Genomic DNA, 576,716 nt, shown 5'->3' on the forward strand with positions numbered 1-576,716 from the left:
TAAGGCCAGACACTACCAAACTCTTAGAGGAAAACATAGGCAGAACACTCTATGACATGAATCACAGCAAGATCCTTTTTGACCCACCTCCTAGAGAAATGGAAATAAAAGCAAAAATAACAAATGGGATCTAATGAAACTTAAAAGCTTTTGCGCAGCAAAGGAAACCATAAACAAGACCAAAAGACAACCCTCAGATTGGGAGAAAATAGTTGCAAATGAAGCAACTGACAAAGGATTAATCTCCAAAATTTATAAGCAGCTCATGCAGCTCAAAATCAAAAAAACAAACAACCCAATCCAAAAATGGGCAGAAGACCTAAATAGACATTTCTCCAAAGAAGATATACAGATTGCCAACAAACATGTGAAAGAATGCTCAACATTATTAATCATTAGAGAACTGCAAATCAAAACTACAATGAGATATCATCTCACACTGGTCATCAAAAAATCTACAAACAATAAATGCTGGAGAGGGTGTGGAGAAAAGGGAACCTTCTTGCACTGCTTGTGGGAATGTAAATTGATACAGTCACTATGGAGAACAGTATGGAGGTTCCTTAAAAAACTAAAAATAGAACTACCATATGTTCCAGCAATCCCACTACTGGGCATATACCCTGAGAAAACCATAATTCAAAAAGAGTCATGTACCAAAATGTTCATTGCAACTCTATTTACAATAGCCAGGAGATGGAAGCAACCTAAGTGTCCATCAACAGATTAATGGATAAAGAAGATGTGGCACATATATACAATGGAATATTACTCAGCCATAAAAAGAATCGAAATTGAGTTATTTGTAATGAGGTGGATGGACCTAGAGACTGTCATACAGAGTGAAGTTAAGTCAGAAAGAGTAAAACAAATACCGTATGCTAACCCATATATATGTAATCTAAAAAAAAAAAAAAGAAAGCAGTCATGAAGAACCTAGGGGTCAGATGGGAATAAGGACTCAGACCTACTAGAGAATAGACTTGAGGATATGGGGAGGGGGAAGGGTAAGGTGTGACAAAGCGAGAGAGAGACATGGACATATATCCACTACCAAACTTAAGGTAGATAGCTAGTGGGAAGCAGCTGCATAACACAGGGAGATCATCTTGGTGCTTTGTGACCACCTAGAGGGGTGGCATAGGGAGGGTGGGAGGGAGGGAGACACAAGAGGGAAGAGATATGGAGACATATGTATATGTATAACTGATTCATTTTGTTATAAAGCAGAAACTAATACACCACTGTAAAGCAATTATACTCCAATAAAATGTTTTTAAAAAAATGAATGAAAGAAGAAGTAACATCTCTGCTTTACTAGATAAGAAGCCTGCTGGGCTATTGCTGCTATTACGGATGTCAAACTTTAAATGCATATGGACAAAGACAAGTTATGTTGAGAACACAGGAACCAACGTGTTATCAAAGTTGATCCTAAGCTACAGAGGAGATTTGGTTCTAAGTTATATAAAAAAATGTTGTCACTTAGCCCATTGAGAAAAGTCTCAAGGTAAGGAGTGGGGACATGGACTATGACACTTGCCTATTGTCCAAAGATACTGCAAGGGTTGTCTCCAGAGCAGTGAGTGTTATCACACACACACGCACACACATGCACACACAAGACACACACACACACAAGACACACGCACACAGACACACACACACACGACACACGCATGCAGATACATGCACACACAGAGACACACGGATGCACACACATGCGCACACACACACACGACACACACGCACAGATACACATGCACACACACAAGACTCATGAACACACACACACACAGACACATGCACACAGACACAGGCACACGCACGCACACACACACAGACACACGCACACACAGGTGCACACACGCACACACACACACAGGCACACGCACGCACACACACACACACAGACACACGCACACACACACACATGCACACAATTTTTAAATTTGGCCTTGGGGTAGTCTAGGATCAATGTTGCCTATGAAAATTACTAGAATGTAAACATTTGAGATCAATGTAAAAAAAAACAGTGCTTTTAATAGTTCAATCTGTCCCCAAATAGAATGAACAACTTTAGGAAGTCTTCAAATCTTCAGTTAGACAGACTCTTGTTGGATACATTAGAGTTAACATAATTAAGACACAGCATGGAGTTTGGACCTGCAGAAAATGGTCAGCCCTGGAGACTCTGGCTCCTCATGACTGCCTTGACCTTGTGAGGGCGGTCAGATGATCCTTGCCTTCTTCTAACCTCAGAGGTCTGCAGAAATGATTGTAAAGCCCATAGTTTCTTAGAACCTTGATCCATCCATGCTGCTCTTGAAAGAGGCTGAGTAGAAAATCTGGTCTTCTGGGTTTGAAGTATGCAGGGTGTGTCACTGAAACTGTAGTGCTTTATAAATTTGTAACAAATGGGTGATGATTTAATAACCTCCCTTTTCAAATGGAACATGAGAAATCTAAGCAATTGCCCCAAACTGCCTAACTATTAACCTTGATTTATTGGTAACAAAAGCAATTACATACTCTTAGTAATATAAGCCCAATGTAGATATAATATTAATATTTTTTAAAACGCATTTTTTCTGTACCGCAAAAAGAAGTGAACTAGCAACCCAAAATTCAGCAGCATTTTGACTAGCAAATAATATCATTACACACAAATCTGAGTATATAACTCAGACTTTTCATCTTTTGCAAACCCTATAATCCTAGATTTTTGAACTGCTGTATACTGATCTGTTAGGAGTAGATGGAGTCCTGGCCAGCTGTTTTCTTCTTCTTTGTTCACTATATTTAGATCCTAGAATGAGTGTCCAATATTCTGGAAAGTTTTTGTTCTTGGAACTAAGAAGCTAAAATGTTGCAATATTTTACTTTATTTACATACCACTTATGTTCATTTCCCCCATCATCCCACACTCCTCCAACCATCTCACCAAGTCCTACTTGGGAAGAGAACAACCCAGCACCTTTCACAGTTGATGTTGGCTAGATGTAGCATTATTATTTTCTCTACCTTATATTCTTACAATTACTGAGAATATCATTTTAATATTCACTACTCATCAGATCCATTTGACTAAAAGCAATGATCAGACATCAGATAGTTTGGGGGACATTTGTTTTATAAGTGCACATAGTATTGATGTATAAAAATGCCCTAAATTCAGCAGGGATGCTCTTTTCTCAATTACAATTAATACTGCATGAGCCCTGTTGCCAATTTTTCTCAACTCATTTTTTCCCTTCAAATTTCTGTTTAATCTTGTTTCTTTCCCACAAATTATGAGGCAAACTGGCTGCACCGTGGCAATCTTCATTACCAATAAATCGCATCCCATAAAACTGTACAATTTCTTACTGATGGCACTTGAAGAAGAAAGTTATTAAATCATTACTCATTTAATATAAACTTTTAGGATGCGCTAATACTTCTCACTATATTCTTTGCTTAGTACAGTCACGGTGTAGAAATCTAGATATTGTGTAGAAAACCTGGGCAAGATCTTAGTGACTTCCAGGGTTTAATGCTTAGTCTGTTGTTGCTAATGACCAAATAGATGGACAGGTAACTTTCAAGGATGCCTGTTTTTCCTTGAACAGCAACATCCAGGGCCAGAGGCCAAAATGGAAAAGTGTTCTGGAGTCAGGGAATGCAGGAACAACACCCTTGCTTGGACATCTCATTGAATGGGACGCTCTCATTTATCTCTGCATTCCCATGCTGTCCACTGTAGGTGCTCATTGGTTGATGAGATGAATTTAATGCTGAGTCATTAGAAAGGGGAAGGAGAGAGACAAACCCATGTAGATGAAGAAAGATGACTCATGTTTTTAGGCTCATGGGCTTATCCTTGCTTTTCTTGCAGGTAACATGGCTAGATTAGGGTTCCCTGGAATAGGATAGGTAGGTTCTACAGGTGGTACAAAGATTCCTCTCTGTGGGGCAGGGGTTGGTCTCTCAAAGCACTTGAGGTTATGACAGTCCTGAAGCATGAGGCTTCAATGTTTTATTCATAGTCTGCAATGAGGAGTCCTCAGAGGACAGAAAAGTCTGGCCCAAGGCTATATTTTTATAAAAATCTGCTCTATCATAAACTCTAGGGGTACATGTGCTTCTCTGTGGACAAAAGGAAAATCTCTCAGAAGCTGACCTTTAGTATTTAGTTCTTCAAAACCCCACTTAGTAAACTGAACGGTGACCTGCTGAACAGCACGTGTTGAGTGGAGAATCCAAGAAAACTGAAATCTTCCTCAGCATTGTATTCATACCATGAGGACTTTTACAACTATAATGTCAACTACAGTGGTTTGAACACAAGGGGATAGAGTTTTATTTACTTAATCAGCCACAAGGATAGGTTGAACCCAAAGTATTGATCCCATTTAAGGAGCAGTCCCTGTAACTCTACTGTTACAGATTCATTTCTTTGCCTTGAGTATTGTCCTCTCCCTCTAGTTCCCTTTCTCAAATAGCCCAGATGCAGATTAATGAACCAAGCCATTAACACCTTAGGGTGAAAGAGTTTGACAAATCCATGGGCAATAACAGAAGATGGGGAAATGAGAAGCTTAAAGTAGTGGTAGGGAATATGAAAAGATTTCAATCAAAAATTAATATTTTGCCTGGGGAACCCATCTGTAAGCATAAATTTCACAAATTCTCTTGTTCTCAGGCAGAATTTCTCCACCTTGTTATTAGGGCGGGAAATGTTTTGTTATGGGGGGTGGGTATCCTGTGCATTGCAGAATGTTTAGCAGTATCCCTGCCCTCTAACCACTAGATGCCAGTTGCAACCCCAGTTATGACAACAAAAAATGTCTCCAGTCATTGCCAAAAAAGTCCCCTGGGGGGCAAAATCACCCCCACTTGAAAATCACTGGTCTAGTGTAAATAAATTATAATCTTGGTGATGTTAAGGGTACAATCAATACAACTGATTTCTCCCATAGATGGAGCTCTTGCTCAACAAAGTGTTTCATTAAAAGGGCAACAGGGAGGGAATCAAACCGGAAGGAAAAACACAGATCACAGGGTGCTTAATCAACTGCAGGCTGTCCTTGCTTTTGCCCCTCTTCTGAATCAGCAGGAAATGGACCGCGTTGGAAAGTTCCGGTTCCTAATGGCTGACTTGACCCTCTAGGGCTGGCCAGATAGGCTGATTTTTTTTTTAATGCAAAAATTCACGTTTTATTTTTATTCTTACATTGGTGGGAGCTGATGTCAGGAACTGAAAGGCAAGCAATAACTTTTGTTTCTACCTCTTAGCTGAACAATAATACACACAATGTGGCATTTTCATTAGGCTTCTTTACATTGCTTCTTCACATTTCACACTAGAATACAACATTACCCTTTTCTTGAATAAAATGACCCAGTTACTAAGGAAACCATCTTTGGAGGGAGTGTTTAATAAGCATATTTTATTTAAATGAATCGTCCAGTAGGAAATGGAGAATTCATTGCCTTTACTTAGACTGTGTAAGTAGTTAGTTATATGTCAAATTTATATGCGCAGCTCACCAACATTTCCTTATTGGAAATATCAATATATCCACATCACAGCTCCCAAAAAGACTTTAAAGTCTCAGAATTCTGTATCTCCTTTGGCTTGTTTCTCTCTTGATTCCACTCAGGGTTTATTAATGGTTCGCTTCATATCATCACCTCCATCTTCATAAATTTTCTTTAGAACATTCATTAATCCCTCACTAGGATCTGTTTCAGTGTCGTAGGAGGGCTTTTCTTTCTCTTTGCATTCTTTTTCAACCTGAGTCAGGTAGACCTACGGTGTGTTTTCCGCTTTCTTCCTGCATAAGATAAGAACTGTATCTGTCTTGATCTTTTTTTAACTGCCTTCCACAGAGATGGGTTACAAGAGATTGTTCGTAATCATGGAGTAACTCTTCCCATTTAGATTCTTTACCAAAAGATCAAATGATCTCTCTGTGAAATGCACCTGCACATTCTCAGCGGGGACTTGATGAACTCCAGTTAAGGTCATGTAGATTTTCACAAACTTATCTGACTGATCCCATCATAATTGCTGATTTTCACGGTCTATCTGTCGTAATAGAAGCTACCACAGCGGCAGGCTTTTCACTTTCCAGAAGCTCTGCTTTCCTCTGTGATTTCTGCTGCCTCTTGGTCTTTATTTCTGTCTCAATCTTGGATTTTTCAGCTGTCAGGGCATCACGTACTCTTTTTCTAGTGGCTTTTTCCAGCAGCAGCTTCACCTCTTCTAGATCTTTCTGTAGCTCCTCCACAGCTGAAGCCATGGTCGGGCTGCGTCAGGCAAGGCCCGAGCTGCAGCGGCACAGGGGTGAGAACAGGAAACGCCGCACGGACCACGCTCACCCCGAGCGCAGACCACACCGGCACCAGTCAGAGTGGCCACGGTCTTCGGGCACCAGAAAGGCTGATTTTGAAGATGGAAGTTGCTAGCTGTCCAGGTCTCATGCAGAGAGTCTCCTGGACCAGGCTGGGAGAACACCAAGGTCTGCAGAGCATCACCCAAAGCAGCAGGCCACTCATATGCTTTTGATATTGCAAAATTGTTCCTAGTTACTCTGTACATTTTGCCTTTAAATTGCTTTCATTGTTTTGTGTGGTCTGTGGTACACACCTCATTTCTTTCAGCTGCAGTCATCATATTTCCAGCAGTTAGCTCATTCAACAGAAGTTCCTTGCATTTTTATCCAAGGAGTCAACATTATGTTAGGGAGCGGAGGTGAAGGGTTGGAATACATTGCCCTGAGGCGAGAGGCAACTAACTCCATAAAATGTGTTGTTACCCAAAGAGAGAATATTCTTTAATCACCAAAGTGATGCTGAGAAAATCTCAAAACTCCCTTTGACATTTTGCCGAGATTACATGAGAACTGGTTATGCATTAGACAAATTGCAATTCTCATTTACCAGCTCAGGGCAAGGTCAGGCTACCAAAAAGCAACAGTGATGCTTCTTCCCAGGGGAGGTTATGTTGCAACCTTAATCCTTTTCTCTTCCACTTGTGAGGTGAGTGGGTTGACAGCTACAGGATAGAGTTGACACTCAGAGCTGACATTCTCTTACTTTGTCACTAGCAGCAGAGTGTCCAATGTCAGGACCAAGATTCATCATAGCCGGGAGCTGTTGACTGGACTTGTCTATTACTGGTAAACTCTTCGGAACAAATTCCATAAGGACTCCTGTTGCTAGATGAACACCCGAGAGGCAGAGATTCAGGCTCATAGGGAACTTTCTTTAGATTCATTAATTCAACAAGTACTTTTGGAGGATCGACTATGTGTAGATATAAACTTGGTTCCACTGAAGGCAATGACGTCACTCCCAGACACCAGCGCTAAGCGTAGACCCACCAGGAAGCACAGAAGCCCGTCTAGGACACTCTCTTTGCCAAGTCAGCTTGTCAGCACTCCACAGTCTCCTTTTCAGAGCCTCTCTAGGGAGCTTTTTCCTTTGTCTGCAATAGTAGCAACTCCGTGTGATGGGGTGCTCCACCTTTAATGGGGTGTGAGGAGTTCAAGCAAGCAAGTCACACACGGTCTGCTCCCATTCATTCTCTCCTCCGTCGCCAGCAGTGACAGAAGTGGAAGCTTTGCAAACCAAGGAACCTGATTTAGACTGAGTGTGCTACTTGGATTTGTAGTCTTACAAATCTCCTTGCATGTTTCTTCTCTGTGTACTAGCCTAGAACCACTGCTTTGATGCAGAGATTCTTAACCCTGGCTACACATTGTGATCACGGGGGAGAAACTTAAAAAAGACTGCTGCCTGGGCCCCTTCCCTTTGATTCTTTCATTAGTCGGGGGTGGGAGGCGGTGCATTTTCCCATGGAAAAGTAATAAAATTTACATCAGTGTTTCTCAGTTCTGGCTGTACATTAATATCAGCTGGAGGGGGAACTCTTCTAGTTTCTTGATATCTGAACCCCATCCCAGACCAATTAAAAATGATTCTCTAGGCTAGAGCCCCAGCATCTGTAGTTTTTAGTTCCCCAGTATATTTTAGTACATATGTCAATATGGGGCCACTGCTGCAAATTCTATTACTTTCATGCGGATTTAGTCTATACCAGCAATCCAAAAGGCAGAAAAGGTCACTAAAAGAAGGGTCAGATTGGGATGGTTCTCTGTGCATAAGGAATCAAAAGTCAAACATTTCTTCTGGAATCCATGAGACTCTGTGTGTGTGTGTGTGTGTGTGTGTGTGTGTTTGTGCATGTATGAACATAGTCAGGACAGGCTTGTAGAGCTGCATGAACAGGAGTAGAATGTTCAATTAATGTTAAAATAATGTATGTTGAAATATGTTAAAATAATGTAGAAAGTTAGAAATAAATCCCATCATGTATATAATGAAAGAAAATTCATACAAAAATTAGTTGAATTTGCTTCACTCAAATGTCATAAATTTTTTTAATTTAATTTAATTTTTTAAAATTGAAAGTATAGTTGATTTACAATGTTGTGTTAGTTTCAGGTATACAGCAAAGTGATTTAGTTTTGTGTGTATATATATTATATATGTTTATGTCTTTTTCAGATTCTTTTCCCTTAGAGGGTATTACAAAATACTGAGTACAGTTCCCTGTGCTATACAGTAGGTCCCTGTTGGTTATTTATTTTATATATATATATATATATATATATATATATATATATATAGTAGTGTGTATATGTTAATCCCAAAGTCCAAGTGTCATACAATTTTAAATGACTGGCTCTTTGGGCATCTATAGCAAGACCTTCTACAATATAAAGGAAGCTTCCATGTTCCTTGGGGCAACAAATCAAGGGTGGCCAGGATGAGTTCTTGTCTGAAGGCTCCAGTTCTTGTCTGGAGGTCACTTTCAGTCTTATTCCTATTGATGGCCAAATTCAGTACCTGTGGTTGCAGGATTGAGGTCCCTGTTTCCTTGATGGCTATTGGCTGGAGACCACTCTGAGCTCCTAGAGGCTGCCACATTCCTTGCCATGTGGTCCCTTCCATTCCCGAGCCAACAGTAGTATATCATATCCTTCTCATGCTTCAAATCACTGACTTCTTTGGCATCTAGACACAGATTTTAAGGACTCATGTGATTAGGTCGGGTGCACCTGGATAACTCCTATTCATAAATTCAATTGTGCCATGTAAGATGACCTAACCATGGGAAAGAGATCCATCACATTCTCAGATCCTCATGATTATACAGGGTGTGTATGCCAGGAGTTGGGCATCTTGGGAGCCACCTTAGATTTCTGCCTACCACAATACTCCTTCAAGAAGTTTGGCTAAGAACAGAAGAATCCTGAGAGGAAGTGGGATTAAATGATTCTTTTTAAAACCATGATCAAGAGCAAGCCTGGAACATATTTACATGCTGAGAAGAAAGGATACAAAAAAGGGATTAAAACTCCAAGAGGGTGAAAATAATCATAAAGGGAATTGAGGATATGGCTCCTGAATATAAGATTTAACTTAAAGGAAGAACAAGCTCTTCTTGGAAAAGAGACCATGAGGGTGGATGCAGATGTGGGACATTGCATCCACCCTCATGGTCTCTTGAGGATGGATGTGAGACAATGAGGGTAGATGCACATGTGGACATTGTATGTGCAGGGGCAGGAATTTCATGGAATATCTTCACATCACCTCAAGGCGTTCCCTAAGAAGTAGGAGGCCAAGGTAGGCAGAGCTAGGGACCGGGTAGATAGCACTGGAGGATGCTGAGAGAGTGAGTATTAGAAATGGAACTTGAGATGGCTCACTCAGGGCATCCACAAGTGCTTGAAGAATTAATAAATCCATCCAATAAGCACAGAGGATGCCTGAGCTGTGGTGCCCATGTGTGCACCATGGGCATCTCTCTCCAACTCTGAGTTCAGTGACATAATGTTAGTAGCTTGAAATTGGCCATAGTGGGGATATTTATACCTTGGAAATTTGCTAACACCGCAATTAGAGTTTTTAAACAGAGAGCTAGTTGTTAAATATTTACCAGCCCACAGTCCTGCAGGGATAGCCCTTTGGGTTCCAAAGGCATCAGCCTACATCAAATTGTTTCCGTTCATAAACTGCTAGTTCCACAAAGAGGTCATAGGAGCATCTGGATAAATGGCAAAGTGAGCATAGTTTACAAAAAGGTGCCTGAGGTTGCTAAAATATTTAGCTCTCGTACTAATTTTATGTACATCAATAATAAGGGGTAATACTGCTAAGGGAGGCTTAAGTAGCAGCTTATAAATCTCTTCTCTCCACAGAACAGTTTTTAGTCTCCAAATATGAGGATCAATTGGGATTCATGATACTAGGAGTGTTTTAGGCGTTGAAGTGAATATGGGTAGAAAATAGAAAAATTTCCTTACTTCCTTCTTTCTTTCTTCCCACCCTCCCTTTCTTCCTTATTTTCTTCCTTTTTTTAAAAACAATATTTGAGTTTTTAAGAGAAACATGTTATTGTAACTTGCCTAAGAAAATTGGGAAAAGGCAAAAGAAAACAATTGAACTGAAATGGAGACGGATGAACAGAAAAGAGAAAAAAAAGATAAGCAAAAAAGGTATAAAGGAACTATCAGAGATATTAATATAATATCCAAAGAAGAAACACTTCCAATGAGAAAGTTAATTAAACTCTATATTTCTTTTAATAATTTCTAAATTGTCAACAGTCTTACTAAAATCAATAAGGTGAATATACACTTTGCTTCTTTAGTTGAAAGTTATACTCTCAGTACCCCCAAATATTCACGAGGCAATCTGCAGTTTGAACTCTTTCTATTTCAGGAAAAGACATTGAAAAGATCTCTTGATGAGCAACAGGACACTCTTGCCATCCCACCATGTCTTCTGTAATTCATGTTATTATCTAGTTTAAACAGCCCTCAAAGGGGAGACTATTGAGTCCAGGGGAAGCCAAAGCAGGCAAAGCATTGCATAATTTTGACTTTTGTACATTACTTAAGCTCAATGTTATTTGTGATGAAAGAAGGCACTAGAAAGTAGATAATAAGAAAAATTTGGAATTATGATTAACACTTAAACTATTCAAAAGTTTCAGGCTCTTTATTGTCCTCTTACCTGAGATCATTTAGTGGTTCTTAAAGTCTTGTTGGAGAGGTCAATATGAGAAAAATTATTGTAACACTATAAGGATGGATTTTATGTTTTTATAAGTGTACTTCTTAGGACCAGTCCAAATGTCACTCTTAGTCCAAGCCACCGAGGAGAGTGAGAGGCTAAAGGAAAAGCCTAAATGGCAGCAGGGAAGCTAACTCTTGATTTTCCCCTGTGTCAAAGTAATTGACCTTGGCCTTTCTTGCTCAAGGGATTTTAGGACAGTAACTCAGAAGCAACATGAAGAATAAATTTGGATTCTGGACAGTTCCTTAACACTATCTTGTTGATGAACTATCTTCCTTTAGCTACTTCATCAAATGCTTCACCAGTGTTCTCAAAGGTCGCCATGATTTATCACAGCTCAACAAATGTATCCACATGGGATGTTCCAGTGGTTGTATAAATTACAGTTAATTCAGGATTCTAGATAAATTAAAATAGACTAAGACTGCCTTTTCTGTAAGGCTGTGGCTCTAACAATGAGCTCTCCATGAACAACTTATTATGCCAGCCTTATGACATTTTGAAGAAATTCATGTATCCCCAAGAAGGTATTCTACAATTCACTGATTCCTCAATTTGCTTTTCAAAAAAATTTAAGTGACTCTCTGAGCCAGAAGATTATTTAACTTTTGACATTTTAAGGTATGAAACAAGTGGAATTTTAAAATTAAGTTTGAATAAACATTGATTAATATATGATACCAAAAGTTCCAAATCAAAGCGATTTTAAGACAAGTGTGTGTATAAATACAAATATGTAACATAAATGTGAAAGCAATGTGCTTTACCTAAAGAAATGTTAAAAAACCAAAACAAAGTAAAACACAATAGTTTTAAATTCATTCAACAACTATAAAGAAGATAATAAAAATCATTCACAATTCTGCTACCCAGAGATTATTATCACTAAAGTCTTTCTTAAGGTATGTTGTATTAGTCAGTTGTTTCAGTAGTAATACTGTTTAACAAAGAACTACAAAATCTTAGGGGACTACAACAACATTTATTTTTTCTTCATCATGAATGTATACATTAATAATTTGGCTGGAATTTATCTTTCTGGGCTGAGTCAATTTCACTTGACCTGTCTCTAGACAAGTAGGTAAGTTCAGGTCTCGTTCTGGGCTCAATGAATACCCAATGCCTCTTCCTCTCTTGGTAATGGCAAAAGGAGAGAAGGTAAGCTAAACCATGCAAGCTTAGTTAAAACTGTCTGCTCGCATCACATCTGGTAGGAGTTCATTAAACTAAAGCTACTTACATGACCAATCAGAGTCAGTGGGGTCAAGGAACACACTCCCAAGAAGGGGGAACTAGAGCAAGGCAAGGGAGGAAGAAAAAACTGTAAGCAAATCATACACACACACACACACACACACACATACAGTTATATATGTACATGCACATATAATGTGTTTATATGTACAATATATATTTATGTATGTAAACATGTATATATATGTATATTTATGTGTGTATATAAGTATGTATGCACATTTTCAACACATGCTCACAAATACTATCTACTTCATAGGGTGGTTTGGAGATTTAAATAAATTAATACATGTAAAATTCCAAAAATTATCTCACACCCACTAAATATCCAATAAATGTTCAACATTGTTATGCAATGTTTATGTTCCTTCAAAATTTATATGTTGAAGCCCTAACCCCCAGTGTGATGATATTTGGATGTGGGATCTTGGGGGTTAGATAACTAGGTTTAGATGAGGTCATGAATGATGGGACTGGTGTCCTTATAAGAAGAGGAAGAGAGACCAGAGCTCTCTCTCTCTCTCACCTTTTCTCTCCATCATGTGAGGACATAGCAAGAAGGTGGCCAGTTGCAAGATTAGAAGAGGGGTCTCACCAGGAACCAAATCAGCCAGCACATTTATCTTGGAATTCTTATCTCCAGAACTGTGAGAAATAAATGTCTATTGTTTAAGCCACACGGTTTATTGTATTTTCTTATAGCAGCTTGAGCTGACTAAGACAAACATTATCATATGTTTAAGAAAAGAGAATCCTAATCAATACAGTTATTTGAATGATATTGTATTATGAGTATTTCCCAAATCATTAAAAAGTTACTATTTAATGTCATATATCAGTGTACAGATATGTCAACTTATTTAAGCATTTCCTGTGTTTGCACATTTACATTGTTACCTTTTTATTTTTACTAATATAAATAATGCTATGATGAACATCCTCATACTCTCCCACACAAGTCTTTTTTTGTTTGTTTGTTTGTTTGTTTGTTTTTGTGGTATGTGGGCCTCTCACTGTTGTGGCCTTTCCCATTGTGGAGCACAGGCTCCAGACGCTTAGGCTCAGCGGCCATGGCTCACGGGCCCAGCCGCTCCATGGCATGTGGGATCTTCCCAGACCGGGGCACGAACCCATGTTCCCTGCATTGGCAGGCGGACTCTCAACCACTGCGCCACCAGGGAAGCCCCCACACAAGTCTTTGAATATCAGATTATCCATTCCTAAAAGAAGTTCCTAATTCAAAGGTTTGAGCAAACTTACCTTGTATCCCAGCAACAATGTAAAATTTGTTTCTGAGATATTTCATTTTATTTTTTTCTGTACTATTCTAATTAATAATCTCTTCTTCTAGTTTCTTATTTTAAGAGTTACATGTGTCATTCTTAAGAAGGTCCCAGGCTGTGCAGGACATGAAGAACCAGGTGTCCTATTTACTGAGGATCTGCCACTGCTAGAGACTGTCCTCATTTGATTTTCAAACATCTGTGGACACCAAGGTTCAGACAGGTTGCAGAGATTGCCTGTATTCAGTAAAAGATGGAGCTGGACTGAGACTCTGGCAGTCTAGCTCCAGGTTCTATGCCTTTCCCACACCACGCAGCTTCCTCAGACATTATCTCTCAACCCTCCACCTTATAAAGTGAGGGTATCAGCAGAACTATTTATTTCTCATTCTCTCTTCCCTCTTCTACCTTCCCATTTCTCTCAGCTGTACTTTACCAAGGTCAAGATTGATAAGATTTACATTCTGTTTTGTAAACATTAGTAAGCATTTCATGATTAATTCACAGGTTGTGTCTAAAAACTGAAAATCAATACTTACATTATTTGATGACATTAATATTGCTCACAGTATCATCAAGTCATAGAATTAAAGTTGTAATAATGCAATCTTCAGGGCAATGAAAGAAGCATGTCAAAACAGATTCTGTTTCTTACTCTTTGGAATTGCTCAAAATCATGCAACGTCTTGGTCTACTTTATATATGGTTCATTTCTTTCTTGTACAAGGTATTTGGTTTTGTTTTTAAAATTTTCCCAGGGTACTTTCTTTCTCTGGGAAATGAAAAATATATTCCCTCTTTACCATAGCCCTAGTATGTCCTACCTTTCTACTAAGTACATAAAATCTGTCATATGGAATCCATTAATTTTTTTTGGAAAATTACTGACTTTCTATTCTAATCTGTATTTGTTCTACAACTATCTTCCTCCCTGGAGTTTCTCATTACCTTATGTGTTTTAATCTGAACTGATAGCTCTGCATCAGACTGAGACTAAGACTGTTATTCCCTGCTTTTCTGGGTTAGATGAATATTTTCATCCATGTTAACTTATTCCTTGGTTTATACTGTTCTGCTTGAGTACATTCTGACCCAACTGCTAAGAAAAGTTGTATGGGAGGGAAACTCTGAGCCCATGTATGTCTGAAAATGTTTTATTAGACAATCTGGCAAAGAATTCTAGCTTAAACTTTTTCTTCAATTTTATTTTTATATTATGTATATTCTTATTTCTCTCAGGAAACTTAAGATAATTGTTTTACCCTTGAGGTACAAAGTGGACATTTGTCATTAATTTTTCCAGCACTTGGGAGACCTTTCCAAATGTAAGACACTTGTATCCCTTCATCTTTTGGAATTTAAAACTTTTTCTTTAAAAATCTCTCACCTCTGTTTTCTCCTTCCTCCCCACCTCCCTCTCCTTCCCACTTTACTCATTTTTTTCTATTAGTTGAATGTTGTATCAGATGACATTACTTAGATATTATCTGAATGTTATAAATGAATAATGTTATGTTATTAATGAATAATGAACGATACTATCTTAATGCTTTCTAATTCTATCAGTTAACATTATTTCTGTTTCCAGGTAAACAGAAACCTGCCGAAATGTTTCATTCAATGCTATAAAGACCCAGCGTCATTCTTTTTATTCCTTTTTCCTGGGTCATCATTTTTAGCATGTTCCCTTCACCCTCAACATCCCAAGGTGGCCTCTCCCTCTCCAGGTATCCTTCCTGTGGTCCAGTTGGAAAGTGGAAGGAAGAGTGAAAGGAAAGGGAAAGGCCATCAAGGCCCCACTTTAGACTAGATATTAATAAGAAAGAAATGGAGAATGGATGTTGAGTAGGCAGCTATCATTGTTTGCTAGAGACTTCCTGATGTAGTCTCTATGTCCCTCATCATATCTCCCATAATTATGGTCTTTATATTTTTTGCTCTTGCAGTGAATAACAGAATCCTTTAAATGTATTTTCCAACCATCCTATTGAATTTTTAAAAATCTGAGCAATCATGATTTTAATTTGTTGAAACTTCCCTACTCTTGTTTATGGAGGCAAAAATATTTTTGTAGTTCTCTCAGGGACTAGTGGAAGGATTTTAAAATGTGTCCTTTAGTTACTCGAATCATCTATGGGTCAGAATTTTGTATCTTGATCCTTCTCTTTCATGTTCCAGGTTTCCCCAAATGTCTAGTTATTTTGGTTGTCTCGCAGTAAGAATAAGGTTGGGAGCTGTGCGTATAGCTGGGGAATTTCAATCAGCAGGCTACTGTAAATATAGAAAGATATCCTGGCAGTCCACTCCCTATTCCCCCAGCCCATGCGTCCAGCACACCCATTCTTATACACACACACCTGGAGTTCATTCTCTTTTCCTGTATTTGGCATTTACTTCAGTCCAGGGCCAGATGTAGGCAGGATTGGGGAGTGAAGAAAGAATAGATTTAGGAAACCTAATACTAATATATTTGAGATATACTATATTTGATTTCTCTTTCAGAACATAGATTCATATCCTCCTTGATTTTTGGGATCTCTCTTGATCAAACTCTTTCAGAACTAAATTAGAGGTAATTCAACTTAGGAAATCAGCAGCAAATTGAAAAAAAAGTAATAACATTTGCATCCTCCAGTGAAGGCATTTAGGATGACAGCCAAATTCTGAAAGTGCTTGAGCCCCACTTGAAGTTAATTTTGGTATAAATTATGGGGTAGCTAACTCAGAGCACCTCTCATCTTCCTAATTTGTACCGTATCAGCACTCAATAGAATTTGTTTTTCTAAAGAAGTAGTAGCGATGGAAAAGCAAACGTAGTAGAATTCAATTAACTCTTTTTCGCAAGTAATACATACCATGCGTAAAATAGATAGCTAGCGGGAACATGCTATAAAGCACAGGAAGCTCAGCTCGGTGCTCTGTGACGACCTACTTGGGTGGGATGGGGCAGGCAGGTGGGAGGGAGGTCCAAGAAGGGGGGGATATATGTATACACATATCTGATTCACTTCATTGTACAGCAGAAACTAACACAACATTGTAAAGCAATTATACACCAATAAAAAAATAAAAAATAAAAAATCTATTTGACATTCAAAATAAAATTAGGGCTTTTCTATAAAAAAGGAAACATCATATTTTACAATTACTTATGATATTTTATCTGGCCATTTATATACTGTGTTCAGTTGAAGCATGCTTATGAATAAGCAGGTGAAAACTGGGTTGATTTGTAGTAGTAAAGAATAAAATCTTTGTGTGCTTTTTTGGTCTACTTGAAGTATCTCATAAAAAGATATTCTGACAACATCATTCTGAATGGACTTCTAAGCTTTTTGCTGGAGACAGGAAAACATTTTCTATAAAGAGCCAATAACCTAGGGGCTTCCCTGGTGGCGCAGTTGTTGAGAGTCCGTCTGCCGATGTAGGGGACACGGTTTCGTGCCCCGGTCCGGGAAGATCCCACATGCTGTGGAGTGGCTGGGCCTGTGAGCCATGGCCACTGAGCCTGTGAGGAGCCTGTGCGTCCAGAGCCTGTGCTCCACGACGAGAGAGGCCACAACAGTGAGAAGCCCGCATACCACAAAAAAAAAAAAAAAGAAAAGAAATTTCATAGTTGACATAAAGTTAGAATTTAAAAAAAAGAGCCAATAACCTCACACATGCTATATCAATTTAAGGTTCACATGGAAGAACAATCACCTTAATACGGCTTTAGCTTTTTATTTTGAAAGAGAGAAACTTTTTAAAAGCTTAAGTAGGGAAGCTATAAAACTTGATAATATCAGTTACTTAAAAGTATACTTCACTTCTATACGATGTCTTAATGCAGAAGGCTGGGTGAAGGAAAGGGAAGAGGAAAAAAGCGAGACAGATGGGAAGAGGAGGGAGAGAACAACAGATTTAGAGACCAGTGAGAACAGAGAGGGAGGTCAATGGGTGATGAAATGTGGAAGTATTTTGGTTACATGATGCTGTCTCTTTGGGCTGAGTGTGTATTAGCAGCTCTTTCTGAAGCTTTCGTTTATTAGCATCTGTTCACACATCCTTATTTATTCTTTATTCCTAAATGCAGTGAATAGTCACTGTAGCCCACCATGGGGGCTATTTTTTAGGACTGCATTATGGTAAGTATGGGAATTTTATTAAACAGCCAGCACCTGGGCCCTTGTTTTTCTTTTCTTTTTTTTAAACTAAACTAGAGACTTAATTGGATTTCAACAATCTCCCTGTTCATGCTCTTTTCTGGCCCATAACTCAATCCAGGATTCCAGTCTGTGAGGGTTCCTCTCTCTCTGTCTGCCAGGACCTTGGCACTGGTGAAGGATAATAGAGAGATATTTTGTAGAATATCTCACAATTTGGATTAGTTTAATGTTTTTTCATAAATAGATTAAATTTGTGAATTTTTTGCAAGAGTAGGACAGAGAGGATGAGCCCTCCTTAATGTATTGTACCAGGGGGTACATGTTGTCAATATGTCTTCTTACTGGTGATGTTGACCTTGGTCACTAGCTAAGGTGTTATCTGCCAGGTTTTCCTGTTTTAAAATTACTATTTTTTCCTTCTGTAACTAATAAAGATTTTGGGGTAAATAATTTGAGACTAGGCAAATACTGTGTTTCTCCACAAAATTTTGCCCATTAATTTTAGCATTCATTGGTAGATCTTGCCTGCAACAGTTTTACTGTGATATATTTCTATTCTCACCATCTCTTCCATATTTCTTAATTGGAAGAGCTGTCCTCTCTCATTTATTTATTTATTCAATTATTGACTTAAGTTATTATGGACTTATGGATGCTTATTTTATTCTATTGGTTATAATTCAATCCATCATTATTTATTTTGTTACTTAATTTGTCCCAGCTTTAGCTATTGCGAGCTCTTCTCGGTTGGCTCTTATGACCTCTTGACACACTCCAGTCCTTTTTTGAGCCCTTCTTTACTTCTGGACCACAAGATGCTTCACGTTCATCTTATATTTTCCCTGCCCCATCCTTGAAATCAACTACTTCTACAAGAAGTTCTGGTTTTCATCATTAAAAAGTGGCGTTTAGGGCTTCCCTGGTGGCGCAGTGGTGGAGAGTCCGCCTGCCAATGCAGGGGACGCAGGTTCGTGCCCCGGTCCGGGAAGATCCCACATGCCGCGAAGCGGCTGGGCCCGTGAGCCATGGCCGCTGAGCCTGCGTGTCCGGAACCTGTGCTCCGCAACGTGAGAGGCCACAACAGTGGGAGGCCCACGTACCGCAAAAAAAAAAAAAAAAAAAAAAAAAAAAGGTGGCGTTTAGAAATAAAGATCTGGGATCTAGGAGATTTCATTATTACTGGGATGTCATTGATTCTAGACTCCATTAGTGGTCCATGCTTTTACCAATACCATGCTGTCTTGATTAATGTGGCTTAATATTAAGTCTTGAAATTGTATATTGTGTGGGTTCTAACTCTGATCATTTTCAAATTGACTTTGGCTATTCTAGTTCCTTTTTCTTTACATGTAAGTTTTATTTTATTTTTATTTATTTATTTATTTATTAACATCTTTATCGGAGTATAATTGCTTAACAATGGTTTGTTAGTTTCTGCTTTATAACAAAGTGAATCAGTTATACATATACATATGTTCCCATATCTCTTCCTTCTTGTGTCTCCCTCCCTCCCACCTACCCTATCTCACCTCTCGAGGTGGTCACAAAGCACCGAGCTGATCTCCCTGTGCCATGCGGCTGGTTCCCACTAGCTATCTATTTTATGTTTGGTAGTGTATATATGTCCATGCCACTCTCTCACTTTGTCACAGCTTACCCTTCCCTCTCCCCACATCCTCAAGTCCATTCTCTAGAAGGTCTGTGCCTTTATTCCTGTCTTACCCCTAGGTTCTTCATGACTTTTTTTTTTCCTTAGATACCATATATATGTGTTAGCATACAGTATTTGTTTTTCTCTTTCTGACTTACTTCACTCTGTAGGACAGGCTCTAAGTCCATCCACCTCACTACAAATAACTCAGTTTCGTTTCTTTTTATGGCTGAGTAATATTCCATTGTATATATGTGCCACATCCTCTTTATCCATTTATTCAATGATGAACACTTAGGTTTCTTCTATCTCCTGGCTATTGTAAATAGAGCTGTAATGAATATTTTGGTACATGACTCTTTTTGAATTATGGTTTTCTCAGGGTATATGCCCAGTAGTGGAATTGCTGGGTTGTATCGTAGTTTTATTTTTAGTTTTTTAAGGCACCTCCATACTTACTGTTTTAAATAGTAGCTGTATCAATTTACATTCCCACAAGCAGGGCAAGAATGTTCCCTTTTCTCCACACCCTCTTCAGCATTTATTGATTCTAGATTTTTTGATGATGGCCATTCTGAACGGTGTGAGATGATATCTATTGTAGTTTTTATTTGCAGTTCTCTAATGATTAATGATGTTGAGCAATCTTTCATGTGTTTGTTGGCAATCTGTATATCTTCTTTGGAGAAATGTCTATTTAGGTCTTCTGTCCATTTTTGGGTTGGGTTGTTTGTTTTTTTGTATTGAGCTGCATGAGCTGCTTGTAAATTTTGGAGATTAATCCTTTGTCAGTTGCTTCATTAGCAACTATTTTCTCCCATTCTGAGGGTTGTCTTTTGGTCTTGTTTATGGTTTCCTTTGCTGTGCAAAAGCTTTGAAGTTTCATTAGGTCCCATTTGTTTATTTTTGTTTTTATTTCCATTTCTCTAGGAGGTGGATCAAAAAGGATCTTGCTGTGATTTTTGTCATAGAGTGTTCTGCCTATGTTTTCCTCTAAGAGTTGGATAGTTTCTGGCCTTACATTTAGACCTTTTATCCATTTTGAGGTTATTTTTGTGTATGGTGTTAGGGAGTGTTCTAATTTCATACTTTTACATGTACCTGTCTAGTTTTCCCAGCACCACTTATTGAAGAGGCTGTATTTTCTCCACTGTATAGTCTTGCCTCCTTTATCAAAGATAAGGTGACCATATGTGTGTGGGTTTATCTCTGGGCTTTCTTTCCTGTTCCATTGATCTATATTTCTGTTTTTGTGCCACTACCATACTGTCTTGATTACTGTAACTTTGTAGTATAGTCTGAAGTCAGGGAGCCTGATTCCTCCAGCTCTGTTTTTCTTTCTCAAGATTGCTTTGACTCTTTGGGGTCTTTTGTGTTTCCATACAAATTGTGAAATTTTTTGTTCTAGTTCTGTGAAAAATGCCAGTGGTAGTTTGATAGGGATTACATTGAATCTGTAGATTGCTTTGGGTAGTAGAGTCATTTTCACAATGTTGATTCTTCCAATCCAAGAACATGGTATATCTCTCCATCTATTTGTATCATCTTTAATTTCTTTCATCAGTATCTTATAATTTTCTGCATACAGGTCTCTTGTCTCCTTAGGTAGGTTTATTCCTAGATATTTTATTCTTTTTGTTGCAGTGGTAAATGGGAGTGTTTTCTTGATTTCACTTTCAGATTTTTCATCATGAGTGTATAGGAATGCCAGAGATTTATGTGCATTAATTTTGTATCATGCAACTTTACCAAATTCATTGATCAGCTCTAGTAGTTTTCTGGTAGCATCTTTGGGATTCTCTATGTATAGTACCATGTCATCTGCAAACAGTGACAGCTTTACTTCTTCTTTTCTGAATTGGATTCCTTTTATTTCTTTTTCTTCTCTGATTGCTGTGGCTGAAACTTCCAAAACTATGTTGAATAAGAGTGGTGAGAGTGGGCAACTTTGTCTTGTTCCTGATCTTAGTTGAAATGGTTTCGGCTTTTCACCATTGAGGATGATGTTGGCTGTGGGTTTGTCATATATGACCTTAATTATGTTGAGGAAAGTTCCCTCTATGTCTTCTTTCTGCAGGGGTTTTATCATAAATGGGTGTTGAATTTTGTCAAAAGCTTTCTGTGAATGTATTGAGATGATCATATCGTTTTTTTCCTTCAATTTGTTAATATGGTGTATCACGTTGATTGATTTGCGTATATTGAAGAATCCTTGCATTCCTGGGATAAACCTCACTTGATCATGTTATATGATTAATTCTTTTAATGTGTTGTTTGATTCTGTTTGCTAGTATTTTGCTGAGGATTTTTGCATCTATGTTCATCAGTGATATTGGCCTGTAGTTTTCTTTCTTTGTGACATCTTTGTCTGGTTTTGTTATCATGGTGATGGTGGCCTCGTAGAGTGAGTTTGGGAGTGTTCCTCCTGCTGCTATATTTTAGAAGAGTTTGAGAAGGATAGGTGTTAACTCTTCTATAAATGTTTGATAGAATTCGCCTGTGAAGCCAGCTGGTCCTGGGTTTTTGTTTGTTGGAAGATTTTCAATCACAGTCTCAATTTCAGTGCTTGTGATTGGTCTGTTCGTATTTTCTATTTCTTCCTGGTTCAGTCTTGGCAGGTTGTGCATTTCTAAGAATTTGTCCATTTCTTCAAGGTTGTTCATTTTCTTGTCATAGAGTTGCTTGTAGTAATCTCTCATGATCTTTTGTATTTCTGCAGTGTCAGTTGTTACTTCTCCTTTTTCATTTATAATTCTATTGATTTGGGTCTTCTCCATTTTTTTCTTGATGAGTCTGGCTAATGGTTTATCAATTTTGTTTATCTTCTCAAAGAACCAGCTTTTAGTTTTATTGATCTTTGCTATCATTTCCTTCATTTCTTTTTCATTTATTTCTGATCCTATCTTTATGATTTCTTTCCTTCTGCTAAGTTTGGGATATTTTGCTCTTCTTTCTCTAATTGCTTTAGGTGCAAGGTTAGGTTGTTTATTTGAGATGTTTCCTGTTTCTTAAGGTAGGATTGTATTGCTGTAAACTTCCCTCTTATAACTGCTTTTCCTGCATCCCATAAGTTTTGGGTCGTCGTGTTTCCATTTTCATTTGTTTCTAGGTATTTTTTGATTTCCTCTTTGATTTCTTCAGTGATCACTTCGTTATTAAGTAGTGTATTGTTTACCCTCCATGTGTTTGTATTTTTTACAGATCTTTTCCTGTAATTGATATCTAGTCTTGTAGCATTGTGGTCGGAAAAGATACTTGATACGATATCAATTTTCTTAAATTTACCAAGGCTTGATTTGTGATGCAAGATATGATCTGTCCTGGAGAATGAGAAAAATGTGTATTCTGTTGCTTTTGGATAGTATGTCCTATAAATATTAAGTCCATCTTGTCTAATGTATCGTTTAAAGCTTGTGTTTCCTTATTTATTTTCATTTTGGATGATCTGTCCATTGGTGAAAGTGGGGTGTTAAAGTCCCCTACTATGAATGTGTTACTGTCGATTTCCCCTTTTATGGTTGTCAGTATTTGCCTTATGTATTGAGGTGCTCCTATGTTGGGTGCATAAATATTTACAATTGTTATATCTTCTTAGATCGATCCCTTGATCATTATGCAGTGTCCTTCTTTGTCTCTTGTAATAGTCTTTATTTTAAAGTCTATTGTGTCTGGTATGAGAATTGGTACTCCAGCTTTCTTTTGATTTCCATTCGCATGGAATATCTTTTTCCATCACCTCACTTTCAGTCTGTATGTGTCCCTAGTTCTGAAGTGGGTCTCTGGTAGACAGCATATATATGGGTTTTGTTTTTGTATCCATTCAGCCAGTCTGTGTCTTTTGGTGGGACCATTTAATCCATTTACATTTAAGGTAATTATCAATATGTATGTTCCTTTTACCATTTTCTTAATTGTTTTGTGTTTGTTATTGTAGGTCTTTTCCTCCTCTTGTGTTTCTTGCCTAGAGAAGTTCCTTTAGCATTTGTTGTAAAGCTGGTTTGGTGGTGCTGAACTCTCTCAGCTTTTCCTTGTGTGTAAAGGTTTTAATTTCTCCATCAAATCTGAATGAGATCCTTGTTGGGTAGAGTAATCTTGGTTGTAGGTTTTTCTCCTTCATCACTTTAAATATGTCCTGCCACTCCCTTCTGGCTTGCAGAGTTTCTGCTGAAAGATCAGCTGTTAACCTTATGGGGATTGCCTTGTGTGTTATTTGTTGTTTTTCCCTTGCTGCTTTTAATATGTTTTCTTTGTATTTAATTTTTGATAGTTTGATTAATATGTGTCTTGGTGTGTTTCACCTTGGATTTATCCTGTATGAGACTCTCTGTGCTTCCTGGGCTTGATTAACTATTTCCTTTCCCTTATTAGGGAAGTTTTCAACTATAATCTCTTCAAATATTTTCTCAGTCCCTTTCTTTTTCTCTTCTTCTGCAGAGACCCCGATAATTCGAATGTTGGTGCATTTAATGCTGTCCCAGAGGTCTCTGAGACTGTCCTCAGTTCTTTTCATTCTTTTTTCTTTATTCTGCTCTGCAGTAGTTATTTCCACTATTTTATCTTCCAGATCACTTATCCGTTCTTCTGCCTCAGTTATTCTGCTATTGATCCCTTCTAGAGTATTTTTAATTTCATTTATTGTGTTGTTCACCGTTGCTTGTTTCCTCTTTAGTTCTCCTAGGCCATTGTTAAATGTTTCTTGCATTTTCTCTATTCTATTTCCAAGATTTTGGATCATCTTTACTATCATTATTCTGAATTCTTCTTCAGGTAGACTGCCTATTTCCTCTTTATTTGTTAGGTCTGGTGGGTTTTTATCTTGCTCCTTCAACTGCTGTGTGTTTTTCTTTCTTCTATTTGCTTATCTTGCTGTGTTTGGGGTCTCCTTTTTGCAGGCTGCAGGTTCGTAGTTCCCATTGTTTTAGCTGTCTGTCCCCAGTGGCTAAAGTTGGTTCAGTGGGTTGTGTAACCTTCCTGGTGGAGGGGACTAGTGCCTGTGTTCTGGTGGATGAGGCTTGATCTTGTGTTTCTGGTGGGCTGGTTCATGTCTGGTGGTGTGTTTTGGGGTGTCTGTGGCCTTATTATGATTTTAGGCAGCGTCTCTGCTAATGGGTGGGGTTGTGTTTCTGTCTTGCTCGTTGTTTGGCATAGTGTGTCCAGCACTGTAGTTTGCTGGTCCTTGAGTGAAGCTGGGTGTTGGTGTTGAGATGGAGATCTCTGGGAGATTGTCACTGTTTGATATTATATGGAGCTGGGAGGTGTCTTGTGGACCAGTGTCCTGAAGTTGGCTCTCCCACCTCAGAGGCACAACACTGACTCCAGGCCGCAGCTTTCATCCACATGGCTGCTAGTGTTGGAGGGTCTCCTGAAGAGGTGGGGGTGGCTGTGGCTCACCATGAAGAGAAGGACTCTGGCAGCAGAAGTTCTGGGAAGTACTCCTTGGCATGAGCCCTCCCAGAGTCCGCCATTAGCTACATGTAAGTTTTGGAATCAGAATTGTCATTATCTGCAAAACAACTTGCTGAGATTTTTATTTGGTTTGCATGGATTAATTTGGAATGAACTGACATCTTAACAATATTGAGCTTTCCAGATCCTTACTTTTTTAAAAGTCTTATTTCTATATAAGGTTCAAGCCAATGCATGGAAACCTATTTAAGGAAGCTGAGGTTCAGAACTGAGTCTATGTACTAAAAACAGACCATAATGTTAGGCAATCCAAAAGTTGTGTAGGAAAGAGTTTACAAAGTAATTTTTAATTGATTTTGTCTCTCCCAAGTCAATAATGAATAGTATAAAGGAAAAAAGAAAAGATTTCCATATGGTAGCGGAGTAAGGGAACTGATAGCAGAATTTATCTGTTTGCTTCTAAAGCCCTTGATAACATCCACGCCAGATGTCCTGCCAAGCCTGAAACACTGTAAAAACATTCTTCATTTACAGAACCATAACATTTCTTTTTTGCTTTGTAAACATTGCAAGTATGCCTCCTGTTTCTTTTTTTTTATATACCCACCCCCATATATTTCGGGATGGAAAAAATCCTAGGCTAAGAAAACAAATGACTGAAATTATTTTTCCATCATAAATTCATCACTTGTGGAACCACCTTGGATTTCATTTATCACAAGGACTTTGGAGTAATCATTCCCAGTGCATATATTGTGGTTTAGAAACTAAGGAAGACTAGCATATGGTCTTTTAAAGCCTGTTTATGTGTTTGAGATTTTTAAAAATTAATATGTTCACTGACATCTTTTAAATTCATCTCATTATACACAGGTTGGAAGGATGCTTGGTGGGGAGAAAATAAGTAGGGTTCTGTGGTGGTTTAGAAATTAGTCATGTAAGGGCATAGATGAGTCAGAAAAGCTTTAACTATTAAACACTATTAAGGGATAAACTGATATATTCACTTCTAGAGGCCCATGTTTCCCATGATGGGTTTGTAGAAAAGTTTTTGATGAAGTAAATTATGTTGTTGTGTGGTAGATATGTCCTCATGATTTCAGCTGCTAGACACTTTGGTCTAGAAAATAAGAGATAGGAATATATATATATATATATATATATATATATATAAAATTAAAGTATACTTGATTTGCAATATTGTATTACTTTCTGGTATATAGCAAAGTTTTATATATATATATATATAATATGTGTGTATATAAATATATATGTGTATATATATATATTCTTTTTCAGATTCATATATCTTCTTTTCCAGATTCTTTCCCACTATAGTTTATTATAAGATATTGAATATAATTTCCTGTGCTTTACATACAGTAGGACCTTGTTATTAATGTATTTTATATATAGTAGTTTGTATCTGCTAATACTAAACTCTTTAATTTATCCCTCCCCCATCCCCTTTCCCCTTTGGTAACCATTAAGTTTGTTTTCTAGTCTGTGGGTCTATTTCTGTTTTGTAAATAAGTTCATTTGTATCATTTCTTTAGATTCCACATATAAGTGATATTATATGATATTTATCTTTCTCTGACTTACTTCATTTAGTATGACTGTCTCTAGGTCCACCCATATTGCTGTAAATGGCATTATTTCATTTTTTTTATGGCTGAGAAATATTCCATAGTATATATATACCACATCTTCTTTATCCATTTGTCTATCAATGGACATTTAGGTTGCTTCCATGTCTTAGCTATTGTAAAAAGTGCTGCTATGAATATTGAGGTGCATGTATCTTTTTGAAGTAGAGTTTTCTTTGGATATATGCCCAGGAGTGGGATTGCTGGATCATACGGTAACTCTATTTTTAGTCTTTTAAGGAACCTCCATACTGTTCTCCATAGTGGCTGCACAAATTTACATTCTCACCAACAATGTAGGAGATTTCCCTTTTCTCCACATCCTCTCCAGCATTTATTATTTGTAGACTTTTTGACGATGGCCATTCTGACTGGTGTGAGGTGATACCTCATTGTAGTTTTGATTTGCATTTCTCTAATAATTAGCAAAGTTGAGCATCTTTTCATGTGCCTGTTGCCCATCTAAATGTCTTCTTTGGAGAAATGTCTATTTAGGTCTTCTGCCCATTATTTGATTGGGTTGTTTGTTTTTGTTAATGAGTTGTATGAAATGTTTGTATACTTTGGAAATAAGCTATTGTTGGTCACATCATTTGTAAATATTTTTTCCCATTGCATAGGTTGTCTTTTCATTTTGGTTATGGTTTCCTTTGCTGTGCAAAAGCTTATAAATTTGATTAGGTGCCATTTATTTTTGCTTTTATTTCTATTGCCTTGGGAGACTTACCTAAGAAAACAGTGCTAAAATTTATGTCAGAGAATGTTTTGCCTATGTTCTTTTCTAAGAGTTTTATGGTATCATCTCTTATATTTAAGTCTTTAAGCCATTTTGTTTATCTTGTGTATGGTGGGAGGGTGTATTCTAACTTATTGATTTACATGTGCTGTCCAACTTTCCCAACACTACTTGCTGAAGAGACTGTATTTTCTCCATTGTGTATTTTTGCCTCCTTTGTCAAAGATTAATTGTCTGTAGGTGTGTGGGTTTATTTCTGGGCTCTCTATTCTCTTCCATTGATCCATATGTCTATTTTTGTGCCAATACCATGCTGTTTTGATTACTGTAGCTTTGTAGTATTGTCTGAAATATGGGAGGGTTAAGCCTCCAGCTTTGTTCTTTTTTCTGCTTTGGCAATTCTGGGTTTTTTGCAGTTCCATATAAATTTTAGCAGTATTTGTTCTAGTTCTGTGGAAAATGTCATGGGTAATTTGATAGGGATTCCATTAAATCTGTAGACTGCTTTGGGTAGTATGGCCATTTTAACAATATTAATTCTTCCAAACTAAATATAGGATTATATTTTGAAGGAAAGACACTTTTTGATAGTGAACTTTACTATTGGTTCATATTTTGATGGTCTGTTATTAGCTGTGTAAATGTTTATAATTGTTATATCTTCTTCCTGTATTGAAACTTTTATTAATATACAGTGTTTTCCTTTGTCTTTTATACATTTTTAAAATTAAAGTCTATTTTGTCTAATAGTATAATCATCTTTATTCTCTTTTGATTTACTAATTGTGTGGAATTTTTTCCCCATCCTTTCACTTTCAACTTATTTGTGTCTTTGAAACTAAAGTGAGTCTATTATAGACAATGTATAATTGGATCATTTTTTAATCCATTCTGCAAATCTCTGTTCTTAGATTGGAGAGTTTAATCCATTTACATTTAAAGTAATTAATGATAAAGTAGGACTTACTTCTGCTACTTTTCTATTTGTTTTCTATTTGTCTTACAGTTTTTTGTCCCTCATTTCCTATTTTACCATCTTCTTTTTTATTAGTTGATTTTTTGCAGTGAAATATTTAAATTCCTTACTCATTTTCTTTTTAATATATTGTGTATCTATTTTCTTTGTGGATATCACGTGGGTTATATTTAACATTCTAAAGTTATTATATTCTAATTTGAATTTATACTGTCTTAACTTCAATAACTTACAAAAATTCTGGTTCTTTACAGCTCCTTCCCCACTCCTTTAAGCTGTTGTCACAAAATTACATCTTTATAGATTATGTGTCCAAAACCATAAACTAGTAATTTTTAATGCATAACTATCTTCAGTTGTGCAGAAAACAAAATGTGGAGTTATAAACCATGGTTACAATAATAATAGTTTTATAGTTGCCCATGTATTTACCTTTACTGACATAATTATGTCTTCATATGCCTTCAAGTTATTGTCTAGTGTCCTTTCATTTCAACTTGCAGGACTACCTTTAGCATTTCTCAAAGAGGAGATCTAATGGTAACTAATTCCCTCAGCTTTTGTTTGTCTTAATTTCTGCCTCATTTTTGAAGGACAGTTTTGCCAGATATAGGACTCCTGGTTGACTGGCTTTTCTGTTTTAGAATTAAGAATATATCAGCCCACGATTTTCTGGCACCCAAAGTTTCTGGTAACAAATCTGCCGATAATCTTTGAGGACCCTTTTTATGTGATGAGTCACTTTTCTCTTGCTACTTTCAAGATTCTCTTTTTGTCTTTGTCTTTAGATGGTTCAATGGTAATGTCTGATGGTCTCTTTCAGTTCATCTTACACAGAGTACATTGAGCTTCTTGTATGTTTATATTCATGTCTTTATCAAATTTTGGAAGCTTTTAGACATTATTTCTTCAAATATTCTCTCTGCCCCTTTCTTTCTCTTCTTCTGGGGCTTCTACAATGTATGTTGGTCCACTTAACAGTGTCCCACAGGTCCCTTAGTCTCTGTTGACTTTTCTGCAATATTTTTTCTTTCTATACCTCAGACTCAATAATTTCCAAAAGTCTTTGTCTAGTAGATTCACCAACAGGTCTTTTTCATGCACAGTTTCTCTTGTTTTTTTTTTTTTTTTTCCTCCCTTTGGATAGCCTTAATTTCCTGTATCTTTGTATATATGGTGATATTTTAATTTAAAATTGGATATTTGGATCTAATAATGTGGTAACTCTGGAAATCAGGCAGTTCCCTTTCCCTAGAATTTGCTGGGTTTTGTTTGTCTTTTTTTTTTTTTAATTATTATAGACTGCCTGTGTCCTGAGGATCATCATGAGGTGTAAACTTAAAGTCATCTCAGGTGTTCTCAGGATCTGTGCCTTTCCCTGTGTATGCCCAGTGACCTTCTAATTTCTCCTATATATTGCTTTTGAATGTTCTTGTCTTTAATGTCTAGCTCCCAAAGGGGAAAAGAGAAATATGAAGGTTAGGGAGAAGATTCTGGTACTTTAACTCCCCTGGAAGTCATTTCAGTGTGAGGGGCTTCTTTCTCTGCACTTCTTTCTCTGCACCTGTGTGCACCTGTGTGATTAGAAACAGCAATCGGCACTCAGACACAGATCCCTGATATTTAGAGGACACAGTCTTCTTCGTCCACCCTGGCTCCTGCAAGATGTGTGCAAACTGTTTCAGGAACACATGGGAAGTGGGAGATGGGTGGCTGCTGTGAAGCTAAGAGCTGAGATTGACTGAAATTAACCACAATGTACCATTCAAAACTTTCCCTTGAAATTGCAAACCTTCAATAGACTCCAGAGTTGCAAACAGTTACATCAGGAGACTCTGCCAGGGCAATTGTTTTCTAGACAAGGAGACAGATTGCTGGTGTTTCCTACTCTGCCATCTTCCCAGAATCCTCTGGCTTATAGTTTTTGATGCAAAGATAGTATTTTTTAGGGGGATATACTTTATATACCATAAAAATCAGTCTGTAGGTGTACAGATCTACAGATTTTCCAAATGCATACAGTCACAAACCACCACCATTAGGATGTGACAGTTCTACCATTCTCAAAGGTTCATTTTGTAATCGACTCCTGCCCATAGAATGGTTGAAGATATTTACAAAGCATACATCTTATAAGGTCTTATGTCCAGAATATACAAACTCAAAATTCAAAAATAAGCTAAAAAATACAAATAAAAAATGGGCAAAAGAGTTTAACAAACATTTCACCGAAGAAGATATACGGAAGGCAAACAAACATGCTAAATGTCATTTGTCATTAGAGTAATGCAAATTAAAACTATAATGAGAAACCACTACACACACGTTAAAATGGCTAAAATTAAATAGACTGACCATGTTAAGTGTTTGCTAGAATGAGGAGGATCTGGAACCTCTATGTACTGTTGGTGGGAATTTAAAATGCTACAACCACTGTGAAAACATGCACCTACCTTATGTTGCAGTCATTCTATTCCCCTGCATTTACACAAGAGAAAAGAAACTATATGTGCATACAAAGACTTGTACGTAAATGTTCATAGCAGATTTATTTGTTGCCTTTTGAGTTTGACATCTGTTTTTTGGATTCATACAGTGACAGTTTTTTAAGGTACTTTATATTCTATATTTTAATCTGTTTTCTTGCCATTTCTTCTTTATTTTATTTTATTTTTTAATTTTTACTGAGGTATAGTTGACTTACAATGTTGTGTTAGTTTCAGGTGTACAACAAAGTGAATCAGTTATACATATACATATATCCACTCTTTCTTTTTTTTTCTTTTTAGATTCTTTTTCCATACAGGCCATCTTGTCATTTCTTTAACATGATCAATAAGTATTTTCGAAGAGTATGTCTTCTGTTCAGATTATGTCCTAAGCAGATGATATGATAGGTGAGCTGATGGTTCCTGTCCTCAAAAGAGCTTACAGTCTAGCAGGTATGGGGCCAGTATGCAAATGTTATGACAGACGCTAAGAAGTTCAGGTTTCAAGAGGGACCATAACTGGGAAATTAACTCTAATGCAGGATATAGTGCTTCCCTGAAAATGAAGCATTTAAAAGTAAGTGTATGACTTTACAATGGTTTTCATATGCTTGTCCATGAATCAGTACTGCTCCATAATAAAGTTTCCCAAGATAAAATGAGGAAAATGTAAGGATGATATTGTGAAGTTATTAGATATATGAGATTTTCCATTTTGCTGAGATTGCATCCCTCCTAATTATTTTGTGTTAAAAATTTCCCTTTGTAGTGATAACTGTTTGCATTTGTGTATGTGTATATATATATATATATATATATATAAATTATATATATAAATTATATATTGGTGAATATATATAAATTATATATATATAAATTATATATTGGTGAATATATATAAATTATATATATATAAATTATATATTGGTGAATATATATAAATTATATATACATATACATTATATATTGGTGAATATATATAAATTATATATACATATACATTATATATTGGTGAATATATATAAATTATATATATATATAAATTATATATTGGTGAATCTGGGTAAAGTATAAACGGGAGTTCCTTGACTTTCTTATAAGTCTTCTGTAAGTTTGATTTTTTCAAAACAAGAGGTTAAAAAGTCCTTTCATTAATGAAAATAAGGGTATAGTAGATGGTAATTATTTTTATTTAAAAAATTAGAAGTTAATAGCATTTTCCATCAATCTTAGAGTTTTGCAGCTGCACAAATTTCCAATGGTGGATATATTAGTTTCCTTCCTCTGCAGGAGGTTATATTAGTTTCCTTCCTCTGTAACTTAAGAAATTACTACAAACTTGATGACTTTAAACATACAGATTTATTAACCTACAATTTTGGAGGTTGGACCTCCAAAATAGGTCTTACCGGGCTTATTGGGAGAGAGTACCCTTGTTCCTTTGATCGTGGCCTCTTCCTCCATCTTCAAAGCCAGTCCTGCAGCATTTTCAAATCTCTCTTAAACTCTGACTCTGACTCTCATGCTTCCCCCATTCACTAATAAGAAAGCTTGTGATAGCACTGGACCCACCCAGATAATCCAGGATAATCACCTGCCTGCAGGTCAGCTGATTAGCAACCTTAATTCCATCAGCCACCTTAATTCCACCTTGCCATAGAACGTGACATACACTGAGGTCCTGGGGATTAGGATATGACATTTTTGGGAGATTATTATTTTGCCTACTAAGTAGGGAATATTGGCAGGACATTTCAGGCCACTGGGTAGCAATGAAAAGGTAGTGTGTCATGTAGGGAAAGTGGAGGGGTGGGAAGAAGCCAGGTAGTGCAGAAGCTTTACCGGCATGTCAGAGATCTTGGACTCGACCTACTGGGAAACCACAGAAGGGTTTTAAGTCAGGCTGATGCGTTCATATTGTTCATATTCTTATCCTTGGACGTTTACCCTGTCTTCAATGAAGAAAGTAGGTTGCATAAGAGTGGCTTGCTGAGTAGCAGATCATGAAGCTGTTCTAGTCATTCTGGTGAGAGCTGACAATATTCTGGACTTGGCTAGTGGCAGTGGAAAACACAGAAAAAAATTACCCTCCGTTAGAACTGGGAGAAGTGAGAAATTGGAACTGGCTTCCCCAGGTGGCAGTGTCACCTTCAGTGATATTAAGGTACCACTTAGAAGGAAGAATTGCATTGACAGGACTTGGTGAATGCCTGGATGATGAGGGTTAAGAGGGAGTATACCTGTCAGGGTTCAACCAGGGAAGCAGAACCAGTAGGATGTATGGTTTTTATATATGGATTGATTATTTGGAATTGCCTTCACAGTTGTGCAGCTGCATGAAGCGAGCCCAAGGACCACAGAAGAGGAAGTCAGGGAGAGAAGCTCACTAGCTGGAAGGAACCCCCTGAGCATGGGTTAAAGCTTATTGCTCACAGACAGGCAGTTAAGAGGGAAGATCCAGGGGCTTCCCTGGTGGCGCAGTGGTTGAGAGTCCACCTGCCGATGCAGGGGACACGGGTTCGTGCCCCGGTCCGGGAAGATCCCACATGCCGCGGAGCGGCTGGGCCCGTGAGCCATGGCTGCTGAGCCTGCGTGTCCGGAGCCTGTGCTCCGCAACGGGAGAGGCCACGGCAGTGAGAGGCCCGCATACCACAAAAAAAAAAAAAAAAAAAAAAGAGGGAAGATCCAGGAGGAAGGGGAATAATTAATTGCAAACTCTGCTGCTGTTTGGAGTCTCTGGGTTCAGAAAAGGCCTCCAACTGTTTCAGACCCACTCAAGATCATCTCCCTTTTGAGTAACATAAAATCAACCGATTAAGGATATAATTAACAGGTAAAAAATTCCTTCACAGCAGCACCCAGAACAGTGTTTGGTTGAACACCGCAGGGAACGGCTGCTGTCCTTCTTCCATCCTCCAACTCTTATGAGAGCTATCCCTTGAACTCATCCGAGCCACAAACATTCTAGAAAGGGAATCCCAGAGACTGCAGTTCAGCCTACCTAAGCTGATGCATCACAAAGTTATCACAGGAAGGAAGGGGTGAAGGATGATGTAAAGATTCCTCTACAAGCCAGTGGGAGGGGGCTTTGGGAAGACAGTCACACCTGTGAGGAACAGCATGTCATATAGTAGAGAGATCCTTTTCTATTTTATATCCTTATTTGCTATCATGAGACACACAGAAAAGGTGGGGGTAGGGGAGGGTAAGAGCATAAAAAGTACAGCACTTCAAGGTCAATAAGCCTCTTTCTAGACCTCTCCTGTTTTCCACACTCTGCTGTGACTCAGCCCTATATTTGCAGGAACCCCAGGGAGCTGACAGATGACATGTGACCAAGACTTTTAGCTTTCTTCTGGAATTTTACTACCTGGTAGCCGTATTCACATCCCTTGAATTCGTGGCCTCCTGGACACTATAAAAATGGCATCTACTCTACTCATCTCTCTGAGGTGTGTTCACAGGAAGCTGGAGCATGCAGTTGAAGAGGGTGTGGTGGGGGGTGGGTGTCAGGCTGCCATCTTGGCTCCCTGTTGCATTGGAGAAGTCAGGTGGCCACTCCAAGGTGGCCATTGCTCGCTCTTGGCCACAAACACCCCTTGCATTGTGTGAGAGGGCACGGTTGTGCTCTTTGATGTCATCGTTAGAAAGTTAGAAATATACCTATGACAGGCATCCCTTGTTTTCTGGAACACATCCAACTTAATATCTTAGATCTCAGAGTAAAAATTGCCCCATGATGCTTTTTAATGCACTTACTCCAAGTTATGGAGTTTTGTGATTTTAAAACTTACTTTATTGACTCTGAAATTTAGAAAAATTTCTAAAGCCACCATGCACTGAGCATGAACTGTGTGTGGTAAGGTTTTAACATGTATCTTATTTTTTCTCCACAGCCAGTCCAAAGGATGGGCATTATCATCCACACTTTGCAAATGAGGGTACAGTCCAGGGTCACACTATTAGCAAATGGCAGAGTGAAGTTTTGAAGCCATGTCTGTCTGACTCAGAGGCAATATTTTATCCTCCATGACAAATCCTGTGCATCTAAACCCTCCCTGGCAACTCAAAGACTTTACCCCATAAGCAGGTAATACATCTTGACATCAACAGTGTTCTCTCGCAAATGAATAGGAAAGACTATCATCCTCAAGTACTCCATTATTGAAAATGGGCATTAAATATAAGAAAACCATAAACTAATAGGGAAAACATAACATAAATGCTAGAACAGTAATTAAATTGAATTTTGTTAAGTAATGTCAAGGTCCTAAAACTTATTGTTTGATTACTTAGGCATACTTAACCAGACACCTATGATAAATAAAAAGACAATTCTGATACAAATTCTGAGCTAAAGGAGTTTTATGTCTGAGTAGAGAGAGAAGATTTGATATAGATTATTATAACATATGAAAGCAAAGACTGGATACTATAAGGGAAGGGCAGACAAGGTTTTTTGGTAAGACAGGGCAGAGATGTATAGCATATGAACAAAGAGTCATGTTCTTGACACTGTCTCAGTCTACCTCCTACCTTGAATCTCTACATTTGGAAATACAGTCACCCCAAATTGGGCTCACCAAGTATGAGTCTGTTAACACAGTCAAACTGGCTGGCATACAGTGGCACAAGCAGACACAATATAGTAAATCAAAGTGTCATCAGTGGCCTTATAAAGGTAGAGCACTCTCAAATGGCTTTTGTAGGTTGCCAGCACGCAGATTGGCTAATTCCTGGTATGGTCTGTGTTTGTTGAATATCTTATTCTATTCTCAGACTTCTCATGCAAATGATTGCATGTGTCTGGGAGAGACAGAGACCGAGACAGAGAGACAAAAAGCAGAGAGGCAGGGACAGACATAATAGTAGGTCCTAAGGGTGAAGGACAGTCAGAATCAACACAAAAGAAATCCAGACTGCTATGCCTCAACTGTAGCTCCTACACCTTATCTGAGTTCCAAATTATACCCATATTTTTAGCCTCTCCCTCTTTCTTTTTTTTTTTTTGCGGTACGCGGGCCTCTCACTGTTGTGGCCTCTCCCGTTGCGGAGCACAGGCTCCGGACGCGCAGGCTCAGCGGCCATGGCTCATGGGCCCAACCGCTCCGCGGCATGTGGGATCTTCCCGGACCGGGACACGAACCGGTTTCCCCTGCATCAGCAGGTGGACTCTCAACCGCTGTGCCACCAGGGAAGCCCCTCCCTCTTTCTTAATTGATCTTTGTAGTCTTCTTGCCTCTGTGATTCTGAGTATGAATTCATGGCCACACAGTGCTAATAATAAACTTGCCTATCAAATGGACATCAGTGCTGTGCTAGCTGGCTTTCACTCCCAAGCCTGCCTCCAGGTGTTACGTCTCTCCCACCAGTTCTAACTTGGTATCTGGCAGCTCAGCCAGGGAAGGATTGTGGACATTCTTCATGATCTGATACTCTGAAGCATGACATCTTCAACCAGACCTGGGATCTTCCCTAAAAAGAAAATAGTTAAGTGCCTTGAGTTCACTTAGAAGTTCATTTTAAGAGTCAGGAATTCTTCTTCCTTCCTGTTGATAAAGGGAACATTATACAAGTGATTACACTTCCCCGCCTCCCACCCCCAGTAGAGCACATAGGAACAAATAGAAACCACAGTATAAGCATAATACTGACCCCACCATCATAAGTGGAAGATTTTTTTTTTTCTTCCCCAGGAAAAATTTTGCTCTCCTAAGTTTCAGTCCTGTTCTCAATTAAGCCTTGTAAGGTAAAATAATAACAGTAATGAGCACACAGAGGACTCGAAGAAATATTCCTTCAATTCTTTTAGAGAAAAGCTCAGAATTGGGGCAAACCACCTTAGGCATTTCCTCCCAGGAACAAAATGCAGGATCATTTGAAAAGTCTGTAGGGTACTGACAAAGGCTGGGAACCCTGCAGGTAAAAAGAATAGCGTGTGTGCGTGGACAGAGGGGACAGAGGAAAAGCATGCTGGTTTGTGCGATGTCAACTTGGTTAGGCAAAAACCCATACTTTCCCAGATTTTCATCCCCTGCATGGTCTTGAGTTGCACTTGGCCAAAGATGAATTGATGCGAGCTCTGGAGGGCAGTGGTGAAAGCCAGCCATTATGCTCTGAATGTTGTTGTGTCTCCTAAAGTCTTGCCGTGAGCTTCCCCTTTGCAGACCCACACTGGTGGCTAAACACACTTGACCTCACACAGATTTACTGGTTGGTGACTTGACTCACCATGCATCTCCCCTCCTGGACTTTTACTTCCCTGCTTCTCCCATGATTGTATAAGATCAAATTCCTGTAGTTCTGTAACTTGAGTGTTTCTAGCTCCCTGGATGAGCCGTGACTGACACAAGTGACAAGGGGACTAGATGTGTCACTTCAACTCACCATCATGGGTACTCCCAAGGGAAAGGTCTTGCTTAGCACTTGGAAAAATGAGATATTGCAACTTGTGTTCCCAGGTGGTAGTGGTATTCATTCATTCATTTATTCATTCAACACATATATAGAAAATTCTCAAAATGTGCCAGCTATCCTTGGCAGTGAGGGTACAGTTAAACTAAAATAGGCTTATCACACAATTCATTGTCCAAATCAGATCCGTTTGAGAGTGAAAGGGGCACTGTTAATAAATATACCAGTAAAACAGGCTTAAATTGGTACTGTGCTAAACAAATCAGGATACAGATGAAATAGACTCTGGTTATCTTAGTTATCATGGTACCAACAGTCAAGTCAGAAAGACGTAACTTAAAAATAATCTCACAAATAAATGTAGGGGCTTCCCTGGTGGCGCAGTGGTTGAGAGTCCACCTGCCGATGCAGGGGACACGGGTTCGTGCCCTGGTCCGGGAAGATCCCACATGCCGTGGAGCGGCTGGGCCCGTGAGCCATGGCCGCTGAGCCTGCGTGTCCGGAGCCTGTGCTCCGCGACGGGAGAGGCCACAACAGTGAGAGGCCTGCGTACTGCCAAACAAACAAACAAACAAAACCAAATAAATGTAAACTTACAAAGATGAGAAGGGCTAAGAAGAAGGGGTCCACTGATGGGGTTACACAAACACAGAGAGAAAAGGGGTCAGCTAGGGTTGCCGAGGATTCAGGTCATTCACATGTCCCCATGTGCATGGGTCAGTGTGCAGGTAAAGCCCATATGAAAGTACAATAAGTTAGGTGTTCATGAGTTGGGTTTTGTCTAGGCTGGAAGAGGGCCCTTGGTCTAGAAGTTAATCTGTTATAGGTAAAGGATCCTGACCTGGGTAGGAGGGAACCTCTCCCATATATTCCATTTTCATCTTTATTCTTTTACTTTTAGGCCAGAGATTTTGGTCTAAGCGTAGACCTCACTCTTTGCTAGCTGTTGGACAAACTCCCTTTTCCTCCCCTTCAGCCTTAGTGTTCTCATCTGTAAAATGGTTATCATAGTAGCAATCCATCTCATAAGATTGTTTCAGAGATAAAATAAGACAAAAAATGTAAATGCTTAGATAGTGCTTGACAATAACATTCATATAAATATTACTTCTTTTTGTTATTATGAGTATGATTTCTATTATTACTGGGTTACAGAACTCTTCAGTGAAACTCTTTCATACAGTTATTCCCCAAAGAAAGATAAATCATTATTAAGTGCTTCTCTGTCTCTTTAAATTAATCCCTATGGATCTAAAACATGATTATTTTCAAAATGTCTGAAACATTACAAAAATGAAGAAAATAAATTTCCTTTATTTCTACATCTTAGAGATAAATATTGTTGACATTTTGATCTATTTCCTTTCTATCTTTTGCTGTGAATTTTTAGGTGATTGTGTTAAAGTATATAACATATTGTATATGCTGAATTTTTTGAGTTTATTTTTTCTGACTTAAAATTTATACATGTTTATGGTAGAAAACTTAGAAATGCTTACAGAATGCTGACTCGTAGCATTGAAAATATACAGCTGCTAGTTAATATTGTGGGTGTATTTTCTTATAGCCTTTTTCTATGTTTTTAAAGACACATAGTTGAAACCATACCGTGCACACTGATTTTAAGCACTAACAAAGGGACATTTATAGATCCTATAGGAGACATTCGTAAAGAATTATTCACCAGCAGCTAATATCAATCCCTGAGTGGATTTATTAGGTTTTCCTAATTAAAAATCGCCAATCACTGCTGTCTTCAACGTGAATTTTAAAGGGGCCAGAAATCATTACTCAAGTAACTTGCAATGCAATTGGGCATTATATTATCTACGCATTTTTAATTTTATGAATAAAGGAAACAAATAAAACTTTAATACTCCTTCTAATTCAGTGTCCCCGATACTTAAGAGTTTAGCCACAGCTGACAAGGGGAGGTACAAGTAAAAACAGTTTTGATCTCAGGTGTCATTAATCATGGCTGTTACCAAGTGAGTTAAACCAAGGGAAGAATTCCAGGGTCAAGTTTCACCCCTGAGGTCTGATAACGTGGGAAAATTCTCAATTCTAGGTCTGGGATGAATGCGAAGGAAGGGAAACCTTAACAGATCTTTTATGCCATTCTCAGTTGTGTAGAAAGGGTGAGGTAAAAAGATGAGTCAGACAGACGTGATCTGGGTGACTTTGTAGAAAGCAATATGGTTATGTTATGTTGTTAGTTATGTTAGCATAAGTTACGCTATGTAGACTATATATATACATATATATGTTAGAATTACATTCCGATTTATCTCTCGTCCAACTGAAACTGTTCAAAATCCCAGGGTCATTTTCTGAGTGACTAAATGTTTAAGTCTTTCTCTTGGGCATCTTGACAAGGTAAAATGCACCGACAACGTATTTTCCTCTGTGCACGTGACTCAGTTGTCTTCTTAGTGTGCAGACAGTCTTCTCAACTGTACTTAGAGGTGCTGGACAACTGCTCTTCAACCTATTCCAGTGGCTTATCAAATTTTTCTTTACTTTTGAAATTCAAAACTTCTGCCAGGATGTAGAGAATGATCTCATTCTCCAATGAATTTAAGCATAAAGGTACTATCACATTTTCAAAATCACATGTAGCGCCTCAGTTGGCATTTCCATGCAGATGAGACACCATGGTCCAATCCTCTGATTGGTACCATTCTTATCTTTCTGAGCCAGAAGCAGAAAGTATGCACATTTCCATCAATTTTATAGTCATTGGACATTCCCTCAAATTCTGGAAATAGTTGTCCATCCGTTCTTCTTTTCAGAGCTGTACGCATCATTATTAATTCATTGATTGATTGAAGATGCATGGATTTTTAGCCAGAAAAATCAGAAAGTGAAGCAAAATGTTAGAGGAAGCTGGGCGGGCTCTCTTCAAGGACTGTTAGCCAGATGTCTTTTTAAAATGTGAAGGCTGAACACATCCTGTGTGATAAGAGGATGAGATTCGATTCCATTTATATAAGTTACGTCTGCCTACTAAGTCAGGCCCTTGACTGCATCAAAGAGGGCTTTTGTTGGACGCGCTGGATAATTGCTTCAGTTCTCCAGTTAGAACATATATTTTGCCGAAATGGTGTTCAAGGGAGTGGGGGATGGTTGGCCTCGTTGGCGAGTCTGTTTTTATAAGCCGGCTGTTTTCATCTTGCTCTTCTTTGGACATAATGAGGTTTGTAAAGTGATTTTAACTATATGTCTGAACATGTAACCCTCTTCACCTCTCTCTCCTCGTGATTTCATAAGCAGCTGGTGTTGCTGTGGCAGTTTAACAGAATAAACTTGTTCTTTGGGAGACATCTGTATCCAATATAGACTATCTCTGGCATGTCTGTGTCCCTTCTCCGTGTGTAACATGATGGAAGGCAGGCTCAGAGTTTTGGGTCCTTGAGCTATGTATGTGCTTCTCCGTATCATGAAGTGAACAGCCACTTCCTCTCCAAGTCTCGTAGATGATACGGGGATTTTCATTTTCCATCAAGAGGATGAGATTTTCTTTCTTCCTGTGATCTCAGAAGACCTTGCAGCTTGCACTTTGCAAAAAGTGAAGAAAAGGTCTTTAGGCCCTTGATTGTACCATCTGATCCACAGCCTCATAAATTCCCAACATACAGTGAGACGCAGCTTTTCATTTTGGTTTTGTAAATAAAAACGGTAGACATAAAACAAGCCATAATTGATACTCAAAGTTGAACAAAGTTGTGTGATGCCTGTAAATATCAAATTCATATCTGTGTCTTCACTTTGTTTCCTGAATTTCCCATTCAAAGAAAATAACTTATAAAATAGTCTTAAAATATACTTTTGCTTATAAATTCTTATAAGTTATGTGAAAAGAATCATAAATAGACTAATGTGCTTTAATCTGATCTTGTCCTAATTAGAATAAAGGAGTTTGCTTAACATAGAGAATATCTAACAAAGTTAATGGTCTATAACAATGGTTCTCACTGTGTGGTCCCCAAATGTGGTCCCCAAATTTCCCTTGAAATTTGTTAGAAATGCAAATTCTCAGGCTCCATCAAAATCAGAAGATGCAGGGATGGGCCCCATCAATCTGTGTTCTAACAATCCCTCCAGGTGACTGTGATGCTTTCTAACGTCCTCAAACCACTGGTCCTTAAAGGGTGATTGGTGAAGTAGAGTTGCAAATAAAATTAATATCTCTACAGTGTGTTTATTTAGGTAGTCATAAAGTAACTTTGGGGCCGGGCTACTTTTTCTGTGAGGAATCACTTGAGTGATCTTCTGATTTACCCATATTAATTAATCCTCACAAGGATCCCATGTGGTAGATTCTTTTACTCTTACTTCAAGATGAGGAAACTAAGGTTAACTACTTTGCCCATGTCACCCAGCTTAATCACCAGTGGAGGCCCAGTCTTACTTAGGAAATCTGGAACTTAGAAATGGTCACCTCTCCCTGGGTTTGCAGGGATCTGAGGAAGGGGCTGGAGCCTTTACACAGGAAACCCAGGAACCCTCGAGCGGGAGGGTCTGAGGCTGGACCTGCTCCCAGAAGTCCAAAGTTAAGGAAGCTTCTCAGGAAAAGTAGGATACAACTTAATATGGCAAAGAGCTTGTGCTCGCTGATGTCTAAGCATCTTTGTCCCTAGCATCACACTCAGATATAGAATAGAATTGAGTAGGTAAGTCTGTTTCTCAATGTCACACCTCACCCTAATAGAATAACTTCTCATATTTTACTCCTAATGGATACTTTTCATAGATTTCAATGTTCAAGTCCAGTGTTACTGACTCTAGAAAAGTTTGCTTCCCTGTGGAATGAAAATAAAGGTCCTGGTTGATTGGCTCTCCTGGGGATTATTTGAAATGTGCAGGCTAAACCCACTTGTGAGTTTTCAGAGGTGTCTGATTACACTCTTCAGCGTTTACTTTCCTTCTGCTCTGACTGAAACTGGTGTAAGATAGTAAAGTTTCATTTAGCTAGAACGAAAGCAGATGGAATGTTCAAATCTTAAAATTTCTCCTGGATTGTCACCATGAGGCATTACATTGCAATATCATTGGTAAGAGCATTTTATGGTATTAGTTTGTGTACTAATGGTTTGAGAAAAAATTAATCAAGAAACGTTTAGTGTGGGAAAAGTGTGGAATTATGATATAACGAAGATTTACTCTTTGCTTCCTTCTATTGTTTTACATCAATTACTGGGACAGTTCCTTCTCGGTGCCTAACTCGGAGAGCCCGGGTCACGAATGTTCTTCTAGGCCTTTCAAGGATAGGTGAACAGAACCCATGAGCCCAGAGTCCCCTTTCTAACCGACATCCACGGAGAGAGTGAATGTTCCCCATCTCCCCCACAAGCCCTAGTCCGTTTTTGGTCACCTCTTCCACATCTGGCTGCGGTCTCCTGTGCTCACCTGCTCTCACAGCTGGGGCTGCTCAAGTGTCGGGTGCAGCCGGCTGAGCAGAGACCTTGGGTGTGCCTGGTGGGCCACCTCTCTCCTCGATGAACGTGGCCAGAGTCGTTGGCAGTGGTTAGAACCTCTGTCAGAGTTGCCTAGACCTCTCAGTCACTGCCACTTCGCTTTCTCCTGGGTTTCCCTGTCACCACCATGGGCTAAGAATGCCACCTGCTGTATCAATAAGCAAAGGATGTTGTGACCATCAAGCCACCAGCAGCCACCCCCAGCAGTGCACCCTGAGGACACTCATGATGAGAAAGCACAGGACACTGGCCCCAGAGAGCTGAGGTGCACATCAAAGGAATGATTTCAGTGAGCCCAGACTTGGCATCTTCCCATACACAGAAAAGCACTAAACTCATTAACTTGAGATGTCTGGTTTTCCTTAATTAACAGTTACCTTTTGATGTTCTGTCTACCTGGTCTTTGTTGCAAAACTCCTATATATCCTGGCTCTTCCCTGACCTCTTCAGAGTGGTTTCTCAGAGCTCTCAGAGGTGCTGTGAACCAGGCTTAAATCCTCAGTTTTGTCTGCTGAATAAAACATAACTCTCAACTTGTAGGCTGTGCATTTTCTTTTTTTTCAGATGACACCACTATGCCACTGCTGTCTTCCGTGATTTTATTTTGTTTTTGTCATAGGCCAAAACAGAACAGAATTGATGGAACAGAAAAAGACTTGAGGTACAGTCTTCCAGGGATGAAAACACCAAGGTGCTTGGTGATCAGTCTTTCCATTCTCCCAGTAACATTACTGTGCCTGTTTAAGAGCCAGCTTCTTTGCATAGGAAAGCAATATGTAACCAAATTCAAGACAATTTGGTAGTGTCATAAAATCAATCCCAAAAGGTTAAGTTAACTCTTAAGTTTTCACAACTGCACCAAACCTAGCTAATTGCTTACATAGTAGATGAAGAATTACCATTTACCAAACACACATTTAAGCGACAAAGCTCCTTCTTGAGCCATAAACATGTTAAAATTAAACTTAAGGATTTTTTAAAAGAGTACCATCTTGATATTAAGATACAGAACCTAGATTGCTTTAGAATGGGAAAGAAAATTGAAAAAATTCATATAAAATTTTCTAGTCTAATTCTTTTCCTTTGTAGAAGGCTCTCTTGAAAGCCAGAAGCATTATGCTTTTAGGATCTTTTCAGGGAATAGGCTACACTGAGGTTCAGTTTGGATCTTATAAATGAGTGTATTCATTAAGAACTTAATTGTGGTAAGAAAGTAAATAAGTCAATACTCGAATCAAACCTCACCGCTTTCGAATTATAATCAATGTTCTTGAGTTCAGGCATGGCATCTGAGGATAGCTTCAGCAATATTACATGATTAAGAAGCCAGAAATCTATGCAAATCAAAGAGACATGATCAGAGCCTTCCTGGAGATAACCATGAACAGCTTGGTGGAGCAAAGCATGAAAAGATGCAAGATTTTTTTTGCATTTGCACCCTGAAGATGTTGTTGGAAGTGCAAACAAGTTACTTATTACTTACCCTTTTATAGGGCTTCAAAGTTGACCAAGGACTTTCATCTATCATCTCTTACCCTATAACCTAGGGAAGAGGTCTGGGCCAGATTCCCAGATGTGAAAGATGAGGCCATTGGGGAAAGAAAGATTAAGCCACCTGCCAAGGGTCCTATAGCTGACATAGAACTGGTGCTTTTGATGCCAAGACTCTTGGTGTCTCCATGATTCAGGACATGGCAGTGAACCCCACACTGTGGCCATGGCTTCTTTGCTCTAATAAAATGATGAAGGATGCAGTTACAGAAAGCAGCAAGTCATGGTATAGGGGATGAGTGATGACGACAGTGATGGGATTCTCATAGCCACCATTCATACTACCTAGTCCCTCCAGCCAAGACATGGTAGCTGATGAACTACACTTATGAGTCCTGCTATCACCATAGCTGATACTGACAAAGGGACACACCATCCATCAATGCCTCAGATGTATATATGCCCGGCACCTATATACTTGAGTCAGCTGTTAAGCATTCTACTTTCTTCATTGAAAAGCATGCATCCTTCTTGGATAGGTTCAACTTATATCTCGAAGAAAAATATCATGACGTACATTTAGCAGAGATCAGTAGAAAATGGATATAGGCCCTCATTTATCAAGGTTGACCATTGGCAGAAGAGCATGAAAATATTTGGAATAGCTCTGTCTGCACCACATTCTGAAGGTGATAATAGAATGTCACCAGCAACACCATGCATAAATATTTCTATCTCCTTTCTGAAAAGGAAATACTATAGATTTTTTTATAGATACTATAGATTTTTTTTAAAGGAAGTGGGAAAGAAAAGGAAATATTTGTGTGTCTTTTAGTTTATCTGCAGGGGACAACTTTTCCTGGTTCTGAATTTCAACCCATTACCTCTCCTCAAACTCTCCCTGGCAGTCCTCCCTTTACTAGATCATAAGATCAAATTGGATATGGGAAATGTTATCCAGACATGATGTCAGCAGACATGTACTACTGCAAACATCCTTTGGGCCAAGAAGTGTTCCTCTGTCTCTCCTGGGGAAGGAAGAAAGATGTGTCAATGTGATCTTAACATGAATATTGACTTATCATGTCCACATTTCAAGGCCTCTCCCTCAGACCCCAGGAGAAGGTCACATACCCCTTACCATCTGTAGGTTTAAAAAAGCAATTTAACGCATGCAGTGATTTAAAGCAATTTCAAAAGATGAACAGAAGATGACAATTGGTGAGTTGGAGCCATAAAGGACATAGCCAACTAGGGTACTTCAGAGCTGATGGAGAAGTACAAGCTTTGGGTCTTACAGGAGACAATCTTCCCTTTGATACCCCTCCCCCATGGTTAGCATTACCTTACCCCAGCAGAGTTCAGATGATGCTTTAGATACTTCCAGAAGTTTACCAGGGATGTAGCTGATAACTGTAAGCAGGATTTCTGCCATTCTATTCCCTGTACTCAGTCTGTACATGATTTCACATCTTCAAACCAAATTGTGGCCAATTATGGTTTGACCCTGATTATGAAAATATTGAAGGCTTCAGTTTTTACTCCTTTGTGGGAGGATATGAGTGTATTTGTTTGTTCTGGCTGCCATAACAAAGTACTACAGACCAGCTGGCTTAAACAACAGAAATTTATTTTCTCACAGTTCTGGAGATTAGAAATTCAAGATCCAGGTGTCCACATCATTGTTTCTTCTGAGAAACAATTTAATAAACTTATTTTAACTTTATTACTCTGTAAAGACCCTATCACTGGGACTTCCCTAGTGGTCCAGTGGTTAAGAATCTGCCTTCCAATGCAGGGGTCGTGGGTTTGATCCCTGGTTGGGGAACTAAGATCCCACATGCCACAGGGCAACTGAGCCTCACACTCTAGAGCCTGTGAGCCACAACTAGAGAGAAGCCCACACACCGCAACAAAGAGCCTGCGCACTGCAATGAAAGATACCACATGTCACAGTGAAGACCCCACATGCTGCAACTAAGACCTGACGCAGCCAAAAAATAAATTAAAAATAAATAAATAAATAAATAATGCAATGGCTGAGAGAATACAGGAAAAAAAAAAGACCCTATTACTAAATACAGTCACATTCTGAGTTACTGGGGATTAAGACTTCAACATATGAATTTTGCAAAGGGGAGGGACACAATTCAGGACATAACAAATAGTATCCAAGTTGACTCAGAGGAGAGACAAATCTGAATCACCTCCTGTTGGCTCCATGATTTTCAGAAAAGTACACACATAAAAGACAGCTTCTTCCTCAAGATACTGGCGATATCAGCTAAGAGTCCTGCATTTTCAGTGTTGCCACTAGAACTGAGTGACAGTCTTTTGTATATAGACCTCAATTTTGGACCTTGAGTCAAAGATCATTTTCTCTTGGCTGAAGCTGTCATAATTTACTATTTATTTAGACTATAAATCCTGTCTACTGTGAAAGGATTGGAGGTAGTATATAACTTTAAACATAATGAAAACAAGAGAAAAAGAATAATCATATGAAATTTAGAAAAGGAATAGATGTTACTAATTGCCTAGAAAGAGCTATAGATTATAGTTTGGCCTTAATTATTTTCTAGATTTCCTGGAAATGAAGGAAGACAGAGAATTACACTGAGATATGTTATCTTCATGGACAGTTAAAGAAAGCAGGCAAGCTTGCCTGTAGAGTACACTTTTTTCCTGGAACTAAACCCAAGAAGAAATTTATTGCCTAAGACATTTTGCAGAAATTTGAGTGAATTAAGAGTGTCAGATGTTGAATAAGGGATAGTGGATTATAAAATAGTGTCTTCAAATAGGTTTAATGAAAGTAATTATTTATAATGAAATCTGTCTTATAGCTAACATTTGTGTTATAAGGGGAACATTTGGCATACTTCACATCTTTGGGGAAATAACATCCTTAGAAAACTCCTTTCTCCTTGGAGTGATTACTAGTGGGAGAAAGAAATCTTGAGACACTGAGTAAGCTACCGCATTATAGCACAACCCAACAATGAGTCTTTGGACATGAAATGGCATGTTAGAGACGATCTGGGCTTAGGAGCTGGCAAAACAAAGATTTTTCAAAAGAAAATACAGAACCATACCACCCAGCAATCCCATTACTGGGCACATATCCTGAGAAAACCATAATTCAAAAAGAGTCATGTACCACAATGTTCATTGCAGCTCTGTTTACAATAGCCAAGAGATGGAAACAACCTAAGTGTCCATCAACAGATGAATGGATAAAGAAGATGTGGCACATATATACAATGGAATATTACTCAGCCATAAAAAGAAACGAAATTGAGTTATTTGTAGTGAGGTGGATGGACTTAGAGTCTGTCATACAGAGTGAAGTAAGTCAGAAAGAGAAAAACAAATACTGTATGCTAACACATATATATGGAATTAAAAAAATGGTTATGAAGAGCTTAAAGGCAAGACAGGAATAAAGATGCAGAGATAGAGAATGGACCTGAGGACACGGGGAGGGGAAAGTGTAAGCTGGGACGAAACGAGAGAGTGGCATGGACATATATACACTACCAAATGTAAAACCGATAGCTAGTGGGAAGCAGCTGCATAGCACAGGGAGATCAGCTCAGTGCTTTGTGACCACCTAGAGGGGTGGGATAGGGAGGGTGGGAGGGAGACGCAAGAGGGAGGAGATATGAGGATTTATGTATATGTATAGCTGATTCACTTTGTTATAAAGCAGGAACTAACACACCATTGTAAACCAATTATACTCCAATAAAGATGTTAAAAAAAAAAAAAAGAAAAGAATGGGATGCTATGTATTTTATGTAGCCAGCTTCCAAGATAGTCCTCCAATGATCCCTGCCTCCTGGAATTCATGGCTTTTGTAGTTCTCTTCCACATTGTATCGGGGTCTATCTGTATGACCAATAGGATACAGCAGAAGTGATAGTATGTCATTCCAAGGCAAGGTCATTAAAGGCACGTGCCTTCCCGCTTGCTATCTCTCATCCTCATTCTTGGCTCACTCACTCTGGGGGAAACCAGCTGGCATGTCATGAGCAGCCCCATGGAGAGTCCTATACGGCAGGGCTTCCTGCCAGTAGCCATCAAGTGAGGTTGGAAGTGGATTCTTCAACCTGCCAAGGCTTCAGATGACTACAGCCAAGGATGATGTCGTAACTGAAAGGCCCTGAGGCAGAATCACCCAGTAAACTGCTCCCAAGTTCTGTGAGATACAGAACTTGTGATACAGTTGTAATACAGTTCTGTGACCCACAGAAACTGAGATAATAAATGTCTATTGCTTTAAATTGCCAAATTTGGGGGTATTTTGTAATCTATAATAGGAAACTAATAACAGCACTCAGTTGCAAAACGTTTGCATTGCTGCCATGCAAATGCATTTTTTCTCCTGCTGCAACATCATCTCCTCAGAGAAGCTTTCCCTAACTGAGTCAGCTGTGGATATCTGTCCTTCTGGTGTCACTGAGCTCATACAAACTCTGACCTGAGCAAATTATATATAACAGTCCTTTCCCTCTTCCTGTGCATTACTCCACATTCCCAGATATGTCACTTAAAAAATAAAGTAACAGTAGTGACATAAGACCTGCATAACCAAGTATTTCTTTGACATTTTTAGAATATTTCATGTCTTCAGCCTGACCTTCTATTATGTCTTTCCGTAGTCAGATCTAACTGCCCTGCCCCAAAGAAAACACTAAGAGGCAGCACATACAAAAATGTAGCTGTGTTCTTTGGAAATTGTTTCCCTAGAATGCTGGCTACTTCTGATTATCAATGGTATTCATTCTGCTATATTCTTCCAGAAAAAAATCTGGCTAGGGGATTTTAAAAGTCAGTACAAAAGACACATTTCACTACCACATTGGAAAAAATATTGTGTTTGGCAAAGGGGAGACTTCTGGATGCCATCAGCAAATACCCTCATCTTTAGTCCTAGTAACCAGAGCTGAGAGAAAAAAAATCTAAGCCATGAAGTCCTGTCTGCATCCTAATTCAGATGGATTATTTATCCCCTTGGCTTTCTCCTATAGGGTTTCAATTTTATTGGCTGAGTCAAACATCTTTCTTGTCCTTATTCCAGCATCAGTAGAATATCTCTATTCTTTTACTCTTCTTAGTTGGACAGATTGGCAAGATGTAGAGTGATTTTGATAAAAATTGAGGGCAGACACAACACTCAATATTTTTGATAGATGTGGCTCCATTGTTGTTTTGTTCTGAGTCTCAAAAACCTAAATAAAATACTGAGCAAGTGAGAATTTCACAAACACCAGAAACTTTTATGAGATGGCATCCGTGCTGGGTACTCCTCGACCAACTATATACATGTTTGTATATGTATACATTATCTATCTATCTAGCTATCATCTATCTATCTGTCACCTACCCAACCATCTTTTTATATGAAAACCAGTCTGTCATGTAAAATAGGAACAATGGTGATTCTTCCAAAAAATTTGACCCCTTAACTCTTGTTGTCATATCTTCTAATATAGAAATTAAATGATTCTTCCAAATATTAACAGAAAATCAGTGGTGGAACCAAGAAGCAAATTCTGGACTCTTAAATTCTAATCTGATAATTAATTAACTTGATCAGATCTGATCATGTTATAAAAAGTTAAAGGCAACTTTTTCTCTTTGTATTTGTAATATGTGCCAGGGGCAGAGTTGGTCAATTATCTCTGTGTTTGCTCTTTTGGAGTCTGTAGGAGGGACAGACTCTTGTCCTGTCAGGACAAGATCAGGACAGTCTCTTGTCCTGATCTTAGCACAAGAGCATATTGAAGTTTTGCTACCACGGACTTCTAATGTCAAGAGGAATGCTGGTGGAGACATTAAGAAATTACTGTAGGGCTTCCCTGGTGGTGCAGTGGTTGAGAGTCTGCCTGCTAATGCAGGGGTCACGGGTTCGAGCCCTGGTCTGGGAGGATCCCACATGCCGTGGAGCAACTAGGCCCGTGAGCCACAACTACTGAGCCTGCGCGTCTGGAGCCTGTGCTCCGCAACTAGAGGCCGCGATAGTGGCCCCCGCTTGCCGCAACTAGAGAAAGCCCTCGCACAGAAACGAAGACCCAAGACAGCAAAAATATATAAATTAATTAATAAACTCCTACCCCCAACATCTTCAAAAAAAAAAAAAAAGAAATTACTGTAGAAAGCTTAGAGGCATCCCAAACGCTAGACCAAGGTAAATTCAGGGACATTTGGAAATTGTTAATAAAGAAGTCGAGAATAAATGAGCTAAGTGCATTTGGTTTGAGCCCTTTGGCAAGACTCTCTGCTTTCAGATTAGTGGTGGGGAGAGGTTTTAGGAAGGTTGGAAAAAGGGCCTGTAAGAACTTCTACTCTTTGTTCGGATTCTGCTAAAGAAGGATGGTGGTTAAAAGTAGTTTTCTGAAGGATTAGGTGTTCAGATGTGCATAAATCCTACGGAGGCTAACTGCTTGATGCTAACTTGAAGCAGACTTAAATTTATCTCTATGCTAATGATAACTTGGAATATAATCAATGATACCTAGAGCTCATCTGCTACACAATCCATGTCTATTGCACCTATTACAACCCAAACAAAAAGCAAAGGGTTTTTTTTAGTTACATAAAGGTGTGGGACCAGCAGGTCTTCCTATGACAAAGGTGAAGTGAAATGAGAAATTTCTAGTTGTAATCCTTTCAACAGAAGTTGGAACACATCTAAAATGAAACTTAATCTTTAGAAAGTTCAGTTATTTGTATTTCTAGTCCATTCCTGGACATATAGAAAGGATATGTTTGGGCATTCATTAAAAGCAAGACAAGAGACCTACAAACCATTTGTTCCTGTGATGTTCTACCAGAAACAAAATGTCATAAAGAACCTTGACACTTTTCTCTCAGTGGCTTTTTGAAATTTTTTCAAATTTTTAAGCCCACATCTATTGAGGGCTTACCTGTAGTTTTGTAGCCATTTTCAAGAGACTTGCTGATTCTCACTAATCATTTACATGAGGGACCCTGGATTCTAATGGGAGCAAAATTTACCACTGTAAACACTGCACAAGCAGGACCATCCAGGGAAATGAATAGGAAATGATGAATGATGAGGGAACATCTACAAATAGATCATGAAGTTTTGAGTTTGGCAAAAAAAAAAAAAAACCCAAAACAAAAAACCTCCAAATTTGTTAAACTTATAGTTTATAGCTATGGGGTAATTAAGTCTCTGCATACTGTTTGGAATTCAACTTGGAGGAATGGAGTGGAATACCTCTGTGGTCTTCCAGATCAAGCCTCGTTATATTTCCAGGATCATCTCCAAAATGCTCTGTGGCCTTGACAAATTGCTCCAGTGTCTGACAGTGGTATTTTCTGCTGAACGTTGGGCTACCCATGCTTAGCAGTGTTGTCTGAGAAGGTCTTTGAAATCACCAGAGAATGCACCTCACCCCACCGTCCAACCCAGGGACACATCTTCTGAAAACAGTTTACAACACAAGAGTAGCCAAACCCACCTAGCACAACTAAAAAAAATACAGAAGAATACAAAACCAAAACAAAACAGGACTTAAACTTGAATTTGTATTTCATCAGTTGCCACAGAGAACTCTATGGGCAGTACTGTGAAAAAGGAGGTTAAGTACGTAAAATTTATCTCACTCAAATCGAGACATAGTAACCTTTAAAAAAGTTTAAAAAGTTGCATTAGCTCAGTGTTTCTTAGTTTCAGCCAAATTCTCCCAAGGCCTTTCCTGGATTCCAGCTACTCCCAAGGTTTAACATTGGGTTCCCAAGCCCTGGAGAGGGGCTTTGCTGTGGAGCTGCTGATATAATACTTTGCATTGAGTAGAAAATCAGATAAGAAAGGTCACTTTTCTCGTGACCAGAGCAAGCTATTGACTGTGAAGACCTAGGCATCGGAGCCCTGAAGCCACAAGGCAAACAAATTTCGGGTGAGGGAAGTTAAAGACAGAGACAGTACCTGAGAACGTGTGGCTGTTCTTCTTGAAAAGCAAAAGGACTCGTTACATAACATGATCAGCTTTGAGGTTATTCTGCCACGTGCATGTGGGATTAAGCACACGTTTTAAAAGGAAAGGAGACTAATGCCCTCCCGTGGCGGTGTTTGTATTTCCCATCGCTTTCCCGTGTGCACTATTTTTAAAAGAAACATTACACACAGGAGCCCCAAGGTGAGGGTACCAGTGAAACAATGCCAGCTTGCAAATCCGGAGGAGATTTCGGTTTTCATTATGTGAGTTAGAGGTCATTATTTGAAGGGTTTTTTTTGGTTGTTGTTGTTTTTCTCTCTCTTTTTTAAAAATCCATAGCCTCCTGGTCTCCAAACTTCCAGTGGTCATTATTCTTCGGGTGTTTAAAAATTATGAACATAAAAGAGAGCCAACTGGAGTCTCACAGTCCGAGTAGCTAATGGAAAGCTTGTGCTTCACGAACGTCATTCATACAGATCAACTATGTCATAAATCACATGCTGGCCTGCGTGGATGTAATGAGAACAAGAGATATGGTCTGAATTCTCCGTCTCTGGATCTTCTACTAAGACAAGGATCTGTTCAGCAAAATGATCTCTTCAGGGGATTTACTAAGTGGCAAGGGAGCATGAAAAAACAATATTTCTCACATTTCTCCATTATTAGGCAGCAGGACTGCAAAATGAGAGACTGCACAGTTTAAAATCTAACGCAATGCATTCCAGTTATACTGGATGTATAAAAATGTAAAATTATACAAAGGGAATCATGTCTATTTTGGTCTCCATCTCTAAAAGAAAGGCTTTGAGATAAAAATGAAGAAGGATATTTATCAGTTGTGACAGTTTTGTCCCTTTATCTACTTTCTCTTAAATGAAAAAGACCATGATAAGTTTGTTTAAATTCTTAATGTAAACACCCGTGAAGAATACATTCAGGATGTGAAACCCGGATTTTTTTTTTTTTTTTTATACAAGGTGGCTGTGTGTTCATTAGTGGTTGTTGGACGATTAGAGAAAGAGGAAGTACCAATTACTGGTTAATCTTTGTAATTAGAAATCGTCTCCCCTGTATCTTTGTGTGCTTATCTGGAAATGGGCTTAATAAGTCTACTACTCAGACTTTGGGAGACCTTTGGGGCTCTGAAAAACCAGGAGGATTATTGCCTGTGACTGCAGGGGAACAGGGATTAAAAGCTTTCCTATCACTCTTCCACTTTTTAATGGATTTCACTGTTTAGTTGATTATTACTGATAATTTCACATTTGCAACCCTGATAAAATTTGAGCTTTCAAAGAATCCAGCCTCAGTGAATTTACAAGTAAAATCCATTTCTTGGACATTTTAACAGCTACTTAATCAATCTTACTTGGGCCATCCAGTACTTTTCAGATTATTGACACAGACCAGTTTTTAATAGAGACATGGTACACTGAGAAGCATCACTTATTCTCTCTGACCATTCCCATCATAAGTGCATAATGCTTAGGGTAAAACCAAAGAGCACAATGTTGGCTGAAGAACCCAAGGGTTATTGAGGGGGGTACCTGCTATCTCCCTCTCCCCGAGCTAGATTCTGTGGAAATTATTATGGCAGTTTTGCTGGGCTATGGCTGTGTTTGGACTGTTTGTTGTTTCATATGCTGTTTGGAGGATAGTCAAGCTGCTTTGACGTTCTTAGAGTTTGTCCCAGAAATTATGTGTGAATGTTGTTTCTGCAAAATGTTCCCATCCTTTAAAAATTATATTATGTACGTATTGTGTATGTGTGAGAGAGAGCGTGTATGTGTATGTAGGAATTAATCTATGGGATGACCTTAGAATAAAAGAGAACTTTCTATTTCCATATGACTAACTCAAGGCGAAGGCAAGGTTAACCTAGAGTTAGAATAGCTAATATTATGATTATCTTAACCTACAGTAGAGAGAAATTGCTTCATCAACTTTATCAAATATTTTGTCCCTGAGTGAGCTCCATGTTTTGGATGTTCAAGTGCATCATGGCTGTGAAGCTCACCTTGTCTGAGTTATAAAATCCAGCTCAAGGATCTTCTCCCTGAGAGGAGTCCCTAAGCTTTACCCTTCTCTCCATATAATGATGAAAATGATTTCTTTGGTGAACACCGTCAGGGCAAGACTCTCAGAGCTAGCATGGTGCCTGACACATACTGGGTTCTTAAAAAATACTTATTTGATGAATGAATGAAAAAATGTTGCCACTCTCCTTTGTATATTCCCTTCTCCACCTTCCAGCTCCTTACATGATATTATTTGATCTGAGATCCTTTAGCGTAAGGATATTGTTTCTTATTCACCTGGAACCTATTACAGTACCTGGTCAATAAACTTCCGTTAAAGGAGTTAAGGGATGCTGAGTACCATCTACTCCTTCAGAAGAAAATGACTGGCACTCCCTGGGGATTCACTGTTCATGAAGAATGGATTGCATCATCCAGTTTCCATCATATGTTGATAATCACATGGGCCAGGACAGAATTCAGACATACTGATCTCATCAGTATAAAATTCAGTAGCTGAGTGACCAGAGGGAGGAACATTCTACGATATAGAAAAGACCAGATTTGGAAATATTTAGGTCAGGGTTTTCAACTTTATTTTTTAATGATCTTTTAAAGCCATCCTTTGATACCTGGATGATGTTGACTGTTACTTCCTGAGCAACAATTTAGAGCTTAAATGTAGCCTTCCTGGATGCTGCACGAGCTCAGCATTCTAGCTGTATGTATTTCCTAGGATAGTTCTGCCAAAGATGTCACAGCTGTGCTGTTGACAGGCAGGGACGGTACCATATCCGGCTCCCAAATGGCCATGTTCTTTCATCTCATGTGGTTTCAAACGCAAGTTGACCTGCTGACTTGAGAAGGAAAAAAAAAAAAAGACTCTACAAAATGGACCTGTGGCTTTAGGAGATAATGATGCACTCAAGGAAAGAAGGAGAAATAATCACTTCTTAAGTGCATTCTTGGTTGGTGTGTCCCCAGTCTGAGTGTCTATGAGGGTATTTCTTCCCTGGAGTGAACAACTTTGCCCACTTGATGGTCATCTTAATGAAACGTGCCTGAGTTGCTCTTTGGACAACTGGAGCTGTGTTTAGGCAAGTCTCAATGATGGCATGAGCATCCTCTGCAGACAGAGGGCGACAGGCACTCCCCTTGCCCCGCACCACTCCTTCCTGCAACATTAAGAGCCCCTGTTGGTGTATGGAGCAGAAAGAAGGAACCATCTGACCAAGAGTGTGCAAGATGAAAACTAATTTTGTTTCACAGACTGTCTGTGTGAACGTTTTCACGCAATATTTACCTAGTCCCTAAAGAGTCTCTCTCCCTCTTCTACCGTCTATTAACTTCTCCCTGAACTAATCATGATTGCCGGCTATTGAACAAATGCACTACTTTTGGTGACTTTTCTGTGGAAATTTAGACACAGTAGGCAATTTTACTGCATTATTTTTCCCTTAAAAATACTCGGTCTTTTTGGTTTCATGTTGCGTGCTCTTGGATGTCAAACTTCTTGAAGCCTTTTTTCTACTTCTCAACAAATGTCAATATAAGAAATCATGGACCACCAGGGCAAATGCATTTTATTGACTGCTAACCTTATTCTGAGATCTGGACAAGAATTGCATGGGTCTGTCTACCTTCGAGTTAAGGTTCCAAAGCAGTTAATAGTCCCATTGGTTTCCGTGAGAGTCATTAAGCAGCTCACATAGGGTGAGAAGAAGGTTGAAGACAACTACATTTAAAATCGATATCTCAAAACCTTTTTACTTGCTAAAGATGGAGTCTGTCATTCATCAATCAGTACTTATTTTCTGCCATGTTGATTTCTCAGATCTGAAGGTTTGGGTGAAGAGATATTTGGCATTTCTCTTTTTCCAACTGACTGATAATTTTTCCTTTTAGATCAAGTTGCCATATTCTTCTCCCAGGTCGTAACGCTCTAAGACTTTTTTAAAAATTTGTAACAACCAATGGTCAACGTAAGTTTGAAAATTTCTCCAGTGTTTGTAACCAGTGCCAGGGGAAGTATATTCAGGGCCACAGTTACTTATTTATAATTCTCAAATCTAGAAAGCTCTGCTAAAATAGCTTTCTTCATTATGCTTTTGCACAACTTAATTTGGTGACAAAACCTGACCTGAACGGATACAAGGCTATTTATAGCCTCTAATCATCTTATGTAGTTGACTATTTACATCCACTGCTGTAGAAACAGTAACACATTTATTAAGAGTGCTGGGCTTCCCTGGTGGCGCAGTGGTTGAGAGTCCGCCTGCCGATGCAGGTGAACGCGGGTTCGTGCCCCGGTCCGGGAAGATCCCACATGCCGCAGAGCGGCTGGGCCCGTGAGCCATGGCCGCTGAGCCTGCATGTCCGGAGCCTGTGCTCCGCAACGGGAGAGGCCACAACAGTGAGAGGCCCGCATACCACACACACACAAATAAAAGAGTGCTGTCCAAGATTCTACCAGGGTGTTACAATATACTCCATAGATAACTTCCTAAAATGTGAAAAATTATAAATTCCGAAACACACCTGACTCCAAAGGGTTGGTTAGGGAATTGAAGACCTAAATTAAACTGTGAAGGTAATGATTTTTCACTTACCTGCTAAGTTTCAGCGAAAGATAGTGAACTAAGGGGAATGACAAAACCATGGGTGCAACTTTAAAGGGACGACAAATTCAGTGACCCGACCTGCTCTCTACTTGGACATGAGGCAAGTCTCTCCCTCACTCTTGATTGTCACCATCTGAACACCAGGCTCCTTTGGCCAGGGTATTAAATGAGGCTTGACCCAATTATGAACATATTGCTTTATTTCTTGGTGGTAGTAAATTAAGGCTTTTTAGAGTCATACAGCACGCAGTGATTTGAACATTAGAATTAAAAAACAACAACAACAACAATGAGCATTCAATTTTGCAAAGGCAGGAAGGAAGCAATGTTTAAAAACAGATCAATTTCCTAGTGAGGCTTTTTGCTTGGTCTCTAAAAATCTGCTGAGCTGTTACCCCAGGAACCTGTGTCATAGGTACCTACAACAAGGGGAAGCAGAATGGGTGAAGAGAAGACTGGGGAAAAGGGAGAAACTGGGAAGGACAGTCCATGCTGGGCAATCGGTGTGAAAGTCGGCTTTGTCTCATGTTTGGAAGACGTTTAGGTGCTGTGGTCAGGTGGTGGTGATAAAGGTATTTGGAATGGGATGCCCCTTCTCTGGTTCTGGGAGCCATTTTGGACCTCTCCTCTCATTCCGGGAGAGTTAAAGCAGCTCACTTGGAAGATGCCAGTGCCAAGGGTTAGGCACAATCCTTTGTGACTCTCAAATTCTGAAGCTTTAGACAGGGTCACAAGTCATACAGCAGGGAATGCTACCTTCAACCCCTTTCACGGTTCTAAATCTTGTGACCATCACTAGATACTATCCCCGGCCAAACAACTCCTTTTCCCCCATGGCACACAGCCTTGAGCGCGCCTCTAAGCTGCTGGCGGTGTTGATTGGAGAGGAGGTCATATTTCATACCCTACCTCCTGCTTCTCAACGTAGGACAAAGCCACGCACGAGTGCAGCTGTCAAGTGGGGCGTAGGCTCGATCTGAAACCCATTCCACATGCTTGACTTGCAGACGCAGAGGTTCTGGGTTTGGGTGGTGGATCCTTTGAGAAAGAAATGGATGAACTGTTTGAACAGTGACGGAGGAGGGCTGTTGCCAAAGAATAATTTAAGAGAGGTCATGGGTTTATTAACAAAAAGCAATTAAATTTCATGAAAACAAGCAGTGGAATTTCTGGCATCCTGACTTCACATGAATGAGGATAGCAAATGGATTTCTATCCAAATAGGACCATTTAAAATGCATACTTGGCAATGACTTTAACGTTGTATTCCAAGGGTCTGGTTGGTGGACCAGCGCCTAAGTCTTACCATTCTGTTCCTTCTTCCGTTTATGTGGCACTTTTGAGTGGACAGGATTTAAACTACCTGGAAGTCTGCTCTGCATCTTTGACGGAGGACATGCAAACAGTCACAGGGGAAGGCACACAAGGTGGCAATCTGCAAGATTAAACACTTATGACTTAACCCCAACAGGCTTCATGCGATGAAGTCTGGATGCACAAGGAAACAAATAGATGAGAAAAGTAGAAATGTGATCTGAATGACAAAGAACCGAGGCGTCTGTTCCTCCCAGCTGCAGGGCAGATGTGTGCATGCATGCCACGTGTGCAGTGAGAGGGATTTGAAAAACCCTAGAGGACATGTGTTCTCTTGGGCCTCTCTTGTTAATTAAAAATTATGAGTGCCTTTCCTCCTACTTGAAACCACTCAGAAAGATCAACCTGACTGGGCGATGTGGGTTTTGCTGTGATTAGGAATCCCATGGCCTCCATACAATGGTGTGGAGTGGAGGGATGCCGAAAGCATCTGTGTACGGAAACCATCCATCTAGCTGGGCAGGAGAAGATGACCAAGAGACTCGCTCACCAAAACAAACAGGCTGTGAGTGATACTCAGATCGGAGTGAAGGACATACAGGACGCCGGTGGTGGCGTGCCTCCTGAAAGCATTCACAGAATCAACACCCTTGGAAGAGGTATGCTCTATGCCAAGGAGCCTGTGTTTACTGCCGTCTCTATTCCCTCAGCTCTAAAATGGGCATGAAGCTAATCCTCGATCAGATCAGAGAATGGCCTCTCATTCGGTGCTGAAAGCTGAAGCCCAGAGAGGTCAAGTGCCTTGCCCAAGGTCACACAGCTCGTAAGTGGCAGAGCTGGGAGGTGGGGGAACAACGCAGGTCTCTTCCTCTACCGTGCTGCCTGCCACCAATGATTCTTTAAAAAGGTTTAGAGGCGCTTCATATATACCAGGTGCTGTGATGTTTATCTAACAAGAATTTGCTTGGGTGTGGGGCTGAAAAATGTGCTTTAGGCCAATCAAGAAGTTGAAAGAGGAGGCGGTCTGGAGAGCATTATTATTCTGATAATTTGCTGTCAGTGTAGGAGAGGGAGCAGTGGGGTAGGAGGGACCAGGGTGTAGACCTCGGGGCTGTGGCCAGGAGGAAGGAGACAGAGAGAAAAAGGCGCGTTCCTAAACACACTGCAATCCGCTTTCTGAGGTACATCCTTCTGAGACAAGAAACTGCCTACAAATGACCTGACCCCCCAAGAAACCATTGGCTGCGATAGAAATGTGCCCCCCAGCCTCCTTTCCTGGACCTCTGTTGCCCATGAGAAATAAGGAAAAAGAAAAGCCAGATTCCTAAGAACCTTCCTGGAAGAAAGAGCTGTTACGAGTGGGTGTCGGCGCTTACATACGCTGCTTTGAAAAAACATTTTGTTTCGTTCATGTCTGTATGAAGACAGCGACGGCTGGAAGCTGTCCCTTCAGAAGAAGGCAGGGTTGGTGTGCTCAATGACGCAGCGCTTGCAGTGGCGTTTCACGAAGCGCAGGGCCTCCACGGACACCTCGCAATCCTGCACGTTCAGCATCTGCAGGTCGAAGCAGTTGGCCGCCACGATCTGCAAGCCCTGGCCCGTGATGCTCTCGCAGGACTTGAGGCTGAGCCGCTTGAGATTGAAGCAGTTCAGGGCCAGGCACTCCAGGCCCGTGTCGGAGACCAGAGGGCATTTGCCGATGTCCAGAGACTTGAGTTTCGCGCAGTTCTTGGCGAGGTACTCCACGCCGTGGTCCGTGATGCCCTCGCAGCCCCTCGCGTTGAGGTAGCGCAGCTTGCCGCAGTACTTGGCCACGTAGCGGATGCCCACGTCGGTGACGCGGCCGCAGTGGGCGATGCTGAGGTACCGCAGGCGGGACTCCAGCTTGGCGATCTCTCGTAGGCCGAAGTCGCTGACGAAGCGGCAGTCGCTCACGCTCAGCTCCTTGATGGAAGCGCAGTAGATCATCAGGTAGCGGAGGCCCTCGTCCGTGAGGCGGACGCAGCGGCGCAGGTACAGGTGGGTCAGCTGCGTGCAGTGCGCCGCGATGGTGTGCAGGCCTTCGTCCTCCAGCACGAAGCAGTCCGTCATGTCCAGGTAGCGGATGGAGATCTGTTTGCCATGCAAGGGGGACAGTTTAATGGAGGCCTCCCGGGTCAAGCTGATGCAGGTCACTTTGGAGCACCCTACACGAAGAGACAGAACACACGCTCAGAGCGACCTCCGAGAATTGGGGGGGGGGGGTGCGGGTGCAGTTGCGGGACTCCTTTACGGATTGCTAGCCCTCTCTGGATTCAGGTCCTGAGGTTACCCCTTCCCTTCCCAGCCCCTACGGAGGAGGAACGCCAAGAATGGGCTTTCCATGTTCATTTCATCCCTTAACCCTTTAAGGGTTCATTTCATCCCTTAACCTTTGGGTTTAAGAGGCTTTGGGGCTCTAGAATCAGAAAGATAATGGTTCCAATTCCAGATCCATCACTAGTTGCCTGACGTTGGGCAAATCAATCCTTCTCGGTACTTCCTTTGTCTTAAAATAAGGATGAGCACGTTCCCTGCAAGGTGGCTGTGAAGAGGCAATGAGACCATGTGTGTAAATATCCTGCCCTGGCCCTGGAAAGTTCGGGAAGCTCAGTAAAGGTTAGTTCTCACCCTACAATGGTCTGGTCCAAAGAAGTGAGATATGAGATAGAAGGGTTGGCCATGACCTGGGTGTGGCAGAAAGAGAGCATTGGCTTGGGAATCACAAACCAGTTCAGATCTACTTTTTATGGCCTGAGGCAGGAGGCTGAACTTTCCTGAGTCTCACGACTCTCCTCTGAAATGAGGATGAGTAGCTGGCATGCCTCCACGGGGTATAATGAGGATGCAACGAGAGATAATGGATACGGACATACTCTGAAAACTACGGCAAATGTATATACCAACAGTTATTAGTCTAACAAGGTGACCGTCTAGGGATTCAGTTCAACCCTCTTTGGTCAAGGAAGAACAATTGTGTCATCGGGATTATCCCTCTAGCCCCTCAACCAGTTTCCCTGCCCTGCCCTTACAATCTCTACGGTCTATTCTCCTCACAGCAGCCAGAGAGATTTCTGGAAAACAGAATTCCATCTATCATGCTCAAAGCCTTCAGATGGTACCATCTCACACCACGTGTAAAATCGAAAGGGGCCTCCAAGGACCTGCACCCCTGTGCCCTTATCTCTTACTCCCTCTTCCAACCCTACTGGCTTCCTTGCTGGTTCCCAGATGGCTCAGGTGCCCCCCTGCCTCAGCATGTGTGCACTGGACAGGGTTTCCCTGGATAGCGCCATGGGCCACCTCCACTTTCTTAGGTCTCTGAGCAAATGTTCCTTTACTGGACAATTCTTCCTTCTTCACCCTGTATGAAGTAGTATCCCCATTTATTTTCAGCACTTGTTATCACCTTGAGGCACTATATATTTATTTATTCACTTATGTATTTGCTGTCCTCACTCTGGAATGTGAGCTCCTAAGAAAAGGGACTCTGCACTGTTCACTGCTGTATCCCTCATACCTGGTTCACAGCTGGTGCTCACTAAGCATCTGTTGAATGAATGAATGATTTATAGAGTGCGTACAGTCTTTTCTAAGAAGACCTGATGGGATAATCCAACTTCCAACATTTAAATGTCCTTGGGACGTTGACCGTGGCTGATGTATATCTACATCGAAAAACTGATTATCTGTTCTATAGTTAATTATAATGCCTCTTATTTATGTTGAATTATGAAGTTTACAAAGTGCTTTTATAAACATTTTCTCACTTGATTCTTAAAAAAATCCATTTTACAGATAAGGAAATTAGTGCTGAGGAAGATATCCTTAGATGCCTCTCGAAACATTGTTTCCAACCTCCCTTCCCCTAAGAATGTCTGTTTGTATATGCATTTTATATGCATATATTTATACTATATATTATATAATTATATATTTTATATATAATGAATATTACATATATTATATATATATAATACATAATGAATATATAGTTACATATGAAGCCCTCATTTAATTGTGTATTTCAGTTCCCTGGTTATTACTCTTTAAAATATGCACAGTATATTTTTCGTATATGAATATAATTAATAGCCATAGCCGATACACATTATATACATAAATGTATATGTATACATATATTTCATTCTGCTACATAGACTGCATATATACTTTTCATTTTCTCTTTGCTTTCCCCAAATCCCTCTGGCAGCTCTAAAGACAGGTGCCTCAACCCTGGCAGCTCTGTGCCGTGGTTGATGACGCCATCTCCAAGGCTTCTAAACGACCACGTGACAGTGCTAACGGGGACTTTTCCTCCCACTCCTGGCAGGCTGCTCAGGAAACTCGTATAAAATTCAGGTCATGGGAATAAGGAGGTTCAGAAGCCATGTGCTACCAAGTCAAAGAATCTCAGGAAGGAGCAAAGCATATACTCCAACACTGGAGAACAAAGCTGCAGCTTGTCAAGGCTGCCCACACTACTCCAGTGGGCTCCGTGGTTTTGCAGAACGTGGTTGGTACCCTTCAACTGTAACTTGGAAATCTTCCTTTATTTTGAATTTCTTTTTCATACTGACTGTGATCCTGCTTATGCTGAATTTATATGTTCACAGTAGTGGTTGTCCATCTGTGATGTTTTTCAAGATGATATGACAACCTTTGTTCCTAAACTCTTAGTTCCAGTTTCCTATTAAAAAAAAAAACCTAGTAAAATCTGCTGCACTCCAGGGAGGATACTCTATTTGGTCCAGGGAAATACCAATATATGCTTGGTTTTTGAAACTAAGCCCCAAATTTCATGAAATACTAGCTGAGCTCAGTTTTGGTAAAGACACTATTTTGATATGCTTGTATCATTTTAGATCAATAATTTAAAATTTAAGCTTTAGCCTTAATTCTTACAGATTTGCTAAGTTTGGGTTGGAAAGAAAATAAACTGGTTCATGGCTCAGTAGGTAATATCTGTGGCTAGTGGATGCATTCATACATAAGAGACATGGAGAGAACCTGAGAAATCATTCAATTTAAACTTCAGTTTTTAAAGATGAGGCATCTCAGATTCAGTGAGATTATAGGACTTGTACAGTCAGACTAGGGAAAAGTTTCCTGATCCAAGGTTTCTAATATAGCAGGGATGGTATATACAGCATGCAACTGATGAATTGCATGAGGGATTTACAGTAGATGTGTCAGCATGAGGTGAATATTTAGACACTGGGGCATCAGAAGTCTTGGGAGTGGTGATACCTATATGGGGATTCTTGGAAGAGAGAAACAATTTTAATACACAGATATGGAGCCCAGGTAGTATAAGGTAATAGTATGAGCAAATTCGAGAGACAAGAAAGCATAGAGGCAGAGGGGGAGTGAGGAGTGTTGATAGGCTAGAACATAGGATTTAATGGCAACTAAGATGGGAATGGTCCATTGGGATCAGATCTTGGGGGCCTGCCTTAACATTCAGGGTAAGGAGTAGGGATATTACACAACAGAGAGTGAACAGTATGGGTTGAATAAATCTGGGGATATCTTCAATGAATTCCAGATTTGGTTTAGCTTTCACAAATATGCTCTTCATTACCACTTCCTCTCATTATTGGGGTAATAATATCTACTTCTCTGGGATATAAAAGGCCTGATGAAGACCAACTACTGTCATTGAAGACCAACCTCTGCCCTGCAAGCATCTTAATAACAATGACAATCCAAAAATGATGATAACAGTTATGATTTATTGAATGCTTACTACATAGTTTTCAGCAGAACACACATGTGAGGACTTATCATGAATTAACTCATTTAATCCTCCCAATGAGGAAGTTTTATTTACTGCACACAGCTTCCTAAATGCTTGTTCAGAGTGTTAACCAATGACAACTTTGTTTGAACGCTTCAGAGGTCAAGATGACTGTTTAGGGCTTTGACACCCCTCTGTTCACTTCATTACAATATCGTAAAGTGCAGAGATAAAATATGCCTCATTTTTGCCCATATAAAGCTTGTAATGAATTGAGAGAAAGGAATCTGGAAATATACAAGTATACAGTTGCAAAACCCAGTAACACTCTACCTGCTTATACTCAAAAGGTAGACACCTGGGAGGAAACCTTCAGCTTACCGGGCATCAGGCAGGGAAGGCTTTACTTAAGGAATGCTTGCGCTGGGGCTCCAGCAATGAGAAATCTGTTAAGAGGGCTGTTGGGGAGAGGCAGGGGGCAGAGGAGGGAATGGCACGCAGGTCAGAGAGTGCCCATACATCACAGTGTGCACAGGCATGATGTGTTTGGGAAATGCAACTGGTTCTATAGAAGGGAGCACTGAGGTTACATAGGAAAGGCGTGAGGTTTGAACTTGAAAAGGGCAGCTCACAAAGGGCCATATATATTCTGCTGAGGAACTTTTTCCTGTATGTCGTGAGGAGGAATTGGAGATTTTATGTAGGAAAATGAATGGTGAGACTTGCAGTCTGAAGACATCCCTTTGGAGGCTGGCTGTGTGGAGGGCGGGTTGATGAGGTTGAGATGGGTGTAGGGACAATGATGGGGGAAGCACGCATCCAGGCTGGCAGGCAGGGGAGAGGGGACGGACTCGAGATTCTGGGGAAGTAGAGTCACAGGGACAGGATTCAACTGGTCTGATATAAAAGATTAGGAAGAATAGTAAGGAGGACTCCCAGATCTCCAATTACAGGGGACCCTTTTGAAGCCATTTCACTTGTAATAATCACAAGATTTTATGCTTTAAAAATTGGTTAGAGGTTTCCCTGGTGGCGCAGTGGTTGGGAGTCCGCCTGCTGATGCAGGGGACACGGGTTCGTGCCCCGGTCCAGGAAGATCCCACATGCCGCAGAGTGGCTGGGCCCGTGAGCCATGGCCGCTGAGCCTGCGCGTCCGGAGCCTGTGCTCCGCAACGGGAGAGGCCGTGACAGTGGGAGGCCCGCGTACCGCAAAAAAAAAAAAAAAAAAAAAAAAAAATTGGTTAGTCTTAATATATTCCATTGATGTTTAAAGATGTTATTAATCGTGATATTTAATTTTATGTGTCAGCCTGACTAGGTGACGAAATGCCAAGATATTTGGCTAAACCTTATTTCTGGTGTGCCTGTGAGCGTGTTTCTGGTTAAGATTAACATTTGAACCAGGGAACTCAGTCAAGCAGTCTGCCCTTCTCAGTGCAGATGGACACCATCCAATCTGTTGAGGGTCCGAATAGAACAAAAGGTGGAGGATGGAGAACTCTCCCTCTGCCTAAATGTTTGAGCTAACACAGTGGTCTTTTCCTGCCTTCGGACCAAGACTTACACCATTAGCAACCCTGGTTCTCAGACTTTTAGACTCAGACTAACTGCATCACTGGTTTTCCTGGGTCTCCAGCTTGCAGATGGCAAACTGTAGGACTTCTCAGATGCCGTAATTGTGTAAGCCAATTCCTCTTCATAAATCTCTTTATATATATACTATTGGTTCTATTTCTCTGGAGAACCCTGACTAAACTTTAATAAAAGGTAATAAGTGATAATGAAAAAACACTAGAGCTAGTTATAGTAACTTTCAATGACTTGAAAAGATAACTCTCAAGGTGGGCATGCTAGGGATGGGAGGGGCAGTCTCACGTCCTCTGGGGGAATTAGGCTCTAGACCAGCGATGAGTCTTCCAAAGTCAAGCTTATTGCCATTGAGGAGGTGGTCACTGTCAGAGGCCAGCTGTAAGACCCAAAGGGAATGAGGCATAGGTGAAATCACAATTTCTAGATTCCCTCAGAACTGGAGGGCACTGTTCAGAGGTGGTGATACAAATCCATCCCTATGGCTTGTTGGGTCCTTCAAGTTCATCTACCTGAAAATACCCATCACCACTCCTGCCAATATCTACAATTATGTGCTCTCGGTGAGCCAGAGCTTCCCCTGTGTACACAGTCTTTATACACCCAGATCACAGCGTGTCATCGGAAGACATGTGAGGCAGATACATAAATATTTTAGGTTCTGCAACGGGGCAGGTTGATAAAGACGAAGGGCATCAAGGCTTTCATAATGGTTAGCAAAGGGACCAAGCAGGATCGAAGCCCAGAAATTTCCATTCTCAAATAGCCCAAGTAGTTTCTGCCTTTCTGAATTTCAAACGGACTCCAAGGACAGAACACAATTACTTGCAGCCTGTACTGAGGGTGCATGGGCTGCCCCTTTAACTAAGACGAGGATTCCAAAAATGAGTCATTTTCTAATCTGAGAAAATGAGGTGTTTATAAAAGAGGCCCACAAGCTTCAGAATCTTAGCCTGTTAAAGAATCCAATCCCTTAGCCCCCCGTCCCCCCCCTTTTTTTTTAAACGAAGAGGAAACACATCTAGAGAAAGCTGTGAATTGTCCCAAATCACAGAGTTCTGAAACTAGTTTCTACCACATCACAATGCTTTCTTTTTCCAGAAATCCTTGGGGGGAAAATGTAAGAAAACCTTTTAGTTTCCTGCTTCTTTATGCTAAAGCTGCTCATGACGAACTGAACATACAGTTTCTATGGCTTTGTCCTGGAGCCAGCTGAAGGAGGGGGGCAAAGAGCTGCTTTCCAGCAAGGGAAAGAATCTGCGAGAAATAATTGACTGTCATCTGAAATATTTTCAGATGTCGGTTTTCAAAAGAGAGAGCGAGCTCAGAGAGGCGACTTTTACCTCAGCTTTTGCCGGAGGGTATCATTTACCTCAGATGCTTGCAAATCCCCAATTCTGTTTATTCACCCGTCACAGTGGTTTTTACTTCTTGACCCTCTTCCCCAACAATCCCTGAGGTTGTAGCTCACGCTGTTCATTTCTTTAACTCCCTGATGCATCTTAACACATTTCAGCCTCTCGAATGTTCGTCTTCTGACTGAGCAGTGGATGAGATAAAGAAAGGCTGTTAGTCCGGCTGGATCCACGTCTGTCTGGCGCCTAAGTATGAGTCTGGGTTTTAATTCTTCCTGCCTGAGAGAGGGCTTCAAGCAAAGCAGCCATGCTGGGATTTCCTTCATTTTTAAAAGGAACTAAAAAGGCTCTCCCTGGTGGGCCCTAACCTTGCACTACTAATTGAGAACTGTGCTTGAGAAAAGGTGCAAAATCAACCCAAGGGTGAGGAGAGTAGGGGTGAAATATGAAGAGGCGCTTGGCCATGATGGATTTTCCCCAATGTCTGCAAAATGGTGAACAATCACAATCACAGGCCACAACACAGAATCAGCTTAGACACAGCACTCAGGCTCCATGAAACAGTAACCAGTGGATGTCAGGGCACTTTCTAAACTACCTCCGTTTGAGTTAGAGTTGGTTCCTATTTATCTGTGATTAGATGTTTAGTTCCCATTATCTACGGTTGCTCTGAAATTACTTTGAGAATGATGGGGAGGAAAGACATGCTTAAAAGTCACCCCAACTTGAACTGCCAGACAAAAGGTGCCTCTAGTTCCTCTAAGAAGTTGACATCATTTGATGAAAGGCATACCTCTGGCCCCCAGGGTCATGCTTCCGTAAAGACAGTCTTTCAGGAAGAAGAGTCAGCCTCCTGACCCCTGGCTATCACAAGGGGGACCCTTCCCAGGTGGCAGTGTCCTTTACGGGTTCGGGATGGTGCACTGGGAAGGGCCTGCCGATGGCAGGTCAGTGGCCACGTACCTGACACATCCAGATGCTCCAGATTGGGACAGAGGGACACCACATCGAAGACTGCCTCGTTGGAGATATTGTAGCAGCCCGAGACTTCCAGCCGCCGGAGCTCCGGGCAGCGCTGGGCAATGGTGTAAAGACCTCGGTCCGTGAGCCGCCTGCAGCCACTGACACTTACGGTTTCCAGCATGAGACAGACGTTGGGTGTGTCCTGACAGAGCCTGCGGGTCAGCACCTTGAGGGCGCGGTCCACGTTGACGGTCTCGCCCGTCAGGCGGATAGTCCTCCAGAGGCGCGGGTCCCAGGCCAGGTTGTACCAGCGGCGGCACACGCGGGCGCAGCGGCACAGCTGGTTGGTGGGCAGGAAGGAGAAGATCTGCACCATGGAGTGGTCCGGGAGCCGTTCGATGCTGGCCTGCTCCTTCGGGGGCCGGGAGGCGAGCCGGATGAGCGGGTGGGTGAGACGTGTCGGGGGCGGGGAGTGGACCATGGCCACCGTCTCCCCGGTGACGGAGGACGAGGAGGTGGACGAGCCCCTTCCATTCTGAAATCCCGGCAGGTTGGGTGGACATATCAGGGCTGGGCTGGGCGTGCTCAGTGTGCGCATGCTCAGGTCGGAGTCTGGCAAAGGACATAGATAGAGCAAAGGGTTAAGGATGGCCAGAGCGGAGCCCCGGGAAGGAGGCAAGGGAGGTGACACTCATGCCACCGACATCCTTCCTGGGCCGACCCCTGCTGAATCCGTCACCGGAAGTGGAAGCACACGCACGTTTCACCCATTCCAGAAAAGGGCTAATCCTCCAATATCTACATCAGGAGTGGGCACACTATCTGTGAAAGGCCAGATAAGAAATAGTTGAGGCACTGCAGGCCACATGGGTTCTGTCTCTGTTGCAATTATCCAGCCCTGCTGTTTTAGTGCAAAAGCTGCCATAAACAATTCGTAAACAAGCAGTCGCGGCTATTTTTCCATAAAATTTGTCCTGTAAAAACAGGTCAGCTGATTTGGTCCAAGGGCTAGAGTCTGCTGACCTTTGATCCATGTTAATGGTGATTATCGAAAGGGCACAAGGGCTGTAGTTTGCTGACCTTTGATCCATGTTAATGGTGATTATCTAAACGGCACAACTTCAAAGTTTCATTATTTCTATACTGGGAAGGAAGCTCATACGTTATGAACACAAACTGATTTACTTTTCTAATTATACTTTAGTTAGGCAGACGGTTATGTTTCATTTACGAATGAGGGGAATGTGTTTCCCAAGAGGGGAAGACTGGCCAGTGGGTATAGAGAACATTTGCTGTCTCTGCCCTCACCTGCCCCCTGGGGTTCAGTCCCCCATCTTTTGATAACCGTACCCCAAACTCTGCGGTCTGAGTTCTGGGGAGCCCCTGCTTCCTTCCTCCATTAGATCTAGCACTTCAGATGGTATTTCCAGGCCTTGAATATCTGTGGCAATACTTATTTTTCCTTCTTATTAATCATTCCTCCCTTTGCATTTGAATAATGTGACTCATATTCTGTTCCTCAGAACCAGAAAGATCACTTGATGAAGATGCAAGTGGTTTTTGTTTATGAGGGACTGAGAGTTCTTTAGAATACTGCTTTAAGAAGTCTGCTCATTTCATAGCTGCCCCTCTCCCAACCTTGAGAGACATATATACATATATATGGAAGAATTTATTCTCGTGCTATATAAATATATTTATATAATATATATTTTACATATTTAGATGGATAGATTTATTTAGGAAGACATTTATTCTCTTTGTAAATATGTTTATATATTTCATACAGATGTGTGAATATACATATATATGTATATATACATATATATATATATATAGAGAGAGAGAGAGAGAGAGAGAGAGAATGAATTTACCTCCAAAATACACATTTCTTTATCTGTGAAATAAGTGAGTTGATCTAGATAATTTCTAAGTCATTTCCAGCTCTAATTATAGCTCTAAAGACTTAAACAAAAATTCTATCCTTGTGTGCTTTTTCACATTTCGTACCTTCAGAATTTTCAAACACTTGTCTTTTCAAAGAACTTCCGGCAATAACATATAACACAAGAACTTCTGACACAGGACATCTCTGCTGTCTACTTGTAGTTTTCCTATTGATATACTTTTTCTATTTCTATGTTTTCTTTTGAATTTACTTCTCTGTAACCTAACACTGAGTTTGTCCTACACATGTCCACCATTATTGCTCCTGGAGCATCCTTAAATTATTATCTGTCCACCCCTCTCCCCCCGACACACCTATAACATACACCTTGTCTGCCTTTTGAAATGCAAACACCTTTTGTGACTGAGTGCAAATGTCACCTCCACTAAGAATACTTCCTTAGTGTCTTTGAGATATAATTAATCCCTTCCCTTTGGAAATTCCCACCCTTTGTTATACAGGCATGTGTGAATTTATCTTTCCCTAATGAGGCTCATTGTATTATTTTTCTCACTTTTGCATTTCTCCCTATATCTCCATATCCTTTGTCACGTATCTTTGCAGTCTTCCTAGGCAGAGTATATTTCTTTGGTCCAGTGATGTTGGCTTTGGCCATGTGACTTGCTTTGGCTAGTGAATATCAGGGGATGTGATTTGTCCAAAGCCGGTTGTGTGGTTGGGCTTGCCCACCTGCTTCTGTCATCACCATGGGAAGAACATGCTCGACTGGTCCACTGATCTTAGGATGACGAGAGGTCCATCATCTCATCAGATGAGCAGACAGAACTGGCCCCAACCTGCAGCTCAGGGCCAAGCTCAACCAAGCCTGGCTGGAGTCAATGGATGCCCAGATGAACCACAGACGTGGGAGCTAGAATACTGAGTTTTGGGATGATTTGTACCACAGTATTGCTGCGGCAACAGACGACAGATATGTCTTCTATTACACTAAAAACTCCTTTGAGACAGGATTAAATCCTTTTCTTATTGTGTCCTGGCAGCCCCTGACGTAGGTTTATGGTACATAGTAGGTGCACATAAATGTCTTTAATGGAAAGGAAATATTTATATGTTTAAAAAGGATTAATACCTAGCTTGGCATGTACTTTTCTATCCCAGGTGGTATACATACTGCATTTTAAGTCATTCATAAGAAAAGAAATATGTACTTCTCTCTTTTGTAATCAGCTACAATAAACAGTAAATCTTTAAGGAAAAGCTTAAGTGTAAACCAATTAGGGATTTCAGAACTGCCATGCAAGCTACCACGGTACTAACCATCATTACATGAACTCCAAGAATTGCCTCTGAAGTTACCATTTTTCTTAGGCAGTTGAACAACTTCTTTTGGACCAGGAAGGAGGGGCAATCTTAGGCTTTCAGCTCTGACATTTTAGCAGCTGTGAGGGCTCTGAAATCTCTCTCCTGCCTGCCTACATTCTGTTCATCTTGAAAGAGAAGACACTTAATTGTTCTGTGGAGACCTGCACGGCTTGATTTAGGCCCCCGAGGAATGAACTATACTTACGGTGGAGGTGGAGTGGATTCCTAAAACCTGCATCTATAACGGGTTCACTTTTCGTCTCTCTTTCATACTCCCAGCACTGGATTATAGGAATGCATCCAGATTGCCTAGCACTGCTGTGCATTTAGTAACGCTTTTAGTTTTTTCTTTCTTTTCTTTGCCAATAATCATGCCCTGGTATTAAGGGAATTCACACTCAGAAAAAGATGGCAGTCTGGTACCTCCGTCGGGAAACTTCTGCCCTGGGAGACTCAGGAGCACAGTAATGGCTCTCCTCTCTAGTGCTTGGCAACAGGATTCTCATCAGTAATTCATGACGGCTCTGCACTGCTCCCCAAGGTAGGAGCAGAGTAGGGGAGTCTGGGGGATTTCGGCCAGGACACCTGGATGTGTCTTTTTCCAGAGCATACACCAGGTTTCTCTGAGTTTTTCCTATTTATTCTACAGTAGGTCAAAAACCCTCTGAGAATTTTTGCAAGGATACAGTTTGTCATAATTGAATAAATAGCACCCGATAATTATAAAAATAATGAAGAATGATAAGTAATGCTATGGTCTGAACCTTTCTAGCCCTCTCAAAATCATGCTGAGTGAATCTTAACCCCCACGTTGATGGTCCTAGGGGTGGGGCCTTTGGGAGGTGATTAAGTCATGAGAGAAGAAACCCTCATGAATGGGATTAGTGCCTTTATAAAAGAGACCTCACAGAGCTAGCTCTTACTTCTGCCGTGTGAGGTGACAGTGAGAAGGCAGATATCTACGAGGAAGTGGGCCCTCACCAAACACCGCGTCTGCCAGCAGCCTCTTGGACTTGCAGCCTCCAGAACTGTGAGAAACACATTTTTGTTGTTTATAAGTCACCCAGTGCCTTTCTGCAATAGTAGCCTGAACAGACTAACACAAATAACACCTGGAGATATTTATATCTAGATGTTGTCACAAAGTATCTTTTCTTGATATTTTATATCCAGAAACATATATATTTGGGGAAATAGAAATACGTAAATATATTTTTTTCGCAGAATACATGCACACACATGCACGTAAGCACATATTTTTAATTTGGAAATAAGCGCTATTATGGAAAAAATATGCATAGCTTGCCACACAGTTTCTTTTACCCTTTGATACTTGGAGCCATTTATTACCACAAGCGATGACTTATATAAACAGGAAGTACTTTTTCCATATAGAACTATCAAGAGTCCTAGAGTATCAATGTCTATGTGCCAGGAAAAGGTAGTATGGCCTCAAATTCAAAACAAGGACCATTTCCGCTACCAAGTCATGTATTCCATGTGCCCATGGCACTGCAGAAGGACCTAGTGCTCTCTTTGTACATTGTTTTCTCTCCTATGTCCTTTTCAGAGGACTGGCAGCTGCTAATTTTTCTGATAGAGCTTAGAAACAAGGATGCTGATGCCCTGATACCTGGACACACACACAGAGAGGAAAGGATCAAAGACAAATATTAAGACGATAGAGTTAGAAGAAACCTGGAACCCTCCTCCTGGCCTTGTGACATTGCAAGACAAACAGAAGCAGAAAGAAAGTGACTTTATATGAACTTAGAATATGACTTTAGAATATTTTGTAGGAATGAACATATTTTCATATCTGAATACCTATTCCAAGTGAATTTCTACCTATCTGATGTCTTCAGGGCAAACTCAACCTGTTTATCTTAGCAGTAGGGTGATACCCATTGGGAGATAACACAATATAACAACAACTGAGAGGATATTATCACTACTTTTTTTTTTTTTGCGGTATGCGGGCCTCTCACTGCCGCGACCTCTCCCGCTGCGGAGCACAGGCTCCGGACGCGCAGGCTCAGCGGCCATGGCTCACGGGCCCAGCCGCTCCGCGGCATGTGGGATCCTCCCGGACCGGGGCACGAACCCGCGTCCCCTGCATCGGCAGGCGGACTCTCAACCACTGCGCCACCAGGGAAGCCCCCAGGCATTATTTTGAGCAGGAAAAATAGCACTGGCAGAAAGTACCAAGTGAAATATACATCTCCAAAAGCTTCTATCAAGAATCAAATCTACTGATGCTTGCATTAAGTGTCCTTAAATTCTGAGAAGTCCTTTTGATAACTGGAAATGGGGATCACGAAATGGCACAGAGTAGCTTGTTTAAAAGCCCTTCTTCCCTGCTGCTTCTATGGTATCCACATGGCCATGAGGCGCAGATACCACCCACAGCGTTCTTGGCAAGAATCATTGGAAGTGGGGTATGCAAAAGCCGCTTGGATCACTCCTTTGAAGATCAAATGTCCCCTGAAATATCAGGACAAGGAATGCCCAAACTCTTAGGAGACAAATACATCTTCATCACATATGAAAAATTTCCAGAATGTACAAGGTAGGTGGCTTTTGTAATTTACCAAGACTGCTGTCTACTCTGCAGACAATCTATGAGCAAACCTTTTTCAAAAATAAATACATGAATTGGTAATGGAATCAGTTAAAGTTACACTCAATGAATTACGTCATTGTAGGATGGATCAGTGAATGGACGGATGGACAAACAAAGCTATAAAAGGAAAAATGATAAAATCTGCAAAAAAGGACATGTTTGGTTAATTTCACATATAAGAATGGAATTGGAGGGCTTCCCTGGTGGCGCAGTGGTTGGGAGTCCGCCTGCCGATGCAGGGGACGTGGGTTCGTGCCCCGGTCTGGGAGGATCCCACATGCCGCGGAGCGGCTGGGCCCGTGAGCCATGGCCGCTGAGCCTGCGCGTCCGGAGCCTGTGCTCCGCAACGGGAGAGGCCACAACAGTGAGAGGCCTACGTACCGAAAAAAAAAAAAAAATGGAATTGGGAAAGAGGTTGTCAGTTATGAATGTATAAGACTCTAAGAAAGATAGAGATGAACACATGTGAATGTCATGAAAGCAGAATGGGAGAATTTAAGGAGAAGTGAACAAACCGTTTTTTGCAATAGTACATGTATTTTGTGGCCTGTGTCTCTTAATGATATCGGGAAGCTGGATATATCCCCCAAACCGAAAAAGAACATAAAAACACACAACACTGATGTCTGCAGGAAAATATACAGAATAAACTGCAAGGAATACATACACCGGGATAGACACTGGGTATGAAAATTCAGTAGGTTGCGCTGCTGCAGATTCTTGGACTACAGATTTATAGGCAGAAAAGAAAGTGACGATTCATTTATTCACTGGATCATTTAACACACATGCTTACTGTTGCCTGAGTGCCCAGTGTGGTCTGGAAAGGAGGAGTTTTTGCACTTGAGTAGATTATAAAGCAAATGTTCCCGACCCACCTCCTTTCTGCACTGCAGCCCCATTCAAGTACATCCACAGCAAAGACTCTGCCCTTTTCAATTGCTTGTAGCCTTTAGGGAGAGAGAAAAAAAGACTCTGTTGAGAATGTGCCTGAATCACACAAAATCCAGGATGGAAAAGGATAGAAAAGTACGTCTAAGTCTGAAAACATAGTCAGTTTTCAGGAGTCCAAGGTAAGGACAGTGAATATAAAATCTCCTAGTAGTGGAAAACATTTGAATTAAAGAATATTTTTGGTAAACTTTTGGATTTTCTCAACATGAGGCTAATTTTTATTTCATACAATGGAGATCGTAAATCAAATGAATAGAATTATACTTTTTTATACTGATATTTTCATCTGTTTTCTAAAATAAGAGACAGTGGATACTTTAAAGTTTAAGAACTCATGGCTCCATTAATAATTTCAAACATTTCCAAGTATGTGAATTATGTGCGAATGATGTGCTTTATGTTGTTAAATTAAATATGTAAAGAATACCAAAAAGTATAGCTGTCTTTTTCTGGAGGGAAAACCCTATGACCTTTTATTCTCATGGTTTCAAAAGTCCTGGAAATTTTACCTCTTCAGTAATTATAGTACAGTTTCAAAAATATTCAAGGCATCTCACGCATACATGCTTATTAGACACATTTTCTTCTAACTAGATAGCTGCCCGTTTTGTACAAGTTTTTATTTTCAAACCACTGCTGTTTACACTCTAGGAAGTCATATTTACATTGCATTGGCCTTTCAATGTCAAACTTTACAAAGCAACTCTGCATTTTCCCCCTCTGATTACCAAAACTTTTGTGCAAGATGCTTTCCATTGTAAGCTGCCTTTCTACTCAAGAACTCTTGCCATAAAAAGCAAAGTTTCTTTTCTTAGCTTAAACTCAAGCTTAAAAAAATAGATCCATAAAACCTAGCTAGTAAAAAAAAAAATACAATCTAAGAGATCTTTCTCTTCTTGTTTTATTTCAAAATATTTTCTTTTAATGTGGTTCACATCAAAGACACACCCTAGAACTTATTTGAGGTATTGGTTGCTATAAAGTGGAAATTTATACAGACAAGGTTAATCCTGCATTTTACCTGGGAGGGGTTACCTTTAGGACTCAAGGGTTCTTGTTGGGAATGTCCTTCAGAAGGTGGCACCCCCCAGGATCAGATTATGGCTAAGACTTCTGCCCAAGAATAAAAACCCTGCTTTGTCAGTCACCTGGATCAGTCCTATAAAGGTAGAGGTATGGTGATTGGTCCCTGAAATCTTGACGAGGGCGTGAGGGTGCTCTCATATCAGGGGATATAGTCTAGTCCAACGCCTGGCTCTATTTTTATGCTTAACACCAATTCCTCAATTTATCCAGTTTTTGACTCTAAACTGATTTGAGTGTGGAGTCTATTTTGTCCTTTAGTTCCTCTAAAAGAGAACAGTCACACTGCTAAGGAAGCTTTTAACCCACGTTGCCCTAAAAGCCATAATATTATATAATCAATGAAATGTACAGAATGGCACCTTGGGAATCTATAGTGCAGGATCATTTTGTCTGCAACGCAGAGTATCTAGAAAGGATCTTTTAGACAATTTATTCCCGAGGAAGTATCAAGTGGCCTCAGAAACTATGTAAGAGTCCTGGATTATAATTCACAGCCTCCTTATGGCTTTACTTTGTGTTGAAATGATAACTTCCTAGTACTTTTTTAAAAGTCTGTAAAATGGCAAAGGGAGATGACCTTACACTATTTATTCTTTAATGGAAAGCAGGATGTTTTATCCCTGAGTACCACTGCTATTAGACACAACCCTTTTCAAAAGGTGAGGAGATATTCTCCTTTGGGTAGAGCATGTTTTTAGAACCACTTTAACCATTTGTTCATCTTCCTTTGTAATAAAAAGAAAGGTTCAGATTCAAAGTCTTTGACAGGCAGCAGTTATTTAGCTAGCATTTAATAACATTTTAATGTTTTGTAAAAATGATTCTTTATAATTTACTCTTATTTAAAAATTTAATTATGACAAACGATACTGGTCTTTCAAGTAAGGTTATGAATATCTGGCTTTTAAATAACTTAAGTTTACTTTTAAAAATATTAAGTTATAGTATTTAATAGTACAGGTGTGAAGAGATATGGCAAAGATCATGACGGCATTTGTAAATGCCTCAAGTTTAGGAAACACTGTTAAGGTGAAAAGAACATTGAAGACGGATGAACTTGGATTCCTGCCTCTGCATTACTATGTGCAACTTGCATCATGTGAGACAAGATGCTGAAACTCCAGGGGCCACCAACCTCCTCTTTCGTAAACTGGAAATAATTCCACCCACTTTACAGAGTAGTTAGGTGGAGTCCATGAAAGGTTAAGATATTGCTATCTGTAGAAGTGTTTGACAAAAATTATAAATCTCTACTGAGGACCTCATGGGAAAGAATTTCTGGGCTCTCCTGCTATGGGGCTGAGTTTTTAGGGGCATACTCTTCTGGATTTCCAGTGAGCAGTCTCCTGGCCATCTTCTCCTGCCCCACTAGATTTCATGTATAGTCCCACCTTCATAAATTTCTTATTGTTGCTGCCACAAACCTTTGAAATGTCTTTCACGTCAATGGGGGGTGATAGGGGGAGAATAAAGATAAATAGAATATAGATAAAAATCCATGGTTAGAGCACAATATACTTTTGGTGAACAAAATATGACCACTGCATTTACTGGCAAAAGAATACTGTAATGGTGAAAGTCTTTTCTCATAGTTTATTATAATTTTTTTTTTTTATGTCACGGTGGACTGCTCTCTCCTTGAAATTTCTCTCCTGGTTTTGCAGCACCTTCCTCTCTTCTACTTTTCCTTTCTCCTTCTCAGGAGCTGTTTTCTCACCCTCTTCCGTGGTGCACCACTTATACACCAGTGTTTCCACAGAGTTTCATCGTTAATTCTTCTGTTAGCATCTGCCGCCCTCCTCACCGTGGGCTCATGCGCTCACAAGGCTTCAGCAAGTGCCTCTAAGCTAATGACTCCTGAAACTCAAGTTCCAGTCTAGACCATGCTCTTTCTGCATATCTCGCCCAAACATTAAATACATATAGCCAAATACCTGCTAGAACAGTGCTGCCTACTATGGTAGCCACTAGCCATCTAAGGCTACTAGAAATTCAATTTATTAAAATTAACCTAAAAATTCAGCTCCTTGTGTGCACATTTCAGGACTCACTAGCCACATGTAGCCAGCGGCTGTTGTACCAGACAGCACCGATACAGTACAATTCCATCACTGTAGAGAGTTCTACTGGACAATGCTATCTATACTAACTCTTTCCCACAAGTGTATCTCCAATACAATACGTACAAGACTGAATGCATCCATATCCTTTGGGAAACAACCTTTTCCTGTTACTTTCTGTATTGGTGTTAAGGTATTACTGCTGGTCAAGTCTGCCTCCTAAGCTGGAAATCTGGGAATCACCTTGAATCCTACCTATATCTAATAAGTTGTCAAGTCCCTCACTTTGATTAGTTTATGGAACTAGGATTCCCCTCCCTTTCTCTGTCTCCACTGCTATCTCCTCAGTTCAAGTTTTCATCATCTCTGTCTTCTCTCAACAACTCCTTGACTGATAGCCCTTACTCTGGCCTTCCTTCCAATTCTCCAGCACTCTAATATAGCCTTGGCACTGCATTTAGAGTCAATTTTCTAAAATATGGTCCAAGTCCCCTGCAACAAAACCTTGAATGGCTCATACCTTTCATTGGGGTTTGAACTGGGTCCCCTACAAAATTATGCTGAAGTCCTAACCCCTGGTACCTGTGAATGTGGCCTTACTTGGAAAAAGAGTCTTTGAAGATATAATCAAGTTAAGATGCAGTCATACTCAATTAAGGTGATTCCTAATCTGATATAATTGGTGTCCTTACAAGAAAAGAAAGCAGAGACACAGGGAGAGAAAACACAGAAACAGACACAGAGGTAAGATGGCAGTATAAAGATCGAGGCAGAAACTGGAGTTATGCTGCCATAAACCAAGGAACATCTGGGGCCACCAGGAGCTGAAAGAGGCAAGAAAGGATCCTTCTCCGTGACCCTGCCAGCACCTTGATTTTGGACTTCTAGCCTCCAGAACTGTGAAACAAGAAATTCTGTTAAGTTACCTGGTTCGTGTACTTTGTAACGGTAGCCCCGAAAACCAGTACACTTCTTCCCATACTTTTTAACTGAATGATTATTATGTGCCGGACATTGCATTAGGCACTACCTAGGTAACAAAGTCTAATCTTTTTTACAGTGTGTAGGAGATGCTTCCCCCAAGTTCACATCTCAGAGCACGTGCTCATGTTGCTCTCCTGGCCTAGAAGTTCTTTTCCCCCAGACTAACTGGTTGATTCCCAGTCATTGCTCCAGTTCCCAGTAGGATGTCAGCTTCTCTGTCAAGCCTTTCCAGATCCACCCAGGCTGAATTATTTAACTACTTTTACTGCTGCACAGAATTGTAGCTGTACCATGGCCCTTTTCACACAGTGTCTCTCCACCCACAGGACCGCAAGCACCTTGAGTCCAGGAGCTGCTCTCCTGCATCTCTAAGTCAATCAGGAGTCACAACTGGATTCGGCCACCAAGAAACTGTCTACCTAAAGAGCAAGAGGAAATGTTCTTTGCTTGGCCCTACAACAAACGCCTTTCAGTTTTCTTTTGTTTGGAGTTGGAAATATTTATAGGAAGTGCAGATCTTCTTCCCATTATGAAGGAATTACGTCTGCATAAACCCATCATAAGTTGAAAATATCTTAGGTTGAAAGTGCATTTAATACACCTACCCTACACACACATAACTAGCACATCATAACTAGCCAAGCCTACCTTAAACATGCTCAGAACACTTACATGAGAACACAGTTGGGCAACATCATCTAACACACAGCTTTTTTTTTTTTTTCTTTTCGGTACGCGGGCCTCTCACTGTTGTGGCCTCTCCCGTTGCGGAGCACAGGCTCCGGACGCGCAGGCTCAGCGGCCATGGCTCACGGGCCCAGTCGCTCTGTGGCATGTGGGATCTTCCCGGACCGGGGCACGAACCCGTGTCCCCTGCATCGGCAGGCGGACTCTCAACCACTGTGCCACCAGGGAAGCCCACACAAAGCCTATTTTATAATAAAGTGTTGAATATCTCATGTAATGTATTGAATATTGTACTGACAGTGAAAAAGAGAATAGTGGTCTGGGTAGTGTTTACCCTCGTGATCATGTGGTTGGCTGGCAGCTGGCTCATTGCCACGAGCAAGCATCATGAGAGAGCGTGGCACCACATCATGCCAGGCTGGGAAAAATCAAAGTTCAACATTTGCATATCACTTTTACACCATCATCACGCTGGAAAGTCATAAGTCGGGGACTGCCTGGTACTTGGAGCAACCAGATGGTTCAGACTGAACGAGCTGGAACATCTCTGTCCTTCATCAACATCTCATGTTTAGGTCTTTTTTCTTTGGCCCTCCACTTAATTTAGCCTGAGGTAGCATACACACTTAGTTTAAAAATATTCGTTGGACTTCCCTGGTGGCGCATTGGTTAAGAATCCATCTGGCAATGCAGGTGACATGGGTTTGAGCCCTGGTCTGGGAAGATCTCACATGCTGCAGAGCAACTAAGCCTGCAAGCCACAACTACTGAGCCTGTGCTCTAGAGCCCGCGAGCCACAACTACTGAAGCCTGCCTAGAGTCCGTGCTCTGCAACAAGAGAAGCCACCGCAATGAGAAGCCCGCGCACCGCAATGAAGAGTAGCCCCTGCTCGCCGCAACTAAAGAAAGCCTACACGCAGCAAGCCACAACTACTGAAGCCCGTGCGCCTAGAGCCCGTGCCAGCAATAAAGAGAAACCACCGCAATGAGAAGCCCGTGCACCATCACGAAGAGTAGCCCCCGCTCGCTGCAGCTAGAGAAAGCCTGTGCGCAGCAACAAAGACCCAATGCAGCCATAAATAAATAATAAATTAATTAATTTAAAAAAAAAGGGTGGAAGATCTAAATAGACATTTCTCCAAAGTAGACATCCAGATCGCCAACAAACACATGAAAGAATGCTCAACATCACTAATCATTAGAGAAATGCAAATCAAAACAACAGTGAGGTATCACCTCACACCAGTCAGAATGGCCATCATTAAAAAATCTACAAACAATAAATGTTGGAGAGGGTGTGGAGAAAAGGGAACCCTCCTGCACTGTTGGTGGGAATGTAAATTGATACAGCCACCATGGAGAACAGTATGGAGGTTCCTTAAAAAAACAAAAATAGAACTACCATATGACCCAGCAATCTCACTACTTGGCATATACCCTGAGAAAACCATAATTCAAAAAGACACATGCACCCCAATGTTCATTGCAGCACTACTTACAATAGTCAGGACTTATTTGGAAGCAACCTAAATGTCCATCGACAGATGAATGGATAAATAAGATGTGGCACATATATACAATGGAATATTACTCAGTCATAAAAGGAACGAAATTGAGTTATTTGTAATGAGGTGGATGGACCTACAGTCTGTCGTACAGACTGAAGTAAGTCAGAAAGAGAAAAACAAATACCGGATGCTTACGCACATATATGGAATCTAAAAAAACGGTATTGATGAACCTAGTGGCAGGGTAGGAATAAAGATGCAGACGTAGAGAACGGACTTGAGGACACAGTGGAGTAAGGCGAAGCTGGGACGAAGTGAGAGAGTAGCATTGACATATATACACTAGCAAATGTAAAATGGATGGCTAGTGGGAAGCAGCTGCATAGCACAGGGAGATCAGCTTGGTGCTTTGTGACCATCTAGAGGGGTGGGATAGGGAGGGTGGGAGGGGAAGCTCAAGAGGGAGGGGATATGGGGATATATGTATATATGTAGCTGATTCACTTTATTATGCAGCAGAAACTAACACAACATTGTAAAGCAATTATACTCCAATAAAGATATATATATATATATAAATCTCTGCTTGAGAGACTCCAGGGCCTCCCTACAGGGTAGGGCTATTTCAAGGAATAGACCCAATACTCAGTAGCACAAAGACTGGCTTTTCAATGGGCCCCTGGATTTGGGGGGCAGTACTTTACATGGCTGGCTCACATGGGTCCAATTCTGGACTACATTATTAATTCATGCTTGTTTTAGGAAGTCCTCATTTTAAAGGGAAATTAATAACAACCTTAAGGACATTCGGCTGCAGCATAGAATTCAAGCAAACTGAAATACTTCTGGGAAATCCTTCCACACCAACTGCGTATTTTTCTGTAGAATTAGGACCTTTTATCAACTTTCCAATTCACCCATATTCCAATCAGTCCATAATTTCTGGGTCATTTTTCTCTTTAGAAAGCTATCTAGAAGTGTATACTTATTGAGTATATCTCTTAGCAGCATTTGGGTGAAGATTGAAAAAATAAATCTAAACGTAAGTTCCTAATTATAACATGCGGTTCAGCATAATCAGCGCTGAAAGCTCCCGCTTAATCCTGAGATCATTAAAACAAAAATGCTTGGGGTCAGGGCTGGGAACCAGCAGGGGAGGATGTATACATTTGATACGTCGGAGATGATCTCTATTTAAAATAGCTTTTCTGGACAATGTGTTCCTTTATTTCTCTTTTAAGGAAAATTCAAGACTTAGTCATAGCAAACAAAATGGTAGATTCTGGTTCAACATGTATAATATATGGATATTTCGTATTCTAGGATGTTTCATATTTAGTAGGTTACACTTCTAGTTTCCCCAGGAGGCCATGGTTTGACCTTGGAACATGGGTCAGGGTGTAGGTGGTGGCCCAGGAGTAGACTGGGAGGTAACTCAGGATTTACCCCCTCTCTCCTGCCCCCTGCATTTTTCCCTTTGCCTCCCCTAACCCAAGATATCCAGATGGTTCTCGTGGCTGGACCACTCTGCTTACTTTCATTACTTTAGATCTGAACTTAAAACACTTTATTTTTTACCAGCAAATGGTAACACTTTGACATTGGCCAGGCTGGTGGCTTGGGTTTTCCTCAAGAATTGTTGTTGTTACACTTATTCACTTGGTTTTAAAATCTCTATTAAATTAATAGGAGCAAAGATTACTTCCAAAGATGATAAAAACATCTTCAGATTTATGCTTCAGAGGTTGAGCAGATAGAAGCCTTGAGGTAGGAATTGTTTCGGCTCATTCAAGGTGAACACCCTTAAAAAAATTCCTCATTCTGGGTCAGATGATGTGCAGGTTGGCCTCTAAGCATTAAGTTAGTACTTTTTGGTTAAGGAGAAGATCAAATCTCTTAAAACAGTTCAAAACCAGAAAATAAGTTGAAAATGGCAGCTTAATTTTAGATTTTAAGAAATTTCAATGTTTTATTGTTTAAGAATTAATTTCAGGTTATTCTGAATAACAAAAAGATTCACGGTTGAAAGCTAAAAGATTGGCTCCATGGATCAAGAAAATAAAAAGATGATTTTTGCATTTTGCAAAATGGTCCATTTGGTTCTTCTAGCCATGTCAAGAACCTTATGAAACAGTACAGTTAAATATTCAGTAACTGACTATTATGATACTTAATTACATCACAGAATAGCACAGGCCACAAAGAAATGGTCAGGTATTTGTACTTTTAATGATCATCTTTGGCCAGACATGTAATGTAAAGGACACACGTTTCTTCATTATAAAAAAAATAACCCACATAAATACAGTCAAACAGTTATGAAACAGAGATTTCATTTTCTTAGGGAAAAATCTAGGACCAAGATTAATGTGCAAGATATCAAATGTGTGGTTTGGTATTAACATAATTCTTTCTTTTTTTGTATCTTACAGACCTGGAACTCATTTTGAGCTTTGAACAGAGCTGTCCTTTATCCCTGGAAATAGTTTTTCTTCTTATGATTTGAATTCTGTAACGATCACAATAAAATTAGGAGTAACCCATCACAACCATAATTTATCTAATACTTAATCATTGCAAAGAACCTCTGTTTTTGCCACAAAAGCCACAAAGCGTTTATAATTTACCCCTCTTTAGAGTTTGGCATTGTTACCTACTCAAAATAGGGAACAAAGAGCATTGTGTACTCACATCAGGGTTATGAGTTTTGTATGTTTTCGTTGTCAATAAGTACACAAAATGTCAGAGAGGGTCTGTTGCAATTTACATTCGACTAAACAGATAACCTAGTATGAACAAATCTGGCTCAAAACTTAGAAGTCTATCAAAATACAAGAATACATCTTTAAATTAGAGTAGCCAAGAAAAATAATGCTTGAAGAAGTCCTATGACTTTAGTGATAAAAATTATAAACACAATAGAAAGCTGTACCTATGAAGATTCAGAGATAATAATATATTGTACCATGAAATGTAGCAACTACCATGGGATGTTCTAAGGGTGCTGTATTTCACAATGTCAACCTTAAGCTTAGGTCCCTAAAATAACCATTATTTCTCCAATTCTTCCCTTCTCTTTCCAGGGGCTATAAAAATGTAGTTTCCAAAAGTTACATAAAGAGAAAGTCAGTGTCCAAGGTTTCGATCCCTAGATTGTGAAAGCGTGGACGACAATACAAGTATTGATATATATTCTATTGCCCCATGCGCTGGACTTTTTTGAAATGAATTAGTGGCACTCTGACCTCTAATCTGTTTTGAAAATTTTGAGTTGCATGAGAAATAGAAAAAAACAAAACAAAACATTAAGGCAGTTGCTACGTTGCAAAGTTGTATAATCTCCTTTAAAGGAGATTCCACAAAAATATCTCTTCATGGTTCTGTCTTTCAAAATTGAGAACTAAAACCATGTTTAAAAAAAAAAGTCAAATGTCTGAATAAATTCTGGGTTTTCCTACTTCCTCCCTATTTTTGCACAAAGAAAGGAAAAATTGTTGCTGGTCAAAAAGAGTTTGTTTTCATGTGCATGCAGAGACCAGAGGCCATAAAAAGATAAAGCTATGGCAACTAAGAAGGTGTTGATCTTTCTGGAGAGAAGTGTGACAGAATACCAAAGGGTGAGGAGAGCCTTCATCAGATTTCGTGATGTTTACATCTAAACCCCCTCCTCCCAACTCCTGTATTTAATAGTCTGCACCCAGTGGGCACAATACTGGAAAGGGCATGGTAAGGGATGGGAATTGACCTCTAGATAGGCACCATTTGTCAGAATCCTTCAACCAAAGAACTGAGAGTCCGATCTTTTAAGAAACTTTTCCTTTCCTAGGTGGGTCCCATTTTCCACTCTTTTATTTCTGAAATGTTGCGCATGGAGTTTAATATATCCTTTTAAATGGACTTTTCTCCTCAGTGTACTCATTTAGCTTGCCTGGCCTTCAACCTGCTGAATTTTCTGCAAGTAGCACAGAGGTCATCAGCATGGTGACTGCTGTCTTCCTCTCCCAGCCCTTTTGTGGAAATGCCCTTGACCTAGACATTTGGCAGGCAAGTTACCAGCCAGTCCTTCAGGGCTTGCTCTGATCTGCTTGCCTAGACCTACCACTTGAAAATGTCACCATCAATATCGTCGCACTTCTGTTGAGAGCCTACACCATGCTCACCAGAGATCAGAGAGGCAAGAACTGAACTGGCCTGGAAGGACTGACAGTGACAACATGGTGTTGGATTTCTGAGGACAGCTCCGTGACTTCTCTCAGTCTAGGGGACTTGGTGAAAGAATTGTACTGAGCCGCTGACTCTTGAGCTGTACAAGCCAACTGGAGACCTATGTGGGACCCCACAAAGAAAGCTAGCAAGTTCTCTCCTAAAGAGTAAGCCCTCCACTCAATCATGGGCAAACTGTGAATACCAGCATTACTACTTAAGCCAAAGTACATCTCATACAGGGAACTGACCAGCTTCCTCAAGTCATCTGGACACTTTTTTCTTTTAATCAAAGCATTGAATTCTTCCTTGTATATTGTTCAGTTGTCTTCAATCAACATAATGGCTGCAAAGAGCGAAAATGTGCTGGCTCAAAACATTCGACCATTTAGATAATCATAATTGTGTAAACAGAGATGCAAAGTTGGGCACTTTGTGCTATGAGGATGTTAAGAGTTCCAGGACTTCGCATACTGGGGCATCTGTGCCTTCTAAGGAAAACAAACTGATAACGCCACAACTTTAAACATTCTGTCTCATCTTAAATATTAAACATATGCTGTAAGGGGAAAAAAAGCACAGCCATGTGAAAGCAAGACAACCAATATAAAACTGTCACTGCGTACTCTACGGTCACAAAGAGAAGGCCAGGAGCGACAAGATGAGAGGCAGCTGCATGGACGTTCCCCATTTGGAAGACTGGACAGGAAAAGAGAAGCAGGGTTACTGGGAGTAGAAGGCTTTTGGGTCCTAATGAAGTGCAGGTTTCTGGTCATCCTATAATCACATTCCCTTTGACAGTCTGCACAAAGCAAGTTAACTGTTGAAGAATGCAGTTAAATTCCCTTCACACATGCATTCTAAAATGAACGCTATTAACCTGAAAAAATAAACCTGTACAATATAGAGCGAGACATGGCCATCACACCTGCCTAAAAGTCATTAAGAATGCAAAGCCAGCCCATCATCAGATGAATGGATAAAGAAGATGTGGCACATATATACAATGGAATATTACTCAGCCATAAAAAGAAACGAAACTGAGTTATTTGTAGTGAGGTGGATGGACCTAGAGTCTGTCATACAGAGTGAAGTAAGTCAGAAAGAGAAAAATAAATACTGTATGCTAACACATATATATGGAATTTAAGAAGAAAAAAAAATGTCATGAAGAACCTAGGGGTAAGACAGGAATAAAGACACAGACCTACTGGAGAACGGACTTGAGGATATGGGGAGGGGGAAGGGTGAGCTGTGACAGGGCGAGAGAGAGTCATGGACATATACACACTAACAAACGTAAGGTAGATAGTGGGAAGCAGCCGCATGGCACAGGGATATCGGCTCGGTGCTTTGTGACCGCCTGGAGGGGTGGGATAGGGAGGGTGGGAGGGAGGGAGACGCAAGAGGGAAGACATATGGGAACATATGTTTATGTATGACTGATTCACTTTGTTATGGAGCAGAAACTAACACACCATTGTAAAGCAATTATACCCCAATAAAGATGTTAAAAAAAAAAAAAGAATGCAAAGCCAATCATTCACGTTCATGGCTGAGTATTTAGTACACTGTGCTGAGTATGATTAAAAAATCCTTCTAGGGCTTCCCTGGGGGCGCAGTGGTTGAGAGTCCGCCTGCCGATGCAGGGGACACGGGTTTGCGCCTCAGTCCAGGAGGATTCCACATGCCGCGGAGCGGCTGGGCCCATGAGCCATGGCCGCTGAGCCTGCGCGTCTGGAGCCTGTGCTCCGCAGCGGAAGAGGCCACAACAGTGAGAGGCCCGCGTACCGCAAAAAAAATAAACAAAAATAAAATAAGAGACAAAGTGCTTGTAGAGTCCACATGGTCCTACGTTTTCTGCCCCTACTCACCTCAGTGACCCAGTTTCCTACAATGTTTCCATTTGCTCATTGAGATCATGTCCTGGAGCCCCTTCCTGTTCCTAGGGTGTGTCAAGCACACCTCCCCCTCCTCAGGACCTTCCTGCTCACCGTGAGGCAGAAGATAGATGGGCCCCAGGCTAAACAGCTAGAGTCTGTCCGCTGTGGACAGATACTCCAAGCTGAAGAGAAGAGCTGAGCAACTGCCCAGATAAGAGACCACATATTTCTCATTCTCGAGGTCAAGGAGACCTTCCCGTCTATACATGCACAGAAAAGCTCCTTGGAGGTCAAAAGGGGAGTGATGTCAACCTACCCATAGGCCTCTTTGCTGGAATCCATCTTGGCTAAGAGATGTGCACGCACACATGGGAGGATCCTGAGATATACCAAACACAGACTCAGAACCAGGCAAAGCAAGATGAATGGTCACAGGAAACCCGGAAGAAATGCCCCATATAAGTGATTTAAACTACCACGAGGGTGCGACTCTCTCTCTGAGCCCGCCCGTGTGTCTGTGCACATGTGTGTCTATCCACGCATACTCTCTCTCGTCCTAATAAACAATATCCTTGTTTCACTGCTTTCCGTTTCTCTGTGGAAATGCTTTTTCTGCAAAGCTGTATGGGCCAGGGCCTTGTCACTGGCCACTGGTCTAGTGTCTAGGATTCAGCGCTCTCACTGATGCAGCCTGACTTCAATCTCTGGCCAGGGAACCAAAAGCCTGCTTCAAGCCGCTGCAGGCTGAGGCCACCCGGGATCCGTTGGAGTGCTGTCCCCAGAACGTGGGATGGCTCACACCATCTGCCCCCTTTCCTTGGTGCTTTCCCTGAGCTCTGCTCCTTGGGCTGCAGGGGCCTGGCCTCTATGCATCGCTTTACCAGGCTCCTTGTTCTGTGGGACGTAGGAAGGGGCGGGGAGAGTCAGTCTTCCACACCCCTCTGTCCCCTTCCTGCTGGGGGCTTGGGCAGTGGCTGCGTTCCTTCCCCTCCAGCCCCCTCTGCTGACAAGCAGCCCCTCTCCCTTGGCTACGGTTCTTGCCAAGTTCCAATATCACCACGCCTTTCCTCTGCCCCTTCAGGACTGTGCGTGGTAACGGCTTCCCTCTGTAGCTAGTCCCTGGGTACTCACCATCCCTTCCCCTTAATCCTACCTGTATCTGTGTAAATCGTATTTTTATTCAACTCCCTCAATTACTCCTTGTGCCATCTGTCGCTGCTCATAGCTTACCTCCTGGGTGAAGTCTTCCACAAGAAGCTCTTTAAAACATAAGTCAGGGGCTTCCCTGGTGGCACAGTGGTTAAGAATCTGCCTGCCAGGGCTTCCCTGGTGGCGCAGTGGTGGAGAGTCTGCCTGCCAATGCAGGGGACACGGGTTCGAGCCCGACCCAGGAAGATCCCACATGCCGCGGAGCAGCTGGACCCGTGCACCACAACTACTGAGCCCGTGTGCCACAGCTACTGAAGCCCGCACGCCTGGAGCCCGTGCTCTGCACCAAGAGAGGCCACCACAGTGAGAAGCCCGCACACTGCAACGAGGAGTGGCCTCCGCTCGCTGCAACTAGAGAAAGACCGCAGGCAGCAATGAAGACCCAACACAGCCAAAAATAAATAATAAATTAAAAAAAAAAAGAATCTGCCTGCCAATGCAGGGGACATGGGTTTGAGCCCTGGTCTGGGAAGATCCCACATGCCGTGGAGCAGCTAAGCCTGTACACCACAACTACTGAGCCTGCGTGCCACACTACTGAAGCCCGCGCGCCTAAAGCCTGTGCTCGGCAACAAGAGAAGCCACTGCAGTGAGAAGCCCATGCACCACAATGAAGAGTAGCCCCTGCTCGCTGCAACTAGAGAAAGCCCGCGCGCAGCAACAAAGACCCAATGCAGCCATAAATAAATAAATTAAAAAACCAAAAACCAAAAACATAAGTCACACTTTATCTCCATGGTACTTACTACCACCTCATATATAATACATTAATTTTTTAAAATTGTGTGCTCCCTTTATAGATTGTAAGCTCAAATGACTTTGTGTTTGGTTTCCTGATGTGTCTCCAGCTTGCACAAAATATGTGGTTAATAAATACTTGTTTCCCAATTCTAAAATATAGGAAATTATATTTGGGATTTCTTTTTCCTTCCAAGATTTTAAATGGTAAAGGCAGTGACTTAATGTCAACAGAAACCACTCTGCTCTGGAGAATAGAACTTAAGGAGAGGATGGAATATAAAAATCACAGGAAATCTACTGACCCTAGGTTAGGCTTATAGTAAAAGTAATTAGTATATCCCTGACCTGAGCAAGAACTTGAAGACCCTTAAGAGTCTACTTCCCTACCCTCCTGCACTGCTGGTGCGAATGTAAATTGATACAGCCACTATGGAGAACAGTATGGAGGTTCCTTCAAAAACTAAAAATAGAACTACCATATGACCCAGCAATCCCACTACTGGGCATATACCCTGAGAAAACCATAATTCAAAAAGACACATGCACCCCAATGTTCATTGCAGCTCTATTTACAATAGCCAGGTCATGGAAGCCACCTAAGTGTCCACTGACAGATGAATAGACAAAGAAGATGTGGCACATATATACAATGGAATATTACTCAGCCGTAAAAAAGAATGAAATTGAGCTATTTGTAATGAGGTGGATGGACCTAGAGTCTGTCATACAGAGTGAAGTAAGTCAGAAAGAGAAAATACCCTACGCTAATGCACATATGTGGAATCTAAAAAAATGGTACTCATGAGCCTAGTGGCAGGGCAGGAAAAAAGACTCAGACATAGAGAACAGACTTGACACGGAGGGACGGGGAAACTGGGATGAAGTGAGAGAGTGGCATGGACATATATACACTACCCAATGTAAAATAGATAGCTAGTGGGAAGCAGCCACATAGCACAGGGAGATCAACTCGGTGGTTTGTGACCACCTAGAGGGGTGGGATAGGGAGGGTGGGAGGGAGATGCAAGATGGAGGAGATATGGGGATATATGTATATGTATAGCTTATTCACTTTGCTATACAACAGAAACTAACACACCATTGTAAAGCAATTATACTCCAGTAAAGTTATATATATAAAAAAACGATTCTACTTCCCTGACATATGTGAGGGCATACGGTAGAATTAGGAAGTGATGAATTAGGCAGTGTTAATGTTACCTTTTTTTTTTTTTTTTTGCCGTACATGGGCCTCTCACTCCTGTGGCCTCTCCCGTTGCGGAGCACAGGCTCTGGACATGCAGGCTCAGCGGCCATGGCTCACGGCACGAACCTGTGCCCCCTGCCTCGGCAGGCAGACTCTCAACCACTGTGCCACCAGGGAAGCCGTAATGTTACCTTTTAAAACTACTTCAACTTAGGGGCTTCCCTGGTGGTGCAGTGGTGAGGAATCCGCCTGCCAATGCAGGGGACACAGGTTCAAGCCCTGGTCCGGGAAGATCCCACATGCCGTGGAGCAACTAAGCCCGTGAGCCACAACTACTGAGACTGCGCTCTAGAGCCCGTGAGCCACAACTACTGAAGCCCATGCGCCTAGAGCCCGTGCTCTGCAACAAGAGAAGCCACAGCAATGAGAAGCCCGCGCACCCCAATTAAGAGTAGCCCCCGCTTGCCACAACTAGAGAAAGCCGCGTGCAGCAACAAAGACCCAATGCAGCCAAAAAGAAATAATAAATAAATAAATAAATAAATAATAAATACTACTTCAACTTAGTTGAAGAATCCAAATGGTAATAAATTATAGCAACAACAGTACAACAATACCAGAAGAGAAGTGTAAATGATGTGGCGAAAATACTAAGAATAAGCTGGCTAAAATTAAGCTTGAATTCTCTCTGCACAGATGATAGATTTTAGCATTTTTTTTAGATTCTTCTAATTGTGTAGATTATTCTGCTTAGTATATCATTATTCAAGTAATTTTAATTCATCTAAAATATCACCAAATTGATCATCAGAAATTAGTTAATAAACTAATCTTGATCTCCTTCTGGATTTGTTTATAGTATATAGAGTTCACATATTGAAAAGTAAGGCTAGAAAATCAAACTTCTTGTTGGAGTCTACTATTGATTTCTATTTTCAGACCGTCTTTAGAGGATACCAAGGTTGAGTTCTGTCAGTGTTCTGCTCTTTACTTGAAAAGAGAGCATGAAGCTTGCTATTCCCAAGAATTTTTGTCCCTTATAAAGTCAGCACTACGAGAAACATATCTCAGGTTATGAACGGTCCACTGCTTCCCACCTTGCTTCTTAAATTGGCCTGGGTTATGGCACCTGGCTGATTTTTTTGTTTGTTGTTTGATTTCACAAGTCTTTGCCTTTTTTTTATTTGGGAGTGGCTGCTGAATAATCACATGTTTGTGGAAGGAAAGGATAAATGGACCCTAGAGATAGAAATGCTCCAAGCACAGAGCCCCATACTTGCAGACACTCGAAGTGTTCAGTTTAGTGTACTGATTCTCAGCCTTTGCTGAAATTACATGAGGATTTTTAAAGCAGCACTGATGCCTGGATCCAACCTCCTGAGATGATGATTTAATTAGTATGGGGTACATCATGGGCACTGGAGGTTTTCAGAGCTTCTGTGTGTGCTAATATGGGAGAGAGTTGGAGGACCACTGATTTAGGGAAAATGAATGCCACTGGCATATCTTTAATGCAAGTTTCACCTGATTCTAGTCACATATAGCTTCTGCTGCTTTAACTCTAAAAACACCATAGGTGCTCCTGCGTTCCCTCGCTTTGGTTCATTAGGAGAAATCTCTGTTGCTCACTGTTTTTCTAAGAAACATGAGCTTTTGCTTTTCGGTGAGGAAATTCATCAGAAGTCATGTGCAAGCTTCCTGATAAATCACACGAGGAGGGATCTTCTCTTCATCTTAGGTAGGGCTGTTTGGGGGAACATCAAGAAGGAAGGATGCTGCTCCTTGAAGAGAAGAAGAAACTCTCGGCTTGTTAATCTGCAACCACTGAACCCCAAAGTGGAGTGTTTTCATTGGCTTGTATCCGGCTGTCAGTAAATTTCACAGTGCTTAATACCATCCATTTTCTCTGGGAGGGCATTAATATCCTCTTTCCCCACTTTTCTTTTCTGCTTGTTTGTCCCACTGGCTTTGTCAAGGATATCCAAGATACAGAGGGACCAGGCATAAACAAAGAAGAAACTAAATGGGGAAAGGAGCTTTAGCATTGCCTGAACACTGCTATAGGCTTTAGGAAGGTAAAGACCAAATCTGCCATTTTTCATGATGGAAATGCGCACACAGGTGGCAGAATGGAGTCAGGTGCAGAAGGTTATTATTTGTCTTGGACTTCGTCTCCTTATAAGATTCTTTTCCAAACCTGACCAAGTGATTCTCTTAAGAACTTAATAGCTTTAACAGTCTAAATGTCCATCGACAGAGGAGTGGATAAAGAAGATGTGGTACATATGTATAATGGAATATTACTCAGCCATAAAAAATAACGAAATAATGCCACTTGCAGCAACATGGATGGACCTAGAGATAGTCATACTGAGTGAACTAAGTCAAACAGAGAAAGACAAGTATCATATGATATCACTTATATGTGAAATCCAGAAAAAAGCATACAAATGAACTTATTTACAAAACAGAAATAGAGTCACAGATGTAGAAAACAAACTTATGGTTACCAGGTGGGAAAGGGGGGAGGGATGAATTGGGAGATTGGGATTGACATATACACACTACTATATATAAAATAGAAAACTAATAAGGACCTACTGTATAGCACAGGGAACTCTACTCAATACTCTGTAATGACCTATATGGGAAAGAATCTAAGAAAGAGTGGATAGGACTTCCCGGGTGGCGCAGTGGTTAAAGAATCCGCCTGCCAATGCAGGTTTGAGCCCTGGTCCAGGAAGATCCCATATGCCACGGAGCAACTAAGCCCGTGTGCCACAACTACTGAGCCCACTCACCATAACTACTGAAGCCTGTGCGCATAGAGCCCATGCTCCGCAACAAGAGAAGCCATCGCAACGAGAAGCCCGCGCACCACAATGAAGAGTAGCCACCCCCCCCACCGCAACTAGAGAAAGCCCGGGCGCAGCAACAAAGACCCAACGCACCCCAAAATAAAATAAATAAATTTAAAAAAAAAGAGTCGATATATGTATATGTATAACTGATTCATTTTGCCATACACCTGAAACTAATACACTGTAAATCAACTATACTCCAATAAAAATTAAAAAAAAAGAACTTAATAGCTTTAAAATGTCACCACACAAAGATAAAAATCATGGGGGAAAAATTCAGTGGCTTCTGGAAGGCATTTGTATTAACACTTTATGTGGAATTTTCAGGGGGGTCACAAGAACCACTTCATCAAGTAAATTAAGAGCTCTTAAGCTCCTGGATGATCATGCAAGATAACTTAGTTTCAGTTGCTAGGGATGCACTTTACAAAATCTCCTTATATTGGCCTCTCAGGTTGTCCACCCATGGGATTTTCACTGAGGAAAAGAGATCAGGGACCTCTAGAGCCTTTGGCACTGTTATGATGTCAAACGTAAAAAGGCTCAACCCTAGAGCTGGTGTCCAAGGGCTTGGAAGGGCAGGTGGATGGTGAGTGGGAGAACATGGGGGCACTGGGAGACAAAGAATTCCGGAATGAGTTAACTCTGGCATTTTAACATTGGTATTTCCTCCTCTTTCCATTGAAGAAGCACCTATGTATTTAAAATAGTTTCACAGACACTAACACAGAGTTACTCCTCTTGAGTTTACCAAAATAACCACATGCGATACTTTCTAACTCCCACAAAAGAGCTATTTCATGCATGAAACCGTCATGGGTGGCAGTTAATACCATAATGTGTGTTTAGTAAGCTTATTAGCTCACTCTCTTCAGGGACAACCCTAAACAAAGCCTAGAAGTGCACATGGTCAATATTTATGTTCGCTAGACACATTGGGATGGTTTGGAGCCTTTTCCAACAACAGCTGTGCAAATGGTTGATGCTGGGGTCCTTTCTCAGACTTAAATCTCCATTTAGCAATTCCTGCATATGTCCAAACACTGAAAATATTTTCGCCTTTGATATGTAGGAGAATCCAATTTGGTATTTAAATGTCAAGCCAAGAGGGATCACCCATTCTCCTGCCTTCCCTCCCACATGTGGCTTTGTTTCCCTCCCTCGCTCTCTTTCTCCTGTGACAATGCACACTGCCCTGACTTCCCCTTGAGAAATTCCCAGAGCTTGCTCTTCTGTGCTGTCATAAACATAAAGGGTGAAACACTGGCTGGAAATGTAAACTTGGATCAAACTTCCAAAACACAACAGAACAATTGGTGGTCTTGTCAGGTCCAGTCCTTTCATTGGACAAAACCATAGCCTTGACTAGGTTGTACTGTTTATAAGGCCCATCCCCACATATAAACGATTTTTTTAAATTATGGGAGAGCCACGTTTATAAATGCCATGAGTCTGTTTAGAAAAAGCAATTTATCTGTCTCTTGAATGGTTAAGCTTTTTCTCTTTCCTCTTTCCAGCTCCAATGCAGAACAAAGCACAGTGTGGCCTTTTAATTGAACAATGAACTTGTTCCATGCAAGAAAATCTTCACGACACTTTAAATCATTGTGGGGAGAGTGTAACTGTTAGATCAGCCATGTTGCTTTATGAACCACGACTCTTGGAAAATATGTGCTTTTGAGACTTTGGGTCACACAGGCACGTGTACACGCACACACAAAGGCAGACCCACATGCAGCTTCCAAAGTTTTGTCAGATTTTATTAGAAAAGGACCTTCTCCTTGGCTCTGCGTACACTATTGTACCCTGCTAATTAATGAGGTGGAAGATCCTTGGTTTATGGGGTGAAAAGCCTTCCTGGCAGGATGGTCACCCACAAACCAGCATAATAAAGGGGAATGTGGGGATTACTGAAATTTGCCTCCATTTAAAGACAGAATATAACTCGGGAGATGTACTAAGTCATATCCACTGAGATTGCTGTTTGGAGAAAAAAGAAAATAGCATACATCAGAGAAGGCTTTTGGAGACAAGGCTAATTAAGGCAGTGGCTAATAACTTGAGAAGTCCCTCTGCCCAGTTTTACCGCCACAGTGAGAAAGGAGAAAGGGAAATATACAAGGCCACCCACTGGGACACGGATCCTTTCCCCTGTGCGTGTTCTCATTGTAAAAATATGTATGCCTACATGCATATGCACACATAGGAACTCACGCATAAGTGCACACACAATCACACAGAGCTCACGATCACTTCCTGACAGTTCTTTCAGCTGATTCGAAGAAACAGAAAGGGGGACACAACATCCAGTCTGCATCTAGTACGGACTGTTCCAGCCTCCCTTCTCCCTTCTTTTTTTTTTTTTTTTTGTGGTACGCGGGCCTCTCACTGCTGTGGCCTCTCCCGTTGAGGAGCACAGGCTCTGGGCGCGCAGGCTCAGCGGCCATGGCTCACGGGCCCAGCAGCTCCGCGACATGTGGGATCTTCCCGGACCGGGGGACGAATCCGTTTCCCCTGCATTGGCAGGCGGACTCTCAACCCCTGCGCCACCAGGGAAGCCCCTCCCTTCTTCTTGCTCTCTTTCTGTAATTTACTCACACACATTTTAAACAAGAAAATGTCATTTTAAAAATGAGACTAAATGATAATAGGGATTGCCAACTTGCCCGGTTCTGACTATACATACGGTCATAGAAACTGAATCAGGTCCTAGAAAGACAATGACTTAAAAATTTTTAATATTTTGGAGGGTAGTCATGGTGGGAACTTAGCCATTTCTTTGATCTTCCTCCTTTCATTTTGCAACCACTGAAGCGGAAATCAATCTTTGCTTGTGGTAGGTGCTCTCTGACATGGGTCTCAGTGATCTCCCTTGCTGGTATTTACTTCTGTGTGTCATCACCTCCCCTTGAGGGTGGACTGGACCTAGTTACACGCTTCTAAAAAATAAAATTTTTTAGATCAGGTTATAAAGGACTGTGACTTACCTGTCACTTGCCTTCTCTCTTTCTCTCTCTCTTACTTATTCTGATGAAGCCAGATGCCATGTGTGAGCTGCCCTAAGGAGAGGCCCAGGTGGCAAGAAAATAAGGGAGGTCTCTAGCTAACAGCTGGTGAGGAACTGTAGCCCTCAGTTCTGCCAACAACCTGTAAGGGAGCGTGGAGTGGGGTGCTTCCCCAGCAAGACTTGGGACGGCCACAGGTGATACCCGATTGCGATTTATCTGTCTCTACGAAGTGCCAGAGGGCACAGCTAAGCTGTGCCTGATTCCTAACCCACAGACTCTGTGTAATAATAAATGGTGCTGTTCTTAGCCACCAAATTTGGGGTAATTTGTTACCCAGCAATAGGTAGCCAATACACCATTCTAAAAACATTCTCCATCATTAGCTGGTAGACTCTGAATATTTTTCAAAATGGTAAACATCCACAATTTATTAAAAGTTCCCTTCTAGTTTTCTGGGGAGGGAGAATGTTTTATTTTGAATCTCACCACTCTTCCATTTCTAAAAGAATCTGTTAGGTTCACTGGAATTCAAACAGTAAAAAATGTTCCCAATAAAATAAGCCTGTTTTTACCTACTGAATTCCTTACTCAGAAAACTGTCTTTTCTCCACTAACATCTTGTATTTGATATTTTTAATTATCTACATTGAATTCATTTGTAAGTAAATTGTGTTTGTCCCTCTTAGCCCAGGTTTGTTTGTTCATTTCAGCATCAAAATAATAGATGATCAAGATAAATGCAGTTAGTTGGCTGCGTGATTACCATTATTATTATTATTTTTTTGGTAAAAAACTGATTCTATAAGCATTTATTAGGTAGTTAACTATGCTTGAACCTGTACTATACATTTGGGCAGATAGTTTGATATTTATAAACAAATTATCTTTACATGAAATAGTTTCTCAAAAAAAGGTGGATTTTAGGATTTAATTAGATTTAAGGTCCCAGCTACATATTCTTGTCCTCTGCTACCACTGAAATATCATCTCCAGATGTTCAAGGAAACTGAATGACCAACAGAAGTGGTAATTTGGTCAACACTGATCTAAGACTTAAGGGAATAGACCCAAGACCACATCTTGGACTTGCTGACAAAATCTTTCCAACAAAAAAGATGCTGGTCTCACCACCTGTAAAGTGGTAAGTGAGTTCACAATGCCCAATTGGGGGTTGTAAAACCCTTTTCTTTTAACACTTAAAGTTGTTATGCATACAACTTGTTGTGATGAGAAACCAATGTGTGGGAAACCTTGTTTGGTGAATAATAGCTTTTCTATACAGGGGTTTAGAAACCATTGAGTATCTCATGATGTATTTTCAATAAGAGTGGGGTAAATTGGTAGTACTTTCTCTTCTGGGAAAAACCAAAAAAACAAACAAACAAAACAAAACAAAAAAGGAAACAAATGAAACCTTAAAACTGCCCTGTCAGGGATAAAGTGCTTGGGAATGTCTATTCTTCTGAATTTCCTGCCCTGTCACAATGCTCTTAGTCAGCATCTATACCCAACACTAAAAATGTAGATAAAAATATCCTCATATTTCCTATCTTACGGCAAATGTTTGCGCTTTTACAGCCTAACATATGAATGATAAATATGGAAAGGGTAGTTTTAATTACATGGAAGAATTTTTCAACTGTTGTGAGTTGGCCGCCATCTTGAAGATGAGATAATTTATGGTAATGTGTCTGAGACTAAGAGAGAGAAAGCTAGGACTTAGCTTGATTTCTGAAAATGACTGGACTGACATGAGAAAATACACTTAGTTAATAATACATATTTTAATAAAATACGCTGTATCATTTTTTCTACATGAGTTTCAGAGATTGGAGCTCTATTTGGCTTCAGAAGAACTGCCTTGCCTGATGATTCCACACTTGAGTTATTTCTACTCTGCAAACTCAGGTGTTTCACCTCAGCTTAGCCTTAGGGTTTTGGCCAAGGAGAAGGAACCAGTTCTGTGCCCATACAGCAAGCTTTTCTTCTAAGGGGAATCGACTGAGAAGAGACTGTGCTTATGCGTTAGAGGTCATCTGACTTCATTGCTAATATCCCCTTCCTGGGAGCATTAATGTATTTCCAGTTCTGTCTAGTGACTTCTGCCACGTCTGAAATGTGGGTTTTATAGCAGTCTCGGCTGTTTATGAAGAATGGGGGTGCTGGTTTCATTCATGGTCCTGGAGAGCAGACATTTCCTAAGACCACACCTTAGACAAGTCAGATGCACATAGAAAGCTCTGCACTCTGACACCAGCCTAGATCAGGTCCTACAAGAGCTCCTTGTGTGTCTCCCGGCCCGGACCCTTCAGGTGCTGGGATCCTTGTCTCTGATACGTCATGACACCAGAAGCATTAGATGACCTGGAGTGAGTGCTTTCTGTCAGCCTCCTATGGGATCTTATGCTTAGTGGCTCCACTTTCTCTCTCTTTGACGCTGCAAAACACAGACTTCCCAGGGATTTGAGTTTCAGCAAAGAGTTACCTGTAATTTGGTAGAGAGTGATACATGGTCACTGTAGAAAAGTGAAAGGATTTTAAAAAATGAACTTGCTCAAATCTGGAAACAACAGCAACAAATCCAGCAAAACAGTGAAATCATCTATCTCGGGAGTCATTGTTTTTTAAAAATGGTTTTTAGCTTACTCAGAAGAATAGTGAATCTGACCAAAGAATCTGTGCTTTAAAGGCGACTTCTGACAGTAAAGAATACGATTAAGTTACCTCCGGGCTGCCATTATGTAGGGGCTTCCATGCAAGAAGGTAGTGTGGTTTGGTGGGTAAGAGGGAAATTTCTGGAAACAAAATGCTTGGGAAAGTTAATCTCTGTTGATTAGTTTTCTCCCCTGCAGAGTGGGAACAGAAATAGTACCAGCCTCACAGGGTGGTAAAGCTTAAATGGGCAGATAGTAGAGATAGGCAGAACGATATGGTAAGTATTCAATATATGATTTTTTATTATTAAATGAAAATATAAAACTTTCCCTGGCCTACGTGATTCAGAATTTATTTTACTAAGCATATATTACAAACCACATTATTTATATGGTAAGGCGTAGTGCTTCTCAAACTCCCTGTGTGAAGGGACCAGCTTTTTGTCTCCAATGTGTCCTTGACCAATACAAAATTAATAAAAATAAATTGCTAGAAAAATAAAATAAAAATGGAATAAAGATACACAAAACTTAAGCCTAAACTGCTGTATAAAATATTTCTGAAAGCTTCGTTTCATTCCTGTGTTTGTCTCCTTGCCATCTGGTCATGCAATTCACAGATGGGTACGTGTCTGTAGACCCCACCTGGAGCAACACAGCAGCAGAAGACAGTAGCTTTTAGTTAGGACTGTAGTGCACGGGCACATTTTCCTGTGTTGGGCAATTCCCCTTCCTCTGAGGTGGCATGCCCACCCCGCTAACCACAGGCACTGAAAAAAAAACTTAGGGCCAGCTAGCTCATGACCTTGGCTTGACCATCAGATACAGTGACGTGGAATGGAAGTCAGGTGTGAGAAGAAGCAGAGAGAACAGAGTCATTCCAGTAAACAGTGGAGAAAGCAACAGAGGCACACCCCACCTCCAATAATAACCAGGATTCTAGAAGCAGCCTGGGAGGGGTCTGTGCCCACATGGGCATGGTCCTTCACCAGGCCAGTATCCTGCCATGATTATGGCCCAACACCTTGGAGGGGAGCTCCTGGGCCTCAATTTCAGACTCTCTTGGAAAGTTAACCTACTTGACATTATTTTAATGAGTTCTGTCTTAGCTGGTAGATTTGTATTGCTTGAAATTAAGAATCATTAGTAATTGATATGAATTTAAAAGACAAAGATCAAGAAGATGGGCTGTCCTGGCATTTGGCATCTCATTGACTCTGGCCAACCTATGGCTGTCTACAAACACTCTGGTATTCCTATGTGTATTATTATCCCATTACTAACCCAGCTCTACTAACTTCTTTTTCGTCTTGCTCCCTACAGTACCATCATATGTGTAAAGACACTCCAGTTTAGTTCCAAAATCAAGCTGAAAATGGACGAACATTTTATACTACGTTCTGACAAGTTTAAGTGACATGGGCCAGTTGGCAGGCCGTATGTCACAGTTATGAAGGAAACTGATCTCCCACGTTGTGCTTTTTTACACTGAGGGGAATTTATCCTGGAATTTATTCACGCTTTTGTGATCTTCAGCAAGAATTTAGCCCCGCAAAGCTGATTTCCCATGTAGGAGGCTGCTCTAGTGAAAGCCTCCTGCCATGTAATGGGTGACAGAGGCAGTTTCCTTCTCAGCCGACGAAGAAAGGTGCACGGTGGTGTGAGCTCACCGCGGGATGTGTGCCCTCCCCCTCATGCTACAGTGTATGCAGGGGCTATCCAAGTGTCTTTTAGGAAAGTTTTAGATTTAGAAAATAAGGGAACTAGGCTTGAGGATTTCTTTCCCCTTCCAAACTCTGAGAACCTGGTTGCTGTCCTTCAAGTTTCTTCTGGCCATTATAATATAATCTGAACTTACTGTTTGATCAGCTGGCACATTTTGTGTCAAAAGGCAAATATCATATGATATCGTTTATATCTGATAAAAAAGACACAAATGAACTTCTTTACAAAACAGAAAATAAAAAGCATTTTGTTAAATTAGACCCTCGAATGTGGTGCATGTATACAACGGAATATTACTCAGCCATAAAAAGAATGAAATAATGCCATGTGCAGCAACATGGATGGACCTAGAGATGATCATACTAAGTGAAGTAAGTCAGACAGAGAAAGACAAATATCATATGGTATCGCTTACATGTGGAATCTAAAAAAAGAAAAGATACAAATGAACTTATATACAAAACAGAAATGGACAGGCAGGCATAGAAAACAAACTTATGGTTACCAAAGGGGAAAGGGAGGTGGGGAGGGATAAATTAGGAGTTTGGATTAACATATACATACTACTGTATATAAAATAGATAATCAACTAGGACCTACTGTATAGCACAGGGAACTCTACTCAATATTTTGTAATAACCTATTAGGGAAAAAATCTGAAAAAGTATATATATAAATATGTATGACTGAATCACTGTGCTCTACATCTGAAACTGACAAAACGTTGTAAATAAACTGCATTTCAATAAAAAAATTAAGTAATGGGGAAAATAAACAGAATAATACAAAGTCAAAAAAATTAAAAAAAAATTTCCTCATGTATGATCGCTGCAAGGAGGTAAAAGGATGAAAAAACCCAAACTACCTGAAATTACAAATCATGAAGATAGGGCTTTGCTGGTTGTATAGGTTCCCTATCATGGTGATAATAATTATTGAGAAAAGAAACAATGAAATCATCACCTATTACTGGTGAATTAGTAGGGATCCGTGTGCCTACTCACTTAGGTCTGAATAGCCAGATAGCTGACAGCAAGTTTGCTTGGGAATGAGAGAGTTCAGGGCAACAGTTTTTGACCTTGGCTACATATGAAAAGCACCCAAGGAGCTAGAAAAATGATCCATGTCTGGTCCTACTTCTAGAGAGTCTGATATTCCAGAGAGTCTCCAGCAGAAGATACCTGAAACGTAAAACTCCATCAATTTCTACACATGAACCTCAAGGTAGGAAACTTCCTTAACTTCTTAAAATAGTAAACTATTACCCTATGTCTGTTTTTGAAAACTTCTGCTTTATAGTCAAGCATATTTTTAGTCTAAATTCCACTTATTTCTGATAAATGGGAGCTTTTATTTCAGTTTCCTTAAAATAAATAATTACAAAATCAAACTCAGGTAACACTTCTTGGAAAACATTTTTCATGACGTGATGTGTCATGCTTTGCCAGAAGCAAACTCATTTATTAGTGTGGGACTCAGAACTCCATCCGTAGGAGAGCGTTAATAATTAGTTTGGGAATCGATAAAAGAAAGGTTGAGAGGACATTCGAAACCTAAGTTCATCTGTAAACTTTCATGTCAAAGAGCAGAGATTTTAAGTATTTAATATCTCTGTGCATTTGCTTCTCTAGAGATCAGTTCAACTTCTAAGTTAACTGCATATTTCAACTACCTTTTTTTTTACCAGTTCATAAAGGCCAATTGGTTTGTCTCTGATCACATAGTTAGTACCAAAGCCACGTCCAACCCCAGATTATAGCGTCTATTCCTACTGAAAAGCTGTCATTGGATTCACATGACACCTGCAACCGTTAACATTTGTAGCGGTTTCTCTTTAGTAACATGTAGACATTTTGCCAAGTAACCAAAAGGTCCCCCACTTACTCCATGATTATATTTTGGTTATGAAAAGAGAATGCAGCCCGTGTAAGGACTTGAATGGGAGACTTTAGCTCAGTCACTTTGCATAGTCTCTACTGACTTTATCATATGATATTCAAAGACAAGTTAGACTCATATGAATAGCAACAGAGAGATTAATTTCCTTTGTGTTGGTTGTTAATTTATGTGAAGGGTTCATTTAATCATATTTAAATTCCATAGAGATTAAAGAGATGCAATTAGCAAAATATGAACAATCTATCTTTGTCATTCCAATTCCTCACTGTTTAGGTCTGTGTACTTGGCAAGGTAAATAACAATGAATAATGAAGTAACTTCAAAATATTACTTGGAGCCATCTCTCAGTACGTAGGAACAGACAGATCCTATAATAGAGGAAATTAACAAGCCAAACAGAGAAAATTAGTAAAACATTAATTTCTAGACTACTATTATTTCTGCATTGCTGAGCCCATCTGCAGCACTGATTTTTCCCTTTAAAATAATTTGTAATTCTTTCTAAACTCCTGCTGGTTTAATCACATGGCTGCAAAAGAAATTGCTGGGGTTTTTTTGTTTTTTGTTTTTAACATCTCTGCAAAAGAGAAGCATTACCCTTATGATGAGTAAACTCTTGGAAGGAATACACTCTTCTACTGCTGTTGCAGTTCATCTTTAATGCTGAATCCTGCTTCATGTCTCTTCACATAGTTTCTTGCATGACCTTTTAGCCTTGCCAAACTTTCAGGTCTGTTCCTTAAAAGACACTGGGTTTCAGCCTTATGTGAGTGTAGCTTGATTCCACAGATGCAGACCAGATCACAGCCCATGGGCTCCCCAAAGTGCTTGATCATGAGGACGTGAGTGTGAAAGGACCACACAAATCCTTTAGCTGTCTTCACAGACAACTCATAGAATACCTCACCATCAATATCAGCCCCATCCTTTTGGATAAAATCTGCACAGAAGGTCCAAGGAGCTGGCTTTTTAACAAATGATGGGGGACTTAAGTCACCCACACAATAACCATAATGGAACCTGTTTATGTACATGCCATTACTTCTTAATAAAATCCCTATACATTTCTCTAATAATTAGCAATGTTGAGTGTCTTTTCATGTGCCTTTTGGCCATCTGTATGTCTTCATAATTCGAAGAGATACATGCACCGCAATATTCATTGCAGAATTATATACAATAGTCAAGACATGGAAGCAACCTAAATGTCCATCAACAGATGAATGGATAAAGAAGATGTGGTACATATATACAATGGAATATTACTCAGCCATATAAAAGAAGGAAATGATGCCATTTGCAGCAACATGGATGGACCCAGAGATTATTATACTAAGTGAAGTAAGCCAGACAAAGACAAATACCATACAATATCACTTATGAGTGGAATATAAAAAAAGGATGCAAATGAACTTATATACAAAACAGAAATAGACCCACAGACAGAGAAAACAAACTTATGGTTACCAAAGGGGAAAGGGAGGTGGGGAGGGATAAATTAGGAGTTTGGGATTAATATATAAACATGACTATATATAAAATAACCAACAAGGACCTACTGTAGGGCACAGGGAACTCTACTCAATATTTTGTAATAACCTATAGGTGAAAGGAGTCTGAAAATTAATGGAGTAAAATAGATAGCTAGTGGGAAGCAGCCACATAGCACAGGGAGATCAGCTCGGTGCTTTGTGACCACCTAGAGGGGTGGGATAGGGAGGGTGGGAGGGAGGGAGACGCAAGAGGGAGGGGATATGGGTATATATGTATATGTACAGCTGATTCACTTTGTTATAAAGCAGAAACTAACACACCATTGTAAAGCAATTATACTCCAATAAAGATGTTAAAAAAAAAGGAATGGATATACATATAGTGTGTGTGTGTGTGTGTGTATATATATATATGTATATAACTGAATCACTTTGCTGTACATCTGAAACTAACATTGTAAATCAACTATACTTCAATAAAAAGGTAGTTATGCTTAAAATTAAAAAAAATCCCTATACATATAAATACAGCCATATCATAAACTCAAAGTGACATCTTACCAAAAATGTCTATTTGAGTGCCTAACCTACTGCCCACAGATGGCTCCTTTCCTCCCAAATCACCCTCCATGCTCCCCAGCAACTCTGCCTGAAGATGGAAGATTCAACAACCCCATGGGACAGTTTTGGCTCAAAATTTAATCTCCAACCCTGACAACCTGGGAATAACCTTCAAATTATTTATAATTCACTCTCAGATCACGAGCTAGTTTCCACATCTCCAAGTCCTTGAGGAATTCCCTAGAGCTTAGACCACTCATTTCCTGCAGAAAACTCTCTTTCTTCTGGTTGTCTTTGTATCATACTACATGGCCTTCCAACCACCCAAAGTGCAACCCATGCAGCCAACTGAGAGTGTGAGGAAGGGAAGAGAAACTGGAGGGAAGCCAGGCTGAGATCTTCTGTCCCTCTGTTAAATTTTGGAGGAGGTGAAATGTGCCTCTCTTTTCATAGATTCCTTTAAGCCAGTGGTGCTCCTATCCATCTCCTCCCTTTGCAAAATGCCCTAGGTACCCTTGATGTCTCCTGGCTGACCAGACCTTGGGCTACACCAATCCCCCAAAGTGAAAGCAGAACCCAGGATCTCCACCAGAAACCAGAAAGCATCAATATTTATAAAAGCTCCCCAGGTGATTCTAATGGAGAGCCAAGACAGGGGTTCTGAGGACCCCTGCTTCCTGGTATTGACACCCTTGTGTAATCACCTCCTCTTAAGTATGGGAGATACTTAGTGACGGCCTTCTAGAAATAGAATATAGGGAAAGGGATGGGATCATGTCTAAGATTAGGTTATAAAAGGATGTAGCTTCTATCTTGTCAATCTCTCTTGCCTTCTAGGTTTGCTTGCTTTGATGAGAAGTCCATGTGGCATGCAGCTGAGGTCAGCCTCCAGCTGATAGCCAGTGAGGAATGGAGACCCTCAGTCCAACAACCCACAATGATCTGACTATGGACAACAATCACCTACTTCTTCAGCTGAGCCTTTAGATGACCCCAGCCCCAGCTGACACTCTGCAGCCTTGTGAGAGTCCCTGAAGCTTTGAGAACACAGCTAACCTGTACCCGCACCCCTCACCCAGAGACAGTGAAAAAATAAATGTGTATTGTTCGCTTTCTCCATTTTTATTGAGGTATATTTGATAAGTAAAAACCATATATGCATACTTAAGTGTATAAAATGGTGTTTTGATATATACCCACATTGTGATATATACCCACATTACCACAATCAAGTTAATTAACACATCCATCCCCATGTGTGTGGAAGGAACACTTAAGCTCAAATCAATATGGACTGCTTTAAGTCACTAAGTTTTCGGATCATTTGTCACATAGCAACAGATAACTGATACACATGGTTACTCTAGTGATAAACGTTATAGGAAAAATAAAGCATGAAATAGTACTAGAAAGTGATGGGACTAGGGGTGAAGGAAGAAGTTGAAATTTTGAATAGTGTCACAAAGGAAGGCCTCATTGAGAAGGTTCCACTGAACAGAAACTTGAGGGAGGTGAGGGAGGGAGTCATGCAGATGCCTGCAGGGAGATCCTTCTAGGCTGAGGGTTCACAGATATGCAACGGGGTAGAAGGAAAAATTCTCATGGGCCCACCATACGTTGAGTGCTTTATTTGTATTTTCTCAGGCTCTCCGCACAGAGGCCTAAGAGATGGGCTGAGATTTTATCCATTTACAGATGAGGATCCTCAGGCTCAGCACCCAAGATGACACTACCATAAGCACTGGGGCTGGGCACCAAACACAGGCCTTCTGAGTCCAAGTCCATGCCAGAGAGCATGCATTAGTTTTCCATTGCTGCTGTAACTAATTACCACAGACTTTGGGGCTTAAATAATGCAAATGTATTATCTTACAGCTTTGTAGGTCAGAAACCCAACATGCTTCCTACTGGGAGAAGATCAAGGTGTCAGTAGGTGTTCACTCCTTTTTGGAGGTTCTAGGGGAAATCCATTTCCTCGCTTATTCAGGTTGTTGGCAGAAATCAGTCCTTCAGGGTTGTAGGACTTTGTAGGTTGGAGGTCCTGGTTGCATTGCTGATTGTCAGCCAGGGCTGTTCCCAGATTCTAAAGGATCCCACATTCCTTGGCTCGTAGCCCCCTTCCTCCATTTTTAAAGCCAACAATAGCAGGTTTGAGTTCCTCTCAGGCTTCAAATCTCTGCTGCCTCTTCTTCTGTGGTTGCACCTCTTCTGTCTCGCTCTTCCACTTTTAAGGACCCATGTGACAAGAATGGTTCTAACTTGATTGTCTAGGTTAACCTCCATATATGAAGTTCCACAACCTTCATTCCATCTGCAAAGTCCCTTTTGCCATGTAATGTAACATATTCACACGTTCCAAGAATTGGCCTGTGCACATTTTGGGGGCAATTTTTCTGCCCATCGCAGAGGGACACTTTAGGGAAATTAACCTCAGAATTACTTAAGATACACAGATGCTCTACTGTAGTTGAACAGCAAGTAAACCAATCACTACTCTGATTGGTTTATGTGATCAGTCTATGTGATAAATGTTATCCATGGGACTAGCCACCATTTTCTTTAGACTGGGGAACTGTCAAGAAAGGCTTTCAGTAGGAAGTGTGCTTGAGTTAAGTCTTGCAGGATATTCAGGAGAAGGGCAGAGTTGATGGGCAGGGTCTTCCAGAAAGAGGCAGCCCTGAACAGTCACTGAGTTGATAAACAGCATGCTGAGTTCAAAGAGCTCCCTGCTAATAGCTCACACACATGCTTTTGGGGAAGGGGAGGGAGGGAGTGATTGCAGGGCTGAGAGAGGGAGCTTCAGTGCACAGTTAGTGCTGAACTTTATCCTGAAATGTATGGATTTGAATTTATGAGTTCTTCAAATTAAGAAAGATTTAAATATTGCAACTTAATGTAAATTGGAAAATTTACATTTTTTTATGTACAAAATTTACAATTTACATCTTTATGTCTTACCCACTCCAAATATATTTTCCTACCATTATGCATCTTTCTAATGTTTCTAACATTAGAAACATGTTTCTAAACTTTCAGGTTAGGTATGGGCAAAAATGGCTCATTCTACCTCATTTCATATAAGTGATGGGCACTAGTCACCAATCAAATTGAAGTTATAAATATAGGAACCGTTTCTCATTGAAATGGCGTCCAGAAATTCCTGATCCCATGCTGCTATGTGCATGGATATATGCACATATGTGTAGACCAGTGTATCAATAAATATGCATTTATAACCTGTAAATGTTTTGTTGAGTCTCATATATTGCACAATGAAATCAGCCCTTTAATTCTACCTGGGGTTGAGGGCGCATCTTGTCTCAGTAGCATTTATTAACTTCACTCACCTAATAATTACTGTTTGGTGGCTCATTGTTGTGACTGCAGAGAACAAATAGAGAATTGAAGCCATTCTCTGCATAATCGAAAGCAAAATCTACATCTGTCCCATTTGTGTGCCACTTCTGTGGAGAGATGACCTTTTCTTTGGTAATGAATTTGGTGTTGTAGATTTTGTCTTAGGAAAAAGAAATCGCACAATTGTTTGTGAGACTTGGCTGGCACTGTGAGCCTTCTGGGCTAAGGGGTCCCATTGTTGGTGTCTTTGCAGATAATGAGACGGGGTAGGAGATCTATTCTTCTGGGAAAACTAGAGAATTACATGTTGTGGTGTCAGGAAGGGAGCAGTCCCTTTATGTGGGCATTTTCCCTGCAGCTGGTATTTATGGGATTGTTTTCTCTGACCCCTGAGGCACTTTTAATTTTCTCAACATGGAAAGGTCAGTATTTCATCTGGGCAACAATTATGGTGAAAACAGCTCTAAGCAAAAGTGGATTGAAAGCAATTGTCCTCCCCAAATGGTACTATTGTATATTGTTTTCAAAGAGCTATTTTAAAGAGAAAGAAGAGGCGGAGGGAGGGAGGGATGGGAGGAGGAAGAGTGAGAGATCCAAAGACCGAGAACAGACAACAAAATGCTGAGTGAGGCTGTGAAGGGATTAGGGGAGAGGATGTTTGCAGAGTTAGAGACCTGTCATCAATTTTCAGCTCCCTCCATAGATGCGGGAAGTGCTGATGGAGAGGTCAGCTTTGTGCAGTGTAGGAGTGAAGTGGTAGAGTCATCTTTGCTTCTGGATCCTCCTGACAAGTCTAATCCCAATTCAAATATTTCTCCCTTTGGTTTTCTGAGAGCCTGCCCAGCAGTGAATGCCCTCTTCCTACGCTCAGGTAAGCTCCCATTTGCTTTCTAAGCCATTTCTCCCCCTGTGGCATCGGGATCTCCTGCAGGTCTGGAGTGGAGAGCTATGGTTCCTATTTGCCTTCCTTTGGGATCTGCCCCTCCTCAACCTCATGGGATTACGATGGAGCTGTCAGTCAAGGGGCTCCATCTCTCCCACAGAAGCTGGACAAATGACGCCTGCTCACCTATTAGGGACATTTGGGATACTGGAATGGATGCTTAGGGCCAAAAATTGCTTCTTTCCTTATGAGATTTTAAGTTTTTAGGACCATCTATGTTTAAAATAGTAATTCTTCCCATTTTGCAAAGAGAATCACTCACTGAATGAAAGCGATACCGCAGAAGTCAGAGCTAAGGCTTGGAAGAAGAGTCAGTTCTCTGAGACCATTCATGGAACACCTGAATTTAGCTAGCCAAAAGCAAGACAATACCAGAACTTTTCAGCTGCACCAGACGATAGGTTCTATTTTAGCTTAAGGTTAGATTAAAGTGGGCTCTATTTCTTGTAGTGGGAAAATATCTTAGACAATATAATATTTTCTTTAATATTTTTGAAGTCTGATTGTGATAGAAATCAAAATCTACTGATTCTGCTGAATCTACTGATTTGATTCTACTGAAACCTAAATCATGAGTCTTGGCTACCTTTCCACATGAACAGAAATCTGCACTGCTTTTTCGGCTTCTCTCATTAAGTTTCCCCACTTGCTCTGGGACGCTTGTGTTAAACGATTTCTGCCAAGATTTATTCCTTCCCTCTGGGAGACCTGAGAGCTAATCCTGTATTTTCATTCATTCTCAGCACTTCTTAGTCCTCATCACCCTCTCTCACTCTAGCCAGGAGAGCAGCAGTGATGCACCACCTACCCCAACTCTAGCCTCGGAAGATCAGTGATGGGGCTTCCAGAAATGCAGAAACAGTAAGTTGGACAGTAGAGAGACAATAAGGAAAATTTGTCATCAAAGTGAGGTCACATCCACCACTCTCTGAGGTTCCCATGTAGATATTTTAAAAACATAGTCCATGTGGATCAAACTCACCTGGTACCTGTCGAATTTCTGCCTTGAATTTTTCTATACTCTCTGGTACAAGAAAAGGCATCAACACTTCTTCTTCTTAAATAAAAATGGGCTCTTAAAAATCAAATGATGACGGCAAAGCACATGGGCCAAGTGGAAAAAATTAATACTGGAAATCCTTAATTATTAAGGATTTTCTCAGTCCTTTCACGGCTTCTCTTTCTGGCTTTCCACTCTTGGGTTTTTAACTACAGTACTTATTGGCACTGGTTCCAGAGAGCAGATAAAATAAGAGCTAATTTAGAGTGGATAATCTGTCACCTGGCAGTGCCTTTGAGAAATTTTAGTAGAAAAGGTCATTGTTTAAACTTTTTGCTGTATATAACACGTGGGGATTACCGTTAACCTAGATATCTATGTGCAGAGTGTACACATGCCCATACAGAAGAAAATGCTCCCAACAAACACTGACACGAACATACACGAAAATGCCTGAGTCCCCCAGGGACTTCCTTAGACGAAACGAGCAGCCAGCCTCACGTTTTGGATGTGGCAGAGGGTGGAGAGTAGCGGGGAAGATCCTCTTTCTCCCAGGTTAGTCCTTCCCACCATCTGGACTCTGAGGTTCCTTTCTGCTTCCTACCTTGTGTTCCAGCTCAGGGTTGCTCACCTTCTCCTTGCCCATTCCCATCCCATCCAGATGCTATAGAGACACATTCCTGTTCAGCGTGGCAGGTTTCTCCTCCATTGAAGTCACTTAAAGTACAGAAAAGAGTAACATCCAGCTCCCTTCCTGGCTCTCTACTCACTGGCTTTGAGACCTGGGCATGCTATAGAGCATATCTGAGCCTATTTCTTAATTCAGAAATTGGTAATAATAATGACTAATAACAGGAGTCTTGTGAGAACTCAGGGCAATAAGACACATAAAATGCCTGGGTTTTGTAGATGTTCTGTAAACATTATCTCTCCATTCTCGTCTTTCCACTCCCAAAGAGAGTCAGTGTTAACTCTATCCGTAAGTTTAGTTCGCCATGTTATCTCATGCCAGTTACTACACCTGGCCTGTAGCAGGTGCTCCATAAACATTGTTTAATTAATAAATGAAGTCTGGCAGATCACGTATTATCAATTTGTGTTTGTAGAAGGTGAGTGCAACCTGGCTTCTTATACAAAGGGCATTGGAACACAGCAGATAATGATAGGGTGGGCATGTGCTGCAGTCTCCAGAAGGGGACACCAAGAATGTGCCACACTGCAGAGGGCAACTCCTACAGAGGGCGGCTGATTTTCCGTGGTCAGCAATCCACCACTTGAGAACGCCAGCAGGGCGAGCAAGGTTAAAAGGACCACAGTACCAGCTCTTTCTCTTCTGTTGACAGCCTTGCCGCTGTGTTCTAGAAAAACATGTGCTTCCCCTTCTGCTTGGTCTTAAAGCAGAGGTTGGAAGGTGTGGGAAATGAGGTTTACTTCCACCCAATCCTCCATGCTCAAGGGCTCCGAGAATCACCAAGTGTTATGCATTTTCCCACTGAGTCAGGACAGATGAGCTTTGTCTGAGCATCCGTATGACTGTCACTAACATGTGGCCCAACACCCAGTACACAAAGACGTACCTTCAAATCTGCAGGTGGTTGAGCGAAAGGCTTTGGTTTGTCAGGAGAACACAGGATTTGCTTTCCTTCTTTAGTCTGAGGGATTGCTGTGGCTCTTTTAAAAGACAACAGAAGTATGGACAAAGCAAACATCTGTCATTCTGGTAAAATTCTTGCATATGTGGTCTGTGAGGCAGCCTACCTTGGGAGCCAGTGACTGTGCCTCATCTATAAGAAGTCTGTGACAGCCAAGGCACTCCCTGCTCAAGTGCTGGAGCAATGGCTGGGTCTCAGTATCACCATGTCACACCAGAACCTAAGAAATGGGGCGTTATCTTGGCAAGGCCAGTGAATAAGCCACAAAAATATGTTAAATATGTTAAAGAACACACAGTGAGCAGAAGTATGCCACTTTGGAATCTACAGTATATTCTGTGGAGTAGAATTCACTACCACCTAGCAAATATTATCTTGAAACACATTCCAGCGAACTCTGTTATTGGAAAGAATTCTGTCAAAAACTGTAGTGCAGAGAGCCTGGAAATGAGAATCAGCAGATAAAGACTGTGGTCTCACTGAGACTGCTAATGGGCTGTTCGACCTTGGCCAAGACACTCAACCTTGTTGGATCTTATCGTCTCTAACTATACAAAATAGGAATCTAGACTAGATGTCTAAGGCTTCTATCAGGGCTAACACCCTATGGGTCATTTGGGTCCAGAGTCTGGTCATTTTCCAAGAGGAGTCCAATGTCAAGAATTGACACTATCCCTAAGTATTTAACTAGTTAAGGAGGGCTTGGATTTGTTGATAGTGACTATGGAAATAAGAAACCAGGTTAAGGGAAATTAATATGCTGATGGACCAATATGAGAAGATGAGAGAGGATGGAATAAAATTTTCAAAGATAGGCTCCAAGGACCTACATTTGAATAAACTCATCAGAAAGCAAAATAAACCCAACTTCCCAAAGTGTGAAATGCTGTCACTAAAACTAGGCTCTATCGATATCATATGCAAGGCTCCATCAAGATCCCTCATTGGTACCCTGGCCACAGGGGACTTCTTTGATGAGAGATAACAAGAAGAAAATGAAGCAAGCCGGATGGCCAGAGATGATATCTCTTGATATTTGTCAAGTAAAAATGAAAATGTGTAAAATAAAATGTTTGATTTGATTTTGATCAAAGTTTGCTACTCTTAATAAATTTTGGCAACTCTAGGCTGTCAAGAAGGAGAATATGTGTCTATGTAAACAGGAGAGCATAAGGAGTGAAATTTCATGACTAATAAATTGGTTGAAAATAGGAATTTATGTGTTGTGGTGTTATTTCCCCAAGTCATTCTAATTGAGCTTTTTTTATTATTTCTGATTCCTCAAGAAGAAATGAATTCTAGTGATAAAGAACGTCAGGCCTGAGTTTATGGACCTTTTAGATACTCAGTTTCCTTATCTGTAAAAAATGGACAGCGTTTCTCAGCCTGATGCTATTGGCATTTTGGATATGATGATCAGGCAGCAACCCTGGACTCTACCCACCAGATACTGATAGCACCCTTGGAGTTGTGACAATCAGAAATATTTTCAGACACTCCCCAGTATCCCCCTTGGGCAACATCACTCTAGGCTAAGGATCTCTGAATTGGGTACTCATGGTTATCTCATGTGTTACTGGGAGAATGGAATGGAAGAAAGATAAGAAGCTCATGGTGCAGTCTGGGCCCAGCAGTTGTCTGGTGCCTTTTCTCTTGACTCCAGTCTTGGTGGAAATTCTGGGGACCTTCAAAGGCTCCATCTCTCAGCTCCTTGAGTCATGTGCCATCTACTCAATTGGTTTCTCTGATCTCTGTTCATCACCTGATCATGATGGCTGGCTTTGAAAACCTAATTGACATAGGTTTAATGTCATTTAAATGACATAGTGGAGGAAGAGGAGAGAGAAGATCCAGGTATGTTTTTTAAATCCCAGTATATTAAAAACATACATTATATATGCAATATTTATTGAGCATGGTAGTAGAAAATTTTCCAGACCGAATTGTCTATTAATCACATTCTAGTTCATAGCTATGAAACTATATTTTATTACATTAAATTTCTGGTGATCCACTGTGTCCCATAAGTACAGTAAAGATGGGTCTATAAAACAATCAACCAGAACTTCAAAAGCAAAAAAAATGGTAAAATCTGAAAAATGGTTCTATGTTGACTTTAACCAAAGAAGCAGAGGCAAACAACTTAAATCAGGTTATAGAATGAAAATAATTTGGCTCTTTTAAAAAGAAAGAGGGGCTTCCCTGGTGGCGCAGTGGTTGAGAATCCACCTGCCAATGCAGGGGACATGGATTCGATCTCTGGTCCAGGAAGATCCCACATGCCACGGAGCAATTAAGCCTGTGCGCCATAACTACTGAGCCTGCGCTCTAGAGACCGCAGGCCACAACTACTGAGCCTGAGTGCCGCAACTACTGAAGCCCACGTGCCTAGAGCCCATGCTCCGCACCAAGGGAAGCCACGGCAATGAGAAGCCCGCACACCGCAATGAAGAGTAGCCCCCTGCTCACAGCAACTATAGAAAGCCCACGTGCAGCAACGAAGATCCAATGCAGCCAAAACATAAATAAATAAATAAAATAAATATTAAAAAATATTAAAAAAATGAAAAGAAAAGCTAAAGCAAAAATGAACATCTGGTCAAGGCAGCTTGCTCCCTTATGAATTCACAGTTGGAAGTTGCTGAAAACAAAATCTTACAAATGTATACATTAGATAATTCCCACCAAAACACCTCTCTGCAAATGAAGTTACTGTTCATATAAGGGTATTGCCTGTCCTGTATAACCACAGTACTTAACAACAAATGCCATCAGAGAATTCTACAGTTCTTAGATCCCTTGGAGCTAACTGCCACGGGGCTTAAGCTGCAAAACCACTGCCTTCCTCCTAAAAACCCTACTTTCATCCAGTGAATACCAGAAAGAACACCTTTCCTGACTCAAATACTGGCTGAAGAGTTTAGTGTAGAACAATCCTTTATCTTTGCTATCAACGACAATGTGTTATTTATGGTAATTTCTCATAGGATGAATTGTTTGAGTGTTTGACACATCTTAAATAAGTTATATATATATATATATGTGTGTGTGTGTGTATGTATACATATATATATTTCCCTCCATTTTTCCATTCTCTAATAGCTGAGAGGTTGAAATTCGCTATGATTCTCTTGGAGTGTTGTAGAATTTTAATGTGAAAAAAGAAATGGAATAAGACTGGAATATGAAGCCATGAACTTGGAAAGAAATCCCAGTTGCCACATTGATGAACACTGCATTTTCTTGAGCCAGTGTGCCTGCTTGGAACAATTGTTTAACTTGTCTGTTTCCATTTCCTCAATTTATGGCTGTTAGGTCCTTGAAACAGAAACATTTCGAACACATGTATCAAATAATTATACACATATACACCCATGTATCAGAAACTGTACTTTATATATTGAAAATCACCCTTTGTAAGTCATCTTTGCACATATCTGTTAGTAGTTAAAAAGATTCAGGACTTTGTTGTGGGAGAAAGGAAATTGTCTATTTCTGCATAATAAATGTGTTTTCTGATCACAATCCAATCTTGTTGGTTTCTCACTTTGCCTAGAATCACAAGAAAACGTTCATTACCTTTACCAACTCACTCCCTTACTAATAAATTTGAATAGTTCCTCTTTCTAGAACAGTGGTTTTCAAACTGTGTTCCTGAGGGCTCCAGGGTTCCACGGATGTGTACCAGGTGTAACAAGGGAGAACAGAGCTGTTTACAGGACTCTTCTCTGCCCTCACGCTTGAGAGCACAGCTTCCATTCAATGTAAATAACATATGGAATATATCTATTCTTAGACTTTCATTTCATGGATGGACCTGCCACTGGAACCAGATGGTACCATAGCTTTCCAAAGATTTGTGGAATGGCAGCCTGGAGAAGAGACTCTGAATTCATTTCACTAAAATCTTCTTCTGCAACCTGGGCCCATATTAGGGCTGCTTTTAGGAAAGGAGGAGAGAAGAGGAAAGGGGGAGGAAGAAAAGAGAAGAGGGGGCAGTTTTAAAGAACAGAACTTGCAAAACGTGAGTAGGACGTAGACTTCCTGTGTCATCAGGTTCTGTGGCAAATGACAAGTGAAACCTGGTGGCCCTTTCCCTGGCTAAGGTTTGCAGAGCGTTGGGACTGACAGACACGCCAGGACGCCATGGAATGTTGGAGGAAAATGGTCCTCAGGTGGCAGAGCAGTGGAGATGCCCACTGTTGTTCAGGCAGAGGAAAGGATCCCTGAAGGACTGGGGGCCTGGCTATGGAGTTGAGGAGGGTAGATGGAAGTGAGTTCCGAAGGATGTGCATTTTGCTCAACATCTGGGGGCAGGTATGATGCCCCTTACAGAAGGCAGGCAGATAACGTCTATCCAAGCTCTCAGGCGCCCACTAACCCTAGGTGGGCTTCGAAGGAATGAGATCCCTGTGTGCCCATAAGAAACAAACACTGAGCTGTGTAACTATTTGAGTGGGAAGTTTCAACTCACTGAGGTATAAACTTGGAACAGATTTCCCTGGTAACTTACTAATTGTGTTCTCTTTACTGAATCATAGGAAACACCTTACTGGATGCCTCATTTTTCAGTCACTTTCAATTGTGAAGGTTTTTCTGGTCCAGGTTATACCCCACGCTCATATTCAATTCAAAGCCCTCCCTTACCTGCTAGATCTATGGCTCAAGTGGCGAGCAGACAGCGGGGGCTATGGAACTCCCAAGAAGTTCCAGCTACAGTTCTCTTCGGTCAGAACTGATGGCATGTGCTCCTTCACTTGCCCAGAGCTCCATGATCTCCTCTACACACACACACACACACACACACACACACACACACACACACACTCGTGCATGCTTGACTTGCGTTCTTTTTAACTCAAAATCCTTCATCCTGCACTTTCTCTGTATTTGACACTACATACGGATTTCTTATAACTTCTTAATGAACTTGCTGGGCAACTTGATTCCAGCAACTCTTGGGAACAACTTAATTAGTAGAAAATAAGTATAAAACAGATATACAGTATGCAGGTAAAGAACATGGACTTTTGGACCACATTGTTCAATTCTAACTATGTTGATCTGGGAAAATGTCACTTAGCCTCTCAGTGTTTCAGTCTCTATATCTGCAATCTCAGGAAAGTAATTGCTCCCAGCTGGTAGGGTTTTTGTGAGGATTAGAGGATTTTAAAAGTGTTTAGAACAGTGGTTGGCACTCTGAAGTGAAGCTATCATTATTATTCTATTTTATGTATTTGATGCTATAATCTTGGCTGGGTTTGAACCCACGTCTTACTGTACGTATGATGTAACAGGAAAACCATGAGCATCCCTCAGGCTCAGTGTTTGGTTAGTAAAATGAAAGGGATGAACCGTCTCCTGTACTCCCTTCCTTTGGTTAGGGTGTACAAAGGATGGCTGGGGCAGGAGGACAGGGACATACTTACATGATGCCACGGGACTAAAAACTGGTAAAATCTTTTTGGAAAGCAACATTGCAATATTGTTTATAATTTAATGTGTGCATACTTTTAATCTCAGCAATTTTTATTTTTTGTGGCTTATCTTACAAAAGTACTTGCATACATGCAAAAAGATAAATGTATAAGAACATGTATTGAAACATTGTTTATAATGACCCTAAATATGCATTTATTAGGAACTGATTACTTATCATAAATAATGCTACTTTAGTTTATAGCCATTAAAAAGGAGTTTGATAGTCATGGAAGTAAACGGCCAAGTGGAAAGAGCACAGGTTGTAAACAGTGTGTATAGCATAATCTCATCAAAAAAAGAAAGAAAAGAAAGAGGGAAAAGGAGAAAATGAATGAAAGCAATAACAAATACATGTGTATTTTAGCAGGTACATAAAACACAAATGCAGAAAATATATGCCCGACAATTATCAGTAGTTATTCTGGGGACGGAATTATGGATATTTTTATCTTTCTATGTTACATATTTCTTTATTCTCTAAGTATTTTAAAGTCTAAGTAAGCACTACTTTGGTAGCTAGGAAACAAAGCTATTCAATTTTTTTTTTAAAGAACAATCATAGACTTTGAATCAAACAAGCTTGAGTTCAAACTGTAACTTTATAACTTTTTAGCAGTGTGACCATGGGAAAACTATTGAAAGCCTCTAAATCTTAGTTCCCTTCGTTGTCAAATGGATAATACTGAATTCTCATTATTGCAAGGTGATTTAAATTCCCTAACACAAAGCCTGGCATCCGTAAATGTTTCATAAATGTTAGTTTTCTTCCCTCTACTTCATGCTAATTACAAAATATCTATATACTATGCTGTTTAACTTAAAAAATAGGAATAATATTTCTTGACAAAGATTTTAATTTAGCTCTAGGAGTGACACAAATTTAATAGACCAAATTTGTGATATCCTTATTTTAACTGTATCATGTTTCCTAAGATCGTTTTTATTTTAGAGGGACCAAGAAAATATGTAACTTAAGTGTGAAAGAAATGGTTAAACCCCTGCAATTTTACAGTAGGTCTGTCAGGACAAATATATATTTAATTTTCGTGTCCCAACCCATCTGTAATCCAGTAAATCACTGCAGAGTGAAGTAACAGTTATTTCACTATAAATGTTTATAAATATATGTATGTATGCACATTTATATAAATACATGCAAAAACATATGCAGAAAAAGCTCTTCCGCATGTTAACAGATCTTTAAAATTACAGAAAAATTTCTTTCTTATAACTCATTTTACACCTTTAAAAAGTTGTAAATGTATATTTCTTTTGAAATAAAAACTACACAGTAAATGTTGCAACATTTTATTTACTTACATCTAAAAATATATAGAAGGAAGCAACAGTGAAAAATAACCAAGGTCTTTGATAATTATTTTGTTTTTATTTTCTATCAAAATTACCAGGGCAAACCTTCAAGCTACGTGTTTTCCTAATTTGGATGAGGTCAACTAAACTCCGTGCAGGAAGTGAGAACAATGGATTTTGACTTGTTTCTGACGTTAAGAAATACACTGGTCTTATCATCACAACAGTGGACTGGTACCCTGGTTTCATTGTAAACAATTAAGCAAAACATTAGTCAAGAAGTTGATCAGTATTATTTAGGGAATAGTATCTGCTTTTTGAGGCTTGCCTGCAACTGTTATAATCAAGTAGTGTAACTTTTCTGTGTGAGTGTTTTTTAACAGAAAGGAGTCAACTGTCACACTGCCCACTCCAAATAGAACTTGACTGAAAAATTCAGGTAAGTTCATGCGGTAGGAAATTGTTGTTAAGTGGTGAGGGCTGTTTGTGGCCAGTTTCAGCCAGAATGACCTACTCCATGTTGAAAGCAAAATAGGAAGCATGCTGGGAGAGCATGTGACAAAAAAAAAGAAGTCTCACACTCTCGGCATGTTCATATTCAGAGAGGATGAAAAAGAGAGCACCTGATCTGAACCTGAACTTGAACCAGATATCTCACCACAAAGTCTTCCTTATTTCCTTTCCCCCAAGGTGTGCTAATGTAATTAACATTCAGGTAAGCTCACAGGGCAAACAGGCCTAAGATTACTTTGACGGATTCCAAACTCTACGGAAAAATAGGATAGTTCACATGATGGGTAACAGGATGTGTATAAAAAATGTGTGTGGAATTTGATTCTTTCACGTTTAGGCTGACCTATTAATTATAGTCAATTATTAAACGTACACACTTAGGAGGACAAACGTTTGTTAATGTGGCACGTCCAAATGAACCTAGCATGCTCGGGCCCTCTAGAAATATTTGTCAGATCAATTGTTAACAGATGCTTATTTACTACATGGATTCGTAACTGCTCTGCCTCTCTCTCTTATTTCTGCTTCATATTCTGGTGCCAGAACCATTTCTCTCTGAAGGCAGAAAGATGAAATCAGAGTAGGGAAACTCTCAAGTGGTCTACTTTATTCTATTGAATGTTTTGGTCCAATGGCTTGGCAGAGGGGAACTTTCTAAACGCTGATGAAAACAACCTGTTACATCTCGGTCACCGTTCCTTAAGGGAGTCGAAAGGATCAAATATCTGTATGTCATTCAAGAAGACAGCCAATGTCCTAGATGTGAAATTTTGAGTGGTATCCCTAACATATTCAAGATCCGTACAGTTGCCACATGTTTTCTAAAACTATCAGTGTAGGGGAAATTTCAAGTCCTGATCATAAATATCAATAGAAAATCCTTGCAATCGAGCCCCTCCCCATACCCTTAACTTCAAGCCCTGCTCCTTCCTGCCCTGTGCTTAATAATCCAGGGCCCTGAAAGGCTTTACTCTCAAGTCAAAGCATCAATGTACCTGAGCATCAGTACGCCTGAATGCGCAGGGCACGAACGGCTTAAACTTCAGAAAGGCAGTGATGTGTTCCTCCACAGTCTCCTCCCAGATCCTACTCCATGTGAAACGTCTGTATCACCATCCTGATGGGTCAGAATTGCGTTCAGGCACTCAGATCCCAGAAATAGACACACTTCTTCCACCTCTCACCACCCTTCCCATCCGGTGAAGTACCACTTCTCCATTCAGGGTCTTTGCTGAGCTAGGACCTCTCCTTGGAGGCTCCTCACGTCTCTTCCTTCAACTAGCAACCGCTTAATCATCCTTGAAATCTCTGTTCAAGACGGAGTCTCCTTGAAAAGACGAGACGCACAGCCGGAGATCCTACCTTGGGTTCGACCTCCCCAGCCCGCCATGTGCCAGGCCAGGTGGTCCTCCTCTGTGCTCCACGGTACACAGTGGTTCCATGTTTAACCACTGCATTTGTATCACAGCCTAGTGTTTCTGAACACAGACTTGGGAGCCAGTGCACCTGGGGTTCAAATCCGGGCTCCTTCGCTCGCCAGCAGGGTCAGCTTCCTCATTTGCAAAGTGGATATAATACTGAAATCTACCCTACAGAAAGGAGGGTTCAATAAACCAATATATCTAAAACTTAAAACAGTAATCCTCAACAAGTGTGAGCTACTGACAGCGATTATCGTGTTTGCTCTTCACCCTGGATATCTGGTTTATTTTTTTCAGGAAAAGATGTCTCAGTTATCTGTATATCTCTCACCCCTTACATAGTGCTTGACGACCAGTAAGCGCAATGCACAGACTGAACTTGTAAGAATAATCTCAGAGTCATAGAATCCTAGAACTGGAAGTGTCTAAAAATCAACATTTAGTTCCAAGTTCACAGAGCAAAGAAGCACTCTATGTAGGCACAGAGAGCCATTTTTTCCCAGGGAGGAAACAATTGAACATTTCAGATTTTACCCTTGACTGTAAACACGGCCTCCTTAAATGGCACAGTCCTCATACAGCTTCTGACAAATACCCAAAGGCTTCATGTCCATGCAGGGTATCCAATTATAGTTTTCAACAGAAAGTGTAAATTACAGGATGCCTGATAAATTCATCCAGAAATGCTAAGAAAAACAGATGGTATTTTCCAAATCTTATCAAATGATTCCCTTTCTCCTCACTCACCAGGGTAGTTCTGTGCCAAATATGATGGAAAAGTAATTTGCCTGTCCCTGATCATTTACACACTCCAGAGGGAGGGGTTGTCGGACTAAGTAAGATATATTGATTTCCCACACAGCATTCTCTTCCTTCTCTGGGTGGTTAAAACAAAACAAAGTATTTGATTTCCCCCATTTTTCTGCTGATGAAAGATGACAGATCCAATAGTTGAGCTCACAAATAGAAATCTTTATTTTGCATGATTAGAATCTTTCTGTTTCCACTGTAACCAATCCAATAGCAGAGAAAGATATTCCAAAGTCTGCAAGGCCAGTGCTAAGGGAACTACAATCTAGCATGGACTGACGGACTTTTTTCACCATGGTATCATCTCCCTACACACTCATAGACCTAGACAGCTTGGACCTTGATGAAACTGACAGGGCATGCAGAGGAGAGAGGATGGGTTGTTTGTGCTTTAGTGGTTTGTATTCTAGGTTTCTCTTTAGTACCCTTTAGACATACCCTTCACCAATAAAAAGTGAATTCGTTATGTCTTTTCATGAATCGAGAACCTGCCTTAGAAGGAGTCCACTGGAGAACTGCATGTAGGAAACATCTCTGGTTTCTAAGATTATTTATACATTTATTATAGTTTATAGACTCACTTTTTCCATTTTGCTATTTATGTCTATGAATATATCAGTGAACAAGCTCGCATTTACCCTTAGATGTGCTTAGCTCCCCCAAACTACATTAACTACCTTGACTATTAGAAAGAATTAGGAGAGAATTGAAACTATAAGTCAACAGACACAGCAGACAAGATTTATTCAATTCCTATGGACTTAGCCTTGAGAATTACTGTACACGAAGAGACTCATGGTGACTAAAACTCTCACTCTCAGGCATAACAAGAGGACAAAAGTGTCCTTATGCTACAGAGTACCTATGAAATGATCAGAACAATCCATTAGTTCATTAATTCAAAAGGGGTCTGTTGCTGAGAAAATGAGTTCTAGCCTCTTGGAGGACAGGGAAAGAAGGTCAAGCTCCCGATAGGCTGCTTTCCTAAGCTCAGGTGCTATAGTGACCTAAGCACGTGCTAGTGTGTGAGTGATTCTCAGAGAAAGTCTGCTTTCAACTTGGACTCCATTTTGCATACAGACTAAAACAGGAAAAGAGGTCATTTACGCATCATTTTCAAATGGAAAGTACTTGACAGATGAAAAATTCTTTGAACAGTGGTAAGACTCTGCAAACAGACAAGGGAATGCCAAAAAAAGGAGTGACTGTGAACTGGCCTGGCAACATGTGCTTCAGGAAGTGGCTGGGCGTGTGTGTCCTTGCTGATTACACACATAATAGCTCCAATGCCATGTTCTGTACCAAGAAGGGCTGCATTGCAGAGCTATGTTTCCAAAAGAAAAAAGAAACAGCACTCTAATCGAGCCCTGTTGGAAAGAGGCAGAGCAGCTACAGGAGCAGAGAGATTAGGAGGCCTGTATGCTGGGGACAGAGGCAAATCGCACAGGAGGAAAAGATGAGTGGGGCTCACAGCACAGTCAGAGGGAAGATCCAGCATTGACAATGCTCCAGGATTTTCTAGAGAAGGATTCAGGAAAACAAAAAATCAAAAGCATAGCTCATATCTCTTTTTTTCATTTTCTGGATGAGAGCCCTGGAGAGGAAATGGTGGGTACAGGTAAGAAGCAAATGGTATATTCAGATTTTAGGTTGTAACTAGAATTATCTGAACCCTGATGATAAAGCAAATTAGCTGGGTGTAACCCCCAGTTGACTGGGGAGGAAGGTGTGAGAATTAATGAGATAATGCTTGAAAGCACTTGCTACAATGCCTACCACATAAGTTCTATGAAAAAGTTATAATTCCAAATGATAATATCAATAATTATAACAAATGTCTGTATTTTAAGAGGCCCTTCTATCTCTGTCATCCTGGAGATGACGTGGAGGTGATCTCAGCTTATATGGCTGTGAAAGTGGTTTCCCTGTGAACCCTCCCACCTGAAAATCCAGGACTGATTTACCTGATCTGGGGTGCTTTCAAAGACATGTCCCTGTCTCTACAGAAGCTGTGGTCCAAAGACATCATCAGATAGAAGCTACACTGCAAGGAAGGATATAAGAGAAACTAGAACAAGGGGCTTCACACTTAGAGCCCAAATGAGGAAGAATATTGTACCATTTCTCTTCAAAATTATTGCTTTTCAACCTGGAATCACATGTGTGCATCTCTTGGAATTTATCAATTCAAAGGTTTCAAATACTTTCTTATCATTGCCCATGTTGCTTTAGCTTTTTTTCATACTTTCACTAACCCTCGACATTTATAAGTTTTCCCACATTAAAAAGTAATCATTACTAATTTAATTTAAAATTGTGTCACAGCTTTAATTGTGATTACACTTTTCCATGATGTTATGGTATGTGGATACCTAGGATATCTAAGCTCTGATGTCCACAGGCAGAATTGCTGATGCTTATGAAGGGAGGTCCTGGAACCAGACTGCTGGGATTCAAATCCTCAGCCCACCTCTACCTAACTAGTCAGGCAAGATGACTGACCACTCAATACCTCAGTTTTCTCATCTCTATAATGGAGACAATAACAGTACTTCACTCATGGGAGAACTGAATGAGTTAATACCTATTAAGTTCTGAGAACGGGTAAGGCAGAGCAGAAATATTTTAGTGGACTTCAAGTTTTTATAGGTAAATAGAATTCAGACAATCTGTCTTAATAGTATTAATAGTCTCATTTCAAGAGATTAAAAACAAAATTAACATGTAAAAAGTTTGCATTTTGAATTAGTAGTGATTCGTTTCTTTGAATTCATTCATTCATCTATTCATTTATTCACCAAATATTTACTAGACTTCTAGATGGTCTCTTTAAGATACAATGAAAAGAAGAAAAATTGACACTCAATTTTAATACGCAGGTCAAGAGAGGGATCACACACTGAATTCATTTTACATTTAGGTGGCTTTTTTCAAATACTTAAATCACAAACCAAAGGATAAAATTTAGGAGTTGGTCAAAGCTATAAAGGGTTTTTAATGCATGGAAGAATTGCCTGCATAAACCATATTTCAGTAGAGTTCATTAAACTGCACATAACTAGAGCAATAATTTATATATTCAGCTTTAAGAATACCCCCCAAAACATACTCAATCTTGGCAACTGCCATCTTGGATTTACTTTTCCAGAACAGAAAATAATTCCAGGCAATAGCATTTGAAAACATTAACCCCTGGTTTTATTTCCTTTTGAACAGCCAGGGAGTCAGTGCTCCCGAAAAATACTGTTTGAAATAACAATAAAACCCCTAGAGTTTCTGGAGAAGCAATAGGGACTCCTTTGTCACAAAACAAATTTTGGGCTCTCAGTCATTACAAAATCCTGCAGTTACTTTCATTGCCTTCGAAAGCTTTACTTTTGACTTAAAGTTCTTTCTCAGTTAAACAATTCCATTAAAACATACATCTGTGCACACACACAAAACCTTCTTGGTTTCAAAGAGTATTGTGCCTTTAAGAATGGAAAAAGGCATTAAGTTTCCTTTAAGAATGGAAAAATGAATTAACTGAGGTGGTCCTGATAACATAAAGAGCTGGATAAGACTTCTAAATTTTCAAGAAAGATTAGACTATTATAGATAATTCAAGGATAATTATAGATAATTGTACATACAACACCATAGACTCATCAGAGATTTGTGTCAGATATATCTCTAGAAGCACAATTGCTAGGTGTACTTGTCACCTATTGCTGTGTAACAAATAATCACAAACTTAGTGGCTTTAAACAACACCATTCATGATTTCACAGTTTTAGTGGATCAGGAGTCTGGGTTGGGTGTTTGGCTCAGAGTCTTCCAAGGCTGCAGTCAAGGTGTTGGCTAGGCTGTGGGCCTTTCTGGAGCTCAGGATTCTCTTCCAAACTGACGTGGTTGTTGGAAGAATTCAGTTCCTTGTGGTGGTAGAACCTGTTTTCTTGCTGGCTGCTCACTGGGGGCCACTCTCAGCTCCTACAGGTCACCTGCAGTTCCTTGCCATGTGGCCCCTTACAATATGACAGTTTACTTCTTCAAGGCCATCAAGAATCCCTCTCTTTAGGAAGGTGCCAGTCTCTCCTTTAAGGGCTTTCACCTAATTAGGTCAGGCCCACCTAGGATGAACATTTCAGATTCTACCCTTGACTGTAATTCCCTTTTGATTGAATTAAAAATAAATGATTTAGGGTCTTAATTACCTCTGCAAAATCTCTTCATCTTTACTATATGCTGCAACCTAATCAAGAGAGTGAAATCCCATCTTATACATGGGTCCTGCTCACAGTCAGGGAAGGGACATATGCAGAGCTTGTACACAGAGGGCAGGGATCTTGCAGATAGATGATCTTAGAATTCTGCCTAGTGCCCTGGGCTAGAGTATTTACTTTGCCAAGGTATGGAAGCAACCTAAGTGTCCATCAGCATACGAATGAATAAAGAAGATATGATATATAGATATAGATATATTATATATGTACAAAATGGAATCCTACTCAGCCATAAAAAAGAATGAAATAATGCCATTTGCAGCAACATGGATGGACTTGGAGGGCATTATGCTTAGTGAAATAAGTCAGACAGAGAAAGACAAATACTGTATGTTATCACTTAAACGTGGAATCTGGTAAACAAAACAAAACAAAACAAAACAAAGAAAACCCCGAAATGATAATCTAGTAAATAAAACAAACAAAAATCAAAAACAAAAAAGAAGCAGACTCATATATAAAAAAAAAACTAGTGGTTACCAGTGGGGAGAGGGAAATGGGGAGGGGCAATATAGGGGTAGAGGGAGAAAAGGGTTATTATGGGATTATATGAAATCATGTGTGTGAAACTTTTGAAAATTGTAATGCACTATAGAATTTAAAGAATCTTTCACTCAATAAAAAAATTAATAAAGTTCTAATTAACAAAACATAAAAATATAAATAAATAAATGAAAATAAATAAAAATTTTTAAAAATAAATGAAAAGAGTACATACTTTAAAATTTTGGATCCATACCGCCAGATTGTTCTGCAAAGAGGTCGGGACAATTACAAGTCCACCAGCAGTGTATCAAACTTGCTTGTTCACATTTTAATCAATATTCAAGATGATCAAATCCTTTAATTTTTTTCCAATCTGGCAGGAGAAAAATGTTTTATTGTAGTTTTTTTTTTTTTTTTTTTTTTTTTTTTTTGCGGTACGCGGGCCTCTCACCGCTGTGGCCTCTCCCGCTGCGGAGTACAGGCTCCGTGCGTGCAGGCCCAGCGGCCATGGCCCACGGGCCCAGCCGCTCCGCGGCATGCGGGACCCTCCCGGACCGGGGCACGAACCCGCTTCCCCTGCATCGGCAGGCGGACTCCCAACCACTGCGCCACCAGGGAAGCCCTATTGTAGTTTTAATTTCTATTTCTTTGAGAAAGAAACTGAGCATAATTTCATGTGCTCACACATCTTCTGTGAATTACCTTTTTCATATCCTTTGCTTTCTTTTTAAATTGGATTGTTTTTAATTTTTCATATTGATTTATAAGAGCTATTTTTGTTTTATGGAACAGAACTTTCTCTATTTTTATGCTTTGCAACTATTTTCTTTTTCTCTCTCTCTTTTAGCCTTTGAACTTTTTGTTTTTGTCCGGTTTTAGTCATCAAGAAGTTTTTAAAACAAATATATAATAGTGGAAAATCAAAATGAAAATCAAAAACTGTGTCCATCAACTTGTTGGATAAATTGAATAAATTGATGGAATATTCTTAAAACATTAAAAAATGAGTTTGATATTGATGGTTGATATTTATTGAGAGAATTTTTTTTTTTTTTTTTTTTTTTTTTGCGGTACGCGGGCCTCTCACTGTTGTGGCCTCTCCCGTTGCGGAGCACAGGCTCCGGACGCGCAGGCTCAGCAACCATGGCCCACGGGCCCAGCCGCTCCGCGGCATGTGGGATCTTCCCGGGCCGGGGCACGAACCCGTGTCCCCTGCATCGGCAGGCGTACTCTCAACCACTGCGCCACCAGGGAAGCCCAGTGGTTGATATTTATAAGATATGGACACAGAAAGGAGACTTCAATATTTCAATGAGTAGGAAAGCAGGTTAGAGAATATCTGTAATTGTGATCCCATGCTTGATAAAAAAAATTGTTATATGCCTATTTGAATAATTGTATATTCATAGAAAAATGTCTAGAATAGCACACATCAAGATAATAGCAACACGCCACAGTGGATGTATCTGGAGAACTGGGTGAGGCAGTTGCCTGTGGCTTTTTACTTCATTCACTTCTATTTATATACTTCCATTTAACATTACAATAAGCAATCTTTGATTTTATATTTGAAAAGAAGGTAAGTAATGAGGTAATAATATTTAATCCACTTTAAATATAAATGATGCATTTTACTGTGTTATTGGAATATTCTTAATCATATTTTCCATTTGAGGGATATTCATTTAGCAATATGAGTTTTTTCATTTCTTTACACCTGGTGGGTTAGTCCTAATTTTCCCAGTTGACAAGAGGAGCTAACTGGGTCTCAGTGAGTCTGTTACTTGACTGGTGATCAGAGGGCTGGTTGGTTAGTTGGAAAAGTGAAAACTGTAACCTAGATGCTCAAAATCCTACCAGAATATTGATTCTACACTATCACCCATAAAGTGGAGTTTATTGTGTGCACCTCACATTGGACTGGGCTGGTGTGTGCAGAAAAACCAACTAGAAACTGGATTAAGTTACCACATCAGGAGGGCACACAGAAACATCTGCTAAGAACAAAATCATCCACATATTTTCCGCTCTATTTGAAAGGACCCATTTCGCAGAAGGACTTATTTTCCCATAGTAGATAAGTCAGAGGAATCAGCACGATTAGCTACCAAGTTGCACAGAAGAGGACGTAGGAAGTGGTCCAGCCAGCCGGTCGGCTTGGTGTCTAGGGGCACAGCACGAAAGCTGGGGGGTAAGCTGGAGGTCTGTGTGTCAACCCGAGGGAAGGAGGGAACAAGTTGGATCCTGAGGCCAAGATGGCTTAAGAAAAAGGATCTTTTCCTACAGGGTCCCTAGCTATTTGGATTTTCTTGTATTTGTGACTCTTAGTTACTTCCAAAGTCTTTTTTTTTTTATTTTTTGAGTTAGGGTGGCTCTGTGAGTGACTACGGTTTATCCCTTGTGACAAAAATAATGCCTTTTAACTCTGACCAGTGCCAAGCACTGGTCCCCTCTGTGGCACACCCTCTTCTGCTCTCTCCATCTCTCCACATGCCCTGATGTAGGCATCCCTTCCTAGTGCTTGGTTTCTCTCATGCCCGCAGCATCCTGCCCTGGGGTCTGAGTGATGCTCTCTGGAAGGTGGGGACCCTGATGGAGATGGAGGAACCGTTCTTCTTCCCCAGCCCTGCCCATTCCTCCTCATTCAGCTCATTCCTCCTGTACCCTGTGCCCCCAGCTCTCCTCCAGCACGAAGATGGCCCGGACACCCCGCCTGGCTTTCTCTCACTGCTCAAGGGGATCGGTCCCTGGCAGTGCTGGAAGCCGGCCTGACTCCAGAAATGTCCCTGCCTTACTTGGAGTCACTTCAACTCCTCCCACAGTGAACTTTCAGGCCCTAGAAAGAAGGCAAGGCTTGCTTCGCAAGTGACAGCTGCTAAGTGAAAGCAGACCTCTGATGTAAATAGTGGAGGTAATACTTCCCATTCCCTGGCACTTGAACGGAAAGGACTGAAGCAAAATTAAAAGGCCAATCTGTACATAATTCAAAGCATCTACTGACAATCACCTTCCCCGCCCCCCCACCCCCCGGCGGTTAAAACAATAGAAATTCAAATTTTCCACCTTCTCAGGCTCTCCCCACTCCAATACTAAACTGTCATAGGTGGGAGTGGTGTCTTTAGCCTTGCTGGCAAGGTTATATCCATCAAAGGAAGGAAGGAGTTTTTAAATGAAAAAAAAATTCTAACGTATGGCATTTCTCCAGAGCAGTAGTTACTATAATTTTTAGCCTAATTTTTGGAAAGTATATATATTTTTACTGTCACTGTGCATTGATTCCTCTTTAAAGATTATTCATATGACACCTTTTTGAGATATTTGATTAACTTTAAGATTTTAAAACTCAGACAAAAGAAGACAATTATTCAGCAATTTGCAACCTTCTGGAATTCTTAGAAAATCTAGAGAGCTCTATAGTTCTCTTTTAAACTTTCATTCATTAGATACAGGAATTTGAGGAGAGCAACTTAAGGCTATTCACTTGTCTTCTGAAAACTGTTGTTCTTTGCATTCTTAGGCTACGGGACTTTCTCATATTTTTAACTCTATGACCAGTCAACCACATAAAAGGAAATATTCATATGCTTTTATTCATTTGTATATTTTCTGAATTCCTACTATGTGGGAAGGATACAGCAGAGGAAAAAAGAGGCAAACTCTCTGACTTTAGGGAAATTTCATTCCAATAGAGAGAGACAGACAAACAATAAGCCAATAAACACATAAACGTATGTGCATGAAATGTGTTATGAAGTAAAAAGGAGAGTAATAAGGGCAGATAAAAATGAGAACCTTTATTTTAAATCGTGTATCTTAGAAGAAGAGGGGAATATATATATATATATATATATATATATTTTTTTTAAATAAATTTATTTATTTATTTATTTTCGGCTGTGTTGGGTCTTCGTTTCTGTGCGAGGGCTTTCTCTAGTTGTGGCAAGCGGGGGCCACTCTTCATCGCGGTGTGCGGGCCTTTGACTATCGCGGCCTCTCTTGTTGAGGAGCACAGGCTCCAGACGCGCAGGCTCAGTAGTTGTGGCTCACGGGCCTAGTTGCTCCGTGGCACGTGGGATCTTCCCAGACCAGGGCTCGAACCCATGTCCCCAGCATTAGCAGGCAGACTCTCAACCACTGCGCCACCAGGGAAGCCCGGGAATATATTTTTTAACAGAAGCAAAGGCTTACATGAATCATCATTTTATATGAGAACACACAAATTTCTTAGCATTATACAGATGTAGAAAATTTGAGGAAAGTGGGCATAAAAGATGTTTCCTGAAAATTATAAAAAGAATCACCTATAAGAATGAGGTCAAAATAAGGATGTTTCAAAACATATCCTTTTATTCATAGAGGTACTTTCATAGTCTCTTTTCTCTTTTCAAATCATGGTTAGCAAAATATGGTCCAGCTTAAAGAAGCTGTAGTTGTCTTCTCACTTGTTTCAGTGAAAAGCAATTGTTCATAAAATGCATTTTTCTTCGTCATGATTAAATCATCAATATATGATATATTTTCCATAAAACATTTGAAAGAGTTACGGCAACAAAAGCTATTCTCACTGGCTTTCTGAAGCCACTAGTTAACCCGCACTGTCTGCTCCACTGTAGAAGCTTCCCCTTTCATTCAAACTCCATCTAAACCTCCGTTTGGCAAATTCTTATGATTTCAGCAGGACTGGGACTTCCAGAGAACACTAGCTCCCTGAGATGAAGATAACAACAGATATTTAAAAAAGGATCTGTAATGCATTAGGCTTGGAAATAGAACTTAAGGAACTCTGAGCCTTCGTGTATCAATGTATATCATACATACAGAATTGATGTATATCATATGATGTATATCATATCACGCATGCATACCATGCAGAATTAATATGCAGAGTTTTTCAAAATTGTTTAAAAACAATCATTTTTTGATAGCATAATTTAAGAGATGTATAGTCTAACCAATTGAGAAATCATGAATTAATATGAGCCCCACTGAAGATTTCTGACACTTGATTCTTTGGGGGTTTTGTATCCCCCAGAAAAGAGGGCTGGCTTCCTTAAGGAATGTCTGATTGGGAAAAATTTTTTAAATAATTCATTTTTAATCAGGAGGGTTTTCAAATACTTTGTACTTATTCTGAAGTACCTCCTCAAGTTTCAGTTCAGTAAACACTGGGAGACAATAAAAAAACCCCAGAAGCAGAGGACCTAATAGAAAACTGGGTAAAGTATAGGACTAGGCGATTCACAGCAGAGAAAACCTAAGCAGCACAGAAATGCATAAAAAGCTCTTGACCTGCAGAGTACTCAGGGAAAACAAGACTTTTTTTTAAAAATGAGAAAAATCACAGTGAAGGAAAAACAAAGCAAAAAGAATACATATTAGAAAGTTATGGGTAAAAGCAGTTCATAAAGGGCATGTTGGAAATACAATGATATGGTTCATAGGGTCTATTTAGCATTTCAAATGTGTAGTCAAGGGAGAAGAGACGCCAGTAAAAGAAGAGGGTTTTGGTTCTGGGAGGAGAGAAAGACCAGGAAACCAAGGGTGAAAAAAGCTTTTCTAGAAGGCGCTGGGGTTATCAGCCAAATGTCGCGGACAAATGTACTGAGATAAAGATACAAATATTTGTAGATTTAAAAAATTTTAGCACTGAAGATAGTCTCAGTGGATCCACCCATGGGGTGCTTGTCTAATTCCCTAAGGTGGGGACCGAGTGGCCTGGGTGAGTCTGGCGCCACAGCAGGTGAAGCCCACCATATGCCTTTCCCAAACTCCAACACACTGGACTAAACGGTTGTCTTTCTTCATGGCCTTAGACATGCCAAGAGGAATGAGTATATCTGTTTTGTTCCCAAACAAAACTTACTTATCCATTTATCCTCCTTTTACTTTGTGCCGAGTGATTAAGTTGCAAAACTTTCTCTTAAAAAAAAACTACTGCGGATCTGAGAGCAATGCAAATAACCACTGAGGACAGAGTCTGCGTCCAGGAATCCACAGCCCTGAGAACTGCAGCTGTCAGATGTTGACCTCCGATTCCTGACTCCCTACCAAGTTAGTTTCAAGGAAGACGCACTGTATTCTGGGTCTTTGACCAACCTGACTTCTAGCCATCCTTAGCTCTTGTAATATCATTTTTTGTTGTTGTTGCTCATAGTATCTTTATTCATTACAGGCAAAAACTGGAAACAACACAAATGTCCATCAACAAGTGAACGGATACATGAGTTGTGGTCTGTGTATACAGTGACATGACTCAGCAACAAAATGGTAAAAACTACTCATAGGTGCCCAGCATGAAGGAATCTCAAGAACATTATGCTGCAAAAGACTACGTATTGCGGGATCCCATTTATGCGTTCAAGATCAGGCAACACTAACCTATGGTGATAGGTTTCAGAGCAGTGGTTACCTGGGAGAGAGAAAAGGAGATGAGACTGGGCACTGTATTTGATACCGACCAGGGTTCCTGGCCTTCCCCAATCAATAGAAATTGACTAGATCTTAACGCTAATCGTTATCATAATAATAACCAAGAAAGGAAGTGATTAGGTAATAGATTATCTACAGAGGGTGGTCTGGCCCTATCTAGAATCTGGCTCACTTTTCCTTTGCTGGATTCAATCTAAGCATGCTTGTTTTAAATGTCCATTGTAACCAAACATAAATGTGTTGTTAAAACAAGTTTATCTTCACTAAACTTAACTGTAGTCTTTGATTAGCTGTTTCGAACTGAAAGGAAGCATATTTATGGTTGTTTTTCCTTTTGATGGTATGTCAGCTACATACAGGCAGAACTGTGTGTCTCAGATCCTTTAAAATGTCCTAGAATTTCTTCTGTGAAGTTTGAAAAGACCAGTATCACACTTAATTTTATCCAACATATGCAGTTAAAAATAAATTGAGGGTTTACTGCTTTATGAAAGGATTCCTTACTAAAGGATTAGCAATAAATTTTAATAAGAAGCAACTGCCTAATTTTATCAAATAATATTATTTGCAGTATTTCAATTCATGTTAAATTTTAAAATTTGAATGTTATGATGGCTTCAGTCCAAGTTGGGCAATAGACAGGATGTTTGTGTCCTCTCCAAATTCACGTACTGAAACCTATTCCCTAATGTGAGGATATTAGAAGGTGATTAGCTTTGGGGAGGTGATTAGGTCATGAAGGTGGAGCCCTCATGAATGGGATTAGTGCCCTTATGAAAGAGGTCCTAGAGAGCACCCCAACCCCTTCCTCCATGTGAGGTTACAGCAAGAAGACCACCATCTGGGAACCAGGAAGCAGGCTCTCACCAGCAGCTGAATTTGCCAGAGCCTTGATCTTGGAGTTCACAGCCTCCAGAACTGCGAGAAGTAAATTCCTCTTGTTAATAAGCCACCCAGTCTATGAATATTTGTTACAGCAGCCCAAACTGACAAAGACAACATGTCAGCAGAATATCAGGGATCTTAGTGTCATAGATTAATGAGTGACAGAATGTTTTGGCTCTAGGCTATCTAATTCTATGTAATTCTGGGTATTTGTCTGCCAGACGTAAGGGAGAGATCTAAAGCTGCAAAGTCTGGATGCCTCAGTGTTTTCTTATAAGTGAAGTAGCAAAAGAAGACAAAACCTCTCAAGATGTCTAAGAGAAGGTCCTGCCTGGACAAAGGGTGAAGATACAGTTGACAGCTGACTTACCCCAATTCTCCTGATAAGGTTCCTCTCAAAGTTTCCATCGTAGTGTACAATGAGGATGGTTATGGTGCTTGAATGACAGAAGGCTCAAAGCTGACAGAGGCTAGGTCACATTGTCCTCTGCTCCAAAACGTGCAGGGTGTCTTGGACTAACTGCTGTATGACATGTCACATGATCTGGCCTCTCATTCCTCTCAAACTCAGTTCTCACAATTCTTCCTCTTTTCCATTTAGCTCCAGCACACTGCTCCTCACTGTTCCTTGAACACACGAGGCTTCGTAAGAGGATTCCCACTTACAAGCTTGGCACTGCCTGTTGCCTTTGTTGGAATGCTCTCATCATAAATATCTACATAGCTCATTCCTTGTCTTAGTTCGTTTCGACCGCTGTAAGAAAATATCATAGATCGGCCGGCTCATAAAGAATAGAAATTTATTCCTCCCAGTTCTAGAAGTTGGAAGTCCAAGATCAAGGTGCCAGCAGATTCCATGTCTGGTGAGGACCCACTTCCTGTTTCATAGATGGCCATCATCTCACTGTAATTCATAGGGAGGAAGAAGCTAGGGAGCTCTCTGGAATCTGTTTTATAAGGGCACTAATCTTATTCATGAGGGCTCCACCTTCATGACTAATCACCTCCCAAAGGCTTCCTTCCTAATACCATAATATTGAGGGTGAGGATTTCAACATATGAATTTGGGGGGATATAAAGATTCAATCTACAGCACTCCCCACCTCATGCAGGTCTTTGCTCAAATGTCACCTTCTCGATGAGGCTGACCTAGAACATCTTATTTAAAATTGCAACCCACTTGCCTCCCACCTTGATCTTCGCAATCTCTTCATATGATGTGTTTTGTTTTTTGTTTTTTTTGTTTTTGGCGGTACATGGGCCTTCACTGTTGTGGCCTCTCCCACTGCGGAGCACAGGCTCCGGATGCACAGGCTCAGTGGCCATGGCTTATGGGCCCAGCCACTCCGTGGCATGTGGGATCTTCCCGGACCGGGGCACGAACCCATGTCCCCTGCATCGGCAGGCAGACTCTCAACCACTGCACCACCAGGGAAGCCCCATATGATCTGTTTTTTCATTTTTCTCCTTTTTCTCTATAGCACTTATCACCTTCCAAAGTACTATATAATATTTCTCATTTATCATGTCCATTGAGTACTGTCTGCCTTCCTTTATTTAAATGCATGTTCCAGAAGAACAGGGATCATTATTTTGTTCACTGGTGCATCTCAAAGCTCTGAAAACAGTTCCTGGCACATAGTAAGTGTGCAATAAATATTTGATGAATGAATAAATGAATGAATGAAGTTGGCAGAATATTGTGCAATGATAAGATATAAGGACCATGAGGGTCAAGATCATCTGGAGTTTTGTCACCATGATATCCTTAGTGCCTAGGACAGTCTCCAGCAGACAGTATTTATTAAATGAGTGAATGAATGTTATTGGGGTGGGGGGAAGAGTTCATAAAACCCAAATAAGCATAAGTGAAAATGAATACCTTTGGACCAGGACTGGGGTATTTTTGTGTACCAAATCCTGTCCAGAGTTCTTTAGCCACATGCAGTTCATAAAATTACCCAGAGTGTTGCAAAAAAAAGATTATTCTTTTCAGTTACCTGAGAATTCAAAAGGGCTACAACTACTTAAAAGAAAGTCTTGACAAAGATGACAGCATCTGATAGGCAAAGCATGAAGATGGTTTGTCCTGTGACATAATTCTACTGCAGTATGAAACTCTCTTTTCAGTGCTGTTTTCCTGTGCTGTAATCAGAGATCATGGGTTTTGGAGTCAGACCGACTTAACATCAAATGTCCTCCCCATCCTGTCCTAGACTGTGTGGCTCTCAAAAACTCATTCACTTTTTCTGGGCCTCCATTTCTTGTATTTTAAAGGGTTTTCTGGCAAAATTCTATGGTGATTACCTCTGGGCATCAGAATTATGGGTGGTTTTACTTTGGTCTTTGTACTTTTCTCACTTCCTCAATTTTCTCCAGTAAACATGCTTTTAATAAATGTTTTTATTTTAAAAGCCAATAAATAAAATAAAATAAAATAAAATATACCCACTCTTTAGGACTCTTGCAAAGCTAAAAAGAATGTGTCAAGTAAAATGCCTAGACGTTCCCCTCAAAATCATGGTGCCCTCTATGTCTTTTCTATGCATGATTCTAATATCTCTATTGCATAATTATGCATAATAATACATTATTACAGATTATAATTCTAAATAAGATTTTGTTTTCTCATCCAAGGTCTAGCCATTAGATCACTTTATTCCTTTATTTTCTTCTTGTATTTTATGCCATAACTGTACAGTAGGAAATGTCACAAGAAAATGGAATTAAAATACAGGCCATTTCATTTCTTTCCTCAGTGCAAATCTAGCCATGAGTGTTTATTGATGCTGGGTTCCTTAAAAATTATAGCATTACATCAGAATATTTACTAAAAGGGCAGAGCAATGATTCACATGTTACCCACTATTTACATTTGAAAGAAGCTAATGATGTATATCCCTGATAAGTCATGACTTGATTACCAAGCAAAAGTGACCATTAAAAGATGAAACTGTAGTTTACAATGACTAGCCCAGCTCCGTTACTTGGAAATATTTCTTTTTGAAGTATGATTAACATTTAGCTTCTGAAATTAAAGAATAAGCAAATCAGTAGCCAATGAATTTGCTGATTTTTCTATTGCCTACTTAAGTCTTCATAGATGCCACTTGCATAATGTAAATCTTATCGAGAAAGGAGCACTTCTGTAATCTGCATACTTCCAGAAGGCCAAGTTTTCAGCTCCAAGGTTATAAAACACACGCTGTAGAAGAAGAAATGGGAACCTTGAAGGATTAAGAACTTTGATAGGTTTGCACAGCTTCTAAGTGGCAGAGCTATGATTTGAACTTCTTGAAAGAGAAGCCAGTTAAAGCCATAGAATTTATAATCAGAGAGCCGTACATTTAAGGTTGTCTGGAGCGCTTTCAGCCATCAGATTCAGAGCAGCAATACTTTTATCAGTTTTATGTATGTGTCTTTTACAGAAGACAAAGATCCTATTAAAAAATCTATATACTACCTGTGTCAAAGTATAATTTTCAAAACCTTAAAAACATGACTTTCATATAAATGTAAAATGAGTAAATGTAAACTTTTTTTAAAAACTCTTTAATGAGGGAACCAGCAACAAGGATTCAAAAGAGAATAAGAATATATAGTCAGAGGAAAAATAAATTTTTAATAAGATTTCTGGATCTGATGCACAACTGATTCCCTACAGGGAAGATATCTTTTCTGCAGACAGAAATCATTTGAACGCTACTGGCTAAAAATCTACATGTTAACATATAACTTCATAGAATTTAGTCTTTAGTAAATAGTACTCAGCGAGTCAAACAAAATTACCTAAACTTGTTCCCTAAACAAGAATACGATCCTTGGGTGAACATGTTAAGCAATGTTTCTGTATGGCATCAAAATGACATGCTCCCCTAGCTTTGCCTTATTTCCAAGTTTTAGTTAACTTTTCTTAACTCCCAGTAAGTGTCTTCCTGGAAATTGAAAACAGATTAGTAAGTACAATGAAGACAATAATGCTTTATTTACAGGTAGCTCTAAATAGTTTACCCTTTGATAATTATAGAATTACCTAGAGAGTGAAGATGGTGTTTACCCTTTGATAATTATAGTTTACCTTTTGTTTACCCTTTGATAATTTACCCTTTGTTTACCCTTTGATAATTATAAAATTACCTAGAGAGTGAAGATGGCGTCAGGATAGTTCTGATGCAAGAGAGCATGGCTATTATTTTCTAAGAGTAGAAACCAGATCTTCCCTATAAATATATGTTACCAAAATATATATTTCGAATGAAAATGATTACTTGTGTCAAAGCAGTTAATAACATCATGAAACTCTTAGACTGTTCATGCACTTCCTCTCAGACAGCACTAAGAAGCAGATGCAAGGGGGGGAAAAGTGATGGATTGAAGGTGACATTCCTGACCTGGAATGGGAAGATAAACAAATCTCCTTTCAGTACAACCTCTTTTAGCTTGAGTATGGGTCTCTGTGCATCACAGGGACAGATGACAAAACCTGGCCCAACACAGCTGACAACAAAGCCAAGGGTGGGATTGGAAAGACTTGCCTTGTGTGGCTATTGCTTTGGACAGGGAGTCTGGCTCCATGTTTGCCCAAATTAAATTCAGAGGGGAGATGACAGAGCTGGTCGATTACAGCAAAGCAGACTGGCTAACCCGCACAGGGACCCTCTGAATTTTTGACTCGATCATCCCAATTTACCAGATACAGGCCTCTGAGGTTTTTTATTGCCTTGGTTCTTCTCTGCATTCGGACCAAGAGAATTCCTACTAACTCAGTGTTGTTATGTCTCGCAAGTGTCTGTATTCTCCTGCCTTGTTCTACTTGCAAAAACATCCTTAATTGAACTAGCGGTTCTGAAGATGGTTAATCTAAAGTGTCCTGTATGAAAAAGGATCATTTGACCCAACGTGGAATCAAATCATGATGTGTTTTCATCATATTTCTGAGAAGTATTCAAAATTCTGTCACTTTTGAGTATATAAATTCATATTGAGGAATAACACACTGATATTTATTAAGGAACAAATGATTTTTCTTGCTTGATTTATCCCCTAGGAAGTGCTACTTCTAGCATTTGTAAAAACAATCTTTAAACAGATGTAATGAAATCATATTTTATGATATTATAGGACTGCTGTTCTCCAAGGTTGCTAGCTCCCATGATCCTTTTCTCCACTATTGAGGCAGCAGAGATAACCTCCTCTAGGAACTGCCCTGAGGGAAAGAGGGAGAGCTCAAAACAGTCTTTTGAAATTCACAGCAGAGGCAACAGTATTCTTGAAAGTAAAAATAATTTAAAGTCACAAGAAAGGCCTGGGCCTTTCCAGTGAGAAAAAGATGTGTGGTTTCCATTAACCAAAGGCTGGAGTACTTAGAGCACAGAGTTCACACCATAAATCTTGAAGCAGGGAGGCCTGAGTTAAGACCGATAGCGGCTTACTTCTTCTGAAGGTCAGGGATTGGGGTGAAAAGAAGAGCAGAGGTCCTGCAGGGTGGGAGCTAGAAGAGCAAGGACCATGGGCCACCTCTTTATAGAGAGTGAGTCACAACTTGGGGTTTCCACGTGTACAGACAAATGTCCATTACCTTCTTTCCTAATGAAAGATGTTATGCAGGTCTCTGCATGCCCGCTCCCAGCCCCACATATCCTTCCACATCCCCCCTTTCCCCATCCTCAAACAGACCTCTAGACTCAGCCTGCAGATCAGCCTATTAGAGCTTTGATAAGAGTTCTGTGTGGGACAGGAGAACCTCTTGGTGTTTCCCTAGAGTGTCTGCCCATAAAAAATCCATTAAAACACAGATATCCCTTTCCCTGGAATGCTGACGCCCAGTGAGGCTGCTGTTCCTTGAATCACATTGTGGGGAACACTGGCTCAGCTCCCTGGTTGTAGGATCAGTGTGTCCTAGGGTTGTCTCCTGTTCTAGGTTTTCCCACAATAGGAATAATACCATTTAGTATCATTGACAGTATCAGATGAGTTTATGTCGTACAAAACCTGCAGAATCTGGACTATGGTAAGGTGCCCTGTGCCTTGTCTTTCCTCCTTTTCCTCATACCCCCCTCCTGAGAACGTTCTGGCTCACATCCCCCCCTCCCATCTACATCCTCCTCAGCATTCAGCTTGAAAAGCCACTATCGCCAGGAAGGGTTCAGATATGCCACTGGCACGCAATCTCCCTTGAGCTTCCAAAGCTTATTATTTCACTTGAAGTTAGACGAATCTTAAGGATCTTTAGCAAAACTAGCTACTCTTTTGATTGCATTCTGTCCTAAGTTATTATCTGAGTATTTCTCTCCTCCATAGACAGACATTTCCTTGAAGACTGAGACTTTAGATGCTTTTCTCTTTGAATTTTATGCTTCTAGAAAGAACCTTGACTAGAGTAGGCACCCATTTGATATCTGATGGATTCAGCAGGTTGCTGGGAGAGAGAAGTGGAGAGCAAAGGGGAACCTTAAACAGTTAAACAGTGTGTCAGTCAAGATGAGCTAGGCTGCACTGCAGTAACAAGTAGCCCCAGCAACTAAGTGGTTCATACAGTAAAGATGTATTCCTCATTCATCTACATGAGGGTGAACATCTACATGGGCATGGTTTTATGCCCATTATTCTCCCTCTGAGATTCAGGATGCTACTTGGAATACGGCTTGTTGATGTGGCAGAGAAAGAGAGAACTCTGGAGGGTATCTCCAACAAAACATCCCACAAATCTCATAGCACCCAGTTAGCCAGTCAGACCAGGGCTGGGCCTGAACCCAAGGCACCATGTCAGGGTCAGCAGTTCATGATGGATTCCGGTGATGACTGTGATCACAGTATTTTTATTAGTGGTTTGCAGGCTAAGGTTGTCATTGTGCTTCACCTTCTGTCCTCGGCTTCTGAGAAACAGCCAGAGGCCAAGATGGAGAACTTCCTGTCTGAGTCTCTCCAGTTACAAACGTTGCAGGAAAGTTGGCCCTAAAAGCACAAGGGAAGAGGGGAGAGGAGAGAGGAGACCCAGCCCCAGAAGGGGCCATGCTGGGCTCCAGGGGAGGCTTCTTCTCACCATCCTACTCTCCCTTGGGACAGAGTTGACAGCGACCAAAGCTGGCTCCAAGGCCAACATGTAACAAATAGGCATAACTTAAAAAAATGCTCAACCTCACTTATAATCCTGAATATGTAATTAAAACAATAAGCTCTATCTTGGGAACAGGGCTGGATCCCAGTTTCATGGGCCTGAGGTTTGTGCAATTTGGAGGGAGTCCTCTTTAAACTTGAAGAGGAAAGAGATTGGACTCCTGCCTGATTGCGGCGAAATATCTTCCTTCTGCACAATTTTCTGAAGTCTAAGTGAATCCATTTCTAGATCTTTCCCAGGACCTTGGAAAGACCCAGGCAAGTGTGGATGCTGAAGTGTAAGCCTCACTGGCTTCAGGATTAATCCAGCTTTGCAGGGGAGGGTTTTAAGCAGGGAGAGATGTGGCCAAGAGACAAGTGACATGAGTGTAGCTTTGTTCACTGTCAACCCCACATGTCATTCTCTGGGCACATTTCAAGATGCCAATGATTTGAATCTCAATTTTAATTTAAATTACTGAAATAATCACATTACTAGAAGATGGAAAACCTGCAGAGAACCCCTTTGCAGGATCCTCATACAGGAAATACCCAAGTGCCACATATTATTATTGTGCTAATAAAACAATATTTCAAAAGCAAATCTTGATGTTCAAGTTTTCAATGTTATGGTCCGACAGTAGAATAACATTTCACGTTCATACTTTCAAGAGCAATCCTAGGAAAATACAGATTGAGTGTGGACTGCAAACTTATATGCCGACTGGTGAATTTTAAAGCAAAGAGAGTCAATGTTATTAAGATGAAAATAATTGTATATGATTCAGAATCCTAAATCATTACCATATGTTACTTGGGTGACTCCGAACATTAGGAAAAAATATAAAAGTGAAAAGAACCCCATGTTTCATTTTAACCATTCATTTCTTGAGATGGTTTTGAAACATGGATTTTAGATATATTTGAATGGCAGCTGCTAGCTTTCCAAAAGTATAAGAAAACTTTTTTTAAAAAGTCTATAAATTTAGTATTTTTGTAGTTACAGCTTTCCAGAGATAAATGGCTTAGAAAACAGAAAAACAAAAAAATTGTAACCAATGAACTGCATTAAAAATCAAAGATGGGACTTCCCTGGTGGGCCAGTGGTTAAGACTTCGCCTTCCAATGCAGGGGGTGCGGGTTCTGTCCTTGGTCAGTGAGCTAAGATCCCACATGCCTCATGGCCAAAAAGCCAAAGCATTTAAAAAAAAAAAAGAAGCAATATTGTAACAAATTCAATAAAGACTTTAAAAATGGTCCACATTAAAAAAAAGTCAAAGATAATTACTATAGATAACAAGGGTAGAAAGAAAGGCTTAAGATGTCTCTGAAGTTTCAAGGGTTAATTTTGGGTCATTATTAAATAATGATATGAAAATTCACTGTTATTTAATTAGCTGTTTAACACAACTCTATAAAGAAAGCTATATTAAAAACCTAATAATCCAAGGCAGTGGTCCAGGCTTCTGAAGGTCATGAATCACCATTCAAATTAACAGTAAATTACTGGGCCTTCCCTGGTGGTGCAGTGGTTGAGAGTCTGCCTGCCAATGTAGGAGACACGGGTTCAAGCCCTGGTCCAGGAAGACCAAATGCCGCAGAGCACCTAAGCCCGCGAGCCACAACTACTGAGCCTGTGTGCCACAACTACTGAAGCCCACGTACCTAGAGCCCATGCTCCACAACAAAAGAGGCCACCACAATAAGAAGCCTGCACACTGCAGTGAAGAGCAGCCCCTGCTCACCGCAACCAGGAAAGCCCACATGCAGCAGCGAAGACCCAATGCAGCCAAAAATAAAAAAATAAAATAAATAAATTTCTAAAAAGGGTATATTACTACTATTGATTTTTTCTTACACTTCACTTTTGCTATTTCATTAAAAATTCTAGGAGGAGACCTTCAAGATGGCGGAGGAGTAAGACATGGAGATCACCTTCCTCCCCACAAATACATCAGAAATACATCTACACGTAGAACAACTCCTACAGAACACCTACTGAATGCTGGCAGAAGACGTCAGACTTCTCAAAAGGCAAGACACTCCCCACGTACCTGGGTAGGGCGAAAGGAATAAGGAAAAACAGAGACAAAATAATAGGGACGGGACCTGCACCTCTGGGAGGGAGCTGTGAAGGAGGAAAGGTTTCCACACACTAGAAGCCCCTTCGCGGGTGGGGACAGGGGGTGGGCGGTGGGGGGGAAGCTTCGGAGCCACGGAGGACAGCGCAGCCACAGGGGTGCAGAGGGCAAAGCGGAGAGATCCCTGCACAGAGGATCGGTGCCAACCAGCACTCACCGGCCTGAGAGGCCTGTCTGCTCACCTGCCCGGGCAGCTGGGGGCTGGGAGCTGAGGCTCGGGCTTCGGAGTTCAGACCCCAGGGAGAGGACTGGGGTTGGCGGTGTGAACACAACCTGCAGGGGGTTAGCGCACCACGGCTAGCCAGGAGGGAGTCCGGAAAAAGTCTGGACCTGCCTAAGAGGCAAGAGACCACTGTTTCGGATACGCGAGGAGAGGGGATTCAGAGCACTGCCTAAGCAAGCTCCAGAGACAGGCACGAGCCGCGGCTATCAGTGCGGACCCCAGAGACGGGCATGAGACGCTAAGGCTGCTGCTGCCGCCACCAAGAAGCCTGTGTGCGAGCACAGGTCACTCTCCACACCCCCCTTCCGGGGAGCCTGTGCAGCCCGCCACTGCCGGGTTCCCGGGATCCAGGGACAACTTCCCCGGGAGAACACATGGTGCACCTCAGGCTGTTGCAAAGTTATGCTGGCCTCTGCTGCCGCAGGCTTGCCCCACATTCCCTACCCCTCCCTCCTCCTGGCCTGAATGAGCCAGAGCCCCCGAATCAGCTGCTCCTTTAACCCTGTCCTCTCTGAGTGAAGAACAGAGGCCCTCAGGCGACCTACACGCAGAGACGAGGCCAAATCCAAAGCTGAACCCCAGGAGCTGTGTGAACAAAGAAGAGAAAGGGAAATCTCTCCTAGCAGTGTTAGGAGTAGCAGATTAAATCTCCACAATCAACTTGATGTACCCTGCGTCTCTGGAATACTTGAATAGACAACAAATCATCCCCAAATTGAGGTGGACTTTGGGAGCAACTGTAGACTCGGCTTTGCTTTCTGCATCTAATTTGTTTCTAGATTTATGTTTATCTTAGTTTAGTATTTAGAGTTTATTATCCTTAGAGATTGTTGATTTTGTTGCTCTCTTCCTCCTTCTTAAAAAAATATATATATATACTTTTTTCCTTTTTCTCTTTTTGTGAGTGTGTAGGTTTATGCTTCTTTGTGTAATTTGTCTGTATAGCTTTTCTTTTACCATTTGCCCTAGGGTTCTGTTGGTCTGTTTTTTCTTCTTTCTTTTTTCTTTTTTTTTTTAGCATAGTTTTTAGTGCTTCTTATCATTGGTGAATTTGTTTTTTTTTTTCTTTTTTGCGGTACGCGGGCCTCTCACTGCCGTTACCTCTCCTGCTGCGGAGCACAGGCTCCGGACGCGCAGGCTTAGTGGCCATGTCTCACGGGCCCAGCCGCTCCGTGGCATGTGGGATCTTCCCGGACCGGGGCATGAACCCGTGTCCCCTGCATGGTCAGGCGGACTCTCAACCCCTGCGCCACCAGGGAAGCCATGGATTTGTTTTTTAGTTTGGTTGCTCTCTTCCTTCCTTCTTTCTTTTCTTTTCTTTTTTTATTACTTTAAAATTTCCTTTTTAATAATTTTTTTTATTTTAATAATTTCATTTTATTTTATTTTTTTCTTTCTTTTTCTTCCTCCCTTTTCTTCTGAGCTGTGTGGCTGATAGGATCTTGGTGCTCTGGCTGGGTGTCAGGCCTGTGCCTCTGAGGTGGGAGAGCCAAGTTCAGGACATTGGTCCACTAGAGACCTCCTGGGTCCAGGTAATATCAAACAGCGAGAGCTCTCCCAGAGATCTCCATCTCAACGCTAAGATCCAGCTCCACTCAACGACCAGCAAGCTAAAATGCTGGACACCCTATGCCAAACAACTAGCAAGACAGGAACACAACCCCACCCATTAGCAGAGAGGCTGTCTAAAATCATAATAAGGTCACATTCACCCCAAAACACACCACTGGATGCGCTCCTGCCCACCAGAAAGACAAGATCCAGCCTCATCCACCAGAACACAGGCACTAGTCCCCTCCAAGAGGAAGCCTACACAATCCACTGAAGCAACCTTAGCCACTGGGGGTAGACACCAAAAACAACGGGAACTATGAACCTGCAGCCTGCAAAAAGGAGACCCTAAACTCAGTAAGTGAAGCAAAATGAGAAGAGAGAAACACACAGCAGATGAAGAAGCAAGGTAAAAACCCACCAGAACAAACAAATGAAGAGGAAATAGGTAGTCTACCTGAAAAAGAATTCAGAATAAGGATAGTAAAGATGATCCAAAATCTTGGAAATAGAAGGGAGAAAACACATGAAACTTTTAACAAGGACCTAGAGGAACTAAAGAGCAAACTAACAATGATGAATAACACAATAAATGAAATTAAAAATTCTCTAGAAGGAATCAATAGCAGAATAACTGAGGCAGAAAAATGGATAAGTGACTTGGAAGATAAAATAGCGGAAATAACGACTGCAGAGCAGAATAAAAAAAAAAGAATGAAAAGAATTGAGGACACTCTCAGAAACCTCTGGGACAACATTAAACGCACCAACATTCAAATTATAGGGGTCTCTGCAGAAGAAGAGAAAAAGAAAGGGACTGAGAAAATATTTGAAGAGATTATAGTTGAAAACTTCCCTAATATGGGAAAGGAAATAATCAAGTCCAGGAAGCGCAGAGAGTCCCATACAGGATAAATCCAAGGAGAAACACGCAAAGAAACATATTAATTAAACTATCAAAATTTAAATACAAAGAAAACATATTAAAAGCAGCAAGGGAAAAACAACAAATAACACACAAGGGAATCCTTATAAGGTTAACAGCTGATCTTTCAGCAGAAACTCTGCAAGCCAGAAGGGAGTGGCAGGACATATTTAAAGTGATGAAAGGGAAGAAGCTACAACGAAGATTACTCTACCCAGCAACGATCTCATTCAGATTCTATAGAGAAATCAAAACCTTTATAGACAAGCAAAATCAAGAAAAAAAGGGAGGAGACTCAAATCATAGAATTAAAAATGAAAAAGGAGAAGTAACAACTGACAATGCAGAAATACAAAGGATCATGAGAGATTACTACAAGCAACTATATGCCAATAAAATGGACAACCTGGAAGAAGTGGACAAATTCTTAGAAAAGCACAATGTATCGAGACTGAACCAGGAAGAAATAGAAAATATATACAGACCAATCAGAAGCACTGAAATTGAAAAACTGCAATTAAAAATTTTCCAACAAACAAAAGGCCAGGACCAAATGGCCTCACATGCAAATTCTATCAAACATATAGAGAAGAGCTAACACCTATCCTTCTCAAACTCTTCCAAAATATAGCAGAGGGAGGAACACTCCCAAACTCAGTCTATGAGGCCACCATCACCCTGATACCAAAACCAGACAAAGATGTCACAAAGAAAGAAGACTACAGGCCAATATCACTGATGAACATAGATGCAAAAATCCTCAACAAAATACTAGCAAACAGAATCCAACAGCACATTAAAAGGATCATACACCATGATCAAGTGGGGTTTATTCCAAGAATGCAAAGATTCTTCAATATACGCAAATCAATCAATATGATAAACCATATTAACAAACTAAATGAGAAAAACCATATGATCATCTCAATAGATGCAGAAAAAGCTTTTGACAAAATTCAACACCCATTTATGATAACAACCCTCTAGAAAGTAGGCATAGAGGGACTTACCTCAACATAATAAAGGCCATGTATAACAAACCCACAGTCAACATCGTTTGCCACGGTGAAAAGCTGCTACCATTTCCACTAAGATCAGGAACAAGACAAGGTTGTCCATTCTCAGTACTATTATTCAACATAGTTTGTCAGTTTTTGCCACAGCAAAGAGAAGAAAAATAAATAAAAGGAATCCAAATCGGAAAAGAAGAAGTAAAGCTGTCACTGTTTGCAGATTGACATACTATACACACAGAATCCTAAAGATGCTACCAGAAAACTACTAGAGCTAATCAATGAATCTGGTAAAGTAGCAGGATACAAAAGTAATGCACAGAAATCTCTTGCATTCTATACACCAATGATGAAAAATCTGAAAGAGAAATTAAGGAAACACTCCCATTTACCACTGCAACAAAAAGAATAAAATACCTAGGAATAAACCTCCCTAAGGAGAAAAAAGACCTTTATGTAGAAAACTATAAGACACTGATGAAAGAAATTAAAGATGATGCAAACAGGTGGAGAAATAAACCGTGTTCTTGGATTGGAAGAATCAACATTGTGAAAATGACTATACTCCCCAAAACAATCTACAGATCCAATGCAATCCCTATCAAACTACCAATGGCATTTTTCACAGAACTAGAATAAAACATTTCAGAATTTGTATGGAAACACAAAAGACCTCGAATAGCAAAAGCAATCTTAAGAAAGAAAAGCGGAGCTGGAGGAATCTGGCTCCCTGACTTCAGTCTATACTACAAAGCTACAGTAATCAAGACAGTATGGTACTGGCACAAGAACAGACATATAGATCAATGGAACAGGACAGAAAGCCCAGAGATAAACCCACACACATGAGTTCACCTTATTTTTGATAAAGGAGGCAAGAATATACAGTGGAGAAAAGACAGCCGCTTCAATATGTGGTGCTGGGAAAACTGGACAGCTCCATGTAGAAGAATGAAATTAGAACACTTCCTAATGCCATACACAGAAGTAAACTCAAAATGGATCAAAGACCTAAATGTAAGGCCAGACACTATCAAACTTTTAGAGGAAAACATAGCCAGAACACTCTATGATATAAATCACAGCAAGATCCTTTTTGACCCACCTCCTAGAGAAATAGAAATAAAAACAAAAGCAAACAAATGGAACCTTATGAAACTTAAAAGCTTTTGCACAGCAAAGGAAACCATAAACAAGACGAAAAGACAACCCTCAGAATGGGAGATAATATTTGCAAATGAAGCAACGGACAAAGGATTAATCTCCAAAATTTACAAGCTGTTCATGCAGCTCAATAACAAAAAGACAAACAACCCAATCCAAAAATGGGCAGAAGACCTAAACAGACATTTCTCCAAAGAAGATATAAAGATTGCCAGCAAACACATGAAAGAATGCTCACCATCACTAATCATTAGAGAAATGCAAATGAAAACTACAATGAGGTATCACCTCACACCAGTCAGAATGGCCATCATCAAAAAATGTGCAAACTATAAATGCTGGAAAGGGTGTGGAGAAAAGGGAATCCTCTTGCACTGTTGGTGGGAATGTAAATTGATACAGCCACTATGGAGAACAGTAAGAAGGTTCCTTAAAAAACTAAAAATAGAACTACCATACGATCCAGCAATCCCACTACTGGGCATATACCCTGAGAAAACCATAATTCAAAAAGAGTCATGTACTACAAGGTTCACTGCAGCTCTATTTACAATAGCCAGGACATGGAAGCAACCTAAGTGTCCATTGACAGACGAATGGATAAAGAAGATGTAGCACATATATACAATGGAATATTACTTAGCCATAGAAAGAGACGAAATTGAGTTATTTGTAGTGAGGTGGATGGACCTAGAGTCTGTTATAGAGTGAAGTAAGTCAGAAAGATAAAATCAAATACTGTATGGTAACACTTATATATGGACTCCAAAAAAAAAAAAAAACGTTCTGAAGAACATAGGGGCAGGACAGGAATAAAGATGCAGACGTAGAGAATGGACTTGAGGACATGGGGAGGGGGAAGGCTAAGCTGGGACAAAGTGAGGGAGTGGCATGGACATATATACACTACCAAATGTAAAATAGATAGCTAGTGGGAAACAGCTGCATAGCAGAGGGAGATCATCTCAGCTCGGTGCTTTGTGACCACCTAGAGGGGTGGGAAAGGGGGTTGGGAGGGAGACGCAAGAGGGAGGGGATATGGGGATATATGTATAGATTCACTTTATTATAAAGCAGAAACTAACACACCATTGTTAAGCAATTATACTCAAATAAAGCTGTTAAAAAATTCTAATAACTCAAAGGCCAGATAACTTCTAAGAAATTGAAAAGTACTCAGCAAGGTAGGAAACCTTACATGGACAGGCTCTGTACGGCATTGGGTGCATTGTCTCCAATCCTTTCTCAGATTCAGAGAAGTTTTTTCCTAGTCAATTGACAAATGATTGGCAACAAATGAATGGCAACATTCTGGATATCACTCTAAGATTTCTGCTACAAATTCTGTTTGGCCTTTCCAAACAGAAATACCACTGCAGGTCAGGGAGAGACTAAATCTAAACTTAAACTTTGGCACTGAAAACCCACAGGGTTCCCCAGAATTTTGAATCTTTGTTTCAACTCACTTTCAGGTGCTTCCTACCTCCTTACCTGAGCTTACAGTGTGACAGATCAAGAAACCATCTCAGAAGGTGTTCCATTATTTACTGAAGGTCCCTGCTGGAGTGGATTTGTACATACTATTCCGCTGATTAAAAACAACCCTTTAAAGCTACATTCCTAAACTCCAGCTAAGGTTTATTCATTCATTCAGCCTATGGTTGCCAGATTAAATACAGGACACCCAGTTTAGACTGAATTTCAGATAGCCAGTGATTTTTTAGTGTGGGTATATCCCAAGTATTGCATGGGACACACTTGTACTAAACAAATTATGTGTTGTTTTAACTGGGTATCCCATATTTTTATTTGGTAAATCTGGCAACCCTAATGCAATCTTACATTAATTACAACCAGCAACACCTACACAGCACTGACTATGCCAGTCACTTAACATGTTTTTATGTGTTTTTAATTCCAGCAATAACCTCATGAGGTAGTTATTATCCCCATTTTACAGGTGTGAAAATGGAAGCACAGAGAATTAAAGTAAACGTTCTCTTATGAAATCAAGTATTTTAAACCTGGACCCTCAAGCTTTAGATGGCTTTCCATCTTGTGGGGATGGAAAGCGCCAAGGTTTTCCAGAGAAAACATTTTCGAGCTGCTTGAGCACAAGGACAAGTGCTTGATCCAGGTCCCTAACACTCTTTGGCATGGAGTATGATATATACTTTTAGTTTGGAAAATATCCACAGCAGGTGTTACCAATTGCCCACTGAAGCCATTAAGACACTCACAGAGTATTGAATTTTAAGCAATGAAATTCTGGGTGAGCTTTCCAAGATAAACTGGCTACAATGCGTGCCCCTTAATCTCCAAACGATCTGACCTGCTATTTGTTTGATATAGCTATTTAAAGAGCCCCTACAACTGCCAAAATGAAGATTTCTGTTTTAACATAATTCCATTTATTATGTACCTCGTATGTGTCAGATCTAGGAGAAAGACACATACAAAATTTAAATGCAACATGCTGAATGTTAGGGTGGAGATATACACAGTAGCTCTATAAGTGCAGAGCAGAGAAGAGCTATCCAGCTCAAGATTAGGGACTACAAGAAGGTCTTCACGGAAGAGATGTGACTTGAACTAAATCTTAAGGACCAAGGAAGCGTTCATAGGGTAGGAAGTTGGGAAGGCTGTTGTAGGTGAAGCTGACGGTGAAATGGAGAGAACCTTGCTTCCCATCATCATCGGGGAGCCAGATCCATCACTGCTTGAGCACATTCTTAGTATGAAAAAATGAAGCAGCCCAGAGGAGAATGCCTGGTTCTCTACAATGTCAAGAGACGAGTATAAGGAACACAGTTACACTCTCTTATTTCAGGCCTCTCTGCTTTTTTTAAAAAAATTAATTAATTTATTTTTGGCTGTGTTGGGTCTTCGTTTCTGTGCGAGGGCTTTCTCTAGTTGCGGCAAGCGGGGGCCACTCTTCATCGCCATGCGCGGGGCTCTCACGATCACGGCCTCTCTTGTTGCGGAGCACAGGCTCTAGAGTGCAGGCTCAGTAGTTGTGGCTCACAGGCCTAGCTGCTCCACGGCATGTGGGATCTTCCCAGACCAGGGCTTGAACTCGTGTCTCCTGCACTGGCAGGCGGATTCTCAACCACTGCGCCACCAGGGAAGCCCCCTCTCTGCTTTTTAATATTATTTTTTGCTTTTGCTGAAACAGACTAGGCATGATATTAGATCTTAGTGTATGACGGACAGAACAAACAGATCCCAGAAAATGTTGGTGCTTTCCTTACTCTGTACTTAAAAGCCTGAATTTTATACCCTCTAATGACTATTTTCTCAAAGTACTAACGTCTTAAAAGCTCATCTACATTTTCTGAGAGTTTGTCAACATGAGACATTTAGTATTAAATGAAGAGTCTTTAAAATATTTTGAAATGTGATTTTTCTCTAATATTTTCAAGTATATTAGTTTATACCCAAGGAGTGGGAAATAGACTTTGCCAAAGAATGAACTGATGCGGATGTTGGTCAGTCATACCAAAAATATCACAAAGCATTGGCTTCAGTACATTTAATTTTGCTCTCGAGAGAAGTCTTACTTTCAACCTGGCCCGTTAACCAGGGAAGAAATGTCAACCGCGTCCTCAAGTTTCCATAATATGTTTCTTGTGATTTTCAGTTCACTAGAAGCTCCATAAGGAGGCTTAGATGATGTACTTTAGGCAGAGTGCAATGAGCATCAGCCTGGGAATCACTGGAACCTAAGTTTGCTCTTGGCTTTGGTTCTTACTTGGTCAAGTCATCCAACTGCTGAGTTTTTCCTTTTCTTCATCTCTCAAGGGATAACTGAGGTTGACAATGGCTCCAGTCCCCTCTGGCTCTAAAGAATTCTGCTTCTATAACTTAAGTTGTTTGATGGAATTACTTTTACCCATTTGCATTTCAAATTTTTTGAATAATAGATTTAGCAAAATTGCAAGAGACCTGGGATAGTATCCAGAAAAAAAAAAAAAAAAAAAAAGGTAATGTCTTCCACTGACCCGAATGCATACAAATTTGGAAATTAGGAAACATCTAAAATAAAATTCTCAGGGCTTTATTTTACAATAGGAATTGGAATAATTTCTACTTCTGATAGAAATATGACAGGTCTACTTCTTTCAAATGCATGTGTGATCTTTTCTTCTTTTGGCTCGAAGCCAGTGAAAACCTCAAACAATCCTAAATAAGTAAATTGCAAAGTTACTTTAGTTAGGAGTTGTAAGCTCTATTCAGTATTTTACAGCAACATATGTGGTGTTTTATTGGATTGAGAACTTATATTCCATATAAAGTCATTTTTTTTCCAAATAAAGATGATTTTACTGGATTCAATTCAGATAATATTAACATTTATGGACCAATTCCAAACTTTCTTTGGTTTCTAGTAATCATATACGAATGAGAATGGCTACAGCAATTCTATTAATATATTTACTTCTGTCAGAAGCTGCATTAGCAAGCATAACAAGAAAACATAAGAAAATAAATGTTGAAAATTGGACTTTTAAGGGACTCTTCATAGCTTATGGATTTTATTAAATAAATGCCAAAATAATTAAATTACTACAAAATTTTAACTAAATGTTTATTATTTATTTTGGCTTAAAATAAAAAACCCAGAAAGTTTATAGTATCTGATGTTCCAAAATTAATATATTTGATTTACTAAAATAAAAACATATCACAATGAATTAGGTTCACATCTGAAACGTGCAGAATGGCTTTGACATTGCTTATGCCTTTTGGAAACTCTTTTAACTCCTCAGAACCTCGGTTTTGCATATGTAAAAAGACTGGTTGGTAATTTTAAAAGTGCCTTTGAGCTCTGAGAATTTATGATTCCAGATAACAGCTTTCAAAAAGTACTTAGAAGCCCCTGAAACTGTTTCGTTAGATCAATTCCAAAGATCTAATATAAAAAATATATATATCCTGTGTTTCCAACATCAGCCAGTGGTGAAACTGGGTTATTTAGACCAAGCAACACTGGTAAAGGGGGCTTACAGTATTTGTCTACCATGAAGAAGAAAATTATCATTGTTTTAAATCAACAGATGTTATGTTCTCCTTTGAATCGCACTTAGCTTTTTCTTGGAAAATGCAAACATTAAGGACTATGAAGAACAGCAGAGGGCGCCACAATCACAACCAAAACAAACAAAAGAAAAACCTTGGCATCACATCCAGTGCCAGGAAGTCCCGAGCCTGGAATCAGAAAATGAGCCACAGCCAGGTGGGAACAAAGATTTTCAGAATGTATTTGGGAAACTGCCAGTGAAAATGGTTTACATTTAATCTCAGCATCCACTTCCAGATCAAGGGCTATGATTCTTTTCTTGGGTATCTTCTGGAATATTTCATTCTCTTTGGGACACCATATAGGAGAGAGAGGACAGTGCCAGGTTAGAGCACGCCCAGGGCAGGCAGGGCAGGAGACAGGAAGACAAGTTTGGTGTATGGGGAGTCATTGATGAGAGGGCAGGCATAGTCTGAAGACTAGAATCCTTGGGTAGAGTCTTTGCACACTTGAGATGGTCTCATGTGAAGCATAAAAAGGACTAGTGTATCGCCAGAGGTCTAGGACAGATGGAGCTCACAGGTGGTCAGGGTTGGGGTAACTGTGGGGAAGAGTTTCTAAACAAGTGGAGCTGCCCACAACTGAGTCAAACAGCTCGGGAAGTCTCCAAGCCACGGCTGCCCAGGCTTCATTCACAGACCTGAGAGATTTATGAATCTGGTGAGAGGCTCGAGTTGATGACTAAGAAACTAGAATTCGAATGCATTAATTACACTTGTCATTATGTCAAATTGTATAGAGTCTGATTTACTTCTAGGAAATAAGTATGAGATTACACATGCTTTTGAAACACAAGCTCATTATTTCCAAATAACAGGTCATAATGACTGTGATGAGCTCAGAGATCTGTTATTAAAACAAACTAATGATTATAATTATTAAAGTAAGTATAAGAATGATTAAAGAATTTGCTAATGGTTATTCTCTGTTAATACAGAATTGGACTCAGTAGAATGTCTGGTTATTACGTACACGCGTATATTCCTCCACACGTATGCAGACACCCATACAAACGTGCATATTTCTATGCAGAAAAGTGGAAAATGGTTATATGGAAGCAGGCATTCTTACAAAGGCATGAGAGTCCTGTCCGGTTATTACGCAAGGTAATGCAAAGGCTTCTGAGACCTGAGTGCCGGCGTTCGAATCCAGCCTCTAGTACTTACTGGCTGTGTGGTCCTGGGCAAGTTCCCGCATCTCACTGGCTCTCACGTGGTCCCCGGAATGGCAGCATCAGCATCAGTGTGCCCTGGGAACTTTCTAGAAATGCAAATTCTCAGACCACACCCCAGCCCTCCTGAATCAGAAACTCTGGGGGTAGGGTCCAGCAACTATTTTAACAAGCCCTCTAGGTGATTTCTGATGCACACTAACATCTGAAAACCCTTGGTCCATGTGCCTCAGTTTCCTAATCTATAAAATGGGGGCAAATAGGGTTATTATGAAAAATAAATGAGTTAATATACACTTATAGTGTTTAGAACAGTATGTGGTACGTGCAGTATGCAATATGTACGTATTTTTAATATTACTATACAAATCTTGATAGCCATTAGAAGAAAAAAATATCATCAACTGGAATGTTAACATTACGTGGAAGTAGAATCAATGGGAAAACGGTGATTTTGCTGAGTGCAATAATTTAAAAAATGAACCCCACTGAAATATGGGATGGAGAAATATCCAGGCTTCATAAACCAGGATTGACAGGAATTCCTCCAGAGGAAAGGACAGCCAACCTTGCTCATCGGAGAGCAGTCCCATCACCCTTGTTGCTGGGGTCTGCACACTCACCCCGGCGGGCTTTCAGAGGGACATCATTTGGGTTCAGGCTGGCCCACCTCAAACCCCACATAGGATGATTCTCACTGAGGCAGACATAGGAGCTCCATCTAAACTATTATGCCTTCACGTCCATCCCCAAGAGCGAGTTAATCGGGGTGCTGAGATTCTTCTTAACTGAGAAATTAGGGATGAGGTCACCCAGGTGCTATGAGGGCAACATGACGACTTTCTCAGGCACTTTCAGTTCACCCACCCCTGAAATCTCAGAAAAGCCACTCCTGACTTTTTGGTGGTTATTAAGTGAGGGCTCTGGAATTTCTCTAATCCTTTAAAGTGTGTAAAGTCTTTAATCTTCCATTTCCAAATATGTAAAACAGGGATGGTGGTGGTAATGATGATGTGATGATATTACTTTCCTCATAGGGCTCTGAGGGTCAGTTAAGAGAAAGGGTAAAATGGGACCCACCTAGCAAGTGTCCCATACACATTCGCCATTGTTGAGTTATTCATTTTCATGGCTAAGTAAAATGACGTTCCGAGATCTTAAGTAAATCGCTCACCATCCCACAGCCAGTAAGTGGCAGAGTTGGAATTCCAAGCCCGGTACATTGGACAGGAGGATGAATGGGCTCCTCCCTGTACAACACTTTCCTGAGAACTGTCATTTTACAGGAACTTTGAGATTGGTCTCCCTCAGGAATTATAGGAGATGTTGATTCCCACACAACTAAGACATTAGCAAAAAAAAATCTTCACAAGATGAAGACTGATGCTAATAATCTAAAAAACTTTTTTAGGTAAAGACATAGCTAGTTGATAATATAAGTAAAATTATGGTTCTAATTAATGAAATTGCCAACGATTTCTTTAGAAATTAATTCACAACAAAGCTATCCAATTTAGAAACGATTTACTGAGGACATACCATGGGTCATGTCCTATTCAGTGGATAGGACAGGAAAGTTGAATAGGAGGTACTCTTGCCATCAGGAAGAAGGCATCCAATAGGACAGTAGCTCACTTCTATTAGAGCACTTACTACTCCAGACAAATTACATGGGGATTTCAAGGCAGGAGGGTGGTGGTGGTGTAGGAATCTGTATTTTCTAAAGTCTCTTTAGATAAACATTGAGGTGCAGCCAGGTTTGAGACCATAGGGGAAGGGAGCTGATTTTTTTTGGACCATTGCAACTCCTGGGATTCATTCTTTCTTCACTGGACCGTGTGGGCTCAGGTGCCCCTTCCTAACCAATCATCATTTCTGATGGGGAAAAATCCATAACTACCACTAGATACTAGGGTGTGGTCAAGTCTTCAAAAAAAAAAAAAGGCCTAAGACTGAGAATAGAGAATTCAGTTGATAGGAAATGAAATGGGGGATTTCTCTAGTGGTCTAGAGGTTAAGACTCCATGCTTCTACTGCAAGGGGGCACGGGTTCGGTCCTTGGTCAGGGAACTAAGATCCCACATGCCATGCAGTGCGGCCAAAAAAAAAAAAAAAAAGAATGAACTGGGCAAATTGAAATTGGATGCTTATAGAGGAAACCCACAAATGTCCAGGAGACCAGGAGGTCTGAGATCTGGGAGAGGTTTCTCAGGTGGAACTTGGCTCTGAAGGCACAGAGGACAAAATATAGCACTTGAATTGCAGAAGGGAAAGTGGAGGAAGGAAGGGACGGGGATGAGAGAGAAAGAGGGAGGATATAAGATGAGAGACGTCTGGCTAACTTTTTGTGATGAAATAAAAAACAGGAAAATATAAGCTGAAGGGAAGATAAGGCAAGAGATAACCAATGGAGTCCTCTAAGAGCAGAGAGGAAGGGGTATGATCCAGAGTCAGATGCCAGGAGGAGCTTCCCTGGGTAGAAAGATGTCTCTCCTAATGAGGGTACCTGAGAGGAGGTGTGGATGGGTCCACACAAGGACAGGACCAGTGCCTGGGCAGCTCAGTGTGAGTGCAGCCATGTAAGGTACAGTGCTGGTACCAGCAAGAGACCTGTGCAGTCACTCATCTTTGCTATACTGTAAAATAATAATAAAGGCTCTTCTAACATGAAGTGTGAAGGGCCTCCCAGATGTAGGCTGGAGTTCATTCCACAAACACACCAACAATGACTTCGTGATCTAGCATTTGCAAGGAATACACAACAATCCCAATATTTATTTTTACTAGACTCTGAATAAACAGAGCTGGTCTATTTTCATTCTAGAATTCAATATGGGGCCCAGCTTTGCCTTCCAATAATATTTTGAAAAGGAGAAGCAATCACAAGACTTTTGCATAGGACATATTTCCTCATTCTATCATTTAAGATTACCAGCTCCAACAAAACCCAGGTGGGCATAACCCCGCATCATCCCTTTTCCTGAAGTAACGACCCTCTTGGAAGGCTCTCTTTCCAGCATTAGAACCCAGATAGGGATCAAGTTGGGAAGGATGTGGATGGTGGTTCCGTGTGTGTTATCCTGGGGTTGGTTATGTCTCCTAACAAAGAATCTTTAATTTGCAAACTGGTTGATATCAAACAAACTCAGTGCTATTGTGGCTTTAATTATGATGGTTTTAAGAGAGTATCTGATATTAAAAAATACACACTGTCTTTTACTGGAAACATTTTTTCCCCTTCATTGGTGTTTGTTTTAAAATATCAAAGTGAAAAGAAAAAAGGTACAATTTCACTCTGTTTCCAGCTCTTTAAATATGTTGAGATCACTCTTGGAATGAAGTACACAAAGCTTAGTAATAATCATAATGATAACATAATAGGTGTTTTTTAAACTTTGGATTTCCAAACATCCAGATGTTTGGACTTTGCTGAAGGTATCCAGATGACTGATTACATTTTTTCAGTTTTCATACGGCCCCAGGATTTCATGGAGCCACAAACCTTTTACTTGCAACAACGCAATTAGAAATTACAATTATTCTCCTATCATGTAGGACCCCTGTGAACAAACTAAGGTCTGCAGGCCAAACCCAGCCCCCGCCATTTCTTTACGTGTTGTCTCTTGGCGGCTCTCAAGCTACAAGGCAGAGTCTAGTAGTTAGGATGGCCGGCAATGCTGAAAATATTTACTCCTGGCCCTTTGCAGACAAAGTCTGCCAATTCTTTATGGAGATCATCATCTTCTTTCTGTAGCTAACTGGCTTTCTCTGATTGGCTTTAGGAAGTTATCTAAATCAGTAAACTTATTTGCACAGGAGTAATAAGCACTTTGAGAAGATTCACGAATGACTTTGGCCGTTGTTCAGTTGTTCAGAGGTGAACTTAATGGAATTGAATGTTTAAGAGGCCACTGGGTTAACTGCTCTTCACCTTGGAAATCATTATGCATTTGGTTAAGAAAAACGCTAACTTCAGATGCATGGGTAAATGAATACAGAGTATGTTCTCAGTTTCCATTTTTATAATTTATCCCACGGGGATTTTAAATGATATAAATTACAAGAAATGATGGAGCACTCAAATTCACCTCAATATAAAGATTTAAGTTTCACCAAATTTTATTATGTAATAATTTCTTCGAATATGCTTATTTAATGATCAGTATTAAATTGACATTTAGACATAGAAAGTTAAGGAATAATGAAAACATTAAAAAATGATAAATTAGGTCACTATTTTTTCTGTATCATTTAAAACTTAAAGTTTTGTAAAATTTACTTTTTAGCCTATTCCTTCATGATTTTCTAAAAGAAAGGGTTAATTTAGCCACCTTAGTACTCAAAAGTCTTAATAAATAAATTCGAATTAATAAATATTTACTGAATAGCTTAGAGATGAGCTTTTCCTGAAGATATATTGGATGAGAAGGAATAATACAATGTTTTCCTTTCTATATCAGTGTCTAGCTATGAAAAAATAAATTTAAAACGATCTTTTTCACTGGTTTGAAAAACTGGAAGAAAAGGCCACAGTATATCTACTGTCTACAGATATTTAGGCTCTCATTTGAACATGATCTGGGACTCTCTCCTAGTATAGCTAGTGCTTTGTCAGATTTTTATCTCTTCATAAATACTACACAAATGCTATTTACTATAATAATATACTACTAGCATTGTATTTATGTGTATATATGTATGCACTGTATTTATGTGTATATATGTATGCATGTGTATATATGTATGTGTATATGTGTATTATTATATATGTATATATAATAATGTATACTGCTAGCGTTGTATTTATGTGTATATATTGGCGATGAAGAATGACAGAACGCCTGCCATAGTACCAGCTACTGTCACACAGACCCTCTCTATGGTTCCTGGGTTCCAGTTGGTTTTACGTTGTACAGAATCTCTATAAAGGAAGCACAAACACTTGAAGCTGGATCACAGAGAAACATGCCTTCTTTTGCCATTATTTCCAAGTGGAATCTGCTGGTATCCAGTCTTGAAATGCCAGTCTCTAAATTTTCTCACCCATTTAATCCTCAGTCTTATATGCTAACCCTAAACTTGCCTTATCTATTACAACTTTACCAGCTGACCAGGGATTGCGATCCAGACAAAAATGAAAAAAAAAATTTTTTTAAGTTGGTAAACATCATGCACTTAGGAAAGGAAGTCTCTAATCGCCTCATTTATCATGAAAAAGCAAACCCGTCTGCTCCCTATGACTGATGTATTCGTCACTGGCAAAGCCTCAGGCACTTCCTCCCACCACCTTTTGACTTGTTATAAGGGATGTCATTCCCATTTTACAGGTGAGAAAACTGAGGTGCAGTCACAGTAAGTGACCTGCCCAATGCTTACAGCAGAATCTGGGACCTGATCCCAGGTCTTTGGACTCAAAGCCCAGCAAACTTACCATTACCTCACATTCAACCACAAGCCTCTCATGGACTTAAGGAACAAGAACAACCTACACAGAAATTAGGAGGAGTTTTGTCGTTTAAACTTTGGTTTTTGACAAAGGTTGATTTGTTAGGGAATTGCATTTTATTTTCAGACAAAACCGCCAATGCAATTATTTTGTATGAAAAAAACAAAATAAATAAATTTCATAACACCCGGTTTTGAATAGATGATCACCTTTGTGGCCTTCCAATAAAAAAAAATTAAGTAGCTACAGCGCAAGATCTTTAAATCAACTTTGAGTTTAAAGGTGGCATCTAAAATATATCAAACATCTGAGCCACGATAGTGTGAACAACTGAATGTTTGTTTTTTAAATTTGGGTGTGGATGTGCAAAACAGGGAAGAAAATGAGGGCAGCACTAAGGCAAGGTCTTGGATAATTCCTCATTTTGTAGATGAGGAAAATGTGGTCAGGAAGGGTTAGAACTTCACTCACGGCCCGTTAATATCACATTCAATAGTCTTACTAAATTATGATGCTTTATTGTCATGTTTACATCCAGGTTTGATCCAGGTTTGGGTATCAAATTAACTGTGTGTTCAGTGAATTTGAAAAGGCATGACCTTCACAGGTACATAAAACTGAAAAACACTGCCAACATGAGAAGGGCCATCCATCTCCAGAAAGAAAAGAAATCCTGATGGATTTTACCATACCCACCTACCAGCACGCACTCACGGCTTTCTTCAATTTATAGACAAAAAACTAAGAAATTAAACACCTTTTATTTGTATACCCAGGAACAGAACAGAGTAGTAGATGAGCTAAAAGGGAAGCAAGTTATTTCGGCAATATATTTCTACCAGTTAATTCCTGAATACTTTGTATCAGAGTGATAAGATCAAGTCTAAAGAAATAATACTAATAGTTTTCATTATGATAATTTCTTTTTGAATGTCCAAACATTTCCAAGTATCTAAAAACATTTTAATTATGTGTCTAAATCTTGAGGTAGATGTGGATAATTTGCATCACATTGGTGAGAATCCAACAGCACTTTTCACATACAAACGTCTTTTCACAGCTCTGTCCATACAGTTTGAAATGAAACATATTACAAATTAATCTAAAATAAATTACGTTTTCTCAATTGCAGCCATTGGCTGTCACCTTACTAAAAACACCCTTCAGCCAAAACTCAATATATAGCCATTTGATTTAGTGCAGGCTACTGAGGTCTGATGAAAGCAAGAAAGTGTGAAAATTTAAAACCCTTAAAGCAAACACAGCGCATTTTATAGGTGATGAAAATAATTGAGTATAAATTCTATATTTTATTTCAATCTCTCACAAAACTGTCCTGCCCTAAATAGTCAAGTGTCTTGACTGAGTAGACTTTAACGTTCCAAAAATAATCTATCAAGGCAGAGTTTTCCCATCCGCAGCATGTGACTCTCATCACCTTCAAATATTTCTCATTAAATAGGGATTAATTCACAAGGCCCCCTACTCCGCTAAGGACCCACTATAAATATGCAATAGTTCAGGGAAAGTTGCTAACATCCTTATCAAAGGCACTAATGTCCTAAAGAGCTTAGCAAGTTTGCTTGTATAATGAGTCCTTAAAGAATTCTGTCTCCATGGAAGCTGGACAGCTATTCTGCATTGAAACCCTATTCAAAGTTGTAAATTTATGTTTCTTTCTCTCCAAGAGGCATTTCACTGCATTTGTTCTTTTCTTCATTCCTTTCAAACAATGAGATAATTAGCCGCAAAAATGTTATCGAATGCCAATGCCTATAGAGAAAGATGTCAACAGTACCTTCACTTGGAGCGAGGAAGTATGTGGAAAAATTGGTACCAAAAACGCAAAGTCACAACTTAAGAAAGAATTATTAAATGTATAAAGAAAAGTCCCGTGTCAAATTCATAATCTGTTGTGGAGACGGTACAGAGTTGGAAACAATTGCTCATGCGACTGGACTCATCACGGGGTTGCTTGGGGTCAGACAGATCAGCAGCCCTCAGTAACAGCACCACTCAGAGGCAGGGCTGCCAACACAGCACCAGGCCACCACTGTGATTTGCCAAGCGGGTGTTCCAAGGGAAGATCTGGAGTGTTGACAGTGTATGTTATTGGAGTGAGGGAGGGCTTGTTTTTTCCCCTGGGCAAAACTAGCATCCTGTAGTTTTCTCTTGGAGGTTCCTAGAGCACGGCAGCATATTAAAAGGATCTGTTAAATCTGGTCTCACCAAAGCATTTCTCAAACCAATCTGATCATGGAAGATTTTCATGACCACATTGTTATGGTGTGAACTGCATTCCCCCCAAATCCATATGTTGAAGTCCTAAGCCTCAGTACAGTACAGTAACTCAGAATGTGACAGCGTTAGGAGATAAGGTCTTTAAAGAGGTGATTGAGTTAGAATGAATTCTTAGTGTGGCCTCTAATCCAATATGACTAGTGTCCTTATAAGAAGACGAGATTAGGACACAGACACACAAAGAGGCAAGACCATTGTGAAGATACAAGGAGAAGGAGGCATTTGCAAGCCAAGGTGGGATGCCTCAAACTAGCTTGATCTGGGTTAGAATGGAAACTAGCTCTGCTGACACCTTGATCTTAGACTTCCAGCCTCCAGAACTGTGAGAAAATACATGTCTGTTATTTAAGCTCCTGAGTTTATGGTACTTTTTATGGCAACCAGAGCAAATTAATACACACAACAGAAAGATTTATTGGAGCAGAACACTATCTCACAGCAAAAATATCTCTATAATTAGTGTACAGTGGAGAGCACAAAGCCCATGGCCTATCTGACCTCTGCATCCCACAATATGAGCAACTACTACTAATAGTGTGGTTAATAATTGTGAGAATCATAGTTACTTATTTGCCTGTGAGTTGTAAATTTAGAGGTACTTCTATAATTTCTTTTAATTTTGCCCAAGGATCAATTTTTGTGTTTTCTTTTGTTAGGAAAGATGGAAAGGGTAAAAATGCAAGTGTAGCATTTTCATATCTACATCTTGTTTGATCATTTACAATTAAGAGGTATCTGTTAAATGCCTACTACATACCAAGAACTGTGCTAAATAGTGGACACACACAAAAAGCAAGATAGATCTGCTTCTTGGATTTTAGAGTTGGGAGGAGAGAGAGAAGTATTAAATATCAATACCATTTATTATTTCATTTCAGTTTTAAGTGAAACAAAATTTCTTTTATGTAAGTGATATAAAAGAAAAATAGTGGCAACTGAACCATAACTAACAATATTACAGCTTTCACTGAACAAATCTAAGGCAGATAAAATAATGATGCAAATAAAATTTGCAGTCATGGTATTCATAGTAATATGGTCAAACTTGTGTCCCATGTTTTACTCTTTTCAATATTAAATAAGGTACATGATTATTCACCTTCTTAATATCACTTGTGGTGAGAGAAATCTAGAAAACATTAAGCAATAAGAAATACATTTCAATTTAAAGTATTTCCCCTATTACTTTTTGCATAAAATGAAAACTATGGATCATTATTGTCTGAGCTCTTTACTGATATGTATTTAAATTTTTAAAAATATATTACCCCCCAAAAGACTAGAGTGTTATTTGCTAAACAATCCAACAAAATATTTTGTGTTTCTAAAGAAATTCTGGGAATCCATATTCAATGCTATACATTCAAATGACGTGTGTCATGTATGACACTAGGGGAAAGTCGAGAATTGCAGCTTTGGCTGTTAAAAGACTGTAACGCTCAGATACTGTGTTTCAAATGGGCATGCCAACATGTCTTCATTTATGCAAAAGAAACGCCTTTCAAGTCATCTGTTTTCATGTTTTGCCCTTCCATTTCAGCTTCATGCCTCAGCTCTGTTCACTGATTAGTTGAAAAATCCTAGCGTCTCTCCTCTTTTGTTGTATTAGCTCTGTTCTTCTATCAAAAAGTTTAAAGCTATTTTTTCTTTAAAATCATTTGATCTTTCTAGGTGTATCAAGCATTTATAGGCATAAATGATTATTTTAATATAATTAGTTCTTTGAGATTCTAGAGATATTAATATACATGGCTAATAATTACTGAGTGTCCACTCTGTATTAGGCCCTGTGCTAAAATTATTACATACTCTATCAAATTGCATCCACCTAATAGCCCTACAAAGTCGATTCAATTAGTGGTCATCTTTTTTTTTTTTTCAGGAGGAAGTGAATTTTAAGGAGGGGTTAGCAATTAGGATTCTAACCCAGATCAAGCTCTTAGCCACCACAATGATTGCCTGATAAAGTGAGTCAAAAGGTACCCAATGGGCTCCCCTGCTGGCGCAGTGGTTGACAGTCTGCCTGCCGATGCAGGGGACACGGGTTCGTGCTCCGGTCCGGGAAGATCCCACATGCCGCGGAGCGGCTGGGTCCGTGAGCCATGGCCACTGAGCCTGCGCGTCCGGAGCCTGTGCTCCGCAGTGGGAGAGGCCACAACAGTGAGAGGCCCGCGTACCGCGGAAAAAAAAAAAAAAGGTACCCATTGTGGTAATCCAAGAGCACCGAAGGATGAGCAGTTCCCACAGGAAATTCTGAAGTTCAACATTCAAGTAACCATCTGCATAAACCATCTCCGAAATATGCATACACCATCTGCTTCAGAATATGCAATTATACAGATGTTTGTGATACGGACACACTGATACACATTATCGTTAAATATAGCAACTTCACATGGTGACGATCATGGGTTGCCCACTAGCAAGAAAATATTTCTGCAGTTACATCCACGATGGCTGTTTAATATTAAGGTAGAGCAATTCCTTCTGCGAGTTCCACTTAAAGAAAATGGCTGGGGTTTGGATGGTTTATTGGGTGAAAATGATAGCCAGCTGTCTTCAGAGATCGAGGATGGGCGAAATAATATAGTCAACGGAGGCAGACTCTGTAAGTTACCCACGTGAATTCTGAAAGGCAGTGGTTAGCAGAACAAAATATCCCTGCACAAACTCACAAATTGTGCTGTATATTAATTCCACACCTTGAGTCCCTACTGTGTGTCAGGAACTATGGAAGTGCTGGCAACAGCAGAGCATAAGAGCACCCAAGTCCTTGCTTGTGGCATCCAAACTTTCACTTGGGACAAGTGATCCAAACTTTGGGGCATCCAAACTTTCACTTACGAAGGAAACTCAGACAAAGGGGATCACCACTGGGTCACTTGGGACAAATCTCTCTTATATCATAATTTATCAAGCTGTTATTATTTCTTCATGTGTTGAGTCTGACTAGGGAAAGAGAAGGGCCCAAGGCTGTGTCATGTCCATCATTATTCTCAGGGCCCAACCTGCCATCTTTCACTCTAATAGTTACTGAAGGTCTGACTACCATATACCAGGGTTATCCTGTGCGAGATGTGCAGCCATGCCCAGAGCATCCATTGAAGATGGGGGAGGGGCAAGTCCAGGCTAAGCTTGAGGAAGGGGCTCTGGGGAAACTATCACTGACCATCAGAAGTACATGGCTGGATACAGAAGGATTTACAACTGGAAATACATTTTAAATAAATTCAGGAGTTCCCTTTATTCCCCTTACATATAAAGACTTGGTAAATGGAACACTTGACCTGGAGGGTATCTTCAGAATTTGATAGGACACTGAGAAAGACAACGAAGAAAATCTAAAGAAAAATGCCCACTGCGGACTCCACAGGAAGCAGGCGAGGGACTAGATCACTTCCACACACGTATTTCAGCTAATCTAGGGCAAAGGAAAATGATAAATTATCCGGTCCTCGGGACTGTGTGAGTAATTTCCAGCACAGATGTGCCCTCTGCTGCTGACAGACCTGGAACAGCTGTCTTTTCTCAACTGCCAAGTCCTGGGTTGTGGTCACAGGGAGACCTAGCAGATAGTCAGAGCTCCCACAGCAGATACCTCGTCTTCGCTTTCACCCAGCCGAGGAGCCCAGCTCTGGAGAGCTGTGAATTCAGAGTGGAGTGCGCTGTACCGTGGAGTGCGCTGTACCGTGGATTTGCCCAGTCAGGCTCAGGGGTTACTTCCGACCACTGGCAAAGATACCGCCCTGAAGTGCTTTTGGGGGGTGCCTCGCGGCTAGACATCTGTGTATACTGTGATTCAAAGACACAAGTGGGAGTTAGTTCTGGAAGGGATCTTGAGCATTTGGAAGCTCAATTTATGACACCTTCTTGAGAGATCTAAGAGGAAAGCAGGGGTTAGAGGCAAAAGTAAGTCCCTGTCGTGAGGGGAAATTTGATTAAAACCAGTTTGCAATTTAACTCTGTTCCTCAGGAATGGTGACTATTCCGGATTGTCAGAAAACTGCACTGAAATACTCTGACCTACGTTGCACCAGAATGTGCTGAATTGCGCCCACTGGTGACTGCAGCGCTTTTCTCCTCTCCAGACAGTGAGGCTACTTCCGTCCCCTAGCCAGCTCTCCGGGGTGTCTGGGGCACAGTTCTTCCCCCTCTACGGCCCTCTCCTTCCCAGCACACACAGGACTACGCATCTGCTGAAGTGTGTGTTTGGAGGACGTCTAAAGGCAGGGTGGCAGGGTGACCTAACTCCATGTGCCAGAATGTTCACTTTTGTTTCTCAGTATAATACATACATATATTATAATGAGAATATATATTTATTATATATTATATATTTATAAAAATATATATAACATATAATGAGAAAAAATATATATATATTTACTGTTTAGAAATGCAATCATGTCATAGCATAGACTTAGACATGGAAACAGCCTCACAGGACAGGACACATTGGACAACTGGGCAGCTTTGGTCCAGACAGCTGGACTGGGGAAGTCACATAGTAAATCTCTGTCCCCTTGCTTTAGGCTGCTTCTGTCACTTGTCCCAGGAGAGAGCTGTTTCTGGACACAGGTAAGCCTCCACTCTGTTTAGCTGGTGTATTTGTGAGACATACTTACCAATCCACAATTGATCCCGTCTGTCTCATAGATCTGGGCAGGGCTAATCTTCCTAAAGAATAGGGTGGCCATGTCTCCAGGGTGCTGGGCAAAGCCCTGTTTTATGCCTGATGTCTCAACCTGATAATTATCAAAACACCCGCCCTCTCAAATGAGCCCCAGTGTGGAAGAGATATCTGTGGTGTTGTCCTGATGTCACTTCTCCACTCAAAATCTTAAAACTCCTTCCCATCCGTTGCTAACTCCCTCATTTCCAAACTGTTTTTAAACAATAATTTATTTTTTAAGTTATTCACTCTAATTTTTTCAGGCTATGCCAGAGATTTTATTTTGGTTTTCGTATTTACATTTGTCAAAGCTAGTTGAAGCTGATACACGGGAAGGTACTTTTGAGATGAATCATCCACAAATCAACACGTGAAGTGTGAGCAGGAAGTGAATTTTTCCGCTTTGGCTGAGGAAACAACACCAAAAGCACCAAAGTGACAGACTTTATGTTATTTTAGAGAATAAAAGCAACTCACTTATGTAGCCTATAAACAAGCAAACTGGAGAATGATGGGGACAAATTAAACAAGTTTATTTTTAAGCTTTAAATGTTTCTGTTAAATTATTCAATCCGTAGTTAAGTCCTTTTGGCTTTCCTGGGTCTAGCTACTAAGCCTTTAGGTTATAGGATTAGATCAGATGATCTCGAAGAACTCCATCACTTGTAAAGTTTGATTCTGTGATTGAGATTTTTTTAAAGCAACTTGAGAAATGAACATAAAGGCTGTAGGATAAAAATCCATCTTCACTTTTCTCTTCCTATTTATTCACAGCCTGAAAAAGGAAGGTGAGTCATTCGTGTCCATATTTCAGACCCAAATAATTTTCCAATTTAAAATAAATTAATAAAAGCTAAGATATCTATTTTTAATCAATCTCAGAAGCTGAATGATTAAGTAAATCCCATCAAATATTTAAGTGATCATAAAGAACTTAGCTTTCTTTTTAAAATCCTGTGATTTAATAACCATTATTTTCCCCCAATGGATTCTTCTCTCCTGGAATTGATTATGGTTGATAGTCAGTAACCTTAAGGGTCAAATAGGGCCTTTGGGGCCCTGCATTGACTATTTAGAAAACTTCTCAATGGCTACGGTGATACAGTTTCACAAAGACCTTTGTAATTAGATGTGATTATATGAATCCCCAGTGAAGACCTGGCCTGTAGATAGATCTTAAGCTAAATCCATAAAAAAACTAAAATCCATAAAAATTAAAAAGTTGTATCTTAATATAATCTTCTACTATATTTAATATGATAGTTTACTATAAATTCAGTGTGTGGAGTATTTATAGTTATCAAATTCAGAGAGCTTTCTATTTGGGAAGAGTGAAATTTCAGGATCTAAAAGAGGTATCATCCCTCCTCACTCCTTATAGCTATTAAGTCATGCTAAGGAATTCAGAACAATATCCTTCTCTATTCTAGTGTCTCTATAGTTGTGACCCCACCCCCAGATTCATATACTGAAGTCCTAACCCCCAATACCTCAGAATGTGACTGTATTTGGAGATAGAGTCTTTAAAGAGAAAATTATGTAAAAATGAGGTCTTAGGGTGGGCCCTGTAATATGACTGGTGTCCATATGGGGAGAGGAGATTAGGACACAGACACACACACAGGAAAGGCTATGTGAAGGCACAGGAGAAGGTGGTCATCTTTAAGCCAAGGAGAGAGGCCTCAGAAGAAATCAACCCTGTTGTTATCTTGATCTTGGACTTCCAGCCTCCAGAATTGTGAGAAAGTATATTCTTGTTGGTTAAGTCACCCAGTCTGTGGTACTTTGTTATGGCAGCCTAACAAACTAATACAATAATCAACTTTTACAATTTTATTGTAAATATAGAAAAGTAGAATAAGAATGCTGTAGTACAAATAAGTTGCAAAAATATATTCTGGTGTTAAACAATATGGAAGTGTAAAATCAATTATTTTAATATTTGGGTTAGAAGAAACAGTCACAAATAACTACAAGTGATGGTAAGAATCTTGTGATACTTGTTTCAGAAAGAAGAGCTATCACCATTCCACTGAAGTGTCTGATAGTTTCTCTTTTGCGTGACACAAAGATGTGTATGGAATGTTCTGGTGGGCTGCTACGGAATGTCCAAGTCCTGTCTCTTAAACATGGGACTCCCATTTGTGTGATTCCCCCCTACTCAAAGGCTGGAGTGACTGACTTCCCCTTCACACAGGGTCTTTGCTCTGGTCGAGGGACGAGTCTGTGGATGCAGATAATAAGGTGAGATGCAGCAGCAGGTGAAAGAGATGCTATTAAAATTCATCCTCCTTATTTATTTCTAAAGAAAATAAGAAAGCTTTTGGAGAGAGGTAGAGATCATCTAATGAATTTTCCCATTTGGGGTTGCATGGAATGGGACAAATTCTGAAACACTGATGGAATTACAGAAAGAGAAAGAAGGCGAAAGAGGGGGAGGGAAAAGAGGGAGGGAGCAAGAGAGAGAGAAGTATGAGAAGCAAAGAATATTTAATTGAGCATAATATGCAATTTCAATTCCCAAATTCAGTATGAAATTTATGGCAAGATAATCTATGCTTGGATTCATGCAAATTGACTCATTTTCCTTCAACCATGCATTTGCTACAGTTTTTCTCTTTTCCTCCTTCTACTACTTCTCCTTCTCCTTCATCTCCTTCTTCTTTTTTTAATGCATGGTCAAGATAGTGTTGTATTCAAGAACAGGACAAAGTGATGATGGGAAATGCCAAAGTTGGTTTTATCTGACTCAAACCCATTGTTACACAGATAAGTATCTACGATATTAGGAGATCAAGGTTATATTTGTGGTATATTTCATGATAAAATGTTGATCAAATATTTTTAAGTGGTTAATTTCCTAAGTCTGAGTATAAAACTGCTAGAAGTCAGCCAGTGCACAGATATTCATCAAAGGTCTACTATGGCTATAATACAGGTCAAAGCTCTGAGGATACAGTAAGAACCAGATGATGTTTGCGTCTTCAAGGGTCTCACTTTCTCCCAAGGAGTGACAGACAGACATGAAATCCACCAACAGAATAACAATATGACTGCAGACATAGGTAATTGCTAATAAGAAAACATAAAGTAATTTGGTGAAGGATGACTTGGCAGTGCTGAGAGCAGTGCTGGTTTATCTAGGCGGGCTGAGGAAGCCACTTTGAGGGGCTATTTAAGCCACTTTGAGGGGCTGCTAAGCCAAAACTGCAAGGAGGGAGCCCAGTAAAACTCTGGAGTAAAAGCATTCAAGAAAAAGCAAGAACCAGTGCAAATGTCACGTGTGGGAGGCCAAGCTTAGCATGACCAAGGGAGAGAGAGATGAATGACTGGATGGCAGTGAATGAGGGTAACAGTCAGACCTAAGAGTATAGATCTGGACTTAGAAGTGGGTGAGATCGTACAGATCCCCCTGCCTTGTGGAGGAGCATGGATTTTACCTTAATTGCATTCAGTTTTAAGCAGAGACCGACGTGATCTTGCCATTAATGCTTCTAAAACATCACTATGGCTACTGGGTTGAAAGTGGACTGTTTGGGATCAGAATAAAGGAGGTGAGATCCAAAGAAGGGGTGAGATGAAGGCCTTTTGGAGTGGTTATCATAGAGGAGATGGTGAGAAGTACTCAGATTCAAGATAGATTCTGGAGGTACATCCAAGTGGACCTGTGGATGAGTACAATGGGAGGAGAAGGTGGGAATTGGGGGAACTTAATCACATGCGTGTGACCTTCAGTCATCTTTGCTCTCTTTTTTTCTGCTGAGGTGAAGAATACTCCATCAGACTAAGCCTTTTAACTTAAAGTCCCTAACATCTCTGAATTTCATGGATAGAATGAAGATAACTATACCTCTCTCAAAAAGTTCAACAAATGCTTCAAATGCATCAACTGTATTAGTAATCAGCTGGCAGACTAAATTCCTGCATAAGTATGGAATGAAGTTATTATGTTCATCATTTCGGCTTAGAATCTTCTGCACCCCCGTCTCTCAATGAATATTTCTTTTTTTTTTTTTTTTTTTTTTTTTGCTGTACGCGGGCCTCTCACTCTTGTGGCCTCTCCCGTTGCGGAGCACAGGCTCCAGACGCGCAGGCCCAGGGGCCATGGCTCCCGGGCCCAGCCGCTCCGCGGCACATGGGATCCTGCATCGGCAGGTGGACTCCCAACCACTGTGCCACCAGGGAAGCCCCTCAATGAATATTTCTAATGCCAGGAAAGAATATTTCAAAACCCTGGCTTGCTCTCTTCACTATATACCCCAGTGGGGGATCCTTTACCTGTTGATAAAAATCTACAGTGAAGAAAATTCTTTACACTGTTCTAGAAAGGACATGACTTATCTTTTCTTGTCAAAATGAAAGCAACATTTTTTTGACACTACTTGATTTCAAATGCTGGGAGTGATATTTGGAAAGAGACACTCTGCCCTGGTTAGAGTTGGTCAACTTCCTCACGACATACCAATGAAACTCCTAGACAGTGTGTTTTGCAGGGAGAATGGAATAGGCATTCTAAGGATATGATGTTAATCTGTGCATTGAACATTTTCCCTCAGCCTTTGAGACACAACACCGTGACCTATTTTTTTCCCCAAGAGGGTATGGGGAGGCGCCTAAAAGACCTTTTACTGCACTTCCAATGGGAATGAGCCTGGCACAGTCCTTCCTTGATCTGTCTTAGGCGAGGATAGTCTCTCCTTCTCCTGTCCTCACATATAACTCTACCGTTAGTCGTCTCCTGTTCTGTACATTTCACCCATGACAGTGCACTAACGCGGTGTATGTAAATGGCCATCTCCTCAATTACACTGGCTCTACCGGGCACAGTGAAGGTAGAGCTGCCCGGCCAGGGCTCAGCTCGGGTCACTGCTTGTCTTATGAGTGAGTCCCAACTACACTCGATTGTCAGTAAGTAGGAAAATGTATGATTACCTGCAATAAACTCTGGCAAAGGGACTGCCTCAAGGCACCATATTGTATCACAAAAGCGGGTACATTATTCCACTTAATTTTCAATCCAGATCAGAATCCTCACTTGCAGACAGGAAATTTCATCTCCCCCAAGATAGGCCAGGCAAAGTTACAGATACAAATTTATGTAGAGCTCTGACATAACTGTGTCAACTACACGCTCTCAGAAGAGTGAATGTCTGCTAGACCTTCAAAATTCTCCTGTGGGAGAGTGCTGATGAAGGATTTGTTCAAGTTGCTGCTATCTTTTGTTTTTGTTTTGATTTTAAAAAAATATTTTAACTTAGCTTTTAAAAATGGGTAATAAATTCACATAGGCCATAAGTGAAAAAAATCCAAGATACACCAAGTCTTCTTCTAACGCCATCTGCAGTCTGTTCAGCAAACTCTTCCTAATGTTACCACCGTGACTAGTTTTAGTGAATCCTAAAGACTTATTTTACATCTGCAAATATTAATTCTTATTCTCCCTTTATTCACAAAATGATCATTACAAAAAAGTTAATTTATCAGTGCTAAAGGAAGATCAAAACAATGTGGGGAAACTATCAGGTTCACAAATGGAAGAAATTAAGTTAACCCAAAGAAAAAGGGGAACTGGCAGAAAAGAAAAACATAAAGGGCCAAAGTGGGTTTTATTTGCTTCTCCATCAGCCTTGAGCAAAGGAGAGAGAGTCTTCACTCAGCTGAGTGTGAAGGGTCTTGGCAAGCCTGTGGGTGTCTATGTGCTTCAAGGCAGACTTGTTCGGTCATCAGTCTTTCCAAATAAAAAGCTTAGGTTCTGTCAGGAACACGGAGACAATAGCAGACCAACCGGTCTGTGGTCAGAAGAATTAGATGAAATGGCACCAACGCTCTTAATGAGAAGTCCATCTTGTTTTATTCCTCTATCTCAAAGCTCCCATTTTTCTTTGCTACCTCTTTTCTGTCATCTGGGGTGTATTAATAGAGAAATGGGGAGGAACCATAGCAATTAGCTGGAAAATTAAGTGGAAAAAATCCAAAGTACTTTGCCCCAAAAGGTCTGGGCAAACCTAAAAGCCAGTATTTCCTGTGATATAGATGTCTCCAAGTTTCAGAATATATAATTTCTTTCAGGAGCTTAAAGTTACATTTTTAAAAACACAGACATCACACATTTCTTGTCTAAATTGTAAGCTGTTATTAAGATCTGTCTTAATTTGTTTTAATACAATCTAATCTTTTCCGTCTATCCAAAATGTAACAGTTCAGGTAGTACTGATTTTAGATCAAGGCTGAAATGCTGCAAGTATTGAACAAGATTCATCCCCATCAACCTAGTTTTACTACCATTACCACTCCGGTGTTGAGCAGGACAGCCACATACGGTTGTGCCCTGTCAGATATTTGGCCAGGGGTTCAGCTGGGGGTCTGAGATTTAATCTGCCCCTCAACTAGTTATGCCCTATGGAGGAGGGCTGCACCTATCCAGTGGAAGGGGAGCCTATCTCTAGCGGGCCACAGAAAGCAGTGACTTCTTGTAATTCTCACACAGGCACTGCAAGTTCCAGCTCAGCCCTGAAGCCAAGCACTTTGAAACCATTGGCAGTAACAGGCGCCACCATGATTATGTTTATATGGGAGACCACACATCAGGTTCATATGGGATAGTCCTGCATTATACCTGTTGACCAGCTTAATTATTATTAATGCCACTTCCACTCTTAAGAGTGTTTGGGACTAGATGGCCTTTTATATTGGTCATCCTAGTCTTGTATATTTTGTGCTACCTTCGTAGAACAAAACATACAGGGAGATTAATTTACAGGGCTTAACTGAATCCCTTTCAAAGCTACACTCATGAGAATAGCCAAGATGATCTCTTAGCTGTGTTGTATCTCTTTTTGAAATCCACTTTGTAGTGTAGATTCCTCAAATAACTGAATCTTTAAAAATCAGCCCAAAATGTGTACTGTTTCGTGCTAATTAGGATAGTTGTGCTCTTTCTTCAACTATCCCTTATATGCATGAGAAAAAAAGGTGGTAAGGGTAAAACAAGCATTCTGCAGTAACTCTGAGTCTCCCACTGAGGAGTTCCTGATCTTATCATGCACATTCTCAAATCCTTTCTCGGCCACCTTGTCTGTGCCTAATTTTGGCATTGACTTGGGCAACATGACAGCACCTCAGGCAGCTGAGGGAATTCCATAATCCTCACTGGCCTGGCACAGTGAATCCTAGTGAAGTCTGGATCGTGCCAGTTGGAGAAAAAAATATTTACTGCTGAGTTGCTAAAAGCTCTGGATGCTTCCCTCATCTGCAAATCATATAAGAAGTGGATGTCACAGCAGGGTATAAAATCCAACTGCTCTGATGCTTTTTTTCTCATGCAACTACCTGTGTCATTATGTCATTATTTAGGACTCTTTGTTTCGATTTGAAAGTTTGGGTCAGTAATCAGTGCAGATTCTAAATAGACAAGCTAGCAGAGCAGGGGTTGGCAACTTTTTTTCTGTAAAGAAACAGATATTAAACATTCTATGCTTTGCATGCTGAACAGTCTTTGTTATAACTACTCAATTCTGCCTTATAGCACAAAAGCAGCTGTAGGCAATGGGTAATCAAATAAGCATTGCTGTGTTCCAATAAAACTTTATTTACAAAAGGAGCTGGCAGTCTGGATTTGGCCTGTGGGCCATAGTTTACTGACTCCTACAGTTAGAGGACTCCCCTCCCCTCTGGTCTTCCCCATTGGCTATCTATTGGAAAATGTACTCTTATCATCATCATGATTCATAGCAAAGTCCCCATGTCTCTTTCCTTATCTAACGAGACATTATTGATTTTTATGGCAGAAAACCATTCAAAGATTTTCAGAGTTGATTTTGAGAATCCTATTACATCTCAAGATTTATTCATGATTTGACTTATTCTTTGGGCAATCTTCTGGATGGAGAATTAATGGCACTGAAACATTGCAATGGATACAATGGATCCATACAATGGCTTGGCTTCAAATGGGATATCACTTTAGTAAGAAAATATGCCCACTGAATAGGAAAAATACCTGTAATGTCATAAACTAGAAAATTGGATTATAAATTATGACAAAAGCTTTTGAGAATAAGAAATTTGATAGTTTGGGGCCTGCTGTTATTCTAGTTTTAAAATGTGCCTCTCTTTTCTTCTCCTCTGTTACACTTACGGTAGTAATTTGATGAGTGTGCCTTTGAAATCAATGAGATGCTCACGCTTACTTGGATCTCTGCATAGGTAAAAACATTAAGATGTGTGCTTACTTCCTTCTAACTTAAAATAAAAATATTATATTCACCCATCCTCTCCACTTAGCCTCCAAAATAAAGAACAATGGAGTTATCCATATTCATCTCTTGAAAAAACTCATGGAGCAAAAACTTGAGCTGATTTTAATGCTCAAACACACCATTTGTTTGCAGATAATTTTTCTGACTGAGTCCTCAAGGAAAGTACGTTTTGTTCACATTAGCAACACTTAAAAGGGCATGGATTTTAAAGTTTCCACCACAGAAAAGGTACTGCGATGATAATGTTAATGTCTGGCTCTTAGGCACATCTTCATTAGAATTCTATACAGTTTAAGGCTTGCAAACTGCATCAAATCTTGATAATTACCTTAGGCTTCCAAAATCGGTACACATTTAAAACGCTGGTATGAAAAACTTAATCATCTTTTGACTATATCCCTCTGAACTGCAAACAGTTATTACATATTTAGAAAAATGTTAGTCAAATTATCATATAAGAAGAAAGGTTTTCTAATTCTGTGTTACTACCTCTTCACCCACAGTCCCCACTCCCATCATTTCTCAGAGGTTTTTTTATCCACTCTTGTCAGAGCCACGGATTCTCCAGTCCCTGAACTGGAGATGGATGGATCCCTGGAGGAAGAGAAGGCTGTAGAGAAACAAAACACACAAACACAAACCAGACTGGGCATGCGGTATAACGAGAGATGAAGTGCCACAGAATCAAACATAAGGCTTCCTCTGGCAAAGCTGTTATCCACCAGCCTCAGTCTTAAAATGTCTTTTAAAGTTTCAAGAGCAATTCATGCTAAGGCATCATACTAAGAAACGAAGCTAAAAAAAAGTTGGAAAGTATTTCCCACAGGAAATGCACCCTGCTTGCTCTCTCCGGCCTGTATTGAAGCCAAATTTCTATCTAGAGGAAGGACCTTTGTTTCTTTCCCCCCCTCTCTCCTCTTACAATATTATTAGGTTGCAAACAATAGCTTTTTTGTTGCAAAGCAGGAATAAAGGAGCCTAAAATCAGCACACAATTGTGTGATCACTGGTTAGCCTTGTATCCCAAAATTGTTAAGGAAAAAAAAAAAAAAAAGAGTATTCACAAAGCCAGTCACCCTACTCACACCAAAAGATAAGGGAAGGCCCTGGAATCTGTGAGCAAAAATCCTCACTATGCATTTATAGGGCCCTGGCAATATTTCCCACAAGGGCTTGCCAATTTTAAAGCACTTTTTCTTGCTTTATTTACCCATCTTTAGTCAAGGGAGATATTATTAGTTCTGAGCTTTCCAAGTTTGTTATTCATGGTGCTGAACATGGCGGTAATGAGAATATGAACATATAAACTGCTGATGGCTTTAAAACAAAACATTTGGTAAAAATCTTTTATTTTGTTTAGATCTTGTCATTTTCTATCACCTCGGAAGACGTTTATCAGTTAGCTCTCATCTTGGCCAGGAGATGTCGCTGTAGTTGGATTAAATAATTTACAGAGCAATTTGAGATATGCTGGAAACAGTCTGAGTGTTAAAAACTTTCCGTGGGACTGTCACGAATGTATAGAGAGGCATTCTGTAATAAAAGTGGACTCTGTGTACCCAACTCTGCTTTTAGCCAATAGATACATTTATGTTATGCTCCAGATTAAAAGGAAATGCTTATTCCCTCCCACCTTGCTAAAAGTCAAATATACTAGAATAAGATAGCATCATAAACTTAGTGATTTATCCATCTGGGTGAGTAAAGGTTTTAGTGGACATAAGCATGAGGGAGTTTTGTTTCCACTTTTCATAGAAATAGAAAAAACAATCCTAAAATTTGTATAGAACCACTGAAGACTCTAATAGCCAGAGCAATTCTGAGAAAGAAGCACAAAGCTAGAGGCAACAGACTTCCTGATTTTAAACTATACTACACAGCTATAGTAACCAAAACAGTATGGTACTGGCATAAATACAGACACACAGACCAATGGAACAGAATAAAGAGTCCAGAAATAAACCCTCGTATGTATGATCAACTAATATTTGACAAGAGTAAGGGTATACTCAGTGGGGAAAGGATAGTCTCTCCAATAAATGGCATTGGGAAAACTGAATATCCACGTGCAGAAGAATGAATACATGCTAAATCAAACTGAATGGAAAAAGTACAGTGAAAATGCCATAATTGCTGCTTTCTCTCATCCCCCACTTCCCCTCCAAGGTGCTTTATGAGCATCATTTATTCGTGGGGTTAAGGACAGCTTGCTTGAACATAAAATGCCTGAGAGCTAAGCCGGCATACGCATTATAATTGCATTTCTCTGTTATTTTACCTAACTTTATGAATATATCAGGTAGGATCTTGCCACTTATTATTATAATATTATGGTTAGCGATTGATAAAGCTCCAGATGACAAAATGATTCTCTCTTTAGGCATTAACCAAAATTACCTATTGTCCTTGCAAAGTAGGTACTAACTGGAGTTTTTTCATGGGATGCTCTTTGGAGTCAATGTTCTGCATTTGCTCCACCAGATTCACTCTGGAACCTTCCGTACCCTCCTCAGTGACCAGGAGCCAGGCTTCTGAGGGTTACATCTACACAACAAGGATACTCTGCTGTCCGGCTCCTAGTTGGAATTGACCAGTGGGAAGCCCAGCAAAAACAGAGAGGGCAAAGGAAGGGAGAGGTCATAGCATTCATTATCCAACGTCCTCCCCACTCAGCCTTTTCTTCTCTACCAAAGGCTTCTCCTTGAGACGTACCTAAAGTTCTCTCCCAGTCCTGGCAAAACCCCCAGGGGTTTGTCTGCCTTTGCCCTCCAAGGCCCAAGAGCTAGCCCAGGGTACTACCCATCTTTTGCAGGTCCCTTTTAACCCTGCCCTCAACTTTGCAAAGTCCTCTCTAGGAAAATCTCTCCAGTTGCCTTGTTTGAGTGTTCTACATACACACACCATTTCTGGATCCTGGCTGGCACCTGAAGCATGAAATAAGCTTTAGTGGAATGTGTACTGTCTACTATTTAGATACATGACTAGGCATACATCCCTTGTAGGTGTCTTAATTTGAGAATAAAATAGTTTTTATTGGACTTACCCAAACGAAGTTTTGGAGAGAAATTCATGGAGAGAAGAAAATGTATAAAGACCACAGAATATTTGAAACAAAGAACCACAGAACTAAACTTGTTAGACCCAATCATAGGTTTATCTTAAATCCTGATTCCAAGTTATAGTATTAAGTTTAGCGACTGTTTATTGAGAGCCTACTAACAGCTCGACACTGCGCTCACCATTTTTAACATAAGTCATCTGTCATCGGTCTGATAAACTTGCAAGGCAGGTATTATTCCCATTTTAGAGTTGAGGGTAATGAGACTCAGAAAAGTGCAATAACCGACCCTCACATACATGGCTAGTTACGGACTAGCAAGGAATCCAAACACAGCCGCACTCTGTCTACTGGACAGACCACCCTGTCCAGAGGGACACTGGGACCTCATGGACTCCACACGGCTAAAAGGACTTCAAGGAGTCCGGAGCCTTAACATAAGTCTGTTTCATTTTACTTAATCTAATCTTCCCAACAGATGTCCTCACAGAACCATTCTCAGAGAAAACTCATTAACATCATGTGTCCATGGATCACAGCTTGGAAAATGGGGGCTGTACCTCTATTTCCTGATTTTCCTCTCTTAGAGCTGAGTCTGATGCCTCTTATTTCTTCTGGGACCAGTGATTACATTTAGGAAAGCCTGCTCTAAAACATCAGATGTACTGGAGTTTCTCAAACACTACGTTGTTATCAAAAGGATGTAGCGTATTTGTGAGACTTTCAAAGCATGTCATAATTTGATCATGATAAGGAAGAGGGAAGAGGAATCTTCGTAACAGGAAGTTTTCTTCAGCACTTAATGATTTGGGCAGAGACCAGGCTAGCAGTCATCTGATAAAATGATTTGCTAAGGAAAATGCCGGTGTGGGTGATTTGAATGATAAATAGACGCAGGAATAATAGCTAACATGTACTTAACACTAAGAATGCGCCAGCCACGACTCTTCAGCTCTTGACAGGAGTTACCTCATTTAAAGCTCATGGTACCCCTCTGAGGTAGGTATTATTAGTCTCTAATTTTACAGTTGAGAAACTGAGGCACAGACAGGTCGAAGAGGTTGAAGAAGTTTCAGTGTCAGACAGCCAGTGTAGAGAAAGTGGCATTGAGCTCTAGGTAGTCGGATTCCAGAATCTGCTCAGAGGAAGGGCTTTTCTGCTTAAGAGATGCTAGCTTCCTCCTGTTATGGACCAGCCAGATTTTAATCAAAAAAAAAAAATCCTGTACAGTGATCTCCACTAAATGCAAGGATGAATCGACTTCCACACATGAAATGTGGTAGCAATAATTTTTAATATCAAGTCTGATATTAAAAAAATAGTTTCACGAGTTCAAGGAGAATTGTAATTTAGCCTCAGTGTGGAGATGAGCTGGAGATTTTAGTTAATGGTTATCTAAATAGGAACAAGCAGTGTTAGAGGGCTGAAAATGGGGTCTTATGCAGCATCAGAGCAAGTTCAAGGCCCCTCACGAATACTCCCAGGCCTGCCGTGTGCACAACAAAAGCATTATTTTATTTTGAGTGCTACCCTTTGGCAGGTTCAGAGGCAAGTCATCAGCACAGTGAAACGATTCACAGCCTGGTCTGACGGTCTTCCTGTAGCAGCCCTGGTCTACCCTGCCTGCTATCCCATCTTCCCCAGAGCTGGCCACGAGCCACGGAACCAGAGCCAGGGAGCTGGCTTCAAGCTGAAGCGAAGAGAGGCAGGAGCCACAGAGCTGGGTGATGCTGGGGTCCAGAGAGGGTGGGAGAGACCCACACAGCCAACCCTTTTGTACAGAACACACAGCAGGGCACCAGGTAGGCTGTGATCCCAAAGCTCATTGGTGACGGAATCAGCACAGACAGCCTGCACACCTGCCAGGGCAGTGGTGGCTAACGGCCTTGAACATCACTCCTTTGTGCTCAGCAGGTACAGGGCAGAGGTGAGCATCAGGTTGCCTTCAAGGACAGGGTATGTTCACTTAAGGACATAGGTGGTCCACTCAGGTGGAAGAAGCCTTAGGGTAGTCATGGTGATAGTCTGACAATATCTGAAGAGCTGTCATATAGAAGGACCTGAAACACACCCGAGATGCTGGGGATACTTCCTTGAGCGTGTTAGGTAAGCTCTTGCCTCCATGGAGCTCCTGGTCTGATGGAGACGGAGACATTAAACAAATGATTGTATTATTAAAAATATTGTTCCAAACTCTGAGAGCTGCCAATAAAGGAAAGATACCAAGTCGTACAGAGCATCTGGGGAGACGCCACCTTTTTGAAGAAGCGTCGTTTAAGCTGAAGAGTTAAGGATAAGGAGTTAGTTGAGTGGAGAGTGGAGAGAGGGATGTTTCGGGTGAAGGGTACAGGACCTGAAGAATCCGGAAGAAGGGTGGTCCAGCACGGAGGAGGAAGGCCAGGGTCAGATCTTAAGAGACCTCGTAGACCCTGTACAGATTTTGGATTTACACTTCCAGGCAACACTTGGAAAGCTTCTCTTATCCCTTCCAATTCCCCTTCTCTTCTCTTGTTTTATAGTCTATGTTTTATTTTCTCACAATTTCCCATAATTAATGGACATTACAGGTCTACTTCCTTTGTCAGCAAAATATTAATGGTTACCAATTTTACATTCAACACTGGACTAGGCCCTATGGCTTAAAACGTAAATAGGATGTGTACTCGGTTGAAGTATGTTCCCCCCAAAATTTATATCTACTTAGAACCTCAGGATGTGACCTTATTTGGAAATAGGGGCTTTTGTAAGTGTAATTAGTTAAGATGTAATACTGGATTAGGCTGGGCCTTTATAAGAAGAGGAGAGAACTCAGAGGCACAAAGGCGGCCATGTGCAGAGCGAGGCAAAGATTGGAGTGATGTGTCGAATAGTCAAGGAACTCCGAGGGAGTGCCAGGATCTCCTGCGGCTGGAGGAGACATGGACGGATTCTCTCCTAGAGCCTTCAGAGGCAGCGTGGCCCTGCTGACACCTTGATTTCAGACTTCTGCCTCTAGAGCTGTGAGCCGACACACCCCACTGTTGTAAGCTACACAGTTTGTGGTAATTTGTTACAGCAGCCTAGGAAGCTAATACAGCATGCATCTCCCTACTCAGGCCACAGGGTATGAAGCAATGGTGTAAAAAGAAATTAGTGTAAGTTAAAATACTATAATAAGTGCACATCCAAGGCATTATAGAGCTTTCAGAACATCCCTGAAATTATTTCTTTCCTCTCTGAATTTAATTTTTATTTTTACCATGCTTCTTCAGAAATCTATGTTTTAAAGTTAATTTAATTTCGATAGAAGGTGGGACGTGTAGGTTTCTCTATAATCTAAGCCAGGCAACAAAGGACCTCTCTGTTTGACCAAATTGAGGCTTTCTGCATTTCTGAACACAAATTCTCATGGCATTAGAAGTTTGGACTACATCATTTCCTTTCTCAGGACCCAACTACGGTACCACGTTTACTCAGATATTTTATCTTCCTGAATCCCCCTCTGTCTCAGCTCTGCTTATGTCCTGAAATTTCCTGTCCCCTGATCGAGGCTCACCTCTTTCAAAAGGCCTTTCCAGCTGTCTTTATTTGAAATAAGTTCCCTTCTCTCCTATACTGTAATGCCTTTAACATTGCACAGGTATCATATATTACATATTATACACTCTTCATTGGGGATTGATTTCTGCTTGTTTTATTAGCTTTCTAGGGCTGCCCTAACAAATTACCACAACCTTCGTGCCTTAAAACAACAGAAATGTATCCTCTCACAGTTCTAGAGACCGGAAGTCTGAAATCAGGGGGTCGGCAGGGCTGCACGCTGTTGGAAAGCTCTAGGGGAGAATCCTTCTGCCCCTTCCAGTTCCTGGTGGCTCCAGGTGTTCCGTGGCTTGTGGCTGCATCACTCCAGTCTCTGCCTCCACTTTCACATGGACTTCTGCTCTGTATCTTTCTTCTCTGTGGGTTTCTTATAAGGATAGCTATCATTGGGTTGACGGCCCACCCAAATAATCCAGGATGATCTCATCTTGAGATTCTTTACTTAATCACATTTGCCACAATCCTTCCAAATAAGGTCATTTTTATAGGATCCGGTGGTTAGCACATGGATGTACCTTTTGGGGGGCTACCACTATACTTTGCATCCACTTGTACCTATAAGTTCTTTATGTATAATATGCATTTAATAATCAATTGTTTGATTAAACTGAATCAAATTAAACTTCTGAACACAGGCTTAAAAGTATCTACAAACTATCCTAATTCACTTTTTACCAAACATATTAAACTCATGCCAAGCCACAAATTCCATTCTGGTGTAAGGTTACATGTCTGCCAGCTGACGTTATTAGATACTGAATGACCCTCCCAGTACGAAAGAGACAGTGGGAGTCGTCACTGTCTATATATTATGCACTGACAGAGTTTTGAATACTGTCAGGACATTTAAAGAACATAATAATCTGACAGGAAACAGAGGGCAATTTAAGAAAATAGGAAATATCAAAAAATATAACCAACAATTATACTTAAAAACTTTGTAAGTGAAATCTAGGCAGTGATAGACCTACTTTGAATTCCAGTTCTACTTACTGGTTGTCCAGTCATGGCGAATTCTATAATATTACACTTCTGTTTTATTCTAAAGGTAAGGAAGAGAAGGAGAGAGAGGAAACAAGAAACCCCAAAACCCTCTAGTACTATCTACCATTAATTTCAGTATTGCTATAGTTATTGAGAATTCTCCTATGGAAAAGTCTAGAACTTGTGAGGACTTTATTTAGTAGCACTTGCACTAGGAGAAGACAAGTTTTAGAAAATCAGGACACAACAGAAGCTATTTCTGCGTGTTGCTTTTTTCTGTTCCAGGACTCATTTCATGAAGACAGTCTAGCCCAATTAGTTAGAGGAATGGAGTCATTCCAATATTGAATATTGTTTTTATCAAGTATTTTCTGTTTACTGTAAAAATATAGAAGTGTCATTGCTTTACAGATGCCACCCAGAGCCACATGCTACCACAGCCGAAGTTGGGGATTTCGCACTGTTGCAAAGTTAGAGCAAACAGGCCACGATATATACCAGATGCAGCTGAACTGCAATGCCACTTAAAAAGGTTTAATTGAAAATGTCCTGAATCTACTTTGCCCAAGAATTATCAGTGGGACAGTGTGCTCTTTGATATGATAATACAACAAGCTGCTAGTTCATCTGCTTCCAACATGGTATTCCACACTGCTCTTCATCTTCTTTCCATCAGTCATGTGACTTTTAATATTAGGAGGGCTCTAGAGTCCATGTATGAGGCTCGTTTGTTTTCCTTTAATTGGGGTAGGGAAGCGGTGATTGGCTTAGACTCCTAGAGGCATGAAGTCACCTTCACCATTCCCATCTACTACTTCTCTTCCTCTGTGTTTGACACACTTCAAAGTAACTTGTCTAAGTTTATAACCAACTGGATGCAAAGGTGACCAGGGAGCCTGCCTCACACTCTGAGATGTTTATAGTGGGCTGTGTGTGTGCTGTATGTGTAAATGAGGACCGTGGTGGAATTCACCTCTGCTGCAGAAGAAGGCTCCACAGCTGGCCTCTACCCCTTCTTCCCATGGTGTTCTGGTGACAGCAGTGCAGAGAGCCCAAATGTCTATATACATGTGGGGATGGGAGGTTAGGAAGTCCAAGCAGTGATTCTTTTTAACCTCATAATTATAAGCTGTTTCTCTGAAATGCCGGTAATTGCATAGATCTCGTGCTGGTGAGACAGAAGCTTCCTTCATCACATCCAAGGCTGTGTTACAGACATGGAAATAGGTACACCCACCCTCAGGTGAATGAAAGAAGAAACGAAAAGGAATATAAAAAAACAAAAACAAAATTACAGTGATGACACACACACGCATGTATCATACACATATATATGTGAATATATATTCTTATATATCCTGTCAATCTCTCAGTCACAAACGGCAGCAGAGTACATATGTTAAACATGGTAGCCCACCAAGGGTGCTTCTTTCTAAGTCTAATATCCTTGAGCATTTCTGTTTGATGATATGGGCCCAAATCTTTAATTTTGAAGTGCTACAGGGACTTCCCTGGCGGTCCGGCGGTTAAGACTCCACGTTCCCAAGGTAGGGGGCCCTCCTATTCTCCTTGCTACTCCTTTCAACCAGTTATCATTCTTGTTCTCACAATGTCATGCCCTTCTGAGACTCGTACCAACCAGTCACACCACCCTCGGACCTCACTGCTTTCATGTTGCTTATCTCATTCTTGGATGACTCACAGTGATCATTCTTGGACACTTCAGCATCCAGGATCCTGACTTTTCAGTTCCTTGACCTCTCCTCCAATGGCCTCTTCTTGCAGCCACCTTAGTCACCTACTCCCAACATCATATCCAGGACCTGCTCATCTCTGGGAGCTCTGTCACCTCGTAGTTCTCTACCGCCCCTCATAACCTTCCAGCTCACTTACTGGAAATGATGACAGTCCATGACTCCAATTTCTCATCCTTACTGACCCTCGAATTTACTAACCCTACCACTATTCCTCAGCCGTCTTTTGTTTTCACTTCCTCCTTTGCCCAGCCTGGATTCCCTGGCCCACCACCACTGTCACTCTCTTGCTTCTCTGTGCTGCTGTTGTAATCCCCTGTCAAAATCCCAAATCTGATTGCTCTAACTTTCCACCCTCTCTCTGCCTGCACATTAGCTGATATATGTTGCTGAGGAATATCATACAGCTGTTTGGTTTCACTTTAAATTTATGACTGCAAATGTCAAATAAAGTCTCAGTATTGCCTGGTAACCCTACTACATTTCCTTCCTAAATTCACTTTTCTGCTTTAAGTATCCTTTTTTTCTCAAATATCTCCCAACCCTTGGCCACATCCCCAGCCTCTGTCTTAGAATGGAGGAAACATCCCTTATCTTTTCATAGGCAAATGTCTTCATTTTGGCTGTAGGTCTGAGTTATACTTTGATCTTTCTTTGTTTCTCCCGTGTTATCAATCACTCCATTCCTACTCTTCAATCCTATCAACAAGAAATGCACACTCCAGGGCTTCCCTGGTGGCGCAGTGGTTGAGAGTCCGCCTGCCGATGCAGGGGACACGGGTTTGTGCCCCGGTCCGGGAAGATCCCACATGCCGCGGAGCAGCTGGGCCCGTGAGCCATGGCCGCTGAGCCTGCGCGTCCGGAGCCTGTGCTCCGCAACGGGAGAGGCCACAACAGTGAGAGGCCCGCGTACCGCAAAAACAAAAACAAAAACAAACAACAAAAAAAGAAATGCACACTCCAATCTTTCCCCTTAAAGAAAAGGTCATCCCTCAACTCTTCAGATGTCTTTAGCATCTGCCCCACCTTTATGTTCTCCTTTTCAGAAACACTTGTCAGGAGATGTCTACATATATGGTCTCCACTTCCTGGTTTCTCATTTACATTTTAAAAATTTTATTTTTAAAAATCAAAAAATATATATATAGTTTAAAAATATACTTATATATTTAAAATTTTCTCCCCTTAGGCAGTCACTTAAAACTCTCTTAAGTGAATCTCCTGTGATTCACTTTAAAGAACACGTTCACAAAGCACTTCTCTATTTCTCAATTGTGGACACTTATATTGGCTCCCTATTACTGAATATGGCAGTTTATTCTTTTACACAACACCCTACACACACACACACGCACACACACACACACTTCTCCTTTCCCTATCCTCCCAATGTAGTTATGTCATACTTTTTGGTTAAATCAGTATTCAGTGGTATGGAAATACCATTCATAAACATGATTGTGGTGTACCATGACTGTATTTTATTTTTTGAACAACTTTTAAATTTTTCTAAAGTTATCAGTTGCTTCAATTTTCTGATTATGCTTCTATTTATCACAAACTCAATCTCCACTAGGGCTGCAGAATTTGTCTTAATATATTCAAACATAACAGGCATACTATCAGTTCCATTTCTATTGGACAAATCCTTCCTGAAGTCCCCTATCATCTGACTCAAATTAGACCATGGTGACAAAGGGGGAGAGATATAATAAAAGAGACCCTTAGGAGTCATTGTTATAACTGCATATGCAGCATGTTTTAGAAATAGAGCCTGGCCAAGAAGTTTAAGGAGGGGATAATGAGATCATGAACAGCAACAGTTTCAGGATAAACAGAATCAGAGCACTACTTTTTACAGCCAAAAGGAGCTTTTGCACCAGACAGAAAGTCGAGAATTTTCCGAACTTTTTGGTGCAGCACGGCAGAGGCAAACTCAGCTTCTGGTGGTGCTCAAAAATCTGACTAATTGACTGCTCTAGTTCATTCATTTGTATACTAAATTTCCAGTTCATCCATTCCTACACTAAATTCTTCAGAATATTAAAACTATATTAATATAGATTCATTGAAGGGCAAAGTTTTATGAAAAATCATTTTCATCTTTCGTGTAATAATTCCAATCACAATTCCCCAAATCTCTACTCCGTCTGCTTTAATAAAACGCATAGAACTCACTGACTTCCTATCTTGGAGGTGCTTATTGAAGAAACAATATGGCCATGTCAACCTTCTAAAACCCATTCCTATTTCTTAGTAACTCTGAAATTGGTTTATGGGGCTAACGGACTTAATTTTTTTTCCTAGAAAATAAAGCAGGTAGGGCTTCCCTGGTGGCGCCGTGGTTGAGAAGCTGCCTGATAATGCAGGGGACACGGGTTCGAGTCCTGGTCCGGGAGGATCCCACATGCCGCGGAGCAACTAGGCCCATGAGCCACAACTATTGAGCCTGTGCGTCTGGAGCCTGTGCTCCACAACAAGAGAGGCGGCGACAGTGAGAGGCCCACGCACAGCGATGACGAGTGACACCCCTTGCCACAACTAGAGAAAGCCCTCGCACAGAAACGAAGACCCAACACAGCAAAAATAAATAAATTAATAAACTCCTACCCCCAACATTTTCTTTAAAAAAAAAAAAAAAAGAAAAGAAAGCAGGTAATCTTTGGGCAATTCCAATTCAAATTATGGTACATTCTGAATTAGTGGAGTTCAAATGATTTGAAATGTTAAAATATATATAAAATAAAATAAATTAAAAATATAAACATATTTTATATCTATCTCTATATATTTTTTCCCTTAACCCCTGGATTCTACCTAAGATTCTTTCCAGTAACACAAATATGGCTTCCTTCAGTTCAGTCAATGTAAACAGGTTACCACAGCTAACCTTTAGCTTTTTACTTTGGATGAGTGATTATACATTGAATATTAACCATTAATCTTGCTGCTTATTTAGTGAAATCAACGATAATTTGATTTATTTTCAATAAAGAAATATAGACACAGCAATGGAGAGTGGAAGCCAGTTACCCCCCAACCCCAAGCTCCTTGGCAAATCCAGGCTTCCTTTGCCCCTCATGTTCCAAAAGACAACTAGCCAGAGAGAAATCATTTATTTAATTTGATACCCACGTGATGTGACAATTAGTTTTCAAATACATTTTTGACAAACACAAGTAGGACATCTGGAATGAGGTAGGGATGATTAGGTTTGGGGAGAGAAGACTAATAAATGGAAATTTCAGAAATCTTTACTGAAGAAACAAATATTCCAAAAGTAAGTGGTTCTGTCTTTAAAATAAAATTGCTTTTTGAAATAAGAAAAATGCTTACTGAGTTCTGCTACAGAATAAATCAATTTTTCATGATGATGCTTACGTAAAAGCCATAAATCAAGTCTTAAGCACTTTTGAAAAAGGCCATGCAGATGTCTATTGTGTAATTTACTATATTGCTATTAATTTGCTGACTGTACCTAAAAGACTTCAAAATGCTCAAAAACACATACTCAAATTTATTTTGTATGAATTATTATTAAAATACTCAAAATCATTTTAATCCATGTAAAATTTTATCTCAGTGCTATAAAGCAGTTTTTTAATGGGCCATGGATAATTTTCCTTAGAACTCAGAATGGCAGAAAACCAACAATTGGAAACCACATTTCCTGAAAAGGCACTTATTGTGACAGACAAGAAGATAATTGCTCTCAAACCACTCTTTTCCATTTTTAATGACACGGCTTTTCTACTCTGTTCTAGATGCAGTAATAAGACCCACCATAAGTGTACGTGTTGTCAACTGCATTGACAGTTCTGAATAAATAAGGATTTTACCCACTAGCTAAGAGAAAAACAAAAAGTCCATTGAAAGTAAGCTCTCAGCGTGAACTTCATATCATATATTTAGTAGGAAATAACAAGCATTTGATCTTGAGAAGAAAAGCGCTGCAATTGTAAGACATTATCGTTAGTGAGATCATCCCTTCCTTTCTATCTTAGGGCATGATTAATGTTTATTTCTAGCTAAAATCTCTTCTAGATTCTTGGTCTTTTGGAAGTATGACTTTCTGAAGCTATTTCAACTGTATTAGAAAGCTGACTGGAGCGTCTGCAGCTATCCCTACATTCTGTGGAGGGGGATGGAGATTCAGGAATTCACACTACCTACAAAGACTCTTGGACTAATCTGGGGAGACATAAAGAACAGAACTGCTTAGCAGGATCAGGAAAGTGAACCACTGGAAAAGAAGGATGATGAAGACGAGAAAGAGAGGTGGTTCGGGGAGCAGTACTCTTGAGAAGGCACCACAGGTGGAGACCTGGTTTTAATAAAGAAGTTTCTTCTCAGTAGAAAAGATTAGGTCAGTGGTTCTCAGTCCAGATTCTTAACTCAATCAGTCTAGAGTCGGTACACAGAAAAGCTCTCCAGGTGATTTTACTGTGCACCCAGGGTAGAGAACCACTGAAAACTGAAGGGAAAGAAAGGCCAAAATACAGCGAGGTGTTGAGAAGGAGAGTAGCTGAGATGCAAAGGGCAGAGACTATTCTCTCAGTAAAGTGACAGATGGAGTTATCTCTTGATACAGGAACTGGGTTGGAGGTTTGAAGAGAATGGGAGTTAGATGAAGGGAGGGGAGTAAAAATGCAATAGGATTAACCAAAAATATCCTTTGAATGACCTAAAATATATTACAGTGTGTGGAAGTTATATAATGATCCCTTATTGTTGAGAAAGGATAACTAAATTTGCTAAGCATCTTAGATACTCATACATTTGTCCCATGATTTCTTCTTATTAATTAGGTAGAAAATATAGGAAATATTTAAGTTCACTGTTGATTGCACTTACAAATTTTGACTCATCTTGAATATAGTCAAAATACTACAACTTCCTCAAAATATTTTTAATGCAGGTTGATTTTGTTTGGTTACTTGTTGGTATGTGTAGGGGGGAGTGAGTTATGTGACTTATTTCCCACACTTCTCCAGCATGGCCGCAGAGAAGATAATTAGCGTTGTTCTAGACTAAATAGTGCTTCTTGCACAGTTGAGCACTAGGCCGATATAAGAAAAAGTTACTCAACCTTGGAATTCACTTTTTTTCTTTCTTTTCTTTTTTCTTTTTCTTTTCTTTTCTTTTCTTTTTTTTTTTTTACGAGAATAGAGGTTTGTACCCTATATGTATCCCATTTCCTTAAAAGGGAAATTCTCTTGTGTCTCCTAGGACCCACACTTTCTATGTATCAAGCTTTTAAATTCTGATTCAACTTCTTTCACTATTCAGAACTGTGCCATGTGTATTGTCATTTTGTGAGTCTGACAATCTCATAATAAGAGGATTTGAACCCAGCAGCTGTTTACTATTTCAGGCTAATTGAATGTGATTCCCATCATTGTCAATTTTACTCTTTTGCCTTCCAATTAACTACCAATAAGAGAAAGACACAGGTAGAATACAGGGAATACATTATCTGTATGTTACTCATTGATGAGTCTCAACTATAAACACTTTTTGGAGGGAAGATTTAAGAACTACATTATTTGATTTACTCAAGGTTGATATCCAAGTGCATTAATTTTAAGTTAGCAGGGAGCCACACTGCAGTGGGAAAATAATGCTAGGTCTTGGGATACAAGGTTGGCATTTGCCCCTAGGTCCACTACTAACTAAACTGTAATTTGAAGTAAGTCTCTGAAACTTTTATGTGTCACTTTCTTTCCATGCAAAATGGAAATGAAAACATCCTCCCTCACTAGGCCGTTAATAGGATGAATGGAATAATGTGTGTGAAAAATATTTTAATGTGAATTAACTTTGCTTTAATTCTCTATTTTGAGAATGTGTTATATTTACATATTGAGCTTCCAGAAAACAAAGCACAATATTCTACAGAGTGATAAGGAAGCAGAAATTAAGATACATATGTAAATGGAGTGCCATAGGCAAAGAGGGTTAAACACCAAACGTTCAAATTGGTGGCTTATGTATTTCATTTAAGTTCTATAATGATTACCTTCGTAAACATTAGCATTATACGTAACAAGGTATAATGTTCTGTATAACGTAGGAGTATTTAAAATAGAACTTATGAATACCCTTCTGAACTTGGAAAGGAGCTAGCCCACTTACAGGTCTTTTCTTTCTCTCGTGCTGATGTCGGTGCCATGAAGTTATAAGAAACATATGAGAGAAATTATACTAAAAAATGTGAGAATTTTTTCCTGCCTCGCCATCACATATATTGAGCCCAAGACACAATTAACCTTTTAGAATATGTTACAGATGCAGTACTTAGCAAATGGGTGGAAGATGTTTGTTGAGATAGAAACTTGCCGGCCAACGCTAGGGGAAGCTGGCAAAAGCTTTAAGCTTTGCCATGTTTCTCATAGGTTGCCAGCCCACATGACTTTTTCCCTGAGAGTACTGGCAGCTGTCTTCCTTCTCTTCAGGGTGCACTTCTAATTGGCTGTTTCCATGGCGACATGGACTTCATACCACAGTCTTCTTTATTAACTAGCTATAAAATGGAGGTGTGCCTTAAGCAAAATGTGACTTGGGGTGTAACAGCAATTAGGATAAAACCTACCACACTTTTCTGGAAGATGCTAATTATGCAACCAAGAGTCGTACACGCACAATTTATTAACCCAAGTGTTGGCACGTACCTACCCTGATTTCTTCCTGTAATGCTTCACTTAACAAAAGGCTCTGGAGGGGCTTCCCTGGTGGCGCAGTGGTTGAGAGTCCGCCTGCCGATGCAGGGGACACGGGTTCGTGCCCCGGTCCGCGAAGATCCCACATGCCGCGGAGCGGCTGGGCCCGTGACCCATGACCGCTGAGCCTGCGTGTCCGGAGCCTGTGCTCCGCAACGGGAGAGGCCACAGCAGTGAGAGGCCCGCGTACCGCAAAAAAAAGAAAAAGACTCTGGAATCAGATTTTTTTTTATTGCCATTAGTATTATTATTATCATTCTTATTATTGTTAAATACAAGAACAAAAAACGGTGGCTCACATTTTGCATTAAGGAAACTCACAATATGTTGCAGGTGTCTATGTTAATCCTGAGAAATAATAAAAACTGAAATCTGTTTTAAGCTTTACTCTTTAAAAACCTAGTAGTTTCAGGTGGAAAGTTACATAATCAGAGTATTGTTGCACCTGCATGTCCAGAATCTCTGGTATGTCCAAGTAAATGTCTATGATGAATGGAGTGTGGAAGAACAGTCAGGATGTTTTGATAATGTAGTTGCAGTGGGGTTGCTTTGGCCTTATCAACATGTTTAAGACTGCTATTGTTGTTCTTAATCACCACAAATTGTGTGCAGCTGACGTGCCTGAGCCAATTTCCCTTCAGCGCCTCACCGAAGTTCTGAATTAGCTGAAGCAAATGTGTAAGCACTGGTTTTGTGAAATCCATAGTTTTTTCCTACAAAATAATGTGAATCACAGACATTCAGCACCCAAAATCTGTTCCTGATTCCCATTCCATCCCAGCCTTAAAGAATGGAGGTTTGAAAGATGGGGAGCCAATGCATAATGAATATCACAGATGAGGTAAAGGGGTCAAAGATATAGTTTGTGTTTGATGGGGGAGGGGTGGAGAGTGAAAGAAATTCATGGAATGACACTGTCCCCTCCATGGTGTGTGATAATGAGTGGGGGAGATGCAGAGTAAATTCCAGAAACATAATAGAGCTGTCAAAATACATGGCATAAAAAATACGTTATAGATACGCATTACTATATATGAAATAGATAAGCAACAAAGACCTACTGTATAGCACACAGAACTATATTCAATATCTTGTAATAACCTAAAATGGAAAGAATCTGAGAAAATATATATATGTAACTGAATCACTTTGCTGTACACCTGAAACACTGTAAATCAACTACACTAAAAAATATGGGTTATAAATTACACAGGGTACTGTTTTCCACCAAATTACAACAAAAAATTTTTTTGAACTTTTTGTTGGCAAATAATCACTACATTTTTACCTTTTTTTTCTTTTTTTGGCCCAAAGGTTGACAGGTGCACCCTTTACATTGTTTAAAGCACAAATGTCCTACTCCCCTTTAGTTATTTGATACTTATGTAATGTTCAGTTGTGATATCTTTTCTAGTTGCAATTATTTGAAAATTATCTCAGAAAATGTTTCTCTATTTTCTACCTGGCAACCTGTCAAGGGGTATGCTCTGTCCCTCTTATACTCTCTCTCTAAGCCCCCTTCACAACCCTAACTACTTCTTTCCTCACCTATTTGGAATTTCTGGGAGAAGGAGAGAAACTGGACAGGAGTCCCTCACGTCCCAAGGGTCAAGAGGAAGAACTGAACCCTAGCATGGGGGGTGGTTCAGGACCATGGATAGCAACCGCAGAGGCACCTGCCTTCACCTCCAAACTCAACAGCCAAGACCAGAGAAGGCAAGGAAAAACTGTTGCTTATATTACTTGGTAATTAGTCAGGAATTTATGTTAAATTGTTATTTTTTAATTTTTAGGCTGTCAAAATTCTTCCTACGACCAGATTTAATGGTTTCATTAAAGTGTCGTCCCCTTAGAAAAATAATGTTCTGGAAAAAGGTATCAGGACGGGCCAGAAATCTGGACTCCCTATTATGGCAGGGGCATGCCAAGCTCAGGGGTCAAATTTACAAAGATGAGAACAGATGTTTAAGTCCAGGGCCGTAGCTAGATAAATTGGGAAAGAGAAACTCACAGAGAAACAGTAAAATCTGAAATAAAACCCACATCTAGGTCAATATATATGGTAGGCTGAGTGATGGTGCACACAGAAATGTCCAAGTCCCAATATCCAGAACATGGTAAATGGAATGTCCAGGTTAAGTTAAGGCTATTGAAATGAGGACACTCTCCTGGATTAACTGGGTGAGCCAATATAATGACAAGGGTCCTTATAAGAGGGAGGCAGGAGGGAAGGCGTTAGTTGCAGGAGACGTGATGAAAGAGCAAGGAAGCGAGAATAAGTCAAGAAATGCAGGTGGTATCTAGAAGCTGAAAAAAAATCAAGGAAACACATTCTCCCCTCCAAGCCTCAGGAAGAACGCAGCCCTGCCAACACCTTTACTTAGACTTCTGACCTCCAGATCTGTAAGAGACTAAACTTGCATTTTTAAAAGCCATTAAGTTCATGGTGATTTGCTACAGCGGCAACAAAAAATTAATACAAGATCCACAAGAAGAACCCAAGTGTAAAAAGAAATGAAGGGAATCAAGCAACATGGGAGTATTTATGAGTGGAAGGACTTCCATATCATCACTTTCCTCTGTCCATTTCCTTACAACTACTGAAACATCCAATAAATGTTTCCATTACTCATCCCTTTTTCCCAAGTAGAATAGATTATATAGAAGCATATAAACCACACACTTCATTTAATGCCCTAACTCTGCTGTATAATAAGCAATGGCAATCAGTATGGAACTCAGCAGACTGTCCCCTAGACCACTGGTAATTTCTTTCATTATTTAAAAATTCTCTAAGTTTTGGAAAACAATGTGCTTAAAGTAAAATATTTAAATTGAGGCCCAGTTCAATAAAGTTGGGTGGAACCAAGTGAATGCAATGCAAATAAAGGAACATTTTTCATTAATCTGGACTTTCTTTTCTGTTTAAATGTCAGGCATTTTAGACCTTGAAAAAAAAAGGGTCACATGATTTTCATAGGTCCTGGTCGCTACTGAGGTCTTCAGAGAATTGAAGAGGTGCTAAAAGACTATATGTCAAGCTAGAGATAGAAAGAACCAATGTGGAAACAAGAAGGGGAATAATGAAGGGTATCTGAGGTGGGAGGGGAGTAGTGAACAGAAGACTGATACAACCTAGCTCTTTCTTCCACTAATTCCAATCATTTATTTTGTCTGGCTAGGTCCTGTCCTAGAATCTATGCCAATATTTTTTAAATTCATACAATCACATCAAGAAGAGGGTATTATTATTCTCATTTTAATACACTTAGAGGTCTAAGTAACTGATCCAAGTTGACATAGCTTGAGTGTCTGAGGAAGGGGGCCTAATTTTAAAATATCTGACGCCAAAGCCATGCTTTTTCAGTCACGCCTTTCAGTGATTCGAGACAGTACAGAAAACTTTTTAGTTTAACTAATTGTTTTTAGTTTGTCTTCCATGTCCTGGAAAGATAGGGTTTTGCTTGTTCCCTTGCCAAGAGAACAGAATTTTCATTGAAATTGAACAGTGATTCAGAAGCCCCCTTTCTCGCTGATACACCAAGTATTCTTCGGCTCAGTTTCCGGAAATACGAAGGATGCTACCACCTGTAAACCTGTGTACATAACATGTTCTTTAGGTTTAACTATCTTGTACCATTAAGTGGAGCAGAAGAGGAAGTGGAAGCTGCTAGAAAAATAGGAGTAAAGTATATGTGCTAATATTACTCCTGTAATTTTCATGCATAATTCATCAATTTATGAGACTTTTAGTTCATTTATGGATAGTTTCTTTTCTTAATTTAATTTTGATGATCACCTCTCGAATTTCCTATACATATCCTCAGTGTAGCACAGGCTCAGTAAGTATGTACCCAAGAAAGTAACATCATACAGGAAGATGCGCTGGACATTAATTTTCTAGTTAAAAAGAAAAAGTCCAACTAAAAGTTGGACTAAAAGTCCAACTAAAAATATTCAGAACTGTGTTCCCCCACTGTTTTTTTTTTTTTTTTTTTTTTGCGGTACGCGGGCCTCTCACTGTTGTGGTCTCCCCCGTTGCGGAGCACAAGCTCCAGACGCGCAGGCTCAGCGGCCATGGCTCACCGGCCCAGCCGCTCCGTGGCATGTGGGATCTTCGCGGACCGGGGCACGAACCCGTGTCCCCTGCATCGGCAGGCGGACTCTCAACCACTGCGCCACCAGGGAAGCCCTCCTCCACTGTTTTGAGTCACCTGATCTCCATTTCAGGGCAGGCAGGGCTACATTTCGCAGCACAGTGAAGAATGAAAGTGCCAATAAGATGTATTGTTTAGAGAAAAGCTCACAGTGATTAAAGGTGAAAGCAAATGTCATGCATTAGAGCAGACTAGCAAGGTGCCAAGAAGCCAATATCCTTCTCAGGTCCACTGATGACCCTCTATGTGACCTTGGACTGGTCACACCACTTTTGTTGCAGAGAAGACTAAACTATAAATCACAGGGAAGAAAGCTAGTTCTAACTGTCCCACAGGAGTGTGGGATGATAAAATTGTATCAGAGATGTGGAAATTCCTTTGTAAGCCTTACTTGCTTTTGCTGAGCTATACAGAAAGCCAGGCTTTAAGAAGATCTGAAGACTTGCCTTAATACAACCTTCACTACTTGGGTATCTCTGGGAAAGTTTCATAATCTAGAATTTTCACTGCCCCACAGTGTGTACAAATAACCATGGAGAGGCAGTGTGTTGCAGCAGAAAAGGAAGGAGGCTTAGGGCTAGGCACACTTAGAGTCTAATTGCTTCCATAAGCCCCAGTTTCTCAATCTGTATAATGGGTAGGATGACAATGCCTATATCAAAGGAATGTTTGTACAGATGAAATGAAATAGTTCATGTAAAACTTTTGGATAAATTAGACATATTTTTCATTTCAAATAACAAAACCCACAATATTGGCTTAAACTAGTAAGTGTTTATTTTCTTCTCATATCAAAAAGTCTAGAGGTAGGTAGGTAGCTGCTGGTTGGTTTATCACCTTGGTGGTGGCATATCTGTAGTTTTCTTGGGCTCTGCCTCTTGGTCACAAGTTGGCTGCCAGAATTCCATACATCATAATTGTATTCAAGGTAGGTAAAAACGAGGAGGAAGGGAGGAATCAGATGTGTTTGCTCCTTTTGTCAGCAAAACAGTTTTCCTCAAAGCATTTCCTGCATCCTCTCATTTTATCCTATTGGTCAGAACTGCCTCACACTGTCACCCTAGCTGCAAGGGAGACTGGGAACCCAGAGACGAGGATGACCTATCACCCAGACTGGGCACACGTGGCTCTGAATAAAATCAGGGTTTGGGTGACAAGAAAGAATAGGTCAGAGAATACTAGGAGACAATTAACTGAGTTGGCGACAACCTACCACCTAGTAACTAATTGTTAAATACTGCTTTTTTCATCCTTCCCCCACCAATAAACTGAATAATCAATCCATCCAGGTTTAATAGCCTGTGATTCCATATGGCTTATTAAATTGCAATTAGAGACCAGTACTGTATAAAAATTCTCTAAACTGACTTATTTGAAGATGAATAGGACAGTGACAAACCTGATTCATGACTCTTTAGTTTGAGATGATTTTAGATTTACCAAAACAGTTGCAAAAATAGCACAGTAGGGTCTCCTACACCCTTCTCACCACTTCCCCAAATGTTAACATATTATATGACCATAGGAAGATCATCAAAACCAGGACAATAACATTGATACCGTGTTATAAACTAACCTGCAAGCCTTTATTCACATTTCATCAACTGCCCTGTCCAGGATCCAATCCAGGATCCCACTGCATTTATTTGTCATGTCTCCTTAGCCTCTTCCAATCTGGATGTGGAATATTTTCACAACTAGAAATTTTTACTATTTTGATGTAGTGACAACAACAGAGCCATTTGTTTTGAAGTCTTTGGAATGTGCTGTATTGAATAGGAAAGTTCCATTACCATGTGGTGCCTGGAGGGTTAAAAAGTTGATTTGCTAAATATTCTTTTACATCAAGAATACATGTACATTTCAGAACAAAAAGTACAGATGATCAAGCTACAGATGAGTACAGTATGGATTAATGAGGGAATTTTGCATCGCGTCTGGGTAATGTTAAATTTCTCCTTTGGACCATTTTCTTGCCCATGACATAAGCATCCGTCATATCCACAGAGGGTCGACTTTGAAGGTTCCAGATGGATACATTAAAGATATATGCTCGAATGGTGACAATTAGCTAAATAGGGACAGTATCATTCATTAGAGAATTCCAACACGGAGTGCTGGGCTGTCTCAGGAAGTGCAGCGTCCTTACATTTCCCTGTCAGGAGGCAGCTGGCGGCAGAGGGAGTCGCACGCCAGAGGTCACGTGGCAAAGCAGCAGAGAGTGCGGCCGGGGCTCCCCACGCAGCCTCCTCACCTGGATGCCCTGCTGCCTGCCTGGTCATGGAATTAGAATGATTTATGATCTTGGCAAATGAACTTAAATATTATGCCAATATTTTGGATCAATACCCGGGAGCGTTTCCCTAAACGAGGCATCTTGACTCTGATCTTTTGATAAACTGAGACTTGACTGCCCTGAGATGGGAGTCGAATGCATCAAAATGTCCACAGTTCTGGGCTTTGATGTATGGTTACATCTCCATGTCTAGCGCAGATCAGCATCCTCCAGTTGCTGTCTCATGCACCACTGCAGCCGCAGTGCCTAAGGATGCAGCTCAGAGTGGAGCCTCGCCTGGCACAGCGCGAATGGAGAAACTCCGCACACTCTGAGTACAGCACGATGCCTGTACTATCACTACTGATGGCACGATCTCAGAAGAGGACAGTTTACCAAGGTCCAAAATTCTAAATGTAGGTGTTCTTCTTTGCTTTCCACTGGTGCTCTACATTATGTTTCTCTTCTGGGGATTGAGAATGAGCAAACCTGTGACAATGGTACTCCTTAAGCAAATGATGGGTACTTGCTTTTAGAGTTCACACTATCCTTAGAATAAAAGGGTATCAAAGCACATGAAAAAAGGATAACATAATTTAAAGGTATTCATTTCCCTCTACACCAGTTGAAAAACATAACAACAGATTTCTAATTCTGATACTGGTTAAACCGTGTACTTGTTAACCAAAGTAAAGGGACGTATTGCATCTTTGAATATTGTTATTATGATGTTGAAGAGGTCAAAGGGGGATAATTGTTCTTAAGGAAACTTGACAAAAAGTAGTAAAAACGTATGAGTGTGACAATTTCTTGCCATATGTACATATATTATTCCTTTCTTAGATTAAAAAATAGTCATGTTATGAACGATCGTACAGTTTAAGTACAATCTGTGTGTATGCTTTCCTAGTGGCATCTGCTTTTGTCATCAAATATTTATCTCTTTGTGCTAGATAATAGTGACGCCTCATCCTATACATTTAACTAACAGAATAATGTTGAAAATAATGGTGAATTAGCAATGACGAGCAGTAAGAAACGAGAACAGGGCTTCCCTGACGCGGGTTTGTGTCCCGGTCCGGGAAGATCCCACCTGCCACGGAGCGGCTGGGCCCGTGAGCCATGGCCGCTGAGCCTGCGTGTCCGGAGCCTCTGCTACGAAACGGGAGAGGCCACAACAGTGAGAGGCCCGCGTACCGCCAAAAAAAAAAAAAAAAAAAAAAGAAAGAAAGAAACGAGAATAGGTCTCCGCGAAATTGGCTGCATTTATTGTATTGTAATGAACCTTCTGCAAACGTTCTTTATATATATGCTTGCTGGGTTTGGTGTCCCAGTTTTTGCTTATTCCTAGAGTAGCTCTATACATTCACAACCAAGTTGTAGGGAAACATATGCTAAACATCCATTGTGGTTCTGCGGTTTAGAAAAACAGTTCCATGTAGCCTTCTCCACACTGAGAAGGCTGCAATTCCTGGGGAAGTCACAAACCCCACATTGGCAAATCAGAGCCCAGCCTTAATTTTGGCCTGTGGCATGCTATGGATATCATCCTTAGAGTAAAACAGTGTTAAACTGTTTCCTAGTAGTTTAAGACATTTTTAAATGAAAACTGTAGATTTTGAAAACAGAATTATTTATCATTGGCGTGAGAGAGTAAAGCAAGGATGCTTAGAGGAAAACTGTCCTCTTTTCAGATTGCCCTGTCCGACACGGTAGACTGTAGCAGGTGCATTTACAGTGGATTGAGTTTCTTCGTTAATATCTAACAATTAGAAAACTTCAGTTTTCTTCCCCCATTTACTTGGTTTGATGAAGGTGGAGAAAAACACAAAAATCAAATATGAGACAGAATAACTTGATAGGAAAGTTATTAATCCCTGTTTTATTTGGGAAGAGGAAATATACTCTAATGAGAGTCAATTTTAAAATAAGAACAGTTTTATTCCAACACAATCATGGATTTATACATAATAATGGAAGTGGAAACTTGAAGGCAGACTTTTAAATATTAGGTTCCTGAATCCTCACTTATATTTGTTTCTTGTTTTTTTTTTTTTTTTTTTTTTGCGGTACGCGGGCCTCTCACTGTTGTGGCCTCTCCCGTTGCGGAGCACAGGCTCTGGACGTGCAGGCCCAGTGGCCATGACTCACGGGCCCAGCCGCTCCGCGGCATGTGGGATCCTCCCGGACCGGGGCACGAACCCGTGTCCCCTGCATCGGCAGGTGGACTCTCAACCACTGCACCACCAGGGAAGCCCTCCTCACTTATATTTGGCCCTCCACTCTGCGGTGATGAAGACAAGATAAAGCCAGTGGCAACAAGCCAGTTCCATATAGCTTAACTAAATGGTAAACGTTCATGGAATGCCTACTTCATATAAGACTCCTGTCCAGGGATATGAAAATGAAGACATAGTTGTAGTTCTCAAGCACCTCTGTGAGCAGTGAGGGAGACCGACATATCAAAAGACTATTATAATTCAGTGTAGAAGGGTGCACACATGTTTAAGACCGTGCCTGGAATTTTCGCCATAAGCTTCTTCTGCCATAACCATGTTTGCTGCAAACATTTTTTCTGCATAACTAATTGGCTGTAAGACAATTTCGCCATGAAAAATAAAATAACCGATTGACGGTTTTTTGGTTTGACAGTCTGTCTGAACTGGTTGAAATGTGTTAGCATTTCTTCCAGTTAGCAACATTAGTGATGATGGCTTTATCCAGCTGACAGGTGATGATGATTTGCCCCAAGAGTGGCTCCTTATTTCGAAACACACCACATTGGAGGAAAAATGAGGCCGAGGGCCCCGAAGGTGCGGAGTTGAATCTACGTTTCCCACAGAACTTTGTAACGTCTATCAAGAGCCATGTGATATGAACAGCGGTGCAGAGGCTTCCACAATGCAATACAAAGCTCGGTTACAAACATGCAGCCCAGTGTTTGGAAACTGATACCTCTCTTAATGAAGGAAGAAATTTTAGTGAAAAAGAAAAGGTGTGATGCTGAGTGAGAGGACAAATCAACAAGGAAAAAAAAAAGTATAAAATACTATGAACGAAAGACTTGGAAGACAAGTGCTTAGGTACAATCCACAAAATAAAATCAATTATTTGTGCAGTACTGCCATGAATCTACACGCATTTTTATGCATTTAAATATTTTGTATTTCACAATAGAGTCTTTCAAATTTTGTTATTTATTTCTTGTGTTTCACTATGTCCTTTTTAATGGTCCTCTTTTATTTTTCATTAGTTTGTCTTTTACAGCAAAATTCCTTTACAGCCAATTAGCAATGTGGCAAAAATGTTTGCAGCAAAGATGCTTACGGGAAAAGTACCTAGAACTGCCTTAGTGATTGTTGGGAATACAGGTGTCCCCTGCTTTTCAAAAGTTCACTTTAAACCACTTCATTTTTACCAAAGGCCAACATTAGTACCTGTTTTCGATAACCAAAGAAATCCTAAGAGGATTTTTGCTTTTACGATGAAGGTAACTGCTTCTTTGCTTTATGCCATTTCAACTTACAAAAGGCTCCACGGACACCTTTTATTGTGGATCCTCCCCCTCCCCGCCCCCAAGTGTGCTTCTAACCAACAGAATCAGGCAAAAGTGAAGCGACATCACTTCCGTGGTTAGGTTATAAAAGAGTGTGACTTCCGTCTTGCGAGCAGACTCTCCCTCTTGCTGGCTTTGAGGAAGCAAGCTACCATACTGCAGAGGACCCCCACAGGCAATGAAGCCATGACCACATCTGACTAACAGGCAGAGAGGAACTGAGACACTCAGCCCAACAACTTGCGAGAAACTCAATCCTGCCGACAATGACATGAGTTCAGAAGCGACTCTTTCCTGGCCAATCCTTGAGGTGACCACAGCCCCAGACAACACCTCAAGACCTTGAAGCTAAAAGCCCAATTAAACTGTGCCTGGATTCTTTATCCACGGGAACTGTGAGATAGTAAATGTGCATTGCATTAAGCGATTAAGTTTGGGGGTAATTTGTTATGTGGTAATTGATAACACAGTGACGTATTCATGTTGGGAGCCCACATTTGTTAAAGAAAGTTGGAGAACTTTTATTTTAAAAAGTGATTCAAACATATTTTAAGATAATTTCCAACTAGGGTTTGCTTTTAAATGATTTCTAGGAAAAGAAGTAAATAATGGTGCAGTTGCAGAAATGAATTCAATGGAATGAAATGAATAAATGAATAAATAAATAAATGAATAAATCTTTTGTTTACAAACTTCACCAAGTTCAAGGTTGTGAAGAACCAGGAATCCCTGTGCCTTAGGCAGATCTCTCTGCAGACCCAGAAGAGCAGAGATGTACAGCCATGAAGCCCTAGGCCCTCCTGATGCACATGAACACCTCTGGGAGCACGCAGTCCCTGTTTAAGGCATTCTCCCACCCGAAAGCTAACTGTGATATTTTTGGCACCAAGTCAGCCATAAACAATTATTTTTAAAGACAGGGAAAAGGAAATTACCTACTTAGAAAATTAATGCTGTAAATTACTCAGAAAGTAACACTGAAGCAATGGAAAGGAAATGGAAGAAACAAATTGCTTCCAATGTCAACATAATTCTACTTCTCAAATACTCCTTCTGTTCGCATGCACGAACACTGTACCTAACCAAGACAATGGACAAAACAGCCAGGAGAGGGAAGTGGTTGTCCAGAAGAAAGATGAATGATTTTCACAATTCTTACCTCTTTCATTTTCCATTCATGTAAGATTCTTGTAACTGTCCATGGTCACTTTGAAACACAAATGTCTGCTTATTTTTCTGCTTTCTTCTCTAGCTGTTTCTAGTTGCTAAAATATTTCTCATTTGACACTTTGCTATGTGGGAGTTAATTTTTTTTTTTTTTTACGGTATGCAGGCCTCTCACTGTTGTGGCCTCTCCCGTTGTGGAGCACAAGCTCTGGACGCGCAGGCTCGGCAGCCATGGCTCACAGGCCCAGCCGCTCCGCGGCATGTGGGATCTTCCCGGACCGGGGCACAAACCCGTGTCCCCGGCCTCGGCAGGCGGACTCTCAACCCCTGCGCCACCAGGGAAGCCCAAGGAGTTAATTATTTTGTTCAATAAACTCATCGATCCAGACAATCTATGACTTAAAAGTAGGTGCAGGCCTTGTCAATGTATGTAACTTGGTGTACAACTGTCCAGACAATAAGGAGAGCAGTGACCCCTGCCCCGGCAGGAGGCTGAAGGTGTTCCCAGCTCTGCCCTACATCTGCTTTGTGACTTTCTGTATCTTAGTTTTTTAAGTTTATCCTCATTACTACCACTTTTGCCATCCCATTCCCTCTGCCATTTGATTCCAAGGGAGACAGTAAATCTTGCAGTGAACTCCTGCACAGTGCCTTGGTCCCCACCTTTCTGGCTCGATCTTGGTTATGGGGATGACATCTTTGCTCTCCAAAATAGTTAGTCCTGGGTCCAGAGTGCCTGGTCACCTACTATTTGAAACAGCAACAAAAAGTCAAACAGCTTAATTCTTGCGTAAATTCCAGTCTGTTAGGTGATGATGAGCCTGTGGAAAATCTCAGCGGATATCTAGCTACAACATGGCGGATCTTGAATAGTTCCATCTAGGACTCTCATCTTAACTTATTTCTGCTTCTCCAATACTCAGGCCATTCAAATGTACTTTGTGTATATACAATAAAGATGTGCCTGAAAGTGAATATATAATCAATGTATTGTCAAGTAATATATCTTTATTTCATATATGAGAACACCACAGTTAATCATTTCTACACGATATGAATAATCACAGAACGATGATTAGGTGTGGTACAATGTGTGTAACTTGGTGTACAACTGTCCAGACAATAAGGAGAGCAGTGACCCCTGCCCCAGCAGGAGGCTAAAGGTGATTCCACTCCTGCCCTACATCTGCTTTGTGACTTTCTTGATCCTAGTTTTTTCTTCATCTTTAAAAAACAAATGATCGAGGCAAATAATCGCACAGATCTCTCTGGCTCTGCAGTGATGTACGTCTGTGGCAGTCATTGGCTCATTACTGATACTACTTAGTTATGTGCTGAGGACCTTGCTTTACTCACATTCCATTTCCAAGAGACAGGTCTATTCTTCTTGGGCAGTGCATGCCACTGTTGATGCCAAGCTCTACCCTTGGCACCTGTTCCCATAATCTTCCCCATGGGAAATGCCTACGTTTCCATCTATGTGATCATGTCCACTAGGCAGTGTTCACTCAGGTTTGCTTGCCTTTAGCTGGGTTAGATCTCTCACTGCTGAGCTCTGACAGCACCCTGTACAAACCTCAGTTACAGCTGTTACTAAATTGTACTGAGATATTTTCTTTCATACCTGTCTCCTCCATAACTAGACACGGAACTCCTCATGACCAGACACCACTCTTCAATAGATTTAATCCCCATGAGGGCAGGGATATTGTCTGTTTTGTTCCTTGTTATATTTCCAATGCCATGGCATGTACTAGTGGCTAAATAAATATTTAATGAACAGGAGAATGAGTGAATATATGAATTAATAACTACTGACATCAATGTCATTAGCATCTCCAGAGAATAGCATATTAAACATTCAACAGATGATCAGGGTCATAACAAACCATTTACATTTCCAGGACATATACTACTGAGCTCAGAATGAAAAAAAAAAAAAATATATTGATTTCACAAAGCATAATGTCAAAGCATAATTATTATTAGTTTCTTAAAGCATAATTATTTTTTAATAAGTACATGTAAAATGTTCTTTCAAATTTAGAAGCTTGTCAACATCATGTACTAAGTTATTTCAGAGATGGTCAGTGGAAGTCTGGGAAAGATCACATCTAAGAAAAATGAAAAGTAACTTCATTATCACAGCTTCCTTTCAAGTCCATGGTTCAGTTTTAATAAAATCAGTGAGAAAAGTTATTATGAAATCATTTGGTAAGATTGGATTCCATGTTAGTTGTGGATTCCATACTGTTTACACTTTATGTTTTCATTTTTAACAAGTTTAAAAATATGGCCTGAAAAAAAAAAAAAAAAGGGCTTCCCTGGTGGCGCAGTGGTTGAGAGTCCGCCTGCCGATGCAGGGCACACGGGTTCGTGCCCCGGTCCGGGAAGATCCCACATGCCACTGAGCGGCTGGGCCTGTGAGCCATGGCCGCTGAGCCTGTGCGTCCGGAGCCTGTGCTCTGCAACGGGAGAGGCCACAACAATGAGAGGCCCACGTACCGCAAAAAAAAAAAAAAAAAAAAAAGGCTTGCCATTAATACAATTATACTAACATAGGAGGATAATAATAGCTTCAGCATTCTGACACAATCTTATTTCAATTCCCTAGGTAGGAAAAGCCTAAGAAAGTAACTATTAGTGTATAAACTGTAAACACCTTTGTAAACACCTTATGGGATGATCAACGATTCATAATGTCTACCTCAAACTTATACGGGGGCTGCAATTATTTTAACAAATGCAAGAAACGATAGTAACTTGTTGGCTAATACATTAGCATATTTCAAATGCATGTACTGTCTATGCTGATAATAAACATACATTTTAAAGATTTAATAAAATTATAGTGGCTGCTTATCATGTGTGCCTTCTCAATCAATATATACTAAAATGGTAACTCATGTAAAAATCCATCATAGGATTTTATTTTAAAATTGATCAGAATTTGTTTTATTAATTCTTTTCTTAATATAAAGGCAATTCAAGTTAACCAGGCTAAAGAGATAAATAAAAAGAACACCTGTGATCAAACCCAACTACATGGAGCCAACCCCTGTAAACACTTGGCTATGGGTATATTTAATTATATTTAATTAAGTCTATGTTTTTTTTTTTTTTTTTTTTTTTTCTGTACGCGGGCCTCTCACTGTTGTGGCCTCTCCCGTTGCGGAGCACAGGCTCCGGACGCGCAGGCTCAGCGGCCACGGCTCACGGGCCCAGCCGCTCCGCGGCATGTGGGATCCTCCCGGACCGGGGCACAAAACCGCGTCCCCTGCATCAGCAGGCGGACTCTCAACCACTGCGCCACCAGGGAAGCCCTAAGTCTATGTTTTTAATCAAAGATGGGATCATGCTGCTTTGGGACCAGCTTTAAAATGTAATATGTTGTGAAAAGGTTTCTATATTAATAGATATATTTCTGTAACATTTTAATTGTTGTGAAACAGTCTGTTACACAGAAACACCATGATATATTTAGCCAGCCCTTTGTTTTGGGGTGTTTTTCACTTTATTAAACATCCATGTACACCAGGATTTTTCACCGTCAACCGTATGAACACTTTAGGCTGGATAATTCTTAGTTCTGTGCTGGTCTGTCCTGCTCATTGCAGGATGTGTCTCTACCCACTGGCTGCAGCAGCAACTGTCCCGAGTTGGGACAACCCAAAATTTCTCCAGACACAGCCAAATATTCCCTGGGGGACAAAATCATTCCCAGTTGGAACCACTCCTATAGACAAATAACTGCATACAAAATGGGTTATCTGCACTGAATGTTTTCCCTGAAGTAGAACTGGGGACCAAAGGGCGTGCCCTATGGAAGGTTTGAACGTGTGTGGCCAAATGGCTGCTCTTGAAGAGAGTCCCTGTCAACTCGCCACCCCAAGAGTGCAACTGTGAGATAGTGTGTTTCTCTTTTACTCACCAGCATTGCACAGAACCCTGTTTCTTCTCTTTTTTTAAAAAATCAATACCGATTTGAAAGTACCTCATTGCTGTTTAAAATGCATTTTTTTAAACAATTGGTGAAGAGAAACATTGTACAGTAGGTTTTTGCAACATTTGTATTTCCCCTTTCTTTGGTGAATAGTCTTTTTTTGACCTCTCCTGTTAAAGGATTTTCTTTCTTTGGTTTTCTGAGCGTTCTTTATAAATTAAGATACTGCCACTAACTTATGTTGCAAATACTTTTTTCCATTTTCTTAGCTACCTTCATTTTCATTTAGTTATCTTTTATGCGCAAGCTTCATAATGTTATATCTATAGCTATGTATTATATAGATATGAAACTATGTACATTATAGTTGCTTTTGTAACCTCTGATCTTGGAAGCATGTTTACAAAGTCCTTTCTCTCCTCAAAACTATATAAATATTAAACTATATTTTCTTATAGTATTTTTATCTTTGTTTCGCCAGAGTTTTTAAATATTTTAAGCAGTTGACCTTTATTTGATTTTGGAGTAATGCATAAGGTGATTTTCCAGATATTTTCATGTTAAAGAGAGGGGTCCCTGATACCTGGAGGAATGGGAACCCCACCCTGGCTTATCATATGTTTCACTCTGCCAGCTTTACTTGGCTCTTAGATCCCCTAATTCTTTCCTGCTATCTCTCCCATCATTATCATAATTTGACCATGAAATAGGTGTCAACAAAGCCAAACAGAATGTAAAGGAAAAAGAAAGGAAGAAAAGGAAACCATTTTGACTAATCTGTTAACTTGAAAACAAGAATCAACTAGTTGTGGGTAGAAAATGAATATGTACTATAAAGGGGTTGGTTGAGATGAGTTCATGTTGGCTGAATGAAGTGTTCTCCCCATTTAGCTCAGTCCTTCAGCCCTTTGAGATTCGTGGGATGCCTTAAGTGCATGAAACACGTCCACATATGTAACCTCCTTACATCCTCAAAAGAGCTTTAGTAGAAATTCTAGTCATTCTTAGTTTACTAATGAGAGAACAGCAGTTCAAGGGCTTACCACCATCATGCAGCTACTGGAATAAGGAGAAAATCTTGATTCTTTTGTCTATTACCTCTACATGTATTATAATGTAACAACACAAAGCCTCTGGTCAGGAAGGTTTGTTGTTGTTGAGAAAATAAATCTACATAGGGTTTTGCCAGGAATGCCCTTCAGCTTTCTGTTTGTCACAGTGAATTGATGTCTTCCGGACTCTGTGACTCTACTTGGGATTAGCGTCTGAAGTCTGAGAGCCTCCTAGGAGTATAGGAAGAATTTGAAGCATTCTGCAAAAATTGTAAAGGAATGTAAGCGGCCAGGTCTCAGAGCTGCACAGCTTTAGTCAATTTCCTCCTAATGGCCTCCTTGAACCAAGGCAAAGGCTTCTCTGGTTTTGCGTTATTTCACCATCTCTTCGATAACTTTTCTTAACCACAAAACTTGCCTTAAAGAAAAAAACACACACTCTTCTAGGAAAGGATTCTGAAGCAGGAGTCAGACTCAGAATTTGAAATGACAAGTCAGCTATTGTTCATTGATTCCTGATTCCTGAACCCTCACCCCGATGTACTTTCTGAGGTTCACAGAAATACCATTTAATCTATTCTCTGCAGGCACTACTGCCATATAAAGGAACACTTCCCACCTCTAACACTCCCCCAGCAAAAGATACCTAGAAACCTTCGTATTTACTCTTCTGCTCAGACTACTGACCCTAATTCTTTGTAGAGAAATAAAAAATTAGGCTGGCAAATATTTTAAGTTTGGTAGATCTTAAAAACATTTTTTTCCCTTTCTTATTATTTGTCCATCAAAGCTATTTCTCATATTAGATAATGCTCAAGAATACACTGAGTTCATTAACACACTTGAGAATTAGGGAAAGATCAGACTGGAAACTGATCTCTTAACGACTTCAACTGCACATTTTACAAGGGGCTGTTGGCAAGTCATTAAAAATGACTCACTCATACAAATGGACACCCTTGTATTGCTGTGGGGACTTGATCTTTGAAGCCCTTCTTTTTCCTGGTTAAGGACAGCATAGCTAGTAAAACTAGGGTCATATGGCTTTAAAGTATCTGCATCCAACGCTGATACCCTAAGAATGATCCATTTGTCTCAACACTTAGTGACTTCATGACTTTTCTTGTGATTTACACTGCACGTCCCTGGCATAAGTCAGAGCAAGACAGAGCTATTTGGATTGAACACTCCAACTCAAATCCATCTTTTTCTTGGGGAGAGGATGGACTGAGAACAATTTGGTTCAATGAATATAAGAAGTAATATCAGGATGCCCTTTTCTTCTTCTTATTATTATTTTTTTCGGTACGCGGGCCTCTCACTGTTATGGCCTCTCCCGTTGTGGAGCACAGGCTCCAGACGCGCAGGCTCAGTGGCCATGGCTCACAGGCCCAGCCGCTCCGCGGCATGTGGGATCTTCCCGGACTGGGGCACGAACCCGCGTCCCCTGCATAGGCAGGAGGACTCTCAACCACTGTGCCACCAGGGAAGCCCCTTTTCATTATTTTTAACTCTTTGCTATTGATATTTTTGTCACCTGGAAGCATCATTATTGATTAGACCAAATGTTTCCAAATGGATAGTAACAGATTATGAAACTGAGAAAAAAAAATAGAAAGGAGGTAATTTGCTTTCAGCTAACACTGAAATTCTTACAAGGAGGGGAGGAAATAAGATTGAAAATGTCTAGGTATGCTATCATAAAACTAAATAAAGTATTTCCCTTTACACGAAGGCAGAAAGAAATACAGAAAATCGAAACATGGAGATGATTTCTCTTTTTTCGCTTCCTCTTGATGTAAGAAATTATTAAATGGTATGTGTGAAGCTTACATTTTTCAAGTGAAATACAGTGGAGTGAAATATTTGAAAACACCATCTAGATTTAATGGAAAAGAATCTGAGCCAGGTCTTGGGAGAATCCTTTAAGATTTCAGAAACATGCAAATCAGTGACTAGATTGGACTGCTTCACAAATAACTCTGGAACTGTGAAAGTTCTTAGTATACTGGAAATACCAATTTACTTATGCTACGCCAAATTCTCATTAACTAGATGCTTTGAATGCAACCAGTCAGCGGGGGAGTCTGGAAGCCGATCACCTCTTCTCCCCCTGCCCCGACTTCCCCCTCCACTATTACGGAAAACCAGAATGCAGTTGATTCAACAGAAGCAACAAGTATTTTCTGGCCCACGCATTGGAATGCAACAGATTTCTTCTGTGCCAGCCTTTCTCAGTTTACTCCAGCTGTTGTCTTCAAAGCAACCTGTGAACTAGTCGCCATGTTTGATACACTGGTTGATAACATATGTCTGGCTAGTTCTTACTGGCTAGGAATCTGTGTGGGTCGGCTACTGTTGTTGGTTATTTCCAGATATCATGGAGAGTGTTCACCCTGATGGAGGAAGGAAGGCAAGGGGCCAAGGAGATTTCTCCTGGATGCCCTTTGAAAAATTGTCTTTGGTTAAGTCACAAACTGAGGTTTCCTAAGCCTGGTTGCCCAGGCAAAGTATAACTATTTGCTGAAAGCTTTATGCTTCTTGGTGTGCAGAAACTGCCCTCCCATGTGATGAGTAGATGATGTAAGTTTTATTTGTAGAGGGGAAGGAGAGGGAGAGAGAGAGAGAGTCTCTCTCTCTCTCTCTCTCACACACACACACACACATACACAGTAGATCCAGCCAGCCCCTTGGATATCCATCTTTTATGCCTGCCTGATCATTCATATTTTCAATGCCTCCATCCTATTTTTCATTTAGAGATGTTCTTGGATGGGATCTATTGATATTTCTCAATCACATTCTTTTTGCCAGTGCACAAAGGACCACTTTTATGTACTAAATTACAAAACTTTCTTCTAAGCTGAGGCTTCCCTAAGATGTACAGAGTTTATATTTACAAACTTGTTTTCAGCCAATAGTCTGGTATGAAAATCTGAGCAACATTATGGGGTTTTGGAAACTGTTTCAGCAAATCAGAAATCTTGAACAACTGGGGCAGATGAAATTTCCTAAATATTCAGAAATAAATTCCAGCCATGCCCCTTTATCTTCCCAAAACAAATTACAGCTATAAATTGTGTTAATCAGTCCCTCTCTCATTTCCTAGTCTGCATCTAAAAGTCAAGTACATTGGTCCTTGGAGTAAGCAAGAATTTTCCTAATAGCAGGAAGTGAGATGTACTTGAAAACAACTTAATACTATTGTGGGCAAGGTTCGAAAAAGCCAAGGATTTAATGCTTTCCAGAATCACGAATAGAGCCAGTTAGAGTCTAGACAACAAAGAAAAAAGCCAATACTATTCTTAGTTACTGTTGTGCACATGGATTTATTTCACAGTTGCTGAAGGATAGTGGGGATACAGATATGACCACAGCTTGCTTAATTTAATTTTATATGCAGAATAGCACAATTTTCTCATTGATAGTAAAAGTTACATTAATGTTAGAAATACGAAGAGTACTGTCAGGGCAGTGACTGTCTTGTGAAATCATATTCTTCTTTTTTTCTGTATCCAATGTCCCTAAACTGGCTGAAATACGTCACATCATTTATACGAAACTCATCACCCCAAGTAAATGCCCAGTTCCCTCTAGCCACCGCCACTGTGGTCTTCCTGCTGTGAAACTCCTGTACACCAACTTTTTGGAGTCTTTTCACCACTAGTTCAGGGTTACTGTTAATATCTGGGGCCTTCCCACCACTGAATAGACCCAAATTTCTGTTCTTATTAAGGTCTACTGGTAACACTTCCCCAACTGCACCTTCCACAGCCAATGCATTCAGAAGCTCCAAATAGGCTATTACAGCCACTGGGCATGAAGCCGTCACCCAAAGTTAACGCCGGAAGTAGTCAGAGAAATCAGAAGTAGTCAGAGCACTACCCGGGACCTTGTTAAAAAGGCAACCTCTCAGGCCACCCCCGCTCCACCAAATCGGGAGGTGAGATCCAGTGATTTCAATGTAACAAGCCCCCTAGTTGGTCCTGTTACACACTCAAGTTTGAGAACCACTGATCTCACCCAACCTATTCATTCAGATAAGAATGCTGAGACTATAGAAGTTAAGTGAGTTATCCATGGCTTCCCACTTAAGTTCGTGGTGAAGTCGAGGCTAAAACCCATGTCTGATAATCCAGGGCTTTCCGTGTTCCAGAACTGCATTATTATTCATTATGCCATAGTTTGCTGACCCTGTCCCAGACTAATAAACCCAAGCCAGTAAATATAAAGCTTTTATAAATATAAATCTTGGAGGTAGTGAGAATGGAAGGCTGTTGCTCTAAAGCCACGTGCCATTGCTTGATCCCACTCTTTTCACCCTCCCTGCAAACATCTAAATATTCTAGGAAACAATAAACATATCTATTAGGACAACGAGATCCTTTGACTACGTCTGATTAACAGTGGTCAATAACAACACAAGTAATGAATTGGTACTAATTAAAGTTCTGAAGGGGGAAAAGCAATACAACATAGATTTATGGGTTCCGTCTTTAGAACAAAGGGCCACGAGAATCTCCTGTCCACACCTCCTTATCTGCAGATTTTTAAAAATCACATAGAATTTTGACAGTAACGAGGGCTTTTACAACTTGATTTCTGAGTGCACTTTAGAGCTTTTGATGTACTCTCACAGACTGGGAAGAAAGCAAGCCAGTTGGGATCAACTGCTCTGCCAAGTCACAGATACTAACATTAAAAATGTGGATCATCTAAAGTTGAGGCCAATTATTCCCCTTGATCGTCCTTGAGCTTGTTCAGAGAGCTGATTATTCACTTGCCAAAATGAGCTCTCAATAGCAAAGTGTCTGCTGAAAGAATAAAGTAGCAGATATTCCAGTGCTTAGTGAATTCATCAGTCACAAACACTAGAAGAAATAAAAAAGAGTGTGTCCTAGGGAGCGTGTGTCTGGCGGGCTGTCCAGCCCACGCCTGCTCCCGAGATTCCAGCCCTCTGTGCCGGCAGCGTCGCAGCCCCCGAGTCCACTGCTCAACAGCCAAGTCCTACTTGAATTGAAGTGACAGAAATGTACAAAGGCTTATCACAATAGAAACAACATTGCCCTAAAGCCAACATTTTGCTGAAGAAAAAGATTGATTAAACCGAGGACAAATCCCTGGACACATCACTCTGAAACAAGAATGAAGGACGGTAGTGAAAGTACAGTCGTCCCTGGAGTAGTGTACAGTTCCCCCAGAACTTTCTAGAAGGATAATTCATAGTTGATGAATTTAAGACGTGACCGTAAAAGAAAGATTGGGGGACTGAGGTTGGGGTTGAATTTATACACGTCTCTATGAATAGACATACATTTCCTAAAATGGAGCATAAAAAGTACAGTCAGTAAACAATACGCTATGAATTTTGATACATCATAAATTAGCAGCCATGACACAATCCTACTGAATCCCATCTATCATTCTTTGACTGCATATATTCTTTAAGATCTTCCCCTACAGATTCAGTGAGATGTTTACAAAGTCTTTGGTTGCATATTAAGATGCATATTGTGTCCAGGCTTTTTTTTTTTAAATCCCAAATCTTAGTATTTTGAAATTCTCAATTTTCACATCCCGTTACTTGCCTTGGTACTGGTGGGTTGGAGCAATCCAAGATTTTGAGATTAAAATAAAATGCTTTGGGAAGCTCAGCTTTGTTGATTACTTCTCACACGAGGTCTCCTTTACCTGACATTTTCTGTCCGTGAAAACTTGCTGACAAAGCACAGGCTAGCAGCGCACTCATCCATCTGAGCTCCTTCTGTTGTAACACATGCCTCCGGAGAACACATCTGAGGCACATGCTTCTTTTCAGTTTTTTCACAAGATTTTATTTTAGGTTCACTCTCCATGTGGAGTTACGTGCAAACGGTGAGCACTAGAAGCTACATTCTGAAGACGGATGAGAAATAAAATATTAAAATTTTTGCAAGAGGAGTTTACTCCTTTACTACAAACCTTGTCATTACTTAGCAAGGTAAAATACTTTATTTCCCCATTCCGTGAAGTGCTATTGAATGAGAATGACATTGGGGATTTGCAGCTCTGCCTTATTTTTACGCACTCTGTGGATTATCCAGTTTCCCAACTGCTGAGCAGCTAACTCCTGGGTTGCCCTCCTGCTGCTGGGTAATCTTTATGCATCCAGGGAACACATTCTTAACTTATATATTAATCTGAGAAAAAATATTACTTCATATCTAAACCCACTACAAAAGTAATGGGAGCAAATACTCCAAACACTAGACAAGAATGCTTTTTTTTTTTTTTTGCGGTACGCGGGCCTCTCACTGTTGTGGCCTCTCCCGTTGCAGAGCACAGGCTCCGGACGCGCAGGCTCAGCGGCCATGGCTCACGGGCCCAGCCGCTCCGCGGCATGTGGGATCCTCCCGGACCGGGGCACGAACCCGTGTCCCCTGCATCGGCAGGCGGACTCTCAACCACTGTGCCACCAGGGAAGCCCCAAGGATGCATTTTTAAGATGAGCCATTGTCGCAGGCCATGCCCACTGCATTCCTCTCTTTGATACATATTGTTAAAAACTGACATTGAGCCCTGAATCTCACCGACTTCTACTTATTGTAATACTGACTCTCTAAAATGATAGGAAAGGCATGCGATTCCATTCAATTTATATAGGAATCCTATGGTCTCAAATACTCTCAAGCTTTACAAATGAGTCTAAACTCATATAGAAGATATCAAAAATCCTTAGTAGGTTCCAAAATGATCATAGCCAAGGGTTTTCGGAACCAACCCATACCTAGACATGCCTCCCTGTGCAACAGGAAGTCTGGCCTGGCTTCCAAGTCAACAGAGTTCTAATCCGAACATCAAAGTTCACGTGAGAACCCTCCTTCCAAACTCTATCACGTTACATACATCTTTCCGTCTCCTGATGGCCCCCTTTATCACCACCCAAATTCTAGCTACCACCTGGCAATGGACCAAAGAAAAGGTCAAAAGAAAAGTTGTACTGTAGGTAAAAAGAAAAGTTGACCAAAGAAAAGGTCAAAAGAAAAGTTGTACCATAAGGCCAGAGCCTTACGGAAACAAAAGGTAAGTTTTCAAAAACAATGAAGAAACTAGCAGTTTAGCTTGACTGAATATCATGCCAATATCTCCCTGAAAGGACACAATCCCCAGAAGTTATAGTATCTCAGAATCAAAACACAGAAAGAGGAATATGTTTGAATGACGACAAATGACTTCTGTCCTTTGGAAAAAATTAATTCATCTTTCTCTTTCAATGTAATAGACATAATTTGACAAATTTTAGAACAGGAATGACCGAGCTTAGTAATTTATATCATGTCGGTTTGGGCATTGTTTCCTTCCAGATATTAAAGGAAAGACTGAGGGTAACTCACACCCCAGCAAATACACTTCAGGGCTGCATTCCACTCACGTGAGCTGCTCACTGCTGCCTGCTTTATCAGCTGTATTTTTGCTTTTCTGTCCCTTACATGCTTTGCTCTAAGACTACAGTTAAAAGGATGGTGACAGCAACATATAAAACCTGGAGCGAAGCAGCCACTCATGACATTGCCCAACGGCAACCCCCAAACCCCCAAACAGAAAAAACACTCAGGAAGACTTCGGACCAATATGGCCCAAGACAGGTTTTGGGTACCCAAGGGCAAAAGACGCAAAACAAAATCAAAAAGGCAGGAAACGGCTCATAAATTTAGAATGGAGCTCTGAAGTCAAATGTTCAATCAGAGACTTGCCAGGATCCGCAGGTGGGGCTGTTCCGAGTGGTAAGAGCCAGGCAGGGGGTAAAATGCTTTCTTCTTCACCAAGCCAGGCCAGAGCACAGGCTTGAGGGCAGAGAATAGCGTTACAGCAAGTAATGCAAGAAGGAAGCTGCGCTAGACCTCAGGATGAGGTCAGCTGAACATCCTGCTGCAGGAAGAAAGCCCAGTCCAGGGCGCTGGTAAGATTGAAACCAGGCCACTACTCTCTGCATCTAATGATGAAAATCTTCAGCAGTTTATTATCTGTCACCCATAGTATACAGTCATTACTAACTTTACATCACAAACTTAAAACACAAGCTCCATTAGACTGTAAACCGCACCAGAATGTAAGTTCCTCGAGAGTGGGGATCTTTACCTAATTTACCAGCCCACTCAAGTGCCTACAATGGACACACAGCAGGTACTTCACACGTATCTGCACAGTCAATAAAAACCAGAAAGGATCCTCGTCATAAAGACAGTGCTCCAGCAGGGCTGTTGTATAGGTCTGTGCAGGTTGGGTCCTGTACAAAAGCACCTGGCGCCCTGCAAAATGAGACTGGAAGCCAGCCAGCGTGTACCCATCAAAACCTGACCCTGGCTGGAGAGTGCAAAGCTCAGAAAAGGATGCCTTTTTGCAATTCACCCATCCATACAGGAAGAGGAATCCCCAGGGCTTTGCCAAGGAGAGCTTCCTCAGGGAGGTTACTTCGGTGAGCTGGGAAGGTCAAGGCTGGGGGCGTTCAGATGTAAGGCAATGCATTTCACCAAAACCATTCTACAATTCAGACATTTTGTCAGTTCATTTCATTACTGAGGTTTTCCTCCGTGAATAAGGCTTTGCAGGAAACATAACTGCAAAAAACGACTGAGGACACCCCTTTACCAAATTTGTCACCAAGTTCTTACAGATTTAACTCACAAACAGAATTGGAAGTTTTGAAATTACGAAGGCATGTTAGCCCTACTCCTTATGTAGCTATTAACTAGCCAACATGATGCTCTGAGCATTTGGGTCACCATTTTTTCTTTTTCTTTTGTTATTTCTTAAATATAATTAGTCACTGAAATTATCTAAGATATTTAAGTGGAGAGAAACATTAGCACGGAGGGTAAATAATGAATGCATCAATGTCCAGGTACAGGTTGAGGTTCCTTCACTTTGGTTCTATTGGTATTTGAAGCCAGATCACTCTTTGTTGTCACGGGCTGTCCTGTGCATTGTAGGATGTTTAGCAGTGTCTCTGGACTCCACCCACTAAATGCCAGTAGCACTCCACCCCCCAGATGAGTCAAACAAAATGTCTCCAGATGTTTCCAAATGTTCCCTTGGGAGGAAAATCACCCCCAGTTGAGAACCAATGACATAGGTGAAGCTGCCCTACTGGGACTGAGGTAGAGCCAGAAGAGACTCAGATATTCATGGGTAATTAAAAAGAATTACCGCAAAGTACTAGAACGGGTCGAAGCCTTAACATCAAGCTGGAAAACGGTCCAAGTTCAGCTGCCCCAGTTGGGGAACAGAGGATGGTAGGAGAGTGGAGGGATGGGCAGAGAGACAGGCACCAGGCTAAGCAAAAAATATGGGGCAATATTTTTATGTCAGTGAATGAAGTCACAGATGGAAAATCTAGATTGTGCAATTCCCTCTGGGCTCCACATAAGGTAGTAATCTTAGGTTGGATCCACATGTGTGCATTTGAACCAACTAACCATTGTCCATAGATTTTTTTTTTTCCCCTTTGCCTGAAAAAACAATCTTTGCTGAGAAACCAAGAGTACCATTACACTGCTGGCCTGATTCAGTGAATGTGTTGGCTGAAATAATACCTACTGCTAGTAGTAAAGAGGGACAACCAAATAAATAGAAATGGTTGGTTTGGTGATGACTTCAATGGCCACGTTGAACCCCTAGGGCCTCCAATTTAAGAGTTAGGTCACTTGGCTTGTGCTTTTAGGGAGGAAGATGGTTAAAACTCTGATCTCACCCTAACCTGGGCGACGGATCCTATTGCTCATTTTCTGAGCTTCTTCATTCGGGCTTGTCCCCAAAGCATCTGAGAACCCTGCAGAGACAAGGCTGAAGCTTGGTAGAACTGCATCCTCTTGAAAGCTTATGGGGAAAGGAATGGGTGAAGCAAAAGCACATCTTTGCATTCATTCTGGCCTATATGATCATTCTAGTTGATGCCTGGGAACGTCTACTTTGCATACGCTATATATTTGCCTCATTTTTCTTGAAACGCTTTCTTCATCTGAATTCTAGGAACTATAGTCTCGTGACTTCCCACCTTCCTCCCCATCTTGCTGAGGGCTAACACGGGAGGCCCAAAGCTCCTTCTCTCTCTGCACTCATTCCTGGCTTGTTTTGACACTTCGTTATCAGTGCATGGCAAGGTAAGTAAAAACACTCAGAGTAAATGTTTAGAAACTTTGACAGCAATTTGACAAAACAATTTCATGTCCGTTAAATGCAATAGCAAAAATAAAATAAAATAAAATAAAAGTAAAAGTTGGCACTTGCATTTTGTGTTTCTTTCTTTCACTTATAATTTCATTTTCCCTTTAATTTATTTTTACTGTATTTGACAAAGTATTCATCCACAGTAACTGAGAAAAAAAACAAAGGTTCTTTAGTGGAGATCAGAGATACTTTGAGAAGAGCCACCTTCAGATGATCTCATCTAATTCCGTGGTTTTAAATCACCATCTCTATGTCGCTGGCATTCAATTCTCCAGCCAGATTCATCATCCAACTGCCTACTCACCTCTCCACCTGGAAGTCTAAAAACCATCTAAAAACCATCTCAAAAACCATCTAAAAACCATCTCAAAGTGACGTATCAGAAATGAAGTCTTGTTTTATGCTAGCCAATCGTGCTCCGCCCAAGTCTTCCTCAGCTCATTAAATGGCACTATCACCCACCCAATTTTTCAGGCCAAACACTTAGGGATCATTGTTGACTAGTACCTTTCTACCACCCCATACATCCTATGCAGTAGTAATTCCTGGAGGCTCTGGCACTAACAGATATTTCAGATTGGACCACTTCTCACCATCTCACCAAGATATCAGTTCAAACCATCATCTTCTCTCATCTGGAAAAATGAAACAGCCTTCTGCTATTTCTCCCTGCTTCTATACTTGCCCATTATATAGTGTATTATCCCTGGCAGTTACATTGTTTGTTTTAAAGTATAAACCTGATCCAGTTCTCCATGTCCCCAATTCTCCAGTAGATTCCCATCACACGTAGAACAAAGTCCAGAGTATTACCATGGTCTAGGAGACCCTATGCAATCTGCCCCACCACCATCCTTACCTCACTTGTGAACATCGTCCTGCTGGCAACTCCTTAGGCACCTTCCTATCTTAGGAGCTTTTGCATCTTGCTTCCCTCTGCCTAAAACACTTTTTTCCCTAAACATTTGCAAGTCTAACTCCCGTGCTTCCCCAAGAACCCATTTCATGTAGCAATACTACGATGCCTCATCACGATCACTCTTACGTCAATGCATCGTAACTAAATATTGTAATATGATTTAATTATTTCAAAATTTGTTAAATGCCTCTCCCTTCCCCCAAAATGTAAGCTCCAGGAGGGCAAGTGTTTAGACTTGTTGACTGATATCTCTCCTGTGTCTAGAGAATGCCTGACACAAAACAGAGACCCAAAAATGTGTTCGAGTGAATTATTTTATTTGAAACATGTCTATGAATATAGAAAATAGTAAAAACAGTGATTAGCTAACACAAGGGTTTTGCTACTTAGGCTTATTCATTATTCATTCATATTATTCCTTTGACATTTTTGTTGAAAAACTATACACCCTCACAGCCATGGTTGCCAAATAATTAAATATCTATAACTAATATTTAGACTGTTCAGTAACGAGCCACAGAAATGTCAACTGGAGAGAAATACATCAATGCAGACTCATTTGATTCTCATCTTGTGATAACAGTTTGCGTTTTGTTCAGCAAATAATGGAAAGTTCAATGTAATTGTGTATATAAGATTGAAAGGAAAATGCTTTAAAATTTTTTGGAACGCCAACTTCTAATACCACGGAAGAAGCCATAAAAGTACAAATAATTTCAATGCTAATTACAGTGTAGTTTCATCCATTCATCAGCACAGGTTACCCATGGCTCTACTAGACAGCCCTCATTCATTCATTCATTTTGCTACTTAGGCTTATCACTCATTCACTCATGTTACAGATATTATCAAATATCTACTATGTGTTGGACTCTGTTCCAGAGGGTGGGGAGGGAAGGACACAGTCATCGACAGAGCACACAGAAGACTTTCCCTCACCAAGCTGCCTTTCCAGGACAGTTTTATTAGTTCCGACACCTGTTTGTGAAAACAGTGAAACTACTTTTCATCGGCCAAATTCTGTAATTCATTGGTTTGAATGAGTTTAGAGTCCTCCTTTTTAGAGATGGGTTTGCTCTTTTCTCCAGTCTCCGTATTTTCAAATGTCTGAATGGCTTCAAAATTAAGATATATTACTCTCCTCCACCACCACAGGGGAAAACATTTAGGAAATGCTTTTCAGAGTTTGATTTATTAAAGACAAAACCACTTGTATTTCTCACCAGGGAGTATTTATATATATACCCCCTATAAGTAATCTCATCAAGTAGTTTTGGACGAAAAAAATCTCTGAAAACAGCAGAAAGTGTCCATGAAGCAGAAATGGACTTAAGAAATCTATGTGCACAATTAATAATTCACTCATTTTCTAAGCTTTGAGTTCGTGCCAGCATGTTGCTCATTTTGGCCTCAGTAAAATCGTTATCTCTGATTTTTATTCAATCCTAACTGCCCAGACCAGGACTTAGCATATCTGTCCCCTGACTGTGGCGCCCTAGTGCACTCAATGGATTTGCTTTATATTTGTGAGGTCATCCTATTCCAGCTGGGCTGTTGGTTTGCTCAGGGGCAAAAAGGTTCTTTTTTTCAACCTCTTAAGAATGGTTCCATTTTCTTTATAGAACTTAATTGGACTACACGATATCTTCCTTCTTTCTTTGCCTCCCATCTTGCTTTTTTCATTAAGGCAGCCTCTGAGAACACACACATTAATATTCACTGCACAGAGCCAGATGTTTTTTAAAAATTTGTAATCTCTGACTCTTTTTTACACCCAAGAGTAGCCTTTTCCAGGAAAAGAAGAAAAACAAAGAACAAGGAAGGAGCATTAAATCTCCCACAAAATGAATTCAATGCCAAAGAATGACTTCCTAAATATACAATTTCACCCTGACTGCCAATCCGCAACTTTTGGAAAGAAAAATTCTTTTTTTAAGTTGGAAATTCATGTGAGAACTATATGGGAGAGAAGTTGCAAGTATACACACAAACACTCATATCTATCCAATGGGTAAATCACCAACAAAAGTGGGTATTATTACGTTTGACATTAGGCAGAACTGTCACCGAAGTTAAAAATATATATCAAGAGACTCAAAGTGTGTCTGTGTAACTGTGAAGGCCCAATACTAGGCTTGTCTAAAGGAAGACTACCACTTGGCATCATGTTTCTATCTATAAGAATATTTTCTAAATAACTAAGAGTCTTTGGCTTTCTGTTTGCATTGAGGAATGTTACAAGAACGAGCGTGAGGGCTGTGCTCTTTTGTGGATGATACTGACTTTTAGTCCACCCCCTTGTATAGTATCCCCACCACGGGAACACAGAGGAGACATTCCTCTCTTAGGAAAAATATCTGATTATCTTGAGCAACTACATTCTTTACGTCTTATAAATATATTGAATTGTGAAATTGATTGCCTTTCTCTCTTTGTACAACTAAGGAATTCAGCCAAAATTTGTGACCACCTCTGACAAAATGCGCAATGCTAAGCATTTGTGAATATTACCTATTCCCCAGTTGTGTTTCATTCTTCTGTCTTTGCTTTCCCTTTGCCCAATTTCCTCTCTGTTGATTTTATTTCCTTCTCTGGGTTAGCCATCTCAAGTCCATCTTATCCAAAAAGTAGGGATGTAAGGAGACAGGGAAACATACAAACATTTGCCAGCAAACATAATTTCTCATTAGATATATAAACACTCTCACTTGTGACTAGTGACTATTTGCAATAGTCTTTTTTCTTCCGCCGCATCTTCAGAAGCTAGTTGTATCAAACACAGGTCCTTTTAAAGGTGAAATGAAGATGGCAACACATTCAAGTAAAGCCTGAGGAAGTCTGTGCCCAAATAGGGAGCTCTGGCTAGACAGTAAATGGAAGACCCGTGTTTTTGAAGAAATTTGTTCGTAACATGATATTAAATGGACATTTCAGCTGAGGTCTGATGAAGTGGGGACCCAGCATGTTAGAATGAAGGGACTGCACCGTGCAGAACTGGTGGAAAAGGAAGTGGGGGAAACCAGAGGAAGAGTCAGTGTTGAATATCTGCTGAGTCCAGGCAATGGGGACGGCGATGCCACCCCAACACCCGTCAGCGAGAACCCTCCTGTCCCCTTGCCTTTGCCCCCTCCCCACGCCCACCCTGAAGGTCTCAAAATCCCAGGTTAGAAAACGGGAGGTTGATGGGAGAAGAAACCAAGAACCTCTGCTTCCTGTACCTGTAGCCACACAGTGGGGGAAGGAGTAACCCAGCTTCCATCAGGTTGGAGCCTTCATTATTATAAGGGCCCCAGACAACTGAGTTACTGAGATAAGGTTGTCTTTGCATCTTATCTAAGAGTGACTGAGAAGTCTGGGTCCCTGTGACTGCTCATCCAGGGAGAGAGAGGCTGGCCCCTACTGAGTAATGAAGAGACCATGGAAGACAAAAGGACTTTGCTTAACAAGTATATGCCATGAGCCATGCTTGTTGGACATAACGTTTACACATTTTGCCAAGGGTTACATATTTATTTGTCATGGTTAATTTTATGGGTCAACTGACTGGATCTCAGGGGGTCAGATATTTGGCTAAACATTATATCTCGGGGTATCTGTGAAGACGCTTCTGGATGAAAATAGCATTTGCTTTGGTGTATTCAGTAAAGCAGTTTGCCCTCTTCAATGCAGATGGGCCATCATTTCATCCACTGAGGACCTGAATACAACAAAAAGGCAGAAGAAAGCAGAATTCAGCCCTTCCTGCCTAATTTTTTGAGTTGGGATATGGCCAGCTGCACTACTCGTTCCCAGGGCTTTGGACTTGTACTGACTTGCACCACCAGCTTTCCTGGACGCCAGCTTACAGATGGTAGATGGTGGGACTTCTCAGCCTCCATAACTGAGTCAATTCCTCATAATAAATCTCTTCATATCCCATTGGTTCTGTTTCTCTGGAGCACTCTAATACATTATCATTTCATCCACATCATGAAGCTGAACAGGTCCTAACATGTAAATGACACCCCTTTTCTACGGACCATATCCCAGGTGCTGGTGACTCTGTCATCCTGTTTTCGAACATCTGCGGACAAACATCAGCTCTACATGGGGGCCCAGGCGCCCAGTCACACATTAGCTTTCCTTGAGGGAAATCACAGATCTGAAAAGGGCTTTGTTATTTGTCTTATTTCTCTACAGACTATTTGATTCAGACAGTTGTCAAAGTATTAGATAATGACAATGTCATTTATGGAGAAATACACAAAGGGACCATGGAAAATCTCCTTCCTTACCAGATCCGGCGAGGGGTTTCTCAGCTCTATGATGACACTGCACAAAGTAGTCATTAGGCAAAGTGACAACCCTCTTTCCGGAGTAAAAAAGTCACTTTTCTACCTATTCTATTTACTCCTTTTTAAATGTCAAGGAATATCCTCTAAGGTTGGCACTCTGAGGCTTTTAAAGTAAGTCCACTTAAGCGACATTTGAAATGTTATAGATCTCGGGTCATTTGCTCATTGAAGTATTTGTTGAACATCTATGAGAAGACAGGTTCTGTGGCTGGGTGTGGGGTATAAAGGATGCACATGGCCAAGGAACATATAGACCAACAGGGGAGATGACTAAAAACCACTAGCAGTCACAGTATGTCATAAATGTTGCAGAATAGACCCAACAAAGAGCATCAGGTGCCCAGCAGAGGAAGGACCAGGGAGAGGAAGGACTATGGGGGAGGGGTGAAGATGACTCTGGAACTAGGGTGCTGGGGCTCAAACCTGAACTTTGCCCAATTACTAGCTGTGTGACTCTGGACACGTTAGTAACCTCTCTGTGTTGCCACTTCCTCCTCTATGAAAAGAAATGATCATTGTATCTACCTCGTGGAGCTGTTGTGGATATTACAGTTAAACCACAGAAAGCAGGTACAATGGTTTTGGGAACACAGTGAGGGTCATATAAGTTTCAGATATGATAATTACTAGGTGCCATTATCTGTGGTAACAAGCAAATATTTGGTGCCTTTTTATCCATAAGTAGACAGGAACTCTTGTGTGTATTCCATCGGACAGAAGTGTGTCAAGCGGGCCCCTGTGGCCGTAAGAGAAACTCAGAGTTTGAATAGTTCACTTTCTAGCTCTTAAGTTAGAGGAAGGCAAAGGGAATTGTTGCTGAGAAGACCAGACCTTGGGTTGCAGGACTGTCTCCTTAGTGTATAAATTTTCTTAAAACCAGTCAAGTTTAGAGTAAGGGACAAAGATGACAAAGCAAAAACAATCATTAAAAACAAAAAACAAGCAAAAAACAAGCATTAATACATTTGTGCTCATGAATAATTTGTGTACATGTGCTGTGTTATGTACTTATCAAATTTAAGACTGGGTGATTTATTTAGGTTTGCTCTTTTAATTATAAACTTATAAAAAACGTATAAGAGGGCTTCCCCGGTGGCACAGTGGTTGAGAGTCCGCCTGCCGATGCAGGGGACGTGGGTTCGTGCCCCGGTCCGGGAAGATCCCACATGCCGCAGAGCGGCTGGGCCCGTGAGCCATGGCCGCTGAGCTTGCGCGTCCGGAGCCTGTGCTCTGCAACAGGAGAGGCCACAACAGTGAGAGGCCCGCGTACCACCAAAAAAAAAAAAAAAAGTATAAGAAAAATTCACTACTTTATAAAATAATATTGTAATGTTTATGAGAACTTAAGGGTCAGCATGCTTATAAATTTAATTTACCATATTTATGTAAATTTCTCCAGAACTTGGGACTCTTTGCTATGTTAGACCTTTGAAAAGCTTAAAAAATAGAAATGAATGTTAAATTTATGAATGCTATTTAAATATTCAGTGAAACTTAACTAAGTTGTGAAGGTCCCCTTGAAAGTGACTGCTGAACTGTACCGGATTTATATACAGAATAATGATAGTTTGAGTTAACTTTAAGAGCTTCAGAAAAACTACGCTTTGGAATTTGCAATTTTAATAGTTTGAATGTTAATTTGAGAAAACAAGAATAGTTACAAATTATTTTTTCTTTGGATGAAACACCTAGAAAGACACCAAATCTTACAGTGAAAACAACTAGTAGGAAACACGTCTTGCTTCAAACCATCAAATCAAATTCTAGGGCTGACTATGAACCACTGTGCTGTACTTTGTTCTACACTGGGTTTGCAAAATATTACCCTATAAAACTGTTTCTTAAAAGTCTCCAGTGACCTCTTGTTAATAACCCCAACAGCTTTTAATCTCCCACCTTCCTGAAAGTCGGTGTATCACCGTATTGGAAACAACCAAGCACACCTTTCTTCTTCTTCTTTTTTTTAATCTTTATTGGAGTATAATTGCTTTACAATGGTGTGTTAGTTTCTGCTTTATAACAAAGTGAATCTTTCTTCTTTGAGCACGATCCCGTCCTTCTGAAAAGCTCAGTTTCCTGTTCTGATTCCTCTGGTTCATCTCTCACCTTTCAAAAAATAGATCTCACTATCCCTAAGATCATCTCATCTCAGACCCTTTCTAGAAGATTCTGACATTTATTAACCTTGGACATTTCTGACAGTCATTTAACCTCTATTCCAAAAGCCATGCAAGTGGCTCTTACACAGCTATGGAATGTAAGGCTTTTATTTCCCACAACTTTCTAAAGACAACATCCCAAATTTTTAGCGGACACCTCAAGCTTCCTTTGCAAACATGTTTCTCTCCATGTATTTCCTCTCCCTGATCATGTCACTTTTATCCCTCTAGTCACTAAGCTTAAAACCTCCAATATTTTTGCTTCTACCATATGCTTTACTCCTTACATGCAATTAGCTGTGAGTCCTACTGAGAACGCAATGGATTCCTCAACAGCCCTTTCTATTTCGCTTGTCATCATCCTGATTCAGACCCGCTGAAACGGTCTCCCTCACCCACACCCCATTCAGTGAATCAAGAATGCCATTTTCAACATCAACCCCGCTAAAGTATACCTAGGACATGATGAAGAAGAAAAAAAAAAAATTTTCAAAGGCTCCATACTGCCTACTAGAGTACAAACACTTTAACTAGGATACAAGGTCTCCACGATGGTTCTGGCTTTCTATTCAAAGTCTAGGTGTTCTTTCTTTCCTTTCTACATATTAAGGTCTACTAACTTCAAGACCTACATTAAAGGCTCTCCCCAGATACTTCTCTCATGCCTCCAACTGTCAAATCTCTTTTCTGAACTCCCAGAATACAACATGGTCCCTCTCTTTTGTGGTTCTTATATCTCAAAAATAATGATAATAATAAAGGAAAGGAAGAAGAAAAAGAAGTGGAGCAGAAGAAGGACAGCAGACAACAAACAGATAAAGAAAATTGGAAGGAAGGAAGGGAAGGATGTGGAGGTGACGCTTCACTGAGACTGGGGTTCTGCTCTGGGACAGGCTCTGTGAGGGTCCTTCTCACTTGTTACCCACTTGACATGGACAACACCAGTCCTATGAAAGCTTATAATAGTTTGTAGTTTTCAGAAAAGGACGCAGATCAGAGAAATTAAATGCCTCGCCTGAAGTCTAGCCAGCCAGTAACATCTAGAGTGGGAATTTAAATCCGTGATGTGCCTGCCAGCCCCAGAGGAGGGGCAGTGTGTGATGAGAGGGGGCTGAGTCAGGAGGGAGTGCATGTGTCCCATGGAGGTCCCAGGGAGAGGAGACAATGCATAGCATCACGAGCTTTGGGACCACAACCACGAGGACACATGAACTGCCACGGCCACGCACTCTCTGTTCAGCGTAGTTGGGGGAAGCTGACAGTCAGCCCAGCCCAAGCGGCAGCAGCCTTTTGGGTGGCAAGAGGAAGGGGCTCGTGTAGCAGGCGGCTGCAGAAAAGGGTGCTCAGCCTCGCTGCGGGCAGCGGGACGAGGGCCTGAGCAGCAGCAAGGACATGCATACACTACTTTATAGGGGAAAAAACCGTATTAAAATAACAAATAATATGCTTGAAAACCACTAACCTGCTACTTATCGCTAAAGCTTTTTTTCTTAATTTGGTAATTGTCTGCTCTTGGAGAGACATGCGGCCTCCACTGCACCCCGCTACCCAGCAAACATTTTAGTTACATCAGATTCACGCCAAACCCCAGTTTCTAGCCTCTGCCCCTTCTATAGACAGATAGGTCACGTCACGACTGCTACGTTGGAATCATCTTTACAGCACTGACTCTTCCCAGTACAACACTCTTCACGCAGCAAATACTCATCAAACGTTTTGCTAGATTCATGAGTGTGATTTAGAATCCATTAATCTTTTTTTTTTTTTTTTTTTTTTTTTTTGCCGTATGGGGGCCTCTCACTGCTGTGGCCTCTCCCGCTGCGGAGCACAGGCTCCGGACGCGCAGGCTCAGCGGCCATGGCCCACGGGCCCAGCCACTCCGCGGCATGTGGGATCTTCCCGGACCGGGGCACGAACCCGCGTCCCCTGAATTGGCAGGCGGACTCTCAAGCACTGCGCCACCAGGGAAGCCCTCCATTAATCATTTTAGAAAAAAAATGATAATACACTAATTTCACTTTCCTATAATTGTATGCATGTTAAATATAAGTTCTAATATTTACACTTGGTCCAAGTCAACGAGCACTATGTCAGCACTCACTGTCGTGCCTGTCACAATGTGATTATTATTTCTGTAATGTTTGGATAGTTTCACCTCTTTTAAGTACACAGGCAGACCTCATTTTACTGTGCTGCGCCTTATCGCACCTTGCAGATAGTGTGGGTTTTGGTTTTTTTTTTTTTACAAATTGAAAATTTGTGGCAAACTTGCATTACCATACTGCGTTATTATGACGGTTAGCATTTTTTTAAGCAATAAAGTATTTTTAATTAAGGTATGTACATTTTTCAGACATAATGCTATTGCACTCTTAATGGACTATAATATAGTATAAACATAACTTTTATATACACTGGAAAATAAAAAAAATTTGACTCGCTTTATTGCTGTGGTCTGAAACCGAACTGGCAGTATCTCCTAGGTCTGCCTGTAATTGTTCTATATGAGACCATTTTATAATACTAAATAGAACAGTCAATCTGAAATCACTTAATCCCCAAAGAGAGGGAATTCCTGAAGGTGCAAAGCTCCTTTGGTCTTTCTGCATTAAAGTCCAAGGGCAACATCATTACTCTTCTTTTTTTTTTATTGCTGTTTTTTTAAACATCTTTATTGGAGTATAATTGCTTTTCAATGGTGTGTTAGTTTCTGCTGTATAACAAAGTGAATCAGCTGTATGTATACATACATCCCCATATCCCCTCCCTCCTGTGCTTCCCTCCCACCCTCCCTACACTAACATCATTACTCTTGATGGCATTTTGTCTTCTGTATTTGACACTAGGAAGTTGAAGGAGGAAATTGCACCCGAGAGGGAATCCCTTTTTTGGCATTAAGTTGTGGTTCAGAATATGCACGTATTGCAGTTTAGACCAAGTGGAGTTTCCACAGATTGTGATCTTAAAATTTACAAACCACTCACCTTAATTCTGACCTTAAGCCCCACTACCTTTAAAATGGAGCTCAAAGGGACCTCACACGTGCCTCTGCAAATTAATAAATACAGAAGTCCTGCATCTGACATGTGGGGATTTCTTATTTTACCTAAAAATTAAAACACTGTAGAGTAAATGAAAATATAAATAAAGGAGACAAGAATAAACATTAAAGGCTTCATTTTAATTACTACAAATAGTTTCATTGCTATTGGGTTATTTAGTGCATCAATTAATAAAAATGATAAAACCCCAATACTCCTTTTGTATGAATCTGGCTTCTCCTTCTCTTGCTTTTATTTTGTTGGTTGGTTGGTTGGTTTTAACAAACAAAGTGACCCTTAAATCCTGAAAGAAATGCTAACTCTTGATATGCCCTGTAATTTGAGGAAAGAAAGTATTTCAGACGTGAATAAATAAACACACCTGTGGAATTAACCTAAGAATTACTTGGTCAACTTTGCCAGAACCAACTTTCAAATATTGAATTTTATATCGGGGAAAAAATGTTCAAGTATGGAAAACAAACATACCACGGGCAAAAGAGCTCATAAGATTCACCAGAGGGACATGGAAGAAGCAAATCCGTCCATCTGTTCATACCTTATTTTTGCATCGCATTTGGAAACGTGCTGGACAGAGATAACTTTGTTCAGTCCTGAAGTGCGACTTGATGTGACTGTTGTTTCTGGCGCCCGACGCACCACACAGGACCCTTGAAGTGCGAGGAGCTAGCCAAGAGAAAGGCAGCTGCCAGTGGCTGCGAGGGGATCAGAGCCCCGGATGAGCCTCCCTCTCCCTCTGTGCTCTAAGCACACGCAGGAGTTCAATCTGTCGAGCAAATTCATCATCTCGCCTCACCAACAGGAAACTCTCAGAATGAACAGGGGATCGTGTGTTCTGTGACCCACCCCACGTCACAGAGATGATTCAGGAGGGCTGTGGGAAGGCTGATGCTCTGCATTGACTTATCTCGGTCATCTGTGTCCTATGCTCATTAATTTTTTCATCCAGAAGCAGTATTTTCTTTTTCCTTTTTTCCGCTTAAAATCCTTCCTCTTCTCCCCTCACTGGGATACTGTGGTGTAATTTTCTTTTTTTCTTTCAACCACTTTCCCTCTTGCAAAGAAGAATGGACTTACCAGGTTGTATCTCAAGGGTCAGTGGTGCCTAGAAAAACCGTTCCCTCCTGGCCACACTGATAGAGATGCTCCCCGGCATGACTACCAAGAGAGCTGAGCAACCTCGCTTAAAATACAACCTCTTAACCTCATCTGAACAATGAACATGGGGTTTCTACCTCCAAAGTGTTAGAATAATCAATTCTGATGTCAGTAAAAAGTTATGGGGGTGGGCTTCCCTGGTGGCGCAGTGGTTCAGCATCTGCCTGCCAATGCAGAGGACACGGGTTTGAGCCCTGGTCTGGGAAGATCCCACATGCCCCGGAGCAACTAAGCCCGTGTGCCACAACTACTGAGCCTGCGCATCTGGAGCCTGTGCTCCGCAAGGGGAGAGGCCGCGACAGTGAGAGGCCCGTGCACCGCGATGAAGAGTGGCCCCCACTCGCCGCAACTGGAGAAAGCCCTCGCACAGCAACGAAGACCCAACAAAGCCAAAAATAAATAAATAAATAAATTTATTTATTTTTTAAAAAATGCTAACTAGGCTGTACATAGGATTTAAAAAAAAAAAAGTTATTGGGGTTAGGTTTGTTACCAGGTCATCCAAGATGACACTATTTTATAAGCAATGAAGTAGTCTGGACAAATTCAAATTTAACATTAATTATCAGGCACCAGAATACCATCTAGTTGGGTCACACACCTAATTGTGAATGGAAAAATGAACTCTAGAAATAGCTTTTCCAAAATAGAACAAAACAGTTTTACAGTAGGAACGTGAACAAGGTTTCATGTAATAATGTGACTACATCTACACTCTGTTCCTAAAACCAAACCAAACTAAACTAACCGTCTCTTGTCATTTAACAGTTAGAAAATCTCAGTGGTCCTGTTTACGACAATTCTATGACTTTAAATAAAACAACATGTTTTTTGAATTTTTATCTATTTTTGATGTATTTAGTAAACACCTCCATAAGATCTTGAGGTGCCTTGAAGGAATTTTTACAATTCAACAAAATGAAAAGCAAACAGCTCAAGAAAACAGGACCCATGAAAAATATGGCAGAAAATAATAAAAAGGCAAGATATGATTAATACCAGGAAATCCTTTAATCCTATACAATTTTTACAAGTAGGCTGTACATCTGGTTCTGAACTTCCTAGTAGCCAAAGAAACTAGGCAAACACAACTGGTTAGAAGATTCACAGCACCTATGCAAAAGACAAATAGACGAAAGTTTAGGAGAAATTTCTTCCAAATTTCTCTGTTGTCAGAAAGTGCAGACTATGTGAAACAGGAAAAATGTCTTTAAAATTTATTCTATTTCTACATCTTATGTTTCAAGAGAATTCTAAATACAAATATCTTCCTGGCCTCTTAACTTGTTAACATGATAATGGGACATTAGCAGTTGGGATGCTTTGCAGTTGTTTTGTGAGGCATGTTTGTTTGTCATGGAAACTCTGCTTCCCATCCCCTCTCATCATGCATCATACAGCATCTCTGCACATGGTTAAGAATGTGGAATCTAGAGCCAGTTTGTTTATTAGTGTGAACTGGCTGAACTGCATCACTTCTTTGGGCATCATTTTTCTCACTTGTAAAACGGTGATAACACTAGTACCAACCTTTTAGGTTTGTTGTGGGAATCAAATTAAATCCCTTATGATACTGCCTGGAGCAGAGTAAGCACTAAAAATGTTAGTTATGACTAAAATTGTCATTAGTATTTAGTAATATTTAAGTCTGTGTGCCACATGTAACTATTTATTACTACTTAACTATTAATGTTTATGTTTATGTATAACATACACCAGTGTACAATCATAATATCAATTCTGCCTTAAAGAAAAGATACATAGCATTACTAATAGATTATGCCAACGTGTTTTTCCTAAATAAATTTTGTGTGTGAACTTCTATTAAATCAATTTAGTGCTGGTTTGGAATCATGGTATTCTTTTCTTTCTTCCTTATAAGGTAGTCATATTCAAGGAAAGAGGCTAATAACATACTTTACATATCATTATTTGGAACATCAGTCATTTCAAAAAGCCATCATCAAGTGGATGGGCCTCTGGGAAAGAGCACCAGTGAAAGGCCCCTGGAAGTTATCCATGTACAAGTTCTCTGCTGGTGTTAAAAGAAAAAGGGAACACTAAATTATCCAGAACAATGAATTCAGAAACCTAAGAATAAACTTTCAAAAATTGACACCAAGTATCTGCAGCCCTGGTTGATGTGGAAACAGCCTACTGAAGGAATTGACGCAAACATTTTTGTCATCCTTCCTGGCTTGTTATGTCCAGTGGAGAAACAGATTCTTTAATTATATATGTTCTAGTTCTCATTTAAGTGCATTTCTATCATGCATTAACTCTACAGAGGTTACTTTGTTCATTTCACTAAATTAGATCCATACACACATCCTATATTGCAGTCCTCTGTGACACTAATAAATCAGTCATCATCCAATCCTTAATTCTACAACACTGAGCAAATCAGATGATGTAAGAGTCAAATCATTTGGCTGCTTCAGACAGGGATTCATGAATGCCTGATCCATGCTGTATTGGAAAAGATTCCAACATGGAAAGTCAGAAAACCTTTGTTTACATCTGAGCTTCACCACCCATGAGCTTGTGACTTTGACGTAGATACTTAAATCTCTTAGGCTCAATGCACTTAACTCTAAAATAGGAAAAATAATTATCACTAATTCAAAGATATATTGTGAGGATAACATGAGATATTTGTAAAAGCCTTTGAAAATTATAAAATATTATACAGAAGTAAAACCACAGTTCATGATCTGACCCTTACTTAGTTACATTCAGATATATGATCCTAGTGGTTTAAACAAGGATCGAACTCACAGGAGAGTGATTACAAGCTAGAATCTCATTTTTAAAACTTAAATTGCAGGACATAATTGGTCTAGACTTTCTTCGCAGAGTACTGCTTTCTAACGGCCATGTCTATTTTTTTTTTTTTTTTTTGCGGTACGCGGGCCTCTCACTGTTGCAGCCTCTCCCGTTGCAGAGCACAGGCTCCAGACACGCAGGCTCAGCAGCCATGGCTCACGGTCCCAGCCGCTCTGCGGCATGTGGGATCCTCCCGGACCGGGGCACGAACCCGTGTCCCCTGCATCGGCAGGCGGACTCTCAACCACTGCGCCACCAGGGAAGCCCCCAGCCATGTCTTCTTAAGATACTAAAGTATGCAGCAAAAGTTTGGGATCCTGATCCACCATTATTTCTTTATGCCCGTTAGTTTCTCCATGCCTGTTTCTTTACATGCAAAGATGAAGGTAATGGTAAAATTTAGTAGAATAGCTGTGAAGGTTAGGTGAGATAATCTGTGTCAAGCACTTAGTGGAGTGCCTGGCATACACTGAGTGCTCAAAGAATACTTGCTCTGATTACCTATTAACAGAGGTCCAATATCCTGTATTATTTAATGAAGAATGATCTTCCATGTGAGAAATATCTACACCTTCATTTAAGTATGTAGTTTAAGAAAGGACACAACATAGAGTGGAGATGGACAAACCAGGTGGAGGAATGATCTACCATCTATAGATCAGTCAACGTATTTATAGGTTAAGTGGAAGAAAAGCATGAGGTCACCATTTCCTTGGCTGTGCTTAAAGTTTTGTTAAAAGTCATCAATAAAACAAACATTCCAAAACTGATCAAGGTGAAAGGCAGAAGTCTCAAACAAAAACATATTGTAAGAAAAAGAGTGATGAAATAAAACAAAGGAGAACTACAAATAAAATAGGTGTAAAATAAATGTTAAAACTTAGATGAAATGGAAAAAATACCAGAAAATGTAACAACAAAACTGACTCAAGAAGACACAGAAAGTATAAAAAGTCCTAGCATCATAAAAGTTTTTGAATCTGTTTTACTGACAGGAGTCAGCAGACTACAGTCAACAGGCTGGCTGCCTATATTTGTAAATAAAGTTTTATTGAAACACAGCCATGTCTATTTGTTTACACATTATCTATGGCTGCTTTCATACTACAATAGCAGAGTTGAGTAGTTGTGATAGAAATTGTATGGCCCACAAGCTGAAAATGTTTATCATCTGACGCTTTAGGAAAAAGTTTGCCATACCCTGCTTTTTGAAGTCAAGCTCACTTATGAATATAGATGCAAAAAGGACGTTAAAAGACAAAATGTTTATTAATAGTTACAGTAAAAAGCATTCAATAAAATCCAATATCCATAATGATTTTTCAAAACCGTGGCAAACTTAGAATGGAAAGATGTTTCGTAAGCCTAACAAAACCTGTTTATATTACACCCACAGCAATCATTAAACTTAATGGTGAAATATGGAAAAGCATTCCATTTAAGAATAAGAAAAACATGATGAGGCTTACTATTATAACTTCAGTTTAACATTGGATACTCTGGCTAGCATAATAAGACAAGAAAAATAAATAAACAGTATAAGGGCTGGAAAGGAAGAAATCAAAATGTCATCATCTCCAAGTTCTATTATTATTCATATTAAAAAAACCCAAAATAATCTCAGATAAATTATTGGGTGTAACAAAAGGGTTTAGTAAAATAACTGTAAGATGAATTTTCACAAAACATAGATTTCATTTCCATAAATCAGCAAGTTTATAAACGTTTGGAAAAGAACATTAGACCCAGCAAAAAGAGCCAGACCCCAAAAATGTACATATATACTGTATGATTCCATTTATATGAAATTCAAGAACAGGCAAAGCTAATCTATAGTGACAGAAAATGAATCAGTGGTTTCCTGGGGCTTGGAAGGAAAGGGGGATTTGACTGAAATGAGGCAATAAGGAATATTGTGGGATGACAGGAATGTTTTACATCCTGATTGTGGAGGTGGTTACATGAGTTATACATTTGTCAAAATTCATCAAACTGTGTATATATGATTTTTCATATGGTTTCACATACTTGGTGCATTTCATCATATGTAAATTATACCTCAATTAAATTGACTTTAAAGGAAAAAAGGAAGATAAAAAAATCTCTGTACCACCAACCAAAAATATAAGGTACTTAAGAATAAATTGTAAAAAAAGTTTTAAACATTTTAAGATTATTTTAAAAACATGAAGAGACCGACAATGGAGAGCTATAAAATATCAGTGAATAAAAAACTCAACATCATAGAAATGTCTGTTCTTACCTAACTGACCTAAGAGTCAATGCAATTTCACTCCAAATTCCAAATTTTTGTGAAATTCACAAAATAATTATAAAGTATACATAGCAAGGAAAGTGCCAAGGTAGCCCCCAACAAAAACAGCCAAGATATTCCTGCAGAAGAAAACTGTGAAAGGACTGCCCTTCCAGATACCAAGTTGAATTTTAAACATGAATTAATACAGTGTTTTATCAGAGCAGAAATACACAAACAGGACAATAAAATAGAATGTAAACCCAGAAATGACTGACATAGCCTATTCAGTCAATGGTGTTGGGCAATACTGTACTGGAGCTGGTTTGAACCAATAGCTGATTGTTGAGTTTTAAAAAATTTTTGCAAGCTATTTGTTAATATAACCATTAAAAAGTGAATTGCATAAACTTACAATTAAGTAAATCTTATTAACAACAAAAGAAATAAATACTCAAAATTCATCACTTCTTAATGATCTTACTACATTTTACTAAACACCATGTTCCTGAGGTCATTTATGTCCTTTGATCTGTGTGGTGGAAACACGATGTAATGTGGACCACAGCATGCCCTTTCCCAGTTCTGTGTTCAGCAATGTCATGTCAGTAGCGTGAAATGGGCAATTGTGGAAGTATTTATACCAAGGAAATTTTCAACACTACAAATCAGGGCTTCATTTATTGTTTTGTGTACTGTCTATCCTTAAGAGCATAATAGAAAAAACTGTTAATTATGCAGATTAGACTTAAAAGTGTGTCATGCCTATAGTCATTACTTTGTGAATAGCACAAAAAAATAAGAAATAGTCCTCTAGTATTCAAATGTTATTATTTGATTTAACAAAGCAGTCACTAATGTCACTGACAAATGGTGAATTTCCAAAACACATTTTATCTCACTTTCGTATTACTTGTTAACATAAGCAAAGAAATCACCCAGTAGTCAGTACTATAATCATTCATCAATTGCAACCATAGGTTGGCTACAGATACAATAAAATCAGTAAAAGCATTCTGTGATAATGAGCTGGTTATATAAAATTCACCCATAAATGATATTGTATAAAGTATTTATAATATATGCATACATATTTTCACTGCATTATAGCATTCCATTATGTAACATAAGTTTCCAATGACCTGTCAACCAGTAACTGAGTTGTTTTCAGATTTTTTTTAGCAATGCTATTATGAACATTACTATGGAAATCTTCTGAGGGCATATATCCAAGAAGTCAGTCAGCCAAGGGAATGTGTCCACCTGATGCCTGCACCTTGTTCTAGCCATACTCAGATATCCTGGACCCTGGAATGCACTGCCCAAGTGGCCACAGCCCAATTCCAGGGACTATGTCAATCTATTCCCTGGGTCTATCCCTGCAGTAGCAGACTGTGCCATTACTGTGTGTACCTCTAACCTTGATGGATAGCCAAGGGCAACTCTGTGTGTGGGTTGGGCATGGAGCCCAGACACACAGGCTGTGCTGTCTAAGTGTATGTGTGCAAGCTTCCTGTTGGGAGGATAAAGCAGGGAGCAGGGCAGGGGTGGTGGGGCGGTGATATGAGTATGAATAAGGCACCAACATCAAATTCAAACCTGGCCTTCCAGGTTGTTATGAAGAAATAATGAATGAAGATTGGGGGACAGTCGACATAAGCCTGACATATATCTGTTAAATATTCATCAGATGGTAGGTAGGCCTCCACTATACTCTTTCAATTGGCTCTGAAAGCCTGCTATTGGAAGTATTGAAATATTTGATAATAAAATATTTCTTAAGAATGAAGAAATATGCTAGGTGCACAATTATGCACATTCTTAGGCAATACTTGCAATTTTTATAATAGCAAAAATGATCTGGGTAGCCAAAAAATAGTGTTTAACACAATCGTACTTAAAAAGCGTCCTTATCTGGGCTGAAAATATGCCTGGGAAAATATCACTACAATGCTAACACCTAAAAAAAAAAAAGATTTAAAAAACGGGAAGTGGGGAAAAAAGGCAATATGAAAAGAAAATATTTTGAAAAGTTTAACTACAAAGGAGAGCTGAGAATTGGCATAGTTGGGTCTGAGAGTCAAAAAAACGGTTTTCTTTCTCTTTTTTAAGTTGGGGAATATTTATTTTTGTATTATCATGGAAATAAACAGAGAGAGAAGAACTGAAGATAGTGCAGAGGAGAAAGGAGAAGGGAGAAAAAGAGGGAAAAGAGAATGTAAATAATTTTATCTGAAATGCAAATAAAAAGGTAGGACCTAAAATGACTAATTTTTCCCGTATGTTCTGATCTTTGTTTGCTATGATTTTAGGCAGAGTATTTGTAGATTTTGTGAGTGACCTTCACTTACAGATCCTGCAGCTCCACAAGCTTTGGAACTCTTATCACTTTAAATATTCACAGGTCTCTTAAAGTCACATGCCTAAAGGAATTTAGAAAGAGATTGTTCTGCTTAACAGTGTAGATTTCACACTACAAAACAGTTCTTTGAAAATCCAAGACATACCTAGTCTCCAAGCAGAAAATGAAATGAAAATTTACCTAGTCCTTATAATAAGATAAAATATTGAGCTTCAAAGATGTGTGTGCCTGAGCATTATACAAACCTCCTTTACCAAACAGTTACAACTTTCATAAGTATTCTATCATAAAAGCAAAATAAATTATACATCTGAAATTTAAGAGGGGATCTTTTTAAACAATAAAATACTCCAGAATTAAAAACAGATATTACTGTTCTGCAGAGAAAGTTGCACCATGAATAAAATTTAACAGAGGAAGAAAAAATACTGTATATAAAATTATTACTTTCAAACATATTTCGCACTTGAGTCATCACTGCCTTTATTTAACAAGCATTCTGCACTGTAAAAACATCCAGCTTGTCCCAGAATAAGCTCATTCTCTGAGGCTATTATGTAGGGTTTTAGAATTTTGGCATTTTTCTCCCAGGGGTGTGTGTGTGTGTGTGTGTGTGTGTGTGTGTGTTTCAGAGAAGCAGGGGTAACTACCAATTTAGGTGGAAAATCTCACATTAAGCTGTGATAAGCACTGCATAATTATATAATATTATTCTCTTTCCAATAAATCAGTTTGAAAGGAAACAGCTAAAAACAGATGATAGCTGATGATGCCACTGTTGCCAAAGCTGGTGGCTTAATGTACAAAATGATTTGCCATATTAGAAAAAGTAATTGTTGACCGACATTTCAGAGAGTGAGGATTGCTGAATTTACTAAATGGGAGAGAAAAAATAAGCTAGGTACGAAAGCAAAATCAGACTTACAATTTAAAACATGAATTTTTAATGAATTATTAAATGTTTTCCCAATATTAACAACCTACATGCATGCTTGAAAGGGTTCACAACAGAGATGGACCATGTAATCAGGCACAATGTAGTTTTATAACACCATTTTAAGTCTGGAGAAAAGTCAAGTAATTTACTCAGCCACCCAAGGTAAATATAATCAAAGCGTAAAGTTTACAACATGAAAGTTTCTAACTGGATGTCTTCCATATGATTCTTGAATGTTTTCAGGAAAAGTTCCAAAGGAAGTCTTCAAGGAAAATGTCCTGGGGGCATCCACAATGTGGGCTCTTCATTACTAGCATTACTTGGAAGATGATGCTAATTAATAGTCATAATTGCTAATAAATGACTGGTTTAGTACAGGTATTATGCTTTATTGCTAACATCTCACTTTATGCATAGCAATTCAACAGAGATTGAAAATTTAGACTTGTAGACAACTGGGTGACTCTTGAATGAGTTCAGTACACAGCCCGATGCCTGGCACAGAACTGGTGATAATGTTTGTTGAACAAACAAGAAGCAGTAGCTACTGATTTTGAATACGCACTCAACTTCTCACCTGCCAAGTACTTCTGAGTCAGTGAGTGGATATCAGTTGATAAGCCTATTACTTCAGATTCTCTCACTGCTGTTCTCTCTCTTTTCCAAGGAGGATTCTGGAGAACTCAGCTGAATTCTCCCATGATCTCTGGCCTCAATCAAGGCAAGCTACTTTGACATTAATCATTCCTGCAGAATGTCTGTTATTTCCTTTAGTTCGTGCTACAGATTTTAATCGACAAATAAATGTCTATCCGTGTTAAAACTCTAGAAAGATAATCACGCTCATAAAAGACCTAACCGACCAGCTGGTGGAGAAAAGAAAGAAAATTGCCACCTTAAAAGGATTTGTTTCCATTCATTTGATTGTGTTTCTGTGTGCTGTCACAATTTCTAAGTGGATAATGGAATAAAAGAAAATAAATATCCTCCATTTGCAGGAAGCAGTATATTGTAGTGGTAACAGCAAGATTATTACCAGACCAATCACTACCTACTAACTTAGCCGCAAAATTTTCCTTCTCTGTAAAATAACAGTACCTGTCCTACAGGGCTCTTGTGGTGTTGGTATCTCATAACTGTAGGTAATTCAACTAGTATGGTGTCAGAAAAATCATGGCTACTCAAATAATGATATTCACTATAGTTCTAGATATTTTTTCAGTTAAAGAAAAACATCTTCTTGCTGAAAGATTTATCATGTCAGATTGAGGGAACAAAGACGAAACTTGTTACTATTTTCTCATAAGACAAAAAGTGAGGATGTGAAATCTCACCAAAAAGATGTCTTCAAGCCTTTGGCTGTTCCCTGGAGATATGTGTAAACCCTTTTAGGATACCACACTGTTCAGAACAACACTGGTTTGAGTCAACTCCTAGGAAGTAAGTAATGGCATCGTCTGAGCTTACAGTTCCATCCTGAATTGTATTCAACGGTCAAAATGCAGATTTCGGTAGGAACATAAAGCCAACTTGCTTGGACAAAACTCTGGGCTTCTCCTTGTGTGAAGGCCACAAACAAAAGGGCTTTGGAGCTGTTCAAAATGATGGTGAAGCCCTCTTGTAACTAGTCTTTTTATCACCTCTTAGTCAGTTGAAATTCTGTCTCCCCCAATACACATTCATGAGACTTTTTTGGGTGATCTGAATGTTTAAAGAAAAAAAGGTCATTTATGTTTTCTCAACAGTGCAAAACTGTACTGATGATATTTATTTTAAACATCACATATTTTTCCCTTAGAGGAAAAGCCCGTTATTATTACAGCTGAAAGCAATAACTCTCAAACTGGGAAACATTTCCAAATCAAAAACTTGTGATTATCACAGTGCCTGGATGCTTGGCTGTTATTTTATTTGTTTGTTTATTTAAAGTCATCCCTTAAAGGGTCAAATATATAAAGATATTTATTTAGCTAGTCTTCAACTGGCCTTGTCTGTAAGTACTAAAATATCCAAATATTGCAAAAGATAAGAACGGATTATTTATTTGGGTAGCTTCAGGATTTTCCACTTTCGTTTACCTGAACCTTAACTAATGTGCAAACAAAAGCCTGGGGAAAAGACCCTTTGGGATTGGTTGTCTACTTATCCCCCAATTTTTATTTTGAAAAATGTCAAACTTATGGAAAAACTTGGAAGAATAGTACAACAAACACCTATATGCCAAGATTTACCAATTGTTAATGTTTACACATTCTCTCTCTCTCTCTTATATTTACAGATATGAATAATACACAAGTATATGTGTACATATGTGTGTATGTATGTATAGGTGTACACACATATAAACACTCTCTTTTTCAGAATTACTTGAGAGTTAGTTGCAAATCTTGTGACTCTAAATCTCAAAAATACTTCAGCATATACCCTCTTAGGAAATATCCCACATCACATCAATACAATCATCATACACAGAAAATTTAACAATGATTCATATACCCTTATCAATAGAAACTCTATATTTAAATTTTCTCCATTGGCTCAATAATGTCCTGCAAAGCTGGGAAATTTTATTTTATTTTATATTTGAATCTAGGATCTGATCAAGGATCCTTTAATCTAGAACATTCCCGCAGACTTTTCTTTTTTAACATCTTTATTGGAGTATAATTGCTTTACAATGGTGTGTTAGTTTCTGCTGTATAACAAAGTAAATCAGCTATACATATACATATATCCCCATATCTCCTTCCTGTTGCCTCTCACTCCCACCCTCCCTATCCCACCCCTCTAGGTGGTCACAAAGCACCGAGCTGATCTCCCTGTGCTATGCAGCTGCTTCCCACTAGATATGTTTTACATTTGGTAGTGTATATATGTCCATGCCACTCTCTCACTTCATCGTAGCTTCCCCTTTCCCCTCCCCATGTCCTCAAGCCCATTTTCTATGTCTGCATCTTTATCCCTGTCCTGCCCCTAGGTTCTTAAGAACCTTTTTTTTTTTCGTTTTTAGATTGCATATATATGTGTTAGCATATGGTATTTGTTTTTCTCTTTCTGACTTCCTTCACTCTGTATTACAGACTCTAGGTCCATCTACCTCACTACAAATAACTCAATTTCATTTCCTTTTATGGCTGAGTAATATTCCATTGTATATACGTGCCACATCTTCTTTATCCATTCATCTGTTGATGGACACTTAGGTTGCTTCCATGTCCTGGCTATTGTAAACAGAGCTGCAATGAACATTGTGGTACATGACTCTTTTTCAATTATGGTTTTCTTAGGGTATATGCCCAGTAGTGGGACTGCTGGATCATACGGTAGTTCTATTTTTAGTTTTTTAAGGAACCTCCATACTGTTCTCCATAGTGGCTGCATCAATATACATTCCTACCAACAGTGCAAAAGGGTTCCCTTTTCTCCACACCCTCTCCAGCATTTACTGTTTGTAGCTTTTTTTGATGATGTCCATTCTGACTGGTGTGAGGTGATACCTCATTGTAGGTTTTTTTTAAAAATTTAATTGTATTTATTTTTGGCTGCATTGGGTCTTTGCTGCTGCACACAGACCCTCTCCAGTTACAGTGAGCGGGGGCCACTCTTTGCTGTGGCACAAAGGCTTCTCATTGCATGGCCTCCCCCAATGCAGAGCACAGGCTCTAGGTGTGCGGGCTTCAGCAGTTGTGGCTCGCAGGCTCCAGAGCACAGGCTCAGTAGCTGTGGTGCACGGGCTCAGTTGCTCCACGGCATGTGGGATCCTCCCAGACCAGGGCTTGAACCCGTGTCCCCTGCCATCGGCAGGCAGACTCTTAACCACTGCGCCACCCGGAAAGCCCCGTTGTAGTTTTGATTTGCATTTCTCTAATGATTAGTGATGTTGAGCATCCTTTCATGTGTTTGTTGGCAATCTGTGTATCTTCTTTGGAGAAATGTCTATTAGGTCTTCTGCCCATTTTTGGATTGGGTTGTTTGTTTTTTTGATATTGAGCTGCATGTGCTTGTAAATTTTGGAGATGAATCCTTTGTCAGTTGCTTCATTTGCAAATATTTTCTCCCATTCTGAGGGCTGTCTTTTCGTCTTGTTTATGGTTTCCTTTGCTGTGCAAAAGCTTTGAAGTTTCATTAGGTCCTATTTGTTTATTTTTGTTTTTATTTCCATTTCTCTAAGAGGTGGGTCAAAAAGCATCTTGCTGTGATTTATGTCATACAGTGTTCTGCCTATGTTTTCCTCTAAGAGTTTTATAGTGTCTGGCCTTACATTTAGGTCTTTAACCCATTTTGAGTTTATTTTTGTGTACGGTATTAGGGAGTGTTCTAATTTCATTCTTTTACATGTAGCTGCCCAGTTTTCCCAGCACCACTTATTGAAGAGGCTGTCTTTTCTCCATTGTATACTCTTGCCTCCTTTATCAATGAAAAAGTGACCATATGTGCGTGGGTTTATCTCTGGGCTTTCTATCCTGTTCCATTGATCTATATTTCTGTTTTTGTGCCAGTATCATACTGTCTTGATTACTGTAGCTTTGTAGTATAACCCCCAGACTCTTTTGACTTACATGACATTGGCACTTTTTAGAGCCCAGATCAATTATTTTGCATAACACTCCTCCATTTGGAAATGTCTGTTTTCTCACACTTATATTAAGGTTTCATATCCTGGACGGGTGTATATCAGAAGTGATATTGTGGAGCAATGTCTCATATCTTTTTTTATGTAATTATTTGCAGTCAACTTTTCACTCACCTTTTCTCACTCATTCCAAGAGTACAATATGAAAGATGGCAAGCAAGCACTTTTAGTGTAGTTTCTTATTATGTCCTGACCACTGGTCTGCAATACCTCTGGGCATCAGAATGTCTACTTCACTAACAAATCATGATAACTTTTTTCAGTGGAGTAGGTGATGAGAGAATTAAAAAAAAAAAAGGATGGTTTCAGTGCTCAGCACTTACGCATTTTAAATGAACATCCTTAGAACAGTTTGTAAAGGAATCTCAGTAGAATTCTACTTTTTATATCTGCTGGGTGGCTTAAAGTATACACTAGGAAACTAGACCAACAACATGGTCATCATCCCTATGAGACAGCAGAATACAAAGACCAGGTGTTGCTGGGAACTGGAAAGAAAATAGAAATGCACTGCCAAACATAGCTCTCCATACCAAGTGGCATATTCACTGAGGCCCGGCAAATGTATAGGGCCTTACATGGCAGAATATTTAAACTAAAATCAGTCCATGTCAGGAGACTCTGGACTTTTCTCTCTGTAAGTTTTTGAAGATAATAAAATTTCTTAATTTTCTGGAACAGTTTAGGTAAAGTCATATGCAAATCAAAAATGTTCAAGACTATATCCTCATTATTTTTTGCTTCCAAGATATTAATTAACTGTTATCACCCAATATGATTTTTAATATAAATGACAGTCACTAAGCAAATCTGGAAATCAGAGTAGACTGCTTTCTCTAAAATATTAAGCGAACACTAGCTGTAACTGAAAAGGTAAAATAAAAATAAAAATTCTGTTGTAAATCACTAGCACATTTCTCAATATAATCCAAAGAAAACCCCTTTCTCAGAAATGAGCAAATATAGTAGGCAGAAAATCAGTAAAGACATAGCTGAACTCAATAACACCATCACTCAACTAGATATAATTAACATCTACAGGCTACTTCATTCAACAGTAGCAGAATACACATTTTTCTCAAGCTCACAGGGAACACTCACCATGATAGACCACATTCTGGGCCATAAAACACACCCTAACAAATGTCAAAGAATAGAAATTATACAATGCCTGCTCTCAGACCACATGGGATTAAACTAGGATTCAAAAACAGAAGTTAACTGGAAAACCACAAAATACATGGAGATTAAACAGCAAACTTCTGAAAAATACATGGGTCAAGGAAGAAATCTCAAGGTGAGTTTAAAAATATTTTGAACTACCTGAAAATGAAAACACAACATATCAAATCTGTGGAATGTAGCAAAAACAGTGTTTAGAGGGAAAATTATGGTATGGAATGCATAGATTAGAAAAGAATAAAGATCTAAAATCAACAATTTAAGTTACCACCTTAGGAAACTAGAAAAAGAAAAGCAAAGTAAATCCAAAGTAAGCAGAAGAAATATTAAGAATTAGGGTGGAAATCAATGAAACGAAAAAGAGGAAATCAATAGAGAAAATCAATGAAGCGGAAAACTGGTTCTTCAAAAAGATCAATAAAATCAATAAGGCTTGGGACTTCCCTGGTGGCTCAGTGGTTAAGAATCCGCCTGCCAATGCAGGGGACACGGGTTCGAGCCCTGGTCTGGGAAGATCCCACATGGCGTGGAACAACTAAGCCTGTGCACCACAACTACTGAGCCTGTGCTCTAGAGTTCATGAGTCGCAACTACTGAGCCTGTGTGCCACAACTACTGAAGCCCACATGCCTAGAGCCCATGCTCCACAACAAGAGAAGCCACCACAATGAGAAGCCTATGCACCACAATGAAGAGTAGCCCCTGTTTGCCGCAACTAGAGAAAGCCCACACACAGCAACGAAGACCCAAGACAGCCAATAAATAAATAAATAAATAAATAAAATAAGTCTCTAGCCAAGGTAACAAAAAAAAAAAAAGGGAGAGAGAGAGGGAGGACATAAATTAGTAACATTGGAAATGAAAGAGGGGACCTCACTACAGATCTTATTGAAAATTAAAAGAATAATAAAAGAATACTATGAACAACTCTATGCCCACAATTTGATAAAGTAGATGAAATGGACCAATTTCTTCAAAGACACAATCTGCCAAAACTCACACAAGAAGAAATAAATAATCTGAATAGGCCTATACCATAAGATGTTAAGCAAAAACCTGAACGAACTTTTTGGCCAACCCAATATAAAAGAAATTGAATCAATAATTAATAACCTTCCAAAGAAGAAAGGATTGGACCCACATGGGTTCACTGATGAATTTTACCAAATATTTAAAGAAGAAATTACATCAATTCTACAATCTCTATCAAAGGATAGAAACAAAGGGAATATTTTCTGTGAAGCCAGTATTATCCCAATACTCAAACTAAACAAAGATATTAGTAGAAAAGGAAACTACAGACGAATATCTCTCATGAACATTGATGCAAAAATCCTCAACAAAATATTAGCAAATCATATCCAAAAATGCATTAAAAAGAAGTATACACCATGACAAGGTGGGATTTATCCCAGGTATGCAAGGCTGGTTCAGCATTTGAAAATCAATTGATGTAATCTATCACAGACTAAAAAAGGAAAAAAAAGTCACAGCAATAGATGAAGAAAAAGTATCTGACAAAATCCAACACCCATTCATAATAAAAACTCTCAGTAAATTAAGAATAGAGCGGAGTTTTCTCAACTTGATAAAGACTATCTACAGGAAACCTATAGCTATCATCATACTTAATGGTAAGAAACTCAAAGCTTTCCCATTAAGATCAAGTACAAAGCAGGGATGTCCTTTCTCACCAGTCCTTTTCAACATCATGGTGGAAGTACTTGCTAATGCAATAACGTAAGAAAAAGAAATAAAAGGTATACAGATTGGGAAGGAAGGTTTAAAACTGTCTTTGCAGATGACATGATCCTCTACGTAGAAAATTTGAAATAATAAACAAAAAACTCTGGGAATTAATAAGTAATTATAGCAAGGTTGAAGGATACAAGGTATAACAAAGTCAATTGCTTTCTTATACACCAACAATGTTCAAAGGGAAGTTAAAATTAATAATGCAATGTTATTTACATTAGCACCCCCCCCCCAAAATGAAATACTTAAGCCTAAGTCTACAAAATGTACAAGATCTGTGTAAGGAAAACTACAAAACTCTGATCAACAAAATTAAAGGAGAACTAAATAAATGGAAAGATATTCTGTATTCACAGATAGAGAAATTCAATATTGCCGAGATGTCAGTTCTTCCCAACTTGATCTGCAGATTCAATGCAATCACGATAAAAAATCCAACAAGCTATTGTATGATATCAACAAACTGATTCTAGAGTTTATATGAAAGGCAAAAGATACAGACCAGCCAACACAATACTGAAGAAGAACAAAGTTGGAACAATGATGCTACCTAACTTCAAGACTTAACATAAAGCTACAGTAATCAAGACACTGTGGTATTGTTGAAAGAATAGACAAATAGATCAATGGAGCAGAATAAAGAGCCCAGGAACAGGCCCCCATAAATAGAGTCAACTGATCTTTGACAAAGGAGAAAAGGCAATACAATGGAGCAAAGATAAGTCTCCTCAACAGAAGGTGCAGGAACAACTGGACATCTACATGCAAAAAAAAAGAAATGAATCTAGATACAGACCTTACATGCCTCACAAAAATTAACTCTAAATGGATCACAGACCTAAATCTAAACACAAAAGTATAAAACTCCTAGATGGTAACACTGGAGAAAACCTAGATGACCTTGTATATCAGGGGTCCCCAACCCCCTTTTAGGAACTGGCTGCACAGCAGGAGGTGAGCAGTGGGCAAGCAAAGCTTCATCTCCCACTTCCCATCACTCGCATTACTGCCTGAACCATCCCCCCACCCCATGTTCGTGGAAAAATTGTCTTCCACGAAACTGGTCCCTGGTGCCAAAAAGATTGGGGGCCGCTGTTATATATGACAGTGACTTTAAATACAACAGCAAAGACACAATCCAAGAAAGAAATAATTGATAACTAGACGTTGTTAAAATTTTAAACTTCTGCTCTGAAAAAGACATCAAGAAAATGAGAAGACAAGCCACTGACTTAGAGAAAATATTTGCAAAAGGCACATCTGACAAAGGGCTGTTATCCAAAATATACAAAGCACACTTAAAACTCAGTAATAAGAAAATAAACAACCCAATTAAAAATAGACCAAAGACCTTAACAGACACCTCACCAAAAAGATATACAGATGGTTAAAAAGTTTATGAAAAGATGCTCCCCATTATATGTCATCAGGGAAACACAAATTAAAACAAAGAGATAGCACTACATGCCAATTAGGATGGCTAAAATCCAGTAAACTGACAACACCAAATGCTGACAAGGATGAGGAGCAACAGGAACTCTCACACACTGCTGGTGGAATGCAAAATGGTACAGCCACTTTGGAAAACAATTCGGCAGTTTCTGCAAAAACTAAACCTACTTTTTTCATATGATCCAGTAATTGTGCTCCTTGGTTATTTCCCCAAAGGAGCTGAAAACTTATGTCCACATGGATGTTTATAGCAGCTTTATCTATAATTGCCCAAACTTGGAAGCAACCAAGATGTCCTTCAATAGGTGAATGGATAAACTGTGGTACACCCAGACAATGGAATATTATTCCATGCTAAAAAGAAATGAGCTATCAAGCCATGAAAAGACATGAAGGAATCTTAAATGCATATTACTAAGTGAAAGAAGTCAATCTAACAAGCTACCTGTTATGATTCTAACTATATGACATTCTAGAAAAAGCAAAACTATAGAGACAATTAAAAAAAAAAAAGAAAACAGTGGCTTCCAGGAGTGTATGTGTGTTAGTGCATGGGTGGAGATGAATAGACAGAGCACAAAGAATTTTTAGGGCAATGAAAATACTCTGTATGATATTATAATGATGGATATATGTCATTATACATTTGTCCACCCACAGAATGCACATACCCAGAGTGAGCCCTAAAGTGAACTATGGACCTTGGGGGATTATGATGTGTCAATGTAGGTTCATCCTTGGTAAAAAAGGTACCATTTTGGTGAGTGGTGTTGATAACAGAGGAGGCTATGCATGTGTAGGGGTAGGAGGTGTATGGGAGTTATCTTTCCTTTCAATTTTGTTGTGAACCTAAAAGTATTCTAAAAAATATTTTTTAAAAACCCAAAGAATCAAATTAAGTAAAAAATCTAGCAATCAATAAGCCAGATAATATTTATTTAATATTATACGAAGTATTATGAACTATAAAAAATTATAAGTTAGTTTCTGAATATGAGCATCTGTAATTTAGTAGCGTGCATGCAAAAATCATGCCAACAGTAAAGCTTCATGTGACGTGAATTAACTAATCCACATATAGACCAGAAGAATGTTAGGAGAAGTTGCAGAGGAAGTAGTGATGATGCAGGCCTGACCGTGGAGGGGGTAGGATGGAGTATGAGCCGTTAAGGTTGGAGGTCAGCACGATGAACAAGGAAGAAAGGAGAAGGAAGCCAGCAGGCACGGGAGGTGGGCCAATGTCATGTAATCCTGATATAAACATGATGAAAACAGAACTGTATTTGGCAAGCCAGGTATAAGCAAGCTGTTTTAACTTGCCACATTTACACAGATGTTTGGGGTCAGGTTCACAAAGCAAAGAGAAGTACAACACAAGTCTAATAAGAATCCCCGCGTGCAGCAATTTTTTTGGCTAAAAATCACACTGTCTGTACAGTACCTCCTCTGCTGAGGGAACATTTGCCTCAGGAGAGATGTCCCAGGGAGAAATTATAAACAAAAGAGCATTAGCAATCGTGACGTCTGTACACAAAAAACATGGTTTTACAGTTTAGTTTAATCCTCTGTAGACAGTGCTTGATGAAATACATTTTCATGAGATGTGCATATTCTTACCATTAGAAATTCTAGAGGCTTTGTGAAAATACAGTATGGTCTTCTCACTTGAGCAAATCAAGCCAGAATCATTTAGCACTGCTATTTACACCTCTAGGATACAATCCTTGCAATATGCAAGTACCGAGGAATTGAAGATGACTGTAGAATGTTAATAATAAGCTGCATCTTCACTTAAAAATCTTAATGTTTCTGGTTGGAGAACCAATTTCAGACCATTGTTGAATGTTCTGTTCAGTGGGTCATGTGGCATACATAAACAGGAATGAGATTCCAGAATAAGATGAAGTATAAATTAAAACAATAAACAATTATGAGGCATTGGTTTATACCATGTATCAGCAAGCTACAGCCCATGGGCGAAATCCAGTCTATTGCCTATTTTTGTAAATAAAGTTTTATTGGAACACAGCCACAGCCATTTATTTACATCTTGTCTCTGGCTGCTTTCATGCTATATGGCAGAGCTGAGTAATTGTAACAGAGACCAGATGGCCCACAAAGCCTAAAATATTTACTATCTGGTCCTTTACAGCAAAGATTGCCAAACCCTGGTCTCTGCTTTTAATTGTCAGCGCCTTAAAATATGTGTTAGTTTTCTATTGCCACTGTAATAAATTACTGCAAAACTAAGTCACTCAAAACAACACAAATTTATTATCTTATAATTCTGGAGGACAGAAGTCCTAAAATCAAGGTGTCAGCAGGTCTGTATTCTGTCTGGAAGTTCTAAGGGAGAATTCCATTCCTAGCATCTAGAGGCCAACTGCATTCTTTGGCTTATGGCCCCATCCTCCACCTTCAAAGCCAGCATTTCAGTCTCTCTCTGCTTCTGTTGTCATGAAGCCTTCTTTTCTTCTCTGCTTTTGCCATTACATCTTCTTCTTAGAGACTGACTGTCTTGCTTCTGTCTTATAAAGATCCTAGTTATTACACTGGATCCAGCCAGACTAATCCAGAATAATCTCCCCATCTTAAGATCCTGAACTTAATCATACCCGCAAAGTCCCTTTTGCCGCGTAACTTAGCATATCATAGGTTCCAGGAATTATGACAGGGCCATCTTCCAGAGGACATTATTTGGCATACCACAATATGTAAAATAATTTATTTTCCAAAGAGAGTGTAGGTGCTTGAAAAGAGACCCAAAGGTGGCTACATGTAATTTAATATAGACTTTTTTAAAAGATTTTTTTGATGTGGACCATTTTTAGTCTTTTTTTGAATTTGTTACAATATTGCTTTTGTTTTACGTTTTTGGTTGCAAGGCATGTGGGATCCTAGCTCCCCCACCAGAGATCAAACCCTCACACTCTGCATTGGAAGGCAAAGTCTCAACCACTGCACCGACAGGGAAGTCCCTAACACAGACTTCTTAACATCCACCCAACTTCCTCCACATTTCTTAATTCTTCTTTCTCAAACCCTTCCCTCTGAATCTTGACCTCATTTCATCACTGTGTATTGCTATCTCAGAAAACAACTGAGGAAAGACATGTTCTTACATCTGAAACCTCGCATTCTTTGATTCAGAACAACAAAAGCTTTATTAAAATTTAAATGTACAATCTTCTCACAAGTTTTATCAACCAAAAAATCACGCTACTGGTATGTTTATCATTCTAATTTAGAGGAGACAAAAGCTTCATTCACATATACCTAAAAGACAGGATAGGAAATAATGAATGCCCTCAAAAAGGTAGGGGTAATCTTGCATGCATGCTTTGAAGATGGAGATGTTGGACTTAGGAAGGAAGATGGCAGGAAAGTCTTTATGTAATGGTTTCACTAGAGAAGGGTTGAAAGAAAAGCATAAGACGAGACATGTGTGGGGATGCACCAAAGGGTACCTATGGGGAGAAGCAAATCCTACAAGTTAGATAGGTCACAGGTTATGTGATAGTGGATGGCAAACAGAATGTGGAAAACCTCAAATTCTAGACTAGAGAATTCAGACAACTTATAGATGCTGAAGGTTTCTGGTCTGAGCAGATGCTGGACCAGAGCTGTATTGATGGGATATTAGTCTGGTCAAATTTTAGAGGAAAAAGGGAGGTGAGATGACATAGAAGGGAATAGTTTTCCTTCCACCCCAAATGAGGAGAGAATGTCATGTGACAACGGGGGTAGGGATTGAAGTGCTGCAGCTGAAGTTGACACCTGAGGCTGCCAGAAGCTGGCAGAGGCAAGTCAAGATTCTCCTCTACAGATTTAAGAGGAAGCATGGCTCTGCAGACACCTTGATTTCAGATTTCTATCCTCCAGAGCTGTGAGACAATAAATTTCTGTGCTTTAAGCAACCTAGTTCGTGATACTTTGTTACAGCAGTCCAAAGAAACTAATACAACACCTCATGCTCAAAATAACAATAATCATTCAATAAATATTTATTGGCCACCTACTGTGTGTCAGGCACCATTCTAGGTGCTAAAGATACGGCAAACAAAACTGAAAAAAGAAAACAAATAAAAAACTAGCTTAGCTCCTACTGGGGAAAAGACAGATAACACACAAACTATTAGGGTTTCATATGGTGATATCTATATGGAAAAAAGTTAAAGCGAGCAAGAGAGTGTGTGTGGTGCTCACTTCGGCAGCACATATACTAAAATGGGGACACAGAAAATTAGCATGGCCTCTGTGCAAGGATGATGTGCAAATTCAGGAAGCGTTCCGTATTTTTTATAGTATATTAACCCATATATATGGAATCTAGAAAAATGGTATAGGTGATCTTATTTGCAAAGCAGAAACAGAGACACAGACATAGGGAAGAAACGTATGGATACCGAGGGGGAAAGGGGTGGTGGTGGGATGAATTGGGAGATTGGGATTGGCATATATACACTACTATGTATAAAACAGGTAACTAATGAGAACCTACTATATAGCACAGGGAACTCTACTTGGTGCTCCGTGGTGACCTAAATGGGAAGGAAATCCAAAAAAAGAGGGAACATATGTATACGAATGGCTGATTCACTTTGCTGTACAGCAGAAACTGACACAGCAGTGTAAAGCAACTATACTCCAATTAAAAAAAAAAAGTGTGTGTGTGGGCACGTGCACAAATGGGTGCATATGAGAGCCCAATTTAAGATAACGGGGTCTAAAAAGTCCTCACTGTGAATGAACACCTGAGTATGTGAGGGGTGAATAGTCATCAGGGTATAGAGGATTGCTGGCAGAGGGGTCAGCAAGTGCAAAGGCCCTGAGGTCGCAACATTCCTGGTGTAGTCCAGAAAAAGCAAAGGGGTGAGAGCATGGATGGAGCAGAACGTGCAAGAGGAAAACTGGTAAAAGTTGAGAGCCGAGAGTCAAAGAAGGTGTGGGTGGCTGGACTGTGCATAGACCCTTGTCTATACTGCAAGAACACTGGCTCTACTCCGAGTGGGTCCAGGAGCTTCGAAGGGCTTTCGACAGAGGACTGACATGATCCAACTCACTCTTTAACTGGATCACCTTGATTGTTTTGTTGAGTGTAGGTTAAACGGGGCCACAGTGGAAGCACAGAGATACCACTTGGGAGACTACAGCAATAATCGGGATGAGAGATGATGGTGGCTTAGAGCAGGGTGGCAGCAATGGACATGATAAGAAATGCCCTGACTCTGTATATTTTGAAGGTAGACGCGAGAATGTTTGCATCTTTAATGATGTCTTTGGGACCACGATGTAACGTCTTAACTTCCCAACTAGATTGTTAAGTTCATTGTGGGCAGGACCCAGGTCTTATGTGTCTCCAGGGACTTCTCCAGTCTTGGCCCTGGCATCTTACAGACAGCAGGTGCTGCATTTAACACACATTCTTGATCTTTCAATAAGAAGGAACTAACTTCTTACTTCCAGAGACCCACCAATGTCATGTGAGTATGATTCCAGAACACTTGCCATTTGAGTCAATGATCAACTATGTGAGAAAATGTTTCCTGGGACAACTCCAACCTTTGTCCTTTGCCAACAACCCTCCAACACATAACTTTACTGCTGTAAATTCAGCTATATTCAAATATTCCAATAGTGTGTTATTAAGCCTTGGGCATTTTTAAATTCCATAAATTTTACTTAAAGTGCTCTTCTGGTCTGAAAACAAAGAAAACCCGAAAGAAAAAGATATAAGTTGGAGGATTCATGTGAATAGAACTGAGAATAAAAGCACATTTGATTATTGGCACAAGTTTCTTGAAGCGAAAGAGGAAAAAAAAGGACTATTTCCTTCTGAAGATATTGTCTCAGAGATTTATACAAGTGTTCAGGGGATCTGATAACTGGTGGTTCATTCCCTAAAGCAAAAATTAACTGGTAAAGAGAACTCTTCAGCATCGAGATGTCAGGCAATGTGATATTTGGCATCAGAAGCTAAGTGTGGCACTCCCGTTCAGCTCCTTGCAGAGAGCGGTTGTAATTTCTAGCTACAGTAACTGAAAGTTTATTTGGATTGCTAATTTTTCAGGTAAAGGAATGCTGGGGTTGATTAGTAGTGAAAATTAGGTAAGGGCACCCTTCCGCACCTGCTAAGACACGTGACAGAGAGTGGACCCAGTACTCCGGTGGGATTCAGCACATCTGGTTTTCATTTGGAAACAAACCTACTTGTTTTACAGGTTTGTGCCTCTGTCCCATTAGCTGAGAAATGGGAACCAGGTGATAGGCTGAACTCTTCCCCATCTCTAGAGATGGGGCTACTTGTATAAGCACCTCAGTGAGCAGACGACACTGGGAAAGGATGGGTATAGCTCTGTGATTTGTCTTCAGATGTCAAACTGATGTTCTGATGCGAAACCAGAGCAGACAGGTATCATTCCTAATCAGACACCTACCCAGCCCCTGGGCATGAAGAGATTTAGAATGGAGAGCGAAACTGCAAGTAGAAAAGCATTTTAGGTCTTTCGGGAAATACATATCCAAAGCTTGGCAGAGAAATAAAAATAGTTGTCGGCCAGTTTAGGAAGACAGCAAGATACAGCAGAAAAACAAAAAGAGAGGAGGTGTTGATACAGAGGTGGGACAGGAAATAAAGGTAAAGGGAGAGAGCTGAAAGAAGAGGAAAGACACAGGGTGGAGAGAGGGAAGGTTGGAGACACGTAGAGAAGAATTTCCTGACACCACTCCTGGCTACTTACACAATCCCACAGTGGCTAAAGCAAGCTCTCCCATGAAGACGGAAGGGCATGTAGGTGCTTCAAGAAACTCTGAAGTGATTTTGGGCACAGGAACTCGCCAGACTCATCCAGCTCAGATGGAAAAACATCCCTGTGGTCTGCAATTTACACTTTTGTCCTCTGTAGAACTTTCAAAGTAGGGGCTCAACAATTATTTGTTGAAGGTGACTGAACAGTAAATATTCCAACACAGTACTTCAAGAGCAAGACAGACCCCTGGTTTCTCCTTTGGAAATTCTGTACTGGCGGGAAAAGTAGTGTAGCCCTTTGAGGAAGGGCAACACACTGAGGTGAAAATAGCATGAGAAGAAGTCAATATCCAATGGTGGGAGTGGTCAGGAAAAATATTGGGGCTAAGAAAGGCTGCATGATCACAGCACTGGATGGTGGATAGGTTGACACATTCTACACCCCTTCCACAAACACACTTTATATGGTTTATAGACGGATCTAGCAAACAAACAATAAAACCCATTTCTGTAACTGGTTTCTGTCTAACCTTCTGACTCCTACTGCATTATATTCCTGGGGAAAATTTCCTAACAGATCCAACCAGTAGATTTTAACGTTGAAGGTTCTAGAAAGTCACAGGTCAACCCTTCCTTCTCATAACTGCTCAGTCCTTCTTTGTGACAACATTCTTGGAACTCCGTTGTCACATGGCAGCCTTCTGGGGCTCTGTGGCTCTTCTGATTCCAAAGTGTTTGGGGAATCACAAAGAGCCTTCCTAATTCCTCATGAAGCTCCTGGCTTCAACCTGGCAAATGCAAAGAGCTGGTCAACCTTCTTTTGCCTTGGATCCCTTTGTACAGAAATAGAGCCAAATGACAACATCCCTGCACAGAGTACGTGTCATGAACAAGCATGTAGTGTGTTCATCCCGAGTACATACAGTTTAAAAACATTAGATTTTTATTCTTTAGATTTTTTTCAAACTGTATAGATTCTTTACTAAAAATGAAAGCTACTTATAGTGAGATATGTGCACAGAGAAACGTTGTTATCCAGGTAGTCTAGAAAGACTATCGTGGTATTACTTTTTTTTAATCTAGCAAAATGTTAACAGATGAAATCCCTGTCCCCATGCTAAATGGATACCTTAAAGTGGAATTCACTCTGAAATTTTACGTGTAGTAAAGAATATTGAAAATCCTTGTACAATTTGCATACACTGGTCTTTTCTGGATCTGAGAGTATGGAAAATATTTGAATAAGATGATTAGATGATTTTACTTTCAGGAATGAACACCAGAAGATCTGTAATCAATAAATCAACATGCCTACAGGAGATGCAAATTATTACTATAAAGTGAGTTCTTCTTTAAAAAACTGCTCATCAACTTTGTATAGTGACACATGGTAACTAGACTTATCACAGGGGTCATTTTGTAATGTATAGAAGTATTGAATCACTATTTTGTGCACCTGGAACTAACATAGTGTTGTAGGTCAATTCTACTTCTAGTTAAAACAACTGCTCATCAGATTGGCGTGGTCATTTTGGGGAAAAGTTACAATCTTGGAACCTCTGACGTCAAGGCCCAGTAAAGGGGGGGATGCAGATAAATGGGCAACAGAGATATAGGATTGAGTGTGTAAACAGTTAAAGTGAGTGGTGGCATAAGGTATCGCAGAGTGATACTTCTCAAAACCTTTGGATATATTTACAGAACAAATTTCATTTAATCAGTCACTATTAAGAACTTAAAATATATCAAATACTGTACTACTATGGATATTCATGGTGTTGAGAGGGAATTCAAATGGTAATAGTGAAGCCGGATCCGGTCTCTGTACCCCAACACCGAATTAATTCTTGGAGACAGAGTTTTGGGTGAAGGAGAAGCAAAGGGGGTGCAGCGGGCGAATGCCCTCAAGACTGTGTGTCCCAGCTTGGAGGGGGTAGTGAGGAGTTTTATAGTAAAACTATAAAGGAGGGCGTGATCTATAAACTATAAACTAAAAAACTATCAAAGAGGGCATGATCAGCTCATGGACAATCTTCTGATTGGTTGGTACGGAGGTAAGTGGGAGTCGGCATCATCAACCTTCTGGTTCCAACCCCTCTGGGGTGTACCTGCTTGTGGGCACCATACCTTTTCAACTTCTCCCACCTGGCAGGGATTTCAGTATCTGCAAAACAGCTCAAAGATATGTATATCCCTTGTTGGGGAACCAGGACCCTGGCCCAAGGCTGTACTATTGTTTCTTTTGACTGTTCCTCCCTTGTCTCCTGCATCCCCTCCATTCCCTAATTAGCAACTGTCTGAACCTGCCCATAGGAACTCTGGGAAGGTCACGGAGGCTGAATTAAGCCTATTTCCTATAATCAAGAAATGGGGGACACAAAGGTTTTTGTGCCCAGGAGCCCTACAGGGTCCTGCTCGGTAGTAACAGGAATCCTGATCATCTAGCATCTTATCTTCCTAGTAAAAAAAAAAGTTTCTATCTCATGACATTACTTGAAAACTTGAGAGAGATGTCTCATGAAAACAAATTCTATTGCCTGATTCACATGGAGATTGGAACCTGATCTACAAATGCCCCATAACCAATAATCGCCCCCCATTCCTTTCTTCTTCCTCCTCCTTCTTGTAGGAATGCAGACTCATGTTTACTGATGTACTGATAGATATATAATAATATTGGAAAGGAAGCCACACCTTCAGAGATTTGTAGGACTTAGAATATGGTACGTAGCAGACGGTGAGAGTCTAAAGGTTGAAAAGCAGCTGATGAGAGCGACCAGGTTAGGAGACGGAAAGGAGGGTGGGCTGCAGCAGAAAGGTGGGAGATGGCAGGATAAACTAGGGCAGGTGAGAGAGATAACTAAAGAATTGAGTCAAGGTCAGGAAGAGTGAATGCATGTGCACAGGGGTCCTAGGGCAAGTAGAGAAAGTATAAGCCCAGGTGAAGAGTGAAAGACTGAGTAAAGTAACGGGGCATGAGAAAAGCGCTTTCCTGGGTTCACTGCCCCAGGTAGATGTTCTGTAAACTGAAGGTTTGAAATTTAATATGCCCAGCTGGTCCTCCATCGCTGTGCCCTCAACATGTCGGAGATCCCCACGTCTATATCAGCAGCTCAGAGGCCTCCTCTGAGATCCTCATTCACAATCTAGTTCCATGCTCTGCCCTGACATCTCTGAGTTTATCTGGCAGACGTCTCCAGCTTAACTTGTCCACCACTGAATCCATGCTTCCCCACCCCAGATCTGTCTCCTTGCGCCAGTATTTTCCACCTCAGTAAAGAGCACTATTATCTCCCATGAATTCAGCCAGGAGCCCGGGAGAATTCCTCCTTCCTTACTTCTCCCTTAACCCTCTTCTGCTTTCTTCCAACAGTAAATTCTTTAATCCTACCTCAAACCTTTCCGTACCTCGTGTTCATCACTGCTGCTACCGGATGAATGGAATACTGTCTGTCATATCAGTAAACAAAAAATGTCACAGTCAACACAGCACAGCCACTGCCAACAGTGAGCTGGTGAGCTCTGTGGGGACTCAGGAAAGAAAAGAACACCTGCCATCTAGCAGCCACCAGACTGCAGCCACTCCCCACAGAGAGCCCTGAGGAAACGCAGGATGTGAAAACAGAACACTGGCCCCAGAGAGCTAAGGTGCATATCAAAGGAACAATTTCAGGGAGCCCAGACTCTTGCATCTTCCCCTACAGAGAAAAGCGCCAAGTTCCTTAACTTGAGATACCTAGTTTTCCTTAATTAACAATAATCCTTTGATGTTCAGACTAACTGCCCTTTGCTGCAAAACTATATATCCTGGCTTTCCCCCTCACCTCCTTGGAGCAGTTCTCCCAGGGTTACCTGAGATGCTGCCTCCCTGGCTTGAAGTCCTAAAAATTCTCACCAAATAAAACACAACTCTCAACTTTTAGCTTGTGCATATACTGTTTAGTCAACATACCTTAATCAAGTTCACCGTCATTCCTTGGATGAACTATTAAACACCCACTTCCAATCTTCTGCACCAGAATCCATTCTCCACTTTTGAGCAAGGGTGAATGTCTTAAAATGTCATTGTATCATGTTCATCGTGGTACATTCATTTACCATGTCCTCCTGTTCAAAATCATTCAGTACCTGCCTCTTTCTTTATTCCCATAGAGAACAGCTCTCTTGGTGACTGAATTCCATGCTGCCTCAGTGCCTTTGCACACATACTTCTGCCTGGGATGTTTCCACAGAACTGACTCCTTCTCACCCTTTAAGTTCAGCTTAAAGGTTCCATTCTTATAGTTTATCCTTTCTGGAGTAGCTATTCTCTGTTATTCTCTATCACAACGTCCCATTTTTCCCTTCAAAAATTAACATTTTATTTATTACTTTTTTCCCCATTAGATTATGAGTTCAATTTGGGCAAGACCTACAACTCTTTTCTTCACTATTGACTCACCAGCACCGGATATACTGCCTGGAACATAGAGGCACTCAAAGATTTATTCAGTACATAAAGAAATAAAAATAATCCAACAATGTCAAAGTCTTTTGGGGGTAATGCATGTTATATATTATTTTCCGACTTTGAATCTCTAGAACGATTTTTATGTTACCATTTGGACAATTAAAATATGAGTGTCCGGTGATTATTTACCATTGTGGTACCTAATTAGTACTGCTCTTTAATATTTTGCCAAGCTGCCTCCCAAACAAGACTTGAATGACCAGGACCAAATCCCTAAGTCCATTCATTCACTCAACAAATGAGACACAGACACCGTTCTAGGGGCTGTAGCTACAGAGCTGTACAAAACAGGCATGGTTCTCACCCTCCAGTGGACATGGGCTATCCTCATATTCGTTAATTTAATCTATTAAATTAAATTAAATCTATTAAATTCGTTAATTTAATCTATTAAACAGAGCATCAAGCTCTGTTGACGACAAGAGGTAGATAACAATAAACAAACAGGAATTCCTGCCCTCCTGAGTTCACATTCTTGTGTACATGAGCTTAAATGTGTACATTACAGTACTTAGCCTCTAACGCTGAGATTGTTAATATGTATTTAAGGATTTCATGTCAAAACATGTTAAGTTAGGAAGGAGTTAGATAATTACGTGTTTACGAAAATTCAATGCACTTCTTCAATCACAGAGAAGGCAGCCAAATAAATAAATATATATTAAATAAATATATAATTAAAAGAAATACAAAATCAGAGGTGGGGCAGCCCTGAAGCTCTGATTACCATGATTCTTTTTAACCCATTTAAACCAGGTAAAAATTGCCCACATCATTTTTTTTTTTAACCCAATCCACCCTACCAATCTGAATGAACTGTCTATGCATAGAAATCTGCCTTAAGAGAGAGAAAGAATATCCGGGGCTGAGAAACTAGGCAAGACAAAGGAGACGGACTAAACCCAAGCCTGTCCTTCAAGAGCTCTGGTAACGGACACCACATTTCAGACATGTGATTTCATTCACAAAGCATTTTAAGTAGTTTAATATGGTGCACTGTCAGATGACAAAGAGCATTCTGGATTTAAAAAATAAATAAAAACATGCAGTGTAGTCTCCAGCAGAATTTAACTCCAACGTAAGGGATGAAACAGAAGAAATGCTGTTATGTCTTGACTTGGACATGACTGATGGAGATGGAAAACTGTCAGAGGATTTGAATCTAATTCTTGGATTTGATATCACCACAAGCAGTTCTGCATTATAGCTGTTTTCTGTAATTGTCTTTCAGAATCCCTATGTTGAATGCAAAGATTCTACCTGAATAATCTCAGAAGAAAACTTTTTTACCTCAAAGAATTGTCTTACATTCAAAGGTCAAAATAAATATGTTACTGTTTTATAGTTTCTGTAACTAACATACAGAGAAAGAAAGAAAGAGAGAGAGAGAGAGAGAGAGAAAGGAAGGGAGAAAGAAAGAAAGAAGGGAGGAAGGAAAAAAAGAGTTCTGCCATTGAATTACAGAACTTAGAGTCTTTGTTGCTTTTATTTTTAAAGAGATGTGCAACTTATTTATTTATTTTTTAAAATTTTATTTATTTTTAATTTTTCGGCCATACCCCAAGGCACGTGGGCTCTTAGTTCCCCAACCAGGGATCCAACCTGCGACCCCTGCTTTGAAAGGTGGAGTCTTTTTTTTTTTTTTTTTTTTTTTTTTTGCGGCACGCGGGCCTCTCACTGTTGTGGCCTCTCCCATTGCGGAGCACAGGCTCCGGACACGCAGGCTCAGCGGCCATGGCTCACGGGCCCAGCCGCTCCGAGGCATGTGGGATCCTCCCGGACCGGGGCACGAACCCGTGTCCCCTGCATCGGCAGGTGGACTCTCAACCACTGCGCCACCAGGGAAGCCCTGAAAGGTGGAGTCTTAACCACTGGACCACCGGAGAAGTCCCAGAACTTGGAGTCTTTTCATATCAAAGTTAGAGAAGTCATCGTGCCAATTCCTCATTTTATAAATAAGGGAACTGAGATCCCGAGAGACTGAAGGATTTCCCTAAGTCACCAAGTTCACGAACAGCACAAGCAAGATTTAAGTCGGATGACCTGAAGGGTAAACTCTTCACCCTTCCAGAAAGAGCGGCTATCTTCCTCCTCTTCCTCCTCTAGGTTAACCCTTCTCAGTGGACTCCCAGCACATTTTGCCCCTCCACCCTGAAGCAGCAGGAGCAGCAGAAACAGCAGGAACCCAGGCCACCGAAGGACGAAGAACACAGAGGAGTCAAGTGGCACTGAGATGCCAGCCTACTCCTCAGGGCTGACACTTAGGACCTGCCACGGCCTGAGTGTGACCTTGTTTATCTGCTCTGCTCAATATTAGCTGGTTGTATCCTTGTGTTCTGGGGGAAAATATAATTGCATTTGTTCCTGTCTATCTTTAGTCTATGAATGCTATATACTTTTTGAGTTACAGTGAGGTCACTGACACTCAGGGGACTGAAATGCACATTAAATTTTATTACTTAAAAAATTATATTATTGGGACTTCCCTGGTGGCACAGTGGTTAAGAATCTGCCTGCCAACGCAGGGGACACAGGTTCGACCCCTGGTCCAGGAAGATCCCACATGCCGCAGAGCAACTAAGCCCGTGCGCCACAACTACTGAGCCTGCGCTCTAGAGCCCATGCTCCACAACAAAGAGAAGCCACCGCAAAGAGAAGCCTGCGTACCACAACAAAGAGTAGCCCCCTGCTCGCTGCAACTAGAGAAAAGCCCACATGCAGCAGTGAAGACCCAACATAGCCAAAAATAAATAAATAAAGGAAATAATTTTTTTAAAGAAATAAAATATTATATTATTAAAAATAAAATTCCAACACTCCACTTTTGAATCAAATGGGTCACATCCTTCAAAATCAGCACCTATTTTTATCATCTAGTTTCTGGCCTCAGCACTCTACCAAAACTTTTTTGACCTTATGAAATCCATAAGACACACGATCTATTGAAGAAGCATTATAACTGCTATGAAAAGTTAGAAGTTATTTTAGGAAGACTGTGCCTAAAATTGACAAGTTAACATGTGTGGCTGTGCAAGGTGTATCACATTAGTCCATGAACCCTGACTTTTCATTTAGACCATTCAATGCTTTGTTGAATTACTTTTGCTTATTTTCAGTTCCAAGTTGTTTCATGCATATACAAAAAGTGAAGCAATAACTGTCCATATGTTGGATCCATGAGCAGAGAAGAACTTCTCAAAAGTTAAACAATGCACATTTTGTCAATATCATTTGATACTTCAAATGCAAAATACAGTTAATTCCAATAATAACTTTGTTTTCTTCATCCAGTTCATAGAATCAAAAGTAAATTTTTGGAAATTCATTCTGTTAAAGGTGAAACATCTGACATTACTGTGAATGACCCCTGTAAACTCAATTTAAAAATTCAACACTGTAGGTGAGGGGAAGGGGGAGGGGGAGGGGGCTGGGTGAACTAGGTGAAGGGAATTAAGAGGTAGAAACTTCCAGTTATAAAATACGTAAATCTCGGAGATATAATTTCAGCATAGGGAATATGATCAATAATACTGTAATACCTTTGTATGGTGACAGATGGTTACTGGACTTACTGTGGTGATCATAATGTACGTAAATGTCAAACCACTATGATGGACACCTGAAACTAATATAGTATTGTATGTCGACTACACTGCAATTAAAAAATTTTAATAAAAAAATGTCTATGGGGTTTCCCTGGTGGCGCAGTGGTCGGGAGTCCGCCTGCCGATGCGGGGGACGCGGGTTTGTGCCCCGGTCCGGGAGGATCCCGCATGCCGCAGAGCGGCTGGGCCCCTGAGCCATGGCCACTGGGCCTGCGCATCCGGAGCCTATGCTCTGCGGCGGGAGAGGCCGCAATGGTGAGGGGCCCGCGTACCGCAAAAAAAAAAAAAAAAGTCTATGAAAAAATTAACATTGTAAATAAAATGTGAAAACATTCAGTCTGAAATAGTTATGTATTTAAATACTAAACATTAGAATTAAGAATAAACTCTATTTAGCAGAATTTGCTCCAAACTTAGCAGGTACCTAAGAAACTGTAAAGAGTATTTTCTTGTTTATAAATATTTTGATCTACAGAGAAGACTGAACTGGAAATGTCAATAATTTCCAAGTTCTTAATTTGTTAAGCATAAAATGCAACCTTGAAGATGACTGCAGGCAACTTTATTTAAAACAAAAGAAGAAAAAAGACCCTATTGAGAAAAGTATGTTGTTCTATAAAATACCAGTGACTTGGTATTGGAGAAAGTACATGTAGAAAGAAGCAGAATGAGACCACTTAGAGATGGAGAGAGCCAGATGTGGAGTGGCTACTCTTGAGACCAGACACCCTCTGCATTTTGTTTCTCTGAAAATCCCTCATGTCTTTCAATGACCCCATTTTTATTTGAGCTCATCTGAGTGGACCTGGTCTTTGCAAACCAAAGACCTGACTTTCTTTACTTCTCAAGAACGACTGCCTCTGTGCTCCACGGCACAGCCCTCCTTTCTCTAAGGTCATATTTTCACAATGCTGTGATTCTTAATCTACTTCACTAACTTCCTTCCAACCTGTGAGTCTTGAAAGCGAAAACCACATTCCATTCATCGTCAGAACAATGTCTGATACATAGAAATGTTCAGTAAATACATGGTGAACGAATAAATATTCTAAAGACCAAGATTATCTTCATTGTAAGTGTCCATTTCACGAGGAGTGTCTTACAGCCCATGGATTTCTTATTTTCTTCCTTATGCATTAATTTTTGCATTTTGCTCTTTTATTGCATTATACTATTTATCATATTTGAAAAATATTTTTATGTTAATTAATTAGTACACCAGTGAAAGAACTGAAGCATGACGATGAAGATGAAACCAACACAACATTGTATATCAAATATACTTCAATTTTAAAAATAAATTAATTTTTTTAAATACAGTTTCTAAAGTTAAAAAAAAAAGATGAGCTGCAGCCAAAAGGAAAGCATTACAACAAAGTGAGAAAACCCAATGACTCGATGATGAACAGCCGGTTAATTCTGAGACTGAACTATAATATATATGCTACTCTTTGCCTGAAGCTGCTGTTTTCCAGTGAAGGTCTAAATATTTACGTGGAATACCATAGCTGGTCTTTGGACTATTTGGCGTGCGTGTGCTATTCAGCTTAGATTCTCCTGCTTCTCTTTGATGACTGTTGATGCAGAGACACGAAGAATAGTGCGTCTTTCTAGAAAATATGCAACCCTTCTCTAAGACTCTGGAAATCAAGGTTTCAGCCTCAGCGGAGGATAGAACCAAAAAGATACTACGAATAGGAATAGTTTTCCCATTCTATCGCCAACCTGACCCTGAGGAAAGTTCACAGACTCATCTGCATCCTGTCGCACTCTTCCTAAATCTAGATCTATGCATACCGTATACAAACCTGTTTAAAATTTGCTAATTCATACTAAACATGCTTTCTATGAGGTAATGATTTAGGCAAAATACTTTATGCACCAGACACGCCAAGAATCATCAAAAATCTGTACCTCACTTTATATGCCACGTCACCAGAGAGGCAAATAGACATACTGGATGGAATTTTGCAAACTAAATACAGATCAGCAACAATAACACTGTTACTGAAAAAAGTCCCTTTGGACCACAAGTATAAGTAAAAAAAAAAATGAAAGGAAACTATGAACTGAGTACAAATGATTCACATATCAACCACATTTGCTTTTTCAAAATGTGTTATTTGAAACAGCCGACATAATAAAAATTATAAATTCCACTCAACATGCAACTCAGTGATCCTGAGACACACTTGTTAATACTTAAATTGGTGTGACTTCACTTGCCAAAGAAAGGACTAAATACAAAACTCTAGATTGCAAGACACACACACATTCACATCCAATTGGTTATACAAGCAACCACTGGCAGACTCCACGTATTATCATACTTAAAGACATGCAATTTGAATTATCTTAGTCTCCAAAACAGAAAATTGGTTCCATGAAGAAGCCTACAATTACTTGGAAATGATCAGGGATTAACAATGTATATATTATTGAGTGTGTCTGCAGCAAAGAGCGCTTTTACCTTCAGTCCATCTATATTCTATCTGTATTCTATCCTGAAAGGAGGATTTTTAAACATGCAATTTTGATCAAATGCATGGCCTCCTGAAATCCTTAAAAGGCCTGGGTGAGCTCATATTTGCATTTTGGTTCCACTTCAAGAAGAGCTTTTGCCACTATTAGTGAAAAGAAAACAGTCATCATGGGAGTGAATGACCCAATTTTCCTCATTCCTTTGATAGTTAAAATAGCAGAAAAACAAAAACATCGAAACTGTGCTTAATTTTATAAACAATTGCTGTTAAGAGGAGTCTTAATTTTCTTTAAAAGCATGGGGTGATCAGTTCAACAAGCATAATCTGTGAACACCACTTACCTGCCTCTGCTAGAATACAGGAACACATGGTGGCAGTGCACTGTGAAGATACTACACGTGGCTACATGTGCTTATTGCATAAGCTTTATGTGGTCATAACTTATCATTTACCCAGTGCATTCGTAAAACATCAATTTAGTGAATGCTTCTGGTAGGGCTCCTCCACGTGGGTATTTCCTGCAGAGGGGTAATTAATACAGATTCTAAGGCACAATCTCATACTTCCAAAGTCAGACTCTGGAGGTCAGGTTAAAGAAACCTGTAATTTTAGCTTGTTTCTCAAGAGACCTTTAGAGAGTCATGCTTGACCAGTTACTGACTCTGATTTCAGAATCCCTGACCTATTCTAGCCACATCCCCTTCCCCCCTCTGTTGTGGGTTAAACTGAGTCTTCCAAAAAGATATACTGAAGTCCTAACTTCCAGCACCTTAGAATGTGACCTGTATTTGGAAATAGGATTTTTGCAGAGGTAATTAGTTTAGTAAAGATGAGGTCATACTGGAGTAGAAAGGTTCCTTAATCTAATATGACTGGTGTCTTTTAGCAAGAGGAAAGAGACACACAGGGGCAGTGTCATGGGTGACAGAAGCAGAGAATGGGGTGACTGCAGCTACAATCCAAGGAACACCAAGGATTGATGGCCACCACCAGAAGCCAGGAAGGGACAAGGATGTTTATTCTCTCCTGGGTGGACTACTACAGTTACCTTTTCATCCAACGATGATCAGAGTGTGCTTTGAGGACACCTACCTTAGAACCAACTTGGGAGTGCTTTATGAAAGAAAAAAACCCATGTTCCTGAGTTCCTCTGACCTAGAGTCTCAGAGCCTCCTGAAGGCAGAGTACAAGAATACACATTGTCTTCAAGTACACACGCTACATTCTCCAGGAGAGATCACATGCTGGACCACAAAGCAAGCCTCTGTAAATTTAGGAAAACTGAAATCATATCGAGCATCTTTTCAGACCACAGTGCTATAAGGCTAGAAATCAACTACAAGAAAAAAACTGCAAAAAACACAAACACATGAAACCTAAACAATAAGCTACTAAACAACCATGGATCACTGAAGAAATCAAAGAGGAAATCAAAAAGTACCTAGAGATGAATGAAAGTGAAAACACAATGATCCAAAACCTAAGGGATGCAGCAAAAGCAATTCTAAGAGGGACGTTTATAGTGATTCAATCTTACCTCAGGAAACAAGAAAAAAAATCTCAAATAAACAACCTAACCTTACACCTAAAGCAACTGGAGAAAAGAACAAAGAAAACCCAAAGTTAGTAAAAGGAAAGAAATCATAAAGATCAGAGCAGAAAAAAATGAAATAGAGACTATAAAAATAATACAAAAGATCAATGAAACTAAAAGCTGGTTCTGTGAAAAGACAAATGAAATTGACAAACCTTTAGCCAAACTCATCAAGAAAAAAAAGGAAGAGGGCCCAAATCAATAAAAACAGAAATGAAAAAAGAGAAGTTAAAACCAACACCACAGAAACGCAAAGGATCATAAGGGACTACTATGAACAGCTATACACCAATAAAATAGACAACTTAGAAGAAATGGACAAATTCTTAGAAAGGTAAAATCTCCTGACTGAACCAGGAAGAAATAGAAAATATGAGCGAACCAATTACAAGTACTGAAATTGAATCAGTAGTTTAAAAACTCCCCAAAAGCAAAAGTCCAGGACCAGATGGCTTCACTGGTCAATTCTACCAAACATTTAGAGAAGAGTTAACACCAAACCTCTGAAAATATTTCAAAAACTTGCAGAGGAAGGAACACTTCCAATGTCATTCTATGAGATTACCATCACCCTGATACCAAAACCAGAAAGGATATCACAAAAAAAGAAAATTATAGTCCAATATCACTGATGAACACAGATGCAAAAATCCTCAACAAAATACTACCAAACCGAATGCAACAATACATTAAAATGATCATACACCATGATCAAATGGGTTATCCCAGGGATGCAAAGATTTTTCAATATCTGCAAATCAATCGATGTCACATACCACAAGAACAAACTGAAGAATAAAAACCACATGATCATCTCAAAAGATGCAGAAATATCTTTTGATAATATTCAACATCCATTTATGATAAAAACTCTTCAGAAAGTGGGCATAGAGGGAAGCTACCTCAACATAATAAAGGCCATATATGACAGACCCACAGCTAACATCATACTCAATGGTTAAAAGCTGAAAGCATTTCCTCTAAGATCAGGAACAACACAAGGATGCCCACTCTCACCACTTTTATTCAATATAGTTTTGGAAGTACTAGACACAGCAATTAGAGAAGAAAAAAATAAATAAAAGGAATCCAAATTGGAAAAGAAGAAGTAAAACTGTCACTGTTTACAGGTGACATGATACTATACATAGAAAATCCTGAAGACTACCAGAAAACTACTAGAGCTCATCAATGAATTTGGTAAAGTTGCTGGATATGAAATTAATATATAGAAATCTGTTGCATTTCTATACACTGACAACAAAATATCAGAAAGAGAAATTAAGGAAACAATCCCATTTACCATTGCATCAAAAAGAATAAAATACCTAGGAATAAACCTACCTAAGGAGGCAACAGACCTGTACTCTGAAAACTATCAAATGCTGATGAAAGAAATTGAAGACAACACAAGCAGATAGAAAGATATACTGTGTTTTTGGATTGGAAGAATCAATATTGTTACAATGACCATACTACCCAAGGCAATCTACAGATCCAATGAAATCACTATCAAACTACCAATGACATTTTTCACAGAACTAGAACAAAAAAAATTTTTAATTTTTATGACCCCAAGTAGACAAAACAATCTTGAGAAAGAAGAATGGAGCTGGAAGAATCACTCTCCCTGACTTCAGACTATACTACAAAGATACAGTCATCAAAACAGTATGGTGCTGGCACAAAAACAGACCTATAGATCAATGGAATAGATAGAAAGCCTCAAAATAAGCACATGCCCTTATGGTCAACTAATCTACAACAAAGCAAGCAAGAATATACAATGGAGAAAAGACAGTCTCTTCAAAAAGTGGTGCTGGGAAAACTGACAGCTACATGTAAAAGAATAAAATTAGAACATTCTCTAACACCATAGACAAAAATAAACTCAAAGTGGATTAAAGACCTAAATGTAAAACTGGATACTACAAAACTCCCAGAGGAAAACATAGGGAGAAGACCCTTTGACATAAATTGTTACAATATTTTTTGGTTTTGTCTCCTAGAGTAAAGGAAATAAAAACAAAAATAAACAAATGGAACCTAATAAATTTAAAAGCTTTCGCACAGCAAAGGAAACCATAAACAAAACTAAAAGACAACCTATGGACTGGGAGAAAATATTTGCAAATGATGCTAGCAACAAGGGATTAATTTCCAAAATATACAAACAGCTCATAAAGCTTAATATCAAAAACCAAAAAAACAACCTAATCAAAAAATGGGCAGAAGACCTTAATAGACATTTCTCCAAAGAAGACATACAGATGGCCAGTAGGCACATGAAAAGATGCTCAATATGGTTAATTATTAGACAAATGCAAATCAAAGCTACCATGAGGTATCACCTAACACCAGTCAGAATGGCCATCATTAAAAGTCTACAAATAATAAATGCTGGAGAGGGTGTGGAGAAAAAGGAACCCTCCTATACAGTTGGTGAGAATGTAAATTGGTGCAGCTACCATAGAGAACAGTATAGAGATTCTTTAAAAAACTACAGATAGCTACCATATGATCCTGCAATCACAATCCGGGGCATATATATGGAGAAAACTCTAATTTGAAAAGATACATGCATCCCAACACTCACAGCAGCACTGTTTACAATAGCTAAGACATGGAAGCAACCTAAAAGTCCATCAGCAGATGAATGATTAAAGAAGATGTGGGGTGTATATATATATATATACACACACAATAGAATATTACTCAGCCATAAAAATGAATGAAGTAATGCCATTTGCAGCAACATGAATGGACCTAGAGATTATCACATTTAGTGAAGTAAGTCAGACAGAGAAAGACAAATATCATGATATCACTTATATGTGGAATCTAAAAAAAATGATACAAATGAACTTATTTACAAAACAGAAAAAGAGGGATTTCCCTGGTGGCACAGTGTTAAGAATCTGCCTGCCAAAGCAGAGGACACGGGTTCAAGCCCTGGTCCGGGAAGATCCCACATGCCACGGAACAACTAAGCCCGTGCACCACAACTATTGAGACTGCGCTCTAGAGCCCACGCTCTAGAGCCTGCAAGACACAACTACTGAAGCCTGTGCGCCTAGAGTCCATGCTCTGCAACAAGAGAAGCCACCGCAATGAGAAGCCTGTGCACCGCAACAAACAGTAGACCCCGCTCGCCGCAACTAAAGAAAGCCTGCGCACAGCAACGAAGACTCAACACAAATAAATAAATAAATAAATAAATAGAAATAGACTCACAGATGTAGAAAATAAACTATGGTTACCAAAGGGGATGGGGGGAAGAGACAAATTAGGAGTTTGAGATTAACATATACACCCTACTATATATATAAACTAGGTCAACAACAAAGACCTACTGTATAGCACAGGGAACTATACTCCATATCTTGTAATACCCTATAATGGAAAAAGGTCTGAAAAAGAAAATGTGTGTGTGTGTGTGTGTGTGTGTGTGTGTCACTGAATCACTTTGCTATACGCTGGGAACTAAACATTGTAAATTAACTATACTTCAATTAAAAAAAAAAAGAATCTGAATACTTCAAAGAGAAGTCTAGGCTACTCCAGCAATTATAATTAGTCTTCCTACCCTGTCTAAAAGAATAGAGTTTCCTGATTAACTTGATTTAGAGTTAATCGAGCATTATTCAGCAATCCTTTGACGTCAACATTTGTTTTGGAAAAGTGTTGTACGCTTTCAGTCCAAATTCTTTCTTAAGTAACTGAACTCAATAATGCTCATTGTGAGTCACTGTATAGCAAACACATTTGGGCCCTGTGGATCTTAGAGGGAGACTAAGAGAAAAAGAGAATCCTTTCTTAATTAAAGACAACTTAATACTGTCGACTAGAATTTATCATCACGATTTCACATAAAATAAGGAGTAAAAGAGTCTTCTATATTTACAAAAAAATACAGCACACCATCTTTATTTTGCTCATTTCACTTTTGACAAGTAAGGATAAAAGAGATTTTCTTGAGAATCACTACTCAAGCTCTGAAGTTCTTAACTAGCCATTATGACTCCTTGGATAAACTCATAAAATGTCAACATGCTCCCCAAATGCACATGCGCATATGCAAAATTTGTATGCAATCTGGAAATCAAGGTTGAAGACAGGACTTAAATTTAGGTGGCTACTGGGTTGGAACGTGAATTGACTCTGCCATGTTCTAGAAGTTATCATGTTTTATAATACTCCTTGATAACCATTTGAAGAATAGCCATCAGTTATTTTTTAAGAGATTATAGATGATCTGTTTCTCGGTGTTTTTTATTAAAACACTCCCCCTTCTAGTGCTTTCTGTTTGGCTTCTACTTACACTCCCTGTGTCTCAACTTCTGGAAGACATATTAAAAATCAGGAAGAAACATTTTGATTTCACATTGCAACTTCCCATGTTATTATAAGCGTTCTGAATCATCACCAAATTTCCATCTAAAATATAAATGAGAAGGTAGGTCTCAAGAGAATAGTGCTATTTTACCCGAAAAACAAGTTTGAAGTAATTGGTTAATTTGGGGAAATAGCATTTCTTCATTAGTTCTTTGCTTTAGGGTGCTGGTTAGTTTTAATAAAATCCAAAACCACATTGGCTTTAAAATAGAAAGTTGATTTCTTTGCTCATTTTTAAACACACTATGGGGAAAAGAAAAAGAATTTCACAATTCTGTTTTTCAGGCAAGTTTTTAAGACATATGAGAGAGAGGAAAATGAGTTCCTTTGCTAGCTTAATTAAGCCTTGTGCGTACACATGGCGTGCCAACTCTAAGAAAAATGTCTTTGTCACCTCCAGCATCTCTCCCCACTCCCCCCACTCCCAATCTACGTCTCCTTACCTCAAACCTAGAATGTAGAAATAGACTGTTAGGAGACTTCTCTACCCATTCAACTTCTTATTATCCCTGGATATACTACATGCTATTGCCATATTAATCTCATAGCACTTTTCGAATCTTACCATGCGTTGGCTCAAAAACTTATATTTGCTCTCCGATTGCCTTCAAAATTAAATATAACTCCTTGGTTCACATTTAAGACACTTTAAATGTGTCGCCAAAATATATCATTCTCTTGCTCTTCCTAGATGAGTTTTTCTCTTCTACTCACATTCTATTCTTGACTTTGAATTGTGTTTTTAGACTTTCTAGACCTTTCAATTTTGTCATTCCTTGCCCCTGGCATGATTTCTCTGCCAATCTTCACAACCAGAGAGGATCTATTCCTTATGGCCCAACAAAAATACCAATTGCTCTAGAAGTCACTCAGGTCCCCATGAGGACAGTATCTCACACTTACATGGACCTTGCTAACATGTACCTACAACTCACAGACCTTCCTATAAGATGCCTGGTGTCGAGTTACAAGCAAACTTCTCTTAAGGGTCCTGCTTTTTTTGTAAAAGCATATGCATTCATTCACTCAACACGTATTTATTCATAACCTACTATGTGCTAGACAATGGGGATATAAAACTTAAGCAAAACTTTCCATGTAAAGGCAAAACTGTCATGATAAAGGCACACAGGTGCTATGGAAAAGGGGAAGGTGAGGCATTGAAGCCATGTAGGATGTGAGAAACGACCTCCAGAGAAGGGACCCCTAACTAAAATTGGCATTCGTCCCATGAATAACTGTGGGAGAGGATGAGATTCCAGGAAGACAGTATGGTTCCACAGGTTCTCAAGGCCCACATTAGAATTCAGATTGATCTTATTCTGATAGAAATCAGCACTGAAGCCATTTTGAAAAGGGAAAGTCTGCTCTAGTTATACAACCATGTTAAAAAGGTAGATTGGGCATTCATTTAGTAGAAGGCCCCCTTTAAAACTCCAATAGTGGTAAAACCTGACCACAGGCAGTATCCTGACGAAGCCGGAGCCGGCTGCATGGAGTGGTGATAATATAAAATTAAGTTCGTAAAGCATGGCACACACAGGATTAAGTCCTGATCAGTGACTTTGGTGGAGACTCAACTTATAAGACAAGGAGTAATTGAAAACGAAACCAGGTCATATCATGGTTTTATCTATTTTAAATTCTAGAATGTGTCTGTAAACCCTTCTAATTTGAAATAATCCCTTCCTCCCTTTCGCGCCCAATGTATAAGGCTATGGAGAGAAAACTGACATTTAGAAAGACAACTACAACTTTAAAGCATGACAATGATCATTTCACATTTAAAAAGTATTAAATTATGTATTCTAGGGCAGTAAAATGTACTAGTGCTTTTTGGAATGATGGAAGAACCTGAAATTACAGTTAACCACACCACAGCATACGTATTCCAATAAAGCAGTGTTTCACTCCCAGACAGCAAGAGCTTGGGGCCAAATACACTCAGGAGAACGAGGATTAGCAAGAGGCACGAAGGACAAGGGGTGGCAAAAAGAAGCAAAGGGAACCTCGCGTTTGGCCTGGGGATGCGGTAGGCATGCCTCTCATGCAACGAAACAAATCTTTCAAAGGTTTCTGCCCTGAAGTTGCATCAGACTTAAGCAAAGAATGGAAGCAGACCTGGTATTTGCAGGACAGAGAAAGCAACTGCAGCTGGAGTTCTACTCTCCAACCCTGGGCCAGTCATTAGCACCATCGCTTTTTTGGAACACAGGTTAGGAGCTTGATTTCCGGATTCAGACAGGCTGGGTTGATCCCAACTCCAACGTTTATAGGCTGTGTAATAATCTCTCTGAATATGACTTCCCCATCTGTAAAATGGAGATAATAAAACCTACTTCAGAGCGTTTGTTGGGAGATACAGAGATCATCCATGTAACGTACTCTGCATGCTAACACACAGTGAGAAATCCATAGGTCACGGTTGCTGTGATCTAAGAAATCACCCTGGTGCTTGAACTAGATGTGCAAATATTTTAACTAAATATTCATACTCATATTCAGTCAGTGGACCTCTTCAGACTAACTTAGGAGGGCCTCTCGTTCTCAAAAGGACCATCATTTGGAACCAATTTGGCCGCTGGCCAACGACCTTCACAGCAGTGTAGGGCTGCATTGCAGACTTGCTACAGAGCAAATGCAGACAGGCTACAATGAGCACAGGGGCTGAGAGGCTTGCAGATTTAAACACTCTCCCCTCCTGAGGCCCTGAGTGCTCCCACCGACTTCTGTTTCCTCCCAGCCTGGGCATCCAGAGAGGGTCTAAAATGGGGAGTTGTTCTTTGAGAGGACTCCTATTCATGCTTTAGGACTATGCACACCTCAAATGCCAGAAATGCAGACAAAAGGCAGATTGAAGTCATTTGCAAAGTTCAAGGTCATCTTTCCTTTTTCTTTCCTTTGAATCTAAAAGTTAAGTCATTAATTATACCACAAGTCTAAAAAAGGAATTCTCCCAATCCTGGTCTTTATCGAGTTGGGTTAGACAAGAAGGCAGTAATTTCTGTTTTTGTTTATTTTTGAGTAGGTCTGTTGCCTATGCTTAAATTTCTTGTTAAGTCTCTCTGTTTTATAGCTAATCACATTTTTATAGCAGGCATGAAGCTCTCTACAAGGCCCTTGCTGAGCTGTTCCTGTAAATCAAAACCTTACTCGGCTGTTCTTGTAGCTGGCAGTGGAACAGGGTTAGTTTTACCATTTATGGTTGCAAAGTCTATCCAGATTTTTTTTTTAGTTCCCCTTAGCTTTTTGTTTTTTCTCCACTCAAGCCCCCCCCTACTCCTGCCTTAAAAATGTATATTCCAGGCTTAGCTAAAACATGTCTGAATAGATTACTTCATTCCTTACCACAGTACATTAATAAAGGTGTCAAAATGACAGAGGATGCTTGGCTTACCTCCCTGTGTCCCAGATCCATTCCTCAAGGGCAGGCTATAGCTATTTGGGAACAGTCGATCTGATCTTTGGGGCTCCTGGAAGCTGACCTCCAAAGTCTATTTAAAGTATTAAACACTTTCTAGTAAAATATAAAGTGGACTGGGCACTTAAACACATCCTGTCTTGTTAGGCTACTCACGCCTCAGCCTTGTCTTTGCCGTCATGCCTGTGTCCAGCTGGGGACAGAGGGAGCTCAGGCATTTAACCCTAGATTGCTTCACTACAGGAGCATCAGTATCTCATCTGTGTTCACACTAGTCTTCCAAATTGTCCCACTATTTTGCTAGTTATGGTGAGATTAAGATAAAAGAAAGGTGTGAAGATGTATGAAAAATAAAAAGAAGACGTATGTATGCAAGGGGGAGATATTTTTAAAGAGCAAGTGAAAGAGCTAGGGAATAAGGGAATGTGGATCCCACCCAAAATTTCCAAAACAAAAGACCCCCACAGGCACCACGGTGGAACCTGTACCTGTGGGAGTTAAGAGCAGGGGGCAATGACCAGATGGCTTTGGGCTCTCAGCAAAACCCACACCTGGTGGCATCCACTGTCACCTGTTCCAGGTGAATATCCCAGGTGGCTCTACTCACAGGAGACAAGAATTTGCTCTCTGGTCCCAGTAACTGACCAAAGTAAGACCCCAGGAGAAGGGAGTCTCAGCTCTGACATTGGGAGTTCTCCTTCTCCTAGGGACCCAGGCAGTTCCTCTGCCCAAGTCACGTGCTAGGCGAAACCCTGGCATCAAAATGATGAGTAAAACATTGTGACTGCCCTGATGGAGCCCCTGGGCCCTTTTTCTGAGCTCTAGTCTCTAACTGGTTCACAGAACCAAGAGGCAACTTAAACATGATTAAGCAGGAGGGGATGTATTGACTCCAGGAAGGAAGGGTGGTAGGTGACAGAATAGGAGAAGCTGGAGGAAGCAGTGGCTTCCGGGCTGGAGCTGAGCACTAGCATAGTCAGCTCTCTCTCCCTTTCTTCTTCACCTCTTCCTAAGTCTGCTTCCATTGCTCTTCCTGGTAACAAGAAAGTTGATGCTGGTACCACCAGATTAGTAACCCCAGCAGAAAGATGGAATCTGTTCAGTCCAGTGTGTGTATAGCAACCACTAGAAGGGCTCTGACCACCGGATGTCACAGGCACAACCCTCGAAACATCTTTTTTTGTAGCAGATGAGGCCTCTTGGTCACACCTGGATCAGGTCCCCAATTCTAAGGCCGGGGTAAAAGGGTCTATCATCAGAAGAAAGGGGACTGGAGAGTTAACTAGCTGCCTCTGTTAACTCCAAGGCCAGAAGAAGACAAGGGTCAACAGTACCGGGATATTTACCCAAGAGAGAGGCACTGGGAGGCAAGGAAATATATTAAATGGATGGCTCTTAAGTTGGGATTGACATGTACACACAACTATATGTAAAATAGATAACTAATAAGGACCTCCTGTATAGCACAGGAAACTCTACTCAATACTCTGTAATGGCCTATATGGAAAAGAATATAAAAAAAGAGTGGATATATGTATATGTATAACAGACTCACTTTGCTGTACACCTGAAACTAACACAACATTGTAAATCAACTATACCCCAATACAAATTTAAAAAAGAAAAACGGCAGAGGGAAATAAAGGATGGAATAAGGTCCTTTGTAGGTGTTAGTATTTAAGTGAGGAGAAAGGCAGTGGACTTCAGAAAGGCACTCCTTATAACCTGGCCATTTCTTGTCCATAACAAGAGGTAACACTTCTTATTATTAGGCACCAAGCACTCTTCCAAGTACTTTATTTTTTTTTAATTTTTATTTTATTATAGTAGTGTTTTGTTTTGCTTTGGCCGTACCACACGGCTTGTGGGGTCTTAGTTCCCCAACCAGGGATTGAACCCATGCCCCCTGCAGTGGACGCTCAGAGTCCTAACCACTGGACCACCAGGAGGTCCCTTAGTTTCTATTTTATATGGGAGTATAGTTGAGCTACAATATTGTGTTAGTTGCAAGTGCACAGCAAAGTGAGTCAGCTACATGTATACACATATATATTCTTTTTCAGATTCTTTACAATTACTTTCAATGTATTAACTCAGTCAATTCTCATCCCTACGGAGTCGGTACTCTTATTATCCCCATTTTACAGATGAGGAAACAGAGACACAGATATTTAGCTGTTTGGAGGATGTCACACCTATGAAAGGGAAGAAAACCTAGATTCCAGTTCGAGCAGCCTAACCTGAGGGCCCACGCCCTCACTTACACTCTCCTGCCCTGGCCCTTTCCCCACGTGGTCAGCACCATTTCTGCCCACAGCAATGCAGACATACCCAGATCACAAGTCCTCCATAATCTCACATCAGCCATACCTGATCACGGATGTTCGTCAGAAACCTAAAGCCCCCCTCTTTCATTGATCTTTCATTATAATCCAGTCTCAACGGTACGGACAGTCCCTCTGGATTTACTTCCTCCTCGAATGACACTGACTCCCAGACTTCCCTCTTCCCAGTCGGTTTCATCCCAGATGAGGATGGAGAGATAAGGTGATAAGGAATGTGTTAGGTTTCCCTGGATCATTCTAAGAGAATTAGGCCAAGCAAACGCCTTTCAGAGACCTTAAAACTAAGGGGTAAATCATCACACAGCTAGCCTCAAAGAGCCCATTTCTGCTGCCTGACGGCGACTGAAACTTAAACATGCTCAAGGGAAGAAAGTGAACAAAAGGAAACCATCATCAGAGGGACACTTTCCCCACTGAATCACAGTCTGAGGCATCTGGGGCTTTGGGGGATGAAGCAACCTCCAAAAGAACAGGAAAATCCACCAGAGGAGACCGAACTCCATCGGCTGCCTATAGCAGGAACAGGACGGCAGAAGGAACAAAACACCAGCAGGCTCACACTTTACAGGAAAGCCTTAGAGAAGCACCTATAACAAGCACGTTTAGAGCTTTAGGGGTAAAGGTCAGAATATGGAGATTAGTCAGTCCTCACTGTTGGTCCCATTACGTAAAACATCATGTGGGTGTATGACTTGCCCTTAGAAGCAAATAACGCCACTCGATGATGCTTCTAGGGCATCATCTGCTGTGTGATGTTCTGAAGAAAGGCAGGGGGGAAACCTGACCCGAAAGGGTGATGTGAATTCCCGTGGCTTCAGACAGACACCAGCAGAGGCCAACAGTCTCCCAGACACTGTCCTGGGTGCCCAGTGCAAAATAAGGGTGACGTGATTGGCTAGGAAATCTTGGTGAGATGGATGTATCTCCCAGGAAATGTCCCACTTTTAAAAATTAAAATCGAGTATTTTAAATAAACATGAGGAAGTATCCTTTCCCTTAAGTTACAAAAGAGGTGCTCTGATAACACTATGCACAGAAATCCCACTCATTCTCCTCCAAACCGTCATCTCTTCCTACAGTTATAACAGCCTCTAGCGCCCCTGCAGCCTGCATGTTAGAAGACTCCAGTATCTCCTCGAGACTGCCTTCACACTCCCATGGCGTTAACCAGATAATGTGGAAGAACAAAGTATATTTATTCTACTCACTGACCAGAGGGACAGTGTTCTAGCTGCATATGATTATTTATTTTAGTTGAATTGGGTTTTGATTATACCCGCCAAGCTGATTATTTAAAGTAATGACATAGTTTGAAAGCTTTTGAAAGCAAAAGCTTCTTTTCTAAAGTGAAGAAATGCCTCATCACTTAGCTCATCTGTTTAAAAAAATATAAAAAAGGATTTTCCTTCACGATGCAGAGAGTGAAAAAGGCAGAATACTGCCTTCCACCAGTGGTTCTTAACCAGAGGCAATTTGGTACACAACCGTCATCTACGGGGGTATTTGGCAACATCTGAATACGTTTTTGGTTGTCACAACTTGAGGTATGTAACCAGCATCTAGAGGGTAGAGACCAGGGATCCTGCAAAATGTCCTGCAATGCACAGAACAACCCTACGAGAAAGAATTATGTAGACCAAAATGTCAGCAGTGCCACGGTTGACAGACCCTGATTTAGATAACCTGGATTCTATCCATTATTAGCTGAATGGCTCTTCACGGGCCAGTCACTTAAATTCTGCAAAACTGTGAAAGACAGTTGTGAGCAACTATGACTACTCTTCTTTTACGACCACTTCTATTACCACTAGATCGATTCATTGAGCACTTACTCTGTGTTAGGTATTGTTCTAAGTGTTCTTATTTCGGTGAATCAATACAACTACCTTATGAGGCACTGTTATTTCTCCATTTTACAGATGAGAAACTGAGGCACAAAGGGGGTGAGGATCTTGCCCGAGGCAAGAGCTGGCAGAGGAATGCAGAGCCTAGAAGATACTGTGCACATTATCAGAGGTTGTGTCATGGCTCTTGATCTGAGCTGCTAAATGAAATACTGAGCAGACAATCAAGACGTGCTGACCAAAGGAATCCGTCATCAAGCTCTTTCTATCACACTGGAAAATACTGCCTATGAGTTTTTCTAAAAAATATAATAACTGAAGCATATCAACCTGAAGAGAAGCAATAGTAATTATATTTAGGAGAACAGAGAAAGGAGTAAGAACAATAAAGAGAGAGAACTGCTGGGCATCAGTGTGACACACAAGCCAGTCCAGCTCGTAGCAACAGCACTGGTCACGGTGGATGTCAGAGTTCCCTGCAGGAGTCTTGGGAGAGGCAGTGATGGAAGCGATGTCCTCCACGTGAAAAATCTTGCTCCTCTGGGCGATGGAGGATGAGGCCCAATTCACTAGCTCTGTCCTTGGCAGTTGGGTGTGAAGAGGACCATCCTTTCTGGACCAATTACCCAACGTGGGTTATTCTGGAATGTTCCCCTAGCATCTCTCTGTGCGGTGGTCTTTCTGAGCCTCACCAGCTCCACTTTTACTTCACCAAACAAAGCTCCCTGGTGGTCCCTCCATACGTAAACATACTCAGTTACAGAATCAGCCCCACTGTCATCAACTTTGAATGGTATTCATAATGCACACCGAGTGGTCAGGAACCTTTAGCCTCAGGGACACTACGCTGTTCCCCAAGTTCACTGTGCCTGTTTCCTCAAGTGGGACATGTATGGGGAGGTGCTGGCTGATCTACATAGAGAGCCCTCAGGTACGGACTGGGACGTCTTTATGGGGGACGAGAATGTGGCCTTGCTTTTGGTTGATGACAAGGCAGCAGTAGAGCCTCTGACTGACAGCAAACTGTGGCGCGGTTGTGAGCGTGGTCTGACTTACTGGCTCTACACGAGTTTGTATGCCTGCTCGCAACTACAAGCATGTTAATGACTTCCACTCAGCAAGCCTCAGTCTTTTGATTTGTAAACTAGTAATACTGCCGATAAAGGATAATCATAGTACCAGAGACATGATAGGCACTAAATCAGTGGTTGCCATTGCCAACACAACACAACACTCCTGTAATAAATGTTTGATCGTGTCCCCTTTGCTATCCTAAAATGAGATTCATAGATATTGACCTTCATACATAATTTCAAAAGAAATAATATAATGCCCTAACTATATAAACATAGGAGAAATAGAAGAAAAGTAAATACTGATAAAATGCCACACCTTAAGTATGTAATCTGTCGTGTTCTTCTACCTGGATTGCCACAGCTACAAATGCAGACACAAGTGTGAGGTGCTGGTGCCTGTTGCGCCACAGCAGCACAGCAGCTGTGACGGATGGGACTGTCTGAAAGCATCAGCAACTCCTGGGGAAATTCCAACTCCAAGTCCTACCATCCCTCAAGATACATGGTAGTTTCATTCCTGGAAAATTCAATATATATTCACTCTGCGCAAAAAAATCCAAAAAACAAAAAACTTCACATTTACATGGACATGGGTGTTAAATCCTACACCCAAATAATTATTAACAACATTTTTTAACCTACTTGAATGTCCAATAAGCTCACAAACATTTCTTCATTGTCTTTGTTATGAAAAACTCTTCTATGCATTGCAGGCCACTAGCATCCCTTGTCCTTCCCTGAATTCCAGCAGCTCTCCTCCAGTCATTGTGATAACCAAGGGCATACTCACAAGGCTGACTCCCACACTGCTTTCAGAGCAGTGCCGTACCAGCTAAGAACCATCACACCAGATCAGTGGTATCACTATTACAACAGAAACGGGAGGTCCTACAGTTCTACGAAATGATTATCCATTTCTCTTCCCACACTGCGTTAAATGCATTTAGAATTGGTACTAATCAGTAAAAACAAGCTCATGCAGGCCTCTCTGATGGAGCGTGGCAGAATGAGAATGGGGGGGGCAGCTTTAAGTGGGAAAGGAGCACAGGCTGCTCACATCGGGGCTTCTGGTCTCTGAATGTCTTTTTCTGCTGCCACAATTTGGATCCACTAAGGTGATACAGGATAGCAAGAGTTAAGCTCAGAAGTCTGAAAAGGAAAAGGCAGTAGTTATAATTAGGGCTTTTGAATTCTAATCAGCCATATGGATTTATTTCTAATGATTTTCCAAATAAAGGGGTTTTGTTATTACTGTAGCCACCAATTCTAATCCGGGATGGCCTTGGATTCTGATTCTCTCTAATGATTTCACTTAGTATGCCTTTAAGGGGGGCAAGAGAGAATTTTACTATGGAAGCAGACAGTATGGTATCCTAATTCATTCAACAAACACGTCAGATCCACAACCTGCCAGGCCTTGAGTTCAGAGATGAGGACAGCCTCCCCTGGAACACTACATAGAAGCTAAACCCACGTGACTGGTTCTAGAATTTCTCTGTCCCAGATAGAGATTATCTTCGCTTAATTATAACTAGCCTAGGCTTGGAGTCTGACAATCATAACACCATGTCTGAAGCCCCCCAGAGGGTGGTCACCATGCCTCTTGGCTCAACGGTGCAATCCACTAAAAGTTAAGTAGGTCACAATTTCCGAACCTTCTTCCTTCCAAAAATTTACATTTTCAGGCATCACTGCACTTCCAAGCTATTAAAACTCCAGTAACTAAAGATATAGGTCCAAAAAAGTCCATTTTTCCTTCTAAATTATACTGAATCTTATATAATTTGAGGTTTTTTTAATTCTGTGTGTTTAAGTCTTAGATAAAATGCAATGATTAAAATAATATCCCTAGAGGTCAGTATACTTTGTTCATTGCTACACAGGGAGTAGTTGGGAGAGGGAAAAAAAAAAAAAACAAGCAAATGCAAGTTGAGTAGGAACAAGGCCCCTGCTCAGATAATATGGCTTCTAAACAAGATGGGGGAGTTTAGACAGAGGGACCACAGAGGGGTTGCTTGGTTTGATACTAAGTCTATTTACTGCACTGCTAGTAGAGAATTTAAATACTGTCAGATTTATCTAACACAGTTAATTATGTAAATGCATTGGCTCTGTCAGCTAGGGGGCTTTCTAAACCTGAGTGTAATGGACAACATAAGAGAAAGATAAACTTAGTTCTTTATGATCTTAAAGGACCTCAGTGAAGAATCCATCTCACCTGCACATCAAGGGCATGACAGCAAGTGTGAAACTGAGACAGGCTGGGGCCTGGGACCCTTTGCTGCAATGCTGCAATGCTTGCACCTGGACAAATGTCTCCTCCAGCAACAGCATACAAAGAAACTATAAGGGACTGAAAATAACGGTGTACATGTGCAGTTGGGGCCAATTCTGGACAATCAGCCAGAAGACCAAAAAGAACCCAACTGTCACTTCTGAAGAGCCGAGAGCAAAAACACAGTGTAGGGATCGAAAGCAGGGGACTGCTCATGCCCCCTGCACTCAAGACAACCAAAGGGGTGGGCAAAACACCTGAGCTTGACCCCTGGACGCAGCCCTGCTCTCACCCCATAGAAGGAGCGAGCTCGCTCCCCTCCTCTGGGAGTGAGCAAGGGAAACTCTTACCTGTTCTGGCTCCCCTCTGCTGCCCCAGGGGCCCCAGTAAAGCCTTGCCTGAATTTCCTGTCTGGCCTCTTATCAATTTCCATTGATTGAGGAAGGCCAAGAACCCTGGTCTGTGACAAAATTGCTTACATTCTAAAGTACTTGGAGTGAACAGGTAGCCCAGTGAAAAGCCATTCAGAGAGCTAAACTGGATGCATTTGGAACTAGTGTCCAATACCAGTTTTCGTATATAGAGTCCACATGCCCCTTGTAAGGGCATTCCTGAAAAACCACATCTGGTCATTGTTCTGTGACAAAGAGACCAACAGGGACATTGTTCAAACTTTTTTTTTCCCCCAGGTATGGTTTTTGTGCACTTGCACATCTGCTCTGCTTTCAGCTGCCTACCTTGACTACCAGGCTGGTGACTGCAGGTCTGAGATTAGGTCATAATAACACATAGCAAGGTCAAATGCAGAACACACCATAATAATAACTACATTTATTGAGTGTTTCTTATGTGCCAGGCACAGTGCTAAATTCCCTCCCTATATATTCTTTCATTGAATCCTGGCAACAGCACTGCGAATAAGGTACTTCACCCCGTTTTATAGATGAGGACGCTGAAGCACACAACAGTTAAAAAAAGTGGCCAAGGTCATACCTATGGTAAGTAGCAGAGTTGGGATTTGAACTCAGGTATGACTGTATTAAAAGCCTGCACTTTGTAGCCTTCCAAAACATCCAGTCTACTTTGCCAGCACTGAAGAAATAGATGGAATATTCTACTACCCCCCGCACGCATTTCTTTCTGACGTGTGCACTATACCAGATACCATCCCTTTCACCTGAAATAGTCATCGCAGCCTTTCAGGTAAAGTTATTCCCGATGTGTGCTTTGAGATGCTGTCTATGATTACCTTCTTCATGTAATCTTGAGACCCGCCCCCCTCCATTCAGCTGCAGTACCTCCACTTGCTTCCAAACCCTTTTGTACCTTCCCTGTATGCAAACGCAGAAAGCACATGCAAGATGCATTTGTACCTTTTAGGTACTTAATGTCATGTTCATAGACTTATATTCACACTATGAACATAATTAAGAATTTGAAAAATCATTTCCCCAAATGCATTCATGAATTTTATTATTTGGTTATACTCAAGAGGAAGGCTTTGCTGTTGTTGAAGATACACTTCTGTCTACAACGACACTGCTATCAGGTAAAGTGTTGGGTTAAGGTGGGATCTAAACCACCCACCTCTTCTTTATACTACTTTGCATATATCTTTCTCATAGTATGCATCACTTTATAATATCATTTGCCTCCCTCCCGCACCAGACCAGACCATAAATTCCCTGGGAGCAGGTACTTAGACTTAGCAGGTACTTATACACCCCCATAAGTTAGCACAGGGACTTTACGAGAACCACATCAGCAATGACTATTTGGGAAATAAATGGATGGACGAAAAGAGAGATGAGTCAGGGGTGGATAGCATGAACTAACGGTAGCATATTATGATGAAAATGTAAACTATATCATATACATATACTGAACCATTATGCTGTACACCTGAAGCTAATATAATGTTATATGTCAATTATATCTCAATTAAAAAAATTAAACTGTATTGAAAATTGTCTACATTATCTCAACCAATGTGGGAAAATTGTTAAAATATTTCATCACTTCAACTTTTAAAAAGTCTTGTGTTCTTAAATTTTACTCTGCACAGAGCCCTTGGGAGGCCCTGTGGGTTCTTCATTTTCCATACAAGAAAACTGCAGTTTAAGGAAGTTAAGTGATCCAAACATGTAGGAGGAAGGTGAAAGAAGTGATGGACTTCAATTTCGTATCCTTAAACTACAAAATAAAATCATTAGGGTGAGGATTTTGGTAAAATCATGTGCTGAACACTTTTTCCTCTAACTTGCATTATTCGAGAGAAGGATCATTCTTCTAGGTCTAAAACAACTTAATTCTTTTAAAAGCCATGCCTCTCACCGCCTGTGCTTTTATGAGGAGAACATTACATTATTACGGCTGCCTTTTTACAGCCATGCTTCCAGGAGGACCTCTGCTCTGCTGTGAAACAAATTTCTTTCATTCTCAGACACATTAAACTTTCCACCCTCTTTATGGTGTCCCAGAATGCATAGTTTATACCTCCTTAAAGAAGGGACTCACCCGTTGGACCTGGGGGTCAGATGCAGTATATCAGAAAGCTTTAGGTGGAAATTCTTGCAGAGTCCCGTCTTGGGGTAACAGAGGGCATGGCCTAGCAGGGCTACATGGTTCCCAGAAGTTGTTCACCTCTGGTGCTGCCCAGCCTCACTTTCACACACAATTCCTTTTTTTTTATTTAATTTTTTTTTACAGCAGGTTCTTACTAGTTACCTATTTTATACATATTAGTGTATATATGTCAATCCCAATCTCCTAATTCATCCCACCATGACCACCCCGCCCCTTTACCCCTTTGGTGTCCGTATGTTTGTTCTCTACACCTGTGTCCCTATTTCTGCCTTACAAACCGGTTCATCTGTACCATTTTTCTAGAATCCATATACATGTGCTAATATATGATTATTTGGTTTTCTCTTTCTGACTTACTTCACTCTGTGTCACAGTCTCTAGGTCCTTCCATGTCTCTACAAATGACCCAATTTCGTTCCTTTTTATGGCTGAGTAATATTCCATTATATATGTACCACATCTTCTTTATCCATTTGTCTGCTGATGGGCATCTAGGTTGCTTCCGTGACCTGGTTATTGTAAACAGTGCTGCAACGAACACTGTGGTGCATGTGTCATTTCTTTTCTTTTTTTATAACATCTTTATTGGAGTACAATTGCTTTACAATGGTGTGTTAGTTTCTCCTTTATAACAAAGTGAATCAGCTATACATATACATATACCCCCTCTCACATCTCCCTCCCACCCCCCCATCCCACGCTTCTAGGTGGTCACAAAGCACCGAGCTGATCTCCCTGTGCTATGCGGCTACTTCCCAATAGCTATCTATTTTACATTTGGTAGTGTGTATATGTCCATGCCACTCCCTCACTTCATCCCAGCTTACCCTTCCCTGCCCCCCATGTCTTCAAGTACATTCTCTATGTCTGCATCTTTATTCCTGTCCTGCCCCTAGGTTCTTAAGAACCCATTTTTTTTCTTCTTTAGATTGCATATACATGTGTTAGCATATGGTATTTGTTTTTCTCTTTCTGACTTACTTGACTCTGTATGACAGACTTTAGGTCCATCCACCTCACTACAAATAACTCAATTTTGTTTCTTTTTATGTCTGCATAATATTCCATTGTATATATGGGCCACATCTTATTTATCCATTCATCTGTCAATGGACACTTAGGTTACTTCCATGTCCTGGCTATTGTAAATAGAGCTGCAATGAATATTGTGGTACAAGACCCTTGAATTATGGTTTTCTCACGGTATATGCCCAGTAGTGGGATTGCTGGGTCATATGGTAATTCTATTTTTAGTTTTTTAAGGAACCTCCATACTGTTCTCCATAGTGGCTGTATCAATTTACATTCCCACCAACAGTGTAAGAGGGTTCCCTTTTCTCCACACCCTCTCCAGCATTTGTTGTTTGTAGATTTTCTGATGATGCCCATTCTACCTGGTGTGAGGTGATTACATCACTGTAGTCTTAATTAGTGATGTTGAGCAGCTTTTCATGTGCTTCTTGGCCATCTGTATGTCTTCTATGGAGAAATGTATATTTAGGTCTTCTGCCCATTTTTGGATTGGGTTGTTTGTTTTTTTAATATTGAGCTGCATGAGCTGTTTATATATTTTGGAGATTAATCCTCTGTCTGTTGATTCATTTGCAAATATTTTCTCCCATTCTGAGGGTTGTCGTTCATCTTGTATATAGTTTCCTTTGTTGTGCAAAAGCTTTTAAGTGTCATTAGGTCCCATTTGTTTATTTTTGTTTTTATTTCCATTACTATAGGAGGTGGATCAAAAAGGATCTTGCTCTGATTTATGTCATAGAGTGTTCTATGTTTTCCTCTATGAGTTTTATAGTGTCTGGCCTTACATTTAGGTCTATAATCCATTTTCAGTTTATTTTTGTGTATGGTGTTAGGGGGTGTTCTAATTTCATTCTTTTACATATAGCTGTCCAGTTTTCCCAGTATCACTTATTGAAGAGACTGTCTTTTCTCCACTGTATGTCCTTGCCTCCTTTGTCATAAATTTCCTGACCATAGGTGCATGGGTTTATCTCTGGGCTTTCTATCCTGTACCATTGATCTATGTTTCTGTTTTTGTGCCAGTGCCATATTGTCTTGATTACTGTAGCTTTGTAGTAGATTCTGAAGTCAGGGAGTCTGATTGCTCCAACTCTGCTTTTTCCCACAAGGTTGCTTTGGCTATTCGGGGTCTTTCTGTCTCCATACAAATTTTAAGATTTTTTTTGTTCTATTTCTGTAAAAAACGCCATTGGTAATTTGATAGGGATTGCAATGAATCTGTAGATTGCTTTGGGTAGTATAGTCATTTTCACAATATTGATTCTTCCAATCCATGAACGTGATGTATCTCTCCATCTGTTTGTGTCATCTTTGACTTCTTTCACCAGTGTCTTATACTTTTCTGAGTACAGGTCTTTTACTTCTTTCGGTAGGTTTATTCCTAGGTATTTCATTCTTTTTGTTGCAATGGTGAATGGGATTGTTTCCTTAATTTCTATTTCTGATCTTTCATTGTTAGTGTCTGGGAATGCAAGAGATTTCTGTGCATTAATTTTGTATCCTGCAACTATACCAAATTCATTGATTAGCTCTAGTAGTTTTCTGGTGGAACTTTAGGATTATCTATGTATAGTATCATGTCATGTGCAAACAGTGACAGCTTTACTTCTTTTCCAATTTGTATTCCTTTTATTTCTTTTTCTTCTCTGATTGCCATGGCTAGGACTTCCAAAACTATGTTGAATAATAGTGGTGAGAGTGGGCAACCTTGTCTTGTTCCTCTTCCTGAGGAAATGATTTCAGTTTTTCACCATTGAAAATGATGTTTGCTGTGGGTTTATTGTATATGGCCTTTACTATGTTGAGGTAGGTTCCTTCTATGCCCACTTTCTGGAGAGTTTTTATCATAAGTGGGTGTTGAATTTTGTCAAAAGCTTTTTCTGCATCTATTAAGAGGATCATATGGTTTTTATTCTTCAGTTTGTTAATATGGTGTATCACATTGGTTGACTTGCATATATTGAAGAACCCTTGTATCCCTGGGATAAATCCCTCTTGATCATGGTGTATGTTCCTTTTAATGTGGTGTTGAATTCTGTTTGCTAGAATTTTGTTGAGGAATTTTGCAGCTATATTCATCAGTGATATTGGTCTGTAATTTTCTTTTTCTATAGTAGCTTTGGTTTTGGTATCAGGGTGATGGTGGCCTCATAGAATTAGTTTGGGAGTGTTCCTTCCTCTACAATATTTTGGAAGAGTTTGAGGACGATAGGTGCTAGCTCTTCTCTAAATGTTTGATAAAATTCACCTGTGAAGCCCTCTGGTCCTCGACTTTTGTTTGCTGGAAGATTTTCAATCACAGTTTCAATTTCATTACTTGTGATTGGTCTGTTCATATTTTCTATTTCTTCCTGGTTCAGTCTTGGAAGGTTATACCTTTCTAAGAATTTGTCCATTTCTTCCAGCTTGTCCATTTTATTGGCATAGAGTTGCTTGTAGCAGTCTCTCAGGATGCTTTGTATTCCTGAGGTGTCCACTGTAACTTCTTATTTTTCATTTCTAATTTTATTTATTTTAGTCCTCTCCCTTTTTTTCATAATGAGTCTGCCTAAAGGTTTATCAATTTTGTTAATCTTCTCAAAGAATCAGCTTTTAGTTTTATTGATTTTGCTATTGTTTTCTTTGTTTCTATTTATTTCTGCTCTGATCTTTATGATTTCTTTCCTTCTACTAACTTTGGGTTTTATTTGTTCTTCTTTCTCTAGTTTCTTTAGGTGAAAGGTTAGATTGTTTATTTGAGATTCTTCTTATTTCTTGAGGTAGGATTGTATTGTTATAAACTTCCCTCTTAGAACTGCTTTTGCTGCAGCCCATAAGTTTTGGATCGTCATGTTTTCATTGTTATTTGTCTCTAGGTATTTTTTCATTTCCGCTTTGATTTCTTCACTGACATCTTGGTTATTTAGTAACATATTGTTTAGTCTCCAAGTGTTTTGTTTCTTTACGTTTTTTTCCCCTGTAATTTATTTCTAATCTCATAGCATTGTGGTGGGAAAAGATGCTTGATATGATTTCAAGTTTCTTAAATTTACTGAGGCTTGCTTTGTGACCCAAGATGTGATCTATCCTGGAGAATGTTCCGTGTGCACTTGAGAAGAAAGTGTAATCATCTGTTTTCAAATGGAATGTCCTATAAACATCAATGAAATCTATCTACTCTACTGTGTCATTTAAAGTTTGTGTTTCCTTATTAATTTTCTGTCTGTATGATCTGGCCATTGGTGTAAGGGAGGTGTTAAAGTCTCCCACTATTACTGTGTTGCTGTCAGTGTCCTCTTTTATAGCTGTTAACATTTGCCTTATGTATTGAGATGCTCCTATGTTGGGTGCATATATATTTATAATCACTATATCTTCTTCTTGGATTGATCCCTTGACCATTATGTAGTGTCCTTCCTTGTCTCTTGTGATATTCGTTATTTTAAAGTCTATTTTATCAGATATAAGTATCAATACTCCAGCTTTCTTTTGATTTCCATTTGCATGGAATATCTTTTTCTACCCCCTCACTTGCAGTCTGTATGTGTCCCTAGGTCTGAAGTGGGTCTCTTGTAGAAAGCATATATATGGGTCTGTGTCTGTTGTTTGGAGCACTTAATCCATTCACATTTAAGGTAATTATCGATATGTATGTTCCTAGGACCATTTTCTTAATTGTTTTGGGTTTGTTTTTGTAGGTCCTTTCCCTCTCTTGTGTTTCCCACTTAGAGAAGTTTCTTTAGCATTTGTTGTAGAGCTGGTTTGGTGGTGCTGAATTCTCTTAGCTTTAGCTTGTCTTTAAAGCTTTTGATTTCTCCATCGAATCTGAATGAGATTCTTGCCAGCAAGAGTAATCTTGATTGTAGCTTCTTCCTTTTTGTCACTTTAAATATATCGTGCCACTCCCTTCTGGCCTGTAGAGTTTCTGCTGAGAAATCAGCAGTTAACCTTATGGGAGTTCCCTTGTATGTTATTTGTCATTTTTCCCTTATTGCTTTTAATAATTTTTCTTTATCTTTAATTTTTGTCAGTTAGATTTACTATGTGTCTTAGCATGTTTCTCCTTGGGTTTATCCTTTATGAGACTCTCTGTGCTTCCTGGACTTGGGTAGCTATTTCCTTTCCATTGTTAGGGAAGTTTTCGACTATAATCTCTTCAAATATTTTCTCGGGTCCTTTCTCTCTCTCTTCTCCTTCTGAGACCCCTATAAAGTGAATGTTGTTGCATTTAATGTTGTCGCAGAGGTCTCTTAGGCTGTCTTCATTTCTTTTCATTCTTTTTTCTTTATTCTGTTCCTCAGCAGTGAATTCCACCATTCTGTCTTGCAGGTCACTTATCCGTTCTTCTGCCTCAGTTATTCTGCTATTGATTCCCTGTAGTATATTTTTCATTTTAGTTATTGTATTGTTTATCTCTGTTTGTTTGCTCTTTAATTCTTCTAGGTGTTTGTTCTTTAATTCTTCTAGGTCTTTGTTAAACATTTCTTGCATCTTCTCAATCTTTGCCTCCATTGTTTTTTCCAAGGTCCTGGATCATCTTTACTATCATTATTCTGAATTCTTTTCCTGGAAGGCTGCTTATCTCCACTTCATTTAATTGTTTTCTGAGGTTTCATCTTGTTCTGTCATCTGGTACATAATCCTTTGCCTTTTCATTTTCTCTGTCTTTCTGTGAATGTGGTTTTCGCTCCACAGGCTGCAGGATTGTAGTTTTTCTTGCTTCTGCTGTCTGCCCTCTGGTGGATGAGGCTATCTAAGAGGATTGTGCAAGCTTACTGATGGGAGGGACTGGTGCTGGGTAGAGCTGGTTGTTGCTCTGGCAGGCAGAGTTCAGTAAAACTTTAATCCACTTGTCTGCTGATAGGTGGGGCTTAGTTCCCTACCTGTTGGTTGTTTGGCCCGAGGCAATGCAGCACTGGGCTACAGGCCCTTTGGTGGGGCTAATGCCGGACTCCAGGAGGGCTCACTCCAAGAAGTACTTCCCAGAACTTCTGCTGCCAGTGTCCTTGTCCCCATGGTGAGCCACAGCCACTCCTTGTCTCAGCAGGGCACCCATCAACACTAGCAGGTGGGTCTGGTTCAGTCTCCTATGGGGTCACTGCTCCTTCCCCTGGGTCCCGATGCACACACTACTTTGTGTGTGCCCTCCAAGAGTGGAGCCTCTGTTTCCCCCAGTACTGTCAAAGTCCTGCAATCAAATCCTGCTAGCCTTCAAAGTCTGATTTTCTGGGAATTCCTCCTCCCATTGCCGGACCCCTGGGTTGGGAAGCCTGCCGTGAGGCTCAGAACCTTCACTCCAGTGGGTGGACTTCTGTGGTATAATTTTTCTCCCATCTGTGAGTCACATACCCAGAGGTTATGGGATTTTATTTTATTGCGATTGCACCCCTCCTACCCTTTCATTGCGGCTTTTCCTTTGTCTTTGGATGTGGGGTGTCTTCTTTGGTGAGTTCCAGTGTCTTCCTGTTCAATGACTGTTCAGCAGTTAGTTGTGATTCCAGTGGTCTCACAAGAGGGAGTGAGCACATGTCCTTCTACTCTGCCACGTTGAACCAATGTATCTCACACACAATTCCTGGTATAAATCTACATGACCCAAAAGTGCCTTGGTATGGTAACAGCATTTGAAAAGACACATTTATAGCTGATTAATTTAAAACAACAATAAACCATTCTTTGTCAATTGAGAGCTTCACGAAAAACAAGAGACAAATTTTAGGTCTCCAATAACTAACTCTCGATGCTCCTGAAGCAGTGGTTTAATTCTACATTTGAAATGGAAACTTCCTATGTTTCAAAAGAATAAGCAATATCAGCAATAATACCTTCACCTTTTACTGTGCTCTCTAATTCTATTTACAGCCTGCCCTTGGTTTCTGTAAACATTACTAAAAGGATAATTAAAGCTACATTTTACTTATGACCAGACATCGCCTAAAGCTCTAGATCTGAAATATGGAACCAGGTAATTCCATATGTTCAAAATTTCTTTTACTGCCATCTTCAACAAATAGAATATCTCAGACAGTAAAGTGTTTTTCCAGCATCTGACGCAAGCTGAAGAGTTTCCAATCAGACATAAACACTTTGGAAGCCAGCGGTAACAGACTGTATCCATCCGTTAAGTTGTAGCCTGCACAAACATTTCCTCTTAACCAAGTGCCATTTGGGAGTTCTGTCAGGGGAAATATGTTATCATGTTTTGGGCACCAATGACTCCCTGATAAATAGTTTGGTTTCTTCTCAGCTGGATATAAAAGTTTTAGAACAATGTACTGTAAAAAAAAAAATGGTTTTAGGCAAGTTACTTAGAATAAAATTTAAAAGCAATATTTTACTTATATGCCAAAGTAAAATAGAGTATTGAAATACCATTCTCTATAATTAAAGACAAAATATCCTTTTTATCTGGGTATGATGGTATATTAGGTGGATGAGGTAGTGACATGTGTTATATATTCATCCAACCTGTTTTGTTTTCCTCCTGGAAACACAGTAAGACTGTAATAGGGAAGAACAAATCTGACTCCATATTAGATCTGTTATTTTTTTTACTTTAACCTTTGTACTCTGTTGCCTGTGCTTAGTTATGCTGGCTCTGCACCTTCTGTAAGAGAATGTTGCCTATAGCCTGAAATATACAAGATAGCTTATTCTCAGGGCTCTGACCTTTAAGAGGCCATTCATATAAAGATAAAAAGTTGAAGAACAGAGAATAACATTTGTTTTATTAAAGGTTTATATGAACATCGTGACCTGACCTATGTGGACAGCTACAAGAACAAATGATTCCAACACCAAGAAGTTTTTCAACAACTAATCAGGATCCTCCCTCACCTTGCCTTTAAAAGTTCTTTGCTGAAACCCTTCAAGGAGTTCAGGATTTTATGGGCACAAGCCACCCCATCTCCTTGCATGGCCCTGCAATAAACCTTTCTCTGCTCCAGACTCAGACGTTTCAGTATTATTTGGCCTCACTGTGTGTCAGGCACACGAACTTGTGTTCAGTAACAAGGCTACATTTCCCAGTCTCCTTTGCAGTTAAATTTAACTATGGTCATGTGATTGAGTTCTGGCCAATGGAATGTGAACAGAGGTGACTGAGGCCACCTCATACCTGGCAATAAACTCATTTGCAGGAGCCTGAGATTACCTCTTATTTTGTGGCAACTTTGGCAGCCACATGTTGACCAGGAAGGACAAAGCCTGGGTTCCCAAATGGCTAAATGACACCGGAACAGAGTTTCCCTCCCCCTTCCCTGACTCTGACCATAATGGTCTACGAAGTAATCAAGCAATTAACTTTTATTATATTAAATCACTAATATTTTAGGTGTTGTTTGTTACAATAGTTAGCATATTCTGACTAATGCAGACCTGAGTCATCTGGGTGACTGACACAATGTGTTTACATAAACCTAGTCTGAATGAAACTACATAAACCTAGTCTGAATGAAACAAAGCAGAGATTTCTTATTTCTTGAGAGAAATCATCCTGCTTAGGCAGCATCAGTTATGTTCTACCTTCAAAAAAGTAAAATGCTTTTTTCCTTCTGTTCTTATTCTAGTTATCCCTGTATTTCCTAACAAAGGCAAAAAGAAAATGTAAAACTGAGGTAAACATGAAAAAAAACCCAACATTAACCCATCTTTATATTTGGTTCAAATGTAATCATAGGATAAATGACTATATTAAATCCGTATTTTTGAACCATCTTTTTCTGATTATAAAAGCAATATAGTTTATTATAGAAAATAGAAAAAAATCCACAAAAGCAGAAAAAATAAACATCACCCATTATTGCACCACCCATTGGTAACTACTATTCACAGGTTTGCATAAACCATTTTAGTCTTCTCCTTGTGTATGTGTGTGGGTGTACAAATACATATTTAGTTTTATAAATTTGTAATCATACATTTTCAATAATGCCCTTTAAATATTTTTCAATATGTGTAGAACATTTTCAAAAGAATCTTTCTTCTACAACATCATTTTTAAAGCTGCATATAAACGCACTTTACAAAATCTCCTATTGATGAATATATTATTTCAGTTGTTAGCAGAACCAATGCTAAAGTGGATCAATCTGTAGAGAATCCTTTGCTACCTCTCTAATTACATCTTTTGGATAAATCCTCACATTGAAGTTGATTATTTTGAGAGTATGCTTTTTTATAAAAGCTTTTGACACAAACTGTAAAATTATCCTCCAGAAAGGTTGTACCAATTTATGTTCCTACCAAGTTAGTAATATTCTTCACATTGGTCTCTTGACAGATCTATTCTTAAATGCTATGCATACCCATTTGCTTGTATCTTTTAATAATTACATTTTCCCACCTGATTCTTGCTGGCATATAAAAAAGCCATTAATCTTTTTTTTTTGTTTTTTATTTACCTTCTCAGGAATGGCATGGATTTTGGGTTCCACAAAGGGTATATCTTTAAGTTTAGATGATGGGAATAACTAAAAGTAAATCCTCATGGAATTATTACAGCCATTCACTAAGATAATACATAGAAAGCATTCAGCACAATAACAAAGTACCTAATAAGCAATTAATAAAATTCAGAAAAATGATGCACTGAGAGAGCATCCTAACACATTTTCAGAAATCCACACATTTGGATCAATGTCATTGACATAGATTAAAGCTTGCTCACACTCATGATGGCAATGGGCTTGAGCAAACATGTATTCAGCACAAATTACCTGCCTAATTATTTCTGGCTGACATCTCATCTTTACAGCTGTTTTCCTCTATTTTGGATATATTAATCAGAAGTCTACTGAAATCCAAACACAACCAATAAAAGACCATGTGATCTATCTAAGCCTGGTTCTTTCCTCTCTATTTGACTATAGGTTAGGAAGATGAAACTACTAGATTTCTGACTCCTATAGTATTTATCACCAAGAATAACTAACTGGTACAGTTGTTCAGGTTGTGTATTGCACAAAAGCACCAAATTTAAGGAGTTATGACTCACATCTAAGCCATCTGTTTTTTATTATAACTTCATCACCTCCAGAGATGAGTGTTTATTTATTAAAAAATTTTCCCCCAAAATGGCAGTGACATTTCTTTCTTCTGATGAACTTAATACTTAGAATAATTTTCTGACAACTAGAAATAAAATGTCTCAGGAAGAGTTACCTTCTTAAAACACACATAAAGTCATCATGTAGCAGTAGCCTTGTCCTCAGTTGCTTCTGTAGTTTGCAGAAGTGAATATCCAAAGCATTGGACAAAATTGCATGTAGTTGTGAATGAGGACACTTGTTCCAAAGAGAACAATGTTCAATTAAAACTTGTTTCTATCACCTGTGATATATATATATATTATCTACCCTTCTGCTTCTCCAAGCAATTAATGAGGAGTTTTGACCATATCTTTATTGCACAAAAATAACCTTCTTCCTTTGTCTCTCAATTCCATAAATGGTGCAAATGTATTTTATTCTATTTTCAGTTTTATCACCATCTCATTATTTTCTCATGATTGAGTTGTTATATGTGGTTGATGGACTCTCATTCTATGCAATAGTACACAGTCCTCAAGACGTCATAAAAAAAAAGAAGCCTGTAAGCCGTTACCAACTAAAAATTCATTCAATGCTCATGTTTCCAAGAGATATTGGCACTGCAGTATATATTGTTATTTTTAAGGAAAAAATATAATTTTCTACAACTATATTCAGGAAATATGCTTTAGCTTTCATATTTGAGTGTGAGAGGAACAAAATTCTGAAAAAAAAATATGAAATCAGTGCAGTACCTTATGGGTGCTTTTATTTTCCAAGCTTTTTTTTTTTCAGCCACACCGTGTGGCCTGTGGGATCTTAGTTCCCCAACTAGGGATTGAACCCGGGCCACCCCAGTGAAAGCGCCGAGTCCTAACCACTGTACCTCAAGGGAATTCCTGTATTTTCCAATCTTAATTAATAGAGAGACAGTCTCCTAGCAAAGTAACCAGAATAATGTGTAACTTATTCAAAAAACAAAGTGGAAAACCATAATTAAAACTGTAATCACATCTAAAATAGAGATGGTAAGAAGCTTTGCCCTGGGCTGGCTAAAGTACAGTCCATAGCCATCCAGTCACTGTTGACTTCGGTTTCAACTCAGAGGGTATTTTATTAGCATTTAGTAAAACTAAATGACGTTTTTCTTTAATCATGCCTTTCAGTGAGGATCAGTGAAAAAACAACCAAGATTTTCAATTAAGCTGATTCCAAATAACTCAACTTGCATAAACACGTTAGTAGGTAGCTATATTTTTTTCTGTAGCTGCCTGTAAGATGTTGATCAGAAAACTAAGAGTCCAGAAATTGGTCAAAATTATTTCAGATGGTCAGCTGTATGGTAATAAAGAATCCAAAGAAAAGAAAATTAGAGGGCCCTGCCCCGCACCAATTTTCTCAATTCATAAAAATGAGGACTTAGAACAATTCTAAGTGGAGTATAATCCGTAAAAATATTGAATCACTATGTTGTACACCTGAAGCTAATATAATATTATAAATCAACTATATTTCAATAAAAAATAGAAAAATAGTTCGGGTAGAAGAATTTTTTTTTTTTTAATCTCAGGTTGAAAAGAAATGAGGAGTTAGAAATTCAAGCCATTTGTATCTGCCTGAAATTATGTGATACCCAAATGCCCTTTTGTTCTTTGACATTAATATGCTCAAAGAAAGAGTTTGATTCTTCTCCTCTCAAAACATAGGCTGGTTTCTCAGGATGACTAACTCATATACATCATCTTTTTTTTTTTTTAACATCTTTATTGGAGTATAATTGCTTTACAATGCTATGTTAGTTTCAGCTTCACAACAAAATGAATCAGTTATATATATACATATATTCCCATATCTCTTCCCGCTTGCGTCTCCCTCCCTCCCACCCTCCCTATCCCACCCCTCCAGGCGGTCACAAAGCACCGAGCTGATCTCCCTGTGCTATGCGGCTGCTTCCCACTAGCTATCTACCTTACGTTTGGTAGTGTATATATGTCCATGCCTCTTTATCGCTTTGTCACCGTTTACCCTTCCCCCTCCCCATAGCCTCAAGTCCATTCTCTAGTAAGTTTGTGTCTTTATTCCTGTTTCACCCCTAGGTTTTTCATGTCATTTTTTTTTTAATTCCATATATATGTGTTAGCATATGGTATTTGTCTCTCTCTTTCTGACTTACTTCACTCTGTATGACAGACTCTAGGTCTATCCACCTCATTACAAATAGCTCAATTTCGTTTCTTTTTATGGCTGAGTAATATTCCATTGTATATATGTGCCACATCTTCTTTATCCATTCATCCGATGATGGACACTTAGGTTGTTTCCATCTCTGGGCTATTGTAAATAGAGCTGCAATGAACATTTTGGTACATGACTCTTTTTGAATTATGGTTTTCTCAGGGTATATGCCCAGTAGTGGGATTGCTGGGTCATATGGTAGTTCTATTTGTAGCTTTTTAAGGAACCTCCATACTGTTCTCCACAGTGGCTGTATCAATTTACATTCCCACCAACAGTGTAAGAGGGTTCCCTTTTCTCCACACCCTCTCCAGCATTTATTGTTTCTAGATTTTTTGATGATGGCCATTCTGACTGGTATGAGATGATATCTCATTGTAGTTTTGATTTGCATTTCTCTAATGATTAGTGATGTTGAGCATTCTTTCATGTGTTTGTTGGCACTCTGTATATCTTCTTCGGAGAAATGTCTATTTAGGTCTTCTGCCCATTTTTGGATTGGGTTGTTTGTTTTTTTGTTATTAAGCTGCATGAGCTGCTTATAAATTTTGGAGATTAATCCTTTGTCAGTTGCTTCATTTGCACATATTTTCTCCCATTCTGAGGGTCGTCTTTTGGTCTTCTTTATGGTTTCCTTTGCTGCGCAAAAGCTTTTAAGTTTCATTAGGTCCCATTTGTTTACTTTTGTTTTTATTTCCATTTCTCTAGGAGGTGGGTCAAAAAGGACCTTGCTGTGATTTATGTCATAGAGTGTTCTGCCTATGTTTTCCTCTAAGAGTTTGATAGTTTCTGGCCTTACATTTAGGTCTTTAATCCATTTTGAGCTTATTTTTGTGTATGGTGTTAGGGAGTGATCTAATCTCATACTTTTACATGTAGCTGTCCAGTTTTCCCAGCACCACTTATTGAACAGGCTGTCCTTTCTCCACTGTACATTTCCGCCTCCTTTGTCAAAGATAAGGTGACCATATGTGCGTGGGTTTTTCTCTGGGCTTTCTATCCTGTTCCATTGATCTTTCTGTTTTTGTGCCAGTACCATACCGTCTTGATAACTGTAGCTTTGTAGTATAGTCTGAAGTCAGGGAGCCTGATTCCTCCAGTTCCTTCTTTCGTTCTCAAGATTGCTTTGGCTATTCGGGGTCTTTTGTGTTTCCATACAAATTGTGAAATTTTTTGTTCTAGTTCTGTGAAAAATGCCAGTGGTAGTTTGATAGGGATTGCATTGAATCTATAGATTGCTCTGGGTAGTAGAGTCATTTTCACAATGTTGATTCTTCCAATCCAAGAACATGGTATATCTCTCCATCTATTTGTATCATCTTTAATTTCTTTCATCAGTGTCTTATAATTTTCTGCATACAGATCTTTTGTCTCCTTAGGTAGGTTTATTCCTAGATATTTTATTCTTTTTGTTGCAATGGTAAATGGGAGTGTTTTCTTGATTTCACTTTCAGATTTCTCATCATTAGTATATAGGAATGCCAGAGATTTCTGTGCATTAATTTTGTATCCTGCCACTTTACCAAATTCATTGATTAGCTCTAGTAGTTTTCTGGTAGCATCTTTAGGGTTCTCTATGTATAGGATCATGTCATCTGCAAACAGTGACAGCTTTACTTCTTCTTTTCCGATTTGGATTCCTTTTATTTCCTTTTCTTCTCTGATTGCTGTGGCTAAAACTTCCAAAACTATGTTGAATAAGAGTGGTGAGAGTGGGCAACCTTGTCTTGTTCCTGATCTTAGTGGAAATGCTTTCAGTTTTTCACCATTGAGGATGATGTTTGCTGTGGGCTTGTCATATATGGCCTTTATTATGTTGAGGAAAGTTCCCTCTATGCCTACTTTCTGCAGGGTTTTTATCATAAATGGGTGTTGAATTTTGTCAAAAGCTTTCTCTGCATCTACTGAGATGATCATATGGTTTTTCTCCTTCAGTTTGTTAATATGGTTTATCACATTGATAGATTTGCGTATATTGAAGAATCCTTGCATTCCTGGAATAAACCCCACTTGATCCTTTTAATGTGCTGTTGGATTCTGTTTGCTAGTATTTTGTTGAGGATTTTTGCATCTATGTTCATCAGTGATATTGGCCTGTAGTTTTCTTTCTTTGTGACATCCTTGTCTGGTTTTGGTATCAAGGTGATGGTGGCCTCGTAGAAGGAGTTTGGGAGTGTTCCTCCCTCTGCTATATTTTGGAAGAGTTTGAGAAGGATAGGTGTTAGCTCTTCTCTAAATGTTTGATAGAATTCGCCTGTGAAGCCATCTGGTCCTGGGCTTTTCTTTGTTGGAAGATTTTTAATCACAGTTTCAATTTCAGTGCTTGTGATTGGTCTGTTCATATTTTCTATTTCTTCCTGATTCAGTCTTGGCAGGTTGTGCATTTCTAAGAATTTGTCCATTTCTTCCAGATTGTCCATTTTATTGGCATAGAGTTGCTTGTAGTAATCTCTCATGATCTCTTTTATTTCTGCAGTGTCAGTTGTTACCTCTCCTTTTTCATTTCTAATTCTATTGATTTGAGTCTTCTCCCTTTTTTTTCTTGATGAGTCTGGCTAGTGGTTTATCTATTTTGTTTATCTTCTCAAAGAACCAGCTTTTAGTTTTATTGATCTTTGCTATTGTTTCCTTCATTTCTTTTTCATTTATTTCTGATCTGATTTTTATGATTTCTTTCCTTCTGCTAGCTTTGGGGTTTTTTTGTTCTTCTTTCTCTAATTGCTTGAGGTGCAAGGTTAGGTTGTTTATTCGAGATGTTTCCTGCTTCTTAAGGTGGGCTTGTATTGCTATAAACTTCCCCCTTAGAACTGCTTTTGCTGCATCCCACAGGTTTTGGGTCGTTGTGTCTCCATTGTCATTTGTTTCTAGGTATTTTTTGATTTCCTCTTTGATTTCTTCAGTGATCACTTCATTATTAAGTAGTGTATTGTTTAGCCTCCATGTGTTTGTATTTTTTACAGATCTTTTCCTGTAATTGATATCTAGTCTCATGGCGTTGTGGTCAGAAAAGATACTTGATACAATTTCAATTTTCTTAAATTTACCAAGGCTTGATTTGTGACCCAAGATATGATCTATCCTGGAGAATGTTCCATGAGCACTTGAGAAAAATGTGTATTCTGTTGTTTTTGGATGGAATGTCCTATAAATATCAATTAACTCCATCTCGTTTAATGTATCATTTAAAGCTTGTGTTTCCTTATTTATTTTCATTTTGGATGATCTGTCCATTGGTGAAAGTGGGGTGTTAAAGTCCCCTACTATGTATGTGTTACTGTCAATTTCCCCTTTTATGGTTGTCAGTATTTGCCTTATGCATTGAGGTGCACCTATGTTGGGTGCATAAATATTTACAATTGTTATATCTTCGTCTTGGATCGATCCCTTGATCATTATGTAGTGTCCTTCTTTGCCTCTTCTAATAGTCTTTGTTTTAAAGTCTATTTTGTCTGATATGAGAATTGCTACTCCAGCTTTCTTTTGGTTTCCATTTGCATGAAATACCTTCTTCCATCCCCTTACTTTCAGTCTGTATGTGTCTCTAGGTCTGAAGTGGGTCTCTTGTAGACAGCAAATATATGGGTCTTGTTTTTGTATCCATTCAGCCAATCTGTGTCTTTTGGTGGGAGCATTTAGTCCATTTACATTTAAGGTAATTATCGATATGTGTGTTCCTATTCCCATTTTCTTAATTGTTTTGGGTTCGTTATTGTAGGTCCTTTCCTTCTTTTATGTTTCTTGCCTAGAGAAGTTCCTTTAGCAGTTGTTGTAGAGCTGGTTTGGTGGTGCTGAACTCTCTCAGCTTTTGCTTGTCTGTAAAGGTTTTAATTTCTCCATCAAATCTGAATGAGATCCTTGCTGGGTAGAGTAATCTTGGTTGCAGGTTTTTCTCCTTCAACACTTTCAATATGTCCTGCCACTCCCTTCTGGCTTGCAGAGTTTCTGCTGAAAGATCAGCTGTTAACCTTATGGGGATTGCCTTGTGTGTTATTTGTTGTTTTTCCCTTGCTGCTTTTAATATGTTTTCTTTGTATTTAATTTTTGACAGTTTGATTAATATGTGTCTTGGCGTATTTCTCCTTGGATTTATCCTGTATGGGACTCTCTGTGCTTCCTGGACTTGATTAACTATTTCCTTTCCCATATTAGGGAAGTTTTCAACTATAATCTTTTCAAATATTTTCTCAGTCCCTTTCTTTTTCTCTTCTTCTTCTGGAACCCCTATAATTCGAATGTTGGTGCGTTTAATGTTGTCCCAGAGGTCTCTGAGACTGTCCTCAGTTCTTTTCATTCTTTTTTCTTTATTCTGCTCTGCAGTAGTTATTTCCACTATTTTATCTTCCAGGTCACTTATCCGTTCTTCTGCCTCAGTTATTCTGCTATTGATCCAATCTAGAGTACTTTTAATTTCATTTATTGTGTTGTTCATCATTGCTTGTTTCATCTTTAGTTCTTCTAGGTCCTTGTTAACTGATTCTTGCAATTTGTCCATTCTATTGTCCATTCTATCTCCAAGATTTCGGATCAACCTTACTATCATTTTTCTGAATTCTCTTTCAGGTAGACTGCCTATTTCCTCTTCATTTGTTAGGTCTGGTGGGTTTTTATCTTGCTCCTTCATCTGCTGTGTGTTTTTCTGTCTTTTCATTTTGCTTATCTTACTGTGTTTGGGGTCTTCTTTTTTGCAGGCTGAAGGTTCGTAGTTCCTGTTGTTTTTTGTGTCTGTCCCCAGTGGCTGAGGTTGGTTCAGTGGGTTGTGTAGGCTTCCTGGTGGAGGGTACTAGTGCCTGTGTTCTGGTGGATGAGGCTGGATCTTGTCTTTCTGGTGGGCAGGTCCACGTCTGGTGGTGTGTTTTGGGGCGTCTGTAGACTTATGATTTTGGGCAGCCTCTCTGCTAATGGGTGGGGTTGTGTTCCTGTCTTGCTAGTTGTTTGGCATAGGATGTCCAGCACTGTAGCTTGCTGGTCGTTGAGTGAAGCTGGGTGCTGGCGTTGAGATGGAGATCTCTCGGAGATTTTTGCTGTTTGATATTATGTGCAGCTGGGAGGCCTCTTGTGGACCAGTGTCCTGACGTTGGCTCTCCCACCTCAGAGGCACAGCACTGACTCCTGGCTGCAGCACCAAGAGCCTTTCATCCACAGGGCTCCTTAATTTGGGATGATTCGTTGTCTATTCAGGTATTCCACAGCTGCAGGGTATATCAAGTTGATTGTGGAGCTTTAATCCGCTGCTTCTGAGGCTGCTGGGAAAGGTTTCCCTTTGTCTTCTTTGTTCTCACAGCTCCCAGGGGCTCAGCTTTGGATTTGGCCCCGCCTGTGCGTGTAGGTCGCCGGAGGGCGTCTGTTCTTTGCTCAGACAGGACGGGGTTAAAGGAGCCGCTGATTCGGAGGCTCTGGCTCACCCAGGCCGGGGGGGTAGGGAGGGTCACGGAGTGCGGGGCGGGCCTGCAGCGGCAGAGGCCGGCTTGACGCTGCAGCCTGAGGCGCGCCGTGCGCTCTCCCGGGGGAGCCGTCCCCGGATCCCGGGACCCCGGCAGCGGCGGGCTGCACAGGCTCCCCGGAAGGGCGCGTGGCTAGTGACCTGCGCTCGCACACAGGCCTCCTGGCAGCGGCAGCAGCGGCCTTAGCGTCCCATGTCCGTCTCTGGGCTCCGCACTCTTAGCCGCGGCTCGCGCCCGTCCCTGGAGCTCTTCCAAGCAGCGTTCCCAATCCCCGCTCCTCGTACACCAGGAAACAAAGAGGGACGTAAAAGTCTCTTGCCTCTTCGGCAGGTCCAGACCCCTCCCCGGACTCTCTCCCGGCCAGCCGCGGCGCACCAACGCCCTGCAGGCTGTGTTCACGCCGCCAACCTCAGTCCTCTCCCGGCGCTCCGACAAAAGTCGGAGCCTCAGCTCCCAGTCCCGCCCGCTCCGGCGGGCGAGTAGACAAGCCTGTCGGCTGGTGAGTGCCGGTCGGCCTGATCCTCTGCGCTGTAATCTGTCCGCTTTGCCCTCCGCACCCCTGTTGCTGTGCTCTCCTCCGCGGCTCCCAAGCTCCCCCACTCCGCCTCCCGAAGTCTCCGCCCGCGAAGGGGCTTCCTAGTGTGTGGACACTTTTCCTCCTTCACAGCTCTCTCCCGCTGGTGCAGGACCCGTCCCTATCCTTTTGTCTCTGTTTAGTTTTTTCTTTTGCCCTAACCAGGTACGTGGGGGGTTCCTTGCCTTTTGGGAGGTCTGAGGTCTTCTGCCAGCGTTCAGTAGGTGCTCCGTAGGAGTTGTTCCACGCGTAGATGTATTTCTGATGTATCTGTGGAGAGGAAGGTGATCTCCGCGTCTTACTCTTCCGCCATCTTCCCGGAAGTCCACATACATCATCTTGAAGATGTCTATAAATATCAACTGTTGAGGCATATTTCCTTACATCTATAGACATTAGTAGGGAACCTAGATTTTCTTGGTCTAGTTATATATATCCTTTTTTTCTGGGTTGAAGAATCAGGAATCTGAACACCAGTATCATTAAAAACCGAGCAAAGTCTTTCTGATTTCCATCCTGTAAACTCAAGATCAATGCATCCATGCTTTATTTATCCTTGGAGAGGATTAATTTAATTTTTATTTTCTCTCCCTGTGTTTGCTTTGGAGCTTTTCACATATGTTGCTGAAACTGACTAGAATTTGGCAGTGAGAGGCTGTAATGAGATGTATATCCCTTCAGTCTCCCTCGGCCAACTTGGCAAGGCTGTCAGTGCAGGCAGGAGGACAGCTCCATCTCCCATGCAGGAGGTAGAAGATGGATGAGAAACAAAGTCACAGGACCATCTCTGACCAAAGCATTGAAGAGAGGTTGGCACATTTAATGTTCCAGGTGAATGGTGTTCTTCATACTATCATCTTTCTGGGGACGTGAAGCTAAAGAGAAAGGGAAGTTAGGGCAAGAGACTGGAAGAGGAATAAAAATTCAGGATTTGCTAATGTCCTTTTCTTTCCCCCCTATTAAAAAAAAATGGTTGGTCAGAGTGGTAGTTCAGAAACGAAATCCACATGGTGGTCTGAGATATACATGCTGAAACATGCTGTTAAAAAAACTTTGTTTCTCCCTTTGATGACAGATGACTTTTTTAATAAAGTTCTCCCCAAACTAGGTTGTTTCCACGTCTTGGCCATTGTGAATGTTACAATGAACATGGGAATGTAAATATCTCCTCAAGATCCTGATTTCAATTCTTTTGGATAAATATTCGAAGTGCGATTGCTGGTATTTCATATGGTAATTCTATTTTAAAATTTTTGAGGGACTTCCATACTGTTTTCCATAGTGGCTGCAACATTTTACATTCTCACCAACAGTGGACAAGGGTTCTAATTTCTCCACATCTTCACCAATACTTTTCTTTTTTAAAATCCTAAAAGGTGCAAAGTGATATCTCATCATGGTTTTAATCTGCCTTTCCTAGATAGATAAAGAAAATGTGCTATATATATATATATATATATATATATACACACACACTATATATACACTGGAATATTATTTAGCCTTAAAAAAGAAGGAAACCCTGTCATATGTGTTAACATGGATGAACCTTAGGACATTATGCTAAATAAAATAAGCCAGCCACAAAAAGATAAATACTATATGATTACACTTAAATGAGGTATTTGTAAGAGTCAAACACATAGAAGCGGAGAGTAGAACGATGGTTACCAAGAGGGGAGGGGAGGGGGAAATGGGGACTTGCTTTTCAAAGGGTATAAAGTTTCAGTTACGTAAGATGGTTAAGTGCTAAAGATCTGCTGTACACCACAGTACCTATAGTTAACAGTACTGTCTAGCACACTTAAAAGTTTGTTAAGAGGGTAGATCTCATGTTAAGTATTCTTACCAGAATGAAGAAGAAGTCTCCCCAAACTTAAAAAAGAATTCATTGAGAAACAGACTACAATTAAAGCTCACATCTTTTAAAATATCTATTACACATTCAGTATCTCTCCTTTCCAGAAATTTCTTGAGGACAGTAATTATATTTCATAATCATTCATCTACCTCGAAAACAATCACATGGTACTGATGAGCTATAAATTTTACTTACTGCTCTGTTGATGATGATAGGGAAATGACGATGATTTAGCCAACATGAGAGAGGTATTTTATATTTTCATTTTCACCACAAGAACTTAATATGGGCATTAAAAAGTGCTGCTTTTAAAGTTAAGGACCATATTTAATGTGTGGCTTTGCAATAGAAGAATATAAAATGGCAGGTGTGGAGTGCTAGATGCGAGACTTCCCAGCTAGTGCACTTAATGACAAGCTGCTTCCACTGCAGTCAGGATTTATCATGTGGAACACTGGCTCGGAGGCCAGTTCGTGAGCCTTCTCCTAGCTGAAAAGCATGCATTTCATCTTCTGTTTCAAATGCTTAAACAAGCGTTCTCCTTGTCCAACCCCTCGTGAAGAGCAGTGCCCTACAGTGTGGTGACCTATGGTTCTACTTCTGTAACTGGAGTTTAAGCAAGGAGCCTTCTCAACACACAAATGAGCTCTTTCAGGGCAAACTGCTGAAGATGAAACATGTCACTGAGTAGGAGTGTTTTCATCTTCATAAGACATACTTTCAGTCAAACTGTCTGAGACAGACGCTAAACACCAGAAAAATCATTGTTTCAAAAACCTTGAGTAAGATTTTACAAAAATACAATAACAAAACCCTTTGCCATATTATTTTAAACACATAACCATATTTTGTGTTTCTCAAATTACAAAGTCTGGTGAAAACCTTGGCATCAATATCACGCTGCATTTTATGGATCAAAAAAATGGGGTCAAGAAAGGATTTAGTCCCATCAGATATGAGAGGAGAGAAGTGAGGGAGAAAAATATCTGTCTTCCCCCAGTTCGCTTGCAAACCAACTCATTACTTAAAGAACATCTGCAAAGCTGATTTAGTGTTACAGAAATTGAGAGCTGTGAAGTACCCCCAAGATTGTTTCGGTCTTATTTTAAGGATAGGCAACCTTGAGGCTCAATAAAGTTAGACTGCGTATTCAAGATTAAGTAGAGAAACGAACGATCTCAGATCTCCTGACTTACTGCCCTCTACACAGTATCAGGTAAAAATACTGACACAGTTAAAAACATAACCTCAACGATCACAGCATAACACACAGACGTCCAAGGGCTGTGAATATAGCCATTGCACACTAATTTCCTACTCTGTGCAGGCCACTCTGGTAGGCAGGAGGAAAGCAAATATGAAGAAGAGTTAAGACTGTGACAAGGAAGGGGACCAAGGAAGTAAAGAATGACTAAACCATGGAAAAAGAACCTGAGAACAGGACTCAAAACTCAAATATGTTCAGTGAGTGAATACTCCATGCATCAAAGAAGCACTGAAAATAGTCTGCTGGGTACTGTTTGGGATTGTCAGAGAAGACTTCTCGGAGGTAGGGATGGATATTCTAGGAAGATGGGAAAATCATGTAGTCAGTCAGCAGGGCAGTATCTTGGGGAAAGGTTAAGTAGGTTGGTATGGCTAATATGTCTTGTCCAAAGGATGAGAATGGTAGAAGGTGAATTTCCTCAGCCAGGCAGTAGCCTTGTATGACACGCAAAGGAATTGCAGCTTTATCTTAGCTCACTGTTTCTCAAAGTGTGTGTCATGAGGTATGTCTGAGAAGTTGCTCTTGTAAAACAAAACAAAACAGAAAACTATCACACACCCCCGAGAAGTCACAGCTCCTACTATTGTATTTATAGTTTCACATATCCAGCCAAAAGAACCATTCTCAACTTTGATTTTGCCCAGTATTGAGACAAAGAACTATTTTTGAGTAATATTTACATGCTGAGTACGGCTACATGGGACACATTTTGGGAAAGGTTGTTACATGTGATAAGTCAGTGAAGGGTTTTAAGAATCACTGGATAGAATGTGCAGCAAAGAACACGAGATGCATTAAGACTTAAGAATGAGGCCTATGTGGACTCATTTAATTCCAGATGGGAAGGGCAGACCTAGGAAGCCAGAGCAATAGAACATATAGATAATCAATCATATGGAGTATACGATTTATGGAGAAAACGAACAGCCAGCTGGAAACAGTGACAATTTTTACGACGACCCTGTCTCAGTTAGTGTTCCCTCGTGTTCTTTGTCATATGATGCTGCTACCATTCTAGACCCCATTCTAGTGGCCAAGTGCTAGCACCTGAAAGGCATGAAAAATAATAAAGGAATAAATCAGCCGTACACTTCTTCTGTTTGATGCCAAAAATTTTATCCCAAGGCAGGGAGTGAACATTCACATGATAAAATGAATGGTCATTCAGAGCAATCAAAACACATGCAGAATCCTTCCAATACTGTCCTTAGTAAGATGACAGACTGCTCAGAACCTACAGAATGAGAATTTTATGGACCTCATGTTAGTAGGTATTTAATCCAGCAAATCTATGAGCAAGAGTGGAAAGGTAAGCCCACTGAGCTGCAGCAGAGTGTACCACAGGCCTAAGCAACTGGCCTATTTCCTCCAAACAGATCGCCTACACAAAACAAGACCTTACATTTCAGCTCGCTAAGTAAATACATTTTTTGGAGCACTTACGTGAGCTAATTGAAATGGTGAATGGAAGCAATTACATAAACTTCTCAGGCCTTTACAGGCCAACACTTTGATGCAAAATATCCAGAAAACTGAGATATGAGATCGCTTTCTTTGTTAAAGTTTCCCAGCTAATAAGTTAGACTCTACCTCCCTTTATTTATTTCAGGTAATGCCTAAATTCAGGAGGAAAGCTTGCATATATCAATATAACATTTTTTAACAATCAGTGGTTACAAATACGTATCATAAAAAATTCTGGTTCTTAAACTTCAACTGCATCAAAAATGCCTTCAATTAACACGTAAATAATATAAAACTTAACATTTTGAATATAAGGTATATTTTGACTCCATTGTTTTTTCAGGGAGTTAACCTCCCATTCCAGACACTGCAACTGATGCATTATTCATCTGATTGCTAATTTACTGTGTTCCACAATAAATGCAGATAATCTATCTGACCCAGTCTGTTGCAGTTCAAGGGAAAGTCTGCTGATATCGGCTTCATTCACAGAGCAAAGACTGAAAACTGACATGGATGCAGTAATGTGAATTCAAGGGGTCCTTCTAGAGGTCGGTCCTGGAATCGTAATGATCTATCTGAAAGAAATGCGATACTGTCAGAGAAAATGAAAACCTTCCAGTTAGCTAAGGAAACTTAACTCTTTCTGATAATATAGGGCAACACTAAAATCTCCCATACATGGCAAAACATCAGAATTACCTAATGTAATTATCAAGTGCATTTTTGTGGTCAAGAGAGATGGGGCTAAACTCTAACCTACAAGTAGGGGAGGGGGAGTTCTTTTATAGCTCTGAGATCTAATAATCGCCCCTTCCTTTTCTTTTTCAGGTAAAACCAACAAACTCTTAAGGTAAACTCAGATTCCAAACTATGTGAGTTGTTGTGGATTGGAGTTCTTCCCTCAAGTGAAGGGATAGTTCATAGTGTGAGTTTCCTTTCCAAACAGAAACCTCAGACCCACTCTGGTTGGACTTTATACATACAACACAACAATCTCTAAAGATCTTTTCACAAATGGATCATTATTTTAATGTTTTTCCTTCAAAACCTTGATTTCTTTGCAACAGACTTCTAAGAAGTCGAGAGTTGGACCTGGTCCTTCTTAAAAACTTTACAAGAAACTTCATCACGTATCTATTTGTTTCATAATGTAACGGTTGATAGCCAATAACACAGCTACACTAACAAGAAGCTACATAAAGCATTCTACGAGCTATGTACAAACATTCTGATAACCCCAACCTCATTTCTGGTACCACTATTGATCCTGGAGTGATCCCAGGCATTGAAGTGGCTCACCGCCAGTGCTTACCCTAAAATATAAGGTTGCTTCTCACAATGCCACTTCAAAACTGAGGAAATGGTAGTTCAGAAAGACACCTGATAATCACACAGTTAGCAAGTAGTGGAGCTCTTTTTGACTAACCTGCAGGACTCTTTAAAGCCTATACTTAGCTTTCCCCCTTTGTAACATTATAGTACAAATGCAATGAGACTGATTTCCCCAACGCACCAGACGTATATCCAAATGCATGTTCTTCCTTGCAAGGTAATTTGCTCAGGGAATTACATGCCTTTTCCAGCATGCTGCCATCGATTCACATAGTTTTTGGACTTCCTCCTTTTGGAATTTCATAGTTTAAAACATTTAGAACACAAATGGCAACAAACCTCTGTTCTTTAGAGATGTATTTACTGATTACTACAAAATAAATGAGGAGCCAAGACACAAATAAAATGGATGGTCAGGTTCGGGGTACAATTTGGGGTCAAAAGTGAAATGTGCCTAAAATACAAGATTCATTTCTTTCTGTGGCGCAGAGACTCTGAAGACAATTCCAAGGATACCCAAAATTGTTTGAGCAGCAGTAACATGTTGGAATCACTGCACATTCTTACCATGTGACCACTCCAAAGGACAAAACTCAACCTAAAGAATAATGTCTGCTTAAAAATTTGTTTCTATGTTTCATGATCAATGTTTACCATAGGTATAGTCACTAAGATTCATTCCAAAACATTATTCCTGTAACTAAATGATTAACAGACGAATATACTTCTAAAGTATTGTGAGTCCTGAATGAGAACGAGAGTATTACTTTCAGTCAGATTATTTAGCCTTTTTCTCTAACTTTAATGAATTTTAAAAGTCCAAGGAAACTCTGTTCAATATCCTATCCACATCTCTCTTAAATTGTATTTGGGTCACCTGGAAAATCTGGTAGAACATTCAAAGGAGCCTAAAAATAGCAATCAAATACATTTTCCAAGACAGAAAGAAAACAGACAGGTGGACAACCGGCAAGAATTAAATTTAAGAAAACAAATTACAAAATCAGTTTTGAATTTACAATTTCAGATTTTAAAGGACCTCCTAGAACATTATTTCCAGCATAAAATCTCTCTATGAAAACAGAATTATTTTTAGAAACTGAATGAAAACACTGTTAATATATCTAATTTTAAACAGGAGGAAAAAGAAATGTAATACTGGCCAAAAGTGTTTCAACCACATAAAATAAATTCTAAGGATATTTCAAAGAGTTAAAGCTCTTTAAAATAACACCCCCTTTCAAGTAGTTTAAAGGCATTACTTCCTAATGTTCCTGGAAGAAATCCATTTAGAAACATTAAGATGTCTTGAAATATCCCTCTTTGCTGTATTTTTATATGGCCAAGAAATATATATAAAGATATAGGGACTAAATACTATAGTTTTCTCCTTCCCTAAAAAGTAGGGAAAATAGAGGTCCCTGTCATAGACACAACCCAAAGTTTAGTCATGGCATGAATTCAGGTTTTTTTTTTCTAAATTCAAGATAATTTGTATAGCAACTAATATTATTAGCATTAGTAGCTCCCACCAACAGTGATAGTTTCAAACCTCCTATAAATGCTTATGACAAAAGTGACTTTTGTTAATAAGATACCTTGTCGACCCAAAGCACTCAAAAATGCTTTAAAAGGGTTCTATATTTCTCTCTGTGCGTATCACCATTAATAGAGCAGACCAAGCCTTAAATTTGGCACTAGAAATCAAAGTTGGATCTTCATAGTGTTCAATGAACCAAATCATCTAAATAATTTTTTGGTTCCAATTCAACATTAAGCTCTAAAGTGTACCACTGTTGACATAACTCTGGAACTCTTGGCCTTTGCTACACCTGTGGTTGCCACAGGTCACTGAACCTAAAAATGAATCATCCAGGAGCAGAGAAGAGTCAGTTTCATCTCAAACCCAAAGTCAGAGTTAGGAAACTTTTAATCATGAGTCCTAAAAATTAAAAAAAATTCATAAACCCAAGCTGATATTTATTTTTTAAAAAAAGAAAAAAAACAATTTCTGATGTTACATGGTACTTCTAATACAGCAGAGGATTGACTGAAAAAATATGGGCAAAACTTTCAGAAAAAATCCTTACTGCGGAGTGTGGCATTATTGATTTAATTGGAATTGATTATATCGGAGAAGATGGGATCAGGGTTAGTGGAAATTAAAGAGATTTAGTTAAGGACTTTAGGAAAGAGTGTATGGCTCTAGGAGACCACAGAACCACAGTGAAAAGCAGACCAAAAAAATATAGAGCAGGGAACTATAGAAACTTTACATTCTTTCCACCACAAAAGTGGGGGGAGCAGAGAACACACTTGAAACTGTTGAAATGGAGAAAAGATACAGCTGAAATTGAACAAAACATGCACCACTCTGAGTTGCAGGGAACTATAGAAACTTTACATTCTTTCCACCACAAAAGTGGGGGGAGCAGAGAACACACTTGAAACTGTTGAAATGGAGCAAAGACACAGCTGAAATTGAATAAAACATGCACCACTCTGAGTTACCTTGGCTCTTGGAGGCCCCCCTTATCATGATAATACAGTAATGAAAGAAGATCTATGCAAATGAAGTAGAACAGTAATTAAAGGAGAATGCAAAGTACCACTTTCCACTTAGCTCCACCTTGGAGTAAGGTCAGAGGATGAGTTTGGGGAGCATTACACAGCAGATAAAGGACAAGATAAAAAGGAACAGGGCTGTAAGTGTACAAGGGTGAGGAACTTTTGGGGAACTACAAATGAGTTGTTTATTCCACTGACTTCGACTGTGGTCAGGGTACATAATAAACTAAGGATCTGGACTGTGCACTGAGTCTCCTGACCAGTGGGATGGCTCTGTTCCACTGAAGAAAATCTTAGAAGTAGTCGTCAGGTGATCTAACACCTAGTACAGAAACAAATGTGAGAATATGGAGAAAGACGTCTTCATTTTAAGTGAAAGAGATGTACCTCAGACCCATTCATAGAATCAATAATAAAATCAGAAATGTTATCAGTTACTATTCCTTTCACAGGAAACTTCAACATAAGTTCTTGCCCTGATTCAGATGGAAGGGTCCTGCTTTTAGCTCTTAATGTAGACTCTTCCTGTTATAGCTGACTGCTCTACTAAGTTAAATTCAGCGTATGTATCAGTCTACCTAGGCAAGGTTATGCTGCAGTAACAAACGATCTCTCAGACAACACAAATAATACAAGCTTACCCCTCACTCATGCTATATGTCCAATGTAGATCACACCCTCATGGCACAGTTTCTATCTGCATGCATTGTGAACTTTGTGGCAGAAGGAGAGTAGAACAAGGCAAACCAAATGATGTCTCTTAAAGGTACCACCTGGAAGAAACATCACTTCTACTCAAATTTCATTAGCAGGAGAAATGACGTGGCCAAGGGAATTAATGAAAAGGGATGCACAGTCCTCCTTCAACAAGGGGCAGCAAATATTTTGAAACAGTAATACAATTTACTACAATATTTAAGTTCATATAAAGAAGCCCCCTTTCTTAATCTAAATGGACACTAATAGTAACCACTGTATATGTTAGTTCGGGTCCTCTAAGAAACATACTGTGACAGAATTAGATGTGCAAGTGATTTACTGGGAAAATACCTGTGAGGACGAATGTGTCAGGAACAGGACGATACAGGGACAGCTGCCAGAACAACATGCCTGATGCTTCTGAAGGAGAGATGGGAAGAAGGAAGGTAGAAAGAGTCTTAAACTGCAGTGTAGTTCTACGAAAGTTCTGGCAAAGCCAAGAGGGAAGAGTTGGAGAGCCAAAGACAAAACAGTCCTGTGTCTCACCCTGTATCCCTGCCATGGTCAGTCATTGGCTGGGAACAGCCATGGGAGGCAAAGCCCTGGGGTAAATGCAGTGATGGATCAGAGCACAGCACTTGGGGCCATCAGTCTATCATGCTTCCCTCAGTAAAACGTCTGAGAATTGCATTTTCCTGGCTAGCAAGTTGTGCTTTAAAATTCTACACTTCAACGCTTCTGACAAGTTTCATTCATTTGTTTTTTTAAACTCATTGATAGAAGGCACTTAGCTAACATCTGCTTAATATGTCAAACCCTGAGCTGGACCATTGGGAGAACACAGACCCAGATTTTGAAGAGGTCATTGCTAATGTATGATACAGAAATGGTAGTGACAGAAAAAGCAGCAACAACAATAAAGCCTATATATTTATCAATCACTCATTCTAAGTAAGATAAGGTCCTAATAAGCATTTTACATGTACTGTCTCACTTATGGTGACAACCCTCAGACGGAGGTTCTTACTTTCATCCTTCTTTTTTTTTTTCTTTTTTTTTCATCCTTCTTTTCCAGATAAGAGAACTGAATGAAGCATAGATATGTCATTTGATAAAAAATATAATTACAGGATACACAAAAGGTGTTGAGGGCATAGATGAAGGATGACTCTTGACTTTAATCTCTTAGAAATAAGTTCTTCTGCAAATAGCAGAAGTCCCAAAATAACAGTATGATACATTGTTGGGTTTTTAATCTACCAAAAGTCATACTCGTAGGCCAGTACAGATGAGGATCCAAGTTGCTTCTATCTTTCTGTACTGTCACCTTTCAAATATGACTTTCTACCTCTTGGTCCAAGATGGCTGCTCAGGTTCCAGCCATCAGTCAACATTAAGAAGGAAAGAAGGGAGAAATGGGCATGCTCCTTCCCTTTAATGACATTTTCCGGAAGGCACATACACAACATCCACTTACCTAACACTAGGCACAGATTAATCACCTGGTCATATCTAGCTTCTGGGATATGTATTCTTTATTACAGGAAAACAGGTTCCCCATCAAAACATGGTAAAATTTAGAAGTTCTACCACCAAGGAAGCAGGGGAAATGGATATGGAGAAGCAGCTGAAGATCTTTGACACAATCTTGAGGAAAAACTGTAGGAGTTGGTCAGGCAGAGAAGGTGAATATGGGCTCTTTCAGTTAGCACGGAGAAAGACAGGGACATAAAGAACAGATTATCATATTCAGGGATGTGGCTTTAAAGAGAGTCAAGATTGAGAGGGGCATTTATGGCTCATTCAGAAGTCAGAATTGGCTTTTGTAGCTGATGAGAGCCCCTGCCAGATCTTAAGTAGAGAGAAGACGGGTCAGATTGGATTTGCAGTATTGGTGGGGTCGGGGAGCGGGGGTTGATAATGGCGGGGGCAGTGGTAAGGATACAAATAATGAACATTCATTACTAGACTGGTTACTGTGTTCACTTAGCACTTCCAGCTACCTATGAAATAGGTATTATGACTGTCAACGTTTTTAAGAGGAGGAAACAGAGGCTCAAAGAGGTGATTTATCCCAAGTTACACAATTTCAGGGCACAGATTTGAACCCAGGTGAAAGGCTCCTACAGGCAAGAGGGACTGAGGGCCCAAACTGAAGGTCTAGTGATTGGAATGAAGGGAAGAAAGAGCAGATTGCAGGGCTCTTTGTGAGACTCAACAGGCCTAGATATCATCTGAAGATTGGCACACAGGAAGGAGGAATCAAGACTAAGTGAGATTTTTAAGCTTGAAAGATGGTTTGAATGAAGGTGACTTAACTGGAGAGATGAAATACAGAAGGGAAGAAGGCTTAGAGAAGAAAATAATAGATGTGTGTGATGTCAAACCTCAATCAGCAACTACACTGCTGAGACCACCAAAGAGCCATGGTCAACAGAGAACAAACCGGCCAGCCAACTTCCTCAGATGAACGAGGTGGGTACCCAAATGAAATGCACGCTCAACAATTCAATCTCACTCTAACTTCCAGGAAACACTGCTGAAGGTAGCAAGTATAGTCCTCTTTTCTAGGAATAAGAGGTTCAAGTTTTAGTAACTAGTGCCCTGCACGTAGTACACTAGCCTTTAACGGTGTTTTCTTTCCGGCCACTGTCTACTCACCTCAGACAAAGAAGCTTGATTGCATCAGACGGAATTGGTCCAAAGCAAATGGGTTTAAATTAAGTTGGACTGATAACATTCTGGCAGTTACTGTAACTACAGAAAGGAAAAAAAGAACACACTCCAAATGAGACTGCCTGCTACATCCAGTCTGTATGTGTACTATTAGCCTATGATTGGTGTTTGTATATATTTACTATCCTTTATAGCTAAGCTTCCAATATTATGAACCAGTGACTAGAATTTACTATAGACCATCAATATATCCCCGTAAACTTTCTCTTTTATTTGTTAAAAAATTAGAACAAAGTACCAGAAGTTTCCAATTTTCACCACAGAGTAATCCTACAAACAAAGTCATAATGTAACTTGTGAAAGAGTACTGAGGTTAAAATGAAACACTTGATGTCAAATTCATAAATGATCAACTAAGACCACGGCAGGACTAAAAGCTGTGCTGGGAGCCAAGAGATAATAAGAAATGACAAAGAGAGAGCTCCTACATTATTTTTGTTTTTCCTAACAATGCACGTGAACTACCATTTAAAAATGGTGAACATAAACAGGTAAATATATATGAATCCAAAAAAGAAAAAAGAAACACACAGAGAATAGCTGCTATGTGATGCAAGTGAGTTCTAGTTTTCTGCCTCAGCTTAAAAATGTCCCAGACTACCAACAGAGCATGCACCTAAAATCATTGAACATGATGTTGGAATAACTGTAGAAAATGATGTCAGAAGAATAAGACAATAAATGGGCAAATGTTATGATTTCAAAAAATGAGCAAGTGCACTCTCCAAGCTGTAGCTATTACTATGGATTATTAAGGGATGGTGTGAAACTGGCTATAAGCTGAAGCAGTAATCACTAATAACTAGCATGGCTTTGCCATGTACAACTAACTTCATTTTATTCTTAGACAGGGTTATTACACAAGTAAATATAGTTTGCAAATATAGTGAATAATATATGTGGACTTCTGAGAAAGCCATTCAGAGCTATCATGTAATCAATCATATGACCAAGAACAATAAAGAATAAAAATAAGATTAAGTGGGTTTTATCAAGTTGAATGTAGCAATTCATGAATGGATATCAAATTTGGGAAGAGGTATCTCTGGCAGATCTCTCTTTGGACCCAGCTGTGACCTATTCAATAGTTTCATTAGTGATTACTGAAGGAACAGCAACTCTGTTGAACGAAAGATCAGGATCTCCCAAATCTGGGCAATCTGAAGAGATTATATGAAACCCCAAACTACAATTTAAAATGACAATTTGTAAAACTTCACTCAAGGGATCAAAAAACCAGTTTAAAGAGCAGGATTGGGAAGAAATGGCTTAGCAATGGCAGGATATATGAAGAAGACTTGGAAGATATTTTGACAGTAAACACATTATGATCCAATGATAGTCATGATGCAGTAAAAGTTGAACTGACACTGACAAGTACACAGCTATGGATATGCCCTACTGTACTCTGTTCACCTGAAGCATTATTTTTATTTTGGGGTAATTTAAGTGGGCTATAAACAAATTGTAATCTGCCCAGAAAAGAGCATCCAGGATGATGAACTGCTTCAAAACTATAGTGAATTAGGGTGCAGAAAGTTGCAAAATAATGTTGTTCCCCCTGTAGCGATGAAAATCAGAAAACAGTGATCCTCATCTGAGAGTTAAGCTCATAAAGCAAACGAAACTGATTCCAAGAAGAGACAGGAGACAGCCTTTGGCAGAGCATGGGAGGAAGAGATGGCCACCATGCAAAGAGCTAAAAAGAAATCAGCTACAAGTGTAATGGATTCTTACAGACCACAGTTGGACTGGGGTGGGGGTGAGGGTGGCCAGTCTACAATAGCTGCAAAGTCCAAGAGAGGGGTAGAGTTTCACTCATTAATCTGCTTTGTCACTGGCTTCCCCCGCCAGTGCTCATGGCAAAAATTGGGGGCAGATTGGGAGAATAGACAGAGCTGTACTCAGCAACTGCTGGGGGCAGGCATGAAACATTCCCCATCGTCCTGGATCTTACTTTTATTGAAAGTATAATCCTTAAGCCACAGAGGGTAGAAAAGTACCTTAACAAAATGAGAATTAAAGGTAGGAATGACAGCAAACTCCCTGTCAGATGCCACGCAAGACAGAAGGAAATAAAGTAACATTCTTAATGTACTAAAGAAAAACAGTCAACCCAGAATCCTATACCCTGTGAAAACATCTTTCAAAATTGAAATCACAGTAAACACTTTATCAGACAAACAAAAGCTGAAAGAATTTATTATCAAAGAGCAAACCAACAACAACAACAAAACATGTTAAAGAAAGTTCTTCAGAAAGAAGACATGGTATCGGATGAAAATTTGAATCTTTAAAAGGTCATGTTGAAATCCAGAAAAAATAAAGTGAAGGTGAATATTAAAGACATTTTTCTTATTTTTAATCACTTTCAAAGATAATTGAATGTCTAAGCAACAGAGTTACATCGGTTCGGTTTATAACATATGTAGAGGTAAAATACATGGTCACAATAGCACAAAGGAGGGAGAGAGGAAAGAGATGTAAGGTTCTGTTGTAAGAGTCTTACACTATATATAAAATTCTATAGTATTATTTGAATGTAGATGGCAATGAGTTAATTATACATATTGTAAAGCCTAGAGACTTCCCCCAATAAAGAATTAATAAAGAAAGAAAACTAAAAAACAAGAGTAGAGACACGATGGAATCATAACAACACAAAACAATCCAAAAGAAGGCAAGAAAAGAGGAAGAAAGGAAAATAAAACAAAAAGAATGAAAATAAAATGACTAGGAAGATGATAGCTATGAAAGCCAATCACATCAATAATTACATTAAATATAAATAGTATGAACACCCAAATTGGAAAAAAGTAGATTGAAGGGACAATAAATGGACTTTTAAAAGCAAGATCCAACTATATAATATATGTAAGAAATCCACTTAAGTAAAAAGACATAGACAGGTTAAAGAAAATGGATGAAAATACTAATCAAAAGAAAGTTTGAATGGCTATATTATCAGGCAAAGTAGATTTCAGATAAAGAAATATTACCTGAAATAGAGAAGGACGTTTTATAATTATAAAGGGCCAATTCACTAAGAAGGCACCATAATCCTAAGTGTGTATGCATGTAACAACAGAGGTTCAAAATATATGAAGCAAAAGCTAACAGAACAGCAAAGAGAAATAAATCCATAGTTTAGGGAGACTTCAACACTCCTCGCTCAATAATTGATAAAACAAGTACATAGTAAAACGAGTAAGGATACAGAAGATCTGAACAATACTATTTACCAAGTTGGCCTAATTGACATTTAAAGAACACTCAAACCCAAAACAGCTAAATATATACATTGAAGAGCACAAAAATTTTTGCCAACATAAAACTAGAACATACTCTGTGTCATAAAACAAATCACAACAAATTTAAAATGATTGAAATCATACAAATATGTTTCCTAATAACACTGGAATTAAGCCTGAAGTCAATAACTGAAAGAAATCTGGAAAATCCTAATATATTTATAAACAGAAAAAAATTAAGGAAATATTTAGAAATAATAACACATGAGAAGTCACAGCAAAATCAAAAACTATTTGGAATGAATTGAAAATAAAAATACACATATCAAAACTTGTGAGATGCAGCTAAAGCAGTAATTAGGGTTTGTTTATACCATCAAATGCTTATATCAGAAAAGAAGGTCTTAAATCAGTAATCTAAGTATCTACCCTAAGTTACTAGAAAAATAAAAGCAAATTAAACCCCAAGTAAGTAGAAAGAAAAATAATGATGGTAAGAGCTGAAGTCAATACAACTGTAGCAGAAAAATAGTAAAGTGACAAAATCTGGTCCTTTAAAAAGATCAAGAAAATTGCTAAACCTTTAGCCAGACTGATATGCAGAGAGGGCGAGAGTAAGAGAGAGAGAAGAAGAAAGAGAAACTCTGAAAGAATTACCAATCTCAGTAATGAAAGAGGACACATCATTACAGATCTTACAGATGTGAAAGAATAGTAAGATAATATTTTGAAAATCTTTGGGCCAATAATTTTGATTAAATGGATGAAACAGAAAAATTCCTTAAGAGACATGAATTACCAAATTTCATTGAAAAAAAAAAGAACCTTAATAGCCATTTACCCATTAAACTAAATGTATAGTTAAAAGACATTTCCACACAGAAAACTTCAGGTCCTGAATGCTTCACCAGTGAAGCCTACCAAACATTTTTTAAAAAGAAGTAATACCAACTCCCCACAAGCTTTCTCAGAAGATATAGGATAAAAGAATACTTCTCAAGACATGTTAGGAGATCAGCAATACCAAAACCAAAGATATTTCAAGATAAGAAGACTGACAGACCAATATCCCTTACAAACACGGATAAAAAATTCTTAACAAAATAGCAAATTAAATCCAGCAATATGTAAAAGGATAACATTATGAGCAAGTGGGTTTTTCCCCCCCAGGAATGGAAAGTTGGTTCAGTATTCAAAAAGTGCTTAATTTAATTCGAAGACTGAAAAATAAAAACCATATGATCATCTCAATAGATGATCAACAGTGACAAAAAAGGCATTTGACAAAATCAAAACATCCATTCATAATAAAAACTCTCAGAAAACTAAGATTAAAAGAAAACTTCTTCAACCTGACAAAGGATGTCTATAAAAAACCTACAACTAACAATACATTTAATGGTGAAAGACTGAGTGTTTTTTCCCCCTAAGATTGGCAAGAATGTATGTTGTCATCACTTCCATTCAGTATTGTACTAGAGTCCCAGCTAATGCAGTAAGTCAAGGCAAACAAAATACACACAAATTAGAAAGAAAGAACTATAATAGCATTTATTTACATATGACACAATCACAATCATCTACATGAAAAATCCCAAAGAACTGAGAAAAAAGGTACTAGAATTAATAAGTAACCTTAGTAAGGTTACAGGATACAAACAATTAATACAAATCAATTGTATTTCTATATACTAGCAATGAACATTTGTAATTTGAAATTACATTTGTGTCATCCTAAGACCAATAGTTAAAAGTGGAAAGAAATGAACGACTTTCTCAACATAAAAGATTGCTTCCTACCAGTCAGATGTAGAAAATTACACAAACTGTCTAGAAACTTCAAGAAACTATAGTTATTCCATCCTGGAATGGCAAACTGCTTGAAAGGAGTTTGAAGTGAGACAAGCAAGATTCTCAGTCTTAGATGGAGCCACACTATTCATAGGAAATACTGCAAAAATAAAAGAAAATGGAAGCAGAAGCATTTAAAAATTGTTGGGTTACACTCCAAGGTCTACAAAATGGGCATAAATGTGAAGGGCCTTCATGCACTATGAAGTGTACACATAATCCCTAAAACCCAACTAGGCTGTGTCATAAATTTGATCTCAAGCTAATGTGAGGACAGTAATAAACAATAAACTAATAATAACTGTTTGCCTTCTTATAATTTAATGGGAGTTTAGGGAGATGAGCTGAATGGCCGCACATCCCTAAGGAAATCTACAAGGAAGTTTGAGCAGGTGCCTTTTTTTCTCCCAATAAATTCATCAAGACCCAGCATCCAAGTCCTTTCCACTGAACTTTGATCTGTTTCAATGATTGGTAGTCATGGCAATCGTTCAGTTCCTTTGCGAAAACCGAGAAAGCCAAAGAATGAAGAAGTAGAAAATGTGCTCTTCAGAGGGGATGAGATGCATGGAATCAAAGTGTTTCTATGAGAGCTTGGCGTAGGATTGAGAAACCCTGCCTGATGGGGACACTCTTGCTGAGGGCATTGTGGCTCATGGCTCAGGGAGTTAGAGCAGGGAAAGTACAGTGGATGACTGACTACACCTCTCCATTTGACAAACAATGTGCTGTTGGGTGAAACTGTGATGATGGTATAGGGTATTCACTACTGAGCATTTTTCACAATCATTTTGATTATAATAGCAATAGTGGCAAATGCAAACCACACAGAAACATCTAAAGCTTATCGTTTCTCCTTCCCACATCCAACATCTCCTCCACGGTAGTAACAATTTGGTATGTATCTTCTACAATATTAATTTTTTATGAAATATATTTACACATATAATCTTTTATATTGGGATAAGACTGTAATTTGATATTTTCATTTTAAAATATGTCAAGCACAGTCTTCAGGTTGATACAGATAGACCCACTTAAACAGTGCTGAAGAATTCTAGGCTACAGAAATATAACTGTCCTTATACCATCATTCTGATGATCATTTCAGTTGTTTCCTATTCCAAGGAAAGCTGTGATAAACATTCCTGTGTTTGGATTTATGCGCGTTTGTGTTTGCCTATCTTAGAAATTGAATGCTTTTGTTTTTGAATAAATCTCTGTGAATGAAACTACAGATCAATGAGTACCCACATTTTCACTGTATAAAGTATTACCAGGTCACAAGGCCTCAGGCCCATACAGTCCTACCAACGGGGTATAAGAGAGTAGTTATTTTCCTACATTCTTACAAGCCCTTAATTCTAACCATATTTCGAGTTTAAACAAATGCGATGGTTGAAACTTGTGATTTTATTGTTGTTTCCCAAATTATCTAGGAGGTTATGCAGCTTTTCATTTGCATTTTTTCTCTAGTGGATTGCCTGTTTATATCATTTGCATATTTTTTCCTCTTTAGTTGTTTTGACCCTTTGTTATTTGGATTGTAATCTTCTTCTCCCAGACTGTCATTTGTCTTTTGTCCTTTTAAGGAAGGGACTCTGTCATAATTCTTGGTTGCAAACACAATTCACTCCTACTAGTGTAAGCAGAAAAATAATTTATTGAAGAATATTACAGAGATCACAGAAGTTCCAAGAAGAAACAAACAGTTGATCTCTGAGGCTACAAAGCTAAGGGAAGTGTCCAAATTAAGCTGATGCATTGTTACACCAGATACACTGCTCTCTTCCAACTTCCAATGTGCAGGATGTCACTGCAAACAGCTGGACGTTTCTCTGTCACTTTCAATATAATTAATTCCATGAGGCACCTTCTTCTTCATTTCACTTTTTCTGAATCAGAAATTACAATGGGCCCATGTGAATCATGAGACCAGTCTCAATACTAGCTGCAAGGGAGCCTGGGAAAGTGGATTTCTGGCTTCTGTTTTAGGAAGGCAGAATTTATAAAGGAGGTAATTCCCCAAACATCTGAATGACATTCAAAAGTTGGTAGCCAGTGAGGAAACATTTAAAATGTCCACTACATGGAGACTTTCCCTCACATATATTCTTAAATTTCATGAAAGCAAGTATGTCGTTTTTTTCTTTATATTCTTATGGTTTTGGTCTTGCTTAAAAAAAAAAACCCATCACCACAGGATGATTATATAAATATTCTCTTATAGTGTCTTCCAAGACTGTTGTGGTCTATTTTGTAGCATTCGGATTTTTCACTCATCTGTAATTCGTTGTTATGTAATGAAGTATGAAGTTGTAATTTCTCCAAAAGTATGGGCAGTTCTTTCTATTGCATTAATTGAATAATATATAATGTATTCACTGACTTATAATGCCTTCTTTAATTATATGTTAAATGATCTCTATTTGTTCTATAAAACTGTTTATCGCAGGCCAGTACCGCACTGTTTTATTTAAAGCAGCTTTATATTAGGTTTTCATGCCTAGTAGGGCAAGCTTCTTTGCTCTTGTTCCGTTTCAAAATTTCTTGGCAATTTTCACTCATTTATTCTTCTAAACACTTTATTTTTTTAATATCTTTATTGGCGTATCATTGCCTTACAATGGTGTGTTAGTTTCTGCTGTACAACAAAGTGAATCAGCCACATGTATACATATATCCCTATTTAGAATCACTTATGTGTTCCAAAAGAGAAAAAAATTCTGATTGAGACTGCATTAAATTTATATGTTAATTTCAAAAGAAGTGACATTTTTATGACATTGACTTTTTATGCAGAACACGGTCTGTCTTTCCACTTATTTGGGTTTTGTTTTATGTCTTTCAATATAATTTTATAGTTCTCTTCATAGTCTTCCTCATTAAATTCATTCCTAGGTATTTCATGGCTTTTTCCCCACATTATTACGAATGGGATTTTTCTCACTTCCACTTTTATAATGTCACTTTAGCCTCTTTTTCTAAATGCATCTGATTCTACAACATACATACTGCATAGTCTACCCTTCATGTAAGTAATTCCCAGAGTGCTCAATATTGATAATTTTATATAAAATGAGTTTGAGGGAATATACGACCACTTCCTAATTAAAACTGATTATCACATACACTAGACTAATTATTTTCTTCAAATTGACACATCTATTAGATAATCATTGTCTAGACTTTGTAGTTCCATATTTTCTTTACTGTAATAATAACTATACGTGTTATAGTTACATCCTTACTGCTTACCAATGTTATTCTGCAATTTGACATATGATTCACATAAATCTATGCATTCACAACTTCTCAAAGTTTATATCTAACTAGACCTAAAAATGTAAGTCTTTAGCAAACATTGTGAAATTATCTGTTTCTCTATGTAGAACCTGTAGTTCCAGTTTCTACTGCAAACCAAAAGAAAAATTTCCACATGATTGTAACTTAGGGGTAGGCACATAAACAAAAGACTAATTGTTTCTGTAAAATGTTCATAGTATTTTGAACAAGGTAAGGATCACAAACACACCTTTACACAAAAATGATTCTCAACCATCAAATTTAGGGGCTCCAACAGCACCAAGGTTCTGGTGATGGGAACATGCTTTGTACAGAGCAGAGCACCCAAGATACAGTAATAGTATCACTGGCTGCAGCAATGAACTGGGTCAAATGATCTGAGTTTTCATCAAGGCTTTGTGAGATGCCAGGTTTGTAGGTCATTTACTTTCTCCTCATATCGTTCCGACATCTATGAGTGAGTTACTGTAATAAGCATTTAGGTCTCTCTCCGTTATCATGTTCCGAGACTCCAAGTTTCAAAAGTGGGCCCCGTGGCTCCCCCAAGACCATGGGGAATGGTGGACATGTCTGGATCCATGGACACTGAACTATTTCAGGCACACTGAAACCACAACTTTCAAGCAAACTGATCAACCATAGTTTGCTAATAAAGAAATTTTACTGTAGCCTGGATCTTTGCTGATGATACTACCACACATATGGAAGTGCTGATTAACTTAGTCAAAAGGTATATTTCTGTATCAATTCTGATACCACAGAAAGAAATATAGCCTCTGCTTATTTCCACACCTTGGATTGGTTGACACAGGATGTTCAAATGTAACTTGGACTAAAGTGTGTGCTGACATCAGTAACCATCATAATGTGGTCACACCAGGAATGTGGGTGTTTTCTACACATACGATTGCAAATTAGCCATATACCATCTACCAGCTTATAGTAAGATCCACTTGAGCCACATTCTGAGAAATTATCTGGCATGTAAATAGCATGCAAACATAAAGGTGAATACAAACAATTTTTAATATGTCATTTATCTTCTAGAGACATAATTACAGAACCCACATGTGTGTGTCTAAATAAAGTAAGGCTTATGGAAGAATCCTATTACATGATTTTTTTTAATCTAAAGTGAAATTTTAAGCCCTAATCTTCTAAAATTTATCTAATACACACAGAGAAAAGCCACAAAAAATCTTGGGCAATATCTCTCATAGTGTTTCAAGGAGCCAAAGCAGGTGTCTGTTTTTCTAATCAGACAGTTTTCTGTCTCAGAGGTTACAGCTTTGGGGAATAGTTGGAGGTTTTGAATCCTTTAAATAACTTTGAATCCTTCAGGTATTAAATTCAAGATAAAAATGAGCCATAAGTAATAGACATGAAGAACATTTCAATAGAGAGATGGCTACCGAATATGCATCAGGCATTCAAACTACAGGAAAGACAGTTTATGGCTAGTAAGTAGACTGCTAAGAACCGTTTTAAGGTTTGTTGCTGTTGTTTTATAAATTTCCCTCATATATAGAATTAAGAGGCAGATGATTCTCTTTTAATTTCATCCTTGCACATATGGATTCCAAGGCTCCTTTCTCAATGATGTAAATGAGCCTAATTAAAGACCCTACCATTTACACATCAAGGTAACTATCTCTGAATTGCCAATTTCATCTGGCCTGATTTGGAGAACGGTTCAGGGGTATTACAGGAGTTACAGAACCTTGCCCTGGAGTAAAACTAAACCCTTCCCTAAGAAATAACTGGTTCCACTGTCTGCAGGAATGAAAGCCAGCTTACTTAAGTCTAATTAGTTCACTGCTTGGTGTGTTTCACTCACGTGAAGTACGATGGCCATTTGCATGACCTCATTCCCAGGTGTTGACACGTTCAGTGCGGCTAAATGACGTTTATTGCTTCTTTCCTTCTCCAAGTTTGAGTCAAAGCCATTCATGTTTCAGTAAACGGGCAAGTTTCTGTAAATAAACACCATGCTGAGGAAAAGAAAACTCAGTTTGGTGATGCAAAGTCGGGAGAACTGAAGGTACATGTCATTTCTGGTAGCTTCTGTACAGAACCCCCCAAAGGGAAATGATATCACTGTAGATAAATGCAGTGAGAACAAATGGATAAAACGAGCTTTTTTTATTCCATTAACCTTTTCTACTAAAGGCGATATTCTTGAGAAGTGGAAATTGCTTCATATTTCACCTTTTTTTTTTAATTGGCCAATCGCTTGTATAGCACACCTTCTTTAAATTTAATTCTGTTCCTCAAGCGCCTAAGTAGTCTTACAATACACTGTACCAGATGGATGAAAAGCAAAGTTACTTGGAAAATTTTTGATAACCTTTCCATCCAGAAATATAATTCCTATAGGGAAATCAGGTCCATGGGTCAGAAGTCCTTTGACAATGGAATCTGAATAAAGGCTATCAGCAATTCCAGATAAACTGGAGTTTGAATGAAATCTTAAGGCATTTCTTTCCTGTGGGTAATCGCACAAACTTCCAAATTCAGAATGAGACAGGCTTATAAAATTGTTTATGAATCAGGAGCTGAGATGTTGGCCCAAGACTTGAGTAACATTCTTTATACTCAAGGAAGTATGACAGAAAGGAGGAGAAAAGATGAGCCCAAAGGGAACATAGAAGCTACTGGAGAGACTTTTGCGTAGACATGGTCTCCAAGTACAGCAGTGTTTATATGACTGGAAAACAGCTGATCAGAGGAAAAATTCCTTAACTGTCAAGGCAACCACTGCTTCATAGAAACAGTCCTACATTTAGATCATGTAGAAAAATTTGCTAACCTTGAAGTGCATGAGGCATCACTTTTTATCCAGCCATTTGGTGATGCAGGAGCTGCTTCTATCTTAATCAAAGAAATCAGAGAAAATCAGAAGGGAATAAGAGAGAAGAGAGACTCATGAACAAGGAATGAACAAGTGAAAACCGAAACACAGGCACAAGCATGAGTACTGAGGTGGACAGAGCAAGATGCTAAAAGAAAAGAAAGATTTGCAGATAAGTCAGATACAAAAAGAAGATATGTTGGCATTCATATTTCAGGTTGATGTAAGAGAAAGAAGAAATGCACACAGATGAGGGAAAATGGAGGCAAACAGAGCTTCTAAATAACAAAGGGAAATAAAGCAAATGCAAAATTTCATTCCCAAGGACGTGTAAAACAAAAATCCAGGTCTGTGTTAGGTCTTGAGCATCAAATATAAAAGAAAATTTAAGCTGTAGAGACTTTAATCTTTCCCTACTTAAAGATTTGCATGGATCTATAACATGCCAGCACAAATTAGCAAAATGTATTATTGCAACATGCTCTGAAAATCTGACCACGCCATGTCATAGACAAGAACTAGTCAGGCTTTAGGGGCCAGTATCAGGAAAAGATTTAACAACTGATGAAGGTCAAGTTTGGGGATGGAACACGATGAGGAATTAGAGCATTTTAAGTTCAGCAAGTGAAATAAAATGTGGTACACATCAATGCAGAGAGCGAGGCAAAAGTACACTGTTATTCAGGTGTCATAGCTGATGAGGGCAAGATATGAAATAACCACATAGCCCAAAGGGGAGAGAAAGCACAGCCACAGCAGGGGAGAATCCAGGAGTATGCAATCCTCAAAAATAGGAACAGACAGGTAAGAGCAAAATTGGTAAGAATGTACACATTGCTGTATTTAAAAGAGATAACCAACAAGGACCTACTGGATAGCACACGGAACTCTGCTCAGTATTCTAAGCAGCATCCTAACCTAAATGGGAAAAGAATTTGAAAAAGAAAATAGATACATGTACCTGTATAACCGAATCACTTTGCTGTACACCTGAAACTAACACAACATTGTTAATCGGCTATGCTCCAGTATAAAGTAAAATAAAAATTTTTTAAAAAGCATGTATAGACCGTTAAACTGGGGGAGAGGGTGAAGCAGGTCCTGTAGTTACCAGGGACCAGGCACAATGCTGAGATAGGAGCTTATTAAGTCTTGGCAAACCAATGTCACTACGATTTTCTCCTATGGGCTCTTTTTGTTTGGTCTGTTTGTTGTTGTTAGTCTTAACTCTTACATTTTGGTCTACAATCCATTTTGAGTTATTTTTTGTATATAGTGTGAAGGCAGGATCGGGATTAATTTTGTTGCATATGACTGTCCAATTGTTCCAGCATCATTTGTCATGAAGATTATCCTTTCCCCATTGAATTAACTGGCTTGGCACATTTGTCAAAAATCAATTGTATAAGTCTATTTCTAAACTTCTTTCTGTTCTACTGGTCTATTTGTCTGTCTCTGCATTGATACCTTCTGTCTTACTTCCTGTAGCTTTAGAATCTTGGAATCAGGCAGCAGTCCACTTCTAAGGACTGGATACAAGGTCAGAACCAGATAAAAACAGGTGTCATTGGTAAAGATGAGAATTCTGTTGGAGCTCCTTAAATCTCTCCAGCCGAGGTCAAGATTGGCCATGGAGATCAAGTAAAGCTAACGTTACTGGGAGAGTCACAGCAGTCCCAGCCACAAAGTGGAAGCGCTCAGAAAGGTTACAGAGGGCTACGTAGAGCCCACAACTATCTGACTTCAGACTCCCACACATAGACCGATGTGATATTGGAATAACAAACTAAGCATCTTTTTTCATGTAGTCCTGCCTAGGTGACACCCCAGCAGTCTGCTGCAGTCATACCTTCGTAAGATAAATATCTAAAAAGCCAAGCTGTGAGAACATCTTTGGATGTCTTCACACTATCAGAAACAAATATACTTACCTAAGGGTATGAACAGGAGAGCTGATACAAGTTTAACCGGTTAACTTACAGTTATCCTGCCAAAATGTGATAGCCTCTTCTCTTCTGTTTTATTCTTGGGACGGACCTCATAACATGAATTTTCCTTTGCTATTTGATGGTTCCCTAGGTACACATAGGTTTTATAACTGTAAGACTTGTCCACCTCAATAACTTGAACCAGTAGTATACTAACTGAGCAACCAATAAGAAAGGCTTGTTAGATTTCCAGTTGCAAGGTATACATGCACTGCAATAAAAAGAAAATAAGTATATCAAGAAAGGAAATGAAAATATGGCCATTTTCCTAAAAGCATAAGAACAAATCTGGCTCCAAAAAAAGTTGAAATTGACTTGGCTGGGAGTCTGATGAGCACAGTCTGAGACAATAAAACAGTTACAGAGTCTGAGTTCAAGTGGTCATTCCTCCATAGTTTCCAGGGAAGATCATTTCAGCTGGTGTTCATCGTTCAACAGAAGTCTTCACCAGGGTATAAGGCTAAAGGATGGGAGATGTGGAAAATTACTGTGGCTAAGAGAGCCGGAATGGAAAAATAACCTTCACATGAATGCATGTGGAAGTTGGTAACAGAGACCTTATCCTGCAGGAATGTGGGCCCTTCAACTGGCCAGGTTCGAGCCATCTTGGGGCCTGATTCACTTGGCTCTGTGAATACTGAACAGTTAAAACTAGGCTTTAGTTCAGACAGGATAAAAATAATCACCACAGGAATGTTCCAGAAATTTTAAAATGTAGAAGAGAAAACCCTTCATGGAAAGCCCAAAGCCAGAGTCTGGTGCCCTTTCATGTATGTCTAGTTACAGATATCTTCATTTTCTGCATCTCAGAAGGTTTTATACACATCCTTTCACCGGACTTAAAAAATGTAGACTTAGGGCTTCCCTGGTGGTGCCGTGGTTAAGAATCCGCCTGCCAATGCAGGGGACACGGGTTCGAGCCCTGGTCCAGGAAGATCCCACATGCCGCGGAGCAACTAAGCCCGTGCGCCACAGCTATAGAGCCTGCACTCTAGAGCCCGCAAGCCACAATTACTGAGCCCACGAGCCACAACTACTGAGCCCAGGTGCCACAACTACTGAAGCCCACATGCCTAGAGCCCGTGCTCTGCAACAAGAGAAGCCACCGCAATGAGAAGCCAGCACACCGCGACGAAGAGTAGCCCCTGCTCGCCACAAATAGAGAAAGCCCGCATGCAGTAACGAAGACCCAACACAGCCAAAAATAAATAAATAAATAAATTTATTTTTTTTTAAATGTACACTTAGTGGCAAGCAGGTGCCTTCATTCCCAATTCAGATATAAAAAATAAATAAATAAATAAAAACAAGAACAAGGCACAATGTTTAAGAAGACACCAGATAGGATTCTATAAAACCCATCTCAGTTCTTGGCTGACTTAAATATTAGTGAAAATACAGTTCAATGTATATTACAGTCACATCAGTGGTCGATGTGGTCAAGACAAACTAAATTCAGTAGCAGGTAACAGCAGGAAAAGGAAGTATGCATTCAAAAAGCGGTGATTCACTCTATGCACTTCATGTTCTCCTTTCCTGTATAAAAATTTTCATTAAAAATGTATGCCGGGGCTTCTCTGGTGGTGCAGTGGTTGAGAGTCCGCCTGCCGATGCAGGGGACGCGGGTTCGTGTTCCGGTCCGGGAAGATCCCACATGCCGCGGAGCAGCTGGGTTCGTGAGCCATGGCCGCTGAGCCTGCGCGTCCGGAGCCTGTGCTCCGCAACGGGAGAGGCCACGGCAGTGAGAGGCCCGCATACCGCAAAAAAAAAAAAAAAAAAGTATGCTGGTGGCAAGTGTTTATAACATATTTTTGCAGACTGGTGTTTTCAGCACTTACTCTATCCTCCAGGCTGTAGAGAGGCAGCCTTCTGGTTTCAAATTCTGGCACAGAAAGTCTAAGTTGCATGAGCTCAGGCAAAGTACTTCCACCTCTTACTCTAAATTTATTCATCTGTAAAACGGAGGCGCCATTGCCTACTTGGGTTGTGGTAAAGATGAAGAAATGCAACGTTTAGATAGCATTCAGCGAAGTTGCAAAATACTCCAATAAATGGTAATGCTCCTCTATTCCCTCTGACTCTATCATTGGAACAAATTAAATTTGATTAAAAATTCTTTCTGGGACTCTTATTGTTGCCTACTATTTAGTGCTGAGAAAGAATAAGCATGGAAGGGCAAACTATGTTAATGAATTCACTACACCCACCCCCAGCTCCACCCATAATACTCCCTTTCAGCACTCCATTTTTCCAGCACTTAGCCTCTTTGCTTTCTGGATTTTAGAATGTTGTGGTCTACCATTCGGATTTGGGAGTAACATATTATATGAGACAGTATGGAAAACTGACAGTTGCCTCTAAGCATTGAGCGATAACAAGAAATAAAAGAGACACTGCATAAGGCAGTAAGAAGGCTTGGTGTCTAAGTCTTGTGTTTAAGTCCCCAGTGGAACACTTACTGGTTTGATAATTTTGCGTCTTACTTCTCACATTGGAAATGTGGCTAATAATGCTTGTCCGATGGAAGCCATAAGAATTTAGGAGGATTAGATACAATTATTTGTGAAATTTCACTGTAAGTGCTAAATACATCAACGACTGACACTTTTCTTATCATTATAAGGTCAAATAGATAGATTGGAATGCTTTTCTTCACATTGCCTTCATACTCTCATCTTGAAGTTGGTCCAATCAAATTTAGTGTAGGACTTCACAGACACTGAGCTTATCAGAAGCGGCATCAGAGAACTTTAACTGGAATCACTTAAGACCTGAAGACCAGACTAAATCAGGCATTCTTTTGTGATTTGAGAGGCAGCATTCAATAAACATAGTGAGCGCACACTGCCCAGTGCAGTTCCTCAAAATCTGATCTGAATCGTCAGTGAATTCCAGAATGAACCAGGCCACTCCAGGCTCCTGAGTTTTCTGGGGATCTCACTTGGTCATATACTCCCCAGAGGACGGTCTGCTGGGCTCATCATAACACGATCTACATCTCTGAGACTCTGCATGCATAACATCCATAAGCCTCAACGTGTGAGGGCAACAGTCCTCCACTTAGTATCACATAGTGACACACCATTAACTCAGAAGGAGAATTTTAGGGGACTGCAAAACAACAAATAAGTTAAATTAATAACGTGGTGTTTAAACCTTTCCAGCAATTCCAAGGCTCTGTAACAGCTGAAAATGATTTGAGGAATAAGATTAGCCAAGGAGAATGTTTAATTTCCATTAACGTAGGAGTATCTATTCAGTCCTGCCGTAGCCATAGAGGCAGTACTTGAGACAGTTTTCAATTCTGGTTGCAGCTAAACTTGGTGAAAGTTATTTCTTGGCATTGTTTCAAGTTCTGCATTCTGGAGCCAGACTGCCTGGGTTCAATTCGTAAGGTGACCACTTACTAGCGGTATAAACTTAGGCAAGAACCTTAACCTCTGTCTCAGTTTCCTCATCTGTAAAATGGGGTAATAATAAAGCTACCTCATTCAAGTATTGTAAGAATTAAATTGGAATAACTAGAATAATTCTAGACACAAAGTAGTTACTTACTATTTATTATTATTACTACCATAATTCAGATGCAAATGCTCAAAAATAACTTTACACTTGATATTTATAGTGTACCAAAGTGATGCCTTCAATTTGTACAAGATGTGAGGCATTCACTATTATCCTCACTTTATAAATGAAGAGAATGAGTGTCAGACAGATTGAATTCACAATATTACCCAACACCTTGGTGGGTTAATCATGATTTCTAAAACGCTGCCCCTCCTCCCACCTCTATCCACCTGCCTCCAGGAGTTTTAAAGTTTCTTAGAAACACAAATGAATGAAGTAATTGCTGTGAGTGAGTGTTAGAACGGAGAAGAAGCTCTAAGCAAGCCAAAATTCCATGTTCGAAAGGAAGGTGAGGCAATTACATTGTCATTTTCAAGTGAACAATGCAGCCAAGATATTTTGTTACTGGACAGAACTTTCAAACTGTAAAGTCTCGCATAGAATTGAAACAAATAAGCCCATTGCAAAGAGTACAAAGAGTTATAAAGAGACCTTTTTTTCTAACATCTTTATTGGAGTATAATTGCTTTACAATGTTGTATTAGTTTCTGCTGTATAACAAAGTGAATCAGTTATTTGTATACATATATCCCCATATCCCCTCCCTCTTGCATCTCCCTCTCACCCTCCCTATCCCACCCCTCTAGGTGGTCACAAAGCACCGAGCTGACCTCCCTGTGCTGTGTGGCTGCTTCCCACTAGCTATCTATTTTACATTTGATAGTGTATATATGTCAATGCCATTCTCTCACTACATCCAAGCTTACCCTTTCCCCTCCCCACGTCCTCAAGTCCATTCTCTACATCTGCATCTTTATTCCTGTCCTGCCCCTAGGTTCTTCAGAACCATTTTTTTTTTAAGATTACATATATATGTGTTAGCATACGGTATTTGTTTTTCTCTTTCTGACTTACTTGACTCTATCTGACAGCCTCTAGGTCCATCCACCCCACTACAAATAACTCAATTTTGTTTCTTTTTATGGCTGAGTAATATTCCATTGTATATATGCGCCAAATCTTCTTTATCCATTCATCTGTCGATGGACACTTAGGTTGCTTCCATGTCCTGGCTACTGTAAATAGTTCTGCAATGAACATTGTGGTACATGACTCTTTTTGAATTATGGTTTTCTCAGGGTATATGCCCAGTAGTGGGATTGCTGGGTCATATGGTAGTTCTATTTTTAGTTTTTTAGGGAACCTCCATACTGTTCTCCATAGTGGCTATATCAATTTACATTCCCACCAACAGTGCAAGAGGGTTCCCTTCTCTCCACACCCTCTCCAGCATTTATTGTTTGCAGATTTTTTGACGATGGCCATCATGAGGTGACACCTCATGGCAGTTTTAATTTGCATTTCTCTAATGATTAGTGATGTTGAGCATGATTAGTGATGTTGAGCATCCTTTCATGTGTTTGTTGGCAGTCTGTATATCTTCTTTGGAGAAATGTCTATTTAGGTCTTCTGCCCATTTTTGGATTGGGTTGTTTGTTTTTTTGATATTGAGCTGCATGAGTTGCTTATAAATTTTGGAGATTAATCCTTTGTCAGTTGCTTCATTTGCAGATATTTTCTCCCATTCTGAGGGTTGTCTTTTCATCTTGTTTATGGTCTCCTTTGCTGTGTAAAAGCTTTTAAGTTTCATTAGGTCCCATTTGTTCATTTTTGTTTTTATTTCCATTTCTCTAGGAGGTGGGTCAAAAAGGATCTTGCTGTGATGTATGTCATAGAGTGTTCTGCCTATGTTTTCCTTGAAGAGTTTTATAGTGTCTGGCCTTACATTTACATCTTTAATCCATTTTGAGTTTATTTTTGTGCATGGTGTTAGGGAGAGTTCTAATTTCATTCTTTCACATGTAGCTGTCCAATAAGCACCACTTATTGAAGAGGCTGTCCTTTCTCCATTGTATATTCTTGCCTCCTTTATCAAAGATAACATGACCACATGTGCATGGGTTTATCTCTGGGCTTTCTATCCTATTCCATATTTCGGTTTTTGTGCCAGTACCATACTGTCCTGATTACTGTAGCTTTGTAGTATAGTCTGAAGTCAGGGAGCCTGATTCCTCCAGCTCTGTTTTTCTTTCTCAAGAAAAACGGTTTTTTTTGGTTTTGTTTGTTTCTTTTTAGGGAGCAAAAGCAAACTCTGATGAGGCTCAAATGGAGCCATGAAAGTGGGGATGGAGAGAAAGTCTTTCTTTTTTTAATTTATTTTGTTTTTATTTATTTATTTTTGGCTGTGTTGGGTCTTTGTTGCTATGCGTGGGCTTTCTCTAGTTGCATTGAGCGCGGGCTACTCTTTGTTGCAGAGTGTGGGCTTCTCATTGCAGTGGCTTCTCTTGTTGCAGACCATGGGCTCTAGGCGCATGGGCTTCAATAGTAATGGCACATCGGCTCAGTAGTTGTGGCTCATGGGCTCTAGAGCACAGGCTCAGTAGTTGGGGCACATGGGTTTAGTTGCTCTGCAGCATGTGGGATCTTCCCGTACCAGGGATCGAACCTGTGTCCCCTGCATTGGCAGGCAGATTCTTAACCACTGTGCCACCAGGGAAGTTTTCAGTTGCTCTCTTCCCTCCAGTGTAGTGAGGGAGGGGTTTTACTTCCTCCCGAGTACACTAGATTCCCTATATTAGAAAAACATTGACTCAGGAGCATCTCAAAGATGCCATTAATTCTGTTATGACAGCATGTCTCATTAAGGCATCAAACTTCTTGCACATTTCTGATGAGCTAAAATGCAGCCTCCTAAAGCAAACCTCAAACCAAAGTCATCTGGAAACTGAGGGTGTGTTTCCTTAAAAATGAAGCATTACTCGAGTAGCCAAAAGTAATGAATAAGTGCGTTCTCCCTCTCTTATTGCTCATTTTCTAATCTTAATATGTTTATCTTTAATCCATGCTCAATATTGACTTTATACTGTTAATCTATTAGTAAAAATGGATGAACCTATGTTTAGCATATATACAAATCCTGTAGGTATTGCTGCAAGCCCTTAAAGTTTTAGATGTATTTTAGCATAAGAAAAAGAACTCTGGCTACGCTAAATCAGTCCTTTTGGTAGAATAAACTTAATATTTTCTTTTCCCCTAAAAATCTGCAGCTTATATTCCTTTTATATTAATATTTATTTTCTCAAAGCACTTCACATAAAATCTTGCCTTGTAAAATTCAGCGTATTTTATTTTATTTTTATAAATTTATTTATTTTATTTTTGGCTGCGTTGGGTCCTCGTTGCTGCACGTGGGCTTTCTCTAGTTGTGGTGAGCGGGGGCTACTCTTCGTTGCAGTGTGCAGGCTTCTGATTGTGGTGGCTTCTCTTGTTGCGGAGCACGGGCTCTAGGTGCACAGGCTTCAGCAGTTGTGGCACACATGCTCAGTAGTTGTGGCATGTGGGCTCTAGAGTGCAGGCTCAGTAGTTGTGGCACACGGGCTTAGTTGCTCCTCAGCATGTGGGATCTTCCCGGACCGTGTCCCCTCCATTGGCAGGCAGACTCTCAACCACTGCACCACCAGGGAAGCACCATAGTTGGCTTAAAAGCAGCCACCAATTAAGAAAGTGTTCAAGCTCAACAATAAGTGTACCTTAATTCCAATATTAAATAAATCAGCTCCTAGTCTTACTACTGGACTAATCTATAAAATTATAGAAGCAATACTGTTAATATGAGTAACCAGCAATATTCCTCCTTGCACAAGTTTACATCAGCAACTAATAAGATACTGATAATTAACAGTAAATAAATATAACACAACACTAAACTATTTATTAAATACACTGTTAGTCCAACACAGGTGTGCAGCCAAGGAAAGATTAAAATAAGTGAAAGGAACTCGGCAAACACAAACCCCGCCTGTTTACCAAAAACATCACCTCTAGCATTACCAGTATTAGAGGCACCCCTGCCCAGTGACAATCGTTAAACGGCCGCAGTATCCTGACCGTGCAAAGGTAGCATAATCATTTGTTCTCATTTAAGGACTTGTATGAATGGCTACACGAGGGTTTTACTGTCTCTTACTTTTAATCAGTGAAAGTGACCTCCCCATGAAGAGGCAGGAAAAACAAAATAAGACCAGAAGACCCTATGGAGCTTCAATTAATCAACCCCAAAAGCCATAATGAAACCACCAAGGGACAACAGAACTTCACGAGTTGACAATTTCCGTTGGGGCGACCTCGGAGCACAAAAAAACCTCTGAGTGATTAAAGCCTAGGCCCCCCTAGCCAAAGCATAATATCACTTATTGATCCAAAAATTGATCAATGGAATCATAGGGATCACAGCGCAATCCTATTCTAGAGTGCATATCGACAATAGGGTTTATGACCTCGATGTTGGATCAGGACACCCCAATGGCGTAACCGCTATTAAAGGTTCGTTTGTTCAACGATTAAAGTCCTGCGTCATCTGAGTTCAGACTGGAGCAATCCAGGTCAGTTTCTATCTGTTATGTATTTCCCCCAGTACGAAAGGACAAGAGAAATGGCCCACTTTAAACAAGCGCCTTCAAAACAATTAATGACATAATCTCAACTTAATGAGCAAACACTAAACAACCACCCGAGACCAGGGTTTGGTGAGGGTGGCAGAGCCCAGTAACTGTGTAAAACTGAAGCCTTTATACTCCGCGGTTCAAACCCTCTCCCTAACAAAATGTTTATAATCAACATCTTAATGCTTGTTATTCCTGTTCTTTTAGCCGTAGCATTCTTAACATTAGGAGAACGAAAAATCCTAGGCTACACACAACTCTGAAAAGGACCCAACACTGTAGGACCACACGGCCTACTTCAACCCACTGCCGACGCAATCAAACGATTCCCTAAAGAACCACCATGACCAGGTACATCCTCCACCTCCATGTTCATCATCGCACCAATGTTAGCTCTAACTCTAGCACTAACAATATGAATCCCCCTACCCATGCCATACGCCCTCATTAATACAAACTTAGGAGTATTATTCATAGTAGCAATATCAAGTCTAGCCGTATACTCTATCTTATGATCTGGATGAGCCTCCAACCCAAAATATGCACTAACTGGGGCCCCACGAGCAGTAGCACAAATGATCTCATACAGAGTAACACTAGCAATTATTCTCTCATCTGTTCTCCTAATAAACAGATCTTTGACCCTATCAACCCTCACCACAACACAGGAACAACTATGATTGATCTTCCCATCATGACCACTAGCCATGATATGATTTATTTCCACCCTAGCAGAAACTAACTGAGCCCCATTCAACGTAACAGAAGGAGAATCCGAACTTGTTTCCGGCTTTAATACAGTATACACAGCAGGCCCCTTCGCCATATTTTTCCTAGCAAAATACGCCCACATCATTAAACTACGGATGAATCATTCGATACACGCAAGCAAACGGAGCTTTCATGTTCTTCATCTGCCTTTACATTCACACAGGACGTGGCCTATATTATGGATCCCATGCCTTTCAAGAAACACGAAACATCGGGATTATTCTACTGCTTACAGTCATAGCCACTGCATTCATAGGCTATGCACTACCAAGAGGAAAACAGTTTTCACAAACCTCCTCTCAGCAACCTCAAACACCGGCACCACTCTTGTCGAACGGACCTGAGGCAGCTTTTCTGTAGACAAAGCAACACTCACACGATTCTTCGCTTTTCATTTCAGTCTCCGCTTCATCATTACAGCACTAGCAGCTGTCCACCTACTATTCCTCCACGAAACAGTATCCAACAACCCCACGGGAATCCCATCCGACACAGACAGAATCCCATTCCACCCCTATTACACAATCAAAGATATCCTAGGCTCTCTACTACTAATCCTAGCCTCATCCTAGCCTCACTAATACTAGTCCTTTTCTCACCCGACTTGCTAGGCGACCCCGACAACTACACCCCAGCAAACCCACTCAACACACCACCACACATCAAACCAGAGAGATACTTTCTATTCGCATATGCAATTTTACGATCAATCCCCAACAAACTAGGAGGAGTCTTAGTCCTATTACGCTCAGTCCTGATTCTAGCATTCATCCCAATACTCCACACACCCAAACAGCGAAGCATAATATTCCAACCTCTCAGCCAGTTCTTATTCTGAGGGCTAGTGGCAGATCTACTAACACAACCATGGATTGGAGGACAACCAACCCGTAGAACACCCCTTCATCATTATCAGACAACTCGCATCTATCTTATACTTTCTTTTAATTTTAGTGCCAATGCCAGTAACTAGCGTCATTGAAAACAATTTCCTGAAATGAAGAGTCTTTGTGGTATATCACGTTACCCTGGTCTTGTAAACCAGTAAAGGAGAACGACACACCTCCCTAAGACTCAAGGAGGAAGCCCTAAGCACCCTAAGCACCACCAGCACCCAAAGCTGAAATTCTACCTTAAACTATTTCCTGAAATTGTATTATAAGACATTTACAAAATTATTAAGTACTATGTCAGGATCAAAACAGTCCATTTTATCACATACTACCATGTACATCGTGCATATCTGTACTACCACATTAATAAGTACATATATCTCATACGTACATATTACATTATATGTATAATCGTACATTACACTATTTACCCCATGCTTATAAGCATGTACATCATACTATTAGCATTACATAGTACATACAGATTATTAATCGTACATAGCGCATTGAGTCAAATCAATTCCAGTCAATATGCAAATGCCGTCCGTTAGACCGCAAGCTTGATCACCAGGCCTCATGAAACCATCACCCCGGTTGGCAGGTGTGCCTCTTCTCGCTCTGGGCCCATAACTTGTCGGGTTTTCTATTGATGAACTTTCTCAGACATCTGGTTCTTACTTTAAGGCCATCTCACCTAAAATCGCCCACTCTTTCCCCTTAAATAAGACATCTTGATGGACTGATGAGCCCATGCTCACACATAACTGTGATTTCATGCATTGGGTATTTTTTAATTTTTAAGGGAGATGCTTGGACTCAGCTATGACCTTAAAAGGTCTTAACACAGTCAAGCAAATTGTAGCTGGACTTTAATTGAATATTATTTACCAACATCAACAATCCATGGTGTGCAATTCAGTCAGTGGTTACAGGACATAACTATATTATATGTGTACATACGTGCAGTAGACAGAGCATCCCACTCGCCCTCCCCTGTCTAAAATAATATACCCATCAAAACAAATCAGTCTCAGAACACCCCCATCATACCAATAAACTACTTAGATGTTCACCACCCATACAGACAGACATCCCCCTAGATTCATCAGCTCTTTTATCAAAAATTTAATACTAAATCTGATACAAACCACACAACACAGCCATATAAACATCATCTGTGCACAGCAAGTTGATGTAGCTTAAACAACCGCTGAAGCAAGGCACTGAAAATGCCTGGATGGGCCTACTAGCCCCATAAACACACAGGTTTGGTCCCAGCCTTGCTGTTAGTTTTTAATAGAATTACACATGCGAGTATCTGCACTGCGGTGAGAATGCCCTCTGAATCACTAAGATTAAAAGGAGCCCGTATCAAGCACACTGCACCAGTAGCTCACAACGCCCTGCTCAACCACTCCCCCACGGGAGACAGCAGTGAAAAGAACTAAGCCATAAACGAAAGTTCGACTAAGCCATACTAATCAGGGTTGGTAAATTTCGTGCCAGCCACTGCGATCATACGATTGACCCAAATTAATAGCAATACGGCATAAAGCGTGATAAAGAATAATACAAAATAAAGTTAAACCTTGATTAAGCTGTAAAGAGCCCTAACCAAAGTAAAAATAGACTACGAAAGTGACTTTAACATACCCTGATTACATGATAGCTAAGACCCAAACTGGGATTAGATACCCCACTATGCTTAGCCCTAAACCCAAATAATCAGAGGAACCAGATTACTCGTCAGAGGACTACCAGCAAGAGCTTAAAACTCAAAGGTTTGGCGGTGCTTCACACCCCTCTAGAAGGGCGTGTTCTATAATTGATAAACCCCGATAAACCTCACCAGCCCTGGCTAATTCAGTCTATATACCGCCATCTTCAGCAAACCCTGAAAAGCAGCAAAAGTAAGCACAACTACAACCCATAAAAACGTTAGGTCAAGGTGTAACCCATGGGGTGGGAAGAAGTGCGCTACATTTTCTACACCAAGAATACCCTTTTATCTGTACGAAAGTCTTTATGAAACCTAAAAACCAAAGGAGGATTTAGTAGTAAATTAAGAATAGAGCGCTTAATTGAATAAGGTTATGAAGCATGCACACACCGCCCCTCACCCTCCTCAAGTACTGACAAAACCACAATTTATTAGCATATACTAGCCAATTATATGAGAGGAGATAAGTCATAACAAGGTAAGCATACTGGAAAGTGTGCTTGGATAAACCAAAGCATAGCTTAAATAAAGCACCTCATTTACACCTAGAAGATTTCATAGCCTATAAATGCCTTGAACTAAATCTAGCCCACACCCCTCCCATCACACTAGCACGAACCAATCAAATAAAACATTCACCTAACGTCTAAAGTATAGGAGATAGAAATTTAAACACTAATGGCACCACAGAAAAAAACACCTTAAGGGAATGAGTAAAGGAACATTAAAAGTAACAAAAAGCAAAGCTTATCCCTCGTACCTTTTGCATAATGATTTAATTAGCAATATTTTAACAAAGAGACTTAAGTTAAACTACCTGAAACCAGACGAGCTACTTATGAACAACAGTTACTAGAACAAACTCATCCATGTGGCAAAATAGTGAGAAGATTTATAAAGAAGAGGTGACAGCTGGTTGTCCAGGGAAAGAATTTCAGTTCAACGTTAACTACCAAAAGCCCTTAATATTGAGAGAGAATAGTTGTGCGCTCTCTCGCGCTCTCTCTCTCTCTGCCTAATATTGAGAGAGCAGTTGCTCTCTCTCTCTCTATCTCTGTTGATGTGTCTGGAAAGCACTCGTTACCATTCTAACATCACTGTTATATCATTTCCCACATAAGGGCAATAACAGAACTATTTTTAACTCCCTGCTCCAAATTATCTGTATAAGTAGCAAAATATCAATGAGGACCGATTTGACAAGGACAATTCCAGGAGGGATATTGTGGCCTGACAAGCTCACCATCCCTGTTAATGAATGAAAGTATAAACTGTCAAAATAATGTTTAATTCAAAAATCACTTATTTGGGGTTTTTTTGTTTTTTATTTGTTTTGCGTTATGCGGGCCTCTCACTGTTGTGGCCTCTCCCATTGCGGAGCACAGGCTCCGGACGCGCAGGCTCAGCGGCCATGGCTCACGGGCCCAGCCGCTCCGCGGCATGTGGGATCTTCCCGGACCAGGACACGAACCCGTATCCCCTGCATCGGCAGGCGGACTCTCAACCACTGTGCTACCAGGGAAGCCCTTATTTTGGTTTTATAATAAAGGAAAACACTGAATCATACACACATCCAAGCGTTCATTTGGACTAAATTCCTCTCATTTGCTAGGTCTTGACATGGCCTCAGATCAAGCCCAAGTAGCCACCTCTACAGGTGAGAAACAGATTATCCTTCCAGAGACAATCACTGCTTCCAATCAAGAGACACGTGAAGCACATCATGTCAACTGAGCACGTGGGGACCACTTCCTCTTCCTCAACCAAACCAGTCTTCATCTCCATCAGCTTTATATTGTGGAGAAGCAAATGCTTCCTTCGAACTCTCTGAGCTCAGCCTTCAATTCTTGCTTGACCCGGGAAGATAAAGCATGGTTCAAGGTTCCATACTTAATACTTCAAAGAAGTTAGACCCTGCATCCACCCACCTTTCCAACCCTGGCCACAACGCAAGAGATAAAGTAAAAAGGAGGACAACAAGGGCTTCCCACGTGGTTCCACCCAAGATCAGCTGTTCCGTCCAAGATCTTTCTATACATCTGCCTTTCACATGAGGAAGCCAGGGTGAGTTGTTGTTGTTTTTTTTTTTTTTTTTTAACAGGCATTGCATAGAGGTTCTGACCTACGAATACAAATATGGTACACAGGACAACGTGATTCTTGGCTAAATTTGTTGGCTCCCCAAACTCAAAATTCATGCAAATCTCTAGCTAGATTTAGCTGGTTCCTCTCTCCTAAAATACTGCAGCAAAGGAAAAAGATGAGATTGGCCAGATCAATCATTCAAACATATAAAAAGACAAGGAGCTCCATGAGGAAGCTTGAGGATTGGGACACTTGTTGCTAGAGAGTTCATTTAGATTTATAAAACTCGAGCTGTTTTTGCATGGTTCGTAAAAAATTACTACATGAAAAATTTGCGTGCTCGCTGCATTATTCATTGCAGACCCTCTTAAACAAATACCTGTTAAACACATAAAAGGGTTCGTGCGTGAAGTGGGGAAAAGCAAATGAAATCTGTTAAATAAATTATAACTGAGATGAGTAAAATGGTGCTCTGGTCACAAGAAGACAGGTAGGAAGTCCTCAGAGTTTTGCACTTCATTTATGAAAGAGAGATGCAACGGTTCTCTTTTTGTTTTAAGGAAAATCGCAAAATCAGTTGAAGGGGTGGGCAAGTGCACGCCGTGAGACAGAAGAACATTCGAGAATGGGACATTAGATGAGCACGAGGGGAAGCTCTGAGAGGGACCCCAGCTCTCCTAAGACTTTCTCGGCCTCTGCTTCCCACACGGAATCCTCTCGAGGTCTGTCTTGTTCTAGGGGCACAAAGGCTCACCTGGTTTGCTCCATGGCAGTAACTGGGTCTAGAGCCAACCAGATTTCCCTTCACGTAGAAAGGCTGAGAGGCTTTCACCTGAAGGGCTTCGTTAGTTCCCCCACCACTTGAGGGTTTGGGTTTAGGTAAGGAAGAGAAGGTTTCAGAGACCATAAATGTTTACTTTCTAAATAGCCCCAAATTCCTGGTCACGCCAGCCACGCCAAGCTCTTCTGAGTCAGAAATCAAGGGCTAGGCAGGACTGTCTGTCTCTAGTTTTGAGCTGAACAGGTGCACGAGCCCTGATATCTGTGACCCTCAGAGGCCAGTCAGCACCAAAACTGGCTGCGTGTCGTACTCTTGAAGGATTACACATCCCTGTCACTTTCAACATGGATTTGAGTGTTTTTCTTTTTCTTTTTGCAACAAACAGGAAGCACTGGAGAAACGTAAAAACTCACCCTCATGTTAATTTTTCCATTCACCAGAAGATAAAAGCAGCCTGGAGGAAAGGGAAGCGATCATTGGGCTAGGGTTGGGGTAGAAGGTCTCTAAGTCTCTTCTAAGCTATAAAATGCCCATCGTTTTCACTGCTAAGCTTGTTGAAATCGTGTCAGAATCAATACTCTTTCAAAGTCTCACTGAATCTTCAAACATACGGGAGGTCACATTTACTAATGTATTCAGGGTTCTCCAGAGAAACACACCCAATAGGAGATTATAAATGTAAACAGATTCATTACGAGGAGTTAGCTCAAGTGGTTTTAGAGGCTGTGAGATCCCAAGATCTGCAGTCAGTGAGCTGGGGCCCAGGAGGGCAGGTGGTATAGCTCCAGTCTGAGACCGAAGGCCTGAGAACCAAGAGAGCTGATGCTTTAAGTTCTGCTGCAAGTCCGAGTCCGTGTCCAAAGGCAGGAGAAGACTGACATCCCAGCTCCAAGATACTCGGGCAGAGAGAGAAAATCCTTTATACTCAGGCTTTCTTTCTATTCAGGCCTTTAATGGGTGGGGTGAGGTCCACCCCCATATTGGGGAAGGCAATCTGCTTTACTGAGTCCACCAATTCATACGTTCACCTCATCCAGGAACACCGTCACAGACGTACCCAGAATAACATTTAACCAAACGTCTGGGCCCTCTGTGGCCCAGTCAAGTTGACGTGTGAAGCAAACCATCACATCACTGTTGGAGACCCTTACTCCCCATTCCCCCCATTCCCCTGGGAAGGAAGGTCCACGCAAGCAAAACCCCCTGCTTCCCTCTGCTGCCTCCCTAATCACACCCAGGGGAGAAGGAGAAGTGAACTAAAGGACTGTAGAGTCTGGGAGAAGGACTCCGGTGTGCAGGACTCCGCCCCCTCTGGGCCTCTGCCTTGAACGCACCTCACAGCAGAGTGAGCATGCGCCATCCTCAGCGCGCAGCCCCCCGGGACGGTTCTGGAGGGACTGGCTCAATTAAAGGGGTCCTTAAAACATTAATATTTGGTGCATTTTCTGGGAACCTAGAGAAAAAGATTATGGATTTCTGGAAGTAAAATAATCCCTGGAGAGTGTGGAGAATCTTGGGGGCAGGGGGGTTGCCTTACGCGGGCTTGAACTCCGGGGGTGTGTTCTCAGGCTCAGGCCACAGGACCTCAGCAAGTACCAGCTGTGGGAGCCTTTGCAATCCGCCCTGGAACGTTCCAGCTCCAGCGTGTGAGATGCTGCAGCTCCATCGTAAATGCCACAGGCTCCACTCGCCCTGGTGGTCACACTGGGTACAGGGAAGAGAGCAGACTAGCCCCCCTAGACTCTGCTATGGGTTAAATTGTGCCCCCTCAAAAGATCTGTGGAAGTCCTAGGCCCGTTACCTCAGAGTGTGGCCTTATTTGGAGCTGGGGGTCCATGAAGACACAATTAGTTAGGATGAAGTCGTGCTGAAGCACATGGGTGCCTGGTTCATACAGAAGAGGAGAAAGAACGCGGAGACACACACGCGGGAAGCAGGCGGGGTGATGACAGAGGCAGAGACTGAGAGCCTGCAGCTGCTGCCCAAGGAACACCCGGCACTGCAAGGAAGGCTTCTTCCCTACAGGCTTCAGAGGGACCATGGCCCGGCCACCACCTTGATTTCAGACGTCGAGCCTCCTGAACCGTGAGACAATATACTTCTGTTGTTTTCAGCCATTCAGTTTATGGTACTTTGTTCTGGCGGCCCCGGGAAACTATAGAGACTAGTGTAATATCAATCCGACACCAAATCCCAACCTCTAGACAAACACTAAGACATGCACCAAAGTTCCTTATGATGCCCTAAGCTGCAATCCAAGGAAGCCAGCCTTTTTGTAAATAGCCTAGGATAAATGCCCCTGCCCCAATTAGGGGCAAGGTGTTTCTCTGGTCCTCAGCATTGTAGGTGCAGCAGCAGGGCAGGGCTGGTCAGAGGCAGCAGCAACATCCAAATTCACCAACACAGCACTCACTGTCTCCCCTCCACGCCCAGCTTTGGATTGCTACTATTCACTGAGTTAGTCTACTTCAACAGACACGGAATCTGTAAACTATTAAGAATAATGACAATTGTTCATTAAGCATTCTCCTATGCCAGTCAGCGACTTAGCAGTCTTTACATAGAATATAGTCTGATGCTTGTAATAACTTGAGAGATGAACATTTTTATCTGCAGTTTCTGGAATGAGAGACTGAGCTTCGTAGGTCCAATAAATCATGGAGCCTGATTTTGAAGCCAGGCCTGTCTGAAATGCCAGCTCAGTCTTCGAGATATTTCTGGACATGAAGAACCAGATGGATTCTGCAATTTGGAAATTTAAGAATAAATCACAGTGCCAGAGAGGAACGAAAAATACAAGTCTTCCTCAATAATTATTCATCAGATTGTTTCTCGAAACATGAGAGGTCCTCAATGATCAAAACACAAAATAGCACTCCTTACTGGGAACTCCCACTAAAGGATCATTTTCTGATTCTGCCTGGGAAACCAGCCTGGGTAGGGAGTCAAACTTTGGTTTCTATGGCTCTGACTGTACGTTAAGGTTCAGAGAAGTAAGAAGGAGAGTGCCAGAGGATTGTTTTTATTCTAAATCTATTTTCTAGTACCACAGATATAATATTACTTTCTACAAACACAGTTGAAACACCGCTTCTGGAACCTATAAACAGGTCAATCAGCAGACTGATGACTGGTAAGGAGCAAGTGTGCAAACTGCTTGCTGAGCTGAGCTGGGATTTTACAACAGGTCATCATTGCCCTTGAAACACGGTCTGCAGTCAGCCTGACTGGTGAGACAGGCTGTCCATCCCCCCTCAGCACCACCAACACCTACTGTGTGCACTCGACGCTAGAATTACACACTCAACTCTACAGCAGTGCTTTCTCGAACTTTAATGTGCGTATCAGTCACCCAGACAGCTTGTTAACATGCAGATCTGGCAGGTGTGGCGGAAGTCTGAAATCTCTGACAAGGCCCCAGGATGCAATGTTGCTGGTTCTGGGTCCCACTTTGAGTAGCCCAGGGCTAGATGACCAATGTTCACAAGCCCCCTGGCAGCTTCACACTTAGCTATCCTCATGGGTGGGTACCATTCATTCTTCCAGTACGCACTGGAGGACCCTTCCTCATCATGCAAGCTTGTATCAAACATCAGGTCCTCTGAAGCTTCTGAAGATCGGCAGGCATGGCCTCTCCCTCCTCTAGGTCCGTTGTGGTTTCTAAGTAACACATTAAAAAGAACTAGAGTTCTACTTAATTTGTTTGTCTTTGTGATACATTGTGCTTCTGGAGGGCAAGGATGATATCTACTGTGTCTTCTCGTCCTTAATGCTCTGAACAGGGTCTGCAACAGGGTAGCTGGTAAACTGGGTTAGCCAAATAAATACAGCAGACTTAATGGGCTGTGGTTTCAAGAGTTTACACTTCCCTTAATTTTCAAAATCAGATAATTAGTTTTATCTCCAGTTCTTTCAGTCCCTTGTGCTGTGATTTGTTCAGACTTGTTGACTGGTGCTCATTTTAAAGATTCTTTTTAAAACATGTCATCACTTTTTGTGAGCTGCAGTTTTAAATCACAGAGGCCTACAACAGAGAATCGAGTCCAGAAAAGGATGCCTTAGTTCAAGGCGTTGAGTAGCTGTATCACCCTGAATCCTCTCACTTCTAAAATGGTTTTAATAATGAACAAAGCAGGACCCTCTGGGGCATTCCCCGCTACAGACCGTGTCCCCGCTCCATGTCTCCACCTCTTGTTTGTAAAACAGCTTTAGCCTCTTAGGCCCTCCCTGAGTTTCAAAGAGCAAATTTAATCAGAGAAGTGAGAAAATACAGAAACAAAGGAAAGCAGTCAAGAAAGACAAAGTGATAATATTTAGCCATTAAACAAAGTCAAGGACTTTTAGTTCCTCCTCAAGGGCTATAGATAATATCTTGAGCCATATTCTTGAGTTGTTTTGCAGGTACTAAACCCCCCCATCAGGTGGAAGAAGTTAACTGCTAACCACCAGCATGTAGACCCCAGACTGGTTGGAACCAGAAGGTTAATGATGTTGACTCCCAAAATACCACCTGGTTACCTCACCTCCAACCAATCAGAAGAATGTTCAGGAGCTGATCAGGCAACCTGAGACACTCTCCTTCACTTTGCCTTTAGAAACCCTTTGCCAAAAGTCACTGGGGAGTTTGGATCTTTTGACCATGAGCTGCCTGTTCTCCTTGCTTGGCCCTGCAATAAATGCTGTGCTTTCCTTCATCACAACCCAGTGTCAGTAGACTGCCTTTGCTGTGAGTCAGGCAAGTGGACCCAGGCTTGGTTTGGTAACAATAATAGCACCTGCCTCATTGATTCTGGGGGTTAAATAAGATAATATATGTAACACATTTAGAACCACAGAGTAAGCACAGAGTAAGGCTTGGTTTGGTAACAATAATAGCACCTGCCTCATTGATTCTGGGGGTTAAATAAGATAATATATGTAACACATTTAGAACCACAGAGTAAGCACAGAGTAAGGCACAGAGTAAGCACTGTGGAAAGATTAGCTGTTGCTATCATGTATGCTTTTCAGCGTTTATGAAAACATGCTCCTTGCTACTGAAAGAATTGAAGACCAGCATCTGTGGCTCTGCTTTCCCTCTGTTACCTGTTAAATGATACTATCTTCTGTCATTGCCTTATGCTTTCTTTGACAAGTTTCCCACTTCACCTTCTTACAAACTTCAAACAACGTACCATTGTGTAGTTTTCTGCTTCTTCATTCTTGTCTGCCTCAGCTCATTTGGGATGCTCCTCCCACTGACACCATTTCTGAAGCTTTGGTACTACTTTTCCCTTGATTCTGCACCTGTCTTTATCCCTTTTATATGGGCTTTAAAATCTAAGCTCATATGAGATCCATTCACACTGCCTCCAAATTCTGCTCATTGGAAAGGGTTGCAATTATCAGAATTTCATTCTTTACTTTTTTTATTTTATAATCTTCACCGTCATTACTTTTTCTAACTTCTGAGGGATAAAACTATCAGCAGAGTGCCTAAATTTATCAGATGCTCTTTATTAGCAGAATGAGAATAAAGCATTTGAGGAGCTCGGTGACCCATCACACCTATCTTTTCTGTCTGCCGAGACAGAAGACTGTGTCATTTATGCATTCAATACGTGCAAAAATGAAACATTTCTGCTTCGTTCTCCTTCTATCATAACTAAAATGTACCATCTCTAGTTTTAAATATGTAGATTTAGTATTAATTATATAACATATTTTTAAATTGTACTCCTCCCAAGTCTCTCTATTGGATCCATTACTTTTGAAAAAACAGAAGTATATTTCATCCTACCAAGTTTAAAGACATCAAAACTGAAAATCATAAAGGATATGCTGCTAAATAATCTATGCAAGGAAAAACACTGCAGAAATCCAATCAGTAGTCACGTATCCAAAGAGAAGGTTTTGACCTAACTTCAAAAGACTGGAAAACAAATGAATATGTTTTGAGTTAAAAGAAAACATTTCTAGCCTACATATTAATTTTTAAATGATTTCCTGTTTTAATCTATTTTTTTTCTAATATTTGCCAACCACAAATTCGCCCCTGTCACCATGAGCAAAAAGTCTTGCATGCTTAATGCAACCAGAGAACACTTAATTCTAAAATGCAAATACTAGACATATGACAAATAAATACTGACAAGATTTTATGAAAGAGCACAATATCAGGGGTTTTAACAGACTGATATATGTGTTAAAGTAAGAGACTGTGTCTTGAGGAGATGCTTCTCGATCTAAGCGTTAGAAAGGACTTTTTTTTTTCACGTTTCCAATTCATAGGAATACTTTGTAAAATGCAACAAAAATGAAGAGAAACACAAAAGTTTTTTTTTTTTTTTAAAAGGCAGATGTACAAATTACAAGCCCATGAGCATCCCTTTGGATGTTGCAGCATATTAAGTCGTTACAAAGGATTCTAATCATTCTTAATTTCTACATCTACTTTGATAGAAGCAAATGTTTCACAGATTATCACTGAGCACACTTGATTATCACTCCTCTGTCATAAGCTACTAGGAAAAAACGTGACTGAAAATGGGTCAGAGCCAGACTAGTCCCAAGTACTGTTATTTCTTACCTGGCCCACAACTGACATCTTATGGGCTTTCCTTACTGCCCACTCCCAGGGTCACACAGCAGCCAGAGCAGGTCTGTCTCTGTTCATGGTCCTCAGGGGCTCCTCCTTGCTCTTAGAATAAATCCATAATCTACACATGGCCTAGAAGGTCCTACAAGAACTGGCCGTGCCCACTTGTCTGATGTCATCCCTTCTCCCCTCTGTCACTGTCTTGCAAATACACACGGGCCATTGCTCAGGGAAGCCCTCAGCTTCCTCTAGGTCCAGGGTCTTTCTACAGGTCGGTCCCTCTTCATGGAATCATGCATCACCACCCATCCATCCTAAAGACTAAAAATGACTGCAGGGACTTCCCTGGTGGCACAGTGGTTAAGAATCCACCTGCCAATGCAGGGGTCACCGGTCCAAGCCCTGGTCTGGGAAGATCCCACATGCTGTGGAGCAACCAAGCCCATGCGCCACAACTACTGAGCCTGTGTGCCACAACTACTGGAGCCTGTGCACCTAGAGCCTGTGCTCTGCAACAAGAGAAACCACCGCAATGAGAAGTCCACACACCGCAACAAAGAGTAGTCCCCGCTCACTGCAACTAGAGAAACCCCGCGTGCAGAAATGAAGACCCAACACAGCCAAAAATAAATAAATAAATAAATTTATATTTTAAAAATACATATATATATATATATGTATATATATATATATATATAAAAATGACTGCAAATACATCAACATTCATCCCATGGTGGTAGAGTGGTAGAGTCAATGCCCCTACCTTCAAATCCAGATGACTCTGTGACCACTGTGACTAAAAGAATATGGCAGAATAAATGCTGTGTTATTTCTGAGCCCAGAACTTAAACTGGCAGCTTCCACTCCTGTCTCTTGAAAGACTCTGGAACCCTGAACAGCCACATAAGGAGTCTGGTTACCCTGAAAACATCCTGCTAGAGAGGTCAGCTGTAGGCTCTCCAACTGACAGTCTAGCCATCCTAGGCAAAGTTTGGGCACACATTGTTTACCGTCTAGACTAGCCTATTCACCAGCTGAATACCACCAGTGACCTCAGTCCATGCCACATGGAGCAAAACAATTACAGTCGAGCCCCGTCCAAATGTCTGATTGGGGAAAAGAAACCCTGTGAAATAGGGCTTCCCTGGTGGCGTAGTGGTTAAGAATCCACCTGCCAATGCAGGGGACACAGGTTCGAGCCCCGGTCCAGGAAGATCCCACATGCTGCGGAACAACTAAGCTCGTGCACCACAGCTACTGAGCCTGCGCTCTAGAGCCCACGAGCCACAACTACTGAAGCCCGCGTGCCTAGAGACCCGTGCTCCACAGCAAGAGAAGCCACCACAATGAGACGCCCGTGCACCGCAACGAAGCGTAGCCCCCTGCAACTAGAGAAAGCCCACGCGCAGCAACGAAGACCCAACGCAGACAAAAATAAATAAATAAAATAAATAATTTTTTTAAAAACCTCTATATAAAACTGTGAAATACATGACAATGGCTGTTGTTTGAAGTAACTAAATGTAAAAGCAGAGCAATGACTTCCCCAGAGATGTCCACATCCTAATCCCCAGAACCTTGAACATGTTACTTTATGTGGTAAAAAGGACTTTGCTGACGTGATTAAGATCTAGAGATGGTACGATTATCCTGGTTTATCCAGGTGGATCCAAAGTCATCACAAAGGTCCTCATAAGAGAGAAGCTGAAGGATCAGAGTCAGAGGGACAGAGAGAGACAGAGGGAAATTTGAAGATGTTATGATGCTGGCTTTGAAGATGAAGGAAGAGGCCATGAACGAAGCTGGAAAAAACATGGAGTGGATTCTCCCCTAGAGATTCTGGAAAAAACACCTCCCTGCCAACACCTTGATTTTAGTCCTCTTGAGACTCATGGAGGGCTTCTGACCTCCACAACTGTAAGATAATAGGTTTAGTGGTGATTTGTTACAATAGCAACAGGAAATAAATGCAGTAAGTGTTAGGGTAGTTTGTTACACGATAACAGACAACCAGAACACAACTCTCCCTGCCATCACACCTCCCCGCATACCTATGTTCAAACAAATCTTTACCTTGCTAGTTCCTGTTCATCATTCAGACCCTCAGCTTAAATTTTTACTTGTAGGCATGTACTGAAGAATATATTCTCAGCATGTAGCATGTAATTTATTTCTGAGATTATATAATATCTGAGTCCCTACAAGATGAAAAGTTCCAGAAGGTGAGGTCTATTTGGCTCACCAAAGAATCCCCATTTCTGCATGTGCAATACCTGGCATTCTATAAATATTCGATGTACATGAATACAGAATGAATTAGAATATTAAAAAATGTATTGGAGCAAAGGAAACTATAAGCAAGACAAAAAGACAACCCTCAGAATGGGAGAAAATATTTGCAAATGAATCAATGGACAAAGGATTAATCTCCAAAATAATATATAAACAGCTCATGCAGCTCAATATTAAAAAAACAAACAACCCAATCCAAAAATGGGCAGGAGACCTAAATAGACATTTCTCTAAAGAAGACATACAGATGGCCAAGAAGCACATGAAAAGCTGCTTAACATCACTAATTAATAGAGGAATGCAAATCAAAACTACAATGAGGTATCACCTCACACCAGTTAGAATGGGCATCATCAGAAAATCTATAAACAACAAATGCTGGAGAGGGTGTGGAGAAAGGCAACCTTCTTGCACTGTTGGTGGGAATGTAAATTGATACAGCCACTATGGAGAACAGTATGGAGGTTCCCTAAAAAACTAAAAATAGAATTACCATATGACCCAGCAATCCCACTACCAGGCATATACCCTGAGAAAACCATAATTCAAAAAGACACATGCACCCCAATGTTCATTGCAGCACTGTTTACAATAGCCAGGTCATGGAAGCAACCTAAATGCCCATCGACAGATGAATGGATAAAGAAGATGTGGTAAATATATACAATGGAATATTACTCAGCCATAAAAAGGAACGAAATTGGGTCATTTGTAGAGATGTGGATGTACCTAGAGGCTGTCATACAGAGTGAAGTAAATCAGAATGAGAAAAATAAATATCGTATATTAATGCATATATGTGGAATCTAGAGAAATGGTACAGAAGAACCGGTTTGCAGGGCAGAAATAGAGACACAGATGTAGAGAACAAACATATGGACACCAACGGGGGAAAGCGGGGGGGTCGGGGGGGGGGTGATGTGATGAACTGGGAGATTGGGATTGACATGTATACACGAATATGTTTAAAATAGATAACTAATAAGAACATGCTGTATAAAAAATAAAATAAAATTCAAAACAAACCCTACATTAACACATCATCAAAAAAATAATAATGTATTGGAGCCTTAGTTTGTAAATGTAAATAAAGAAGAAAAACTGTTAGAAGTGTGTTCAACTAATGGAAAGAAGTTTTAAGAATAGAAAATTCTTTTAAAACTTATTATAAAAAGTCCATGAAAGCAAGTGATGGGGGCTAGATGGGGGCTGAATGCATATTTGAGCATCAGGGAGGAAAAAAATAGCAAGGTTGACCTTTACCCAAAAATATTAACCAACAGTGAAAAAAATCAAAGAACTGAATTTTTGATCATATCACATTCAGCAAAATTCCAAAACAAGAAAAAACTGACCAAAGAGACATTCACACCCTTACAGAAAAAGAATCAAATTGAATTTTCTATAAATTGCCTCTTTAACGTGGAAAAGTTGGACAATACTGGAAAACACAAAAAAGAAACCTACAGTTGTCCCTCAGTATCTGCAGGAGATTGGTTCCAGGAGTCCCCACAGATACCAGAATTTATGGATGCTCAAGTCCCTTACATAAAACGGTATGGTATGTAATCTCTGATTCTCAGTGATAACCCTTGATGGTACCTTGAAATATGTCCCCTCACTCGTTTTCCTTTAAGAATATGATCCTAAGGACAATTGGGATCACATAAGAAATGATGCTTCATAATCTGCATTCTTCATAAATGTTTTCTTACATCATTAAACATTGTTTGCTAACATGTTTTTAATAGCTTAACAGGACTTTTACACACAATTGTCTCAATAAAATATTTTACCAACATGTTTATATGATAAAAGTTAAGAAACTAGAACTACAAATAACACTCAGACTTGTAAGGTAATTTCCTAGTGTGAAATTCCTAGATCAAAGTACGTATACATTTTTTAAGGCTCTCAATTCACATGTATCAGTGTTTTCTGATTGTGAGGTGTAATAAAAGAAGTTCGAGAAATAAAATATGCTACGTGAAGATTAACAACATAGACTAACACATCAAAAGCTCTGAGAGGTCCAGCAATAAAAAAGAAACCTGCAATGAACTTAGCTTAATAGAAAGATAAATATTTTGAACAATATCAAGATATTTTCTACCCCATACGGCATGAACTACCCCATGAATGTGCTGGTGGTCTCCTTTAGCTTTATGACAACTTCTGTTTTTATGCTTTGAAAGGTTCTTCTACCCCAAGATCATAAAAGAAGTCATCTATATATAATTTGAACATTTAAATCTTTCATCCATCAAGAATTTATTTTGGCATCAGGAACAACTTAGGTTCTCCATGTTCCTTTTTTTAAAATGAGAAGCTGATTTTCCTGTTAGGAATACTGACAAGGCTTATCTCTCTTATCCAACTATAATGCCATCTTTATCATATCCTAAATGGCCACAGATAACTCAATCTACCTTAAGCTCTCTGTTCCATTACACCAAGCTCCACCATACCACACTTCGTAAATATCTGTAAATGCAGAATATATTTTCGTGACACTAAGGAAATGGTACTTTCAGTACGCGTTTCCAAAATTTTTCTTGGATATTCTCACATGCACATGTATTAATTCAACGAATGAGTTCCACATATAAGTAATTCAACATCCATACTGTGATACATATGTAATTGAACTGAATTCATCATGCACATATGGTTAGGTACGTATAGATGTTGGATTTTTTCTTCTAGGTTAAGAAAGTAGAATTTGGTCAAGTTCCAAAATTAAAATCATATTGGGGGACTTCCCTGGTGGTCCAGTGGTTCCGAACGCAGAGGACGTCGGTTCGATCCCTGGTGGGGCAACTAGGATCCCACATGCCGCAAGGCAACTAAGCCCACGTGCCACAACTAATGAGCTTGCATGTCACAACTGGAGAGAAGCCCACACACTGCAACAAAGAGCCCGCACACCGCAACGAAAGAGCCCGCATGCCACAACTAAGACCTGATGCAGCCAAAAAATAAATAAATATATATATTTTTTAAATCGTATTGGGATTTTCATAATAATTATGCTGAATTCATTTAGGGGAGACTTTTCCATACTAAGTCCTCCTGTCCCAGAACAAGGTTGGATATGGAACTTACGTAAAGTGAATGTGATTAAGCTGATGAAGCGAAACCAGCTAATATGCAGAGGGACTCACACTGAATATAATTTTTTTTTCTTTTTTTTTTTTTTTGTGGTACACGGGCCTCTCACTGTTGTGGCCTCTCCTGTTGTGGAGCACAGGCTCTGGACGCACAGGCTTAGTGGCCATGTCTCACGGGCCCAGCCACTCCGTGGCATGTGGGATCTTCCCGGACCGGGGCACGAACCCGTGTCCCCTGCATGGTCAGGCGGACTCTCAACCACTGCGCCACCAGGGAAGCCCATGAATATAATTTTTAAATTCAATCCGCATGACCAACACATGAAGTAGATAATATTATTATTCCTGGTTCACAGAGAAGAAAATTAAAGCTATGTAACTTGGGTCACATATATATGGGGAGTTACAAAATCACAAAATTTTTGTTGTACAGGTTTTTTTTCCCCTCTCATTCAGATTAAATGAAGAGTTCAATCTCCAACTTCATTTTCCACATACATCCATTAACCAGAATTTAGCTCTGTAAACCTCTGCGATTGGATGAATTCACTTCCCAATCTCCATCCTGACCAGTTCCAATCCAGCAAGACAAAACATCTGAACTTTATAGTTTCCTAGTTTCTAGGAAATAGAACATAGCTGGCAAAAGATAATCTGAGGTCAAGGTTGGTTCTAGGATAATTCTTTTAAAAAAAGTAAAGAATAATATCGTTTTCTTTTTTAGGAATGGTTTTTCTAACATTTTCTTCATAACAAGTCAGTGAACCCAGAGAATAAGAGCACGTTTGTTAACTGGCCAATTCAGCCATATTTTGTGCCAATAAAATGAAACTTACTTCTCCAATTTCATCAGTTAAAGAACCACAGCCTCTAATTTGGTACTTTGAGATGTCAGTAAATGAAGAATTGAAACAATTCAATGTACTGAGGTTAAAAGAGATTAAAAAGGGATTTAATAAAATTAAGGTGGTGAGGGGAAAGAACATATTTTCCCCGTCCCTGAAAATTGAGGTTGCAGGGAGGGGTGCTGAATAGCCCTAGAATTCTTAGATTTCTAAGTTTATTTCATTTGCTGATCTAAAATGTTAAAAAACTTTCTGTGAGAAACTGGTTGTTTATAGAGCTAGCATTCAGACAACTTAACCTTTTGGTTTAAAGCAGCAAAGCATATGAAAACATAGAAACTAGACATATTCTCTGTTCTATCTTCCTTTCAACATGCCCACTCTGCTCTAAAAAGTTGTTCATCGCTTTAACACAAAAGGCAGCTGAAAACACATTGAGAGCAAATATTCCCAGGATGTGCCTCAAGTTTCCCTAAGCAATAGCATTACTCTTTTTTCTAAAAAGTAACTATGCTTCTCACATATTACTTTGGTTCTGCACAGCTTTTGTCGGTACGGTCTTTATGACTATAGTTGGAAAGTTAATCAAGAGGTCTACTCCTCCTTAAAATCTTGACTAACAACCCAGTCATTCATTCAATAAACATGTATTAAATGTTTATTACATGTCAAATACTGTGGTAGCCGCAGGGTATATACAAAGCTGGATAAAACACAGTTCTTTCCTCAAAGAAGTTCAAGCTAGTGCAGGAAGGACACCCTGGAGGTATAAATTGAAGCAATACAAAATTCTTATGCAGTTGACATCTCGACTGAGCTGTAGTTTATTACTTGTCACTGCTACAGTGCATGCATATCTGAGCATATCTGGAGATCTGATGGGGCAGCCCAACAAAGGTGATAGGCTTGGCTGCTGAGTAGTAGAAAAATCTTAGTAGCAAATGAAATTTCATACTATAAGAACATATGTATAGAGCAATGATTTATAATATAAAATACTATAAATTGGTAAAATCAGTGTGTACTGTGATTTTAAGACATACTTTTACCCCTGCTCTAACTTTCCTCAAAGTAAGCCCACAGCAGCAGGAACCCTTTGCTTGATTCCCAGATTTATGTCTTGAATATATTTCTCCAATAAAAGGCCCCAGACTCTTTGGGGCATGACTTATTCTGTGTCTTGGGCAGAAGAAAAGAAAATAGGATGGACATTCTTTTGTGGCCAGAAAGCAAGGATGGTTTTATAGCCTGAAGGACAGGGCTGGAAGGGCAAAGGAGATGCTTAAAGGTTTTTCACAGAAGTTGTGAAAAGCCAAAGATCAAAAAGAGAATAATAATTGTTAATAATCAGAACAAAGTGAGTTTGTAATTAGAGTCAAAAGAGAAAAGGTAATATAAGCTGCATAAGTCACTATAAGTTATATAAAATACTGTTATATACAACAGAAGATAAACATAATAGAATACTTAAATTTGGACTAATGGTAAGGGAGTTCGCTGATGGATTCTTTAGAAGTTGGCTTTAGCTGTATCTGTGTAAGGTGAGTGACTACAAAGAAGGCAAGAGAACAGTCTCAAAAGTGAGTCCATCACTGATTTCTATAGGAAATTCCCTCCTTCCAAGAATTTTGTGAGTTTGGTAAAGACTGACTAGCGATTTTCAGGGACGCAGGACAGCGTCACTTTGGGCACCACTAACCCACAAGTTGTTGGAGTATCTCCCCAGTTCCACTATTTCTTCTTCTTCCCATCATCTCCCTCTTCCCTCCCCTGGATTCCCCCTGTGTCTCCTTCCTCTGAAGCTCAGAATCTCTACTGTGCAGAGGAATCTAGCTTTCTATAGCCCACATCGGGAAACTCACTCAAACACATGCAGTTATTTGGAAGAACAAATGTCCTCACCCCACCCTGGAAGGCAGTAGCGGTTATAAACAGCTGAAAACTCCCCTGTTATATTTATAATTATTGACTGTATTACTATCTGCTTCCCGCAGACTGCATCCTTATAACAATTCTTCAATCGCCTCTTAATGATCACAAAGAATTTCTAAATTACTTGTATATTATTCCCTCCATAATGTGAGTTTTCTATATTTTTTTGGAATACATAGAATGTAAAGGAATGTCCTTTACAACTCAAGTGCTTTTCTCTCATTTATTAATCAGCCTAACAGCCTTGGGAAGTCAGGGACTTCCTGAGGAAGTTAGTTTATCCTCAGGAAGTTATTTCCTGGTCAAAGAGGAAGTAAACAGACATGTTAACCCGAGTTTTAAGGTCAGATTCTGTCCATGACTGTAAAGGGCAAATATTTCCAACATCAGGATATTTGTCCTAAAACGCTGGTTCCCAACTTCCTCCATATTCTTTCTTTGCCTGAGATGATATCAGAAGTTGGTTACTGAGTGTAAAACCTTCCAAATAACCCAAACAAAGATGGTGGGTGTACAGTGTCACAGAATGATAGCCTATTGGTCACTGACAACCCCAATTATATGGGATCCACGGAAAACCTAATACAAAGAGTGTGCAGCCACTCCATAACTAACCGTTTTAGTGAAAGAGTGGCGTTCAACGCACTTTCTGACCTTATTCAATGTTGCCAGAGAAAGGTCTGTTTGGAAGTCTCCCTTTCCCCCATGTAAGCCCCAATGGATTTTTCGTCACAATCTAACATGCCATGCTGTATCACCCTCTCCATCCTCCACCTTCTACCCACACAGCAAAAGCCAAGTCCCGGGCTCCCAGGATGCCTTTCCCAACTCCTCCAGCTAGAGCACTTCTTCAGATCACTTGTTGGGACACAATCCCATACTACCCCAAACTACTATTTAACTGTTTCATAGGTGTTTATTTCCCCCAGTAATTGTGAAAGTTCTGGAAGCAGTGGATCTTGTCATAAAATCAAATTCCTCAGGGAACCAAAATAGCTACTAGCAATATTGTGAAGGATGATGGTTTATGGCGTTAGAGAATGATGGAGACTCAAGAGCTGCAGGTTGGATGCCCCACTTAAATCCATTAAACCCAGAGTTAGTTTTGAAACTTCTTCAGGTAGAAGAAGGGTAGGGATCATTCTCTGTGCTACCAGTTTGTGACTAACATACATTTTGTAGCCCCCAATCAGTGCCTAAACAAATGTATTTGAACCTAGATTACATCCTTTTATAAATTTCCATCTAGTGAAATTACTGATATCTTAAGAATGATCCAAGCTTTTATTACAAACACACTTAGCTGTACTTAGATGAATCAGAATGTCTATATTTGAAATATATTGATTATTTGAGTGCTTTTTTACAAGTTACAAGATGTAGGTGAAGGAAATAAACATAGAATTTTGCACATGAGATTAGAATACTGAAGATCTGAGAAACTCTGGCTGTCTCAAGTATTACTTTAAAATGTCCTTAAACACACACACACACACACACACACACACACACACACACACACACCCCACATATACACACTCACAGAGAAACGTAATTTCCTTCTGAGACTCTTAAATGACATTTTTGCCATTCTGGATAATTCATTTGGGAAGATAACTCCCACAAGAAATTAAACTTATTTCTTGAGTCTGAGATGGTATTTATCATTTCAATGTACATTTCTAGGCTCACATAACCACTTTCTGGATATTGAGTTGATGAGGTTGCCTCTGCTTAAACTAACCCTCAGAGGCAAATGTGACTTCCTTACTAAATCGGGCACATTGAATCTATAAAATGTTCAAATCGCCAGATGTAATTGGCGCAGCTTTTCAAAAGTCACCTAAGTTACAATTAAGCAGTCTCTTCAACCATAAAGGAAATCTGATCGGGAGGCAGTAAGGTGCTAATTTAATTACCAAAACACATTAAGCTTCAAAGCTAAAGCCTTGCAAAGCATTCCTAAATGATCCTGAAATTTTAGAGATAGTTAAGTTTAAAATTTAATTTTTAAAGGCAAAACAAAGCTCTATAATAATCGGTCATCACCTTCCTCATATACTGAATAAAAGTTCCTAAACACCAGTTTTTGATTTTGGAATCTCTTCCTCTCCATAAGGTCCTCCACCCTACCTTCCAATTTGGATAAATGTCATTTTATAACTATTTAATTTATTTATTTATTTATTTATCTGTGCCGCACAGCATGTAGATCTTAGTTCCATGTCCAAGGGGCGAACACGCGCCCCCTGCAGTGAAAGCGCGGAGTCAACCATTGGACCTCCAGGGAAGTCGTCCCTTTATAACTATTTCAAAAGAGATTTCTTCAGCATCATTTTCTTTCTCCAGTTCTTTATATTCCTCTTCCTATGTTATCTATTTGCTCTTGTGTCATAGATAGAATTTCATTCAACTGTAATAGACTGCTTCAAGGTACATTTCCAGTCTTCCAAGGCACATGGTCTGAGATTGGTATCTATCACTTGTGTGCATTTCCAATTTAAGAATCGTTCCATCGCTCAGTTTTAAAGGGAAAACAAGCAAAACAACTATTCAGTACTTTTATATTACATACACTATAGACCCCATATCATGATTAACTGACATATCACCTTCAAACCCTAACTCTGTCTGGTGCAGTCTGTTAAGGGCACAGTTCTGGTCACCAGAAAACTAAGCCTTCAACAGTGCCGTATAAAAGCAACTTGGAATCTTGACTTTTGCTTTCTATAACTAAGGATTTGAAGTCATTTTCTAGACTATACATGGACACAAAAGTGTTTCCATGCAGAATGTCAGCCATCTAGACATGATTATGAGTTGGCTTTTGAAAAGGTACTTCTCATAAGTACTTTCAAAATATACTTTGATATAAACTTGTAACAATGACTAGTGTGAAATTCTCATTACTTTTTGCATGACAATTACAAAACAAGCATTAAGAATAAATCTTAGCACTCAGCCCTCAAAGCCTATCTTTGCTACCCACCAGTTTTACATGACTTTGGGCCACCCTGATTCTTCCCAGTCTCCCTGTTTTCATCTGCCAAATGGAAACATTTATGCCGACGTCACAAGAGAAGTATGACGATGAAACAAAGATGAATGCAATAATGCTCATGGAAGTACTAGCAAGAGCCTGAAATAAGTGTCCGAGAAATGTCTGTTGAATTTGTTGGATAGTCAAAAAGGCTTTTTGGGAAACAGAATCTACCTTGAGTTAAAAGCATCATCTTTCTCTTCCTGAGTGATTCATGTGAATTTTGTCTGAGGAGTACATTCAAGAAGTAAAAAGATAACATAAGACAAAGAGAATAAAAGCAAAGCCAAATGCCTGGACATTTTCAAAATAACTCCATTTGGAATTGGTCGCATTTGGGCACCGAAAACATGAGAACCCAGGACTGTATAAATAAACTGGTGATTGTAGGTTCACGGAAATAACATCACCGCAAATTCTTCCTAAATAACTCATTTCAGATGAAACATTTTAAAATGAACTTCTTTCAGGGAGTTAATTAAATGGGCAATTTCACAAAGCAACGTTATGCAAATCTACTAAAAGGCTATTTTATAATCCTGAGCTGACAACGGTAGTGTCTCCATCTCTGGAAGCGAATCTACTCAAGTAGGTTGAGATCCTTTTGCCATTTGAAGCAGCTCCCCTCCTCCCACTGGAAGGACTGATCTATTGGGGCTCAACAATCTTTCTCAAACTCTTCCAAACAGCCTGCTTCAGATTTGCAACCAGCTCAAAATAGGCAGCAAGAGATCAGGTGCACAAATGAGAGATAAATAGCTTCACGCTCCAAAGGCAAAAGCTTTTTTGAAAGGTTATGCTTTTTTCTTGGGCTTCCCTGGTGGCGCAGTGGTTCAGAGTCCGCCTGCCGATGCAGGGGACACGGGTTCATGCCCCGGTCCGGGAAGATCCCACATGCTGCGGAGCGGCTGGGCCCGTGAGCCATGGCCGCAGGGCCTGCGTGTCCGGAGCTTTTTTCTAATTGGACCATCTTTCACCAAAACATTACTGTGTCAGACTCCTGCTTGACAATGTACTAGGTGTGTAATCTTGAGCAAATCTCTTCAGTTCTCTGTGCCACAGGAATTTCTTTGTAGAATGACTGCAGTAGATCAGAAAATTGCACAGGGAGATCAGCTCGGTGCTTTGTGACCGCCTGGAGGGGTGGGATAGGGAGGGTGGGAGGGAGGGAGACGCAAGCGGGAAGAGATATGGGAACATATGTATATATATAACTGATTCATTTTGTTGTGAAGCTGAAACTAACATACCATTGTAAAGCAATTATACTCCAATAAAGATGTTAAAAAAAAAAAAAGAAAAAAAAAAGAAAATTGCCAAGAATTTTTGTAGCTCTAAAAATTCTCGGATTCCACGGCTGTCCGGCTTGATAACTAACATGTATAAACAGCCATCACACCTATAAATTGTGTTGTCCATGAGTTCAGTATCTAAACTTGAATGTGATTAAAGAGCAGCTGAGTGAAGCTGACTCTTCATCAGCCAACTGCATTTGGCCTTTGAACTAACCACTTCATTTTCCCCCAGCTCAAGAGAAGGCTGAGTTGTTGAGATGCCACCCTTAAAGCCACACCCTCATGCCCCCCCTCGCCCATTCCACGAAAGAAGCCCAAGCTCAGCTTCTTATTTCTAGGAAGCTTCGTCATGATCTAACTTAATCCAGCCGATTCTGCTCACAGCTGGACATGACTTTCAAAGAGCTGAAGGTCAAAGGCCATTCTTTCCAGTACAAGAGAAAACACCCTGTGGGTGAGAAAGACAGAAAAAAATGGAAGAGAAAGAATAGTAATACAACTGGAAAGAATGAAGCTATGGTGTATGATGTTGGAATGCAGATTTTGTTGGGAGAAAATGGAAAGTTCTCCAGCTTTCTACACTTGAAGCCAAACCCCCTACAGTATCAGGAAACCAGGAACTTCAACTGTCACAAGAAATATAATGGATCTTAAAGAAAGCCTATATCGTATCAGAGAGAAAGCACTGCAGGCTGCCAATTCCTTGAAAGGGGTGTGGCTTTAGAGTCACAAATTAAGACTCATGAAAGTTTTGCATGAGATTTTGGAACAGAACACTACCATCAGGTAAAAAATGCCATTCTCTTTTGGATTAAAATCAAATTGTATCATCATCTGGGCCCACCATCCTAGGGGAATAGCCTTATGACCCAAAGTGGATCATGGGTGGATCCGCTGCAATTTGGATCGCTGCAATTTGAGATAGACAGCAAAGACATAAGCCCTTAGCAAAGAATCTGACTGGGAGTGATGCTAACATGTTTAAAACCTGAGCTGAGGTTAACAACTATCCAAGAAAAGCTAAAAACTTAATTAATTAATTAAAAGGTTGGGAAATCTGTGGGTCTATAAGCTCTCCCGCCTTCCAGAGCTTCATGGGCGAATATGCACATACAATAGGTCAACTCTGACAGGGTACCACACGCTGGGCTATGAACCCTCCTGGTCCAGGGATTTGTCATCATGGCTTTCAGGCCAGTTCTGGCCCCAAGGCCAGAGCATCTCAGGAGAAGCTTCCAGCCTCCAGCCCTGCACTTTGTACTGGCCAAGACTCAGCCTCTCACCTCTCAGAGTTGGGAGGCAGCATATTAAAAGAATGGTTTGTGATGGTTTAGATATAAGTCTGAAGGTCAGGCAGCGGCCCCCCAAAACCCTTTTTCATGTGTAAAATTCAATGAGTTTTAGTAAATTTACTGAGCTGTGTAACTATCACCACAATCCAATTTTAGAACATTGTCATCTCCCCCATAAGACAGCTCATCGCCGTTCCTGCTGCCAGCCCCAGGCCAGTGCATGTTGTATGTCCTTCCCTTCCCTCCACTCCCAGGTCCTCAGTTTATTTCCCAGCATACGTTGCACAGAGTGGTTACCCACATGTTTCCCAGTTATAGATGGTGCCTGGGCCATCAGCTACCCTGTGGAGGTTGGACACAAATGCACACATGTGCACACACACAGACACACACACACACCACCCAGGGAGCTGATACAACACCTCCTCATCCAGCCCATCAGGGAGAAGTCCAACACTGCTCCAAATGCTTCCATCCCAGCTGTTACAGGTATGGTCACGGTTTTCAAAAGCTGCAGGAAAACTGAATATTACCCTCCACAAAAGATACCATGTTTAGAACTCAGTATCACGCAGACCCTTAAACTGAGGATCCTCCCTGTGCTTCTTGAAGGCAATACCCAGGAATTCAGAGGCAAAAAATCATAAGAAGATCAAAGAACTGAAGAAAATAACCATAATCATACAGCTTCCAGAAAGTCAGGCACACAACTTACCCAATACGCTTTTTAATAGCAAAGGTTAAATACAGTCCTAGAAAACAGTGGAAAGAGAATCAAAGAAGCATTTTTAAATGTGCTCTTGTTTAGCGTGTGTAAGAAATCTGTGTCCACCTTCTGTTTTCTTTTCTTTTGTCAGTGTGTTGCATACAGTGGTTACCTAGGTGTTTTCCGGTAGGAGGAACCGTTAATGCCATCAGGTAAATCCACCTTGTGGAGGTCAGAACATGTGATGTCCTGACTGCTCGTCCTGAGAGGTGGACCTGGGCTCTGTCACCTGTGCACTGAGAAACTGAGCACTGTCTATTATGCTTCTATCTGGAAAAAACTAGACCCATAATATGAGACCATTCTGTGGCAAACAACCCTGAAACACATTTTAATGTAACTAATACCCACATCAAATTCATTTTTTAATATTTTAAAATTTTCACTGATTGAAAAACAGTGGCAAAATGGATTCATGCAAATAAATAGCCAAACAACACATTCTTTAAAAATTTTTTTAGATAAGCAAAAAATGGATAGCATCTTTCATAACGATGAGGTTCTTCCACTTACGAGTTCGGAAAAAACTCCGTATCAATTTAGCCCAGTTGCTAAAAATTCTGTTTCATATGAACATCACACATTTTCCCATTTTTCTCTCCTGAAAATGCACTGTGACCAAAATGTATGAAACATTGACAGGGCCTACACCAAAAGGATCTTCCTAAGAAAATGGCAAAACAAAAATGAAAAATTTTTTCATAGTTATATAGTTTTTTTTTTGAAGCATAAAAGCAGACTTTTTTTTTTTTTTTTTTTTGCGGTACGTGGGCCTCTCACTGTTGTGGCCTCTCCCGTCGTGGAGCACAGGCTCCAGACGCGCAGGCTCAGCGGCCGTGGCTCAGGGGCCCAGCCGCTCCGCGGCACGTGGGATCTTCCCAGACCGGGGCACGAACCCGTGTCCCCTGTATCGGCAGGCAGACTCTCAACCACTGCGCCACCAGGGAAGCCCCAGACATTTTTAAAATGCATGAAATCCCATGGCCCCTTCCCCCAACCTTTGCAACAGAGCTCATATATTTTTGTATTTTCTATTTTTGAAAAGGAGAAAAAATATTAAGAGAACTTAAATCCGGATAGGGAAACCCGGAAGAATTATTTCACATACTTTTAACTTTCTATTTTCACAGCCACTCAAATTAGACAAATTACTGTGACAAGTGTGACTGTAAAATAATGATGGAAAGAAGTGATAATCTTACAAAACATAGACTTCTGATTAGAGCAGATCATAAATCAATTAAATGGAAGTGATTTCCACTCTGGCTTTTAAGAATCAAAGCAAAGGTCTAAAAATCAATTTACCCGATTTGCACATTACCTTAACTGAATTTCAAGAATGATCTAATCCCCATATTTGAATGAACAGGCACAAAATTAAAGCTGGATTGCTACCTGATTCTTCACTCCATTAAGGAGAACACCCCAATCTGTTTGCCACAGAATGCTGGTAAAAACAACGCTAAGGCACAAAACACAAGGGAATGCAATCCAGTTGTAAAAGCTATTTATCCGTCAGTCTGGGGATAATTAACCCAGAGGAGATAATTCTTATTTGAAACACACCACGTCAAAGAATACCCAAAGAGAAGATACACACAACAGAAGTAAAGCATCATCATTAATGCATACCCTGTAGTGCAGATCAAGAGCCATCAAACAACTGACATGACCAACATCAGGCTCTGAGTGCCTTTCCCGATATCACAAGCAGCAGAAATTAAGCGTCTGAAACAAAGACTGGAAATGGTGTTTCCACAACACCCTGCACACTAGGAAAGCAGGCTCTATACAGTGTCGTGAGAAAATCGGCTGACACCTCACAAGTCTTTCATGATAAACGGCATTCGTGTCTTCCATGGACCTTCATTCAACAATGCGTTTAGAAAGAACTCTTCTTCAGAAAAGAAGTCATTTAAATGTGTTTCACCTTAAAATAAAAGGAGCCGATTCCATAATTGGGTCAACTTTCCACTAAATAACTACAATAGAAACAATGATTTCCACACTCAAACGAGTAAGTAATAACTGAAAAGCTTCTCAACTACTGGGAAGCAATTAAATTCCAACATGTGCTACTACATATAGTCAAATTCTTTATCAAGAATATCAGTGCAACCAATCTTTGTTCTGACAAGCAGGACTTTTCACTTACTCTTGAAAGAATCAAACAAACCTCTTTTCCTACTCCCCAGGCAGTGGGAAGAGTTCAAGTTCTACAAATCCCATGACTATGACCTTCCCGTTATCAAAATCCTGAATTCCAGGTGTGCCTATTTTGAAAGTTCTTGCAGGAACTTTCAACTGCAGCATAAAGATTTTACAATCATAATGTTTTTCATACTGAAAAACAAGATATGTCATTCATAAACACTTCCCAAAAGTCAGCCTGTTATATATTCACAAAATAACAGCATTTACCTTAAACCACATCAAAACAACTTCAGTAGATGGTGACAGCAATGCAACAAAAAAGAAACCTGGGAAAACCTTGGCCTTCTCATATTTAAGAATCTCATATGCTTCCACTCAGTAGAACAGAACTGAAACTCACACCTTTTACGTGTCTTCCAAACACAGCCAGCACTGTGACCAGAGGGCAAGAGATAATGAAGAGCAGATGCCTACCTTCACTGGTAGCCACATTCTTCTGGGCTTGGGTCGGCGTGTGATCTGTACTTGAACTCACGTCGGATGAGATGCTTGAGCTGCCTTTGCCTAGAGAAAACAGGAACGAGCAGCTTTTGAGTTTTGTAATTTCAGCACTGGACCGTGCCTTCCACTCCATCCCTTACCAAGCCATATCACTTGTTTCCAAGAAAGAAGCCATAATACCAAGAAAGGAGTTCATTAGGTTCCTTGCCTTAGGCATTAAATATCTTTGGGGAAATATCTGACCCATGTCATAGTAGAACTAAAGCCCTATTATAATATGGCTTGACTATAAATTCAGACAAGATTATAAAACATAGTCAAATATGATAACGTAATCTTGTTTTGGCATACATGTGGATAAGAGAGTCCATGTGGGAAACACATCTACAGTATTAAGTTTTTCTTTGCAACTATAAACCATACGTTTCCTAATAAAGGCTAAAGACAAATCTAAGAATGAGGCATTAGCCAAGGAGCAAGAGCCTGCTGGCTCCAAACAGCTGCATCACCTTAAAAAACAAATTCCCTGCTTTAATGGGTTCTTCATTAAAACAAAACAAACAAAAAAAAAAAACCCACTTTGTTTTTCTAATGCAGGACTTCTCAAATGGGGGTGCCTCTCCCTCAAGTGGACATCTGGTAATGACTGGTGGTATTTTTAATTGTCACAACTGGGGAAGGTGTGCTACTGGGTTCTAGTGGGTAGAGGCCAGGGATGCTGCTCCACATCTTACAGCGTATACAACGGCACCTCACGAGAAAGAATTATGCAGCCCAGAACATCAATTTGCTGAAGTTGAGAAACCCTGGTCTAAATAACCTCACCTCAGCTCACAACTGAGTTTCTACTCTTCTAAATTTTAATTTGAACATATACATTAATATTGCAGACATTCTGCAAATGCACATGAAAGTCTACAAATATGAACCACACTCACTGCCTCAGGAGGGAAGTGCCAATGACCATGGTGGACAGCATTCTAAGATGATCCCCATGGTACCTGCTACAGGCTGAATGTTTACGTTCCCTAAAACTCATATCTTAAAACCTAATCCCCAGTGCCATGGTATTAGGAGGTGATTAGCCTATGGAGGTGATTAGGTCATAAGGGTGGAGCCCTCATCAATGGGATTAGTGCCCTTATTGAAGAGACCCCAGAGAGCTCCCTTGCCCCTTCTACCATGAGGACACAGGGAAAATATGGCCGTCTACGAACCAGGAAGCAGGTCCTCACTAGACACCTTGATCTCAAACTTTTCAGCCTCCAAAACTGTGAGAATGAAATATCTGTTGTTATAAGCCACCTAGTCTATGGTATTTTGTTGTAGCAACCTGGACAGGCTAAGCCAGTGTCCATGCCCTTGGTAACCTGCCCCCCTTGAGTATGGATAGAACTTGCAATTTGCCACTAAGCAACAGGACATGGCAATGGTGAGAGGATTTTGCCGATGTAATTAAGTTTCCTATAGCATTAACTTTAATCAAAAGGGTGATTATCCTGGGTGGGCCTGACCTAAATACATAAGTAAACCCTTTTAAAGAGCCTAGAGGAGAGAGATCCTTCCTACTGGTCTTGAAGAAGCAAACCACCATGAGTTCCACAGCTGCAAGAAATGAATTCTACCAATCCCACATGAGCAGGGAAGAAGACCCCAACCTCACATGAGAAAGCAGCTCTGGTCAACACTTTGACTGCAGCTTTGCAAGATCCTGAACAAAAGACCCAGCTGATCCAAGCCCAGAATCGCGACCCAAGGAAACAGTGAAATAATAGATATCTTGCGGTAAGCTGCTGCTAAATTCATGGTAATTTGTTATGCAGCAATAGAAAACTAAAACAGTCACCAACCAATTACATCCCAGATGAACTCTTTTCACACCACAAGTTATGATCTAAACTCTTCCATTAAGCTGAGAAACACTGTTTTCCAATAGTCTTCCCGGCATAGTGTACACACCCCAGTTAGGTAGAGTGAGTTTATAGTCTATAAAAAGGACAAAGTAGAAAAGCACAAATGGGCTTCAATTGAAAGAGCTTCAGGATTTTGTTTGCTAATGTTCAGAGTAATGGAACAATCCAAGTTCATGGGTGATATCACCAGAGCAGTGACGTTCAATGGCTGTTGCTTCTCACCACTGCTCATTATAACTTATGGCTCTGAAACAATTCTGTTATTCCCATCGTTTCTGCCTATTTCACATCCTCCTCTCTCAGAGTTAGCAGACAGTGCAGAAACTCTCCATCAGTATGTGTCAGGCCTTTGTGGCGGCATTTATATGAGTCAGGCAGCACCATTTATCTGCCATGGTTCACCCTTGGTGGGGGCTGACATGTTGGACCTGGTACCTAGTTAGAAGTATGTCAACCTGGTCTCTGACCTCAGTCTGCTGCTCCCTTGTTCTCTGACCCTGGACATTCACTTCTCAGTGTTGACATCTGATAGGGGAGATGGTTGGACTAAGGGATTCCCAGCAGCTCAAATAGTCTATGATTCTACGAGTCCATGGTCGTTCCTCAAACCTGAGTCATGCAAATACTACTGTAATGTGGCAAAAAAAAAAAAAAATTATTGTGCACCACTAACTTATAGAAATTATTTTTATTATATTGTTACTTGTGATGCACAAATGGAAAACTAGAAATGACCTCCATCTGCCTTAGATTTGATTCAACAATAAGACCAAAACAAACTAACGAATTGGACATGAAAACAACAAAACCCATAAAATTCAAATGAACAGCATTAATTTAACCTGGCAGATGATGTTATTTTGCTGAGATTACATTGCCCTTGAAAACGTAAATACAGCACTGGCTCCTGAAGCCAATGGGCTCTTGGTTTGGGCATGTCCACACTAGCCCGGCCCTCTGGGGACTCGCCCTACCCACCACTTCCACCCACTTGAACTTGGGGAGTCCTTCCTGCTACAACAGGGTGCACGTCAGTTGGCCCTCACTTGCTCTGACTATATCATTCACGTGCTTTCAGTCTGCTCTTCTTTTATCCCTTACTGGCCTATAACCACTGAAGGAGAGCTCCCTCCTTAAAAGCCAGGTGCAAACTTGGGCAATGAAGTCTTGTGGGAGGACTCTGCTACAAAGAGGACCGGTATGCAAGCATCATCTTTAAGATCATCATAAAAATTAAAGCACAAAAGAAAACAACAAATTTCAGGAGAAATTTTCAGACAGATCTGAAAATGTGTGGGCAGATCCCTCAGAAGACCATGATCTGCAGTATAGGAAATGCTGGCCTATGAAGAAAGGGAAGAAGATTGGGGAAACAAATACTATTATTAATGATTTTTCTAATAAAGAGCTAACACTGAGCGCATATGCTGTGCTGCATAGTCCAGTAAATACTTTAGATGCTTCATCATATCATTCACTGTGCCCTACAACTGTGTGTCTCAACCTTTGTTTCATGATTGCCCTCCCTCCAAGGAAACTTTTTTAGACATTTTTCCTTATCACCCTCCAACTGAAACTGTAATACCACAGATGTACTGCGTGTGTGTGTATATATATATATATCTCCTTTTTATATAAAAAGAATAAGATTTTCACTCCCCTCTACCGCAAGAACCAACTTTTGTCCCCTTGGGGGTGATATCACCTCCATTAAGAATGTATGCCTTTTGATAAGTAAAGCATTCTTAAATGTCTGAGTATTTAATGAATTAACTAATTAAGGAAAGCAAGGTAACAGAGAGATCGATACGGTCCATTCTTGTTAAGTTCCATGAAGTCTCTGTAAACACTGAATTAACAACAGGGAATCCTTGCTCTGAGGGGAAACACAGGATTAGGTGTCTGTGAGCCTCTGATCACGTTTTTGTCAACCCATCAATACGTAAACTTGTTTTATGCATGTTTTTAAACACACCCTGGAGTCTGGGATTGACATGTACACACTGCTATATTTAAATTAGATAACCAACAAGGACCTACTGTATAGCACACGGAACTCTGCTCAGTATTCTGTAATAACCTAAATGGGAAAAGAATGTGAAAGAGAATAGATACATGTATATGTATAACTGAATCAATTTGCTGTACACCTGAAACTAACACAACATTGTTAATCAGCTATGCTCCAATATAAGATAAAAAAATTTTAAAAAAGAAAAGAAAATACAGACACCTTACTTAACATATACTGTTCATACATTAACATTGAACTCAAGGCCGACAGCACTGCGACTCAAGCCTAAAGGAAGCTGACCTAACACAGGTAAAGCCTATCACAGCCTTCCTGCACTTAGGAACTCTAGACACCTAGCTCTTCAGCACTACACATTTCAAATGGTGAATTCACCAATAAAAACATAAAAATGTGAAACACGTGGTGCTGCAGAGACTATAAGGACCCTTACTTGCAGCATGAGAGCTGAAACAAGAAGTCAGCCTTGCTCAACCTCAGCTGGGATCCTGCACGCCCGGCCACTCAAATTCTTCACCCTCTGTGCACATCCGAGGATGACCATGAAAGCATCGTGAGTCCCCTTCTGGGGTTACAAATAAATTTCAGCTAGTAGGCCCATCTGCAAATATGGGATCCACAAATAGTGAGGATCAACTACATATAATCTTGTATTAAATCTGGTTTCACAGCTTGTAACCAGCTTTCACGTACAGTTAAGTGGGTAGGGTGTAGGCTCTAGAGTCAGGAGGCCGGGGTTTATACCTGGATTTGCCACTTACTAGTATTGAGCAAATGATAAAACCCCTCGATGCTTCAGTGTTTTCAGCTATAAACAGGGTGGGGTGAGATTACATAAAATCATGCAGATATATCACTTAGGAGAGTGCATTTAGAAAATACTCAATAAACCTTAGTGTAGTGGGTTTCATATTTTGGATACTATTAATATGCTCTTCTCTTCTGCCTCGCTTCTGGAAGCATAACCATCTCCCCAGTGAGTTCAAGTGGAAAGGGAAAAGGTGTGTGTGTTGTGGGCAGGAGGAGAGGGGGCACTTACAGAAGAACTGTCACAGGAGGAACTCAGAAGGAAAGAACAAGGGGATACTTGGTTTCTAATAGTCAGAAACACATCTGTCGTGTGACAATGTTTCTGTGAGCTAAGTTATTGTCTTAGGAAGGGACTGCCAACATATCTCACCTCCTTTAGCAAATCAAGGGCCAGACCTGTCAGGCTCGATCCTGGAGTTTTACATAAGGGAAATCCAGACCAGAGGGAGGTGGTGGGAAGATGGGGCAGGAAGCCCAGCCTAGGGAAATAACTGGAAAGGACCAGGCAAAAGGGAAGCACAGGTAAGACATACCCAGATTGCATCCTGTTTCTCTCTCTGGGCTTCCTCTGAGAGAGGGGGTGGTGTGTTAGATAAAGAGCAGCTCTGGGCACAGAGGGGTGCTGTCACCTCGCTCCCTAGAATTAGCACACCGGAGATCATCGCCCTTAGACACCCCAGCACCAACCAGACGCATGGCCACGTCAGGCTGCAGGGTAATCTGGCTGGACTCAGGGAGCTCCGGAGGTGCGACTTCCTGGAGTCGCCTGGGATCCCTTGTGGCAGCGACAGGACCCCAAGCAGAGGAGCGTCCGCTGGGGACCCGCCTAGGGGAGTCCGCTTAGCGGATGTGATGCTTCTATAGCCAGAACAAGAGCGATCACCGCGGAGGGCTGCAGGGGAAGCACAGCCAGACCTGAGAAAACACTAATACCAGCAAGAACTGAGGTGCGCTGGTTTCAAAATATATCTACAGATTCTGTGACGGCTCCACTACAAAAGGCAGAGCTTCATCTCCCCTGCCCTTAAATGGGACACGGGGCGGGGCTGGCGGAGGGCTCAGCCACCTGTGTTTCCACATGCCCTCCAGGTGATTCAGACCTGCCATACGGTCTGAGAAGCAGCCAGGAGCTTCTCCTTCTGACCGATGCCTTGACCTCCACAGGAAGCTGCACCAAGAACCCAGGAGGACCAGGCAAAGTGCTCGGCGCGGTGACCGTCACACACACAAGTGATTAACAGACATCAGCCGCCCTGTCCTGTATCCATCACAGCTGCACACTTCTCATGCAATTGGAGTGATTTGGGTTCGAGTGCTTCGAGCACTATCTCTGGAGTCTCTGGCTTCAAACCTGAGCTCTACCATCTCCAAGCCACATGCGTATCTATGAGCACGTCTCTCAAACTCTGAATCTTGTTTCATCTCCTGTAATGTGGAGATGGAAACCTCTTTCACTTTTTGCAAATGGGTGTCATGGTGCCCAGGCTTTGATGTCCTTCTCCAGAGAAACAGAACTGATAGGAGATGTGTAAATATCTCCTATCAGGATACATGTAACGACCAGGGAAAATTATGGCATTATTTCTATAAATATATATATATATATATATATATAGGGTTATTCATATATGCATATATGTAAGATATATATATAATATCAACACATATAATATATATAGATACAGAGTCAGAGAGGGATTTAAAGGAATTGGCTCACAGGATAGTTGAAACTGACAAGTTGGAAATCTGTAGGGTAGGCAGGCCAGCAGGATGGAAACTCAGGAAGGAGTTAATGCTGCAGCCTCGAGGCAGAACTCCTTCTTTTCCAGTAAATCTCACATTTTGCTTTTAAGACCTTCAAGGGATTGGACTGAAGGCCCACGGTCCAGTCGACAGTAACCATCAACAGTAGTCTCCTTAATGTCAACTATTGCAGGTGTTCACCACATTCACAAAACACCTTCCCAGCAACACCTAGATTAGCGTCTGAGTCCACAGCTGGGTACTACAGCCTGGCCAAGCTGACACGTACAACTGTCCATCACGACGTCAGACCCACGGGAGTTTAAAATCCATGTTTACCACTTCCATGCACCATGCCCGGGAGAAGATCTCTCAAACTCTCTAAGCTTCACTGCCTTCATCCATAAAACATGGATAAAAACAAACAAACAAACAAACAAACAAAACCAACTGCCTATTTTCTCTACTAAGAATAGGGGAACTGTACCGCCACCTTTCAGCGTGGGAGAGGTTGCTATGAGCTAGGGGCTGTAAAGCATTCAATCACATCCGGTCCCGGCCAGAGTCCACCATGAGTGTTTACTATTGACACATTTATCACAGTTCAATTTGTATCAGGAAACAAGAAATGAAATTTAAAACACTAATTATTATTTTACTATTATATAATAGTAAGTAAATATTACATACGCATATAAATTCTACATGCCTTATAGATCCAGTAAAAAATCCCTCAAGCATAAACAGAGTTGGCAATTCTGCTTTCTATCCAACCGCTACATGAAAGTTTGTTTATTTGACCAATGGCCAAAACCCTCATTAGGAGTTGTTAGCATATCCAAACTGTGCCTGCTGGATTTGGTACAGTAAAATTTGGCTTTTTATTGAATTTCCTCCCAAGTGGAGGCTAGAGGCCCAAATGAGGGCAATTGAACAAACAATTAGGTATCAAATATACAAATACCAAAGCAAGCAAAGACTAATAATGCACTGAAGTTGGTAAGCATTGTCTGTGAACAGGTGAACATACACACGTGTAAACGTGAACCACTGTATGGACAAATTAGTTGGTGGGTCAATCATTTCGGTCACTTGGGGCACACTGTTAACCCGGGAATGTTGGCAGAAGAATGTGATTCCAATCATTGATTCCTTCAGGCTTTCTGTTAGAGGGTGACAGGTTTTCCCAATGTCTGAAGAGGAGAATGGTCATTAAATGGGGATCCTATTAGAATAGGATTTTAAGTCTCTTCTAATATAAAAATCCTCATATATAAAATTGCAACACTAAGTTTCTTCTCTCTTCTCTTTCCCAGTGCCCAGGCTGACTGTGCAAATGCAGATGTTTAAAACAAGACAGTCAGACATTCCGTTGTTATTTATTGATAACATGAGGAAGGTAAAGGGGAAAACAGAAAAGATCAATCAAGACGTAACAAAAAAATGAATCAGTGGGGTCCTGTGATTTCTAACATTCTTAAAGAGTCCAAGAAATCCGCTGCAAAATTGATGCCCTTTATCAACTCCAGACTATATGCACTGAACTCATTCCTGCAGATTTCAGCCACAGACCTCGGAAAGGAAATCTACAAAGGAGCACGTGGACCCACGTGGTGAGGGCCTTAGCCCCTTATTTACTGTTTCTCTCCCGCACCTTGTTTCCAAGTGGCTGCCGTGCACCATAAGAGTCTGCTTTAATATTAAATGTCCACACCAAAGGAAAGAGAGTTTCTCTTTTTTTTCTGTATCTCAGAATTAGATCACGGGAGCAGTGGGTCATGTTTGTGTGTTGAATTCACTGTTATTTTCCTGATTGTTATTTTGAGATAGTTTCTTATCTTCTTTGATCCACAGTTCAAATGTCTGTATATACAGAATAATAATATTAGTTACTTCAAAAAATGATCTGGATTAATCCCTGGCCCAGGTGCATATTAGTTTTTGGAAAGAAACTCAACACATACTGTGAACACGTATTAGCTCTTGCAGGCCAGCGGGGATTTAATAGATGAGTTCTCCAGAGTTGGAGACGCTGAACTAGAGTGAAACGAGGAGGAATCAAGTCCTGAGCCCCTGCCTCACTTTATTGTGAGTGAAGAATAGTAGATGATGTCCTTTGCTTTGCTTCTCCATTTTTTGTTCTTTCCTGGTGAAGATTGGAAATACAGTCTCAGGAAGACAAGAAGAAGAAAGGAAAGGAAAGGAAATAGAGAACTCTCAGTCATGTTTTGGTTTTTTTTTTCCCTTTCAAGCCATTTAATGTCTTAACTGGAACTTTCTTTACTCCAGTTTCCAAAGCACCTAACAAGTGACCTCAGGGCCACTGAGCAGGCCACACATGCTGTAACTGGGGGGCAGTCCAGGCAGAAACAGGAAACAAGACCCGTTAACTGAGCACCTCCTTCACCCTGCCCGTGTGCTGGGCCCTTCCCCTACAAGGCCACAGTTCTCACAGGTTTATGTCCAGCCTGAGAAAAGCCAAGGATGGTTTTCGACATTTAGCTCATTGCTGAGAGATGCAAGATCTGGTTCAGGGTGCTGGCATTTTTTTCATTATTTTAAAAACATATATAACATAAAATTTGCCATCTTAACTATTTTTTACGTGTACAATTCAGTGGCATCCATTACATTCAGAGTGTTGTACACCCACCACTACTGTTTACAAACTTTTCCATGACCTGACCCAGAAATTCTGTACAATTACCCAGTAACTCCCCATTCCTCTGTCCTCCAGCCCTTGGTAACCTCTAACCTGCTTTCCATCTCTACAAATAAACTTATTCTAGATATTTCATATAAATGGAATCATACAATCTTCATCCTTTTGTGTCTGGCTTTTTGTACGTATCACATTTTCAGAGGTTCATCCAGATTGTAGCCTGTATCAGTACTTCATTCCTTTTTATGGGTGAATAGTATTCCATCATGTGTATGTACCACTTTGGGGGGCATATTGATGGCCACTTGGGGTGTTTCCGCCTTGTAGCTACTGTGAATGATGCTGCCATGACAGAGTGCTGGATTCAATACTCGTGGTTTTTAACTTTGAAACTTCTAGAGCTGCTTGTTTCCAGCTGAAATCAGATCCTGAGGGCTGCGGCTGGAGCAGGCGAACAAAGTACACAGAGTTCTTCCAGGAGAGGAACAGGGACAGCCCCACGGCTGAGTCAGCAGCTCCTCTGGAGCCATTTACTTACAATCCTGCAGCAGCTTCCAGGATGGGCTGCCAACCAGCCCACATCACAGACGCGAATGGAGCAGCCCAGGGCTTTGAGACCCGAACACACACCTGCTGCACAAAGCCTGGCTCTTGCAAAGCCCGTGGGGCTTTGATTGGAGCTGGACAGCCGGGAGAGGCCTGGGGACGTCCCCTTTGCCCTCTTCCTGGGGATGGTCCACATTCTCTCTAGGAAAGGCAAGAGCTTCGGCCTCAAGGCAGACAGCACGGGAGCGGAATTCCCTGCTCCAACACCACACAAGTGAAACCATGACGTGAAATGCAAGGCTGGGCTTAACCACACACGACCCTGCAGGGTATCTAGTCATTTAAGTGACATTAGCTTATAAGCCAAAGGCTAAAGAGAGAAAGAATTAAATAGAAATGATGTAAATGATCAGCAATCATTCCACATTCTAGTGTCACGCTCTTTTTACCTTGGTGAGGAAAGAAGATTTTCTTAGACAAAAATGTGAATGAAAGCCAATCTTTTCTGCATTACTCCCGGAGTCTGTGATTAGTAAAAAGAAAAAGAAGGAAGGCACATGATTCCGACACAGTCCTCTTAAACGAATCCATGGAAGGCAGCAGGATGGCTGCAAGTGTTACTAAAGCCGGAGGTGAGGCCCAGGGCGTGGAGCCTGACTGCCCACTGCTTGGACCCACATCTTGGCTTTGCCGCTAACTAGCTGGTTGAGGTGGAGGAAGCTTTTTTACTTTCTGAGACCCTCAGTCTCTCCATCTGTAAAGTGGTGTACTGGGAAAAAGAAACTCATAGAAACACCTATGAGAATAAAATGAGGTCAACTCTAGGGCTTCCCTGGTGGCGCAGTGGTTGAGAGTCCGCCTGCCGATGCAGGGGACACGAGTTCGGGCCCTGGTCCGGGAAGATCCCACATGCCGCGGAGCGGCTGGGCCCGTGCTCCGCAACGGGAGAGGCCACAGCAGTGAGAGACCCGCATACCGCAAAAAAAAAAAAAAAAAAAAAAAAAAAAAGAGGTCAATTCTATAAGGCATATATATAATAGATACTTAATAGATGTTAGCTATTATTAACCATCCTCCCTACTTTTATTCTTAATCAATAGTTCAATTTAATTCAGCAACTACGCGCTAAACCTACTGCATGTGAAGGATTATGATTAGCAGTAGACAAAACAAGACCGTCTATACTGGGTGAGGATATAAAACACAGACACAGAAATAGAATTGAACATAAATGCAGTAGGTTTAAGTTTTTATATAGGATCATTATGTGATATTCCCAAATACTAAATGATTCACAAAATTTCATCGCTTTTTAGCGTGACTTTTTTCTTTTCTAATGATGTTAAAAAATATGTAGGTTGATTATAAACAAACTCATGTCTTTCTTCTCCACTGGATTCTCAACTTCACAAGGGCAGATTCCATAACTATTTTGTTCACTGCTCTACTCTTCAGAGCAAGCACTGTGCTTGGCATATTATGGTCAATCAGTACATGTGTGCTGAATGAATCGGCATAAGACTGAAGGACTGACTGAGTGAGTACACCGGAAATTTACTCCTAATGAAATAGCCCTGTTCTCGTACTATTTCCTAAAAAGCACTATCCCTTCCTTACTCCAAAAGTTACTATGTTACTATGTTACTCCAAAAGTTAGTCTTTACATAATGGCTATGTGTTGAGCACTTAAAACAGAGCTTAACAAAATTCATACAGATTCCCAGTGGCGACACACTGTATAGTACTCTGTATTAGCTTCCTAGGGCTGCTGTAACAAATTACCACTACCTGGATGGCTTAAAACAAGAGAAGTGTATTGTCTCACAGTCTTGGAAGCTGGAAGTCTGAAATCGAGGTGCCAGCAGGGCCGTGCTCCCTCCAAGGGCTCTAGAGAGAATCTCCTCCATGCCAAGAATCTCTCTCTTGGCTTCTGGCAGTTGTCAGCAATCCTTGGCATTCCTTGGTTTGTGGCAGCGTACCTCCAACCTCTGCCTGTCATCAAATGGCCGTCTTCCTTCCATGTGACTCTGTATCCCTTCTTGGAAGGACGCCAGCCTTATGGAATTAAGGGCCCACCCTACTCCAGTGTGCCCTCATCTTAATAATTACACCTGCAACGACCCTATTTCCAAATAACGTCACATTCTGATGTTTCAGGAAGGGAGGGGGAGGACCCAGTAGATTCAACCCAGTAGATTCCCCAACGCCATTTTCTGCAGAATGAAGCAGAAAGCAGAAAATCCTACCCTGAGTCTATCATCCGAGCATTTACTCAAGTCTCACTGCACGGCAGTATTATGAGAGGAGAAGGAAGATTAGCCATAAGGTTTAATGTATCATGGAATGCAGAAGTCCTAAAAGAGTCTTCCAGCACGCGAAAAAGCAAGCACTTGGCACTCCATCACGGGTGGTTTTAAGTTGAAAAGGCCAGGCAGTATTTCACAAAAGGCACCAAGGCGGAGCCTGCTCCCCGCGAGCGTCACACCCACCTAAAACGGCCTTCAGGCAATTCCTCCAGAGTTAACACAGATGTCAGCTGACACTAAGACGGATGCTGCTGCCGCTGCTGACAGATGGTGCTTCACAGCTGGGTTTCTGAGCAGAGTAATGAGAGGATCAGACCATGGACAGGCTAAAGGGTAGTGCGTCAGCACAAGAATTTCCATCATACTGTAAGTCATTCACAAGACAGTTTCATGCTAGTAACAGCCTCACTACAATTTGAACCAATGATTTTCCTCCAAAGTTCTGAAGGACTGCTATGTCCCAAAGATCATGAGAAGACCGTGTTTGGCTTAATCCAGATGGGCAGGGAAAGATAAGGTTCTTTCTGAAGTTCAAGGCTGTTTCAGCAGGATCTGAGGGCAAATTCAAAGACACGTGCTTGTTTCCTGGCATCAGGAGGCTCAAGTGACAAAGTCGTAGGTGCCTCTTCTTGATTCACGCACTCATTCATTCAACAGCCCATGTGCCGGACACCATGTCCAACACAATTCCCTCATCAAGCCATCTCGGTGACAGAGGGTACGTTACTGCAGGACATGGAGGACAGGGAAAGAGTGGAGAAAATACCAACTTCACCTTTCAACATAAAGTGTTGTAAAGGGACAGGCAGCAATATTTTGTGGCTTTAGGTGACCCAAACCCAGACAATTACAGACCTTTGCACCCTATAGCCACTCATTGATTTTAGGGATTTTATACAAAGCATGTTTATTTATGTTTACCTTAATTGTCTGTGATGATCTATCCAAATTCGTGGAAATTCTGAATCATAAATCTTAAAAGGCATTGACTCTCCTCCTTTCACACATAAGCAGTAAGTCTACCCACGGTGAAAGGGGAAAAAAAGGGCTATACATTTCAGATCTTAATCTTATTTAATACAAGACAATCTTAGGATCTTATTATGTTTCCCATCCCACACGGCCCATTTATTAGAAAGTCATGAGCAGAAGTCTATTGTCAAAATTTTGTGAAGGGAATTAAGAGAGATCCAAACAGCCCTGCTTGGCAAAGAAGATTACAACAGCAGGTTTTCCTGCCACAGAGAAGACACAAGGCACTAAATACCGTTAAGAAATCACTTAAGTGAAGAAACCAGAATTCATAGCTCGGATCCACACTTACTCCCTGACTAGCTGGTGGTCCTGAAGCTACTCAAGACTTTTCAGCAACAATCAGTGCAGCATATCAGACCGGGGAGAGGAACATCGGAGGAGCTCATCTTCAAGATCCCTTTCGACTCCCACATTCTCTATTCCTCCCTGACTCAAAAAGTTACCAACCCTTAGGGCTTCCCTGGTGGCGCAGTGGTTGAGCATCCACTTGCCGATGCAGGAGACACGGGTTCGTGCCCCGGTCCGGGAGGATCCCACATGCCGCGGAGCGGCTGGGCCCGTGAGCCATGGCCGCTGGGCCTGCGCGTCCGGAGCCTGTGCTCCGCAACGGGAGAGGCCACAACAGTGAGAGGCCCGCGTACCGCAAAAAAAAAAAAAAAAAAAAAAAAGTTACCAGCCCTCTAGTAAAACTAAAAACCACTTTACAACCACAAACCAGGACCCTAAAAGTTAAAGGTCACGTGGAAGAGCTAGAGTTGTTAATCAACTTCCTCCTTCCTCAACTGGAAAGAAATTATATATATATATATATATATATATATATATATATATATATATATATATAAAAAACATATATAAAAATGTCCTGGGTTATTTCACTGCCATGTCTTCCCTTTGAGTATGCAACTTCTGACCTTGCATGTCCAGTCCTAGGAGTGTCATTATTCTCCTCCTACATCTCTTCCACCTTCCTTGGGTTGGGAGAGAAGGTTCCCTTGGAACCACAGTGGGAAGCCACCATTCTATTTGATAGGAGGAGAGGTAACCATTCCTGCCAAGAGGCATCTCTGAGCACAAAGCAACAGAAAATATGAATGGCAGCAACAGAGTACTTCACAGATAGCCAGAATCCTTCTAAATCAGAACTGGAAGGGAGGAGAGGCCAAAGCAGTACACTGAGTGCAGTGACTGCCCCCACCCTGAATCCATTCCATCCGCCTGCCTCTGTGTAGCTCTCTCATGATTGGGTGACAGTGAATTCACCTCTGTCTCCAGCAGGGAGCTCTGCCTGTCCTAAGCCAATCAACATGAACCCATCCTCACTGACCAGTGATTGACTAGGCAGATAGAGAGGGGCAGTTAAATGGCCAAAGTTGTCAATGGTGGGGAAACGGTGCTCTCTCTCTCTGGATTATAACCCTAGGAGTTGTTACCAACCATACTGTATCAAAAAGGAGCACGCACCTTACCATGAAGATGCATGCAGCAAAGCAGAAAGACAGAAAGAAATCAGGTAAGAACATCCCCAAGACATAAACCAGTTCGAATAGGTCCTGACACTCACCCTGCTCCTGGATTTCTGTTATGTGAACCAATAAGGAACAAAGGAAGAGTCTGTCTGCTGCACCTGGTGATCAATGTTGGAACTGCAGAAATGTATGCTTAACAAAGATAAAACTTAGAATTCAAGAAAAAAAAAATTGGGAATTCCCTGCCAGTCCAGTGGTTAGGACTCCGCGTTTTCAGTGCAAGGGCCTGGGTTCTATCCCTGGTCCGGGAACTAGGATCCTGCAGGCCACTTGGTGCAGCCAAAAAAAAAAGAAAAAAAAAAGATCGTCCTAAAGGTATTTCTTCTACGTGAAAAGACTGACTCTGTGAAAGGTGTAATAAGCATAAAGTAATTATTTTAACAGTGATGAACTGTAACTTTTAAAAAAGCACAACCAAGTAAAAATAAGAAGCTGTATATATAGCCACATGATAAATTTGATAAGGCTTCCAGACCCTGTGAAATAGTTTAATTTGCTCTGGGCAATGAACAGATGACTTGGTAGGTCTTTCTTCTTTTAAAAAGTTTAATTCAGCTTCCACCTACAATCTGTGTTGTATTTTTCAAAGCTTTATGCGTTAAAAAAAAATCGCTCTCCCTAAATTCTGCATTTATAGCCCTTTTATCATACAAATTGCGGTCATAACCTTACTTAAGGTTTGCAGGGGCCAGTGAAGCGAAAGGTCTGGCTTCTATAAAATGAGAAACGTTAAGCAAAATAAATCTTGCCTGAAACTGGAATAGTTCTTGAATATAGCAACTTAGGATCTAATCTCTCCTCTCTTTTGAAAATATAACAGCTTTGCCTTTTAGCCAAAGTAGATCAAATACTCCACCAATAGCTGTTGTTCCTTTACTTCATTCTCTTTCTGGATGTACAGATACTTGATTAATAACTGTAAAATTCCCTAGAATTCTCGTCTCAAATTCTTCTAGAACAAAGGCATCGCCTCATCCGTGAAGCTGACAGGGACATTCTGACTCTCCCATTTTGTCTGAAGGAAGGACAGGTGACGGGGATCGGACATTTCAAGCTGTGCATCAATGTCTTCCGCTACTCCAGGCCCTTCTTCATTCACCTTCTTGGAAAATTATTATACTCATCCTAAAAATCGAATACATTTTGTGGAACCCCAATGGAAATTCTAGGGCATGTTTATGATAGCAGTACGTTCATAAAGACTTTGTTGGAATGCAACTTGCAAGGCCTTCACTTATTTAAATAAAACGTAAACATTTCAGGCATTTGTGATGGTACTGTTTTTCTCAGTGTGATGATAGCTAAGGAAATGTTTTCGGATGTATGGTGTGAGACAGGCAGAATAATCTTGCCTGCCTCCAGATTTCTATCTTTTACAGTCAAGAGATGGATTTAAATATTTTGCCCTGTCTTCCCCCAGCCCTTTTGACCCCTCCTTCCCCATCTTCTTGAGGTATCATAGACAATGATACACACATCACCAGATCGTATCACCAGCCCAGTTTAAACCCCTTAACAGTTTCCCATTGGGTCCTGGCTTAAACCCAAACTCTCTACTACAGCCCATGAGACTCTGTATGACAGGAGCAACTGCCCTCTTCCCAGAATGTGCCCTGAGGGTTCCCCAGAGAAGGACTCTGTCTGTGGAGATCACTGCTACCCACAGTGCCAGCTGCTTGTAGACCCTCGATACAGAACTGTTGAATGAACAAGGTAATAGCTATCAGGTAAACACAGACTTTGCCTTTTTAGTTTATCCAAATTATAAAACTAGCACGTTTTCAAAATACAAAGAATCAAGTCCAGAAAAATAAATTTAACATAGATCAATATGAGACAATGATTTAGTAAAGAGTCTGAATGTTGAACATTTAAAAGAAATGCCACTTGTACACTTTAAATCCATAGGAAAACTACTTAAATCTGACAGCGGTTAAGAGAAAAACAGACACCTGAGAACAGACCAGAAAATAAAATTATTTGGAGGTAGAGAAAGAGGATGCTTTTTTTTTTCTTTTTGAAAAGTCCCCATTTTACTCTTTCTTTTTTTTTTTCTTTCTTTTTTTTAATTTTTTTGCGGTACGCGGGCCTCTCACCGCTGTGGCCTCTCCCGTTGCGGGGCACAGGTTCCGGACGCGCAGGCTCAGCCGCCATGGCTCACGGGCCTAGCCGCTCCGCGGCACGCGGGATCCTCCCGGACCGGGGCACGAACCCACGTCCCCTGCACTGGCAGGTGGACTCTCAACCACTGCGCCACCAGGGAAGCCCTACTCTTTCTTTTGAAGGCTGGCAAGAGTCTGAAGACCACAGAACTTAATCTGAATTCATTAGTCTGTGCTTTGATTTACCACAGTATCTGCCATTAAAAGAAGGTTTCATTTATTTACAGTATTTGACAGGAAGGAAACAATGCTGATTTTTTTAAAATGTTGCTTTGTATATTGCAATATTTTTGAAGGCAAGTTTATTATGCTTTTATTTTACCGTTTGGATATGGTGAAATATCCAATCATATCCATAAATGGTGTAATAATTAAATGTGTGCAAAACTTGAAAGGATTTTGAAATGGACCAGTCCTATACCATTGATGGCATATAAAGGTACACCAATTAAATCAGAAATACCAGTGGAACAGAATGGAGAGCCCAGAGATAAATTCGTAGATAAACAGTGAAGACAGGAAAGGAACCCTGAAAATCTGTGAAGAAGGAAGAAATAATAACTGGTACTGGGACAACTAGGTATCTATTTTTTTAAAAATCATATCCTCATCTTACTCAAAAAAACAAAGTATAAAACTCACAAGATATAAATTCAAAAGAAAACAGAACTAAATATTTATCAAATTTCTAGAAGGTTATAAGTCTATTAACCTAAAACCAACAGAAGAAAGTACAAAGAAAATTATCAGGACATTCAACCATATAAAAATTTCAAACTTCCTATAAGAAAAATAAACAAATAGCAACAAATGTAATTGAAGCCAAACAACCCTTTGGGGGGAAAAAATCACAAGGGGCAAATGTCTTTATTCTCCAAAGAACTCATACGAGTCACTTGAAAGACACTAAGACTAGCATATAAGCTGGGAAAAGATGACAACAGGCTATTCACCAAAGAAACACAAATGGTGTAAGAGAATTTGAAACATAGTCTAACTTGCTCGTAAAGAGACAAAACAAAACGAGAAGATACCACTTATACTCCATGCATTTGCAAAATGGTTTGAGTGAGAATATCCATTGCATGGCTGCAAGAATAAATAGATACAAGCACTTTAAAGTATCTGGCAACATGCACATCAAAAAGCCTTGATACGATTTAAACCTTTTTATCCCAGCAAGTCCACTTCTCCTTAAATTAACAGAAGCAGTCTGCTCCTTTCTTACCTACTGTATCGTTGAACTTGTCTTTGAAAGTAAATATACGAAAGTCAAGGAGCATGTTAGGGGGCAGGACTGGCTGGCTACAGTCTGTGGGCCCCAGAGCAAACCGAAAATGTAGGGCCCTTATTAAGAAACGATTGGGGGCTTCCCTGGTGGCGCAGTGGTTTTCAGTCCGCCTGCCGATGCAGGGGGACACAGGTTCGTGTCCCGGTCCGGGAAGATCCCACATGCCGCGGAGCGGCTGGGCCCGTGAGCCATGGCCGCTGAGCCTGCGCGTCCGGAGCCTGTGCTCCGCAACGGGAGAGGCCACAACAGTGAGAGGCCCGCGTACCGCCAAAAAAAAAAAAAAAAAAAGAAATGATTGGGACTTCCCTGGCGGTCCAGTGGTTAAGACTCGGAGCTTCCACTGCAGGGGGCACGGGTTCAATCCCTGGTGGGGAACTAAGATCCCAAAGGCTGTGCGGTGCAGCCAAAAAAAAAAAGGATTAGGAATTTCAAGAGGGCAACAGCAGAGCAACAAACCAAGCATGGGGCCCTTCTGAACACAGGGCAGAAAACTCAAGGAGCTGGCCCTGTTAGGGGGAAATCTGTACCCACACTGCTGGGATGGGGGTAGCGGAAGGTCCATGCATGCACCGCCCTTCTGATTCTGCTTGGTGGATGAGAGCCTTGGGATGCAGTAGGAAGAGAGGGTGGGTGCTGAGAGGAAGTGACCTTTTCTCCCTGAGGAGAGAGTGAGAGTAAGATCCTAGAGAGATGATGCACCTGAGTAGACGCTGGTACCAAGGCCTGGGCATTTATCAGGGCAGCCCTTGACCTTCTCATCTCTGCGTGGAACTTACTCAGCATCTAGAATGGGAGTCAGGTCACTCTCCCTTGCTCCTGTGCTGCAAGGGAAGTCAGAGAGCCTCAGCAGCTTTGCCCACCTCCAGCCCAACCCTCTCTTGCCCCTGGATGGGGAGGGTCGCCAGGCCAGCAGAGGGGCTGGCCTTGCCCCTGGAGCCTGATTTCTTAGTGTCTCTGAAATCAAGGAGGGCCATCAAAAAGGGATTTTGAGATAACGGATAATCATCAAGACTGTTTGTATGTTGTTGAATAAATTCAGCATACAAAAGTCGTTTAGGAATAGCAATATATCGTATATAAAATTTTGTGAGCATTTGAAAGTTCAATCCATCTTTATTTTAATGTAGGGAAACACATATTTAAAAATACAGAAGTAAAGAATTAGTGACTACTTCTGAATAATTAGTTGCCTATTTAGAAACAAAAAAAAACAAGCACTCTGTACACACAAACACACATGTATCTTCCTATTGCACAAAATTAAATGATTTGTTCATCCACAAGCATCAGAATTGACCTTAAAATGTCTTTTTCTTATTATTTCAAAAGCAATCCTCAGCCATTTTGGCATGACCACACATCCTGATTTAGCAGGGGTTGAGACAAGACCCCTTGTTCTTACAGACAAGAGGGCTCCATTCTAATCCCAACTTTGTACTTGAACAAGCAGTTCATATTTGTGAGCTTCTTCTATCCTGCAGGAAGATTAGGGCTGAGCGCTCCCCACTCTCTCACGGCAGCCAGCCCCTACCGAGCACGTTCTGACATCTCGTTATTCTACTGAATCCTCACGGCCACCCTGTGAGATAGGACCTGTGTTACTATCCCCATGGTCCACACAAGAAAACTAAGGCATAGATTGGGTAACCTTCCCAAAGCTTGCAGATGAAAGCATCAGGCATTAGTGACCTTGGTCACCACACTATATTCCCTTCGATTTTTATTACAGGCTCTTGGGGAAAAGCCCAAAGGCAGGAATCAGTGCACTTGGATATGAATCCCTTGTCATTTATCACCTCCTTGACTTTGAAAAGATACTTAACTCTGTCTCAGTGGCCTTATTTATCAAATGAGGTCCCAGAGTGGTGAATCAATACCTTCAAAGCACCCAGTTCTACGTTTGGCCCATAGTAAGCGCTCAGTAAATGCTACCCATTAATAAATGTTCCAAGAGTGTAAACTGATACTTCAAAATTAAGGTCCTAGATCAGCACTTTGTCCAATTTATTTTGCGGTAATAATCTGTATAAAGAATTCAGACTAGGTCTCGCTAAGTGGTTCTTTTGTCCCTGTATTGGCCAATTCGATCTGCCTGTAACTCCCCAGACTCACTTCATGCCTTGTTTTCATGCTTTTGCTAGCCTAGAATGGTGTCTCTTCCCTTCCGAAACATGACCCTTATCTATTATCAACTCTTCCACAGCAGCCTTCTCCAGGTGTTGGGGACCCCTCCCCACTTGGTACCATTTACAGTCATTTGGCACTTAAAATGTAATAATCACAACAGATACCTACAGCCATCACGGGAATATACCAATTTGTTTTTATGTAGACTTTCTCACCGCACTGGAGTTCCTATCTTCTTAACACACCCTGGGATCACAGCCTCTCAGACACTGCAGCTGGCAAAAAGACTACACCCTCAGGAAACGTTTACTGCTTTAGTCTACTTTCTAGACAATGCTCTAGAAAATGGGAGATGAAAACAAGGTCACAGTGGACTGCTTTGTCACGTGCAGGTTTATTTTTTAAACGTAAAGATTGACCAAGACTCTACATTCGTGTGTGCACATTGGTGCAGGAGAATAACCAAGTAACTAAAGTTAGCGATGCAGATGGACACAGAGAATTAGAGGAGAGACACAGCATTTCTGTTGCAATCGAAAACTTTTGTAATATGCAAAAAGGAGTCTGGCATTTCTGTCAGCAGCAGCTGGAATACAGTGTGCCACAGTACAGATTATTACGGTTGGTCTAAAATTCTGAAAACCGGAATTCTGGAACATGTCCACGGCCACCCGTGAGTCTCTATTTTGGACCTGCCCCTTCTCAAGCATCAGTCTCTTTGGGTCCCTTAAGCCCATCCTCAGCTTCTTTATCCAAGGCAGAGCCCACAGATGCACTGCACCGTTCCTCTCCATCCCCAGTGTGAGCTGGGGATGGCAATCCACGCTCCTGTTCCTGTCTCTGAATTATATGCATTAGGAATATAGACTGTCTGGAGATGGCCTATGAGCAGTGCCATCCTTCTTGCAAAATCTACCTCCTGCAACGCCAAGGAACGACTAGAAACACCATTTCCAAGAGTGGATGTTAAGTTTACTGGCTTGACCTCCCAAGATCAGAACAGATACACTTTTAACCTTTTCAACTGTTTACTTTTCAAATGCCTTACGAAATTCTTCACCTCCTTGACCCATAATATGTCCTCCCTTTATATACAACCAAGACATTAAACCTCCAGCTCAGCCTCATGATGTTTTTTTTTCTTTTTTTGTTTTTTCTGTTTTTTTGTTTTTTTGTTTTTTTGTTTTTTTTGCGGTACGCGGGCCACTCGCTGCTGTGGCCTCTCCCGTTGCGGAGCACAGGCTCCGGACGCACAGGCTCAGCGGCCATGGCTCACGGGCCCAGCCGCTCCGCGGCATGTGGGATCTTCCCAGACCAGGGCACGAACCCGTGTCCCCTGCATCGGCAGGCGGACTCTCAACCACTGCGCCACCAGGGAAGCCCCCAGCCTCATGATGTTTTATGCTCATTGCATGGTGTAGAGGTGGACACAAATGCCTTACAACCTACCTAACCAGTCTCACTTAATCAACTCCAGGCCCACTATCCCATCAACAATTAAATATTAAGTGTCTTATGTATATAGAACATATTATGGCATCAGACAACATAATTTAGCTTAAGAAAAAAAAATGAGTAGACTGGATCTTTAATATTGTATAAGTTACAAAAAAACCCACCATTTTTGTAGGGAAAAAAAGAGTCAAAAATCAACCATTTGACATGGTTCGACCTAATTATAAACATTCTTGGGGATTACACTAACACGTTGGTGATCAGCATGAAGTAACTACATTTCATTGGATGGTGCCCAAGATAGAGTCCCACATACTGAATTCTTCTCTACAGCATATGGTGTCACAGTGAGCTACCAACGAACATGTTTAGAGAAATAACATATATTTAGCCTAAAGAGAGAAAATTCACAAACTTCCAATAAGCATAAAACTATTTGTTATACTAATTACATAAATAACACCAAAAGCTGTACATCTTTATGTCCATCTCCTATGCTCTTTAACTTCTTACATAACTCTTGGGAAAATCAGCTTATTAATTTCTAATCTAAATCTTTGTGTCAGAAAACTTAATGAGAATTCCACGCAGAGCACAGAAAGACTAAGGTCTGATTATTTCCAAAGAAGAAGTGACAGAAGTATTTGGAGGAAGTGGGAGAGAGGAAGGGCCACATAAGGGAACACAGTGGTAAGCAAATGTTCACCAGCTAGATTCTAGTGCAGCTAACTAGTCTTCAGTCAGTCATTTTTCATTTGAAAGGCTCTAAAATGTCAAATGTTTGCTTGTATTGTTGTCCTATAAGGAGAATGGTTTGCTTATCCTTGAATACTTCCCAGCATTCAAGAAAATTATACTCATGCAGCAGCATAACGTGGAAGACACTTCCCTTGGGTTTGAATATGCGTATTTTATCCTGGAGTCTGTCATTCATCAGCATTCTTTTTCTTTTTCGTTTTCAAGTACAAAAGAAACTTTTAGCTCTAGGCTAAAATGTGAAGTAAGTACAGCATTCATTGTAAATTTCTCCAAAAAATAAAATAATCTCTCACTGATAAATTTTTTTCCTTCTATGTGGTTAAGCTGAGCTAAATGTTAGGAGTAGAATTTCAGTTTTTTTTTTTAATTATAGTTAATTTACAGTGTGTTAGTTTCAAGTGTACAGCAAAGTGATTCAGTTCTACATACATATATATATATTACTCATATTCCCATATTTTATATATATATATATATCCATATTCTTTTCTTTTTCAGGTTCTTTTCCATTATAGGTTATTACACGATACTGAGTATAGGTCCCTGTGCTATACAGCAGGTCCTTGTTGTTTACCTATTTTATATACAGTAGTGTATATATTTTAATCCCAAACTCCTAAATTATCCCTTCCCCCCACCTTCCCCTTTGGTAACCATAAGTTTGTTTTCTATGTCTGTGGGTCTGTTTCTGTTGTGTAAATAAGTTCATTTGTATCTTTTTTTTAGATTCCACATATAAGCGATATCATACAATATTTGTCTTTGACTTTCTTCACTTAATAGAATTTCAGTTTTTTCACCTACGTAGAAAGCAAAAATACAAAGACTAAGGGCTTGGACTAGATGGGTAGACAGATGTTCTCTTCCCTCTGATGACTGAGGTCTCCAAATTAGTTACTATAAAACATATACAGGGGCGAATAATACACCATCACCACAAAGCTTTCAGGGGTAGCCATATTTACATGAGGAGCCTGAAATTAAGTGGCTAAATAGTGTGGATTTTAGGCATTCTAAACATAGGAGGAGAGAATATCTGTGATGGTTTCAGGCAGTGTACTAGGGATTTTATATACAAAATCTAATTTAATCTTCACAACAAGCTTATGAACCAAGCCTTATTATCGTCATTCCCAAGGTAAGAGAATCAGAGCTGAGAAGTTTAGCTTTCCCAGGGTCACAGTGCAATGCCATCCCAGAGCAGAACCAGGTCCACCTTTTCTCTGTAATCCTGTGCCACCATAAATTAAAAGGATAACTATGAAGTTTGGAGGGTGGACTATATCAAATTGGAGCAGAGGATGAACAGAAAGAAGACCTAGAGTCTAGTCCAAGTTCTAGAATTTTCTAGCTAAGCAATTTAGGTTCTCTGAGCCCCAATTTCCTCTGAGCATGGACACAGTAGGCGGTCAATGAGCACCTATTGAGTCCAAATATTTCTATGAATCTCTGAGATGCCTCCAGTGCAGTGGCCTTCAGAGGGCCCTCCTTCCACAGCAGGCAGATGGCTAATTATGGGGCCAATCTCATTTCTCAGAAATCTCAAGACTCACATTACAAGGTCTGGGGCGAAGGGGACTGATGTCATTGAGCTCCTGGACCTGCCAAGTGGAGAGAAAAATGGAAGCTGACACTTCCAGAGTCAACTCTGGTCTACTCCTAAGGCTTCCACTACTCTGAGCTTCCCCCTTTGTCTTAGTCCTAAACAAGGAAATTATTTCCATTTTTTAAGGTGAAACTTGCACTTTAATGGCTTGCCCCATGACCTGTAAAAGTCTCCAGTCTTTTTGTTTGTTTGTCTGTATGTTTGTTTTTCGGCTGCTCCGGGTCTTAGTTGCAGCATGCGGGATCTAGCTCCCTGACCAGGGATCGAACCCCCACCCCCTGCATTGGGAGCACACAGTCTTAACCACTGGACTACCAGGGAAGTACCAATTCTCCAGTCTTAACCAAGAGCTATCACAACCTGCTTCTACTTGTGGGAAAAATGGTGTCTCAATCATTGAGGTCAGGGGAGACACTGAGCCTCAGGAAAACCAGATTTGAGTCTTTGACATACTAAGGGAATAAGAAGGGCAAGCTGTGGTCAATGTGGTCCAAAACTCGCTCACACAATTAAAAATCTGCCTTCTTTACAGAATTCTTCATGCTGTAAAGATAAATGGGAAAAAAGGCAGGAAGTAAAACAATAATACAACTGTTAACTAGAAGCATTTCCCCAAACAAAGCTATCTGACTCATTACTTTATACAACAGATATTGACTTGGTCCCTGCTTTAACGACCAGACATTAGGAGCTGGGAACCTAAGAGCAACAGCCTCTCTGCTCTCAAGACATTTACAGGTCATGAAGGACTAACCCAATAAACATAATCATCTCTACAAATGCCAGGAATAAAGACAAGGTGCTCCGGAGTTCACCGTATGTCCACCTAGTTCAGACTTGGCTGGGGGAATAAGGTGATCTGGAAATTTAGATAATGGTGAGTGCACATCTCAAGCAGAGTGAAGGATCCAGATGCAAAAGAGAACACTGAGCATTCAGGAACCACAGATAATCTAGCGGGGCCAGAGAAGGTGAAGGAAAGGAAGGAGGTGGGAGATGGTCATCTTGAAATCTCACAGATTCTGGCGGGAAAACTGAACTACATCCAGGGAGCAGTGACGCACCTGTGAAGGGTTCGAACAAGCAGAGGGGCATGTCAGGTGCAGAAAGGTAGACTGAGCTGCCATGTGGAGAATGGACCAAAGAGGGTACAACTGGAGGCAGTGAGACTGCTTAGAGAGATGCTACTGAAAGTAGCAGTGGTGGCTGCAGAGAGATGAATGGATTTGACGGATGTGAGTCCAGTAGAAACCCCAGGAATTTGTGATTGGACAGTCAGGGTGAGGCAGGTGGAACAGTCACAGATGACACCCCCAGATGATCTTCTCAAGTGCTCAGAAGGGTAAACGCTGCCTAGCCTGCATGTCTCAGCAGTTGAAGACGGAAGGTTCTCTGAATCGTGCCTGCACCAAGAAGCAACCAGAAAGCAGACTCCCGTCCCTGCCATACATATCTGTCTCCCTCTTGGCACTCTCCCCATGCCTGTGCAATTCTCAAACGCTCTTATTTTTCCTCTTTACCCTAGAGATCAGGTCCATCTGGGACTCAATGGCTTCCCTCCCCTCCACTTGCCTCTTCCATACATGACTATATCCCCACTGTTGTCTCTCAAGGTCAAAGACAACTTAAAACGTGTCGTAAAGGAAGATCAATCCTTTAAGAAAAAAACATGGCATGGCCTCAGGATGGTGAATGAAGTACCAATCTTGGTTCCTTTTTTAAACGCAGAGGATCCAGTTTTAGCCAATTCTTCACAGTCCTATTCATTAGCTGTAGAGCAGATGAAGAAGCCACTTGAACACGTGGCTGCAGGGTCCACAGCCGCCGTCTGAATCTCTCCAGCGCATCATCACCTCTGACGACAGCACTGAGGACTCGCTGGCTGCGCCCAAGGCTGGCTTGGGAAACCCTACAGGGATGTTCAGAAAACAAAAACAGCTACTCGGGCCACATGTTGGCCGGACTCTACTACCAGCAGAAGGTACCCTGTCTTCCAGGTTTCTTTAAGGACAGCTTCCAAAGCCATTCCTTCTGATTTAAAGAATTAATAGGGAAATAATGCAACTCATCAAGGCTCTTTAAGTGCAAATACTCAGCATCACGCTCCCCACATGACATGTACCGTGTCCACCCAGGAACACAGGTACAAATGGGCTGCTTACTGATACCCAAGGCTACTGGGTGTCTGCGTCAAGAACATGGGGTTTCCTGCTATTCTTCTGCTTATATATTCATCCTTCTTTCACTGAATATATTTTATAAGTAATTCCATTACTTACAACAAGAAACCTTTTGAAATTTCCGTTAGGAAAGGGGTTTTTGTGATCCACAGTAGTTCAATGATTTCCATATGAAGGATAAAGAGGCAACAGATTAACAATATCAAAAGAAAGAGGAAAAAGGAGCTAATTGAGTTTAAAAGGAAAGAAATTGAACTAAAATCTTCAAAGTTTAAACAAAGGGAGGTTCTGATGGCACTGGCCTTCAAAAACTCATATTTAAGTAATTATTCCATGGTTTGCATGGAAACATAACAGGGATAGAGGTCAGAGACACATTTTACAACTGGGAGCAAAATCGTATATATATATAACTTTATGTATATGTATATATATATCCATCTTCGTGCACATAAACCATTACCGAGTTGAGATTATAACACCACTTTTGTCTTGTGCCACAGTTTTTCTGTAATGCCCAGAGTCACAGATTTACACAACAATACTATAAAATGTGTAGTAAAATCAGCCTAAAATCTTTTTTAAACTGATAACTTATTTGGGGAATAATAGCATTCACTTGCAAAACTTGACCATGTAGTTCTGACAGTAAATAACTCACATGATAGTCTCTCCACAGCCTATCAACATTGAATAATAAATCTTTGAATTCAGCATTACACCAGACATAACGCTGTAAAGTAGGAGTCTAGTTTTAACTCAGTGACCTCAGTTTTGCCTCTGCTGGACAGTAAATCTGATGCAAAATGAGCAAATATGGGTGACTGAGTTTCAACCTGGCATAACAGTGAGGCTTTGTCAAGGATCCCAGAATTCAGAGAGTTTTTAGGAACCAAAAAAAAGTTTGCAAAACAAAAACATATGCTAAACAGCTGGGGATGGGGGAATGAAAGGATGAGAAAAGCTTTCACCTTAGCTAAGGAAACATGCTATTTAATGACTTTTTCTTTTAGCTGACCCATTCTCAGATTTTCTTTTTTAATCTCTAAAACTATTATCTCTAGAAGGCACATGTTAGATGAATAAAGATACATTCATTCATTCATTCAATTAATGTTCAACAAATTGTGTTTTTATCTCCTACTAGCTCTGGGACTCAGAAGAAATTATTTAACTTCACTGTACCTCAGTTTCGTCATCTGTAAAATGGGACAATGCCTGCACCTAATTTACAAGACACTTAAACCATGGCCATGCATCCTCTGTACCAGACACCATGCCAAAGCTGATATTTACAACAGTGAATAAAGTAAACCAGATCCCCACCTCCAGGGAAAAAGAGGACATAATTAGGAAATTTAAAAAAAATACACACAGAATTTGAAAACCAACCAAGTACCTGGAGAAAATGCATAGGGTACTAATGAATAAAAAGGAAGGGGAGCTTATTAGATAGAGGGATCATAGAAGGCTTTGCTGAGTTGGGAATCTTTGATCTGAAATCTAAAGGTCCCTGGAGTGGGCCATGCAAAGAGAAGAGACTAGCCCACTTCAGGCCAAGTATTTGGGATCCACAAAGGACCTGACCTTGGAATTGGCCAGCTGTGTTCCATGAACTGCGGAAAGATAGGGAAGGGGCAAACCATGCAGTATCCAGAGGCAATAATAAAGAATTTGGCTTTGGTGAGTCTATCTATGTGAATTAGGAAATCACTGGATAGTTTTCCAGTGGGAAAATGACAGATCTTTGTTCTGAAAGATGATTCTAGCTGCTGGATAGTGAATGAACTAGGGAGGTTCAGAATGAAAGCACTGGGGGTCTAGTGAAATTCTAGTGGGAGAAGGTGATTGCCTGGCTTAGGCAGTGACAGGGAAGATGGAGAGAAACAGACAGAACTTATGACACCTCCTGAAATCTCACCAAATGTCTGCCCTGGTATTCTCTTCTCTGGTGCAAACATGCACAAGAGAAATGGCAAAAAAAGAAAACTTAAATAGTCCCTATTTTACTGAAGTTCTTCAGATGGCTCTCTTTGTGAAAGCCAGTGGCCAGAGAAGTTTACGAACTACCAGGATAGTTTATAGCCATGAATGGATTCGACAGTTCAGGCTGACTGCTTGGTGTGGTTTAGATTGAGAACTGAAAGACCCCATTACTTAGAAAGTAAAATCAAGATGTATGATGATGCTAAATCTGGGTTGCAGAAAATTCTTTATTGTTTTCACTTTGAATGAAATGGTAAATTGTCTTTTGGAACATGAGCTAGAGGTCTGATGCCAGCCAAGACTAGGAAGGAGAGGTTTCCCCACCATAGCTTCCTGGTAAAGGGCCCAAAAGCAATAACTTTGTTTTCAGTTTTCCATCCAAAGGTTAACATAGGGAACGCTTCGTGAAAATTATGGGCTTCCATTCCAACCTATCTTGTTGTGCTTTGGGAAAGGAAAGAGAAGAGGAAGAGAGAGATGGAGAAAGAGGGAGGGAGGGAGGCAGGGAGAGAGAGAGAGGATAAATGTAATAAAGGAAGGGAACTAAGGCGTGATTTGCCGTCGCTCAGAAGTGCGATTGGCTCCAAAGCTCAAGCTCTGGTTCCTTCATCAGTCTTAACACCCCCCAGATTCTGCAGAGCGCAAACGCAGAAAAAGAAAAGCTCTTAGCTAGACTCTAACATGAGACTCTAGCTTGGAAAAATGAGCTTTGCAATGACAGCACATATCTGTAAGGGCTTATTGGGATCTAACTTAGGAGACTGGCTCCCGGCCTCGTAGTTTCACATATTTTCTTGGTTCTTCAGTTAATCCTTTTTACATCATCCACTTTAAAACAAGCCCAAGGGGAGCTTCCTCCAGAACCGCCACTCATTGGCATTTCACAGTTAAAAACAAGATCACATTTGGGTGACCAGCCTGGAGCAAGAACTGGATTTAGATTTAATAAGATACACGCTCACGTGTAACGCATACCATTGAGTCTGACAAGAAATGCTTAACGTGATGCAACTCTAGCACAAAACTCCATCAGTTTTAACAGTTCACCAGGATTTATAAGGCACAGCTTAGACAGCTCGATGGAGGTATAATGGATGCTATCTGAACCTTCGATGGAAGAAAAGTGAGCGCAAATTTTCCCTCTTCTTATCAACATATCTTAGGCACACAATCCAGTCTTCTCCACCGATAACACCCAAAGGTCAACGAGGCTTAAAAGTCTAACTTCCTCAGTTATGCTTATAGGATGGTAAATTCGCTAACAAAAACGAGTGATAGTTTTGAAGGGTAACTTTTAAGTGTGAACACTTATCCTCTTTGCTCTGAAAAATATCTCAGAGGGCAAATTTTCCATGTAAACGGGTGGCTTCTATATGCCTGGGGAAATCCCATGAAATAACAATAACCTGGGCTTCTCCAACTTTTCATCATTTCTAAATCTTATCATTTCTATAATTCACTTAACTGGTCTCATCGTCTCTCTCTCTCTCTCTCTCTCTCTCTCTCTCTCTCTCTCTCTCTCTCTCTCCAAGCAAAGACAATGAGTTACCATGTGGTACAAATAGGTTCATGGTTTGGTCTCATTATACTTTTCAGTCTTTTCATTTATCTAGTAAAAATTACAGACACACTCCCTTCCTTTTGGTATGTTAGAAGTTGTTAAATCTCACAAAGGGCAACCCTTCAACTCCTCAACCCCACTACTAAACACAGATACACATTTTAAATTAAGAAGAAGACGGAGGAATCATAATCTAATTAAGTATAAAACACAGAATCTTTTTAAAGAAATGTATCTGATTGTTTTGGTACCCTACAGTGGTGTGGCTGAAAGGGATCCCACTTGGAAGCTTGGCTACTCCTGTGTTCATGAGTTCACAGAACCAACTGGTTTAATAGCATATGACTGTGGGCAAAAGAGGGAGGGAATATGGGGATATCCATATGTATACATATAGCTGATTCACTTTGTTGTACAGCAGAAGCTAACACGACATGGTAAAGCATGTATACTCTGATAAAGATGTGAAAAAAAAAAAAGAAAAGAAAAGAAAAATTTTTCTCATAGGCATTAAACATCCTCCCAGGAGCCTGGATTTTTCAATCAAATGGTTTCAGTGTGTTGCAGTTTGGTCCCAGGATAAAGACAGAATTCTTTGATGATCATTCTTTCTCCCCCAACCCCCAGGAAAACCAGGAGACCAGGAAGTTCACTACTTCTGGCTGAACTCCAGCATCAGCAACCAGTACATCTATCACGGGATTCATAAGCCTGGACAGAGACCTCAAGAACCAGGCAATCCCAGAGCATCCTGGACCCCAGGAAACCTCATTACCACATCCGGTCCAAGAGGCAGAAAAAGGGTGGGAATTATCTGCATCTGACTCAGGCTTGAAAATCAAAGGAGACTCAAGACCCAGGCAGACCTGACCACAAATCCCTTTTTCAAAGGTATCCCAGAGATCGACTTTAGCCCAGAACTCCTCATTATGTCTTATATACATACTCGGGCAATAACATCTAATACCCATAGAAGAGTTGCAGAAAGAATGTCTATCCATCCATTCATCTACTCATTTGGCATCCAAGAAATCTCTATTAAATGCAACCATGTGGCTGGCAATGAGGATATAAGTATAAGCAAAATCAGGCAGAGTCCTGACACAGTGAAGTTTCCAGCCCACTGAGGGACAGAGGTACTAATCAAAGCATCACACTTACAGATGTATAGTTTATAACTGAAGACTCTAAAGGAAATGAATATAGTTCTGTGAAAGTGAAATAAAAGACAGAAAAAAACTCAACCTAAGATTGGAAATCAAGGAAGGCCTCCCTTGATAATTAAGAGGTAACTGAAGGTGAAAGAAGAATCTGGGTCCAGAAAATCTCAGACAGAGGGAACAGCCTGTGCAGAGGCCCCAAGAAAAAAGGAGCATAATGTGTTTAGGAGTTTAAAAGGATCACATGCTAGGACACGTAGCAGGCAGTGACAAGGTGTGGGCAGAAAGAAGACCATGCAAGACTTTCAAAACCCATTAAGGACAGAAGCCTTTGTCCCAAAAGCAATGAGAAATACCCAAGTGTTTCAAAATAAACTCAAAGTTGCGTGGACATTCAGTCCATCGTAAGGGTGGCATTTCAAATCAATAGGAGGAAAGGTGAATGTGTTCTCCAATGCAAGTCCATGTGCCCAATGCACAGTGAGGCCAAACAATACCCAGACGTTGGAGTATGGAACAGAGAAAGGTTTATTGCAGGGCCATGCGAGGAGATGGGTAGCTCACGCCTTAAAAACCCCAAACTCCCCGAGAGCTTTCAGCAACGCTCTTTTATAGGAAAGGTGAGGGAGGGGTGTGATGAGCGGTTGCAAACTTCTTGGTGTCAGATCCTCTGTTCTTGAGGTCAGGTCTCGGTCAGGTCACCATGTTCCCATAAATCTCCACCAAAACAAATGTTACTCTCTGTTCTGACAAGTAAACTGGAGAGAATCATTTGCACAGGATCAATAGGAATGCATGTGGTAGCAAATACCCATCAGGTGAATTCCCAGCTCACAGCAATTGCCCTTCTTTGAGAACAGCCTCATCACAGAGGTGGACCTGAAGTAACGATGTGCAGTGTCCTCGCAACTTAACCCTGACCTCTGGACACCTCCTAGGGATAGACAACTGATGGAAACTGGACCAATTTTTGAAACTCGAATGGAGAGACTGAAGCTGGTTAAAGCTGTTACCTTAATGGCAGTGTCCATATACTCCAGCTGCTGAGGCCTCCATGGACTCATAGAGACTGCCACTGCCGTTAGGTCGCAGAGGTGAGGATGGGGGAGAGGTTCGCTGCTGCTTCAAGGCCTGGGCTGGTCAGTGGGTGGCCTGGCGAGGGCTCAGAGGCTCTGCAGGACACAGTCCTCAGCCTGTCCCTGGGTCCCCCCAGCTCACCCGCCGGCCCTGATCCACCTCCCACCGCACTCTCCGCCACCACGCGGACCACTGCGAGCTGACTGTTGGCAAAGAGGGACCCCTAGCTGCTGCGCTCAGGGTCTCACAGTAATGGTCTTGCGACAACAGTCACGTGAATGGCTGCACGCACACCCACCCCGTCCCTATTACAAATGCTTCAACAAATATTTTGGGACTACTATTGAACAATTTAGAAAAAAATAATAAGACTAGATCTGACCTCACTCCTTTCACTAAAATATATTTCAGACAAATGAATCATTAAAATGCATAAACGGAAAACTGAAGAGGTGCTTAAAAGAACACAAGTGTAAAAGCTTTTCTGCTCTGGATTAGAGAAATCCTAACAGAAAGGAGGCATAAGGGAGACCTAATAATAAGGCAGAACTTCTATGTAGCAAAAAGAGGAGAGAGAGAAAATCTCAGAATAAGGCACATGCAAGAAGAAATGAAATAGGAGAAGAAAAAAGAAACAAAAATAAGAAACTCACCCTAAAAATACCATATAGAAAGTTGAAAGACTTTTAAGAAAACTACAAAAAATATGAATAACACATTTTATGGACAAAGAACAGTTACCATGTAATACTAGGGAACAAAAGCTCCAACATAACGATGAGCAAGGGACAAGATTAGGCTATTTAGCAAAGAAAACATACAAGTGGTTAGTGAACATATGAAAATGTTCCATCTCAGTGGTGATAATGAAAATGAAAATAAGAAGAAATTGGCGTGTGCGTTAGTGAGACCATAAAAGATTTGAAAGATTGACCAAACCACATGTGTGGAATGAGGCAACAAGGACTCTGCAGCACTCAGTAAGAGGGGAAGCTGGTCACCATATGTGAGGCCAGTTTGACAACGTGTATCAAAATTTAATAGGAGCACAGTCTTTAACCCAAGAAGACTTCTCAGAATTTAGCCTAAGAACTGCACAAGTTGAAAACGTTTATTCCTAAGGCTGTGCATCGAATCGTTTCTAACAAAAAGAGAACAATACAGAAATGGTTAAGTAAACCATCACTTACATCCAAAGGAAGATTATACAAACATTAAAATGTGATGTATTTATTGGCATGGAAATCTGTCAGTGACACTACTGAATGAAATTAGGTTACAGAATAGCATGTGTGGCATAATTTCACATGTGGGGAGTGATACCCATGTAAGTTACCTTTGTATGAACATAGATTTCTCCTTCCTCTTTTCCTACACAGAAGAACACAGATGGTCAAATTTATTCATCATTTCCTGTATGCTTTCAGTATATCCTAATATCATTCAATTAGATTTCAGAGTAGAAAACAATTCATGCTGACATTCTTCTAATACCTCTTCAATTTTCAGTGTATGCATTTCGATCTCTCATCTAGCTGGAATATATTTTAGTGTAAGTGAGACAGGCTGGGACCTGGGACCCTTCGCTACAGTGCTGCAGTTCTTGCACCTGGACAAACCTCTCCTTGAGCAACAAAATACAAAGAAACTATAAGGGACTAAAAATAACAGGCATGCACAGTTGGGGCACATTCTGGACCAAAAAAGACCAACTACCACTTTTTTTTGTTTTGTTTGTTTTTGCGGTACGCGGGCCTCTCACCACTGTGGCCTCTCCCGTTGCGGAGCACAGGCTCCGGATGCGCAGGCTCAGCGGCCATGGCTCACGGGCCTAGCCACTCCGCGGCACGTGGGATCTTCCCGGACCGGGGCACGAACCCGTGTCCCCTGCATCGGCAGGCGGACTCTCAACCACTGCGCCACCAGGGAAGCCCCCAACTGCCGCTTCTGAAGAGCCCCGGAGCAAAAACAGGACACTGTACACACTCCCTGCACACACCACCACCTAAGGGGTGGGCAGACCACCTAAGCCTCACCTAAGCCACCCCTGCAGCGTGACCCCTGGACACATCCCCACCCTCACCCCATGTAAGGAACAAGCTCTTCTTCCCCTCAGGGAGCAAGCAAGCAGTGGAACCTGTGGTTCGTTCTCCCTCCCCCCAGCTGCAGCAGGGGCCCCAATAAAGCCTTGCCTGAATTTCTTGTCCGGCCTCTTACCAGTTTCTATTGATTGGGGAAGGCCAGGAACCCCAGTTAGTACCATAAGGAGTGAGCAAGCCTGTGTTAAGGGCGATTATGTCAGCATTGTGAGACGTGGGCTGCAGGGAGGGAGCTGGGTATCTGTCAGAAACAATCTTGTTTTCCCACCCTTCACGCCTTCTTCCCACCCCATAAATTCACACACGGGCGTACTACACCCATAAATGCTCACACAAGCACATAAACAGACACAAGGAGGGGGGGGGAGGGAGGAAAGGAGGCAAACAGGCAAAAGAGATTCTACTTATAACACCGAAGTCTGAGAGTCTTCCAGCTGAAAAGGGACAGACTGTTGAGGAGTCTTAAGTGTTTTAATCCGGGAGAAATTTCCACAACAGGGATATCGGGTCCCATAAAGCTGGTAAAAATGGCTACATTGGTTCCAGACAAGCCCTAGAGGCTGCTTTCTCTAGGTTAATTTGAAATAATAACCAATAGCCAGTGAATGTTTCAGGAGGGAAATTGCTGTGCTGATCATTACAAATGATACTTGATATGCCCAATGTTATACCCAGTATGCATCAAGGTAAAACTGGTCAGTATGTTGAAGTGGGCTCTACTATGACTTCTGAGGATTTTCCAGATATGGTGCCCATTAAAGCGTGCCCTTGGTTACATGCGAGGACGCAAGAATGCTGTGCCCATCAGCTAGTGGCATGTGTCCCTGGATGCTGGAACTTTTCAACCATGATTAGGGGTTGGCATAACTTGTAATCTTGCAGAGACCTTTGCTGTGTCACCTTGCCAGCTCAAAGTAGGACTACCACAGGATTCCACCCTCCTGTCCGCCATTTCTCCTTCTAGCCATGTATTTAAATACACTGCTGCATCTGTAAGTGTCGCTGAGACATTCTCGCAGACTCCTGACTGCTCACCTGGACACCCGAGATAGACCATGTGCAGTCAAGAGACTCATCGTGGGCTCGAGACACACACAGGAAGGGCAATTTGTGAGAGTCTTAGGACCATCATTAGCTCCCTTCCCTATTCTGGCACCTCTGACACCCACTGACCCTGAGGTTTATGTTCATGTTGCCTTCAGTATTTTCCCCCAGGTAGGCACGGCCTGGTACTTGCCTGTTACAAAAGAAAAGGAGTTAAATATTCCAAGACTTGTTCAAAGACTGTAAAAGCATGGCTTCTCCGTTTGCTTATCCAGGAACAGAGACTAAAACTCTGTTTTTAAGTAATTATAAAGAAAAGTATGGTAGACTGTATTTTTCCAAAAAGGATGACCCATTATATCCACATGCCCTCGAGACCCTATCAAGTGATGGAGTCTAATTCCCCTCCTCTTCAATCCTGGTGGGAAGTGACACTGCATGACCACTGAGAGTAGGTTGTGAAAGGTAACAGTGCTTCCACCTTGTTCACTGGAATAAACCACTCTTGAGAACTTTTTCTACCATGTAAGCAGACTGATCGCCCTGAGACTGCCCATGTGGAGATACCACAAGGAGAGGCCCTGACCCTAGGGAGAGACAGACAGAGAGACAGAGAGAAAGAGAGAGGCCAGCCCCATCCAGAACTGCTCTAGCCCTAATGGTCCAGCTTCAGCCACCGCTTGGCCCCAGAACCAATCTGCCTAAGCCTTCCCAAATTTCTGACCCACAAAAACTAAAAGAGATCATAAAACGATGTCTGTTGTTTTAAGCCACTAAGTTTTAAGGTGATTTGTTATGCAGCAGCAGTAACTAGAACACACTGTGACATGATAATAAAGAGACTAGAAATGCTTTATTGTGAAATACGATTTCTTGCCCTTTTGTTAAGCAATTTTGGTTAGCTTAGGGAAGCATCTGTGTTTTATAACTTTCATTATTTCCCTTCAGACATGTTGTTTTTCTGGATAAGGAATTACAGGCTATATTCTAAAGCCACATATTAATGGACAAATTATAGCCTGTGGGAGAAGCAGCATCCTGGAGTCCTACATCCCCCTAGGATACCAATTATTCACAGAGCCCAACAGTAATATATTCAAATTCCCCTGAAGAAGTCTACTTCCCGTACTGCTTATGGCCAAATACTGCTGGCGGGGTTGGGCGGCAGGGAGGAGTCTTAACTTGAATGTGGTTACACATAAGTAATGAGGTATAAAACCTCTTCCGATATCTTTTCATGAAATGAGGAATATCACTGCTTTCCTGTTTCATACTGTAACCCTCCCACATGCAGGTAGGAACCTAGAAGCCTAAAGACATTAAGACCCAGAATCTGAAAAGATGAAAATGCCAAAGAATGTGACACTGTTCAATCTCACCAAACTAATCCACTGCACTTTTTGGCAACAGCTGTATATCTATATGTATCTATTTGATGACAAACATGTAACTCACTTGGAAACAGTGAATGCCTAAAGCAGCTGAGTCGTTTATTTTTCCTCAAGATGTTCTATGTCATGGATGACAAAATCATACATAAACATTTAGCCAATTTCAAAACATTCCAAGTTAATCCAACCACCAAACTTAAAAAAGAATTTCAGAGGGGAGTATGATGGGACAAGAAAAGTTGAACATGTTTGTTCTGCAGAATTAGTACACCTGTGTTTGCTTCATATTGGATTGGAATTGTATCAATTTTCCTTCTAAACATATGGTGATTGTGCTACTTCCTGCTTAAATTATGAAAGTACTTTGGATCTCTTGCAGCATCATGAAGGGCATGAAAATCTCATGAGGGGTCTGATGCTGAAAGTACTGTATGATGCATTCAGAGTATTTAGTGCACTCCAGACTTTCCAGAGTTACACCTGAGACCACCGCTATGAGGGTTGCTTTGTTTAGACTTTTCCTAAGAAGATACAGAAGTTCCAAATCCACTGGGCTTTCACAAAACCACTGGAAAGGCTGACCAGTCAGACCAACTGATGTCCTTTTGATATCTGGAATCAGTCTAGAAACAACACTGTTTTTCTTAAGAGATCAAGTCTCTGCCTACTGGAAACCACATCCTAATTATTGCCCAAAGGGGATCTTTTTCAATTCATTGTTGTGTCTTGTCTCAAGAAATTCACTAGTTATTTCAAAACATGACCCATATGCTGTTCGCCACCCCTCTGTTTTATATAACGATTTTCTCTGTTTCTGGCAGAAAGTTCCAGAAATTTCTCTATTCTCACAAGAGTAGTTCTAGGCACTTTCCCAGTATAATAAAGAAGCTTTTATGTTATGGGTGACGGCCAGTGAACATTTGTATATCTTCAAAGTACAGCATTCCTATCAGCCAAGGGAAACACCTGTACAGCCCAAATTACAACCATGATCACTCATCCCATAAACAACTTGCAGAAATCAAAGGACAAAAGCCACAGGTGCTGCAGAAAAACAGCTCCATAAGCACCAATTCCTTCAAAACAAGATTATAAGGGTATAATTATAGCTAGGAAACATGGACATCAACCCCAATAACCTACCATTATTTTTATAATATATGGGGTTTGGACTAAACATGACCACAGATTAAAGCACTAAGGCAGAGTTCCTTGGAGACACATGGTGGCTGACAAAGACAACACGTTGTGTTTGTAAAATAATTAGCCAGACCTTCCAGCGTCTTTTTTCTTAACAATTTTAAAACAAATTTGAACAAAGGGTATATTTAGACCTCAAGTCCTCTAAACTATCACATCTTTAAGCCTATAAACACATACACACACACACACACACACACACACACACACACACAAACACAATGTTTTACATATTAATAATGTTTCATTATTAGAATCAGAGCAAAAACAAAAACAGCTAGAAACCATTTTAATTTATTTGAAAATCATGATGTTGCCCAGAACACATCTTTTTCAGAAGTCTTACAGAACGAAGATGCAATGCAGCTAGCTAATGGAGAGCCAATTACGCTTTATCGTGTAGCAAATAGATATTTTCCATATTGTCTGACTTTCCTTAGAAGATAAGTGATGCCCACGGGAAGCTCACATACTCCAGGGAAAGAAAAGAAATGCCCTCATGCCAGTGAGGACGATGGAAGCCAGTCTTCTGAAGAACCCACATACTATGATATGGAGAATGAATGCCTTGTGAGATGACATCATCAGAAACCACACGAAGCCAGAGCATCTGGGAATGAGAAGAAGCTACTTACTGGAGGATGAGGCATGAGCGAGTGGGTCACGCTTGTCACAAGTGGCTTCACGGTGGGCAGATTAAAATGAAGCAAGTCTTTTACGGGACACTGTCAACAAGGTGCTTCTCAAAATATTTTACATAAAATCTCATAACTTTGGAGGGTTTGTTGCACAAAGGCTTTATGGCAATAGAATGGATACTGTTTCCTTTCAATTCAATTCAACTTTTTAAAAAATGTTTTAATGTTTGCTGATATGCACACCACTGTGTTAGGAAATGCCCAGGACAGAAAGATGATCAGAAAAAGTCTCCTGCCCTCAAAGTAGTTACAAAATAATAGGAAAGTCAGACAAATAGATAATCAGAGTGTCAAAAGTGTAGTGATGACCTACTGTAATGAGATGCATCGATGCTTGGGAATGATTTTTCTAACTGATGGACCAAACTTCAGACAGCCAACTACCTCATCTAAACTTTATGGTTCCAACAAGTGATTAAGGACAAAAAAAAAAAAAAATCAACCTTTTTAAAGGCATGTATCTTAAATGCCAGTGAGCCACACCAGCTGTTAAGTTAAGCAAGGGCTCTACGTCAACTTTGCCTGGTGAATGTTGCCATTCACTAAGCACTAACAACATAAATATTATTCTTAATTCCAAAGATATAGCTTCTTGCTTATTTATAAAGTCTAGCTACTGAAATGTTATCATCCTACTATGAAACTTTAACCATTAGATTCCAAAGTCATCATCTTTCATGTTGCTACAGAAGTAGTGAGCTCTAAACCATTTTAATGCCTAAAAGAAAATATGATATTAAGAATTTCTCTGACAAACATTATTTTTGACATTATTTAATAAACCACTAAACCCAGTTCCCATTTAAAAATATAAATCAAACACAAAACCTTATGGTACAAACTAAAGCAGGGAATTGAGAATGTATCGTCAAAGACCAGGGATGTGAGTTGCCAATAATTTATAGGTTTATAGGTCTCTTGTTGTTCTTTTGTAGAAAACTGCAGCTCTTTGCTCCCTAAACTGGCATGCGATGAGACAGGCATATTGGACGTGCTAAAACAGAAACAAAATAAGTAGCCTGAGATTACACCATATTTCCCAATAGACATAAACAATATTTAATATATTTCATTCAACTTATATTATTGCATGCCAGCTTGAAAACAACTGAAGTGCAAGACATAAGAAAATGATAGCTATAGTTACCAGCCATTCTTCATAGGAGATGAAATGTTCAGCTAAGCGGTCCAAATACTACGGACAAAGAAACAAAAACTGTATTTTAAAGTAAAGCAATACTCAGTTATTATCACAGACTTAAAATATGAAGCCACCAAGAAAGAAACAGCTAACCTAAAAGAATGAGGCTAACCATAGGTTCCTCTAATGCAAAAGCATATGTCTTTTCTGATCATTCACAACAGAAAGCTGTTATAACTGAAAAGAACCAAGAAAACTCCAAGAAGATAACTGTCTTTCATGTGATGTTTAATCCTCTTGTGGGGATGATCCAAGAATCAAACTCTAGATGTATTTCATATTTCACAGAAAAGGCAAAGTACACACACACAAACGAAAAAACACATAAATAAGTGCACAACGGGAGGAAATTTATGTGAAAACACATCTCCACGTCCGAATGAGTTAGCCGCAAGCCTGGAATGCTCCATAACTCAGGTTGGAAGAAAGCAGACAAGAGATATTTTTGAGCCGGTTTTTGCTAATCCAGGGTTTCTCAATCCTGGCACTCAAACATTTTGATTTAAGCCAAATAATTCTTTGTTTTGAGAGCCTGTCCTCTGCATTTAGACAGCCTCCATGGCTTCTACCAACTGGAGGCCAGGAGCACCCTCTCCAAGTTGTGACAACCAAAAATGCCTCCAGAGAGTCGAACGTCACCTAGGGAGCAAAACTGTCCCCACTGAGAACCACTAATCTAACCCAATGACAAGGTAAAGCCAAATAGCTTTCAGTGCTGCATGGCCATATAGATGCAATTAGCCTATCTCTGTCCAAGGTGCTCAAATGAGCCCACTATGTTCTCTGCTCAAGAGGCAGTATTGTCTAGGCCAATGCAAAGGGGGGGAAACTTCAAACCTCACACTGTCCCAAAATGCTTCCAGAGCATTTCCTCTTCTGAGAGTGACATGTTCCATTTATACACTGGGACTTTAGCAGAGTTACCTATATAAGCAAAGTCTATTTAACTTGTCTAGATGATGTCGAAATTTTAGAAACCAACAGAAAGGAAAGGAGAGGGAAAACATTGAACAGTCACCAAAAATAATCAAGAAACTAAAATATATAAGAAATATTGGAAGAAAGGTTTACAAGATGCCTCAGATATTGTAAATGATAAATCATCAATTCATTTGATCAATACGCATTGCACACCTATCAGGATTCAAGGCATGAGATAAAAAGATAAGAGAGAACTGGGTCCTGCCATGTTAGGGAGTTTAGGGACCCATTAAGATCTGAGACATATAGACTAGACCTTCTCAAACCTGGCTGTATATTCAAGTCATCTGGGAGAGCTTCTTCAAATTACCAACGGACAGGCTTACATCCAGGTCAGTTACATAAGCATCTGGATCCCTGGACAGTTCTTAAAAGCCTTTGAGCTAGACCATGAAGGTTGGTGGGGACTTGGACATAGACAGTGGGTGAGTTGAAATTTCGAGTTGAAATTACAAGAGAAAAAAACCACCATGATGGAAAATCAAGGGCATATAACAACAGAGAATAAAAACCAGTGGCTCAATTCCCTCCGTTCACAGGGTCTGACTAGGGCAGTAAAGAAGAATAAGGTGGATGGAAACCAGACCTTGGAGGGTGTTAAACTGTGTACAAAATGGAGAACCTCTGAACATTTCTGAGAAAAGAGTAAAACTGTAATTCAAAAAATTAATCTTTCAAAAGCTCTTAAAATAAAGGATCCAGGGAAGAGACAAAGGAGGAAGTCGAGTTTCATGTCTAAAGCAAGAAGCCCAAAATAAAACACCAGCTTCCCTTGGTTGCCACGGGAACACTCCTGATTGACTCCCTTTCAGGCTCATCCAGCTGCAGGTCAGATTCCCCCAGGGGGCGGGGCACCCTGTAGTCATTTCTTCCATTTATTTTCCCTGGATGTTCTCACGGTGCTCTTTCAGTTCTCATCCGTATGCACGTGGTTTGGAAATTCTCCTCCTGGACGTCGCCTCACACTCAGAGTGGCAGCAGTAACTGCCTATTTTTTAACCTCCCCCCCTTGGACATGTTGAAGTCGCCTCAAACTCACCACGTCCCGAACTGAACTCATGATATTCCCCACACAGCCTAGTGCTCTCTATGTCCCTTCTCTCTGGAAACGGTACCACGTCCTCTCCAGTCACACAGGCCAGATATTTGCATGTCACACTTTCATCCCCCGACCCAACCTACCAGCAGGTCCTGTGGCTATGACCTTGCACGCATCTCTCAGATCCCTCCTGTTCTCTGCCCTCTATCTGCACCTCCTTAGCCCAACCTGCCACGTTCCCTTGCTTGACTGTTTCCTTAACAGTCTTGACTTAACTGACCCCAATTCATTCTTGCTTCCCTATTGCCAACAACAAGTCATTAGGTCAAACTCCAAACCTAACCACAACACCACTTCACTTAAACTTCTTCAATGGCTTCCCAGTGACCTTATGATATGTACAAAATGCCTCAGCAAGGCCTGACCATCATCAGAAACCAGCCACCAATGACTCAGTCCTGCAAGTTTGCCACGCTCACCCCGCCACAGGGCCACTGTATGCACAGTTCCATCCGCCAAGAGCTTGGTCTCCTTATTTGGACTGTTAAACTCTAAGCCACCCTTCAGATCCCAGCAAAGTCATCACTTCCCCCAGGCAGCCTCCCTCATCTCCCTGCCTTATAACAGGCTCTTACAGCACATCTTTCCTTTGAAAGTTCCTGACCTGGATGCAATTCTACATTTGGTTGACTTACACTGGATGCAAGTATTTGAGTCATACTTGTTCTCCCACCAGTCTTACCACTAAATCATCCCAGCATGGGGCTGCAGGGAACAAAAAATATATCGGAAAGACCATTAAAGGAGACAGGGAAGAGATTCAAGAGATCTTCCAATTTAGATGTGCTAAATTTAAAGGGAAAAGGTGGAATCAAGGATGACTACACAGATTTCAAGTCTGGATAACTAAGAAATATGAGCAACTAGTTTAGTACTTATCCTGATTCTAGTTGATTTGTTTCATTTTTATGTTGTTTTCCTTTTTTTTAACTTTCCACCATCCCAACTCCTACACCAAAAAGCCCTAGTTTTATTTAAAGCAAATGACCTAAGGTTGGCTGCTACCAGAACATTCCAGCCCAAAGTCCAAGCGCCATAATTAGTGCAGGCTTAAGAGCAGCCCACCATCAGGCCCGCGCTCTCACTCTCTCCAGCATTAAATATTAAACACCAACAGAGAGTGAAACCTTACCTTAGGGCAAACAGAACTTTCTTCACATGGAAACTTCCAGGGCATGCATGAGTAATGAAGTTACTGGATTACTTCAATCCTTCATAGTTTATGTTTAGTCTTAATCTAATTTCAATAGTCCAGAAATATTAACACATCACAAAACATTTCTTCATAAAATAATGAAAGACATATCCAAAGGCTGCTAAGATTTGAATTTATTTTACCCTAAAAAACACTCTTCTCTTACACTGGTGAATATTGGGTTGAACCTGAATTATTTTATGGAATTATTTTATGGAATCTGGTAAGTTCCTGCTCAGTAAGTACTTCTGTTGTTAAACCATATTTTCTCCCTTTGTACTTTTACGCTGGAGGCATTAAAGTTTATTTTTTAAGCCAAAGCTGTTATATAACAAACCACTCTGGAGATAGCACAGTTTCTGCATTCATAAAATATTTCTGAATTTTAAAAGATGTATATTATTACAGAGTTATTGCACCTACAAGACTTGCCAAATATTTGCAATATTTTTGAAATAATAATAAGGACAGGTATAGACAATAAAAAGCTACCAAAGGATTTCTGGGAAAAATAAATTGCCCTCAGAAGTCTTAAAAGAGTTTCCTAGAAGTAAAGACATTATGGGCTTCATTCTGCCTCAGCAAGATATCCAATGTAGGGGAACACTCAATTCTATATTATCAGCTTTAGGACATGTCTATATGACTCAAAATTTTCCAGCTATATTATTTTTCTTTGGTGGGGGAGTTGATGTAAATGGGACAAATGTTTATTAATGCTTATCTATATTTATGATAGTACAAATCAAGGACCACATAGTAAACTATCAATTTGAATGGATGACCTTATATTCACGGTCTACAGAAATGTGAGGCATATTGACATTACTCATTAGTGCCGACCAGCCGAAGAAGGGCATCCAATGAGGGGAACAGGGCATCGTCTAGCATCAGAAAGTATCTAGTTTACGTTGGCAGAAGCCACTGCTTGCACAAGGCCATCTTGATTCTGGGGGAAACAAAGAAAATCCCACAGTGCATCAGTAACACTGCCCTTCTTTGCAGTACTGAGGGATCCCCACTGCAGGATTCTCCCTTCAGCCAACATCACCTTCACTAAAAAAGCCATCACAGCTGCCCTCTTCCCCCTTCTACTAAGAAAATTAAAACTACCATCTCACCGTGACTTTTTATAAAAAGGAAAAAAAAATATTTTTCTAGCTAGCCTGACCATCTTATTGGCAGGGCAGTTTCAAGCCTTCCTTGAAACTTTCTGCTATAGTATTATTCCTTGCCACTCATTCCTGTTCCCTCTCTATTTAGAGTGAATGAGAATGCTTTTCCTTTTGTAAACACATTCTCCAGAGACTTGAAGACATGGTGGGCTCAGAGTCACTCAATGCAATTGAGCAAACATTTATTGAGCTGCCGTATTGCTCATTGGGCCTTAGAGTTAAAAATAAATCACCTTTGAGCAGTGTCCCCTGAAAGATTTCACAGTCTATTATAGAAGACAAACATCTGCTATAAACAAAAAAGTGCAATAACAGAGGCGTACCCAGGTTCTATGGGACACAAGCTGGAGGAGGGGAAATGGTCAGTTTTGCCTGATGAACAAAACTGGATCCTGCAGGCTTTTTGCAAGACCTACAGTCAGACAATATTCTCTGGGTCTCTTACTGATCCTTCCCTAACAAACAAAAATTCTATGTTTACCTGGGTAAACTTGAGTTAATAAAAATCAAGAGAGTCTGCCTCAAAAATGGAAAAGTATAAAAAGGGGCAAGGGCTATACAAGGGTGGGTCAGGGGGCATAGGGTACACAATGCTTGGCATGGGCATGAAGGGAGAGGTAGAGTGCAGGTTTCCAGAATCTATGCCCTCACCTCACCCTGGCTTTAAGCCATGTACTTTCTGAGTTAAGGTGCAGCCATACCAGCCAGCATGACAGGGGCTCATTTCCAGCCCCTCAAAGCCCCTAACTGCGGCCATCAATTCAAATTCCCGCCCCCAAGGGACACATCTGTCTTTAAGTCAGTTGTCCACAATCTAAATACCATCTTCTTCTTCAAAGTCAAAGAGGACACCATAAACAGAGCTGCTGGTCATTGGCCTCTGTTTGGTATTTCAGCAAAAGAGCTAGGCTGCTTCCTCCTCGTTTCAGCCTCGTTCACCGTTTAGCTAGTGGGATACAGCTGTGAAGCAGCTGCCACAAGCCGGGGCCACTACCGGTGGTTCTGCTGAAGCTATTTGGAACGTTACCACATTTTGTCCTTGCACGTAATAGTCAAAGCCTCTAAAAGACTTTGCAATTACGAAGTGTTTCCATTTTCCCTCTCTGATTTCATCCTCATCATTTTCTAAAGCAAGCATCATTACTTCAACTTTAAAAAGGAAAAACTACACCCCAGAAAGGTTAAATTACTATGGCAAGTTTCTTCCAGTAGTAAATGTTAAAAACATGTGGACAGACCTGGGAACCTGACACCCAGAATCACAAACCAGGGAATCAGAGACATCTTTGATTTGGTCCACGTGGTGTTTGTTTTTTTTAAAATTAAAAATTTTTAAATTGGATATTTCACATAAAAATACAGATTTTTTTTTTTTTTTTTTTTTTTTTTTTTAGAATCCCTTGAAAAAATGGGATTCTGAGAAAATGCAACCTGGAAGCTCTGACAATTCTGGGCTAAATCTCTGTGCTAAGACCAGGGTGAAAGACCCCTCCCCCCTCCCTCCCTGTCCCGACCAAATGAAGTAGTCATTCATCTAATCTGCCCAGCCATGAAGGCACCTGAATTTGTCACGGCACTGCTAAACCCCGTCACAATGGAAGAAAACATTAATGATCAAGAGACAGAGATCTACAGGTGCCAGAGGGAATCTCACCCAAAAGCCTTATTCTCCTTTATGTCACCCGGGTGGTTCCAGGGTGATTCCATGCCCACTCACACAAACTCCATCCAGATGTCATCAGCTCAAAATGCCAAGCTACCACTTCATATGTACGTAAACAGGAACAGGGAAAAAAAAAAAAAAAAAGGAAAATACTTCCTCTGAAAAAGTATGTCTATACCGTGGTCAAATAATTTTATTATTATAAACTATTTACATATTTGTAGAGGGGAAAAGTCACTAGACTCAAATCACTGTCTCAAGCCCTATTCCACCTCTCTATTTTAAAGCAAAAACTTTAATCTTCTGGCATGCCACACCTGTTCATTTTCCAATTACTGTGGGATAGGTCACAGTTTAGAGGTCTTAGAAGATTTCCCAGAAGTCACTTCAATTGCTGCTAGTATAATTTTAAAGAAATGATGGCCAAGCTACAACATTTCTCAGTTTCTACTTTGCTAGTTAAAAGGCATCGTTTGGAAACAGAGAAAAAATGTTAAGCCGCTGCTGATTTAAATAGTAGAATCAAACTCTTGGTTAGGTTTTATGATTTCAGTTCTGTTTTGGGATTTGAATCGCCTGTGGAAAAAAGATGTTTAGCTGCTGGAACAATGACATTTTAAAGTTGTATTTAAAATGTCATTAATAAATGACACTAAATGAAAGCACAGCTACAAACCAGAAGCAGAAGGAACCAGCCCCACACAGTTACAGTCAGATGAGGGGCAACTGTCTTCCAAGTTTCAGCTGAGGGGTGTGTGGACAGCAGAAAACACACACCCTACAACCTGACACTGGAAGGCATTTTTTGAGAGCTGGCAAGTGCGCAGGGGCTGCCTGGAGTGAGAGGTGGACCATCTCTGGCCTTCCGTAGAGCTGGACAGCCACAGACCCTGGTCACCTCCTTCACCTTGGACGTGCACACTCTGACTCCAGCAGAATAGCATAATTCTGATGACAAGAAAGAGACAGGCTTACGGAAAAGGAAAGGAGCTCTTAATGAAGACCATCTAGACCCCCAAGTAATGGGCGCTGAAGCTGATCTGCAAGCAGAGACAGGCTTACGGAAAAGGAAAGGAGCTCTTAATGAAGACCATCTAGACCCCCAAGTAATGGGCACTGAAGCTGATCTGCAAGCAGACACTCACATTTTCTAAATAATTCAATTCAACCAGTATAGTTTTATTGGGAAGAAAAATAAACTTTGGAGATATCTTTTCCTACAAACCAGGAAACATTTTTAGACATATTTCACTTATAGTTGGGCAAACACGTTAATTTTTCATGGCCTCCATTTCCTGGTGTATAAGATGAAAGAATTCAATTCAGTATTCACTAACTTTCCCTCCAATCCAGTTCTGTGATTCTATACATTTCTATTTAGTTCATACATTTTCGCAATACAAAAAATGTTTTTTTTTCTTCCTAACTGTAGAGTAGAATATGAAAAATTTGAAATATTTAATATTCTCCTCTATAGTCTGGATGAAAAAGAAGTGAATATTTTTTTTGTATTGACGAAATGTATGAACTAAGTAGAGATCTAAAAGTACAGTCATTAATTATCCATAGGAAAAAAAAAAGGTCCCCTAAGTTAGGGGGCAGGAAAGCATGAACAGGTGGAGCACAGAGGATTGTCAGGGCAGCGAAACTACTTTGTATGATACTGTAATTGTGGATGGATACATGTCATTACACAAACTCACAGAAGGTACAACATCTATGTGAACCCTAATGTCACCTTCGACTCTGGGTGATAATGATGTATCAGTGTGCGCTCATCAATTGGAACTAATGTCCCACTCTGGTGGGGAATGTTGAGAATGGGAAGGCTACGCAGGTATAGGGTCAAAAGATAGACGGAAAATTTCTGTACTTGCCATGCAATTTTGATGTGAACTTGAAACTGTTCTAAAAAATAAAGTCTAAAAAAAAAGAAACAAGGGGGAAAAAGTCCTGAAAAGTGATGCTGAGGAGCTGCTGGTGCCCACAGGATGCTACAGGTTTAAAATTTTTGAAAGTGTGGCAGTACAGTAGGAACCAGATCAGCAGTAAACACACATCACTTTGACAAAAATGACTGTTTTCTCAGCTCCACCATTGGAAGGAGCCTGTGAGACTCAACGTCTATAATTTGGGAGAAAAAGTGGTCTTGTCATAAACTTTTTCTGACAACCTTTCTCTGGTATACATACCACATCTATATCAGAACTGCCAGTTTCCAGGAGAAAGGACAGTCACTACAGATAGGTCAGGAAAGAGGGAAATACAAAGCAGGACACTGCATTTCACACACCCGTGCTAAGAAGCCCCTGGCATTCAAAACTCTTTCAGAGACTGCAGAAAAGTAGCCATTTGTTTTTTCAAATGCTTGCAATATCTACTCATTTGCAGTAAAATATGTTTCTCAGAAGCCTGCTTCTTGTACAAAACACAGTTTCCAGGGTTGGAACTAGCATCTAGTTCCCAAAGGTCATGTTCACATTTAGAAAGCCAAGGTCCTTTCTGTCCTTGAGTGTTTGCTCCGAGTCACGTCCCAGATAATCACACCCAGCTCGGTGCCGTGCACATGGTGCTTACTCAAGTTCACCGAACTGAATTAAATACTTTATAGGCATCCTTGGGGGAAATTACTCAACTATTGTTTGGTATTCCTAAGTCTGCCGGCCTAAATAAAACAAGAGAAGCCAGTGCTTCTTTGCCAAATGCACTTATAATTGAAATGTTAGCTGTTTATTTTTACTGCTTATGCTCCAAAGTTTTAAAAAGGTCCTGGAGCACAGGTTTTGGGAAACCTGTTCAATCTGAGTCTTATTCCTATCCAAATTCTCTCTCAATGTAACAGTGGCCTTGGACCCCACACTCTTCTCTTGCTAAAACATTAAAATGTCTACAGCCTGAAGCATTTTACATCATCGTCAATCTATTTTCAACACAGGACACAGAGGAGATGTGAATTTTCCAGGACAGATTCCTGTAACTGCCTTATTCTCCCATCCTCTGTGATTTTCTCCTCCTATCCTTCAAAAATAACATCTTTTTTTTTTTTTGATGTGGATAATGGTTAATTTTATGTCACTTTGACTGAATCACACAGTGACCAGGTATTTGGTCTAACATTATTCTTCATGTGTCTGTGACAGTGTGTTGTATGAGGTTAACGTTTGACTGTAGACTGAGAAAAGCAGATTGCCCTCTCTAGTGTAGGTGGGCCTCGTCCAATCAGTTGAAGACGAGAAGAGACCAAAAAGGCTGCCCTTCCAGTGAGTAAGAGGGAACTCCTCCTTGCCTGACTGCCTTGAGCTGGGACTTCAGTTTTCTTACAGACTTCAGACCTGAACAGAAAACACTGGCTCTTTCTGGGTGCTGAACCCACAGGCATTCACTAGAACTGTACGATTGGTTCTCCTGGTTCCAAGGCCTTCAAACTCAGGCTGGAACCACACCACCTGCCCTCCTGGGTCTTCAGCTTACCAACTGAGATCTTGGGACTATCAGCCTCCGTAATTGTGTGAGCCAATTCCTATGCGTGTGGGCGTGTGGACATACACACACACACACACACACACATACACACACACACACACACACACACCCTGTTGGTTCTGTTTCTCTAGAGAACCTTGCCTTACACAGCACGACATGGAGGGTCTCTAACAAAGACCGCATTTTTCCCTTTTCTACTTTCACAAGTATAATCAAACTGTTTTGTTGAATGAAAATGAAGGTTTCCTTCAGCGTGACTATCACCCTTCCTCAGCTGCACATTTTTGTTGTAAAAATATGGTGTCACGTTAGAAACAGTCTAGGTTTCAATAGATATTTTCTCCATGGAAACTTGACAAATTTTTCTTAAGCACAAGCTAATCATACTTTTATGGCATGGAAAAATCATATCAGAAAGATAGGGAAATGCATCCAACTGCCATTCACTTGAATGGGAAAGATCATGTGCCTTCTCCTCTCTAAAAATAGGGAAATGTACTATTTTTATTACTGTTATTTTAATAGTGACATACTAGAAACATCCATAAATGCTTAGTTTTATTTACTTTTCCAAAGTTGTATCTTTATTTCAAAAGGAAGCCACACACAAATACAATGTAACATCTTTCTTATGTGCTGAAAGCCTTGAAATGTTTACTTTTTTTAATAAAGACTACATAACTGTTACCAGGCCTTTTAATATCAGTGCTGTGCACATCAGTACAGGAACCAAAAGAGCAAACCTTATAACTTTTGACTGTATTTCGGGCATATGGTGACTAATACTTTTTTCTATACTGAATGGCAATTCAGGATTTTTTTAATTCCTTTTTTCATTTCTTGCTCTAACTGATATTGAGAGTGTGTGTCTCTTTTTTATGTATTTATTCAATAGATCTCACGAACACTGGCGTTTACTTTTAACATCTTCTTTGAGAGTAAATTTCACCAAATATGTCATATGCATACACACATACACATGCACACATATATATACACACACACACACACACACACACACACACATATCATTGACATCATAACTGACCTATCCACCAGACTGAAGATGAAAATTACTGTTAAAAGCTACAGCCAGGGGCTTCCCTGGTGGCGCAGTGGTTGAGAGTCCACCTGCCGATGCAGGGGACACGGGTTCGTGCCCCGGTCCGGGAAGATCCCACATACCATGGAGCGGCTGGGCCCGTGGGCCACGGCCGCTAAACCTGCGCGTCTGGAGCCTGTGCTCCGCAACGGGAAAGGCCACAACAGTGAGAGACCCACGTACTGAAAAAAAAAAGCTAGAGCCAAAATTTAGGAATGATCAATTACACTAAAATGAGAAAAAAAGGCCCAACTGTTCTGTTATTTTGCATTAATATGACAAAAATGCACTTTACGACTTTTATTATGATGGAGCAGAGAGAAGTACATAGGAATCTTATAACATATATGCCAAGAACCCTTTGGTAGGAAGAATATTTTACCCCAACTTTTAATAAAGAAAAGTTAGCTGGTAACTAAAGGGTTCAATATATACCGGAAAGAATGAGAACTGTTAAAAAAAAAAAAAGTACTCCTAATTCATCTGTTAAATATGCTAACCAGGACGAACAGTTTCCAATGATCACGTCTCAAAAGGGCTTCATAAGAAATGAATTTGTTTATATTAAATGCTGAGACTGGACATTTTTTAACATGATGAGACACTCATACACAGAGTGACTGGATATAACCACCCATTTTTATTTTAAATATTTAGAAAGTAAAGACACAACTCTGGGGCTTGACATATTTCAAGGGTATTTCAGTCCAGAACCTCATTTTATGAGGCATCAAGCCTTCCCAAGCCCAAATAATTCCCCAAGTACCTTAGATTTATTTTCCACAAGCAAGCAAAGATCAATTTTAAAGTGTAACATTCTGTTTGCCAAAACATCAGCCAGACAGGAATGTACAAAGGGGAAAGTTCAAGTGGAGACTTGTGATTCCGTACAAGAAGCTAGAGCACTGTCTCCTCAGGCTTCAGAAGCCAGGAGCACAGAGGAAGGGCGGGCAGGGCGTCCCATAAAGAGGACTTGGCTTCTTCAAGGGTTGTTTCAAACAGGAGAGTGAGAGATACTTGCAGTAAACAGCTAGAATCTACTTGCAGTGTTCCCTCATTATTAAAGAGGCTTTAGCAACTCCAACTGTCACAGCCAACATGAACTTGGCAAATGTCGGAAGGCATTCCCTAAGAATAATTGAGCACAGAAGACAAATGGAAGGCCAATTTCTGCTTTCCACTCAAGGTCCAACACCTTGACAGCACAGCACAATCAACACGGTGAAGGAGATTTTCAATATCAACCCCTGTTGTTCCTGCTTCTGCAATGAAGTTCCACTTAGTCAAGCAAATATTAGCCCAACTCTGTGCCATGCACTGTGCTAGCTTCTAAAGATGCAAAGACGAATAAATCATTATCAATGAAAAACCATTTGGCACTTTTAGAAAAGTCAGCAGTCCCACCCCTAGGAATATATACCTGGGAGATAACTCTGTACCTCTGCAGCTGAAGACACACAAAGCAGTGTTCATAATGGCCTCAAAATGAAACAACCGAATGCCATCAGCAGGAAAACAGTTAAATGAGTTGGGCCATATGCCCTAACCATCCCTTTCAATGATTTTCCCTTGAAAATCATCCCTGCATACCAGGCTCCCTAACCTCTGTCATGCTTTAGCTTTCTGTATAACAATTATAAACATCTAATATACAAATATGGTAACAATTAATTTTGTTTAGTACCTGTGTCCCCACCTGGAATTGAAGCTCCACGAGGGCAAGAATTCTGAGATTGCTTTCTTTACTGCTGTGTCTCTCCACAGAGCCTAGAACAGTGTCTGCCATACGAAAAGAATTCAATAAATCTACGTGGACGAAAGGAAGGGAGGGAAGGAGGGAGAGAGACAGGCAAGAAATTGCTAAAAACAGTGAAAATGGAAGAACTATAGCTACAGGTTCAACATGAGCAAGTCTCATGATTATAATGCTGATTGAAAAAAACAAGATATGAAAGAATACATATAGTATGTTTCCATTTACAGTAGATTCCAAACATGCAAAATTACTATTATGATACGTACATAAGTAGAAAAACTGGAAAGAGAATAACAAAGGTGTGGTAAGCACAAAATCGGGGTTGATGACGTGCAAAGGGCAATGGAATTGCAGAAAGCACAGAGAGGACTTGAATGTGCTGGCAACATTCTATTCCTTAAGATGGGCTGTGGGTTTACGTTTCATTAGTATTCCCATATTTCATATAAGTAGTAAACACGATTATGACTTTCATAATTAATACAAAAACATCAAGTCACCTAAGGAGCCTACCATCTGGCGAGAAGGTCAAACCTGACAAGAGATGAATCAGCAGACGGGGATGAGGTCTTGGACAAAGGAGCAAGTGTGGGCTATGCAGTGCCCAGTCAGCTGGTCAGACCGGAACCATGTACAGTTTTAAATGTTTCTTTTGACAGTAGTTGAGGGAACTGGTCTCCAACTGTCACTTGATTTCTGTATTTTTAAACCTGTAGTCCATTGGCTACTGTCAATTATCAAGAGAAATGGTTTAAATAATTGTTAACAATGTTTTAATGTTTACATTAAATGTTTACATTTAATGTAAGTTTCTTAGTTTACAGTTTTTAATGTTTTTACATTTTTAAATGTTTCTTTTGACAGTAGTTGAGGGAACTGGTCTCCAACTGTCACTTGATTTCTGTATTTTTAAACCTGTAGTCCATTGGCTACTGTCAATTATCAAGAGAAATGGTTTAAATAATTGTTAACAATGTTTTAATGTTTACATTACATGTTTACATTTAATGTAAGTTTCTTAGTTTACAGTTTTTAATGTTTTTACATTTTTAAATGTTTCTTTTGACAGTAGTTGAGGGAACTGGTCTCCAACTGTCACTTGATTTCTGTATTTTTAAACCTGTAGTCCATTGGCTACGGTCAATTATCAAGAGAAATGGTTTAAATAATTGTTAACAATGTTTTAAGGAAGAAATCTTACCCAGCTTAAGCAGAATGTGGATGGTTGAGGAAGGAACCAAAGAAAATATTTTATTAAGTATTACTAAGGTCATTTAGGTAGGTGCTATTATGAATCTATTGTCTATACATATAGAAGGCCAAGAGACACATGAAAAGATGCTCAACATTGCTAATTATTAGGGAAATGCAAATCAAAAATACAATGAGAGGGCTTCCCTGGTGGCGCAGTGGTTGAGAGTCCGCCTGCCGATGCGGGGGACACGGGTTCGTGCCCCGGTCCGGGAGGATCCCACGTGCCGCGGAGCGGCTGGGCCTGTGAGCCATGGCCTCTGAGCCTGCGCGTCCGGAGCCTGTGCTCCGCAACGGGAGAGGCCACAGCAGTGAGAGGCCCGAGTACCACCAAAAAAAAAAAAAATACAATGAGATATAACCTCACACTGGTCATGGCCATCACCAAAAAACCTACAAACAAGAAATGCTGGAGAGGGTGTGGAGAAAAGGTAACCCTCCTACACTGTTGGTGGAAATGTATTGATAAGTAGGTACAGCCACTATGCAGAACAGTGTGGAAGTTCCCTAAGAAACTAAAACTAGAGCTACCGTATGATCCTACAATCCCACTCCTGGGCATATATCCAGCGAAAACCATGGTTCGAAAGGATACATGAACCCCAATGTTCACTGTAGCACTGTTTACAATAGCCAAGACATGGAAGCAACCTAAATGTCCATGAACAGACGAATGGATAAAGAAGATGTGGTACATACATACAATGGAATATTACTCAGCCATAAAAAGAATTAAATAATGCCATGTGCAGCAACATGGATGGACCTGGAGATTATCATACTAAGTGAACTAAAAGTCAGACAGAGAAAGACAAATATCATATGATATCACTTATATGTGGAAACTAAAAAAAATGATACAAATGAACTTATTTACAAAACAGAAACAGACTCACAGACTTAGAGAACAAACTTATGGTTACCGGGGGGGGAAAGGGTAGGGGCGAGAGATAGATTGGGAGTTTGGGCATGTACACACTGCTATATTTAAAATAGATAACCAACAAGGACCTACTGTATAGCACATGGAACTCTGCTCAATATTCTGTAATAACCTAAATGGGAAAAGAACTTTAAAAAGCATAGATATATGTAAAATTGAATCACTTTGCTGTACACCTGAAACTAACACAACATTGTTAATCAACTATACTCCGATATAAAATAAAAATTAAAAAGAATCTATTGTCTATAATGGCATGAACTACTTGTTTTACTGTATATTCATCCATTATTCATTCAGAAATAATTACCGAGTAGCAGCAAAATGAAAGATATTTGCTAGATATACAGGAAGGTACAAACATCCGAATGATGTTCTCAATGAGCTTATATGCTAGTGTTAAGGCTTACACATAACAATCGTCACCATAGGCACAGGTACCAGGGTTACCCTTGAACAACGAAAGTGACTGCGCATGTCAGGGCCGGTTTCTGCATGAAGTCACAAGAGGGGATGAGCAATTTGTTCTCATGCAAGGAAAAGAACCCCACAATGTTCACTGCTGAACGCTGCCTTGCCTTACATTATTCAGTATCGGTTCTAACTCTTAACATCAATGTAAACGGTTATCATTCATGCCTCCAGGTGTTTTATTGCCACAGCAATTACATATATGCTGCAAATCTTTCAAACCTCTGCCCTAACTCTCCCCTAACTAACCTCTCCCCTAACTAATCGTCCTCTTTTTTGTGGTCAAATACTAGGTACATTCTGACGAATTAGGAACTTGGCAAAATAACCTTTTCATCCCTTGTTCACAAGATGTGTGGGAAACTGTCCATAGGATAATGAAAAGGGCCTTCAATGAGAAATTTCCAGATCACTTTTAAAGTGAATATTACTTAGGGTAAGTCACTTAAGTTCTCAGATGCCATTTTTTATTTACAAATTCAGGAAGTTCACCTACCTAGCCAGGGACTTTTATTGAACACACACACCCTTTGTATGCATATAGATGAGAGTTTCTACCACACTGATACTTTCCATGGTTAGCTCCACGACTGCAGTCTTCAAATGGTTATGTTATCTATTCACGACCGTAGCCCTTCTACAATCTATCTCTCTATCTATTCATGTTTACTGAAGTACAGTTGATTTACAATGTTGTGTTAGTTTCAGGTGTACAGCAAAGTGATTCAGATATACATATATATATATATATTCTTTTTCAGATTTTTTTTCATTATAGGTTATTACAAGGTATTGAATATAGTTCCCTGTGCTATACAGTAGGTCCTTGTTGTTTATCTATTTTGTTTATTTATTTATTTATTTTTGGCTGTGCTGGGTCTTCATTGCTGTGCAGGGGCTTTCTCTAGTTGCCGCGAGCGGGGGCTACTCTTCCTTGCGGTATGCATTACCTATTTTATATATAGTAGTTTGTACCTGCTAATCCCAAACTCCTAATTTATCCCTCCCCCGCTTTCCCCTTTGGTAACCATAAGCTGGTTTTCTATGTCTGTGAGTCTATTAATGCCACTTGCAGCAACACGGATGGACCTAGAGATCATCATACTAAGTGAAGTAAGTCAGACAAAGACAAATATCATACGATATCATTTATATGTGGAATCTAAAAAATGACAAAAATAAATTTATTTACAAATCTCACCTTAGATTAAACTAAATGGCAACAGGTTGAAGGGTTTCCAGTTGTTTCAGACACATGTCACCTCTCAGCACTTCATGTCTTCCTAACGTGTCCTTCATTTCCACCTGTTATGTTATCTTCCTATGCACTCTCTTTCCCCAAACACAACTTGCTTCTTACATAGCATCCAAAAAAAAACAAACACACGGGGGCTTCCCTGGTGGCGCAGTGGTTGAGAGTCCGCCTGCCGATGCAGGGGACGTGGGTTCGTGCCCCGGTCCGGGAGGATCCTACATGCCGCGGAGCGGCTGGGCCCGTGAGCCATGGCCGCTGAGCCTGCGCGTCCGGAGCCTGTGCTCCGCAACGGGAGAGGCCACAGCAGTGAGAGGCCCGCGAACCGCAAAAAAAAAAAAAAAAAAAAAAAAAACACACTAGTACTCAGACCACCACTATGACTGCTAATAATAATGGCTCACATCCATTGAGTACTTACTATGGGCCAGGCACTGTCCTGAGCACTTCATCTGTATTAATTCATTTAATTCCTATAACAACCCCCAGGGAGTTAAGTTCCTTGTGGAGATGACACGGCTCCTGCATGGAGGACCCCGGATTTGAATCTGGACAATCCGGCTCTAGGGTACCTAACCCGCCGTTATAAATGCCAGAACTGTGGATGCTTTCTTACCGCACTCGCGCGAACACACGCACACGCAAACAAACGCACATGCACGCAGACACACACACACACACACGCACAATTTATGTCTAAGACTCTAAAGAATAAAAGAGCAACCTCAGTATAAGAGGAGAAAATAATTCTCTATAAAACGAGCCTGACTTGGAGACCATTCAATGTGGGTTTAATTCCAAGTCCCCAAAGGGCCTCATACGTGGCCTCACCTACAGGGAGGTGCCGTTGCTTGGAACTTGATGAGGGACTCCAGTTTATTTAGGAGTCTTGGGGTTATTTTTGGAATCCAGCTGCAGGAAATGAGCTATTTCCATATTCAGTCCCTTGGGCATAGCACGCTGGGTCCTCAGAAACCACATACGCCAGTTAGAGTCAAACCCAGTCTGGCACCTGTGTGATGCCCTTGGTTGGCTCCCCTTGGCCTGGCAGCAATAAATAACAGGGCAGAAGCCAGAATCTGTGCTCCGCGTTCTGAAGGGACGCGAAGATTCATCCCCTTGGAGAGCCAAGGAAAAACAAGCCCAACCTTGTCAGGATGCTGGAGGGAGTAGCCGAGGCCCTGCGACCTGCCACTGATGCCCTTGCTGAGATCTGCACTGTGCAAAACATCCCACTGCAGGTTCTTTCTTTTCTTTTTTCACTCTTTAAAAAATTTTAAATAAAAACGTGCCATTTTAAACATAAGTGGCATTAATGGCATACACAGTGTTGCACCAGCGTCACCACTATTTCCTAAATTTGTCCTCACCCCAAACAGAAGCTCTGTCCCCATAAAGCAAAAACTCCCCAGGACCCCTTCACCCAGCACCTCTAATCACCAGTCGCCTCTCATCTACTTCCTGTCTCTATGAAATTACCTGTTCTAGAGGTTTCGTAGAAGTGGAATCATATAATATTTGTCCTTCTGTGTCACCTTATTTTAAGGTTTTATGTTTATCGCTTCATAGCACGACTAACTACAGGCACTAGACACTGGATGGCAGGAGAGTGGGGAGACCTGCGTCCTCCTTAGAGCTCTCCCACTGCTCGTCTCCAAGAAGCCATCTCACCCCCCGAGGTTCCACAGAACTCCAGTGATCCAACAGGAACAGCAGACCCAGATGCCTTCTCCACTTGGCTGAATACAAGACTCTCATGCATCTTTCCTTCAATTACCTCTACGGCTTTCAGGCCCCATAACTTCAGATAAAGCATGCCTGACTCTTGCGTCCAAGACACCGACGGAGAAGCTAACAAAAAGTAAGGTTCTTTTTTGTAAAAGGTGTAAGTGGGGTCATTTTAAGCCTGTCATATGCCTTACGCCTTACTTCTAGAAGACTTATCCTATAGGATATCAGTTTAAAATGACCCACAGCTCACTTTAAATATAATTATGTATAACTCTGAATCAAACTGCATTATGCTGTTGCTATGATACATTTCAGAGACTCCTAATACGACCTTTACTCATTATAACGTTACGGTCTCATTTCTGTATTTAACGTGTTAGTAGGGCCAATAAATCCTAATAAATGAAAAGTCCCTTACATGAATGACAGAATGGTATATTTCAGGCAGAGTTAAGAATACGTATTCTTTAATGACTTCTCATTTTGGTTACTGGTTATTGCTCTAAAGCGCCACTTCAAAGTTGAGAAGAGATGAGCTCCATGTAACTCAAGCTCCAAACAAAAGAGATGTTGGCAGTTCCTTAATATCATCAAGATTGGGAAAATCCTAAAACTAAGTTTACATATAGACCTTACTTCCTTTCTGATTTGCCACAGTAAAAGAGGTATCAATATCAATATTCTTAGCTCATAACTTAGAAGGGATTTTTTTTCCATTTGTAAGCAGAAGATTTCGAGTGCCACATTTTTCATCAAATCACCTACCTTCTCCTGTTCTCAGTTTCCTCATCCAACAAAAGGGGGATAAAAACAGGCTATTATGAAGTTTAATGAGAGGAAGTATTTAAGCGCATTTAAGATACCTGGCAGATACGGAGCACCCACCATTGGTAGATATAATGGTCATACATCAAAGCACACATTTTACTGAGAATTTCAAAGTTCACAAATGAATTTGACAGAGATCGGCTTACTCTGGGGGAACATACAGGAAGCAGGATGCAAAGAGCACAGAGTTCCCATTTCCACTCTGCCATCTTTGTGATGGAAGATGCTTTGGAAGATGGCTGCTGTCTCCACACATCACCTCTTCCAACCTATTCTGAGGACTGGCACCAGGTGGCCCACCCAGAGGACACTGGATAGGGAGTGGGTCTGGGATGGACACCTAATAGGCAGAAATGATTCGGAAGCAAGACCCAAGCAATCTGATCTCTCTCCCAGGAATTTAATTGGAACATGACAACTTTCCCATGGTTTTCCCTGTGAGTCAGCTGTTCAGTGGCCCCAGACCTTGAACGTGGATGATAATAGGAGCTGTATGGCCATTGCAACTGAGCAGGACAGAGATGAACAGAGAGAAGCAAGAATGAGAACCCCACATGCTGAGGGAGAGAAAGAGCCCGTGAACAGGGGCAGAGGGAAAGGACAAACAGAGACACTGTACCACCCTCCTGGTTGCTGACAGAGTTCTCTTCTTGCTTCAAGTCCTGCACTTGTGTTCTTCAATAATTACCCTGTGTTCTTTTTTCCCCTTTTCTTTGGCTAATTTGTGGGGAATTCTAGAACTTACAACTAAACAGTGCATGTCTAAGAAACTTGAGTAAGCTTTCAATTAACCACTTTAAGCCTTGGTTTCCTCATCTGTAAAATGGGACTCATTTGTTCAATAAATATTTATTTAGTGCCTACTATTTGCCAAACACTAGCTAAGTAGTGGGGAAACAATGGTTAGATATTCCAGAAAGTATCCCCAACTTTGTGGAGTTCACAGTAAAGTAGACGACATAAGCTTGTAAGCCAGTCACGGTACGTGGGTATCACAGAAACAATACAAGCGTCCAATATGGTGATACAGAGTACACCGACATGGAAAGATGTCTCCGACATATCACTGAACAGAACAAGCAGCCTGGCAAACACCACAGAGGATCCCATTTCTCTAAACGTGTACACAATCATTTATATAAACATACGTATGTTTACATACGTGCAGATTGACCTCTGGAAAGCCACACCAAAGCGTTACTATGGGTTATCTCAGGGCAATGAAATACGAGGGGAAACAGTTTTTAGTTCTTTGCTTACTTCTGTATTTAATTTTTTCCAGTATGCCTTTTGTTTTTAAACAAAATCATAACAGTGTTAAAAATAAACTTCCTTCACATATAGGTCACCCAAAAGAGAAAAAAAAAAAAAAAGATACAAGCTTTAGTGGATAAATCAATCATAAGAATAAACATAAAATTACAACTGGGGTGAGTGTTACAACTGCAGAAGTACCTGATATGATAAAAATATATTCAAAAGGGGCTGACTTAAGAGGAATTTTGAGAGAGAATCTAAGTAGAGGTTAACAAGGCAAAGAGGGAAGAGAAAAGCATTCTAGGCAAAAGGAGCATCATTTGCAAAGATTCCTAGGAGAGAAGAAGCATGGTAATATGATGGCTGCAAAATAAAACAAGTGGGGGGCTTCCCTGGTGGCGCAGTGGTTGAGAGTCCGCCTGCTGATGCAAGGGACACGGGTTTGTGCCCCGGTCCGGGAAGATCCCACATGCCGCAGAGCGGCTGGGCCCGTGAGCCATGGGTGCTGAGCCTGCGCGTCCAGAGCCTGTGCTCCGCAACGGGAGGGGCCACAACAGTGGGAGGCCCGCATACCGCAAAAAAAAAAAAAAAAAAAAAAAGTGGGAAGGGGGCACTGTAGAAAAAAGAAGGGAAACTGTAATATGAAATGAAGCTGGACAAGAGGGCTGGGGTCAAAATGCCAAGGGCTGCGGGGGCCGTGATGAGTATTTTGATCTTTATTCTACGATACGTATCCCAAGATTAATGAATAGTTTTAGATAAAAAGATGTTAAGTCAGATCTGCCTTTGAAAAGATCACACTGGCCACATCGTGGAGAATGTACTGGATGAGACAGGAGTGGATGTGGGTAGACCAGGTAAGAGGCTGCTTCAGGGCAGAGGTCCAGAGACAGGGGCAAAAGTCATGAGTTTGACTAAGGATGTGTTGAGTCAAGGTGTCTTTGAAATAACCAAGATGAGACTGACTTTTCATCTCAGAAGGCTACTGTGCCTATGAGTGTAGGACCTGCTGAGAAGGTCTAGACCAGAGATATACATTTGTGAGTCAAGGAGACCAACCGGTAGACCTAACGGAAGACCCGGGCATAGGGGAGTCTGCCAAGGGAGAGATGATGGTGTGAGGAGAGGAGAGGAGAGGTAGAGGGTGACCAGTGGGTAGTGACCAGCACAGAGCAGGACGATCCACAGGGGAAACAGCGGCAAGACCAGGAGATTGATGTGTCATGAGCCAGGGATAAAGGTGTTTCCACGAGGACAGGAGGAAGTGGCCAATAGCGTCCATCAAATGACAGGATGGCTAATGGAATTAAACTGGATAACACACAAAACCTCCAGGACAGTATAGGGCACAGTGAAGTGAGCTCTGAAAATAAAAAGGCAATTACCATCATGAATGGCTCACAGATTTTGTGAGCATCAAACTAGATAATCCATATGTCAGAGCACCTCACAAGCAGAAGGAAGGCTTTCAAAAGATGGAGGTAGCAACCCATTGTTCCCTTTTGAAGATCGGATGAGTTATTTTATGTCTACAAATTCCTCCAAGACTAAGGGATACCATGAAATAGGCAAGATGATATGAAAATGAGATGAACACTGAAGAAACAGGAAGAGATGAGACTCTCTGGCACAAAAGAAACCAGGACTCACAATGGACATGTAAGCCAAGAGTGAAATTGATTTTCAAGTTTCTCCCAGTGCCAGCCGATGAAGGAAGCAGACGTCAGAAGTACTGCATTTCCACACACGTACGTAAACACACGTACACAAAAACACCACCACCTTTGAATCCAGAAAAATAATGAACAGGCATAAAATAAATTTCTCTGGAAAGATCCTTAAGATGTATTTTTTTTTGGAAATTGCTAAAGACTTACCCCATATCAAAAAAAGTTAAAATTATTTTCATAACCAGATAAAGATCAATAGGAAGCCCAGCCTGGAACACCAGTCACCCTTCTGCCACTACTTCACAGTGTGAGGCTGGGCGATCATTTAACCACTCAGGCAACGGATTACTCTTGCGCTCGCGAAAATCCCCTTCCAAGGCTGAAGGAGTAGAATTCTTGCTCTTGGTCATATGCCACATAACGCATACAGCACAGACCCCTAGTGTGACTACCAGTTGGATAATTACGCAGAAATAAGGCACGGTTCTCGTGTTCTGTAGAGAGAAGCCCGCAGACCACAAAGGCTTTCTGCCTTGAGAGGGAAACTATTCAAATGTTGGTGCCTAACAGCTAAAGACACAGGATTCCATGGTAACACAGATGCTCCCGGGTCAAGTACATGTTCTGAGAAAGCAAGGGACATGCAAATGAACACAAACTAATGCACCAGGGCTTAGCTTACTCTGGTGAGGTTTTCTTTAATCAGGTCCTTGTGCCATAAAGTGACAATTCTGCAGCAGTGCCCAGGACAACAAACATCTACAGATGAAAGGCAGGGGTTTCCCAATAAGACGTTTTCTGCCTCATTCTCCCAATCTAAAAAAAGTGGATGTTCATTTTACTCAAAATTGGCAGAAAATAAAAACTCCCACCCTGTTTTGTATGGCCCAAAGCCCAGATTTCAATTTTAACATTTGCTCATAGGCTACTGTTTAAGTCAAGTCTTGAACTGTTTCAGCTGCTCGAAAGCAGAGGGCAGAAATGGTGGATAGGCGAGCTCAAGGCCAGGTGGGCGCCCTTGGTCAGGATCCAGGTGAGGTGCAAGGTGACGGCGGTCTCATTACCTGCGGGCAGTCTCTGGAACAGAGGGCGAGGCGTTTTTGGTGAAGGGTTCAGAAGAACTGGGGTCCTCACAAAGAGATCTCGACTTGTTTTAAATGTTAAACAAATTTCAGGAACAAAAAGGTTTGAAGCACTTCAGCGACAAAGTGAAGGAGGAGGTTGGCAAGAAGCCTTGCGTCTACCTCGGGGCCACTCACCAGCTTGGACAAGAGGTCATTTGAGATCTCTGAGTCCCCATCTTCACACCTGTGACATGAAAGGGCTGACACAGCCTGAACATCTTCAGGGCTCCTTTCAAGCCTCATACCCTCCAGAATTCCGTCTCTTTGGTCTATTTTTTTTTTTAATTGGAGTATAGTTGATTTACAATGTTATGTTAGTCTCAGGTGTACAGCAAAGTAAATCACTTATACATATACATATATCCACTCTTTTTTAGATTCTTTTCCCATATAGGCCATTACGGAGTACTGAGTAGAGTTCCCTGTGCTATACAGTAGGTTCTTATCAGTTGTCTATTTTATAAATAGTAGTGTATATATGTCAATCCCAATCTCCCAATTTATTCCTCCCCCTTTTTCCCCCCTGGTAACCATAAGATTGTTTTCTACATCTGTATCTCTATTTCTGTTTTGTAAATAAGTTCATTTGTACCCTTCTTTTTAGATTCCACATACTTTGGTCTATTTTCATTTCACAAAATCAAAATCACCGTGGGCTCCTTGTCACTACATCATACCATCTCCGCTACCAGAGCCCATTAACCATGCCCCAGAAGCCATCTGTTATGCAATTTTTATTCCAGGCACCAGTTATCTCCCAATAGCTCAGTGGTGGAAATGAGTTTTCCAAGCCTCCTTCAAGGGAAAATAAAAATATTAAAGTTGCTTTTGAAAAGTCCTGCCAAGCTTCTAGCCTTACATCTTTAGAGGACCTGTTTTATTTAGAGCACTCCTGAGAGGTGGAAAGAAAAGTGTAATCTGGGAGAACGTTCCTATTTCTACAAATTTAGCCGATGTTCCCTAGCAGAAGCGATCTTCAGAAACATACCCCCCCAGGCCTTTGCACAGAAGCGCCTGCTGGGCACAGGTTCCGGCCAAAATCTCGGTAGGTACGTTACATGCAACAGCACAGTGGCCACTCACAGCCCTACTTCTACAAGCACCCTCCTCCCCCCCTCCCTGCCCCAATACCCAGTTTCAGTCCCCTGCACCCTATCTGTAATGACCAGGTCTCCGGTTTTCCAAACTTTCTCCTACAGTGAGCACCCTCGTAGCTAGCAGAAACGAAGGCAGTAAGAGAGGTTTGGGTGGCACCCAGCAAACCTTTTCTAGAAAGGGCCAGCAAGGAGTCTTTTAGGCTTTGCAGGTCTAGTGTCAAAATCAAGGCTACTACGCAGATACTTACAAAAGAGAAAACACATTTCCAAGTCTTTTATTCATGAAATCCAAAATACAATAATAATGATTGAGTACAATCACTTGTAGAACACAAGTCTATTAATGAGAGATTGTAATTATTTGGGAGGGAGTGGGGATAACATTTCCCTTAATTTGGGTTCAAAGGTAGTGTTTCCTACGATTAACTCAATTGCAGTGTTCATCCCTGAAAACCATTCTCAGCTTCAGGGCCTTACAGAGGCAGGCAGCAGGGCACGATTGGCCCACATGCTGTAGTTTACTGATTCAAGGAGGTCTACTGTACAGCATGGGGAACTATATTCAATACCCTGAGATAAACCATAATGGAAAAGAATACAAAAAAGAACACATATGTATGTATAACTGAATCACTCTGCTGTACCACAGAAATTATCACAACATTGTAAATGAGCTACATATACTCCAATTAAAATTTTTGTTTTTAGTTTTTTAAAAAGGAGGTTTAGGGAAGAAGCTTGAGATCCTGGCTAGGCTTGGGTTGAATACTGGTTCCACAACTTACTTGCCAGCTTCTGTCTTGACTTCTCCAACACAGAATTTTCTCCACTTTATCTTAGAGGCCAAGAAGATAAGTGTAAGCATTCAGTGCACTAACAGCTAACGTTTGTCAAACTCCTACGTCTCGGAAATTATTCTGTGTGCTCTACGTCCCTTATGTATTAACTCATTTGGTCATCAAAACATTCCTAGAAGGTAGATACAATTCTTACACCCATTTTTTGGGTGAGGAGACTGTGGAACAGAGAGGGTAAGCAAAATGCCCATGGTTACCCAGCCAGAGAGGGAGGCACTCTTCACCTCCCAGTGCCTGCGAGCTGTGTTTGATGGATGGGAGCTATTACCACTTTCATTCTTGCTAATGAGGTATGTCAGTGAAGTAATTAGGATGAAGTTGTAATGTACATTCCAGAACACAGACATCGAAATGAGTTTTATCCTTCAAAGGAGTTCACCTTTGGAGGTTTTCAGTGTTCCGAATAAAGCATCACTCTTCAAACTGTTCTCGGTTTTACCTTTCAAAACCATAGTTTACTAACTTCAAGGGAGCATTCAGACTCACTCCTCCCTTGTAAGCTAACTATCAATTAAAATATTAGACTGCCTCATCACATGATCTATTGTTGACTTAGGAAAAGAACTCCCAGCGTCCTTTCTTGGTTAAACAGGAAAGTAAAATGCTAGGCCAGGATGTTTCCCACTTTGTCAGTATCTGTCATCCTGGTCCCTTTACCAGGATCCCCCCGGATCCCCTAGGAGTCCGGGCCAGGGAACCAGCCCGCAGGGCTTGACAGCACACCCCCTTTACTGCCCATGGGTCCTTCACTCAGCTCTCATGGGTCCCCGGTCTCCCCAGCCTTTGCACAAAGCTGCCAGACCTTCCTCGCCAAGCATCTGTGTAGTCCCCTGCCGGTCCCTAGAAACTAAACTGAAGGGGAACATTTCCCAAGAGCTAGTCAGCTTTCTTCATTTGCTTTAAAAATGCATACCCAGAGGCAATCATCAGAAGCAGAAGAGGAGGCACAGGGCAGCAGATGCAAACCTCCTGGAAGGAGCTCATAAACCGAGCCCTAGAGGTCCACCCCAAGGCCCCTCTCTCCTGTGAAAACCTCAGGTACCTTCCGGAATTTTAAGTGCAAAATCAAGTCTCCAAATCCCTATCTCTGACCCAAATCTCTCCTCCCAGTCAAAAACACATGTAATCTGCCAGACCACGCCCAAGGGTAACGTCAACCTGGGCTGCCCACTCTCCCAACAGTGTGTCAACTACAGTGTGCGCAAGTTTCTTTCTTCCAGCTCTCAACTCGATCCGTGATCACATCCTCACACCAGAGGACTAGGTCCACCTGCCTCCCCCTTCCCTGACCTTCCACGTCATTCAATTTTCAAAGCCCCCTCCTCTCTATAGATGAATCTATCCAAGATGATGCAAGCCAAGCTGCCAGCCTTCCATGTTATTTTAAATATTCTAGAAGCTGTATTTAAATAGCGAAAAAAGGCAAAACTAATTTTAATACATTTAATGCAATATAGTCATAAGGCTATGACTTCCATGTGTAATCAATACAAAATATTAAGGGTATATTTTAAATGTGTTTTCATACTAAGTTTTCAAAATCCAGTGTGCATTTTCCTCTCACAGCAGGTCTTGACTCCAGTTAGCCATACTTCCAGTGCTCAGGAACCACATGTGGCCAGTAGCTACCATCACGGACATTGCAGGGCAAAATTCTACCCAGCACTCAGGATCAGCTGAACTCCTTCCTCCTGCAAGATTCCTCTAGTTCCTGCAGCCCTTTCTCGCTTCTTCTTTGAACTGTGATTATAATGATAACCAACACACGCTGTTGGACACTTTTTTCCACGTACTTTATGACTCTAAGTTTTATCCTCACAACCGAGCTCCAAACATATTAAACAACTGTTTTATCCATAGAGTATCTACCATGATGCCAGACATAGCCATTCAATAAATATGTATTAATTTGTTGACAAGGAACCAACAAATTGTGTGTCGGTAGTAAATAGAAGGAGAAATTGAGGACAGAATCATTAGAAAATTGAAAGCAGCAAAGACACAGTGACATTTGGTTGAAGAAAATGACAATCCTATGAAAATATATTTTTACCCTTGCATAGAGCTATTACTCAATTTAATCTGTATTTTTGTGTAAGTTTCAAATGCTGGCATACTAATACCACGCCTGCAATTCTCACAGAACATGAGGGAACAGCGCCAGAGAAAAACTAGAGATGATAACAAGTTAAAAAGACACATAGCACAGAAGCTCTTTATCACACTGTTTTGGCGGGGAGGGGGTCCCTGATTAGCTGCTAAAGCCATCAGCAGACTCTAGTGTACAGGACGGGCTGCCTGTCTGTTCATGTTGAATCCCCAGTCCAGGGGCAGTAAGTTCCATTACTCCACTGTTCCTGATGTCCATTTCTAAATTATAAACTATTATATCTGCTAATAAAACATTGGACACCTCATAAGGTAAATCTATTGTTAACGCAGGGTAAAGGAGCCGGTGAAGTGTCTGGCATGGACCGGTACTCAGTAAAGGTTTATCGACTGAACGAGTAACAGATCCGATTGGTACCTGAACCATGATGATGAAAATAAGGATAACGTGCGTGATGGGAAATATGGAACCAGTGTGAGCAGAAAGGACAGCACGCGAGAAATAAACTTGTCTTCCTGATCGTTCTAAGGATGTTCCCGTGTATCAGAAACAGTAGAGTGGGGAGATATCACCTCTCTTTACAAAGGCTGTGCAGAATGTGGAGGCTATGTCTCCAGGAAGACACTTCTCTTTCCTCCTCGGGATGGAGATCATCTCAATAATCCTTCTTAGGGCTTCCCTGGTGGCGCAGTGGTTGAGAGTCCGCCTGCCGCTGCAGGGGACACGGCTTCGTGCCCCGGTCCGGGAGGATCCCACATGCCGCGGAGCGGCTGGGCCCGTGAGCCATGGCCACTGAGCCTGCGCGTCCGGAGCCTGTGCTCTGCAACGGGAGAGGCCACAACAGTGAGAGGCCCGTGTACCGCACAAAAAAAAAAAAAAAAAAAAAAAAAAAAGGAATAATCCTTCTTAGTCAAGTGTCGGCAGATCTTACTCGGCACACTAGATAAATAATGACCCCCTGAATCAAAAACTGAACAAGTAAGAAATAAGATGGGCTAAAACAAATGAGGTCAGATGAAGGTGAAGCTCACATGCTTCATGTAGGAAGGCAAACTCTGCTGAGTAGTTAACAGGACACTCCGCTGTGCTCTGAAGCCATAAAGAGTTTCAAGGCTAGAAGTGACCTCCGGTGGGCTGTTTAATTGCCCCACTCACGAGCAAATTCCATACCTACACTCTACTCTGAAAGTAATCATGAACATAAGCCTAGACCCAATCCTTAAAGTAAATTTCTTTCCTTCTTTGCTACTTATTTTTCGTAGCACTTAAACATGTATGGAAGGATGGGGTGTGTGTGTGTGTGTGTGTGTGTGTGTGTGTGTGTGTGTGTGTGAGTGTTGCAGACATTGCACCAAAAAAGGGTGAGCTGGCATTATCATGTCTAAATGACAAATTAGATAAGAAACAACTACAAAATCAAACCATACAATGAAAAGAGTAATTGTCAAAAATGGGCTTAGGGAACAATTAATTTTTGCAAGGACGCTCTCTCACATATACCGACTTAAGTGTATTTCCAGTGGGTGCCCATTTGATGTTCCCTTGACCTACTGAAACAGATCAGAAGCATGGATGGATAAGCAAGGGCAGTCTAACTGCTGACAGATGACAGAGCAAATGCAAATCTGGCAGGCCAAGTACATTTCTTTCCTGGGCCTATTTCGTCTTGAGAACCCTTTCAAAACATTTGGAAGACTTTAAAAGAAACAGATATCCCATCTATGGCTCAATAGCCCAATAACCATCACTACCCAACAGCCTTCCCACTGGGCTTGACCCTTCACTTTTCTCCCTTCTGTGCCTGTGACTGATAACCAGACCCTGGCTTGTGAAATCCCCACTGACCACCAGCAGTTCCTCCCTGCATGTTTCCAAAGTCATAAAGTTCCAAATCTGAGAAAAACATTTAGCCCTTGCTAGACCAGTCTTCAGAGTAGGGAGTGTGCTTTATTCATCAGTTTATCCCCAGTGCCTAGCTTGAAGCCTGCTAGATATTAAAAACAGTATAAATAATTGTTGGACGAAACTGGGTTTGCTGATTGTCTTTTGGAAACACTGGATGAAAAAGTCTCTCTTCCAAGGCCAGCTCTCTTCTGTATTACTCACAAATGGTCATCCATTAAACCTATGTTTAGATTTTCACTGCTCAGGAACTTCAAATTTCCCTTCTGCATGGAAAGGGCATCTGATAGATCACCCCATTCTCTGCACTGATCCCCAACCTGTCTCTACTTCAGGAAACCAGTTCTTCTCTATTCTGAAAGCACATCACCTTCCCCGTTTGCATAAAGGGGCATAAAAATCATGGGGACATTAACAGAAAACAGAGTAACCTTGTTCTTGCTTTAGTGTACCTAAATCTATGATTTAAAAAGCAGAAAAGGAATTTGCAGTTTGGAACACTTCAGATTTGTCTCAATCAAAATATGGAAAAGGTCTTATGGATTCTGAAGTTGATCTCTCCGCCCCATGTCTGCTAACATCACAAAGGGTCACATGATTTAGGCAATAAAAAATTAGAAGTTTGACATTTCTGGCTCTTCACAAATGTGGAAACTATGCCAAAAGAATAATAATAGTTATAGGTCTAAGTGTATGAAATACATGATCATATGCCCCATGGTAGATAGTTACAGTAATTACATTGGAAAAAAAATTATGGAATGTGCTAAAATTGTGACTAAAAATAGTTTGTCATTGCAGGGTTGTAGAATGTTCATAGGAAGGTCTGATGCGTGATGGCAGAAAAGTCTCCTATACCCTCTGGACCTGCAATTATTAGTCAGCTAAAGGGGATAACCAATGGGAAAGTGCAGATGCATTCACACACTCTCATGTGTTACATGAAAGCAAATAAAAAAATCTACATGAAAGTTATTTGGAAACATATAAAGAACCATACTGTTTGGTTATTAACTACAGATAAATATTTAAGAGAATTGCTATTTTTTTTCTTTTAAAAATTTAAATAAAGCAAGGTCACTGGTATAAAGTATAATGACGCATCAATTCTGAAGTGTAATTCAATTATATGATGTCTTAAAAGAGTATTACCTTTCAACTAACAAGTCCTCATTTAGAGAAAGATCTCTAGGAACATATAGGGAGTGATATCCAGGAGTATTAAGTTAAAAAAAAAAAGCTCCATGTAAAATCATGCTGTCTTTTGTGTAAGTAAGAAAGAAGAAAGGAACTCCATGCTCACACACTTATTTGGACAAAAAGAAACAGGAAGGGTAAACTAGAAAGTAATGAAAATGGCTTCCTACAGGGATGAGTGGCAGCAGGGAGAGGGGGTAAGGGATGGAGATGGGAGGAATGCTTCTCCCACTACACCTTTTTATATACATAGAGTTTTGACTTTTGAAACTTTTAACTGTTTCTCATATTAAAAAATATAATTAAATCCCCCAAAATGAAAAGAAAAATAAACTCTACATTTGAATACAAATAGAAAGGGTGGGATATTGGCATTGTGATTATGTAAGAGAAGGGCTTTATTCTTTTCTTATACATATATAAATTTATTTATTTTATTTATTTATTTTTGGCTGCGTTGGGTCTTCGTTGCTGTGCATGGGCTTTCTCTAGTTGCGGCGAGCAGGGGCTACTCTTCGTTGCGGTGCGCGGGCTTCTCATTGAGGTGACTTCTCTTGCTGCGGAGCACGGGCTCTAGGCACGTGGGCTTCACTAGTTGTGGCTCGCGGGCTCTAGAGCACAGTCTCAGTAGTTGTGGCACACGGGCTTAGTTGCTCTTCAGCATGTGGGATCTTCCCAGACCAGGGCTCGAACCTGTGTCCCCTGCATTGGCAGGTGGATTCTTAACCATTGCATCACCAGGGAAGCCCAATGGCTTTATTCTTGAGAGATTCATGCTGGAGTATTTGGGAGTGAGGCGTTATTACATCTGTATTATATTTGCAAATAGTTCAGACAAATGAAAATGTATATGCAAGTGCATACTCACATATGAGAACACACACACACACACACACACACACACACACACACACACAGAGAGAGAGAAGGTAGAGAAAGAGAGAGAGATACAGTGAGACAGAATCTTACAACTTGATGAGCCCAGGGGAAGGTTACCAGAAAACATTTTACCTTCATTCTTTTTCTCCTAGCACTGAACAGGATTTTACCCAGAGCCTTCCATAGCTGCCATGGGCTGACTGGCCTCACTGGTAGGGGTTGGAGGGCCAGGGGCTCAGAGAGGCAGGCAGGAGATTACCCCTTGGGAGATGAGATTGGGTCATGGAGACTTTAAACCTACGAAGAAACATCTTAGTCCTATGTGGCTGAAAAGAAACAACGTGGAACAAGTCTTCCTGCAGGTCAGATTCCTTGAGGCAAAATGGCTCAGTGAAAGGTATGCAAATCTACTTTGGTAACCAGAAGTTTGTTTTTGAAATCTGTGAGTCACCAAAGGGGAAACTTGGGGGGGAGGGATAAATTAGGAGTTTGGGATTAACATACACACACTACTATTTATAAAATAGATAACCAACAAGGACCTACTGTAGAGCACAGGGAACTCTGCTCAGTATTCTGTAATAACCTATATGGGAAAAGAATCTGAAAAAGAATGAATATATGTACATGTATAACTGAATTGCTATGCTGTATACCTGAAACTAACACAACACTGTCAATCAAATATACTCTAATAAAATTAATTTTTTAAAAAGATATGCAAATCTAGAATTTTAAGCTACAATAACAAGATGCCCTACAAAAGGACCATATAACCAATCAGTGAAATGTACTTAGGGCATTTTATTTTCTTAAAAAGGTTCCCTTAAGTTAAACTACTTGATTAGAAGGGCAAGAAAAGAAAGTTAACATTGATGATGACTCATGACCTTTTTAATGACATCATCCCTGTCAATCAAGGCAAAGTGCTCTTTTCAGGGCTTTCCATCTCCCTCAAACTGGTTCCTCCATAGTCTACTCCAGTGACCATGGCTAAATCAAGCAGAATGCTTAATTTGCATCTTTACCTGGGAAAATGGATCATAAAGTCATTCTGAAAAAGCTATTATTGTGAAACAATGATAAAGACAACCAAGAAATCAGATTTTCACCCAACTTTGTATTTCCTGAAAACCCATAAACAGAGTAAAATGAAGGATCCTTATTAGGAGTTGTATTAAATATTTTTATTTAAAAAAATTTTTTTATTGAAGTAGAGTTGATTTACAATATTATAGTAGTTTCAGGTGCACAACATAGAGATTCTCTAAAAAATACAACAAACTAGTGAATATAACACAAAAGAAGCAGACTCACAAATATACAGAAAAAAGTAGTGGCTACCAGTGGCCGAAGGGGGGGTGGGGACAATATAGGGGTGGGGGGCGTGGGAGGTACAAACTACTGGGTGTAAGATAGGCCCAAGGATGTACTGTACCACACGGGGAACATAGCTAATCTTTGGTAGTAATTGGAAAGTAATCTTTAAAATTGTATAAAAATAAAAAAATTTTAAACTACTTTTGTAGATTATACTCCATTTAAAGTTATTACAAAGCAATGGCTATATTTCCCTGTACAATATATCCTTGTTGCTTTTTTTTTTTTTTTTTTTTTTTTTTTGCGGTACGCAGGCCTCTCACTGTTGTGGCCTCTCCCATTGCGGAGCACAGGCTCCGGACGCACAGGCCCAGCGGCCACGGCCCACGGGCCCAGCTGCTCTGCGGCACGTGGGATCCTCCCGGACCAGGGCACGAACCCGTGTCCCCTGCATCAGCAGGCAGTCTCCCAATCACTGAGCCACCAGGGAAGCCCGCTTATTTTTTTTATATATAGTAGTTTGTACCTTTTAATCCCCTGCCCCTAAATGTCCCTCCCCACTTCCCTCTCCCCACTGGTAACCACTAGTTTGTTCTCAATATCTGTGAGTCTGTTTCTACTTTGATATATACATTCATTTGCTTTATTTTTTAATATTCCACATATAAGTGATAACATAGAGTATTTGTCTTTCTCTGTCCACCATATTTTATTGAGCATAATACTCTCTAGGTCTATACACATTGTTGCAAATGGCAGGATTGCATTCTTTTTAATGGCTGAGTAATATTCCATTTTACACACACACACACACACACACACACACACACACACACACACACACACATCTTCTTCATCCATTCATCTATTGATGGACACTTAGGTTGCTTCCATATCTTGGCTACTGTAAATAATGCTGCTGCTATGAACAGTGGGGTGCATGTATCTTTTTGGATTAGCGTTTTCGTTTTCTTCGGATATATACCCAGGAGTGGAATTGGTGGATCATATGGTAGTTCTAAGTGTTAACTATTTTTTTAATGAATTTAAAAGAATAATTTGAGTTATATGCAGAATGCCATTATTTTATAAAATAATCAAAATATTATTTACATAGTATTCTTCAATTTGCAAAAGAAAGCCTAAGAGCTGTCTGTTGGAAAAATGGGAAAAATGGCCTCCTTACGAAATTGAGTTATTTGTAGTGAGGTAGATGGACCTAGAGTCTGTCATACAGAGTGAAGTCAGTCAAAAAAAAGAAAAACAAATACCGTATGCTAATGCATATATATGGAATCTAAAAAAATGGTACTGATGAACCTAGTGGCAGGGCAGGAATAAAGACGCAGATGTAGAGAATGGACACGAGGACACGGGGTGGGAGGGGAAGCCAGGACAAAGGACATATATACACAACCAAATGTAAAATAGAGAGCAAGTGGGAAGCTGCTGCATAGCACAGGGAGGTCAGCTGGATGCTCTGTGACCACCTAGAGGGGTGGGATAGGGAGGGTGCGAGGGAGGCTCAAGAGGGAGGGGGTATGGGGATATATGTATACATATAGCTGATTCCCTTTGTTGTACAGCAGAAACTAACACAGCATTGTAAAGCAAATATACTCCAATAAAGATGAAAAAATAAATAAAAAACTGCTACCACTAAAAAAAGAAAAAAGAAAAATGGTTCCTTTCATGAATGCGCCAAGGCAGGGGGATGAACTACAGGAGAGGCATCTGCCCACACCCTCAAAAACATAAATGTACACTGTCCAATAAAATCCCTCTTCTAGGACACCCAGAGTCCCTTGGACACGCCTCATCAACAGAAGCTTTTACTGAAGATACAAAGCGTCACAGCTCAACTGGTACATGCACAGATGACTCACAGTCAACTTAAAAATGGTGGCAAGTAAACAAAGTACCATGCAGGCCAGCAAGAATGACTCTGCTTACAAAAGCTCTTCGGCAAACTCCAAAAAGATTTCCCAACATCCTTGTTCTGAACTTGACGTTTGTGTGTAGGTGAGGAGAAACTTGAAAGCGGAGTACCACTTTAAGAGCTGAGCTATTTTCCTATGGTTCCTTACTTACAAAGTCACTCATCCAAGTGCCTGGTTAGCCGGGATTGCCATCAGTCTTCAGAGTTCAACCCTACAAAGCAAGCTAAGACGCCGCATAAGTCATTTGCTATTGGGCATAATGAGGTTGTGCTGCTGCATTTTTATTGCCACTAGAATAAATTGTTCACAAAAGAAAGATGCTTCAGCTATTAAAATAACCGAGGGGGAAAAAAGCCCAGGTATATAAGTACGTTTTATGTGAAACGCTCAGCCGAACATCTGCAAATCATTTGCATTCTGTACGCTAATAAAAAGTGTATGAGCTTTTTCCTCCGAGTTATCCTCTCGAATTTTTCCTCTGTCTACCACTCATAAGAATACATTTTTATTTTCTCTTCCATCAACATTTTTTACTGGCTCCTCTAATATACGCTGTCTCTAAATCTGTACAGAAGAATCACCCAAACATGCTTTCTGAGTTTGTGTAAACCCACAAGTAAGCAAACAAACTGATTCCCTCATTTCAGCTGGAATCGAACCAACACAATGTCACTGACCCACCAGCTCCCCACCAGCCCCTCCAAGTGCACACTGGCCTGTGTGGGCCCTTTCATAATCAGAGTCGATGCATTTAAACAGATTTAAAGAGTGGCTCTGCCAGGATACAGGGAAGAGAGAGTATCAGGTTCCCTGAGCACATTTGCCATTAATATTCTGAACTTATGAATGCCAGTAATTTCTTGAAAACTTGACTTTCAATGTCAACTTGAATCTCTTGGTTTCTGTCCTATGATTTAGCAAAAACCAATTATTCTCCCTCCTCCAATCCTATCAATGCAATTATGGTATGTATAAGACACGGGAGGGGTGGCTGCCGTCTTCAGTTTACCCCCTGAAGATACTTTGTCTTCGCTTGAATTTTCTAAGCATAACAAACCCACGGAAAAGCATCATTTGGGGTATTTCCACTCTCTATTAGCAGATGAAGAAGAGCAGTATATTAGTGACTTGCTTCTAAAAGAAAATCACGTTCTCAGAAATTACGAGGATCAAGAACTTTTTCCGAAAGATAGTTACAACCTTCAAACTGTTTTTCTCATCGTGCTACCCTTTCAGTATGTAACTGCACACTGAGTAAGCAAGACTCACAAGGTATGAATTGACATTGGTCCTCCACGACTCCTTTAGAATGTATTCAGTAAAGGAAAAAAACTTCCCATTGCTCCTGGATAAAAACACAGGGAACGGAGTCCTACAAGGAGGAGAAACAAGGTGAACAGAAGATCTCATTTTACTGGCGCTGAAAAGAACCTGGGTCCGGCTTAATGTTTAACACACTTTTCCAGATTCTGGGGGCCACCTCTCCCCACCAGAGCTCAGTGTCTCTCACAGCAGTGCCCCTCACATGGAAGAAAACTTTCTCTAGCTGACCGCTTACTCCTCCTTCAAGGTCTAAGCTCCAGCCTCCCTCTGCTGACAGCTAGTCAGCCCCAGGGCTGCCTATCTGACAGCATCTAAGTCCTTAGCTCTGGCGCATGAGAGCATCACCTCCTTGGGAAATACTCCAAGCATCCTTTTCCCTATAAACTCACTTTAGGCACTCAAGTAGCTAGCCAGGAAGACTCTGCAAGTAGAAGAAAGACCCTGGTATCTCTGTCACTCCGCCTACTCTTCAGAGAACACTGCAAGTTGTCTGGTTGAAGCTTTTCAAATGGCCTTGAAGGGAAGGGCAGGCACCCTTCCTGTCCCCTATGGGTTAGGGGCGGAGGCCCACGTAACACTGATAGCTCTCTCTAAAGATATTTGCTTTCATAGCTTTTCTTTTCATTTTCAGTAACCCAACTCTTTTAGACCCTATGCAGTGAGTGATTCAAGCATTACAAAATGGTTTTTGAAATGTCATTAAAAACATTTGTACTTGCTCTGGAGTCTTTGGTGTGTCATATCTACTGTGTTTTCATGCCTCAGTCAAAACCTGCAACTTAACATTTTGTTAAAAATGTTGCTCTCGGGCTTCCCTGGTGGCGCAGTGGTTGAGGGTCCACCTGTCGATGCAGGGGACACGGGTTCGTGCCCTGGTCCGGGAGGATCCCACATGCCGCGAAGCGGCTGGGCCCTTGAGCCATGGCCACTGAGTCTGCGTGTCCAGAGACTGTGCTCCGCAACAGGAGAGGCCACGACAGTGAGAGGCCCGTGTACCAAAAAAAAAAAAAAAAAATGTTGCTCTCCAAAGAAGATACACAGATGGAAAATAAGGACATAAAAAGATGCTACACATCATATGTCACTAGAGAAATGCAAATTAAAACAACAGTAAGATATCACTACACAGGTATTAGGATAGCCAAAATCCAGGGCACTGAAAACGCCAAATGCTGGCGAGGGTGCAGAGCAACGGGAAGTCTTATTGACTGCTGGTGGGATGCAAAACGGTACGGCCAGTTGGGAAGACAGTTTAGCAGTTTCTTACAAAACTAAACATACTCTTACCATATGATCCAGCAATCACACTCCTTGGGATTCACCCAAATGAGCTGAAAACTTATGTCCACACAAAAACCCACACATGGATGTTTATAGCAGCTTTATTCCTAACTGTCAAAACTTGGAAGCAACCAAGACGTCCTTCGGTAGATGAATGGATGCACTGTGGTATATCCAGACGATGGAATATTATTCAGTGTTCAAAAGCAATAAGGTATCAATCCATGAAAACACACGGAAGACACTTAAACATATACTACTAAGTGAAAGAAGATGGTCTATTCCTTTCTGATCATACAGTATGATCTTTCAAATCATACTGTGTGATTTCAACCGCTGTATTTCACAGTCTGGAAAAGACAAGACTATGGAGACAGTCAGGAGATCAGCAGTTGCCAGGGGTTAGAGGGGAGCGAGGGATGAACATGTGTGAAGCACAGAGGAGTTTTTAGGGCAACGAAACTATCCTGTAGGATACTATAATTGTGGGTACATGTCATTATATATTTGCCAAAACCCCTAGAATGTCCAACACCAAGAGTGAACACTAACGTTAAGTAAGGACTCTGAGTGATAACGATGTGTCAGTGTAGGCTCACCAACTGTAACAAACACACGTCTCTGGTGGGGATGCTGATAATGAGGGAGGCTGTGAGTGTAGCGGGGCAGGAGGTACCTGAGATATCTCTGGACCATCCTCTCAGTTTTGCAGTGAACCTAAAGCTGCTTTAAAACATGAAACCTATTTAAGAGGAAACAGAAAGGGTGGCGGTGGGGTGGGGTTACATTAAGTAACTAGTGATACTTGAATATTCTCAAAAGTACCTTCCTTGTCTCATCTATAGTAAACAAGAGAGTGATATGCTGGCTAAAGAAGTAGACAGATTTTGAAAATTACCCCTAATCCTCCCTACATTCCTTATCCTTCCAAATTATCCACATCTAGAATTAATCATATTTTGGCCTTTGATTCTGCCAAGCCACACAATGAAAACTCCTGGCCCAAATTCCTCCAATATTGTACAATACCGGCACAGGACACAAAAGCAGAGCCCAGAGGAAATGGGATCCCTCGTTGTTTAGGTGATTTTTCTGGTTTTCTGAGTTATTCCGACGTGACCTTTGTTCCCTTTATTTGCCTCCAGGATAACAGGTATTTATTCAACCACTTTCATGACGCTTTGAGAATCGGATAAAAATTATGTCTCCTTTACCCATTTCTGTATATAATTTCCTGTCTCTGTGGGCTTTCTGAAACTCATTCATAAATTCCCTCAGCTCCCTGCACGTAAACAATGCTTAATATCACTCATAACCACACGCCATGCCCCCTTTATCCTACCACAAAAATGTTTTGTCATTTCTTTGGAGCCAAAATGAGAAAACAATTTATCCCCATGAGCCAATGAGTTTTTCATCATTTTCACCAAATGTTTATAGAGCAGCCCCAGTATGCAGAGCATTAAAACAAGAGCACAGCTTGCACTGGACGTACAGTGGGATTCTCTAAGAAATGCTCTCCTTGGCCAACTTCATCCACTCAAGTGATTTCGACGCCAGGATCATGCTCCAAAATCTCTCTGACCCAGATTCCTTCCCAAGCTTCGAACTTGAAAGTCCACTGGACATGCCCATTTGGGCACCCCATAGTCACCCCAAACTCAACAAATCGAGAAAACACTATATTGCCTCCAAATCGTGCTCTTCTTGCTGAGATTCCCCTCTCAGTGAATGGCACACCCACGTAACCTTCATCCAAGTCAGAAACGTGGGACACTCTTTCACTCTTCCTCTTCATTCAGATATCCAAACAATCAACAAAGTTCTGCCAATGTTAAGTCCTAAGTGGTTCTTGAATCCACCACTCACCCAATAACCACCGTTCTGGTTGCATCTAATTGATAATGTTGATGTGAAGTGAGTTTTTCTTGAACTCTGACTTTCCCCCTCTAAAGGCATAAGAGCATTTGTTCTCTGGGTAGAGATCTAGAAGATACAACCAAAGGAAATAGAGCCCCATGAGAAAGGACACTGGTCACTGAGATTTTATTTCTGGCAATCAGGCAGTTTTGGTCCCAGGCAGTCAGTAAGATTTTTGAAAGGATGATTTTTATTCACCCTTAATTAAATCCTTTAATTTTCAACTTATCCAAGGAAATATCTGACTGATACAAAGAATAATTTGGACTTCAGAATACATCTTCAAGGAATTACCTTAGAAATATGGCCATTCCTGTGCCTCTGAGGTGGGCGAGCTGAGTTCAGGACATCGGTCCACTAGAGACCTCCCAGCTCCACGAAATATAAAATGGCGAAAGCACTCCTAGAGATCTCCATCTCAATGTTAAGACCCAGCTCCACTCAACGACCAGCAACCTACAGTGCTGGACACCCTACACCAAACAACAAGCAAGACAGGAACACAACCCCACCCATTAGCACAGAGGCTGCCTAAAATCATAATAAGGTCACAAACACCCCAAAACACACCACAGGATGCGGTCCTGCCCACCAGAAAGAAAAGATCCAGCCTCATCCACCAGAACACAGGCACCAGTATCCTCCACCAAGAAGCCTACACAACCCACTGAACCAACCTTAGCCACTGGGGACAGACACCAAAAACAAAGGGAACTACGAACCTGAAGCCTGTGGAAAGGAAACCCCAAACACAGTAAGTTAAACAAAATGAGAAGACAGAGAAACGCACAGCAGATGAAGGAGCAAGGTAAAAACCAATCAGACTACACAAATGAAGAGGAAATAGGCAGTCTACCTGAAAAAGAATTCACAGTAATGATAGTAAAGATGATACATAATCTTGGAAAAAGAATAGAGAAAATATAAGAAATGTTTAACAAGGACCTAGAAGAACTAAAGAGGAAACAAACAATGATGAACAGCACAATAAATGAAATTAAAAATTCTCTAGAAGGAATCAATAGCAGAATAATTGAGGCAAAAGACTGGATAAGTAACCTGGAAGATAAAATAGTGGAAATAACTACTGCTGAGCAGAATAAAGAAAAAAGAATGAAGAGAATTGAGGACAGTCTCAGAGACCTCTGGGACAACATTAAATGCAACAACATTCGAATTATAGGGGCCCCAGAAGAAGAAGAGAAAAAGATAGGGACTGTGGAAATATTTGAAGAGATTATAGTTGAAAACTTCCCTAATATGGGAAAGGAAATAGTCAATCAAGTCCAGGAAGCACAGAGAGTCCAACCAATACAGGATAAATCCAAGGAGAAACACGTGAAGACACATACTAATCAAACTATCAAAAATTAAATACAAAGAAAAAATATTAAAAGCACCAAGGGAAAAACAACAAATAACACACAAGGGAACCCCCATAGGTTAACAGCTGATCTTTCAACAGAAACTCTGCAAACCAGAAGGGAGAGGCAGGACATATTTAAAGTGGTGAAAGGGAAAAACCTACAACCAAGATTACTCTACCCATCAAGGATCTCATTCAGACCCAATGGAGAAATTTAAACCTTTACAAACGAGCAAGAGCTAAGAGAATTCAGCACCACCAAACCAGCTTTACAACAAATGCTAAAGGAACTTCTCTAGGCAGGAAAAACAAGAGAAGGAAAAGACCTACAATAACAAACCCAAAACAATTAAGAAAATGGGAATAGGAACATACATATCGATAACTACCTTAAATGTAAAAGGATTAAATGCTCCAACCAAAAGACACAGACTGGCTGAATGGATACAAAAACAAGACCCATATATATGCTGTCTACAAGAGACTGACTTCAGACCTAGGGACACATACAGACTGAAAATGAGGGGATGGAAAAAGATATTCCATACAAATGGAAATCAAACGAAGGCTGAAGTAGCAACTCTCATATCAGACAAAATAGACTTTAAAATAAAGACTATTACAAGAGACAAAGAAGGATACTACATAATGATCAAGGGATCAATCCAAGAAGAAGATATAACGATTGTAAATATTTACGCACCCAAAAAAGGAGCATCCCAATACATAAGGCAAATGCTAACAGCCATAAAAGGGGAAATCGACAGCAACACAATCATAGTAGGGGACTTTAACACCCTACCTTCACCAACGGACAGATCATGTAGAATGGAAATAAAGAAAGAAATACAAGCTTTAAATGATACATTAAACAAGATGGACTTAATTGATATTTATAGGACATTCCATCCAAAAACAACAAAATACACTTTCTTCTCAAGTGTTCATGGAACATTCTCCAGGATAGATCATACCCTGGGTCACAAATCAAGCCTTGGTAAATTTAAGAAAATTGAAATCATATCAAGTATCTTTTCCAACCACAACACTATGAGACTAGATACCAATTACAGGAAAAAATCTGTAAAAAATACAAACACATGGAGGCTAAACAATACACTACTAAATAACCAAGAGATCACTGAATAAGTCAGAGAGGAAATCAAAAAACACCTAGAAACAAATGCCAATGAAAACATAACGACCCAAAACCTATGGGATGCAGCAAAAGCAGTTCTAAGAGGGAAGTTTATAGCAATACAATCCTACCTCAAGAAACAAGAAACATCTCAAGTACACAACCTAACCTTATAACTAAAGCAATTAAAGGAAGAAGAACAAAAAAACCCCGAAGTTAGCAGAAGGAAAGAAATCATTAAGACCACATCAGAAATAATTGAAAAAGAAATAAAGGAAACAATGGGAAAGATCAATAAAACTAAAAGCTGGTTCTTTGGGAAGATAAACAAAATTGATAAACCATAAGCCAGACTCATCAAGAATAAAAGGGAGAGCTTCCCTCGTAGTGCAGTGGTTGGGAGTCCGCCTGCCAACGCAGGGGACGCGGGTTCGTGCCCCGGTCCGGGAGGATCCCGCGTGCCGTGGAGTGGCTGAGCCCGTGAGCCATGGCCGCTGGGCCTGCGCGTCCAGAGCCTGTGCTCCACAGCAGGAGAGGCCACAGCAGTGAGAGGCCCGCGTACTGCAAAAAAATTGAAGTAAAGTAAAAAACAAAATAAAAGGGAGAAGACTCAAATCAATTGAATTAGAAATGAAAAAGGAGAAGTAACAACTGACACTGCAGAAATACAAAGGATCATGAGAGATTATTACAAGCAACTATATGCCAATAAAATGGACAACCTGAAAGAAATGGACAAATTCTTAGAAAAGCACAACCTTCTGAGATTGAACCAGGAAGAAATAGAAAACATAAACAGACCAATCACAAGCACTGAAATGAGACTGTGATTAAAAATCTTCCAACAAACAAAAGCCCAGGATCAGATGGCTTCACAGGCAAATTCTATCAAACATTTAGAGAAGAGTTAACACCTATCCTTCTCAAACTCTTCCAAAATATAGCAGAGGGAGGAACACTCCCAAACTCATTCTACGAGGCCAACATCACCCTGATACCAAAACCAGACAAAGATGTCACAAAGAAAGAAAACTACAGGCAAGGATCACTGATGAACATAGAGGCAAAAATCCTCAACAAATTACTAGCAAAGAGAATCCAACAGCATATTAAAAGGATCATACACCATGATCAAGTGGGGTTTCTCTCAGGAATGCAAGGATTTTTCAATATATGCAAATCAATCAATGTGATAAACCGTATTAACAAAATGAAGGAGAAAAACCATAATATCATCTCAATAGATGCAGAAAAAGCTTTCCACAAAATTCAACACCCATTTATGATAAAACCTTCCAGAAAGTAGGCATAGAGGGAACTTACCTCAACATAATAAAGGCTATATATGACAAACACACAGCCAACATCATTCTCAATGGTGAAAAACTGAAACCATTTCCTCTACGATCAGGGAAAAGACAAGGTTGTCCGCTCTCACCACTATTATTTAACACAGTTTTGGAAGTTTTAGCCACAGCAATCAGAGAAGAAAAAGAAATAAAAGGACTCCAAATCGGAAAAGAAGAAGTAAAACTGTCACTGTTTGCAGATGACATGATACTATACATAGAGAATTCTAAAGATGCTACCAGAAAACTACTAGAGCTAATCAATGAATTTGGTAAAGTAGCAGGATACAAAATTAAGTCAGAAAGAGAAAGACAAATACCGTATGCTAACACATATATATGGAATTTAAGAAAAAAAAATGTCATGAAGAACCTAGGGGTAAGACAGGAATAAAGACACAGACCTACTGAAGAACGGACTTGAGGATATGGGGAGGGGGAAGGGTGAGCTGTGACAAAGTGAGAGAGAGGCATGGACATATATATACTACCAAAGGTAAGGTAGATAGCTTATGGGAAGCAGCCGCATAGCACAGGGATATCATCTCAGTGCTTTGTGACCGCCTGGAGGGGTGGGATAGGGAGGGTGGGAGGGAGGGAGATGCAAGAGGGAAGAGATATGGGAACATATGTATATGTATAACTGATTCACTTTGTTATAAAGCAGAAACTAACACGCCATTGTAAAGCAATTATACCCCAATAAAGATGTTAAAAAAAAAATTAATGCACAAAAGTCTCTTGCATTCCTATACACTAATGATGAAAAATCTGAAAGAGTAGTTAAGGAAACACTCCCCTTCCCCACTGCAGCAAAAAGAATAAAATACCTAGGAATAAACCTACCTAAGGAAACAAAAGACCTGTATGCAGAAAACTATAAGACACTGATGAAAGAAATTAAAGATGATACAAACAGATGGAGAGACATACCATGTTCTTGGATTGGAAGAATCAACATTGTGAAAATGACTCTACTACCCAAAGCAATCTACAGATTCAATGCAATCCCTATCAAAGTACCAATGGCATTTTTCACAGAACTAGAACAAAACATTTCACAATTTGTATGGAAACACAAAAGACTCCGAATAGCCAAAGCAATCTTGAGAAAGAAAAACAGAGCTGATGAAATCAGGCTCCCAGGCTTCAGACTATACTACAAACCTACAGTAATCAAGACAGTGTGGTACTGGCAAAAACCCAAAAATACAGATCAGTGGAACAGGATAGAAACCCCAGAGATAAACCCACGCACACATGGTCATCTTATCTTTGATAAAGGAGGCAAGAATATACAGTGGAGAAAAGACACCCTCTTTAATAAGTGGTGCTGGGAAAACTGGAGAGCTGCATGTAAAAGAATGAAATTAGAACACTCCCTAACACCATACACAAAAATAAACTCAAAATGGATTAAAGACCTAAATGGAAGGCCAGACACTATAAAACTCTTAGAGGAAAACATAGGCAGAACACTCTATGACATACATCACAGCAAGATCCTTATGGACACACCTCCTAGAGAAATGGAAATAAAACAAAAATAAACAAATGGGACCTAATGAAACTTAAAAGCTTCTGCACAGCAAAGGAACCATAAACAAGAAGAAAAGACAACCCTCAGAATGGGAGAAAATATCTGCAAATGAAGCAACTGACAAAGGATTAATCTCCAAAATATATAAGCAGCTCATGCAGCTCAATATCAAAAAAACAAACAACCCAAACCAAAAATGGGCAGAAGTTCTAAATAGACATTTCGCCAAAGAAGATATACAGATTGCCAACAAACACATGAAAGGATGTTCAACATCATTAATCATTAGAGAAATGCAAATCAAAATTACAATGAGGTATCACCTCACACAGGTCAGAATGGCCAGCATCAAAAAATCTACAAACAGTAAATGCTGGAGAGGGTGTGGAGAAAAGGGAACCCACTTGCACTGTTGGTGGAAATGTACATTGATACAGCCACTATGGAGAACAGTATAGAAGTTCCTTAAAAAACTACAAATAGAACTACCATATGACCCAGCAATCCCACTACTGGGCATATACCCTGAGAAAACCATAATTCAAAGAGTCATGTACCACAATGTTCATTGCCTCTCTATTTACAATAGCCAGGACATGGAAGCAACCTAAGTGTCCACTGACAGATGAATAGATAAAGAAGATGTGGCACATATATACAATAGAATATTACTCAGCCATAAAAGGAAACGAAATTGAGTTATGTGTAGTGAGGCGAATGGACTTAGAGTCCGTCATGCAGAGTGAAGTAAGTCACAAAGAGAAAAACAAATACCGTATGCTAACATATATATATGGAATCTAAAAAAAAAATGGTTCTGAAGAACCTAGGGGTAGGACAGGAATAAAGACGCAGACATAGAGAATGGACTTGAGGACACGGGGAGGGGGAAGGGTAAGCTGGGACGAAGTGAGAGAGTGGCATGGACATATATACACTACCAAATGTAAAATAGATAGCTAGTGGGAAGCAGCTGCATAGCACAGGGAGATTAGCTCAGTGCTTTGTGACCACCTAGAGGGGTGGGATAGGGAGGGTGGGAGGGAGACGCAAGAGGGAGGAGATATGGGGATATATGTATATGTATAGCTGATTCACTCTGTTATAAAGCAGAAACTAACACGCCACTGTAAAGCATTTATACCCCAATAAAGTTGTTAAAAAAAAAAAAAAAGGAATATGGCCTTTATCCAAGTACTAAATCCAGAAAAATAGAGGCTGTTGAAGAAACATCAGTCACAGCTTTTTCTTATCAACAAACTAAAACAATGTCTTGGTCAGATTATTCAAGAAATGTTCACTCTCACTTCAAAATATTCTTTAAACAGTGGAAGGCAATATTAGTAATATTAAAATGGGGAACTGAAATAGAGTCACAGATGCAGAAAACAAACTTATGGGTACCAGGGGGGAAAGGTGGGGAGGGACAAATTGGGAGATTGGGATTGTCAGGTACACACTACTATATATAAAATAGATAACTTATAAGGACCTACTGTATAGCACAGGGAACTGTACTCAGTATTCTGTAATGGCCTATATGGGAAAAGAATCTGAAAAAAAAAGGAGTGGATATATGTATGTGTATAACTGATTCACTGTGCTGTACACCTGAAACTAACACAACATTGTAAGTCAAGTATACTCCAATAAAAATTATTATAAATAAATAAAATGGGGAACTCTATGAATATGTTAAGAATTTTCAGGAAACCAAAGCTCTTCATTCTAGTGTCTACTAGAAGCAGACACTGCAAGAAGACGTATCAGACTACACAGTGCTGAACACGTATTCACCAAGTACATTCAGGCACATTGGCTTAGTTTTAACAACCACCAGGAATAACTTTTACCTAGCTCTCCTTATATACCAATCAATATGTTAACATTTTTTACAGAACATGTCATCTCACAGAAGCTATGCTATTCTTATTAAAAGCACCTCATTTTATGACTGGAAACACCAAGGTCTAGGGAGGTTGGTAATTTACCAGAGATCTCGTTTGATCCCAAACGAGACCAACAAAGGGTTTCTTTGATATGACTCCATGTTGTAGAGCAATGGCAAGAAGGGCACGCATGTAAATTCAACTTGATATAGTTCATGTCCTGAAAACGGTGGGGGGAAGAGACAGCAGGGGGAGAAAAATGGTAGTGTACAAAGATCAATTTAGTGTGAGGTACATAGTAGGCTTCAATAAACTATGACTGATAAAGCTGAACGTGCAAGTAATTACGGAAAATTGGGTTAGACGGGGTAACATCTTGAGCAGAACTTTGAAAACTGAAATGAAAATTACATTATAACGAACATGCAGAGTGAAGAGCATTTCCGGATACGTGACCACTTGGGCCTCCCACAAGCCCTCATCTGACCCCAGTCAACTTGCCTCCATCCTAGGGCCCGTCCCATGTAACCATCCCAAACCACCAGTACATTCCTGAAAATACTCAGTTTGCTCTCCAATAGCAGTTCTATTAGCAAACCTTGACATTACATTTTTAGAGCTGCATTTCGTGTTGTCATAAAGTCACCATATCACCCTACATTACATTTAATATTTTTGATTATAATAATCCTTTATTCTAATGAGAAATTTTGGAAAATTATTAAAAGTATGATTAGGAAAGAATAAATCATGTATCTCACAACTCAGAGATCATAATACTTTCATGCCCTTGCTTTAGGTTCTTTTTCATGTATATTATATATGTTTTATACATTTCCTACTTATCTGTGTCTGCCCCTTGGTTGGCTCCTAGTAGATAAGCTCTGAGCCCTTAGAATATTCTGCCTGATAAGAATGTTTTTGTATGCTGAGACCTTGAGCCATTCCAGACTAATGTGACCAGATAAATTTATTCTAACAAAGGGATTTATGGTGCATGCCTGTTTTTGCTCCAGGGGGACTGGTATCTGAGCAGCTGACATCAGTCATGGGGGTGCTGTATGCCTACATGACTGAACCCCAATAAAGACCCAGGTTCAGGTGAGCTTTCCCGGTTGGTACCAAGGCTAGAGTCACTTTCCCTGGTTGTCAACACTTTGCACGTGATGTCACACATCGCTGCTGGGAGAATTAGACACCCCATGTGACTCCACTGCGAGAGGACACTTAGAAGCTTGTGCCTTGCCTCTGGACTTCGCCGCATAAGCCTTTTCTCTTTGTTGATTTTAATCTGTATCCTTTCACTGTGATAAACCGTAACCATGAGTATAATAGCTTTTCTGGGTCCTGTGAATCATCAAGCCTGAAGGTGGCCTTAGGGGCCTCTGATACAATTTGCTTAGCTGAGAAATCTGTAAACTTTAGTTGAACCAAACTCTAATATAACCCAACCAGGTACCTGACTTATTTTAAAAATTCAAAGAGCACACTCTTAGGACCTATTAATGGACACATAAGGTTTATTTAGTAACTCACTCAACAAATATGTATTAGGTCCCATTATGCACCAGACAATAGGAGGCGGTAGTTTTATGATGATGTCTTATTCTGTGTCTATATTCTAAGAGGGACATCAACAGTGTGGTGTTTGGATAGAGAAGGGTAATCAGGATGGTTGATAGTTTTGTAAAACCATCTGTATCAGTTAGAATACAAGGAAAACCCTCACTAAAAATGGCTTAAACTAGTAAGAGCTCGTTTTTCCTCACATAACACAAAGTATGGTCAGGAATAGCAGCATTAATTCAACTACTCATTGTTTCAATCAGGGAACCAAACTGTTTCTGTCATTCTGTTCTATCTTCCTCAGCACATTGGATCTCATCACCATGCGTATTACCTAAGAGTTGCAAGATAGTTGCCACAGCTCCAGACATTGCAATTTCAGCCAAGCTTTCCCAGAACTCCCAGAGATATCGATTTACATTTCACTGACTACAGCAGCCATAAAGCTACTCCAATCATGAAGGAATCTAGGGAAACTACTTTATTTGACACACCACCACCCCAGTTTGGGTTTCTACTAGCAAGATGGCTGGGGACATGGATAGGTAGACAACCAATAGTGTCTATAACACTATCGATGAAAGGGATAATTTATATACTGGTGCAAATAAGAAAAAGAGAAAACTGAGCATTAAGAAGGAAGGTAATAGGAAACACAGAAGAAAAGTAATATTTTTGCAACCATGCCTTTGAAAAAGTAGAAGAAGCTGGGTTAAAACAGTTAGCCTGTGGACTCTAATCCTTTTTGTTGGGAATGTGAGAGTTAATTTGTGAGGAAGGGTGATGAGCAAGGTCATAAATGTCAGGCTGGATTCTACCAAACAGGGCCCTAAACATATTCTGGGGAATGTGAAAGCTAAGGAAACTGGGAAACTGAGTCCTGAGTAAATGAGCTAAAAAGAAATTCCTGAGCTCATACAGAGGCTTCCCTCTTAGACAGTCATAGCAGACTAGTGGAGGTGCCCAAGGCTTTTCCCATCCAATGCCTGCCTTGCATCCTGGGGTTTCAAAGTGAAAGATTCTCTCCTTGACCAAATTCTTATTAGGTTCCTCTGAACCCTCTTCCTAAGAAAGCCTCGACTTCAAACTTCTGTATCCTTCTTTGCATTGCCGAATTTTAACAAGAATCCTGTTAAGTCATTTTAGCAAGAATCCTCCACCCTCGATATGTGACCAAATTCTTCGTCCCCCACTGTCCCCCAGGTGATGGCTGATCCCCCTTTCTGCCCTCGGCAAGAATCCTATTAGGTTGGTTAGCCAGAATCTCCCCTTGTCCCTCACGCTTCCTCTTAGTAATTCTCCATCCACTGACCCCCCCATCCTGCCCCTTGACCATGAATTTCCACTTTTCCTTGTCGTATTGCAAGTTGAGCCCAATCTCTCTCCTACTGCAAAGCCCCATTGCAGTGATTGATCTCTACACCTATTCTGAGAGCCCCCCTGCTTCCAGTTCTTTAACAAATGTCATAATAATTTTTTCTTTAACAAAATCCATGAGGAGGAGATGGGAATAAACAGAAGTAAAGGGAAATGTTTATCCAGAGAAGGAACCAAGTAGAACGTTTCTGAAGATCATTAAGTGATATTTGCAAGAAAACAGTTTTTGTCTTAGCGAAGAATACCTAAAGAATTAGAACCATTCTACCCTTAAAAGTGATCTGTACTGACAGGCAAAGCACCTTGAAACAGGAGAAATTTGAGAGTCATAATATTGGATATATATCAATCAAGGCAGTATGGAAGACTTTCCTTCTTGGATAAGAGGCTGTACCAGATAATCAAGGATCCCCTTAGGGATGAAAAATGTTGCCTGCCATTACCACTAAACAAAGGAGGTTGTAGCCATCACGCCAGCAGCCACTACAGCTACCCCAACCCGGGCACCCTTAGGGGATTCAGGATGGAGGAAAGCAGAATACTGGCCCAAGATAGCTAAGGTGCCTATCAAAGGAATGATTTCAATGAGCCCAGACTCTTGCATCTTCCCACACACAGAAAAGCACTAAATTCATTAACTTGAGTTGTCTGGTTTCCTGTAATTAACAATAATCTTTTGCTGCTCCAACTACCTGGTTTTTTGTTGCAAAAACTCCTATGCATCCTGGCTCCACCCTTACCTCTTCAGACCTTCTTTCAGTGCAATACCAGAGGCCATCTTCCAGGCTTATTAAGTCCTCAGAAAGTCCACTGAATAAAATATAATTCTCAGCTTTTAGGTTGTGTTTTTTTTTTCAGTCGACACCCTGCAAGTCTAAGATTCTATGATGTTCTGTTTTAAAATATCCCCAAAACCCTTCTCTGAATAAAGTTTATGAAGTATATAACTGGAAGGAAATGGATTAAAATGTTAACAGTGGTTATCTCTGGGTAGTGAGATTATGGTAATTGTAATTTTATGCTTTTTGCTCAGCTATATCCTCTAAATGTTTTGTAGTAAATATCTGAGAACATTTTAGAGAAACTCCTTTAAGGTAAAAGGAGATATTCTGTCTACATATACTTGGCCAGTTGGCAACAGATAACCACACTAGCTTTCATTTCTTATGAATCGAATTTAAACATCTTCACGGCAGAGTAACATCTGAAGGTAATTTTTGGAAACAGTTAAGTCACAGAGATAAATATTTTATAATTTCTCAAGCTGATAATAAGAAAAAATAGCCATCAGTGATATTTCATTTTCTTCCTCAATGGACTCTTTCAGCTATTGTAAATTAAATTTAGACACTGTGATACTAGAATATAATCACTAAAGGCAGGAAAGCATATAGACCTAAGTTTTATTATACCTTACATTACTGATGAATGCTCATTTTCCAAGAATCTCATCTCACTTTTGAGTTACTTTAAGCTCAAGGCAGTTTAAAGGCAAAAAAAAAAAAAAAAAAAAAAACCCTGAAAATGAAAAAATGCAAAACTGTGTATTATCTTCTATTCTAAGTGTACCCAGTCTGAAAGGGCAATCAATACTGTAAAGGCCAATAAACCAACTGAACGCCTGCGATGTGAATGGTAAGCAAGATTTAGCAGGACTCCACCCAACCTTGAGAGAATGGAGATTCTTTCTGAAGTAAACCCAGGAATGAGATTGAGAGTCCCGAGCATTGTCAGCCCTCCAGGAAGCTTACAATAGCTTCAAGTACTTTCTAGGAAGGCTACAATCCTTTCTTGGCATAGACAATCCTCACAGGCACCAGAAAGCAAGTGGTCCAGGACAGTCTAAGTGGAGTATACACTTTTTTACACCCCTTAACTCTCTTAGTCTAGATTTGATTATGAGCTTTCCCATTCCCTATGATGACATGCTCATATTCTCTTCATTTGCTTATAATCTGATTTTATGCAGGAATGTTCCTCTTCTATTTGTGGATGCAGTGCTTTTTAAGCAGGCTTCCCTCTACTGGAACAGCAAGCTCTTGCCCTGTTCCTTGGAGCGCCCCAGGTCTGTTTTGAATCAAAAGGCTCTAATTGTTTTGAGATTCTGACATGAGATACTCATTGTTTTACACTGATTAAATGGCTTCTTGATCATTCCTCCCAGGACTGGATGTCAACCAAAACTTTAAGGGCAACCAAAAGATGCCTTTGGAATTCTTGTTCCCACAAACAGACATTCTGCTTTTCTCCCTAGACAAGGTGTGAGCGAACGGGCTAGTATAACACAGAAATCGCAGGAGAGATTTTACTAGTAAGTAAATTGGGTGATCTATGTGGACTCTTCTTGGGTAACCCTTACCCAGGATCTCTGCTCCATCCCACTAACCCAGCCTGCCATTCCCTACATGGAACTTACTCCCAAATGCCAGCCCCATCACACATTCCGTCCCACCTGTCCTCTCTGCCAAGCCAAAGTCCCTTTGACTTTACACAGCAACTCCAAATCCAGGCTCCCCAGCAGGAGTCCCTCCTTCGCCCCGCCCACCGCAGATGATCTCATTCATCTCCCCAGTCTCTTTCATCACTTCCACTTCATTGCCATCAAGCACACAGAACAGTACTTTACTTTTTGATGGGTGACTTCACGCTCAGAACTGATCACCGTGTTTGTGCAAGTGTGGGTGTCCTCTACGAAACCCCAAACCTAAGCATTCCGGCTTCTAAACAGCAGGAGGCATATATGTTCTAATGGTTTTCTTACATTTTAAATGACCTTGTGCAACGCTGTGCGGGGAGGACACTGTTTCCAGAGTTGAGTCAGGGAGCTGCTGACTGGCTAGAATCTTTAATGTGGGATCCAGATCGGCAAAACTCAAATTGTTCTAAAATCCCTTCTCATCACGTTCTGTGGACTCCTCTTATGTTGCATGTCATGAATTCTGTCCCCTGTGCCTTCTCTTACACAATAGATCCCTCAGCTACAGATGTATATGTATTTGGATATATGTAAGTATGTAAATACACAGACACACACATACACACACACACACACACACACACACACACAGAGCAATGCAGAGAGGAAAAAGCATTCTTCTATCCGGGAAGCCAGATAACTGGGCTAAGGGACAAGTCAACAACTTAACTCTGTTCGTGTGCACAGGTGACTGCACTTAACCAGCTTCAATGATCCCACTTGCAAAATGGAAAAATATGACTGGAACATTCTAGAGATGGTGGGGTCGCATTCTAAAAGTACCATGATGAAAGGAAGGCAAATGGGGCTTCCCTGGTGGCGCAGTGGTTGAGAGTCCGCCTGCCATTGCAGGGAACACGTGTTCATGCCCCGGTCCGGGAAGATCCCACATGCCGCGGAGCGGCTGGGCCCGTGAGCCGTGGCCGCTGAGCCTGCGCGTCCGGAGCCTGTGCTCTGCAACAGGAGAGGCCACAACAGTGAGAGGCCCGCGTACCGCAAAAAAAAAAAAAAAAAAAAAAGAAGGCATTGCTATGGATTTTTTAAAACGAATCAGGTCAGACTCATTCATTAGTAACTATATGAAAAATAATTTAAAAGTTTGAAGACAAGTACCTTTTCAAGTGTTCCTTTTCCAAGAGAGACAGTTTCGCTACTTTTCTACATAAAGATGTACCGAAGTTGAGTCAATACAGAGACGAGCCGCCACTTACAGTGGGCTTACAACGTGCCAGGAACTTTCAGTTCACTTAGGACTTTTTAACTCATTTAAAAATCTCACAATTGCCCTCTGAGCTAGGTACTGCTATTCTCATTTTAAAGACGGGGAAACTGAGGCACGGGGAGGTTATTTCTCTGGCTGACGGTCATATAGCTCATGAAGTGACAGAGCCAGGATCCAAACTATGAGATGATAAACATATATGCTATAGAAAGAGGCTTCTGCAGAGAGCTAAACAATATCAGAAATTTGAGAAAACACTCTCGAATTCTAAACCCAGTGGAACAGATGATACACATAGCAGGCTCTGGGAAGAGGGGGTCCACCAAACATCTCACCGAGGCATCTTCCCTTTCCACAGGCCTAAGCCACTCCTGTCCCTTCCTCATGGGTTGGGACATACGTTACAACGTACAATTAGCTGCAGAAAGATTAAAGTAGGCAAGTTCAAGGTTACCTATATTATAACTTAATCTCCTATGATAAATGGATAAAGTAGAATCCAACACACCACCTGAGAAGAGATAAAATTCAACGTTTGGTTATAATAAGAAAAAGAGGAAATTTACTGACCTGCCAAAATTAATGAAAGTGCATGAGTTATTCTTCCAAGCCGTAACTGATAATAACACCAACGCTCCAAAGTACATTCTAGTAACTTCATAATCCTACCATGTCTGGGTTAAAAGAGAGGAGGGTCACCGGCAGCAAGGAGGAGAGAAATCACATGCAGAGACATACAAATAATTTCCCATTTTCATTCTAAAATAGAAAAGGGAAAGTAAAATATAATTCCACTAATTTGAAAAGAATGTCTCCAGCCTCTCTACAAGAGGTTTATCAGTTCATTATAGACACGAGCCCTTCCATCTCCCACGAAGGAAGCACCATTTACTCACACTAATGGACCATAAAATCCATTCCTTCCAAGTGTACTTCACTGCCTTAGTCAAGCCTTTTGCTTAGAGTAGCAAGAGTGTGCATGTCTTCCAAATCCCCAAATCCACTGAGCACTGAAAGCACACGGGGAGTCACAGGTCTGTGGTTCTTAATGAGAATCCAGACGGAGCCACTCCACACACCAGGTTACGTACTGGATGGTGGAACAAAACCAGCTGGGTAAAACCTTCTGGTTTAGTTTACTGGAATTCTATGCCCATATTTGCTTAAATGACAACATAGTAAACGCTGAGAGCCATGCACCGTCTAAATTAAATCCACATATCATCTCTCCCAACACCCAAATTAACGATGGCAAATGAACCGTCACCTTAAACGTCATCTCTTTGCGTTGAGCATTAGCTTGTAGGGTAAAAACTGCTGATTCTGTCCCAAAATCCATTCTCTCTTCCACAGCAATAATTTAAAGGCCACAGTTCCGAGCCTCGCAGGCAGCAAGGTGTCAATGTGCAGCTCTGTCTGGGTCAACAGGATGCGAACAAAAGTGATGCTACAATGTCTGGTTCCTTTTCTACCTATAAGAAAGCCACTTGCCCTGGAGTTCATTTTGATCTTCCCGTATATTGGGACACACAGGTGCAGACAATGTCATGAGACTGATGGGTCAAAAAGATGGAAGGAACCATATCCCGGTATGACTTACCATGTGCCATCTTGACTGCTCACGTCTTGAATATTACATAATTTTTAAAAATTCTTTCATTTACTGTATTTTTGTAGTCTCTTATTATAACAGCTTAGTTTTACCCTAACTAATAAACCCAGTGAAATCGATCCGTGAGTCCCACTTACCCTAACTGAAATCCTCTGTAACAGCACAGTCCAATAAGGCTTTCTCAATGAACTGTTCTGTATCTGCACGGCCCAATATGGTAGCCGCATGGGGAGACCAGGCCCTTGTGATGTGGCTAGTGTGCCTCAAGAACTGAATCTATGATCTTATTTAATTGTAGTTAATTAAAAATTTAAAAGCCACACGAGGCCAGTGGCCAGTTACTACTTTATTGGACAATGTAGTATCTGGAACATGTAAAGTTGTGAAGGCACAACAATTAGGAAGACCCATGATCATCATAGAAAGATCCATATTTTAAAGCTTAGAGCTTTTGCTAGAATGTTACAGAGAACAGAAGGCCTCAAACCACAATTTTCTCAAAGTAGAAGTAGACACTGGGCTGCGACTAAAGTATGCAGTGTTTAGGGTTGTCATTTTAAAGCTGACACTAGCTTATATTTCAACATGAAGAACACATGGGACTCTTTTACACTACCATCAATACATTTATCTTCCATAAAACTAAACTCAGCAGAAGATTTTTTTGTGGGAGAGACACATGCAAAGCAGTCAGCAACAAGCAAGCTGACCAATAAGTTACTATCTTTATTCCATTACACTGAGACCTGGGATGGTGAAACTTAATTGAGAGATTAAGATTTGGAACGTCTTCTGATTCATTTGGGTACTCATTTTGTAAAACTCCACTTTGGAGAGGTCAAGTTTGCATTTATATTGTCAAACGCTACAAAACTCCCAGAAAATACCTGTGTTAGAAAGGAGACAAATGCCATGGGAAACGTCCATCTGAAACTTGTAGCTGAGGCTCTGAATACAATTATGAGAAACAAATAAACCAAACTGGGCACACTGCCCAGAGACAACAGTCAAATATAAACTTTGGAGAGAGACAGAAATGAAGCGAGGATGCTGAGACAAGAAGGGGGTGGCAGGGGGGATAAGGGCAAGAGAGAGAAGGGGGAACCACGGGTGAGGGAGATGGGGGGGCGGGGAGGGAGGGGGAGGAAAGATAAGTCGCCTACAGCAGGACAGATAATCAACTAGCAATGAAGGGGCAAAGAGAAGTGACTGGCCCAAAGTCTTAAAGGTATTCACAAGAGCCCTCATTTAAACCACTTTTGAGGAGGATTTACATAGACACGTATAAAATGGACATGGTTTTTGCCCCCGAGTCAGTTTAGTAGTAACCTGAAAGGGACACTCCAGCCTCCATTGTTGGATGAACTTGACCAGGAATGAAAACAGTATTTCTAACTACTGTGAAAAGCTGAATCTGAACCTTCACTCAGTAGGAAGAAATTTATAACTGTTTAAAGATTTAACCTATCCAAATACAAAGCAATAACAAACAGAGAAAGATACACGCAGCTCCATCACCCCTGAGCCTGCAAGCACGTGCAGAGAGAGGACACTCATTCTTACACGGGAATTTGGGTGTTTCTTTACCCTGCTTTTTCTAATAAGTTAGGAGAATCGCACCCAGTTGTCCTTAGGACTTGGAACTACAAAACTTCAGTGCTGCAATAGTTTTAAATCAAATGATATTACCCAAAGTGGAGTAGACTTTGTGTGCTCAGAATAAACAGCTAAAATTTTTATTTCCCAAAGTGGAAGTGTCTAAAACTCTAGTTTATAAACATTGCCCAGACATACAATGTATTGTAGAACAATGGACTAAGGGCTGTACCAGGATATGTAGCTTCCCATTCCAAGTCAGTTAAATAATAATAATGATAATAATAGCAACCTATTTAATTGACTCTAAGTACCTTTTCCCCACCCCTCCCACCACCCATTTAACACCTTCATCTTACAACCAATATTTTCTTCAATCACTTTGGCAAATCATACTGTAATTTCGTGAAAGCTTCCAGTCATATGTTCTGAGTTCGAGAAAGCAGCAGCCTCAAATCATCTTAGATTTGATGAAATGCAGATTAGGATAAATCAGAAAGTAGCATTTGTTACATGCCAAGTACTATCACTTTATATCTACCAATTCAATCCACTCTCTGACAACTCTTGGGAGAGAAGAACTGCTACTAACTCCATTTTCCAGATGCAGAAATTGAGGCACAGAGAGGTTAAGTAACTTGCACAAGATCACACGACTAGTAACTGGCTGAGCCAACTGACACCCAGGAAGTCTGGCACCAAGGTCTGTGCTCTTAGCCACCACGCTCACTGTTGTGCCTCATACAGGACTTCGCCTGTCTTTTCAAGCATTTGGTACCCAAGCTTCTTGTTAATCTCCAAAGGAGTGCACTGGACTAATCATCTCTAGGGTCTAATCCATCTTTAAAACTCAGGGTGCCCTGACATGAAAGAGAGTACATCACTTCCCTTTGTGGGGCTGATACCATATTATTAAAGAAACAAACGTTACTTTATAATTGATTTCTTAAATTCCTTACAGAAGGATACTGGTTTTCTCTTCACTGACAGAAAACAGAAAATGAAAAAAAGCTTACAGGACAAAACTGAGGCATTTTTGTTCTTGGTTAAATATCAGTAATTTTAAATAAAGCAAATATTACCCTTTAGGAAACCCGACCACTACTTTTGTGCCATCTTCTGTCTAATTCAGCCTTTTCGATTTCTGTAGGATTGGACATTGGTGGACAAACTAAATCATAGCAAATAAATGTGCAAGAATCTGGCATGTAGCATATCATTCAATCTTGTGACTTTTAAAATAGAAACAATAAAGTGCACATATATATACACACCACACACGCACGCGCACATGCACACACACACCCCCCAACAAATTTGTGTGTGTGAATGGTATTTCACATTGATTGAGGACTCTTGAAACAATGGGATTTTTCCCCCAGTTTTAGAACCATGAAAATGTCCATCACTGTATGAAATAGCATAGAAAACTACAAATCAGAGTGTTACTCCCTGAACTTATTTACAAAACAGAAATAGACTCCCAGACATAGAAAACAAACTTACAGTTACCAAAGGAGACAGCAGGGGTGGGGGAGATAAATTAGCAGTTTGGGATTAACATACACCACTATATACAAGATAGGCAAACAACAATGACCTACTGTATAGCACAGGGAACTATATTCAATGTCCTGTAATAACCTATAATGGAAAAGAATCTGAATCACTTTGCTGTACACCTGAAACTAACACAACATTGTAAATTAACCATACTTGCATTAAAAAAAAGAATATTACCCCCTATTAATACCAGGTCTATCTTCAAATCACACAAACACTGGATCGCTCTACTTCACAGCAATATCCAGCTTTGCCATAATAAAAAAATAGTTCAACTCTTTTTCAAATCCTTCATGCAGTTAGAACTCAAAAATGAAAACTCTACCAAAAAATAAACCACATTCTAGCTTCCCTCCATCAAGTGCTGATCTAAAGGGATCGTCCAAAAGAGGGATAAATAGAGCATAGCTTATGCTGCTCCTGTGACAACTTCTTCCAGCTTTAGACAGGAATTTCCTGTTTTAAAAAATGAATTCCAAAAGCAATTTTTTTTTCAATTTTCTAAGTTTCTGGAAGAATTTATTCAAAGCCAATCCACCAGTTTACTGGGCCAAATGAGAAGTCACAAATAGTGTGAAGTAGCTGTTTGAGGGAGACACCAACTTAGCTCCCTTAAAAATGAGGTCCTGGGCTTCCCTGGTGGCGCAGTGGTTGAGAGTCCGCCTGCCGATGCAGGGGACGCGGGTTCGTGCCCCGGTCCGGGATGATCCCACATGCTGCGGAGCGGCTGGGCCCGTGAGCCATGGCCGCTGAGCCTGCGCGTCCGGAGCCTGTGCTCCGCAACGGGAGAGGCCGCAACAGTGAGAGGCCCGCGTACCGCAAACAAACAAAAAAAAATGAGGTCCTAATGAGGTCACCTGTCTTGCAAGTAGTGGGATCCAGATTCTAACTCGGGCTGTTTGCCTCCAAAGCCGCTTAACCAGTAACCCCCTACTGTATGCGCCGACTTCCTCACCAGACCCCGAGTCTGCAGGGAACAAGCGAATGTTTTATTCACAGCTATATCTCATGGGCAGGCCATGCCTGGGCCTGACAGATGGAGATTAATAAATATCTGCTGGCTAAATGAATTAATAAAGGAACTGAACAATTTAGATGAGCAAATGCCCAAGTGTATCAGTCCCTGAAAAATTCCTTCAGATCCTGGGTGGTGATGACGAGAGGAGAGATCAAAGACCAAATTAACTGTCCTGGCCTCCAGAACCAATTCGGGGAAACTCAGGTCAATCAGAACATAAGGTCTGTGAGCTAATGTGGCCCCCAAGCACCCAAACAGAAGGCGGAGTCTTTCTAGAACCTTCCATCTCATTCATACCCTTCGGCCAATGAGTCCCCAAGTCCTTCTACCTTCTTTCCACTGCTGAAACCCACACCTTCTTCCTCAGTCATTATGTCCCCGCTATAATTCAAGCTTTCACCTCCCCTCACTTAGCCGTTCTTCCTCCCCCCTACGTATTCTACTGTTGGGGTCTGGATGGGGCTCCAGGAATAGCACCCTTCTCTCCGAGTCAGATTCAAAACAAACTGAGGAAATCAGAAAAGAGGAGTGGCAGTGAGAGGAAAATGTCTCCTTTATTTCCAGGAACTCTAGTTCAGAGGTTGTATATAGTTTTAGGTCTACAGCCAAGTGGCTAATACTGAATCCAACTGTTGGCAAGCATGAGACCAAAGCCGGTCTACTTCTGGGCAGAAGAGCTTCCCCCAAGAGGAAAACAGAATGGAGCTCAGATGTCGACTTTATTCCTTCCAAATTTACCAACCAGGTAAATACTCCAGGCCAGAAATTATATTAATGGCACTCCCTTCACAAGGAGTAGAGAAGAGGAATCTATGTGCCTGGCCAGCGATCTCTCTAAATCTGTCCCCAGCCGGCTGCCTTTGCTAAGCACTGATGCGCCCTCCTGCCATTCACAGGGCTTCACGCTGCCTTCACAGCCACGTGCACCGGTCTACTGCTCCAGGTATGGGGCTGAACTCAGATCATCCTCTCCTCCCCTCGTAGTTGACCCACTGGTTCCCGCCTCCTTGCCTGACCTTCTCTCATTCCCTCCTTAACAGCCTTGCCTGGCAAGCCCTGACTCATTTTTCCAGACCCAGTTCAAGGTCATCTCAGATAAGAAGTCCTTGTGAATATCCCCAGCTAAAGCTCACCACAGCCAGGTCTGTCCCCCATCGCATGCTTTAGTTTCGCCATCCATGGCTCTTTCAGTACTTTATTCCATCTACTAGACTGCAGGCCCCTAAATCAAGAACAATTTCTTATATTTTTTACCCCTCAAAACCGAGCACAGATTCTGGTACATGGATACCTACAAAGGTTTACTGGATTAGAGATGCAAGTAGCTAAATGCAAAGTAGGACATAAAAATTCCATACAAATAAAATGCCACAGTGGATCAGAGGGAAGAAAAAGCCAATCCAGCTGAGAGCACCTGACATAGTCCCTCAGAGTAAGGGGTTAATAAGCATTATGAACAAAGATATATCTAAGGGAAATCAAAGAAAATTTTATTTTAAGAAGTTAACATTGAATTGGGCCTGAACTGAGCAGGACTTGATTGGTAATCAAATAGAAAGAACAGTCCAAGAAAAACAAAACCCATGACAAAAGACACAAATCTGGGAAAATAAAAGACATATTTGGGGAACACTGAGGTTCCTAGTTTAGCCGGGGTACGGAGTACATATAGAAGAGCATCCTGAGAGAAAGCCAGAGAGGGAATCTGTCTAAGCACACATAGGGCCTTGAGTACCAAATAAAATAAATTTCTACTTAATTTACAGACGACAGGAGTCGAAGAATATTTTCTAAGAGAGTAGCTGCTTAATTATGCCAAGGAAACTATATAAAATCTGGATCCTTGTAGTAGTGATAATAACAAACTCATAATTTGTTTTTCAATTCCTTCCAAATTTCTCAGGACCACAGTGACTCTGAGCTTCCAGTCATTCGATAATCTCAACGAAACATTATTTGAGCATAATAAAAGGATTAATAAACTATTTAGGATGATCAACAGACTAAATATTAATTTGTCATCATTTTTCATTTTGCTTATGATTCTTTCAACCCACCCCTGCATGTTTCATCCACCTAATGAATCCGTACTTGCCACTGGCCTATCATGTAATAAGCCTTGCCAATTTCCCAATTCTCTTAATAGCCAGTATCACAAAACGCTGATTTCAGGCAGTAATAACTATGACCATCTGTTTCTACTTCGCCATTTCTTCTTCACTATTCAATTACCAACTGTGGTGAGCTTCAGAGATCACTCTTCAAAAATAGAACCACGGAGAAATTATTGAGATGTCTGACTTCAGTGCCAGAGTTGAACAAACGGATCAGACAGATAACTGGTCTCTAGACCCATCTGCAGTCAATTCTGAGTTACAGCAGCAAAACAACGCTGAACAAATTCCAATACGGCTCTTCAAAAACAGCACCTGGAACTATAAGCCTGTTTTCGCTCTTTTGCCAACTAGCTATGTACTTTTGGTCAAGTTACTTTAGTGCATGGGGCTTTATTTCCTAAATCTATACAATGAAAGGATTAGACTAGGTCCCCAAGCAAAAATCCATTCATGTCTCTTAACTGTCAGATGAAGGCTCCCTTTTAAGAACAGCCAGGATTCCCAGAAAGATGATTTTCCCAGCAGTGGCATCCTGCCCTTGACCACTGCCAGAACAGCATCGTATTCAGCTTCTCCGTTGTCTTATACTGGTTTCCCCAGTAAATAGTCTCTGATATGATTTGAAGTACAGGTGCTTTGTTGGGAAGTACCCTTGGCATCACACTTAGGAAAGGCAAGGGAGAAGGCAGGCAGAGACAGAATTTGGTCTGCGATGCAGATGCAATATAGGACTCAGCCAACTGGAGTTCCAGACCAAAGATGGCTCTTCAGAGTGGTCCCAAATTGTACCCCCGCCTCAAAAAGTCATTCGATGGGGGCTGCTCCCTTGCCCTGAGTGACAGTAATTTCCGGAGAAGCCCTGAGCCATGCTGGGGGTATGAGACAGTCAGTCCCGGAGGGGCTAACTGCACAGAGAAGGAAAACAGCCACTACATTCACCTCAAATCTTCTGAAAGTAAGAAAAAAGGGCATGAAGCATGGTGAGTAAGAAAGAAATGGATTTAAAAGAAACACCTGGACTCTGTATGACCTTCACCAAACTCTTTGATTTCTTTGTGCCTCAGTCTCTTTCACTGTCAGCTGATCTGTGGTCAATTTCACCATGAACACATCCAAGATTCTATTACATGTTTCATTCTTGGTCTACCCTCAAAGCCCTTTTATCACCTACCTCAAGGCTTACAAATATTGTGAAGGTAAAAACCCCACACATACCCAACCTCTCCAGAAGCATTTTGAAATTCAACTCCATTAACTGTGAAGAGTCGACGAACAGCAGCAAATTCAAATCTACACACCACGGTGGACACACAGCAAACCCACGATTAAATTAGATTTGCAGGCAGCAGCTTGGAGATTTTGACGTTAGACTGAATACATTACTCAGTTAGTTGTAACTTTATTACCCATGCTCCCCCTTGTGAGGCAATTTTCCTTATTGGAAGTAAAGCAACCCCAACCAAAGCATTTAAAAATGATCCTTTTCCTGTTTTTATTAGCCTGTATCAAAGAAAAGACTATTTGAAGCACAACCAAGGGGAGGGAATTGGCTTTTTATTGCTCAGTTCATGTTGTGGCTTCAGGAATGGAAAAAGACTCCCCAAGGAAACACTGTCTCTCAAAACAAGCTCCCAGGGTGATCAACAAGAGAGGTCTTTGGGAGAGATGGAAAATAGAGAAAACTATTAAAATATAATTAAGTAGGCAAAGTGGATGCAAGATGAGATGTGAAAAGTAAGCTGTTCAGGACAGAAATGTCATGTCTTGAAATTTCTTTTCATAGTAGTCTCCGCAATATACACTGTCCAAGCGGGGCTACGTAAATCTTTCCAACCAACGGAGCAACTGTTGATCTTTAAAATCAAAAACCAAAAGACAAAAAAAAACCCAAAAAAACAAAAGACAAAAATGAGGGTATGAATGCTGCCTGTGAATCTGAATTTACGCTCTGGTACTTCAGAACAAACGTCAACCAGGCTCAGTGCCGTGCAGAGTACAGTTCTCACCAACAGAGATTATAGCCACTCCTCTGAGCTGAACACATTGTCAGGGAAACCAACAAACTACAACGTACAGTTCCAAGCGGATATCATGTCACAGAACCATTTCAAGTCTGTTCATAAACTACAGACACCTCTATCCCAAGTTTCATCTCAGAAAGCTCGTGTGTTGGACTATTTGATTCTTCTGTAGTTTGATTCTTACGGTGACCCTTTGTCTAAAGCTGCTCCTCTAACAGAAAACATACTATTAAAAAAAACAACGGGGCTTCCCTGGTGGCGCAGTGGTTGGGAGTCCGCCTGCCGATGCAGGGGACATGGGTTCGTGCCCCGATCCGGGAAGATTCCACATGCCGCGGAGCGGCTGGGCCCGTGAGCCATGGCCGCTGGGCCTGCGCGTCCGGAGCCTGTGCTCCGCGGCGGGAGAGGCCACAGCAGGGAGAGGCCCGCGTACCATTAAAAAAAAAAAAAAAAGGCACTTTAATTTTAATTGTATTTTTTAATTCCTTATAGGTTACATATTTCTCTTCATTTACAGAAAAAAACAGATGTGAGAAAAAAAACAGATGTGAGGAATAATGGATTTTGCTGAATTTATAGAAAAGGGTTATTTAAATAATCTCGTGCATGTATACACATATACACACACTACAGCTCAATAATGTTTTTCTTTTTTTCCGAAATTGATTATTTCACTTCTGATTTTAGTAAGGAGGGAAGCCAGGAACAAAAGACCTACTAGAAACCATTCCAATCATACCAGACACATCTAATAACTTTTATATTTTGCATAATAAAAAGGAGAAAAATAAAGATGCAGAGCCCCCAGCATGAAGTAGATGACTATATAAATTTAAAAGGATTCATAATGCTATAACCCTTTAATCCAGAGAAGAGAACAGAGCCAAAGGAGTAATTTATTAGAGATCAATTTTTAAATGCTTTCTAGATTGATTTACTTAAATTGTCACGTAAGCTCAATTTCCAAAGCAGCTGAAACAAATATTACCAAACAATACAATCTGCAATAAAAAATAGACAGCAGCATTCTACTCAATACCCATTGAAAATAGTTAAGTCCACAATACTGTACATCAGTGAAGTTGAAATGTCTTCTGCAATTGTTTTCAGCAATGCTGAAAAATACATATTTCATTTTCCTCATTGAAAAGAATTAAGTCCACAATACTGTAAATCAGTGAAGTTGAAACGTCTTCTGCAATTGTTTTCAGCAATGCTGAAAACTACATATTTCATTTTTCCTTAAGTACACAAGCTATTTTCATCCATAAGATAGATCCACAGTGTTCAAAATAAAAGTCCAAGTTAGAATATCCTCAGAAGAAAACATGCCCAGAAAAACTTTCTTTTAAGAGTAAAATGTTCAAGTCTAAGAAAAGTTCACTGAAAATATGATAGGGTTTTCATAGGCTTTTTTAGATCCAATAAAGATCATGGCTACAGATTCATCCTCACGTATTTGTTTAACAAAAATATATTAAGGACCTAACACGTGAACAGGGTTAGAGTCATGTCGGGTAAGCATGTGGTAGGATGAGCAATAAATAAATACAAAGGAACAAGAAACAGAAAAAAACAAAAAAGCAGACAGTAAACCAGAGGACAATGAATGGAAGGCAAAGCAGTTAAAGGCTAAATGAGTGTGGATTTCTATCACAACAACATCAGAACCTCAGTGACCTCTGATAGCAGCTCATCCTAAAGGGCTTGTCCAGGACTTAAACACTTCCAAAGACCTCTGAACAATGCGGTTCTTCAACAGCAAAGGAAACCAGAAGACTGAAAACAATGACTCCAGCGATGCTTGATTGGCCCCAATTTTAGAGTTGATTCTCTGATGCTCCCAAAAGTAAAGCAACGTTCTCTACGCATCTAGAGCAGAAGCTTTCAGAAGGAAAACACCCCTCACAGCCCCAGCTGAGTTTTATCAGCTAGCAAGTGACACCCTAACAAACAAGGCCATCTTGTCCTGAATATTTATCTAACAATTCACTCTGCATTCTCATTATCATAATCTTACCACTGCAAGGCTGCTCCCCTGAGCAGTGGCACAGCTCTGTGGCCTGAGACGCCCAAGGGGGAGCAGGCTTCTCTGCTTCTATCAATACTAGAGCTCCAAAAGCAATTAAAGGACAGGATGGATGCTTGCAGACCCCTACTTTCATCCTTGGGTGCAAGCAATTTAAAATATTGTCACAGATGCCTGGTGATAATACCCTAGCATGATTATATTATTTTATCTTGTAGCATTTTAAGGGAAGCCATATTATGATAGAAAGTGTACTAAATTTAGAATCGGAATGACCCCATCTATTCTCAACTGTAAAATCAAGGCAAATCATTTAACCTGCCAAGGCCTCAGTTTCCTCATCTACAAACTGGGGATCATGGCAGACACCCCTCCCACAGTCCCTGTGATGATAAATGAGATTAATTTCTGAAATGCTTTATAGTTTCCAAAGCAATTTCCTAGACATACGCATGGAGAAGTCTCCCAGGGGCTAGCAAAGATAAAGGCAAGTACAAATACATATTGGAATAATTCCCCACATAATAGCTGTTTCAAATCCATACTTTTGAAACCAGAGGAAAATACAAGATATAACTTATAAACTACTTAGGAAGGAAAATGTGAACACCTCTTTCAGTCCTCCGTTAGCTTTTGTTTGTGAGCAGGTGGCCGTCCCAGGTCAAAAGCTATCCCGGCACCAAGATAATTTGCTAACACTCTGGGGCGAAGTGGGACAGCCTCCCAGCTCTACTAGGCGCTCTGAAGACTCTAGAATATGCTAATTATTTTACAGGCTGCCATTCTCAGAGACACTCGTCAGCCTGCCAATTTGTCAGCAGATTGGTGCCTAATGAGCAGTTAACTGGCCCTTGGGAGAGCCAGGTAAAGTGAGTTGAAAGTCTCCTTCCAAAGATGTCTTTCATTTTTGCTCACCTCATCCATACATAAAACTGTCACTTTCACTTTTAAGGGGCTACTTCGCAGTCACTGAAATCCTTTGAAACACACAAACAAAACAAAGATCAGGAAAGAGGCTGGCTGCCACTGACATGCCCAGGCAGGAGGGGGTCAGGGGCACAGCGGAGAGGGGCACAAAAGCTAGCACAGCCACAGGGATTTCAGACCGGACTGGACCACTCACCAGCTCTGTGCCCTGGGCAGTCAGTCCGCCTTGCCTCGAAGCTCCTGTGTTGGCAACTGCAAAATGGGATGATCTGTGCCCGCATCCCTCGCTGTCTTGAACTACAGGAATGAGTGTGTGTAACATGCTCGGAGAGGGAAGTAGCATCTACTAAGTGCTCAGTAATTGTTACTATTACTGAAATGACCGAAAATACAGTAAACTTGGCAACATCCAAGCCTACCGAGTAACTATTAGTAATTGTTTTTGTTCCTTGTGCTAAGATTTTTGTTTTTTTTTTTTTTTGCGGTACGCGGGCCTCTCACTGTTGTGGCCTCTCCCGTTGCGGAGCACAGGCTCCGGACGCGCAGGCTCCGCGGCATGTGGGATCTTCCCGGACCGGGGCACGAACCCGTGTTCCCCGCATCGGCAGGCGGACTCTCAACCACTGCGTCACCAGGGAAGCCCGAGCTAAGATATTTGTAAGAAAAGAGCACTTAGTAGAACAGTGATTCCATTCTTTACGGTAGAGGGCAATCAGTGCCCTAACACCAATTCTCTCTGAATTTCTCCTCTTCTTCCCTCTCCTCTTATTTATGTTTCTTCCGCTCCACCCTCAGTCTCATACATGTTCTTCCTCTCCCTGGGGTCTGAGCCACCTCCGACAGCTGCACCGTGGAAGACCTGGCCTTAGACTTGGACCTAACCCAGAGGCTCCTGAGATTCAATTCGAGTACTCCATCGGGTCAAAGGTTCAACTGCACATGCAAGGAGCCTTTTCCTGACTTCTCCGCCTTGCCAAAAAGTGGGTGACTCGCAGCCAGAAGGTCAATCTGTGAGCAGAAGAAAAATTCCTGAAATTTTTCTCTAGAAATTCTGATTCTCTTTCCACTGCTACATCTGCTTGGAAAATGCAGCACAGGAATTTACCACAGAAAGGGTAGCAAACAAAAAAAATGTTTTAATAACATTTCTACACGTGGCTCAAGGCTTCTAAAGTTACAATTATGAGTTTGTGCGGTGTTAACAACTGTTTTTCATTTTGTTACTGGTTTAGAAGTTAAATAGGGATTGATAGAGTGAGCATATCTAATGCACAACCGAATAAAGATTTACGGCTCCAGACAAAGTTGACACTCCTTCACCCAGGGAACGGGGAGAATGGTGACCCCGTGTTTAGATTTCATTACTCAGGAAAATTCAGAGATGGTTCATGATCAGTCATGTCAGAAGTCTGAAAGTTGTACGTCTCTGGGGTATGAACTAGCACGCTTAAGAAGCATCTGCCTGCAGGCTCCCATTCCCCTTGGTTGCAGGGTACAGGTGTGGCGAGGACCTAGGCTGGTCAGGTCCTGCCCCTCCAGTGAAGCCTTCCAAGGTCCTCGCTTACAGATCCCACAAGAACCACTTCCCATGGAATAAACGATATCCGAAACGTAACATGAAGATTTTCGGGAACAATTAGGGAAAGACTCCTAACAAAAGATTTAGTTTCTCCCAAGAGTGTAAGCGACTCCCCCTCCAATGTACCTGTTTTCTTTTTTTAATTGAAGTATAGCTGATGTATAATATCGTGTTAGTTTCAGGCATACAGCACTGTGATTCAGTTTTATATATATATATATATAAAATTTATATGCATATAATTATATAATGTGTATGTATATATATTCTTCTTCAGATTCTCTTCCCTTATAGGTTATTACAAAATATTGAGTATAGTTCCCTGTGCTATATATAGGAGGTCCTTATCGGTTATCTATTTTATATATAGTGGTGTGTATATGTTGTTATTGTTGTCATCGTTTTAGAAAATATGTCCATCCTTTAGATGTTTGGGGAGTTGCAGATATGGTCCAGTGCTGTCATTATTTAGAGCTGCTCTAGTCTTATGCCCACTTCCCACTTATCGCTTACATTCACACTTAGCACGTCGGAAAAGTAGGGTCCCTCTGTGAATCAGCATTTATCATCTTGTTCTGAAATCACTGGCCTCCCTGCCTAGCTTTTCAGTTAGATACTGAACTTCCTTAAAGCAAAAGTCTTATTCTATCTAGAGATTTAACGCAGTGAGTAGATGGAAGAAGAGGTCTAAATTTCTGTAACCAAAACCCAAAAAAAGCTACATTCTGGGAAAGTTCAGCAGATATGGACTTTATCACCCCGTGGCAGAACTGCCTGTCTAGCTCATGCACAGAAGACATGGTGCTGAACAAAAAGGAGTCAGGGCTCCTTGAGAAAGATGCTGTCTTTGTGAGGTTCTAGTCAATTTGTAGCTTCTGATCAGATGTCACTAACCAATGATGCCAATTAAGTCTTATCAACAAAGTTAAAACATTAATTCAAGATAGTCAACACAAGCACAATTCAGGGTCTTGCTTCAACTTCAGGAGATCTACATGTTTTAGGGTCATAATAAAAGGCACAGTAGGTAGAGTCCGTATCCATTACTGCACTGAAAATAGGACATGTCATTTATCAAACCCCATTTTTGGTTCAGGAGATTACGTACCACCGAAGGCAGGGAAACAAATTAAATCAGTTGATTTTCCAATTAATATCTAAATATATCTAAAAAGACATAAACACATACATGTAACAGAGAGAGAAAATGAACCTAGAGGAAGTGGGGATAGTACTTTTCAACAAGTACAAGGACAGAAACGTATTAAGGGGGGGAAGTAGCAATATGAGTTCAAATCAAACAATAACACTTCATCAAACATAACTGCAACCCACAGACACAGAAAACAAATTTATGGTCACCAAATGGGAAAGGGGGGAGGGATAAATTAGGAATTGGGGATTAACATATACACACTACTATATATAAAATAGATAACCAACAAGGACCTACCGCAGAGCACAGGGAACTGTTTTGTAGAGCACAGGGAACTATTCTGTAATAACCTATAATGGAAAAGAATCTGAAAAAAATAGATATGTATATATGTATAATTGAATCACTTTTCTGTACACCTGAAACTAACACAACATTGTAAATCAATCATACTTCAATTAAAAAAATAAGTAAATAACTGCACATGGCAAATTGTTTGCTAGGGATCTTGCTGTAGGGTCCTATAGTAGACCCCTTAGCTGATGCAGAAATCTCAAGCACAACAATCTTTCCTGTGATCCCCCTTCCCACGTGCGAGGACTCACTTCCTCATTAGGCAGCCAGTCTCAGATGTGGGCAGCTCTCATCATTAGCTCTTCCTCAGACTGAGTCAAATCTACCTACGTGCTAGTAACTTACATATCTTGGTCTTTGCTCAGCACTCTGAAATTTAACCTTCATCATGACAGCTCTTCAAATATTATTTTTTGAGGTATTAAGTTTCTAAACTTCATCTATCCCCTTCTTCATTATTCAGAGAATTAATTCACTCTAGATTTTACTCAAGATACTGTCATGTACTTTACTACATTCCAAATGCCATGGTGCGTGATATCTAGGAGTTTCCCTCAATCAAAGAGCTAAGCCAAGTAGTCTAATCAACTTCCAGACACACCACTCAATAAGGGCTAAGGGTAAAAGTGATTAGCAATTACTCAATCTACCCAGAATTCATTCTGTTTCAAAGGGCAGAGAGAGCTGACACAAAGTTGAGGTGAGTTGATTCTTAAGGAGAACGAAAAGTTACCTCTCTTCTCTTTCTCTGTTTTAAATATGCAAAAAGATTCCTCAAATCTCTGAAAACACTGTCAGACCAAAAATGGTACTGATAGCTTCCCTAATGCTTTGATTTGTGCCAAACAGTGGAATCACTATCATATATCTTCTGATTTTCATCAGAATGAATTTATTTACTGGAGGCAAAAGATAAAGAGCTACATCCATCTAAGAATTACAGAGACCTTTGGAGAGATCTTCGGGTGAGCAGTCACACATCCAGTAAGTCAGGCAACATCTACTGGTTGCAGAATGAAGGGCATTTCCTAGGCTCCCCCTCCCCTCCCTGCAAAAGCAGTCACAAACCATCTGCTAAAATACCATTGGATAAAACATATTTGTAAAGACTCTAGGCAAAAAATATGCCCAGTAGCCAGACTGACTCTGTTCCACTCTAGCTGACTACTTACAGAAGACTGATGATGTTACACTTTTACACTTGCATAAAATGATGATGCAAGCCCTCCAGCATAAAGAGTATTCACTTTGGTAGAACACAGTGGTTGAAAGGAACAGTCAACATGCTACATGGATCCTCAGGGCTTAGTCCCTCACTTCTTTTAAGTTTCAGTCTAAATGCCAGTTTTTCCATAAGGCCCACAGTGACTACTCTAATTAAAATTGCCACACCCTTCTCTTCTCAACTCCCATCAGTCTTTTTTTTTAAGATTTTTTAGATGTGGACCATTTTTTTAAAGTCTTTATTGAACTTGTTACAATATTGCTTCTGTTTTTTATGTTTTAGTTTTTTGGGCCAGGAGGCATATGGGATCTTAGCTCCCCAACCAGGGATGAAACCGGCACCCCCTGCGTTGGAAGGCAAAGTCTTAACCACTGGACCACCAGGGAAGTCCCCCCATCAGTCTTAATTTGACAATTTTCTTTATGCAGAGCCTTGGCCCCTTAGAACTTACCATGTGGTTTACTAAATGACTGTGCCTGTGTGCACACGTGTTAACTGTTCCATTTCACCTCCCTCCCAACACACATGGACACATGCACACAGATGAAGGTAAGATTGACCAGGACAGGATCTTTATCTGTTTACTGTTGTATTCCAAGAATCTAGAGGAGTTCCTGGTACATGGTAGGAAATAAGAAGTCAACATATATTGGTTGAATGAAAGAATGAATAAGTAACTCTGGGCTTAGACAGACTTGGCCCTGAGTCCCAATTCCACCTACGCTACCTGTAGGATCTTGGGAAAATGATCATCCTCTCTGCACCTCTGTTTCCTCATCAGTAGAATGGAGACATAGGAACACCTGCCCCATAGGATCAGGATTGTCATGAGAATTACATTGTAACAGGGAAGAACAAAATCTGACACCATGTTGGATCTGTTTCTTTTACTTTAACCTTTGCTCTCCAGTTGCTTTTTGTTACTATAATCACTAAAAAGATGTTGTCTATAGCTATTGGCATACCTAATGGCCTCCCTCAGGGAAGCCTGCCCCTCTGCCTAAATGTTAAACTAAAGTGCCTTTGTTCAGTTCACAGGGAAACATTCTGCCCACCTGTGGATTGCTGCAAGAAAGAAGAAAGTAACACATCCCCTCCCTGAGGCTGGCCAAACCAGGAGGTGTTTTGCAAGACTTACCGCCTTTTTATTTTACTTCCTCACCTCCTCCCCTTCTCTGTTCTATAAAAGAAACTAGCACACAGACCCCATAAGATGGTACTCTGGGAACCTAGTCTGCCATCTTCTTGGACGCCCGGCTTTCCGAATAAAGTTGCCATTCCTTGCCTCAATAACTCGTCTCCCGATTTATCGGCCTGTCGTGCAGCGAGCAGAGTGAGCTTGGACTCGGTAACAACAAGAGTCAGCGTCCACGAAGGGCTCAGGATCAGGCTTGGACAAAGTAAGCATTCAATAAATGTTACTTGCCATCGTTATTATTCTTTCAAGATACGCTTCCCGAAGTGGTGATGGATTGGTGATGATTTATGCTCCCAGGCAACATATCTGAGAAGCACAGATCTGAGATGGTGAAAAGGGACTCGGGGCGTTGATAGAGCAGCAGAGCTACCAAGGTCAAGCCCCATCACAAGGCCTCAGCAGCTCCAATTCAACGACAGGCAGGATTTTACAAAGGAGCTGTTAACAGTGCAAGGACGACAGACTCAGCCCTGCTGGAGTAGAATAAACATAACAACGAAACCACTGAGTAAGTGAGGGTGAGGCTGGAAACCTTAAAAGGCAGGAAAAGCAGCTCCTCTCTCACTACTTGAACAGAGAGATTTGTTTATTTAGTTTAACTGGAGTCAAAGCTAATGGTTCTAATGGCTTTGAATCACCTCAGCTTATTCTCCAGATTTCTACACATGGGCTGTAACTTAAATTTTATGAAAGAAGACAAAGAGAAAAAATCAGCCCTCCATAATGAGAGTTTACCGGAACATACTAATCATACAGACATGCGCTTATATTTCTAGAAAGCTGAACATCGGCAGTGGTGTGGCAACCTTTTCCTGGAGCGAAATCCAAGTCTGCCTAAAGGCTGAGAACTAAATCATTAACCTGAACATTCACTAAGTATTTAGGAAAACAAAACACTGGAAACACCCAATATTGATAAACACATAACTTTAATCTCAGCAGAAAAAAGCAGAGACTGATTGAGTTAAGAGAGGAAGTGGGAATAAGTAAGGAAGATAGAGATGAGGGTAAAGGGGATAACAAAGGGATTGGGGCATCTACTGATTTCAGGGCAGTAATAGCCTTAACTTCCCTATTTATTATAACATGTCTTCCCAAGGCAAATCTCTGTTAAGTGGTCCATTCAGGCATTATAAGAGCAAACTAAAATGAAGGACTGCATGCACAAGGATGAGCATGACAAATAAAGCCAATAAAAAAAAAATTCTCTCCTCACTCTATAGAAGAAAGACCTTAAGATTTGGGGACAACTGAGCAAGGTCACAGTAGCTAAGTTGAAGCTGGAATCAAATTTCTAGACTCTCAAATCAGTGCTTTGCATCCTATATCAGAACTGCCTGGAGCTTTTAACACGCATGTGATAAGTAGTTCAGATTCAGTTTCTGACAAGCTCCCAGGTGATACTGCTGCTGCGGGGCCTGGAATGATGCAGAAGTAGGAAGCCTCTGTCCCATTGCACCTGCTAAGGTAAGTCTTGGGAATTTTTTTTTTTTTAATAAAAAAGATATTTTCCAGGAGCAGGAGAAAGTGAGATTACAGATGAAATACTGAAGTTTTGAAAGTTCTAATAATTCACAACAATATCTGTAAACTTTCAGGGCCATTTACATGGTGTCAGCTCCACTAGTAAGTAAAATATACTGAAGTTACAGTTTTTTTAAGTATACACAAACACCGATGTTTTATAGTTGGGGGATCTCTCACTGAGCCATTCTGTGGATATGCATTTGTTGATAATTTGAAATACACCACACCTAAATTGCTCTAAATCTATGAAACTCTCTTAATTCTCAGTCTGCTTTGATAATAGAAATACGGTGTCTAGGGGTTGCTTTCACTTTCTTTGAAAGTTGACATTTTAGATAAGAAAGATTTAGATAAGGATTTGGTGTGGCACTAACACACCAAATTCCAAAAGGCTTATCTGCATAGATTTTACCATCCAATAGCACCATGTAATAAGGCTGACCATACCCAACCACATATATTATAACCATATAATACATTACATATATTATAATGACACATATTAGGAGAGGCCCGGTGTAACTGGGGGGAGAAAAGATTTTTGAAAAGCTCTTGTTATTCGATTTCTCTATGTTCCCCCACACCTATCACAGAGGAATGGTGATGCACTTGAAGAGAGCTGATGAACGCTGAACACAACGTGTCCCTCCAGCCAAAACTCAGTTACCTCCCAAAGCTTCCTTTTGGTCCCCTTAAATCAGCTGAGCCCAAGAGATTTTTCCTATAAAAAGTCCACAGTGTATCTAAATCAGATCCCAGTAAAATTTCACTTCAGCTGAAGTGAAAATGCAGAGGTAGCATTTACGGATAACAGCTGGAGAACATTAGTTCTCTGTCTCTCCTTTTCTCTCCCAAGGGTTGAAAACTCCACTGTTCAGACAGGAAGTAGTCATACACCACACACTGTACAATGCAAGAACGCTGGGATCTAAGAACAAGTTGCATAGGAATAGGAAGAGTGTGAGGGGTTTTGCTGAAGAACACAGAGCAGTGACCCTGTGTTCCTCTTGGGGTGTCCATTCCCCCCACCAGTGTTCAAATAGCATAACGTATGCACACCCAGAACTGACAGGCACACACTTCACTCCCCGAAAGCTTCTTTAATAACTCAGAGTAAGGAGGCTTAATCTTTCATTTTTCCAAAATTTTTTAAAACATTAACTTCAAGAAGTTTTGGGGGGTGGCCAAGATTCTCCATTAATCTTTTTTGGCATAATTTCACGGTTGCTCTCTAAAAAGACCACCTTTTAACTTTTTTAAAAAGAAACTGTCAGGAAAAAAAATCTCTTTCACATAACTGCCCAGAATAAGGAAATATATATATTTCATATATATATGTGGAATTCAAAACATGATGCTCTGGAAAAGAATGATTTAAACAAAAGGTTCTTGTGGATACGGTTTTTTAGGGTCGGTTTCTGCTGTAATTCCACAAAGCTGCTGAGAAGGAACACAGACGCAAACATGGGGAGAGGCATCCACATTCTGTGGCCACAGCTCAAAGTTTTAAAGAGGATGATAGGAGTTTCCCTAACACCACAGGCTGAAGAGCCATTCTGCATTCCTACCAGTCTTCAGGCGCTGGACCCCGTTTCTAACCGCCGGTCCTCTGGGGGCGGGCTGTAAAACCGACCCTGTCTCTTCCACTCCCCTCCAGCCAAGTTCACGAAAAGACAAACCTTCCTAACTACTGAACTGCGGGAAATGCCTTTGCCGTATGCATATGAGGGGCATGCAGTTAATCAACCGGGTTACAACACTACGGCTCTATGCAAAGGGCGGGGAGGGGCGAGGGAGAAGCCAACCCACATATCCATCATCCTTTTAGGAGTAGGTGGAGTTTAAAGTTTCCCCAACTTCCAAGTTCCCACTTGACAGGCAATATTTCTGTGCAATTTCCAGCCCCACGTAACAGATGGTCCTCTGCCCGTCTCGAGCCCCGAGAGAGCCCAGACAAAGCCCCCCGCCACTCCTCGCCTCACACGGCCCCTAGGTGGTCAGTTTTACGAAGCTGTCAGCTCGGGGGCAGTGAGCAGAGAATGGAAACTTAACTTCTTCCAGAAGTTTTTCCTGCTACAGGAGAGTCCCGGGGAATGGTGCACAAAGGCCTGGGAAAATTTTCACTGCGTTGTTTTTCAAAAACGTCTTCCGCCCTCTGCCAAACCATCATCCGAAACCCCAGATGCCCAGGGAAGGGAAACTGAGGCACATGGTTTCAGAAACAGACAGAAATGCAACTCGAGCCGTCCCAAAGGCAACCTGGGAAGTTGCTTAGAGAGACCCCCGCGGTGGGAAAGCATCCGCGGGGCGCCGAAGTACTCAGAGCCAAAAGGGAAGGTGACGGCCCAGACAGGGTGCCAAATGGGGATGCGCCCCGGCAGCGTGCGAGAATCTTCCTTCCCAGACGGGAGGGCGAGGGAAGGGAGGGGGGCGCGACTGGGGAGTTGTGAGGACTGGCGGCCCACTCACCCTCACTGCCGTACTGTTTGCCATTGTTCGCGCCCATCCTGCCGCCGTCATGCCCGCCGTCTCCCTGGACACTCCATAGGTGGGGCGCACCGCCTGCGCGCTCCGCCAGAGGAAAGCCCGCCCGACGGGACCTTTAGCTGCGCATACCCCACGCTCCGGGGCCGATCTCCGGACGGGGGCGGCCCCCGCACTCCGGTGGGAGGGGGCGCTCCGTCCCCTCCTGGCACCCCCGACTGCGCCGGGTGGGGCCGGGGGGCGGCCGCCGCCCTTAAAATCCGCGTTCGGGGCCGGCGGGCGCAGCGCCGCGGAGAGCCCGCGCCCCGGGGCCGCCCAGAGGCTCGCCGCGCCGCCGCCGCCGGGTCCCCATCCGCCCGCCCCGATCCCCCTGCGGTGGACGCTGAGCCGCGCGGGCGGCCGGGGCTCCCGGGCTCCGCCGCTTCCTCCGGGCGCCCCTGCGCACCCGCGGCTTCCCCAGGGAGGGCGCGGCGGCCACTTGTTGCGGGTGCCCGGAGCGAGCAGAGACTCGCGGCCCGGCGCCGCTCGCCCAAGGGCCGGACTTTTGTTAGCGCCAGGCGCCTCCTCTCGCCGCCCAGCGTCAATCACAGCTGGAGACCCGGGGAGGAAGGCCGGCCCGGAGATGCGCGGCCTTTTAAAGGGGCAGCGCGCCTTTTCGGGGCTCCGGCTTCCAGCCTCAGGCTCCGCGCAGGCCCTGCGCGCCACCAGCGAATCGCTTCGAGCGAAGGAACACGCTCTTGGCTCTATTTTACTATTGTTCTTTTACCGGTTGGGCCCCTAGTTAGTAAGATGAGCTTCCGGGCGTCGTTTGAAATCCCTTGGGTTTGCCTGCAGATATGGCCTATTTTAGGTGTGGTGGCATTTAAAATCAACACGCATCAGAGGCTGATTCTGTCTGACAACTCCAGGTAGGCGTGCTGGTATCCTCCTGCGGCTCCCACGTTTGGGACTGAGGCGGGGAATGGGGACGCGAGGGAGGGAAAACTTGAGGGGAGCTTAGCAGGGAGTCACTGCAGAGCCAAAGAGATTCCCCGCCCCGGTGCGGAAGGTTTCCTGGCTCAGAAGTTTTAAGAGCTTCCGAGCCAGGAAGTGTATTTTCTCCCCGTTTCTATGTTTTTTTTTTTTCTTCTTCTTCTTCTAGTGGTTGGTGTTAACCTTTGTTTAATATATTACAACTTCTTCTGGAGATTTTATATGGCACTTGTAGAGTCTTAAAATGGCCCTTTGGTGTTCCCTCCTTTAAATGGAAAAAGGAAATTCTTCTTAATGTTTTATTCCCTTTCCGTGTAAATACCTAGATTTTTGTAACATTGCATCTTAGTGAAGACCGGGCATTCACTGCACAAATTACTTTGTACGGAAGCAAGCACACAGCGCGATTTCTCCTTATACGTGTTAGATGTTTTAAGTTAAACTTATATAGTGATACATATATGTATGTATGTATGTATGTATATATAAGCATTTATGATACCTGAATGGAGATCCAGGAATTTTGTAATTACCTTCTTCTTAAAAGACTTGCGACCACATGCAGAAATTGTCAGTGACGACCTTCTGTAGATTCTATTTAGGTAATTTCCTTTAACTTAATACAATCTTCTTTCTTAAAGATAAGCTAAAATATCATGTTTCCAAATTTAGCAATCTAGATTTATTGTTCCGGAGAGATCATATATTGAAAGAAAAATAATGAATTCATCTATTTTCAAGCACAGGATTAAATAGTTTGGTGTTGTACCGATAACACTTCAACTGTCCCAGTTCAAAGAGATTAAGAGCTGTATTTCAATTCATCTTTTCATATATATAATCTAGCACACTGCCTGGCCAATAATATGTTTCCCATATCTGTTGAGTTAAATTAAAAACTTGTGTTACGGGCCCTGTATAGGAAGTAAGGGTGTCAAAAATGTGGAAGAGTTAAATGGGTTTTCAGAGACTCCACCTGAAAATATAAACTCAAGCTAGAAATGAACAGATGTCTATATTATCTTCATCCAAAGTGGGTCCCGGCTCACCTGGTCCTTGTGATTTTCCATCACCATGTAGGGACTTGCCCTGGATCTAACCCTGGATCAGATCATTCTTTGGAGACTTAGTTGAAGATTAACCCACTGTAAAGTAGTGGAACGATGGACGCTCATCTTGATATTTGGTATTGAGTTGACAACTTGCTTCTTTATAGGCTTTTATCTCCCTGATCCTCTCAATCGCTCTTGTGACGTCTACAGATCAGGAAAGTGATCAGAGAAGAAACTGAAGCTCCAACAGTTCAAATGTCTAAAGTCACCTGCGTGGTAAGTGCCACATGGCTTCAGGTTCTCAGGCCCTCTCCTCCCCACTCCCCTACTTCTCTTGACCTGGCCATTATTCAGCTTGGAGTCACTGTCTCCCCTTTTGGTTGAGTCACCTTCCGGGACCTTTAACATCAAAGCAAAGGTAACAGTGAAAAGTAAATTGTAGAGACTAACCACATATATCTCCTTTGAAATTAAAGTCTCTAAAGATTTTCAAGGTTCTATTGCCTGCCGTAAAAGGGAACAGAGACAATCCAGTTTAAGAAATTCCAGTATAAAACAAAAATAGAAAAAAATAACTTGATTTTTAACATCCTTCTGATTATAAACTATAAATACATGTTGTCATAGTCACTGTAAAATCTTGGGGAAGAAAAGAAAGAAAAGCACTACTTCTGCTTAAAATAAAGGTGCATTCACATGTATATATGTTTTGCATTTCAAAAGTAAGATATTGTACACATATATGATTTTAGCAAGAAATTCCAATCTTTTTACCTAGCTGCCAAACTGAAACCCCACCTTTTAAGCCTCTTGAGAAAAGGATGGTGGGTTTTCCACCAATGGGTTCTGAATAACTAGCATAGTTCCTAACACAATGTACTCACTCAGTAAAAACCTGCAGAAGGAATGATTGTTGAACAAAGAGATACAATGATTTAAATATTGTTCCACTCTCTCTCCCTGCCTTTTTCAAGAAGCCACAATCACTGAAAATATTTAGAAACTCAGTTCTGAAATAGATTTGTGTTGAAATGCCTTTATTATCCAAAAGCGGAAGTACTGTTTTTTAATTAATATAAATTTATTACCAAAATATAAAGTTGGATTCTTGGCAAGACAAATATTTGTTTCAGATAGAAAATGAGGGTAAAAGTGATTATTATGCCCACCCCAGAACATTTAATATATTATTACATAATCTGTAATATTAGAAAAGAAAAACAAAGAACATGCATTATTTTTATTTTATTATTGCAACTGTGCTGTTTTGAATTAAGTGTTTTGCATGTTTCGCTTAATGTTCATAACTTAATCAGGCAGTGCTTCTAGTAAATCTTATAATGATGACAGCAAGATTGGAACTGAGATCTATTTGCAAAGCCTATGATATTTCTCACTGCTTTCTGCCACCAATTTTGTGCCATCACTTGCCACCCTAGTTTTGGACGAAGTCTGGTTTTCAGTGGAGATACTGTGTATTTAACTTAAAAAGAGTGAAGGATCTTTTGAAATCTGCTAAATTTAATTAGATTTCAAGACAAGTATTCATTTATACCACATGAATCTTCATCATAGCCATGATGATTAATGGCTGGATATTTTAGATAAATAATTTAGATATTTTAATCATTATAAAGTAAACAGATAGCTTAATAGGATGGGCACTTTATATAGGACTCTCGAAACTCTCTCTGCTCACAAAAATTCCCTTAACAGCTCTGGGAAACAAAGTAGCTCTAATTCTAATATATTGAATTGGCTCTAATTCAAAATATTACAATATTCACATACTCCACTGAACCATTGCACTTCACCCTTGACTGTACATTTAGCATGCAACTTCATATTGCTTTGTCCTTTATCAGGCAACCATCCTATATATCAGGAAGTAAGTCACACGAGACCCCACAGTAGCCCAAACCAGCATCACAAAGTTCATGTGCTTAGCTCAGAGTATTACAGCAGTCATTCGGAGTCCTAACATATTTAATTATCTGATTTCTTAGAACACAGCAAAATAGAAGCAAGGCATTAGAAAGAATATTGCTCAACATACTTGAGAAACTACAAAAAGTTACGGCTCCTTAAAAGTAGGGTAATGAGAAAAATCTCTAAATGGAAGATGGAAAAACTGAATAAGGAAAACAGAAACAAGAAACCAATGAAAAATCCAGGGTGATATAATCATAGGTTATTGTCTTAAATAAGGTAACATTAGCACCTGTAGTAAATAAAACTCCAAATTTTAGTGACTTGGCTTAATACCATAGAAATTTATTTCTCACTCCTAAAGCAATCTAAGCACATGTAACTAGTCCACTGGAGATTATGCTCCACATGGTGATTCAGGTATCCAGGCTTCTGCTCTTATAGCCCCACCAACCACAACATGGTCCACATGCAGCTGGCTTGAGGCACAAAAGGTAAGTGGAAAGTCGTATCCCATCACATCTGCTCACATTCCACTGATGAGAACAAGTTCAGTGGCTTCATCTGGCCACAAAGGAGTCTAGAAAATGTAGTCTCTGACTGGCCTGCTGTCCCTAGCAACACCCCACACTGGGGGAGGGGAAGCAGTGATATTGGTGAACATGCATGTAGCTTAACATTCTTGAATAACCCCTGAAGATAACACTTTATTGTTACTAATACACATAACCACTACATGTCATACACTTTGGGGGGCTCACCCAACCCACATCTGCCCTTCTCCCTCGCCTTCCTCTTCTCTTTAGGTCAAAAGTTAAATACTTGTTTTCCCAAAAGCCCCCATAGTTAAGAATGGCCATATGGCCCTGTCTTGGCCAAGGAAGTGTAAGCAAAATTCACTAGGAGCACCTGGAATAGATTTTTGCTATTGCAATAAAATCCAGAGATAGTTCTGCCACTATTTCTTCTCTCTTCTTCCTACCTTCAACTCCACTGTTTTTTGAAACTGTGGCAGCATCTTGTGAACTTCAGGGAAATGCCAGGAGAATTGTAAGGATGGTGACCTGGAGTCCTGAAGATACAGAGCCCCTGAGGCAACGCCAGCAACTTCCTACTTCCAAAGTCCCTGTAATGGAAGGATAAAAACTGTTACTTAAAGCCAACTGCATACCTAAAAGATAACACATTTTGTTCATTTAAGAAGGAAGAAAAAATAGATAATATAATAATATTTCCATCCTTAATAGTTAAAAATAGTATTAAAATACATTGATGCTTAAATGAGAAATTTTAAATTATGCAGAAAATATACATACACACAAAAAATTTTCCATACTGCTTGCCCCTGAAAATGTCACTCTATTCACTTTCCATCATGTCTAAATACACTATTGCATATATGAATAATATACATTTACTCAACATGAAGAAATAGTATTTTCAATGTCTTTATCAAAACTCAGTCTGTATTTAAAGCCAAAACCTTATGTCATGTAGAAAAGATGCAAAATAACAAAGGAATATTTCTCTCTCAACTATGGATAATATATAAAACTTTCCTGGAATTCAGCGTGACTTTCTTGAAAAAAAAAAGTTTTAATAGACTTTATAATTTGTTTAAAGTGGAAACGTGTGCATTTATTCTCTGGCAGCAATAAATTAATTCCCTGATATAAGCAGTTTTCACATATGTTTCACCTTTCTCTACAAAACTCCAAGGGCTTTCACTATTGGACAAACTCTCCCCATTTCCCAGCTGTAAGTGGGCACTTAGGGTGTGATTGGAAAAGTCTTCGTGACTTCAGCCTTGCGGTCTTGAGGGTTGTGAAAACTAGGATAATAGCCAATGGTCTTATAACTGGTAGTTGCAGCCCAGCTGCACAAATTTCCAGGATGGTCCAGCACTCACATCAGCAGGAATTCAACACTGTTCCAAGCCGTAGAACTACTACAGTGAATAAGGTACCAAGTCTCTGCTTTTACGGAGGTGGAATCATTCATGAGTAGAGACAGACAACAAGCACATTCACATATAAATAAATAAGTTCAAATAGTGAAAAAATGCTATGTAGAAAATAAAGCAAGATAATGGTGTATAGGAGGTGATTTCTGTGACTGGCTGCTATGGCTGGAGAGATCGGAGAAGGTGTTTCTGTGGATGCAACATTTGTGCTGAGATTTGAACTCTGAAGAGATGTAGCCATGTGAGAATTGATGGAAAGAATATTCCAGACAGAGGAAAGAGCAAATCTAAAGTCCCTAAGACTGGAATGAGCTTGGCATATTCCAAGGCCAGGAAGGGGGCCAGTGTAGCAGTCAGCTATTGCTCTGATAATGCTATGTAACAGATTATCCCAAACTCTGTTTTGCTCACAAGTCTGCAGGTCTGTAAGGGCCACTTTAATTTAGGCTTGTGAGTGAGCTGAGCTTCTGGTGCCAGAAGCTCAGGTCAAGTTTCAAAGTCCTTCTGGAGCCCAGGCCAAGGAGGCTGAGGGTCCCTAGTGCATGCCCTCCTCATGGTGGGTCTTAGGACTCAGAAAGCCCAGGCCAAAATTTGCAAGCACATTTTAAACTTTCACAAGCATCAAAACCAAAGTCACATGGCCAAGTCCAAATCCAATGGATGAGGGAGATGCTTGACCCATTTCTGTGCATTGCAAGGTCACTTGACAGAAGGAGGGAGTGAGGAATTAAAAACATTCTCATCTACTGCAGCCAATATGGACAGAATGTTGTGAATAAATGTAAACTTTACAGGTTTGCTGGGAAAGGAGCAAAAGTCAGATTATATAGGATTTTGTAAGCATGATAATCATGTTGAACTTTGTTCTAATTATAAGGAAAACAGAGGGATTATTAGTAGAGAACTACTTTGATCTGACTGATACTTTTCAAATCATCAGGGTTTATTCTGAAAAACTGGCAGATCTTAGAAGCCCAGAGATGTGTTAAAAGGCTTCTGCTATAGAAGAGATGAGAGAAATTTGACTTCTGTTAGCACAATAGTGAAGAAGGTAAAAAATGGCTAGATTCAAGATATATTTTGGAGGTAGAGTCAACACAACTCACCTGATTGTGTGTTTTATGAAAAAAGAGGAAAATGAAAGATGGCGTCTTTGCTTGGGCAAGAGGGTGGAGGGTCGTTAGCGCAGACGGTGGAGAAGCACTTTAGAACTGGTTGTCTGGAGGGGGATTTTGGTACCCAGAAATTTGTTTTGGACACATTAAACTTGAGAGCACAACTAGAACAACTAGAAAATGAGATTTTAGGCAACAGTTCAGTTAATGAGTCAAGTCTTGTGGGGAGAACATCGCTGGATATATCTGTTTGGAAGGCTTCAGCATATAGAAAGTGAGGTTTTTCCCCAAATTTTGCCCTCACTTTGGCAGGCTGGAAGTGCCTGGCAATCCCTCCCACCCCCGGCAGCCCTCAAGCAGCAACAGATGAGAAACAGTGTGTAGATAGCCCTGCTCCCATGTCGTTGGGTGGGATGGTTCTGAAGCTTGTGTTTTACGCTGTTTCCAAGCATTTGCCCCTGGGATTAAGCTCCAGGCACCCACAGTGGTAGCTGGCTTGATAAGGCGCCTTTCCCTTTCCCTGCCCCTCTTTCCTCTGGGGTTTCCTACACTTACCAAATAAGTTACTTGCACTCAGAACCTTGTTTCAGGGTCCAATTCTGGAGAATCCTAAATTAAGACATCGATTTCTCCTACTTTACTCGATCATCGTATGATCTTTTAAACAAGCCGCATAATTTGCCTTCCATCCTTTGACCCCAGAAGCCTGTCATTAAAGACTTTTCTTGCATTGCTGTTGTCCTTTTCCCTCTGCCCATTCCGTCTTGACCTCTCTCAGCTGGGTTCTCCCCTCCACTGCTCCACCAAGCCTCTCTTGTCAGCATCCTCATTGCTTCCTAATGGGTGAGTTTCAGTTCTTCTCTTGCTCGACTTGTCAGTTCCATTCAACTCAGTTGATCTGCCCCTTCTTCTTGAGGCTCTTTCTTCTCTTGGCATCGAGAAGCTACACGTCCCTCATTTTCCATCTACCTTAATGTCAGCCCCTTCTCCGTCACCTTAATATGTTCCTACGTATCTCCCAGCCTCTAGATTTCAGAGTAATTAGTACAAGGGTCAGTCTTGGTCTTTTTTTCTTCATCTGCATTCATTTTCTTAGTGACCTCACCCAGTGTCCTGCCTTTAAAAGGATTATTTCCTATTTAAAAGGATCTTCAAAAGGATTATTTCCAAATTCTCTAGTCCAGGTCTCCCTTGAATTCCAGATCAGTGTATCTAACTGTGACTCTGGCATTCCCCACCTGAAAGTCTAATAAATATCCCAAACTCAACATATCCAAAACCAGACTTGTTTCTTCTATTGTATTCTCAGTAAATGGCAACTCCAACTTCATATTTGCTCAGGCAAAAACTCTTGGTATCATCCTTAGCCCCTCTCTTTTTCTCACAACCTATCAGAATATTATCCCTGCTCTACCTTCAGAAATGTTCAGACTGCAGCCTCTCATGTCTCTACCCTCATTCTGAAGGCCAGGACACTACCATCTTGCCCCAGAAACATTACCATAGTCTCCTTACTAGACTCTCTGATTCTCCTTTCAATATATAATTTTCAGCATATATTCCCTGAAAAAGTCAGTTAGAATAACCCTTTTTGAACAAATGAAGCCATGTCCCTCCACTGTTCTAAGCTTTCCTCTGTCTTCCCATCTCATTTAGAAAAATAGCCAAAGTTCTTATAATCGCCATATCTAGGACTTCCCTGGTGGTGCAGTGGTTAAGAATCCGCCTGCCAACGCAGGGGACATGGGTTCAAGCCCTGGTCTGGGAAGATCCCACATGCTGCAGAGCAACTAAGCCCATGAGCCGCAACTACTGAGCCCGGGTACCACAACTACTGAAGCCCACGAGCCTAGAGCCCGTGCTCCACAACAAGAGAAGCCACCGCAATGAGAAGCCTGTGCACTGCAACGAAGAGTAGCCCCCACTTGCTGCAACTAGAGAAAGCCCGCGCGCAGCAGCAAAGACCCAACGCGGCCAAAAAATAATCAATAAAAGAAAAAAAAAAAAAAGGGCTTCCCTGGTGGCGCAGTGGTTGAGAGTCCGCCTGCCGATGTAGGGGACACGGGTTCGTGCCCTGGTCCGGGAAGATCCCACATGCCACGGAGCGGATAGGCCCGTGAGCCATGGCCGCTGAGCCTGCGCGTCCGGGACCTGTGCTCCGCAACAGGAGAGGCCACAGCAGTGAGAGGCCCGCGTACCGCAAAAAAAGAAAAAAAAGAAAAAAAAAATTGCCACATCTGTATTTACCCACTCTTTCTTTTTGTTTAATTTTTATGAGCGTGACATTTACCATGTTGTCTTAGTTTCAGGTGTACAACAAAGTGAATCAGTTATATATATACATATATCCACTCTTACCCACTGTTTCTGTTATTGATATGAACTCGTTACCTGCTTTGCTCCCAGATTCTCAACCTGGATTCTTGACTTTCGCTCTTCAAACTTATGGTCCATGCCTTCCTTACCCCCCAGACCTGGGGTACCAATGACTCCCCCCAACACCGCATCTTCTATGACTCCGTCCTTTTCTTGTCTGGAGACACCCTCCTGCTTTGTGTGTTTTCTGACTTTTCCAACTTTTACCAGTGATTATTTTTAGCCTCTGTGTTTGGGGAAGGGGGACTGCTAGGCCCAATCCTATCTAACTATTCTCTTGAGTTTGTCTTGACATCCAGCTGCCAAAGTTACTAATTTGCTTTTTACTCCGAGATAACTGTGGTTATACGTGGGGTAGGAAGATCTGTATTCACAGGGACTAACAACCAAATTGTAGGGTGGTTTTCTAACAGCGTGGCCTGTCACATCTTCCCACAGACTCGTAAACCTCAGGGGGAGAATGCCTCATGGATCTTCATCACAATCTACAAGTTTAAAAGGGGTAAGAAATTTCTCAGGAACCCCTTACATTGTAAAGTGTTTGGGGTTCCAAAGAGTTGGCAATTACTGCCTTCTCCTCCAGTCCTCCACAGAGTTATTCCCAGGCGCTTGGCTTCATTGCTCTGCCCAATCACTCGTGCGTCCCTGGGACTGTCATTGTCAATTACCAAGTCAGATACTTAGCATACATGTGATAATTCTCAAAGCCACTTGCTGAACCTCATAGTTTAATGGTTGTGTTTGGCCCCTCTGCAGACGTTCCTAAGCTTTGGCAGTTTGCCTATATGAATTCTTTAGTTAAGTATTTTTGATAATGTATACATGGCAAGTTTGATTGAATATCTCTTAATGCCTTCAAATATTCACAAGTCCTGAAAAGTGGGTAAAGCCACTGTTTTTAGACTGCAAAAGCATTCCCGTTTTCACATCAGTCCTGTTCCCATCCATCCCACCAGCATTTGTTGTTGTCTTCTCATACACGATACACTAAACATTTGCATTCTCTAAACAAAATTTTAAAGCTCCAATAAGTGTTTCAGTTTAGCCTGGCTCCAGTGTAGCAGTGGGCTTTTCAATTTAGCAAAACTGTAAAATGACAACAGGGTAATTCTGGTGAACTGACCAGCTTGTTAAAAAGAGATACTACTTGCACTTTCTTTGGGAAATGGTAGCTTCTCGTTTTATCAAAACACTATTTTATGTGATGTAAAGGGGGTTTTCTTTTATTTCCTCCTATCTTTTCTCATGAACTCACAATATGAAAAACACGCATCAGGCACTTCAGAGGGATTTGGGGGTAAAGAAGAGTTTGTATATGAGGGAACATTTGCTTCTGAGTTTCATTTTTCTTTTGTTAGTACTGTTAGATTAGAAGCAGTATGGATCACAACCAGAGAACAACTCTCTCCCTCTTTTCCCCAGCCTCATTTCTACCCCTTAAATACATACCTTTCTTTACGTGAAGAATTTCTACTTGTCTTTCAAGGAACAGTTCTAATAATTTCTTCATGTTGAGGGTGTCAGTAACTTCCTTCCATGTCTCTCCTACCCAGTCACTTATTTTTCTGTTCACACTATGTTTTCTATATATTACTACTTACCATTTTTGTTAGCTGTTTACATATATTTCTTCTGGATTCTGAGATTCTCGAGGGCAAAGACCATGGTTTTGTTTAATGTTCAGTACATTATATTCAGCATACAATCAATGAATAAATTTGCGACAAACTGAGTAAATGAGTTGGAGTTTGTTGCTTAATGAACAGGAAAAGAAATAGAATTGACAAAAGGGTCTCTGTGGTAAAAATATTCTTGGGTAAACATTGGGTTAAAGAGGGTTCTGCTCTGCAGGGTTTCTCAGTGCTTTAATGTGCCCTGTCATTCTCCAATGCCATCATCATCCCCCTCAACACTGCCCTTGACTTTTATTTGTTCCAACCAAGCAGCAACTAAATGAAAGAGTAAAACAGACATCTCTCACACGTCATCTGTAAGGCAGGGCCCCAAAGATCTCACTCATTCAGTTCATCAGAAATTCAGTGAAGAACACCCAAGATGGAAACTCATCATCCACTAGCAAAGTACAGCCCACCTAAGGCTGAGCCCAGCCCCTACTGCTGGGGATGGAAAATGGGAAACAGTTTTAACATAGTTAACCCATCATGGAAAATGTTTTCTGAGCTACCAGTCACCTTTTCCCATTTAAAGGCCAGCAGCGGGATTTCTGCTGGAGACATGGCCATTTTCCCCATAAAACATTAGAAAGTTGCCAAGTCATAACAGTTTTGAAACCAAAGTTCTTGGGAATCCAGTTGTTCTTGGACCCCTGGCTTATTTCCTATCAGTCAAGCTAAGGATCCAGAATGTTTGGTTTTCTTGATCAAAGACCAGCAGCACTTCTTATGCCTTAATTCTCTTTGTTTCCTTATTACTTTCTCCCAAATCTTGCAGGTCTTGAGAAGAATTTGGACCAGCTCATACAGCTGTTCTACTAATTAATTCACAGGACATTACCCTTAGAGAAATTTAAAGGACCCTTGGCTATAAACAATTTTGAAAATCACTGTACTGACTAATGCGTTTTGAAGGAAAAAATATGTAATATCTCAATAAATATAAATAAATAAATCTCGAGGAAACAGATTGGTCTACTTTCATTTTGTAAGGTAAGTTATATTCTGAACAGGAAATTTAAATACAAATAGCTAATTTAAAAAGTCAATAATAGTCCCTAATATAAAATTATCTTTGGCTTGACAGGTATTTTACATTTGTGTATTTTTATTTTTTAAAAATAATATTCTAAGTAGGGAACTGAGGTTATTAATGTTAAGCCTCATAAAATGGTTAAAATGTACACAAAAGGTGAAATTCCCTCCCAGAATTATCAAAATCTGAAGTTCAAACTTCTTGAGAGACAGCGTTGTAGTCGGAATGGACATTGGCTCTATGATGTGATTGTATCAGCTGAAAAGGACAATATGAGCTTGGTTCTGTTATCTCCCCAATAGTTGCTGAAACCAGAGGTTTCTCTCCATTTAATCCATTCCGCTGAGTCATGAAAAAAGGAGATGGATCATTGAGTCCAGAATGTCACCATTGTGTCCTCCTCTCACCCACCAACCAGTCTGTGCTCCTCTCTTCTTTATATTTTTCTGTCTTCCAATCAGTGTTGAGCTCCTGGAGACCAAGAACCAAGAACTATGCTTGGTACATAGAAGAAAATCTACCATTAATTGTTAAAGGGATAAGGGGAGTAAGGGTACCTAAATCATAATATAGTCCTTCTATGTGATAGACACAATGCAGCCATTGAAAATATCATTTCCAAAGAGGTCCATGTTGTTGAAAAAAGATCAAAATATTCCTTAAAAAAAAAAAAACGGTGGGTATAGGTCCAAGTTTAGAGAAATAAGACTGTTAATTAACAAGGATAGATTCATAGGGTGGTGATGACATGGCTACAGTAAAACCCCAGTTTTTACTGTAAAACTTATAGCTTCACATGGCATTTGTGGTTGGGTAAGTTTATATGAGTGTGTTTCATATTTTATTTACATTAACTATTTAGTAAAGTACACATATTTCTTATTCTATTGTAGGTGTCTGGGCATTCTCATACTTTTCCTTGTCTTTATGCAGGCTGAAGTTAAAAAAAAAAACCCATTTCTTCTGCCACTGTAAAGGCACATAGGGGATTCAGGTGAACCTCAAACAATAGTTTCACCGAACGCTGTGGTGCCCAGAGCAGACATGACAGGTAGGCAGCAGCCCTTTTAGAACATTAGTCTCAATAATGCTGTAACTCTTGGTTGGATGAGTGGCACGTTACAAGAGACCACTTTTGATCCACCTAAAATTAGGTCTTAGGAGTTCAAAAGAGAGAGAAGGAAAGGGGGAGGAGAAGAAAATATCTATTAACGAGCATTAAATATTACTTTTCCCTTTCCAGTCTCTCACCAGAAAGCCTAAGAACATCTGATTTTCTGTTATAAAGGAAAACCTCTGAGTAATATAGCCCACACATAATCTCATACTTAGCACCATGTTCTGACAGAAATACAAAAACTAAGTGATTGAATACTTCAAAATAGCTTCCTTCTTTTTTCTCCCAGAAACGACTCAAAAACACCGTTTGCGTGGAAAATACTGACCATGCCCAACGACGGTCCCTGGAATGTAAGAGTTCAGTAGGATTCTAGAGCATTCTAGATTTCAAGCAACAGAACCTGCTAATATTGTTCTCTTTCCCCTTTGTCTAATTCTCACTCGACTTTGCCACTCATGGAATTTTCTTTCATTGTTTATAAAATCGCCCTGTCCTTACTGAAGTGTAGAATTAGAGATTTTGCTATAGAGGGTAGCACTGTAACTATGTGCCGTGGAGAATTATCTTTTATCTGAGAACGGCTTGGTCGTTTTTAGGGAATATAGACTTCTACAGTTAGTTGAGTGTAACTCTTTTTGCAGCTTAAATACACATAGAGAAAGAATCCCCTGCAGTTCCTTCCCTTCTTCCATACTTCCTCCTTTCTCTTCTTTCCAGGATGTTCCTTTTGGCTCAACAGTCACTATTAGCAGAGAGATATAGACATCTAGACCTTAGATTTCATGACTGTATTCTCTCTCCAGCGCTGCCTTAGATGCCTTCTGGCAGCAGCTGATGTACTTAGAATAGAAGGCTCTCTAGGCAAAAGCATATTCAGCTAGTTGTAAAGTTCTTCTTAAAAGGGGAAAATAAGAAAATATGATTTTTGAGACTTAGGGTGAGAATTTTATCTGGCATCATTTTGTTTATGAACCATTTTTATTCTCAATTAGTCTCAATTTTAATGGTGCTTGTTCACCTTTATTTGCTTGTAGAGGGCAGTTGGTCCTTTTACTTATATTAAAGCTATACTGACTTTCAGATCTTCTGCTTGAGTTGATAGCCTCTCAATTAGATGGAACTATCCCCGAACAAAGCACGACAAATTCGGCTTCTTACTTTGAAATCCTTCTCTTTTATCATCATCAATGCCTAAATTATAGCCTCTAACTGTACCTACTCAGACTCCAATTATATTACAGAAATGCCTACATAGTGCCATATCTTTCACGACATGTTATTTCTGTAATAATGTCCATCTCTTCAGCTCTTAGCCATAGTGAAAGGGCAATATAATCCAAACGAGAGTGTCTGGTGTGTTAATCATTAATAAATCTGAAAAACATGTGTTTGATCAAGGCCATCTTTTCCCTTTGAGTAATTCTTTTCTTTTTTTTTTTAACATCAGCAAGTTCTTCTGAAATTCATGATTGTCTCTCTGAAAGCTCTAAATAACCGGTGTTGATTTCAAAACAGCCACTGGCCAATACTTTGTTACTTATAGTAAACCCCTAGTTGGCATTTGCGTTGATAATCAATCTTTGTTTGTTGCTTAAACCATTCAAGATTCCTCCGATATTTATGATTTCATTAAGTAGAAGATGCTGCATGCAAATAAGTACACTTCAGTTACAGAAAGCAGCTGTCAGAACACATTTATATTCCAGCAGCAGAGAAGAAATTAATCTCACAGTGGCTTCAATTCAAATTGGTATGATATTCCAGTAATAAATTCCCTGCCCAGATGGAAACATTTTCTTTATCATAAATATTTTAAAACACTTGATCTGTGTTAAAGTTGTACAGGACTGAAACTGATTTTAGATATTTTAAATATTTTAAATCAAGCCCCAAATAGAAAAAACATTTTGGTTTTGTAGAATCCATTTTAAAATATTTTCAAATTTTATATAGGTTCATCCTATCATATACATTATGTAATCAAAGAGAAAAGCTCATCACATGCTAATCTTGTCTGATTTGGAGCACCCAAAGAAAGCTCACGTTTCTAGCTTGTATTAATTATATTTCTGTCATATGTTTTAATGACACTAGTCATTCCTTTAATATTGAAATAAATTCTGAAAATAGCTCTTACTCTTTTCCTTCACTTTTAGGATGATTTGTGGAAGAAGAGGAGGGAGCAATGATCACAGAATGTAAATGCTAAGAAACTGAGGTCCAGAGCCACAGAGTGCCTTCTGCAAAGAAAGCAAAGCAGTTAATGGGGCTGGGACAGTAACAGCCAATACTCGATGCAGGGAATAGTGTGCTTTTCAATACTTTTTGCAATTTTAAGCAGCTGGTTCTGGTATAGTTATTTGTGTGTGTGAGTGTGACAATTCCCAATTCCTCCAACCTAACTGTTACGTTGTGAGTCACTCCAGCCGCAAGTCTCCCAAGAGGATCATGAGACAGTAGAGGACATGCAGGTCCATAGAAATGACTTTATACTCTTCAGCTTCCCTAGAATATGAATCGAGAGTTAGGCATTTTGAGAGACTCTGCTTCTAACTCTAGCCATCACTGGAGTAGATCTTCTTCTCATCTAGACTGCTTAGAGATTAGTGGCCCCTCATAAATCACCACAGTTCCATCTTTCTTCTGAACCAATACTCTGAAGTCCTCCAGGTGGTAGGTAGCCCAGAGGAGAAACACAACCCCTAAGGGTGGGTTTGTATCTTTGGAATCCTCTCTGGACCTTGACTCTCAAGCCGAGGGGACATGTAGGTCTGGACTTCACAGTCCACTTTAACATTCAGATGTCTGAATTTAGAAGAGTTGATGGGATCACCATAGCCACGTTGGTGAAATAGTGACTTTCTTGAAGCTGGATGTTACTAACTTCCCAATCACGACTGCTCTCCTCCAACTGAAATACAGCAAGTTTTATCACTGAAGAACACACCAAAAGCCAAACAGTAGAGTTCAAACTCTGAATTCAATCTTGGAGCATCAGCTCCAAAATAAGATCCTTGCTGAATACCACACAAAAGGAGAAATGAACTGAGCGTAGATTAACACAATGAGAAATGGACAGGAATTTACCAAACAACTCTTCCTTACCATGGATTAAAAACAAATTGATATTTCACTTGCTGATTCAGACTACATCTAGCCCACATCTCATATTACAGGATATTCATTGGCAAAACTGAAGACTGGAAAATGCAGCCAAATTTGGAAAATGATACCAGATTCCTTAAAGAGCTGAGTCAAAGTTCTATGTTTTTCAGATTATAAACTATTAGGAAGGACAGGCTCTATCAGATAAACCCACTTGTATAAGACCTACACCAGTTTATATTTATTGATGTTTAAAGACTTTTAGACAGTTGGAGACTGGGTGGCAGGATTTCTGGATCTTAGTCTTTGCTCTGATTTGGCTGGGTGTACCATTGGCCAAGTTACTTTGCCTCTCAGTGATTTGATTACTTCATCCGGAAAAACAAAGGTCTGTAATGAATTCATTTGTCCAATGCCTATCTCAGAAACTGATTACCTGTCTGGCTATTCACACACTGCAGAATTGTGTGAGGAAGAAAAGACATGATATGCAGGAAAGCCTTTTAAGAAGCAGGAATCATTGAATGAAAAAAAATATGTTATCAAAATTATCTATCCTCTGCTAAAAAGATCCCCAGAGGAAAGAAGGCCTAAATGTTGGGTAGGCCATATAGGAACCAAAAACGCATTCCCCAAATAATGGACTTATAGATAACTACAGACATTTACAGAAACCTGGATAAATGTTTGTTCTTCAGATTCAAAGTTCAGGCTGAAATTTGTGCTGATTCTCCAAATGTGTAATGATACATGTTATCATTTCTCGACAGTCTATTGTGTGTCAGGTAAAGGACAAGTTCTTTATGTATGTTCTCACATCGAATTTTCATTTTTAGCCCAGTCCTATTAAGCAGATATTATTATTTTCAATTACAGATGATGATATTGAGGCACAGAGAAACTAGCTGATTGCTTGGAGTCCCACCCCTAGAAAGTAGCAGAACTGGGATTTAAACCCCCAACAGTTAGACTATAAAACCACAGTCTTATCTTCTATACTGCATGGCACTGAGCTGAAAAGAGACAACTATAATGGAATTACTATAATTTCAAGGGTCAATAGGGGACCCCTAGTCAAAAGGCTTTGTTATTGAGAGGTCAATAGTTGACAAAAAAAAGGTCTTTCTACTTCACTCCTATTCCCTTTGTTCATCTGCGGGATAATAGGAGAACATTGAAATCCATGTTTTGCTCAGAAATTGAGTATTATCCACGTAAGTACTGTCAAGGAGAACCCTACTTTAAACTTTCTGCCGCTTTGCTCAAGAATAAAGGTTTTCAAGGACAAATATTCTTGCAGACTGTAACTTGACAGTGAATGTCTTGAAACTCTGCATAGTCATATTTGAAAGGAAGCCAAATTTATGAAAAAAAATGTCCACTTCAAAAGCCTAATGAAGGCAATTTGTCAACAATTTCACACATCATTTGCCCACAACCTCTGAATAAAAGGTTTCCCAATTTACCTTTTTCCCACGTGAACTTCAGATCATATGCATTTAATGATTCATCAATCATTATCTTTCCCAGAAACTGAGATGCAAGCAGAATACAATCGAAGAGGTCTGTTAAAATATATTGTATGTGATACGCTTATTGTTTACATTTCTTTTTTTACCTAATGTCAGAGAATTGTACATGGAATGACATGAGTCTTTAAGATGAGAGTCTGGTTTAAGACTTAGGGTGAATTTGCTATATAACAGATTAAAACAACTTAACTTACCTTAGAACGTCTATATCTCAGACTTCTAAATATTCTGTAGAGAATTAGAGAGAGGAAAGGAGAAAAACAGCTATAGATGAATGAATATGACTTACAAGAGAACAAGCAAAGTCTCCCCATGGCACTGATTCTTTAAATAATTAACAAGAAAATCTTTGCAAAGGGACCTACTTGTCAAATAACTAACTTAAAACCTGTTACTGTTGATTGTCAGCATGCTTTTGTAACCAAAATGCCTGAGGGATAAGTTGATGGAAAGTAATTAATAAGACCAAGAATAAGGTTTACTGCATGTAACTGATACTGTTTGTAAATCTGGGACTCATAAAGTATTGTTCTGATTGAGGAAGGAGATGCAGATGTTTCCGCTATTTTAGTAAAGAGAAGAAGTGTAAAACACTCCAACCAACAGAAAAGGGGGTGCAAAACATTTAGATCTGCAATACTTACCATGACAACTATTTTCTGTTACATTTTTAATGTAAGGTAAAACTTCCCTATTAAGTACTTGGGCAGCCCATATATGGGACTCAAGTGTGACATCAACAATGGCAAATAAAGGTAGTTTTATGAGACAAGGTGAAATGTATGGTTGACCCAGATATCTAGATATTTTGGCAAAAAGAATTTTAATTGGAAAAACTGGTGGAGGATTTGAGAAAATGTTGGAATAAATTATTCGGATAATTTTTGGCCTTCAATATACTTTTTCAGCATAAAGAAGTATTCTGTTTGCTAAACTCTTTGGGCCATGATGATTCATAGTACTGGTGGTGGAATTTGGTATGTATTTGTGTGTGTGTCTCTCTGCACACATATTTATGTTTATGCTTGCAAGTACTTTGTCAGAATGAAATGTTTGGGCTACACTTACTACCCACCTGATTTTAATTAATGTTACCAGATATTTACTGAAATCATCGAAGTTTTTAATTTAGAGATAATTTGGCAAAGGGCAATTTGCTGCTATTTACATTTAAATAGATGTGAAAAAAAAATGCACTGATGTTTTCTCAGACAGACCCCAGGGCAGTTTCATGTTCAAGCTCTGGAAGACCTGCTCCCCTTGAATGTGGGAGGGACCTGTTACTTGCTTCCAACCAATAATATAGCAAAAGTGGTGAGATGTCACTCCATGCTTATATTAAGATACATACACACACACACAGACACACACACACACATACACACACACACACACACATGGCGTTGCCCTGGCACATCTGCATGTAAGGGTTTGTATCACAGAAATTCTCATCACAGAGTTACAAAAATCTACCTCTTTCCGGTGCTTTGGTTTTAAGCAGACCAACCATTGGGTCAAAATGAGATACACAAAACAAGCTTTAAAAAGAAGAATGAAGTAGGAGGACCCACACTTCCCAATTTCAAAACTTATACTAAAGCAATGGTAATGAAGATGATGTGGTACTCGCACCAGGATATACATGTAGATTAATGGAACTGAGATTTCAGAAACGAGCTCACCTATCTATGGTGAACCGATTTTCAACAAGAATGCCAAGACCATCCAATTGGGAAAGAGTAATCTTTTCAACAAATGGCACTGGATCAACTGAATAGTCACATGCAGAAGAGTAAAGTTGTGCCCCTACCTCACACCATATTAAAAACTCAAAATGTGTCAAAGATTTAACTGTAAGAACTAAAACTATAAATCTTTTAGAAGAAATGGATAAATCTTCATGATGTTGGATTTGACCATTCTTGGATTCTTGGAGGATTCCTGGATATGATACCAAAAGCACAAGCAACAAAAGAAAAAAGAGATAAATTGGACTTCATCAAAATTAAAAACCTTTGTGTTTCAGAAGACATCATCAGAAAGTGAAACAACAATCCACAGAATTAAAGAAATTATTTACAAATCATATCTTTGATAAAGGACTTGTATACAGGATATGTAAAGAACACTTAAAACTTAATAATGAAAAGACCTCCCAATTTAAAAATAGGCAAAAGATCTAAATAGACATTTCTCCAAGGAAAATACACACATGACCAATAACCACATAAGATGCTTGACATCATTAGTCACGAGGAAAATGCAAATCAGAATCACACATGAGATGCAACTTCACATCTTCTAGAGTGGCAAGATAAAAAAGGCAGACAGGAACAAGTATTGGCGATGATGTGGAAAAATCAGAACCCCCATACGTTGTTGGCAGGAGCATAAAATGGCGCCATCACCTTGGGAAAAAGTCTGGCAGTTACTCAAAGTTTAAACTAGATGACCCACCAATTTCCCTCCTTAGGTATATATCCAAGAGAAATGATAATGTATGCCCACACAGAATCTTGTACAGAAATACTTAGAGCAGCATTATTCACAATAGCCAAAAGCTGGAAACAATCTAAATCTCAACAGACATAGATAAAATATGGTATATCCATACACTGGAATGTTATTGAGCCATAATAAGGAATGAAGTACTGATACATGTTATAACATGGAAGAAACTTGAACAGATTAAGCTAAGTGAAAGAAGCCAGTCACAAAAGACCACATATGACTTCATTCATACAAAATGTCCAGGACAGGGAAATCTGTACACATTTGGACCTCCATACCATGGGTTCCACATCTGTGGATTCAATCAATCTTGGATTGAAAATATTCAAACAAACAAAAATATTTTCGGGAAGTTCCGAAAAGCAAAACTTGAATTTGCCATGAGTTGGCAATCATTTACATAGCATTTTCATTGTATTAGGTATTATAAGTAATCTAGAGATGATTTAAACATATGGGAGGATGTGCATAGGTTATATGCAAATGGTATGCCTTTTACGCGCGCCTCTCACTGTTGTGGCCTCTCCCGTTGCGGAGCACAGGCTCCGAACGCGCAGGCTCAGCGGCCATGGCTCACGGGCCTAGCCGCTCCGCGGCATGTGGGATCTTCCCGGACCGGGGCACGAACCCGTGTCCCCTGCATCGGCAGGCGGACTCTCAACCACTGCGCCACCAGGGAAGCCCTGGTATGCCATTTTAATATGAGACTTGAGTGTCTATGGATTTTGGTTTCTGTGGGGGTCCTGGAACCAATTCCCTGTGGATACTGAGGGACAACAGTATAGAGAAAGTAGTTGCCCAGGGCTGGGGGAAGTGATGGGGTGATAGGGGAGTGACAGATAAAAGGTGTCTTTTCCAGGTAATAAAAATGTTTTAAAAGTGACTCTGGTGATTCTTGCACATATCTGTGAATATACTAAAAACCATTCAATTGTACACTTCAGATGAGTGAATGTATGGTATGTGAATTACATCTCGATAAAACTGTTTAAAATGAGATTCAGTGGACAAAATATACACGTCATTTATACCAAAAGTATACGTGAAGACAGTCAAGACACATCTTGAGACACTGTTTCAGCACAACTGACTTCTGTTATTATACAAAGAGTTATATTGAGCAAAGGAAAGAAATTTGATTTGCTCATCACCAGCTGTAGGGCACTTAACTTGACATAAGGGTAATGAAATAAGATAGTGAGTGATATATCACCTAAGGTCCTTGTCAGAAAATTCCTCAAACCTAGCTCATGGAGTTGGTGAACATATTCAGAACAGATAGGGTGACACAATCCCTGAGTTATACAGAATTGGCGGAGAGCCGTGGTCGTCAAAACTTGAGATGGAGCTGTGGTTATTTGAGCTATTGTGAGTAGCTATAGTGCAAGCCCTGACAGTTGGCTTTTCTTTTTGTAATGCAAGTGCCTAACTTAAGCTTTGACTACTTAGGCATCCACTTCAAATGTGGCTATCTCAAATAAACACATTGCCAGCTACTTTACTAGGTAAAGAGCCTGGCTGCCCCCTCACCCCATTCTTTGTTTGAGAGATCTCGGTTGATTTTGATAACTGACTGTTTGGGCCATTTGCTTTCTTCTCTTCCTGTGCTTTAAATTCCCACTCTTATATTTTAAAATCACCAATAAAGAATGAGCCCTAGAAACCCTAGGCCTTCACCCTGGACCCTGGACCCCAATAAAAGCAGACCCCAGGCCCCACTCACTCTCTGTCCCTCTCTGTCCCTCTCTTTCCCCTGCCCACCCGTGAATTCAATGCATGGCCCCAGACATGCCAAGTAATTTCCGGAACCTGTGGGTAGTAAACCTTTTTGTCAAAGTTTCTTAGTGGTTATTGTTAAGGGCATCTTGCAGTCATAAGAATCTCAAGGGGCTGGTCCAGCCACAAAATTAGTTATTGAAAGGCTGAGACCAGTACACAACAGTAGCCGTTCACAGTCAAGAAATCCGCCCCCCAGCCCCCATGATGTACATGTACATTCAATACAGTGTCTTGACCAAAACTTTTCATATGTTCCCAAGACAAACGTGGACTGTGTTAACGTTTACTATTGTTTTCCCAGTCTTTGGGGAAAAAAACATGCAAACCTAAGAAATGAGAAAAAGGAAGTAGCATGGCCTACATAGTGACATAATTAAGGTGTGTTTCTACTCTAATAAAATGGTTTCCAAAGAATATTATGATCAGTACTAAAAAATCCAGATGTAGAGGAAAATTTGAAAGATTTTTATGCCTATGGTTATCTTCGCACTTTGTGTGAGGTCGGTTCATTGATGGGATCACTCAAAGCTGGTAATATATTAATACAGCTCTATGGCATTCTACCATTCTCATAGCTATTTGATATTGTACGGCTAAACGTTACTCTAACGTCATGAAGAGTCAGTGATTAAGAAACAAGAAATTATTTTACAGGAGCGTTCCCCTGCTTGGAAGTCAATACTATTTGACAGTCCAAATAGTACCACCAACTAGACAAGTCCAGTGCCACAGTCTGGCTTTCTAGCAGGTCTGAAGAGGCTCAGGAATGATCATCTTTGTGGGGAAAACAACAGCATATGGAAAATCTAGGGTAGTTTGAAGGTATTTTTGGTTTTGTTGTTGTTTTGAGCATTTATGTTATGTTTTTTGGTTTTTTTTTTGCGGTACGCGGGCCTCTCAATGTTGTGGCCTCTCCCGTTGAGGAGCACAGGCTCTGGACACACAGGCTCAGCAGCCGTGGCTCACGGGCCCAGCCGCTCCGCAGCATGTGGGATCTTCCTGGACCAGGGCACGAACCCGTGTCCCCTGCATCGGCAGGCGGACTCTCAACCACTGCGCCACCAGGGAAGCCCTATGTTATGTTTTTGACACATCTTTATTGAGTGAACACCTGTAGTGTCATGCTGAAGTTTTGTGGGTATTCCTAAATCTTTCTGTGACTTAATTACAGCTCCTTCAGAGGTTAAACATTTCCCCCCTTTTTGGAAGCTCTTATTTTTTTCCCCCCATTATTTTGGGCTTTCAAATTACTATAGTGTGTTTAGGTGTGGATGTTATTTCATTCAAACTCTTAGACAGTCAAATGGTTCTTTCCATCTGAAAACTCATGGAAAATATTCTTCTATTAATTTGAGTAATTCTTCCTCTCCATTTGCATTTATTCTTTTTTTTCTTTTTTAACTAGAACTCCTATTAGACAGATAATGGAATTTCTGGATCTATTTTCTAGATTTCTTATTTTTTTCTTTTATTTCTTCTATTTCTGTGCTATTTAACACTATATTCTGTGAACACTCACAACTTGAGGTTTTAGCTTCTGAATTCAGTCTTTATTAACTAATCTGTATTTTTAGTCGGCTCCATCTTCTTAGTTATTTTTTTATTCCAATGACCATAATTTTTCATCTCCGAGATCTCTAACAGATTATTTACATAGCAACCTGCTCCTGATTTATCCTGTCCTATCTTTCTCAGGTTAATAATGACACCTTATTTTTTTTAATTTTTATTGAAAAACTGATTTATGCTCATGGTAAGAGCAAAAAAAAAAAAAAAAACATAGCTTCAATGAGCAAATAATGAAAATTGTCTTCCTGTTATCTAGGACCAGCAGAGGCCTGTGGTCAACAGTTTCTTTTTTGTGGGTATATAATTCCAGAAATTTTCTATGCATATAAAAGCATATATTTTTCTGTGGGTATGTAAAAATTTGTAAACAAAGAAGTTGACATACTATATGTACTTCTGAATTATGCCTATTTATGTTATTTCTTTTCATTATTTCACATAAAATTTGGGGGTTAACTTCATATTCATATATACAGAATTATCTTTTTAAACTACACTTTCTCATAATTCACCATATAGATCAGCATGAATCATTCATTTACTATCCTATTGATAAATATTTAGACTGTTTTTTGCCATTACAAACAATGCTGTAGTAAACATTTCTACACATCTGTTTTTACACTCATCATGTGAATATAAGTTGTAGGATGAATTTCTAGAAGTATAATTGCCAAGTCTAAACGTATACACATTTAAAACATTGACAAAGATTACCAAATTGCCCTCCAAAAGCTTGTACTAAGAATTTGCCTATTTCCTTGTAACCTTAACAAAACTGTGTATTATAAACTTTCTGATCTTTATAAATTTGATTGTTAGAGATGGTGTCATTGTTTATTTTGCTTTTCTGTAATTATGAGTGAGAGCTTTAAATTTTATGGATGATCTTTTCATACATTTTTAAGTCATTTGGATTTTTTTCTATTAATTAAATTAATTAATGACATAGCCTTTGCTTATTTGTCTGTTGGATTATTGGTAATTTCTCATTGATTTGTAAGAGCTCTTTATAGTATAAAGTGATTAGCTCTTTTTCTGCCAGGTAGGTTGCAAATTTTTCCACTTTTTCACTTTGTTTTTAGTTTTATTGCAATACAGTTATTTAATACTTTTCTTCATTGCTTGTAAGATCTTTGTCATTCTTAGAAAGGTCTTTCTCATGCCAAAACTGGAAAAACATTCAGCCATGTTTTCTCCTATTACTATTATTTCACATGAAATTTATTTCTGTTGTAAATAATGAAGAAGCAAGTCAAATAATGTTTTCCTCTTTATTGAGTATTCCATCTATTTGTCACAAATTGCCTAGCACTCTTATCAGATGCTAAATTATCATATGATTATATTTCTTTCATGTCCTCTTCTATTTGCTAATAACTCTGCTTCCTTGGGTGTTAGTTCTTTTCTTTGCTGAATTTGATGACTGATCATATTGATATACTGAAATATTTGGTAATTCTTGGTTATGTGCTTTATAGTTGAGATTCTCTGTGCCCCTAACTGTGAATTTGCTTGGGAACTGCTGCTAGCATTTGTTATGGAAGGAGCAGAATCTTATTCTTCTAGGGAATGCCAGTACCTTATTGTCTGGTGCTGGCCCCCCCTCTACTCACAGGTATCCTCAGACATATTGGGCACTTCTCTGCTTCTCTAGATCTAGTGCCCACACTCACTGTTCTAGGTTGGAGATAAAGAGCCCTGCTGTGTCTATGTGTCACTAGATATAAGTTAGCAATTGGTGGAGAAGCACGAACATTCTTAGCTGTTCCTGTGGTTTACCAAAGCAATCACCCAAGCAGTTGCTACAGGTCCTCTTCCTACTCCCTGTACCCATTACCTCTGGGCTAGAGCTTCTGTGAAAGTGGCTCTACCTTCTGCAGAAGTCCTGTCTGCATGTGCCATTGGCCATTGTGCCATCAAACTTGTCTGCCTTCTGTTAATCGAGGATTCCTCCAAAATGTTGATCCTTTGATGGCATTTCCTTGTTTTCTAGCACTGTTATAAATAATCTCTTTTGTGTCATTGCTAATTTGGGGTGGGAATGGCAAGTAGGCGTGGACAGGCAGTTGGTGTGCCATTTTGACCCAAGCTATGGCTCTCTTCCTTCTTAATAGGATCGTACACTATTTCCATTGATGGAATCTAGAATATTCTTCATAAACTAAGGCCTAGGACTATCCATTTATCATGCAAATTTCAGCATCATTAACTGTATGGTCCTTGCAATTTCAAAGAGTATTGTCTTATCATTAGTTCCCGTACAGCAGAGCCTGATGCGAGGACTTATATGCGATAGTTTATTTGGAAGGAAATCCTGGGAATCATGAGAGAGCAGGGGAAGAGAGTGACACAGAGAAGGAGAAAAACTTGACAAAATGGTACATTGTCAAGGTTATCACTACAGGCAGTGGAGGTTCAATTCCACTGGTAATTCAAGATATACATATAAAATACATCTTGGAATTGCCCACCTGAAGGAGGGGCAGCAAGCCCATTGTATTGGGGGTCCATTGCTGGTGTATTAAAGTAAGCATATGCAGATGTTGACCTGATGAATGACAAGGCTCAAGCCACCCACACACGAGGTCAGCAAGTAGGTCCCTCAGCATCTGTACTCCCACTTTGAGGAAGGGAAAACCCCAGGGTCATTTTGATTAAAGACAGAGTTTTAGTACATTAACACAAAAGAAGTCAAGTCACAGGATTTATTGCTTACAGATCCCAGGAATGGGGCAATGAGCTTGGGGAAGGGCAGTCCTCTATTCTAGTCAGGAGGGAGCAGGAGATAGAGAGCAGGGTAGCAAGCAAGCGCCTGCTACTCATAAGGTGGCTGGGACAGAGGTCACTCACTCAGTGTTCATGGGCTGGAAAAGGTGTCTCAGGAAAAGCAAAGCAGGAACTTGGGGCAGGGATCCTGCTCAGGTCCTTATCTAAATGTCCAGACTCTGGGTGTGAGCAGGGTTGTCATACTGTAAAATGCCCAGGCAGTAACTCAAATAACTGTTTGCTCATCACACCCATTTACCAGCTGGCTCCTGTCCCCTGTTGGTTGAGGAATTTCCCTCGGGGACTTTACCTCTGCTTTTCACGTGTGTGTGCCAGCTGGCTGAGCAGGTCCCTGCAGAGTCAGAGAAGAAATGATGCCCCAAAGAAAAGATGACCAGGCTCCCGGAGGAGAAAAGATGCTCTGAACATGCTTGAGGTAAAGAACTGTCAGCATGAGGTGATTCTAAATTTAAACCATCCATTGCATCTGCAGCTGAAATCAGATATCAGTCAAGGTGACTGATGTCAGCTTCTGATGCATCTGAGAAAAGTACGCACTGGTCTTGGCAAAGAGTCTTATGAGAAAAAGATCATAGAACCTATTTTGAAAGGTCATTGCCATATTACAACTACTTTAAGAGTTCCTGGGCTGAATGCAATTAGAGTTTATTTGTGATCCTCCATCAATGCGTACAAGATACTTTTCTCGGTCTCTGCAGCCTGAGCAGGGTTTGCTATATCTGAAGACACATGAATATAGTGTGAATCCCACCAGAACTCTCTACCTGTGTTTTTCTTTAAATTTTTTATTTTTTGGCTGTGCCGCGTGGCATGTGGGATCTTAGTTCCCCGAACAGGGATCAAATCCCCGCCCCCTGCAGTGGAAGCGCAGGGTCTCAACCACTGGACCACCAGGGAAGTCCCTCTATCTGTGTTTTATAAACAGCATTTATGTTAGAAGCTGATTTAACGTTAATATAATATGTAATATAGTCTTCCTTATACAAGAATGGCAAATATGTGACATATGTTTCCCACTGTCAATAGACTATATAGCCTCTCAGTTACATACACTTCCCCATGGGATCCACATGGGACCTCAGAATGCTTCTCAGCACAGTGCTCCAAGTTGGCATTTTAATTCTAGTTTAGTTGCCATTTAGAATATAATAAATTTTCTTGTTTTATTATCATCGTCAAATTTACTCAGTCCCAAAGTGTTTCATCACAAGCATCACAGGCACTATAACATCCAAGAAATTGACAAAGCTCATCTGTTAAGATAGATAGCACGGCTTGGCAATAAAGCTAAGATGACCCTCACCACGTTGTTAGTCCTGTTTGCTGATTTTAGATCTCTGAACAGAACCGTGACTAATAATGTTGGTAAATCTTGTGTATATACCGCAAGTTCATAAGGATGCAATAAAGTGTCTGGATTGTAGTACAGGCAATTCTCACTATGCATGGTGCCATGTTATCTAAAACATGTGCACATGAGCTGCGTCCTTGCTTTGCACAATTCTTTGGTAACCCAGATTTAATCTGCATTGTCACTGCACCGTGCCAAGCGAAGGCATGGTTCTGATATGTAATACCTGTGTATAATGTAACTCACAAATGGTCAGAATTACAGAATAATAACCTGGTTCGGTATCTTCCATGCTTTCTGCTCCAGTGTAGAAAGTCATGAAGCACATGAAATTTAAGACCAGGTTTACTGATGGAAGCTGTGCTCTAGAATATGTCTGTGATCCATGTATCTAAGCATATATTCTCCTTAAATTGCTGGGGAGAGGAAATACTCTGTGGCTTGAAAAAGCACTTGAAGATTTCTACCAACTGTTGTTTTCATCTTTTAAAAATAAGATCTCATGCTTACTGCCAGAATACCTTGGTTCAAAGTAGTAGCAAAAGCAGACTAAAGATAAGTGTGTCTTCAACAACAGGCCAGTATAGAGACAACAGCTACTTTGGTCCAGCTCTGCTAATTACTGAATATTTGTGTACTGCCCCGATTCATATATTGAAATCCTAACTCCCAATGTGAGGATATTAAGAGAGTTGGTGTCTTTGGGAGGTACTTAGGTTGTGAGGGTGGAACCCTCATGAATGGGATTAGTGCCCTTGTAAGAAGAGACTTGAGAGCTGGCTTCCTCTCTCTGCTCTCTGCCATGGGGGGTACACCGGGAGAAGGCTTTCTGAAAACTAGGAAGAGGCTTTTACCAGACGCTGGATCTGCCAGCACCTTGATCTTGGACTTTCCAGCCTCCAGAACTGTGAGAAATAAATGTTTGTTGTTTAAGCCACCCAGTCTATGATATTTTTGTTAAATCAGCCCAAATTGACTAAGACAAGCACCATTCCAAGTTGCATAGCATGCAACCACAAAATGGTAAAAGGAGGAGCATCACTCGTTGATTTTTAATGATGTTAATATAATATTTCTGTGGTTAATGACCAAAGTAGCCATTGTCCCTATACTGCACTCTTGTTGGAGCTATACTTATCTCTAGCCTGCCTTCAGGACAAAAGGCTAAGTTACAGTTAGAAAAACTTTGTCTTGCAAACAAGTTTGGGGAATTCTAGAATTAGAACAAAACAAGCAGTTATTTTAAAGTATGTTTATTGAAAGGTTACTCTCAAGTTTCAGTTTCTGCTCCTGTCTATTGTTTGTGGTGCTGCTAATTGCCATTTTTACTTGCCAGTACCATCCTCTCAGCTTTTAAAAATGTCCAGCTCCCCAAACATGATGCTTCAAAGTAGACTCATTCTGTTGCAAGGATTGAAATACGAATAATTTTAAAACTAGAAGGATCCATGATAAAATCCACTAGTCCAGTTTTTTCATTTTAAATATGAAAAACTGATACCCAAGATTTTAAGTGATGTGGCCAATGTCTCACAACTTTGTAGAAGCAGAGCTCTATCTTTCTCTAGATCTTCCATTCTGGGAAGTAGCATAGAACTGTTTTGCCAGCATATAGATAATTCCTGGGAGGAAACACAGAAAATATAAAAGAATTGCTTTCGTAGGCAGATTTCTGGGTAATTTCCCTCATTTTTAACTTCTTTTATTGTTATTACAATATGTTGTTACAATGAATAAAAATGGGGCAAAATAAGAAAGAAGCAAATTGCAAACAATTAGATTTACTAGGTCTTTGTGAAAATAACATATTTAACATATGTTTCTCGAGAATATAGCAGCCTGGAGGAAACACAGTTTTGAAATAACAGCATCGAGAAGTATTTTTCTGACTCAGGCCTTGCCCACAGGATTGCAAGAAATTTAGCCTCGCTTAAATTCTTCCCAACTAGTTCAGAAAGTGATTATCTGGGGGCATTTCATACAAGCACATATTCTCATTCTTCTAGCTCCACGTGAAGCCTACCAATTCTTTTTTTTTTAATTTATGTATTTATTTATTTTTGACTGCATTGTGTCTTCATTACTGTGCACGGGCTTTCTCTAGTTGCAGCAAGCGGGGGCTACTCTTCATTGCGGTGCGCGGGCTTCTCATCACGGTGGCTTCTCTTGTTGTGGAGCACGGGCTCTAGGCTCGTGGGCTTCAGTAGTTGTGGTACCTGGGCTCAGTAGTTGTGGCTCACGGGCTTAGTTGCTCCGCGGCATGTGGGATCCTCCCGGACCAGGGCTCAAACCCGTGTCCCCTGCACTGTCAGGCAGATTCTTAACCACTGCGCCACCAGGGAAGTCCAAGCCTACCACTTCTTATTCACTGTGCTCTGCTGCTTCTTCTCTGGGTCACTTACCAAGACACCCCCTGCCTTCTATCCAGAGAGAAGTTTGGGAATCAGAAGCAGCCTATGGAGATGGTGCCACGTATCCCGGATAGCTGTGTCTGGATTATTCTCTGCTAACCAGGCCTCTTGATAATGAAAGCAGCCATGGCAAAGAGCTCCTGACTCCTTGGCCCAGCACACTTTTGTGATACTTACCTGAGAAACGGGGTCCAAGTGCTGTCTGGGAAAAGACCTTGCCCCACATGATTTCAGACTGAGGGCTTCTTAGGGAAAAAACAAATGTGGGCTGAGGTATGTTTGCTGGGAAGTCATTTGGGAGCCAACTGGCCTCATTCTGTGACACCAAAGTGGATACAGAGCATCTGCTTTCACTTCCGTTTTGGGGTCCAGAGCCTGTGCTGGATTCTCTTGGAGAGATAAAGAACCAGTCCAAGGAAAGCATCCAGCTACCACCTGAAGGGTTAGAGTTTGCAAATCCCACGCTGGGGCAGCGGACCAGGGCTCCTTTGCAGGTAGGTCTAGTGGCGTTTTTGAGGAAGTGGGTTGGGTCATCAGATTGAATGGGACAATGGGTTTGAAGTGGAAATGTAGAAAGAAAAGAGGACCAAAGGGATAGAGGGACATTGAGAGGAAGAGAGGTTTCCCTTGAAACTCTCTGCAGACCTACTGTGAGACACTTCCCATCCTCAGAGGAAATGAGTGTCTCTCCTGGCTCTTCAATAAAACAACAGCTTTACCTCCATCTGGGTCAGTGTGTGTAGAGGTTGGGAAGATGGGGTGGTGGTACCCAGGAAGGACCCAACACCTGTTTCCTGATTGCCCAGGTGGGAACAAGGGCCTCGGGAGGGTGGAGATGAGGGTGGAGAGTAAAATAATAGATGGAAGGAGGATGTGACTCCCAAGAGCATACAACTCGAGTCCTTGAGTCACTCAGCACAACGGTTTCCTTGCCCTTTCCCCTGCCATGTGGCTAGAGAGACAACCATGCTGCCTAGTTCCCAGAAGCAGCATTCACATCAGCGTGCATGCAGATGGTGGCCCCTGGGGGCATGACACGTGGATTTGTTTGTATCGCTGTATAACAGTACCACAATTTAGTGGATCAAACAATACTAATTTATTTTCTTACAGTTCTGTAGGTCAGAAGTCCAAAATCATTTTCACGAGGCTGAAATCAAGGTGTCAGCGAGCCCGTGCTCCTTTTGAAGGCTCTAGGGGAAAATCTGTCTCCTCGTCTTCTCCAGCTTCTAGGAGCTGCCTGCATCATTGACTCGTGGCTGCTTCCTTCATCTTCAAAGCCAGCATCGTAGCATCTTCTCTCTGACCTCTGCTTTCTTCCTTGCTTCTTCTTATTCTGACTCTGATCTTCCTGCTTCCCTCTTAAAATGACCTTTGTGATTCCATTGGCCTCAACCAGATAATCCGGGATAATCACACCAAGTTTAACGACTCTCACAAAGTCCCTTTTACCATGTAAGGTGACATACTCACAAAACAGGGCATCTGGATATAGGCATATTTGGCGGGGACATTATTCAGCCTACCATAAGGTGCATAGTCTGTGCAGATGCCTGTGGAGGCCCTGGGAAGGGACTTCTCCACCCTTGTTGGTGAGGCTGGCTTTGGACTTGGACCATGTAGCCCTGCTTCCTAGGCACGGGCTTCCCAGGTTCCTCTTCCCAGCCTCCACACCCACTGAACTGAAGGTCGCGTTCCCTAATCAATTGTTAGGAACAAATTTCATACTCCTTTACTCAATCTTTCCCAAGGATGACTCTCTCTCCTGGAGGCTCTTGTGCAGAGAGGTCCCGCTCACATCAGCCCTCTGATGTTTCGATATCCTATGTTTTGATATGTTACAAAACATATCAGAAAGCCCATGTGTGTCTGGATCCTTAGGGTGGATACACATTAGAACCCTTGAGCTAGGATCCTTCTGCCGTCATGACTCAAGATAACATTTTCTCAGGCTGAAAATATACACCAGTAAAGCAACCTGTTGATCTGTTTATTTTCAATAAAGTAACTAATAATTTTGAGGGGGCAAGATTTAAACAAAACCTGCATGATATCAATTGTAATAAATTATTACCTTAACTATGCAGTTTGGAAAAATTATGTTTGGCATTATGTAAATGCAGCCTTTTCCAATAATATAAAGCGTTTATTCTATTAAACATTTATTACTTTAAGGTAAATAGCAGATTTGTCAAAACCAAATCAGTATCAATACAGATACTACTATTAATACTGATAACAATGATAATAAGATCCTCACATAAATAATGAATGTTGTGCTCTAGTCTCATGGCCCTGTTGGCTTGTGCACAAACCAGGAATGCTAAGTGGCAGCCACATCTCTCCTGCTTCATGTTGCAACACCTGATTATCTAGGGTTAGGATAAAGTGGCTGAATAGATATCACCTTCTGGTGCTCTTTTAAAAAACAATATAATACAAAGAACTGTCATGGGGATGCACAATTGGGACATCATTTTCAAGTCCAGACTCCCAGTAGAAAGAGGTTCTTTCTGCCAGTGCACCATCCCAACACACACACACACACACACACACAGAGTCATTGCAGGGCTCAGGGAACACTGGTCTCACAAAGAGGATGAATGTAACAGAAATTAGAGGTTCACAAAAAGAGTAGAGAAACAGATGGCTGCAGCCCCTCCTTCTGAGGTTAAAATGAGAAGACTAGGAAATATCTCTGATTAGTAGCAAGTAAGAACCCAAATTAAGAAAAGGACCTCTCCATGAAAGCCATACTTTGAAGGACAAAAAGAACCTGAATCACCCAGAAGAAAATGGAAACTAGACCAGAACTGTTATCCTTTCATCTTTCACATGAGGAAACTGATGCTGATATCAGGAACCTCACTACAACCTTTAATGTCACCCTTCTGTAACCAGTTTTCATTCTAAAGCAGGGTCCAATTATTCATAATGTAAGGACTACAAGTAGCTACACAATCTTCAAAGGTCAACAAGGGCCAGTATTTTTCATTTCATATTCTCAGTTCATGAGCTCTGAGCTCTATTCACAAAGGTCAGCAAAATGCCAGTCTGAAATCTTTAGTCAATTTCATAACATCCTAATGTATAAAGCCTCCTCTGGGTATTATTATGTAAGGATGACTGGATCAGGTTAACTGTGCTCATCTACTAGAACCTTGGATCTTGTGCCCAAAGTAGGAAAAGACAAGGAAGTAGCATCTATCATGGAATTCTGCCTTAGGGATATTTATAGTTCTATTTAGGTCGCATTAGATACCTCCTCTCTAGATACGCAGGACATGAGCTAATTAAGGGCCCATGAGCTGCACTAGTTTGCTTAGTAGAATGAAGAGAGAAGAGTTTCCTGGAGTCCTTTAAAGGTTGGGATCTAGGGAAATGAAGAGAAGAGGAAAATGTGAGGGGAATTTGGAGTAAGAGGATAATACGAAAGTTTTCCATTTGCAGGATCTGCTACATATTTAAATGCTAGGTGTGAGTGTTTTTATTGGAGTGAGGGGGCTCACAGAAAATTAGTAACATTCCACACTTCAGCCAGTATGGAGCAGAGAAATGAGAGAAATTCTGGGAGGTGAGAACAAGAGTTCGGTAGGAGCCAGAAGTGACCAGGAGAGCATGAGCCCTCCGGGAAGTAACAAATTTAGGGAGGCTTTGGACTTCCCACCACGTGTGGGTTACAGCCAGATTGCATTTCCTCCACTTCAAGAGACTGCGTGGCCTCAGTGGACATCTGAATTACACTCATTTCATGAAAGTCAGCCTCAGCTTTTTAAAGAAAGTATGTTTTACAAACCTCATGCAGCAAAGGTGAGTTACAAATCCATGGTGCCATGTTATCATGACCTGGGCAAGAAGAGGGGGGTCCAGATGCTGTGGTTGAATCTTGGAAAGAACATGGACAGGGCAGCAGGGAGGGAAATAGACTAGAACTGAGGGAAAGTAGGAGAAACATAGGTAACGCCGTAAGCGAAAGTGGAGACAAGTGATACCACGATGGTGGTAACAGCATGAGGATTCATTTTGGGGAGTGATGGCGTGGTGGAAAAGCAGGCAGAGTTGCTGCGGACTCTCTGATCATCAGGTTGAAAAATTTTGAAGGGGGGAAGCTCTAATATTGAACTATCATTTTTGGAAACTCAGCTTAGTTTTGGCCATCATTTGAGTCAATCGTGGTGATTCAAGTTTGTTAATCTTTCTAAATATTACAATCTGTGGCAAAGTGAAAGAAGTTTTCTGACAGATTGAGTTACTTTTTTACTGAGTAACATGGGAAATCTGTCAGTGAAGCCAGTAAGTTTCAGACTTCTGAATGAAAGGCAATTAATAATGTATCTAGCAGATGAACAAAGCCAGCCAATGTAATTACTGTAGACCTTGAGAAATTGGCTGAAAACATTCAGGCACACTATTTGAAGAAAGAAAATCTCCCCTACTCCAAGCCACACTAAATCAACAACAAAAAAGTCATTTTAGAATCTCTCTTTCTGAAGGGAAGTAAACTTGTGCCAGGAGGATCCATTTTAACAGCCTTAAAAATAACTGGGTAGGCAATCAAGTAAACCTTAAGATGTTCTCTTGATGAATGAATTCTTTAATATTATGAAATGTGCCTCTTTATTGCTAATAATATTCCTTGTTTGGAAATCTGATATTAATACAGTCACTTCAACTATCTTTGGATTAGTGTTCACTTGGGATATTTTTTCCATCCGTTTGCTTTGAAAAGAATCAGCTTTATTGAAGTACCATTTACATACAAAATATTCACTAATTTTAGGAATATTACTTGAAGAGTTTTGATCAATGAATACAGCCATTAACCACTATCATGGTTATGATATAGAATATTTCCTTCACCCCATCAAGTCCCATCTTGCCCTTTAATGTCACTTTCCTCCCCGTATCCCTGAACCCTGTCAACCACTGATCTGCTCTCTATGCCTATGGTTTTGCCTTTTTAGGGTTCCATGCAAATGGAATCGTACAGCATGTGGTCTTTTGCATCGTGCATGTGTAAGATTCCACCTGTTCCATATCCTCACCAACACACTAATTCCTTTCAATTTTAGCTGTTACTCCTTTTGGTTTTAGCTAACCTAGTGGGTCTGTATTAGTACCTCATTGTGGTTTTAATGGACGTCCTCCTAACACTAATGATGTTGAGGACCTCTTTATGTGCTTATTTACTTCTTACTGTTCGCTTATATTAATTTTAAGTGTATTCAAATCTTTTTTCCCTTTTTAATTGGGTTATAAGACTTTTTTATATATCTCGATTACAAGTCCAGATAAATGCTTTGCAAATATTTTATCCGAATCTGTGACTCGACTTCATTTTGTTTACAGAGTTTTTGGAGAACAAATGTTTTTAATTTTAACAAAGTCCAATTAAATTTTTTTCTTTTGCAGTTTGTACTGTTTTGTCCTACTTAAAAATCTTTACCTAATTTGAGTCTCTAAACTTTCTCTTAGGTTTTCTTATGGAATTTTAATAGTTTTGACTCCTACCTTTAGGTCCATGATTCATTTGAAATAAAATACATGGTATGTGTTAAGATTTGAGGTTTTTAAGATATAGATAGCTGATGTTTCCAGTATCATTTGTTGAAAAGATTATCCTTGTTGGATTACCTTGGCAGTTTTGTCAAAAATCAATTAAATATATCGTATATATTCTGTTCCATTGAACTAGGTATCTATCTTACACCAGTACGACACTGCTTTCATTACTGTAGTTTATAATAAGGCTTGACTTCAGGTTGTACAAACCCTCCAACTTTCTTCTTCTTTATCAAAATTGTTCTGGCAATTCTAGGTTCTGTGAATTTCCATAAAGATAAGAGTTTCCTTGTCTACGAAAGAGTATTTTAAATGTCAGCAAAAAGTCTGTGGGGATTTTATCTGGGATTATATTGAAAATGTGGTTCAATTTGGGGAAAATTGAAATCTTAATGACAGTCTTCTGAGCCAGGAACATGATATATCTCTCCATTTATTTTTAGTCTTATTTAAGTTCTCTCAGAAATGTTTTATTGTTTTCAGCACATAGTCTTGCATAAATTTTGTTAGACTTATAGCTGAATACTTCATATTTTTAATTCTCTTGAGAGTGACATTTTAAAAAATTTCAGTTGCTTGTTTCCTAGTGTATAGAAATACAATTAATTTTTGTATATTGATTTTGAATTCTATGAGTTTCCTAAATTTATTTGTTAGCTCTAGTTTGCTATTTTAGATTCCATAGAATTTGCTACAGAGATGGTCATGTTGTCTGTGAATAAGTACAGTTTTATTTCAGTTTTCCAATTTGTATGTCTTTTATTTCTTTTTCTTGCCTCATTTCACTGAACAGAACCTCTAATATGAAGTTGAATAGGAGGGGTGAGCAATTGCCTTGTTCTCAGTTATAAGAGGAAAACATGCAGTCTCTCACAACTATACTGATGTTAGCTGTTGAAAGCTGTCCTTTATCGAGATGATCAAGTCTATTCTTAGGTTACTGAAATGTTTTTATCATGAATAGATGCTGATTTTTTTTTCAGTAATTTTTCTGCCTCTATTAAGAGAATTTTTCAATGTTAAACCAATCTTGCAATTTGGGGGTAAAGTCCACTTAGTCATAGCTTATAGTTACATAAATATGTATATATTCCTTGACTAACTCTTTTATGTTTTGTTAAGGATTTTTGCATGGATGCTCATCTGAATATTTGTCCATTGTTTTCATCTCTTATAACTGTTTGGCTGATTGTGATGCTAGTGTAAAGCTTGCTTCATAAAGTGAGTTGGAAAGTATAGCTTACTCTTCTATTTTCTGGAAGAATTTATTCAGACTCACTTTTGTTCCTTAAACGTTTGCTAGAATTCGCTAGTGAAGCCATCTACTCTGGGAGTGTTTCTCTGCCGGAAGGTTTTTACTATGGTGAGGCTATTCAGCTTATTCCTCCTTGGGTGACCTTTAGTAGTTTGTGTCTTTTAAAGGATGTGTCCATTTTGTTAAAATTGTCATATTTATTGGTTTATAGACTTTTTGGTAATATTCCCTTATGAGTCTTGCAGTGTCTGTAGCATCTGTGGTGATGTCCTTCTTTTATTTCTGATATTGGTAATTTAGCTCTTTTCCCCCTATTTTTGGATCAATCTGGCTAGAATTTTATGCATTTTAATGATGTTTGTCACAGGACCAGGTTTAGATTCCATTAATTTTCTCTATTATATTCTGCTTTCTATTTCACTGATTTCTGCCCAAATCTCTATTATTTCCCTGTCGTTACTTTGAGTTTAATGACTTTTCTTTTCCTGGTTTCTTTAAAGTGAGATATAAGAACACTGGCTTAAGAACTTCTTTGTTTTCAATTCTGTATATTTCCCTCAAAGTACTGTAAATTTTGATGAGTTATGTTTTCATTTTCTGTCAATTCATAATTTTTCCTAATCACTAATCACTCGTTTTCTAATCACTCGTTTCATTGCTTTTTTGACCCATGAATTATCTAGAAGTGTGTTTTTCAATTTCCAAATATTTTGACATTTTCCACATATCCATTAGCTGTTGATTTCTAGTCATTATGGCAAAAGAACATGTTTAGCATGATTACAATCCTTCTAAATTTGATGAGCTTTTTTTTATGGCCCAGAATATGGCCCATCTTTGTGAATGTTTTGTGGGTACATAAAAATAGTGTGTATTCTACTTTTATTTCTGGTGGTATGTTTTATAAACCTCAACTAGGGCAAGTTAAAGTCATATACATACATATTCATTTTCTGCCTACTTTCTATTAATTATCGAGAAGAATGTTGAAGGCTGCAACTATAACTTTGGATTTTTCAAATTTTTCCTTTTACTTCTATTAGTTTTTGTTTCATGCATTTTGAAGCTCTGTTATAAAGTCCATTTACATTTAAGGTTATTATGTCCTCTTGATATAGTGATCCTTTTTTTTACTACAAAATCTCTCTCTTTGTCCCTGATCATATTTCTTGTTCTTAAATTTACTTTGATACAATAAAATATCTCCAGAATTTTTTATTAGGGTTTTCATGATATACATTTTTTATCCTTTTAATTTTGGCCCATCTGTGTCTTTAGATATATGGATAGTATTTTTTAAATCTACTTAAAAATCTTTCCCTTGTAATTGGAATGTTTGGATCATGTGCAAATAATGGGATAATTGATAGGATTATGATTAAATCTATCACCTTGATATTCATTTTCTATTTGTCCTATCTCTTGTTCATTCCTTTTTCCTCAATTTTCTGATTTATTTTAATTGATTATATATATTTAATGATTAGATTTGATCTCTACAACTAGCTTTTTATGTATAATTCATTGCTTTTATTTTTTGTGGGTACCCTCAGGTTTACAACACACATCTTTAACATACCACATTCTGCCTTCCAGTACTGTTACATCATTCTTTATACATCGAATGAATCTTGAAACAGACTTCTTCCATTTCCCCTCTGATCTTTTATGCTATTTTTATCATGCGTTTCATTTCTTCGTATGTTTTGAACCGTACAATACATTGGGTTTTTTTTTTGTTTTGAACAATTTTCTTCTAAAGAGACTAAAATGAGAAAAAAATGTCTTTTATATTTATCCACTTACTTACAATCTCTAAGCCTCTTCATTCCTTTTTTTTAGATTCAGATTCCCATCTCTTATTTTTCTCCTAACTGAAAAACTTTCCTTAAGAGGTCTTATAGTACAGACTTGCTGGAAATTACTTTTTAAATTTTGGCTTAACTAAAAAAGCTTTTGTTTTGCCTTCATTTCTAAAAGATCTTCTTGCCAAGTATAGAATTTTCAACTAACATTTTTTGATCCTGTTCTTCAAAGACATTTTGCCATTGTTTTCTGGCTTGCATTATTTTCTGCTAAGAAATATGCTGTCATTCTTATCTTTGTTCCTCTATACTTAACAGGTCTCTTCCTTTCTGGCTGCTTTTGAAATTATCTTTTATTCATTGGTTTCCAGGAATTTGATTATGATATCACTTGGGATGATTTTCTTTATGATTCCTTTATAGGAGTTTGTTGAACTTCTTGAATGTGTAGCTTTATATGTTTCATCAAATTTGTAAAACTTTGACTGTTAATTTCCCCATTTTTTTCTGTTTCTCCTTCTCTCCTTTTGGAACTCCAACTATATGTTTACTAAACTGTTTGATATTGTCACTCAAGTCACTGACTCACTGAAATTATTATTTTTTCTCTCTGTACTTCATTTTGGATGCTTCCATTACTATGTCTTCAAAATAACTAATTTTTTAAAAGTTAGTGACTATTTCATCTAATTCTATCCTGTGAACTATCCATTTTAGATGTTATATTTTTCAACTTTATAAGTTCCCTTTCATTTTGTTTTAGTCTTTCATTTCTTTATCATAATCATGTTTCTTCTCTACCTTCTTGAACATACGGAGCATATTTACAATAATTGTCTTAACATTCTTCTTGTTGGCTAGTCCCGTCATCTCTGTCATTTCTGTGTCTGTGTCTATTGGATTTTTTTTCTTATGGTTATAGGTTATAGTTTCCTGTTTTCTCACATATCTAATAATATTTGGTGGCGGGCGTGGGGGGGATGCAGGATATCATGAAGTTTACAGTTTGTTTGGGACGCTAGATTTCTTCATTTTTCTTTGTACAGTTTTGACTTTTTGTAGTTCACACTCAATATTATTTGAAATCAGCGTGCTCCTTTGAGGCATGCATCCATGCCTTGTTAGGGCATGCCAGAGCACCGTGCAGTTTAAGGCTGATTTCATCCCACTATTAAGGCAATACCTTTTTGTGGACTCTACTTGCCCAGTCATTTATTACATGCCTTTCTACTCTGGCCAGTGGGCACATGAACTATTCTCAGCTCGGTGTGGACTCTGGGATTTGTTCTGTCTATAGCTTTTCAGTGAGTGATTTTTTTTTTCCCTCCAGCCTTGGGTATTTTCCTCTCCTGCATATGAGGATCAATACTCAGTGAAATAGTTAAGGTATTATCTCCACAAATATCCAGACCTTTCTTTACGGAATTCGCTCCTCTATGGCATTCTTTCCTGAAGATTCTAGTCAACTCTGCCCCCATGAAAGGGGCAAAGCCAGGGGGGGAGGGGCGGGGAGGAGGAAACAAAAAAAAAAAGAAAGGGACAAAGCCTCCAAACTTTGTCCTCCCAACTCAGAAAGACTGGTTGGCTCTGTTTGGGTTCCTCTTCCCTTTGCTACACCCTAAAATTTTATCCAGAGAGTGAGCTGATGCCATTATATGGATCACCTCATTTGTTTTTATTTTCTTGGGAATCACAGTGCTGCACTGCCTTTTGTCCAATGTCTGAAATCCACTGTCTAATATATATACTGTCCAGTTTTCTAGTTGTTCAAGGGAAAACCATTACTGTATCATGAGAAGAAGCAGAAACAAAAACCTCCTCATAAAGAGCTTTAATGAGGGCTATAGGGATCTTTGACTTTATCTCAAATGTAAATATAAGTCACTGTAAGATATTAAGAAAGAAGATGGCATAGTCAGAGCAAAATTAGGAGAAGAGTTTGGACACTTTCTCTAGGACTTTGTCAGTGTTCATCCTTTGAGAGGAAACAGAGCTTGACATCAGTCCAAGAAAGGGAACTTTGATGCAGTAAAACAAACAAACATACACAGCATTTGGAGTTAGAATGCTTAAAGAGAGTGAGTCCTGGTTCTGCCAGCTACTAATTATGTTGCCTTAGAAATTTTAATGAGTTAATAACTTAGTAGGTGACACAGGTCAATGAACTTGTTTCTTCACCAGCAAAATGATGGTAAAACCTACTTTCTCACAGGCATCCTGGGAGAAGCAGTCAGACATAAGAATGGTCAGATTAATAGAAGTCAGGATGTGAGAGTTCTAATTGCATTTGAGCCACTAATGTGCTGTGTCAACTGCAAGTGTGGAAAGATTACCATTGGCAGGGACCTTATAATTAATTAATTTTAATACCTTTAATTTATGAATAAGAAAATTCAGACCTGAACTTTTCTATGTAATTTATCATTTTTTTCACTGATAAAATTATTCCAAGATTTCAGGATTTGGAAATGAAAGCATCTTCCAGAATTCAAGTTTTGACATACAAAAATGCAAAGTTTTATTCATATTTTAAAGGGTAAAAGAAAGGCTCTTAGTATAGGCTATGACTTCATTGCAAACATATAGTCAAGGTGACCCTAAATTCTTTTGCTTATGAATATGGGTGATAAAGTTGGGAACTGGCCAGGAATGTGGAGGGAAGGCGAATAGCTCACTTCCCCCCGGAGAAAGTATGAATTAGTGATAAGAAGCACAGTGCTAAATATTTTCCATATCCTATACCACAATTTAGAAGGAATAAATTGAAATGTCATCATAAACTAAAGATACAACTACTATCAAACACTTAAAATATTTGTGAGAAAACTTGAGATGGGAATTCAGTGAAATCCCAAAGTCAAACTGTAATTCTATTAAGAAAGTTTGGTTAAGACCTGCTTTTATGATTTCTAGCTTAGTGGCAAGCCATAGTCCCTTCGTACTTATAATATTAAACTGATACTTCATATCATTTACCCTTTTACCTCTCTTCATTAAAAGTGAATTTTTATAGTTTCTGCTTCCAGGAATATGAAGTAAGTATACTTTTCCCTATTTCACCTGCTAAGTACAATTAAATATAAGATATAAAATAAATGTAAGAATACTTTGAAAGATAGAGAGAAGGTGGTGGTCAGGGTGGGATCTCAGGATCTAAGGACCAACATAGAGGTGTCCTCTTGCCTTGTACATCCCAATTGGAAGTGAAGAAGTCAGAAACCTGTAAACACCAAAGGATACAGACAACACCCCCCCAAATCCCACTTTCTCTGCCAAAAGACCAGAAAGTGGGGAGTCTCTCACCAGCAAAGTGTGAGTGGGGAGCCTAGACTTCCATCCTCACCAGGCTTTAACGAGATGCCCCAAACTCCTGCTGGGGTAGTTTCAGAGAAGGCTAAGTAGGAGGCTGACTTTTATCAAACCTAGTAGTAATGAGGGGCCTTCCACCACCCAGCTGGAGTGATGTCAGAGGAGGCTGAGTAGAGAGTCAGAACTCTCACCCCTGCTCAGCATGGGATCATTAGAGGCCAAGTGGGGAGAGTACTGGACCTTCCTATCCCTCCAGCCAAGTTAAGATACTTAGCTGGGAGTGAAAATTCCCACAGCTGCCCAGCACTAACAAGCTTCCTCTCCCCTCAGTATCAAAGAAGGGAACCTGGCTATCTGTTCCCACCCAGAAGTAATGAGGCAGTCTCCTCCTCATTTCTCCTTCAAGAGTGGTGCCAGAGAAAGCAGCTAAAACAAGAGGTTTAAATAATCCAGACTTTCGGGCTTCCCTGGTGGCGCAGTGGTTGAGAGTCTGCCTGCCGATGCAGGGGACACGGGTTCGTGCCCTGGTCCGGGAAGATCCCACGTGCCGCGGAACGGCCGGGCCCGTGAGCCGTGGCTGCTGAGCCTGCGCGTCCGGAGCCTGTGCTCCGCAACGGGAGAGGCCACAACAGTGAGAGGCCTGAGTATCGCAAAAAAAAAAAAAGAATAAATAAATAAATAATCCAGACTTTCATAACGCTGTCCCCCAAATGTCCAGATTTCAATAGAAAAATTACTCATCATACTGAGAATCAGGAGGATCTCAAGCTGAATAAAAAGACAATCAATAGATGCCAACACCAAGATGGTAGATACTACAATTATCTGTCCAAGATTTAAAGCAGTCATCATACAAGTGCATCGATGAACAATTATGAACATGACTGAAACAAATAAAAAATACAGATCCTCAGCAAAGAAGTAGAAAATACAAAGAATACCTAAATGGAAATTTAGAACTAAAAATACCATAACAGAAATTAAAAACTCAGAGGACCAGATGAGGAGCAGAATGGAGGGAACAGAGAAAAGGAGGCATAAAGGGATGATAGAACAATAAGAATTACTCAATCTGAACATCAACAAGGATAAAACACACTGAAAAAAGGAAACGAACAAAGCTGCAGAGACCTGGGAGACTGTCATAATTTATCGTATGTGGCTACTTGCCTAAGCTGTAGTATCCAGATCACTTGTCAAACATTATTTTAGATATTTTTGTGAAGGTATTTTTTTAGATAAGATTAACATTTAAATCAGTAGACTTTGAGTGAAGCAAATTACTCCCCATAATGTGAGTGGGCTGCATGCAATCATTTGAAGGTCTTAATAGAAAAAAAAATTACCTCCCCTGATAAACAGGGAATTCTGCCAGCAAACAACTTTGGATTTGAGCTGCAACTCTTGCCTGGGTACCCTGCAGATTCTGGATTTGCAAAACCTCCACAAATATGTGTGTCAACTCCTTAAAATCTCTCTAGGTAGATAGATAGATAGAGATAGACAGGAAAGAGGGCTGAAAAAGTACTGAAAGAAACGATGGTGGAAAACTTCACAAATTTAGCAAAAGACATAAAATACAGATTCAAGAAACTGAGTAGAACCCAAACAGGATAAACTCAAAGAAATCCACACCAAGAAATGGTAGAGTCAAATTTCTGCAAACTAGAGACAAACTACAGACAACGTCTGTAAAGCAGTGAATAGGAAATGATACCTTTTCTACAGGGGAAAAATAATTCAAATGACAATGGATTTCTCTGACCAGATATCACGGAAGCCAGAAGGAAGTGCCACAGTGTTTTTCAAGGGCTAAAAGAAAAGAAATATTAAGCAGAAACCAACCATACTGGCATCTTGATTTTGGACTTCCAGCCTCCAGATGATGAGAGCGCAATTTCTGTTGTTTAAAGCACTCAATTGTGTTTTTTCATGGTAGCCTGAGCTGCCTACCCAGGGAGAAAGTGGGTTAAGGGTACACAGGGTTTCTCTCTTATTTCTAACAACTTCATGTGAATCATCTTCAAACATCTCAAAATAAAAAGTTTAATTAAAAAGAATAAAATTTTACATAAATACCCTGAAAATTAATCTTGTTTTAAAACTGTTTTTAGAATGTCTTTGCATTCCATAATACCTCCCATTCATATGGTTCTTGACATTGTTCCAGGTGTTTTTAGACAATACCTCTCACCAGAACTTGGTTACCTGCTGGGCAGCCACTGTTGCCCTTTTAGACATGAGGAATCTGCAACTTCTAGACGTGAGCTAGCTGGAAAATAGTTGCATAACAAATAAGAGTTGAGGCTTTGGCCCTGACTCAGGGACTTCTTCCATTACAACTAGACTACCTTGGAATCACGAGTTTGCCTAGCCATCTAAGAGGATGAACTACCTCTGTATCCCTAAGAATACAGTGAAAATCAATGTAGAATTATACAGGAATATATTAGGTCCAGGCCGACAGTATCAGGAGCAGTGTGACTCTCCAAATCCCAAGGAGTAGTCAAAGTTGACTTGACTGGTCCTTGAGTGAAGATGCATCTGGACAGGACACCTCTGAGAAGGCAGAGGAAGTGCAGGTTCAAGGGCTTCATGAGCACACAAGAGTTAACTTCCAGTTAGTTATTCTAGCTCCAGCCCTCCAGATGAGGCTTTCCTGTGCACACCCTCTGCATGTAGAACTTGTAGAAAAAACTGTCTCCACAGAATACGTTCAAGTATAACTATGTAAGGAATGTATGGGGGAAAGTAGTGATTCTCTGTTTGCTTTTCATTAGGAATGGATTCCTGGTATTCACTGTCCCAAGCAGAAAATCAAGGCTGATTCCTAAAAACCAACTGTCTTTACTTTGTGGGCCTCGGCCAGGTTTATAGAAAATATTATGTGATGCAAAAATAATGGAGCTGGGCTTAGAGTCCTCTAACTCCAGCTGCACTCCCTGTGTTGGGAATCGATTTGAATGGCAGGTTCTACCTTTCAGCCAAGATCCCAAGGTTTTATTTAGCATTTGAGAATTCAGGACAGAAAGAACTTCCCGGATAATTGTTATTTTGTGAAAACACACAGTAAGCTAAATTTACTGTAGCAAGAGCCCATTCGAATGTAGAAATCAGTGTGTGTATGTGTGACAAGTCATGGCACTTGGCTCGCTGTTATTACTTTAATTTCCTTTTTCAGGCTATAAACCACCAAGGTGCTTTGACAAGAGGCTTGTTAAATGTAGATCGGAACTAAGTTATTCACCGTGTTGAGTATATCTATGAAAACCAAAATTTATCTTTCAGGTAGTCTGATGACTCAATTGGATCTTTCATACAACAAGAGAACCAAATAATCAGATGATTCCCAATGTTCACCTGAACGTTTTACGTGATGGAAGTGCCACAAGCCACAGTCAACTAACGTTAAATTAGTACATCTTGGGGCATCACAGTTACACCTTTGCCCAGCTCTACCATCAGGAGTTATATCTACTGTCATCACGACCATACTTCAGAAGGCCACTTGAGTAGTGAACAGCGACTTTGATCAGGGCATTTATATCATCTAGATCTGTTAGTTTCTTAATTTGCTAGTAATAATAATAGCTACTACTTATTAAATTGTAATTATTTGCCATGCACTGACGTAGGGGCTATGCATGTATTATCTCATTTAATCCTCACGAGAACTGAAGAGGTGCATTGGATTGGCACAGTATTACAGATGAGGAAACTGACCAGATAAGTACCAATCCTGAGATTTCATGTCTGGCAAGTACGGAGGTGGGAGTTGAATACAGGTCTGGCTCTCAAAACCCATGTTTTTTTCCTCCCATTCAACATGTTGCATTGACACTAAAACAGGACCCAGAGATTATTGTGTTGAAACCAAGTGTTAGAATATTGAATTCTGATTCTGAATCCCTACAGTTTTTAAAACCTCAAAAGCTGCTGTGATATGCCCCATGTGTAGCAAATTAGAGGAATCCATTACGCTGATTTAAGTATCTTTGAACAGTTTTTCAGTGTTACCTTTATTAGTTGGTGACATTTTATCTCACTTGTTTTAAGTCCTGGACATTTGGCTGGTCAATATTTAGTGCCTTCAGGAAGTGTATTCTGATGACAAGAACATAAAGCAATTTAAACCAGGAGACCTGGGCCCCAGTTTTATTTTCACATTAGTTTTGCAGTTGTGAAATTAGACAAGTCAGTTCAGCAATCTGTGCTACAGTTTTTTTTATGGGTCAAAGGGACATAATATCTGCATTACTTTACCAGATAGGAATGTTCTCAGTTGAAAGCAACAAAATACATGAATAACAGTAGTTAAAGCATAAGGATATTGATTCTTTATTTAATAAAAAGTTTGGAGATGGGAGGCCTAAGAATAGAGCAGCAACTCAACAACGGTATCAAGGACCCATTCTTTCTTATGTCCATTGTACCCTATCCACTATTTGCTAGTTTTCCATCCTTGTTGTCTTATGGTTGCAAAATGGCTGCTGCAGCTACAGTATCATATCCACACTTGACAAAGAAAAGAATAAAGAAGGAACAGAACTAATTAAACTCTCCTTTGGAGCTGTTCTTTTAATCAAGAGGCACACTCAGAAATCCCAGGGCACACTTCCCCTTATGACCTCATTGTCAAAAATTAGGCCATTTGGCCACCCACCCCTTACTGAGAGGCCAAGATATCAAGTGTCTGGTTTTTCAGCCTTGGTACTGGAAGGCAGAAAGGGAGAGAAAATGGTTCAGAATGATTTGTGTAGGTAATCATCAGTATCTCCCACATTCATGACATCAAGGGATTTGTTTACTCAAAACAAACTTTCCTCTTTATTCCTCTTCATCCAAAATAATTTGTAATCAGTATCGTAGACATTGTGTATATCCAACCATATTTTGCTAGGTAATGTTTCATATACGTGAACCACAAAAATGCAAAGTGGATACCATATATATTCAAGAAATGAATTATTCCCATGCAGGAAAATGCTCACCTGTGATCTAATGCCCGATACATTTTTCATGTCACCTCTTACGTTTGTGTTCTCTTCCTGTTTCAGTGAATAGTAAACTAGATGTGAGCTATGTATAAATAATGCCAGAGCATCTGGATGAAATGGGAAAAAAGATCAATTATCTGGATATTTTGTCTACATAATATCAAAACATGTAGCACTGTGTAGACAAAACATCTAGATGATTGAATATTTTACTCTTCATCCAGACAGTTTGTTGTCATGCGGACAAAAAGTACTGCCAAGTTAGGGACATAAGAAAAAAACAGGATATAGCAAAACTTGCCTGATTTGTAGAGTTCAAGAATTGTTGCTTAGCTTATTATGGGAAAGGAGGACAATTGATGAGATATTGTGTCAATTAATTTTTAAAAATGCTAGGCTTTACTGGAATAAGCTTCTTACTGCATGTTCACAGTGATCATGATAAATGGTGGTTCCATTCTGAGACACTTAATAGAAAACACACAAACCACTTTTTATACAACATTATGTTTATTTTACAAATGAAGCAATGCATTCACAGAAAAGAACAGTGACTACTAAAGCACTCATTTATATCCTGGAAGAACAAATATAGAAATAAATTCTAGTTGTCTAATCATGGGTCAACTCATCAGCCCAGATTCAGTTCCAATTCAATAATTATTTACCTTTGCTGTTCCAGGTACTATGCTGGTCACTTTTTCATATGTAAGTCATCATTTAATTTATTCTACATTAATTTTGTGGGGTTCCTATTGTAATTCCCATTTTTTAAATGGGAATCTGAGTGTTAAATATAAAGAAAAATCTCCAAAATCTCACAGGTTGATTATGTCTGCAAATAACATGGTACTAAAAAAATTTTGTTTTCATTTAGCATGACTTATTTTGAGTAGAATAAAGAAACGAGAGTCGTAGAAGACCAAATTTCTAGAGTTTGGTGTTACGATTCCTAAAAAAGCTGGGAAATATGGCTAAATGCACTGTCATTCTATTTTGTTTTGTGTATTGTAATATATATATATATATATATATATATATATATATATATATATGTATGTATGTATATATATTCTTTTTTTCCATGTTCTAAATCCAGTATACCTAATTGAGAACTAAAGTTGACAAAGAGGGATATTAGTATTCAACAGGAATCTATTTTATCCTTGAAGAACCTGATAGAGCAATATCCTTAAATACTATCTGGAGGGCCTCACTGAGATAACAAATTAAGTTTTATGACTCACTATTCCCACTGCTTCTTAAGCAGACTGTTCCAAATTCAATACACAGAGGTCACTAGGGGAACATTCTGTCTTCAAAGTCAGCCTTCTGTAGTCTCTTATTTTTCTGGCAGTGACTTAGCTGGATGTGGTAGTAACTGCGAGCTAGGAGAACTCTGGAGCCAAAATTTGTGTGATCAGGACCCAGTGGTCTGAGATTTTCCAGGTCAAAAAACTGTCAAAAATACCATCAGTAAGGGGATGGGTCTGAGCCGTAAAGCAGTAGAATTTTCAACTCGGGCTATCCTTGTGATAACCCCTGAGTCCTGCAGCCACTTTGTTTAATACAGATTTTTCTGATTTATGACTGTGGTATTAGGGCTGGCACAAGTCTCTCTCCCCCCCCCCCTTTTTTTTTAACAGAAAAGACTCACATCAAATTCCAGTCAAGAAGCTTCAAGGTAAACTCCGCTATGCAGCACGTTCGTGCATTTCCCAGCGTTACGGTTCAGCTTCCGATTAAGGCAATATGTTTAAAACCTGTATTGGGTTTTGGAATTAGATAGTGGTAATGGTCGCACAACTCTGAAAAAATACTGAAAAGTACTGAATTATACACTTCAAAAGGGTGAATTTTATGGTATGAGAGTAATATCTCAGTTTAAAAACACTGTATTGGAGTAATTCAAATGGCTTCTTGGACATCAAATAGATCTTACAAAACAATATTTTGGTGATTTAAGTGTAAATGAAACAGAAACATATGGAGTAAATTTCTGCAAAATTGCACATGATTTCAAAAATTAAGGAGGAAACGTTCTTGGCAAAACTTAGTTGGGTTTCATCTAACCCAAAATATTTGAAAAATAAATTGAGACATTTCATAAACCAAAATACAGCTGTTTTTTCCATGCAGTATGTATTTGCTATGCACTGTCCTTCTCACTAAGTACATTTCTACTTATATTGGAAGGTACAGTCAGCTCAGGTACCCAGGTACAAAATCATGAATATTTAAGTTATCAGACAGCATAAAGCAAGGTCAAGTTGTGGAAATTTTGCTACGGTATATTAAACAGTATTTTCAAGGAAATATTCCTTACTGAAACAATTAGAGGAGAAAGCCTCTTGTAACTGACTCTGAGTTAAATTCAAAAGCACAGAAAACTGAAATCTCTAAGACTATTCATCAGAGGTTATGCCATCTCCATTATACATTAACAATCTCTGGGCATATTAAGTACCATTGTCACTGAAAAAGCAGTCTTCTATATGGCTTTATAAAACCCAATCACAAAAATCGTAGATATTTACACCATATATATCAGATTTTTGAAGTTGTCAGGCAAAACCTTGAAATCATTTTAAATCCATATATCTATTTATTTTCTCATTTCTCTTCTATTTCATCCTAGACTGCAAACTAAGCAGCAGCTGTGAGTGTCCTTTTCACAGCTGATACATTGTTCATCTTCCCACCCCACCTCCAATGGAATGTGCTGAGAGGTAAGAGTTCCATTTTGCCTTACTGGAGACATTTCATATACCCACATGGCCAGCTATGTTTTCCTGTAAAGCTGTGGCCAGCTTGGTAATGCACACACTTGAATTTGTTTCCTCCTGTGCTTTTTTCCCTCATTTTTGCTTCACCAGATAGGAAGGTAAACTTTGTTCTACCCTAATTGTAGGCATCTAGGCTAAGATGAAAGCCGTCCCTTGGGATACGACTTTGTCTGGAGGTGATATGGAGGACAAATGGAGTAGTAACAGTTATAAAGCTTTCATCTAATGATAATTGAAGTGCTGTCAGTGGAAAGCAGGGCATCAGGAGACAATGTGGCTTCTGTTCTTGATTGGTAAGAGGGATGTTGTAATAATAAAGATCGTGGTGAGAAGGAGGATACTTTGTTACCAGTAGAGGACTTGTAAGAAGTAAATGACGGGCTTAGGGCAACAAATTGCCAACTTAAATCACATTTCGAAAGCCCGAGGGCCTCCCTGGCAGCTTTAAAGTGAATGTTCCCTTCCTTCACACAGAGAAGATGAAAATTGAAAATCAGGCCCAGTATCCGATTACCAGCATGGCAGAATTGCAAAGGAAACTAAATGCGCACCGTAGATCTTTCATAATGAAGTTGAGACCTGATATAAAGAGTAAGAATGGGGAATTTTATTTTATTTAAAGTTTTGTTTTATTGGATTGGCCAAAAAGTTCGTTCGGGTTTCTCCATAAGATCTTATAGAAATATATTGGAGTACAGTTGATTAACAATGTTGTGTTAGTTTCAGGTGTACAGCAAAGTGATTTGGTTATACATATACATGTACCTATTCTTTTTCAAGTTCCTTTCCCATTTAGGTTATTACAGAACATTGAGCAGTGTTCCCTGTGCTATACAGTAGGTCCTTGTTGGTTATCTACTTTAAATATAGCCGTGTGTATATGTCAGTAGATCAACACGTCTAATAATCTTTGTCCCTCAAATACCAGAACTTTATTGGTCAGCAAAAGAAGTTCCCTTACCACCTGCCGGAGGAGAACAAACCCCCCTTGCCCGGAGATTGTACAAAGACTTCACCTGAAGCATGTCTCTCTCAATACGAATCTTTTTTTTTTCAAATGGTCTGTCCCTACTACTCCTCACTGTGACTAGGCTAGATGACAACACTTATTGGTCTGAGGCAAAGTAGATGTAATTATTCTAACAGTGGTGATGGAGTGGGAATGGGAATCACAATGTTTTATCCACAGGAATTTACAGCAACTATGTTTGGAAAAGTCAGAAAAGACAAAGAAGTGTTTAGATAACTATGGTGTTACTTGAGTGGTATAATTAAAAAATATCAAAGTCTGATGAACTGAAGGATGATGTCAACAGCTACAATGGAAATTCAAGTTTCCTCACCCTATTTCGAGATCTAAGTTAATTCACAGACCCAGAGCCATTGAAGGGGAGTCATGGTAAGTGGAGTGAAGGGTAGGCATTTCCCCAATCCTTCCCCAAAGGGACTCATGGCCAATTTTCAGAGCACCCATGCATTGGGGAAAGAAGAATACCCAAATATTAAAGAGCTGTTAGATACAGAATCTGAGCATCCATTGATCTGATTAGACTTAAAATGCCTTTGTGGTCTTCTGGTTAAGAAGGGCGCTTTAAAGAGATTTGAGGAGAAGCAGCAGATGGAGAAAACTTCCAACAATATGGGTGGGGCTAGAACTGAACACCCAGAGTAATTTTTGAAACCAGAGGATAGGGTTGGTGGAGACAATAATTATACATGCCTAGAGAAGTTAGCAAAGGAAACAGTATATGGCAAGATGGAGACCGAGAGAGGAAAGAATTTCAAATAGGAAATGGCTTGTCAATAAACATTCTGTAGCAAGATCTCCATTTGTTCTGAGGATTAACTCCTGAGTGTTTATTTCCATTTGTAGAGCAGCAGAAGACAAGTTCTGCCCACAGCAGTTCATGATGAAAAGGCAATTCTATTTTTCTCTCCTTCTTCAGACGTTTCTCACGAAGAGACAGGGAAGCCTTCTTGGAGTGGGGCTGGAACAGGGCAGGAACAGATGCCTGGAGTAAAGTTTTGGCTAGTGGGAATATGGAGCTAACGGACAGACAGATTGGTTTAGCTCTCAGTTACATGCCCTTCTAGCATTATGGCCTTGGGCAAGTGTATTAAAATTGGAAGGGGCCTTGGGAGGCATTAAACAGAGGAGGAATTTTGAAGACTCTTTTCGCCTGGGCTCCCTGGAAAACAGAGCCTGAAGAAAAGTTTACATGCTAACACTTTATCAAATTATGCAATCCCATGCACAAGCAAGGGAAAGGGGAAGTGACCCAGGGCACAAAGAGAAGGCAAAAGCAACTATGGGGTTACTTTACCCAGATGGCCACATCATCCCAAGAAAATACAACTCTTTCCTTGGCCAAATAAGAGTTTTATAAATTATTAAAATTAATAGGTGAATTTATCAGGGTCAGTGTAAAATTAAATTAATTTACATATATCAGCAACAAACAATTAGAAAAGTAAATAAATTGAGAAAAAAAGGAAAGGTTGTACCCATTTCACTGTTAGAGTAATCTACATCCCACCTACTTCCATAAACAGAGTCTAGAGTATACATGTTTACAATCAGCTCTGAATTTTCAGTTACACAGAAATGTCCTCAGAAAATATTCAAGCAATTTCCCTGAAAAAGATTGTGATGGTAAATAATGTCCTGTGACCATTTGTAGAGCCTTATTAAATTATCCTCTGATGGTTGATAGCTTTGGTTTTCAAGAAAACAGTGTGTCTTCCACAGTAATCTTCTCCAGGTTCTTAATTGAGGCATCTCTCCGGTCTACCTAAACATCTTCATCATACAGCCCAGATAAATCTCATCCTTTCTTAGCTCTCCCCAATATAGCACCTGTATTCTGTTTGGTTCTTCTCCACCTGGACCTCTGTCCCACTTCTATGACTCCTTAGGACTTCACAGAGCTTCATGTAACACAAGCCTGTTGAAGTTGGAAGTCAATGTGTGTATCAACAAGAGATTATGATATTGACATAAATATAGACACAGAGATTTAAGTAATTGAAACAAGCCATTCATGTTTAAACAACATGAAAATAACAGCTTCCCCTCCCTGAGCTATCACTATTAATACAAGTGTTTTCCAGTCTGTTGTAAAACTCATCACCAGCGCCAGCTCTCACTTCTTGGTTCCTCCCAAGACACTGGGTCTATTTTCCTTGATAAATGTGAATACTTTTTTTAAAGGACCCTCTTTTTTTTTTTTTTAAGATGTTGGGGGCAGGAATTTATTAATTTACTTATTTATTTTGGTTGTGTTGGGTCTTCATTTCTGTGCGAGGGCTTTCTCTAGTTGTTGCAAGCGGGGACCACTCTTCATCGCGGTGCGCGGGCCTCTCACTATCACGGCCTCTCTTGTTGCGGAGCACAGGCTCCAGACGCGTAGGCTCAGTAGTTGTGGCTCATGGGCCCAGTTGCTCCGCGGCACATGGGATCTTCCCAGATCAGGGCTCGAACCTGCGTCCCCTGCATTAGCAGGCAGATTCTCAACCACTGCGCCACCAGGGAAGCCCAAAAGGACCCTCTTTTAAAAGCTGGTAAACTACAGACTTAAAACGTATTTTCAGTTTCCCAAACTTTTTCTACAATCTAACCAGAGAGTCATGCAATGCTTTTCTAAACAAAATGCTATAGCGTTTTAACCTTCAGATAATCTCTCTGAAGAGTGTATAAAAAATTTGGAGTGCCCAAAAAGAACTATTTTGAGAATTGTTTAAATAGCGCCAACCTTCGGTCACCTACGCCACCTACCTGTGTATAAAATTCTGACACTGCATTGTACATGTGTTCATAATAAACTCACAAAGTATTTAGATCTGTGTGAAATTTTTCTTTTTTCTTTTTTTTTTTTCCTTAGCTAAATATAGTGGAAAGCGAAAAATATTTATTCGGTGAAAATGTCACATTTTGTGAGTCATTCATTCAACATTGTTTGGTTAATTTGATTTTGTTGGGCATTTTTATAAATCCGATATATTTACCCAGAGGACTTTTGGCACTGGCAGCATATTAAAATCAGCAGAAAAATAGCTATCTAGCCTAGGATTGAGAAGACTCAATTGCATCCAGATGAGGACCAAATCCACTTCACGTTTCCAGAGCAAATAAAATTAATTGTGTCAAAAATTAATCCTTTGGAGACTTCTGGAATGTTTATTTATTCCCATTCTAATTACTGTGGTATTTTAGCGACCCTATTTTGCATTATCTACACATTCTCTCAACTTCCTTCTTGTTTAACTTCTTGTTCATTATCCTCCTTATTTCTGAGTCAGATAGTTTTTCTGAACCCACAATTGAAATGGAGAATTGAGGCAAATATATAGGGGATTTGAGTAAAGCAAAACCACATATTTTTCAAATTTAGATCTCATTTTGGACCCCCAACTAATTGTTTGACTCCGTGCTTTCCTTTATCCAGTGTGCCTCATCAGAGAATCCTCCTTAAACACTCTTTTGCAACTTATCTGTCCAAGGTTAGGTGGGCGTCTTTGAATGCCCAGTGTTGGGATCCTCATGTGGGTGACTTCCATGGAAGAGAAAAGGAGAGAGTTTAGATTGATTACCTGTTGGTCAAAGGGCACAAACTTCCAAGTAGAAGGTGAATAATTTCCGGAGCTCTAATGCACAGCAAAGTGATAATAGTCAACAACACTGTGTTATATACTTCAAAGTTGCTAAGAGAGTAGATCTTAAGTGTTTTCACCACAAAAAAAAAACCATCACTATGTGACATGATTGACATGTAAACTAATGTGACTGTTGTCATCATATTGTATCAATGTAATATCAACATATTATATGATATATCAATGTCTCAAATCAACACATTGTTCGCCCTAAACTACAGAATGTTATATGTCAATTATACCTCAATTTAAATAAAATTGTATAAGTGAATGAATTGGCTAGTCTATGAGCCATTCCAGGAAAAAAAAAAAGGTAATTATTCATTAATTATAACTTAGTTTGGATCACAAGAATTATTTCTAAATTTGATTTTATTTATTACTTTGGCCTTTCCCAAGATTAAACCCAAAGACAAATAATAAACATAGTAAAATAATATGAAACAAGTTGTAAGGGCAATTTCCCTAAGGATGTTCTAGAAATGAGCTGAAAAATGGAGCGTCTCTGAAAGAAGTACCAGTCTTCTAAGGTGGGCCCTGGAAGAATCATACCTCTGAGGATGAAAAAGCCTCCATGAACCTGTCTAGCAAACAAAACCACAGTATTAATCCTGCAGCGATAGTTCTTTTATTCAGACTTACACTGTGTTTTTACTTCCTCTGCATGAGATTTGACTCCCCAACATTTCTGCACAGTCGTGTCCTCCTGCATTTTCAGAATCCTCCATAAGTTCAGGGTAGTTCTAAGTATATAATAAGATCGCTATATTCGTACATTGGCAGATTTTTAAATACATTTCTTTATCTGCTTTTGGATCAACTAGATAAATTCAGACAAAATTTATTTGCTTTAATCTATTCAAACAGAATCTTGATTTGAGAATAGGTCCATTTTTATCACTTAAATGAACTCAGTAATCTATTTAAAATAATTAGTATGAATTATTTTTTTAAACCGGAGTAAAAATGCAGCCAAAATTTCTATAGATAGAGTCTTCCTATTTCTTTGGCTATATTTAGCAACTTCTATTTGCTATATTGCTTCCTGTTTTAGTACCAATAAGCAGGCTGATGTGCCTTATGTAAATGATATGCTGAAGAAATTTATTGTAATTTAAAAACTTCTGTTAGGCATAAATCTGTTACTTTATACAATGCCAGTTGCAATAGGCTAAATTAAAATTCATGTAGCTTCGCTTCATACACCCTTAAAAAGAATCTAAAGACTATCTACACAATGTCAAATAGTTAGAAAGGAAAAGACACCTAAAAATGAAGTAATTTATTGCTATAGCTATGAAGAAGTATTTTTGATGTCATATACTCCAGACATGTATAGTTAGACCAAAAGTTTCAATTTTCTTTCAAGTGTTTTATATTGGGTGTGGCATCATGTAGATAGACTTTATCCCTTGAGGATTCAAGCACTAATCAGGGACATGATATTTATCCACATAACTAATGTATTAGTCTGTTCAGGCTACTATAACAAAATGTCATAGATCGAGTAGCTTATATACAACAGAAATTTATTTCTCACAGTTCCAGAAGCTGGAAGTGCAAGATCAAGGTACAGTCAGAATTGGTATCTGCAGGGGCGGGGGTGGGGGCAGCTAATTCCCTGGTTCATAGTCTTCTCACTGTGTCCTCACATATCAGAAATGGCAAGGGAACTCCTTGCGGTCTCTTTCATAAGGGCAGAAATCTCATTCATGAGGGCAGAGACCTAGTCACCGCCCAAAGGCCCTCACCTCCACACTTCATCATGTTGGGGATTAGGTTTCAACATAATTTGGTGAGGATACAAATATTCAGTCTATAGCACCTAGCAAATGTTTACTTTGTACCACCAGCTTTGTGCAAATTTGTGAAAGCATTCTTACATTGGGTTGGTTTGAATAATCTTTAAGGTATCTTCCCAGACTAAGATTCCATGATTTGAGATGAGCCCAAAACAAAACAAAATTCCATTGAAATGAGTCAAAGTAGAATTTTTTTTTAAATAAACATTTATTGAACACCTACTTTGTACCAGTAACTCCTGTTACATCACCTCATTATAGTGGATGCTGTGAGGCACTGCTCAGATGCCTATTCAGGACTGGCACACCCTTTCCCCCTGCTGCTGGGAGTGTTGACAACTGTGCTGGAAGCTACTTCCTTCGCTAGAAATTGCCCTTGACCAAAGGGGCTGCCCCACTTAAGTTTATGCCTCCTTCCTGGGGGAACCCAATCCAATAGCTAGACAAAGATCTTCCCCCTTTGCCTCACTTTGGGATAACTGAAGACCATCCCTGTTCTTGGAGAGCCCCTCCTGGATCAGCTGCAGCCTCTTTTGCATCTCAGTTCAATGTCTCCCTCTGTCTCTTACTGCCTCCCTCACTTCTGGACAAGAGTTGTCGCTGGTGCAGCCCCGATCAGCCTCCAGCTTAATCAACCTCAATGTCTTTTCCAGGGAACCCGACCTAAGACCCTCATTTGGTATTTGCATACTATTTGGTGTCTTATGGCAAGTCAGCACTTTTTTTTAATAGTTGGGATGAAGATAATAGTTCAGCAGGAAAAAGCTTTTCAAGGAGTGTGTGCTAAAACTCACTGGGCAGTAACAATTAAGTTGTTACACAGCAACATCCCAGGCACGTGCCGACAGTGCTCTGCAGAAAGTGCCGTATTCCAGATGGTCCACCATTTGGCTCCAGCCTAGTTTGAGAGAGATTCTTTCTACCAAAATGAATAGTTTGATGGAGCTCCCCCGGTTTCAGAGTGAAAACAGAATACAGAAGTCAATAAAGAGAAAACTCAGATGACTGAGGCTGAAAGTGCAGAACTATGCAAAAAGAAAGTACTAGAAGACGTTTCCGAGTAAAAAGGGAAGTGATGTAGGTATTTAGTAGAAACAACACCTCCAGGGACTACAGATGTTATCTTAACAGTGAGTTTTCAGTACATGTACACGTGGAGACTGGGAATAAGGACAGCTAGGCAAGAAAAAGAATCTCCAACTTGAGCACAAACAGCCTGAGGCAGATAGAAGGGACCCATAGAACCTAAATAATACAGGTGAAACAGATAGCTCTCCTTTTAAAGCAGGTCAGAAGCAATCCCATTTCATCCACCCTTAGGTGGGAGTTTCTCTGCTCCTTCAAAGGGAAATATTTGACATTAGTATTAGACAAACCCCACTTTTTATATAAACTCACTAAACAGATTATCTTCCTAATTCTGTTGTCTCTATTTTCCATGTCAAGGAGCTTTTCTAAATGTTTTCACAGAGAAACATTTGTATCCATATGGCCTTTACCAAGATTCTGGTGGCTCAGGTGAGTAGGTCCATAGCATCTTTAAATAACTTGGCCTTCAACTGACGTTACTTCTGTCTGGAGTTGCTACCCATTGTATATTCAGAGCGCTGTTCTTTCTTTGTTGACTGATTATCTCCTATTATGCCCAAGATATTGGGAGGTGGAAGAACTCAGATCGGCTTCTGATGTTCCCATTGAACTGCCCTGTGGCTTATAGCAAGACAGTCCACAGTTAAGCTTCAGTTTCTCTGTTTGTCTAACCTGTATCTGTGTAATCTAGATCGGTGCTATCCAATAAAACTCTGACCATGATAGAAATATCCGATATTCTGGGCTGTCCAATGTGGCAGCTATAACTCATATATACCTACTGAACATTTGAAATGTGGCTAGTGCAACTGAGAAATTCAATATTACATTTGTATTTAATTAACTTATATTTAATTTAATTTAATGTATATTTAAATGTAAATAGTCGCACGTGGCTGGTAGCTACCATATTATTCAGTGCAGATCTTGGTTGACATTTAGGTGGTAAAACTTTATATTGCTATTATTCCAAGAAGTTTGGAGATTCTGCCATTGGTACAAATAGCTATGAAATTCGATGGCTTCACTGCAGGTAAATATTTGTTACACTGTCTATACTCTTGATGTGGTTTTGCTAACAATTAAGTCTTCTTATAACCTAAAACAGAAGTTGACAAAATAAGGTCCTAGGCAAATCCAGTCTGCTGCTAGGTTTTGAAAAAAGAGAGAGAGAGAGAGAGAGAGAGAGAGAGAGAGAGAGAACCCAACAACTGTATTGGAACAGTATCATGCCATTTGTTCCGGCATTGTCTCTGACTGCTTTTGTGCTACAATGGCAGAATGGGGTAGTGTGACAGACATTGTATGGCTGCAAAGCTGAAAATACTGCTATCTGGGTTTTACAGGAAAAGAATTGCCTATCGCTGATTTAGAGTAAGGTAAATTTGCTCTTTCATTGTATGTTATAATAATTAATTGTTTATCCTTTCTGGTTTTCTTTACTCTGTTTTGAGGAATAAGACTTCTGTATGAGAATGGTGGGCGCCTATTTAATTTTCTTCTCATTTTGACACCAATTAACTGTCATTGGCTCAGTGGGTTAGCACTTCTCCCTGCCTCGGCTTAAATGTTGACAGTCTGATGATGTGTCTTAGGCAGTGACTGTTCCAGTAAGTTGGCCAGATGTTGCAGTAGGCTATTAGTGATTTCAGGGGACTTCAAAATACTTCCAGGTGATTTTCTCTTCTTTTGTAGGAATATCAAGTTCAAGTCATTGATTTTCTTTTTATTCTTTATAAATTTATTTATTTATTTTTGGCTGCGTGGGGTCTTCATTGCTGCACACGGGCCCTCTCTAGTTGCAGAGACTGGGGACTACTCTTCCTTGTGGTGCACGGCTTCCCACTGCGGTGGCTTCTTCTGTTGCAGAGCAGTGGCTCTAGGCGCACAGGCCTCAGCAGTTGTGGCACGAGGGCTCAGCAGTTGTGGCACGTGGGCTCAGCAGTTGTGGCTCGCGGGCTCTAGAGTGCAGGATCAGCAGTTGTGGTGCACGGGCCCAGTTGCTCCACAGCATGTGGGATCCCCCCAGACCAGGGCTCGAACCCACGTCCCCTGCATTGTCAGGTGGACTCTCAACCAGTGTGCCACCAGGGAAGCCCAAGTTCAAGTCATTGATTTTCCATAGTCTTTGAGATGGGTTCATTCAGAGATAAAACAATATAAACTGTTGTTCAAAATACAAACACGATGTCCGTTTCTCATTCGTAGCAAGGTTGGGACTTGCATAAAAATTTTTACTGCATCTTTGGATGCTTTTACTTATCCACCCCCAAATCATTACACTTCTCAATCCAAAGTCATCATATCTGGTGGCTACTTCAAGGAGGGGCGTAGATGATTATTTACATATCAATAAACAAGCTAATATCTAAGATATTAATAAATTTTATTAAGACATTAATATATTATATTATATAATGATATACTTAATAATATCTAAGATTTATTTTTTAAATAGTAGGAAAATATCTATGCCAACATTTTCGTTCTCAGTTTTAAGTCTGCAATTCTCATTTGCTTTTCAGAGTATTGAAAGCTCAGTAATCAGCCTTTGGAACATGAGTTCATAGGCATGTGGTTCAGCTTTCTACTGTACTCAACAAGCATGGCCTGATCCTAATGGAGACATTGCCTCCAATAAAAGCAAAGAGAAGCCCACACACAAGGTGCTAAATAACTGGGAACACAAAGGGGCCTCTAATTCATTGATACTAAGTGTATTACATTTAACCTTATTGCCGTAGTTGTTCGTCACATTGCTCTCTTTTCCTGTTTAAAGAGCATGGCATTTCCTTTCAAAAAACAACTGGTCTAAAAGAACTTTGCAAACAATGTGATACTGCAATTCCAATCTCCTTGGTTTTCACAGCTCTATGCTGGGATGAAAATTGGGTTCTTCAACATCATAGTTACAGCTTATAACAAATTCTGTGATGCTGTATTGAAAACTAGAAATGTTATAGGGCATAAATAGAATTTTGACTGTGTATCAAACTTTGGCTGTTTGGACTGCTATAAGAAAAATAGTGTGGACTGGGTGGATGATGAACCACAGAAATTAATTTCTCACAGTTATGGAGGCTGGGAAGTCCAAGATCAAGAACTGGTGTCTGGTGGGGACCTACTTCCTGGTACATAGATGGTGACCCACTTCCTTGTTCATAGACGGTAGTCTTCTCGTTGTGTCCTCACTTGACAGAAGGGGTTACGGAGCTCTCTGGGGTCTCTTTTATAAGGGCATGAATGCCATCCATGAGGGCTCTGCCTTTGTGATCTAATCACCTTCCAAAGTCCCCACCTCCAAATACCATTACATTGGGGATTCTATTTCAACATATGAATCTGGGGGGACAAAAACATTCAGTCTATGGCAATCTCCAGTGCTACTGGGCATCTGTCAAATGGCAGTTTTGTGAACTACTTCCTGCACCGAAATAATCTGTGCTGCGGTGGAAACCTTGGTGTGTGAGCTCAGGTCCTCCTACAGCTTCTGTACCAGCTCTATGGGTAGGGCGCCCTGACAGAGCCGGATGCCCAGGCTGTTGGTGGCAATTGCCAGACATTTTAACGTCTCCTTAACAGCTTATCATATATTTCTGGCATTTTTCAAGAATATAAATTTTTATGTTACCTTGTTTCTCATTTTCCCTCAACATAGTTATGATCATATCTTTCAGGAGAAGATCTTATTTGTCCGTGGACCTTCTGCAACACGTTTATGAAAATACCAGGACCTTTACACTACTTATGAGAGCAAGTTATTATTTTTCAAACTGCAAAGAAAACATAAACACTAAAAGATTTTTATGTTTAGTTAAACTTGAAGACAAAACTGTATCTATTTATTCTCTAAGAAACATTAGCACCTAATACTTTCTGAAACTATAGAGCTAACATAGAAATTGACCAATAATCAGTTCTTCCCAGGGCTCCTCTAGCACTTTGCCCATAACACCAGCAAAGAACTTGCCACCCTGCACTGCCGTTCATTTACTGAGATCTGGAAGTTTTGATCGTGGGCAGGGCTAAAAGACCATTCTACTCATTTCTGCAGGTGGAGCCTTGGCTGCAAAGCCAGCTCTTTGATCGAGGCAGGATGGCCTCTGTGAGAAGACCTGAAAAGGCAATTGTTTACCTGGCTAAGATCACGAGGAAATGGCCCTGTAACACCCCCTGTCTGTGTCACCCGCAGCTGCTGGGGAGTAGGCTGTGCAGAAGAACCCCTCTATCAAGGACGTGGACCGCTGACTTCCAGTTTATTCTTTCTCTGCCTTTCTTCTTTGTTTGACTTATAAGACATATTCTCCTAACACTGTAAGAGCTTCTCCTTCTTATGATTTTGCTGTCATTATTTCAATTTTCATTTTCTTTCTCATGTAAGTCTTAATGATCTCTAACGACTTCCTTTCCCCTGATTGTTTTTCAGCCTTTGTAAAGACAAAGGGAAGATCGTGCATCCAGCCATCTATCCCCTGAAATGCTAAAAAAAAAAAAGGACTAAATTTGATCCTTGGACTGTGCTTGACCATCCAAAGATTCCAGACCTGGAGCAGGTCCCTCAGGCTCACCGAACTACACTCCAGAATGAAGGCCATTGCTGGACTTCAGGAGCTATGACTCAAAACAGATCAACCATATGTGTGATTGAATCTATTACAGAGATACTGTTGAGCATTTTACCCTCACTTGCATGTGTTTTCCATGAGCTCCCTTTCACCATCACTTTCACCAACCACCCAGCGGGGAAATTTCTCTAAGCCCTGGCCTCACCAACCAGCATTTGGTTCATTTGTGTCCTAAGGCCGTTGTACTGGGTGCCAGGAAATGCCAAGTCAAGTACAGAAGTGTGGTGGGGAAGGTGTTAATGTGGTCCCTGCTTTTAGTTTTTTTCTTCTTCTCTTTTCTCTCATTTCTCCAGTTTCCTCATTAAGTGCTTTACCAAATGCGACGTTATAAGCCATCATGAAAAATTTCTGGAAAGAGGAGTGTAGATAAAAAGGAAAGAAGAGAGAAAGGAGAGGAAGGGAAAAGGAGAGCAGGAGTGTGGCATTCTCTCTCCTGCTCCAGGGACTTTTCAACAGAAAACTCTCTCTTATTAATCTTTATTTTTTTTCACATTTTCTAAGATAACGGGTTAATGAAAATTATTAAATGTTTAGGTCCTTGATTAATCTCTCCATCATTATTATTTTTAAAGATACTCAAGCCATTGGTAATGCCTTTAAGGTAATCTTTTAAAAATATCACTTCTAAAACGGAATTTTCCAAAATATCTATCAGAAGCTTCAAGTTTGATTTCATTTAGCTTGAACGTTTCCGCATTTTCTTTTAGATGATATCCTTGATTGTGATCCCTTTAATCACATCTTCACACTGAGGTGAATCTCGTGGTACTGCAATGCCTGGGTCCTCTGGACCCGAACCAGCACCTGTAAGCTTCCACTCTGGGGTGAAGGGCAAGAGCTATTTCAACAGTGCAGAACACCACTGAGAGTAATTTTAAGCAGAAAATGAATGCTCCTTCATCCCGCTGCAGTTACGGCCAGACAGGAATCATTCATGTTGGTCCTAAGCCAGCCATCCGAGTTGACTTGACGACCGTGCTCAAATGCCAAGGAAACTTTTGTAGACTCACAAGTTCAGAAGTTTCATCATTCCAAGCTTTCTAAAAAGTTGACAATCAGCTTCAGAATCATTTACTCTGTTTACCAGCAATGCTTTGCAATAAAACGCTTCCTAAATAAGTTTAAAAGTAAAAATATAAACTTTTACTCGGGGAAAGTGATGAGAAAAAAAAAAAAGGAAAGGGTGAGATTAGCTATTGACATCATTTGTGGGCCCATAAGCTAGCCTTTGCTACCTTTTCTTTGCTCAACATTCTTCAACTGTATTTTAGTTTCCCAAACTCTCCAAGACCCTTCTCACGGCAGAGCCTTCTCCCAGTTTCCCGCTATTTTTCTCTGTCTGAGTTTTAACTTGCCCTTCAAGTTTCATTCAAATGGACCTTTCTTAAGAAAGCATTCTGTGGCCCTAAGACTAAGTTAGGGTGTTGCTGTTATATGCACGCATGGAAACCTGTACTTTTCCTTTTTAGCATCTATCATTATCATGATCATATATTCAATAGTGCCTTTAGTTTATTCATGGCAGTAACCACATCACTTACCACAGAGCCTGGGAGGTAATGATTTCTCAATAAATAGTTGTTTATTGATTGAATAAATAGTACTTGATCAAAAGAAAAGTCTACATATAATGTTGTTAATTTGTTTTCATGTTATGGAACATAAAAGTTACAACTAAATTGGAAGGGTGAAGTAGATTTTTTTAAGTAGTCAAAAAACACAACAACTTATCACCTCCTTACTTATTTATGTCTCCTTGCAAATATACCAAATCACAGTTCCATATTTGTCTGATGTCCTGTAATTTCAAGTAAATTAGAGGATGTAATAAGACTATCTTAGTGGAAATTCTCAAGTTTTCAAAGAAAAATGAAAGCTTTAATAATCTTCCTCTGACTGCTATATGAACTGGTATTTTTATGGTATTTTAAGATAAATGAGTAGCTAAATTCCAGAGGGCTCACAAAATTGGGATTCAGCAGTAAAAACTTTCATTCTTGGTAGCCAGTTAGCTAGGAAAACCCTTAGTATACTTGAATGAGAATCAGGAAACTTTGGCCCAGTCTCAAAATTTCCCAGTTTTTTTCATCAATGAAATGGAAAGCTTATTCATTCATTTAATGAGTATTTATTGTATACCTTCTCCATAACAACACTGAGCTAGGTGATAAAAAAAAGATGCAGAAGGAAAGAAATACATGAATAAGTACGCAAATTAGCCATAGAGGTAATAAATGCCAGAAACATTAAGAAAAATTTGGAATCAGTATACACTGGAGCAGCAGTTTCCTAGGCATGTTTTATGGATTTAACAGGGTTTCTAGGGGCTTCCCTGGTGGCGCAGTGGTTGAGAGTCCGCCTGCTGATGCAGGGGACATGGGTTCATGCCCCGGTCCGGGAAGATCCCACATGCCGCGGAGCGGCTGGGCCCGTGAGCCATGGCCACTGAGTCTGCGCATCCGGAGTCTGCGCGTCCGGAGCCTGTGCTCCACAACGGAAGAGGCCACAACAGTGAGAGGCCCGCATACCACACACAAAAAAAAGGGTTTCTACATTTAAGAAGATTTGGAGAATGGTACACATTAATTTCCTCTGTGGAGAGATACAATACATATAAGCAAAACAAAATCTCTGAGAATTCTTATGATTATTAAAACTAATTTTTAATCGAATATTTCCCCAAATCTTCTAACTGCAGATCTATATCTTTCTCCTAAAATAATCTATTAATATTCTAGTGTTCAAAGAAAACTTGCAAGCATTCCAAAAAATACTGCCTCAAATCCTTGGGAAAAGCCTATGTTTGAGCCCATGATGATCACAGAGAGTTTGGGAATCAGAGAGGAGTCGGGCCTGTCTGAGGTTCCTGATGAGGTAGAGGTCGAGACTGTCCTGGTGGAGTGGAGACAGATTCTACAGAACTGTTGAATGTTACCCCAAGGCACTTAGGGTTAACACTCAACAGTTTACAATGGAATATTACTCAGCCACTAAAAAGAATGAAATAATGCCATTTGCAGCAGCATGCATGGGTGGACCTAGAGACTGTCATACTGAATGAAGTAGGTCAGACAGAGAAAGACAAATATTGTATGATAGCACTTATATGTGGATTCTAAAAAAGCAAAGAATGATACAAATGAACTTATTTACAAAACAGAAACAGATTCCCAGACTTGGAGAACGAATTTATGGTTACCGGGGGGGGGAGGAGGGGGGAGGGATAGAATGGGAGTTTGGGATTGACATGTACACACTGCTATATTTAAAATAGATAACAAACAAGAGCCTACTGTATAGCATAGGGAACAAGGCTGAATGTTCTGTAATAGATTAAATGGGAAAAGAATTTGAAGAAGAACAGATACATGTGTATGTATAACTGAATCACTCTGCTGTACCCCAGAAACCAACACAACATTGTTAACCAACTATACTCCAAGATAAAATAAAAAGTTTAAAAAAAGGACAAAAACAGTTTACTGCTAGGCAACCAGTTGCCTTCAGCATTTTCTGATCTGAGGGATGAGGCAGGAGAGAGCCTTTGATGAGGCTGGTGTTTCCATGAGACCTCCTGGGAAAGAGATTGAGCTTAGGTTGGTTGGGAAGAGGGGCATAGAAAAGAATCCAGAAGTTCCTGTTCTAGTTGTTCAAGGATGATTGCCTGGGTCAGCATAATAGAAATGAGAACAGAGTTTGTGACATCTCAAATGACAACATGTCTAATCTTGAGGAGGAATAGTGAGGAAAGAGGGCAAAAAAGTAGAAGTGGCCCTATGGTGTTGCTTTCAAAGAATTGAAGGTTTATTGTTACCAGTGATCCCATATGGTGGCTGGAGGAGAGGCCTTGCTCTGGAGTGAAGGAAAATGTGTAAGATGTGTAAGGTCGTGTGACAGAAATGTGAATAGCAAACACAGACGTCATGGCTGAAGTTGGAAGACAAAGATAGACAGAAACAAGGGTGAAAAAAATCAACCCTGGGAATGTCTACAACCAGTGATGAACGGGGAAAGAAGGATGGGGTAAGACCATTACATTCTACAAGTATTCATCAAACAATGATTATTTCAGGCACTATGTTAGCTGCTATGGAAACAAAGATAAAACACATTGACTGTTTTCAAATGTCTCATAATTTGGCAGAAGAGAATAAACACATAAAATCTACAGTGATGGACCCTAATGGATTACACTGCCTGATATTCATGCCCTGGTGTGCTCCTCTCCATAGTGGATCTGGGATAGCCCTGAGACTTACATGGTGAAAGTGAAGCTCTGAACTTTCAAGGCTCAACCTTAGGACATTTTTAGCTTTATCTTTTGCCACATGAACATGTCCTTTTGGAACCCAGGTTCCATGTTCGGAGAAGCCCGACCTTCATGGAGAGCATATATAGTAGGTGACCAAAGCTCACCACCTGACATCCTCATCTAAACTTCCAAATGAAAGCAAGCATCAACCTCCAGCCTTATGAGTGAGACAGCTTGGATATTCCAGACCAGTCCAACTCTTAGATGATTGAAATCCCAGCCAGGACCATGTGGGGCAGAAGAACCATCTTGCTGAGCTCTGCCAACCCAAAGAACCATGACAGATGACTAAAAATTGTTGCTCTTTAAACCACTAAGTCTGGGGATGTTTTGTTATATAGTTATAGAAAACTGAAACAATTACTAACATAGTACAACATGGCCAGGTGTGTAGAAGAATGAAGGAAGAAATGATTAATTATGCAGAGTTGGGCCAGGGAATCTTAGAATATGGAGAGAAACTTTGGAGACCAGTTTAAAGAAAAACAGATATTTGCCAGAGAGAAGAGGGAAAGATATTCCAGAAAGATGGAAAAGGCATGTTATAGGAAGTGTGAAAAGAATTGAATCTAAAAAGGTTGTTGAGTCCAATTTCCTAAAAGCATTATATGTAGCAATAATAGGTATGAAATTTATTCTATAGGTAATGGAGCTATAAAAAATAATCTAAAGATATAATATAAAAGAAGTTACATGTTACATATTTATTCAACAAATACTTGTTGAACACCTCCCCTGTAACTGATGCTGTGGTACATGTTGAGGAGAGAGAAAATGATAATAACAAATGGGCATGACTCATGACTTCATCAAGCTTGAAGTGTAGGCAGAGAAACAGATCAAATAATTATGAAAGTAATGCTGTGACAAAAAAGAACATGATGCTACGGAAGGACACCAGGATGGATGAAACAAATTCCCTTTATTGTCTTGGTATAATAAATCCTCAATAAATGGTGGCAGTGTGGCTGACAGTCTATAGAGAAAAAGAAATATTGGTGGCAAAGAGAACAATTGTGAAAATATTGCCATAATCCAAGGAAATAATGAGGGCCAGGGGTAGTGCAGTGGGAAAAGAAATGTAGAGATAGGAAAGTAACCTTTCAGAAGCAGAGTTGGCCATCATGGAAACTGATTTCTAGACAAAAGGGAAAAGAACACTGAGGACAAGTCCAGTTTTGAGCTTGAATAAAAGAGTTTTGATCTTAACAAAAGAATTTTATTAACAGAAATAGAAAGCACATAGTAATCTCACAAACGTAGAGGAAAGATAATGAATCTTGGTTTGTGAGCCTCGTGTGTGAGGTACTTTAAAATTTCTTATTGACATTGCAGTTGGTGTTATTCCATTTATATAAAATTCTAGTAAATGCAAACGAATCTATAGTAACAGAAAGCAGATCAGTGGTTACCTGGGGACAAGATTAAAGTTGTTGAAAGGGGCCCAATGAAGAGACTGCAGAAGATCATGAAAACTTTTAGGAGTGGTGGACAGGCTTATTATCTTTTTTTTTTTTTTTTTTTTTTGCGGTACACAGGCCTCTCACTGCTGTGGCCTCTCCCGTTGCGGAGCACAGGCTCCGGACGCGCAGGCTCAGCGGCCATGGCTCACGGGCCTAGCCGCCCCGCGGCACGTGGGATCCTCCCGGACCAGGGCATGAACCCGTGTCCCCTGCATCGGCAGGCGGACTCTCAACGACTGCGCCACCAGGGAAGCCCCAGGCTTATTATCCTGATTGTATTTCAAACCCAAGTGTACAGTTGAACATAGTGTTCAGTTTACTTTATATAAATTATATCTCAGTAAAGCTTTTTCATATAAAGAAATACTGGATAAGAAGAGATTTATGAGAGTACCACAAATAATTGCGAATATTTGCAAATACAAACATACGCAAATTTGGTCAGGAAAGAGATGGAAAAGAGCTTGAACTATTTGTGATGTACAAAATAAGTTACTAATTGAGTTCAAAAGAAAAGGAAGAATGCGCTTTTTACTTATGGAGAAATTCTCACATTTATCCTAAAACAAAAGTAACAAGATTGGGTATTAGTGATATTTACTTCTGCTAGCAAGAATTGGAAGAAAATGTTTTTAAAGTTGAAAATAAAACGATCAGAATTATGAAAGCAGATTAAAATGAAGATGATGACAAATTTTGTCTCAGAAAAGCAACCTTGACAGAGAAATTTAAAACCAAAAAAAAAATCCAAACAAACAAATTGGCTTAAGCAAGTCAAAGATTCCTGTTCATTGTGAGTATTGGCATGACCTGGGGAAAACTCATCATAGAACATCAAAGCAAAACAGGAAGATGGTGAAAAAAAGAAAAGCAGAAAGGAAAGACCTTCTATTGAATAACAAAAAAAGATTAATAGCAAATTAAATGTTATAGTTCCATTAAGACTAAGATAATAATAATAATAAAAGTTTGGGGCCTATGAATCTCTTCTTTTTATGCAAAGCCAATCTCAATATTCATTTATTTGTTTATATACAAAAATATTTATTGAAATCTTTCCATATGTCAGGTACTGTTCCAAGTGCTAAGGTTACACTGGGAAATAAAATACAACAGATTAAAGGCTTACTGTCCTGGATCTTACATTTACTTATTTTATTGATAAATGTTAAATTCATTAACTAAATCATAAGTAAATATGTTAAAATAGAGTTTTCTAATGTGAGCAACATTACATACTTTAATATAATGCTGTTTTTTCAAAGACTTCTGCTTTTTCTTGTGAATGCACTAAGAATAATGACATCAATAGTGGTTAATCCGAACTATTTTTATTCTTTAGTTTAAATAAAAAGGATAGAAGGGCTATCTATTTATATATGCTTTCAGGAGAGTGAAGCTCAAATACACAAATACTTCCTAAAATTAAAAAGGTATCATTTTCCCCCTCCTCTCTGGTATTCCTGTAGTTTCCATCATTATCTTGGGTTTCTCCGGTTGAGAAAAGAATTAAAAATCCTTTGCCGGTTGCATAGTTCAAAAGTCAGAATTGTAATATTATTGCCTAAAGAATTCCCAACACCAGGGAATCTCCCAAAGAATGCCAAAGCCCGTGTTTCTTCACATCCCCTGTGGTGCTTTGCAGGCAACAGCCTGGTTGGACTTTGGGCTGCCAATAGAAACAAGAAAGTGAGAAATTATCTGCAAAAAAAACACACACTGCCATCCTCATTGGGACTACCTTATCAAAAATCAGGATATCCAACTCAGCTAAACCTTTCAGTTTTGAAAAAAACATTTTTCGTCATTGATGCTAGATATGCCTAGTTGGAAATTTGGTTGAATAACCAAGAAAAACATTTTTTAGAAAGAGAGGAAAGAAAGAAAGGAAGGAAGGAAGGAAGGAAGGAAGGAAGGAAGAAAGAAAGAAAGAAAGAAAGAAAAAGAAAGAAAGAAAGGAAGGAAGGAAGGAAGGAAGGAAGAAGAAAGAAAAAGAAGGAAAGAAAGGAAGAAAGGAAGGAAGGAAGGAAGAGAGAGAGAGAGAAAGCAATATCATTCTATAGCAACAAAATATGGAAATGCTCAAAATGGTTTTCTTTTGGTTTAAAATATGTCATCTCCTTATGCAAAGTTACCACTGTGAGAGAGCTGGCTTTGAATTGTGTGAAAACAGAGAATTGCTGCAATCTTTGTGTTTGGAGAAAGTTATAATCCTTCTATAATTTTCTAACTGGTTTATTATAAGTAAAATAGTATGACTTCCCTTTGCCTCTCCCTTATCACAGGCAAAAATCTCCTCCATCCAAGAGAAAGTTTAACTGTATTTCTCATTTGGTCCAAACCACTAAAAATCACATAACATATCCAATTATACATGAAAACATATTATTCTACTTTTAATTATAAGAGTTTATTCACTCTTGATGGAATAAACTTCAAGTGTTGGAAGTGTAAAATAACAACCCGTAGGGGTATTTTACCACTATCTGCCCCTTTATATCCCAGCCATTTATACCCCTAAATATAAAAGAATGCTATTTTCAAGATCGTTTTGGGCTTCCCTGGTGGCTCCGTGGTTAAGAATCTGCCTTCCAATGCTAGGGGACACGGGTTCGAGCCCTGGTCTGGGAAGATCTCACATGCCGTGGAGCAACTAAGCCCGTGTGCCACAATTACTGAGCCTGCTCCCTAGAGCCCGCGAGCCACAACTACTGAGCCCACGTGCCACAAATACTGAAGTCCGTGCGCCTAGAGCCCATGCTCCACAACAAGAGAAGCCACCGCAACGAGAAGCCCGCGCACCACAACAAAGAGTAGCCTCTGCTCGCCGCAACTAGAGAAAGCCTGCGCACAGCAACGAAGACCCAACGCAGCCAAAAATAAATAAATAAAATAAATAAATTTATTTTAAAAAATCCTATAACAAGATAGCTCTGAGATATGTCTTTGCTCCCAATGTGTTCTTATAAAGGTAAAACCTTATTTCTGCCACATTGAGTCTGTTGGCCCTTAAGATGTAAATTAATGTTTCCTTGGCATTATGGTTGCCAAATCAAAGAAATTCATAGCATCCGTATTCATGCGTGATGTATAGAAAAGCACGAAAAAGTGTTGTGACTCTTTGGCCTTATGTACTGTATCTGTGACAAATCACTCAGTTCCCCCCCCCCTTTTTTTAAAGACTGATGGTGTATCTCACAAGGAAAGTAGGCTTCAAAGACTCTTAAACTCAGAGAAGTAGAAAGTATAAATGAGGGCTCATCTAAAGAGAAAAATCACTATAAGGCAGAGTTTGAAGTAAATGCAAGAGGGCCAAAGGATATTTGGTTTGTCACTTTTTATGAAGTGCTAACAAGGAAAAGAGTCAAACTGCAAAAAGCCCCCTCTTCAGACGTCTTACTGCTTGAATTTTTCTGACATGAGGTTATGGAATATGAATGTTCTTGAACAAATCTTTTAATAACTAGAGCCTACATGTTGCTTTTAAAAAATATTGATTTGTCTCCTGGAAGAGAACCCCAAACCATAATTGTCTGACTTTATTTAGCTTGGGTTAAAAGGCAAATCCTATACCTAAGAACATGCCAATGCCCCCCAAAATAACACTTTGGCCAAACCAGCTTCTTTTTGCCAGAAATAAAAATGAGCACAAAGCTATTCTAATGTTCCTGAGTTCAGAAGATGTAAAACAAAGACATTTGTTGAAATCTTGTTGGGTTTTCTCATTGAGAAACCATCTGTCTAGGGATCTGAGATCAGTTTAGGCAATAAGAATTCCCATTTTCATCCCATGTGACCCCCAATCCTCTGAGGATGCCTGGGGAAAGTAAACGAAGCTCTTTGAATTCAGCTTCATCGTCTGTACTCATGGAAAATCCACTATTTTAATTTCCTTTATTTACTTTAATTTGTTTTAATATTCAATAGAGCTAAAACAAAGTTTAAAGAAAGGTGAAAGATCTTCTCTCCCTTTGGTTCAAACAGCTGGTAAAAGGGGTCTAAAGTGAGGAAGTGTGGAGACTAACTCTAGTTACTAATTACTTCTTTCTAATCCCAGGAAGTCTGACCTGCCCCTCTACACCCAACCCATCAGCATCAGTCCTTCAGAGGCTGCACACTCCGAACGAAGAAATTTGATTTATTATAGACATTTTGGAGTGGGAATTCTATAAAGCCTGAGGCTATTAGTAGATCTATGTGTTTAAGAAAAAGACTGAAAACAGTTTATTATAAGAATGAGACAATAATAGATCTTCCTCTAAGGAAAATACACAAGCCAGGATTTATTTTGATATGAGGTGCATGGCAAGAACAGTTCTAAACTCTGATCTCTCCCTAAATGATTCAGTTTATTTTTTGAGTTGTAAAACAGGAGTATCATCTGAAAATTCTTCATCTCCTCCTAAAGGTGTGTTTAGATTGCATTTCTTTTACGTGAAATGAACCCAATTGGATGTTGTTTTTAAAAAGGTATCATAAGGTCTAAAATGCTTACAAATTTTATGAAATGTAAATATAAATAAAATCCAGGGGAGGAAGGAGGGATGAACAGGTGGACCACAGAGGATTTTTAGGGAAGTGAAATATTCTGTATGACATTATAATTATGCACACGTCATAATATATTTATCGAAACCCATAGGATGTACAACACCAGGAGTGAACCCTAATGTAAACTACAACTTTGGGTGATTATAACATAACAACGTAGGCTCATCAGCTGAAAAATATCCACGCTGGTGGGGATGCTGATAATGCGGGAGGCTGTACTTGTGAGGGGACATGGGGTATACAGGAAATCTCTGAGCTTCCTCTTTTTCAATATTTTTCATTTTCATTTAAAAACTGATATTCAAATCAGCTATTAGAATCTTTTAAGTGTGTTTGGGACACTTGTTTTAAGTGTGTTTGAAACAACTTAAGTATGTGAATCTTTTTCAACTGAAAATTTTATACCTAAGTATCGATCAAGTATTTCCAGTTAAAATTTTAGTGACCAGATGGATGGGCTGAAAGTGTAGAGTACACACTGGATTTTAAAGACATAGTACAACAGAGTGAAGTAAGTCAGAAAGAGAAAAACAAATATCATATATTAACGCATATATGTGGAACCTAGAAAAATGGTACAGATGAACCGGTTTGCAGGGCAGAAATAGAGACACAGATGTAGAGAACAAACGTATGGACACCAAGGGGGGAAAGTGGCAGGGGATGGGGGTGGTGGTGGGATGAATTGGGAGATTGGGGTTGATATGTATACACTAATATGTATAAAATGGGTGACTAATAAGAACCTGCTGTATAAAAAATAAATAAATAAAATTAAATTTTAAAAAATGTAAAATTTGTAAAATTCCTTTACAAAAGGAGTGTAAAATTTTTTTAGATTGATTACATGTTGAAATAATATTTTAGGTATACTGGGTTTAATAAAATATATTATTAAAATTTTAAAATACTCTATATGATACTATAATGGTGAATACATGTGATTATACATTTATCCACACCCACAGAACATACAGGACCAAGACTGAACCCTCATGTAAGCTATGGCCTTTGGGTGATTATGATGTGTCAGTGCAAGTTCATCAGTTGTAACAAATGTCCCCGTCTGGTGGGGGATGTTGATGATGGGGTAGGCCATGCTTCTGTCGGGTCAGGGGGTATATGGGAAAATCTCTGTACTGTCTTAATTTTGCATGGACCTAAAGCTGCTCTAAAAAAAATAAAGCCTTAAAGAAAGAAAGGTTAAGATAGTAAATTTTATGTTACCACAATTAAAAGTCTAAAAATTTTTTGAAAGAAAAAAATGGTATTGTGAATCACTCCCTGAAATTTTAACTTCACTCAAAGTTCAACTTACTTTTTTTTGGGCAGCATTCCGGAAAGAATGAAGGCTGAGCTTGTTTGAAGGTAAGATCATACTCCAGGAGCTTACACGAGGCTCCACAAAAAACTATAAGTGAGAGTTCCTCTTAAGGCCTTCTATAGGTCAATAGCCTGTTGCCAAATTGACCAGATTTGCCTGAACCTGAAATGAGCATGAACTTCTCTGGCTACACCCAAGTTTAACATGCAGAGCAAATCTGAAGAATTTTTGTCCTGTGTGCACTCCAGATGCTGACCAGATGTGTGTGCATTACAGTCCATTGGCCTGTTTGGAGATGTCTGGACATTTACACTACAGTCAGTTTTTGTTTTAGTATCATTAAAAGGCAATTTGCTTAAAACAGAAATTATGAAAATTATGGAATGTGGTTACTGTCACTTGAAAATGTGCCTGTTGCGGGATGTCATCGTCGCTGCTCTGTCTCTTCAGGATTTTAATAGTCCTTCTCACTTTTAAATGAATTAACGATCTCTGATCATTCGTTAAGACCCAGCGTACACGCAGGGCCTCCGGGAAACCTCCCCTTGGTCAACACGGTCACGCCTCTGTGGGATTTCCATCCGCTCTACATGCTGCTGGGTTTTTCCTGTACACCAGCTTCCTGGTCTCCTCCATGAGAAATCCCTTCCTTTCGCAATTCCTCAATTTCAGCTGATGACTTTGCTTCATACTTCACTGAAAGAACAGAGTTCTGTGAGCAGGACCCCCTGGTCCCCCCACCTCCATGTCCCGCCCCACTTTTAATAAACTTTTCCACCTTCCTTTCCAGCATGCAGACCAGGGCTCAGCATGTAATGGCCAGTGAGCTGAATTCCGCCCTCCTCCTGTTTTTGTACGGCCAACCAGCTTACAGTGGTTTTTACATTTTTAAATAATTGGGGGAAAATAAAAAGATGAATCATCTTTCATGGCACATGAAAATTATACGAAATTCAAATTTCAGTGTCCATAAATAAAGAGTTCTTGGAACCGACCATGCTCATTTGTTCACTGATTGTCTAAGGCTGCTCTTTGCTATAATAGCCTGTTGAGAAATTGACCATATGCCACCGAAAGCCGAAAATATTTACTCTCTGGCCCTTTATAGGTTTGCGGACCCCTGATCCAGAGGAATCTCCTTTCTCCCTCCTAGCAAAACACAGAGAGGCCCTCTCCTCCCTTCAAAGGCCAAACCTCCCGGGTGACCCCTCCCTCCACAGGCACCTTTGACCCTTCAACCCTTTCTCTGATCCCTTGACAGCACAGGCTGTTGACACTGCACCGTGAATTTTGTCCCTGCCTTTCCGCTCAGTTTCTCTCAGCCTTAGTGTTCTTTTGCTCATCTTCAAAGGTTAGAATTCCTCAGGAGTCTGTGCAGACGTTTTCCCACTTCCTCTCTGCCCTCTCTGATCACCAGATCTCCAATATTCATGTGCGGAAGCCCCCCAACTTTACCTTCAGATCTTCAGCCCCGACCTTGCCTCCAACATGCAGTGTCACAAGCCCAAGTGACAGTCTTCTCAGCGTCACCATGTCCTAAACTGAATGATGGTTTCCCCCTTAAATCTGAGCCTGTCCAGGTCCCTCTCACCTGCCCAGTTGCCTTAGCCAGACACCTGGGAGTTAACCTGAATATCTCCCTCTCTCTGCTCTTCACATCTAATAAGTCCTGTTGGTTCTACTTCCAACATCCCTCTTGGCTGTTTCTTGGATATTCTCATTCAAGCCATTTCCCTGCCCCGGACGGTAACTGGCTTCCCTCGTCAACCTCATGCACCCCTAAAATCCACACACCATCATGAATAGCTATGCCACCCAACATTCTCCTTATCGCCTGTTTCATCCAGAGGAGAAACTGAATGCAGGAGCCAGCAGGCTGGGCGCGGGGAGTGGACCACTTCTCCGGTGCCCTGTGCCCCACACCCTGTGGGAAGCCAGCCGAGCCCTCCTACACCCTGAGCACCGAGCTGTCTCACAGGGAGGGGAGGGGAGAGAGGGTCTGAGCCAGAGCCCACAGACCCCTTCCTGGAACCCAGAGGCTTAACTCACAGGTGAGACTGGGCTGGAAGTGGGCATGATAAATTGGGGGAAAATCATCATAAATCCAAAGAATGTAGTAATAAAAATAAAAAACAAAACACACCACCAAAAAATGCAAAACTCAGATGGCAGTGGGGACCACCTTTGTGCAAGACTCCCTCCAGCAGTTTCTCAAGAAAAAGGACAGTATAGAAGAAAAGGAATGTATACACACTACTATATATAAAGTAGATAAGGACCTACTGTAGAGCACAGGGAACTCTACCCAACACTCTGTAATGGCCTATATGGAAAAAGAATCTGAAAAAAAAAAGGGTGGATATATGTATGTGTATAACCGATTCACCTTGCTGTACACCTGAAACTAACACACCATTGTAAATCAACTATACTCCAATAAAAATAAATTTTAAAAAAAGAAAACGATGAAAAGATGCCATGTGGCCCCCAGTCAAGCCCTCAGAGCCACCCAGTCCCATCAAGACACAGAGGCGAGCCATCTGGAGCCACTGGTCACATACGTCCCCACCCTGACAGTGTCAGGAAGAGAAGGCAAGGCCGAGAGATGAGACAGCAGGGTGGAGGTGGGGAGCTGTCACGGCTGTGGGATTAACTGGTGCCCAGATGATGAAGGGGAAACAGTGGGGTGTGTGTGAGGGGAGGGGGCGATGGGGGAAGGGAGGGGAGCAAGTGTGAGGGGGCTACAGACAAAGCCTTCTTCGAGGTCCCTGTCACCAGGGGAACAGCTGACCCACCCTATAGTCCCCTCCTCACTGTCCTGGTTCCACCCCCTTCTTTCCCAGGATTGGGGATTCGGGGAGAGATGGTGCCCACTTTTGAGAGAGAATCAAAGGCCTCGCAGAAGCTTGTGGAAGGAAAGGTCCAGCTCTGGGGAAGGAGGAATGCCAGTGACTGCCACCCTTATCTCGGCAGCACAGAGCAGACCCCATGGCTCCCAGCCGCCAGCTGCCCAGGCCTCCAGCCCACGAAGGCCACATCTGCTGGTTGGCCTGGAGGGGAGAAGGGGACGAGAGGGTAGAAACCTGAAGTGGGCCTGGCCCACGCACTGACTAACGGGGAACTCACTACCCTGGTATCCGAGCCACCCTCCTGGGAAACCCACAGATCTGGTCTTCACTGACAATGGGGTAAAGAGGAAAGGTGGCTGAGGGAATGGATTTTTTTCCTTTCTTTTTTTCTTTTTGCTAATAAACAATGCATTCGTTTAGGCAAGATGCTTACTCTCTCCAACTGCAGCACCAAGGGGAAGCCCTGCTCCCCCTTTCTTGTTGGGGGAAGGGAGGTTTCTGCACAGAGATGGATACACAGGGCAAAGACCTAGCTCCCCTCCCCAACAATATTGACGAAAAATTGGAGAAGGATCTGGGAGGGGGAAGGATGAGCAAGGGTGACACAATGTTCAGGCCAGTCTGTGCTGTTTCACCCAGGTGAAACGTTTCACCACACTTCAGCTGGTTGGCTGGTTTGAAGGCAATGTTTTCTAAAGCTAGGGAAGTACCCCATGTCCGCTGAGAGACCTCATGGCAGTTTGATGCCTCCATGCTGGGTGGCCGCACATGCGGGGGTCTAGAGCCTACGGATCTCCCACCTCATCTTCACGGACTTTGAGGAGTAAGTGGTCTCTGGCTACACAGAAAGTGTAGTGACTGTGGCCTGACTTCCGGGATATCTTCCTTTTCTTCATCATCACCTCCACTGCCACCATGGGAGGCCTGGGCCTTCACTTTCAGCGTTCAGGTTCATCCAGGTGCCCTCCGGCATACCTGCAAAGTATATTGGTGCGGACAAACTTGAAGGTGACCTTGCTGAAGATAACCCCAGATGCCTCCAGCTGGCCTCTAAGGTGTTGAGGTCACACCTTAGGGCAATATCTTCTGGGTCTACACTTGTCCACTATGGAAGCTGCAACTGGACTTACTGAGGAGGAAAATGGTCCAGCTGAGAGCCCATGACGGTTGTGATGCTGAGGGTAGAGAGCTGGGAGGAGACAGGCTCACCTGGAGGCCATGCTGCCAAGGCACCTCTCAACCACTTTCTGTGAGGGGTACCCAAGGGCCTAGCTGGGGTGCACTGAAGCCTGCAGCGACTGCTGCTAGAGGCTGGCCAGCAGGAGACAGCAGTGCAAGGAGAAGGTGTGCAGATAGGGGCCCCTGGCGTGATTACTCTGAGTCTTTGTAGAACACAGGTTGTGGGTAAGAACAGCAGGGGCCACCTGAGTGCTGAAGCAAGCACTCCTGCTTGGGGTTGGTAGACCCGCTGTGCTGAACTTTGTAGGATGGGGCTATTGGTCAGCCCAGCTGAAGACTGGTTTCGAGATGATGATGTCACCCTTCAGCTTTGAGCTCTTGAATCCCAGGAGCAGAATGGCCTTTTATTTTGTTGTCCCTCTGGCCCACCCACCAGCAAGGCTGGGATCTCTTCCCATTGTAACACATGGACACCACCAAGTTTATCCACAGGGGGTCCTTGTAGTCAGAGAGTGTGTCCACATAAGACCTTATAAGATCTTATAAGATCTTCATGATCCACAACCATCCATAATGATCTGCCCTGATGTAGTGAGACTGGGAATAAGAAATTTGGTGTGCAGGTCTCTATGGTCCTCAGTACCTGCTTCCATACCTTCTTGAGGTTGTGTCCATCAAAAGGCAGGACTCAGCTGACCAGTGCATATAACAGGACTTCCAGGTTCCACCTGTCAGGCCTACCATATTTTTATGCTGCAACAGTTCTGGGGCAGTAATGGGGTGACTGCCGCAAAAATAAAAGGGGTACTGCCACTGAAGGTAGCCAGCTTTTTGTCAAAGGTGAATTTGTTGTTGAAGCCAAAGTCAGCCATCTTGATATTCACCTCAGCCCCAAGAGCAGGCTTTCTGCCTTCAAGCCTCTCTGAGCAATAAAGTTCCACAGTCAATACTTCACAGTAGCCTCTGTCTGGTGGAATTTGGCTTCAGCCTCTTTTTCGTTCATACTTCCACAGGCACCAGGTATGCAAACACCTTGACTCTATTGGTGTAGCCCATGGTAAGATAGCGTGTCACTCAGTCACTTCTAAGAATTTGACTATGTTGGGCTGACTCAATGCCTGCCTCAATCTTACATCTCTCAGTGATCTTCATTCATATCTACCCCTTCCCAGGTCAGGATGTGGAAAGCTGACCTGTGCCAATGGTCTCAAGGAGCTTCCTTTCCACTGAGGTGGGCGATTTGCAACCTCACTGCATGTAAGGGTTACTGCTGGGCTTTGTCAAGGTGTCCCAAAGGAGGCTTAAAATGGGAAAAAGCTGGTGAGAGGCTTGGGCCAAATTACCTCAAAAGAAAATCACTTCCAAAGGAAGTCCACTTCATGAACTTATCTTTGCAATAACTTCAAAACACAAGGCAGACAAAAGTAAAACTACCAAAATGATTCCGTCAAGCTAAATAAAAAAAGAAAAAAATGAGAAAAATAAAGAAAGTGAGAAAAAAATAAATTAGAAAAATAAGTAAGAAAAATTACAGAAAGAAAAATAAAAAATGAGAAAAAGAAAAACAGAAAAATGAGAAAAAGAGAATATGAAAAAATGAGAAACAGAAAAATGAGAAATGAAAGGGAGAGCATAAATAAAGATTGAGGGGGCACCTTCAAGAGGGCAGCGGAGTGAGACGCGGAGATCACCTTCCTCCCCACAAATACATCAGAAATACATCTACATGTGGAGCAACCCCTACAGAACACCTACTGAACCCTGGTAGAAGACCTCAGACCTCCCAAAAGGCAAGAAACTCCACACTTACCTGGGTAGGGCAAAAGAAAAGCAGAGACAAATGAATAGGGACAGGACCTAAACCAGTGGGAGGGAGCTGTGAAGGAGGAAAAGTTTCCACACCCTAGGAAGCCCCTTCACTGGAGGAGTTGGGGGGTGGCAGGGGGAAAGCTTCGGAGCCGCAGAGGAGAGCACAGCAACAGGGGTGTGGAGGGCAAAGTGGAGAGATTCCCGCACAGAGGATAGGTGCCGACTGGCACTCACCAGTCCAAGAGGCTTGTCTGCTCACCCACCGGGGCGGGCAGGGCTGGGAGCTGAGGCTCGGGTTTCAGAAGTCAAACCCCAGGGAGAGGACTGGGGTTGGCTGCATGAACACAGCCTGAAGGGAGCTAGTGCACCACAGCTAGCCAGGAGGAAAAAAGTCTGGAACTGCCTAAGGGGCAAGAGACCATTGTTTCGGGGTGTGTGAGGAGAGAGGATTCAGAGTATCGCCTAAATGAGCTCCAGAGACGGGTGCGAGCCGTGGCTATCAGTGAGGACACCAGAGATGGGCATGAAATGCTAAGGCTGCTGCTGCCGCCACCAAGAAGCCTGTGTGTGAGCACAGGTCACTATCCACACCCAGCTTCCGGGGAGCCTGTGCAGCCTGCCACTGCCAGGGTCCCGGGATCCAGGGACAACTTCCCCAGAAGAACACACGGTGTGCCTCAGGCTGTTGTAACTTCACACCAGCCTCTGCCACGCAAGCTTGCCCCACATTCTGTACCCCTCCCTCCCCCCCGGCCTTAGTGAGCCAGAGCCCCCTAATCATCTGCTCCTTTAACCGCATGCTGTCTGGGTGGGGAACAGACACCCTCAGGCAACCTACATGCAGAGGTGGGGCTAAATCCAAAGCTGAACCCTGGGAGCTGTGCGAACAAAGAAGAGAAAGGGAAATCTCTCCCAGCAGGCTCAGGAGCAGCGGATTAAATCTCCACAATCAACTAGATGTACCCTGCATCTCTGGAATACCTGAATAGACAATGAATCATGCCAAAATTGAGGCGGTGGACTTTGGGAGCAACTGTAGACTTGGGGTTTGCTTTCTGCATCTAATTTGTTTCTGGTTTTATGTTTATCTTAGTTTAGTATTTAGAACTTATTATCATTGGTAGATTAGTTTACTGATTTGGTTGCTCTCTTCCCTTTCCATTTTTTGTGAGTTTGTATGTGTATGCATCTTTATGTGATTTTGTCTGTATAGCTTTGTTTTGCTATTTGTCCTAGGCTTCTGACTGTCTGGGTTTTTTTTGCTTTTTGTTTTTAGTATAAGTTTTAGTGCTTATTATCACTTGTGAATTTGTGTTTTGGTTTGGATGCTCTCTTCTTTCTTACTCTCTTTTTTTAATTACTGTTTTATTTTTAATAATTTTTTTCTATTTTAATAAATTTATTTTATTTTACTCTTTCTTTCCTTCTTTCTTTCTTTCTTTTTCTCTTTCTTTCTTTCTTTCTTTCTTTCTTTCTTTCTTTCTTTCTTTCTTTCTTTCATTCTTTCTTTCCTTCTTTCCCTTTTCTTCTGAGTAGTGTGGCTGACAGGGTTTTAGTGCTCTAGCTGGGTGTCAGGCCCGAGCCTCTGAGGTGGGAGAGCCAAGTTCAGGACATTGGTCCACCAGAGGCCTCCCAGCCCCATGTAACATCAAATGGCAAAAGCTCTCCCAGAGATCTCCATCTCAATGCTAAGACCCAGGTCCACTCAACGACCAGCAACCTATGGTGCTGGACACTCTATGCCAAACAACCAGCAAGACAGGAACACAACCCCACCCATTAGCACCAAAGCTGCCTAAAATCATAATAAGTTCACAGACACCCCAAAACACACCACTGGATGTGGTCCGGCCCTCTAGAAAGACAAGATCCACCCTCATCCCCCAGAACACAGGCACCAGTTCCCTCCACCAGGAAGCCTACACAACCCACTGAACCAACCTTAACCATTGGGAGTAGACATGAAGAACAACAGGAACTACAAACATGGAGCTCTAAAATGGAGACCCCAAACACAGTAAGTTAGGCAAAATGAGAAGACAGAGAAATACACAGCAGATGAAGGAGGAAGGTAAAAACCCACCAGACCAAACAAATGAAGAGGAAATAGGCAGTCTACCTGAAAAAAAATTCAGAGTAATGATAGTAAAGATGATCCAAAAACTTGGAAATAGAATGGAGAAAATACAAGAAACTTTTAACAAGGATCTAGAACTAAAGAGCAAACAAACAATGATGAACAACACAATAAATGAAATTAAAAATTTTCTAGAAGGAATCAATAGCAGAATAACTGAAGCAGAAGAACGGGTAATGACCTGGAAGATAAAACAGTGGAAATAACTACCACAGAGAAGAATAAAGAAAAAAGAATGAAAAGAATTGAGGACAATCTTAGAGACCTCTGGGACAACATTAAACACACCAACACTCAAATTATGGGGGTCCCAAAAGAAGAAGAGAAAACAAAGTGACTGAGAAAATATTTGAAGAGATTATAGTTGAAAACTTCCCTAATATGGGAAAGGAAAGAGTCAACCAAGTCCAGGAAGTACAGAGAGTCCCATACAGGATAAATCCAAGGAGAAACACAAGACATAGTAATCAAACTATCAAAAATTAAATACAAAGGAAAAATATTAAAAGCAGCAAGGGAAAGGCAACAATTAACATACAAGAGAATCCCCATAAGGTTTACAGCTGATCTTTCAGCAGAAACTCTGCAAGCCAAAAGGGAGTGGCAGGACATATTTAAAGTGATGAAAGGTAAAAACCTACAACCAAGATTACTCTACCCAGCAAGGATCTCATTCAGATTCGATGGAGAAATTAAAAGCTTTACATGCAAGCAAGAGCTAAGAGAATTCAGCACCACCAAACCAGCTGTACAACAAATGCTAAAGGAACTTCTCTAGGCAGGAAACACAAGAGAAGGAAAAGACCTACAATAACAAACCCAAAACAATTAAGAAAATGGGAATAGGAACACACATATCGATAACTACTTTAAATGTAAATGGATTAAATGCTCCCACCAAAAACATAGACTGGCTGAATGGATACACAAACAAGACCCATACATATGTTGTCTACAAGGGACCAACTTTAGACCTAGGGACACATACAGACTGAAAGTGAGGGGATGGAAAAAGATATTCCATGAAAATGGAAATCAAAAGAAAGCTGGAGTAGCAATTCTCATATCAGACAAAATTGGATTTAAAATAAAGACTATTACAAGAGACAAAGAAGGACACTACAAAATGATCAAGGGATCAATCCAAGAAGAAGATATAGCAATTGTAAACATTTATGCACCCAACATAGGAGCTCCTCAAAACATAAGGCAAATGCTAACAGCCATAAAAGGGGAAATCGACAGCAACGCAATCATAGTAGGGGACTTTAACACCCCACTTTCACCAATGGACAGATCATCCAAAATGAAAATAAATAAGGAAACACAAGCTTTAAATGATACATTAAACAAGATGGAATTAATTGATATTTATTGGACATTCCATCCAAAAACAGCAGATTACAATTTCTTCTCAAGTGCTCATGGAACATTCTCCAGGTCACAAATCAAGCCTTGGCAAAATAAAAAAATTGAAATCATATCAAGTATCTTTTTAATCACAACGCTATGAGGCTAGATGTCAATTACAAGAAAAAAATCTGGAAAAAATATAAACACAAGGAGACTAAAGAAGACACTACTAAATAACCAAGGGATGACTGAAGAAATCAAAAAATACCTACAAACAAATGACAGTGAAAACCCGACATCCCAAAACCTATGCGATGCAGCAAAAGCAGTTCTAAGAAGGAAGTTTATAGCAATTCAATTTCACCTCAAGAAACAAGAAACATCTCAAATAAACAACTAACTTTACACCTAAAGCAATTAGAGAAAAAACAAAAAAGCCCCAAAGTTAGCAGAAGGAAAGAAATCATAAAGATCAGGTCAGAAATAAACGAAAAAGAAAACAAAGAAATGATAGCAAAGATCAATACAACTAAAAGCTGTTTCTTTGAGAAGAGAAACAAAATTGATACCCATTAGCCAGACTGATCAAGAAAAAAAGGAGAAGACTCAAATCAATAGAATTAGAAAGGAAAAAGGAGAAGTAACAACTGACACTGCAGAAATAAAAGGATCGTTAGAGATTACTACAAGCAACTCTATGTCAATAAAATGGACAACCTGGAAGAAATGGACAAATTCTTAGACAAGCACAACATTCTGAGACTGAACCGGGAAGAAATAGAAAACATAAACATACCAATCACAAGCACTGAAATTGAAACTGTCATTAAAAATCTTCCAACAAACAAAAGCCCAGGATCAGATGGCTTCACAGGCGAATTCTATCAAACTTTTAGAGAAGAGCTAACACCTATCCTTCTCAAGCTCTTCCAAAATATAGAAGATGGAGGAATACTCCCAAACTCATTCTACAAGATCACCATCACCCTGATACCAAAATTGGACAAAGATGTAAGAAAAAAAAGAAAACTACAGGCCAATATCACTGATGAACATAGATGCAAAAATCCTCAACAAAATACTAGCAAACAGAATCCAACAGCACAGGAAAAGGATCATACACAATAATTAAATGGGGTTTAATCCAGGAATGCAAGGATTCTTCAATATATGAAAATCAATCCACATGATAAACCATATTAACAAATTGAATCAGAAAAACCATATGATCATCTCAACAGAAAAAGCTTTCAACAAAATTCAACACTCATTTATGATAAAAACACTCCAGAAAGTAGGCATAGACGGAACTTACCTCAACATAATAAAGGTCATATACAACAAACCCATAGCCAACATTGTTCTCAATGGTGAAAAACTGAAACCATTTCCCCTAAGATCAGGAACAAGACAAGGTTGCCCACTTTCACCACTATTATTCAACATAATTTTGTAAGTTTTAGCCACATCAATCAGAGAAGGAAAAGAAGGAATCCAAATTGGAAAAGAGGAAGTAAAGTTGTCACTGTTTGCGTATGACATGATACTATACATAGAGAATCATAAAGATGCTACCAGAAAACTACTAGAGCTAATTAATGAATTTGGTGAAGTAGCAGGATACAAAATTAATGCACAGAAATCTCTTTCATTCCTATACACTAATGATGAAAAATATGAAAGAGAAATTAAGGAAACACTCCCACTTACCATTGCAAAAAAAGAATAAAATATCTAGGAATAAACCTTCCTAAGGAGACAAAAAGCCTGTATGCAGAAAACTATGAGACACTGATGAAACAAATTAAGATGATACAAACAAATGGAGAGATATACCATGTTCTTGGATTGGAAGAATCAACATTGTGAAAATGTCTATACTACCCAAAGCAATCTACAGATTCAATGCAATCCCTATCAAAGTACCAATGGCATTTTTCACAGAACTAGAACAAAACAATTCACAATTTGTATGGAAACACAAAAGACCCTGAAAAGCCAAAGCAATCTTGAGAAAGAAAAATGGAGCTAGAGGAATCAGGCTCCCTGACTTCAGACTATACTACAAAGCTACAGTAATCAAGACAGTATGGTACTGGCACAAAAACAGAAATATAGATCAATGGAACAGGATAGAAACCCCAGAGATAAACCCATGCACACATGGTCAGCTTATCTTTGATAAAGGAGGCAAGAATATACAATGGAGAAAAGACAGCTTCTTCAATAAATGGTGCTGGGAAAACTGGACAGTTACATGTAAAAGAAGGAAATTAGAACACTCCCTTACACCATACACAAAAATAAACTCATAATGAATTAAAGTTCTAAATGTAAGGCCAGAAACTTTAAAATTCTTAAAGGAAAACATAGGAAGAACACTCCATGACATAAAACACAGCAAGATCCTTTTTGACCCACCTCCTAGAGAAATAGAAATAAAAACAAAAATAAAAAAATGGTACCTAATGAACCTTAAAAGCTTTTGCACGGCAAAGGAATCCATAAACAAGACGAAAAGACAACCCTCAGAATGGGAGAAAATATTTTCAAATGAAGCAACTGACAAAGGATTAATATCCAAAATATATAAGCAGCACATGCAGCTCAATATCAACAAAACAAACAACCCAATCCAAAAATGGGCAGAAGACCTAAATAGACTTTTGTCCAATGAAGATATACAGATTGCCAACAAACACACGAAAGAATGCTCAACATCACTAATCATTAGAGAAATGCAAATCAAAACTACAATGAGGTATCACCTCACACTGGTCAGAATGGCCATCAGCAAAAAATCTACAAACAGTAAATGCTGGAGAGAGTGTGGAGAAAAGGGAACCCTCTTGCACTGTTGGTGGGAATGTAAATTGATACAGCCACTATGGAGAACAGTATGGAGGTCTCTTAAACTAAAAATAGAACTACCATACAACCCAGCAATCCCACTACTGGGTCTATACCATGAGAAAATCATAATTCAGAAAGAGTGAGGTACCAAAATGTTCATTGCAGCTCTATTTACTGTAGCCAAGACATGGAAGCCACCTAAGTGTCCATCAACATATGAATGGATAAAGAAGATGTGGCACATGTATACAATGGAATATTACTCAGCCATAAAAAGAAATGAAGTTGAGTTATTTGTAGTGAGGTGGATGAACCTAGAGTGTGTCATACACAGTGAAGTAAGTCTGAAAGAGAAAAACAAATACCGTATGCTAACACATACATATGTAATCTAAAAAAAAGAAAAAAAATGGTTCTGAAGATTGTAGGGGCAGGACAGGAATAAAGACGCAGACATAGAAAATGGACTTGAGAACATGGGGTGGGGGGAGGGTAAGCTGGGATGAAGTGAGAGAGTGGCATGGACATATATACACTACCAAATGTAAAATAGATGGCTAGTGGGAAGCAGCCGCATAGCACAGGGAGATCATCTTGGCTCTTTGTGACCATGTAGAGGGATGGGATAGGGAGGGTGGAAAGGAGATCCAAGAGGGAGAAGATATGGGGATATATGTATATGTATAGATGATTCACTTTGTTATAAAGCAGAAATTAGCACACCATTGTAAAACAATTATACTCCAATAAAGATTTTTAAGGAAAAAGTGTACAATAACACCCAGCAATCCTACTACTGCACATATACCTTGAGAAAACCATAATTCAAAAAGATTCCTGTACCATAATGTTCGTTGCAGCTCTATTTACACTAGCCAGGACATGGAAGCAACCTAAGTGCCGATTGACAGATGAAGGGATAAAGGAGATGTGACACATATATACAATGGAATATTTCTCAGACATAAAGAGGAATGAAAGTGAGTTATTTGTAGTGAGGTGCATGGACCTAGAGACTGTCATACAGAGTGAAGTAAGTCAGAAACAGAAAAACCAATACCGTATGCCAACACATACATACGGAATCAAAAAAAAAAAAGTTCTGAAGAACCTAGGGGCAGGACAGGAATAAAACACAGACAGAGAAAATGGACTTGAGGACAAGGGGAGGGGGAAGGCTAAGCTGGGACGAAGTGAGAGAGTGGCATGTACATATATACACTACCAAATGTAAAATAGATAGCTAGTGGGAAGCTGCCACATAGCACAGGGAGGTAAGCTTGGTGCTTTGTGACCACCTAGAGGGGTGGGATAGGGAGAGTGGGAGGGAGGGAGCTGCAAGTCGGATGAGATATGGGGATGTATGTTTATGTATAGTTAATTCACTTTGTTATACAGCAGAAACTAATAGCATTGTAAAGCAATTATACTCCAATAAAGATTTAAAAAAAAAAGAATGAGAAAAGAGAAAATAAATAAAAAGTTAAGAAATTAAAAAATAAGAGAGAAAAGACAAAAAGAAAATGAATTAAGAAAAGAAAAATATGAAATAAAATGGAAAGAGTAAAGGAGAAATGAAAAATTAAAAAAGAATAAATGTTAAATTGAGAAAAATAAAAGAATAAAGACAAAATTAGGGGGGAAGAGTAAATAAATAAACAAGAAAATAATTTTTAAACGTTTAAAAAGACAAAACCCCTACAATATCAATATGATATATTTGAAGGAAGAAACAAGCAAACTTTGGTCAAACCCTTCAGGTTGGTGCAAACAGCTTCCTGAGCCAGAAGGATGCAAACCCATGGAGTGGGCTCCTTCCTGAAACCGAAACAGGGATTGACTCCTTATGAATCATATCAAAAAATCAACCAAATAGGAATGGGGACAATCAACCCAAGTTTCATCTACAATAGTGGTTTTCTCTCACTTTTTGACCTCAAGAAACTTTTACACTCAAAAATTATTGCAGACTTCAAAGAACTTTGTGTTTTTTGTTTATTTGTTTTATACAATAGCTGTCTACATTTATTGTATTAAAAATAAAACCTGTAGGATTCTTCAGTGGCTTTTTGCTTTCTAATTTGAAAAGCTGTAAGAATTTTTGGCTTTTAAAGAACTTGTCATGTCTACACTTAAAATATTCAATTACTTTTTCTTGAAACTCAAAATGACTGATCTCAAAATTATGCTGCAACTTAACTAGTGTCATAATAATATACAAACACGTGGTTGCTTAAGACTCAATAAGGTACATTATTAACATCTATAAAGCTGAAGGAATGATAGCTTTTGGCATATTTTCAGGTCTTATTTGCAGTTTGGCCCAGTTTCTTTGGAGTAGATTCTTTCCTACCATGAGTCAGAGAACTGACAGTTATGTCAGTTAAACATGGAACCTGCTGCTGTGGACTGAGAAAAGAGGTCTTCTATCCTCTTTTTTCAGCTGTCAGATGAAAGCCAAATTTGGATTTATGTAAGGAGGCACCCTATTTGAAATGATGGATGCAACGGAAGGTACCCTACAAATGCTATTGTAATACCATAGAACATCAAAATGTCTCAAGACCAGGCAACAAGGGCTTATGTTTTGTAAGGAGGACTAAGCAATGTTAAAAAGAACTGGGAGTGGGGAAGTGGGATGAATTCATGGGGTGACGGGACTCTTGTGTAGGCAATGTCATCTTCTGTGGCCAGATGATTCTCAGGAGAAGCTGTTGTGGGGAGGGTTCTCTATGTTCCAAGGCTTGCTTAACCTCAGGGCAAGTCAGAAAGATAGCCCACAAAAACCTGATATATTTACTATGTGGCCCTTTGCAGAGAAAATTTGGTGACCCCCTAAATACACTGAATATTTTTCTGTCTATGATGAAGCTATGGAAACAAAATTTACCAGAATATAAGCTTTTTGATGGCAAGGATTTTTGCTATTTTTATACACTGTTTTATCCTTAACCCTAGAATACTGCATGGCATATAGTAGGTGCTCACTAAATATTTGTCGAATGAGTGAAATAGTGCACAATAAATCAATTTTAAATGTAAAATTCAATCTATTTCATCTCTGTTTTAGCTGTGTAGGAACAAATGATAATTTGTTTCATTTAGTATTCTATGCCAAAAGCAATGAAGATTTTATTTGATTTTTGGCAACATATAGATTCAGCTAAAAGTTATACCAAACAGAGGGAAGAAATTATGTACATAACGAATTGAAATAAGAAAGCAACAAATGCAAACAATGGATTTAAGTTTGGGGGATATAGCAACTCACTCCATGAGTTCATCTCACTTCCCCACACTCAGTTCTTTCCAACATAATTTCTGTCCTTGCCGATGGCTGTTCTGGGATGGCGTGAATTCCTGGCTACACCAGAGTTCTCTATGAGAATGCATCTGTGTTCAGTTTCTTGACATACAGTGCTGAATTCAGATACTCAAGCATGTACTCTAGAAGTACCCCATGCTAGAGCCTATGCACCCAGGGCTGAAATGCCATGTCTTCTCATTGAAACCGACCCTGAGGAATCCTCAGGTGTGGCAGAAGGAACTGATTCCTTCTGCTCATCCCTTCCTGCACTCCAACACCCATGTACAAAAAGAGGAATATAATTATAAAGTGCAGATAGCTGCACAACCCTCATGCTCCCTTAAAAATCCTCTCTGGCTTGTGTATTTGTGGTTGACCTCATTTGACCCTCAACATCATGGAGTCTGCTGTGCATCACCCAACTCAGGCTCCCATCATAATCATGGGGTTCACTCTGCTTCATCTACCCCAGATTCCCATCATTATCATCATCATAGGGTTCACTGTGCATCACCCAACTCAGGCTCCCATCATAATCATGGGGTTCACTCTGCTTCATACCCCAGGTTCCCATCATTATCATCATCATAGGGTTCACTGTACATCACCCAACTCAGGTTCTTATTATCTCCCCTGCCACACTATGGGTGCCAGCATTCTTTCTTATTTTCTTCCCTCTTCTCTTCCTCTCACTTCCTACTGTTCTTTTTGTTTCTAGTCAGTTCTACACATCTTGGCTTTGCAGAAAAGAAGAGTGTTTCATCAACCTATTGTGAATGAGGGTGGCTATGGCCCATGAATATCATAATGTGGTCTCTCAGGGGCTACTCCTGTGGACCGGACCTAAGGCAAAGTGTGTCATCAGAGTCCCCTGGTGCCTCTTTCTGCTTTTTAGAATTCTCTACTCCCTAGATCTCCCATTCCTTAATATGAAAGACCATTTTGTCAGCCTAACTCCAGGATCTAAACCATTCTCAGGTTTTCTCCTCAAGAAAACCTTACCTGTCCTTTTGTCTCAGTCCCTTGGTGGCTGAGAGATTTCATTCAAAAGATGGTACTTCCCTCTCTCGTCCTGTGTGGGCTGTCCTATGCACTTGTCCCTGAAACAAGAAGCCACATCTGCCTCTCACAGGTCTGAGCTTAGTGTTACAGGATTACTACCAGAGAATGTCTGAGAATTGGTTTAACCCTTTGCAGGTGCAACACTGCTCTATCCTAAACAGGAAAGAGATGAAGATAACTGATTGCCTGAAGTTTAAAGTGTCCTGATGCCACCATTTGGGAATAGCACCAAGAATTGCCTAACAAAGAAAGAGAAACGGCACATTCCCCATTGAGACTATAGAATTATTAGCTGACTATCACAGAGATGAAGCAAACTGGTATAGAACACATACAGCTTTATAGCAACTCTATCATCTTTTCTTTTGGATTTCTTTAGTCTCAGCTTTCTCCACCCCAAAATGAGCCTACCAAAATGGAGAAAATATTCCAGATGCTATGTGTTCAGTAGAATGTCACTTTCATCTGGTCTGTGTTATTTGGTATTTATTTTTAAACACGAATAAGCATCTTATTTGTTCTTCTGATGACTGTTGAGCACTTGGCAGCTGCCGGCATTGTTCCACACACAGTAATTCTGACAACACCCTTGCTCAATAGAACCCAGCAGAGGGCATGGGAAAATCAGCCTCCTTTGTTCGAGAAAGCATGAAATACCCAGTCCAAGTGAACTTTTATTTATAATAGAGCCCAACTCCACTAATCCCTCAAAATCTATACAGTTGTTTTTTAAAGTGTTAATGATGTTAAGAGCTCAAGCCCATTGACTGCTAATCATACATTAAACCAACACAGATATGGTTCTGAGAATATTTTGATTCAATTAGCTGTTTGTCATATTCCAACTTGTGAACAGCTGTAAGTGCAACCCCTATTATAATAAGATACCGACACATTTCCTTTCTTCTTTTTTCATAATAAAAAACCGCCACCATAACAAACACTTGGAATCTCTGTACAGTAAATGCCACCAATTTAATTACGTCTCTCAGCTACCCCATTTTGTACAGGAGCTAGGGAAGTGCAAAATTGAAAGGACAGTACGACATAGGAGAAGCAATTGTTTTTATTAAAGGTTTCGCTTCACTTTGTTTTCCATGTCGCTCTGCATCAGTTCAGCAATGGAAATATCTGGATTCCTGGCATTCCAGTCAGAGCCCTTTAAATGGAAAGAGCAACGATGAACCACGATAATTAATAGGTTACCCACTTCCAAGAGGAGTCGACGTTTAGGGGTTAGAGCATAGCAGGCCTTTAACTAGAACTGTTCCAGAAGTGAGGAGAGCTACAGGTTACACGAAGATTTGATTTTTCAAGTCCTTTAATTTTTGTCTTTCCTGATGAAAGCTTCCCCTTATTTGTCACTTAAGATATATTGTGATCAAGAAACTTAGGCTATGGGCAAATAAGAGAAAGAGATAAAGAGTCCCAGAGTCTAGAAAGTGTCAAACAAATAACCATCGGAGCAGCGCCACTCAAGGGCATTCTGTCTGTTAGTGGTTTTCCTATGGAGGTTGTCAGACTCTGACTTTACCAGCTCCTGCTAAAAGGCATGATGTAGTGTAAACGAGAAGTGTTTCCTTAATCAGGTGCTTTACTCCTGTTCTTTGGAACAGTCCACAGAATAGTGAACTAACACCCTGGATCTGTCTCATACCTACCAGTTCAGAATTCCATCATTCACGGGTTCTATGGCTGTATTGTAGAAATCAATTAATGCCAGCTTTCCTTTTAGACTATTATTGATCCATCATTCATTAACATTTGTAGGATGAGTCTTTCTAGAAAGAGTATGGAATTGTGGAATTTTCAAGCTGTGGGGGAGGCCTTAGAAATCATAGTTCAACTCTTGTATTTTACAGATGAAAAATCTGTGATCAAGAGTGGACACATGGGGTTAGCAGGGGCCCAACGCTAATTTAACCTGGGTTTTTATTTTCTTTCTTCTTCAGCAAGGAAGATGCCAGAAAACCACACTGGATCATGGGGAACAACTAACTACCCCTTGAGGGTAGAAATGGTAGGGTGCTCAGAGGTCGCAGAAGCAGAGGTGATATTCAAAAGATTACAAGTGGTGTGGTACAGGCAGTGACCAAGCAGAATGGGTACTGGCCACACACCTGGAGCTGGGTTCTGGGTAACTACTGTGTTGGGCACTAAATTTTAGCTGCTGAATAATAGGGATGTCTGTTGGGAACAAACAAGGGCATTGAGCAGCCAGGGATGGGGCTTCTGGGAAACTCAAGGCAGAAGCCATATACACTAACCAACATACAAGTATTTCAGTGTTTAAACAACTGGTATTCCATATCACCATGTGCCAGCCCAGCTTGAAAGAGTAGATACTTAAGGAAATGGTTGTAACTAACCATTTTATATTCCAAAGACTTAATGTGAAAACTCTTATGACACCTAGGGGCATTGCCAGGGAAAAGGAAAGGGAAGTGATTCTAGATCTGCTGGTGGCATCAATCCTGATATCTTGTCTCACTTTGCGTGTCGGAACATGCTATGCAGGTAACTTGTACAAGAGGGTGTTACTTTGAGAGTTGTACAGAAAGGAGGACCCAGTGTCTACCGCAGGGTTCTGCTCCCCATCTGAAGGACAGCAGTGCCAGCCTTCACCATGAGAACCGCTAGAGACCAAATGTCCCAACCCCTCTTCCCACTGCAAGTGTTGGGAAGCACATCATATATAAGACACAACTCATCAGCGTAAAGTCTACTGGGCTGCCACCAATCTTCTTCATGGTTAGCATAGAGAGTTAAGCTAGAGCTAGGACAGATTCTGGCCTCAGGACCATCATTGAAAACTCCTGGATACACTGCAGGAAGGGTAGCATTGCCGCTATGATGTTAGAAACTGCAGGTGGGAGGTCTCAGGTGTGCTTACACTGGATATGAACTGAGACCCATCCATTGACTTGTGAGGAGAGAGGGAGACACCTTGCTTTCTCAAGGTAGCATGACTAGAAATGCATGGAACTAGATCCCCCATCACCTGACTTGCAGTGCTATGTTCTCTTCCCCACTATATGAAAATGATACTGTATCACACTGGGACATTCCTATGAAATAAGATACAGAAATTGACTCTCCATTCATAGAGGACTACAGAACACCCATCATTAATAACTGCTGGTTTCAGGAATTTTCCATTCATCCAGTCATTTTCTCCTTTCCAATGGCTCTAAAATGAGTCTGTTTCCTATACTGCTTGAAGATGGTGCTGAGTTTAGGATCTATCTATCTATAATTTTTTTTTTTTGCGGTACGCAGGCCTCTCACTACTGTGGCCTCTCCCGTTGCAGAGCACAGGCTCCGGACGCACAGGCTCAGTGGCCACAGCTCACGGGCCCAGCTGCTCCGCGACATGTGGGATCTTCTCGGACCGGGGCATGAACCCGTGTCTCCTGCATCGGCAGGCGGACTCTCAACCACTGCGCCACCAGAGAAGCCCGTAGGATCTATGTTTTGATCACTGATTAATTTATCCATCTACCACTCTTATGTCAGGATCTGAGCTAAGCCCTGGGAATAAAAAGATGTTATCACGGGTTCACTCCATCTGTCTTTAAGCCATGAGCCAACGAACCTCCATCCTAAGTGGGGACAAATGTAACTTTGTCATTCCATTTAACCAGCTTTTCAAATGTCATTACAGAAATTTCAATGATTCAGCACTAGAAGGAGAAGGCTTAATTAGATCAGTATACAGCTGATATACATTAAATAATATGTTTAATCAGCATATTATTAAATACACCACACTTCTGACCCATTGTCCTGAGACCAAACTTAGAAGCCTGAATTCTTCCTTCCCATAGCATGATTCATTCTCCACAAGGCTCCTTGGTTTTTGTAGAGGGTTAATGGTGGCCTCATAAAAGATATGATCATGTCCTAATTTCTGGAACCATGAATGTAACCTTATTTGGAAAAAGGGTTTTTGCAGATGTAATTACCTTATCATCTCAAGATGAGATCATGCTGGATTATCTAGGTGCACCCTAAATCCAATGATGTGTCTTTACAAGAAACAGAAGAGGATCACACAGAGAAGAGGGTCACGTGAAAACAGAGGCAGAGGTAGAGTTTTGCGGCCACAAGGCAAGGATGTCAACAACCCCTAGAAGGTGGAAAAGCCAAGAAGCCTTCTCCTCAGAGCCTCTGGAGGGACTCTAATCCTACCAACACCTTGATTTCAGACTTCTGGCCTCCAGAACTGTGAGAGAATAAATTTCTACAGTTTTAAGCCACCAGGTTTGTGGTAATTTGTTACAGCAGCCATAGTAAACTGAGTCTTTCACAGACCTACATTCCTGTAGGTTCCCTCACCTACCCTGCATTTAGACATGACTTCAAATATTAATGGCAGTTGAAATAACTGCATTTATTAATAACTCTTTTCCACCTTATATGACTCTCCTTGGATCTGCTGATCAGGATGAGATAACCCCACAAACTTGATTAGACTCCCAGTAAAGCAAAGGTCATTTGTGAAGTCCTGTGCTGGTGGATAAATGTATAATCCCACATATACATTTTGAAATACAGAAAATCAATATCAGGCCACCATTTTGGTTTTTTCAGAGTTGAGGAGGGAGGGGATATCAGGCTGGAAGCATTGTTCTGGGGCTTCCATGGTTTAGGAAGGTCTTAACCCTGATAGAAAGGAAACTCTACTTTCTCCTTATAGAAGGAGTACTGTCATTTACTTATATTACCACTTTTAACTTGGGACTCTTTCAAGTTGCTTTTTTTTTTTTTTTGCCTTATGCGGGCCTCTCACTGCTGTGGCCTCTCCCGTTGCGGAGCACAGGCTCCGGACGCGCAGGCTCAGCGGCCATGGCTCACGGGCCCAGCCACTCGGCGGCATGTGGGATCTTCCCAGACCGGGGCACAAACCTGCATCCCCTGCATCAGCAGGCAGACTCTTAACCACTGCACCTCCAGGGAAGCCCTCAAGTTGTATTTTTATTAGCAGGCTATATCACAGAGTGCACAAGGAAACTCATGTTGGGCTCAGAGCCTGGGTCAATGCTTCACAGGTAGTGGGCACTCCATAAATATTTTGTTAAATGACAGAGGAATGGATAAAGAAGATATGGTACATATGTACAATGGAATATTACTCAGCCATAAAAAGGAAAAAAATTGGGTCACTTGTAGAGATGTGGATGGATCTAGAGACTGTCATACAGAGTGAAGTAAGTCAGAAAGAGAAAAACAAATATCGTATATTAACACATATATGTGGAATCTAGAAAAATGGCACAGATGAACCGGTTTGCAGGGCAGAAATAGAGACACAGATGTAGAGAACAAAGGTATGGACACCAAGGAGGGAAAGCGGGAGAGGGGGTGGTGGTGGGATGAACTGGGATATTGGGATTGACATATATATACTAATATGTATAAAATAGATAACTAATAAGAACCTGCTGTATAAAAGTAAAATAAAATAAAATTCAAAAAAAATGTAAAAAAAAATAATTAAAAAAGAAATTGATTACATTTGTTTCTGAATCTATTTTCAGTATTCTCCACACATTTGTTCTCTCTTATGTGAGACCATTGCTGTTATTTCTCTTCTAAGTCAAGAAACCAAAGACAGGCAGAGTACTATGGAAATTGAGAAGAGGACAGAATTACTTTTACCCGGAGAGACCAAGACTTTCCTGAACTTACAGGGCACTGGGTTTTTCCTTCTTGTATGGCTCCGAATGGGCTCTGCTTTGTAGTGAAGACTTGAGTGTGTGTATATAGCTGATCTCATAAATCCCTTGAACGCAAGGACGTATCTCATGGCACATCCATAACTTCCCTCCTTGCACCCAGAGCGTCCATCAAAGTCCCTGCATGCGGAAGAGGCTGAAAACCCCTTTCTGAGTCAAAGCTTCCAGGTCCTCCTGATTTTCTCATCTAGAGATGGTTCAGGGGCTCTGGCTGCCAGCTGGATAGGGTGGTAGATGATGCAGGGAAGCAACGAATATCTGTGGCCTCATCATATTACATTTCTCTTTTATAAACTTTCCATTTCTGTCAGCATTATTCTTGGAGGCTTTCCTCCTCGGTGGTTAGAAACTAAGATGCTACTGCCTGACCTGGGCTGCTGTGTGGGTCATTTGAGATCTCCTCCCAAGAACAAATTGGAATGCCCTGCATTTTGTCTGTTGGTCCCAACCATAATTTGTTTAAACCCAGCCAGTTGCAGTTTATTTATCTCACTTGGCCCATATTCTGTGGGATGCACGCCCCTGTGTGTTCTTGCTCTGTTTTCAGTCTCACATGCAAAGATGTTTGGCAATTGAGTTTATCACTCTTTAAATCTGAGTCCTGCCCCTGTTAGGAGCTGATGCTTTTCAGCTATGGCTGGACTACATTGTTTTAAGGATTTAGGGGGAACAGCACACTTTTCACATAAATTTATTTTTATATTGGTATTTTACTCCTGAATTTTGAAGGAGCTTTGTCAATTTATGGGGGAAAAATTTGGTTTTCTTTCTTCTTTTCTTTATTTTTTTCTTTTCTCTTTTAGAATTTGGTTGGTCTTCTTGGATTGTATTCCATCAGATTTTTGTTTCAGGATTTTTCTGAAATTGTTCTATTCTTTTTCCTTAGGAAATGCTCTGCTTTTTAAAAAAATTTTTATTTTATATTGGAGCATAGTTGATTAACAATGTTGTGTTAGCTTCAGGTGTACAGCAAAGTGATTCAGTCATACATATACATGTATCTATTCTTTTTCATATTCTTTTCCCATTTAGGTTGTTACAGAATATTGAGCAGATTTCCCTGTGCTCTACGGTAGGTCCTTGTTGGTTATCCATTTTAAATATAGCAGTGTGTACATGTCAATCCCAGACTCCCTAACTATCCCTTCCCCCAGTAACCATAAGTTCGTTCTCTAAGTCTGTGAGTCTCTTTCTGTCTTGAAAATAAGTTGATTTGTGTCATTTTTTTTTTAGATTCCACATAGAAGTGACATCACATGATATTTGTCTTTGTCTGACTTCCTTCACTTAGTATGGTAATCTCCAGGCCCATCTATGTTGCTGCAAATGGCAGAATGCTTGTTTTTATACACTGCAAAAATGTAGGCCATTTTGGTGATAATATGCACTAGGAAATTATCCTGTTGTGAGAAAACTGGCCTCTGGAGGGCACTGCGAACTTTACACCCCACATACTTTGTGGCTATTGCTTCCTGCTTAAAGTACTGTTAGTGGTTGGATTACATAGAAAATGCTTCATTCGACTGTAAATGTGGTTATGCCTAGGTTCCCAAAACACGTGTGAGTGCTGCAATTTGAAAATAGAAATTGAGAAATGTCTAGCTAGACCATAGGTTGCTTTACAGAAGGCTGATCCATGGATGCAATGAGAGACACAAAGTGATTTGGACCCAGATGTTGGCTTCTCAGTTTTAGAATGGCCCTAGCAGTGGAAATGCACAGCCCAGGTGAAACATTCGATGTTTGCGCTGCCTGGTTGATCAACTTGCAATAAATCAAGAAACGAAAACAAAACACTTTTTACTTCTGAGTACTCAGTACATATTTATTCAATTCAATTAAGTAAATGAAGATTTGAGAATTTAACTATTACTTTAAAAAATAAATAAGTTTATTATTAGAGGAGATAACCAGTGTGCATTTAAATCATGCATAAGAAAAACTTCTTACGCTACACTCCACAGTTTATAAATACTTGTACCACGAAAACATTGTTGTAACCCTGATTGACCGAGACTCATATTTTTATTATAGCCCCCAAAGA

The 576,716-nt window shown here is 40.3% G+C and overlaps 1 protein-coding gene and 1 pseudogene across 2 annotated transcripts; both read right to left on the bottom strand.

Annotated features, from left to right (window-relative positions):
- Positions 1-5,597: 5,597 nt before the first annotated feature.
- On the bottom strand, positions 5,598-6,288 carry LOC309959150 (calcyclin-binding protein-like; annotated as a pseudogene). Its single transcript has 2 exons — positions 5,949-6,288; positions 5,598-5,750 (listed from the first exon to the last, which is right to left on the bottom strand). The product of its transcript is annotated as a calcyclin-binding protein-like (transcript).
- A 52,969-nt stretch (positions 6,289-59,257) lies between these two features.
- FBXL7 (F-box and leucine rich repeat protein 7) lies at positions 59,258-478,616 on the bottom strand. The gene is made up of 4 exons (XM_082836181.1): positions 478,554-478,616; positions 363,833-363,922; positions 67,698-68,309; positions 59,258-60,220 (listed from the first exon to the last, which is right to left on the bottom strand). The coding sequence occupies exons 1-4, from the start codon at positions 478,588-478,590 to the stop codon at positions 59,484-59,486; spliced, it is 1,476 nt and encodes a 491-aa protein (XP_082692307.1). The 5' UTR covers positions 478,591-478,616; the 3' UTR covers positions 59,258-59,483.
- Between the last annotated feature and the right edge of the window lie 98,100 nt (positions 478,617-576,716).

Source organism: Leucopleurus acutus (genome assembly GCF_964270905.1).
Source record: "Leucopleurus acutus genome assembly, chromosome: 3".
NCBI classification, from domain to species: Eukaryota; Metazoa; Chordata; class Mammalia; order Artiodactyla; family Delphinidae; genus Leucopleurus; species Leucopleurus acutus.

Excerpts from the sequence above, each read along its gene's own strand:
- FBXL7 (XM_082836181.1), bottom strand. The coding sequence starts at position 478,590 with ATGGGCGCGAACAATGGCAAACAGTACGGCAGTGAGG. Across the intron at positions 363,923-478,553 it reads CAAACAGTACGGCAGTGAGG|GCAAAGGCAGCTCAAGCATC; the intron begins GTGAGTGGGCCG and ends TGTTTTCTCTAG. Across the intron at positions 68,310-363,832 it reads GAATGTGGCTACCAGTGAAG|ACTCCGACCTGAGCATGCGC; the intron begins GTAGGCATCTGC and ends GTCCTTTGCCAG.